This window comes from Panthera pardus, unplaced genomic scaffold (assembly GCF_024362965.1).
Source record: "Panthera pardus isolate Hobbes unplaced genomic scaffold, ASM2436296v1 HiC_scaffold_13, whole genome shotgun sequence".
NCBI lineage: Eukaryota > Metazoa > Chordata > Mammalia > Carnivora > Felidae > Panthera > Panthera pardus.
Genome location: NW_026526688.1, coordinates 6326135 through 6902850, shown reverse-complemented (window position 1 = coordinate 6902850; position 576716 = coordinate 6326135). Strand labels below are relative to the sequence as shown.

At 41.6% G+C, this 576716-nt stretch overlaps 3 protein-coding genes, 1 non-coding gene and 2 pseudogenes across 8 annotated transcripts; 3 read left to right on the top strand and 3 right to left on the bottom strand.

The window, feature by feature from the left end:
- Window positions 1–7815: 7815 nt before the first annotated feature.
- Window positions 7816–7945, bottom strand: LOC128776834 (U6atac minor spliceosomal RNA). Its single transcript, XR_008421994.1, has one exon. It is a non-coding gene; the product is annotated as a U6atac minor spliceosomal RNA (small nuclear RNA).
- A 43232-nt stretch (window positions 7946–51177) lies between these two features.
- On the top strand, window positions 51178–55505 carry LOC109260736 (osteoclast-stimulating factor 1-like; annotated as a pseudogene).
- A 1125-nt stretch (window positions 55506–56630) lies between these two features.
- LOC109260735 (succinate--CoA ligase [ADP-forming] subunit beta, mitochondrial-like) lies at window positions 56631–74385 on the bottom strand (annotated as a pseudogene).
- A 97437-nt stretch (window positions 74386–171822) lies between these two features.
- Window positions 171823–448227, bottom strand: MCPH1 (microcephalin 1). Of its 4 annotated transcripts, none has more exons than XM_019428034.2 (14): window positions 448009–448227; window positions 446109–446200; window positions 437086–437204; window positions 403384–403471; window positions 400183–400297; window positions 394403–394546; window positions 390898–390984; window positions 387067–388380; window positions 376514–376623; window positions 339502–339539; window positions 337036–337198; window positions 312996–313073; window positions 185797–186034; window positions 171823–172213 (listed from the first exon to the last, which is right to left on the bottom strand). In XM_019428034.2, the coding sequence occupies exons 2-14, from the start codon at window positions 446118–446120 to the stop codon at window positions 172158–172160; spliced, it is 2562 nt and encodes an 853-aa protein (XP_019283579.2). In that variant the 5' UTR covers window positions 446121–446200; window positions 448009–448227; the 3' UTR covers window positions 171823–172157. The 4 variants fall into 4 exon arrangements, with proteins under 4 accessions (XP_019283579.2, XP_019283577.2, XP_019283581.2 ...); XM_019428032.2 differs by lacking the exon at window positions 448009–448227 and adding an exon at window positions 447642–447978; XM_019428035.2 differs by lacking the exons at window positions 171823–172213; window positions 185797–186034; window positions 448009–448227 and adding exons at window positions 305561–305667; window positions 447642–447981.
- ANGPT2 (angiopoietin 2) lies at window positions 252004–312926 on the top strand. 2 transcript variants are annotated; one of them, XM_019428040.2, is made up of 9 exons: window positions 252004–252767; window positions 282564–282719; window positions 287137–287258; window positions 292038–292267; window positions 294715–294842; window positions 301045–301146; window positions 301711–301877; window positions 305974–306104; window positions 309902–312926. In XM_019428040.2, exons 1-9 carry the CDS (start codon window positions 252483–252485, stop codon window positions 310060–310062), a joined length of 1482 nt encoding a protein of 493 aa, XP_019283585.1. In that variant the 5' UTR covers window positions 252004–252482; the 3' UTR covers window positions 310063–312926. The 2 variants fall into 2 exon arrangements, with proteins under 2 accessions (XP_019283585.1, XP_019283584.1); XM_019428039.2 differs by having other exon boundaries at window positions 252005–252767; window positions 294712–294842.
- LOC128776694 (ubiquitin-conjugating enzyme E2 variant 2-like) lies at window positions 441351–441830 on the top strand. Its single transcript, XM_053901815.1, has one exon. It carries the CDS (start codon window positions 441351–441353, stop codon window positions 441828–441830), a length of 480 nt encoding a protein of 159 aa, XP_053757790.1.
- Window positions 448228–576716: the final 128489 nt, after the last annotated feature.

The window sequence follows — 576716 nt, the reverse complement described above, 5'->3', positions numbered from 1 at the left end:
GACCTGAGCTGAAGTCAGACGCTCAACCGACTGAGCCACCCAGGCACCTCTTTTGTAGTTGTTTTTTTAATGTTTATTTTTAGAGAGAGAGAGAGAGAGAGAGACAGACAGGGTGTGAGTGGGGGAGGGGAAGAGAGAGGAGACCCAGAATCCCAAGTAGGCTCCAGGCTCTGAGCTGCTAGCACAGAGCCCGATGCAAGGCTTGAACCCATGAGCCATGTGATCATGACCTGAGCCAAAGTCCGCCGCTTAACTGAGGCACCCAGGCGCCCCTTTTTGTAGTTTTTATGGCTGGTTTTGTTAGCAGAATAATGCTGGCCTTACAGAAATTGGAAAGTGTTCTTTTTCAAACTTTTATGTAGTAATTTGAGAATAGGTATTAACTCATCTTAAAATGTTTAGTATAATTTATCTATTAAGATGGCTGGTCCTAGACTTTGGTTTGTTGGGAGATTTTTGATTCCTGATTCAACTTTATTATAAGTAATCAGTCTGTTTAGATTTTTTTTCCCCCAATTCAATCTTGGAAGATTATATGTTTGTAGAAATGTATCCAATTATTTTTTTGTGGAATGATTTATTATTTAATCATTTGTTGTAGTTTCTTACAATCCTTTGTATTTTCTTGGTGTTGGTTGTAACTTCTTTTATTTCTGATTCAGATTTTTTTTTAAAATGAGTTGAGGTAAAGTTTTATCAGTTTTGTTTATCTTTCAAAGAACTAGCTTAGTTTCTGTAATCTTTTATGTTGTCTTTTTATACACTGTTACTTATTCCCACTCTGGTCTTTATTATTTATTTCCTTCTACTAACTTTGGGCTTTGTCGGGTTTTTCTAGTTCCTTTAGTATAAGGTTAGATTGTTGGAGATTTTTTTTTCTTCTTCTTACGTAGGGCTGTATTGCTTATATAATTCATTCTTATAACTGCTTTACTGTGTTCCATAGATTTTATTTATTTTTATTTTTATTTTTTAACGTTTAATTTTTGAGACAGAGAGAGACAGAGCATGAACGGGGGAGGGGTAGAGAGAGAGGGAGACACAGAATCGGAAGCAGGCTCTAGGCTCTGAGCCATCAGCCCAGAGCCCGACGAGGGGCTCGAATTCACGGACCGAGAGATCGTGACCTGAGCTGAAGTCGGACGCTTAACCCACTGAGCCACCCAGGTGCCCCTGTGTTCCATAGATTTTAGAATAATGTTTCCGTTTTATTTGTCTGAAGGTATTTTTCGATTTTTCTTTGATTTTTTTTTTTTTAATTGACATAATGGTTGTTTAGTAGCATGCTGTTAAGTAGTCTGTTAATATTTTTCCAGTTTCTTCCCCCAGTAAGTAATTTCTAGTTTCATACTATTGTGGTCAGAAAAGACGGTTGGTATCATTTCAATTTCTTTAATTTACTGAGACCTGTTTGGTGGCCTAATATGTGGTCTATACTGGAGAACGTTCTATATATACTTGAAAGGTATATATGTTCTGCATTGTCTGGATGGAATGTTCTGTGTGTATCTGTTAACTCCATCTGGTCTAATGTGTTGTGTAAGGCCAATGCTTTCTTACTGATTTTTTTTGGTGGATCAACTATCCATTGAAGTAAGAAGAATGTTTAAGTTCCCTACTATTTTGAAATTACTGTGAATTTCTTTGTTAATATTTGCTTTACATATTTAGGTGTTTCTATATTGGGCATATAGATATTTATAATTGATATATATTGTGGAATTGATCCCTTTATTATGTAATGCTTTTTTTTTTTGGTCTCTTGCTATAGTCTGTTTTAAAGTCTTTTCCCCACCTGATGTAAGTGTTGCTGCCCCAGCTTTTAAACATTTCATTTGCATGGACTCTTGTCCTATTTTTCACTTCAAAGCTACATGTGTTTTTAGCTCTTATGTGAGTTTCTTGTAGATGGCATATAAATGGGACTTATTTTTTTTTACTCATTCAGTGATCTTATATCTTTCTTTTGATTGGACCATTTAGATGATTTACCTTTAAAGTAATTATTTGTAGTTCTTCTCTGTTCCTTTTTTGTCTTGCTCTCTTATTTTGTGATTTGAGAAATTTAGTGTTAGTATTCCTTTTTCTTTATTTTTGAATATCTATTACAAGCTTTTGGTTTATAGTTAACATGAGGGTTATATATAACACCCTGTGTATATAGCAGTCTATTTTAAGCTGAAAAGTGCTTAATGTCAAACACATTCTAAAAGAACTGTCTTTATCTAACTTCCCATATATTTTGTGATTTGTTATCTGTTTTACATAGCAACAAAAGATATTTTTTCTTTTATAATTTGCTTCTACTTAGGGCGTTTCTAGTATAGAAGACTCTTGAGTATTTCTTGTAAGACCACTTTAGTGACGATAAACTCGTTTAACTTTTGTTTGCTTGAAAAATCTTTCTCTTTCCTTCACTTCTCAATGATAACCTTGCCAAGTAGAGTATTCTTGGTTCTAGGCATTTTCTCTTCAGCTCTTTGAATATATTTTGCCACTCTCTTCTGGCGTGAAGTCTTATGGGTGTTACCTTGTATGTACCTAATTGTTTTTCTTCTGCTGCTTTTAAAATTCTCTAATTTTTTTAAAAAATAAATAAATAAATAAAATAAAATTCTCTAATTTTTGAAATATTAGTTACTATATGTCTTAGTGTGGACTTCTTTGGGTTTATTTTGTTTGGGGATCTCTCACCTTTCTGGAGCTGGATGTTTGTATCCTTCCCCAAGTTAGCAAAGTTTTCAGAAATTATTTCCTTAAGTTTTTCTCCCTTGTCCTTCTGAGATTCCTATAATGTAAGTATTAGTATGCTTGATATTATCCCAGGGGGTCCTTAAATTGTTACCATTTAATTTTTTTTTCTTTTTGCTGTTCAGCTTGGATGTTTCTACTACCATGTCTTTGAGATTGCTGATTGGCTTTTCTTAGCCTCAGAAATCTGTTGATTTCTTCTAGTGTGTTTTTCAGTTATTCTTCAGCACCGAAACATATATATTTATATTTTATCTCTTTGTTGAAGTTCTTACTGTGTTGATCCATTCTCTCGGTTCAGTGAGCATCTTTGTGACTTTTACCTTGAACTCTTTATCAGGTCCATTGTTTAACTCCATTTCATTTAGTTCTTTATCTGAGGTTTTGTCTTATTCTTTCCTTTGGAATATATTTCTCTGTCTCCTCATTTGGTTTATCTGTATTGTTTTCTATGTATTATTTAGATCAGCTGTATTACCATTCTTGAAAGAGTGGTCTTATGTTAAATGCATCCTGTGGCTCTCAGAAGCACAATCCTCCCTGGTTACCAGAACGGAGCCCTCCACCAGTATCCCCTGCAGGCAGCCTTCTCTTGTGGCTGCAGTGTGACAGCTCCAGCAAGGTGGTGGGTGGAGCTGGCCCCTGGATTGGCTGGCTGAGAGGACTGGCAACATCTGCTGGGGGTGCCCTGGTGGGCAGGGCTGGCCCCAGGTTTGGTTGGCCGTTAGGCCCAGTTATGAATATTGCAGGTGTGCTGGTAGGTGAGGTTTGCCCTGCCTAATGCAGGGGCCCCTTTTAAGCGACCCAGTTTACAGCTGAGACTGCCTACTGGATGTGGCAGAACAGTAGCCACTCTGTGGGGTGCTGGTCCCATCTGAGTCCATGCATCAGGTTTGGCAGTGAGGTTCCACAGGAGGGGAAAGGGGACAACAGTGCTGGCTGAGGCCACCATCAGGTCTGGTGGGTTGGGAGCTGCTTTGGGAGAGCTCCAGAGTGGGCAGATGGGGAGGAGTGTGTCTGCAGGGGAAGAGAGTGGAAGGGTAGGGGTTGCTAGCAATGTATATGAAGGTGTCAGAACTGGCACTCACCAGCACCAGGCCTGCTAGGCAGAAGGAGGTCAAGAAAAATGGCACCTGCCTGCACTTTGATCCCTGGATAAAGTTCCTACAGGATTCTGTTCCTCCAGCATACAACCTAAAACTAGTCGGTAATCTTCCCGTAATGTCCCGGGTGCTTTTCAGACTGCTGCCTCTGTGCTAAGTCTGGGAGCAAGTGAGTTCATGCCCTTGCACTTTAACAGCAGAGTCTCCGCTTTCTAGAGCCCTCTGGCTCTCCTGGTGGTGATTCTGGTTGGTTTTTGAAGATCCTTGAGGTGAGTACAACTGATTTTTAAAGCCAGATTTTATGGGAGTTGATCTTACCAGTGGTGCCTATGGTAGGGGGAGTATTGTCTGGGGTGGGGCTTGAAGCCTTTGCTCCTGAGGAAGGACCTCCAAGTCTGTGATACTTCTCTTTGTGGGTCACCATGCCAGGGATGTGGGTCCTGAACTGAATGTGTTTCTGCCTCATCTCCCCGTCTTGATGTGCCTTTTTCCTTATATCTTTAGCTTTGGAACAGCTGTTATGCTAGTCGTTAGGTCTTCTCAGACCTTGGTATGTCCATGGGAAGGGGTGAGCACAGGATCTTGGCGTGTATGCCATGTTGAGTGAGAGCCTCTAATGACACAGTTTTTATCCTTCATTTTATTTTGTGGTATCATATGGATGGATCTGCAGATAGTGAACCTTCTTGTGTTCTGGAATAAACCTCATTTGACCATCATTTAGGTCTTTTAATGTGTTGTTGAATTTGTTTTGTTAATATTCCATGGGCGATTTTTCAGCCTATATTCATCATGGATATCGCCTGTCATTTTTTCTTTATTTTTTGATCATGTCCTCTGGTTTTGCTATTGGGGTAACACAGGCCTTACAAAACAGTTTGGAAAAATCCCCTTTTCTTTAACTTTTAAAAAGTATTTGAAAAAGATTGGTATTTCTTCTTTAAAAGTTGCATTGGGGTGCTTGGGTGGCTCATTTGGTTAAGTGTCTGACTTGGGATCAGGTCATGATCTCATAGATTGTGAGTTTGTGTCCTGTGTCGGGCTCTGTACTGACAGCTCGGAGCCTGGAGCCTGCTTCAGATTCTGTGTCCCCCTCTCTCTCTCTGCCCCTCCCCTGCCCATACTCTGTCTCTATCTCCTTGAAAAATAAACATTAAAAAAAATATTTTTTTAAGTTGTGTAAAATTCACCAGTAAAACTGTGTGATCCTTAAGTTTTTTGTTGTTGTTGTTGGAAGGGTTTTCATTACTGATTGAATCTCTTCATTAGTAGTTGGTCTGTTCAGATTTTAGATTTCTTCCTGATTCAGTCTAGGTAGATTTTATATTTTTAGGAATTTACCCATTTCTTCTAGATTGTCAAATGCGTTGGTTTATAATAGTTCATATCAGTCCTTTTTGATCCTTCGTATTTCTGTGGTATCAGTTGTAACATCTCTTTTTTCATGTCTGAATTTGAGTTCTCCTTTTTTTTCCTGGAGAATCTAGTTAGAGGTTTGTCAATTTTGTTTATTTTTTCAAAGAATCAGCTCTTAATTTATTGATTTTTCCCCACTCTTTTTAATCTCTATTTATTTCTACTCTAGTAGTTTTTCCTTCTTTCTACCATTTTATTTTTCTAGTTCCTTGAGTTGTAAGATTAGGTTGTTAATTGAGATACTTCTTATTTCCTGATGTAGGCCTTTCTTGCTATGAACTTTCCTCTTAGAACTGCTTTTGCTATATCCTATAGGTTTTAGTATAATTTATTCCCACTTTTATTTGTTCAAGCTGTGTTTTAATTTCTATTTTGTTTCTTCATTGACCCATTTGTTCACAGTATATTGTATAATCTCCACATGTTAGTGAACTTTCTAGTTTTCTTATTGACATCAATTTCTAGTTTCATAATGCTGTGGTGAGAAAAGGTCCTGGTTATGATTTCAATCTTCTTAAATTTATTAAGACTTGCTTTGTGGCCTGACATGGATGTATCCTGAAGAATGTTCCATGTGCCCTTAAGTGAATGTTTATGTTGTTGCTTTTGGATAGAATGTTCTCTATATATCTAAGAAGTCTGGTCTAATGTGTTAAGGCCAGTGTATCCTTATTTATTTTCTGTCTTTATGATCTATCCATTGATGTATATCAGATATGCACGTTCTTGACTATTGTTATGCAGCATTCTGTTTCTCCCTTTACATTTTTTTAAATGTTTGTTTTTGAGAGAGAGAGCGAGAGAGAGCGCGCGAGCACGAGCAGGGGAGGGGCAGAAAGAGGAGACACAGAATCCGAAGCAGGCTCCAGGCTCTGAGCTGTCAGCACAGAGCCTGATGTGGGGCTGGAACCCATGGACTGTGAGATCATGACCTGAGTTGAAGTCAGACGCTAAACCAACTGAGCCACCCAGACACCCCTCTCTGTCTCTCCCTTTTAAATTTAATATTTCCTTTACATATTTAGGTGCTACCGTGTTGGTTGCATAAATATTTACAAATTTTATATGTACATGTTGGATTGACCCATTCATCATTGTATAATGACCTTCTTTGTCTGCTATTGCAGTCTTTGATTTAAAGTCCATTTTGTTTGGAGGCACCTGGGTGGCTCAGTCGGTTAAGCATCTGACTTCAGCTTGGGTCATGATCTCACGAGCCCCGCGTCGGGCTCTCTGCTGACAGCTTGGAGCCTGGAGCCTGCTTCAGATTCTGTGCCTCCTTCTCTCTCTCCACCCCTCCCCCACTCACAGTCTGTCTGTCTCTCTCAAAAATAAATAAACATTAAAAAAAATTAAAAATAAATAAATAAAAAATAAAGTCCATTTTGTCTGATATAAGTGTAGCTACCCCAACTTTCTTTTCATTTCCATTTGCATGAAATATCATTTTCCATCCCTTTGATTTGTGTGCTTAAAGCTGAAATATGTCTTCAAAGGTAGCATATACTTAGGTCTTTTTTTTTTTAAACCATTTAAGCACAGTGTCTTATGAATGGAAAATGTACTCCGTTTACAATTTGAATTACTTATTACAATTTGAATTACTTATTACAATTTGAATTATTTCCTGACTGTTTTGTAATTCTTCTCTATTTCTTATTGTCTTATTCCCTTAATTTGTGGTTTGCTGACTTTCTCCAGCAGTATGAATACACACTTTAATCTTTTCTTTACTATAAGCTTGTTTTGTGCTTACCAGGAGACTTACATATAACAACTTAGGTTTGTAACAGTCATTTTGATAACAACTTAAGTTTAAATGTATTCTAAAGTTCTATATTTATACTCCCTTCACCATAGTTTGTGTTTGATGTCACATTTTCTATCTTTTTATATTGTACGTCTATTTATTGTTTTTACTTAAAAAAATTTTTTTTAATGTTAATTTATTTTTGAGAGAGAGGGAGACAGAGTGCAAGTGGGGGAGGGGCAGAGAGAGAGAGAGAGAGAGAGAGAGAGACAGAATCAGAAGCAGGCTCCAGGCTCTGAGCTGTCAGCACAGAGCCCGATGTGGGGCTCGAACTCATGAACCACGAGATCATGACCTGAGCCGAAGTTGGACGTCCAAATGACTGAGCCACTCAGGCACCCCTTACTTCCTTTTTAAAAGTTTTTATTTAAATTTCAGTTGCCATACAGTGTAATATTAGTTTCAGGTGTATAGTATAGTGATTCAATACTTCCATACCTCACTCGGTGCTCATCACAAGTGTGCTCCTTAATCCCCATCACCTATTTCCCCCATCCCCCCCCCACCTCCCCTTTGGTAACCATCAGTTTGTTCCCTATTGTTAAGAGTCTGTTTCTTGGTTTTCTTCTCTCCCTCTTTTTTCCTTTGCTCATTTGTTTCTCAAATTCCCCATATGAGTTAAATCATATGGTATTTGTCTTTCTCTGGCTGACTTACTTCACTTAGCACAATACTCCCTAGCTCCATCCATGTTGTTGCAAATGGCAAGATTTCATTCTTTTTTATGGCTGAGTAATATTCCATTATATGTGTAGATGCCACAAAGTAGGTGGTAATGCCTTAAGTGTATGCATGTTGTCAGGCCCAGGGGCCTCTTCCATCCTTGTCAAGGGCAGTGCTAACCTTCTCTCTTTTCATACAGTGTGTGTGTGTGTGTGTGTGTGTGTGTGTGTACCACCTTTTCTTTATCCATTTATCAGTCTGTGGACATTTGGGCAATTTCCATACTTTGGCTATTGTTGATAATGCTGCTAGAAACATTGAGGTACATGTATCCCCTTGAATTCGTATTTTTGTATTCTTTGGGTAAATACCTTGTAGTGCAATTGTTGGTCATAAGGTAGTTCCATTTCTAACTTTTTGAGGAACCTCCACACTATTTTCCACAGTATCTGCTGCAGTTTTCATTCCCACCAGCAGTGTAAGAGGGTTCCCCTTTCTCCACATCTTTGCCAGCACCTGGTGTTTTTTTCTGGTTGATTTTAGCCACTCTGACAGGTGTGAGGTGATGACTCCTTGTGGTTTTGATTTGTATTTCCTTGATGAAGAGTGCTATTGAGCATCTTTTCATGTATCTATTGGCCATCTCTTTGTCTTCTTTGGAGAAATTTCTATTCACGTCTGCTGCCCTTTTTTAAATTGGATTGTTCACTTTTGTGTGTTGAGTTTTATAAATGGTCTCTATATTTATAAATGTTCTATGTATTTTAAAGCGATACTAACCCTTTATCAGATATGTTATTTGCAAATATCTTTTTCCATTCTGTAGGTTATCTTTTAGTTTTGTGGATGGTTTCTTTTGCTGTACAGATGCTTTTCATTTTGATATAGTCCCAAGAGTGTTTTGTTTTGTTTCCCTTGCCTTAGGAGATATATCTAGAATGAACTCAATATGGCCAATGTCAAAGACACTACCGCCTGTGTTCTCCTCTAGGATTTTTATGGTTTCAGGGCTCACATTTAGGTCTTTTATCCATGTTGAATTTATTTTTGTTTATCACATAAGAAAGTGGTCCAGTTTCATTCTTTTGCATGTAGCTGGCCAGTTTTCCCAACACCATTAAAGAGATTCTTTTTCCCACTGGCTATTCATTCTTACTTTGTTGGAGATTAGTTGACTGTACAGTTTTGGGTTCATTTCTGGATTTTCTGTTTTGCTCTATTGATCTATGTGTCTATTTGTGTGCCAGTACCACAATGTTTTTTTTTGTTTGTCTGTTTGTTTTAAATTTTTTTTTAACGTTTATTTATTTTTGAGACAGAGAGAGACAGAGCATGAACGGGGGAGGGTCACAGAGAGAGGGAGACACAGAATCTGAAACAGGCTCCAGGCTCTGGGCTGTCAGCACAGAGCCTGACGCGGGGCTCAAACTCACGGACCGCGAGATCGTGACCTGAGCTGAAGTCGGACGCTTAACGGACCAAGCCACCCAGGCGCCCCAGTACCACAATGTTTTGATCACTACGACTTTGTAATTTAAGTCCAGAATTGTGATGCCTTCAGCTTTGCTTTTCTTTAAGATTGATTTGGCTATCCAGGGTCTTTTGTGGTTCCATACAAATTTTAGGATTCTTTGCCTAGTTCTATAAAAATTGTTGTTGGTGTTTTGATAGGGATTGCATTAAATTTGTAGGTTATTTTGCACAGTGTAAGTATTTTAACAATATTCTTGCAATCCATGGTCATGGAATATCTTTCCATTTCTTTGTGTCATCTTCAGTTTCTGTCATCAGGGTTCATAGTTTTCAGAGTACAGATCTTTCACCTCTTTGGTTAGGTTTGTTCCAAGGTATCTTACTGTTTTTGGTGCAGTTGTAAACGGGATTGATTCCTGTTTCTCTTTCTGCTGCTCCATTATTGGTGTATAGAAATACAACAGATTTTTGTACATTGATTTTGTATCCTACAACTTGACTGAAGTTGTTTATCAGTCCTGCAGTTTTTTGGTGGAGTCTTTTTCAGTTTTACATAAAGAGTATCATGTCATCTGCAAATAGTCAGTTTGACTTCCTCCTTGCCAATTTGGATGCCTTTTATTTCTTTTTGTTGTCTGATTGATATGAAAAACTATGTCAACAAATTGTACAACATTGAAGAAATGGATAAATTCTTAGAAACACATAAGCGACAAAAACTCAAACAGGAAGAAATAGAAAACTCGAACAGACTGATAACCAGCAAAGACATTGAATCAGTTATCAAAAAAACCCCGACAAACAAAAGTCCAAGACCAGATGGCTTCACAGGTGAATGCTACCAGACATTTAAAGAAGAGTTAATACATACTCTTCTCAAACTATTCCATAAAATAGAAATGAAGGAAAACTTCCAAATTCATTCTATGAGGCCAGCATTTCCTGATACCAAAGCCAAATAAAAATGCCACTAAAAAAAAAAAACTATGGGTCAATATCCCCGATGAACAGGATGCAAAAATTCTCAATAAATACTAGCAAACCGAATCCAACAATACGTTTAAAAAAAATCATTTGCCACAATCAAGTGGGGGTTTTACTCCTGGGTTGCGAGGCTTTTTCAGTATTTGGAAATCAATCAATGTGCTACACCACGTTAGTAAAAGAAAGGTTAGGGACCATAAGATTATTTCAATAGATGCAGAAAAACCATTTAACAAAGTACAACGTCCATTTATGATAAAAACCTCAATAAGGTAGGTTTAGAGGGAGCACACCTAACATAATTAAAGACCATATATGAAAAACCCGCAGCTAATTTTCTCAATGGGGAAAAACAGAGCTTTTCCTCTATAGTCAGGAACAAGACACAGTAATCCACTCTTATCCCTGTTATTTAACATAGTACAGGCGACAGGTTTTAAAATATGAAAATATATACAGTTCTTTGGACTACAACTGAAAAAACCTTCTGGCCTGGAAGACAGATGATTTAGACGTATCCACTGGTAAATGTTGCAAAAGTTGGGGCTCTGGTCGAGTGTATAAGCTTCCTTCAGGGAGATAGCAGAAAAATGCAGTGGTAGAGAGAGGGCCCAAAGATGGTATCCCCTCTCTCTACCCCCATAGACATGGTGGAGACATTGTATCCCCATAGCTTATGCCCGCTGATAAGAACTGTAGACTCTAGATCTACGGCAAACCTGAAGTTTGCCCCTTTAGCTGAAGTTCCAGGATAAGCAAAGAAGTCGCCTTCACAAAAAGTCTGGACGGGGGTAGGGGGGTGTTCTAGCCACTCTCTGTGCGGTACTCTCCGGGGGTGAGACATCCAAGAACTGTCTCTTCGTTTGCTACAGTCATCAGGGACCCAGGAATACCAGCTACCCTGGCTCCAGACCCAGGCAGTCAAAGAGCATCCCCTGGGTCGCAGATGCACCAGCAGGGCGCCAGGCATAAAAACTAGGGGAACAGACATGTAGAAGAGTTCTCCTTCAATTGATACTGGTGTGGCCTAGAGTGAGAAAATAATGCCCACCTTCTGAGTTCTCTGGTTTATGGTGAGAACTAAATGGGAGTTTAATTAGCAACCCGCCCCTTGTCTTCTGTTTGATAAGCTGATAGGCCTCTTTTGGAGGAAGATTGAGTTCCTGGTTTTTTGTTTTTGTTTTTTAAGTTGGTGGTTTTTTTTGGTTTGTTTGTTTGTTTGTTTTGCCTCTTGACACACTCTTGAGTGTGGTTGATATTTAATGCTTCTTTGTGTATTGGTTCTGGTCCTATGGGACCTGTGAGCATAATGCCACCGGAGCCTGGTGATTTGCAGCAGCTGCGAAAGTTAGGATATCAACTCCTTTCTGGGAGATATTTTCAAGTTGGAGGAAGGCAGAGAGAGGTCACAAAGAGAGTGTCTACCAGCCTCCGTTTCTTGAGAGCGACTCTGTGGGCCCTGTGATGTGTTCCAGACTGGAAGCCTACCCTTCAGGCCAAATCTCCTGGACAAGCAACTCTTTCTAAGAAAGACGGGGCTGTGTTTCCATCTGTCATCTCTGTAGTGTCCTTGGTGTGAACTGCCAAGAAATGTCTCTGATTATTAGAGTTCCACGTGTCTTGGGAGCACAACCCCCCTCTTGGGCTCCAGAGCCAGGTAATCTGTGAGTGTCTCCCGGGTGGTAGCTGACATAATAATGGTAACAGAAGTAGAAGATGTCACCTGGTAAAATCATGCCTGCCAGCATTAGCAAGACAGAGGGAGAGTGTAAATATGGTGCCCTTCAGTGGGGAAGTAGAAATGGTCCCTGCCAGGTAAAAACAAACAAAGGGGTGCCCATGGCTGTAGCAACGGAGAGAGCAAAAATAGTGCTGGCCAACACCTTCATCTCTGGAGAGTGTCCTAACAGGCCCCTGATCCTCTGGCTGATGCTTTAAGTTTAGAAAAATAATTTCCTCCACATGTTTTCTGAGGGCTTTTCCAATGTCTTCTTTTGTGCTGAGGCCAGGAAAGGAGTGAGTCTGAGAACAAGCCCCTGAAAAGCAGTTTCTTAATTTGTTAGAGCCCTTTGAGTTTTGTGGATGGAAGTCCCATTGGTTTTCCAAGGCCGATGTGATAGGGACTCTGCTGTCAGGGGCAAGGCTTATAAGCTGAGATATCTGATGTGCGGTAGAACATTTCTCTCCTTAGGGAGAAGCTCTGGGTTTGTGAGTTCCCTCCCCATCATGGATCACAATACCAGAGTGGGGTTTACGGTGGGGTTTAAAGTCTCGGCCTCCTCTACTGCCATGATGTGGACCTTTTGGTGATTGCCAGTGTGAAGGAGCTGCTCAGCTAGTTTTCAAGTGTTTTTTGGGTGAATTGTTCCCTATGTAGCTGTAGATTTGATGTGCTCATGAGAGAAGGAGTTTCAAGATATTCTTACGTTGTCAGCATGTTGGACTGCCTCCAAGATGGACTTTTTTGTAAATTTTCTTTGAAGAAAGACTCTTTAAAAATAAATGCTTTCATTTTGGTATAACTCTAGACTTTTCAAATTGTAAACATAATACAAATGACCTTTGTATACACTTGACCAAGTTTCACCTTTTATAGTCATGGTACAGTCGTCAAAACTAAGAAATTAACATGAGTGCATTACTATGAACTAAAATCTAGACTTTATTTGGATTTCACCCATTTTCCCACTAATGTCCTTTTTCTGTTTCAGGATCGGATCCAGAGTACCACATCACATTTTGCCTGCCATATTTGGGTTTTGTCATTAACCGATTTTTTCCATTTCTTCTCTCCTCTTAGCTTTTAGTTATATGGTCTAATTATCTCTGAATGTTCAGCTTTGAACAAAGAAACTTCTCATACTTTCTGGAATAAGCCAGTTCTTTATACTTAGTTAACATACTAAACTGAGTCACTTTCTGTGATTGTTACCTAAAATCTGTTAGAAGTTGGGAGGTACCTATTAACAATGACAACTTTTGTTTTAGAATAATGGATCTGTAGCTCTTTGTTTGTTTATTTATTTTGAGAGAAAGCAAGAGCGTGAGTTGGGAAGGGATAGAGAGGGAAAGAGAATCCCAACTTGGGGAGGGACAGAGAAAGAGGGAGAGACAGAATCTTAACCAGGCTCCTCACTGTCAGTGCGGAGCCGAATGCGGGGCTCCATCTCATGAGATCATGACTTGAACCAAAATCAAGAGTCAGACGCTTAACCAATTGAGCCACCCAGGTGCCCCAGATCTCTGGCTCTTTCGATTGGTGGTTAGGTTACAGGGCCAGTTATCTGTCTGGAATCTCCTAGTGTGTGATGAAATCTGTGTCATCTGCATAGGTGAGAAAATGCATCCTCTATTTTTTATGGTAGAAGGAAAAATGCCCCACTTTAGACAAGTTACCGTAAGAGGAGCCGAGAAGGACTGTTGGAATGTTGAGCTAGCCTGTTATCTTAAAGATGAGGAAATTGGGCCCCATAAATCCTGAGTCTGCCCAGGTGATACAGCTAGGAAATGGTAATGCTGGCATCGAGCTACACAACCTGTTGTCCAGTCTGCTGTCACTGTCCCTTCCACACTTTTTTTTAAAGTTTATTTATTTCTTTATTTTGAGAGAGAGAGAGAGCATGTGAGCAAGCATGCACAAGTGGGGTGAGGGGCAAAGAGAGAGGGAGACAGAGAATCCCAAGTAGGCTCCTCACCATCCACACAGAGCCCAATGTGGGGCTCGAACTCACGAACCATGAGATCGTGACCTGAGCTGAAATCAAGAGTCCGACGCGTAATCAACTGAGCCACCCAGGAGCCCCTGTTACTTCCACTCTTAAACTCCATCTACACTTGGCCTTATGTGTTTATGTGTGTGATAAATCAGTCATATTTTACATGGTGATTCAAATTTGGCTTCATATGCCTCTGTTCATCTTGACAGATGAAACAGACGTTAAAGCGAGCATTCTGATTTCTTTCTCTGCCTCTTAACTTCAATTTTACTATAGCACACCCAGTAGGACAAAAATCACATTTAAAGACTTGATTACAAGCTATTAATTTGCAAACAAAAAGTATAGGCTTTAAGATTTTTTCAGTAGGTCAGCTAGGTCACTAGACTGCGGGAAGTTTTTTCCTGGCTTTCTTTAGGCGTAACAGGTAATCTTTCACAGTTGGTTACTGCGGTCACCAGTGTCACATTTTCCTCTTCACCTCGCCCACTCAGGACCTATTGTCCTTTATGTCTACAGCCCAGTGACACTCAAATTTGCCAGAATTGGAGGCAGTATTGTTACATTCAGTGTTTGAGGACTTTTCATTCTTGAAAACAAATGCTAAAAATAGTTTTCAGAAGTCTTTCCTTGTAAATCACTTTAAAAGTTCTGAAATAAGACTGTTAATATTCAACCATACCATTCTCTAATCTGTACTCCAGTACTTTCTGTCATTTAAACACATTGTTCTTTTTCCATCAAATGATGGGCATTTTGGAAGTGTTCGTTTCTTTCCTGTAATGAAGACACTGTCATTGGAGACCGATCATTTGGATGGGCTGTGGCTCTTTGTGACAGAACATCAATCACTCTTCTGTTCTAGAGAGTCACCATTATAATTCCCCTTGTTATCTGCCAAGAGATGTCAACAGCCATTCTATATAATGCCATTTCTTCTGTCCTGATGACCCTAGATAAGTGTCACTTGCTTTGACCTGTGACCATTTTATTATCTGGCTTCTGAGTGTCTGATAGCTTCATTTGGCCAAATACCGATCTCTTCTGGAACAGTTAGAAAGGATAGTTCCCATTGTCTCTGGCTTTCAAGCCTTTCATTGTGTATTGTTCAGAGAGAACAATAAGCTTCCTCTCTTCCGTCATGTTCTATACCACAGAGTATTACTATTTTTCTTATCAAAACACAAAGCCTAGATTGTTAAATGATTGTTTTTTTCTATTTTTGAAATCCATGCCAATTTCTATTGTTTTCTGAATAGTATATTACTTTCTGGCTTGTTCTCTCTGCCAAGAGCTTTATTGCTTTATTTATTATTTGATGTTACAACTGCAAAGTCCTTCCTCTCACATCTTCCAAAATCTGGTGTTTAATGACAGAGTTTTGTCATTAATCTCATCTTTGAGGCAGAAGACACATCGTTCTCAGAACATCTCACATTTAAATTTCCTATAAATATCCTAGGTTAAATTCTCTTTCTTCTTAATATTTCGATATTCTATTGTTCATTCTTTGCCCACTATCATTGCATTCAATAATTATTTTGACCTTCTCATGTACCACACTGGACCAGATACCAGTAACATCACATGGGAGAAGACCGACCCAACCCATGTCTTCATGGGGCTAACAGCCCAGTGAGAGGGACAGACCAGATTTAATTTTTCATTCAGTAAAATTTCATTTGTTAGTACTAACTCTCTCATTGATAACAGTTAACATCTCTGAATCGAAAACAAATAGCAACTAACCAACGACTGAAAAGTAAACAGTAGTGGGCAAGTGGGGAGAGAAACAAAAACTTCAGACACGACCAGGACAAGTGACCAACATCCTGGAATTTTTTTAAATCTCCTGATTTTCCCCCGAGGGTACCCTGGAAACCTGTGTTGCAGAACCACGTAGTGGATGCAAAAAAGCAAACCCTCCCTGAGAGACGCTTCTTTTCTGGCGAGAGAACCAAGAACAGATGCCACTGTGAGCAGAAGAGTTCAGGGGAGTGCCTGTCGGTTATTTTCTTAGATTTTTTTCTCTCCTGGCCCACGCGTGTGGGAAAGTCACCTTGCAGATCTACCGTCCTTTGGTGGTGACATACACACCTGAAATCCAAGAGGAATCCTCTTTGTTGTCTGCAGAAGTGGGGGAGAAAAACCCCTGGGGAGTCCGAAAACCTCCGAAAAATCCAAGAGACAAGAGACTGGAAAGAGGCTTCTCTTAAATCTGTGTACGAATCTGCACAAGTACCAAGTTCATCCAGATCCGTGAATGCACAAAACAGGCCCTAAGAAGAACAGAAAAGGCTTGGAAAACTGAACTCTGTGATGGTTAGGAAACGGCCCCTACAGAAGGCAAAAAGCAACTTGAAGTCTCATCCGAATCAGTATGATTGCCTGCTGAAACCCACAACAAGAATTCAGCATCATAAAGACCTAACCAGTACCCAGAGCTTCACAACACAATTCTTAATATGTCCAGAGTATAATAAAGAATTACTTGATACTAAAAGAACCGGGAAAATATGACCATTTCTCAAGGGAAGGTCAATCAACAAAAGGCAACAATGAGATGACTCATATATTGGCATTAGGAGGCAAGATCTTTAAGAAGCTTTTAGAACTATGCTTGAGATACACAAAAGGAAATAAGTCTCCACAGAGAAATTGTTTCTGTTTTAAAACTGAACAAAATACTTTAGGACTGAAAAATACAACGTAATACAAAAAAAAAAAAATTTTTTTTAAAGACTGAATTGGATGGGCTCAATACCAGAATGGAGAGAGCAAGAAAAGACCACAGAAAATGACCCATGTGAGTTATCCAGTCTGAATTTGAGAAAGAATAAAGATTTCAAAAGTAACAGAGCCTCAGGGACCTATGGGATGATGTCAAATGTTCTAACCGTTATGTCATTTGAGTTCCAAAAGAAGAGAACGATTAGTGCAGAAAAACTATTTGAAAAAAAAAGAAAAGAAAAAAAGCATGCTTAAAACTTGCCAACTGGGGGAAAACATAAACCTCAGCAAAATTGAAACAGGATCAATTCAAAGAAAACCATGCCAAGGTGCAAAATCAAACTGCAAAGGGAAGAAGGGTTTGGGGAGAGGCAAAGTGGGGAGGGGAAAAAGGAAAAGAGAAAGATAAAAAACAGACTGAGGAAGAAAATAAAAACCATGAAAGAAGTAAATAAAAGTAACACATTATACAAGAAGAAAAATTTGAATTTTTGAGGATTTCCCAGCTGAAACCATAATTGGCCAGAAGACAGTGGAACATCTTTAAAGTATTGAAAGACAAACATATCAACACAGAATTATATATGCATCAAAAATGTCCTTCAGAAATAAAGACGAAATATATTTTAAAATGAAAGAAACAAAATTGGACACCAACATGCGTTCTCTCGAAGATATGCTAAGAGAGCTTGTCCAGGCCAAGAGAAACTTGGAAATTTAGAAATGAAGAGCAGGAGAAATTATAAATATCTGGATAAATATAAACTACTTTTCTCCATTTAGCTGCTGAAAATCCATATGGTTGAAAGCAAACAATTTATATTGTATAGTGAGGTTATCAATATGTATGTGGTTGTAATAGATATGATAATATAACAATAAACAAGGAGGGTAAAGGAACAGAATTGTTGTAAGGCTTTCACGTTTTGCTTAAAAGGAGAAATTAACTGTGACTAGACTATAAAGGAATACATATTGTAATACTTAGAGCTACCAGTAAAAAAAAAAAAATGCAATGAAAGATAGTTAAAAAAAAAAAAAAAGAATTTAAATAGAATAGTAATGGGGGCGCCTGGGTGGCTCAGTCCTTGTAGCATCCCATTTCAGCTCAGGTCATAATCTCGCAGTTCGTGAGTTCGAGCCCTATGTCGAGCCCTGTGTCTGTGCTGACAGCTCACAGCCTGGAGCCTACTTCGGATTCTGTGTCTGCCCCTCTTCTGCTCACGCTGTCTCTCTCTCAAAAATAAACATTAAAAAAATTAGAATAGTAATGAATTTCAAGTAAATCAATTTTAAAAGGCAGGAAAAACAAGATTGAAAATAATGGGGCAGATAGAAAACAAAATGTGGTAGACCTAAAACCAACATATCAATAGCATTAAATGTGAATAGTCAGAGCATACCCAGCAAAAGGCAAATATTCAGACTTGATTTGAAAATAAGACTTTATTATTATTTGCTGTCTACAAGAAACTCACTTTAAATTTTTTTTTTTCAACGTTTTTTATTTATTTTTGGGACAGAGAGAGACAGAGCATGAACGGGGGAGGGGCAGAGAGAGAGGGAGACACAGAATCGGAAACAGGCTCCAGGCTCCGAGCCATCAGCCCAGAGCCCGACGCGGGGCTCGAACTCACGGACCGCGAGATCGTGACCTGGCTGAAGTCGGACGCTTAACCGACTGCGCCACCCAGGCACCCCGAAACTCACTTTAAATGTAGTGGTAGGGTTAAGTTAAAAGTATGGGAAATGTAATATGCAAACACTAAAGCTTGAGGGCCCTTATTCTTCTATACAACACACATTCCAGAAGGGGAAAACTTACTGCAAAGGAAGATGAATTACATAATGATAAATGGTTAATTCAAGACCTAACAGAAGATCAAAGTGGAGCAAAATCTGATAGAATTACACTTAAGAGGCAACAAAAAATTCTGAGAGCTAATAAACTCAGCAAAGTAGCAGGATACATCAACAATGCGTAAAAAAAAAAAACCAAAAAAAAAAAACCTGTTGCATTTCTATACACTAAAAATGAAAAAAATTAAGAAACCAATTCCATTTATGATAGAATAAAAATACTGAATAAATTTAAGCAGTAAAGCAAAGGACTTGTACACTGAAACTAAAAAGGAAATTAAAGACACAAGTGAGCACATGTTTATGAATTAGAAGACTGAATATTGCTTCTAAATATTCTGAATATTGCTGAGATGACAGTACTTCCCAAAGTGATCTGTATATTCACTGCAACATTTCTCAAAATCCAATGACCTCTAAAAAAAAAAAACCCAGAAAAGCCCATCATAAAATTTATGGGGAATCTCAAGGACCCCGAATAGCCAAAACAGTTTCAAAAACGAACAAAGTTGGAAGAGTTACATTTACGGATTTCAAAGCTCCAGTAACTAGAACAGTGTGGTACTGGCATGAGGACAGACATTTAAATAAATGGAAACAATGGAAATCCCCAAAATAAGCTGTTGTGTATATGGAGAGTTGACTTTTGACAAGGGTGTCCAAATTATTTAACAGGCAAAGGACAGTCTTTTCATTAACAGTGCCAGTAAAACTGGATATCCTTATGCAAAAAAAATGTTGGACCCTTCCCTTACACTATATACAAATATAAACTCAAAATGGGTCAAAGACCTAAGTGTAAATTTTGTTTATTTGTTTTGGTTTTTAGATTCCACATTTAAGTGAAATCCTATAGTATCTGTCTTTCTGTCTGACTTATTTCTCTTCTCATAGTACCCTCTAGGACCATCCCTGTTGTCCAAATGGCAAGATCTTTTGTTTGTTTGTTTATTTTTGAGAGAGAGAGAGAGAGATGAAGAGAGAGAATCCAAAGCAGGTTCCACACTACCAGTGCTGAGCCTCATGTAGGGCTCAATCTCACCACTGTGAGATCATGACCTGAGCTGAAATCAAGAGTCAGTCGCTTAACCAACTGAGCCATCCAGGTGCCCCACAAGTGGCAAGATCTTGTTCCTTTTTATGGCTAATATTCACATGTATATATATGAAACACATTTTATCCACTCATCTATCTATAGTTACTTGAACTATTTACATATCTTGGTCATTGTAAATAATGCTGCAGCAAACATAGGAGGGCATATATCTTTTCGTGGTGTTTTCATTTTCTTTGGGTAAATTCCCAGTAGTGGAATTGCTGCATCATAGAGTAGTTCTATTTTTAATTTTTTGATGAATTTCCATACTGTTTTCCACAATAGTCACACGAATTTACATTTCCATCAGCAGTGGACCAGGGTTCCTTTTTCTCCACATCCTCATCAAGACTTGTTATTTCTCGTCTTTTTGATGATAGCCATTCTGACAGGTGTGTGGTGATCTCTCATTGTGGTCTTGATTTGCATTTCCCTGTTGATTAGTGATATGTTTGTTGGCCATGTATAGGTCTTTGAAAAAATGTCTACTCAGATGCTCTGTCCATTTTTTTTTCATCAGATTGGCTTTTTTGGTGTTGAGTTGTTAATGTTCTTTATATATTTTGGGTATTAACCACTTATCAGATATGATCTTTGCAAATATCTTCTCCCATACACTGGGTTGCCATTTTGTTTTGTTGATGGTTTCCTTTGCTCTGAAAACTCTTTTCATTTTGGTATAGTCCCAATAGTTTACTTTTGCTCCTGTTTTTCTTGCCAGACATATTCATAAGTTGCTAAACATGATGTCAAGAAATTACTGCATATGTTTTCTTCTTTGAGTTTTATGCTTTCCAGTCTCACATTTAGGTCTTTAATCCATTTTGAGTTTATTTTTGTGTACATTGTAAGTGGTCTAGTTTCATTCTTTTGCATATTGCTATCCAGTTTTGCTTTCACCTTGTACTGAAAAGACAGTCTTTTCCCATTTAATATTTTTGCCTCCTTTGTTGTAGATTATTTTACCATGTAGGTGTGGGTTTATTTCTGACCTCTCTGTCCTGTTCCATTGATCTGTATGTCTGTTTTTGTGCCTGTACCATACTGTTTTAATTACTCTAGCTCTGTATTAAATCATGAGATCTGGGATTGTGACAGTCCAGTTTTGTTCTTCTTTCTCAAGATTGCTTTACTTATTCAGGATCTTTTGTGGTGCCATACAACTTTTAGAATTATTTGCTAGTTCTGGGGAAAATGCTGTTGGTATTTGATAGGGATTGTATTGAATCTGTGGATAGCTTTAGGTAGTATGGACATTTTAATAATATCCTTCCAATCCATGAGCATGGTATATCTTTTCACTTTTGTCATCTTTAATTTCTTTATCGATGTCCTGTGGCTTACAGAGTATAGGTCTTTCACTTCCTTGGTTCAATTTACTTCTGTGTATTTTATTCTTTTTGATAAAATTGTAAAAGGGATTGTTTCCCTAATTTCTCCTTTCGCTACTTCATTATTAATGTATAGAAATTCAGATTTTTGTCTATCAATTTTGTATCCTACAACTTTACTGAATTCATTTATGCGTTCTAATTGTGTGTGTGTGTGTGTGTGTGTGTGTGTGTGTGTGTGTGTGTGTGTGTATGGAATGTTTAAAGTTTTCTACATATAGTATCATGTACTCTGCAAATAGTGACAGTTTTACTACTTGCTTAACAGTTTGGATGCCTTTTATTTCTTGTCTAGTTATTTCAGCTAGGACATCCAGTACTATGTTGAGTAAAACTGAAGAGAGTGTATGTTCTTATCTTGATTTTGATCTTAGAGGAAAAGGTTTTATGTTTTTCACTATTGAGCATGATGTTAACTGTGGGTTTTTCCACATATAGCTTTTATTATTTTGAAGTATGTTTCATTTCTTTTCAAAAAAGTTTTATTTATTTACGTAGAGAGCCTGAGTAGGGGAGGGTCAGAGAGAGAGCGAGAAAGAGAATACTAAGCAGTCTCCACACTGTCATCATGGAGCCGGAAACAGGGCTCAAACCCATGAACTGTGAGATCAAGATCTGACGTGAAACCAAGAGTCAGACGCTTAACCAGCTGAGCCACCCAGGTGCCCCAAGGTGTGTCTCCTTTAAACGCACTTTGTTGAGAGTTGTTATAAAAAAAATGTTGCATTTTGCCAAATGCTTTTTCTGCATCTATTAAGGTGATCATGTAATTTTAATCCTTCTTGTTAATGTGGTACATCACATTGACTTGTGAATATTGAACCATCTTTGCACACTTGGAATAAATTTCACTTAATTATAGTGAATGATCCTCCTAATGTATTGTTGAATTGGTTTGCTAATATTTTGGAGGCTTTTTTTTTTCATTTATGCTCACCAGGAATAGTGTAGTTTTCCTTTTGTTGTATTGTTTTTGTCTGGAATTGTCATCCAGGTAATGCTGGTCTTGTAAAATGAATTTGGAAGTTTGCCTCTTTCTTTTATCTTCCTCTTCTGTGTTTTGGAATAGTTTGAGGAGAACAGGTATTAACTCTTCTTTAAATGCTTGGTAGAATTTGCCTGTGTCATTTGGTCCTAGACTTTTGTTTTGTAGGGAAATTTTTGATTACCAATTCAATTTCATTCCTAGTAATCAGTCCAGATTTTCTACTTCTTCCTGACTCAATTTTGGAGGATTGTATGCTGGGAGAAATTTATTTTTTCTATGTTGACCAATTGGTTGGCATATAATTTTTTATACTGTTCTTTTATAATCATTTGTGTACTGTGGTGTCAGTTGTTTTCTTTCATATCTGATTTTGAGAACTTGAGTCCTTTTTTTCTGATAAATCTGGTGAAAGTTTTATCAATTTTACCTTTTCAAAGAACGAACACTTTTTTTTATTGATCTTTTTTTGTCTCTATTCCTTTATTTTTGCTCTGATCTTTATTATTTTTTTCTTCTAACTCTGGGCTTTGTTCTTTTAATTTTTCTTGTTTCTTAAGATAAGCCTGTAACACCATAAACTTCCATCCTAGAATTGCTTTTGCTGTGTCCCAAAGGCTTTGGACCATTGTGTTTCCATATTTATTTGTTTCCATGTATTTTTTTTTTATTTCCTGTTTGTATAAAACCTTAATTAAAAATTTTTGATAACCTCTCATTGCCCCCCCCCACCCTGCCCCCCATTTTCACCAAAATATAAAACAGGAACATAAATTGTACTGCCATTACCTATTTTTATTGTTCTTACTTTGCTTAATTTTTCTGTCATTTAGAAGACTGACTATTTTACTTTCTCCCTAGTCAAAATAACCACCAGCAGAGGTTGCTAGAATGCAGGCATCCCTCTCTAGAGAAATGAGGGAATTCTGCACTGCTCTGTCTTTGCTCTAACTGTCCCAGGCATGTGCCATGGGAAAGCATTTAATGGTAGGGATTTTTCAGAGAATGTTGAATGTTTGTGTGTATTCTACAGGATGATTTGTATACACTCTTAAAGACAAAAGACAAATAGTCTGGACACCTGACCGCTGGAGTGGATTCTTATCTCTTTTTCTGGATGTTAATGTATAAGGAAGGTTGAAAGAAATACATTTATTTCACTTTGTAGCCATCAGAGTTCTGAATCTAGCTAAGGTCTCAAAAAAATTAGAACAAATTCATTTAAATAACAACTGTTAAGTAAGTGCTTCAGGTTTTGGCTTAATCTTGTTTTTTTGAAAGAAAATTTCCAGTAATGAAGAGAATAAAGATACTAAAAACTTCATTAAAAATCCATTTCTCGAAATATCTATTTAAATTAATTTGTGAAATCATCTTATTTTCAGATTGTTCAGTATCTGAGGAATGTTTTGAGTTGCTAATAGGTTCCTAAGGAGTTTCATTAAACTCCTTCAATAAAATTCTGAATGCGATTGTGCTTTATTCCCAGAGGTTATCCAAGAAAGGAAGTGGAGAATGTTCTTTTAGAAAGCATGAAGTGGGAAAATGTTTAAAACTATTTATAGCAGCACTTAGCTGTGGAAATCCCAGACTCACCATCTATTTATAGTTATTCTTTGGGTTAAAAGGGTGAAACCAGAAATCTTGAAAATGCTGTGTGCTTTTACCCAGCAGTTGAAACTAATAAGCTGTCTTTTTGTGGTTATGATAACCAGATACTTATAGAATAATTCTGGAAGTTACAATAAATATATCTTGGCTAAGGGGGAAAAAACCAATTAGGTCTAAAAGAGCAGTATTTTTCTTGATAAAGTGATTCTTACCTAGTTTTCTTAGGTTTTCAGGTTAGCTGCAAGTTAGATTCTGTGTGAAGCATATAAGCTATCTAATGAAAAGTGGGAAAGAGCATGTGCTTGCAAAAATTTCTGGTTGAGCTAACTGGTTGATGAATCTGAATAGAAAGAAAGCCAGGTAAAATTACCAGGCTTCTAAAGAGCAAACTTGAAACATCCCACTGAGGAATATCAATTTCTGAAAATTCCACCAGACTATAGCAGAAATTTTCCTATGGCCTTTAACACATAACACAGGATTTGCACTTAAGATGTATGGACCATATAACCTATTGACGCTTAGTTATTTGTGTTATTTTCTTACTATATTTTCCTGGAGGAAAAAAAGACAAGTTAGGTTATTGCAATGGAAGTTCAGAGCTTAAACAAGTTTGTTTTAGGGAAGGTGGTCATGATCCTGGAGGGAAGACATGGCCGTGCGTCTTTAGGACTATATTCAGTTGGCCTTGTTGAGGTGATAATGTGTTAAGAATGAACTCTTTCAACCAAAGGGAAAATTTTGCTGCAGGTGTAATGTTACCTTTGGCTGTGTATAAAAATGTAGAGATACTTAAGAATGAACAAATAATGATGGCTAGGCAAAAATCTCACGTTGCTTCCTTAACTTCCTTTGCATACATCTCACACTAAATCCCACCTAACTAGAAGTGAATAATCATCACTAATGCGAATCCAACATGCTTTGATGTCAATCAGCAAAGACAGAAAAATCAGGCCTCCACGTGCAATCGTGTATGCACAATGCGCTGAAGTACTGTCCACCATTGCCATTTTTAAAAATTAAATCCCATTCTGTTGCATGGGTAGCCTATCCTAGTCCTCCCTAAGAGCATAACCTGCCTCTCCTCATGAACCTGACATGTTCATGCCTTTTAAGCTGAAGGATAAAATTTACCCAATGACTTCCTTTCCATCCATCTATGCCAGTGATCTTTTTACAATTTCCAAAGCACCAGTTGCTGGAGGCGTGCATTTGTCACTTAATTACATGCTGCCTTACGCCACCTCTGACGCCATTGTCCTTTCTATTTGTTCCTGTCACTGCCCCACTTGAGCACTTGTTTCCTGTGGCATTTTTGTCTGCATGCATCACTGGAACCTCTCCTGAACCCCCTGGTTTTCTCTTATTGACGACCTGGCTGATTTCCTTGGAAACCATGCGTGCTGCCTTCACCAGAGGAAGCCTGGAGTGACAAGTTAGAACCCTGGAGCTCTCACCCCATCCCTGCCATCAACATTTTGAGTAATTCTGGACAACCACCTAACCTCTCTAAGGCTCTAATTCCTCTGGTCTGAAATGAAAGATTGGGCCAGATCCTCTCTAAAGTCTTTCTGGCTCTACATAGCTTCATTCCTGCACCTTCTGGCTAGCCCCTCGCTGGACTGTACTAAATGCCGAGGACCTGTAGGTCATCCCACTTAAAACCTGTCACCAGGGCCACCTGGGTGGCTCAGTCGGTTAAGCGTCCTACTTCAGCTCGGGTCATAATCTCACGGTTTGTGAGTTAGAGCCCCACGTCGGGCTCTGTGCTGACAGTTCAGAGCCTGGAGCCTGCTTCCAGGCTCCCCCTCTTTCTGCCCCTTCCCTGCTCATGCTCTGTGTCTGTCTCTCAATGATAAATAAACGTTAAAAAATTTATGAAAAAAAACCAACCTGTCACCCAACCTGCCTGTCAGACTTGTAGGCAACATGTGCAACCCTACCCTCCCCCCACCAAAATCTAACAGTATTGTGAGGGAAGTCCAAGGTCTTCCAGGTTAAGGAAGAGATGGCTACTTACTGAGACTTTACAGAAATGGACTCTCCCACAGTGGACATGCCCTGGCTGTATATTGAACCTAAGTACTGCTTTTCACATTCGCATGAGAAAATGGACGTAAAGCACTTAGCCTGACGGTGTCACCAGGCAGGCCCTCAGTCAGTAGAGCTGTGACAATGACCACGTGGCCTCTACTTCTCTGAGTCGAGTCTTTGAATCTTGGCCACTCATGTCTGCTTGACTTTGCCTCGTCCTGTCAGGATGCAAGATACCCTTCTGCAGGGCTGCTAGTGAGATGGTTCTCAGTGGGGCTGAGTCCACATTGCCAATTGGCAGGAATTGAAAATGGAGCTGGATTGGAGGCAGACTAGCTGCAGACAGGCCAGGATCTGGGATCGTCAGAGATGAGATCCAAGTGCTGCTTCCTTTTCCTCCTAGATCCCAGCTGTGCTCACTGGTAATGGCCTAGGAGTCATAGCACCCAGATGCAAGACCTTGCCAGCCGAGGTCATCGTTATCTATTTACCATGACAGAACCTTGAATGAGGAAAGAGACACAGACCCGTTGTTCCTGTTAATCCTTTCTGGCATTGTTGCCCCCTCCCCTAACCTACAATGGTGACTCTCTAATAGCTCAGGGTTGGACATATACACCTCCCACTTCCCTTTTTCCAGGCTGACTAGTGTCTTTGAGCAGATCTGGCAATTTTTTGTTGTTGTTGCTGTTGGAGAGAGGGAAGGATGGGCTAATGTGTGTTTAACTTATATAAACTGAGGTTGATCCCAAATGTAGGTTCAGAAACACCCAGGACATCTTGGGGAGTATGTGTTGTCTCTCAGAAACATGCTGGTAGATACCCTAAGTACATACCTTCTTGTACAGGCCTTATTCCACTCCCTCCAATCCTGGTGTACTCTAGGTATGCAATACTTTGGCTAAATCAATGACACTGATGGCCATTTTTAGTTTCTTATGAAAGGTCATTAGTTTTTATGTGTTGTGACTAAAAGACACAAGAGAAGAATAAATCATTTAGAAGTGTACATGGAGGGCTGTACTGAATCTCTGGGCCTAGGGCCTAGGCACAGTACTTTTGTGTGTGTGGAGAAAATAATCCATTCATGTGGCTCTCATCCACAGTCAGGGTTGAAATTCACGGCATTAGAATCATGACAAGAAAACAAATGATTCAACTCTCTGCCTTCTGTCTTTGGCCTCATTTGTATTCAATCTCCCCACAGATCTTGTTTCACATTGGATCGATTTTTTGTGTGTTCTACCCTCATAGCTACTTTGGAAGAATCTTTGAAGCAATCCCATTGCTTACTATACCTCACATCAAAGTAATTGAACAGTACAATCAAAGCAATCATGAAACTAACTTCCCAATTGTATATGGGAAAATTAACTATACGTTGTGCCTATATTTTTGTGATAAAACTCTTTCGTGTGCTCAGATAAGAAAGTGGCCATTTTGCTTGAGCCAACAAACAGCCATGACAGCTACGTGATCGTTGGTAGTAACAGTAGAAACCTGGTATGGAGCTGGAATTGAACTCTTAGCTCATACAGTGGGTGATTTGCATGGCACATGGCATCTTCCTGTATTCCAGCATGTATTGTAAAAAGGAATGTGGTTGAAGGCTGTGTAGCTAGAGACTTTGAAGAATTGCCTGAGAGGGGCGCATGGGTGGCTCAGTTGGTTGGGCGGCCGACTTCGGCTCAGGTCATGATCTCACTGTCCGTGAGTTCGAGCCCCGCGTTGGGCTCTGTGCTGACAGCTCGGAGCCTGGAGCCTGTTTCAGATTCTGTGTCTCCCTCTCTCTGACCCTCCCCCGTTCATGCTCTGTCTCTCTCTGCCTCAAAAATAAATAAACGTTAAAAAAAAAATAAAATTAAAAAAAAAAAAAAAGAATTGCCTGAAAAACTACATGGTCAGCACAAGAGCATAGAGGAGGAAAGAAAGGTGACATCCGCTAAAAAGAACAAGATAACTCATCCACCATATTTTTCGTTGAATCAGAAAGGACACCCTGTTGAGGAATCAACAAATTTGAGCATCCACTGGGAAGTTCGTGGGAGCCACCCATGTTAGTTGATTTAGGGAGTTCTGTAGCCAATTTAGAGGTTCAGTAGAGCCCTAAGATAGTGGGAAAACTGGGACTGAATTACAAACACAACATAGCACTCATCTTCAGACTTCTCATTGGGTGTGACAAGTGGCTTTTGTGGCCTTTCAATGTTTACTCATAGACTACGGCTTAAATCTTAAACATTTGTGTTGTTTAGTACTCTCCATACATTAGGCTGCATGGATTAAAATGCTCTTTCTGGGATCCAGTCATTCAAGGATCCATCCAACTGGTCCTTAGAGATTTTCATTTGGACATCCTACAAGCTCCCCAGATTTACCCCATATGTATTCAAATCTATGTTCTTTCTTCTAAGGCTCTTTGTCCTTCTATTATCTGTAGTTGATGGAAGTAAACTATCCTCCTATCCACCTATATTCCCTATAATCTAAGGCAATCAACAGGTCCTATTGATTCTACTTGGGAAGACTCCCAAATCTCTCCCTTACTTTCCATCCTCTCTGTCACAGCCCTAGCCCAGATCCTTATAACCTTTCAACCATCTCCTGCAATAAACCTACAGGTCTTTTTATGTCCAGTCTTGCCCCACCCAAGCCATCCACTACACTCCCATCAGAAGGACCTTCCCCAAGCACAAATTCAACCACACTATTTTCCTCCCTAAAATCTTCTGGTGGCTTTCCAGTGCTTTCTAAATTAAGGAAAACTGTGTTAGCATGTAACTCCCTGCTTTTCACTAGCTTGTTCCAGTCTCTGTTTCTGGCATCATAACCATCCTCTCCCCATCTCAAACCATATGTTCTAGTCTCCATAAATGGGTAAATTACTACTTTGTGTAAGTGCCATACGGTTACATCTATCTGTCTTTATCAGTACTGTTTCCTTCCTGAATGGCCTCTTCACCAGCATCCCTCTGTCCGGAAATCCCATACACATTTTTCAAGGCCAATTCAAGTGCCATCTTCCCTACCATTCTCCCTCCTCCTTCCCTCTGCATCCCTCAGCCAATTTAATTCTTATCCTCACTGTGGTATAAATATGCCTCTATGTGATAGACTCAATTATAGCTCTTTATCATAGTCAATGAGCTTTCCAGATATATTTATTTTTTGAAACCTCCATGTCAAACAGGTACTTAGCATGTGTTTGATCAAAATGGGAAACTGGAAATGACTTTATTTATGGAGAATAGAACCCCCTGAAATTTCAAATGGAGCCCTTGGCTTTACTTCCCACTCTTTCACTTGGAAGAATTTACTTACAACTCAATGAATTCCTGTTAGACTCTCTAAAAAGCAACAGACTGTTTTCCAGGGTTGTTACAAATTCAGCCCAATCTCTTAGACTTTCCACAAACCTAACACGGTCAGTAATTCTGAGGTACTGGAATAAACATTCTCTGGTTGAGTATGTTGTACTTACTAGGACAAGAAAACATTTTTGAAAGATTTTCAGAAAGAAATATTGAACTCAAAAAGGGTTTCTGGTTAACCATACTAACCAGGAAATTCAGAGAAATATGACATTCCTGTCTCTGAATATCATGATTAGCTGAAGGCTTATTAAATTTGAAAGAAGTAAATAATGTGACATATTTTTTAGCAAGCTGTAAAAGTTCCATTTGTGAACCTAAGGGCCTCACCCCAGTTGCCTCCCCAAATCCCCACAGCTCAGTTTGACTGTATTAACATAATTCAATTAGATGGCATATTTGATTCCTGACGTCATTTTAACTTATCTATGACTTTTTTGTTATTGTGTGTACTCGTGACTTTGAGAATCTCCTCCACTGCATGAGAAGCATGCAGCCATTGTACTGAACTCATTTGCTATTTTTATCCCCAAGGGATAATTTATCTTGTTGGGTGGAGGTAGCATTATCTTACTAGTTAATTCTAAATCATCTCAAAATTAGTGTTTTGGTTTGAGAACATTCACATGGTAACAGCTGAATGTATTGGACTGAAATCCTCCCCTTTCCCCCCTTTTTCCTTTAGTGGCTGTCGTTAGTTATTATGGCTTAATTGGTACCTGCTGGTAAGTAGGAACTCCAAAAGGGACATAGTGTGCCATTCTTGATGCAGCCCCCCCTTGGGGCTGGCACATTTGTGACCTGTGCCAACCCATGTTCCCTCCTCCAGTAATGCCTCTGTTCTAGAAGTTTTCCTGGGGTGTGAGGGAGTCTTATGTGGCTGCAAGAAAAATCCCATGCACTTCTTTCACTGGAGAGGAGGAGGAGGAGAAAGCAGAGCACTATAAACCCAGAGGAACTGATGCATAAAGAGCCTTCCCATCTTTAAGGCAAAGGTTTCCTCACATTTTCAGCCTTCTGTACGTTTATTTGGAAAAAAGCTAGGTTTTGGAATCAGACCGTTGGAATCTGACTCTCCCTCTTGCCACTGAGGCAAGTTACTTAACACTCAGCAGTAGCCGTGTCTTCAGCACATTCATCCGTTTTCCCTGTATTATCAGTGTCTTAAAAAGGAGCTGACTTTTCAGCCTTGCTCGGATCTTTGATGCAGATGGTCAAGGAATGCAAGTTCTGACCAGGGGATAGAAATCTGAGCGTTTCTTTATGATGCTGAGCTAAGTAGGGTGGTAACTTTAGACCCCAGAGAGCTCCACAGGGCTGCCCAGGAATGGTGGCAGGTGGAGGGTCACAAAGGGACATGAAGGGGCAGAGCCAGAAAACAATGCTGACTTTGCATTTTCCACTGGCCACCTCCTCCCAGGTAGCCTCGCTGGGTGAAGCAAATACTTAAGGCTGCCAGTACGGTGAGAAGGCCAAACGTCCCCATGCAGCTGATTGCCTCTCCAGATTGTTCTGATCCTCTTGTTCTAAGCCTTACTTTTCTTCCACTGGAGGAAGGAGATGAGAGGAGAGCAAGTTTTTTTCTCGCAGCTCCCTTCTCCCCATTTTATCTGTACAGTGCATTTCTATACAGTGCCAGGCACGCAGGATTTGCCTGTTTCTCTGACAAATGCTCGTAGAAAGCTAGGATGCTGGACTGAGAAAGAACACTGTATGAAAAACACAGTCGCTTGCCCTGTGACCTCCTTAGCGTAAGCCTCAAAAAGAAAAAGGGCGATGAATATTGGTCTGAGCTGACGTGGAGCCTCTTGCTACTATCTTAGACTACTTAAGCATTGGCAAATTGGGTAAAAATAACTAAGCAAATGCACGTTAGCGCCTTGACTGCGTGCACAAACACATATGCACAGAAAATGAGAGGGGCCCCAGTTGGATATTCAGACCGTAGTCCTGGAATCACAGCGTTGGGGGCATAATTGACAGGCCCCTCACTCCTTTTCCGGGACTCGCTGGAAGCAGCAGACTCCTTTTCCTTCTTTGCCTCCTCCATCCATTTGGGGCCAACCCAGAAGTCTTGGAGCTCTTTCTGAGGAGGTAGCTCAGAAGTTGACGGAGCCGGGAGTTGGGATCTCAAAGATCAGTGGACCGGAGATTTATCATGGACCATCATTGGCCCAGCAGTGGGCATTCTTAGAGGCTCTGGATCAACAACCTGACAGGCTTGGGTCTTCCCAGGCCTGAAGTACTAGGGCCCCTCTGGGAACCTTCTGTGAAGCCTCAGATGGCCAGCTGTGGAGGGGGTGTCCTGGAAGAGGTGAGCCTGGCAGCCCCCCATCACAGCCACACGGTTCCTTGGGGCTGTCAGCCCAGGCACAGTTCAGCTGCCGTGTGAGCCTTATCTGATCTACGGAAGGGATGGAGAGACCCTGAGGTACTTATGCTCCAGCCTGAAAAACACTGTGAAGATGTCCTGAAATCCTTACAGACCTGGGATCCGGAGACCCACCCCTCTCCCCAGCTGACCTCGGCCTCATTGTCCACAGCCTACCTATTGTCACCCAAACACCGGGAACACCCCAAGTCTGAAATGCTTCCCTACTTATATGGCTGGAGGAGCCCTGATTCCTCCACACGTGTGTTCCTCTGTCCGCTCGTTTTCCCACAATTGTCATCGCCTGACTCCATTTCATAATGATTGCCCCCCAAGTCTTAGTCCCCTCAAGCCATGCCATGCGAGTGGTGCCACGGATAGGAGTCCCCCTGACATAGGAAGTGGTTAAGCTAAAACTGAATACAAGGAGTTTGGACCCTAGACAGGGAGGCAAGAGTGATTGGATTGGCTGAAATGTTTGGTTACTCCCAATCTTTAGATCCTTGGAGTTGTCCTGTGGGAATTGACTTTGCTCCTTCCTGATCCAGGAAGTGGGGGCCCTGGCCCACTGCAGCTCTCTTTGTCTGCCCACTGGCTGTCTGCCCAGCAGGCCAATGGGGTTCCCCTTGCCCTTGTCTTTCTCCTTTTCCCACTCCTTGTAAAGGGTGGGGCAGAACTCCAGAGATAAGCTCCCTTTCCTTGGGTGGAGACCACACACCTCCTTCCCACTGTGGACAGTGTCCACCTCTTTCGGAGCAGGTCCTACCATTCCCACACCCTTCCCTTGGGCCAGTGGTCAGGTTAGGACAAAGTGCAAACAGCCTGGCAAAAAAGAAGAAAATTGGAGGAGACAGAGCCTATGACCAGGTTAGTTGTCCAGGGCACTGAGGACCATGCCTGTATTAAAGATATTTGAAAAAAATGGATAATCTATAGCATTATTTTCTATTTATCTCAAATGTATAATAATTTAATAATAGTTATATGGATAATAGTTACATAAAGGTCAGATCAGGAAGCAAGTGCCAGGTAAGACTGTGTTTCTGTAGAGTTCAAAACACCTGGCTAACAAATTTATCTACACAGTGTAAACCGGGGATAGTTGGTAACTAATAAGATGCAGATACAAGTGACTTCTTCTAAATTACTTAAAAAATTTTTTTTTTACATTTATTTATTTACTTATTTTTGAGAGACATAGAGCACAAGTTGGGGAGGGGCAGAGAGAGAAGGAGACACAGAATCCGAAGCAGGCTCCGAGCTGTCATCACAGAGCCTGACCCGGGGCTCAAACTCACAAACCATGAGATCATGACCTGAGCTGAAGTTGGACGCTTAACTGACTGAGCCACCCAGGTGCCCCTGAATTACTTTTACTCCTAGAAGGCACCCAAAGGCACTATCAACTGTCACATTCCACTGGTCAGAAAGAGTCAAAGATTTATAATAATATTTTATGGTTGTTCTCTAGAACTCAAGAAATAAGAACCCCTGGGTAAAACCCACTGGTCCAGGAGTTAAAAAAACAAATTGTTACCAAAATTACAATGTAAAACTGAACAAAACAACAGATAATTTGGTTGATGTTTAAAAAAAAAAAAGAAAAGAAAAGCTACAAAGGAACCAGCGTCATGGATGGGAAGAAAACTGTTGGTGAAAGTTTCCCATCGGAATAGCAGATTGATTGTGAGAGCCCGTGCTATGACCCAGAGGAAGGAAAGCATTCCTGGCATCATCTTCATTGAATCCCGATCACTAAATATCTTTTCTCGCTGTTGGAAGGTCTAAGTAGTCTCCCTGTAGTATCTGAAGTGAATGCCAGAGCTGGGACACACAAGCAGCCCCTGTTCCCCAGCCCAAGACACCATATGTAGCCACCAGGTCCTCAGGGGCATTGCTCAGGTAGTTAGGGGGGCAGTGGGTATGGAGAGGAGGGAGGAACACCTGTTCTTCTAAGAAGACTACCGTAGAGTGGCCGCTACCCCTGGAACTTTTAAATTGGGTGTAGATTTAAAAATTACAACATCGTGATAATTAATGGGTGTACCCAGTGTTCATAAATTATAGAGCCAAGTAGGAAAGCATCAGGAATTACTCCTTCATTTCTATCTTAGCCTGTCGAAAAGGTGGCCACTTGCTTTCTCTTAATGGTCTGATGCTCTCCTAAATTCCCCTAGGAAAACTCGAGAGGCTTGCTGATTGACTAATTCTGAACTCTCTCTGCTCAAAGCGGTTTTCAGCTTTAGCTTTCCATCTGACGCTGCAGTCCACTTTGCAGGTTTAATAGATGTATGCATTTCTATTAGTAGTTACCTTTGAAATTATTAACACGCAGGTCACGATCTAAAGTTAATGTCTGTTTTACCATTCTCCTCAACGATACAAAGACTTGAGGATGCCTTTGGCTTCATTTACCCCTCCTTCCAGCTTACAGGCTACTGGGATAACCATACTTTGAATGTTTTCACATTTCTGTTTTTAACCTCACAGATAGTGTTACTGTTATTATTAATTTCGTGTGTATTTAAACTTATCCATATGCGTTTACCATTTTGTTTACCAAATATTTCAGGCTTTCTGAGATTGTCTCCTTTTTCCTGAAGCATATGCCTTTGCTGAGTTTTTGGTGGTTAAATGGTCTTGATTTCTGTCTACCTGGAAGTGTCTTTATTTCACCGCATTTTTGGAAGTTAATTTCACTGGATTTGCAGTTCTAGATCGATAATTATTTTCCAGCACGTGACGGATATTCCAATGTCTTCTGGCTTCCATTGTTGCTATTAAGACTATATTCCCTCTAATTGATATTTTTATAAATAATCGGGTTGCTTTTACAATTTCGTCTTTGGTACCTGGCACAACGCAGAGGTATCGATGCATACATTTGTATTTATGGGGTTTGTATATTACAGCACTTTTTTCAATTGTGAAAAATTCTTGGTCATTATCTTTGAAGTACAGGCCATCCCCGACTTATCATGGTCAACTTACAATTTTTTGACTTAATGATAGTATGAAAGTGATATATATGCATTCAGTAGAAACCATACTTGGAATTTAGATCTTTTCATGGGCTAGCAATATGCAACATAATATTCTTTCATGCTGCTGGTCAGTGGAACAAAGTCACAGCTTCCAGTCAGCCATGAACTTACAATGGCAAAGAACATCCCAACCACCATGTACCTGTACAACCATTGTGTTTTTCATTTCCACTGCAGTAGTCAATAAATTACATGAGATATTCAATCCTTTATTATAAAACAGGCTTTGTGTTAGATGACATTGTCCAACTATACACTAATGGAAGTGTTCTGAGAATGTGTAAGGTAGGCTAGGCTCAGCTATGATGTTTGGTAGGTTAGGCATATTAAATATGTTTTCAACTTACAACGTTTTCGACTTAGGGGTTTATCAGGACATGACCCCATTGTAAGCTGAGGAAAGTCCATAATCTTTTAAGCATTGTTTAGATATCTTTGTCCTCCCATTATTCTGCTTTATTCTGAAATTTGAAATGGACATATATTGGACTACTGCACTTATTTCTTACTTCACTTTCATATTTTGTGATGCATGATGATGGCCAAAAGACACATGAAAAGATGCTCAACATCACTAATCATCAGGGAAATGCAAATTAAAACCACAATAAGATATCACCCTGTACCAGTCAGAAGGGCTAGTATAAAAAAAAAAAAAAAACCACACAGGAAATAACAGGTATTCATGAGGGTGTTGGTGTAAATGTAAATTAGTGCAGCCACTATGGAAAACAGTATACAGTTTGCTCAAAAAATTACAAAACAACTACCACCTGATCCAGCAATTCCACTTCTGAGTATTTGTTCAGAGGAAACAAAAATACTAGTTTGAAGAGATAGCTGCATCCCTAAGTTCATTGCAGCACTATTTACCCTGACCGAGGTATGGAAACAAGCCAAGTGTCCACTGATAGGTGAGTGGATTAAGAGTGGATTCTGAGCAATTTCTTTGGACATATTTCCCAGTTTACTAATTCTCTTTTAAGCTATGTTTAATTTGTACATTATATTTCCATTAAATTAAAAAAATTTTTAATGTTTATTTATTTTTGAAACAGAGAGAGAGTGTGAGCAGAGGTAGGGCAGAGAGAGAGGGAGACAGAGAATCCAAAGTAGGCTCCAGGCTCCGAGCCATCAGCACAGAGCCTGACGTGGGGCTCGAACTCATGAACCGTGAAATCATGACCCGAGTCAAAGTTGGACAGTCAACCGACTGAGCCACCCAGGAGCCCCTAAATATTTTTTTCTTACCCATAGGCATTTAATTATTTTGGGACGTGCTTTTAAATCTTGTAAAAATCTTTGTGTTCCTCCTCTACCCCTTCACTTCCTTTTTGTCTCTCGAAGAACACTAGTGATTTGATCTGTACATTTTCCTACCATGTAGAGTTTGGTGATTGCATACTCATGGTACAATTCAGCATGTTCCTTTGTCCTCTGCATTTTCTGATCATTGGTGGCTGAAACCACTGATTGAATCGTGTTCTCGCTGGATGCCTTTATCAAGCCTGTTGGAAGAGTATAATGCCGGGTTGTCTCTTTGTTACCTTTGGAGTCCCTGATACTGACACTTAATGCGTATTTCCATTCATGGAAGGTTGCAAAGGACAGTCTTCTATCATTTCTTTTCCACTTATTGGTTGGAATACTTTTATAAAGATACACTTGCCCTCATCTCCTCCTTGTTTATCAAGTGGCACACTTTATAAAGGAGAGGCAGGATAAATGCTTGATTGCTTCTGTTTGTTAATGAGTTTTCAAGGTAATGAATTGATTTCTTTTTATTCCTGCCATTTTCAATAGCATTAAGAGCTCATGGATTTAAACATCTTTGAGGGGTTTTAATCCACTGCAAATATTACTATTAAAGTTTCTCACTGTGTCTAGTAGAGGCGTCTTCTAGTTGACTTCTAGGTTCTCTTGATATCACCTTAATAGTCTTTGATGATGTGACTGCTATTTGGTATGGCAAGATGTCCCATAATCCTGTCATTCTTTTGTTTTGGCAGACACAAAATCAACCATTCCTCCAGAAAGGCTTGATATCTTTCAGTGAGAAAAGGTATCACAAGTTTGTCACTAAGAGATACTTAGTGGACAGAGTGAATAATATATATATATATATATATATATATATATACATATATATATATATACACACATAAATATATATTTTTATGAGGTATATGAGGTGTTTTACTATACATGTATAAAATACATGAGGTATTTTACTATATATATACCTAAATATATATATAACTATATATATGCATATATATATATATATACACACACACACACATATGTATAGTAAAATACCTCATGAGTTCAAATTAGAATCTATAGAGCTTAACCTAGTTGCAATTACCTCTTTATTTTTTCTTCCATACCTGAGAACCTAGTTCTCAAAGACACAGGAGACATTAGAATGATAATATCCCGTAAAAACTCATTGGTTTTATGCAATCTTACATATACAGCCATCTCATAATAATAATACCCATTCCCTGTATTGCCTCAAAGCATTACATTTTGGGGGCATTTATTCTCCCATTCTCGCTTTACTTTTTCTTCCCCCACCATGCTTTGAACAGCTGTACAATATCTACATTGTCAGAGCCCTATAGCCATTACATACTCACTCTTAATCCTCGTTTGTGTGTACGTAATATATGTAGACCTCACCAGCAATGTGTAAGTCGATAGCTCCTTAGTCATCTTGGTTATCTGAAGCTTCATCTCTAGCCGAGTGCTCAGATCTGCTATCTGAGCTCACGGGAGGCTCATGGGAATAATATTTTCTACGTTCTAGCATGTTGATAACAGCTTGTGCTGTTTATACTTAAAAGTCAGTTCAGTTTTGCTGGAGATAGAATTCTCATCTCACAAATTTCTTATCTTAAATATGTTACTTCATTATTTTTCATGAAGCATTGCTGTGAAGAACTTAGATAACTATATTTTTTCCTTTCAAATAGATAATTTTTTTTCCCTTAAGAATCATATTATCATCTCCTCCTCCTCCTCCTCCTCCTCCTCCTCCTCCTCCTCCTCCTTTTTAAATTTCTTCCTGGATGTCCAAAGGGTTTTTTCCTTTTTTTTTTTTTTTTTAAGTTTAGTACTTTTATCACCCCGTTTTGATATTCTCAGGAACCTCTTCAATATATCAGTCTTTTTTATTGTTATTCAGAAAAGGTTCTTGAACTGTAGTTTTTACCATTTGGGGTCTTTACCTCTATGGTTTGGTTTCTTTTTCCAGAACTCCTATTCTCATCTCCTTTGCCTATTTTTAATATTTGCCACTTTCTCTGACATCTTTTACAAGTCTTGCTTTATTTTTATTTTTAAAAACTTTCTCATTTTTAATTTCTGTAATTTTAAAGGATTATGTATGTTTATTGTTCTTTCTATTTTGGTCTTTGTTTCTGAAATTAATTTTTCTTTTATTTTTAATTCTTGCCTGAATTCTGTAGCCTATTGGTGAGTTTTTCTAATCTTTCTTGTTACTTCATGTCTTATATAATTTTCTTAAAGTCATAGCTTGTTTTAAAATAGTTTGTGATCCGTTTTGTGGCCATGCTTTTATGTCTGTACAATAATAATCTACTCTTTACTCTTTTCTTACAATATCTTTGTGTGGGGTTGACCTTGATAATTTTCTGTTGCTTATTTTTATGTGAAATTACTTTGCCTGAACTTTTAGGATAAAGCATGGTTGAGGGTGGCTTTTCTAATTCCACCCAACTCTCTTTTTTACTCCCTTTTGGTAATTTTAAAAAATAATGTAACTTGTTTTCTGGGATTTTAAAAAATTTATTTATGGAGATATAATTGACATAACATCGGGTAAGTTTCACATGTACACATGTTTCATACATTTCTACATTGCAATACGGTTGCCAGTGTAGTGTTTCTTAACACTGCTATCATGTCACCTGTTTTATCATTGGTTTTTTGTGGAGCGCCTGGGTGGCTCAGTCGGTTAAGCGTCCGACTTCAGCTCAGGTCACGATCTCAGGGTCCACGAGTTCGAGCCCCACGTCGGGCTCTGGGCTGATGGCTCAGAGCCTGGAGCTTGCTTCCGATTCTGTGTCTCCCTCTCTCTCTGCCCCTCCCCCGTTCATGCCCCTCCCTCATTCATGCTCTCTGTCTCAAAAATAAATAAACGTTAAAAAAAATTATTTATTTTTTGTGGGCGAAAACAAGATGGAGTCTCTTAGAAACTTTGATGTTTATAATACATCATTGTGGACTGTAACCATTATGCTGTACATTAGATTGCCAGGCCATATTTACTAATTGCAAGTTCATACCCTTAAACATCTCCCCAGTCCTCTCAGCCCCTGGTAAGCATCTTTCCACTCTCTGTTTTTAAAATTTTGCGTATCAATGTCATCAGGCAGTGTTTGTCTTTTTCTGACTTATTACACTTATTATAATGCCTTTAAAGTCCATCCATGTTGCTGCAAATGGTAGGATGTCATTCTTTCTCATGGCTTAATGATTTACCATTATAACTTTTTGTTTTGTTTTTTCTTTCCTTCTTTAATTCCAGTAGAGTCAACATACAGTGTTATATTAGGTTCAGGTATACAATAGCGTATCAACAATTCTATATATTACTCAGTATGCATGAAGATAGGTGTACTCTTAATCCCCTTCACCTATTTTGCCAATCCCCCCACTAACCTGCCCTCTGGTAGGCCTCTTTGTTTCCTGTAGTTAAGAATCTGTTTTTTGGTTGGTCTCCTTTTCCTTAGTCTTGTTCTTTAAATTTCACATATGAGTGAAATAATACGGTATTTGCCCTGATCTGACTTATTTCACTTAGCATTATACTCTCTCTCTCCACCTATGTGGTTGCAAATGACAAGATTTCATTCTTTTTTATGGCTGAATAATATTGTGTCATATATAGTGAATCTTTTTTTTCATTCATCTATCGATGGACACTTGGGCTGCTTCTATAACTTGGCTATGGTAAATAGTGCTGCAATAAATATAGGGATGCACACATATATTTGAATTATTTACCTTGGGTAAATAGCCAGGAGAGGAGTTACTAAATCATATGTGATTCTAATTTTGATTTTTTGAGAAACCTTCATACCACTTTTCACAGTGGCTGCACCAGTTTGCATTCCCATCAACAAAGTACAAGGGTTGCTTTTTCTCCACATCTTCACCAACACTTGTTTTTTGTTTTTGTTTTTGTTTTTGTTTTTAATTTTAGCCATTCTGACAGGTATGGGTTGATATCTCATTATAGTTTTTTGTAATGAATGAATGAATTAATTAAAAAATTTATATCCAAGTTAGCATATAGTGCGATAGTGATTTCAGGAGTAGAATCCAGTGATTCATCTCAACAAGTGTCTTCCCTAATGCCCCTTGCCCCTTTAGCCCCATGTGCCCCCCAAAAAAACCCCTCCAGCAACCCTCAGTTTGTTCTCTGTATTTAAGAGTCTCTTAAGTTTTGTCCCCCTCCCTGTTTTTATATTATTTTTGCTTCCCATCCCCTTATGTTCGTCTGTTTTGTATCTTAAATTCCGCATATGAGTGAAGTCATATAATATTTGTCTTTCTCTGACTAATTTCACTTAGTGTAATACATTCTAGTTTCATCCATGTTATTGCAAGTGGCAAGATTTCATTCTTCTTGATTGTCAAGCAATAATCCTTTGTGTATATATACCACATCTTCTTTACCCATTCATCTGGTGATGGACATTTGGCTCTTTCCATGCTTTGGCTATTGTCAATAGCGCTGCTATAAACATTGGGCTGCATGTGCCCCTTTGAAACACCACACTTTGGATAAATACCTAGTAGTGCATTTGCTGCATTGTAGGGTCTTTTCAATTTTTTGAGGAGCCTCCATACTGTTTTCCAGAGTGGCTGACCCCCAGTTTGCATTCTCACCAGCAGTGCAAAAGAGATCCTCTTTCTTTGCATCCTTGCCAACATCTGTTTTTGCCTGAGTTGTTAATATTAGCCATTCTGATCAGTGTGAGGTGGTATCTCATTGTGGTTTTCATTTGTATTTCCCTCATGATGAGTGATGTTGAGCATTTCTTCATGTGTCTGTTAGCCATTTGGATGTCTTCATTGGAAAAGTGTCTTTTCATGTCTTTTTCCCATTTCTTCTTTGGATTATTTGTTTTTTGGGTGTTGAGTTTGATAAGTTCTTTATAGATTTTGGATACTAACCCTTTATCTGATATGTCATTTGCAAATATCTTCTCCCATTTTATTGGTTGCCTTTTAGTTTTGCTGATTATTTCCTTCACCGTGCAGAGCTTTTAATCACAAGCAATAGTTCATTTTTGCTTTTGTTTCCTTTGCCTCCAAAGACATCTTGAGTAAGAAGTTGCTGCAGCTGAGGTCAAAGAGGTTTTTCCCTGCTTTCTCCTCTAGGATTTTGATGGCTTCCTGTTGTACAGTTAGGTCTTTCATCCATTTTGAGTTTATTTTTGTGTGTGGTATAAGATAGCTTTGTCAAAGATTAGTTGGCCATATGTTTGTGGGTTCATTTCTGGGTTCTCTATTCTGTTTCACTGACCTATGCGTCTGTTTTTGTGCCAGTACCATACTGTCTTGATGATTACAGCTTTGGAGTATAGCTTGAAGTCCGGAATTGTGATGCCTCCAGCTTTGGTTTTCTTTTTCAAGATTGCTTTAGCTATTTGGTGTCTTTTCTGGTTCCATACAGATTTTAGGATTTTTTGTTCTAGCTCTGTGAAGAGTGCAGGTGTTATTTTGATAGGGTCATTATAGTTTTGATTTGTATTTCTCTGATGCTGAGTGAGCGTCTTTTCTTGTGTCTGCTGGTCCTCTGTATGTCTCTTTGGGGGAAATGTCTGTTCATGTCTACTGTCCAGTTTTTAATTGGGTTATTTAGGGTTTTTTTTTTTTTTTGGTATTGAGTTGTATAAGTACTTTATATATTTTGGATACTAACCCTTTATTAGGTATTCCATTTGCAAATACCTTCTCTCACTTTGTAGGCTTTTAGTTTTGCTGATTGTTTCCTTTGCTGTGCAGAAGCTTTTCATTTTGATGTAGTTCCAATAGTTTATTTTTGCCCTTACTTCCTTTGCCTCAGGAGACAGATCCAGAAAAGTGTTTTTCTGGCTGATGTCAGAGAAATTATTGCCTGTGTTCTCTTCTAGGATTTTTATGGTTTCACGCCTCACATTTAGGCCTTTAATCCGTATTGATTTTATTTTTGTGTATGGTGTAAGAAAGTGGTCCAGTTTCATTCTTTTACATGTAATTTTCCAGTTTGGCCAACACTGTTGAAGAAACTATCTTTTTCCCATTACATAATCATAACTCTTCTGTCAAAGATTAATAACCATATAATTGTAGGTTTATTTTTGGGCACTCTATTCTGTTCTGTTGACCTATGTGTGTTTTTGTGTGAGTACTATACTGTTTTGTTTACCACAGCTTTGTAGCATATCATGAAATCTGGGGTTGTGGTACCTCCAGTTGTGTTCTTTTTCAAGATTGCTTTGGCTGTTGAAAGACTTATGTGGTTCTGTACAAATTTTAGGATTGTTTGTTTCTGTGAAAAATGTTGTGGGTATTTTGAGAGGAATTGCATTAAATCTGTAGGTTGCTTTGGGTAGTATAAACATTTTAGCAATATTTGTTCTTTCAGTTCAGGAGCATGAAGTATCTTTCCATTTGTTTGTGTCCCCTTCAATGTCTTTCATCAGTGTTTTATAGTGTACAGAGAATGGATCTTTCACCTCCTTGGTTAAATTTATTACTAGGTATTTTATTTTGGCGTATAGATGGAATTGTCTTCTTAATTTCTCTTTATGCTGCTTCATTATCAGTGTCTGGAAATGCAAGAGTTTTGTATTGATTTGAACTTTCTTGTCCTGTCTTTTCCCCTACATTGACACCAGGGCTGGCAAAGCTAACTCTCACTCACATAAGTTTTGCATGTCCTATGAATTAAGAATGGCTCATATACTTTTAAACGGTTTAAACAACAGCAACAAAACAAAAAGAAGAATATTTTGTGACACATGAAAATTATATGAAGTTCATATTTTAGTGTCTGTACATAAAGTTATCGGAACACAGCCCCATCCATTCCTTTTCATACTGCCTAAGGCTGAGTTCACACTACAACTGTAGGGCCATATATTGCACCCGAGCCTGATCCTCAAAGCCTATGATATTTACCGTTTGGTCCTTTACAAAACAAAATGCACCCCCCTTCCCCCCGTGATCTTGATCTTCTCTTTCTTTTGTCTCTGTCGTGTCTGTCTGGATCATTTTTGATTACACTCCCAGGAATGTCTCTTCAGTGTGGGACCTGAGCTACACTAGCACTCAAAGGGTACAGGTGGGTGAGTTATGAGAATTCATAGGGTACCATGCTACTGAATTGGGCAAAATCCAGGGGCTCTTCTCAAATTGGCCCCACTTTGCTTTCTAGTAATAACTTAAGTATTGGGGGATTCTACTCTTCTCAGGTCTCTACTGCTGCCCCATAACCTCCTCTATCTTCCTCCTTCATAGACATTGGCACTACAGAGATTTTATGGCTGGTAGTGATTTATTTCCACATGCCTGTATTTTGGAGCTCATCAGAATACCTTGGTTTCATTTTGCTATCCAGGATGTCTGTTTGTATGTAGAGATTCAGAAAGATTTAAACACTGTTAAAATTTTTAAAAAATTTTTTCTCTAAGTTCTATTTGGTTCTTTTTCAACTTACCTTATCATTTGGGGACATTTTTTGCTTCTTTCCCCTTGTTTTTATGTCTTCTATTTCTTTTAGCATGTTGAACATTAAAAAAAAAAATTTAAATATGTTTTATTAATTATTTATTTAATGTTTATTTTTGACAGAGAGAGAGAGAGAGAGAGAGAGAGAGAGAGAGAAGAGGGAGACACAGAATCTAAAGCAGGCTCCAGGCTCTGAGCTTTCAGCAGACAGCCCAACTCAGGGGGCTCGAACCCACAAACCGTGAGATCATGACCTGAGCTAAAGTCAGACTCTCAACTCACTGAGCCACTCAGGCACCCCTTTAAAAATTTTAAAAATGTTTATTTTTGAGAGAGAGATTGTGAGCAGGGGAAGAGCAGAGGGAGAGGGAGACACAGAATTGGAAGCAGGCTCCAGGCTCTAAGCTGTCAGCACAGAGCCCAAGGTGGGGGGTGGGGGGGGGGGGGGCTGAAACTCACAAACTGCAAGGTCATGACCTGAGCTGAAGTCGGATGCTTAACGAGGAAGCCATCCAGGCGCCCCAGAACACTCTTAATTTATAATCTGTATCTGATGATTTTGTGTAATGAGGTCTTGGTTGGTCTGTTTCCATTGTTTGCTTTTCCTAAAGTTTGCATTCAAATTTATTGGCATTTTATCTGTGAGAATTATCAGAAGCCCAGTTTAAGGGACATAGTTTTTGGAAGATACCTGCTGCTTTTTCCAAGTGCCTAAGGATATTGTGGATACAAATTTCTTTGTTGTTTGCCTTTGTAGAGAGACCATCGTTCCCTCTCCTTAACCCTTCCTTGGGACCATGACCCTTCCTGAGTTCTAGCTTTATCAGGGTTCCCTTCATTCCAATTTCCCCTCACCCTGTATGTACACACACACACACACACACACACACACACACACACACACACACACACAGTTCTAGGTCAGTTGGATCTTGCCAACCTCTATACTGACCCACCTTTCCATGTTATTTCCAGCCCTAGAGTTTATGGGTTAATCCAGTATTCAATATTCAATGTTTCACTCTACATTTTTAAATTATTTAATGTTTTTGCAAATTTTACATATACTTATTTAAAATTTTTTTAAGTTAAATTTTAAAGATTATTTTTTAAAGTTTTTTGAGTGTACTTGACTCTCAGTGTTATTACATTAATTTCAGGTGTATAACAGTGATTTGACAAGTTTATACCATTTGATCTCATTCATATGTAGAAACTAAAAAGAAAATGAATAAACAAAAACCAGAATTGGACCCATAAATACAGAGAACAAACTGATGGTTGCCAAGGGAGGCATGTAGGGGGGATGAGCAAAATGGATGAAGGGGAGAGGGAGATATAGGCTTTGAACTGCAGAATGGGTAAGTCACAGGAATAAAAGGTACTGCGTAGGTGGGTATCAGTGGTATTCTAACATTGCACAGTGACATGTGGTAGCTCCCTTGTGGTGAGCGTAACATAATGCGTAAATTTGTCAAAATCATTCTGCATTTTTAGATATTCATTATAATCATTAACTTGATGAAAATGGAAGTCACCTAGTTACGTCCTTGGGTAACACAATTGGCTAGGTTTAGAAATCCGACAACTACTTTTTAGATTATCTAACACACCTACAATAGAGTTATAAGCAGTTTCACTCCTAATTCCATCCACCCACCGTATCTTTCTGACAAATGTCTTCAACAATAAGAGCTTGGCTTCTTTATACCCACCAGACTCTGTGCTCCTTTAATGGCCGAAGTATTCTAATATGTTTTTCCCTTTAGCTTATTGGATCTGATTCTTTTGAAATGGAGATGGGTCGGAGGGTTCCAATACTATGTGTCTGAATCCAGAGACTATGCTCACTCAGCTCTGTCTTCTTGCTTGTGCTACATGGCTACTTAATTAGCAAGTTGTATTAATTCTGTGTCCTGAATACCCTCAAGCCCATCTCCTTCTTTTCATCCATTAACATAAATCCAGCACCCCAACAGTTCTTTTTGGAAAATTCTAGGCGCCTCTCCTAACTAGCTGATGCTCATAGGTAGCCTGGGCTCTGTCACATTTTCTCTCACTGGCCCCGTCCACTCAAAGCCCCAGAGCTTCTGAAGCCCCACACCTCCACGGCCTCCTCTTTGCTGTGTTGCCCACAGTGAACATTTCAGCTTCCTTTGAAGCCCAGCTTAGGTGTCACTTTCTCCTGGAAGCATTCCCTTACCCTCTAGAACTTACCACCCTTTCTCAGACGTGTCTCTTTGCCTGGTCTCTGTGAGCTTATCACACTGCATTGTAATATGTCTTCATCCTGACTCCCTTCAAGCCTGTCAGCTCTGGGGTCAGCTGCTCTGTCTTTTTCTGGTCCCTGGAGCCAGGTGTAGTTCTATACCTGATGTAGGATAGGTGCTCAGTAAATGTCTTATGAATTTGGGCTGTTCCTGTTTGATAGGAATAAACCAGGGATATGAGCTAGCAGGTGAATATTGATTGGAAAAACAACAGCAAAAACACTGTGACTTCAAGGTGGGAAGAGCAGGTGTAGACACCCTGTAAGTAGACAAAACTGCCAGATTGTTGCCTTAAATGACATATGGGACAGATTCCCATGTCTTAAAAATGGGAACCCTTGGCTACTGGTGAGGAGTTAGCTTCACTTGGGTCCATCCATCAACGTTCAGGGTCAGAAGGTCCAATCTCTTTGTTCCCTTTGTGCAGGAAGTGAGTCCTTAACCCCTCAAGCATAGATACCTTAGGTCTAAAGTCTAATTCAGGCTCAAAGGGGTAGTATACGGTGACCCTGAATCCAATAAATCATAAAATGGGGTGGGATGGGAATTGCTCAGGAAGAGCAAAATGCCAGAGTTCGAAATAATCACATTCCTCTGTCAGTCCCTAACCATGTGGGAGGGTCACCCCACCGTCTTTGCTGGGCTCTGCTGCAAAAACGAGGCGACATTCTTTCGTCACCCCTCTGCAATGAGGTCTAGCTTGAGCCCTCTACCTCCTGCTGTGCCATCGGTCCTATCCCCACATCACGTCCCCATTTCTGCTTTTGGAACAAATCTTGTGGGATCGTGACTCACAGCCATCAGCAGCTCGGCACACTTAGGACAAAGAAGCCTTCTCTCTCCTCTGACCAGTCCCCAACAACTTAATGATTGGGTTTCTCGCCGCTAGCTGAGCACATTAACTGGCTGACAGCTGCTTCTTCATGCCAAGCTTTGGGGTTTGGCAACCTCTTCTTTTCCCACCCTCCCTGGGCCTCTGTGGTGGCCACCAGTTGATAGAACTGCTCAAGTGCCTCCTTCCTGCATTCATGTTGACAGATGGATGGACGGACAGACGGTTGGGCGATCCCCAGGATGGGTTTCCCCCTGACAGTTTCCTTCTCCTCAGGGTTGGCTGAGATTTCATCTGCTAGCTTGCAGGAGGGAATACTAAATTACCTTTTCTAGTACATCTCTGGATTGCTAAAGATGGAAAACTGTTTGTTCCCATTGATAAACTGTGAATCCAAACACTTCCAACACTGAAGCCAGATTAATAAAGGTATTAGTAGGGCCAGTATCTTAGAGTTCTAAGTGGAGCTAAGGACTTGGAAGGCTCCAAGGCTTTGGGAAAATATTAATGCCTAAACTGGGAATGCATGCTGAGCAAGATACTAGTTTAGTGTAATCAACTTTTGCATGAGTTTGTTTAGCTTCAGTGCAATTACTTTGATTACTGTCTTAGTGAACAGTAGAAATATTATGAATATAAAAATAGATATTGTTTTGCTGGCACAGCAAATAGACTTTATAAGTTCATGCTTGGTGAGCATTAATTTGGAAATGCTTATTTTTAATAAAAGCACTAATGAACATAAAGAAACTGGCTTAAAAATCTTACAACGAAAGAATTGATGACTCAATAAATTGCACATATACTACCATAGACTTTTGAGATGTATAAAATATTTTATGTAACAATGTAGCATTTCAAAATAATAGGAAGTATAGAGTTGTCCTTGGTTAGACTTTATAGTTTTTTTTTTAAATGTTTATTTTTGGGAGAGAGAACACACAAGTAGGGGAGGGGCAGAGAGAGAGGGGAGCAAAGGATCTGAAGCAGGCTCTGTGCTGACAGCAGGCTTGAACGCACGAACCATGAGATCATGACCTGAGCCTAACTCAGACACTTAACTGACTGAGCCACCCAGGTGCCCCTAGACTTCATAGTTTTTAAATTAGGTGAAAGATGAAGCAAAATTGAGAACAGGGAACATAAAACTTCAGTTATAACCACAGATCCCTTTAAAATACATACATTTCCACCTTAGGGTATGATCAATAATAATTGCCAAACACGATATTGTAAGTACAAAAGGTTTTCTACAGTTTTTGTTTTTTTTTTTTTTTTTTTTTTGGCTGTTTCAATTATTTGGAGTGGGCCTGTTTGCTTTGCATTCCTTAGTCTTTGCTGGAAATTCCTATCCATCGGCTGTTGGTGACTTCTTTTGGGGTAGATGACGATTCCCTGAACAATGCAAACTGGGCTTTGCTTGCTGCCACATTTTTTAAGAGGTGCCCTGTCGTGTCGTCTGGACTTCACGCTGCACTCTGAGCTATCTGGACAGGTATTGTTGTGAGTACTGAAGAAGATTCTTCACTGAACCACACTTTAGTCAGGCTCCTGAATCTTCTCTTAGGCATATCTATGGACCTCCTTGTAAAATCCAGTTTTACCTCCTTGTAAACTCCAGTTTTAGAAAGAACCCTGCTAAGTCCTTTTAATCAGAACCTCGATTATTGATTTCTGGCCACCCTTTATATCTGATGGTGTTTTTCATCCCCCACCATCTCTCTGGTGAGGTCCCATCCCCTGGCCTGCAAGCATCCCATTAGGTCAGTTTAGCTGGTAACTCCCTTATCCCATCCACTGGCCCCACCCTGCTCCTTGGCCATAGATTCCCATTATCCCATGCTGTTTGGAGATGAGCCTCCTCTCTCCAACCCACTGCAAGATCCCATTTTGCAGTGCTTCCCACAACTATTATCATGGCCCCCTTAACAAGAATCACGAATGTGTGTGTGTGTGTTTTCCCTCTAATAATATTGCCAGTTGAAGAAACTACAGCTCTGTGAAGGCAAATGGCTTGTCCAAGGCCCTTGGGCTGGATTGCACTGAAATGGGGGACTAGTAAGTTGACTGTGGATTTCATAGGATAAAAGGGGCAGACAGTGTGGTAGGCAGAATGGCCCCTGGCTTGTGACTATGTTGGCAAGGGGGAACAAGGTTGCAGATAGTAAGAATGATAATCAGCTGACATTAAAATAAAGAGATTTTCCTGGATCCTCTGGGTGAGTTCAAGGTAATCAAGTATCATGGGGTCCCAAATTAAGGAAGAGGAGGGCAGAGCAGTTAGGGCCACGGTGAAGCACTGTGATGCTATCCCCACCGTGCTGCTGGTTCTGCAGATGGAGGAAGTGTCCACCAGCCAAGGAAGGCAGCTGCCTCTAGAATCTGGAAAAGGCAAGACAAGGGAGTCCCCCCTGCAGCCTCCATTAAGGACAGCAGCCCTGCCCACACCTTAATTTGAAGCCTATGAAACTCATATCTGACCTCCAGAAAGGAAGGGAAAAATAAGGAGGTAGAAGAGAAGGCAAAAGAGTTGAGTTGAATGTAGAAAGATGAAGGACAAAGAGATGTGAAGAAGGTTAAGAGAATGATGAAGTTGGAGGGAAGGCAACAGAGATCAGGGGTTTTCAAGTTCACTTTGCAAAGAGCTTTATGATCTGAGCAACTTGACCCCCTAAAAGGGGGTTCTGAGTAGGTGCTAATACCCCCATTTTAGAGATGAGGAAAGTCAGGCTTTGAGTGTTTGACTCAACCAAAGTAACTTGGACGGACATGTAGGCAGAGAAACAGGAGGTAGCCAGAATTCGACATGCAAACTATCAAGTGCGTAAAGCTTTGAGTGCAATTGGCTTTAAGCAGGTAGGTTCCTGATTTTTTTCTTTTCAAAATTATTAGCAATATTAATAAACAAAATTTGTAACACTAACCAAATTTAAATTAAAAAATAATCCTGGCCCAGCTAACCCATGCAAATTATGTCTTTATGTTACCTTCTTATATTTTCATGATACATACACAATTTTGCATGGTTCTGATTGTAGTATAAATATAATTTTTTCCCTTTGTATCATAAATAATTCCTATATTGTGTCAGTCTTCATAATTTTAATTCATAATGGCTGTTTGACATTTCATCACACTGATGTATAATAACAAGAAATTTCCATATTGTTGGACTTTGGTTCAGTTTCTTGATCTAAATAAGGGTGCAATGAACATCTTTAGATACATACCATTTTCCTTTTTTTTAATTTTTATTTAAATTTCAATTAGTTAACATACAGTGAAATATTAGTTTCAGGTGTACAATATAGTGATTCAATAATTCTATGCATTACTTAGTGTTCATCATGGTAAGCGTACTCTTGAATCTCCTACACCTATTTTACCCCTCTCCCCCACCCATTTCCCCCACCCATCAGTTTATTCTCTATAGTGAAGAGTCTGTTTCTTGGTTTGTCTCTCTTTCTCTCTTTTTCCCCCTGTGCTCATTTGTTTTGTTTCATAAATTTCACATATGAGTGAAATCATACAGTATCTGTCTTTCTCTGACTGACTTATTTTGCTCAGCATAATACTCTCTAGCTCTATCCATGTCATTGCAAATGGCAAGATTTCATTCTTTTTATGGTTGAATAATATTCCATCGTATATATCCACCACACCTTCTTTATCCATTCATCGGTCTATGGACATTTGGGCTGGTTCCATAATCTGGCTATTGTTGATAGTGCTGCTGTAAACATTGGAGTGCTTGTATCCCTTTGAATTAGTATTTTTGCATCCTTTGCATAAATACCTAGTAGTGCAATTGCTGGACCATAGGGTAGTACCCAAAATATAGAAAAAACTTACAAAGTTGAACACCCCCAAAACAAATAATCCACTTAAAAATGGCCAGAAGACATGAATAGATATTTTTCCAAAGAAGACATACAGATACCTAACAGACACATGAAAAGATGCTCAACATCCCTCATCATCAGGGGAATGCAAATCAAAATTAAAATGAGATATGGCCTCACACCTGTCAGAATGGCTAGAATCAGCAACACAAGAAACAACAGATGTTGGGGAGAGTGTGGAGAAAGTGGAACCCTCGGCTGGTGGCAATGCAAACAGGTGCAACCTCTCTGGACGACAGTAGGAAGGTTCCTCAAAAAGTTAAAAAAAAGAACTACCCTATGAGAATTTTCCTTTTTTTTTTTTTTTAAAGAATATTTAAGATAAATTACTTGGGGGTGCCTGGGTGGCTCAGTTGGTTGGGCTTCTGACTTTGGTTCAGGTCATGATCTCACGGTGTGTGGGTTCGAGCCCTGCGTCAGGCTCTGTGCTGACAGCTCAGAGCCTGGAGCCTGCTTTGGATTCTGTGTCTCCCTCTCTCTGCCCCTCCCTGGCTCATGCTCTGTCTCTCTCTCTCTCTCTGTCTCAAAAATGAATAAATATTAAAAAAAATTTAAGGTTAATTACTGGGACTGTGGGTATGGATATTCTCATTATTCCATATTTATTGACAAATCACTCCCAAAGCCATTGTACCAATTTATGCTGCATGGAGGCACAAGTTTACCAAACCTGGGCAGTCTTGGCAGTTAAACGTTTTCTCCCTCTAGTTTTTAAAGGCTTTACTTGTCTTTAGGACCTCAGATTGGCTAGTATATACTACTGATGAGCAAAAGGGTAGAAGACCCCTCTGTGCATGCTTTTATATTGATTTGCTGAATTAAGTAATTTGTATTTATTTGCATTTCAGAATATCAAGGGGTATTAAGGAAAAATATAAATTTCACCGAAATCAACAATTAGTCCTAGAAATCCTAGAGAAAAAAGGGGGTTACCAATGACTTGCTTTATCCCAATTTAATAAACTCTAACTGTGGAGAATGCCTACGAGTGAAGTCACTTAGGAGGACAATGGGAGAACTGGAAGGCATGCTGTCTGAACTCGTGGCCACAGACACTTCAAGTCTCAAGACTGCTTGGTGGCAATATTTAGAAACAGTGACTAACGCCAAGGACAGCTTCCCAGTAAAAAGTTCTGTGGTTAAAGACTATGCAGAATTTTTCTTAGGTTGTCTAGCAATACTGAGATGCCTGTCATTTTCTTTTAATTTTTTTAAGTTTATTTATTTTTGAGAAAGAGAGTGGAGGATGGGGGGCAGAGGATCTGAAGCAGGCTCCGCACTGACAACAGATAGCCTGATGAGGGGCTCAAACCCATGAACTGTGAGGTCCTGACCTGAGCTGAAGTTGGAGGCTCAGCTGATTGAGCCATCCAGGCACCCCTGTTTTGTTTTGTTTTGTTTTTTTTAGATAAAACAAGTTTTGTTGTAAAGTAATGTACCATATTTTAAGGGTAAACCATATTGATTCAGTATTTTTTTTAATTTTTTAATGTTTATTTATTTTTGACAGAGAAAGAGAGAGATGGAGCATGAGCAGGGGAGGGGCAGAGAGAGAGGGAGACACAGAATCTGAAACAGGCTCCAGGCTCTGAGCTGTCAGCACAGAGCCCGACGCAGGGCTCAAACTCACAGACCGTGAGATCATGACCTGAGCCGAAGTCAGACGCTCAACCGACTGAGCCACCCAGGTGCCCCTTGATTCAGTATTTTTATACAGTATGAAATGATCACCTCAATAGGTCTAGTTACCATCTATCGTCCCACAAAATTGTTACATTATTAACTATATTCCCCTTGCTTTACATTGCATTATCAATTATTTATTTTATAGCTGGAAGTTTGAACCTCTTACCTTCACCTGTTTCGCCTGCGCTCCCAACTCCCTTCCCCTCTGCCAACCACCAGTTTGTTTCAGGTATCTATGAACATGTTTCTGTTTTGTTTGTTTGTTTGTTTTAGATTCTATGTATAAGTCAAATAATATGGCATTTGTCTTTCTCTCATTTCACTTTGCATAACACCCTCTGGGTCCATTCTTGTTCTTGTAAATGTCAAGATCTCATCATTTTTTTGATGGCTGAGTAATACTACATTGTGTATGTGTGTGTGTGTACAAGCACACCTTCTTATCCATTCATCTATCAATGGACACACACATTTAGGTCTTAAATCCATATTGAGTTTATTCTTGTGTGTAGTATAAGAAAGCTGTCTAGTTTCATCCTTTTGCATGTGTTTTTCCAGTTTTCCCAACACCATTTATTAAAGGGACAGTTTTTGCCCCATTGTATGTTTTCATTTCCTTTACCATAAGTTAACAGACCACTAAGTATGGGGTTGTTTCTATGCTCTATATTCTGTTCGGTTGATCTATGTTTGTATTTGCACCATCATCATATTGCTTTGATTGCTGTAATTTTTTACTGTAGTTTGAAATCAGGGAGGGTGATACCTCCAACTTTGTTCTTGCTCTAGACAGCTTTGGCTCTTCGGGGTCTTGTGTGGTTCCATATGAATTTCATGATTATTCTAGTTCTGTAAAAAAAAATGCCTTTGTTTTTTTGATAGAGATTGCATTGAATCTGTAGATTGCATTTTATACTCACCTGATCCATGAATATGGACTATTTCACCATTTATTTGTGTCTTTTTCAATGTCTTTAATTAATGTCTTAGAGTTATCAATGTACAGGTCTTCTACCTATTAGTTAAACTTATTCCTAGGTATTTTACTCTTTTTGATGTGGTTGTAAATGGGGTGGTTCCCTTATTTCTCCTTTTGATAGCTCTTAGTGTATAGAAACCACAGATTTCTGTATATTAATTTCAAATCCTACAATTCTGCTGAATTCATTTTTCTAAAAGTTTTTTGGTAGAGTCTTTAGGGTTTCTATGTGTAGTATCATGTCAGCTGTAAATAGTGACAGTTTTACTTTTCTAAGTGGATGCATTGTATTTCTTGCCCCATTGCTGGGACTATGACTTCCAATACTATGTAGACTAAAACTGGTGAGAGTGCATCCTTGTCTTGTTGCTGGTGTTACAGGAAAAGCTTTCAGCTTTTGACTACTGATTGTAATGTTAGTGCTCGGCTTGTCATTATATGGCTTTTATTATGTTGAGGTATATTCCCTCTATACTCACTCTGTTGAGAGTTTTATCATAAATAGACGGTGAATTTTGTCACATGCCTTGTCTGCATCTATTGAGATGATTGCATGATTTTTATCTTCCTTTTTTATTAATGTAGTATATCATATTGACTGATTTGCAGATGGTGAATCATCTTTGCATACCTGAAATAAATCCCACTTGGTCATGATGTATTATACTTTTATTATTCTTGAAAACAGGCTATTAATATTGCATTGAGTATCTTACATCTATGTTCATCAGGGTTATTGATTGGCCTGTAGTTTTTTTCTTTATGTAGTGTCTTTGTCTGGTTTTGGTATCTGGGTAATGCTGACCTTTTATAATGAGTTTGGAAATGTTCTTATCTTTTTAATTATTTGGAATAATTTGAGGAGGGTAGGTACGAACTCTTCTTGAAATGTTTGCAGAATTCACCTATGAAGCTGTCTGGTCCTAGATTTTCTTGTTGGGAATTTTTTTTTATTACTGATTCAATTTTATTAGTAGTAAAAAAAAACCCCATAAAATTATATTTATAGAAATTTTTCCATTTCTTCTGGGTTGTCTAATTTTCTGATGTCTAATGTTTATAATATTTGCTTATCCATCGTATTTCTGTGGTATAGATTATAAATTCTAATTTTATTTATTTCCTTGGTGAGTCTAGCTAAAGGTTTGTTGATTTTGTTTATCTTTACAAAGAACAAGCTCTTAGTTTCTAAAATTTGACTCCTTTAGTGTTTATTTCATGTATTTCTGCTCTGATCTTTATTACTTTCTTTTTTTCTACTAACATAAGGGTTTAGTCTTTTTTATTTCCTTTATGGTAAAGTTAGACTTTTTTTGTTCTGTTTTAACTTATTTTTTTTTTCTTGTTTCATAAAGTACCCTGCACTGCTATGAAATTCTTCTTACAACTGCTTTTACTGCATCCCAAAGATTCTGGCACACTGTGTTTCCATTTTCATTTGTCTCAAGGTAGTTTTTGATTTCCTTTCTGTTTTTCCCATGTGCACATTGGCTGTTAAATAACATGTTGAATCTCCATATTTCTTTTCCAATTTTCTTCTTATAGTAAATTTCTGGTTTCAGACCATCATAGTCAGAAAAGATAGGTGATTTGATTTCAATCTTCTTAAATTTATTGCGACTTGTTTTGTGGCTTACCATGTGATCTATCTTGGAGAATGTTTCATGTGCACTTGATAAGAGTATTTATTCTGAAGGTTTTGAATGGAATGTTCTGTCTAAAGTTCATCTGGTCTAATGTGTGTGTTTTGATTACAAATTGAATTTTTCTTCCACCGGGCCTTCAGGAGACTGGGTGGCCAGACAGCAGGGCAGGACACTATACCCTGTAGCTCAGCCTGTGTTCACTGGTCCCAAGGGTGGGTGCAGGTCCTTAAAGGCACACAAAAAGAAACTTTCAGGTCCCCAGAATGCTGTCTAGCTGGGGACTAGGTTGGCTTTTGGGGAGTGGTCTTGAGGCTCAGCTACTCCAGGAAAGCCATTTTGAAACCACCTCCTAAACCTGTCAAACCAGGGCAAGTTAAAGTATTCAGAGCCCTTAATACATTAGAACCATGAACTCCAGATGAACTGTGCTTTGAGGAAGGTGATATTACCTACCTTACTGACGTGGTACCAATTGGTGGAAAGGCACCTCCAAAGGCAGGACTAGGCTAATCCCAGGCAACTATGTGGCCAAGCTCACAGAATCCATTGACAGTCCACTGTATAAAATTGCAAAAAAGAGGCAACTTGAGCTGTTTGAAAGAGTGTTTGGACAACTGGGTTGGTGTCAATGGCTTAGACAAAGCTGGAAGCACTGCCCTATACTGGGCATGCCACAGGGGGCACAAAGATAACAGGGGGAATGCTGTTTCCTCGACCAAACATTGAACTGAACCAACAGAACAAGTTGGGAGACACAGCTTTGCAGGCTGCTACCTGGAAGGGTTTTGCAGATAATGTCCAGTTGCTTCTGGAAAAAGTACAAGAACAGACTTAAGAAACCATGAGAAAAAGCATGTCCTGGATGTGACTCCTAATGCTGCCTGTGCATGTCTCCTAAAAATGAAACAGGGAACAGATACTGTTCAAATATTAAGCAATGCCAAGGAGTATCTTGATGATGAAGTCTCGGATTTATTCCCTTCTGGAGATTTGAGATCTAAAACTTTTGTTGCTTTTCCATTCTAAAACCTTTATCCTTGCCAGAAGGGTGCTGATAACTGTTTTTTTTTAAGTCTATATGAACATGGAAGTATTGCACATGTTTGAGTACAATGTGTAAAAGTGTAGGTTCTTACTGTCAGTTTGCCAATAAGTGACGGGATACTTTGCTGCGTAAAGTACATTTTTATTCACCAGAGTAGAACAAGAAGAGATTATTTCTATTTAACAAGCTAAAGGAATTTTAAGAACTTTTTTCTTAAAATAAGAATGGTTGCTTTAGTTTTTTGTTTGTTTGTTTGTTTTTTAGGTAAGTTCTTTACCTTAAGGATTGAAATATTTGGGTTGGATTTTGCAAAGGGGGAAATAACTTAATGAACCAAAAAACTTCACAGAAAATCATCAGCTGCTCTAACAAAAATAAACACTTTAAGAGACTATAAAAAATTGAATTTTTTTCACATTGGGAGATTTTTATTAACTTAGATTGACATTGTTAATTTTGTCTGCCAAGTCCTTGCTGAATGTATCTTTGTTTGCTGCAGACCTACAGGTTTTTATCAATAACCTGGGATTATGAAGGCTTATAGTTATCAGTGATTTGTAATGATTAAAACAACGTTAAAATAACACGTTACTTCACTGAAATACTGAAAAGAATATCCTGGGGAGTGTTTGAAAGCTCTGTTTCTAAATAGTAATTGATATATTTAGATAGGTATTTGGTATTGAAGATAAGTACTCACATAAAACATTGTTAATACATTGCTCTACTAATGAGGCTAGTTATTAACTAGTGTATTTCCAACACTAAAGGATAAAGCTTTATATTCATATTTATTTTATTCATAGAACTCTTAGCAATGAAGAATGTTGTAGCCAACAATAAAGCGGCATATTGTGAGTGATATTCTGTAGAAGTGCAAAAGAAGCCTGCAGCGGAAGAAACTAGAAAAGTGTACTACGTATCCTTTCTACAAACCCACTCTGAACAGAATTAAATGCAGGCCAAATGCTTTTAAAAACTTTTGTGTCTTGCTGGCCATTGCAGTATCCACACACTAAAGATAAAAGGAATAATAATAATACAGAACAGTGTTTTAAATGACTGTAGCTCATTTAAACCCTTCAGCCATCCACTGGGTTGTCAGATCACATTGGCAACTAAAATTTGACATCCTCCTGGGCTTGCTTCGTTAAGGTCCCTATTTCAGAGAACTTTACAACCATTTTAGCAGCTTCATCCAAGTCATCACAAGCAAGAATTTTAAGTCCATTGTCTGTTATCAGTGCCTTAGCATCATCAACTCTTCTACATTGTAACTGTACTACAATAGATATTTTAATTTCTAAGTCATGTACGGTGATAACTATACCCTGTGCAATAACATCATGTCATATGATTCCTCCAAAAATGCTGACCAGAATAACCAGGGCCTGTTTATCTGAAGTGATAAGCTTAAATGCCTCTGTTACTTGATGGACTGTGGCATCACCACCAACATCAAGAAGGTTTTCTGGAGTCCTCCATGAAGTTTTATTCCAGCCCTTGTGGCCAGCCAATCCAGCACCATTTACTAGACAGCCTATATTTCCACCTGGGCCAATGTAGTTGAGATCCACCTCAGTGAATCTCTGTCCCTTTGATTTTCCTGGGTCTCATTCAGTAAGTCAAAGATTTTTGTCTGGCGATAAGCTGAATTAGAATCAAAATTGATCTTTGCATTCATGCACAGCACAGCTCCATCTGAATTCTCTACCATTGGATTTATTTCTTCCGTGGTTGCATCATATTTCCGGAAAGGGTTATAAAGCTTGATCACATTTTCTGCCACAGAATTCACAATATTAGGTGGAAATCCCGTCTTGTGTTTGGGCCAGACAGCCTTTTCCTTTTTGATGCCTTCTAAATTAATAGGTTCTTCAACTATGGCCTTAGTCTCAGTAGCAACGTCATCAGTGTTGACACCACCTTGCGAACTTCCTGTTAATACAGGACCTTGAAATGACCTTTCCATTGTTATTGCAAAGTAGTATTCTTTGCAATATCTTTCTAGCATATCTTTGCTCACCAACCAAATACTTGATTGCATATTCTCCCCTTTTTTGCTGTTTTCTTGGTAAACAACTCCTCCCCAGTCCCTTCTGAGGAAACGTTTTTTGCTTCTTGTGGAGAGAAAACTGTCTCCACTCCCCCTTTGAAGCCACTCTCAAATGTTTCTCTTCCTCTACCACCAACTAAAACATGTGCCTTTTTCATAAAATCTTTTGAATCTAATTTTTTGGCAATTCCATAAACTCCATCTGGTGATTTTGCCACATGTCCTTTGGGAATAGAGACACCAGCTTCTTGTATCCGTATCCATGTGTCGATGCAGTGAGAGATTCCTTTGTTGTTGCTGGTGTATATGGAGTCCATGGTTGTTGAACAATCCAGAACTTCTCAGAGCCTGGGCAGCAGCCTATGACACCAACCAGGACCTAGAAATTGAAGTTTTTTAATGAAGTTTTTTAATTCAGGTATAGCTAACTTAAGGTGTTATATTAGTTTCAGGCATACAATATAGTGATTCAACAATTCAATACATTATGCAGTGCTCATCATGATAAGTATACTCTACTCCTTCACCTACTTCCCCCATTTCCCTCCCTCCACCCCTCTGCTAACCATCAGTTTGTTCTCTGTAGTTAAGAGTTGGTTTCTTGGTTTATCTCTTTTTCTCTCTCTCTTTTCTTTTTTCCTTTACTCATTTGTTTTGTTTTTCAATTCCATGTATGAGTGAAATCATATGGTATTTGTCTCTCTCTGACTTATGTCACTTAGCATTATACCTTTTAACTCTACCCATGTTGTTACAAATGGCAAGATTTCATTCTTTTTTATGCCTGAGTAATATTCCATTGTGTATATGTACCACATCATCTTTATCCATTCATTTATCAAAGGTTGCTTCCATAATTTGGCTATTGTAAATAATGCTGCAATATACAGGGGTGCATTATCCCTTTGAGTCAGTGTTTTTGTATTTTGGGGGTAAATACCCAGTAGTATGATTACCAGATTGTGTGGTAATTCTATTTTTAATTTTTGAGGAACCCCCACACCGTTTTCCAGAGTGGCTGCACCAGTTTGCATTTCCACCAATAGTGCATAAGGCTTCCTTTTTCTCCACATCCTTGCCAACACTTGTTGTTTCTTGGGTTTTTTATTATAGTCATTCAGACAGGTGTGAGGTGATATCTCCCTATAGTTTTGATTTGTTTTTCCCTGATAATGAGTGACTTTTTTCCCTGATAATGAGCATTTTTTCATGTGTCTGCTGGCCATCTGTGTGTCTTTGGAGAAATATCCGTTCATGTCTTCTGTCCAGTTTTTAGTTGGATTGTTTTTGTGGTGTTGAGTTGTATAAGTTCTTAATATATTTTGGATATTAACCCTTTATCAGATATGTCATTTGCAAATATGTTCTCTGGCTCAGTAGGTTGTCTTTTAGTTTTGTTGACGGTTTCCTTTGACATGCACAAGTTTTCATTTTGATGTAGTCCTATAGTTTATCTTTGTTTTTGCTTCTCTTGCCTCAGGAGACATATCTAGAAAAATGTTACTGTGACCAGTATCAGAGAAATTACTGCCTGTGCTCTCTTCTAGGATTTTTATGGTCTCAGATCACACATTTAGGTCTTCAATCCATTTGAGTTTATTTTTATTTATATGGTGTGAGAAAGTGGTCCAGTTCCATTCTTTTGCGTGTTACTGTCCAGTTTTCCAAACACCATTAGTTAAAGAGACTTTTTCCCATTGCGTAATCTTTCCTTTTTTTGTTGAAGATTAATTGACCATATAATCGTAGGTTTATTCTGTTCCATGGATCCATATGTCTATTTTTGTGCCAATGCTATAGTGTTTTGATATCTTCAAATCTGGGATGGTGATACATCCAATTTTGTTCTTTTTCAAGATCGCTTTGGCTTTTTGGGGTCTTTTGTGGTTTCATACACATTTTAGAATAATTTGTTCTAAGTCTGTGAAAAATGCTATTGGTATTTTGATAGGGATTGCATTAAATATGTAGATTGCTCTGAGTAGTGTGGACATTATAACAATATTTGTTCTTCTGATCCATGAGCATGAAATGTCTTTCATTTCTTCATGTTGTCTTCAATTTCTTTCATCAATTTTCAGAGTACAGGTCTTTTGCCTCTTTGATTACTTTATCCCTAGGTATTTTATTCTTTTTGGTGCAATTGTAAATGAGATTTTTTTCTTCATTTTACTTCATGCTGCTTCATTATCCGTGTATACAAATGCAATTGATTTCTGTACATTGATTTTGTATCCTAGGACCTTACTGAATTCATGTATCACCTCTAGTAGTTTTTTGGTGGAGTCTTTCAGGTTTCCTAGATATACTTTATGTCATTATCGTGAAAGTTTTACTTCTTCCTTATTCGGATGCTATAATTTCTTTTTGTTGTCTGACTGCTGTGGCTAGGACTTCCAGTACTATGTTGAATAAAAGCAGTGAAAATGGACATGCTTGTCTTGTTTCTGACCTTAGGGAAAGAGCTGAGTTTTTCATCATTGCATATGGTGTTAGCTGTGAGTTTTTCATACATGCTTTTTATTATGTTGAGTATGCTTCCTTTACACCTACTTTTTTGAGTTTTTTTTATCATGAATAAATATTATACTTTGTCAAGTGCTTTTTCTGCATCTATTGAAAGGATCATATCCTTTCCCTTGTTGATGTGATGTATTACATTGATTGACTTGCAAATATTGAACCATCCTAGCATCCCAGGAATAAATCCTACCTGATTGTGATAAATGATTTTTTTAATGTACTTTTAGATATTGTTTGCTGCTATTTGTTGAGGCTTTTTGCATCTATGTTCATCAGAGATATTGGCCTGTGATTCTTTTTTTTGTGTTTTTCTGGTTTTGGTATGAGTGTAATGCTGGCCTCATAGAATGAATTTGGAAGATTTCTTTCCTCTTCTATTTTTTTTGATTACTGATTCAATTTTATTTCTGGTAATCAGTTTGTTCAAATTTTCTATTTCTTCCTGATTCGGTTTTGGGAGGTTATGTGTTTCTAGGAATTTATCCATTTCTTCTAAATTGTCCAATTGGTTGGCATATTTTTTGTATAACATTCATAATCTTTGTATTTGTGGTGTCAGTTGTTAGTTCTTTTGATTTCTGATTTTACATCCTCTATTTTTTTCTTTTCTTTTCTTTCCTTTTTTTCTGATGAGTCTGGGCTAGTTTTAACAATATTGTTGATCTTTCAAAGAACCAGCTCCTGGTGTCATTGATCTCTTCTATTTTTTGTTTGTCTTTATTTGATTATTACTGCTCTAATCTTTATTATTTCCTTCCCTCTGCTGTTTGGGGTTTTTTCTTGTTCTTCTTTTTTCCAGCTCCTGTAGGTGTTAAGGTTGAGTTGTTTGAGATATTTCTTGCTTATTGATGTAGGCCTGTATTGTTATAATCTTTCCTCTTAGAATCACTTCTGCTGAATGTATCCATTCATCAGTTGATGGACATTTAGGCTCTTTCCATAATTTGGCTATTGTTGAGAGTGCTGCTATAAACATTGGGGTACAAGTGCCCCTGTGCGTCAGTACTCCTGTATCCCTTGGGTAAATTCCTAGCAGTGCTACTGCTGGGTCATAGGATAGGTCTATTTTTAATTTTTTGAGGAACCTCCACACTGTTTTCCAGAGTGGCTGCACGAGTTTGCATTCCCACCAACAGTGCAAGAGGGTTCCCGTTTCTCCACATCCTCGCCAGCATCTATAGTCTCCTGATTTGTTCATTTTAGCCACTCTGACTGGCGTGAGGTGATATCTGAGTGTGGTTTTGATTTGTATTTCCCTGATGAGGAGCGATGTTGAGCATCTTTTCATGTGCCTGTTGGCCATCTGGATGTCTTCTTTAGAGAAGTGTCTAGTCATGTTTTCTGCCCATTTCTTCACTGGATTATTTGTTTTTTTGGGTGTGGAGTTTGGTGAGCTCTTTATAGATTTTGGATACTAGCCCTTTGTCCAATATGTCATTTGCAAATACCTTTCCCATTCCGTTGGTTGCCTTTTAAAAGATTTTTCAGGAGTGCTGGCTTGAAGATGGCGGTGTAGGAGGACGCTGGGCTTACCGTGTCCTGCAGATCACTTAGAGTCCACCCACACCTGCCTGAATAACCAAGAAAACCACCAGAAGACTAGCAGAATGGATTCTCTAGAGCCAAGTGTAACCAAGAAGCCCACGGAAGAGGGTAGGAAGAGCAGAGAGGCGGTGTGCGCCACAGGGACTGGCAGGAGGGAGCCAGGGTGGAGGGGCAGCCCGCTGGCAAAGCAGAGCCCCTGAGTCTGGCTTGCAAAAGCAAAGGGGCTGGGCAGAGTGTGTTTGGACAGCAAGTGGGGCTTAACATCTAGAAGGTTATAAGTTAACAGCTCGCTTGGAGAGTGGGAGGGCAGGAGGACAACGGGAGGGAGAGTTGTTGAGCCCCTGACAACAGAGTGCAGCTTGGTGGGGAACAAAGGCGCTCACCAGCGCCATCTCCCTTGACCATCCCCCAGCCAAAATCCCAAAGGGAATCAGTTCCTGTCAGGGAACTTGCTTGCACCATGCAAACACCCAACGCTGTGCTTCTGTGCATCCATCCCTCCAGTCGCGGGTCTGACTCCCTCTCAGTGCCACAGGGCCCCTCCAGAAGCAGATCACCAAAGGAAAAGCAAGCTGAGCCTGCCCCTCCTGCCCCCGTGCACCTTGCCTATCCACCCCAGCTAATACGCCAGATCCCCAGCACCACAAGCCTGGCAGTGTGCAAGTAGCCCAGACAGGCCATGCCACCCCACAGTGAATCCCATCCCTAGGAGAGGGTAAGAGAAGGTACACACCAGTCTGACTGTGGCCCCAGAGGTGGGCTGGGGGCAGACAACAGGTCTGACTGCGGCCCCGCCCACCAACACAAGTTATTCAAGAAAGCACAGGGGAAGTGCCCCACAATCCCGCACCACTCCAGGGACTATCCAAAATGACGAAATGGAAGAATTCCCCTCAAAAAAACCTCCAGGAAATAACGACAGCTAATGAACTGATCAAAAACGATTTAAACAATATAACAGAAAGTGAATTTAGAATAATAGTCATAAAATTAATCGCTGGGCTTGAAAACAGTATAAAGGACAGCAGAGAATCTATTGCTACAGAGATCAAGGGACTAAGGAACAGCCAGGAGGAGCTAAAAAATGCTGTTAATGATCTGCAAAATAAAGTGGAGATGACCACAGCTCGGATTGAAGAGGCAGAGGAGAGAATAGGTGAACTAGAAGATAAAATTATGGAAAAAGAAGAAGCTGAGAAAAAGAGAGATAAAAAAATCCAGGAGTATGAAGGGAAAATTAGAGAACTAAGTGATGCATTAAAGAGAAATAATCTACGCATAATTGGTATTCCGGAGGAGGAAGAGAGAGTGAAAGGTGCTGAAGGTATACTTGAAGAAATCATAGCTGAGAACTTCCCGAATCTGGGGAAGGAAAAAGGCATTGAAATCCAAGAGGCACAGAGAACTCCCTTCAGACGTAACTTGAATCGATCTTCTGCACGACATATCATAGTGAAACTGGCAAAATACAAGGATAAAGAGAAAATTCTGAAAGCAGCTAGAGATAAACATTCTCTAACATATAAAGGGACACTTATAAGACTCGTGACCGATCTCTCTACTGAAACTTGGCAGGCCAGAAAGTAATGGAAGGAAATCTTCCATGTGATGAACACAAAAAATAAGCAGCCGAGAATCCTCTATCCAGCAAACCTGTCATTTAGAATAGAAGGAGAGATAAAGGTCTTCCCAAACAAACAAAAACTGAAGGAATTCATCACCACGAAACCAGCCCTACAAGAGATCCTAAGGGGGATCCTGTGAGACAAAGTACCAGAGACATCACTACAAGCATAAAACATACAGACATCACAACGACTCCAAACCCATATCTTTCTATAATAACACTGAATGTAAATGGACTAAATGTGCCAACCAAAAGACATAGGCTATCAGAATGGATAAAAAAAACAAGACCCATCTATTTGCTGTCTACAAGAGACTCATTTTAGACCTGAGGATACTTTGAGATTGAAAGTGAGGGGATGGAGAGCTATTTATCATGCTACTGGAAGTCAAAAGAAAGCTGGAATAGCCATACTTAAATCAGACAAACTAGACTTTAAATTAAAGGCTGTAACAAGAGATGAAGAAGGGCATTATATAATAATTACAGGGTCTATCCATCAAGAAGAACTAACAATTATAAATATCGATGCACCGAATACGGGAGCCCCCAAATATATAAAACAATTACTCACAAACATAAGCAACCTTATTGACAAGAATGTGGTAATTGCAGGGGACTTTAATACCCCACTTACAACAATGGATAGATCGTCTAGACACATGGTCAATAAAGAAACAAGGGCCCTGAATGATACATTGGATCAGATGGACTTGACAGATATATTTAGAACTCTGCATCCCAAAGCAACAGAATATACTTTCTTCTCGAGTGCACATGGAACATTCTCCAAGATAGATTACATACTGGGTCACAAAACAGCCCTACATACGTATACGAGAATTGAGATCGTACCATGCATACTTTGGGACCACAGTGCTATGAAGCTTGAAATCAACCACAGGAAAAAGTCTGGAAAACCTCCAAAAGCATGGAGGTTAAAGAACACCCTACTAACGAATGAATGGGTCAACCAGGCAATTAGAGAAGAAATTAAAAAATATATGGAAACAAACGAAAATGAAAATACAACAATCCAAACGCTTTGGGACGCAGCGAAGGCAGTCCTGGGAGGAAAATACATCGCAATCCAGGCCTATCTCAAGAAACAAGAAAAATCCCAAATACAAAATCTAACAGCACACCTGAAGGAAATAGAAGCAGAACAGCAAAGGCAGCCTAAACCCAGCAGAAGAAGAGAAATAATAAAGATCAGAGCAGAAATAAACAATATAGAATCTAAAAAACTGTAGAGCAGATCAACGAAACCAAGAGTTGGTTTTTTGAAAAAATAAACAAAATTGATAAACCTCTAGCCAGGCTTCTCAAAAAGAAAAGGGAGAGGACCCAAATAGATAAAATCATGAATGAAAATGGAATTATTACAACCAATCGCTCAGAAATACAAGCAATTATCAGGGAATACTATGAAAAATTATATGCCAACAAACTGGACAACCTGGAAGAAATGGAAAAATTCCTAAATACCCACACACTTCCAAAACTCAAACAGGAAAAAATAGGAAGCTTGAACAGACCCATAACTAGCGAAGAAATTGAATCAGTTATCAAAAATCTCCCAACAAATAAGAGTCCAGGACCAGATGGCTTCCCTGGGGAATTCTACTAGACATTTAAAGCAGAGATAATACCTATCCTTCTCAAGCTATTCCAAAAAATAGAAAGGGAAGGAAAACTTCCAGACTCATTCTATGAAGCCAGTATTATTTTGATTCCTAAACCAGACAGAGACCCAGCAAAAAAAGAGAACTACAGGCCAATATCCCTGATGAATATAGATGCAAAAATTCTCAATAAGATACTAGCAAATCGAATTCAACAGCTTATAAAAAGAATTATTCACCATGATCAAGTGGGATTCATTCCTGGGATGCAGGGCTGGTTCAACTTTCGCAAATCAATCAACGTGATACATCACATTAATAAAAGATAAGAACCATATGATCCTGTCAATCAATGCAGAAAAAGTATTTGACAAAATTCAGCATCCTTTCTTAATAAAAACCCTCGAGAAAGTCGGGATAGAAGGAACATACTTAAACATCATAAAAGCCATTTATGAAAAGCCCACAGCCAATACCATCCTCAATGGGGAAAAACTGAGATCTTTCCCCCTGAGATCAGGAACACGACAGGGATGTCCACTCTCACTGCTGTTTTTTAACATAGTGTTGGAAGTTCTAGCATCAGCAATCAGACAACAAAAGGAAATCAAAGGCATCCAAATTGGCAAAGATGAAGTCAAGCTTTCACTTTTTGCAGATGACATGATATTATACATGGAAAATTGGATAGACTCCACCAAAAGTCTGCTAGAACTGATACATGAAGTCAGCAAAGTTGCAGGATACAAAATCAATGTACAGAAATCAGTTGCATTCTTATACACTAATAATGAAGCAACAGAAAGACAAATAAAGAAACCGATCCCATTCACAATTGCACCAAGAAGCATAAAATAACTAGGAATAAGCCTAACCAAAGATGTAAAAGATCTGTATGCTGAAAACTATAGAAAGCTTATGAAGGAAATTGAAGAAGATATAAAGAAATGGAAAAACATTCTGTGCTCATGGGTTGGAAGAATAAATATTGTTAAAATGTCAATACTACCCAAAGCTATCTACACATTCAATGCAATCCCAATCAAAATTGCACCAGCATTCTTCTCGAAGCTAGAACAAGCCATCCTAAAATTGCTATGGAACCACAAAAGACCCCGAATAGCCAAAGTAATTTTGAAGAAGACCAAAGCAGGAGGCATCACAATCCCCGACTTTAGCCTCTACTACAAAGCTGTAATCATCAAGACAGCATAGTATTGGCACAAAAACAGACACATAGACCAATGGAATAGAATAGAAACCCCAGAACTAGACCCACAAACGTATGGCCAACTAATCTTTGACAAAGCAGGAAAGAATATCCATTGGAAAAAAGACAGTCCCTTTAACAAATGGTGCTGGGAGAACTGGACAGCAACATGCAGAAGAATAAAACTAGACCACTTTCTTACACCATTCACAAAAATAAACTCAAAATGGATAAAGGACCTGAATGTGAGACAGGAAACCATCAAAACACTAGAGGAGAAAGCAGGAAAAGACCTTTCTGACCTCAGCCGCAGCAATTTCTTACTTGACACATCCCCAAAGTCAAGGGAATTAAAAGCAAAAATGAAGTACTGGGACCTTATGAAGATAAAAAGCTTCTGCACAGCAAAGAAAACAACCAACAAAACTAAAAGACAAGCAACGGAATGGGGAAAAGATATTTGCAAATGACATATCGGACAAAGGGCTAGTATCCAAAATCTATAAAGAGCTCACCAAACTCCACACCCAAAAAACAAATAATCCAGTGAAGAAATGGGCAGAAAACATGACTAGACACTTCTCTAAAGAAGACATCCAGATGGCCAACAGGCACATGAAAAGGTGCTCAACATTGCTCCTCATCAGGGAAATACAAATCAAAACCACACTCAGATATCACCTCACGCCAGTCAGAGTGGCTAAAATGAACAAATCAGGAGACTATAGATGCTGGAGAGGATGTGGAGAAACAGGAACCCTCTTGGACTGTTGGTGGGAATGCAAACTGGTGCAGCTACTCTGGAAAACAGTGTGGAGGTTCCTCAAAAAATTAAAAATAGACCTATCCTATGACCCAGCAGTAGCACTGCTAGGAATTTACCCAAGGGATACAGGAGTACTGACGCATAGGGGCACTTGTACCCCAATGTTTATAGTAGCACTCTCAACAATAGCCAAATTATGGAAAGAGCCTAAATGTCCATCAACTGATGAATGCATAAAGAAACTGTGGTTTATATACACAATGGAGTACTACATGGCAATGAGAAAGAATGAAATATGGCCCTTGGTAGCAACGTGGATGGAACTGGAGAGTGTGATGCTAAGTGAAATAAACCATACAGAGAAAGACAGATACCATATGTTTTCACTCTTATGTGGATCCTGAGAAACTTAACAGAAACCCATGGGGGAGGGGAAGGAAAAAAAAAAAGAGGTTAGAGTGGGAGAGAGCCAAAGCATAAGAGACTGTTAAAAACTGAGAACAAACTGAGGGTTGATGGGGGGTGGGAGGGAGGGCAGGGTGGGTGATGGGTATTGAAGAGGGCATCTTTTGGGATGAGCACTCGGTGTTGTATGGAAACCAATTTGACAATAAATTTCATATATTAAAAAAAATAAAAGCTTTTTCATTTTTGTGTTTTCATTTTCACTTGTCTCTGTGAGTTTTTGGATTTCCTCTGATTTTTTGATTAACCCATTAATTATTTAGTAGCATGTTATTTAACCTCTATGTATTTGTGTTCTTTCCAGGTTTTTTCTTGTGGCTGATTTCTAGTTTCATAGTGTTGAGATCAGAAAAGATGTATGGTATGACGTTAATCTTTTAAATTTGTTGTGACTTGTTTTGTGGCATATTATGTAATCTAGTCTGGAGAATGTTCCATGTGTACTTGAAAAGAACGTGTATTCTGCTTTGAGATGTAATATTTTGAATGTATTTGTTAAATCTATCCCATCCAATATGTCATTCAAAGCCACTGTTTCTTCTCCTCCGTTTTGGATTATCTATCCATTGATATAAGTGGGATTTTAAATCCCCTAGCATTAGTGTAGTACTCTTGAATGCTTCTGTTATTATCTTGAGCTGCCATATGTATTTGGGTGCTGTCATAATGGGTGCATAAATATTAATAATTTCTATATCTTCTTGTTAGATTGTCCTTTTTATGATGTAGTATCCTTCCTTGTTTCTTGTTATAGTCTTTATTATAAAGACAATATTTTGTCGCATATAAGTGTAAATACCTTTACTTTTAAATTCCATTTTCATGACAAGTGCTTTTCCATACCTTCACTCTGATTCTGCATGTGTTTTTAGGTCTGAAATGAGTTTCATGTAGGCAGCACTGGGTCATTCATTTTTATCCATTTCATCACCCTATGTCTTTTGATTGCAGTATTTAGTACATTTACATTCAAAGCAATTTTTGATAATTATGTACTTACTCCCACTGTGTTACTTTTTTTTCTTTAAGTTATTGTTTATTTTTTGTAGTTCTTCTCTGTTGGTTTATTCTGTTGCTCTCTTCCTCATGGTTTGCTGGCTTTCTTTAGTGGTATATTTAGGTTCCTTTCTCTTTATTTTTTGCGTATCTATTACTGATTTTTTATCTGTGGTTACCATTACATGTATATGACATCTTATGCACATAACAGTCTTTATTAAGTTGATGGTGGCTTAAATTTGAGCATCTTCTTTACTCCTTTCCTTACCATGTCTAGATATATTATGTTATCATTTACATCCTTTTAATTTTGTGAATCCTGTGATTAATTTTTATAGATATACTTAATTTTACTTCTTCTGTGCTTCCTACTTTTCTTACTCCTCCTTATGGTCTTTCCTTTCCACTCAAAGAGTACTCTTTAACATATATTGTAGGGCTAGTTTAGTGGTTATTAAGTCTTTTAACTTTCGTTTGGGAACATTTGCTTCTTCTATTCTGAATGCTGCATTGCTGGATAGGATATTCTTGGCTGCAGGTTTTTCTCTTTCAACACTTTGAATATATCATGCCACTCCCTTCTTGCCTGCTATTTCTGCTGAGAAATCAGCTGATCACCTTATGGAGTTTCCCTTGTATGTAACTGCTTTCTTTTCTCTTGCCTTAAAAAATGTTTTCTCTTTATTACCAATTTTTGCCATTTTAATTACTATGCGTCTTGGTGTGCACTTCCTTGGGTTGATTTTGTTGGGGCTTTCTATTTCTCCTGGATAAATACGTATGTTATTAAACTTGATGGTGTTGTTGAGTTCCCTGTGTGTATTTTCATTTTTTTAATATATTTTTTCTCTCTCCTATTCAGATTGATTGTTTTCCATTACTCTGTCCTCCAGGTCCCTGATCGATTCTGTAGTCCACTATTTATTCCATGTAGTATGTTTTTAATTTCAGTTATTGAGTTCTTCACCCTGACTGGTTCTTTTTTATGTTCTTCTCTCTTTATTAAGGGTCCCACTGGGCCCTTCCCTCTTTTCTCAAGTCCAAAATTATTTCAAATTCTCCATCAGGCAAATTCTCTGCTTTGTTTAGCCCACTTTCTGTGAACTTCTGTTCTTTCATTTGGAACATATGTTAGATCCAAAATATCTACTCACTTTGTGGAACTCTGTGTCTCTTTCTATGTGTTAGCAAAGTCACATATGGCTACTGCTCTTGAAAGCAGTGGTCTTATGAAGGAGAGGTACTGTGGTGACTTACAGTGCAGTGACCCCTGTTCGTCAGAACCTGGTGCTTCAGGGGGTGTTTTTATGGGGTTTGAATTCACCCTACCATTGTGGCTGGGCCACTTTTGCCTTCAGTCCAGTTATTTGCCATGGTTCTCTTTGAGTCTTGTGAGCAGGGTTTGGTGCCTGTGTTGTGTAAGTGGGCCAGTCTGGGGCCACTGTGGGTTTGAGTTGAGTCAGACTAGGCATTTGCCAGAGATGCAGTAGCACAAAACTGCAGGGTGCTTTCCTTTTGTTGTCCCCAGAGAAACTTTCATTTGTGGGTGGGGCCTATAGTTAAATCAGATACCTGCCTCCAGCCCCCTACTGGGGTTGCAGCCAAACTGGCGTGTGTGTGTGTGTGTGTGTGTGTGTGTGTGTGTGTGTGTGTGTGTTTATCTTCCTCTCTATCTGAGGCAGACGTCACTATGGAGTGGCACTAGTCTCTATTGGGGCTGCTTGCACAATGCCAGGCTTGTGGCACCTCTTTCAGTGGTCTCCAGCCAAGGGTCTACTAGAGGGGTCAGGTCTGCAAGAGAACGGGGATGAGGTATACGGTGTTAGCAATGTTTGTGTGGGTCTCCTGTGTGTGAGGACACAGAGCAGAGGCCTGGCTGGAGTGGAGGCTTGACTGGAGTGGGCATGTCCACAGGAAAATGCAGGGCAGGGCACACTGTTAGCAAGTTACATAATGTTGGCACTGTGCTCCTTTCTGCAGGTTTCCTGCGTCTCTTCTGGGGGGCAGGGGAGGGAAATGGTGCCACCGGCTCCTTTGTCCCAGGAGGTCCCCCAAAGTTCCTGCCCCTCCAGCATGTTTTATGAGATTAGTAAACAAATCTCCCTCCTGTATACTGCAGTATTTTTCAAACTGCTGCTCTTATGCTGGTATTTCTCAGGAGCTGTTTGTTGTGCCATCTTTTTAAGGACATGGACTTAGTTTCCTATTGCTTCCTGCTGAGCCCACTGATTTTTAAAGTTCTAGGTGTGAGCCCCATAGACTATAAGAACTTGTGACATTATGCCTCTCTGGTTTTCAAACAAGCTACTTATATTTGGGATGCTTGGTATGAGGGTCTGGTCCTCTCTTCTTTCTATGCCTGTGGCATTTCTTCCCCCCCCCCCCCCCCCACAAACAGTCCTGTGGGTCTGTTTGGGTTCCAATCACCTCTCTGCCTTCTTACCTTCTTCAGTGTGGGCTCTTCTCTACATTTAGCTGTGGGACATCTGTTCTGCTGGTCTTCAGGTCATTTTCTGGGTTATTAGCACTGATGTGGGTGTTATCTAGTCCTCTTACTCCTCCACATTCCCTGGAAGTCTCCCAGATCTATGTATCTTTATCCTTCCCCAGATCCCTATGTGAACATTATTCCACTTAATATAGTTCCAGAGGTCTCTTAAGGTGTCACCACTTTTTTGAATTCTCTTTCATTCTGCCACTCTGTGTAGATATTTTCCATTGTTTTGTCTTCTAGCTCACTGATTCATGCTTCTATTTTATCTATTCTGGTATTGAACTGCTCTAGTTTTCTCAGTTCAGTTATAATTTCTGTTTCATACTTCTTACATTTCTTGTCTCTTTGTTGAGGTTCTTGCTGTGTTCACTCATTTTTCTCCTGAGTTTGGTGAACATCTTTATGACCATTACTTTGAACTCTTTATCAAATAAGTTGCTTATTTCATTTTTGTTAAGATCTTTTTCTAGGATTTTGCCTTATTATTTGTATTGGAATATAGCCCTCTGTCTCCTCATTTTTGCCTGCCTGTCTGGGTTCGTCTATATGTATTGGAAGAAATGGCTACTATCATTAGTCTTGAAGGAACTATATTGTGTAGGAGCTGTTCTGGGTGGCTCCAAAATGCAATCTTCCCTGTCGACAAGAGCCAGGCACTCTATGGGCATCCATGAAGTGGGGTTGTGTGCCTGCTGGCTGTGATCAGGCCATGACTACTTCCTTGAGAATTCAGGGCTTATGCCACTTGGTTAGTCCAGTTTCTGTTCATCCATTGTACATGTAGGGCATGGTTTGGGGCACTCACCTAACCCTGTTGTGGCTCAGGTACTGCATGCTGTGGATAGGGAATGGGGAGGGCAGAGATTGCTTTCTAGTGCTAGTAGGCTAGAGAGAGGACATCAATAATGGTTTCTGTCTGCTCCATCACCAGCCATTGAGCACGAGATTGCAAAAATGACATCACCAGTGCTTCTGTCCTTGGGTAAAGTCCCTGCAGATTCTTGCATATCCTGCAGCCACTTGAAAATTAGTCTAAGTTTATTTGTTGCTTTTGTACTGGATTTTAAGGCAAATGCATTTGTGCATGAGCCTTTTAAGAGCATGATCTCCATTCCCTATAATTACAAGATTATCCTGGTCTTAATACCCATTGACTTCCAAAACCAGTTATGCTGGGGGCTTGTCTTTTTGGTGCTGGCCACCAGAATGGGGGTGCTTGATGTAGGGTGTAATCCCTTGAGATAGTGCTCCATATGTGGGGCATTCCTTCTGTGATTATGGAGTCACTAAGACTGGGGTGGGGTCTAGTGTTAGGCTGTATTTTTGACTCTCCTACCCTCCTTGATGCGTTGCTTTTATCTTTAGTTATGGAGGCATTGTTCTTCCTGTTCTCAGATCCCTTTTAGAGGAAAATTAATCCATATGTAGCTGTAAGTTTGTTGTGCCCCTGAAAGGAGTTCAGAGTCTTTTTTCATCCACCATCTTGAATCACTCCTGAGATGCTTGTCTTTTTTTGCCCTGGTCTCCTGGTTAAACTGTATTCATGCCTTTATTTTGCCAGAGGAGTTCAGGGAAGAATGGCAATGAAATGCCCTTCCCTCTTGCTTTTACCATGTTGCTATTATTTTTATTGAGGTATAGTTGGCATATAATATTAGTTTCAGGTGTAAAACATAATGATTACATATTTCTATAACTTGTGGAATGATCACAATAATAATTAACATTCAACACCACACATAGTTAGAAAATTTCTTCTTGTGATGAGTAAGATCTAGTCTCTCAGTGGCTTTCAAGTATGCAAAACAGTTTTGTAGTCACCATGCTGTACATTATATTGCTAGTGTTTATTTTATACTTGAAGTTTGTACCTTTTGGCTCTCTTCACCAATTTCACCACTCCCCAACCCATGCTTCTGGCAACCACCAATCTGTTTTCTATATCTAAGAATTGACTGTTTTTGTTCTTATGTTCCACATATAAGTAAGGTCATATGGTATTTGTCTTTCCCTGTCTAACTTACTTCATTTAATATAATGCCCTTGTAACAAAACCCAAGTTCATCTGCTGGACACACATCAAAGCTAATCACTGAGACATTAGACTATGCACCAAGGAAATGGTTTGTTTGAGAAGCAGCTAAATGAAAAGACAGGAGAGCAGGTCTCAAATCCCCCTCCCGAAGGAGGCAAGTCAGGGAAATTTAAAATAATCAAAAAGTTGCCGTTCTGGTTATTGGTCCCATTAATGCTTTGATTACAAAGTTTCAATCCTCATTATCTTTGACGATTCTTTATTCTTGAGGGAATTGGGACAATGATGGCTCTAATTTCTTCTTGCTGAGATGGGGTGAATGAAGATCAAGGTTAGAGGAATATACTCATTTAGAAATATTCTTCAGTTCCAGGTTGAAATCCAACATTCTGCATTACCAACATTTTTGTTCTTTGGCTAATAGTTCTTGTCCAACATTTTATACTATATTTTATGACTAAGTAGCAAAGGAGAATTAAGAATATAGACATTTCACATTTGAGTAATTCTAGTAAGATTGACCTAATTCCTTGGGGAATCCTGAAAACCATTTCCAGATCTGATTCTAGGGCCTTAGGGTACATTTGTTCTAACCAAGTAGCTTGTAGTATGATGAATTAGCTACTGTACAAACACCTCCTTGTTCTGTCAAAACATAATCTAAAATAATTCTATTACCTAGCATTACTTGGCCAAAAAGTCTAAGGCCTTTTATTGTACTCCAGCTATTTAAATATTTATATCGCCAAGGGAAATATTTATATCCACAGACAAAAATGTAACCTGGGGGTACACATAGCACTTCTGTTAATTCATGGGGATCAATACTTTTATTTTGCAGACTTATTGATTTCTCTCAACTAGCCCTCCTAAATAGTAATTTCATGTCTATCAGAGGCTTGTTGGTCCAAGCAGGTTTTTTTTTCATGTTCTCCTTGCTGGCAGGGTATATAGGACCTGTAGTTTCTTGTGGAACCAGTTTAATTAGAGTATGTTAAATCCACAGCTCTGTTCCTTTTAGTTTCATTGAAGAATGTTGCTCATTAGCACCTCATAAGGTTCTGTCTCAGGAGGTTGGTCCTTTGGGTACTTGCTTTTCCAGGTCTTATTTTCTTTTGGAGAGAGAAACTCTTAAGCAGGCTTCAAGCTCAGTGTGGAGTCTGATATAGGGCTCAGTCCCACAACCCTGAGGTCATGACCTGAGCCAAAATCGAGAGTCAGATGCTCAACCGACTGAGCTACTCAGATACCCATCTTCCAGGTCTTTAATAACACTAAGTCTCCAGGATTCAAGTAGTATGAGGGCACATCAGTGGAGTACATCAATCAACCCGCTCTTGTTTTCGCATCATGGTAAAGTCTATCTACCAGTATTCTCCAGATTGAGTGCCTCTAAGCTGCATACCTTTGAGAGCTGATGGAATCCCAGTCTTAGGTGTAGCACAAATGTCACGTTTTGGACTGTAATTTCATCAGTCTCTGAAGATGAGGACCCGCCAACCGTTTCTGGATCCATTGAAATATGGCATCTCACCTATAACAGGTGCGTTGATAAACATGACTACTTATTTTTTGCACAATATGTTCTGGAATAAGGATGATCTCTTGCTCATTCCGTTTCCAGCTGCCTTTAGTGCCAGCTGTCTGATTCCTTACTCTTTACCTCTTCTTAGTGTCTGATATTAAAGCCATTATACTGGGCTTTGGAGTCTTTGTGTGGGCTGCCAGCTTGGTGGATCAATCTGCCTCATTGTTCCCTTGGGCAATCAAACAGTTCAATTTATGGTGTCCTTGGCAGCCGAAAATCACTGCCTCCAGCTCTTCGTAGTTCTTAATCCATAAAACTGCTCTTGTCTGTAGACTCTCAAGGTCTGGATTTTCCAATGGTAGATTTGTCAAATAGAGACCATTGGAACAACTTGTTCTGGTGATCTTTCTGAGCGGTCCATACAGTAACAGGAAAACATGGGGCTGTTGTGGCAATTTTCTGTGATGTTTACTTCAAGTTGTCTAGCTTCAGTTTGCAAGGTTTCCAGAAAACAGCAAAGTGTTAGTTCTATTCAAGGAAACCAGAAGAATTTCAGGATCCAACCCAGTTTTATGGGCAAATAACAACACTCAAAGACAGTTAATCAGAACTCAAGAACATAACGTCCACAAAGGTGTCACTTAAACATCATTTCTCTCCCAAATCACCTTCATTTCCACCAAAGATAGGCAAATTAAGACTAATTTGTTTGTAAAATAAGTTTTAACAAATTTGGCCTAATTATTTACATAAGCACAGTGAGACTAGCGATTGGGCATATAGTTTTGGGGTTTTTTAAATCTGCATTACTGGAGCTTTTCATAAAGAATTTCAGATTGAACCTTTAACAGCCTTTCAAGGCTAAGAACCTAAGCCAAACACTTGCCATCAGACTCCACCTGCAATATCTACAGATTTGGGTGAATTCTTCTCTTGTCAAAGTTCCCAAAATACTCTGGTTCCTGCATCTGCCAGGAAGTGACCCTTTGTACTCACCTAGCAAGGTTGCTGGGAACCCTTAAATAAGGTACCAGGCTGATTTTTCAAGGGGCTATATTGGCTCCATGAAGTCAACCCTAGTTCCTTAAAGCCGTCTGGTCACATCTTAGTCTTTGCATGCCCCTCTCAAATACGATATTCCCGTCAAAGCCTTGGCAATATAACCAATTGTGTCCTATCATAAGGAGAATAGATTCTTACTCAACTTATGCAAATAAATACACTGCCTTGAAGATATAAAAATAGTCACTGAGAGTTGGAATTCTGGAGTGATAAGGTAGGGAGAAAAGATAGACCTGTGTTTTTAACCAATTTTTTGTAAGTCAGACATAGCTTAAGAGAAAAAGTTTCCTTAAAACTGGAAGAGGAAACATTAGAGAATCAGCCATCTTTCAAACAAGAGGCATAAAAAATATAATTTTCTTCAACTTATTCAGCCCCATGTTATTCTTCATCTGTCTGAATGTAGTTTTTTTTAATTAGTTCCAGAAATTCTTACTCAGTTTAGTTTTAGGATCTTAAAGATACCAGAGACCTGCATTTATCTTGACAAGAAAACTCTGTGACACACAGCACTTTAATAATTAGAATTATGAGTGATGATGTTATACCAGGACATATCAAAACCTTAGGAATTTTATATATTTTGGAACAGTTATTTGCATTCAGCCATACGATACAACTTAAGGGTTATTATCACTTACTTGACAATGATTCTCATGTAATTTGACATACCAAATAAACTACTTAAGTGATCGAAGACTTAATAAAGACAAAACATAGACCAATAATCTAAGACTCTCATTTTAACAGAAAAATCAATTCCAATCTTATACTGGTGTAAAGACATTTATTACAACAAGACAATTAAAAAAATTTTTGTAATGTATGTTTATTTTTGAGAGAGACAGAGACTGAGCACAAGCAAGGGAGGGGCAGAGAGAAAGAGAGAGACATAGAATCCGAAACAGGCTCCAGGCTCGGAGCTGTCAGCAAAGAGCCTGATGTGGGGCTTCAACTCACGAGTGGTGAAATTATGAGCTGAGCCAAAGTCAGACGCTTAACCGACTGAGCCACCCAGGCGCCCCACAAGAGAATTTTTTTAAAAAAAATTGTGCAGTCCCTCTTTTTTCCTCCTTTATCACCCATATTGATATATACTGATTGAGACATGGACACAGAGGGCACTGCGTGGATTTCAGTTCTGGTGGATGCGGTCATGTGCTGATAAGAATCTCCATCAGGAATGACGGACTCTCCACTCTAGGAATGCTGCCCTGACCCTAACCCTAACAGTCCTCAACTCTCAGATGCCATCAGGAATTGCCTCGAATGCAGACACCTGCCTTGCCAAGGTCATACCCTCTTCCCGGGTGGTCACATCCAATGACTGTTCAATATGAGCATATAAAAGTGCAGCCCTTTTGCCCAAAATTAGAATGATTCTGAAAGATAAGCCAACTTTTGTAACTCCTTTGAGAGTCAGCTAAGGAGTCTGTTGATATTGTATCAGTGTTCAACCTCTGCCTGATCTTTTCTTACTCTCCTTTCTCTTTGCCAGGTGTTGATCACTTTCTAATAAATTTTTTTCCACATATTGATCTCAATAATCCTATTCCCAACCATGCATAACATCTGCTTCCAAAGATTCCCTTCTCACAAACCTTCCACTACTTTCTTCTTTACATTCAGATTTTGTCCTAAGTTTTCCCTCTTTGAATAACCAGTCTGTTTCATTGCATACAGAGTTGTTTCCAGTAGTCTTTATTATATTTATTAGAACTTTAAGGTTTTCCTCTAAAACCAAATGGAAAGAACAAAATAAAATGCTAAGAACAAACTGGTGGTAGAAAGACATACTATATGCTTTTTCTTTTCTGACAAGTTTTGCAACAGAGATCATGTAAACCTACCTTTCAGTAAATACAGACAGAAGCTCTAATGCTGGGGCCCTGGGTGGGTGGCTCAGTCAGTTGAACTTCAGCTCTGGTCACGATCTCATGGTTTGTGGGTTCAAGTCCCACATTAGGCTCACTGCTGTCAGCAAAGAGCCTGCTTCAGGTCCTCTGTCCTCCTCTATTTGTCCCTCCCCTGCTTGTGTTCTCCCTCAAAAAGAAAACAAAAAAAACGTTCTAATGCTGGTAACTCTAAAGACATGTCCATTTTAATAAAACCAACAACCTTAAATTAGCTTTAGTACCAAATATTTTCCCAGATCAAATGAAACTGAAAAATGTTTGGGTTAGATTGCATTTTCTGATCTTTAGAACGGCAAGTTCTCACAAGCATTTGCTTTTAAACCAACCAGGGCTTTTCCCAGCGTTAGCAAAGGTACCATGCAAGGCACAGAAAATATCTCACATTTAACACATACACAGACAAATACACAAACAAGATGCAAATAATCTTAAAATGGTATTTCAATTTATGGATCCATTAGTCCTTTTTCCCTGGAGCCTAATAACGATTGTGGCCAAGCAGACTTAGAAAAAAAATTTTTTTTTTTTTCCTTTTCATGGGTTCATAACTAACCATTGCCCAATTTGGGAGAATACAGCCTAGAGGGCCGCGTTCAGGAATTGAATTATTATTTCGCTTTTTTCCAGTTAGAACACAGCTATCTTTATCCAAAGGTATCAACTGAAGCAGTCAGTAAGCCAAATGGAGCCCAGAGTACCTCTGTGAGTGTCAGTTCCTGTCCTAAAGTCGGGGCTTCACTAACTGCACCAAATAGCTTCCTGGTCATTGCTTTCCCAAGCAAGTGAAAAAGAAGGCAAAAAGATTCAAACCAAACAAGGGAAGAAAAGAAGAAAAGCTCATGTGCCTTCACATAGAAAGTACTCCGCAAGAAACATCTGTCCAAAACCAAAGCAAAAACCATTTCCTTGCTGCAACAGTGAAATTAAGTGCTGAAGGTTCCAGTTGGTGTAGGGCCTTAGAGAACGGTCCCTAGAATAAAGAGGCAGGGCAGCTGTTGGGACACATCACAGGACTCCCGTTACTGGTCAGGGGCTGACAAACCACAAGCAAAGATGTCTTGCCTGGTCCGCCGTATCTGTAGCCAAACCCCAGCTCAGCTGACAGGTAACAGAACTACTCACTGAGACATGGAGTATCCATCAAGGGGAGAGTTGGAAAGGCAGTTCAATGAGGAGAAGGGTGAGCAAATCTCAAATCCGCCTCCCCAAAATAGGAGAATCAGGGAAATTTAAAGGCAAACTAAAAGGTCTGGGTAAAAAGTTGCAGCTGGACTTAGTAATCCCATGAACCCTCTGGTTACTGATTTCACCTTCAAGTTAAATCACACATTCACACACACACACACACACACACCCCACATCTTCTTTGTCCACTCAACTATTTTTTTTTATTTAATTAAAAAAAATTTTTTTTAATGTTTATTTTTGAGAGAGACAAAGAATGCAAGCGGGTTAGGGGCAAAGAGAGAGGGAGACACAGAATCCGAAGCAGGCTCCAGGCTCTGAGCTGTCGGCACAGAGCCTGACGCGGGGCTCGAACTCACAATCTGTGAGATCATGACCTGAGCCAAAGTCGGATGCTATCCACTCGACTACTGATGGCAGTGAGGTTGGTTCCACGCCTTGGCCGTTGTAAACGATGCTACGGTGAACGTGGAGGTGCAGGTATCCTTTGAAGATAGCGTCTTCTTATTCTTCAGAGAGATACCTGGAAGTGACATTACTTGATCATGTGGTAGTTCTATTTAATTTCTTGAGGAAACTCCATACTATTTTCTGTAGTGACTCTGCCAATTTACATTCTCACCATTGTGCTTATCATTGTTCGGCTCTTTTGTAATTCTTTTTGTGATTTTTATGATTTTCTGTAACAGTAGGCTTATGTTCCTTTTCCTTTATCATTTGTGTATTTACAAGAGGTTTCTGCTCATGTGGGTTGCGTATATATAAAACTATTTTAAGCTCTATCAATTTAAGTTTCAATGCATTCTCAAGCTCTATATTTTTACTCCCTCTCCCCACATTTTATGTTCTTATTTTACAGCTTACATCTGAATATAGTGTGTCCATTAATAGATTTTTATAATTACAATTATTTGTACTGCTTTTGTCCCTTAACCATCATACTAGCTTTATAAATGATATCTCATTTTAATTGATTATCTCATTATATTTACAGCATCAGATTATTCTGAATTTTAGTATGCATATTTACCTTTCACAGTGTGATTTATATTTTCATATGTTTTCCTCTAAATAATTAGCATTTTTTATATTTCAGCCTAGAAAAGTCCCTTAAACCATTCCTATAAAACTGGTTTAGAGTTGATGATCTCCTTCAGGGTTTTCTTACCTAGAGAAATCTTTTATTTCTCCTTCCATTCTGAAGGACAACTTTTCTTAGTAGAATATTCTTATTTGGCAGTTTTTTTCTTTCAGCACTTTTAATACAATGTGCTCTTTCTTTTTTTTTCTTTTTTCTCTTTTATTCTTTTGCTCGTTTCTTTTGTTTCTTAAATTCCACATATGAGTGAAATCATATTTTTCTTTCTCTAACCTATTTCACTTAGCATTATATCCTTTAGTTCCTTCCATCCATGTCATTGCAAATGGCAAGATTTCATTCTTTTTTTTTTATGGCTGAGTAATATTCCAGTGTGTGTGTGTGTGTGTGTGTGTGTGTGTGTCACTGTTTTTTTTATCCATTTATCAATGCATGGACAATTGGGCTTTTTCCATAATTTGGCTATTGTAATTAAAGTTGCTATAAACATAGAGGTGCATGTGTCCCTTTGAATTTGTATTTTTGTATTTTGGGAGTAAATACCCAGTAGCGTGATTACTGGATCATAGAGTAGTTCTATTTTTAACTTTTTGAGGAAACTCCTTCCTGTTTTCCAGAGTGACTACCCCAGTTTGCATTTCCACCAACGTGCAACAGTGTTCCTTCTCTGCATGTCCTTACCAACACTTTTCTTTTTTATGTTTTTGATTTTAGCCATTGTGACAGGTGTGAGGTGATACTTCATTGGAATTTTGATATGCATTTCCCTAATGGTGGGTGATGTTGAGCACTTTTTCCTGTGTCTGTCGGATGCTTGGATGTCTTCTTTACAAAAATGTCTTTTCATGTTTTCTGCCCATTTTTTAAATTAAATTATTTGTTTTTTGGGTATTGAATTATGTGAGCTCTTTACATATTTTGGATACCAAGCATTTATCAGAAATGTCATTTGCAGGGGCACCTGGGTGGCTCAGTTGGTTAAGTGTCTGACTTCGGCTCAGGTATGATGTCACCACTCGTGAATTTGAGCCCCATGTCGGGCTCTGTGCTGACAGCTCAGAGCCTGGATCCTGTTTTAGATTCTTTGTGTCCCTTTCTCTCTGTCTCTCCCCAACTCGCACTCTGTGTCTCTCTGTCTCTTAAAAAGAAATAAAAATTAAAAAATATATATATATTATATATATATATTATATATATATATATTATTTGCAAATATCTTCTACCATTCATTAGGCTGCCTTTTAGTTTTGTTGGTTGTTTTCTTTGCTGTACAAATAACCCTGATAGTCTATTTTTGTTTTTATTTCCCTTGCCTCAGGAGACAGATCTAGAAAAAGGGTTCATCTTAATTTTGAACTCCTTCAGCTTCTTGGATTTAGATGTCTCTTTCTCCCAGGTTAGGAAAGTTTCAGCCATTATTTCTTCAAATAATTTTTCTTGCCCATCCTGTCTTCTTCTGGGACCCCAAAATGTGAATGTCAGTATGTTTGATATTGTCACATAAGTCCCTTAAATTATTTTCATTACTTTTTTATTTTTAATTTATTTTTAATTTTATTTTGAGAGAGACAGAGGCAATGCAAACAGGGGAGAGACAGAGGGAGACAGGGAGAGAGAGACAGAATCCCAAACAGGCTCTGCACTGCCAGATGTGGAGCCCGATGTGGGGCTTGAACCCATGAACTGTGAGATCAAGACTTGAGCCAAAACCAAGAGTTGTGTGCTCAAGTGACTGAGCCGCTCAGGCACCCCTATCTTCACTATTTATTATTTTTTTTGCTTCTCTGATTGGAAGAGTTCTACCACCCTGTCATCAAGTGCACTGATTGTTTCTTTCACTTCATCTAGTCTGTTGCTGAACCCTGTATATTTCATTTCAGTTACTGTGTCCTTCAGGCCAATGACTTCTATGTGGAACATTCTTACATTTATCTTTATATTGAAACTCTCTCTTGGTACATGAGCTGGGGAAGCATTTTATTTCTAGGTTTAATGAGATATAATTGACATATATCTCTGTATAAGTTTAAGGCATACAGCAAAAGGGCTTGACATATATTGTGAAATAATTATTGCTGTAAGTTTAGTTGGTGTCCATTGTCTCATAAAGATATAATAAAAAGAGGAAATTGATAAAAATATTTCCTTATAATGAGAACTTTAATAATATTTATACATATCATACAACATCTAAAATAGTTAACTATAGTCATCATGCTGTACAGTACATCCTTTGTACTTACATATGTTGTAACTGGAAGTTTGAGCATTTTTGATCACCTTTCTCCTCTTCCCTTCTCCTCAACCCTTACCGTTGTTTACCACAAATATGATTCCTTTTACTATGATTTTTGTATTGTTCTGTTTTGCATTTAGTCCCACATATATGTGAGATCATCAAATAGTCTTTTTCTGTCTGACTTCACATAATTCTCTCAAAGTCCATCCATACTGTTGTCAGTGACAAGATATCCTCATTTTCTATGTTTTGTATGGCTGGGTATTTCATCATCTAACACACACACACACACACACACACACACGCACGCACACCGTTGTCCATACACACAACAATAGATAATTCTTTATCCATTCATCCATTGATTGGTGGAAACTTAAGCAGTTTCCATGTCTTAGAGACTGTAAATAATCCTGTAACGAACAAGATGGTGCAGATATCCCTCCAAATTAGTGTTTTCATTTCCTTTGGATATCTTCCCAGAAGTGATACTGCTGGGTCATATGGTAGTTCTATTTTTAATTATTTAAGTGACCTCCATACTGTTTTCCATAGTGGCTGTACCAGTTTACAGTCCCAGCAACAGTATGGGGTTTCCCTTTTGTCCACATCCTCTCCAGCATGTGTTATATCTTTTAGATGATAGCCATTTTAATAGATGTAAGGTGACATCTCATAGTTTTAGATTTCAATTTCCCTAGTGACTACTGATATTGAACACTTTTTCATGTACCTGTTGGCCATCTATGTTGTCTTTGAGAAATGACTATTTAGGTCTTTTGCCCTTTATTAATCAAATTATTTGGGGTTTTGCTATTGAGTTCCATAATTTGGATATTAAGCTCTTATCTCATAAATGGTTTGCAAATATTTTTTCCCATTCTATTGATTGTCTTTTCTTTGTTGATTATTACTTTTGATGTGCAGGAGCTCTTTGGTTTAATGTAGTCCCACTTATTTATATCTGAGTTTGTTGCTTGTGCTTTAGTTGTCATACCCAAAAAATCATTGCTGAGACCATTGTCAAGGATATTCTTTCTTATGATGGTTTCAGGTCTTATATTTAAGTCTCTTATCCATTTAGAGTTAATTTTTGTGAGAATGTAAGATAGGGGTTTGGTTTCATTCTTTTACATGTGAATATGCAATTTTCCCAGAACCATACATTAAAGAGATTATCTCTTTTCTATTGAGTTTTTTTGGACCACTTGTTGAATATTAGCTAATCATATTTTCTTGGGTTTATTCCTGGGCTTTAGGTTCTATTCCATTGATTTATCTGTTTTTAAACCAATACCATACTATTTTGATTACTATAGCTTTGTGGTGTAGCTGGAAATCAGACGGTGTAATACCTTTTGCTTTGTTCTTCTTTGTTAGGATTGCTTTGGTTATTCAAATGTTTTATAGTTTCATAGATATTTTAGAAGTTTTTTTATACTACTCTTTAAGAAAAAGTTCTTGCAACCTTGATAGAGATTGCATTGAATCTGTAGATGGCTTTTAGTAGTATTAACATTTTAATAATTTTAGTTTTCCAATCCAGAAACATGGGGTTACATTTTATTTGTGTCTTCTATTTTTTTATCAATGTCTTGTAGTTTTTAGAATAAAGATCTTTAACATTCCTTGTTAAGATTATTTCTAAATATTTTATAGTTTTCTTGCTGTTATAAATGGAATGTTATCTCTTTTTTCAGATAATTTTTTTTCTTAGTATATAAAAGCATGGCTGAGTTTTATATGTTAATTTTGTGTCCTGCAATTTTACTGTTTTTTTTTTATTAGATGTAATAGTTTCGGGTGGAATTTTGGGGATTTTTCTGTATGTAAAATCACGCCATCTGAAATAGAGACAATTTTACTTCTTCCTTTCCTATTTTTATGCCTTTTATTTCCTTTTTCTTTCCTGTCTGTTCTGGCAAGGACTTACAGTAGTATGCTGAATGGTGAGAGTGGGTACTTTTGTTCCTGTTCTTGGAGGAAAATCTTTCAGCCCTTCACCACATAGTATGTTATTAGCTGTGGACTTAGCATATATGCCCTATGTTTTTTGATGCACATTTTTTTTTTAATATATGAAATTTACTGTCAAATTGGTTTCCATACAACACCCAGTGCTCATCCCAAAAGGTGCCCTCCTCAATACCCATCACCCACCCTGCCCTCCCTCCCACCCTGCCCTCCCTCCCACCCCCCATCAACCCTCAGTTCTCAGTTTTTAACAGTCTCTTATGCTTTGGCTCTCTCCCACTCTAACCTCTTTTTTTTTTTTTTTTTTTTTTTTCCTTCCCCTCCCCCATGGGTTTCTGTTATGTTTCTCAGGATCCACATAAGAGTGAAACCATATGGTATCTGTCTTTCTCTGTATGGCTTATTTCACTTAGCATCACACTCTCCAGTTCCATCCATGTTGCTACAAAAGGCCATATTTCATTTTTTCTCATTGCCACGTAGTATTCCATTGTGTATATAAACCACAATTTCTTTATCCATTCATCAGTTGATGGACATTTAGGCTCTTTCCATAATTTGGCTATTGTTGAGAGGATGCACATTTTTTCTATACCTAATTTTTTAAGAGTTTTCATCATTAACAGATGCTGAATTTTGTCAAATGCTTTTTCTACATCTATTGAGAATATATATATATATATATATATATATATATATTCACAATAGAGAATAATAGAGAATAGAGAATTCTCAATAGAGAATAATATATATACATATATATGTATATATATATGTATATATATATATATATACATATATATATATTCCTTCAATATAATGTATCACATTGATTGTGTTTTGTACGTATGTTGAACTATCCTTGCATACTACATAGAAATCCCAGTTGATCATGGTATGTAATCCTTTTAAAGTACTGCTAAATTCCAGACTTCAAGCTATACTACAAAGCTGTAATCATCAAGACAGTATGGTACTGGCACGAGAAAAGACACTCAGATCAATGGAACAGAATAGAGAACCCAGAAATGGACCCACAAACGTATGGCCAACTCATCTTTGACAAAGCAGGAAAGAATATCCAATGGAATAAAAACAGTCTCTTTAGCAAGTGGTGCTGGGAAAACTGGACAGCGACATGCAGAAGAATAAACCTGGACCACTTTCTTCCACCACACACAAAAATAAACTCAAAATGGACGAAAGACCTCAATGTCAGACAGGAAGCCATCAAAATCCTTGAGGAGAAAGCAGGCAAAAAGTTCTTTGATCTTGCCCACAGCAACTTCTTACTCAACACGTCTCTGGAGGCAAGGGAAACAAAAGCAAAAATGAACTACTGGGACCTCATCAAAATAAAAAGCTTCTGCACAGCAAAGGAAACAATCAGCAAAACTAACAGGCAACCGACAGAATGGGAGAAGATATTTGCAAATGACATATCAGATGAAGGGTTAGTATCCAAAGTCTACAAAGAACTTATCAAAGTCAACACCCAAAAACCAAATAATCCAGTGAAGAAATGGGTGGAAGACATGAAGAGACACTTCTCCAAGGAAGACATCCAGATGGCCAACTGACACGTGAAAAAATGCTCCACATCACTTATCATCAGGGAAATACAAATCAAAACCACAATGAGATACCACCTGACACCTGTCAGAATGGCTAGCATTAACAACTCAGGCAACAACGGATGTTGGCGAGGATGCGGAGAAAGAGGATCTCTTTTGCATTGTTGGTGGCAATGCAAGCTGGTGCAGCCACCCTGGAAAACAGTATGGAGGTTCCTCAAAAAACTAGAACTACCCTGTGACCCAGCAATGCACTACTAGGCATTTATCCAAGGGATACAGGTGTGGTGTTTCGAAGGGACACATGCACCCCCATGTTTAAAGCAGCACTATTGACAATACCCAAAGTATGGAAAGAGCCCAAATGTCCATCACTGGATGAGTGGATAAAGAAGATGTGGTATATACATACAAGGGAGTATTACTCGGCAATCAAAAAGAATGAAATCTCGCCATTTGCAACTATGTGGGTGGAACTGGAGGGTATTATGCTGAGTGAAATGAGTCAGTCAGAGAAAGACCAAAATCATATGACTTCACTCATATGAGGACTTTAAGAGACAAAACAGATGAACATAAGGGAAGGGAAACAAAATATAAAAATAGGGAGGAGGACAAAACAGAAGAGACCCATAAATATGGAGAACAAACTGAGGGTTGCTAGAGGGGTTGTGGGAGCAGGGATGGGCTAAATGGGTAAGGGGCATTAAGGAATCTACTCCTGAAATCATTGTTGTACTATATGCTAACTAATTTGGATGTAAATTTTAAAAAATAAAAAATAAAATAAAAACAAAAAAATAAAGTACTGCTAAATTGAGTATTTTATTGAGAATTTTTGCATCTATGTCCATCAGGATTATTAGTCTATAGTTTCCTTTTTTTAAAAATTTTTTTTAATGTTTATTTGTTTTTGACAGAGAGAGAGACAGAACATGAACGGGGGAGGGTCAGAGTGAGTGGGAGACACAGAGTCTGAAACAGGCTCCAGACTCTGAGCTGTCAGCACAGAGCCCAATGCGGGACTCAAACTCACAGACTGTGAGATCATGACTTGAGCCAAAGTCGGACGCTCAATTGACTGAGCCACCCGGGCACCCCCAATGTAGTTTTATTTCTAATAGAGTTTTTTTTCTAGCTTTAATATCAGAGTGCTCTTGGCCTCCTAAAATCAGTTTGGCAATGTTCCTTCCTCTTGGAGTTTTTGAAAGAGCTTACGAAGCATTGGTTTATACTTCTTTAAATAGTTGTAAAACTTGCCAGTGAATCCATCTGTCCCTGGGCTTTTCTGTGTTGGGACATTTTTCGTTAATGATTCAATCTCCTTCCCCATAGTTGGTCTTTTCAGACTTTCTATTTCTTCCTTGCTCATTCTTGGTAGTTTGTATATTTCTAAGAATTTTCCCTTTTATTTCTAGATATCCAACTTGTTGCCATTGTTGAAATCAGAAATGAATGAAGACCAATCTTGAAAATTCCCTGACTATACAAAATCACTTTTGTCATATATAGAAAAATTAATTTAGCTTATTTTGCAAAGCTAACTTAATTTGGAGCACTCCTTGCTTGTGCCTCTGGAAATGATAAGCAAAACTTAAACTCTTTCAATGACTGATATGAGTTAACCACTGAAAATTGAAATATTGTAACCACTATGAAAACCAAAAAGTCATTGATTTCTCACTCTATAAACTGCTACGATCAATTTACCAATGAATCTCATTCCGTGTTTTGGTTTGAAAGCTACCACTTTACAAGATGTCTTTTTGGTGTATGCACAGTAAATTTTTATTGATGACTACATTAATGATTTCTTGGTTGTACTTGATATTTTGAACTTCTGACAGCATATAGGTGTTCTGAGTACCTTTTAAGGATTTTTTTTGGTATTTCATTTATTTCTCCTCTAATCTTTATTATTTCCTTCCTTCTACTATCATTGGTTTCCGTTCTTTTTTTTTTTCTAGTTCCCTAAGGTATAGAGCTAGATTGTTAGAGATTTTTCTTCTTAATGTAGATGTTTATTGCTGTGAACCTCCCTTTTAAAACTGCTTTTGCCATATCCCGTAAGTTTTGGTATGCTCTGTTTTCATTTTTTGTTTGTATCAAGATACTTAATTTCTCCATTAATTTCTTCTTTGATTTATTGATCACAAAAGCACTGTCTCATTTCCATGTATTTATCTGTTTTTCATTTTTCTTCTTGTTATTGATTTCTAGTTTCATAGCATTGTGGTCAGAAAAGATACTTAGTATAATTTCAATCTTTAGCTTGTAAGACTTGTTTTGAGCATTAACACATGATCTGTTCTATAAAATGTTCCATGTATAGTTGAGAGGAATATGTATTCTGCTGTTGTCAGAACATTTGTTGCATGTCTCCCAGGTCATTTTGTCTATAGCATGGTTCAAATCAAATATTTCCTTACTGAATATTTGTTTAGATCATCCATCTATTGCTGAGAGTGGAATATTAGCCTCTATTATTGTGTTACAACTTAATTCTCTTTTAACCTCTGTTAGTTTTTGCTTTCTGTATTCAGGTGCTCCATTGATGGGCACGCAAATATTTATGGTTGTTATATCTCTTTGATGTTTTGACACCTTTATCATTCTATAATGACCTTGATCATTTTTAGTTCAAAGTCTATTTTGTCTGATATAAGGCTAGCTACCCCTCCCTTTTTTTGTTATGGTTACCATTTTCTCGAAATACCTTTCACAATCCTTCACTCTGGGTCTATGTGTGTCCTTAAGGTTAAAGTGGATCTCTTTCAGGGAGTATTTCCCTTGATCTTTTTATTCAGTCAGCTATTCTTTGTCTTTCAGTGGGAGAATTTTATCTGCTGGTGTTGAAAATACTTATAAGCGAGGACTCATTTTTCCTATTTTGTTAGTTTTCTGGTTGTTTTGTAGGTCCATTGTTCCTTTTGTGTGTGTGTGTGTGTTGATGTCTTGTGATATCAGCATGCTTTTACTTTATCATGTTCTTTTGTGGCATTAGTATAGAGTTTTCCCTTGTGGTTTCATGAGGACTACATAAAATATCTTAAAATTACAACACTATTTTAAGCTAGTAACAAACTCTAAAAGAATTTCTCTTCATACCTTTTCCTTTCCCTCACATTTTGAATTATCAGTGTCACAGTTTACATATTTTCATATTGTATAACTAATGGCATATTATTGTAGATATGGTTGTTCGACTTCATTTTTTTAAACGTTTAAACCAGAGATGTAAGTAAACTATGCACCACCATTGCCATATACAAAATCCAACTCTGACTATATACTTAGCAGTTTTACACCGCCTTCCTGTCTTTATAATGTTAATTAGCGTCCTTTTATTTACACTCAAAGAATTCCCTTTATCATTTCTGATAAGGCATGTCTAATATGATGAATTCCTTTAATTTTGTTTGTTCAAGAAAGGCTTTACCCCTTCCTCCTATCTGAAACACCACTTCAGTGGGTATAATAGTCTTGTAAACATCTTTTTTTTCCCAATATTTTGAATATGTTATTACATTATCTCCTGGCCTGAAAAGTTTCTGTTGAGAAGATTTGCAAGTAGTCACGTGGGGGTTCTTTTAGACGTAACTTACCTATTTTCTCTTTCTGCTTTTTATAATTCTGTGACTAATATAGGTAAGCAGCCCTGGAATGGGAATTAACAGCTACATGGAGGGCCTGGGAGAAGTCAGCCCAGATGAGGCATGCCTGTGGGGTCCAAAGGAACAGGGAGACTTCTCCTCAGCAGTCTCCACAGGCCCAGCTCTGTGTGGCTGCTCTCACCCCCGTGGGAAGATCATAGCATCAATTACTATATCAGAAGAAATGTTTCAAAGGAGTATGATTTTAGACGCATGTGATTTACAATTCTAAAGGACCGAGGAAATACATGAGAGAGTTCCCTCTAAATCTGTACTCGGGTTTCCTCCCTCCCAGGGCGCAATGAATGCAACTGATTTCTCATGTATTGGTCTAGAGGTATTTGATGTCTATATGAGCAACTCTACACAGGTAGCAACCACTCACACTTTGTTTTTTCTTTCTTTCTTTTTTTTTGTTAGATAAAATTAACATACAGAACTGTATGGGAAAGGTGTATGTACAACATAAAGATTTAAATGTATTATGAAATGATTAGCACATTAAGTTTAGATAAAATCCATCATCTTGTATAAAAACCAAAGGAAAAGAAACGTTCTTTGTGATGAGAATTTTCAGGTTCTACTCTTAGAAACGTTCAAATATACCGTACAGGAGGATTAACTGCAGTTATCATGTGGTATATACATCCCCAGTATTTATTTATCCTGCAATTGATAATTTTACTGTAACTGTGACTACTTTTTTACCACCTTCATCCAGTTTCCTCACCCTCAAACACCCACCTTTGGCAACCACCAGTCAGATCTCTTTTTCCTTTTTTTTTTTTTTTAATATATATCTTTAATGTTTGTTTATTTTGAGAGAGACAGAGACAGCATGAGCAGGGGAGGGGCAGACACAGCTGGAGAAAGAGAATCCCAAGCAGACTCCGCGCTGTCAGCCCAGAGTCTGACACAGGGCTTGAACTCACATGACCGGAGCTGAAATCGAGAGTTGGATGCTTAACGACTGAGCCACCCAGGCACCCCTTTTTCTTTTTTTTTTAATATTAAATATTCACTATTTTTTATTTATTTTTGACAGAGAGAGCATGAGTAGGGGAGGGGCAGAAAGAGAGGGGGACAGAGGATCCAATTTGGGCTGTGCGCTGACAGCAGTGAGCCCGATGCAAGGCTCAAACCCATGAACTGTGAGATCACGACCTGAGCTGAACTCGGACACTCAACAGACTGAGCCACCCAGGTGCCCCAAACATCCACGATTAAATTTGAGTTTCTTGCATGATGTGTTTTTAACATTTTTAAAATTTATTATTGAAGCGTACAACTGAATATGTCATATTAGTTTCGGGGGTACCACATAGTGATCCCACAACTCTGTCCATTACTTAATGCTCACCACTATAAGTATAGTCATCATCTGTCACCATACAACATTATTACAATTTTATGAAATATTTTCCACATTAATAACATGCAGAGTATTTCTCTATAGCATGAGTTTTCTTGTGCTGAGTAAAGTTAACTCTTTTATAAAATATTATTTATTTCCAGTATAATTAATGTACAGTGTTATATTAGTTAAAGACACAATATCCTGATTCAGTAATTTTGTACGTTACTCAGTGCTCATACTCTACATTCCCTTTACCTATTTCACCCATCTCCTCAACCACCTCTCCTCTGGTGCCCCCCCAGAGGGCTTCTATATATTGAAGAGTCCGGGGTTTTTTTTGTCTCTTTTTTTTCCTTAGTTCGTTTATTTTGTATCTTAAATGCCACGTGAGTGAAATCATGTGCTATTTATCTTATGCTGACTGACTTATTTCAGTTAGCCTTGTACCCTCTAGATTTACCTAGTTGTTGCAAAACGATAAGGCTTCATTTGTTTTTATGGCTAAGTAATATTCCTTGGTGTATATATACCACATTTTTATCCATCTAACCATGGATACGTGGCTTGCCCCTATATTTTGGCTCTTCTAACAAATGATACAATAAAACGTGGTTCATGTATCTTTTTGAATTAGTGTTTGTGCTTTCTTTGGGTAAATACCTACTAGTGGAATTATGGGGTCATATGGTAATTTCTAATTTTTAATTTTTTGAGGAAACTCCATACTGTTTTCCAGAATGGCTGCACCATTTGCATTCCCACCCACAGTGTAAGAGCGTTCTTTTTCCCTACATCCTTACCAACACTTGTTTTATTTTAGCCATTCTGACAGGTGTGAGGTAATAGCTCATTGTGGTTCTGATTTGCATTCCCATAATAATGAATAACGTTGAGTATCTTTTCATTTGTCTGCTGGCCATTTGTATGTCTTCTTTGCAGAAATGTCTGTTCATGTCTTCTGCCCATGTTTTAATTGAACTGTTTTTTTGGTGTTGAGTTGTAGAAGTTCTTTATATATATTTTGAATACCCTTATCACATATATCATTTATATCTTCTCATATTCAGTAGATTGTCTTTTAGTTTTGTTGATTGTTTACTTTGCTGTGCAGAAGCTTTTTATTTTGATGTAGTTACAATAATTTATTTTTGCCTTTGTTTCCCTTGACTTAGAAGACACGCCAATGCCAGAGAGATTACTGCCTGTGCTCTCTTCTGGATTTTTATGATGTCAGGTCTCACATTCACATCTTTAACCCATTTTGAGTTCACTTTTTTGTATGGTGTGAGAAAGTATTCCAGTTTCATTCTTTTGCATGTAGCCCAGTTTTCCCAGCACCACTTACTGAAGAGACTATTGTTTTCCCATTGCATATTCTTGCCCACTTTGTTGAAGATTAATTGACTATAACATTGTGCGTTTATTCCTAGGCTCTCTATTCTGTCCATTGATCTAAGTGTCTATTTTTTGTGCCAGTACCAAGCTGTTTTGATTATTAAAGCTTCATCATAAAACTTAAAATCTGGCATTGTGATACTTCCAGCTTTGGTTTTGTTTGTTTCCTTCCTTCCTTCCTTCCTTCCTTCCTTCCTTCCTTCCTTCCAAGATTGTTTTGGCTATTTGGGTCTTTTGTGGTTCCATACAAATTTTAGGATTGTTTGTTCTAGTTCTCTGAAAAAATGCCACTGGTATTTTGATATGGATTGTACTAAATCTGTAGACTGGTTTGGGTAGTATGGAAATTTTAACATTTGTTTTTCCAATCCATGAGCATGGATGTCTTTCCATTTGTTTGTGTTGTCTTCAATTACTTTCATCATTGTTTTATAGTTTTTCAGAGTAAAGGTATTTTACCTCCTTGGTTAAGTTTACTTCTAGGTATTTTATTTTGGTGCAATTATAAAAGGGATTGTTTTCTTAATATCTCTGCTACTTCATTATTAGCATATACAAGTGCAATGAATTTCTGTACATTGATTTTGTGATGTTAATGAATTCATTTATCAGTTCTAGTAGTTTCTTGGTGGAATCTTTAAGGTTTTCTATATATAGTATCATGTTATCTGCAAATAGTGAATTTTACTTCTTCCTTACCAATTGGGATGCCTTTTATTCCTTTTCTTATCTGATTGCTGTAGCCAGAACTTTCAGTTGAATAAAAGTGGTGAGAATGGACATCTTTGTCTTATTACTGATCTTAGGGGAAAATACCTGTTTTTCCTCATTGAAAATGATAATATCTATGGGGTTTTCATATATGGCCTTTATTATATTGAGGTATGTTCCCTCTAAACCTACTTTATTGAGGGTCTTTATCATAAGTGAATGTTATGCTTTGTCAAATGTTTTTTCCACATCTATTAAAATGATCATATGATTTTTATCCTTTCCTTTGTTAATGTGATGTATCACATCGATTGATTTGCAAATATTGACCACCCTGGCATCTCAGGAATAAATCCTACTTGATAGTGGTGAATAATTTTTTTAAAGTATTGTTGGGTTTGGTTTGCTAATATTCTGGTTAGGATTTTTGCATCTGTGTTCGTCAGAGATATTGGCCTGTAGTTCTTATTTTTTGTAGTGTCTCTTTCTTGTTTTGGTAATGCTGGACTCACAATATGAATTTGGAAGATTTCCTTCTATTTTTTTTGGAATAGTTTGAGAATAGCATTAAACCTTCTTTAAGTGGTTGGTGAAATTTATTTGCAAAGCCATCTGGTCCTGGACTTTTTTTTGTTGGGTGATTTTAGATTACTTATTTAATTCATTGCTAATTATCAGTCTGCTCCAACTATCTATTTCTTCCTGATTCAGTTTTGAGAGGTTATAAGTTTCTGGAAATTTATCCATTTCTTCCAGGTTGTCCAATGCTATGGCATATAATTTGTAGTAATAATCCTTTGTATTTCTGTGGTGTTGGTTATTTTCTTTTTATTTTGTTTGAGTCCTTTCTCATTTTTTTTCCTTTTTTTAAATTGAATCTGGAAAAAATTATTAATTTTATTGATCTTTTCAAAGAGACAACTCCTGGATTTATTGATCCTTTCTTGTTTTCTCTTCTTTCTTTCTTTTTTTCTTTTTTTAAGTTTTTCTTTTGTTTATTCCTGCTCTAATCTTTATTTTTCCTTCTATTAGTTTTGGTTTTTGTATATTCAGCTTTTCTAACGTCTTAAGTTATAAGTTTAGGCTGTTTATTGGAGAATTTTCTTGCTTCTTGAGGTAGACCTGCAATGCTATAACCTTCCCTCTTAGAACTGCTTTTGCTGCATCCCAAAGATTTTGGACTATTGCGTTTTCATTTTCATTTCTCTCCATGTATTTTTTATTTTTTTTCTTGATTGACCCATTCATTGTCTAATAGCATATTATTTAACCTTCGTGCATTTGTGTTCTTTCCAGATTTGTTTCTTGTGGTTGATTTCTAGTTTCATAGTATTGTGGTCAGACAAGATGCGTGCTGTGACTTCAGTCTTTTTTAATTTGTTGAGACCTGTTTTGTGACCTAGGATATGATAAGTTTTGGAGAATGTTCCATGTGCACTTGAAAAGAATGTGTATTCTGATATTTTAAGATGGAATGTTTTGAATATATATATATGTGTGTGTGTGTATATCTATATATATATATAGATATATATATATAGATATATATATATTTGTCCAATCTGTCTTGTCCAATTGGTCATTCAAAGCCACTATTTCCTTTTTGATTTTCTGTTTGGATGATCCAACCACTCATGTCAGTGGGGTGTTAATTTTTCCTATTGTTACTGTATTACTATGGATTACCTCCTTTATGTTTGTTACTGTATGTATTTGGGTGCTCACATTGAGTGCATAAATATTTACAGTTATTAAGCCTCCTTGTTGGATTGTTCCCTGTATGATTATGTCATGTCCTCCTTTGTCTCTTGTTACAGATGGTTATAAAGTCTATTTTCTCTAATATAGGTATTGCTACCCCAGCTTTCTTTGAATTTCCATTTGTATAATGAGTATTTTCCATCTCTTCACTTTGAATCTGCATGTGTCTTTAGGTCTGAGAGGAATCTCTTGTAGGAAGCATATAGATGGGTCTGACTTGTATCCATCCTGTCACTCTAGGTCTTGTGATTGGAGTGTTGAATCCATTTGCATTCAAAGTAATTATTGATAGGGATGTACTTACTGCCATTTGTTACTCGTTTTATGGTTAATTTTGTAGTTCTTTGTTCTTTTCTTATGCCCTTTTCTCTCATGGTTTGCTGGCTTTCTTTAATGATATATTTGGATTCCTTTCTCTTTTTTGCTTTATGTATTACTAGTTTTTTACTTGTGGTTACTATTAGGCTCCATATAACATCTTATGCATATAGTAGTCTATTAAGTTGATTGTCACTTAAGTTTGAACCCATTTCTAAAACAAGTAAATATTGTAAAAAGTCAGCCTGAGACTGACAGAACAAATGCCACAAATAAAGTGAGAGAAGAGGACACATCAAAGAAAGTAGGAAGTTCAGAGACATAGTTTAGGGAAAAAGCAGATTGCAGCTGCTGCAGAGAGGAGGTAGCTGTGGTCATAGGGTGAAAGCGAGGAGTACACATGGAACACACAAAGAGAATATTTTCCCAAAGGTTGGAAATCGAGAAAGGCTGAATTGTGTGATTTCTGGCAATCAGCAAGGCTGAAAACTAGAGTTTTAAAAGTCAGCAGGCATGGCTGGTATAGAACTGGAGAGGGCTCTGGGCTGCTCCTGGAAAGAAGGCAGGCAAGCAACCTGGGAACAGACAGCATGGCAACAGCAATCTGAAGAATGCCTAGGGCAACACGGGGAGACTGTACACTCTCCTCAGAGTTTCCATGAGAGGCAGCACTCAAGGAGATGCCTTCCAGATCAAAGGAGCTGGCTAGCACCATTTCCCTCTCCCTCCCCAAAGCATAAAGACAGGGCCACCTGCAGGAAGCAGTGTAGTGCTGACACTGGCTGCCTAACTTGCTTATACCAAGCCCCACCCACCTGACTCTGGCAGGACTTCCCTTCTTAGTCAAGTTTGCCTCAGTCCCAGTTCTGTGGGTTACTCCCCCAGAAGACCAGCACAAAGCCCTGCTCATACCATGTCTCCTGACCAGAGAATTCTGCAGGATTTCAGTTCTGCTGAAGTGGTATCAGGTCTCCTTTCACAAGACTAGGGCACACCTAATGAAAACTCACCACATTCAAGCCAAGGACCCAACACTGGCCACTGCGTGTAAGGAGAGCCTCTGCAGAGAACTGGCCTGAAGGATAGAGCCGCCAAAACACGACAGCAAAGTGCACACAGCACACACTAGAGGAACTCCCTGAAGCACCAGGCCCTAGGTACCACATGGCCTCTTCTTCATAAGGCCATTATCCTCAGGAGCAGAACACATAACTGGCTTTTTTTTTAACATAGAGAAGAAAGCAGAGACTTAGACAAAATGCCAAGATGGAGGAATCTATCACAAATGAAAGAATAGATTAAGACAGTGTCTAGAGATCTGAGCAAAACAGATGTAAATAGCATGACTAATGGAGAATCTAAAGCAACAACAATCATAAGGATACTCACTAGGCTCAAGAAAGGAACAGAAGATATTGGTGAGATCCTTATCACAAAGACAGATAAGTTAAAACAGAAATGAAGAGTGCAATAAATGAGAATTGGAAAGAGGCTTGATGCAATGAACAGCAGGCTGGAAGAAGCAGAGAAATGAATTAGTGACCTAGAAGATAAAATAATGGAAAGTAATGAAGCTGAACAAGAAAGAAAGGATCAGGCAACACGAGAATAGCTGCAGGAACTCAGTGACTCCATCAAATGTAATAACATTCTTATTATAAGACCCAGAAGAAGAGAGAGAAAAGGGGGAAGACAATTTATTTGAGTAAATAATAGTTGAAAACTTCCCTAGTCTGGGGAAGGAAACAGACATCCAGATCCAGGAGGCACAGGAAATTTCCATCAAAATCAACAAAAGCAGGCCAAGAAATGCTTTTATAATTACATTTGCAAAATATAATGATGAAGAAAAAATATTAAAAGCAAGAAGGCAAAAGAAGTCCTTAATTTAAAAGGGAAATCCGTAAAGGTAGCTGGAGATTTCTCAACAGAAACTTGGCAAGCCAGAAGGGAGTGGTGTGATATGTTCAAAGTGGTGAATGGAAAAAATCTGCAGCCAAGAATACTCTATGCAGCAAAGTTATCATTCAGAATGCAAGGAGAGAGAGAGTTTTCCAGACCAAGAAAAACTAAAGGAGTTTGTGATCACCAAACCTGCCCTGCAAGAAAACATAAAGGGGAGTTTTGGAGTGAAAAGGAGAGACCAAAATGGACAAAGACAAGAAAAGGGTCTGAGAAAAACTTTATAAACAAACATTACAAGACATGTAATGAAATGGCACGAAACATATATTTATCAATAATTACTTTGAATGTAATTGGACTAAATACTCCAATCAAAACACATAGGATGTCAGAATGGATTTAAAAAATTCATCTATATTCTGCCTAGAAGAGACTTTAGACCCATAGACATATGCAGATTGAAAGGGGATAGAGAAACATTTATCACACAAATTGATGTCAAAAGAAAGCCAGAGTAGCAATACTTACATTGAACAAACTAAACTTTAAAACAAAGTACCCGATGTTTATAGCAGCACTTTCAACAATAGCAAAATTATGGAAAGAGTCTAAATGTCCATCAACTGATGAATGGATAAAGAAACTGTGGCTTATATACACAATGGAATACTACTTGGCAATGAGAAAGAATGAAATATGGCCTTATGTAGTAATGTGGATGGAACTGGAGAATGTTATGCTAAGTGAAATAAGTCATATAGAGAAAGACAGATACCATATGTTTTCACTCTTGTGTGGATCCTGAGAAATTTAGCAGAAGACCATGGGAGAGGGGAAGAGAAAAAAAAAGTTAGAGAGGGAGGGAGGCAAACCATAAGAGACTCTTAAAAACTGAGAACAAACTGAGGGTTGATGGGGGATGGGAGGGAGGGGATGGTGGGTGATGGGCATTGAAGAGGGCACCTGTTGGGATGAGCACTGGGTGTTGTATGGAAACCAATTTGACAATAAATTTCATATTTAAAAAAACAGTACAAGAGACACAGAAGGGCACTATCTAATAATAAAGGGGACAATTGAACAAGATAGATCTAAGAATTGTAGATATCTCTGCACCAAATACAGGAGGTTCCAAATATATGAAACAATAATAATCATAAAGGAACTAATTGGTAACAATCCAAAAATATTAAGGGACTTAAACTCCCCACTTACATCAATGACAGATCATCTAAGCAGATAATCAACAAGGAAACAGTGCCTTTGAATGCCACCCTGGACCAGATAGACTTAACAAATATATTCAGAAAATTTCATTCTAAAACAGAATACACATTCTTTTCAACATTCTCCAGAATAGATCACATATTTGGTCTCAAATCAGGCCTCAACAAATACAAAAAGATTGCAGTCATACTATGCATATTTTCTGATCACAATGCTATGAAACTATGAATGGGTCAACCAGGAAATCAAGGAAAATTAAAAGATACATGGAAACAAATGAAAATGAAAACACAATGGTCCAAAACCAGTCCCAAGAGGGAAGTATGTAGCAATACAGATCTACCTCAAGAAACAAGAAAAATCTCAAACAACCTAACTTTACACCTGAAGGAGTTAAAAAAGAACAAAAAATGAAGACTAAAGCCAGCAGAAGGAAAGAAATGGTAAACAATAGAGCAAAAATAAATGACATAGAAACTAACAAAACAATATAACAGATCAATGAAACCAGAAGGTATTCTTTGAAAAAATTAGTAAAATTGATAAACCTCTAGCAAGACACATCAAAAAGAGAAAGGATCCAAATAAAATTCACAAATGAGAACAGAGCAATAGCAAACAGCATGGAAATACAGTTAAAAGGGAATCTTAAGAGAAAATATATACCAACAATTTGGACAACCTGGAAGAAATGGATAAATTCCTAGAAACATGTCAACTACCAAAACTGAAACAGGAAGAAATAGAAAATGTGAACAGACCAATAGCAGCAAAAAAAAAAAAAAAAAAAAGATTGAATCAGTAATCAAAAAACTCACCACAAACAGAAGTCAGGGTTAGAACAGGGTTAGATAGCTTCACAGGCAATTTCTGCTAAAGATTTAAAGAGTTAATACCTATTCTTCTAGAACTATTCCAAAAAAAAAAAAAAAATAGAAAAGAAAGGAAAACTTCCAAATTCATTCTATGTGGCTAGCATTACCCTGATACCAAAACCAGATAAAGACTCCACTAAAAAAGAGAACTGCAGGCCAATATCCCTGATGCATGTGGATATAAAAATTCTCAATAAAATACTAGCAAATGGAATCCAACAATACATTAAAAAAATTATTCACCACAATCAAGTGGGATTTATTCCAGGATTGTAAGTGTGGTTCAATAGTCACAAATCAATCAACATGATACACCACATTAATAAAAGCAGGTATAAGAATCATATGATGCTTTCAATAGATGCAGAAAAAGCATTGGACAAAGTACAACACTGATTCATGATAAAACCTCAACAAAGTAGGTTAGAGGGAACATACCTCAACATAATAAAGGCCATATATGAAAAACCCACAGCTAACATTATCCTCAGTAGTGAAAAATGGAGAGCTTTTCCTGTATAGTCACGAACAAGGCAGAGATGTCCACTCTCACCACTGTTATTTAACATAGTCCTGGAAGTTCTAGCCTCAGCGATCAGACAACAAATTCAGGATACAAAATCAACGTGCAGAAATCTGTTGCGTTTCTATATGCCAATAATGAAGTAGCATAAAGAGAACTTTTGGAATCAATCCAATTTATAATTGCACCCAAAATAATAAGGTACCTTGGAATAAACCTAACCAAAGAGGTGAAAGACCTGTATTCCAAAAACTATAAAACACTAATAAAAGAAATTGAAGATGGCAAAAAGAAATGGCAAGATACTCCATGATCATAGATTCGAAGGACAAATATTGTTAAAATATCTATACTACCCAAATCGATCTACACATTTAATGCAATCCCTATCAACACACCAAAAGCATTTTTCACAGAAATAGAGCAAACAATCCTAAAATTTGTATGGAACCGCAAGTGACACCAAATTGCCAGTGCAACCTTGAAAAATGAAAGTAAAGCTGGAGGCATCACAATTCTGGACTTCAAGTTATATTATAAAGCTGTAGTGATCAGTGTGATACACGCACAAAAAAAGACACATAGATCAATGGAACAGAATAGAAAACCCAGAAATAAACCCAAAAACTATATGGTCAATTAATCTTTGACAAAGCAGGAAAGAGTATCCAATGGGAAGAAGACAGTGTCTTCAACAAATAGTGTTGGGAAAATTGGACAGCAACATACAAATGAATGAAACTGGACTACTTTATTACACCATGCAAAAAAAAAATCCAAAATAGATTAAAGACCTAAATGTGAAACCTGGGTCCATAAAAATCCTGGAAGAGAACACAGGCAGTAACTTCTTTGACATCGGCTTAGCAACTTCTTTCTAGATATGTCTCCTGAGGCAAGGGAAACAAAAGCAAAATTAAACTATTGGCATTTCATCAAGATGAAAATCTTCTGCATGGTTTCTACAAAACTAAAAGACAACCTACAGAATACAAGAAGATATTTGCAAATGATATGTCTGATAAAGGATTAGTATCCAAAATATATAATGAACTTATAAAACTCAACAACCGAAAACCAAAGAATTCAACTAAAAAATGGGCAGACGACATGAATAGACATTTTTCTAAAGAAGACATACAGATGGCCAACTGCCATATGAAAAGATGCTCAATGTCACTGATCACCAGGGAAATGCAAATCAAAACTACATTGAGATACCGTCTCACATCTGTCAGAATGGGTAAAATTAACAACATAAGGTATTGACAAGGATGTGGAGAAAGGTGAACCCTTATGAGTTGGTGAGAATGCAAACTGGTGTAGCCACTCTGGAAAACAGTATGGAGGTTTCTCACAAAGTTAAAAATAGAACTATCCTATGATTCAATAATTGGAGTACCAGATATTTACCAAAAGGATACAAAAATAATGATTCAAAGGGACACATGCACCCTGATATTTATAGCAATAGCCAAATAATGGAAATAGCCCAAATGTCAATCAACTAATGAATGAATAAAGAAGTGGTATATATACACAATGGAATATTATGAAGCCAGAAAAAGGAATGAAATCTTGCCATCTGCAACAACATGAATGGAGCTAGAGAGTGTAATGCTAAGCAAAATAAGTCAGTCAAAGAAAGACAAATACCATATGATTTCACTCGTGGAGTTGAAGAAACAAAACAAATGAGTAAAGGGAAAAAGAGAGGCAAACCACTAAACAGACTCCTAACTATAGAGAATAAACTGATGGTTATGAGAAGGGTGACGGGTGGATTAAATAGGTGATGGGGATTAAGGAGTACACTTGTTGTGATCACTGGGTATTGTATGGAAGTGTTGAATCACTATATTGTGTATACCTGAAACTAATAGTACACTATATGTTAACTAATTTAAATGAAAACTTAAAAAATTAAAGCGTTACATTTTTACTCCTCTGCCATACATAGTTTAGGCATCTGTGGTCATACTTTGCCTTCTTTTATTTTGTGACTCCCTTGAGTGATTGTTGTAGAGGTACTTAATTTTAGTGCTTTGTGCTTCCTGTTTTTCTTGGTCTTATTGTCATTCCTTTCCACTCAGAATCCCATTTAACATTTCTTATAAGGCTACTTTATTATTCATAAGGCCTCTAACTTTTGTTTGGGAAACTCTGTATCTCTCTATTCTGAATGATAGCTTTGCTGGATAGGATATTCTTTGTTGCAGGTTTTTTCATTTCAGTGCTTTGAATATATCATGCTGTTCTCTTTTGGCCTGCAAAGTTTCTGCTGAAAACTCAACTGATAACCTTATGGAGTTTCTCTTGCACGTAACTGTTTTGTTTTCTCTCGCCATTTAAAAAATTCTCCTTTATCACTACTTTTTGCCATTTTAATCACATTGTGTCTTGGCGTAGACCTCCTTGGGTTGATTTTCTTGGAGGTTCTCTGTGCCTTCTGGGTATGGATTTCTGTTTCCTTCCCCACATTGAACTACTGAGTGCAGGTTAGAGGAGGTGGGCCCACGGAGCACACCGGCAGAGTATGCTTTTGGCAAGCGAGATGGAATTTGTTGACGCTGGTTCTCACTGGTGCCCATGTATCTAGTCTGGGGGGCAGGGAGGAAAATAGTGCCTGCCAGTTCTTTCGTCCTTAGAGAAGTCTCCTAAAGATCCCTGCTCCTCCAGCACATATTCTGGGTTAGTAAATAAATCTCTTTCCCTTATAGCCCAGGCACTTTTCTTACTGCTGCTTCTATGTTATCTCAGCGGGGTTGTTTGTTACGCTGTCTGTTTAAGGGTGGGGACTCAGTTTCCTATCACTTCCTGCTCTCCCGTAGCCCAGTCTGCTGATTTTTAAAGTTCCTGGCATTAAAGCCCCACTAATTGTAAGAACTCATGAAGTCAAATCCCTCCGGTTTTCAAAACCAAATATTATGGGAATTTGTCTTCCAGTGTAGGCCCCCCTTGCCTGGAGTGTCTGGCTCAGGGTCTGATCCTCCCCCTTCTCTGTCCTTGCAGTATCTCTCCCTCCTGTAGACAGCCTCAGGGTTCCTGACCCCTTCTCGCTCTGGTTTGGTTCCTGACCCCTTCTCGCTCTTTCTAACATTTTTTTGATGCGGCTTCTTCTCTCTCTTTAGCTGTGAAGAGTCTTCTCTGCCAGGCCTTGGGTCATTCTCTGGCTTATTCACACTGATGTGGGTGTTGGGTAGGTGTATCTGTGGGAGGAAGTGAGCTTAGGATCCTTTTACTTGGCCATTTTTTATGGAAGTCAGATATCAGTTTGAGTTTTGTTTGTTGTTTTATGGTGGCTTTTAGATTTCACATGAAAGCGAGATCATATGGTGTTTTTCTTTCTCTGTTCCACCTATTTGACTTAGCATAATACTGTCAAGTTTCCAGCCATGTTGTCACAATTGGGAGGGTTTCTGCACCTTTCATGGCCAAATAGTATTCCGTTCTGTCTGTGTACACTACAATTTCTTTATCCTTTCATCTGTTGATGAACACTTAGGTTGTTTCCATGTTTTGGCTACTGTAAATAATGCTGCAGTCAGAGTAGGGGGTACAAATATCTCTTCACCGTAGTGATGTTTTTCCTTCAGATATATCCCCAGTTTATATCCTGGATCATACAATAATTTTATTTTAAATGTTTTTAGTAGCCTCCATTTATAATCCCAGCACCAATGCCTAAGGATTCCCTTCTGTCCATATTCTCACCAGCATTTGTTATGTCTTGCCTTTTAAAAAAATTTTTTTTATGTTTATTTAGTTTTTGAGAGAGACAGAGACAGAGCACGAGTGGGGGGAGGGCAGAGAGAGAGTGGGGGAGACAGGATCTGAAGCAGGCTCCAGGCTCTGAGCTGTCAGCACAGAGCCCAACACAGGGCTCAAATTGTTTTTTTCCTTTTAGTGTTTATTTTTGAGAGAGAGCATGTGTGAGCGGGGCAGGAGCAGCTAGAGATGGGTACAGAGGATCTGAAGTGGGCTCTGTGCTGACAGCAGTGAGCCCTATGTGGGGCTCAAACTCATGAATGTTGAGATCATGACCTGAGCCAAAGTTGGACACTTAACCAACTGAGCAACACAGATGCCCCTGTTCTCTTTTTAATAATAGTCATGCTGACAGGCATGAGATGATTCCTCATTGTGGTTTTGATTTGCATTTCCCCAATGATTAGTGACCTTGAACCTATTTATGTACTTATTGACCATTTGAATATCTTCTTTTGAAAATGTCTATTCAGGTTCTTTGCCCATATTTTAATTCTTTTATTTATTTTTCTGAGGTTGAAATGTATGCATTCTTTATGTATTTTAAATTTTAACAACTTATCACATACATGGCTTGCAATTTTTTCCCCATGTTGTAGATTGTGTTTTCATTTTGTTGATTATTTCTTCTGCTTCTCAGAAGCTTTTTAGTTTGATATAGTACACTATGTTATTTTTTATTTTGTTGTTTGTGTTATATCAAAAAGAAAAAAACATTGCCAAGGCCCATGTCAAGGAACTTTTTTCCTATATTGTCTTCTAGGTGTTTTATAGTTTGAGTCTTTAATTCATCTGAGTTTATTTATTTATATAATTTAACTTGGTTTTTTTATTTTTTAAGATTTACATCCAAATTGGTTAGTGTGTAGTGAAGCAATGACTTCAGGAGTAAATTCCTTAATGCCCCTTACCCATTTAGCCCATCCCCCCTTCCACAACCCCTCCAGCAACCCTCAGTTTGTTCTCCATATTTATGAGTCTGTTTTGTTTTGTCTCCCTCCCTGTATTTATATTATTTTTGTTTCCCTTCCCTTATGTTCATCTGTTTTGTCTCTTCAAGTCCTCATATGAGTGAAGTCATATGATTTTTGTCTTTCTCTGACTAACTCATTTCACTTAGCATAATACCCTCCAGTTCCATCCACATAGTTGTAAATGGCAAGATTTCATTCTTTTTGATTGCCGAGTGATACTCCATTGTATATATACACCACATCTTCTTTATCCATTCATCCATCGATGGACGTTTGGGCTCTTTCATACTTTGGCTATTGTTGATAGTGCTGCTATAAACATGGGGGTGCATGTGTCCCTTCGAAACACCACACCTGTATCCCTTGGATAAATGCCTAGTAGTGCAATTGCTGGGTCGTAGCGTAGTTCTAGTTTAAGTTTTTCGAGGAACCTCCATACTGTTTTCCAGAGTGGCTGCACCAACTTACATTGCTACCAACAATGCAAAAGAGATCCTCTTTCTCCGCATCCTCGCCAACATCTGTTGTTGCCTGAGTTGTTGATGTTAGCCATTCTGACAGGTGTCAGGTGGTATCTCATTGTGGTTTTGATTTGTATTTCCCTGATGATGAGTGATGTGGAGCATTTTTTCATCTGTCGGTTGGCCATCTGGATGTCTTCCGTGGAGAAGTGTCTATTCATGTCTTTTGCCCATTTCTTCACTGGATTATTTGTTTTTTGGGTGTGGGGTTTGATAAGTTCTTTGTAGATTTTGGATACTAACCGTTTATCTGATATGTCATTTGCAAATATTTTCTCCCATTCTGTCAGTTGCCTTTTAGTTTTGCTGATGGTTTCCTTTGCTGTGCAGAAGCTTTTTATTTTGATGAGGTCCCAGTAGTTCATTTTTGCTTTTGTTTCCCTTGTCTCCAGAGATGTGTTGAGTAAGAAGTTGCTGTGGGCAAGATCAAAGAGGTTTTTTCCTGCTTTCTCCTCGAGGATTTTGATGGCTTCCTGTCTGACATTGAGGTCTTTCATCCACTTTGAGTTTATTTTTGTGTATGGTGGAAGAAAGTGTTCCAGGTTCATTCTGCATGTTGCTGTCCAGTTTTCCCAGCACCACTTGCTGAAGAGATTGTCTTTATTCCATTGGTTATTTTTTCCTGCTTTGTCAAAAATGAGTTGCCCATACGTTTGTGGGTCCATTTCTGGGTTCTCTATTCTATTCCATTGATCTGAGTGTCTGTTCTTGTGCCAGATCTTGAGTTTATTTTAGTGGTGCAAAAAAGGGGTATAGTTTCATTCTTTCATATGTGAATATCTAATTTTCTCAGCACCATTTATTGAAATGACTCTCTTTTCTCTGTTAAGAAATCTTGATACCCTTGTCAAATATTACTTGACATACATGCATAGGTTTATTTCTGGGCCCTCAATTCTGTTCCATTGGTGTGTCTGTTTTTATGCCAGTGGCATACTGTTTTGATTACCAAAGCTTTATAAAACAGTTTGAAATCAGTAAGTGTTATGCTTCCTGATTTGTTTTTCTTTCTGAGTATTGTTTTGGCTATCCAGGGTCTTTTGTGGTTTTGCACAAATTTTAGGATTTTTTTTCTATTTCTGTAAAAAAATGGCATTGGATTCTTAATAAAGACTGCATTTTGTCTATACATGGCTTTGGGTAGTGTGGACATATTGACAATATTAATTGTTCCAACCAAAAACACTGGATACCTTTCTGCTTATTTGTGTCTTTGATTTTTTTCATTAATGTTTTGTAATATTCAAAGGAAAACTTTGACGTCCTTGATTAAATTTATTCTAAACATTTTATTATTTTTATTGCTATTGTAAATTGGATCTTTTCTTATCTTTTTTACAAGATTATTCTTCATCAGTGTATGGAAACACTCCTAGAATTTTTCAAAGTTTGTATGTATGTATGTGTGTGTGTGTGTGTGTGTGTGTGTGTGTGTGTATGTATGTATTGAGAGAGAGAGACAGACAGAGAATCCCAACCAGGCTCTGCCCTGTCAGTTCAGAGCCTGATGTGGGGGCTTGATCTCATGATCGTGAGATCATGTCGTGAGATGAAATCAAGAGTTGGATGCTTAACCAACTGACTCATGAAGACACCTGTATACACTCCTGACATTTAAAAGGAAATTTTTAATGCTGATTTATTTTTGAAAGAGAGAGAGAGAGAGGAGAGAGAGGGTAAGCAGGGGAAGGGGATAGAGAGAGGGAGGCACAGAATCCAAAGTAGACTCCAGGCTCTGAGCCGTCAGTACAGAGCCTGATGTGGGGCTCGAACACATGAACCATGAGATCATGACCTGAGCCAAAGTCGGATGCTTAATGGACTGAGCCACCCAGGCACCCCTATAGTCTTGATTATTGTATGTTAATTTTGTATCCTGCAACTTTACTTAATTTATTGATTATATCTAAGTGTTTTCTTTTTAATGTTTATTTTTGAGAGAGAGACAGAGACAGAGTGTGAGCAGGGAAGGGGCAGAGAGAGAGGGAGACACAGAATCTGAAGCAGGCTCTAGGCTCTGAGCTGTCAGCACAGAGCCCAACACGGAGCTTGAACCCATAAACTGCAAGATCGTGATCCGAGCTGAAGTCAGATGTTTAACTGACTGAGCCACCCAGGTGCCCCAATTATATCTAAGTTTTTAATTGGAATATAGGACATTCTGTATATAAAATCATGTCAATAGAATACAGTAAAATAGAAACAATTTTACTTATTCTTTATTAATTTTGATGACTTTAATTTGATGACTTTAATTTCCTTGTCAGATTTCTCTAGCCAGAGTTTTCAGTGAAGTGTTGAACAGAGGTGGCAACTGACTTCAGCTCAGGTCATGATCTCACAGTTCGTGAGTTTCAGCCCTGCATTGGGCTCTGTGCTGATAGCTCGGAGCCTGAAGCCTGTTTCAGATTCTGTGTCTCCCTCTCTCTCTGCCCCTCCCCTATTCATGCTCTGTCTCTGTCTCAAGAATAAATAAACATTAAAAAATTTTTTTTAATAAAAAAAAAAGAAGTGGGAAAAGTGAGCACCCTTGTCTTGCTCCTGATCTTATAGCAGAAGCTTTCAGCCTTTCACCATTAGGTATAATTTCAGCTGTGGGCTTGTCTTGCACAGCCTTTATCATAGTAATATACATTCCAGCTCTAGTCTGTTGAGATTTTTTAACATGAGTGGGTGTTGAATGTTGTCATATGCCTTTTCTGTGTCTATTGAGGTGACCATAGGAGTTCTTTTCTTTCATTCCCTTAATGTAATATACTCCATTGATTTACATATTAAGCCATGCTTGTATCCAATAGATAAATAGCAGTTGGTCATGGTGAATGATCCTTTTCAAGCTACTAAATTAGGTTTGCCAGTATTTTTTGAAAATATTTGCATTCATATTAATTAGGCCTGAAGTTTTTGGATAGTGTCCTTTTCTGGCATTGGTATCTGGGTAATGCTGGCCTCAAAAAATGAGTTTCAAACTCCAATTCTCTCCAATTTTTTGGAAAAAGTTGAGAAAGATTGGTGTTAAATCTTCTTTAAATAGTTGGTAAAATTCATCAGTGAACCTATCTGGTTCTGGGCTTTCTTCACTGGAAAATTTTTTATTACACATTCAATCTTTTTACTAGTAATTGTTGTATTCAGGTTTTATATTTCTTCCTGAATAAGTCTTGATAGGTTATATGGTTCTAAAATTTTTCCACTTTTAGGTTATTCAGTTGTTGGCATATAGTTGTCCATAGTAGCTTCTTTAGACTCTTTGGTGGTATCAGTTGTAATGTCTTCTTCTCCATTTATAACTTTGTTGGTTTGGATCCTCTCTCTTTTTTCCTTGGTTAATCTAGATAAAGGTTTGCAAATTTTGTTTATCTTTACAATTGTTAAAGGAACCAATTGTTAATTTTTTTTTTAATTTTTCTGTTCTGAATTTTATTTATTTCTGATCTAATCATGATCATTTCCTTCCTTCTCCTAATTTGGGCCTATTTTGTTGTTATTCTTCTAGTTCCTTTTGGTGTAAAATTAGGTTTATTGTTTAAGATCTTTCCATTTTCTTGATGTATGTGTTTATAGCTATAAACCTCCTTCTTAGAACTATGTTTGCTGCATCCCATAAGTTTTGGGATGTTTCCATTTTTATTTGTTTCAAATGTTTTTTATTTCCCTTTTAGCTTCTTCCTTGATCCAGTGGTTTTTCAGGAAACTGCTGATTTACATGTATTCATGAGTTTTCTCTTGTTTTGATTTTCTCTTGTTATTGATTTCTGGTTTATAATCACTATGGTTGGTATGGTCTAGTATGGTCCATATTTGGTATAATTTTAACTTCTTGAGTTTGCTACTAATTGTTATGTGGCCTAACATATGGTCTATCCTAAAAAAATGTTCCATATGTGTTTGAGAAGAATGTATATTCTGTTGTTGGATAGAATGTTCTGTATGTGTGTGTTAGGCCTATTTGGTTTATAGTGTTATTCAAATCCTCTTTTCACAGCTGATTATCTATCTGGATGATTATGCATGTTTTGTAAATGGGGCATTTTATTCCTTAGCTGTTATTGTATTGCTGTCTATTTCTCCTTTTAGATCTGTTAGTATTGCTTTATCAATTTAGGTGCTCTGATGTTGGGAACATCAACATTTACAATTGTTACATCTTCTGAGTAGATTGACCCCTTTATAACTTCATAATGACCTTCTTTGTCTCTTTTTACCATTTATTTTTAACAGAAAAACCCTTTAATATTTATTCAGAAAAATACCTTTATCATAAATCTCTATTTTTCGTACATAAAACAGTATAAATGAACTATGTTGGTATTCTTAGAACTTCTCTTGTATCTTTTTACCATTTTTTAAAATGTTTATTTAGTTTTGAGAGAGAGAGAGAGAGAGAGAGTGAGAGAGAGAGAGCATGAGAGCGAGCATGAGTGGGGGAGGGGCAGAGAGAGACACACACACACACACACACACACACACACACACACACACACACACACACACACAGAATCTGAAGCAGGCTCCAGGCTCTGAGCTGTCAGCACAGAGCCCCAACACGGGGCTCGAACTTGGGAACAGCGAGATCATGACCTAGGCCAAAGTTGGACACTTAACCGACTGAGCGACCCAGGCGCCCCACCTTTTTACCATTTTTAATTTAAATTCTATTTTGTCTGAAAAAAGTATGACTATGTCTATCTTTTTTGCTGTTGTTACCATTTCGTTGAAATGTTTTTTTTTCCTATCTATTCACTCTTGGACTGTGTTTCTTTAAGTTTGGTCTCTTGTAGACAGCATATCTATCTTTTTAAAATTCTGTCAGCTATTCAATGACTTTTGATTGGAGAATTTAATCCATTTATATTTAAAAATTATTAATATGTAAGGACTTAGTATTGCCACTTTTTAATGTTTTCTGCCTGTTTTGTATATTAATTGTTCCTTCTCAATTTGCTGTCTTTTGTAATTTGATGGCTTTTGGTATCAGTGTGATTTGACTTCTTTACCATGTTCTTTTGTATAATTCTCTTGTGGTTATCATGAGGTTTACATAAGATATATATTTTTTAATGTTTATTTATTTTTGAGGGAGACAGAATGCAAGTGGGTTGGGAGCAGAGAGAGAGAGGGAGGTACAGAATCTGAAGCAGGCTCCAGGGTTAGAGCTGTCAGCACAGAGCTCAACACGGGGCTCAAACTCATGAGCTGTAAGATCATGACCTGAGCTGAAGTCAGACGCTCAACTGACTGAGCCACCCAGGTGCCCCAGATATTTAAAAATTATAGCATTTTGTTTTAAATTGATAACAACTTAACTTTAATAGAAATTTTATACTTTTGCTTCTCCCTCTTCTCACATTTTAGGTTATAATACTGTAGTTTACATATTAAAAAATATGTATCCCATAACAAATTATTGTAGTGATGGTTATTTTTAATGTTTTTTAATTTTAAAGTTTTAAATGAATTACACACCACCATTACCTATTTGAGAATTTGTCTTTGACAATATATCGACCATGAACAGTGAGATTTATACCACCTTTATATATTTTAATGAGAACAATTAGTATCCTTTTAGTTTCATTCGAATAACTCTCTTTAACATACTTTGAAGGCAGGTGTCTTAGTAATTAACTCCATAAGTTTCTGTTTGTTTGGAAAAGTCCTTATTTCTTTTTATTTCTGGAAGGCAACTTTGCCAGGTTTGGTATTCTTGGTTGACAGGTTTTTTTATTCTTTAATTATTTTGAATATATCATCCCATATTCTCTTGGCCTGAAAAGTTTCTGTTGAGAAATCCATGCATGTTCTTACAGGGTATCCCTTGTATGTAAGTGACATTTTTCTTTTGCTGCTTTCTTAATTTTCTCTTTGTGTTTGACTTTTTTTTGCAATTTAATTACATTGTTTTCCCCCTGTAGCCTTATTCAGGTTCAACTTATTAGGAACTTTACGGCTTCATGTATCTGCATGTTCATTTCTCTCTTCAGGATTAGAGAATTATCAGCAATTATTGCTTTAAATATAGTTTGGCTATTTTTCTTTATCTTCTCCTTGTGTGATACTCATAGTGCATATATTGTATCTTTGTATTTTGTCTCATAACTTTTGTAGACTTTATTTACTTAATTTTTTTTTTCTTTTTGTTCCTCTGGATAATTTTTCAATGTCCTATCTTCTAGATTACTAATTCTTCTTCATGGTCAACTTTGTTATTGATACTCTATTGCATTCTTTAGTTGACTCATATTCTTAAGCTCTAGGATTTCTGGTGTATGCGTGTGTGTGTGCGTGTGTGTGTGTGTGTGTGAGAGAGAGAGAGAGACTTTTATTTCTTTGTTAAATTTCTCATTTTGTTCATGCGTTGTTTTCCTAATTTCATTTAGTTGTCTGTGTGTTCTTGTAGGTTACTAGACTTCTAGAAGAGATTTATTCTGAATTCTTTGTCAGTTCATAGATCTGTATTTCTTTAGGGTGAGCCATTGGTGCTTTACTAGTTTCCTTTGGGGATGTAATGTTAACCCAATTTTCCATGATCTTTGATTACTTACTTTTGTGTCTGCATACTGCAGTAAGCAGTCTCTTCTTTGAGAATTTACAGTTTCACTTTGGCATTCTTCACTAGTCTGCTAAGCATGGGTTTCTGGATTTTTCTGCTGGTAACATCTGTAGACATTTGCGACTTGTATTGGGTCCATTTTGGGGTGAAGCCACTGCCTGAGCTTTTGATTTGGGGCTGATGCCACTGAAAGATAACAATTGTACAGTCCTGATGGCTTTATTCCCTGCCCAAGCATGACCGTTGAAGAATTATGCAGTTGCCTGTATTCTCTGGTCAGGCTTCCTAGACCATTGGCATTGGGTCAACAATTAATAGCAGGTGGGGCTATGAATTAACTCTCCTACCCTGGCAGGGAAGCAGAATGGGCCTGAATGCCTGCACATCTCAGTGTTTGGGTACCCAAATCAGGCAAGATTTTGCACTGAATTTCCTGGCCAGATGGGGTCACTGGTTTTGTTTTGCATGCAGATAAAGTCACAGGCTGTGCTCTCTCCTTAAGTGCCACTGTAAGCACAGCTATGAGATGCACTATTCAGCTCCTGTGTGCTCTGCTTAGGTTCCATGGTTGGGTGGGGTGAAATGTAGAAATCAGTGGGGCTACAAATAATTTTCCTTTCTAGTAGGGCCCTTGTTCAGGCCTTAAGGCTGGCAAGGCTTTTATTATGGGATAACATTATGGAGGACTATGCACCAAGATCCCTGGACTGATGGTCACTGAGTGCCTTGGACTGATGGGCACCGAGTTCCTTGGACTGCATGGGGGTAGTGACACTTGCCAGGCTCTCTGCTCATGTGATGCTATAATCAAAGTTGCAAAATAAGTTACCCAGATTTCAAGGAGCTCTGGTTAGCTTTTCTGGTCTGGTCGGGCTGGAAACTGTGTTCAGCTCTGGCCAGAGCTGTAAACTAGATTTTCTGCCAACTTGAGACTGCAGAAAAGGCTCCAGGACTGACAAGGTTCATTGTTTCATTATCAAATCAGAGAGACCTGTGTGCTATGCTCCCTCGATAGACGGGGCTACCATCTTGGCTCTGAATGCACAGAGCTGTTGTCTGGGTTCTCCACTCAAGTTCTACTTTAGTCAGAGCTGTAGGTGGGAGACATTAAGATTCCTGAAAACTCTGATTATGGGTCACAGTTAGCAGGGTTGGTGCAGTGGGCAAAACTACGGATTAGCTTCTTTGCCTGGGTTGGGGGAAGGCATACAACAGACCCCAACACTGACAAACTAATCGGGCATACCTATACGCCAAACTCTTAGGCTAGACTGTGTCACCGGGTTGGCTCTGTAGATGGCAGAGCCACTAGGCAGGTGCTTTATTCAAGTGCTGCTGGGAAAAGTAGTTCTCTAGGTGCTCAGGCTAAGTTTTCTCGCCAGGCAAGGCCAGGAGCCACCCTCAGCAGGGAATGGGGTTATGAATTAGTTCTTCATATCCCCCCTTCATCACAGAGAATGAGACCACATTATAAGGGTAAAAGGAGTAGCTACATGCTGACCACAGTGCCCCCGCTCAGGTCAGTGCAGCAGTATACCAGGAGTACTCGCCTGAGCCTATGGTTCCTCCAGTGGGAAAAGAGAACTTCCCAGCATCATGGGTCACTTCTTGGGGGTGGGTCACTCCAGGCTTGCCCCTCAGGGACTGTGGGAGAATCTGTGGGGCTTGACCACTGGGAATCAGACTGTGACAGAGAAGGGAGGACTTTGCAGCTACCAGTACTCAGACCTTGGCAAATCAAATTCCTATTTGAAGCACATAGATAGTTGTTCTAACCAGCAGTCTTTCTCACGTGCAGTCAAGACAGTGGCACAGTTTCACGAGAACGCCATGGGGTGCAGGTCTTCCTGATTTGAGACCTGAGAGAGCCTTGCTGCCTCTGTATTGTGGTCCACCCCTCTGCCCAGGCAGACTTCTACGTCATAACCCCACCATCCACTAGAAACAGAACACCAGTGAGGCTGGTTGCAGCTGACTCCTCACCCTTTCTTTGACACAAATCATATGTTCTATATGTTCTTGTGTGCCTTGAGTTTGTGTTTGTTTTGACCATCTCTTTTGAGGCCTCTTTGATTTTATTACATCCAGGGTTTCCAAAATTCTAAAATCACTGCATGGTCGTCCCTTGTGTAAATGAACCCTAGTTTAGGTAACCAGTCTTTATTGGTGGACATTTAAGTAATTTATAATCTTTTATTCTTACAAACAGATGGAAATGACATTAATTAATTATTTGCACTTATGCGAGGGCAGAGGCATATGATCCATAAAGTTTATGAAACTTAAACTTCATAGTCCTCACTTCCATGGGTTTTGAATATTCACTTTCGTACCTAATTTTTTGTTTTTATATATTTTTACTGTCTAACTTTAATATATATTTTCCATGTAACACTGTGTAAGTTTAAGGTGTACAGAAAAATGGTTTAACTTGCATACATTGTAAACGATTACCACTATCGGTTTGGTTAACATCCATCATCTCCTAAACAGACAATAAAAAAAAATTTCCACATGTAATGAGAATTCTTAGAATATTCTCCTTTAACAATTTTCATATATATCATACAGCAGTGTTAATTATAGTCTCATGTTGTCCTTATTTCTTCTAACTGGAAGTTTGTAACTTTTCGCCAACTTCCACCTCCCCCTTCCTCCAACCCCTGGCTGTAACCACAAATCTCTCTTTCTCTATGATTTTTTTTTTTTTAGATTCCACATGTAAATGAAATCATACAGTATTTTTCTCTGACTCATTTCACTTACTATAATGCACTGAAGCTTCATCAATGTTGTCACAAATGGCAAAATTTCCTCATTTTTTATGAATGAATATTTCCTTTTGTGTGTGTGTGTGTGTGTGTGTGTGTGTGTGTGTATGTATATATATATAGGAGCTTTATATAAATAAAAAAATAAATGTATGTATATATATATGAAGAAGCTTTATATATATATATATATATATATATACACACACACACATATATACACACATACATACAAGGAAATATTCAGTCATAAAAAATGAGGAAATTTTGCCATTTGTGACAACATTGATGAAGCTTCAGTGCATTATACTAAATATATATATAAATATATATATTTTATAATATAAAATATAAGTTTTATAATATAAAAAAAATATATATATATATTCAGTCATTGATGAACACTTAAGTTTTTTCCATGTCTTGGCTATTCTAAATGATGCTGCTGTAAATCGGGGGTGCAGTTATCTTTTCAAGTTACTACTTTGTTTCCTATGGATATATTCCCAGAAGTGAAATTCCTGGATTATACGTAGTTCTATTTTTATTATTTTGAGGATCCTCCATACTGTTTTCCATGGTGGCTGTACCAGTTTACAATCCAACCAACAGTGCACAAGTGTTCCCTTTTCTCCATATCCTCTCCAGCATTTATCTCTTGTCTTTTTGATGATGGATCTTCTAACAGGCATGAGATTAAATTTCTGTTCAAGTTTTGGAATTGTTTGAAAAGGGTAGGTATTAACTCTTTTTTAAAATGTTAGAATTCACTTCCAAAGCTGTCTAGATTTGGACTTTTGTTTGTTAGAAATATTTTTATCAGTAATTTAATTTAATTACTAGTAATACATCTGTTCAGATTTTCTATTTCCTTCTGGTTCAGTCTTAGAAGGTTGAATGATTCTAGGAATTTATTCATACTTTAGGTTTTCGAATTTGTTGGCATATAACTGTGTGTAATAGTATCTTATAATCCTTGGTATTACTGTGGTGTTAGTTTTAACTTTATTTCTGATTTTATATAGGTGAGTATTCTTTCTTGATGATTTGGATAAAGGTTTATTAATTTTACCTTTACAAAGAACCAGCTCTTAGCTGGTTTTTTTTACAGCCTCTATTTCCTTTATTTATGCTCTAATCATTATTATTTCCTTCCTTCTACTAAATTTGGATTTTGTTCTTTCTTCTCTAGTGACTTTAGGTGTAAGGTTAAATTATTTCTTTGGGATTTTTGTTTTTTCTTGAGGTAGGTCTATATTACTATAAACTTTCCTCTTAGAATTATTTATGCTGTGTCCTGTAGGCTTTGAAATGTGTGAAATTTTGAAAATGTTCACTTGTTTCAGCATATTCTTTAGTTCTTTCATTTTTTTGTTGAGCCATTGGATGTTTAGTAGAATGTTGCTTAGTCTCCATGTGTTTGTGTTTTTTCCTGTTTTTTTCCCTGTAATTAATTTCTAATTTCATACCTATTTGATGAGAAAACATGCTTGATATGATTTCAGTGTTCTTAAATCTATTGAGATTTTTCTTGCGGTCTAATAACCTAACAGGTGATCTATCCTGGAAATGTTCTATGTGCACTTGAAAAGAATTTATATTCTGCTGTTTAGGGATAGAATGTTCTGTATGTATCTGCTAACTCCATGTAGTCTTGTGCATCCTTCAAAGCCACTGTTTTCTTCTTGATTTTCTGCTTGGATAATCTATCCATTGATGCAAGTGGGGTGTTAGAGTCCCCTACCGTTATTGTATTACTGTCAACTTTTCCTTTTATGTCTGTTAATCTTTGTTTCATATATTTTGATGCTCCTATGTTGGCTGCATAAAAACTTATAATTGTTATATCCTTTTGTTATATTGATACCTTTATTAATATATAATGTGCTTATCTGTCTCTTGTTATAGTCTTTATTTTACAGTCTATTTGTCTGAAAGAAGTATTGCTACTCTAGTTTTCCTTTTGTTTCCATTTGCATGGAATATATGTATGTAGTCTTGGGTATTGGGCAGACTGTTTCCAGGGTCACTTGTGCAGCCTGCAAAGAAATATTGTTCAGTGACTAAACAAACATTTGTATCAAGATAATTAGTCCTGGACTGATTTATAACATCTCTAGTAGGTTTGAAGGTGTATTCATGGAATCAAACCATAGTGTTTGGTTATAGTATTTTTTGGTATGTTACCTCAGAAGGATTCAGTGACATTTTTATTTTCAATATGAAGAGAAAATTTTCCCTCCAGTAGCCTTATTTGGGTAAAGAATAGATCCTGAGCTTCCAAGAAGGTGTCCCAATACCAAACTGCTCTATCATAGGAGGACGTAGTGTGATTTTGTCCACTTGTTGGTGGATATCATTCCCTTTTTTACATCCATTGTCCAGAATGGGCCCACCAGGTACTTACAGTGGCAGGAACAAAAACTACTTCAGGTTCACTTGCGTTATCTAGATGTTGACCTAGCCAGCACTCAGATAGGTTAGTTAAGGTGGCCAGGGTTTGGAAGACCGGTGTGAGTGGGTATTTAGGTTGTGCTGGAATTGTTGAAAAAGCAGTGAGTTTTAGTTAAAATAAGACACAGTTTGAAACAGCCTATAGTGGAGGAACAAAGGAAGAACAAGTCAAGATAAGCAATTTCTTGCCCATCTTTGTGTAAAGAAAAAAAAAAGTTTAAATTTCTGGATCAGAGAATTGCCAGGTCAGGGAGAGAGAGAGGAAGTTTTAAGAGAAGATAAATGGAGACAAAGTTCTTGATTCGAGATGTTGGACAAAGCTATCTACTGCATGATGTCATTCACTCCTAGAGCCTGAGTGGGCTCTGAAAGATCCTCAATTTGAAGTCACTCCCAGAGATGGTCTTCTGATTGGCATACAGGTGATGAATTGGATCCAGCTCAGTATGTCTCATGTCAGTGCAGGAAGATTTTTATTTCGATGACAATGTAGACGGTTAGCCGTACTTCCCAAGGCCTTTCCCACTGTGACAGTGCATCTTTTCTTACAAAACCTTTGATGTTTTTTGTACTCCATCTCCTGTACTTAGCTGTAGCTCCACAGAATAAACTCTCCAAGCCTGAGGTTGGTCCTGGATGGACTCTTGCCATGTGAGGTGACATATCCCCAAACCTACTACAAAGTAGCTGGTGCTGAGTCCTGAAGAAGAACAGTGCAAAGTTGTTTCCATGCCTGGGCAAGAACTGTCCTGGTGGTTCCATGTGCCATTTGTGCCTAACGTAGCCAGGGGATGGGCTCAGCTGCCTTCCCATGCCTGGCCTGGGAGTGCTGCCCTTACTCTTCCATTCTGGCTGCCAAAAGTAGAGGAGCTCTGAGCAGGCGAAGTTAAAGGGGGGCACAGGGCAAACACAGCCCCACCCAGGCTGGCCAGGTACCCACTGCAAGGGGCCTGAGACTCAAACTACACTCCACTTTTTAAATTTTCTCTTAGTTGAAGTTCTCACTATGTTCATTCTTTTCCCAACTTTGGTGAGCATTTTACAACGATTCATTTAAACTCTTTGTCAGGCACATTGCTTACCTCTATTTCATTTACTCCTCTTTCTGAGGTTTTGTTCTATTCTTTCCTTTTGAAGGAATGTCCCTGTGTCTCCTCATTTTGCCTGAGTCTTTGTGTTTGCTTCTATGTATCAGGTAGGTCATGTAGGTCTACTAGACCATAAAGAGTTTTCCAGAGGTACAGTCTCTCTGATCATCAAAACCAGGTGCTCCTGGGCTATGCCCTGTGAGGTTGCATATGCCCTGCTCTTGTGTCTGGGCCATGAGTGCTGCATGCAGACTAGTGGAAGGGTGCAGAACCCTGGCCTGACTGGCGGAAATGACTGTCCATGATTTCTGTAAGCAAATGGTGGGAGGTGCTGGCCCTTCATGTGGCTGGATCAGAGGCCCAGCTGCGTATACTGGTGCATGCAGTTGGGTAGAGCTCGTTCCCAGTGTGACTGGATGTTAGGCCCAGCCAGGTATGTTGTGGCTGTGCTGGTGGGTAGGGGCAGCTTACCTCCATCAGGGAAGGAGCCATTTCGTTGGGGTACCAGTCCTAGTAGAGGCCATCCTCTCAATGTGGTGGGGTGAGAGCCTCTTTGAAGGCCTCTCCAAATCAACCTCTTTGGACAAGCCATTTGGACACGGCAAATCTGCAGGGGGAAACCAGGGCAGGATGACTATTGGTAGTAGGGTAGACAGAAAGTGTCAGGCACCTGCCAGCATCATAGCAGCTAGGCAGAAAGAAAGCAAGGAAAATGGCCCCCACCAAGCACTTTTTTCCCTACAGAAAGTTTCTACAGACTCTGCCCCTCAGGCACCCTCCATAAAATTTGTCAATACATCACCTTCAGGTATGACCCAGATGCTTTCTTTTTGTTTCATTTTTTAAATTATAGTAAAATGCATGCAACATAAAGTTTAATATTTGAGCTATTTTTAAATGTATAGTTTAGTGGTTTTATTTCATATTGTTCTAACACCGTCACCATCATCCATCTCCAGAACTCCTCATCTTGCAAAACTGAGACTATACCTAGAAAATAACAACTCCTCTGATCCTCTCCTCCCAGCCCCTGGCAAGCTCCCTTCTCCTTTCTGTCTATGTGATTTTAAACTTCCACCTTAGTGCTCGATCTTGGGGGCTGTGAGTTTGTATGTGGACCTGTTAAAAACAGTCTCAGTTTCCTATAGCCTTCAGCCCTCCTAGAGTTAAGTCCTGCTGATTGATCTTCAAGGCCAGACATTATGGAGGCACTTCTTCCTGGTGAAGAGTCCAGGCTGGGGATTTCCCCATATGTGGCTTGAATCCCTTTTTTTCTCAGAGAGGACATCTGTACCTTGTGATATCCTTCCTATTTGCGGATTTCTTCACTGATCAGTCAGAGTCCCAACCAGATCCGTTCTCTGTCACTTCGATCCTTCTTGATGTGGCTTTTTCTTTATATCTTGAGCTGTAGATAGACTGTGATGCTAGGTTTCACGTTGTTTTCAGAGAGACTTCTTTATGTGGGTGAAAGTAAGTGAGCTCAGGATGTTCCTACTCTGCCATTTTGACTGAGCTGCGTTGTTCTTTCTTGTTGTTGTTCTTTTCAAATTTTTATTTAAATTCTAGTCAGTTAGCAGAGAGTGTAATATTGGTTTCATTATTCTTAAATGTTTGGTGACATTCACCTTTGAAGACTTATAACAAATATCCTATCTTCCATGTTCCTTATCCTTTCTTCTGTAAGGTTGATTCTTTTGAAGCTCTCTATTGAATTATTTTATGAAGTTACTGTGTTTTTTGGCTGTAGAATTTGTAGAATTTGTTTGATTTCTTGAGGTTTTCTATCTCTTTGTTGAATTGGCATTTTTTCCATGCATTGTATTCTTAATTTTGTGTAGCTATCTGTGTGTTCTTATAGTTCTCTAAATTTCTTTAAGAAAATTATTCTGAATGTTTTGACATTTCATAGACCTCCATACTTTTGGGTCAATTATTAGAGCTTTATTTATTTATTTTTTTAGGTTTCTTTGTTTTGAGAGAGAGTGAGAGAGTGGGGGGTGGGGAGGAGCAGAGAGAGGGAGAGAGAGAATCCCAAGCAGGCTCTGCACTTTCAGCATGGATCCAGATGTGGGGCTCAAACTCACGAACCCCAAGATCATGTCCTGAGCTGAAATCAAGAACTGGACACTTAGGGGTATCTGGGTGGTGCAGTCCGCTGAGCGTGACTCTTGATTTTGGCTCAGGTCGCGATCTCACAATTTGTGAGATCTGCTGACAGATCATAGCCTCCTGGGGATTCTCTCTCTTGGTTTCTCTCTGCCCCTACGTGCTCGCGCTCTCTCTCTCTCTCTCTCTCTCTCTCTCTCTCTCTCTCTGTGTGTGTGTGTGTGTGTCTTTCTCTCTGTCTCTCAAAATAAATAAACATTAAAAAGAAGTCTGATGCTTAACTGACTGAGCCACCCAGGAGCCCCTATTAGAGCTTTGTTAACTTCCTTTGGTGTTGTCATTTTTTCACGATCAGTTGTTTTTCATATTGGCCTCTATAAATGAGTAGGTGGTATTCCCTGCCAGATGTTGTGGCTTCACCTTAGCACAGACAGTTCCCCAGTCAGCTCATTTTGTGTTTCTGGACACATGTACAGAAACATCCTTGGGTCTGCTGGGTCTGCCAGCAGGGTCCACATTGGAGTGAGGCAGCTGTTTGAGTTCTGAGTTAAGGGGTGTGGGGCTATGACCCTGGCTGAGAATAGCTGGATAGGACTGTTTGCTTCATTCCCTGTCCCTGTGAGGCTGTGACAGGCACTTTAGTATTTATGGTTTCGCATCTTTTTTCTTAAAGATGGCAGTGAGAAGTGAATAAACTTCAGGCCCCACAAAACTTAAATTTATGCCTATGTGAGTCTATTTGTAGGATAAATTAAAGAAGTGTGATTTGCTGGGCCAAAGGTAGGCACATTCATGATGTTAAAGACATTATTAAATTACCTTCCAAAAGTTGGAAATGTACATTCCCAATAATGAAATATGAGGGTATCTGTTTTCTACATCTTCACTGGTATATTATGAAGGGTTATCAGATTTTTCAGTCTTCACCAACCTGATAAGGGAAAATAGGAAACTCCTATTTGTTTTGTGCATTTTTGTATGCTGGAAGCTGAGCCATTTCATAAACGTAAGAGCCACTGAATCTTCCTTTTAGTGTATTGTATCTTCAAATATGTTGACTAGTCTTTCCTTCGGTTTGTAGAAGCTGTAAGTATAGTAAGGGAAATATACCTTTGGTAATATGAGTTTTATATCCCCCAGTTTCTTGCTTTTCTTTTGCCCACGGTGGTTTTTATTTGCTTATTAATTTTTTTCTGCATACTTTTAAATGACTGTCTTTTTATAGTTGATGGTTTTGTGGAATAATTAGAAAGATGTTTCCTATCCCTGAAAAAAAAAAGAAAACATATCTGTGTATGTCCTATTTGTTCTGTTTCTCAGGAGAGACCTAATACAGGTGGTATGTAAAATAGTTTTCGATTATTCATCATCCCTTCCTGAAAGAGAGTAAAATATCCCCACCCCTTGTCAATTTACCTGCCTAGGTATATATATATGCATGCATAAGGTTGACATGTGTGGTACAATAAAACACATATATGGTCTGTGTCCCCAGTTCCTTGCAGAAAAAAAAAAACAACTCATAGAGTTAATAGGAGTGTTGTTGTTGTTGTTGTTGTTGTTGTTGTTGTTGTTGTTAGTGAGATATCTCCTACCCTAGATGGAAGGTGTTCACCAGAAAGGCCAACCAGGTGATTGGAGGGTTGGGACTTCAGGAGAGTTCAATCTTTAGGGAGGATTTTGAGTTTAATCATGTGGCCAAAGATTTAATCAGTCATGCCTACATAATGACACCCTAATAAATATTCTGTGTACTGAGGACTGGTTGAGCTTCCTGGTTGCTGAATACATTAATGTGCCAGGAGGGAGATGTGCCTTGATTCTCCGGATGGGGAACATGGATACTCTGTTGCATTACAGACCTCATCCTTTTTCATTTGGATGATTCTGATCTATATCCTCTAGAAGAGACCTGTAATTGTAAGCAAAGCACCTTTTTTAAACTTCTGTGGGTCATTTTAGCAAGGTATCGAATATAAAGAATTTGTCAGAGCCACCCAGATTTGTAGCCAGTTGTTTGCAAGCACAGGTGACTTCAACCCCCACTGAAATATGGCTGGTGTCTGAAGTAAGGATAGAATTGTTTTGAGCCCTTAACACTCTGGAGTCTGATGTGAACTCTGAGTAGGTAAGGTCAGAAGTGGGTTTCAGTCTACACCATTGGAATTGAAACAATAAATACCATGAGACTCACTTCTATGAGTGAAATAAAATGCAAGAGGCAGCAGAGCAGAGGTTGTAAAAGATAGTATGTTTCTAGTTTTAGTTCTGTTTCTCTGCCCAGATGGAAACTGTTCCTTTAGCCTGGGTCCTGAATCAAAAAACATGGCATAGAGCTGTAACTGGGTTACACCTTTGGGCATAAGTTGGGTTACACCTTTGGGGCGGGGGTGGGGGTGGGGCTGGGGAATACAGTTATAATAAACTATCTATAATAAAACATTGTTAGTCACTGTTGGGATTTGGGAGTTGTTTGTTGCAAGAGGATAATATAACAGAAGCTGACATATGTATCCCTCCGAATTGTTTCCTTTACTTCCTTATCCATGAAGCCATCAAATGGCATTATATCTACCTAGTCACTCAGCCAGAATCTAGGAGTCACTCTTGAGTCTATTTCCCTCCCTCTACACATTGAGCCCATCTTTTGGAAAATTCTCTCAGTTCTAGCACCAAAACATATCACAAATACACTCAAAATCTTTACTGTGGTTGTCACCTCTTGCCTACATTCCCTAGATGACTGCCAAACTCTCCTAACTCATCCCCCGCTTCTGTTTCGTCCCCTTCCCATTCATTCTCTAAAAAGCTGCAAAAGTCATCATAAAAGATGAATTGGGTCATGGAGTTGTTTTTTTTTGTTTTTTTTTTTTTTCCACCTAAAACCCTCCCTGGGGTTTAGCTTTAGCCTGACATCCAACTCTCTTCATTACCTACAAGTGGTGCCTAATTTGTACCTTGCTTGTTTCTAACCTCCCCACATCCCAGTTTCTTGCTTGCTTGTCTCATTCCAGATACAGCAGCCTTCTTTTGTTCTTCAGACCCATTCATCTTTCTCCTACCTTGGGATCTTTGTGTGTGTTATTTCTTCCATCTAGAAAGCTTTTCCTCTTAGTCTGTGAATGGCGAATTCTTTCTTTCTGAGCTGAAACGTCCTCTTCTTACAAGGCTTTGCTGACCCCCCTATCTAAAGTAATTCCTCTCTCTGCAGTTCTGATCTCCATTCTTCTTTCTTTTGTTACTTACTGAAACATAGATATTTTAACCTGACTTTCCTGTAAAACCAGTTTACTTTAAGAGAGCAGGGACAGTTGCTGTCTTGTTCACTGTGTTTTTCCCCTGGGGCCTAGCACACAATAGATGCTTAGTAAACATTTGTCAAGTAAATGAATCATTTGATAGTGAGCAGTTGGGATTTAGGGCAGGCCACAAAAGGGATTCCACCCCCCTCCCACCGCCCGAGCTCCCCCCACCCCCAAGATGAATAGGCCTGTAACTAATGCTAATCTCAGGGATCTCCTTTGTTAGGTGCTTGTCTTGGCTGCTCTTAGGTGAAGGGAAACACTCAGTGTTCCATACTGTAAGGTTTTCCTTTGCCTCAAACGCCGCTTTCCACACAGATAACCCCCACCCACCCTGCTCTAACCAACCACTACTGCTACCGAATCCCAAAGCCAGGACTCTGTTTTTCATTAACAGGTTGGCCAGACGGCTGACAAGCTACTTCCCTGCGGCAAATAACAGATTTTCATTTCATTTCATTTATTTATTTATTTTGTCCAGAACTGCTCACTTTTTAGGGCAGGCTTAGACAGGTATGTTCTATCATTCGGTCTTCTCCTCTGTGACTTCCTGTTTACCCACCTGGACCCTCTGCCCTTTCTCTCCAGTCTTTTCCTAGATACCCCATGCCAACCCCTTCTACTAACACCATGTTTCTCAAGCTCAGGGGCATGAGAGGTATTAAAAAAAAATCTCTCTCTCTCTCTCTCTCTCTCTCACCCTTTCTTCTCCTACTTATTTTCTCAGGCTCATGGGAAGAGGGACATTTAGTGAGGAATATGTTGGTGATTAGGACTGAGCTGAAAAGAAGCAGTGGGGTTTGCTACCTCCCAAAGAATGACTCTAACTGCAAACAAGACAGTTAAATCAATGTGTTTAGAATAGACAAATACATTGTTTCACATTTCCTCTGCTTGGATACCTGCATATTAAAATTTTCTGTCTTTTTAAAAAAATTTTTTTAATGTTTATTTATTTTTGAGACACACACACACACACACACACACACACACACACAGCGTGAGCAGGGGAGGGGCAGAGAGAGAGCGGGAGACACAGAATCCGAAGCAGGTTCCAGACTCTGAACTGTCAGCACAGAGTCCAATGTGGGGCTCGAGCTCACAGACCGCAAGATCATGACCTGAGCCAAAGTCGGACGCTTAACTGACCGAGCCACCCAGGCGCCCCAGAATTTTCTTTATACTTGGGATTTTTTTCCCATTATAAATACATTGCTTCTTATTAGATTTTGAGCCATGAAAAATGATTTTTACCACACGTGAGGTTTCTGGAGTTATATTTCAAATGAGGAAAAGTTTGAGTCTTTGGTGAGACAAGGGTAGGAAATACATTTAGTTCTTCAATGTGAGTGATCTGATATTAAAGTTTTGAGTGATCTGATATTAAGGTTTGAACTATGGAAAATAGCTTCCAATATTTGGATATATTTTATGTGGGTTTTTTTCCTCTAATGTTTAATGTGTAAACATTGGGGAAAGGTCCTCTCACATTCTATGTGTTTTGCCTATGTGGTGGGCATTTTAACTTTGTTTCTGGTACTATTCTTCACAGGTGTTAAATTTTAATACACTACTTGTTGAAATTTATACAGTTTCATTTTTTGCTTTGTGGATTTTCGAATTTTGGTTTAAATTCTGGTTGGTTGACATGTAGTGTAATACTGGTTTCAGGAGTAGAATTTCGGGATTCGTCACTTACAGGTAACACCTGGTGCTCATCCCCACAAGTGCCCTCCTTACTGCCCATCACCTGTTGAACCCCTCGCCCACCCACTTCCCCTCTGGTAACTGTCAATTTGTTCTATAGTTAAGAGTCTATTTCTTGGTTTGCCTCTGTTTTTGTTTTCATTTGTTTTGTTTCCTAATTCCACATATGAGTGAAAACATATGACGTGTGTCTTCTCTGACTGACTTGGCATAATACTCTCTAGGAATACATTATTTTTTCATATTGATTTTGTATCCAAATCTTTTTGGAGTTCTTTTATTCACTCTAATAATTTATTGGAAAATATTCCTGGCTTTTTCTGTTTACCGAATTCTATATTTTGCAAGGTAGAACAGCCTTGATCTTCTTCTTCATAATCATTAGATATTTTATTTCTTTTGTTTTGCCACTTGGCCAGAACCCCTAATAGTGTTGAATAAGAGCAATGAGAATTAGTATCTTTGTCTCGTTCTTTATTGTTAAAAAAAAAAGTGTCTAATATTCACCATTAACTACATTTGCTGTAGGTCTCAGAAAACATCCATCACATGATAGCCCTAAGAGTTTACATCATTACTAAGTATTGGCTTCATTTTTTAAATTTAGAGATAATCACACATTATTTCCTCCTTTAATTTATCAATGTATCCATATTGCAATTGTTGGATTGGTCATCATGGGTATGCGTAGAGTATATTTTCTTGTACTATATTGTACAATATTACACTACTGAACAAAATTTGCTTTATATTGTCCATTTTTTTGTTAGGGAGGGGCACTAGGAATTTCTTTTTCCTTTCATTTTTTTTCTTTTTTACATTGTGATATAACTGATATATTAGTTTCAGGAGGTGTATAACACAATGACTTGATATATGTAAATATTTTGAAAAAAATGCCCACAATAAGTCTACTTCGCATCTATCATCACACATATTTACCTGTTTATTTTCTTGGGATGAGAACATTTCAGATCTATGCTCTTAGCAACTTTTTATCTATTTATTTATTTATTTGCTCTTAGCAACTTTTAAATACACAGTAGAACATTATTACTTATAGTAATAATGATTCTGTATGATTCTGTACCTTATATCCAGGACTTATTTTATAATTGGGATTGGCCACCTTCAACCCTTTAATCACCTTCAACCATTTTGCCAACACCCTACCCCATACCTCTGGCAACCATCACACTATTCTCTGTGTTCCTGAGTTTGAGTGGGTTGTTTTTTTTTTTTTTTGTAAGCAAGATTAAACACTACTTGGCCTTCTCTATGAGACTTATGTCATTTAGAAAAATGCCCTCACGTACGATACATATTTCTACAAATGTCAGAATTTCTTCCTTTTTTATGGCCAAATAATATTCCATTGTGTGTATACAACACATTTCTTTCCCCATTTATTTGTTGATGGATGCCTGGGTTGTTTCCATGTCTGCATTGCTATAAATAACACTACAATCAACATGAAGGTACAACTACCTTTTTGAGTTAGTATTTTTATTCTCTTCAGATATATAACCAGAAGTAGAATTTCTTAATCATACAGTAGTTCTAATTTTAATTTTTTTGAGGAACCTTCATACTGTTTTCAATGATGGCTCACCAATGTGGATTTCACTAACAGTGCACAAGGCTTCCCTTTTCTCCACATCCTCAGCAGAAATTGTTAGCTCTTGTCATTTTGATAATAGTCATTTTAACAGATGTGAAACAGTACTCCATGTGCATTTCCCTGATGATAAGTGATATCAAGGACCTTTTCATGTGTCTACTGCCCATTTGTATCTCTTCTTTGAGCAAATATCAATTCAGATACACTGCCCATTTATTAATCAGATAGTTTGGGCTTTTCTGCAGTTAAGTTGTATGGATTCTTCAGATATTTTGGATATTAATCCCTTAGCAGATAAATGACTTACAAATATTTTCTCTACATTGATAGGTTGCCTTTTCATTTTGCTGTTGGTTTCCTTTTCTTTGCAGCTTTATACTCGAATGTCCTCCCTCTTGTTTACTTCTGCTTCTCTTGCCTTTGTTTTTGATGTCAAATTTAAAAAAATCATTGCCAAGGTTGATATCAAGCATCTACTATCTGTTTTTTTCTAGGGCTTTTGTGATTTGGGATCTTATATTTGAGTTTTTAATTCATTGCATATATAATGTAAGATATTGGTTTCATTTCATTTCATTCTTTTACATAGAGCTGTCATTTTTTCCCCAACACCATTTACTGAACAGACTGTCCTTTCCCCATTGAATATTCTTGGCTCTTTGTTGTAAATTAGTTGACCATATACACATAAGTTTACTTCTTAGCTTTGTATTTCATAAATATGTATCTGCGTTTATACCAATACCATACTCTTTTGAATAGCATAGCTTTGTAATATAGTTTGAAATCAGGAAGGATGATGACTCCAGCTTTGTATTTCTTTTTTTTTTTTTAAGTTTTATTTATGTAAGTAATCTTTACACCCCACATGGGGCTCAAACTCATGATCCTGAGATGACGAGTTGCATGCCCCTCCAGCTTTGTATTTCTTTCTCAAGATTGTTTTGGCTATTCATGGTTCCATGTAAATTTTAGGATTAGTCTATTTCTGGGAAAAATTCCACTGTTAATGTTGATAGGGACTTCACTGAATCTGTAGATTGCTTTGGGTAACACAAACATTTTAACAATTTTAGTTCTTCTAATCCATGAGCACAGATGATCCTTCCATTTATTTGTGTCTTTGATTTCTTTCAGCATTGTCATAGATTTGAGAGTACAGGTCTTTCACCTCTTTGGTTACGTTTATTTCCAGGAATTTTATTCTTTTTGGTTCAACTGTAAATAGGATATTCTTAAATCTTTTTTTTTTTTGATCATCGGTTATTACTATATAGAAACGCAAGTGGTTTTTGTATATTGATTTTTGTATTCTGAAACTGCTGGATGCCTTTATTCTCAGAGTTTTTTGGCAGAGTTTTTAGAATTTTCCATATATAATATCATCTCATCTGCAAACAGTGACTGTTAAATCTCTTCCTTTCCAGTTAGGATGGCTTTTATTTCTTCTTCTTACCTAATTGCTCTGGTGAGGCTTTCCAACACTATGTTAAATAAAAGTGGCTAGAGTTGGCATTCTTATCTTGTTCCAGGTTTTTGAGAAAAATTTTTGAGCTTTTGAGTATTGAGTATAATGTTAGCTGTGGGATTGTCATATATGGTCTTTATTAATTTGAAGTATGATCCTTCCATATTCATTGTTGAGAGTTTTTTACCATGAGCTAATGTTGAATTCTGTCACATGATTTATTTGCATCTATTGAGATGATCATATTTTATCCTTCATTTCGTTAATGTCGTGTATCACGTTGATTTATTTGCAGATGTTGTAACCCTGGAATAAATTCTACTCTTGGATTTATATTCTTGGATCCTCTGCACATTTATTGGCCATATATGCATAAGTTTATTTCTGGGCCTTCTATTCTGTTCCATTGATCTAGGAATCTGTTTTTTAATTTTTTGCCAATATAATACTATTTTGACTAATAATAGCTATGTGATATGGTTTGAAATCGAGGCATGTGATGCCTCTCAGCTTTGTTCTTCTTTCTCAAGATTGTTTTGGTTGTTCAGCATTTTTGTTTTTGTTTGTTTGTTTTTGTTTATCATTCCATACAAACTTTAGGACTGTTCTCTTTCTTTGAAAATGTCTTGGAAATTTTGATAGGAATTACATAGTAGGAACTATATTTGTTTATTGTTTGGGGTAATTTAAACATTTTAACAGTATTAATTCTGCAAAGCCATGAGTAAGGTATATCTTTCCCTTTATTTCTGTCTTCCTCAACACTTTCGTTAATGTCTTATAGTTGTCAATGTATAGGTATTCCACTTAGTTAAATTTCTTCATGAGTATTTTATTCTTTTTGATGCAATTATAAAAGGGATTACTTTCTTAAACTCTTTCTGATAGTTATTAGTGTATAGAAATGTGGCAGATGTATAGATTTTGTATACTGAAACTTTACTGAATTTGTTTATTCACTCTAACAGTTATTTGATAGGATCCTTAGAATTTTCTTCAATTTAATAAAAAAACAATTTTACTGTTTATTTATCTCTGAGAGAAAGAGGCAGAGCACAAGGCGGGGAGGAGCAGAGAGAGAGGGAGACACAGAATCCGAAGCAGACTCCAGGCTCTGAGTTGTCAACACAGAGCCCAAAGTACGGCTAGAGCCCACAAACTGGGAGATCACGACCTGAGCCGAAGTCAGACGCTTAACGGACTGAGCCACCCAGGGACCCCAGGATCCTTAGAATTTTCTGTATATAATGTGATATCCCTGTAATATTGACAGTTTTACTTTTTTTCCAGTTTGAATGCCTTTTATTTCTTGGCTAGTTGCTTCAGCTAAGATTCCCGACTATGTCAAATAAAAGTGGTAACAGTGGGCATTCTTGTCTTGTTCCTGATCTTCGAGGGAAAGCTATCAGCTTTTCACCATTGAGGATGATGTTAGCTGTGGCCTTGTCATGTATGGCATTTATTTTACTGAGGTATTTTCCCTCGATACCCACTTTCTATGAGAGCTTTTATCATGATTATTTGAATTTTGTCAAATGCTTTTTCTCCATCTATTGAGATGATCATATGAGTTTTGTTACTTCATTTTGCTAATGTGGAGTATCCTACTGGTTGATGCGCAGATGTTGAATTATTCTTATTTTTCCATCCCTGGAATAAATTGCATTTAATCATGGTGCGTGATTGTTCTAAGTTCTGTTCAGTTTGGTTTACTAATATTTTGTTGATGATCGTTGCTTCTGTGTTCATCATGGATATTGGCCTGTAATTTTTCTTTCTTGTAGTGTCCTTGTCCTTTTGGTATCAGGTAATGCTGGCTTTGTAACATGAGTTTGGAAGTATTCCCTCCTCTTCAATTTTTTGGAACAGTTTGAAAAAGATTTTTATTCTTTCTTAAATGTTTGGTAGAATTCACCAGTGAGGTCATCCGGTCCTTGACTTTTGGTTCTTTGGAGGTTTTTAAATAGTGATTGGATCTCCTATCTAGTAATCATTCTGTTCAGATGTTGTATTTCTTCCTGATTCAGTCCTGGTATGTTGTATGTTTCTAGGAATGTATCCATTTTTCTAGATTTTCAAACGTGTCACCAAATAATTTCTCACATTAGTCTATCGTGACCCTTTGTATTTCTTTGTTATTAGGTGTAACATATCCCCTTTCACGTCTAATTTTTTTCTAATCCTCTCTTTTTTTTCTTGGCAAATCTAGTTCAAGGTTTGTCAATTTTGTTTATCTTTTGAAAAATCAGCTCTACTTTTATTACTTTCATTGACATTTTGTATTGTCTTTTTAGTCCCTCTTTCAGTTATTTATGCTCTAAACTTTCTTTCTTTCCTCTACTAACTTTAGACTTTATTCTTTTTCTAGTTACTTGAGTTGTAGGTTAGGTTGTTTTTGTGATACTTCTTGTTTCTTAATGTAGGCATTTATCACTGTGAACTTCTCTCCTAGAACTACAGTTGATGTATCCCATTAATTTTAACATGTTTTATTTCTTTTTTTTATTCAAGGTATGTTTTAATTTCTCTTTTTTTCCCTCACTGATTCCTCATTGAGGGTCATTCATATTATGTTGTATAATCTCTCCATATTTGTGAGTTTTCCAGTTTTCTTATTGTAATTAATTTCTAGTTTTATACCATTGTGGTCATAAAGGATGCTTGATATGGTTTCTTAACGTTTGTTTTGTGGCCTCACATATAATCTATCCTGGAGAATGTTCCATGTGCCTTGAGAAGAATGTATGTTGTTTGTTTTGGCTGGGATGTTCAGTCTATAGGTGATAACTACATTTGGTCTAGTGTTTCATTGAAGACCAATATTTTCATATTTGTTTTCTGTCTGGATGATCTATCCATTGGTGTATGTGGGTTATTAACATCCCTGACTAGTATTGTGTAGTATTGTACGTGTTATTCCTTTAGATCTGTTTCATATTTGCTTTATATGTTTATGTCCTTCTATGTTGTGTATATAAGTATTTACAAATATTATGTCTTCTTTTGTATTGTACCTTTTATCAGCATGTAATGACATGTTTTGTTGCCTATTACAGTCTTTGTTTTAAAGTCTATTATAAATATGCATAGCTTTCTCAGCTTTCTTTCAGTTTCCATTTGCATGGAACATCTTTTGTCATCCCTTCACTTCCAGTCTTTGTGTTTTACATCTTAAATGAGTCTCTTGTGGACAGCATATGTCTTGGTTTTTTTCTTGTTGTTTTGTTTTTTAGCCATTCACCAACTCTATAATTTTTAATTGGAGAATTTACTCCATTTACATTTAAAACAATTATTGTGAAATACATACTGCCATTTTTTAGGTTTATTTATTTATTTTGAGAGAGAGAGTAGGGGAGGAAGAAAGAGAGGGAGGGAAAGAGAGAATCCCAAGCAGGCTCCATGGAGCCTGACATGGGGCTCAAACTAATGAACAGTGAGATCATGACCTGAGCCAAAACCAAGAATCAGACACTTATCAGAGTAAGCCTCACAGGTGCCCCACATACTGCCATTTTAATTGTTTTATGGCTTTTAATAATTCCTCTTTATTCTTTTTTTTTTCTCTTACATTTTTCCTTTGTGACTTGATTACTTTCTTTAGTAGTATGCATAAATAATTTCCTAATTATTATGTGTATCTTTACAATAGGTTTTTGCTTTGAGGTTAACATAAGAATGACATATAACAACTTATGTTTATAAGTTATTTTACATTGATAATAGCATAAGTTTGGATATATTTAAAAGTTCTGCATTTATACCCCCCCAACACACACAGTGCTTTTGACATTACAGTTCACATCTTTTTAGCTTGTGTATCCATTACTGAATTATTATAGTTATTTTCCTACTTTTAACCTCTTTACTAGCTTTATAAGTGATGAATCCAGTACCTATTTATATCTTTAGTTTACTAATGAGATTTATATATTCATATATTTTCTTTTCACTAATTTTCACTCTTTTTTTCAGCTTAAAAAGGTTCCTTTAACATTTCTTATAAGGCCAAACTACTCCTATTCAACTTTGTAAACTTTGACTTGTCTGGAAAACTATGTTTGCTTCCATTTTGTATGATATTTTGATGGATATATTATTCTTGGCTGGATATTTTTTTCTTTTAGCACTTTGAGCATATCGTTTCACTCACTTCCAGCCTGCAATGTTGCTGCTGAAAATCTGCTTAAACTCTTAGGTGAGTATCCTTGTAGGTAACAAGTTGTTTTTCTCTTGCTGCTTTTCATATTCTCTCCTTGTATTTAACTTTTGATATTTTAGCTGTAATGTGTCTTTGTGTGGGTCTCCTTGGGTTCCTCTTGTTTGGAACTCACTGGGATACCTGGGTCTGAGAGTATCTACTCTTTTTTCTCAGGTGAGGCAATTTATAGCCATGATTTCTTCAAATAAAATTTTTGACCCCTTTTCTCACTTCTCTGGGCACCTATGTAATGTGGTTATTAATACACTTGATGTCCCATATCTTCACTTGTTTTCATTCTTTTTTCTTTATGTTGCTCTAACTCCACTGCCATGTCTTGAGTAGACTTATTTCTTCCTCTTCATCTAGTCTGTTATTGAACTCCTTTAGTGTATTTTTCATTTCAGTTATTGTATTCTTCTGTGACTTCTATTTGGTACGTTCTTATATATTATATCTCTTTGTTGAATTTCTCACTCTGTTCATCCATTTTTCTCATGACTTCATTGAGCACCTTTAGGACCATTACATCAAACTCTTTATCAGGTAAAAGTCTTATCTCTGTTTCATTAAGAATTTTTTTCTGTGGTTTTATTTTGTTCTGTAATTTGGAAGATGTTCCTTTGTTTCTGTATTATGCTTGACTCTCTGTGTTGGCTTCTGTGCATTAGATGAAACATCTACCTCTCCCAGTCTTAAAGGAGTGGCTTCATATAGGAGATAAATCTTATTATTCAATCCTGCCCCTTTCTTGGTTGTCTCTCAAACAGTTTCTTTTCAGATTTTCTTTTTTAAAAAATTTGTTGTTTTATTTAAGTATAATTAACAGACAATGTTATATGAGTTTCAGGTGTACAATATAACAATTCAACAATTCTATAGATTTCTCAGTGTTTATCAAGATAAGTTGACTCTTAATCTCCTTTATCTATTTTACCCATCCCCCCACCTCCCTTTTAGCACCACTAGTTTTTTCTCTGCATTTCAGAATAAGTTTTTTTTGTGGGGGGGGGGGGGGGTGAGTGGCTAAGTTGGTTAAGCATCCAACTCTTGATTTGGGCTCAGGTAATGATCTCACAGTTCATGAGTTTGAGCCCCGCATTGAGCTGTGCACTGACAGTGTGGAGCCTGCTTTGGATTCTCTCTCTTTCCTGCTCTCTCTGCCCCTTCCCTGTTCTCTCTCTCTCTCTCTCTCTCAAATAAATAAAAATGTTTTTAAAAAAGGATATGGTTTTGATTTGTCTCTCTCTCTCTTTTTTTTTTTTTTGCCCATTTGTTTTGTTTCTTAAATTTTACACATCATTAAAATCATAGGGTATTGGGGTTTCTGGATGGTTCAGTTGGTTAAGGTGTCTGAATTCAGCTCAGGTCATGATCTCATGGTTTGTGGGTTCAAGCCCCGTGTCTGGCTCTCTGCTGACAGCTCAGTGCCTGGAGCCTGCTTTAGATTCTGTGTCTCCCTCTTCTCTCTGCCCCTCCCTAGCTCACACTCTGTCTCTCTCTCAAAAAGTAAATAAACATTAAAATCATATGGTATTTATCTTTCTCTGACTTATTTCACTTAGCATGATGCCCTCTAAGTCCATCTATGTTATAAATGACAATATTTTATTCTCTTTTATGGATGAGTTATATACTATTACTTCTTTATCCATTCATCTAACAATGGGCACTCGAGCTGCTTCCATAATTTAATTATAAATAATGCTGCAATAAACATAGAAGTGCTTATATCATTTCAAATCAGCATTTTTATATCCTTTGGGTAAATAGCCAGTATTGGAACTACTGGAACATATGGTTATTCTATTTTTAATTTTTTGAGGAACCTTCGTATTGCTTTCCACAGTGTCTGCATTGAATTTACATTCCCACCAACAGTGCCTGAGCTACATGCAAGAGAATGAAACTGGACCACTTTCTTACACCATACACAAAAATAAACTAAAAATGGATTGACTTAAATGTGAGACCTGAAACTGTAAGATTCCTAGAAGAAAACATAGGCAGTAATTTCTTTGACATTGGCTATAGAAACATTTTTCTAGATATGTCTCCTCCGACAAGGGAAACAAAAGCAAAATTAAACTACTGGGACTACGCCAAAATAAAAATCTCTTTCACAGTGAAGGAAACCATCAGCAAAACAAAAAGGCAACCTGCTGAATGGGAGAAGATATTTGCAAACGATATATACAATAAGGTGGTTAATATCCAAAATGTATGAAGAACTTATACAACCAACACCAAAACCCCAAATAATCCAATTTAAAATGGACAGAGGACCTGAATGGACATTTTTCCAAAGAAGACAAAAAGAAGGCCAATAGACACATGAAAAGATGCTCCACATCACGAATCGTCAGGGAAATACAAAATTAAAACCACAATGAGTTATCACTTGACATCTGTCAGACTGGCTGAAATGAAAAACGTAAGAAATAACAATTCTCTCAAATAATTTTGGTTGTCAAAGCAACCTATTTTATTTTTAATAACTCCCAATTATTGAGGTTGTACCGAGATCTGTCAGTATTCCAAAGGGCAGGATCTCAGTCAGCACCTAGCTTCAGGATGACTGGAAACCAGACTCTCAGGCAGCAGTTTTTTAATTATGCAAATATATACAGTCCTGTTGGATCATAAGCATTAGCCCCGCTGGCTTACTCCTCAGGGTGAAGCTCCAGGATAAGCAAATAGGCCTTTTTCCCAAAAAAGATTGGATCTGTATTTCAGTCTGCTGTCTGTGCAGCCTGGGGGTGGTAACCTGCCAAGAACTGTGTCTTTCCAATTGTCACAGTCCTGTGGGATCCAGGAGTGAGTCCTCCTGGCCACTAGAGCCACGTGATCAAGGGGCACCCCTGGACAGCTGCTTCAGGAACTGGAAAATCAGGCATGTTAAAGAGCTCTCTTCTAATATATACTGACATTCTGGAGCACAGCACAGGAAAGTGAGAAGATAGTGACCAGCCTCTAAGATCTCTTGAAAGGATTATAGTCCTCCCTGAGATACGTGTTTAATTAGAATCCTTCCCCTCAAATTTCAACTTGATGATAAATTAATAGACCTCTTTCACAGAAAGATTGAGCTCTTGGGTCTGTTGCCTTTTCTGTGTCCCAAGTGTGGTAGCTGTTTAAGTATTCTCTGTGGGTTACAGTTCTGTGGGATCTGAGAATGTAATATTCTTGGCCACCAGAGCTAGGTGATAGAGATGTGTCTCCTGGTGGCAGTTGCAACAATTGTGATGCTACACAAAGGTATAAGCTCTTTTCTGGGGGACAACAGGAAGCTGGAATGAGACAGAAGGAGAGCACAGATTGCGTCCACCAGCCTCTTTTCTTGAGAGCAACTCCATGGGCTCATAGATGCCAAACTAAGCGTCGAGCCCTCTGGCCAAAGCTCCTGGACAAGAAAATAGGCTTCTTAGAAAAACTGGTTGTGTGTTTCAGTCTGCTATCTTGGCAGTGCACTGGGGTGGTAGCCTGTCTTTTCAATTGTTACAGTCTCATGGGACCCAGGAACACAAGTTCCTTAGGCCTCCAGGGCCAGGCAATCCAGGGGTGTCCCCTGGGTGGCAGCCCTACAATCTGAGGCATCAGACGTGACTAAAAGTTCCCCTCTGGGACATACTTGCTCTCAGGAGTGTTGCATAGAGAGAGTGAGCAGATGGCTCCTGATACCTTGAGTGAGGAAGATGGGGACCTTAAAGTTGACACCTTCCATAGGGGGGAAAAAGGAAAGAAAAGTCCTAGAACGAAAGAAAAATAGCACCCGCTGGCTGGTGTGATGCAGAGAGGGAAATATACAGAGGATATCTGCTGGGGCAGTGCAGATAAAAAGCCTAGGGTACTGGAGAAAAAGGAAAAGACGATGGAACCTACCACCTGCAGCAAGACAGAGTGGAACCATAAAGACGACACCCGCTGGAGAGGGGGATAAAGGCCTAGAGTTCTGGGGAAAGGATGATGGCGTGTGAAGATGGGGCCCACTAGACTTTGTCCTAGTGAGTAGCCTAGTAGGCCTCTATCTGTTTGTTAAGTGATGTACCTGTGCTTGTGAGGATGTTTAAGATCAGTGAACAGTCCTCTTTCACATAAAGTTTGGGTGTGATTGGCTTCTGTGCTGGGCTGTGGGGCAAATGGGTCTGGGCAAGTGATCTATTTAAGAGCCATTGCTTAAATCCTTATAGCTTTCTGGGTTTTATGGACAGGAACCCCTTTGGTTTTTAAACTACATGTTTGAGGGGGGCTCATTCCTTACCAGCAGGTCTTGAATGTTGGAGTGCCTGATGTGGGGTTCAAACCCATTTTCCACATGGAGAAGTGCAGGGTTCTGGGTTCTCTCCCAGTTGTGGATCACCAGACCCAGTGTGGGGTTTATAGAAAGGTTGTGTTTCAGCCCTACCTACTAGCTTCAAAGCAGTATTTTCTCATTTTCCTGATGTGTAGTCATGGTTCAGCTACTTTCTAGGTGTTTTCAGAGTAAATTGTTCCAAACGTAGCTGTCTCTGTGTCCATGGGAGGAGATGAATTCAGAATATCCCCATATCCCCATCTTGAAACGGAAATAGTTTCTTTGGATATTAGATGATGCCATCCAGACCTATGTTTTTATCTGAAAGTCATGTCTCGGTGTCACCAATGTGACAATCTGGATGCAGACTTGGGTCTGTCTCCCAACTTCCGGTGACGTGATTTTTTAAAATTAGACTTTAAACGTATAAACCATCAAATGCATATTAGCTGCTTTGGAGTTTTCTAACTTATATCTTTGGTGGCACCAGAATGAGGGAGAAGGTTCTTGAAAGAGCATTGCCTTTACCAACAAAGTGCATTTAGATTGGGTTTTTGGGAAAAAGAATTTTTTTGACACTTGGCTTCATGTTGGCTCCCCATTTCAGTACTCGGCAGGTCCCTAATGTTTCTGTCACTGTATCTGACGACATGCACCATGGGGGAGGTAGCCTGGCCTCTGATATCTTGAACCTACCATACCTCGCAGCTGGGCCAGATTACTAGTTTAATACAAAAGATACAACTCATTGGGCAGCCTGGGTGGCTCAGCTGGTTGAGCGTCTGACTTCGCTCAGGTCATGATCTCATGGCTTGTGAGTTTGAGTCCCACGTCAGACTCTGTGCTGACAGCTCAGAACCTGGAGCCTGTTTCAGATTCTGTGTCTCCCTCGCTCTCTGCCCCTCCCCCACTCAGGCTGTCTGTCTGTCTCTCTCTCCCTCAAAAATATATATATATAAAAGCTACAACTCGGGAACTACCATATGGAACACATGCACTGGGGCAGGAGTATGTAGCTTGCACATTCTCTCTGGATGTGTCACCCTCTTGGCACTTTAATATGTTCACCAACCAGGAAGCCCCTGTTATTATTCTTTTTAGCATTCTAAAAAACCTTTTATTGAATTTTAATATACATACAGAATAATGCACACATATCATGAATGTATAGTTTAATAAGTTTCCACAAACTAAGCAAATCCATGTAATCAGTACCTGGATAACGAGGCAGAATTACCAGCACACTACCCTTTCATTCACCGTCCCTCTCATGAATTGCAACTATCCTAACTTCTAATAGCATAAATCACCTTGTTATTAATAATTTTTTACTGTATTTAAGAAAAAAGTTGACACATTTCTCTCACCCCCTGCCTTTGGCAACTACCATTCTGTTCTCTGTATCTATGAGTTTGGCTTTTTTGTTGTTGTTAACATTTCACATAGAGATCACGTAGGATTTGTCCTTCTCTCTCTGATTTTTTTCACTTAGCATAATGCCCTTGAGATCCATCCGTGTTGTTCCAGTGGCATAGTTTTATTCTTTTTCATTGCTCAATAATGCATACATTGATGGATACTTATGTCATTTTCATATCTGGACTGTTGTAGAAAATGCTGCAGTAAACATGGTGGTGCATCTATCCTTTCCAGGTAGTGTGTTCTTTTTCTTCAAAGAAACACCCAGAAGTGGAATTGCTGGGTGATATGGTAGTTCTATTTTAATTTTACGAGGAACCTCGTATTGTTTTCCATACTAGCTGCACCAATTTACATTACTACCAATGGTGGATCAAGGGTTCCCTTTTCTCTACATTTTTTTGCTTGTTATTTCTTGTCTTTCTAATAATAGCCATTCTAACAGGTGTGAGATGATACCTCATTTTGGTTTGCATTCCCCTGATCATTAATGATGTTGAGCATCTTTTTGAGTCCTTATTGGCTATCTGTTATGTCATCCTTAAAAAAAATGTTTATTCAAATCTTCCCATTTTTGAAATAAAATTGTTTGGCTTTTCTTTTTCTTTTCTTTTCTTTTCTTTTCTTTTCTTTTCTTTTCTTTTCTTTTCTTTCTTTCTTTCTTTTTTTTTTTTTTTTTGCTATTTAATTAAATTATTTACATATTTGGACATTAGCCCCTCGTCAGAAATATTATTGGCAAATATGTTCTCCCATTAGTAGGTTGCCTTTTCACTTTGTTGATGGTTTCCTTTGCTGTGCAGAAGCTTTTTAATCTGATATAGTCCTACTTACTCATTTTTGCTTTTGTTCCATTGGATTGATGTTAAATCCAAAAAATCATTGCCAAAACTAATGTCCAGAGGTATACGCCCTGTGTTTCTTCAGAGTTTTATGCTTCTTAATCTTTAAACCATATTGATTTTATATCCTGCAATTTTACTGAATAAATCCACTCATTTTAATAGTTTTTTGATGAAATCCTTAGGCTTCTCTATAAATAACATTACATCTTCCATAAATAGTAACAGTTGTATTTCTTCCTTTCTGATTTGGATACCTTTTATTTCTTTTTATTGCCCAGTTTCTGTGGCTATGATTACTAACATTTTGTTGGGTAAAAGTTGCAAGAGTGAACATCTTTTTCTTGCTCCTGTTCTTAAAGAAAAAGCTTTTTGCTTTTGTATGATGTTAGCTGTGGGCTCATCATATATAGCTTTTATTATTTCAAAGTATATTTCCTCCACACATACTTTTTTGAGGGTTTTTATTATAAATGAATGTTGATTTTGTCAAATGTGTTTTTTTGCTTCTATTGAGATGATAATATAATTTTCTTCTTTATTTTGTTAATGTGGTATATCACAGTGATTGATTTGCAGGTGTTGAAACTTCCTTCCAGCCACATAAAAAATACCACTTGATCATGTTGTATAAACATTTTAATGTATTATTGAATTTATTTTTTTAAATATTTTATTGAGAATTTTGCATCCACTTTCTTCCGGTGTATTGGCGTATAATTTTCTTGTATCCTTAAAATGTTTTGGTATCAGGATAATGCTGGCCTTATAAAATGAGTATGTGATGATTCCCTCTGCTATTTTTTGGAAGAGTTTGAAAAGAATGGATGCTAATTCTTTGAATGTTTGATAAAATTTACCAGTGTAGCAGTTTGGTTCTGGAATTTTGTTTTTGGAAGAGATTTTCTATGACTAATTCAATCTTCTTACTCGTAATAGGTATGTTTGGAGTTTCTATTTCTTTTTTTTTTTTTTCAATATATGAAGTTTATTGTCAAATTGGTTTCCATACAACACCCAGTGCTCATCCCAAAAGGTGCCCTCCTCAATACCCATCACCCCCCCTCCCCTCCCTCCCACCCCCACCCTCAGTTTGTTCTCAGTTTTTAAGAGTCTCTTATGCTTTGGCTCTCTCCCACTCTACCCTCTTTTTTTTTTTTCCTTCCCCTCCCCCATGGGTTTCTGTTACGTTTCTCAGGATCCACATAAGAGTGAAAACATATGGTATCTGTCTTTCTCTGTATGGCTTATTTCACTTAGCATAACACTCTCCAGTTCCATCCATGTTGCTACAAAGGGCCATATTTCATTCTTTCTCATTGCCATGTAGTACTCTATTGTGTATATAAACCACAATTTCTTTATCCATTCATCAGTTGATGGACATTTAGGCTCTTTCCATAATTTGGCTATTGTTGAGAGTGCTGCTAGAAACATTGGGGTCCAAGTGCCCCTATGCATCAGTACTCCTGTATCCCTTGGGTAAATTCCTAGCAGTGCTATTGCTGGGTCATAGGGTAGGTCTATTTTTAATTTTCTGAGGAACCTCCACACTGTTTTCCAGAGCGGCTGCACCAGTTTGCATTCCCACCAACAGTGCAAGAGGGTTCCCGTTTCTCCACATCCTCTCCAGCATCTATAGTCTCCTGATTTGTTCATTCTGGCCGCTCTGACTGGCGTGAGTTGATATCTGAGTGTGGTTTTGATTTGTATTGCCCTGATGAGGAGCGACGTCGAGCATCTTTTCATGTGCCTGTTGGCCATCCGGATGTCTTCTTTAGAGAAGTGTCTATTCATGTTTTCTGCCCATTTCTTCACTGGGTTATTTGTTTTTCAGGTGTGGAGTTTGGTGAGCTCTTTATAGATTTTGGATACTAGCCCTTTGTCCAATATGTCATTTGCAAATATCTTTTCCCATTCCGTTGGTTGCCTTTTAGTTTTGTTGGTTGTTTCTTTTGCTGTGCAGAAGCTTTTTATCTTCATAAGGTCCCAGTAGTTCATTTTTGCTTTTAATTCCCTCACTTTTTATGTTTCTAATGTTAAATTTTACATCTTTTTATATTGTGTGTTTCTAAACTAATTGTTGAAATCATCGTTATTTTTACTACTTATGTCTTTTAACTTTTGTGCTGACTTTAAAAGTGATTAATCTACTGCCTTTATTATATATTTAAGTGTAGATTCATTTCTTATGTGTTCTTAACTAATTATTTCTTTTCTTTTCAGCTTAAAGGAGTCTCTTTAACATTTTTGAAAGGCTGGTTTAGTGGTGATGAACTCCTTTAACTTTTGCTCATCTATAATACTTTTATTCTGTTCTTCAATTCTGAATGATAACTTTGCACAGTGGAGTGTTCTTTTTTTTTTGAGGTTTTTTTTTTTAACTTAAATCCAAGTTAAAATATAGTGTAATAATGATTTTAGGGATAGAATTTAGTGATTCATCACTTACATATACACAGTAGAGTGTTCTTGATCAATCTTTTTTTCTTTCAGCACTTTGAATATTTCATGTGCTTCATTTCCAGCCTGCAATGTTTCTGCTGAAAGATTTGCTGATAGCCTTATGGGGGTTTTCTGGCACACAACATGTTGTTTTTCTCTTGCTGCTTTTAAGCTTCTCTCTTTATCTTTAACTTTTGACAGTTCAGTTCTAATGTGTCTTGCTGTGTGTCTCTCTGGATTTATCTTACTTGTAAATCTATGGGCTTCCGTGATCTGGATGTCTGTTTCCTTTCACAGGTTAGGGAAGTTTTCAGCCATTATTTCATAAAATAAGATTTCTGCCCTTTTGTCTCTCTTTTCATGGCTTGGTAACTCATTTCTTTTTAGCACTGAGTAACAATTCAGTGTCTGGATGTAGCATAGTTTGCATTCATCTACTGACAGACATTGTGTTGTTTCTATATTTTGGTATGAATAAAGTTGCTATTAAAATCTGCGTGTACATGAAAAACTGCTCAACATCACTCATCATCAGGGAAATACAAATCAAAACCACAATGAGATACCACCTCACAGCTGTCAGAATGGCTAAAATTAACAATGCAGGAAACAACAGATATTGGTGGAGGATGCAGAGAAAGGTGACCCCTCATGCACTGCTGGTGGGAATGCAAACTGGGACAGCCACCCTGGAAAACAGTATGGAAGTTCCTCAAAAAATTAAAATTAGAGCTACCCTATGACCCAGCAATCACAGTACTAGGTATTTATCTAAATAATACAAAAATACTGATTCGAAGGGGCGCATGCACCCCAATGTTTACACCAGCACTATCAACAATAGCCAAATTATGGAAAGAATTCAAATGTCCATCGGCTGACATATACATATACATGTACAAATACATATACATATACATACACACACATACATATGTATATGTATACATATATATGTGTATACACACACACACACACACACAATGGAATATTACCGATCAAAAAGAATGAAATCTTTCCATTTGCAACAATGTGGATGGAACTAGAGTGTATTATGCTAAGTGAAATAAGTCAGAGAAAGATAAATATATGATTTCACTTATATGGGGAATGTAAGAAACAAAACAGAACATCAGGGAAGGGAAGGAAAAATAAGATAAAAACAGAAGAGAGGGAGACAAGCCATAAGAGACCGTTAAAAACAGAAAACAAACTGGTTACTGGTGGTGTGTTGGGTGGGGGGATGGGTTAAATTGGTGACAGGCATTAAGGAGGGCACTTATTGGGATGAGCACTGGGTGTTATATGTCAGTGATGAATAACTAAATTCTCCTGAAATCATTATTCCACTGTATGTTCATTAATTTGGATTTAAATAAAATTTAAAAAGTAAAAAAAGAAAAGAAAAAACTCTAGTGTGCAGACTTTTGTGTGGACATAAATTTTCAGCTCCTTTGGATAAATACCAAGGGGTGTGGTTTGCTGGATCATGTGATTAGACTGTTTAGTTTTATAAGAAAACACCAAACTGTACCAAAGTGACTGTACCATTTGCATTCCCGCCAGTAGTAAAGAGAGTTCCTGTTACTCCACATCTTCATCATTCGATTTGTCCTTGTCTGCATTTTGGTCATTTTAATAAGTGGGTAGTGGTATCTCCCTGTTTTTTAGTTTTTATTTCCCTGATGACATATGATGTGATACATCTGTATATCTTCTTTGACTAATTGTCTTTTAGTCCCATTTATAAAACATGTTTGTTTTTGTATTGTTGAGTTTTAACAGTTCTGTGTGTATTTCATTCAGATAACCCCCTTTACACATGTGGCTTTTGAAAGTATTTTTTCCTTGTAAGTGGCTTTTGTCTCATTATCTTCATATTGTCTTCCACATTGCAGTTCTGATTTTAATGAAGTCCTGTTTATCAATTCTTTCTTTCATGAATCATGACTTTGGTGTTGAACATAAAATGTCACTGCCATATCTTCGGCCATCTAGGTTTTCTCTTATGTTATTTTCTAGGAGTTTGAAAGCTTTATATTTTACATTTAGGTGGGGACCCTTTTTAAGATCATTTTTGTGAAGAGTATAAGGTCTGTGTCTGGATTTTGTGTTGTTGTTGTATTTCAATGTCCAATTGTTTCAGCACCATTTGTTGAAGAGATGATATTTGCTCCATTGTATTGACTTTGTTCCTTTGTCAAAGATCAGTTGACTATATTTTGAGGGGCTCTATTTCTGGGCTCTCTTTTCTGTTCCATTGATCTATTTGTCTATTCTTATACCAATTACAGACTGTCATGATAACTGTTGCTTTATAGTAAGTCAGGTAGAATCAATACTCCAACTTATTTCTTGGCATTAAATATTGTTTTGGGTATTCTGAATCTTTTGCCTCTCTGTATATATTTAGAATCAGTTGGCTGATATCTACAAAATAATTTGCCAAGTATTTTGAATGTGATTCCACTGAACCTGCAGACCATGTTGGGAAGACCTGACATCTTGACAATATTGAGTCTTCCTCTTCATGAACATGAAGTATCTCTCCATCTACTTAGTTCTTTGATTTCATTCATTGGGGTTTTCCAGTTTTCCTAATTTAGCTCTTAAACATATTTTGTCCAATTTGTACCTAAACACTTAATTTTATGGGGTGTTAATGTAAATAGTATTGTTTTTAACTTTAAATCCTACCTGTTCATTGTTGGTATATGGGCAAACAGTTGACTTGTATACTAACATTGTATCTGGAAATCTTCTATAATTTCTTATTAGTTTCAGGAAGGTTTTCATATATATTTCACTTTTCCACATAGAAGATCCTATCATGTGCAAATAAAGGCAGTTTTATATCTTCCTTCTCAATCTGTGTAATTTTTAAATTAATTTTTCTTGTTTTCTTGCATTAGCTAGAACTTTGAACATGATGTTGAAAATGAGTAAGAAGAGGGAATATCTAATATCTTGCCTTGTTCCTGATCCTAGTGGGGGAAGATTTGAGCGTTTTTTTTTAAATTTGTTTATTTGTTTGTTTTAACCAATAAATACAATATTAGTTTTAGGTTTCTTTCTAGGTAGTCTTTATAAAGTTAAGAAAGTTCCCCTCTATTTCTAGTTTACTGAGCATGTATAGTTTTACTGTCAGGTACATAAACTCATTGAAAAAAAAACTACTGAGTGAAAATTATTCTCTAAAATACTCTATGTAAGATCGAGACATTCTGTTCCCTGAGTGTTTAGTATGCATGTGCATGTGTGTGAATTTTTAAATTTTAGCTTTATCCAGATATTCTTTTCTTTTTTATCAGTTGTATTGGGTTATTCTTTGACACTCTTTATTCCCTCACTAAGCTGTTCTAACTTAAAGCCAATTGGCAGTGATTGGTAGAGCAATCTAACTATAGAGGGCTGAGCACATGGAAGTCCCAAGTAATACCTGAAGACCTCCTTTTCCTGCACAACCATTTCTCCATGCAACGTGGGATGTTTTAGTAGAATAGGCAAGATGATGTGGGTTTGAGCCACATGGTTGTAGAATAGCCTGACCAGCAGGAAAAGTATAAGCATAAAGTACTGTGAACATCTCACAGACACTGGCTTGGTTTTACATATTTGAGCAAAACTACAAACACTTCTCCTCCAACTTTATTTTCACCCTATTCAAGTTTCACCAAGGTATCTCACTGGAGGTCTCTATAACCTCCTAGGTTGTCCTTAGGTGCTGCCCACTTGGATACTCAAATCAGTGCTCTTTAATCCCTTGAGAGGCCAGTACATTATTTTATAGGGAGACGTTTGGTGACCGCCACCATCCTATTGAGCTCCTTACCTGTGCAATCTTTCCTTAGTGAAAAACACAGACTTTTTTCCCCAAGCTGTAAGCAAACTAAAGTATACTTCCAATTGTGTGAAGGACCTACTGGCTATCTTTTATTTTACTCTACAAATAGTGGCTTTTGTTGAAACTGCTTGTGTTCTAGACTCTAGTTATTGTACTTGATTCTGATCTTTATGTAAGCCTTTTTTTTTTCTGAATTATGCCTACTTATTCTATTATTATATCAGATCAACTTTTACATTCTTTTATTTTCCATCAAGTGTTTATTGTTAATTTCACATGAGTTATCAAAATATCTCAAAATTAAAAACTTAGAGTCGTAAGAATGTATTTACAAATTTTTAAACATTTCCCTTTTTTAAGTCTACTGGTTTTTTTTAGCTTTCTTCTCTGCACCCTCTCCTTGAGTAAACTTTCAGAAATTTACCTCACAGAATCAGTTTTCTCAAAAAATCATCTTTTGATTAGTATATTCTTTTCATTTCTTTATGTTTTTATTTTCCAGTTTTATTGATATAATTGGCATATATCACTGTACAAGTTTAAGATTTATAGCATAAAGGTTTGAGCTACATATATTGTGAAGTAATGACTGAAGTAAGTTTAGTTAGTATTCATCATATCATTGATACAATAAAGAGAAAAAGTAAAAAAAAAATTTTTTTTTTATAATTTCTATACCTAATATGGGGCTTGAACTCATGACCCTGAGATGACAAGTCTTATGCTTTTCTGACTGAGCCAGCCAGGTACCCACCAAAAAGAAATTTTCATTGTGATAGAAACTTTTAGGTGTTACTCTCTTAACAGCTTCCCTACAGCAATGTTAACTATAGTCCTCATGTTGAAATTATACTCCTGGTACTTGTTTATCTTATAACTGGACGTTTGTACCTTTTGACCATTTTCCTCCAATCTTTCTCACCCCAATCCCTACCTCTAGTAACTACAAATCTGATCTCTTACTATGAGTTGGTTTTTCTTTTTTAGGTTCCACATATAAGTGAGATTATATAGTAAATGTCTTTCTCTGTCTGACTTATTTCACTTAGCATATTCTCTCAAGGTCCATCCATGTTGTTATAAATGGCATATTTCCTCATTTTTATGGCTGAATAATATTCCATTATGTAAATATATATTTATGAGTCATATATTTCACATAATAAGAAAATTGGATATTCACATGTAAAAGAATAAAATAGACCCTTATATTAACACAAGATTTTTATTTACTCATCCATTGATAGACTGTTAAGTTGGTTCCATATTCTGAGTGTTGTAAATGATACTTCAGTGAACATAGGGTACAGGTATCTTTTCAAGTTAATGGTTTAATTTCCTTTGGATATATTCCCAGAAGTGGAATTTCTGGATCACATGGTATTTGTTTTTGTTTTTGCTTTTGTTTTTTAGTTTTTTTAATTTCAGTATAATTAATATTCAGTGTTATATTAGTTTCAGATGTACAATACAGTGATTCAACAGTACGTTATTCAGGTCTCATCATGATAAATGTACTCTTAACCCCCTTCACCTATTTCACCCATACACACCTCCCCCATGGTAACCACCAGTTACTTAGTTATATTTAAGATTTTGGGTTTTTTTGTTTGTCTCTTTTTCTTTTTTTATTTTCTTTTATTCCCTAAATTCCACATATATGTGAAATCGTATTTGTCTTTCTGTGAATTATTTCAATTAGCATTTTACCCTCTAATCCATCCATACTGTTGCAAATGGCAAGATTTCATTTTATTGGCTGAGTAATATTCCATTGTGTACACACACACACACACGCACACACACACACACACGCACACACACTACTTCTTTATTCATCTGTCAGTGGACACTTGGGTTGCTTCTATAACATGGCTATTGTAAACAATGCTGCAATAAATGTAAGGTTGCATATATCTTTTTGAATTAATGTTTTTACTTTCTTTTGGTAAATACCCAGCAGTGGTATTACTGGATCATAGGATAATTCTATCTTTAGTTTTTTGAGGAACCTCTATAATTATTTCCACAGTAGCTGCATCGGTTTGCATTCCCACCAACAGTGCACAAGCATTCCTTTTTCTCCATATCATTGCCAAAACTTCTTTCTTGTGTTTTTGATTTTAGTCATCCTGACAGGTTGTGAGGTGATATACCTCATGTGGTTTTGATTTTCACCACCCTGATGATGAGTGGTGTTGAGCATCTTTTCATGTGACTGTTGACCATTTGTATGTCTTCTTGGGAGAAATGTCTATGCATGTCTTCTGCCCATTTTTAATTGGGATATTTGTGTTTCTTTTTGTATTGAGATGTTTAAATTCTTTATATATCTTCTCCCATTTGGTATGTAGCCTTTTAGTTTTGTTGATTGTTTCCTTTGCTATGAAGAGGGCTTTTATTTTAATGTAGTCCTAGTAGTTAATTTTTGTTTTTGTTTCCCTTGCCTCAGGAGACATATCTAGAAAAATGTTGCTATGGCCAATGCCAGAGAAATTACTACCAGTGCTCTCTTCTAGGATTTTTATGGTTTCAGGTCTAACATTTAGGTCTTTAATCCATTTTGAGTTTACTTTTTTGTGTAGTGTGAGAAAATGATCCAGTTTCTGTCTTTTGCATGTAGCTGCCCAGTTTTCCCAGCACCATCTGTTGAAGAGACTTTTTCCTATTATCTATTGCCTCCTTTGTTGAAGACTAATTGACCATATAATTATGGGTTTGTTTCCGGGTTCTCTATTCTGTTCCATTAAACTATGTGTCTATTTTTATGCCAATACCATACTGTTTTGATTACTACAGCTTTGTAGTATATCTTAAGATCTGGGATTGTGATACCTTCAGTTTTGTTCTTTTTTCATGATTGCTTTGGTTATTGGGGGTCCTTTGTGTTAAGATGGATAATATGACTTCAATTTTTTTTTAATTCATTGAGACTTGTTTTGTGGTCTAACATGTGATGTATTCTGAAGAATAGTTCATGTGTACTTGAAAAGAATGTGTAATCCACTGTTTTAGGATGGAATGTTAGATCCGTCTTGTCCAGTGTGTCATTCAAAGCTACTGTTTTCCTTGTTGATTTTCTGTTTGGATGATATATCCATTGATGTAAGTAGGATGTTAAAATCTCCTATTACTATATTACTATTGATTATTTCCTTTAAGTTTGTTAATAGTTGCTCTATGTATTTGGGTGCTTGCATGTTGGGTGCCTAAATATTTAGAATTGTTATATCTTCTTGTTATATTATTCTCTTTATGATTATATAGTGCCCTTCCTTTTCTCTTGTTACAGTCTTTGTTTTTAGCTATTTTGTCTGATATAAGTATTGCCACCCCAGTTTTCTTTTCACTTCCAGTTGCATGACACATGTTTTTCCACCCCTTCACTTTGAATCTGCATGTGTTTAGGTCTGAAATGACTCGCTTGTAGGCAGTATGTAAATAGCTCTTGATTTTCTATCCATTCAATAACCGTATGTTTTTTTATTGGAACATTTAGTCTATTTTCATTTAAAGTTATTGATAAGTATGTACTTATTTCCATTGTGTTACTTGTTTTAAGGTTGTGTTTGTAGTTCTTTTATGTTGCTTTCTTTTCTTGCTATCTTCTCTCATGATTTGCTGTCTTTCTTTAATGATATTTCTTTCTTTCTTTCTTTCTTTCTTTCTTTCTTTCTTTCTTTCTTTCTTTCTTTCTTTCTTCTTTGCAAATCCATTACAGGGTTATGATTTGTGGTTACCATTAGATTCATCTTTAACATCTTATGCATAGAGTAGTCTGTCTACATTAAGTTGATGGTCATTTAAGTTTGAACCCATTCTACAAGTACTAAATTTTTACTCCCTTTCCCCATACTTTAGGTATATGTTGTCACAGTTTACATTCTTTTATTTTGTTAATATCTTGAGTGATTTCTTATAGATATATTGATTTTACTATATTTATGCTTCCTTCTATTCTTACTCCTGCTTATGATCTTTCCTTTCCACTCAAAGAATCCCCTTAACAATTCTTGTAAGACTGGGTTAGTGGTGATGAATTATCTTAACTTTTTTTGTGTGTCTGGGAAACTCTTTATCTCTCTTATTCTGAATGATAGCCTTTCAGGATAGAGTATTCTTGGTTGCAGGCTTTTTCTTTTCAGCACTTTACATATATCATGCCACTCCCTTCTGAACTGCAAAGTTTCTGCTGAAAAATTAGCTGGCAGCCTTATGGGGCTTTCCTTGTATGTAACTGCTTTCTTTTCTCTTTCTGCTTTTAAAATTCTCTCTCACTACTTTGTTGCCATTTTAGTTACTATATGTCTTCATGTGGACTTCCTTGGGTTGATTTTGTTGGGGGCTCTCTGTGACTCCTGGATCTGGATTTCTGTTTCCTTTCCCAGATTTTGGAAGTTTCCAGCCATTATTTCTTCAAATAATTTTTTTTCTGCTCCCTTTTCTTTCTCTCCTCCTTCTGGGATCCCTATAATGCAAATGTTACTATGCTTGATATTATCACTGAGTTGTCTTCACTTATTCTCAGTTTTTATTACTCTTTTCTTTATTCTTTCTCCTGTTCATCTTGATTGCTTTTTATTTCTCCATTTTCCAGCTGATTGGTCAACTTCTCTAGTCTACTATTTATTCCCTATAGTGTATTTTTTTATTTTAGAGAGAGTGTATGCAAGTGGGGGAGGGGCTGAGGCAGAGAGAGAGAGAGAGAGGGAGAGAGTGGACACCTCATGCAGGGTCCATGCTCAGTGCAGAACCCAACATATGGCTCAATTTTGCAGCCCTGGGATCATGACCTGAGTAGAAATCAAGAGTCCGACATTCAACAAACTGAGCCTCCCAGGTGCCCCATCCCTATAATGTATTTTAAAATTGTTTTTGAGTTCTTCATCTCTGATTTATTCTTTTTTGTATTTTCTGTCTTTTTGTTGAGGGTCTCACTGAGGGCCTCCACTCTTTTCTCAAGCCCTGTGAGTATCTTTATCACCATTATTTAAAATTCTCGATCAAGCATATTGCTTATCTCCATTTTATGCAGCTCTTTTGCTGTGATTTTGTCCTATTCTTTTACTGGGGACATATTCACCTGTCTCCCCATTTTGTCTAACTCTCTCTGTGTGTTTCTATGTGTTAGAAAACTCAGCTATGTCTCCTGATCTTGAAAGTAGTGGCCTCATGAAGAAGAGATCCTGTGGTGCCCTGCAGTGCCATGTCCCCTGTTTACCAGAACCCGATGCTTCAGGGGACTGTCTCCATTGCATGTTGTGTGTACCCCACTGTTGCTGGCTGAACTACATTTGCCTTCAGTCCAGTCATCTGAAATGGCTCTCTTTGCCTGTTGTGGGCAGTGTTTGCTCCCTGTATTGTTAATGAGCCAGTCCGAGACTGCCTTGGGGTTGAGTTGTCAGACCAGGCCTTTTCCAGAGATGCAGTCTCACTGAACTTCAGGGTTCTCTCGTTGTACCATTCCCTGACAGGCTTTCATTGGTGGGCAGGACCTGTAGTCAGACCAGATGTCTGCCACAAGGCCACTTCTGGGGCCACAGTAAAACTGGTGTGTGTGGCTATCTTCCCTTCGCCTCATGACAGGAGTCACTTTGGAGTAATGCTGGCCACTGTCAGGGCTGTTGCACAATGCCATGCTTTTGGCACAGCTTTGGATGGACTTCTGCTGGGGGCGGGGGATGGGGCAGAACTGCAGGAGAATGCAGAGGGGGCAGGCACTTTTAGCAAACCCCATGGAGAGCGTTCATTTTGTTTCTCACATGTGTGGGGTTATCTAGGCTAGGGATGGGGTGAGAAATCGTGCCTGCCAACTCTTTTGTTTTTGGAGAAATGCTCTACAGATCCCTGCCACTCCAGCACACATTCTGAGTTTAGTAAATAAAGCTCCTTCTCATGTACTGCAGGTGTTTTTCAAACTGCTCTTTCTACCCTGTATCTCAGTGGGGCTATTTGTTATGCTGGCTCCTTAAGGATGAGCACTCATTTTCCTATTACTCTCTGGCTCTCCCAGAGCTGAGCCTGCGGATTTTTAAAGTTCCAGGTGTTGAGCCCCACTGATTGTAAAAACTTATGAAGTTAGGCCCCTGTAGTTTTCAAAGGCAAATGTTATGGGGATTTGTCTTCCCAGTGCTGGTCCCCTGTGCTGGAGGTGACTGGTATGGGGTCTGCTCCTCCCCTTTCTCTGTGCCTGCGGTGTCCTTCCCTCCTGCAGACAGTCTTGCGGGTCAGTTTGTTTCCCAACCGTGTCTCTGCTCTTTCTACCATTTTCAATATGACCTCTACTTTACAATCAGCTGTGGAAAGTCTTTTCTGCCAGGCTTTGGGTCCTTTTCTGGGTTATTTATACTGCTGTGGGTGTTATGTAGGTATATCTGTGGGTCACAGTGAACTTAGGATCCTCTGCCATTTTCTCCAGAACTGGTATTTCTATTTTTAATTTCTTGACAACCTCCATACTGTTTTCCGTAGTGTCTGTGCCAGTTTACAACCACCCCCCCAAAACAGTACCCAAGTGTTTTCTTTTTTCCAAATCCTTCACAGAATTGTCTTTTGTCTTTTTGATGATGGCCATCCTAACAGGTGTGAGGTGGTATTTCGCTGTAGTTTTGATTTGCAATTCTCTGATAACTAGTGGTATTAGCACATTTTCATGTACCTGTTGGTCATTCTTCTTTGGAAAATTGTCTATTCGGCTCATTTACACATTTTAATTGGATTATTTTTTGTTTTGTTTGTTGCTCTTGAGTGCATGGATTCCTTATTTTGGATATTAAATGCTTATCCAGTACATGGTTTGCAAATATTGCCTCCCATTCCATAAGTTGTCTGTTCTTTTCTTTTGGTTGTTTGTTTCTTTTGCTGCACAGAAGCTTTTAAGTTTGAGGTAGTCCTACTTGTGTAGTTTTTATTTTGTTGCCTTCGCTTTGGGTATCCAAACACCACTGCCAAGATCCACGTCTCAGAACTTTTTGTATTTTCTTTCAGGAATTTCATGGTTTTAGGTCTTAGATTTAGGTCTTTAATCTATTTTTATGAGCATGTAAGATAGGAGTCTAGTTTCTTTCTTTTACACGTGAATGTTCCATTTTCCCAGCACCACTTATTGAAGACACGGTCTTTTCTCTGTTGAATATTTTAGGCTCCTTTGTCAAATATTAGTTGCCTGTATATTCTTGAGTTTATTTGTGGGCTCTCAATTCTGTTTCATTGATCTCTTGGTCTGTTTTTATGCCAGTACCACATAGTTTTGAGCACTATAGTTTTTTACTTCAGCTTAAAATCAGAAAGTGTGATGCCTTCTGCTTTGTTCTTCTTTCACACAATTACTTTGGTTATTTGGAGTCTTTGGCAGTTTAATATAAATTTTGTAATTATTTTCCTACTTCTGTAAACAAATGTCATTAGCACCTTGATATAGATTCAAAGGGACACATGCAGCCCAATGTTGTTTATAGCAGCATTATCAACAATAGCCAAGAAACAAACAGATGAACATATGGGGAGAAATGAGAGACAAACCCTAAAACAGACTCTTAACTATAGAGAAAAACTAAGAGTTGCTGGAGGGGAGGTTGGCAGGGGGATGGGCTAAATAGGTGATGGGTATTAATGAGGGCACTTGTGATGAGCACTGAGTGTTCCATGTAAGTGATGAATCACTAAATAATACTCCTGAAACTAATATTATGCTATAGGCTAACTAACGAATTTAAATAGAAACTTGAAAAAAAATATCAATTCTTTATATGGGTATTTGGTTGTACTGACATTTTAACAGTATTCTTCTAAGATATGAATGTAAGATACTTTTCCATTTTTTGGTGTGTTCTTTGATTTATTTCATCAATATCTTGTAGTTTTCCAAGGGGAGAATTTTAACCTCCTTGCTAAGTTTATTCCTTTGTATTTGTTTTTGATGCTATTAGCAGTGGGATCATTTTGTTTATTTCTTTTTTCAGATAACTTGTCATTAGTATATAGAAAAACTGATTCTATAGGTTAATTTTGTGTCTTACAGCTTTACTGAATTCATTGATTAGATTTGGTTGTTGGTGGTGGTGGTGGTAGTGTTTGTGTGTGTATTCTTTAGTATTTTCTCTATATAAAATCATGTTATCTTCAAATAGAGAAATTTTTTCTTCCCAGTTATGTATTTTATGTCTCTTTCTTGTTTGGCTGTTCTGGCGTGGACTTCTATTATGTAGCATAAGACTAGTATGAGTGGGCACCTTTGTCTTGTTTTTGATCTTAAAGGAAAAGCTTTCAATATTTCACTGCTAAGTATAATGGTAGCTGTGGACTTATCCTACATGGCTTTCATGATGTTGAAATATGTTTCTCCTATAATTTATTAAGATTTATTTTATCATGAATGTATGGTGAATTTTTCCATGTGACTTTCTGTGTCTATTGAGATGAATATGATTTTTTTCTTTAATCCTATTAATTTGCTGTATTACATTGATTGATTTGCAGATGTTGCACCATTTTGCATTCAAAGTATAAATCCCACTTGGTCATGGTGACTCATCCTTTGGATGTGGTACTGAATTCAGTTTGTTAGTATTTTGTTGAGAACTTTGGCATCTATATTTTCCAGAGTTATTGGTCTATAGCTTCTTTTCTGGTAGTGTCCTTATGTGACTTTGGTATCAAGATAAGGTTGGCCTCATAAAATGAGTTTAGAGATGTTCCGTGCTCTACAATTTTTTGAAAATATTTGGGAAGAACTGGCATTAATTCTTAAGTGTTTGGTAAAATTCAGCAGTGAAACATCTGGTCCGGGCTTTTCTGTGTTGTGAGAATTTTGATTACTGCTTCAGTCTCATTACTAATAACTATTCAGATTTTCTATTTATTCCTGATTCCATTTTGGTGAGTTCTATGTTTCTCAGAATTTTTCCATTTCTTCTAGATTGTCCAGTTTGTTGGCATATAGTTGTTCATAGCATTCTCTCATGATTCTTTATATTTCAGTAGTATCGGTTTTAATGTCTCCTTTTTTATTTATAATTTTGTTGATTTGGGTCCTCTCTTTTTTCTTTGGTTAGTCTAGGTAAAAGTTTGTCACTTTTGTTTACTTTTGCAAAAAACACTCTTAATTTTGGTTAATCATTACTCTTGTTTTCCTGTTATCTATTTCATTTATTTCTGCTCTATATTATTTTCTTTCTTCTATCTTTGGTCTCTGTTATTTTTACTGCATTAAGGTGTAGAGATAGGTTGCATTTGTTTTGTTTTGTTTTGTTTTTTGTTTTATTTTTTTGGTGCAGGGAGGAGGTGTCTTTCTAAGGTAGGCATTTATTGCTATGAACCTCTCTCCTAAAACCATTTTTGCTGGATACCGTAAGTTTTGTTATGTTGTGTTTCCATTTTTACTGATCTCAAGATACTTTATTTCTCCTTTAATTTCCTCTCTGATCCATTGGTTGTTCACGTCAGTGTTGTTGAATTTATGTGTATTCATAAATTATTCAGTTTTCTTGTTATTGATTTCCAGCTTCATACTACTGTGGCCAGAGAAGATACATGGCATTATTTCACTCTTTTCAAATTATCCCAGACTGCTTTTGTGGCCACACACATGGTCTCTTTTAGAAAAAGTTCTATGTGCACTTGAGAAAAATGTACATCTTGCTCTTGTTGAATAGAGTATTCTGTATCTGCCTGTTAGTCCATTTGGTCTAATTGTTGTTTAAATCTTCTGCTTTCTTATTGATTCTCTGTCTGGATGATCTATCCATTGTTGAGAGTGAGGTATTAAAGTCCTCAACTACTATTGCTGTTTATGACTCCTTTGTTTTTATTAGCTTTTGTTTTGTGTATTTAGATGCTTATATCTTGGCCACATAAATATTTTTATTTTTTATTATTTTTAATCTTTTTATTTTATTTTATTTTATTTTATATTTTTTACACATAAATTTAAAAAAAAACCTAATGTTTATTTTTGAGAGAGACAGAGCATGAGTGAGGGAGGGGCAGAGGCAGAAGAAGACACAGAATCTGAATCTGAATCTGAGCTGTCAGCACAGAGCCAGACGCAGGGCTTGAACTCAGGAACTGTGAGATCATGATCTGAGCCAAAGTCAGACGCTCAGTCAACTGAGCCACCCAGGTGCCCCTACACATAAATATTTTTAATTGTCATATCATCTTGGTGGATTTGCCCCTTTATCATCATGTGACCTTCTTTGTCTTTTTACACCCTTTTTAAAGTCTGTTTTGTCTTATATAAGCATCGTTACCTGCTTTGTTTTTCTTGTTACCATTTGCTTGAAATGTCTTTTTCCATCCCTTTACTCTCAGTGTATGTGTGTCTTTAAAGCTAAAGTCTCATGTGAGCAGCATATTGTTGGATTTCTTAAATCCTTTTAACCATTCCATATATTTTGTTGGAGAGTTTAATCCATTTACATTTTAAATAATTATTGATAAGTAAGGAATTTATTATTGCCATTTGTTCATTGTTTTCTGGTTATTTTGTTCTTTGCTACTTATCCTGCTGTCCTTTTTGTGTATTTTGATGTGTTGTGGTATCAGCATACTTTGAATCCCTTATCATGTTCTTTTGGGTAATTATTATAGGTTTTTTTTCCCTAGTTGGTTATCATTAGGCTTACTAAAATATCTTAAACCTCTAACACTCTATTTCAAACTATTAACTTCTGTAGAATTTCTATGCTTTATAATTTAACTCTCTTCCCACTCACATTTTAGGTTAGTGATGTTAAAATGTATATAATTTTATATCGTGTAACTAATTACAGATTATTATAGCTATGGTTATTTTTTACTACATTTGCTTTTTAATTTCTAAACGAGAGCTGTAAGTCAATTATGCACCATTCACATGATACTACAGAACCTAATTTTGATTATATATTTAACATTATCAGTGATTTTTATGCTACCTTCTTAGGTCTCTATGATAGTGATTAGCTCGATCAAGCTTTCAGAAATTTACCTATTTTATCAGTGTTTTCGAAGACTCATCTTTTGATTAATTGATTGTTTTGTTTATTTTTATTCTGTTAATTTCTGATGTCAACTGTATTATTCTATTTACTTTATTCAATTCACTGTATTGTTTTTCCCAAATTTTCTTTGAGGGGTATTTAGCTAACTCTTAGTTATCTTTCTATTTACTAACATAAGCAATTAGGCCTATATATTTCCCTCTAAATATTGCTTTAACTGTAGCCTAGGAGATTTTTCTTCAGTTCTAAATGTTATCTCATTTCCATTATGGTTTCTTTTGATGTATCCATTGCTTATAAGTGTGTTTCAAACTTACAAATACAGTCAGTGGACTTTGTTATGCTATTGATTTTATAAACTGTTTTTAGTTCAGAAATATGGCTTGTATGAAAGCAATAATTTTTCTTTCCATGATTGAAACTCTGAGCCAAATAGTCTAGTTTCTTTGTCAAACAGTGAATTTTAGTTTTATTTGGAAGGTCTCACCTCTAATACCACTCACTTTACACAGCCCCAAACCCTCATTCTCTGACCCCATTTGCCTTTGAAAGCCAAGTGCCCTAGTTCCCAAGAGCCCACTCTCTCTGTTTCCAGGTAGCAGGATTTGGCCCTAAGGTCCTAGTCAATTCTTGATTTCTGGCTCCTTCTTGACTTTTTACCCATTAGGGATTTCCTTTATTATTATGAGTTCTGTGATACATTTAAAAAGAAGTTTGTAATTTTTTCAGTATTTCTTGTATGTTCCAGCAGAAAGTGTTTTTAGGTTATTAAGTCTACTTATTCTATTTCTTCCCCAATATTTTTGGAAGTCAAAAACTTGACCATTATCAGTGTCTTTTCATTATCCCTAAATAAAATCTATCCCCCTCAATATGATTTCCCCTAACTAACTAAGGGAAGGATAAGAAAGCAATGGAAAGAAGAGCCCACAAATCAGTGTTTACAAATTTTTTTTTCTACTGTATCTGCAATTAAGTCACCACTTATTACATGAAATAAAATACCAAACTATTAATGGCTTTAAGCATAAATAGAGATGGAGAAATAAACTTGCTATTTATTTTTACAGTGATATCTTACACAATAGAGAATGGCATTCTATGAGTATAGAATGATACTATAAAATAGAGGTATTTTATGGCATGGCAGATTTTTATACATGTGGCTTAATTTTTATGCTTTGGATCTCATTTTAGTTCTTTGCAATAAACACCTTTGTTTTCCTTTCCTTCCCAAAGATTAGTGTGGAATGTTGAATTCACCCTCACTGGCCCAGTTGTCATCATATCTGGGAGCCCGAGATATCACTGCATTTCCTATAAGGAGCAGAAATGAAAGTTTTCAAACTTTGGATTTCAACGAGCCATTCCTCCCCAAGGTCCTGATCTAGTCCTTCTGAGGCGGGTTCAGAAATCAGCACTCCCAGTGATCCTGGGCCAGGAGGTTCCAGACAGTGCTCTGAGAAACTCTGCCAATGTCTTAAACTCAAGTATCTCATCAATCTGTCCTGATTTTTTATTTCCTGATGATTAGTGCAAACAATCTCGTGTGTTGCTAGAACAGGAGTAAGGAAAATGATAGTTTACGTTGTCATAGTGATTGATGATTTATAAAGACCTTTCATACCTGTATCCCCAATCCTTGTGGGAATCCTTGTATTTGTGTGAGATGTGCAGTGCAGCAACTATCCCAACTGTACACTTAAGAATCCTAGGAGTCAAAGAAGTGAAGTCATCCTAACTGGTTCTATCAAGTGGTAGGTAAAGGCTAGAACCAAGTTCTACCAACAGGTTCCATGGTGCTCCATGGCTTCTCTCTGGTCCACTGAACTCTGTGCCTGATGACTTAATCCAGGTGAGAGCTTGGGTCCCCTGGTGAATCATCCTAAGTTGAGGGAGAATGACCAAGTGGGCTTTTCCGCTCTCATCTGCTCCATCAATATTTGATCCACCCTGCCGAGTTGCTTAGCCTCCTACATCATCCATCACAATGTGCCACCAAACACCCTTCTTTTAAAGACTTGAAAAGTTTACTTAGTTGTCAGTTCTCCTTGGATTCAGATCCAGATTCAGTAAACATTTCATTACCTACTTTATGCCACACGCTGAATGCATTAGTCAAGGGTCTCCAGATGAACAGAACCAACAGGAGTTATTTATTGTAAAGAGTTGGCTCGTGTGACTCTAAAGGCTAAGAATCCTCAAGATCTACAGTTAGCAGGCTATAGGGCCAGGAGCGCTGGTGATGTGGGTTCCAGTCTGAAAGCTGGCAGGCTCAAGATCAAAGTGAAGAGATACTATTTCAGTTTGAGTCCAAAGGCAGAAAACAACGGATGTAAGGTCAAGGCAGTTGGGAAGGAGTTCCCCTGTACTCAAGGATGTTCAGCCTTTTATTCTCTCCAGACCTTCAACTGATTGGATAAGTAGGTGGGCAGTAGGCTTTACTCAGTCCATGGATTCAAATGTTAATCTCATCCAGAAACATCCTCACAGACACACCCAGAATAATATTTGACCAAATATCCAGGTACCAGCTGATCTGGGCCCTTGAACACATCAGCATCACACTGGGCTAGGGCATTTCACATTATCTTCGCCCTTTCAAGGAGTGAATTCTTAAAGTGTGGCACATCCATGCCTTGGAATGCTGCTCAACAATAAAAATGAAAGTTTTTCTGGAATTGTTCCCGGAGAATTATGCTGAGTGATAAAAGCCAATGTCAAAAGGTTACATACTGTACAATTCCATTTACATAAAAATCTTGAAATAACCCAATTATAAAAATGGAAAACAGATTAGTGGTTGCCAGGAGTTGAGGAAGTGGAGGAAGCTGGTAGGGAAGCAGGTGTGGTTTTAAAGGGCAATGTCAGCGATCACTGAGATGGGAACGTTATCTGCCTTCACTGCGTAGGGGATACACAAACCTCACAGGTGATGAAATTGCATAAAACTAATAGAAAAACACACATCCCAAGTATATGGATGCCCAGACAAGTTAAATGAGAATCCCTGTGATGCTGTCTGATGTTTGTAGATTTTTAATCTCCTCGGGTGATTCTAATGTTACATCAGAGATAAAAGTCATTGACCTAGGCATTTTTCAAAGAAGTGACTTGATAAGAAATTTACAACATAATTGTAATACACTGCTAGAAACAGTTCAGTTTAATAAGACATTAAAATCCCCATGTTGTTAATTCCTATTTAGATGTAAATGGTATGTAAATCTATAATGGGCCTCCAAGGATTCCAAATCCTTCCTACTCAAACAGCTTCCAGGACGTCATCTGGGAACTTTTTGAAGATGCAGAATTTCTGGCCCCATCCCAGATCTACTGAATCAGAATTTACCTTTTATCGATATCCCCAGATGATTCAAATTTATATTAAAGTTTGAGAAGCACTCCTGTAAATCCTTAAATGCATCCACTCAGAATTTTGTCATACACTTTTCAAATACCATTGTCAGAGGACATCATTGTAAATAACTAATTTATTGTAATAATAATTTCTATGAGGAAATTAAATCTCTTAAGCCCCTAAATGTCATTCTAAAAACACAAGATATTGGTAACATTTAATATAACATTTTTGGAAAATGTTCTATCCAAAAATGTGGCAGTGTGTCTACAAAATAATGGGAGTGCCTTTCGTAACACAAAGAAGCTTTGACTGCATCATATGAAATCTCATTTGTGATTTCTGCTGTGTTGTGTTTGACTTTATCTTTTATGTATAGACAATTTGGGTTTGAGTTGTCTTGGATGCAAAGGGAGAAAACATTGTGAGTAAGGAGTCCTGATGTTTTATTTTCGTAGAATTACTGCTCACTAGTTGAGTGGCTTTGTTTCTTTGTTCACAAAGGACTGGCCGAGGCGGGGCCATCTCATTAAGTGCTTATAGAGGCATAGGGGAGATCATCCCTGTGGGGACGAAGGACAGGGTCTGTAACCTTGGGTTACATGGATGAGGATCTGTAACCTTCTCACTTCCCCTCCCAATTTTTAATCAGAGAAGTTTAATCAGTGACCTGTTTTACCTATCACAACTTTCATGCAACCTCACATGAATAAAGAGTTGTGCTATTTTAAAAAGGCTGAAAAACATTGCTAGTTAAGGTTTCTCGGAAATACTTTGATTTCAAGTGTAAGGACCACGAGATGACGAGGTCAACATACACAGCGTTTAGAATAGTGACCTGCATGTGGTGGGCACTAAGTAAATATTTTAGAATTGATTCTTACCTGTCCACCGGACATTCTCGGGGTTGTACTGTTGAGCCCGAGTAAGCCAGCAGCACCGTGTGGGGACATTCAAAGGCCGGTTTTTCCATAAACTGGTTTATGTGAGTCTGTGCAAGTTATGTAATTTCCAAAAAGCAGAGGGTCTCGTGGTTCCTTAACCAGAACCCCGAAGTCCAAAAGGTCTGAAAAATAGAAGGTTTTGTAAGTGAATCAGAGGCAAATCTAATCTGAATATAGACAAGCTTGTGTTACTAGTTTTACGTATCCCACTTAATGTGAGGTGTGTCACTGAAGAAATACTAAGTTACGGCTGCTGCCCCAGGGTTTTGTTGGATGGGTCCACCAGGTAGCCGACACTGACATAAGTTAGGAGAGCTAGAGTCTTACTGGGGATAGGTCCTGTGAGAAGTACAGCAGGGAGGAAGCAGGATCCCATAAGGAAAGCCTGTAGGACATGTTGCAGACTCTTGTATTAGCAGGATTAGCCAGTTCTTGGCTGGGGACTGACTGTCCAGATGGAGCAAGGCCTTGGCTTGAAAGGGTGAGGCAGAGGTCCTAAAGGCTGGAGGCTGGAGGCTGGAGGCTGACTGTGCTCATTACAGCTGAACAGAAGGTTCTGTCTCAAGTGAGATCTGAAAGGTACAATGCCACAGTTGCCACACAGCTTTCTCTTTTCTTTTAAACAGCTTTCAACTTCTGCACCATAAAATTTACCATTCGATACGTGCTGTTCCGTGATTTTAGTAGATGTGTCTGGTTGTACAACCAAAATCATGGTCCAGTTTCAAAGTGTTTCCATCGCACCGAAATGTTTGCTGTCTATTCCCGCTCCTACTCCTGTCACAGAAATGTTCTTCTGTGTTTGGCCTTTATACTGCTGCCTTCTCTAGCATTTTTTTCTAAATGGAATCATACAACATGTAATCTTTTGAGTCTGGTTTCTTTGACTTATCACGTGTCTTTGGGGGTTATTTGTGTTGCTGCACGCTATTAGTATTCTTTTGTGTTGCTCGGTAGCTGTCCATGACGTGGATATATGCCATTTCTCAGTTGATGGATTGCTTCCAGTTTGGGGTGGTTGTGAATAAAGTTGCTAGGAACATTAGTGTACAGGTCCCGGTGTAGGGGCTCTTGGGTGGCTCAGTCACTTAAGCGTTGGACTCTTGGTTTCTCAGGTCATGATCTCGTGATTTGTAGGTTTAAGCCCTGCATCGGGCTCTGTGCTGATGGTGCAGAGCCTGCTTGGGATTCTCTCTTTCTCCCTCTTTCTCTGCCCCTCCCCTGCTCTCTCTCTCTCTCTCTGCCTCTCAAAACACATACACTTAAAAAGAAAAAAAAGTCCTAGTATAGTCACCTGTTTTCATTTCTGTAGGAGTGGAGTTGCTGGGTCATATGGTAAGTGTCTGCTTAATTTTTTTATGTTTAATTTTCAAAAGAAACTGTGAAATAGGTTTCAAAGTGTATCATTTTGCAGTCACACCAGCAGTGTATGAGAGTTCCAGTTTGTCCACATACTGGTCAGCGTCTTCGGGTATAGCTATTACAGAGGGTGTGTGTGGTGTCTCATGCTTTTAACTTGTATTTCTCTAATGACCAATAACGTTGAGCATCTTTTCATGTGTTTATTAATCACTTATATATGTTCTTTTTAAATATATATATATTTTTTGTTTATTTTTTAATGTTTATTTATTTTTGAGAGAGAGAGACAGTGTGAGTGGGGTAGGGTAGACAGAGAGGGAGACACAGAACCTGAAACAGGCTCCAGGCTCTGAGCTGTCAGCACAGAGCCCAATGCAGGGCTTGAACCCATGAATTGTGAGATCATGACCTGAGCTGAAGTCGGACACTGAACCGACTGAGCCACCTAGGCGCCCTATATATATTTTTCTTTTATTTATTTTTGAGAGACAGAGTATGAGCGGGGAAGGGGCAGAGAGAGAGGAAGACAGAATCTGAAGCGGTCTCCAGGCTCTGAGCTGTCAGCCCAGAGCCCAACGCAGGGTTTTAAGTCAAAAACCAAGAGATCATGACCTGAGCCAAAGTCAGACACTTAACCGACTGAGACACCCAGGTGCCCCCCATTTGTATATGTTCTTATGTGAAATGTCTTTTGCCCATTGTTTATCTTCTTAATGAATAGAAGTTCTTTACACAGTCTAGATACAATTGCTTTATCAGATTTTTGGTTTGCAAACCTTTCTCCTAGCCTGTGGCTTGTCTTTGCATTTTCTTAATGGTTTCTTTTGAAGAGCAAACAAATTTGTAACTTTGAGGTCCAGTTTATTTGTGAATTGTGTCTTTAATGTCTATTTCATGCGCAAGACATCTTTGCCTAACCTAAGGCAAGAAAGATTTCCTGCTATGTTTTCTAAACATTTCATAATTTCAGTTTTCTGTTAGGTCAGTGGTTCTTAGCTGGAACAGTTTGGTTCTCCAGGGGACATTTGGGAATACCTGGAGACCTTTGGACAACTGGGTAGGGTGTGCTACTAGCATCTAATAGGTAGAGGACAGTGATGGTGCTACACACACTACAGTGCACAGGACAGCCCCCCCAACAGCAAAGAATTATTTGGTCCAAAATGTCAGTAGTGCTGAGCTTGACAAGCCCTGAGTTAGGTTTCTGCTCTATTTTGAGTTAATTTTTGTGTATAGTGTGAGGTAAGGATCTATACACATTTTCTTTTGTTTTTGCATGTGAAGTAAGGATATAAGTGCATTTTTGTCTTTTCTTTTTCTTCCTTTTTCCATGACCATTTGTTTTAAGAAATATTCTACTGCAGTGAATTGCCTTGGCACCTTTGGTGAAAATCAACCGACTATACATATTGTTCTCCTGATCTATATTCTACCTTTATGCCAGCACCACACATGTTGATTGCTACAAGTTGATAGTTCGTTTTGAAATCTGGCAATGGGAATCCTTCAACATTTCTTTTTCTAAAAAATTGTTTTGTCTACTAGGGGTTCTTTGCATTTTTGTATCTATTTTAGCATCAGCTTTTCCAACTCTATTAAAAAGATGACCTGGGATCTTGATAATTACATTTAATCTATAGATGAAGAGAACAGACATCAATATTGAGTCTTCTAATCCAAAAACTGGGTGTATTTCTCCATTTATTTAGATTTTTAATCTTTCTCAGCAATGACAGGTTTCAGTGTATAGGTCTTATATTTCCTGAATTTTTTTTCTATATACTTTATTTATAGTTGCCTTCATCAATGGAATTGTATTATTTTTTTTTAAGTTTACTTATTTATTTAAGGAGAGCATGAGCAGGGGAGGACAGAGAGAGAGAGAGAGAGAGAGAGAGAGAGAGAGAATGTCTCAAGAAGGCTCCACACTGTCAGCACAGAGCCCAACTCAGGACTCAGTCTCATGAACCATGAGATCATGACCTGAGCTGAAATCAAGACTTTGATGCTTAACCAGCTGAGCTACACAGGCACCCCTGGAATTGTATTTTTCTTTTTTACTTTTTAATTGTGGTAAAATATATATAACATAAAATTTATAATTTTATCTATTTTCAAGGATATAGTTCAGTGGCATTAAGTACAATCATATCATTGTGTGGTTGTCAGCACTATCAGACTTTAAAAAAAAATGTTTAAGTCCAAGTTAGTTAACATATAGTGTAATAATGATTTCAGGAGTAGAATTTATTGATTTATTTATTGATTTATCACTTACATATAATACCCAGTGCTCATCCCAACAAGTGCCCCCCTTACTGCCCATCACTCATTTAGCCCATCTCCCCACCAGATACCCCTCCTGAAACCCTCAGTTTGTTATCTGTCTTTGCGGGTCTCTTATGGTTTGCCTTCTTCTCGGTTTTTATCGTATTTTTCCTTCCCTTCCCCTATGTTCATCTGTTGTGTTTCAAATTCCACATGAGTGAAATCATATGATATCTATCATTTTCTGACTTATTTCACTTAGTATAATATATTCTAGTTCCATCTATAAATGGCAAGATTTCATTCTTTTCGATTACTAATATTCCATTGTGTGTGTGTGTGTGTGTGTGTGTGTGTGTGTGTGTATGTGTCTATATACACACACACACATACATAAATAACCTCTTATCCATTCATCAGTTGGTGGACATTTGGGCTCTTTCCATAATTAGGCTATTGTTGATAGTGCTGCTATAAACATTGGGATGCATGTGCCCCTTTGAATCTTATCCTTTGAATAAATACCTAATAGTGCAATTGCTGGGTAGTAGAGTAGCTCTATTTTACATTTTTTGAGGAACATCCATACTGGCTGTACCAGTTTGCATTCCTACCATCAGTGCAAAAGTGTTCCCCTTTCTCCTTATCCTTGCCAACATCTGTTATTTCCTGAGTTGCTAATTTTAGCCATTCAGATAGGTGGGAGGTGGTATCTCATTGTGGTTTTGATTTGTATTTCCCTAATGATGAGTGATGTTGAGCATCTTTTCACGTGTCTGTTAGCCATCTGGATGTCTTTGGAAAAATATCTGTTCATGTCTTTGCCCATTTCTTCATTGGACTTTTTTTTTGGGGGGGGGGTGTTGTGTTTGATAAGCTCTTTACAGATTTGGGACACTAACCATTTATCTGATATGTCATTTGCACATATCTTCTCCTATTCTGTTGCTTTGTAGTTTTGTTGATTGTTTCCTTCATTGTGCAGAAGCTTTTTATCTTCACGCTTGCTTTTGTTTCCCTTGCCTCCGGAGACATGTCTAGTAAGAAGTTGTTACGGCAGAGGTCAAAGAGGTTGTTGCCTATTTTCTCCTCTAGGACTTTGATAATTTCCTTCTTACATTTAGGTCTTTCATCCATTTTGAGTTTATTTTTGTGTATGGTGTAAGAAAGTGATCCCGGTTCATTCTTCTGCATGCCGCTGTCCAGTTTTCCCAACACGATTTGCTGAAGAGACTTTTTTCCAGTGGGTATTCTTTCCTGCTTTGTTGAAGATTAGCTGGCCATACAGTTTTTGGCCCATTTCTGGGTTCTCTATTCTGTTCCATTGATCTGTGTGTCTATTTTTGTGCCAGTGCCATACTGTCTTGATGATTACAGCTTTGTAATACAGCTTGAAGTCTGGAACTGCGATGCCTCCAGCTTTGGTTTTCTTTTCCAACATTTCTTTGGCTACTCATGGTCTTTTCTGGCACCATACAAATTTTATGATATTTTTCTCTATTTCTTTGAAGAATGCTGGTGTTAATTTGATAGGGATTGTATTGAATGTGTAGATTGCTTTAGGTAGTATAGATATTTTAACAATATTTGTTCTGATTCATGAGCATGGAATGTTTTTCCATTTCTTTGTGTCCTCTTCAATTTCTTTCATAAACTTTCTAAAGTTTTCAGCATACATATCTTTTACCTCTTTGGGCAAATTTATTCCTAAGTATTTTATGGTTTTTGGTGCAATTGTAAATGGGATTGATTCCTTGATTTCTCTTACTGCTCCTTCATTATTGGTGTATAGAAATACATCTGATTTCTGTACGTTGATTAATATTCTGCAAATTCATGTATCAGTTCTAGCAGTTTTTGGGTGGAGCCTTTTGGGTTTTCCACATAGAATCATGTCATCCATGATGAGTGAAAGTTTGACTTCTTTCTTGCTGATTTGGATGACTTTTCTTTATATTTTTTGTCTAATTGATGAGGCTAGGACTTCCAACAGTATGTCGAACAACAGTGATGAGAGTGGATATCCCCATTGTGCTCCTGACCTTAGGGAGGAAAGCTCAGTTTTTCCCCATTGAGGATGATCTTTGCTGTGGGTCTTTCGTATATGGTCTTTATGACCTTAAGGTATGTTTTTTTCTATCCCTACTTTCTTGAGCGTTTTTATCAAGAAAGGATGCTGTATTTTGTCAAATGTTTATTTCTACACATATTGAGAGGATCATGTGGTTCTTTTTTTAAAATTATTATTGTGATGTTTCATGTTGATTGATTTGTGGATGGTGAACCACCCCTGTAGCCTAGGAATAAATCCTACTTGATTGTGGTCAATAATTCTTTTAATGGATTCAGTTTGCTAGCATCTTGTTGAGAATTGTTGCATTCATGTTCATCAGGGAGACTGGTATGTAATTCTCCTTTTTACTGGGGTCTTTGTCTGGTTTTGGATTCAAGGTAGTGGCTGGTCTCATAGAATGAGTTTGGAAGTTTTCCTTCCATTTCTATTTTATGGAACCTTTCAAAAGAATAGGTATTAATTCTTCTTCAACGTTTGGTAGAATTCTCCTGGGAAGCCATCTAACTCTGGACTCTTCTTTGTTGTGAGATTTTTGATTACTGATTCAATTTCTTTACTGGATATTGGTCTGTTCAAATTATCTATCTCTTCCTATTTCAGTTTTAGTAGTTTATATGTTTCTAGGAATTTGTCTATTTCTTCTAGACTGCCCAATTTGTTGGCTCATAATATTCTTTTATTATTATTTGTATTTCTGTGGTGGTGTTTGTGACCTTTACTCTTTCATTCGTGACTTTACTTATTTGGATCCTTCTCTTTTCTCTTTTGATAAATCTGGCTAAGGGTTTTTCAGTTTTGTTAATTCTTTCAAAGAACCAGCTCTTCATTTTGTTGATCTGTTCTGTTTTGGTTTTGTTTGTTTTGTTTTTGTTTTTAAAATTTGATATCATTTTTCATTCTCTCCTCTTTATTTTTCCCTTTTTCAGCTTGTTTTGGGCTTTACCTGCTGTTCTTTTTCCAGATCTTTTAGGTGTAAAGTTAGGTTGTTATTTGAGACATTTCTTCCTTCTTTAGGAAGGCCTGGATTACTATATACTTCCTTCTTGTGACCACCTTTTCTGCATCCCGGAGGTTTTGGACTGTTGTGTTTTCATTTTCATTGGCTTCCATGTACTTTTTAATTTCTCCTTTAATTTCATGGTTAACCCGTGCATTCTTCAGTAGGATATTCTTTTTTTTTTTTTAAGTTTTTTTTTTACATTTGTTTATTTTTGATAGAGACAGAGTATAAGTGGGGGAGGGGCAGAGAGAGAAGGAGACACAGAATCCGAAGCAGGCTCCAGGCTCCGAGCTGTTAGCACAGAGCCCAATGCGGGGCTTAAACTCACAAACTGCGAGATAGATCATGACCTGAGCTGAAGCCGGACGCCCAACTGACTAAGCCACTCAGGCACCCAAGTAGGATATTCTTTAATCTCTAAGTATTCATGGTCTTCCCAAATTTTTTTGTGGTTGATTTCAAGTTTCATAGCATTGTGGTCTGAAAATAGGCATAGTATGATATCGATCTTTTTGTACCTATTGAGGGTTGATTTTGTGAACCAGTATGTAATATATTCTGGAGACTGTTCCATGGGAATTCAAGAAGAATGTGTATTCCAATGCTTTAGGATGAAATATTCTGGATATATCTGTTAACTTCATCTGGTTCAATATGTCATTCAAAGCCATTGTTTCCTTATTTTCTGCTTAGATATCTGCCCATTGCTGTAAGTGGGTGTTAAAGTCCCCTACTATTATAGTATTATGATCAATTGTTTGTAGTTAATTGATTTATATTTGGGTGCTTTCAAGTTGGGGGTATAAATATTTACAAGTGTTAGATCTTCTTGGTGGACAGATTCCTTAATTATGGTATATTTCTCTTCTTCATCTCTTCTTACAGTCTTTGCTTTAAAATCTACTTTGTCTGATACAAGTATGGCTACTCCAGCTTTCTTTTGACATCCATTAGCATGATAGATGGATCTCCATCCCCTTCGTTTCAATCTGCAGGTATCTTTAGGGATAAAATGAGTCTTTTATATGGAGCATATAGATGGCCCTTATTTTTTTTTGTTATACATTCCAATACCCTGTGTCTTTTGATTGGAGCATTTAGTTCATTTACATTTAGAGTGATTATTGAAAGATATGAATTTAGTGCCATTGTGTTGCATGTAGAGTTGGTGCTTCTGGTGATGTTCTCTGGTCCTTTCTAGTCTTTGTTGCGTTTGGCCTTTCTTGTTTTGTTTTGCTTTTTCTCCAAAGAGTCCTCCTTAAAATTTCCTGCAGGGATGGTTTAGTGGTCATGAATTCCTTTAGTTTTTTTTTTTTTTTTTTTGGTCTAGGAAACCCTTTATCTCTCCTATTTTGAATAACAGCCTTGCTGGATAAGGAATTCTTGACTGCATATTTTTCTTTTTCAGCACGTTGAATATATCCTACCATTCCTTTCTACCCTGCTGAGTTGCTGTGGATAGGTCTGCTGCAAACCTAATCTGTCTTCCTTTGTAGGTTAAGGACTTTTTTTCCTATTGTTGCTTTCAAGATTCTTTCCTTGTCTGTGTATTTTTGTGAATTTGACTATGATATGGTTGGTGACGGCCAGTTTTTGTGGAATCTAATGATGCGAGTTCTCTATGCTTCTTGGATTTTGATGTCTGTGTCTTCCCCGGATTAGGAGAGTTTTGTGCTATAATTTGCTCACATAAACTTTCTGTCCCTTTTTCTCTTTTTTCTTCTTCTGGGACTCCTATGATTTGAATATTATTCCTTTTTAATAAGTCACTGAGTTCTCTAAGTCTTGTATTGTTATCTTTGGACTTTCTTTTTTTTCTGCTTCATTATTTTCCATAATTTTGTCTTCTATTTCAGTGATTCACTGCTCTGCTTTGTCCATCCTTGCCATCACAACATCCATTCAAGACTGCATCTCAGTTATAGCATTTTTTATTTTGGCCTGATTAGATTTTTCTTCTTTCATCTCCGCAGAAAGGGATTCGCCAATGTCTTCTATACTTTTTTCAATCCCAGGTAGTATTCTTATAATCATGGTTTTAAATTCTAGTGAGACATCTTACTCATATCTGTGTTGGTGAAATCTCAGGCTGTCATTTTGGGGTGAATTCTTCCATCTTGTCCTTTTGGAAGAAGAAAAAGATGAATAAAAGAAAAAAGAAAAATTAAAACAAAACAAAACAAAAAATCAAATAAAGGAAGTTAGAGCCTTAGGTGTGCTTCAGTCTGTTGAGGGAAGCTTGAAAGACTAGACAAAAAAGAGAAAGGAAAAAAAAGTTAAACAATATTTAAAAATTAAAGAAAAATTTAAAGAAAATAGAATAAAGAAAAAATAGAAAAAATAAAGGAAAAAATAAAAAAAGAATTTACCCTTTCTGTATCCAAGAAAGAGAAAGAAAAACAACATCAAAAACAGAAGCAAGGTAAACAAATAAACAGACCAGCAAACAGAATGAAACTCAAATGAAGTTATATCCAGTTTCCCCTAGAACTGAAACCGTGAGGCCCTCTATAATGCATACAGTAAGCAGATGGAGAACTTATCCTGGTCTTCTGGGGGATGTGTCTGGAGGGTGCAGGTGGGTGGGGCTTGGTGTAACGGCTCCGTTCTCCACAAGGTGGTGCTGCTTAGCTTACTGGGGTGGATCAGTGTGGTGCACGTGTGTGTGTGTGTGTGTGTGTGTGTGTGTGCGCGTGCACATGTGCTTGTGCAGGGGAGGTGGAAATGGCTTCACTCAGCAACCTAGTCTCTGGCACAGGAACTTTGTGCTCTCACTGACCCGGGATCAAGCACCCTTCCTTTGTCCGAGGCCTCCATCCATTCCCCACCTCTACCTTGTGTCCAAGCTGACCGCCTGCCAGGCAGCACCTCCCTCCAGAGTTTTATCTCAGATGGGGCTGTGTTTCAACACCCCTAACTTCAGAGACCCCCATGGCTTGGACTCTTGCCAACTCTCTGGGGGAGGGTCTCACTGAGCAATGGCTGGGTACCAGCTTGCCCCAGAAAACGTTCATGCGATTGCACAGAAGCAGAGGTTCAGAGATTATGGCAAATCACAACACACAGCTGGCGCCGGGATTCACCACACTCTGACATCTTTGTTCCAGTACCAGCAAATGTGACTGCTCTCTGGAGTCTCCTGGGATCTTTGTGGGGAGGCCATATGGCCTCTACCACATGCCCTCCAATCAGGGGAACCGCTTCTCCCCATGTGGCACATGGCCCCTCAGACTCTGCTGCCTGTTCCTGGGGATTCGCCCTGCTTCCTCACCAGAGCACCACCAGGCACTGAGTTGTGGAAGTTCAGACTCTCCTCCACTGTTTATAGAATCCTGTGGTATTGAAACCCTCTCCTTTCTTCACGTCAATGGTTTTGGGTAACAGATTTCTTGTTCAGTCCCCTGTGAGTGTTTTCACTCTTTCTCTCCAGCTACCTTTTGGGGAAGTGCTTTTCTTGCATGGTACCAATGCGATGGACTCCCCCTTTCTTTTTTTTTTTTTTCCTCTGTTCTCTGAGAAAAGGACTTCCTACCCTCTGCGGCTTTTCTCTCCCCCAGTTCATCTCTCCACACAGCATACCTGCTGAGTTTTGTGGCTCAAGTTTTGCAGATTATTGTGTTATTCCTCAATTTCTTAGGTGTTCAAAATGGGTTGGTGCTGATGTAGCTGAGTTTCAGGGACGAGACAAGCTCAGGGTCCCCATACTACTCTGCCATCTTCTCAAGCCATTCTCAGTGTTGGAAATGTATTCTTAATTCCATTTGTGAATTGTTTATTGCAGCAAACAGAAATACAATTCAGCTAGTTATGTAAATTTCATACACTGTAACCTTGCTAAACATGCTCTGTATTTGTTTCCTTATAATTTTCTACATGTAGTATCCTGTGATCTGAAAATAGTTTCACTTCTTCATTTCCAGTCTACATGCCTTCTTTTTTCTTGTTGCCTTCTCTTGGTATACTGAGCAATACAATCTTACATGGAAATGGTGAGAGCCACCTGCCTTTCAAAATTAAAAAAAAAAAGAATTCTGAGATACTCTTGGGGCACCTGGGTGGCTCAGTCGGTTGTGTCCGACTTTGGCTCAGGTCATGATCTCATGACTTATGGGCTTGAGCCCTGTATCAAGCTCTGTGCTGACAGCTCAGAGCCTGGATTGGATTTGTGTCTCCTGCTTTGGATTCTGTGTCTCCCTCTCTCTGCCCCTCCCCTGCTCGTGTTCTCTCTCAAAAATAAATATTAAAAAACTTTTAAATAAAAAAAAGAATTCTGAGATACTCTTAACTCTGTGTGTTTCACGTAAGGGATTGCAAATCTGTAGCAACTAACTTTTAAGGTTGTTAGGGTTAAATGAGAAACCACGTAGAAGATGCTTAGTGTAATTCCTGACACAAATCAGTACCCTCATAAAATGTTGCTGTATAGAAAGAGAATCTTGGCTGACCACTGGCAGGCCAGCATTGGGAATCAGGACTTGACACTGGGGATGGGTAGTTGTCGGTGGCCTATAGCGGTAGGGGATGATCCACAGCAAGCGTCAGCACGGTTTTTGTCAGCCTCTTCAGGAATTTTTGGTGTTGTGAGAGCTCTGCCAAAGTACCTGAGGTTCAAAGTAGCCAAGCCCAGCACTCCCATGGATATAGTGAAACAAGGTTTATAACGTGGAAGGAGTGGAGTTGTACCAAGGAACGACTGTTGTTGGGGCATGAGTAATACGAGGGGATTATTTGGGGCATATATTATATCAAAATTAAGAGAAAACCCTTCATTATTTCCCTGCGCATTTCTATCTTCTTCCTTGACGGTTTATTCTAGAAGTTGTTCCACTGAGGGGCTGGAAATTTGTTAAGGTAGGAATAACAGGTGAGATGAGGAAGAGATAGCGTGGGGAGGGAACAGGATCAGGAGGGAGTCTTAGTGGCACCTTCAGCCTTGTTGGGATGTAGCACTTCTCTCCTATAGAAGGTGACAGGTCCACGTGTAATGATTCAGTCCCACTGCTGATTTCCTCTAAGGAAAGCCAAGCATTGTGGCAGCCAGTGAAGGCCACGATCTCTTGTTGGTAATGCTGTCCTCACCAAACACTAACTTGGAGAATTGGAGATCCTCTGGTGGCATTAATTATTGCAAAGCTCCTACACCTGTCTTCATTCATTACTTTGACAAAAATCTAATAAACTGATCAACATCCTTCATAGTTAGTGTATGGTATGCCAATAAAGATGTTAGAGTCCAACCAAGAAACTTTGGGGGTTGTTGGATCTCACTAATCAAACAATTTAATTCCCAGTCTTTATTTAACACTATGGGTGCTTTAATGACCAAGGTTCTGTGAGCTTTTAATCATGATCGTTATCACAATACTAAGATTGGCATTATACAGAAAAGGCCCCTATAGGCTGGCAGTGCTTCTTTAAAACACATTCAGTCATCAGAAAGTCACACAAAGGAGCTTCTTTATGTAAAAACCACAAGGCACACAAGGCAAACAGGTGATGGTGTCAAAAGGCATCGTGTTGTGTCCTTTCCTTCTCGTCAGGGTTTGCTCATTTGAATGTCCAAAGACAACGTTGCGAGCTGGTGGCGGTAGCCATGTGCTGACTGATGGCTCCATCACTGAAGCAACAGGTAGTTTTCAGAGGCACAGACCTGGTGCTGAGTGATGGAATCTAGAGAAAGAGAAAAGCAGTTTAGCATTTATAATGGCCAACCACACGGTAAAATAAGAATCTTATATATACGCAAAATCGTATTTTAAAGTCTTAGGCGGCTTAGAGCCGTGTTGTCTATGTGTCCACGTGCCCATATAGCACAAGTGACTATTTAAAATAAAGGGGCGCCTGGGTGGCTCAGTCGTCTAAGGCTCCAACCCTTGGTTTCGGCTCATGTCATGATCTTACGGTTCGTGAGTTCAAGCCCCACGTCGGGATCTGTGCTGATGGTGCAGATCTTGTTTGGGATTCTCTCTCTCTTTGTTCCTCCCATACACACTCTCTCTCAAAATAAATAAACTTTAAAATAAAATGAAAATTGAATTAAAAAAATTCAGTTCTTCAGTCATACTAGCCACATTTTAAGTCCTCGATGGGCACATATCCTAGATACAGCATATATAGGGTGTTCCCATCATGGCAGAACGTTCTATTAGCCAGGTGGCAAGTTTGCCAGTCCATGGCGGGAGAGACCAGGATTGTAATCTCCATTAGCTACAGAAAATACTCTCCGGCACAAGGCAATTTATATATAAATATATTAGTTTTAGTTATGGTACTAACTACACATTCTAGGCTGTGTATCTACCAATCCACAGCCTGTCTACCTCGCTAGTATACAAAGTTAGTACGCACAGTTTCTAAAACGCAGGTCTTCATATTTAAGTTGAAGAAGCTGGACTAGTCCTGTCATTTTGAAAGCCTATTATTTTATGAAAATCACAAGAAGTCACCTGGTCCAGGGTAAGCTATAGATGCAGAAGAACAGGCCAGCAGGAGACTATACTGCTCTAGGCCCTACTTCTATGAGGACGATAGAGGAATCCAATGGGTTGGCAGCACTGGTTGAATTACAAATTAAATTACAGTTAATGTAGTTTTTAGAATTTATTTTTATTTCTTGAGCAAGAGAGTGGGGGAGGGACAGAGAGAGAGAGTGAGGGAATCCCAAGCAGACTCCATACTCAGTGAGTAGCCTGACATGACCCTGAGATCGTGACTTGAGCCAAAGTCGGATGCTTAACCGACTGAGCCACCCGGGTGCCCCTACAGTTCACTTATTGATTACAACTATTATCCACAGGGAGAGTGAATTGATACTGAAGGACCTTAAGACATCACGATGATGAACGATAGCAGACGGAAAGTCAAAACATAGGTTTGTTCTATGAATAGGGGGAAAAGATGGAAGAAAAAAGGGGCGCATCTTAGCTGGAGCTCTAGATCGTGTCCCGGAAGTTAGTCGTCATTTGCCCAGTGCAAACGCACTTCCATACAAGAGGTATGAACTGGTCAGCTTTCAGAGGGGAGGAGCACTACCATTTGTCACATGTATAATATACATTATATATAATTAAAATTAATATATCCAGCAGAATAATAACAATTCTTATTAGTACTAAGTAAAACCACTTCTCTCCACAACCCAGTGAAGCAGTATTTTAATATCAGACCTTTATTCGTGGATGTGTTGTACATATTTTCTCTGTTATTCGCCTTTTGACTTTCCTGATGCAAAAAAGTGTTTTATTTTGTTTTTGCATTCAGAGCATGTAAATCTTTTACTGCAGTTGGACTTTGAACCATAGGTAGAAAGCCTTTCTTTGTACCTAGTTTTAAAGCGTATCAGTCATATTTTTTTCCAGGTTGTAAAACCCTGTAGGTTCAATTTTTACACTTAGATTTCTGACAGGATGTCATTTTCCAAAGCCAGAAAACATTACAAAAAGGGTGGCGATTTTTAAAATTAATCTAAAATAGAATTTAATGAAAAAAATGCCAAATATTTCTTTTAAAAAAGTGGCATACTTATTCTGACATTTATACCAAAGAAAAAATACATAGACAATTTTGAAAAAAATGAATGAGAGACAATTTGACATGCTAGATACCGAAACACATTATAAAATTACAATAGTAAAATAGTATGTAATTAGCACACAACAGATAAATAGACCAATGGGAAAGTCTGGAAACATGTCCGCGCACATATAGGAATTTAACAGGTGAGTCACAGGGCATTCCAAATCAGTGCAGAAGGGACAAGGTACTACATAGATGGTATGATCCCTTCACATCACACAATAAATAGGTTACAGATGAATTAACACTGTAAACATTTTAAAAAAATGATGGAAGCATTAACAGAGATAAGAGACAGGTTCTGGAGCTCAGGGGGTAGAGATGACCTTCCAAAGTGAAACCCAAATTCAGGTGCCTCAGGAAATAAGGCATTTGAATCCATGAAGAATAATTATTAAATATTAAAACCTTTGTAACCCACAACAATCAATAAACAAAATTAAAAATGAGACAGATTGAGAGAATTTTACACTTAGACCACAGGGCGAGGGTCCATGTTATACACATATTCTGTAGAACAGCATGAAAAGGAAAAATAGCCAGTGATAAGGATAGGCGACCCATGAAATATAGCTCCCTCTCTAATTATTCATACTCATTAGTAATTTAGTAATCAGGGGACGACAAATTGAGTAATGACACCTATTTGTTTAATTCATCAGATCACCAAATATCAAAAATATGGGTAATGTCCAGTACTGGTGAAGATGTGGAGGAAATGGAGACGTCCATATGCTGTAAAAGTATAAAGTGGCACAGCCGTAGGTACCCAAACTTACAAGTACACGTAAGCTGGGGCACAGTGATGTCACTGCTATGAATCTGCTCTATACAAACATGCATGCCTGGGATTCGGCGGGGATAATTACAGCTCAAAATAATCTCTTAAAACTGAATTCAAACCGTTCCAGTTAGAACACACACATAAAGTGTATAAAGGCAGAAACGGTGGAAGTCACCCCAAACGTCCAATAATAAGGAGTGCATGGCTTAATTGCACGTCCTCCAATGGTTAGAAAGAACGAAGTAGCTGTATGTGTGTAAAATGGAAGGCTCTCCTAGACAGAGTCAAATAAAAACTCAAGGAACAATATGTAACCCTCCATTTATAGAAGAACCCTCAAGCAATACACAGGTTTATACATACTTATTTCTATTTAAATATGTCTAAAAAAATCTGAAAAACACTCTTCCAGCTTTACTGTAGTATAAGGAAGGGTTGTAAGATCTGGGGACTCTATGTCTGTCTCTATTCCAGTTCTTTGACCGTGAAATCTGGTGTCACCCCACATATCCATGCATGCATGCATCCATCCATTCATTCATTCATTCATTGTGGTGGAGAAAAAGGTTGACTAGAGAAGTTTTAAATTTAGATCAAATAGAACCCTAAGTGTAACCTCACAACAAAGTCTGTGGCTGGCCCCTCACGCTTGGTGTGGTAGGCTCAATTAACCCATGGACTTTCGAGAAATGGTACTTGAGGTACATGTAGTGTTGAGCTTATGCGTATGGTAAGCAAAGCAGGGATTCAGAACGGAAAAGCATTTGACTGCTGAGTGATGGCTGGCAGCCAGGACATCCTTGTCCAGGGAGCCCCTCATGTCTCCAAGTTTCCAAATGGAAACACACACATGAAAAATGACTTCTACCCAAGTTCGTTTGTCATCTAAAGATAGTCACATCCCCTAATTCCAATGTCACATCATACAAATAGCCCTCAAACACCCCGTATAATGTAACCAATGGTACAGATGTTAGAGTAATGCCAGTCTGCCCAGCGGAAAGAGACAGATGGTACATGAGCACCTCCCATTAAATTTGCACTGAAAAAAAAAAAAAAAAAAGATGTTGTGTTTGTATTTTAACAAGGTTTTTTAGCAGGTCTTGGCACAGGTTTATGCACGAGTTAAAGTTTACTGGCCTTTCTTCTGTGTGGTCTGATGATTAGGATAGTGAAGGAACATGATGCTAGCTATTTTTTATAGTGTGGTGGTGGGCAAGCCACTTTCTTGAACTAAAACTCTAATTGCCAACAGCCAAATGTGGTTAATGGTACTGTGCGCAGAGAGTGCTAGAACCCTCAGAATGCTGTTGGGAGCTTTATCTTAGCTTATCACAATCAGCTGACTATTCTAGGGCTGAAGCATGAGTGGCCATGTGGCCAGACATTCACTCAATCAAGGAATCAGCTCTCCTGTTTAATAGAATGAGGGTCACTCAGCTTCCGGGAACACTCAGGACAGGGTTTTGACACTGAAGGTGCTCTTAGCAGTAGGGATGAGCAGGTTACAAATGACCCTAAAATCCTTTCTCCTAATGAGCCCACAGCTGCCCACTGTGTAATTTTCATCTGTTGATCTCACTTCTCTCTGGAACCACAATGAACAAGACTTCCTCCCCTCTTCTGATGGTAGTCTTGCCAGCTCCTCTTTTGTATGCTGAATAAACCACTATTTCTTCAGTACTTCCTCCCGGATCCCGATCTCTCGAAACCTCAGCATTCTCTCAGATGCTCAAATTCAAGTCTAGAAGTCATCTTTGACTCCTCTTTCCTAATATATCACGTGCAATCTATCAGCAAGGCCAACTGGCTCTAGAATTTTTATTTAAAACCTGGCAGCTTCTCACCACCTTCAGTGATATCATCCTAAATGTAACCACCACCATTTATCACCCAAACCACTGCAAGAGCCTGTAACTGCTCTCTCTGCTTCTATTTAAAGATATGTATTCCCCTACTTAAAATCCTATGGTAACTTCCATTTATTCTTAGAACAAAAAAACTAAACTTCTCACCATGGTCTATGAGGGCCTTGAGTGGTCCAGCCTCTGGCTACTTCTCCAGCATCATTTCCAACAGACACTCCATACTTAATGCCTCTCCTTATCTACCTTGATCCTAGCTGTTCCCTTGGTCTGAAAGGCCAGTGCTTTAGATCTACACGGGCCCACCCTTCTCTTCATCGTTGGGGTCTTACCTCAAATACAGCCCTTCCGCCAGGGGCCAACCTCACTTTCACTATAAATACTCATACCCTGTTTTCTTCATAGCATTGATCACCAACAGGATTAAAAACAAAAATTATCTTCATTAGAATATAGGTCCCAGGGTGCCTGGGTGGCTCAGTTGGTTAAGCATCCAACTCTTCATTTCGGCTCCGGTCATGATCTCATGGTTGTGAGATCAAGCCCCACATCGGGCTCTGTGCTGACAGTAGAGCCTGTTTGGGATTCTCTCTCTCCCTCTCTCCCTCTCTGCCCCTCACCCACACATGGTCTCGTTCTTTCTCTCAAATAAATAAATATTAAAAAAAATAGAATATAAGTCCCATAGGGGCAAGTATTGTATCTGCCTAGAATATGTTTAGTGCATGATCGGTGCTCAACAAATATAAACTGAGTGAATGACTTGACATATGGTATATTGGAAGGAAATAGCCTGGTCTAAAAGAATGGAGCAGTTCTCAACATTTTTTTCTGTTCTGATATTAGGCTGCAGATGTTCACATATGGGATACTTTCTTTCCCAGAGTATACCAAGGATGTGGGCTAGGTCATAGACAAGATAGTCTAATAGTTTATTCCTAGTATAACAACTTTTGCTTCCCACCCAAGAATTGTGAGTAAAATGACATTACAGGGCTAGCCTTGAATTCGCTAGTTTTTGTATTCTGTTTTATATTTATTTACTACTGGGCATAGGAATGCTAATGATTTTACTAAGTGGACCTTATAAAGACCAAGGTTGCTGAATCAGTTATAATTGTTTCTTGATTCTCCCAGATTTTTCTATGTAAACAAATGTATCATATGCAAAGAAGAGGACTTGTCTCTTCCTTCACAATTCTTATATTTTCTTTGTATTTCCTTTGTGTGTCTCATCTTATCCCTTTGATTGGGAACTCTATATCTTTGTTGAAATGAAAGAGTAAGAGCAGACATATGTATCACAACAGTCTTCCTTTTTATGGATGAATAATATTCTATTGTATATATAGACCACATTTTGTTTATCCATTCATCCATTGATGGACACTTGGGTAAGACACATTATGGCTATTGTGAATAATATGGGTATATAGCCAGAAATGAAATTGCTAGATCGCATGATAATTTCATTTAATTTTTTAAGGACTGACCATACTGTCTCTCACAGTGGCTGCACCATTTTACATTCCCACCAACAGTGCACAAGGTTCCAATATCTCCACGCTGTCAACAATCCTTGCTGTTTTGTTTTGTTTTGTTTTGTTTTGATGGTAGTCATTGTAGTGGGTATCCAGTAGCCCCTCATTGTGATTTTGATCTGCATTTCCTAATCTGATTAGTGATGATGAACATCTTTTCATGTGCTTCTTGGCCATTTGTATATCTTCTTTGGAGCAGTGTCTAGTCAAGCAAGTACTTGGACCATTTTTTCAATTCGTTTTTTATTGTTGTTGAACTGTAGAATTTCTTCATATTTTTTTAGATATTCATCTCTATTTTTGAAAACATTTTCTCCCATTTCATAGGTTGTATTTTTGTGTGGTTGACTGTGTCCCTTGATGCATGGAAGTATTTTTTTAAACCTATTTTTACATTTGTTGCCTACCTTGTAGCTTTTTAAAGCAGTGTGCACCTTTCTTCCTGCACATGTTCCAAGTCACTGAGACTAGTGAGCAAGTCAGTCTTTTAGGGATCTCCCAAGCAGACTGGAACAAATAGGGTCTACATTTGAGGAAAGGAAACCAAGACTGTGGGGCATGAGTAAGGAGCCATAAAACCTCCCTAATGCCATGAGCATGGCTTTGCTTGTTTGGGCTTTCACCCGGTTGCTGTAAACGTTTCATTGTTTTCCAGTGCTCCTACAGAATTTGTTCAGACAAAGTCGGTTCTGTTTTGGGTGTTTTGTTTTATTTTGTATTGGTGTTTTTGTGGGGAAGATGGGAGCTTGGATCTTCTTGGTCTGCCATTTTGCTGACATCACTCTGTGCAGGTGTCTTTTTTGATGGGTGGTGAGAAGCACACTTTTGATTATTCACTTCTCTAATTTTTAAAAAATGTTTACTTACTCTGAGAAGGTGTGCACACAAGCAGGAGCCCAGCGTGGGGCTTGATCTCATGAACTGTGAAATCATGACCTGAGATGAAATCAAGAGTTGGACGTTCAACCAACTGAACCACACCCAGGTGCCCCTTATTCAGTTTTTTAAATGGTTGAAATTATTCAGATTTTCTGCTTCTTGAGTCAATTCTGGTAATATTTTCTAGAAATTATCCATCTTCCCTATTTTCAAATTTGTTGATATAAATTTATTCAGCAAGCTCTCATGATTTTGAAATATCCTTACAGTATCTGTAGTAGCAGCCGCCCCAGTTTCATTTGTAGAATTGTTCGCTGGACCCTTTTCTCTTCCTTTCTTTCACAACACTGCTAGGATTTTGACTTTTGACTTTCTTCCCGCAAAGAATTCTTTTTTATCTCTTAAAAAACTTACTTTTTTTCTTTGGTTTTATTAATATCTGATATGTTTTTATTATTCATTTCCTCCTACATTCTTGTTGCTATATATTCATTCATCCCCAAGCATCAAAATTTAATAAAAATTGAATAAAAAAATGAGATGATTTAATCCAAGTATTTTTTTCTCTTCCTGAAAAATGGGGAACAGCTTCTTGTTATTTTACTTGGAGTTGGACCCTTCAGTCACAATCAGTTTCTGTAGCACACAGTTTGAGAATCCCTACTGTTAGTGGTTGCACAAATGAAGAGAGGCTCTGCTTACCAAGAGCAGAATTAAGATCTTTTCACAAAGGAAGCCTCTGAACTGAGAAGAGGGTGACTAGGAACGCTGGATCTTTAATTCACCGTGTGGTTCTGGTGGAGAAACTCAGATCTCTCTGTTTCCTCATGGAGAAAAGAAACAGATTTCTACCATGATCTCAGAACTCATTTCCAGCCGTGTAAACAACAGAAATGTATTATCTCACAGCTCTGGAGGCCAGAAGTCCAGGATCAAGGTACCAGCAGGTCTGGTTTCTCCTGAGGCCTCTCTCCTTGACTTGTGGAATAGCTCTTTTCTCTGTCCTCGCATGGCTTTCCCTGTGTGTATGTGCATCCCTGTGCTCTCTCTTCTTCCAAGGATACCAGTCCTGCTGGGTCAGGGCTCCACCCTTAGGATATTATTTAACCTTAAATACCTCTTTAGAGGCCCCATATCCAAACACAGTTCCATTCTAAGGTCCTGGGGTTAGGACTTCAACATTTTGGGGGACACCATTCAGTCCATAAAAAAAGGTCTACCACTTTAGGTTCTATGATGCTCAATATTAATTGGTTAACATGCAACAATGAAGGAACAGAAGTTCCAAGTTCCACGTGCTCCAGAGTTAATTTACTAGGCCAATATGCAAAGACAGCCAGAACTACTGGCAACATCCCATTAGGGGGCTGAGCTTTGAAGTTTCTTTTATGGCTTTATCCTCCTGGCCCAGATGCAGGAGTTAGCATGGCAGCACTTGCAGAGGGCTCTGCGAATTTGTACATAAGACAGTCTTGTGAACCTGTCGAAACCAGAATGCTTAGTGCTGGCTTGTAAGTGGCCGTCTGGATTCCCCACACTGATGACTGCATTTCTGGTGATGGATATAAAATGTTGCTGTGGTTACACTATTTCCTGTTCCCAGCTGAATATGTAGTTGATTGTCATGTTCTACTTTGTTTTTTTTTTTCCTAAGTGAGGCTTAAAAACTGTGCCTTGGCTAGTAAGGTGCAGAGAAGGGTCTTTTATTTTCCAGTTTGTCTGCCTGTCTTTAAAATGCTTTTTCACTTTTCTATCACTATTGATGCTCACATCCAGTGACTGGAGGTCAGCTGGCATAAATTTCACAGAGGGGAGCCAAGTGAGACAGGTTAGGAAATTTCAAAGATAACCATCTAGGACCACTAGTTGACCAATGAATGCAATTAAAGGGAAATACACTTTCTGAGCACACTCTTCCCATATCTTTCCAAGGCTAACACGTACTCTTTCAGCAGCTTGCAATTAATTTTAAAAAAGTCATTATATATATTATATATATATATATTATATATACATATATATATAATATATACATACACACACACTTTTTTTAAAAAAAGCTATATATTTCTTAAAAGCTTATACACACAAGATGTTGAAATTATAAAATTCCACAAATCAGTTTCAGTTTTAGTTCTCATTTATTTCTAGCCTGGTAGATGTCATCCATTTGAGAACAACTCAAAACAAAAATAATGTGTCTTATTGTCTGAGATTGTGTCTTAAAAGTGTACTGCCACTTTCTGCATGGTTGCTGAACTCCTGGGGGTGGAAGCCAAGGTATGAGCGTGGTATCAGGTCATGTTCTGAGGAGGGGGCAGGCTGGGGACAGACCGGCCCCTGGGTCTTTCCTTTCTCTTCTTCTTTCCATCCTCAGCAAATGGCTTCACCTCCATCTGACTGGTTCCTTATCTATGCAGTAAAAATGTGGACTACCAGGGACCTGAAGACTCCTGATATTATCTGTTTAACCATGCACCCTAAGGGCTGAGCCTCCCGAGTGGCCTCCGTTTAACAAAATGCCATGTTTAAGAGCATGCATTTTCCTGGGCCTAGTTCTGTGGTCAGCCATCTGGGGAAACAATGATCTATGCTAGCCTGCAAAGGCCCACATGCTATCAGAGATCTTTTTCCTGAAAACAATGACATGCGGAGGCATTCAAATCAAATGCTTTTTATAAGTTATAAGGAAATCATGCTGAGGCTAATTTTTTTCCCCCTTCGGCACCGCTGTTGAGCATAGTACACTATGTTCCCACAATAGCATAAAATGTATGTCTTATCACTTGAACACAGCCCAGACAATAAAAGGGCGCCCGAGACTGGAAATATGTCTTCTGAGAAAGGCCAAACCAGCCTTAAGTGATAACACCAACTGGGGATGAAGAAAGTGAAAAGAAATGATTACAGCACAAAAATTCGCAGACTAGTGATGAATGTACTGGGGTCTCAGGACTCCCAACCCCTGCCGAAGGCCTCACTTAAGACGCCAGCCAAGTTACTTGGGACTTTCGCGTCTTAGTTTCTTGACTTGTAAAATGGGAATTCTACTCTATGGGTGTGCTGGGGGAAAGAAAATTACTGGAAAATGCTTCCATTCCAACGTCAGGTAAAGGTAACATTTTGTTTCCTCGTGCCGGGAATTTGGTTTTTGTTTTCCTGTTTATTTTCATACATATTCAAGTGCCCACAAGTATTTTCTCTCTCAAAAATCCCCATTTCTCCTCCTGGTGGAATGATTCATCGAGAATCTTGGCCTAAGTATACTGCTGTTTCAGGGAAAATAGACTCTGGGGAATGAATTGGGAACATAATCATGGCCGTTCAAACAGCCTCGTTATAAGGCAACTCAGCGTGTGTGAGACTCTCCACGGAGCAAATGAGTAAGACATGGGGAGCCCTGTTGGGAGATCTCATAAGTTCACACCGTTCTATGCCAGCAGCCAGGAGGGTAAGCTGGCTGAATGCTCCGTGGTCACCGCTGAGCGGCCGCCTCCAAAGAACAAGCTAGACGTCAGGAGAAAGTCTTATACTGGAATAATCATTTGACACTTTTGTTTGTTTTTAAATAGAAATGTTGGATCAGACAGTGAAGGGATAAGGAGGCTTATCTGCAGGAATCTAGTCCTAGGATGTCGGAGGTCTTAGGCAAAGAGACTTTTTTTTGGTGATGTCCATCTTTCCTTCTATCAAAGAAACAACAAAACAAACCAAACTTCTCAGGGGTTTCTAGTGGCTTAAAAAAAGATAATGATGATCTGTCCATCCCTTGTGATTTTATTGTGGCTGCATAAACAAAGATGCCACAAAATACAGGAATAAACATAAAGGTCCTAAAAGACAAAACCTTAGGATCTTTATTTTGGAAAGCAAACTGTAAATCTGAAAGTGGACGCAACAAGCTACTTTTTTTTTTTTTTTTTTTTTAAGAATTTTTTTCAGACTTTAAGAACTACCCAATTCAAACTACTCTTTGGCCTCAGGGACTCCACCTTACATGGCAGCGGATCTTGTAGTTGGAACAAATTTAGAGTATTGGTTTTCATCATGTCTCACAAAATAACTTTCAGCTCGGTGCCTTAACATGGGTTTAATTTTAATTTAAAAGGGATTTTAATTGCACAATGTTTTGAGAATAACGTTGCTGTGTCAGTGGATACTGTCACCCAATGACACGGGACAATGCCCAGCATGCATGAGGATAGCCTGCAACTCTCTTGTGCGGTCTCCTTTGCCCATCGAGGGAAGTAAGCAGGGCAGAGGTTATTAGTCTAACAGATGAAGTAAATTAGGTCCGGAGAGCAAAGGTGATTTGCCTCTGGTCAGAGCACAAGCCAGTGGCAGGACCCCGACGTGAAAGGGAATGCACTACTCGGGACCATGTTGCTTGTGGGTCTGTGCACGCGTGTAGAGATGTGCAAATGAAATCTCCTTTATGTGCACAAAGCTGGAGCTACTGTAACTCAACTCAAAAAAGAGAAGAACATAAACTCATAAATATTTGAAAAATACACATTCTAATACCCACCTCACCACAGAGGACCGGGTGCAGACCGGGGCAGTGGCCAGAGTCAGGGGGACTCACCTCACGGGTGAGGATTTCACCACGCTGCCGAGAGCCAAGGATTCCAGAACGCACAATACCCGGAAGTTGCCAAGGGCACACGCAGATGGTGTAATCAATGACAAATCAGAAACAGGACATGAATTATGGGAGAGGAAAGAGGCTTGGGCCCCAGCTCCAGCTCTGAATCTCGGAGAATTCCACAGGGCCTTGTGAAGGTTAAGCGCTGGGGTCAAGCAGGTAGACCTCTGCCTACTAAAAACCCACGCGCAGAGGGGCAGAGGGGCCAAACAACCGGAGGAACTAGCAGGCGGCTGGACCGTGCACGAGGCAACAGGAAGGGGCGACAGAGCTCCCCAGCCTGGAAATACTAATCATGCAGACACAGACGGCTGGCCCTGTACACACGGTACACAGCCGACGCTGAAAAGATTAGTTGTTGATATGGACTGTTCATAGCCATCGTGTGCACAGTTCCGTTAGCTGAACGAGACAGCTGTCTAAAAAGCAAAATTCTGGTTTCCAGTTGGTGTCATTTTGACACACGCACTTTTCTAAAAACAGCAAAACAAGAACCTCTGTTTCAGAACATAGGATGTTTTGAAGGTTATATTCTTGGCATTTAGAAAAGAGTCAACAGCCTCTTGGCTCTTGGACTGTAGCTAAAATCATAGATTTTTTTTTTTTTTCTGAAATAAGTTGCCAGGCAAAAGATAAATTACTCTGCATCAGATAGTAAAAAAAAAAAAAAAAAAAAAAAAAAAAAAAAAAAAAATTACTCTTGATTGCCATACTTTCAAAATATATCAAAGGATGTCCATCAATCATTTAAAAGATATTCATAAATATCTGTAGTGATCTATGAATAAAACGTGGACACAGTATCTACTTATCTGTTAAAGGATGCTCCCTGGGAGGGGTGAGGAAAGCCAGGAGTTGGGGATTTAGAGATGAGGGGGGCAAACAGGAGGAAGCAGGAGGAAGACAGGGGACAGAATGCACTTCTCAGGTCTCAAGAAGCCAGGTGAGGATCCCGCCTCAAGGTGCTGACACTGAACTGGACCAGTGAGGGCTGAAGAAGGAAAGGTTTCAGGAGAAACCAACTCTGACTTCCGGCCCCCCGGCTGCGAGAGACGAAATCCCTGTTGTTCTAGTGTCCCCCTCTGTGGGACCTGCTCTGAGAGCCCCAGCAAGCCTGTACGTTCATCAAACCCAGAGCAAGAAGGTTTATCCCCAGAGCGGGGCCCTGAGCACCCCGGCACCTCCAGCTCCATCAGCTCACGAGCGCCGCCCGCCCCAGCCTCCCCTGCGCCGACCCCTTGCTGCCGGTGGAGCCCGCCTCCCGCTCCCGCTCAGCCTACTTCTCCTGGACACCGCCCCCGCCCCCCCAGAGCCAGGGTACCAGACACAGCCCGCCCGTCACCACACCGGCAGCCTCCTGGAAGGAGAGCTTCTCTGCACCTCTTCCCCTTCCGAATGGAGTCACGTGTCCAGCACTGTGAATGCTGCACAGCCAGACGTGCACATTGGCTTCCCGTCTTAGGTTTTGAAATAAAAACTGTAGCTCCTTTTGCACCGCTCTTTGAGCGGGTGAACAAACGAGTGTCAGGAGAAGCGGGTCCTGGCAGCCGGGTGCTGGCCCACCGCTCTGGGAGCAGAGCAAGACCAGGGCCCGGGGAGCGGCCATCTGAGCTGAGGGTGGACAGACCTTAAGGTCTGGGGTAGCTGTGGGCAGGCTGGGCCTTTTTCTCACTTGCTAGTGAGGTGAGTCAGGTGACTCTCTGTTCTGGTGAAGTCTGCTTTGGCCGACAGTAAAAAGGAGAGTGTCTGGGTTGGCTTGAGACCGACAGTCATTAGCGGATTCTGTGAAAGGCAGATGCTTGGATGCTGAGAGGTCCATCCAGAAGCCCCGCGGCTACAGGGAAGGGGGGCGTGGGCATCGGGCTTCCCCCAGAAAAGCCCATTTGTGTGCCTGGGACCACAGACCCCAACAGCTACTGCGCTCAGAAGCACCCGCCCCGCCATGCCCGTGAGCCGATCCCTACCTAAGATCCATGTTTCTGACAGATACTTGACGGTCGCCCTCCTCCTTCCTTGGGAGGGTCCGATGAAGATGCCGGCCTGGCGTGGGATTCTCGTGATCTGACCCCCACAGAGGAGGACCAGTTCCCATAGCTTGGTTCTGGGGGGGTTGCTGGCCGGGGTGATGAACATCACAGGCTGGTTGGCAAACAGGGTTCCCTGGTACTGTCCCGCAGATAAGTAGCGCTCCAGGCGGCAGAGCTGTTGGGCAGAGACAGGGAAGATTACCAAGGCACTGAATCATGTCACCGTGTAGGGCAGCTCAGCTGCAAAGTTCCCTTCCTTTTTCGGGAGAAGAAAAGACTGAATGTAAAGGTGCGCATTCCCAGCTGAATTCTGAATTCCGAGGATCCAGGGGAGGTAATGACATTTAATGATAGTGACAGATAACGAGCAGATAAAATTGACATTTGCTGAAGCAGCTTGCAAGCAAAACTGTAAACAAATTTATAGCCCTCCTCCCCCCCACCCAAAAAAAAATTTTTAGGTTTTGAATTACTACAAATTGTAAACCAGAAGCTTGAAAAGGAATCAACTGTTGAGTGCGGAGAACAGCACCTGCATCCTGTAAATGCTATTCACGTTCTCTGGGAGGGTGTGGAAGGGAAAGCAGGAGCCTCTAGAAGGCCAGCCCGGCTGCCCTGGACCAGCACCGGCCAGCGCAAGGTGCCTCGGGGCTCCTGCAGCACGTGACTCTCACCAGCACCTCCTGGGCGCCCTGCACCCGGCCCTGCAGTGCCGGCAAAGGGGGAAGGAGGCAACACGGAGTGGAGGTCCCAGACAGAGCTAATCCCCAACACATGAAGCTGCGGGGGGTGGGGTGGGAAGCATCTAGAGGCTTATTTCACTGAGTCATTGTGGAAATGGTGATGAGCAGTATCGGAGACAGTGGGAAACATTTTCAGAAACAGGGATGTTAAATTGTTCTCCTTTTGGTCCTGATAAAGTTGTGGTCGGCTGGCTGACCCAAGGGACAGTGGAAGGCCTGCTTACTCTAAACAGACATTTCACTAACTACAGATTAATAAAGACTTCTTTTTAAGTGTAGCTACCCTGTGGGAGATGTTGAGGGTGAACTGTCATCCACATTTTGAGTATTTTAATCAGTCGATTTCCCTGAGGACAGAACTGAACATTTCAGATACGTGGGCTCAGCGAAATTAAGGATTTGGAGCGCAGATATGTGGGAACAGGGATAGAGGGGAGCATCTCAGGGGGACGTAACCTGCGTGGGGCAGTGTGGAGGGAAATGCCTGCCAGTCAGTGGCTGGAGGCTGGCCCCTGAGCACGGAGAGGGGCCGGCTCTGGAGGTGGGAGGGCAGCAGAGGACCCCTTCCTCACTTTTCATCACTGACCTTCTTCCACTAGGTTTTCATACTAAGAAAAGAAATTTCTTGATGAAAAACGTTGCCCCAACAGTAACACAATCCGCCCAGTACACTTAAATATGGCTGTGGAATCAATTCTCTTTACTCATCACCAGTTTTGAATTATGCAATGTAAGGCCTGACATATAACTCCTTTCATCTGATTGGGTAAGTGGTGCAGCATCCACACAATGTGTGATGACTTTGTTTAATGCTTTTAGTAATTTCCAACTTCCCTGTGAGATAGGAGGTAGAAAGGGTTTCATTTAATTTTGCAGAAGAAGACATTTAGGTGGAAGCTTGTCAAGCTTTGGCTAAATGGTGAGTCAAGCTGCAAGAAACAAGCCACAATCCCCAAACTTGGTGAGTCACTGGACCGTGTTGCATTGTAACTGCAGATCAAGAAATAATCTTACTAAGGCTTGACATAATCATGCATTAAAAAAACTAATTATAAAAGTAGTTGGTAATGAAATGATAAAGAAGGGTATAAAGTAGAACGAATTCTCCACACTGCTGTCTGTTAATCAAATTCATCCTTCTCCTGTCCTCCTCAGTGGTTGGGCATGATCTCTTTGGGGGGTGCTAATCTGTGCAGGAGCATGTGTTCAAGACAGGCGCCCCTCCCAGACCAAGGTAGGACTCAGGATTGGTCCAGGCAAATCATGGTGATCTCATCTCCCTTTCAAAGGATTGGGTCTAGCATGGACTAGACTTGATCATGGCCAATGGGATCTGAGAAGAAGTCTGCTGAGGGCAGTCTTTCTTCACTGATATAAACCAATGCATAAGCAAAAATACCTCTCTTATTGGCTGGACTCTGTCATAGTGATAATAGGATATCTGGAATTATTGAAGCCACCTGAGGCCATAAAACATGCTGAAAATAACTAAGTGGGAAGGCCTGGATCCTGGATCATGTTTCTAAGTCACTGGATTGACCAAAACCAGAATTATCCTTTTTCCCCTCCCTCACACTCCTCTTTTGTTAATCTGTGTTTCCAGAAGCACAAAGCATCCAGATGCTGGTCCTCAGGCCCCTGCCACCTACCAGAGGTAACCCCTGTTAAGTGTTTGCTATGTGTTTTTCTAACCTTTGTACAATGTTCACGCACAAAAACATTCAGGAGATGATTTTTCTTTTTTCTTCTTTTTTTTTTAAATGTTTATTTTTGAGAGAGAGAGAGAGAGTGAGAGAGAGGGAGACACAGAATCCGAAGAAGGGTCCAGGCTCCGAGCTGTCAGCACAGAGCCCGATGCAGGGCTCGAACCACAAACGGTGAGAATGTGACCCGAGCAGAAGTCGGACGCCTAACCAACTGAGCCACCCAGGTGCCCCAGGAGATGATTTTTCTTAACAACAACAACAAAGCAAGATCAAGTCTCTATCTCGGTATATGGATAAGCAGTAAATCAAACCCATACTGAACCCAATAGAAAAGGACATGTGTAAACCTTTCACATGGTTAGAATGTGACTTGAGTACCTGATTGCTTTGGTTCTTCATTCCCCTCCCACGTTTGTTGAGTGCTTACTCCCTACCAGGCACGTGCAAGATGCTGGGGGAGCAGAGAGGATTAAGACATAGTCCCTGACCTCAGTGTAAAGCACGTAATACAAAAGTCAACATATGAAAATACTTCCTTTTATTTATTTATTCAGCTTGAAATTAAAGGAGGCAAAGAATTACAAAGATCTTATTCTTTCCTCAAAATAATTGAGGCTACGTGCATGCCGACTTTCTAATCCTAAGTAAAATAATTTCTGGGAAAGCTTAATCAAGATTTAGGTTACTTAAAATTAAAAATTAATTTGGGAATTTACCCTAGGAATACACTCCTCGATGTATATAAGGACATGCATGGACAGGAGTTCATTGCCATAGAAACGGTGATTGGCAAGTTTTATTTATATTATAAATATGATAGGACACGGGACTCTCCTTGTTATGGAGCTTTCAGCTACACTCATTCTCGAAGCGGAAGGTCTCCAGAATGCGATCCTTCCCCAGTAGCCCCCGAGGACAGACTGCCCTGGCTATTGTCTCCTCGAGTCTGTAGACACAAGTTCCTGGGTAGCCTTATCCTGGAGACCACACTCTGACTCTGAAGGCACGACGGTAAAACTGGTTTACTGCTGTATGTGCTGTTGCCTTAAGAATTCTGACCAGGGCTAGTCAACTTGACTCTCTGGCCCAAAGCACAGTTTTGTCCCCACGGGTACATTCTTGAAAACCAGCTGAGAATTAAAAGGTTACTAGCAGCACAGAAAGCGAAGAGGGCAGCGGAGCATGCCGTAGGTGCCCGAGGATGCCCTCCGACCGCGCCACCTTACCCTGAAAGGCTTTCTCTTAGTTCACGGTTGAGGAGAAAAGCCTCAAACGCACAAATTTCAAAGTTAACGTGCTGTGCATTATCCTTACCTTCTCAAGCCCCTTTGCAATAGCCCTTCTTGGCAATTTGTTCTAAATTCTCGCTCCATTTCACACTTTTCAACAAATGTGTGTGACAGATGCTGTCAACTGTAGAAATGGGTTGGGGTGGTGTGGGTGCCAAAGGGGAGCTCACTGCAGGGCTGACTGTGGTGAGCCGTTTCTGTTCTTAACTCAGAGAAACCTTCAGAGAGAACCAGGTCTGTCTACATTGACCTAGGAGTTTCCTACTAAAAGCTGTTAAGTTTTTTGGAGAATCGTAACTCTTACTGGTTCATTTTATCTAACTCCGATGCTGTAATGGTTCCAAGGAGAACTGACACATCCATAGATTGGGTATATGGGGAAGGACCGGCAACTGATGCAAAAAACTGGCTCTTCCATGGGGGTGAGGCGTTCCCTCCGCCAGACAGGATTTAGCTCCTGCCCACAGACAAGATTCATTTGCACCACCAGCCGGTCATTCTGCTTCACAGAGCTGGGAAAGGCTAGGGGCGGTGTGGGCCACGATCAGACAGCCGGAAAAGTGACCACAGTCTAAAAAAGTGCAGTTTTCCAATGAAGCACTCAATTCTCCCTAGAAAGCCCAGGGTATCTATTGAAAAATCATGGAAGGAAAGGGGATTAGCGGACTCTTCTAGGCTTAATTAGCCTCCACGATAAAACAGGACGGGTCAGTAGTCAGGGTGCATTTGAATTCGGGGCGGATTTCAGAAGAGCTCCCACTTTCCCCATGGAGTCATAAAATCATTACATAAATCAACATTTACGTTGCATGCGTGTGTGGGTAAAAAGACAAGGAGAGGGCTGACAGAAGACAGAAAACTTTTTCTGCCACAAGCTCTTCATTTGAACTCTGGGTTGTAAAGGATTAGGGACTACTACGGAAGGGTCTTAAGTCAGTGAAACAAAAAAGGTATGAACTGTGCTTTGGAAAAGGTTGCCTTTGCATTTGTGTCGTCACCAAAAAAAGCTGTACGGATTTAACAGATTTCGGCTCGGAACCTTCCACTCTATTTACAAGGCAGACCCTACTGTTGACAGAGCTGAGCAATGCCTGTGCCCCAGTGCTTCCAGCTTCCTTGACCCCCAGTCATTTACCGCACAGCTGGGAGGGTGTTGACGGCTCACTGACTCCAGACATGGGTGTTAGATTTCAATTAGTAAATCTGCTTCTCCCTCCAGGTAGAGCTCACCTGGGTGATTATTCTGAATCACTGACAGTTTCCATAGGTACCCACAAGCCACGCACAGAAGAGGCACAAGTCCATCATTAGGAAATTCTCACAGCAAAATTCTCTGGTTCTACGTTGAAAGAACCAGAAGCTCAGGGAGGTTGGTTTGTTTTCGGTTCGCCAGATGATGCCCAGGACGTGGTGGCATCAGGTTGGAATAGGCCCCAAAGGCCTGGCCTTTTCCATGACTTCACGGTCTCTGTTCCTCACAGGTAAAAGGGGGATAAAATCCCTAGTCCCACACGGTGTACAACAAACGAAATGCCATACCTCTTGTACTTTCTTACATTTTAGCAACAATAATATATAGGATGGGTCTTATGATGCATGGTGGGTTGTAGTATTAGTTGGCTGTGTAGGCTGTATAATTCCGTAATGTGTTTCAATGCCCCGTGCTTAGGGCGGATATCCAAATCTATATGTGGGCAAGCACAGAACTGTATGCTATGACAACATGTCAAAGAGAAAATAGAAATATAAAAAATAAACTTTTCCAGTCCTACATTTGCCTATATCCCATTTGTCTTTCAAGGACAATTTATTGAGAGAGAGAGAGGAGAGAGAATCCCAAGCAGGCTCCACACTGTCAGCACAGAGCCCGACATGGGGCTGGATCTCACAAACCACGAGATCGGGACCTGAGCCAAAACCCAGAGTCAGACGCTTAACCAACTGCACCACCCAGGTGCCCCCATCCCTTCTCACGGTCCCCTGTGGGAGGCTGAGCCCGTCAAAGTGTTCTATCAGGCATGGCAGCCAGACTGGGAAGGGCACTGAAGCCCTGTGTCCGTTTGTCCTCATACTTCGGTACTAACACCAGAGAGGGGCAGAACCAAACAATGAGCCAGTGTTCAACTGTGGAACTCGTGGGTGATGGGTGATACAGCACAAAGGCAGAGAACGTCAGCAGTGGGAAGGGTCTGGGAGATCACAGTGACCGTGGCTCACACTCTACAGACAAGGAAACCGAGGCTTGAGAGACAACATCCAACATCAGAGACCCTGGCAAAGCTTTCCTGCGCTTTGAGACACAAAATCCTCTTACTACTGCCCATCACCAAGCAGCCTGGGGTGGAGGTGCTGAACCCACATCTCCGTCTGTCGCTTCACCTGAGGCTCAGGCTAAGTTCTATAGACATGAAAACGCAAGGACACAGTGTTTGCTTCTCCAGGACTTTCTAGAAAGTACAGTATTAACAACTACAACACAGCAGCATGTCATGTCATGGAGCGAGAGCCCGACTAGACCTCACAGTGGTAGCTTCTGGCTTGGAGAATGAGTACAAAGATGTTTGCTTGCAGAAAAACACATGGTGGGGTTGCTTCAGGTCAACAGTGTCCAAAAGATCATGCATGCTTGAACAAATAGTTCAGGATCACTGAGGATAACATGTGAGGGATGAGGGGGTTGGCAGGTGACCACAATAACAAAAACTTAAAAAAAAATTTTTTTAATGTTTATTTTTGAGAGACACACATACACATAGAATCCAAAGTAGGCTCCAGGCTCTGAGCTGTCAGCACAGAGCCCAACATGGCTCATGAACCGTGAGATCATGACCTGAGCCAAAGCTGGGATGCTGAACCGACTGAACCACCCAGGTGCCTCCAAAAACTTACTTTCTAAAAGCATTTAAATCTGTTCCAAGGTGAGGAGGCTGAATAAGCAGAGGCCAGACTAGTCACGATTATACAGTAGTAGACTATCTAGTTAATGGGGAGCCACGAAATCCACGTGTTAGACCACGCTGCAGACAGTAAGGAGATGTGGAAATCAGAAAAAGGGAGACTCAAAGGAAAGAGCTGCAGTAATTCCAACCAGAAATGAAGCAGGGCAGGACAAGACGAGTGCAAGGGGAAGTGTATTCAGGACGGAGCAAGAAGGCCAATTCAACAGGAATCCTGTTGTGTTGGACGCTTCCTATTATAATGGGGGCAGGCTAGCGCCAGAGTCAGTAAGAGAGCCACGCACGGTGCTTGTAGGAAAGCTTCGCCACTGGGGTTTTGAGGCTTTCAGTAAATGCTACCTCTCTCTTCTCCCGGTTCAACACCAACTGGGAGACACAAACAGGTGTTGGAGGAGATGAGAATAACTTCCATAGTCCATAAAGCTGACGGAGCATTCGGGCCTTGGACCTACGGTCACCTGGGTTTGCTGGCCCTGCCCTCACGACATCGGATGGACCCACAAAGCAGGCTTGCCACACCCCGAGGGCTTTCCTCAGGAAGGCAGGCAGACGAGACACGGGCGCAGAAGGGGCTGGATCAGGACGCCCGTCGGTCTCCCTCTGTGGGGCGCTGGGAGGGAGGGAGGGACAGAGGAGCCCCAGGAACATGAGGCGGCTCCCGGTAAGTCACCTGGGGGTGAAGTCCCCAGGAGCCGCCTCGGAAAACAGATGCTAGTGCCAACCATTTCAGAAGAGGTAGGCCCTAAGGCAACTGGAAACACAAAATACAACGAGACATTTCACCTTCTAAAAATGTCAATGCCCACACCTGACCATGTTGAATGGCTTGAACACATGAGAGGTAAAATGAACTGGTCGTCATTGGCACTGGAGACAGAAAACAATGTCTATGGTCCTGGGAAATTAAAAAGTGTGTGTTGTTTAATTGTGATGGGATTTGGGCAAATGTCACAACTGTTAAGAAGACGAGGTCTTCAAACGAGACAACCTAGTGACTCCTGAAATTCTGCACAAACCCCTCGATTTGCAGTGAAAACCCGTCCTTGACCCTCTCTGGGGTTTCCAAACCAGCTTCTCCGTCCCTAACTGGCCCCCAGCTTCGAGTCTTTCCTGCTCAGGTAGCCTGGCCCATCAACCTCCCTGCTATTGCCTTTCCTCTCGCTGCCTGGTGGCTGTCCCAGCTCACTGTCCCTCACATGAGTGGTCCTTGGAACACCCGTCCTCTCAAGTCCCTGGACCCCTCCTTCCTGAGGGGCTTTTCTTCACCCCTGGAACCCGAGTCTCCCCCCTGGGATGCCCTCTCCCCTCCAAAGCTTACAGCCCACGCCCCCCCGACCCCTTCACCCATTAGGCGCCCTGGTCCACCTGCCAAACGGCAGGAAGGGCTGGGGCTGGAGGGGGCCAGCCCTGGCTGCTCCCATGCGCGGCCCCTCACGCAGTCCCTTCCCGGGCACTCTACACCCTGCCCGCCCCACTGCCCTGGACGGACGGCTCTCGCCCTGCTCGGGGCTCCAGCGGGTCACCCTCCTTGCGGCCTCCTGTCACTGAGGACGGTCACATCCGGAAAGGACCCTGTGCCAGTTCCCCGAGGTACAGCTGCACCTGTTACTGCGGACGGCCCGTCCCTCTAAAGCCGTGCGTCCCCCCCTCACTGGTGGTCCCCTCCTCCGTGCGGAGAACCACGTGCTGCACGCACAATGGCGCACAGTGTGTGGTTGTTCCTCCTCCACACCTCCCGTGCTTCCCACGCCTTCCAGACACCCCTGCTTCCTGTGTCCCTTCCCGGCACAACATCAAAAGGCAGCCCCTGCCCGCCTCTCCTGCCCCTCCTCCCTGTCGTCCACGCACCTCCCACCAAGACCTCGCAGGGCCGAGTCCTCTGGCAGGACGAGCAGGATGCTGGGCACACGGCCCCTCCCTCTACCCCATCACCCTCTGTGCTTGGCTGCCAGGACCTGCCTTCCCTAACTCCCTCCCACCCCGGGTTGCCACTGCCGTGGACCTCTTGCCCTTCTTCCTGACCTTGTAATGCTCCAGCGACACGCGACTCGGCACGGCGCCCCTTCCTGCGGGTGACCTCAGCCAGCGTCCGGGCCTCACACAGCCCCCGTGAGCCCACGAAGCCCGCCCGCATTGTCTCCAGCTCAGCCCTCCTTCCAGAATCCCAGGCCAGGTGCTCTCTCGGCCTCCCACCTGGATGTCTGACAGACCCCTGATACCTGACCCAGCCTTCTCCCCTCAACTCAGCCTCCACCTGCAGCCGTCTCCAGCTCAGCTCCCGGCCGCTCCCTCCTCCCAGGCGCCGGGGCCCAAAACACATGCTGAGAGCGCCACCCCCCAAATGCACTGTGCTCCAGTCCAAGCCCAGCTCACCCACCTCTTTCCAGGGGTAACGCCTCTCAACTGGCGTCCTACATCTGAATCCGTGCCCCTTACAGACTATTCTGAGCAGAGAGAACGTAAAAAAACTAAGATCACATCTCTTCTCTGCTCAGAATGCTGGTGCTGGTTTCATGCAGAAGAGCGGCAGCCCCTGAACGAGGCAGCATGACGCTTCTTCCCACTTGCCTCTTAGCACACTCCTCCTAGCTCACTCTGGTTCCCGCCAGGCCCGTCTGCTGTTCCTGAACACACCAGAATAGTCGTGCCTCGGGGCCTTTGCACTGACTTTCCCTTCTGCTTGGGATGTTCCTCCTTCAAGTGTCCACATGGCTAATCCTCTCGCCACATACAAGTCTTTACTCAGCCATCACCATTTCCATGAGGCCTGCCCCACCTGCCCTACACGAAATCCCAGCGCCTTTATTCTACTTTTTCTCTTGCCACCATTTTATCGGCTCCTGACGTAATGTACAATTCATTCCGTTTCTCATGCTAGAATCTACGGGCAGGCATCTTCGTTTTGTTCAATGACACGTCCCTGGCACCTAGAGCAGTGCCTGGCGCTGTGGAGCACTGTGTTTGGGAGTCTGATTTCAGGGCAGCTTCTACTCCAGCTAGGGAACCCAGGCTGACTTCCCTCCCCGGGGGCGGAGGGGAGGAATCAGGGCAGCAGTGACAAGGCCGACAAAAGGGGCAGAGACCGGGGAGGGTAGGCACTCTGGGAGGAAGTTCCACAGAGCAGTACGACCCCCGAAGGAGGAAGGGGTGGAAACGCACAGACGAGAGAGGGCAGAGGACAGGCCGGCTGGGGGACCAGGCGGAGGTGACCTCTAGCGAAGCTAGAATGGACCCTGCAGAGGTAGCACTGGGAGGGACTCCTGCGGTGCTGGAACAGCAAGCTGTGGGCAGGGTGTCAAGGAGCAGGCTTGCGGACAGAGCCGAGAAGGGGGGGCGAGTCTAAGGGGGGCCGGGAAGGCGAGAAGATCAGAGCTGCTGGCGGGCAGCACGCAGAAGACCAGGAAGGGGGGGCTTCCGAGGGGCTCTGGCCAGGGTGGCGGGAGCGGTGGTTCCCCAGAGCGCTGGGCTGGCTGCGGGGACGCGGGTGAGGCCTGGGAGGGGCAAGCTGGTTAGTAACCAGACCGACGCTCCTGTCAGTGGCTGGCACAGAGAGGTTAAGAGGACTGTAGCCAGCACTCCCCAGACTCTGACTGATGGCCTCCCGGGCCTCGTGGCGGAGCCCAGAGCGGCCCTTGCACCGAGAGTAACTTTCCTTTCCAGTCCCCTGCAGCCCTTCTACGCACTCACACACCGGCTGGCTTACTACTGATATGTCTTAAATGCCCTATGGGTAAGCAAACATACGGCAGGAAAGGTTGGGGCGCGCAGCTCAGTGAGAGCAGCCCAGCTGCAGCCACGACGTCTAGAAGCTGTACATTTAGGATGAAATACTCTGGCACTAAGAGGGATTAGCTGCGTCCAGCTCTTTCCCTTTCCTGAAAAGCGGATCGAGGCCTGGAGAAGTGAGGGGCCTGAGGCCACCCGGTGCAACAGATAGTCTGGAAAAGAGGAATCCAGGACCTCTGCTGCGAGTTTCGACCTCACCTTCCCACACACTTAACCGAGAACGATGCACGGGGCTGTGGTGGCGGGGAGGACAGCAACTGTGATAAAACGTGGACGGTGCCTCGAGGCACATCCGGCTCTGCCCTGTGGGGGGCCGCTCTGGGCCGCAGAGCAGCAGGGGCTAGTGGTGACACTGCCCAGGGGCGTGGGGACAGGACAGGAGTGCGCGTGGCCACGCGGTTAAGGCACGGGGAACAGCGCCTGATAGGAGCACCCGCATCCCGCCTCAGTTCTCAGCAGCTTGGGCACCGCTGATGACAGCGTCCCCGCCCTCTGAGACGTCTGGTCCCCCCGGCCCTGGGGCATGTCGCCCTGGTTTTCTCCCTTGGCCTGCACCCATCGTCCTCCCCGGCCCCAGGTCCTGAGAGTCCCTCCCTGCCCGCTCTCCTCTACCTCCCCATGCAGCTCGAGTCTTCCTGCCAGCGGACCCCCAACATGCCCCACTTAGCGCTGGTCTTCCCTCCAGCATCTGGGACCCTATAACCGACCGCCTGCCGGCCTCTCTTTCTGGAAGATGAGCACGATTAACAGGCACTGGGCACCCGCCATACCTAAGACTCAACTCATGCTCTTCATTCCCAAGCCAGCTCCCTCTAAGCAGTAGCTAACAGTTGCCAAGAGCCCACCGTGAGCAGGCGGGTAAGCAAGGTGCGAATGAGCTCATTTAATCCTTGAAGCAAGCACACGAAAGGGACGCTGGCCACTCGCCCTTGATACAGGAGAGCGAGGCGGACCAGGCCAGCTGCCATGAAGTCACACAGCTGGGAGGAGGAGGGGCTCGGAGTCCAACCCAGCGAGCCGTGTTCCTGACGATTACATAATACCGCTTGCAGAATCTCCGCAAACGCAACCAGCCCCCTGGTCCCCGCACCCTCTCCACCCAACTCATCACCAAGTCTTGCGGGTCCATCCGCTTATCTGCAGGGGTACAATCACCACCCCAGCCAAGTCGGAGTTATTTCTGTCCTGGGTGACGGAAGTAGCTTACAAACTGGGTCGGGATCCGCCGGGGGTCCGCTCCTGTGCCCTCATACGGCTAAGTGCATCTAGTATACTCCTCTTGAGTTTATGGCCCATATGTACACCTGGGTAACCACAGACACCACCGAGACCCTGCACGTTTCCAGCACTCCAGAGGGTCTCCCCTTCCCTTCCGCAGGGACGGCAGCCCCGGCCAGAGAGGGCCACTATTCTGAGCGTGGTTGGTCATGGGTGACAGAGCTCTGTTCAACTACTGAACTAGAGAAATGGAGACATGTGGTACGTACCCATTTGTATCTGGCTTCTTTTGCTTAGCACATAGAACGCATATCCTCCTAAAACCCTCTAATAGTTTCCCATTGCTCGGAGGGAAAAAACAAAACTTAAATGGTCTACAAGACCTTCCATGACCCAGCCCCTCCTGTTACCTGCCACTGAATCGGGTGTGATCCTCCCCTTCCTCTCTGCTCTACTCAACAGTCTCCTTCCAGCCTCAAATGTCCTTGCTGCTCCATTGTGGCCACAGGGCCTTCAAACACGCTGCTCCCTCTGCCTGGATGGCGGGTCAGTCCCTCGCTCATCAGCTAACTCCTACTCATCATCTGGATTTTGGTTCCGCGTCATCTCTTCAGGGAAGCCCATGTTATTCCCCTGCTAAATCGAATCTCTATCATCCTTTTAATAAACATTTAGCACTTCTTAGGGGCCAGCCACAGTTCTAAGAGTTTGATAAATACTAACTTATTTCATAGTCATAAAAATTCTGCAGAGTAGTTACTATTATTATCCCTGTTTTCCAGAGGAAATAACTTGCCGAAGGTCACAGAGCTGAAGGGTAAGGAGCCAGAGGTGGGAGCAGTCCATGGGCCCTGGGGACCTGTCTTTCCCCTGGGATCACACAGCTTCTGTGTCCTCCCCACACTGGTACCATTTACAACAGGGACATGGCCCAGGGGCTGGGGGCTCTCGACAAATGCGTGAGTGAATGGGTGTAGGCCATTATCTTTAGAGGACAGACCTCAGGTACTGCCTACCTGACTGGGGGCTGTACCTATGCATGCGCACAGTAGCCCACCCCGGACCCCCCTACCTACAGGGTTGCTTTCCACAGTTCCGGTTGCCTGGGGTCAACCGCAGTCCCACAGCAGACCACCCTCCTCTCTGTGAATGGCCAGAAGGTCAGTAGTAGCCCAACGCCATGTTACGTCTACACCACCCGCCTCACTTCATCTTATCTCTTAGGCTTTTATCATCTCACAGCATCACAAGATGGGTGAGTGATAGGATGCTTTGAGAGAGAAGAAAGACCACATTCAGGTAACTTCTATTACAGCATATTGCTGTGATTGCTTTTATTAGTTACTGTTGTTAATCGTGTACTGTGCCTAATACATAAATGAAACGTCATCATAGGTACATATGCATAGGAAAAAACACACTGTACATGGGGTTCCATTCTATCTGTGGTTTGAGGCATCCACAGGGATTTTGGGAATGTGTCCCCACAGATAAAGGGGGACTATGGTATATGTGTATCAATATCTGTTGCAGCAACTATCTTGGTTTGTGTGTGTGTGTGCATGCGTGTGTGTGTGTGTGTGTGTGTGTGTGTGTGTGTGTGTGTGTGAGAGAGAGAGAGAGAGAGAGAGAGAGAGAGAGAGAAACAGAGAGAGATAGTCAACTGGAAGCTGAATCTACAGGACTAGCCATCAGGTGACAGCTTAGTTACTAACTCAGGTCCATGCCACACATCCCAACCTCTGTTGGACAAGTCCAAGGATATCTAACCTAGTGCATCTGCAATATCCATCATCTTCCTTCTTCACCTGACTCCCAGTTCCTGTTTCTCTTACTCTCCCAATCACCTGGTCTTGAAACTTTAGGAACACCTTTGATTTCTCCCTCTACCTGGTCACCCTAAAGCCCCACTAACCAAGTCGTATAACAACCCTTGGGTCACGTCTCCACGGTGCCTGTGCTAGAGGCCAAGGGATACGGTGAAGCCAGAGTGGGCCTCGGCTCCAGGAAGAACCGGGGTCTAAATCCCAGCTCTGCTGCTTTGGATACGTGTGGCCGGGGACGAGTCCCCAAGCGGCCCAAGTCTCAGCTTCTGCAAGTGAAAATAATCGTGATATCTACCTAGCAGAAATGTTGGAAGAGTAAAAATGTATGCCAAGCATAATGCCTGGCTTTGAGGGAGTTATTAAATAAATAGCTGCTGGTATGTTATTACCTTTGTCTAGACACTCTCTCCTTTCATGGGGCCAATCTCCATGTCTAAAGTCACCACCCCACCCCCACAAATAAAGTCCCAGAGAGTAGGACTCTGAGGATTTTGGCTTGTGTCACTTGACGGCTAGTGGTCCCCTTCATCATGATTAGGAAGGCAGCGGCTATTAGAAATAACGACTAAGATATTAAATAATTGTTAATATTACTGAACATTTCATGCAGCACACTTGCTAAAGTATTCTAGGTACATTCCATGAAGTATCCAATTATAGTTATCACAAAAATCCTGTGAGGCAGAGACCATTATTATCCATGACTTTCAGCTGATAAAACTGAGGTTCAGAGTAATTTGGCCAAGGCGCCATATTGGTGTGGAGGGCCAAGCATTCCAACCCCATTTGTCTCACACAGAGCCTATGCCCTTTGCTGTGCAAAATACGGCCTTAACATTTATGATCTGTAGAACTCAGGAATGACTAGCAGCCTCTGAATTTCTAAGTGCAAATAGTGTTACATCCATCAGTTCCTTTGACAGTATGTATCTGAAGATAATGAGGTCTTCTAGAGCCACCTTTGTCTTTCAGAGAGGTCTAACTTCATTAGATGTCTCTAGGTCAAATTCAAGCTCGATTTCTTTGCTACTGGGAGCTTGTGAATTTATAAAGACTCTGCATGTGGAGTCCTGGCTCCTGCGGCCTGTAGCTACACGATCTCGCGCTAGGTAAGACTGTTAGATCTCAGTGTCTCTGGGTGCGAGATGCAGATGGCCCCCCCAGATCTACTGTGGACCACATTTTTCACCTTGCTGTCCTGTCACCAAATACACGCCTCACAACAAAATATCTCGATCTAGATCTAGATACCTTCAAGAATCTTAGACAATGACCAACGTGATCAGCCAATTGAGGAGAACGGTCTAGATGGTAGGCAGCTGTGGCCCCATGTCTGAGATTTCCCCAGTCAGAGCTCTGGGAACAGGACAGAGTGGCCTCCGTCCCCACCCAGCTCCTACAGATGGGATGAGACCCAAAGGCAACTCAACCCCACACATCTGCATCCATTTAAGGCCAGTGGAAGCATGCGACTTTTAACGGCCTGACAACAGGGAGCCCAGAACATGTTGAAGCAAGAAGACTTTAAAGATCAGTAAAAAATGGTGCAAATGATTTCAAGAATTCTTATGGTCCTTGGCAGAAAAAAGCCTCATGCAAAAACGAATGTTGTCAGACACGGGAGCGTGGTTTCTGCATTCAGCGCTGGTTTTAAATTTTTTTTTTTTTTTTGGTTTATTTATTTTAAAAGAGACAGAGATGGCACACATGGGGGAGGGGCAGAGAAAGGTAGAGAGAGAGAATCCCAAGCAGACTCCACGATGCCAGCGCAGAGCATGATGCGGGGCTCGAACCCAACAACCGTGAGATCACGACCTGAGCTGAAACCAAGAGTCAGACGCTTAACCGACTGAGCTGCTCAGGCACCCTGGTTTTAGGTTTTTTTTTTAAAAAATTTTTTGTAACTTAGTTGACACAGAACTGACATATAAACAGCATTGGCTCTCACACTATAGTTTCAAAGTGTTTGGGAAGTAAAACTGAAGACAGATTCCCAAGAATTTGTCCAAAAAAAAAAAAAAAAAAAAGGTAAGGGCAGAGGAGGGGGCGGGTGAAGCAAGCGTCTGGCAGGCTGCCTGGCAAAGCATGGGTGACATTTCTTCAGTATCGAAACTCCCAGGAGAAATAAAATCCATGTTGTTGTCAAAAGGGATGAAAGGAAAGGCCTGTCCACTGTGAAGCGGTTCCCTCTCCTCAGACATTTTCCTCAGCTTCTCATTTTATGTAAAAAAGCGAAATAATACGCACCGAAGGGGAATCACCGTGGCTTTGCTTCCCCAAAATTTACACGCAGATGAGCCCTGCTATCTGTCCGCCGTAACAAACGATAATTCAGGCGAGGGCAGAAGGCATTTCTCCTCACTTGCACCCAACGCTCCTGGGACGACCACGTTAGGACTCTGTGTGCGCCAAACTCAGATTTTTAAAATTTTTTTTAAAGCATCACTTGAGTTTTAAAGGCAACGTAAGGGATGGGAACATAATCGTCTTGGGAATCCACAAATAACTTTTTTTCAAAAGTCATAAATCTGCATTTCATGCCTCATAGTTTTCAACAACTGAGAGGAAAAGGTCAAAGCTCGAGCACGGTAGGTTCCTTCCCTCTTCAGGGGTCTGTGCTGGTGGGGCGTCCGCCCGTTCTAGCGAGAACTACATCTGCCCTCCAGCCACACTTGGACCTCAACTGCTTTTAATTCTCATTTTCAAAAATCATGATAAAATACCCAAGTTGAGAAAACTTCTCGGTCTTACAGAACGTTTTATTTGATCCTTTGAGGAATGGTCTGGTAGGTGACAAAAACAAAACAAAACAAAGCAAAACAAAACAAAACAAAACAAACCCAAAATTGCAAACTTATAAAAAATACTAGAGCAATGCCACGGTGTAAGTTAAAGGTGGGGGGGTTCTAAGCAAAATTTTGGAAAGGGCCACTGGGCAGAGTTGCAGGTGTGTGTCCTCAGGACAGGTTCTTGTTCTGGCTGCACAGGAGAACGGCCTGGGAAGCTTTTAAGATGGTGTTGCAAGGGCCCATTAAGTCAGAACTTAAGCCTGTGTGGGGTGGGGGTGGGGGTGGGGGTGGCATGAGGCCTGAGCACCAGTGGTTTCTAAGGCTCCCTAGGTGACTCTAGTGGGAAGCTAGGCTGAGAAAGGACTCTATCAGTGGTTCTCTATCTGGACTGCATACTGCAGCCACTTGGGGAGGTGAAAAAAAAATACAGCGCTGGGGGCCCCCATCCCAGAAATTCTGACTTAATTAAAGGAGGTGTGGCCCGGGAAACAGGAGTTTGAAAATCTCCCCAGGTGATTCTAAAGAACAAGAAGGGCTGAATTATACTCCAGGAGGCTCTGAATAGAAACCGGTTTCATGGGGACAGGCCTATGTACTGTTCCAACACTGCGAGTTCAGAAGACACGTGTGGTAACAAGTGAGTGCTGTTTGACTCGTACTGATCCGTCTACCAGAGAAGAATGGCACAATGTCGCAGTCTTCAAAAGCTTGAAAGCAGAAATAAACCACGAAAGGAAATCAGTTTGGCTAATGCAGTTTCAATTCCAAAACAAATGAGCCACCCTGAGAAAACAGGAGCCTTGTGTCTTACAGCGGAGGTTCCCTCATTCTCCGAGCAGTCTCTGTAGGTGGCCAACCGGTCTTTCCTCCCGCTGCCTCCCACTGCTCACGTTCAGCCCCAGGGCCGCCAGCAGGAACGGCCTGGGGCTGGTCAGGTAGGGAGGGGTCAGGGTAAGGCTCTGAGCTGCCCTCCCACCTCGGCCTGTAGGCCTGCCGTCCTTCCTGGCTTGTTCTCCACTCCCCACCAGACTTGGGTCCTGCTTGGGCTCCGGCTCATCGTGCCGGGGGTGAGTGCCGGCCACACTCACCTTCTGGGACTGATATCCACCTGCTTGGCCGTCCTCTCCCAAAGCCTGAGTGCCGCCTGCCAGCCTCCCTGCTCCACTGCCAAGTGCATCCTGGCCAGGACCCAGCTTTGCAGTATGGACTCTGAGTTTCCCATGGTTGCAATCTCCTTTGTTTGTTTTCTTTTGGTCTCCGCGTTTTCTCATGGGCATCTTCCTCCCTGTGAAGTGTCTCTGTTCCACACTACTGTTCAGTGCGGAGGAAGAAGAGAGAGACAGGCATTTCCTCTGTGCCCTCCCTTCGGCCGACAGTCACTGGCTCTGGGACTCAGGGAAGGCCCTGGAAGTAGGACGCGGATTTCGTTGCAAGGCAGACGACCAGGACACCTTACGCAGACCGGGCTTTTAAAGAAGCGTTCGTTCAAAGCCATATTCTGGGTCAAGATTTGTAAAATGACCTATCTTGAGTTTTACTTTTAGGCCACTTCATAATCTACTACTGTGAATTTTCTAGTTTGGGTGGCTTGTATTTGATTACTTACAACTTGCCCCCCGCCCTTCTTTGAGGGTTCCTACATGATTTAGATATTTCAATCTATACAAGTAAATGAAACAACTTTATCATGTCAAGCTTTCAAAGATTTATTTTTCCTTATACTTATAACCACACATATTCTTCAAAGTATGAGGGGAAAAAAAGGCACTCTCCAGAAACTGATAATACTTCTGGACTTAGCAATTTGTTGGCAGTCTATGGGAGCCACTGAACTAACCAAATGTTTCAAATCTTGTTTATGAATTTTTTCGATTAAAACAAAATTTACCAATCAGAATTTATTATTTTTTTAAAGAGCAAATTATTCCCTTATTCAACAAACACAATTTCTTTAATTCCCAATGCTTAAAAAAGAGATTTGATTTCTTTATATCCTTTGAATGAAGATGCAGACCAGTAGCACCAACCCCCAGCCCTTCCAAGAGACTCATCCCGGAGGCACACAGCTCCCTCCACAAATTAGCACACAGTCTGGCTGCTCGGCGTTAGGATTATTTTAGAGGAAACAACAGTTTGTAGCATGACGTCTCAGTTTAAGGGCATGTCCTTGTTCGTATCTATGATTTATTTGCTGCCGAGTCTGGTCAGAATGGCAACCCCAGCCATAACATTTTCCTGACGATCCGCCTTTGACTGTGGTTTCTGGGAATGCGTCACAGGGAAAGGCCAGGGACTCCCTGCTCTTAAGTTTCACAAAACACTTACCCTTGGGTGAAATACGTTCTTTTTCAATGAATACAGAGTCCCCAGGGAGTAGGCGCACAGGGAGGGAGGAGAAACAGGGCCAGTGACAAACTCTTAGGGAGGAGAAAATCTATTTGGATGTCAACATTTGGGAGAAGAGATAAAAACGTTCTAGACTTCAGGGGCCTGGCAAGAAGAGGGCCTGTGTGCCAGGAGGCCTGGGTTCCTTCTGGTTCTGCACTCCCAGCTGGCTGTGAGGTCGTGATCCTGGAGACTTCATCCCACCCTGCACACCTTACAGGGGAGACACAAGGATGAAAAAGGAGGAACAGATTCTCCATGAAGTAACAGAAGGACAGTTGTTAGTGGGACCACTTCTCTACATACAAGTTCTTAGCCTATAAAACAAAGGGACTATGTAACTTCCTAAACTTCTTTCCATGTGGACTTTTTAAATGTTTATTTATTTTTTGAGAGAGAGAGGGAGACACAGAATCTGAAGCAGGCTCCAGGCTCTGAGCTGTCAGCACAGAGCCTGATGAGGGGCTCGAACTCATGAACTGTGAGATCAAGACCTGAGCCGAAGTCACCCAGGAGCCCCAGGCCCCACCCAGGCGCCCCATCTAAACAGATGACCATTTTTGATCTGATGGTCCCTTCTGATCAACTTCTTTGCTCTTACTCCTTTTTACTTAGCAACTCGATTTCCCACCCCTCCCCCCAACCCAGCTAATTTCAAAAGCTTCCATTGTACTTAACTTTATGATTTGAAGAAACTTGGTCCATATTACAAAAATATGCTGGAGAATATAGACATTCACTGGACCATTCTACTGTATTTAACCCATCCAATCAGGTAGTCCTGGAGGTTTATTAAGGAGTGTGTGTGTGTGAGTGTGTGTGTGTCTGTTGTTCTAGTTGAGGTTTTCTTAATTCATCATTGGGGTACTGGAGTCCAACACAGAAACCAGATTTGAAGAGTACAGTTTCTACGTTTCTTTCAAAGGCCGGCCCTTCTGTTGGCTGTGGGTGAATACATCCTCCGGCACTGTGGCAGGACTGCCCATGGGAAGGCGGACGCAGGAGCGATGCAAGGTCTGACAGCCACTCCATCTGCTGCTGTGGTGGCCGGCAGTGAGGACGACTAAGAGGCGTGGGGTCCGAGGACCAGCCTCTCCCAGCCCCTCAACGAGACAAATTTTCCAACAAAGCTTGCTTCCTACCCGCTAGAAATGGTGTGAGCACCAAATGAGACAAATACCTTAGGGCCTCACAAATGAGAAACGGCAAATAAGAAAAAAGTTCCCAAACTTAAAAAAAAAAAAAAATCTTAATTGAGTACTAGTTTGTAATCCTGTAAGTGTTCGATATTTCGGCCAAATTATTTTTAAACACTGACATGCAAATCAAGCGTTATCAAAGAGCACATCTGTTTTCATGGACACCAAATACCTCTGTCGACGTACTTTTCACGGTGGCAGAGTATCGCCGCATTGAGAATCCAGACACACCTCCCAAATGCTGCTGGTGTGGTGCCAGATGGCCACAGTGAAGCAAATCTTGCAACAAAGTGAATCACGTGAATTTTCTGCTTTTCTAGTACGTATGAAAGTTACGTTAACACCATACTGTAGTCCATTCCTTGTATGTCTAAAAAAACAAGTATATACCTTAATTAAAAAATACTTTATTATTAAAAAATGCTAAACATCATCTGAGTTTTCAGCAAGTTGTAATCGTTTGGCTGGTGGAGGGTCTTGCCTCAGTGTTGATGGTTGCTCGCTGAGCAGGGCGGTGTCAGCTGAAGGCCGGGGTGGCTGTGGCAGTTTCTTAAAATAAGACAACAAGGAAGTTTGCCACATGGATCGACGAGTCCTTGCATGAACGATTTTTCTGCAGCATGTGGTGTGGTTTGATAGCATTTAAGAAGATTTTTATTTTAATTCCAGTGGAGTTGACATACAGTGTTATGTTAGTTTCAGGCGTACAATATAGTGGTTCAACACAGTACTCCGTGCTCATCATGATAAGTGTACTTTTAATCCCCTTCACCCATTTCAGAATACTACTATAAAGGAATATTATTCAGCCATAAAAAAGAATGCATGGAGGATCTAGAGAGGATTATGCTAAGTTAAATCAGCCAGAGAAAGGTAAATACCACATGGTTTCACATGATAATTTAAGAAACTAAACAGATGACCAGTGATAGCTTTTTGCCCACAGTAGAACTTCTTTCAGCCTTGGAGCCCATCCTCACAAAGCCTGCCGCTGCTTTCTCAACTCAGTTTATGTCGTGTTCTAAATCCTTTGTTGTCATTTCAACAATCTTCACATCATTTTCACCAGGACTAGATTCCATCTCAGGAAACCCCTTTCTTTCTTCATCCACGTGAAGCAACTCCTCATTTGTTCACATTTGGTCATGGAGCACAGTGATTCAGTCCCATCTTCGGTTCTACGTCTGACTCTCGTTCTCTGGCTCCTTCCACCACATCTTGCCTCTACTTCCTCCATGAAGTCTTGAATTCCTCAAAGTCACCCATGAAGGTTGGAGTCCACTTGTTCCAGACTCCTATTTATGCTGATATTTTGGTCTCTTCCCATGAGTCAGGGATGTTCTTAATGGCATCTAGAATGGTGAGTCCGATCTGGAAGGTCTTCAGGTTACTTTGGCCAGATCCATGAGAGGAATCACCATCTATGGCATCTATAGCCTTGTGAAATGCATTTCTTCGATAGTAAGATGTGAAAGTTGAAATGATGCCTTGATCCACGGGCTGCGGAATGGATGCTGTGTTAACGGGCGTGAAAACCGCATTCGTCTCATCGTGCGCCTCCATCAGAGCTCTTGGGTGACCAGGCAGAGCACAGGCAGGTAGAGCACAGGCAGAGTAGATGTAGCCCAATTCCGAAGGGCCCGCGGGTTTTCAGAACGGCACGTGGGCATCGGCTTGCACTTAAGGCACCAGCTGCGTTAGCCCCTGACAGGAGCGTCAGTCTTCCTTTGAAGCCCTGAAGCCAGGCATTGACTTCTCTCTGGCAGGGAAAGCTCTGTAGCATCTTGTTCTAACAGAAGGCTGTTTCACCGACTCTGAAAATCTGTTGTTTGGTGTAGCCACCGTCACGAATTATCTCCACTGGATCTTCTGGAGAACCTGCCGCAGCTTCTGCGTCAGCACTTGCTGCTTCGCCTTGAGCTTTTATGCTACAGAGACGGCTTCTTTCCTTAATCTTCACCGACAAACCTCTGCTGGCCTTAAACTTTTCTTCTGCAGCTGCCTCCCCTCTCTCAACCTCCATAGCGTTACAGAGAGTTCGGGCCTTGCTCGGATTAGGCTTTGGCTTAAGGGCATGTTGTGGCTGGTTTGATCTTTTATCCAGACCACTCAGACTTTCTCCATGTTGGCAATAAGGCTGTTTCCCTTTCTTATCATGCATGTGCTCACTGGAGTAGCCCTTTAATTTCCTTCAAGAACTTTTCCTTTGTATTCACAACTTGGTTAACTGTTTGGCACAAGAGACCTAGCTTACAGCCTATCTCAGCTTTTGACATGCTTCCCTCACTAAGCTTAATCATTTCTAGGTTTTGATTTAAAGGGAGAGATGTGTAACTCTTCCCTTCACGTGGCCGTTTAGAGGTCACTGTAGGGTTACTGACTGACGTAATTTCAATACTGTTGTGTCTCAGGGAACAGGGAGGCCTGAGGAGAGGGAGAGAGACAGGGGCGCTGCTGGTGGGTGGAGCAGTCAGAACACACACATTTATCAAGTTCACCGCCTTACGTGGGCGTGGTTCGTGGGCCCCCAAAACAATTACAGTAGTGACAGCAAAGATCACTGATCACAGATCACCATAAAAACATGACAATAATGGAAAAAGTGTGAAATATCACGGGAATTACCCAAAATGTGGCACAGAAACACGAAGCGAGCAAATAAATGCTGCTGGAATATGGTGCTGACAGACTTGCCTCCAGCTTGGTTGCCACACACCTGCAATTTGCAAGATGCAGTATTTGTGAGGCGCAATAAGGTGAATGATCCCGAGCAGTGATGGCTTCAGAGTCCGTTACTGAGTAAATCTCAGCTTAGACCTCTTGGAACTTAATGCAGCCTATCGTTCATGCATTTGAGGGTGGAGACAATGCTTCCCATGCCCAGATTCCCACTCCATACCTCTTGGCTGATGCTGTTAATACTCACTTTATCTGAAAACGCAAATACTGCCGGGGTTGGGGGGGGGGGGGCACACACGGGCCAAAATTCACATAAATGCATAAACAAGCCATGGTCTCATTTTCTAGAGGTTGGTATGTGCTTATTCTTTTACGTTTAACCTTAAAATCAACTTCACTGAGGTATAATTTATAAACTGTATATGTACCCATTTTAAAGGTCCAAGGTTAGAATATTGTGGCAACATGCACAACCCATTTACTCACACCTCAATCAAGATTAGAGTATTTAGAGTATTTCCATCTGCCCCCGCCTCCCCCGGAAGGTTCATTCCTGTCTGTTTGCATTGAGTTATGGTCCCTGCCTCTCGACCACTGCCGATCTGCTCTCTGTTACTTTCTGTAGACTGGCTTCACCTGCCCTTGAAGTTCACATAAAGGGAATAATACACCATTACTCTTTCGGATCTGACTTCTTTTGCTTCACGTGATGTGTTTGAGATTCAGCTATGTTGCTGAGTGTATAAGCAGTCTGTTGCTTTTTGCTGTATTTACTGTTATATTATTGAATGAATAGACCAACTTTTCACCCTTTCACCTGTAGATGGGCATGTGGCTTTGTCCACCCACCAGATATGATGACTGAGTCTGCTATGAACACTTGTGTGTAAGTTCTCTAGTCGACTGATGCTGCCACTTTTCTGGGGTAAATACCTCTGCGTGGAATTGTTGGCTCATTTGGTAAGTATACGGTAAACGTTAAAAAGAAATTACCAGACAATTCTCTAGAGTGTCTGTGCCACTTAGACTCCCGTCAGCGAAGGGGGAGTTCTGGTTGCTCTGTGTCCTTGCCCTAACTCAGCATTTTAATTTTGGCATCAATTTGGTCAGAGTGGGTGCACAGCCCTATCTCACTGCAGTTCCAATTTGCATTTCCCTGATGACTCATGATGTTCAGCATCTTTTCTTTTGCATCTGTGCCGTTCACTCACCTCACCCGTTTGGTGACGTTCTGTTCTTATGTCTTGCGCATTTTCAAAGGAGTCCGATTAGGTTGTAAGAATTCTTTACGTATTTTGAAAACGGGTTCCCTTTCAAATACACGGAGGCTGAATATTTTCTCCCCTTTCTAGGGCTTGCCTTTTCATTTTCTTAATGGTATCTTTCAAAAAACATAACTGTTCATTATTATAAAGTCCAACCTACCAATTTCCACTCACTGTCAGTGCTTGTGCATTTGTGACCTGCGCCAAGGTCGTGAAGATTTCTTCCTACAAGTGTTATCAACCAGTATTTTTTGACAGAGGGCAAGGTGGGGAAAGCTCACTAGAGATGAGGCACAAGACGGGCAAGAGGAGGATAAAACGGAAAAGCAAAAGGATGAAAAGTGAGAAAACTGAAGACAAAATAGAAGTGGCCCTTTAGATAACTAAACATAACAACGGAACGGTGAAAACAACCACATTCCTACCCTCTATGACCAGACGGAAATGGATGTGTGCTGAAGGACAACCAGGCACTTTACCACTTTCTGCTTTCTCATCCCTCCTTTCTTCCTTTTTAAAAAAAGAAAAATTTAGGGTAGATTTATTCCTGGAGAAACTTGAAGAATACAGGCTGCAGACTAATGGCTGGGGAGAACAATGGTGAGAGCAAAGATAGGGGGCTGATGCCTTGGGTTTATAACACACTCACCCATACAATGTACTAGCACATTCACACACGATGTGCTAACACACACAGAAAAAATATGCTAACACATACACACGATATGCTAACACACTCATACACATGATGTGCTAACACACATAATGTGCTAACACACACACACACACTATATACTAATACACTCACTATGCACACTCACATACACACATATTATATACATGTAACATATATAAATAAATAATCTATTTTTTCTATTTCAAGACCATACTTGCCGGGCCATTTTTAGTTTATCACATCTCTTAAAATAATCAAAGCAGAATGAAATCCAAAAATACAAAACAAATATCCTTCAGCAAGTGGCAAGAGGTCAGACCCAGGAGCAGAGTTTAAAAGAGTAAATATGCAGAGTTGGGCCAAGAGGTGACTAAGAGGGAAGGGAGATAAGATCTGTCTACAAATACCTGGAGGCTGTAAACAACAAGGAAAGGGACAAACGAAGCCAGCCCACAACAAAGGCTGACCAGGAGTTTGCTGCATATCAAGGAAAGGAAGTGGACCAGGCAAGGAAGCCTTCCCACTTGGGGTTCTCTGGGAGCAGGAGAGCACAGCCTGGCCACCCTGCCTTACCCTCCCTCCCAGGCCTCCGCTCTGGCTCCAGGTTCTCCTCAGGGTGCCTCAGGCCAGCTTCTTCCCCACCCCACAGGGCTCATCCAGCTCTGCTTGTCCCAATGACACCCTGGCCCCCTCCCACGAGGACCCTGAGACCCAACCTCATCTACCAGGAAACCCTCACAAAACTGGAGACCACATCCCTCTCTGGCTCCAAACCCTGCTGGATAAAGTATAACGACATTAGTTTGGTCTTAAGGGCTCTACCGTCTGGCCCCTGATGGTCTTCTATCCTTCCCAACTCCTGTCAAATCTTTCCTTCCCAACTCCTGTCAAATCTTTTGCTCAAGGAAACCTCTGTCCGTACAGCATTTAGTACCTTGTGCCCTCCTTCCAGTTGGACTCAGTTTTAACTCAAGATATTATTGGGTGTCTTCAATGTATGATGCAGGGGATTAAAACAAATGAGGACAAAAATGTGGACCTTGCCTTCAAGGAGCCCATAATCTAGCAGAAGATGCATACATAAACAATTAAACTACATTACATCATCGTTTTACATGCTATAGCATTTATGATGGTGATCTAAAAACAATACTGTAAAACCATAAAAGAGGGTGAAATGAATTTTTCCTGGAAGGTCTGTAGAGTATCAGAAACACCTGTGCTTAGAATTAAGAAAATGGTGTGTGTGTGTGTGTGTGTGTGTGTGTGTGTGTGCGCGCGCGCATGTGTGTGTGTGTGTTGGGTGTTGGGTGTAATGGAGAGGCAGGGTGAATCTGTGATCACAAGGCTGAGGCCTGGCACAAACACTTGGTTTCAGGCCGATGGGCAGCCTGAGCATGGTCAGCACCAGGGGCCGTGGAGCTGACAGCAGGCTTTGTGAAAGGTTTAATGCCTTGCTGCGGAGTTTGAGCCTGATCTTACAGGCAAAGGGGAGTCACTGGAAATTTCAAGGCAGAATGCAGTGTGAGGAGACCTGTGTTTTCTGACAGTGCAGAGCCTACTTGGGATTCTCTTTCTCTCCCTCTCCCTTCCTCTTTCTCTCTCTGCCCCTCCCCTGTTGGCACCGTCTCTCTCAAAATAAATCAATAAACTTAAATTTTTTTTTTTACAAAAACAAGCAAGCCTGCACTTATACATACTCAAAGAGGTTCAATTCTTTGATTCCCTAGCAATATTGTTTTGAACAGTGTTAGTCGATGAGAAAAAGGGAAAACCTAACTACAGAGAAGTATTTCTTTAAAAAAATTTTTTTTTAACGTTTATTTATTTTGAGACAGAGAGAGACAGAGCATGAACGGGGGACAGTCAGAGAGAGGGAGACACAGAATCTGAAACAGGCTCCAGGCTCTGAGCTGTCAGCACAGAGCCCGACACGGGACTCGAACTCACGGACCGCAAGATCATGACCTGAGCCGAAGTTGGACGCTTAACCGACTAAGCCACCCAGGCGCCCCACAAAGAAGTATTTCGATATAGAGCTATAAAGTTTTGGCCTTATCACAATTATAGTCTTGAGTGAGGCACGCTGGAGGTCCAGCTCCATGAGAGCGCTGAGTGGGGCATGCTAACTGAGCCCCAGGGGTGATGTCGGCAGAGGGCTGTCCTCCCAATGCTGGGAGGTCACCATGTGGCAGGACGGTAAACTTGGAAAAAGAGGGTCTGCATCGATCACAAAGTGGACCACACACCTTCACTGATGCCTCACCAAGGGGCACAGCTGGCAAAAACAAAACAAAACAAAAACCTATGGAAAGACGCTCCCTGCCCGCCTGCATCGTGTGTCATCAGGGAAATGCGAATTAAAACAACGAGATACCACAACACATTTCTTAGGATGAGCGAAATCCAGACACTGGCACCAGTGAATGGTGACAAGGGTGTCGAGGGACAGGAACTTGCCTCCATTGCTGGAGGGCATGCAGACTGGCACAGCCACCTTGGGAAGCAGTTTGACGGTTTCTTATAAAACTCGACAGTCTTACCATATCATCCGGCAATCTGGCTCTTCGGTATTTACCCCAGGGACTTGAAAACTCACGTCCACGTAACTCATCTACACAGATGCTTACAGCAGCTTCATTCACCATTGCTAAAGCTCGACAGCCACAAAGATGCCCTGCAGCTCGAGAATGGATGTGGTTCGTCCACACAATGGGATAGTATTGCGCACTGGAAAGGGATGATCTATCGAGCCATGAGAAGATATGGAGGAACCTTAAACGTATTTACTCCTAAGCGCAAGAAGCCAGTCTGAAGAGGCTACATGCTGGATGATTCTGGAAAAGGCAAAAATGTGGAGATAGTGAAAAATCGGTGGCCTCCAGGGGGTGGATGGGGGAGGAGGAACAGGCGGAGCACGGAGGATTTTCAGAGCAGAGACACTACTGTGCGTGATACTGCAGGGTGGAAACAGGACGTTATACGTTTGTCCAAGCCCACAGAATGGCCAACACAAAGAGTGAGCCCCAACGTGAACGGAGGACTCTGGGTGATGATGACGTCGTAATCGATGTCCCACTCTGGTGGGGGATGCGGGCAGTGGGGGAGGCTGTGCCCATGCGGGAGCAAAGGATATATGGGGATTCTCTGTACCCATCCCCCAGTTGTGCGCTGTACCTAAAACTGCTTTAAAAAAAAAAAAAAGTCTTGACGTAGAAAACAGAAAGCAAGAGGAACTGCTGCTTCTTGTAGAAACACTACTTGGTTAACATCTGCCCCTTTTCAAAGCCTTCTGTCGCACTGTCTCCCAGCATCTTTCTGACGTGCCTTTCAGTGGACAGGGCATGTGCAACCACGCTGACTTACCGGAGGGGTGAGACTGCCAGACCAGGGTCCCCCAAGAGAGAGAAGGATTGGGGATCACTGGCGGGGACCCTGATTCCCCAAGCACTCTCCCGAGGCCCTTTCCTAGCTCCTTACTAAGCTCTATGAGAAGTGGCACCTGGCCTGTTAGTGTACCTGGTGAGTTTTCAAAATAGTGAAACTCTTGGGGTGCCCGGGCGGCTCAGTCAGTTAAGCATCCGACTCTTGGTTTTGGCTCAGGTCGTGAGTTCGAGCCCTGTGTCGGGCTCTGTGCTGTCAGTACACGGAGGCTGCCTGGGACTCCTTTCTCCCTCTCTCTCTGCCCCTCCCCAGCTTGCTTCCCTCCCCCCCTCAAAAAATAAACATTAAAAAAGATATTTAAAAAATGTTTATAAACACTGAACTCCTGACATGGTGGCTGCAGTTTGCGCATATTTGAAAAGAGCACCCTGGCCCATCCTTCCATAAAGGGATGGGAAATCCAAACCTAGAGGTTTCTTCAGTAGACCAGCTCAGCTCGTCACTCCCATCAGGTGTTGGTCCACGTGCACCTGAGATATTGCACGTTCGGTTCCAGAGCACCGCAGTAAGTGACTATCACAATAAAGCAGGTTAAACGAACCTTTTGGTTTCCCGGTACCTATAAAAGTTGTGCTTATATTATAGTGTAGTCTAGTAAGTGTGCAATAGCATCATGTCTAAAACAATGTATATGCCTTAATTAAAAACTACTGTTGCTAAAAAACGCTAACCACCATCTGAGCCTTCAGCGAGTCGTAATCACTGATCACACAACACCCGAACAAATACCATAATGATGACAAAGTTTGAAATATGGCAAAAGTTACCAAAACGTGACACGGAAACATTAAGTGAGCAAATGCTTTTGGGAAAAATGGTGCCAACAGAGCAGTTTGACGCAGAATTGCCACAAAGCTTGAATTTGTAAAAAAAAAAAAAATTTAAAAAAATATCTGTAAAGAGCAATAAAATCCGTTATGTCTACAGCAGGAATCAAACTGTTACCTAGCTTCTGCTGTGAAACATTTACTTTATCGGACACTTAGCAGCAAACAGAACATAAATCCACAATGCTTTTCATCTTTATTAATCTCAAATCCATTCCCCTCATGAGTACTTTAGAAAAAGCTGTAGCACTGATGTGAATGATTGTTTCTCTTTGGTTTCTCTTATACAAAAATACACCTGTGTGTGTGTGTGGGGGGGGGTATTTATGCACACACACATATGTAAAATGGATAAGGAGCAAATTTCCCCTCTGCTTTAATTAATCTGGGTAGCTGATATATTTTTTTTAAAGTGCACAATCTCTAACTGAATCTCTATGTAACTTCCTACCCCTATCTACCCTCACTGCTTAAAAAAAAAAAAAAACAAAAAAAACAAAACAAAACAAAGAAAAAAGAAAAGAAAAGAAAAAAAGAAAAGATAAAAAGTAAATCCAGGGGAAAACTACCAGGAGACCATTTCCAACAACACATGACTCAACTAGCACCTGAGAATTTGTTGTACTTGTGTGCACGGAGGTTCTGAACTTCCTGTTTCAATAAAATACCAAACAAGTTGTGTTTCCTTTACAAATAAGCTATTACATCAAGCCCTGTTCCTATAATTTCAGGGTTTTGTCTCCATTCCAACATTTTCTTTGGCAAATGTAGAAACATTCTAATTAAAGTGGACAGGAAAACATGCATCATTCATCACGATAAGAATAATTCACAAAAGAACATCCCCGTTTTTTCATTCTTTCGCTGAGTTGTGCTCTACTTTAAACAGTTTGGGGACTGGCGTCACTCAGTCCCAGACTAATTCCTAGGTAATGACTTAAAGCAAGCCTGAGTCACTTGAAAAAAAAAAAAAAATTCCACAGGTATCAATAATTCCTGTCACAAGTTTAACATTCTCTTAAAAATATCCTTCCGGGCTGGAGAGGAAGGCATTCCTTTAGGTAATCACGTAACAACATCAAGGTTTCTTTTCAAGATCCTGAGATTAGAAGAGGCGTTCCTATTTCTGACTGTGCAGGCCTGAGTTGAAAGGAATATTCTCACTTCCCAGGAGCTCTCTGAATGTCCACTTTCAGCAAGACTTTTAAAAGCCATATATTCGCTCTCAGAAGTATCATCTAAACAGGTTTAATGCTTTTTAAAGCACATGTTTGAGTCCCAAGCGATCAGGACGTTCGCACCACTTGCTGGCTGCTCCCGGTCACTCGGGGGTGCGTGTGCGTGGGAGAGCTCACCCGTGGATGCGCGTGTGCGTGCACTTTACTGCGGAGTTCCAGTAAGGGCCAAAGCTCCTTTTCTCGTAATTTAAAAGCACTGTATTTTGCAAAGTCAAAGTCTGAAATGCACCCACAGGAATCCTGCCATTCTCGCGTGGCTGCGGTAAGAATTGATCAATTCTGGGAGCTACGAGGCTTCTCCAATCTCATCTCAGGCTGATGAGAATCCTTTTCAGGTTCCCACTAGGAATTTTTTTCAGTTACAACAGGCAGAAGAAACCCCACCTTGAGCATGCCCCTTCTCTAAGGGAGGCACTGCAGCAGCAAAATAGAAGCACGTGTCCTTCCAGCTCCTGTGCTGAAGCCACGTGCAGACCTGCCACTTAAACACGGCACAGGGGCGCCTGCGTGGCTCGGTCAGTGAAGCATCCAACTTGTTTTTTAAAGGTTTATTTAATTTTGAGAAAGAGACAGAGCATGAGTGGGGGCGGGGCAGAGGGAGAGAGAGAGACACAGACTCTGAAGCAGGCTCCAGGCTCTGAGCTGTCAGCACGGAGCCCGACGCGGGGCTCAAACTCACAAGCTGTGAGATCATGACCTGAGCTGAAGTCGGATGCTCAACCGACTTAGCCACATAGATGCCCCCCCCTTTTTTTTTTAATGTTTATTTATTTTGTAGAGACAGAGCATGCACAGGGGAGGGGCAGAAAGAGAGGGAGACACAAAATCTAAAGCAGGCTCCAGGCTCTGAGCTGTCAGCACAGAGCCTGACAGGGGGCTCGAACCCACGAACCGTGAGATCATGACCTGAGCTAAAGTCGGACTGAACCACCCAGGCGCCCCACCGACTCTTGATTTCAGCTCAGGTCATGATCTCATGGTTTCGTGAGTTCCAGCCCCCCACGTTGGGCTCAGTGCTGACAGTGCAGAGCCTGCTTGGGATTCTCCCCCTCCCTCTATGTTCCTCCCCCAGTCGCACTGTCTCTCTCGAAATAAACTTAAAACAAAACACGGGCACAGATGCATGTGCTTTAGGAGAGAACAGTAGCAGAGACAGGGTCACTGGGGGCAAACAGCAGCAATCACCTTTCAAAGACATTCCTGACAGTTGGGGAAGAAAGCCCTGCTTGAACTCGGAAAGAGAACCAACCTCCGAGTTTCTCTCTTGGGGGCATTTATCCTCCAATTCACTCCCTTCTTTGCTGGGATGCTCTCTGATGCGCAGGTGTTGTGGGGAAGGGGGCCTGGTTAACAGTACCCACCACTGACCTGAGGGCGCCTCAAGGTTGGGGGACTGGCCTCCTTTCCTCTCTCCTTGGGATCTGAGGCTGGGCATCAAGCTCTGTCTCTGGTTCTGGGGGCTTCTGCCGGGTCTCCTACTTTCTGGCCCCTCCATTCCCTTCAAGAACGCCTGCCTGTCAGGGATTCTGAAAGGGTCACTCCTGTGCCACTTCCCAGTCTTGTACAGACACCCTCTCCAGATCCTGACCCCCCAGTCTAGCATGGGAACTGCCACCATCTTCCCGGGAGGACACCAAGTCTCCAAGAAGGCGCTCTGATCGACGGCTTTTGTATCCCCTCCTTCCTGCCCCTCTGCAAACTCTGTGCCCTTGAGGACATTCTCATTTCGCTGTGGGGGACTTCGGTGCCATTTTCCACTTGCAGATGTGCTAAGCTAATGTTGGCTGGAGAATCACCTGGAAATGTGGCTGTTTATTCAGCAGCATGACAAACACTGACTATGTGTAAAGCTCTGTGCAAAGCTCCAGGGGAAGAACGACCAAAAGGCTCAGAACTTTGCCTCCAAGGAGCTCACATTTCTTCCAAAGAGACAGATGAATGCAGTGGTGGGCACCCACCTTGTGGGGTGGTGATGTGGGTCCACTGAGGGACACTGAAGAAAGCAGTGAGTTCAGAAATAGCAGAGTAGAGTCAGAGGCTAGAAAGGTAGGACTGACTTGAAGGGTATGTTGCCAGAAACAATTCAGGGCAGAGAAAGCGGCCCCTTCTCCTTCACTCCCTCTCACTGGCAGGTGCTGAGCTCTCGGCCGCTGCATTCTCCCGACTGCAGCCCAGCTCCCGGGGAAGGGCCTGGCAGAATCCCAGCCGGGCCCTGGAACGTTCCGGCTGGGAGTGAGCTCCGGGCCCCAGGGCTGTTTGTTGGTATTTATCTCTGGTGCTGGCAAAACCAGCTGGCACCTGTTACAAGCGTGCTAAGTCCGGCCTCCACCTCAGATCTGCCCCCACGAACACAGTGCCCAGTCCTTGCTCTAGGGTCTACGTCCCAGACCTGACTCTAAGGAATCTGCTCCTGGACATCCAATGTCCACCTGAGGCACAGGAAGACGACAGTAAGGAGCACTGTGTCTAACCCACCAGAGCTTCTAGGGGCGCCCGGTGCACTGCCCAGGACCAACACTGACACAGCTGTCCACTTGGTTCTCCAGCGGGTAAGAGCGCCGTCCACACCGGGTCAGAGGAGTGACGGAAAGTGCCCAGAGTCACACTCAGGAGCTGAGACTCAGCCTCGCTGGGCTCAGCCCCACGCTCTTGACCATGGTGCACCGTTGCTCTTGTCCTACCCACCAGCCTAGGGGTTTCCTGTGCATGTAACTTACCTGTGGAATCACTAAATGCCAATTTTTTTTAAATTTTTTTTATGATGTGTATTTTGACACACACACACACACACACACACACACACACACACACACACACACACATAGTGTGAGTGGGGGAGGGGCAGAGACAGAGGGAGACACAGAATCTGAAGCAGACTCCAGGCTGTGAGCTGTCAGCACAGAGCGCGATGCGGGGCTGGAACTCATGAACCGTGAGATCGTGACCTGAGCTGAAGTCGGGTGCTTAACCGACTGAGCCACCCGGGCACCCCACTAAATGCCAAATCTTAACAGAGATCATCTGCATGCAACATTTCACACTTATCCTTTACTCTGATTCCCCCAGGTATAACTGACTTATAAAAGTTGTGTATAATTTTGTCGTCCAACGTGATGCCTTGATACACTCACACCCTGAGAGAGGATCACCACGGTCAAGCTAATGCACACCCATCCCCTCACCCAGCTACCTTTTCTTCTGGTGGGAGTGAGCACACTTAGGAACCTCCATTTGTTCTTTACTTTCTGTCCCACATTTTCTCAGTCGGGCCTTGGCCATTTCACTGTTGATAATGATTATTATTCTCCACTGCAATGTGTTACCTTTTTATTTTTCTTTTAAAGCTTATTTATTGTGTTAGAGAGAGAGAGAGAGAGAGAGAGAGAGAGAGAGAGAAGCAGGCAGAGAGAGAGGGAGAGAGAATCCCAAGCAGGCTCCATGCTGGCAGCACGGAGGCCAACGTGGGGCTAGAACTCACGAACGTTGAGATCATGACCTGAGTCGCAGTGAAGAGTTGGACGCTCAACCAACTGAGCCACCCAGGCACCCCCACCACGTATTTCCTTTTTAGAAAGGTGTGAATCCCAGCACGGAAGGGAGCACACTGGTGTTGGTCTGGTTGGGGTGCATCAGCTCTCATTTGGTGACAGCTACTCTGTTCCAGGCTCTGTCATGACCACTGGGAAGACAATGTCCAATGCTGCAATCCTGTTTCCTGGAAATCCCCCCTCGTACCCCCCTCATACCCTGCACCCACACCGTCCACAATGGCTCCAGACTTCTGGCTTCCTTGTTTGCACATCCTAAGTCACTGGGTCAACTATTGTTCCGACGCCTCGACTTTCTTGGCTGTCGTGAGCACAGACACACGGGTACCTAAATTATGAGCAGCGGGGCCGACAGTCCTGAATGGTTAACCATTCATCCTCAGCAGATTAACACCCTCAGTTAATTATCCAGGAGTTAATTATCTCAGTTAATTAACATTAACACCCTCAGTTTCTTCATTGCTTATAACCTGTGCTGATGAGAAAGACAGGGCCACCCTGTGGAGGGATCTGGAAGCTGGCTGAGCTACAGTGTGTCCTTCCCTCCACCTGCCAGCGGAGTCAACTCATACCCAAAGCAACGAAGAACTTGGTAAAAGGCACGGTTCCACTTAGAGGCCACCAAGGTTAAGACTGGAGCCTAACAGAATTGTGAAAGTAACCGCCAGTGTCCTCCTCATTTGGGTGAAGAATGTGTTGCTTGTGGCTTATTCTCTCCAGTGTGACCAACACACAAGCCAGCAGTGCTCCATGAATGAGTCCCAAATACATAGGAAAAACTCTGTCCAAAGACTCAGAAATATATTTTCCTTGTAAAAAAACAAACAACCCTCCCCCCCTCAAACTAGCACAAATGACTGTTCTTATTTATTTCTTAAATTCTTCGTTTGACTTTCTTAGGCTCCTTCTTTGGGAGATTAACCATTTTCCCTTTTGTGAAATGAAAATAACCAAGCCAACCACTTTTATGGGGCTCTGTCACTGGGAGATGATTTTCACCTGCACAATTTTATCTAACTCTTCTCATGATACCACTACTGTCTAGGGTTCGGTTCTCTTGCCCCAACAGCCTCCACGCTGCACAGCACCCACAATGGTTGTTTTGAGACCCAAGCCGGAGCGCGTCCCTCTTTCCTCACACCGACCACACGCCTCACTCAGAGCGAGAGCCGCGCTTCCCTCTCCGGCCTCACAACCTGCTCTGCTTCCCACCTGGTCAGGCCTCCTTGACCACAGCAGGCAGGGCCCCCCCCTCAGGTGTTTGCTCCGTCTGGGGCCCACTCTCCCCTGCTCCCCACTTGGCATCTTCGCCTCTACCTCTCCCAACTCCTTCACCTCCTCACCCCGCCTCACCTCCCACCCCTGGATCTCGTTCATGGCCCCCTCCCTTGTTTTCTTATGTGGCAGTTAGGCGACTTGTTTGTTCTGTTCGTCCCCCCTGTCTGTCTCCTCTGCGAGAAGGGTATCTCCGTGCAGCAGGTGGTGTGGTCTGAGTGTTTGTGTCCTCCCCAAACTCCTATGTTGATGGCTTTAGGACATGGGGCTTCAGAGGTGATTAGGTCACAAATGTGGGGCCTCACGGGTGGGATTAGCACCCGCACAAAGGAGACTCCCTCACCTCTTCCCCCACGTGAGGACACAGTGAGAGAGCGGCTCCCTGTAAACCAGGAAGCGGGCCCCAACTCGACACCCGGTCTGCCAGGCCTTGATCTTGGCCTCTCAGTCTCCACAACCGTGAAAAATAAATGTGTGGTGTTTAAAAGATACTGGACTGTGGTGTCCTGTTAGAGCAGCCTAACCGACTGAGACAGGCAGGGACCCCTGTCTCTTGCGTTCCCTGATGGATCACAAGTATTCACAGCCATGCCTCGCACACAGTGGGCACTCGATAAAGGCTTCTGAATGAATGAATCATCTGTGTTTTACTGGTGAGGGACTACAGATCCGAAAATCTAAGCGGTTTGTCTACAGTCGCTAAGGCAGCGACAGACCTGTCCTCAACTCGTCTGCTCTTAATGATGCTACTATCCTGAGATTTACAAAAGGTTCTTAGGTGATGCATCAGTTAAAGATAGTTTAGAAAAACTTTGCTCTTCCAGCAGTCTAAGACCATTATGGAGCTGCCGAGGGGAGGGAGCTCAGACAGTTTCTGCCCTTCTCCAGACTCATTCTGACATCTGAGGCAGAGGGCTACGACTTTACCTCTGATGCATCTGTGCCTCCCCGTCCCTGTCTACACAGTCTTGGGGATCTGCAACGTGGCTGGAGGCCAATGCCTTCCTCCTCTGCAGGCCCCAGCCAGAGCTGCTCGGAGTCCTGCTTATTTCTTCTACAAATGCCCTGACGTGCGCTCCTGACAACCTTCTCCAGGGAGCTGGTCTGCCAGCAGCAGGTAACATGGATGGACGAGATCCTGCACTCACTGTTTCAAACCTGGACGTGATCAGTGGCTCTTGCTTCTTGGTAATGTCCTAGGAGTTCCCACGAAGGGACCACACGTGTGTTTTCCCGAAAGATTTGCTTGATCCATGCGAGTGGTACCCTATCCCCAGGCTGGCCGGCAATGACACCAAAGATAAAACTCCATAGTGGGGGCCCCATCATGAGGAGGCGTGCTGGGTAAAACACCCACAAGCCATCGCCGGGCTCACAGCCCTCTGCTGATTTGTTTTGGTCAATTTTCTTATAATCGTCCTACACAATAAACACTCTCCGGATCCTGCACAAAGAATGCCCTGAGCACACAGTGGGGAGGCCGTGGAGGCAGGCCTGGCTCTGGCCCCTCCACATGCACCTCTCCTTGCCCCTCCTGCTGGTGCACAGAAGCCAGCCTTGCCTGCCACAGCACGGACTAGGAGAGAACGTGGGGAAAAGAGGTGGCGGTGAAGCTGTCTGTGGCACATCACCTTTTTTTTCCCCAAAGCCTCTGTTGCCTGCAGATTGACCCGGGGCACCAGCTAGCTAGGATAGCCACATTCACAGAAGAAGACAAAAAACGAACACAGCTTTGCTCTAGTCACATGACTACAAACTTGGCAAGAGGAAAACCCTCACTAGGGAAACATGACCTTTGGTAGAGAAGGTGATGCAACAATTTCACAGGGTTACCCAGACTCATAAAAATATGCTGATCGTACCCCCCAAACCTGGGTTTATCAAGGAGATCAACCCTGAGATCACGACCTGAGCCAAAGTCAAGAGTCGGACACTCAACCAACTGAGCCACCCAGGCACCCCCAACGCATTACCTTTTTAGAAAGCTGTGAATCCCAGCATGGAAGGGAGCATGCTGGTGTTCGTCTGGTTGGATTAAGAAAAGCTAAGACAATCTGAGCTAAGACAAAAATCCTCAGTAATATATAGTATCTGAACCTGAGCCTTGAGGCAGAGATATGACAAGAATCAAACTCTTTGTTTATTTGGAAGGGAAAAAGAGAGAGAAAAACAAGTGTTTAGATCCTTTCAGAACAAGTAAGTACAGCCTAGACATTTGAATGACTTTGATTTTAAAAAGAGAAAAGAGAAAAACAGACTCTTGCAGGGAAACCATTATGTGTTAGAATTAAAATCAAATGAGATTTGTAACACATCTTCACACCCAAGGTAAGGAGTCTGCTCTAAGAAGCAGGTAGGGGGGTTTCTCAGCAGACGTCTTCTTACCTGGTGGGTGGAGGTGCACTGCTGGGGTTCACAGCCCTGAAAAGGAGTCACTGCCCCGGCCTGCAAGGCCACCAGCCAAGGTCTGAGCCCCTTACCCTCTGCAGGGACTCCGGGATGTCCCCAGAAGCACACTGAGGCTCATCCTGTGCAACGTCCCCTGCCTTGCTTTCGAAATGACTTGAAATCTCTACAACTGTGACCCCCTGCCACTCTAGATGCTTATCATCCACCAGGAGCCACGCAAACGCTATCAGGAGTCTCCTTTCAAGCCCACATCAACTCTGTGAGGCGGGATTATCATTCCCACTTACCAGATGGAAGAACCTTATCCATTTTCTAGGAAACACTAATGTCTGCATTCCTACCTGGTGACATTTGACTTCAAATCAGTGCCCTTCCTCACTATGCATGAAACCTTTCTGCTTAAAATATACAAAAATTATGTAAGAAGAGGCAGATTCAAGATTGCTGTTACCTTCAGGGAGGGATAGAAAGGGAGCTTTAACTCTTTGCTTATGGAAAGCAATCAAAATGTGGAAGCGATAATAAAATATGAAGATTTAATAAAGCTGAATGGCAGTTAGACTTGTACTATATAACTTTCTGTTCCCCATATGCTCACAATACTTCATCAAATATGTGTATAAAGGGGAAAACGTGTTAATTTTTAAAAATATTTTCTGGTAGTCCGGCAGAGTGGTTCACACAGATTTCTTTTCTCAGTGTGTGTCACAGAATTTGCCTCCACTTCTGTCCCAGAGCTTCAAAAAATTTAAACGTACAGCAAGGTTGAAAGGATTTTACAGAGGGCACATTGTACCTGCAGCTCCCAAGATACATACATGAAGTCACGTGGCGCTTTCTTTTGCATTTTGGTAAATACGGAGTTTGCCGTGGATCAAAATGAGGAACTATACCGGTAACAGACTGAGTTACCCTGAGTGGAATTTGAACGCTCTTTGATGCAGACACAGTGCACAAGCTCGTGTTTTCTTAAAGCCACTTCTAGAAAATTCAACCCTCACATGTCACCGATAACACTGAAGCAGGAGGCATCAAAATGATTTGTTTCTCCAAGGGCCACAGGACCTAGGATACATATACACCTATAGCTTGTTCACCAACTTACAATACAAGCTGGAAAGAAGGCTGAAAAGATGGTACTAGGGGGCTCTTAAAATACCGCGGAGTGTAAGAACATTCAGTGTTTTTAAAAACCTGGAGAACAGAAGAGAAACATACCTGTTAGCCTGACCATTCATCCCACACAAGGGATGATTTCAATGGGGGAAAGTCTATTATTTAAGCGTGGACTGGCTTCCCGGGCCAGCAGAGGAATCACTGTTTTCAGGATTTATCATTTGACATCTGATAATCTACAAACATCACGTGAGATCAAGACCTTGATAACCAACATCCCAGAGTTCAACTATAACGTAGCCCAGAAAACAGTAAGAGCAGGCACACGGCCCATGAGGATGATTTTAACCCCACTGCACTGAGCGACATGGCCTTGGGGTGGGAAGGCCCGAGCGGAAGCCAGTCTTCACTGACCCGTGAAGAGGTCACAGTGACCTCACGCTACCTCAGTCTCCCCAGCAGCAAAGCACACCTCACCTGACTGCTGCAGGGCTGAATCAATTAATGCTTGGGAATAAACTCTGGAAACTCTAAACTGTTCTTGCAAAATTTACATGTTAAAAAATTTATAATTTTGAATATTCTTTGGTCTTAAAAAGCGATTTATTCATCCAAAGAATGAACAGGCAGCCTTTCGCAGAAGATCCGTTAATAAGAGACCTTTCCTATCATGAACTTGGAGAGACTATAAACTAGTGGCAGCATCATCACAGGTCTTAGGGACCAAATTCTTCCCCTTCCGCCTCTGAGTTTGTTTCCTTATGTTCCTCTGAGACGTTATTGCTTCTGACAAGGTCCCGATACAGATTAGAATCCAACATGCCACACAGCAAAGATTGGCTTTAGAGCCACATTCCAGATGAAGCCCCTTGTCAGTCGGGACCCGCAAACTACCTCCAGCGGCCGAGGGCCAATTCAACTTGAGTTTGAGGAAAAGCCAACCTCTCCTTCTTCCCACCCTGGATGTCTTACTTTCTGCGTTCACTGCTTCAGCTCTGGTTACACTGGCTTATGACACGTTTCAGAAAACGTAAACCAAATGTTTTCCACTCTCTTCACGCATGAAGTCATTATGGGCTGATAAGTATTTAAGACAGAGTATTGTCTTAATTACTTCTTCATGCTTTGTCCCCTGTCATTTCAGCTTTATTCTAACTTCTTTTTCCTATATAAAATGATTACACAGTGGGGACTTTAATTTTCTCCACTGGAGTTAGGACATACTCTCACGCTATTAAAAACTCTCTGCAAAAATAATTTTTCGACTCTACATAATTTACTCACTTTTTCTCACACTGTATGTCTCTTCCTCAACACCCCTAACCCACACACACTTTTTTTTTTTAATTACTAAGAACTTTCTAATGCAAAATGCTTAAAAATGAAGGTAGCATTTGAAATGCAACACAATGAGACAATTTGTGGGGGGACAGTATGTCGTTTTTGTGCATGTCTTTTAGGTATATTCAAGTAAAGATAGTTACTTATGAATTGAGACTTCTCTTTATTATTTTTACTTTAATAGGCATAGGTATAGATAGAATTATTCAGTATGTGCTGCTGTGTCTTTGCATATTGGCGTTATGACCAATAAGATATAAAAGCATTCGAATGGCTACACACTGATTTAAAAACCAAATGTATCCTTAATACCGTCGTCCACATAATTTATGCAGTTTCAACAGACACTGTAGCAGTGTTTGAAGGATCACTGTGGAAGATGGGGTGCATTTTGAAGGACGGGGTTTTTATTTGTTCCTATTGCAGAGCTTTAGTAAAGCATTACCATGAGACAGAAGACCAAAGTGCCTGGCACACAGTAGGTACACAGTGAAGTTTGGTTTCCTTTTCCTCCCCCAGCAACTTGTCTTCCTGAAAACAAAAGCTTTGTTGTTCAGGATTTCATCATTTCCAGATGCCTGCTCTTCAAATGACATCCAGAGCGATACACACTGATGTCACAAAGCCTGGAATTTCTGGTGGGAAGTCAGCAGTAGATGAACTCACTGGATACTAAGATCCTGTTTTCATGTCAATATCCTTAGTAATAAAATATGAGGAAAGAGAGGAAGTATAACATATAAATAAATATTCCTTACTCACTATCACCGTCTCAATTTATGCTGAAAAAGATTCCCATAAATTGAGGTATCAGTTGTTCTTTAAGAAAGGAAAAAAAAAAAGACATGCTTAATAAGTGGAAAAGAAATATCATTATATCATTAAAGTCTGAACTCTGTAAAACAGCTTTATTTCTGTGTCACTGCATTGCTCTGATATCTATCACTGCAGAGCAGACAGGAGGAACATGTCCTGGGAAAACTCTTGTTGGTAAATACAGCATCAAGGTATTTTGATGACCTTCTGTTTAAATTTTCATACATCAATTATTTAATAAAAATCTGTTTGTAAAAGCGAAAGTCTATTTTCTCTAATTGCCATTTTACGCTTTTAATGTAATTTGTGCCTGTCTACCCTGTGCATCATTTTTTCCCCCAATGCTGTAGAAGCAACAACTCGACGATAAACTAGGTGAAGTCTCCCATTCAAGCCTTTTCCATTTAGGATTGGGACTCCAATCTGTGTCTCCTGGATAGCAGGTGGTGTATCGCACGACCCTGGAGTGGAAGCCGCTGGGGGGCGGGGGGGAAGAGTCGGGAAAGGTGAGCACAGGGGTCTGACAAGGACTCAGAAGTGTCCTGGATAAGCCAGTAATACAGGAGCATTTCAACCCGCTGCAGACTCCCTAATGGTTTTGTCCAACATCCATCTGGTGGACGGTCAGAGCTGTGGGGCTCAGAGTGTTGCTATCCTCCTAAGCAGTTCAGCGCTGGCCCAGACACATCCCAGTCTGCAAACTGACCAGACTCACTCTCCTTCAGAAGGGAGTCTGACCCTCCCTGTAATCCTAGCATGACCCTTGGGGAGGGGGTCTCTCCTACCCCCAAGAGCTTATCAAACTCTTTCTTCCAACCACAGTTTGTTTTTACTAAGGCATATTCTCACGAACACGGTTTTCTTTTCAGATCTTTTATTTTTTAAACTTTTCTCTTTTTTAAAAAATTGTTTTTAATGTTTATTTTTGAGAGAGAGAGAGACAGAGCATGAATGGGGAAGGGACAGAGACAGAGGGAGACACAGAATTCGAGGCAGACTCCAGGCTCCGAGCTGTCAGCACAGAGCCCGATGTGGGGCTTGAACTCAGGGACCGTGAGATCATGACCTGAGCCAAAGTCAGATGCTTGACCAACTGAGCCACCCAGGTGTCCCCTCTTTTTTTTTTTTTTAAAGCATATTAAGCCAATCTTTAGTTCTTACTCCAAAGAAGTTCAGCACCTATTATAGACTGACAGCTTCATGGTTTGCCCAAACCTTCTCCTGGCTCCAAAACAGAAAGTTACAGCTGCCCCCTGGGGACAATGCACAGGGTGAGTGCCATCCCTTATTCAAAGTCAGTCTGCTTGCGGACCCAGCAAACAGCTGATGTTGGTGCCCCTCCCTCACTACCATAAATAACTCCTCAGCCTCAGCCCCCTCCCCATATATCCTCCCACGGCAAAGTGAAAATTCTTCCACCTCTGTTTTCCCCAAATGACCAGACTTTGGAGAGCTTAAAGCAAAATGGCTCAGAGATGCCTCAGACTGAAGCAAGCCTGCATTCCATGGAACTCTGTCCCTGGAAGGGCTTTTTCAGGTGGACTACCCTTCGATCCATCAGTCAGAGGACACTCACTTGCTCAGAGAGCTCAGATTCGTGGAGCACAAATTATATCATCAGCATAGGTGACAAAGAGACATGTCTCCTGCCATACGCTTCTGGGGATTGCTAATTCATGGCCTTTTGATTTAGTCTATGCTTGGGCTCTCTGGACAGGGTCTCCACAAGTATTTGCTTTTTTACCAAAGTTCCTGTGCGGTAAGTATGCATTATTATTAAGAAGTACTGGGCTGCAAGCTTATCACTGCAAACTTTAAAGACAATAATAAACCAATCAAGGCCCTAAGACTGCTGTTCTCCTGAAAATTACCAAGGGATATGCAATTATACACAAATATAGGCCAAAAATCATCATCAGGTTCATAATAACCAACAACTAGAAACCATTCAAATGTCCACCAACCACCAAATGCGAGAAAAATAATGTTTTGTATCTTTAAAAAAAAAAATTTTTTTTAATGTTTTTATTTATTTTTGAGACAGAGAGAGACAGCAGGGGAGGGGCAGAGAGGAGACACAGAATCTGAAGCAGGGTCCAGGCTCTGAGCTGTCAGCACAGAGCCTAACGTGGGGCTTGAACTCACAAACCACGAGATCATGACCTGAGCCGAAGTCAGACGCTTAACTGACTGAGCCACCCAGGCGCCCAATGTTTTGTACCTTAAATGTAGTGGTGATCCTATAATTGTCTACAGTTGCCAAAAGTCATTCAACTCTACACAGAAAAGTGATGAATTTCATTGTATGGAGAGCATACCTCAGTAAAGCTGGGAGAAAAAAAAAATCATGAGCTGAAACAAACAGCAAGCAAAATCTAAACCAGAAGAAGATCTTGTGATAACAAAATCCAGTTGGAATCCAACATGACTGAGTGAGAAGTCAGTTCGGAGGGCTCTATATTTGCCAGACTTCAGTGATTCATTTTGCCTTTCAAATTATTTTAATAAAAGAAAGAGGCACTGTAGAGACTTCTGGGTTACAGAATTCAGGCCACCCCCAGAGATGCGCAAGCTGGCTCCTACCAAATCAACACACACCGCTGGCAACAAAAATAACTGGCCATCGCCAACGCCAAGAAGAGAACCTGAAAGCTGCTGTCCCCAGCCCAGTATGAAAAGTGCTGGGCGACCGAGAAAGGAAAACCAGTGGTCCCGGGCCTCCCCGCCGAGAAAGACCGCTCTCATGGCCCTCACTTTGTCAGTGGGAGTATTTCTGTCCGACCCCAATCATCACAAGGGATTTCAAGTCAGGATGCCTCTGTTACAGGAGGTTTGTGTGAGAGACAACGTGCTATGTTGGCCAAAGCCAATCATGGGATTCAGAAGCCATGTTTCCAAATCTCTTATCCCTTCAACACATCCTAAACAGTGCTGCCGGATTAATCTCACTAAAATGTGTACATACAGGTTTGCAAGAGCTCCCCTGCCCACAGACATGGGCAGCTCTAAGGCTGGCGGTTCTGTCCTCCTTTGCCAGATTTATCCCTGCGCTTTGATGCACAGCGGATGCTCACGGTTTCCTAGGCAAACCCTGCACTTTTCTTTTTGCTTGCCTTTATTTTGCTCCCGTTGCCAGAAACCCCCTAATACGTGTATTTCTCAGCCTGGTGACTGGCACAGTGCACATGCTTGGTAACTGTGGAATGAGTGGTGGGCTTGTTCCGTATGAAGATAAATGATGCACAAGGATGGGGTCCTGGGGGTCTTTGCACACAGAGATAATTTACAATGAAGAGCACACAGGCTGGGAGGGTTCCAGCAGGGAGATCCCAGCGGTAATGGGCAGCACCAGGCTTCCACCTTTTAATTAAAGGCAGGCAGAGAGCAGGAGTAGACAAACTCTCTTCTTGGAGTGGCCTGAGAAATTTAGTTGGTCCTGTGTGTATTACTGCCCGTCTGTCTTATCTTATTTTCTAAATTAAAAAAAAATTTTTTTTAACATTTATTTATTTTTGAGAGAGGGGGAGAGACAGAGTGGAAGCAGGGGAGAGGCAGACAGAGAGGGAGACACAGAATCCCAAGCAGGCTCCAGGCTCCGAGCCGTCAGCACAGAGCTTGACGCAGGGCTCGAACCCACGAACGGTGAGATCGTGACCTGAGCCAAGTCGGAGGTTCAAACCACTGAGCCACCCAGGTGCCGCCCAGCCATCTGTTTTAAGGAAAGGATGTCTCCATTGGTTTTAAGGAAGACTTCCAGAATTAAAGCTAAGAGTGAGCTTGTGTTAACATAAAGATGTGCCATAGGAAACCTGAGGCCGTTACCACACTGCTGGACGGCTTTTACGTTATAGATACTGAAGGTACTGTGTTTTCAACCCCCCTCCCCCACCCCCCCCGCCGTGATCCCACAACATAATTGGGTATAAAGAATAAACTACAGACCAAGGTTTTTAGCTGCCGGGCTTTGTTTTATAAAAGAGCAGAGAACAGCAGTTAAATGTGATTTCTCTCTTTTTTGCGGCCAATACAGAAGGAGGGATAAGGGAATGCAGGCGACATGAGGTGAAAGTGACGCCCGCTGGCACGGATAGATTTCAACGGAGGAAAACAGAGTTGCAGCGCTCTCTTATTCTGTGGCATCCAGAAAGGCGAACCTGGAGAGGAGGGGCAGGAAATGCCTCCGGAGCGTCCCCGTCATGGGTCTCATTTGCTACAAGTCAAACTGCAGTGGAGACAAGGGCAGTCAGAGCCTCTGGCACTGCAGCGTCCAGGGGAGAGGCGCTGGACAGCTGTGCCTGCGCAGGGTCATACGTCCAGCTGTGGCGGCCACAGTCGGACTCGGCTTCCCGGTAGCGTTCACCCAAACTGTCTCATTTAAACAGGAAACTCACGGGACAATCACAGGACACACTGCTGTGGGGGGACACAGCTCTTGCCCCACATGTTACTCACATCGTAGCCTCCCCGGGTCTGCCCTGGTGAAACCCATACCGCCTGGAGTCCCAGGCACGGAGAAGATCTCTCCTTGCCCTGCCGAGGAGACATTTATTTGCCGTAGGAAAGTTCAGAACCAGGAGAGACACGGCCTGCTCGTCTGAACACATTAGAGAAATTCAGTTCCACCTCCAATGCTCAGAACTGAACTGCTGGAGGACAGTTTACGTTCATAAAACATTACTCCTCTTGAGCTACCAAGAATGCCAGAAATGCGATGGGTAGAAGAGGACTTTTTGTCTATTCATTCACGTGGCCCCATGAAGTCAGAGTTCCCAGTTGGACTCAAAACGTTTCTTAGATTTTATTTGGACTTTTACATTCTTGGGAACTTCTGAAATTGCCTCCATCTCGCTAATTTGGCAATCAAACATGGCGTCATCGTGTAACTGGGGGACACAGTTGATCCAACCTGTTTAGCAGAACTGTGTTTGCAGCAAGGGCCTCCCAAAATGGCTACATCTTGTCAGGATATTACTGAATTTGGAAAATGCCAGCAGGGAAGGAACATTTTACTGTAAAGTCACTTTTTTTTTTTTTATTTTAATTTTTTTATTTGTTCACGTTTATTTATTTTTGGGAGACAGAGAGACAGAGTGTGAGCAGGGGAGGGGCAGAGAGAGAGGGAAACACAGAATCTGAGGCAGGCTTCAGGCTCCGAGCTGTCAGTGCAGAGCCGGACGCGGGGCTCGAACTCACGAACCGCGAGACCATGACCTGAGCTGAAGTCGGCCGCTTAACCAACTGAGCCACCAGGCACCTCTGTAAAGTCACTTTCAAAAAAGTCACTACAGGGGTACCTGGGTGGCTCAGTCAGTTAAGCATCCGACTCTTGGTTTCGGCTCAGGTCATGATGTCGTGGTTCGTGGGTTCAAGCCCTGCATCACGCTCTACACTGATGGCGTGGAGCCTGCTTGGGATTCTCTCTTCCTCTCTCTTTGCCCCTCCCCAACTCACGCTCTCTCTGTCTCTCTCAAAATAAATTAATTAATTAAAAAAAATCACTACGAACTACTCTGTGTATTGTCAAATTTTGGAAAAGATTAAGTGGGGCTGCAGCCAACACTGACAGATGCTTTGTAGGATAACCCCCCGGTATGATGGTCTGAAAGCGTGGGGCCTGGAATGTGCTGTGTCCTGGTGGTAAGTTTTTGGTACACTGGGAACATATCAGGGCACGCACGCAAAAGGACTGGGATACGGAGAAATTAAAATAAAAAGGGATTAGTCTGGTAAGACTTTCACAATAATCTCCATCTGCTCTGTCTCCTTCTAAATCCATTGAAATATTTTTGTGGGTGATTCTGTTTGCACTAACCTCTAATGTTTTATGGTTTTCTAAACCCTAGACTGTGATAGGAATACAAACAGTAGGGAGAGGAGAAATTCACATCTCAGATGAACTTGAAAGGTCCTTCTTCTCTGACATTCCAATTCTGTGGTATTAGTTTTATAGGGTAGATCGATTCTCAACTCAATTTGTAACTTCTGATTACAAATTCAACGGACACATCTGAAGGCTTCCATCACAGACAAGCCCGGGAATTGGCCACGGTGTCCAAGAAGTGACCGTGGCAGGAATAACAGAGGGTGTGGAAGGGATCAGGGTGCTATAGACAGAGCCTTGCCGAATAACCAACGCACCCATCAGACTGGTGGGAATTTCAAGGTCTAATCAGCTTTATACAGTGAACCTTGAGAGAGCCACCAAAAACAAAGTCCACTCAACCTGGAAGCAGTTAAAACTCAAAATTTAGGACAATGGAAAGCACATGCAAAGTGACAAAGACGATGATGCTAAAACCAACCAGCCAACCAACTCCAATAACAACCTAGACAAGAAAGGACTCCAAGGCAATGGCGCTGTGTGAAACCACCTCTCTGGGTTCAGGTTAGCCTATGGGCCTTTTCCGTGGAAAAACCCACCTAAGAGAACTCTCAGACTATTCATAAGATGTAGGAGTGATCCCTGCACCCAAAACACTTGATTTCTGACCCTCTTGCTCATTCCCAGCATTCTGCAAGGATGTCCTGCTCCTCCTTCAGGACTTAACAGGATTTTTTCCTAAGAACTCTCCATATACCTTACTCCTGCCCTTTATCTGGGCAACTTTATCTGGGAGACGTGATCGCACTGCATACTTCAGCTCCTACTTTCATCATTTTTTACTCCTTTAGCCGGCTTCATTTTATTTTGAGGACTTACTGTTCTCGACATTTATATATATATATACATTTACAAAATTTATACTTACTCATATGTATTCAAATTTATTTATATATTTCTTACTTATTAGGTTCATATATATAATGTGTGTGTATCTCTTCCACTGCACCAACACAACACGCGTGTCTCCTGACAGTAGGGATTTTAGGCTTTACTCGCTGCTACGGAGCCAGTGCCTTGAGGGCGCCTGGAATGTATCCAATAAATATCCGTGTGTGTTTGTGTTTATTCAGAACATCTAAGGCATCTCGCACAGGACATGCTGTCGGTTACTTGTATTTCTCCTTGTATCACGCTTACAAAGACCGCTGGGCACCTCATATTCCGCAAGGCGCCGTGCGAGGCAAGGTGGAGTGTGCCAAGGTGAAGAGTGACGTTTCACAGAAGGAGCTTTCCTTTACTACAGAGTACAGTCACTTAGGCCAACGGCTTGACTTCGATTTGACAAACACCTGAATGCCGAGAGGGTAAGTGCAGTCCTTCAGAGCAGAAAGACGTCTCTTCAAGGACTGTGGCCCTCAGAAAAGATTTCATGGAAAAGCACTTTATGGGGAAAAAGTAGAACCTTACGGGATGGAGGAGGCTTTGGAAACAGAGAACGTCGCGCGGGCCAGACCCTGGCCGGTAGGAACAGTGGAAAGACCCGTGGAAACAGATGCTACAGACATGAGAAGTGCCACACTTTCTTAGCAATGCAGTGTTTGTGATGGGGACAAAGTAGAGAAGTAAGTGGCTGGAGAGAGCCACATGGGAAGGGCATTGAGGACAAGGGGTCCGGACAAGGGTGTCCTTGGATGGGGGAGGACAGAGGCGAGGTATCAGTGGTATTTACTAAATAAATGTTTTTACAAACAAACAAAAAAACCCAACAATAAAAGAACGCCATGTGTGGAGCAGTAAAGAGGGCATGTCGGGGACTAAGGATTGTGAGTAATCCAATTGTGAGCATCTGAGGCTGAGGAAGTAAATACTCAGATGGATTGGCTGTTTGCTTTGGAGTCAGACTTGAGTTTGGATTCCAGCTCTGCGACATCCACTCATTTCACTGAGCTTCAGTGTCCTTCAGTGTCCTGTGAAACTGGGCTTTCTACCTGGAAGAGTCATTATTCGGATGGAAAGAGATAGTGGAGGTGATGTAGCCACCATGGTAACAGTGAGCATCTATGGAGCGCGTTATGACCCGCGAGGCACGTGGGTCCAAGTGCTTCACACACACCGTAGTGTACCGCCACCGTACTGACATCAGATGGGATGGTGGAGCCATCGGAACCCGCACCTCCCAGCCCCCCCCATCAGCCGCACATTACACCACACCTTTCCTCCCCACCAATCGCTGAGCCCAGGGCCAGAGGCGACCCACGGTGGGTAGGAATCACGTCATCGGTAGCCAATGCTGACCGGTGTAGAAAAGTTCCGACATAATTTAAAATTTATTCAAAACTAACAAAAAGCAGGTACTAAACACTGAGCCACACATCACTTGGGGTGCTTTCTTCATATAACTTCCTAACTTTCTTGTAAGAATATAAGAACCATCAGAGGATATTGTTCTGTTTTCATAGGAGATGCTGATGTTTAAGTTACATGCTAATGATCAAAAAGAAAACCAAGGGGAGGACAGGGAATGATTGCTTTTATCCTTAACTTTGCACTCTCCTTGTTGCTTTTCTTGGTTCCGCAGTTACAAATAGCACAGGGGCATCCGATATCAGAATAACACGTACAAACTAGCAGGACATCCATCCCCCACTAAAAAAGAAATAGATGGCTGACGCTTGAACAATGAGGTGGTTAGGGGTGCTGACCCCCTGCACATTCAAAAATCCACATGCAACTTTCGATTCTCCAAAAACTTCGTTAATTGCCTGGAAGCCTTGCTGACAACATGAACAGGTGATCAGCATATATGCTGTATGTTATATGTATTCCGTACTGTACTCTACCACAAAGTAAGCTGGAGAAAAGAAAATGTTACTAAGAAAACCATAAGGCAGAGAAAATACAGTTACAGGGTGGTACTGAAGCGAAAAACATCCACGTATAAGTGGACGTACACCTGCTCAAACCGTGGTTGCTCTGTTCACAGGTCAGCTGCACTTACTGTCAGTCAACACTCAATGTACAAAGCATTACAAGAATACAGTACACATCCATAGGAGTAAGAACCAGAGGGCTGTGTTTCCATAATGTGCTAAGTGGCACAGTGGCCCCTGGAAGGTCACCCGGCCTTCCCGCACGTGGTTTCCTCATCTGTGAATGAAGGCTCTTTCCGAGTCTCCATCCAACTCTGAGATCCTTTCAGTTCAGTTTAATGTGATGAAGGGCCACAAGCTGAATCAAGAAGGTACTAACACTCCACACCTATTAATGTGTGAGTTGTAGTGTAACTCACCAAGAGAGGGACTGGCAAATGTCACATGACTTCAGTAGGAGAGGGGGGAACCTTTGCCTGTGGTTGGCTGGCCTCTAAGCACCGACACTTGCTCAACGGATCCCTGCCTCATGGATCCTGGTGGGATGCAGAGCCGCCTTCCCTCCACAGAGTCAGAAAATGCCAGATTCTCACTTCCCCAGCTCACAAGGCTGCTGGGGCCCAGGGAATCTAGGAGCTGTAATCTGACACTAACCGTAAGAAGCAGAACGGGCCATGTTGGGCTATATGCTGGCTGCAAATCTGACTCCTGCTGGTTTGGGGTAGGAGGGAAGTAACACTTCACCGGGCCAGTTCTGTGTGGGAATTGTGAAAGTGGCTTTGGCTACGTAGCCTCATTATTACTGTTATTTTTTGAACTACCCAATTTCCTTTCGATCAGCTCCATCTCTACATACATCAGAAAACATCTGTTTCCCTCACTTATAACTAAGAACCCTGGCAGTGACTGCTGGTGACACCTGCTTTGGGGACATACAGAATTGCCCTTTGCTTATTTGTCTTATTTTTCTAAAACTATCTCATTATCTTATTTTCTCGGGATAATCTGCAAAGTGCGAACAAAATGTCCCAAATTCTACCTGTTAATTAGACGCATAGCACTTTTCAATAAAGAAGCCCAAGAAGAACGCTTTCCTTACTGATGGATGGGGCTTAATCAGAGGGTGACAGGTCAGATCTGACATTGTTAGGACAGATAGTTTTCAGTATCTAAAATTAGATCCAGTGGGGGAATGACTGCTATCACTTATTTCTCCAGGGGATGGATCAAAAATCTTCTTCAATGAAGTGATCTAGGGCTCTTTCTTTGATAACTAGTCAAATGGACAATGGGACTGAGAAATGGCACTAACCCACCCATCAGACGCTGTACCCGGGACATTGCCAGCATCACGGAATTCTCCAGATAACCCAGTCATGTTGTTCTCATGTAACAGAATCGGAGAGGGCAGGTAGTTAAGGCTGCTCGAAGAGGCAGATGGCGGGTGGGTCTGCAGGAAATGAAAGAGGTCCTCCTATCCTTGGAGACACCCCATCTGGGGCAGTTCCCAGTGTTCTGTGGCATCCTCAGGCCAGCAGAGCCTTGGGATTCCATCTTGGCTTGAAACATCCAGACCCGATGACCTGCCCTCTGTTTGTTCCGGGAGTACCAGCCCACCGCTCGGATCTCTGGGCCATTTCTGCATAAAAACCATGGACTCTGCCCTGTGAAATAGCTCCAGGAATAATCAAGTCTCTGGGCTAGACAAGTCAAACTGTATTCCCAGCATTTAACCTATCTCATAGCAGCTAGAATTAGCACTGCGGGGACCAGCATCCGAGTCTGAACCATACAAGGCATCACCCGTCTCTCCTGCTGATCTGCCCGGCTTCTTCTGAGAAGCTGTGCACCTGCTCGGGCCCTGAATGAGCCCGTGTTTGTCACCAGGAAGCTCTCAGATGGGTCTGCTTCCCCTGAACTCTCCCGTGTGGAGGACAGAGCTTTTGAAATTATCGGATTCCATCCCTGGCTTAGAGATGTCCAAAGTACACATCTTGCATGCTGAGTTTTGATTGCTAAGCACTTTACATTCGGATTCTATGTTCTCTAAACTACTGGCATTTTGTGAGGAATGAAATGGTCTATTCCAATAAAGGAAAAAAAACCCAATTCCACAGTGAGGTTTAGATTATGTTTAGAAAACGGTCAACAAGTATTTTTCTCTTTTAATTGTTAAAACATTTAAAATGTATCCTAAAAAAGCAACAGAAAACAAACAGGCCTAGAAAAGTTGGATATTAGCTCTTGTGTTCTGAAAACAGGCCTATTTTGAAGCCCTAAATAAGCACATTATGGAAAGGGGTTTCCCAAAGTTTTAGGCTTCAAGCCTTATTGTTTTCTCACTTTTCTTTTGCCAACTAAAATGTTGTTTAGAATTGATACTGGATAGCAAACAGCTGCAAGTTCTGGCTGAGTGTTTTCCTAGAAATACCAGTTCGGGAAAGAATTTCCACCCGTTCCCCTCTCCCATGAGCCTTCACAGTGGATCAAACTTATTCTTCTCAGAGATCGTGGCCCAAATGTTTATTGGGGCAGCTGAGCATCTGGTAAGCAATGCCAGGGTAGTGTTTTTGGCTGTTGGTGGAAGGAGACCACTTCTAGACCACTTCTGATCCAGCCAGTGGGTGAGTGAGGCAGGAGAAGCCCTGTTTCCAATTCAGGGGAGATATTTTGCTGTCTCATGGGAGGGCACACCCCCAGAGGGGAACTGTTCTCCATGACAACCAATCCTGGATTGGTTGGTTTGACCTTTTTTTTTTTTTTTTTTTTTTAGAGCTACTTGGAGGCAGCTGGATTAATTAGGGGCTGGATCACTCAGGTTGAGAGTCCCCACTAGCTCTTTCTAGATGATAGGATTACTGAGGATTCCTTAATTTGCATTTCTTTTACATCTACTTACAGTGTCTTTCATTTGGTGAACTGAAAGCTGAAAGGAAGCCACTGGAAACCAATAGGGTTATAATATAGTGCTGTGTTTGGTTACTTAGTAAACCTAACACAACACTGCGGTTTGGGGCATATTGAACATCATTCTGCCCTTAAAGGAGGAAAATGTACTATCATGGAAGACAAGCAAATACAAGTCTTTGGCTTACAGCACTTGTCTGAAAGAAGTTCTGAACATGTTTTGAGTACGAGCAGTAGAGTAAGTGTTGATAGTCCCAGCAAATTATCTGGAAGGACACTTTCTTTTAAATGTACTTGCTAGACACTCATTTATGACTTGTACACTCAGAATCTATGAATGTGTTTATCTGGGGACAATGCATTCTGTACCAGGTGTTGTGCATTTGATAACTTAATCGCATCTGGAGCAGGTGACCTATAGATTTAGCGGCTTCATTCAATGCAACAGGTTCCCAAGCAAATGAGGCAAGAAGAGACAGAGGGCCAGTGAAGAAACTCCAGCAGCAACTCGGTTTAAAGAGCAGAAACCTCCAAATGAGAGGACACAGCACAAGCGCTCCACATGGTCTAAGGGAAAGGAGCCCAACTACTTAGAAAAGACTTTATTGGCCCAAGGTCTTGCAACAACTTCTCAGTGTCTTGGGCCACCTCCACCACAACAGGAAACCAAGAGGACGGGGGTGGGGATATCTTGCAACTCGCACAGAGCGTGATCCAAATGGCAGTGCTCTCAGACTCCGTGGAGATGGGAGCCTTGTCACAACAGACAGCTGAGTACATCGTCTGCAGAGTGGGGCCCTGCATGGGCATCCTCTCTAATTTCATTGTTATATGCCACCGTCTTTGAGCAGGTGCTACCAAGATGAACGCACAGAGGTCATTTTAAAACAGACAGTAGCAGCAATCTAATGAGGCATGGCCCCAGATTTTAATGAGTTCACAGTCAGTGGCGATAAAGAGCCATTATCCACCATAATGGAAGAATGGACAGGTGCCAGGGGCCTTTCTGGAGGCCGTCCTGCAGGGAGGCTTCCTGGAGGGAGTGACATTTAAGCTGAGCCTTCATGAAGGAGAACAGAGTGATTCAAGGGCAGCTGCCATTAAAGAGCGTTTGGTTTTAACTTGCAAAATGAAGCCTTGCATGGTTATCACCATTATTGAAATACTTGAGCTGCCTGGATTTTTCCTCCTTAGGTTAAACAGCGAGCACACAACCAAATGGTTAGAGTATTTGCTGGATACTACAAGCCAGCAACGTATTTTAATATCCTTGCCAATACTAATTCTGGGGGAAGCTGTATTAGTTTGCTAGGGCAGCTGTAACAAAGGGCTGCACACTGAATGGTTCCAACAACCAAAATGTCTTTGGTCACAGCTCTGGAGGCTGAAAGTCTAAGATCACAGTGTCTACAGGCTGGAGGGAGAATGTTCCAGGACTCCCTCCCAGCTTCCCGTGGTTCTTGGCTCGTAGAAGCATCAGCCTGATCTCAGCCTTCGTCTGCACGTGGTATCCACCCTGTATGTGTGCCTCTGTCCAAATTTCCCCTTTTCATAAGGATACTGGTCATACTAGATTAGGACGCACCCTTCTAACAGTGTGGAGTCACGAGTGAAATTTAACTAACATGAACTGTAACTAATTATATGCCCAATGACCCTATTTCCAAATAAGACCTGATTCTGAGGTTCTGGGAGTTAGGGCTTCCTAACTCCCCTTCCAGGGGACACAATTCAAAGGCCCTCAAAGAAATTTATAAAGTTTATAAATTCATAAATTTATAAAGTTAGCTTGTGGGGGGCACCTGGCTGGCTCAGTGGGTTACACATCTAACTCTTGATTCGGGTCAGGTCACGATCTCACTGTTTGTGAGAGCGAGCCCCGTGTCGGGCTTTGCATTGGCAGTGCAGAGGCTGCTTGGGATTCTTCTCTCTCCCTCTCTCTCTGCCCCTTCCCCACTCACTCGCTCTCTCTTTTCTCCAAAATAATAAACATCTTTAAAAAACTTACCATGATAATAATTAGATCTTGCAGATTTTATTTTCAACCACTTGAAGCATCTCAGAGACACTATGAAGTAATTTTATCCTGACCAGCCTGGGTCTTCTTAATTTACCATTACTATCTACTTCCTCTAGAGCAGAAATCTAGAGAATAGGACACAAGATATATGCCACAATCCACAGAGCCTGCATCACTGAAATTGTGGCCAAGGGTCAAGGTTGATGAAGGCACTCTGCTACTTAACTTTATCTAGAAGATCCTGGGTTGTTAAGATTTATGTAATTTACATAGCTGTTGTTTTTCATTACTAGCCTTTGCCATTTATTACAAAGTTAATTAACAAAGCTGGCACTGATCTTGATCACGAAAATTAGGTCTTGCTCTTTCCCAGCTCAGATCAGTCTCTTGGGCATCAGACCCACACACTGTCAATAGGAAAACTCTGCCTGGATGTTTTGTAACCAATGACAGCTGAACATGGATGAAGGTACACCCATCACCTTTCTATTTGCCTTTCTTCCTGGGCTCCCAAGGGTCACCAGCCAGCCAGCTGCTCGGCCAGAAGCCAGAGGGTCTTTTATTCTTGACTCTTCCCTTTTACTCCTTTATTCACTCTTGTTATTACCCTGTTGGTCACTCTGTTTTTTTTGGAATGTGTACCTTCATCGTTTGAGGGAAATCTGCAAATCTTCCTGCCCTGGTCTCTCTCTTGTTATACTCCTCTTGAAATTCTACCCTTCAGGTCTTCACCTTCTTTCTCAGGGTCCACCTCTTGTCTCTCCACACTGTGCTCTCACACGGCTTCCCTGACTTATCTTTCAACTCAGTGAGTCTCTCTTCAGATGCGTCTAATCGTTTTGATCTTTGAACTATGAATTTCAGTGATCGTATTTTCTGCTACTTCATTAAGTTTTCTTTATAAATCTACCAGAGTTTTTCTTCTTTAGTGTTAGGATCCTTTAGGTGTTTTCAAAATTTTGTATCTTTAAGCATGTAAATGAAGCATGGTAAGTGTTATGGGTAGAACTATGCTCTGCCCCCACAGATGTAAGTCTTAACCTCCAGTACTCCAAAGGCGGCCTTCTTTGGAAGCAGGATGGTTGCAGATGGAACTAGTTAAGCTGAGGTCATCAGGGAGTAGGGTGGGCTCCCAATCCAGTATGACTGGTGCCCTCATAGGAAGAGAGGGACATAAAAATACAGGGACACCCACAGGTGACTGACATATGATGACAAAGGCAGAGAATGGAGCTATGCAGTTACAACCTGAAGAATACCAAAGGTCACCCGCAAACCACTATTAGCTATGCAGAGGCAAGGAAGTGTTCCCACACGGGTTTCAGAGGGAGCGTGCCAACACCCGCTTTTCACACTTCCAGCTTCCAGTTCTGTGAGACAATACATTTGCTGCTGTTTTAGGCTACCCAGTTTGCAGTACTGTGTTACGGCAGCCTGAAGAAATTAGTACAGTGAGGAAGGATGGTTATTTCATAAAGTGTGGCGATGGGTGCCATTTAGAAAGTACGTGCGGGTCTGCTTTGGCCATTTCTTCTTTCCGCTGACTTTTGCTAACAAGACTATGTTTTCTTATGTGTTCACTGATTCTTGTCTGTGAGGTACTCATTTTCCTTGGGAAATTATCTGTAGGAATCTTTTGAGACCTATGATGAAGGTGCATTCTTTTAGAAAGGACTCACATTTGCCACACATGTGGGAAATGGTTGATAGCACTGATATGGTTGAAATGTTTGATAGGTTGATATGGGGAAATGGTTGATAGGTTGATAGGGAAGGGTTGATAGCAGTAGCATGGGACCACTTTAGAAAAATTCAGCGTGACTTGAGTTTTTTTCCCAGCCACCTAATTTGCTCTGTAAAACTAAAATGGGTGATCCTGTGGCTGTGATCCTCAGGGGTGCGATTCCTCTTTCAGAGCATTTAACGTCAGGGAGCATGGATAGGTTTATCTCTGCGCCAGGCATTTCGGGCCGAGTCCTCTGGGGCACCACCTCCATGGAGGGGGTGCCTTTCAAACTCTCCGCTGCCTGGTGGGGCCCTTGTCTCCTCACCCCACCTCCTGGCCTTGTAAAGGGAGGCTCAATTTCCCATTTGCCAAATGCTTTGAAGGCAAATCTGTTTACTATTCCACTCGATTCACTTGGTTCCTGCTTCCACTTACATTTGGACCTGATACTGTCTATCATCTTGTCATTTCACTGATGCCTTTCAAATAGTTTTTTTTAATGTTTATTTATTTTTGAGAGAGAGAGAGAGAGAGAGAGAGAGAGCGAGCATGCGCAGGGGTGGGGGCAGGGAAAAAAAGAGGGAGACACAGAATCCGAAGCAGGCTCCAGGCTCTGAGCTCTCAGCTCAGAGACCAAGGCAGGGCTCGAACCCACGAGCTGTGAGATCATGACCTGAGTCAAAGTCAGCCGCCTAGCTGAGCCACCCAGGCGCTCCTCAAGTAGTTTTTAAATTATTTTATCCAGCGTTTTTAATCATTTTAAGTGGAATAGTCAACCCCAATACCAAACCAATCCCCTTCCTGGAATCCCCATAGCCTGTCCATCTAGAAGTCCTACTGATTGTCCATGTGAAGTCTCCTCGAGCACCAGGGTGATGTTTAGTTCACGATTCCATGACATCAGACCTGCACGACTCTGCACTTTCTCCTTTGATCCTACTCTCTTCCAACCTCTCCTCCATACAACACCGCAGGGGCCTTTCAGACTAGTCTGCTCCCTCCCTCCCCAAAACACTCCCTTCCTTGGCTTCAGGCTCCCTCAGGGTAAATTCCAAATGCCTGAGTCGGACTCCTCGGGAGCTAGAAAGATGGGATCTCCAGGCTCATGCCTTCCCTGCACTCTGCTGGATTACATAATTACTCTTCAGTTGCCCGGTCTCATACTTTAATTACACATGCTTTTTCTTTGCCTGGAATGTAATCCTTCAATTTTGGTCTCTATGTTGGAGGAGGGATGAAAAGGTTCTTTTTCGTTAATTAATTAATTTGAAAGGGAGAGGGAAAGGGAGAGAGGGAGGATGAGCTGGGGGAGGGGTAGACGCAGAGGGAGAGAATCCCAAGCAGGCTCTAGGCCCAGTGCAGAGCCCAACACGGGGATCGATTTCACAACCACGAGATCATGACCTGAGCCAAAATCAAGTCACATGCTTAACCAACGGAGCCACCCGGGTGCCCTGAAGGTCCTTTTTAAATAAGTGAAACATTTGGATCTAGACAGTCCTTGAAAGTATTCTTGGCTGTTGACTCAGGCCGCATCTCTATTCTGGAGCCTTCCCGTGTGGTGCTCCTGCTCAGTACTCCCCCCGCCCCAGAACCACCAGGGCGGGGTCACAGCACTGTCCCTGTGTCCTGGAAGGTGGGTTTACCTCGTCAGACTGTAAAAAATTGCTACAACGATCAGGTCTCTAAACTCACCTCGTAACAGAGACAAACACAAAACTCTAGTGTTTTGACTGTTGCAATGGCACAGGCTTAACTCATTTGGGTAGTAACCTGATCACCAGAGGATACTGAAATGGCTCCAGACTCTGTGTGTGGTAAACAAGTGCTTAAAAATGTTTTTTTCACTATGTGCACATACATACAACACACACACACACACACGTGTAAGTAGGTGTGCAATTTCTGCATATGGTGTGGTGTTCTCTTGCATTAAAACTATACTGAAAGCATGCTGGGTTGTATACTAGTTGCTAATGATATTTATGCCCTATATCGCATGTCATTCCTATAAATAATCTTAATAAAACATGGATGGTTTTCCCTGTTATCTGTTATGAGGCCAGTAGAGGGAGCAGGTATTACAAGTGGATCTGGTACTTGTATTCTCATATAGACACCATCTCTAACAGGTTCTGTTTTAATTTTTATTGTAGTCAAGCAGGACTTTTTGACCAATAAATAAAAAAGATCACTGAAATATGCATCAGGATTTTGAGGAAAGGTAAACAGTATTTCTCTTTTGTAAATATTCTACTAGAATATTTATATAAATATTATATATATATATATATATATATATATATATATATATACACACACACACACACACATATAATTTTTTTTTCCTTGAGGGAAACAGATGCCAGGAACTAGGCACCTTAACCTTGCTATAAATGTTCTGTTGCTATAGGCTTTGTACAATTTTCTTCCTTTCATTTTTTTCTTTTGTATCAGTCTTTCTTTGAATTTAGACCCTTTCCTTAAAATAAAATATTTTGGGAAGTATAGTTTATTATTAATAGAGCCCCAAAGAAACTGACATAGGGTTTAAGACAAAAAGTGGAGCATATACATATCAGATTTTTTAGGAAAGACTTAAATCATCAGTAGACAACCATACTTAAATTGACCAAGGAAACAAGAATGGCAATGGAGTATTTTTATATACTTGAATGCAAACATCGCTTCCTTTTATGCATAACTATTTCTTATACTTCTAATGTAATTCTTTAGAAACTATATATAATTCTTCAAAAATGAGTTTTTATACATGTAACTCCATAATCAACCCTAATTTCCCACAGGAAGATTTTTTTATATCAAGTCCGTTAGGCAGACAGGAATACCAAAAGGGGGTCATGTGCTGTTATTTTTTTACTTCTTTGACATAAGCAATTTTATTTATGTTAACCTATAACCGAGAGAGATAATATATCTTCATGTAAATAGCACATATGACATTTTTATCTCTTATTTTAAAAGGTTTCTCATAATTAAGATAAAAATTTTTATAAATTTAGATTAAACAAAGATTAATCAAGATGGCATTAAGCCACTTTCAAAGGAAAATTCATTCTGAGACAAATTTATATACTTCTTTAGTAGAATGGCCATGACAAAGAGACCAGGCACATTTTTCACAAGCACAGAATTTGAATTCCCTAAAACCTTGTTTAAATGAATTTAGGAACATTTAATGCAGAATTATAAGCCCACCTCAAAATCTCTCGTGAACCACTGTGTTAGTCAAAGGAAAGATTTTATTGACTTTGTATTGGTCATGGGTTTAACAGTAACCATTGACATCAATCTGCTGAAAGAAAATGTTTAGCATTTTTTTTTTCTGCGGGGAGAAAACAGGACATAGAATTACCGGCAAAAATATTATCAGGCTAATGCACTCATCTATTGTTTTAGAATTTTATCCACTGCCTTTTTAAAGTTATGACTTGGTATCTTGACCTTTTGGGCATTTTTTTTTGATGGGGAGATAAAATATTCCATAAAAATATTAGAGAATGAAAATATTTTAAAATCAAACAGCATTTGAGATAACTTTATATAACAGGAGAATTACATAAACTAAAATATTCCTAAAAATTCAGGGAATTTATGATGAAATCTTAAAAAAAAATAGTTACTTGGATATTTTCCAAGTTTCTAATAAATAAAAAGCTTTTCCTTTCGATCTTTAAGGCTACATAGAATAGACAATGTGGCTTTAAAAAAACAAGCATGCTTCAGCAGATGCTGTGCTGGTTCATGGCACTACAAACTATAAAAGAGTCAGAAATCTTTTAAGTTTCCTTAAAAAACAGTCTGTTCTCTCCAAATGTCTTTCAGATGTCATTTCAGAGCAAATTCTCAGATAAGCTAGAATGAATGAGTCTTGGTACCTTTTTAATTGAACTAAGCTGAGTAAGAACGACATCCACCTGAGAAGTCACGTGAAAGGGATTTTTCTCATACGATTAACTCGGATTCTTCCATCAATATAACCCTCTAGCCAAGAGCCCCCATGGCTCTTGGTCAAACAAAAGTGAGGCAGCTGCAAGAAGACAGATAATTGTCACAGATAAGGCTGATGCTATCTAGGCCTCTGCCCTTTGGTCCCCGCACTCATTCCGGCTGCGTCGCGAATGAAAACAGGACTGGTAATGCAGGGGAAATGGCTGTTTCCCAGGAAAGGAAATTGCCTGAAAACACATCTGGCAAAGGGCTTTTTCTCCTCCTCTGGCAGGGAGATCTTTATTTTAACAAAATATACATTCCCTCACCTTCCACAAAGGTGAATTCTACACAGCCTATGCCCCATTCTAAGTGGGTGACATTTAATTTGTTCTCTAAATACAATGGGCCAGCTTTTTTATGTCACATGCTATCTCCATTTAATTGCAACTGGGACAGGAAATTGTGCTAAACTAGGCATCATACTTCATTTCAGAACTGTGTGTGTTCTACAAGGTACATCATCGTCTGCTAGCTTCTTACATTGGATGAAACTAGCGAGCCAAAGACAGGAGAAAAAGGCTGTCAAAGCCAGGAAATTGAGAATGTAGCAAGAATATATATCAAGTTTAACTGATGCAGTTAGATAATCAGTGGGATTTCTAGAGATTCTATCCTCAGCTAGTTAACACAATTTGACTTTAAGTCCAAACCGACGTGCGCACTTCCGAGGCGACTTTCCCTGCTTACGAATACCACAGGTCCTGGATACTGAGGCAGGCACATGGCGGGGATCCACACAGGACCCAGCTCAAGATGACCAAAGGCTACAAACGGTCGATGGCAGTGAAACAGAGTCTGTTCACTGGGGATGTGTGTTTGTGCCGCACAGAGGTGACAGCCAGTAGGAAATGGCCCTCCAAAGACGTTCAAGTTTTGTCATGGTAAAACCGAGGTTAAAAACTATTGCTTTAAATTCTCCTTACACGCATCACCATTAACGGAGAAGAAGGGCACAGAGATGCACTGGGCTGGTGTGGTTCTTACCATCTCACTTCAGTGTGCCTTGATTTCTGTATCTGGGGGGACAAGAGTTATCTTCCACGGGTGCACGGTGTGCGCACGTACACTTTTTTTCCCCTTCCTTCTGTCTTTATGGTAACCTGTAAGGGGCCTTTTCTTTGGAACCTTTTTCAAATCTCATGACTGGGAATTATCTTTCACAGCCTGTCAAGTACAAGCTGTAATAGCATGATTAGCAGCTTGAGAGAGAGAGGCATCACCATAGTTTTTGCAAGTGGCTCTAGAGTCCATTGGTAGTTCAGGTCCAATACAACATGTATTCAAATTGAGTAGAAATAGAGGTCTTCTGTGACACTTACAAAGAAATCACTCTAGAGGGAGTGTGCTTTTGGAAAGCTGAAATACTAATTTTCTTCCTTCCTTCCTTCCTTCCTTCCTTCCTTCCTTCCTTCCATCCACCCATCCATCCATTCATCCATCCATCCATCCATCCATCCATCCTTTGTTTCTTCTAGCTGTGGCCACATCTTCAGCCCTCATTCATTATCCTATACAATTTGGAAATAAAAGTAGCAAAAATAACTTTCTCTAACAACAATTTTACGTCCAGTGAACTTTCTAATGGTTTTCCCTGTGCACCGAACATTAAATTGTACATAAACATGTGGACTGATTTTATTCAGCCAATTTTTAAAAAGCCAGGGAGAGGAGGGAGATGGACAAGATGTCCCTAGCATGCCAGGCAGGCGCCTGAGTGTCTTGAGTGTGCCTGACTGTCTACAAACGGTCCAAAATCAAAACAGAGTGTCCCAGCTTCATTTCTTAAGGTATTTCAGTACTGAGAGTCCCCCCTGTAGCAACATAACACTTTCCAGTTTCCAGTGAAGGCCACACTGGCCAAGCAGCCCGCCCCCGTCTCCATGCCCGAGGCGGGCAGGCAGCAGGGAGATAAAAGCGGTCTGCTCTGGTGAGGGCGATGGTGACCACGGCAGGCATGAGGTGAGCTCAGGAGGATCCGTGCAGACAGCACGGCAGGAGCCTTGCGCTCAAAGGTTCAACAGATGTGGGACATCCGTGTGCCTGTAAGTACCTGAGTACTTTCCAGGTGTTTTCCCATCAGGGATGGGGTTCTCAGAACAGACATTGGCTAGGCACACCTACTGGGATTTTAACAGTTCAGAAAGCAATGCCCATTCTGTGTCCACTTCCAAACCTTGGTCTGTGAAACAATTTTAACTATCCAGAGTTCAATACCGGACCTTAAACAGGCTCCCTGGACAACAGCAGAGGTCACATGGGCCTACCCAAAACTTCTATCTGGCCATCCGTGGCTTGGGGGCTGCCCCATTTTGTGCTGATGGAAAGCCAGCATGCTTTTTTTGGTGGTGGGGTTCCTGAGACACCATTCAAAGAGAGCCTAAAGTCTGAGAGCCTCTGAGATGGCTCTGGGTGACCTGGGACCCCTGGAAGACTGTGGTGGGTCAGATTCCAAGATCCAGACAGAAGTCGGTCTACAGTTTGCCCGGACCTGCATTTCAGGAGGGGACAGGGAGGCCACCAACAAGGGGAGATTCTCAGGCATTTCCCACACATTAGAGCTTTTGTTCAGCAGGCCAAACCAAAGCATCGTCAGAGTTCTTGGTAATGCTGACCTCTGTCTTTGAGGAATAGGTAAGAGTGTTGTTCTTGGTGCCGTGAAATCTGATTTATATAGCAAAGTGCAAGGAAAACTCGAGACAGCTCTACAGAGAATAAATGGGAGCTTCCAAAACCTCAGCTGATGACATACAGTATGGGGAGAAAACAAACATTATTAAGAAAATAAATAGCACCACGCACAGCTGTTCGGCAGGACTGTTAGGAAAAAAAAGTGGTTGGGCAGGAAGGCAGCGTTTGGGAAGGCTGTAATAATATTTCCCATTTTATAGCTTCATCTGCCTTTGCTATCCTATCAGCAGGGCACTGAAGAAAACTCAAGATTCTCTTTGAAAATGAACAGTTAACAGTTCTGAGAAGCACTGTCCAGCCTCGTTTGAGCAGAGGGGGGCCTGGGCTGGGCCTGCTGTCCCCCAGGCTGGGGTAGGAGTTGTCACACAGCTATCTGTGGCCCAGTGCAGGAGGGTTAGCTGTTATCGTGCTCCTTCGTGAGGCTCCCCACCCAGATCTGCCTCCTCCCCCTCCTCCCCCCCCCACTCCTTCTCCTCCTCCTCTTCTTCCTCCTCCTCGAAGGAGGCTTACTGGCTCCCCTGTGTTGCCACAGGGGCTTTGCACATGCTCTCGGCATTTGCTCAGTGACCGACTGGGACAATCCATTGTGCAGTTCTGACTCCACGAGCACGTCCCCTGCCCCGGCTCCAACCATGTTCTGCCTCTGCTGTGCTGTGTCGCCTGCACTGGGCCCTGCCTGAGCCTGGTGTCTGCTCTCTACCAGAGTCTAGTTTCCAAGCAAGCTGTCCTTGCCTTGTGTTTTAGGTCCAGCTTCAAAGCGGCACTTTCCTTTTGGTCAAATATTCCTGCCCTTCTCCGAAGTCCCTTTCCCCCATGCCTGGTCTCATGCTTCTCAATTCTTTAGGAAGCCACGCTGTGATCTGAGACATGGGATGGCTGCCTGTTTACACTGGCGACGCATTTAGAGTGGCCTCACTTGCCACGGCACGTTGCCCTGGACAGACTCCGCCAGGTTCTAACTCAGGGGCTGGGGAACTACAGCCTGTGCTCTGTATCAAACAGCTAAAGGGAGCTAAGAATGATTTTTACACTTTTATAAATGGCTGAAAACAATTCGGAGAAGAATATCTCAGGACACGTGAAAATTACAAGAAATTCACATTCCGGTGCGCACGAATAAAGCTCTGTCATCTAGGGATGGTCCACGGCGGCTTCCACGCTACCGTGGCAGAGCTGAGAAGTGGTGGCGGAGGCAGGATCGCCCGCAGAGCCTGAACTACTGACTGACCCATTTACACCACTTTTGCCGTCTCCTGGTCTACGTAGAGCTTCCCCACAACTCTCCGGTAATAATTCCCATTTGGGAACCTACCAAGAGCTGCTCAACGCACATTCTGAGCTGGAAGGGGCAGACAAGGAGGGATCCATGCCACCGCCTGTGGGGCCAGTGCCCCTGCAGCAGCCACACCCCCCTTCGGATTGCCGTCCCCGTCCCTCCTACCAGGCCCTATTCGTTCATGGGTGTCTACCTCACCCCATTAGCTGTGTCTCTGCAGCTCGGGAGCATTAACATCCACCCCCAGCACCCAGCAGGGGCTCTGACACAAACGAGCAAACGAGAAGTACTTGGGGTATAGCCTCTTCCTGTGGCTACTTTTTTAAACCACCCTACTTGCCTGGGAGACAGATGAGTGATTTTTCGAATGGGGACACGCAGTGTGTGCCCGATGTTTCTGCTTCACGTTGGGAGAATGACACAGCTATAATAGTTAGTAGTGGAACAACTAATTTCCAATGAATAGCAAATACGGAAGTACTAGTCCTAAATAATATTACTAGTCTGTATCGTTTTAATCCTCAAAGGCACTACAGCGAAAGAATCCTTTTGTTTTGTGAAAAAGCGGAGGCCTGGAGAAGTCAGCAGTGGTTAGCTTCAGGTCTGGGAGAATCAGGGTTCTTACGCAGGGCTCTTCAGAGACTATCTGCTTCCCCCTACAGTCAGTCGCCTGAATGGGTACATTTTCTTTAATTTCTTCCTTCAGTGGAAACCATGTACCAGAATCGTGGTGGACTCAAACCATCTCTTCTGCTATAAGACCCTCCTGGGGCATGAGTTCTAGCCTTCCCGAGTGACAGAACCCTCTGGGAGGTCTGGGAATCCCTTCTCAGGAAATGACATGTGCTACTTTATTCGGATGTTAAGTAACAAGATCCAGGGATGAGTCTGGTGACAATGTAGTGCTGAGCTGACAGCTTGAGATACTGTAACTAGAACAGCTAAGATTTCTATTGATGAAAAAGCCACAGGTATTGATCACTGTTGCTTAGGACCTATTCACAGTTAAAGGAGAGGCTACTTCAGGTAGAGTTTGGTGAAGAATAAAGACATAGTTTTTGTCTCCGAAGTTCATGGACCCCATTAATTGTGTCCATGGACCTCAGGTCAAGAACCGCAGCTCTAGAAGTAATGTGGGGGGAGCCAGCCAGTGCGTAGGAGGGCTGTTTTTAAAGGTCTATTTAGGTCTCTTGAAAACACACATTCCAGGAAAACAGAATTCACCATACAAATTTCACAAGCACCCAAGAATTAAAAACGTAATTCTGGAATGCTCTGAAAGCGGATCGTGCACGATACAGACGGAAACAGACTTTTGTGGGTAGACGGGTCCATCAGGTCGCTGTGCCGATAGGCTGCCACTGGACGGGGAGAACAAATCCTGCGCACAAATCCTGAGATAGAAACAGACCGTGGGCAAAGATTCCGAGTTTTTTCCCTATGTGCACTCTGGCTGGTTAGCATAGCATTAATCCCTAAAGTATTAAGTTTGTGTTATTAAAGGAAGTCACCCCGGGGACTGAAAGAGCCATAGACTTGAAATAGAAAAATCCTGGGAGCTAAGGCAACCCTTGAATTTTACACACAAGGACAGGAGAGCTCAATTAAAAAGGAGAGGTGATTTGCCTGAGTCCAATATGGAGTGGGGCTGAGTGAACCGGTCCTGGAAAAAAAACATGACAAAATAATGGGATTTGAGCAAAACCTGATCTAAAACAGGAAAAGTCTGTGTTCCTCTCTCACCAGCATCTTAACTGAAATTCTGATTTCTGTCTGTATTGTAATCTGATGGACCATTAATCTGTCTAGTATGTTTTAGTTTGAATACTGAAGTGGCTATTTTGTTTAAAAGATTCAGTGTCAGAGCTCAGAAACTGATTTCCCCAACACAAGCCAATAAAGCGAGATCTTCTCATCCAACCGTTTTCAAATGAAAATCCTGTACATGTAGCTAGAGTTCAAAAATCAAGTAAGACCAACGAAACTATTTTCCCTATGGAAAGGCAAAGCGTTTACAAGAGCGAGACTTCTTCTTCCTCTTTGTTTGTAATAACAAAAATAAACCAAAGTCCTGACATATTTGTAGTATTTTTATTCCTAAAGGAAAAAACAGGAACTTTCATTGTGCTTTAAAGTTATTACCCTAGATATTTTACCAGCTTAGCACTGTGAAATCAGTTTCAGACATGAGAGACCCACTTCTCTCTCTAGGAAATACTCAATTAGGGTGGTGCCTCTGCAAATACCCAGGGGTCCTGTAGCTGATCCGTGCTTCCCAGAGGGTTTCTGCAGCATATAGCCCTGGTTGGACAGCACACACATGCTCGGATTTTTCCTGTTGCCTGGCTAGTGACCCCCCTACAGGAAGATAACAAGCAAGCCAGGAGGGCGGAGCAGCTCGCGACACATGTCTGCCCGCTCTTATCAACTTATCTTATAAGGAAAGTGATTGATGCAGATCCTGACACCCAGAACCTGAGGGAAGAGAAACAAGGAAGCATTAACTCTGATCTGTAAGGGGAAGACAGCCCTCAGGAGTGAGCAGGGTTATTCTTTCTACTGCGATCTGACAGTTCACTGCAGGACGGGAGGGAAGACCAGCGTGAACAATCACGTTCCTGCTAGAAAAGGAGGGAAGAGACTCCCACTGATGGACCTTACACCATGGCAGCGGAGCCCTGCCTCTGAGAGGGCAGCTTAGGAGTGGGATTCCTATGTGCCTTCCAGTTTGCTGAACTGCTGCTTTACTCCCGAAAGAAAGAAAGAATGTGGCAGCTTGTTTTCTTTACTTTGAGCTGTGATCTTGTCCTAGCCGCAGCCTATAACAACTTTCGGAGAGGCATGGACAGCATGGGGAAAAGGCAGTATCAGGTTCAGCAGGGGTCCTGCAGCTACACTTTCCTCCTGCCGGAGACAGACAACTGTCGCTCGACTAGCTCCTACGCGTCCAGCGCTGTGCAGAGGGACTCACCACTAGATTATGACGACTCCGTGCAGAGGCTACAAGTGCTGGAGAACATCATGGAAAACAACACTCAGTGGCTAATGAAGGTAGGAAAACAAAAATCATGTTTATTTGGTGAATGGTGGAAGCTAATTAAGATCAGCTCAGTTTTCACGGCCAAAAAAAAAAAAAAAAAGAAAAAGAAAAAAAAAATCATAAAACCGAAAAAGAGACAAACAACAAACCCCAGGCAACTGATTAGCGCAGGGGAGAGACGGTGACTCCTACCTTTGAATGAATTATCATTTCTTTTATTCTGTCCCAGGGTGTAAAGTAGTCGTGGGTGAAAAGCGAAAAGGATTATCTGAGAAGAATGCCAGAATCAACAGAGCACAATCTCTGAGTTAGGAATCTTTATTTAATAAAGGAGAGGAAGTGTACCTCTCTGCAAAACGTGTAGGCTGTGTTGTTTGTGTAAGTGGTTTAAACTCAGTAACACCCATTGCCGGGGATGTTATAAACTGGTTGCAGGCATGAGAGGGAAGCCGTAAGCGACTGCAGCCCGGGAGCCAGGAAAAACGTGACAATCATGTTAATTACTGATCCATAACGGATGGAGTAAAGTGCTTTACCAATTTCCTGAATTTATTTACTAAAATAGATTGTTACTCTTGGTAAATGGGAGGAAATTAAATAAAGCAGACTTCAATGTTTCTCAGAATCTGAGGGCTTGACTCTGAAGGGTTTGCCATTAGGTGAATGGGGTAGGCATAACCTCAGGCGTCTGGGGTTCTTCAGCACCCAGCCCCTTAGCTCCAGCAGCAGGCTGTGAAGGTCCACCCCACGTGGGACGGGCGCGCAGGGCATTTTGCTGCAGCAAATGCCATGACGAGATGGTCATGTTCTCAGGGCTATGATGCTATATAGTTTCACAGACTTTTCATAGAGGGTTGAACCAAAACAGGATATTGAAAACTCACTTTTTCTTTCCCAAGTGATCATTTTCCCATGTAAATGTGGGCACTGTTTATACAAAACCCAAAATCACCCTGAGATTTTTCTTGATATGGACCATACATATATAGTCTAAAGGAGGCTTAAACAAGTTGTATAAATAGGTTACTCGTTACATATTACAATGACATTACGTCACAACGCTTACACGGTAGAGAAGGTACTATTTAATGAGCTGATTTCACCTGGTTCGAGACCTTGCCCCAGAAAGAATTCTCGATCTTTCATTTCACCATCAGCTTTCTGTTAGGATACTTTATCTTAATCTTAGAATAGATCTTGGCTCCAGATCTGTGTTTCTCATTAGCTGTCCTACCTTCAGAGAGGAAACGACTCAAGTTATTACTTGAGTCTAAGCCGCAATGAATGAGTGCTCTCAGCTCTGAGTTCACTGCAACCAGAGAGTTGCTTGAATCCAGAAACAGAGAACAACAAACACTCATCAGAAAGGCCTGCTGTATAATACACAACTCATAACTAATTGTCTTTGAAGGCACTGGCCCTTCTGGGCTAATTCTCCCATAGGTTTCCCTCTTTTCCTAACGAGGTTCCTGTGGTATGCTCTTTTCAAATGCTCAGTAATTCATAGATGTGCATAAAATAAGCTGTTCGTTCACTGATGCACTTTAAAAAAAAAAGTACACGGCAGCACAGGTTCAAATGCTTGGAAGACAGACTATATCCTAAGTATCTTCTCACTCTGACTTCCCATTTCTTCTCAAACTGTCATGTCCATGCTGAACATCCACAACATCCGGCGCGGTTACGCCAGGGCGAAGAGCCACGGTGAGGGATGAAACATACATCATACATAGTAAACATTCTAATCTGCCCGGCTGGTAAATCATCTCTTAAAATAAACAGTCAAGAAACATAAAAGAATGTTTTGCCAAATGCAAGATTGCTAAATTGCATTTGCTTAATGAAGCCCACAGTAAGTATACCTGGAAAACTCCATAGTCAAAGCTCATATTTCTTTCTAAGATAAACAACTGCCTTCTTAGACCTTTGAAACACTGTTTAAAGAAAGAAAGGGACAAGAAATTCTACATGAAGACAGCAACATTTTTTTCCTTTCCAGGTTCAAGTAGTAAATATTTGAACAGTAGCACAATGGCATTGCTGAATTCTTTCCCTAGCTAGCTAGCTAAATATCACCGAGGATGACTTAATGTTTATCTTTTCATCAGCTCGGCACCTGCTCACCTGTCCTATCTCGGGGATGTGCACCTGAGAAAGACAGCTTGTGCCCACCCACTCTGTTCACAGGCTTCTGGTGTGGGAATGAAAGCAAAGAAAGCAAATATGAAACCTGTTTAGAGTGGTTGAATGTAACCTCTCTGCTTGTTTTTTATTTCTGTGTTTTGTCACCTGTGATAATAATCACTGCTTTTCTCATAAGGGAGAAAATAATATATAATGGGATGATAGATAAAGCCACAGGATTAAAGGTTTAACATCATAGTCTATAACATGTATTCCTAGATTATCCTGGAGAGAAAAAGCACATTCCTCTGTTTTTCATTGTTTTGCATGGTTCCCTTCCTTTAGGGCTGTTTGTGTGTGTGTGTTTTTAATGTTTTCATATTTCCTTTTTCTCCCTGATCAACATTAAAAAGTAGAGGGTATGTGGCGGGGGTGGGGGTGGGGGATGGGGAAACTTTAAGATTTTAAGAAAAGTTGTTAAGAATGAAAATAACACCAAGTTTCTGGTTAATTTCGGGACCGATGACTAGCAGTTCATCTCCTCAGTGGTTAGCTTTGCCTCAGGAGCGTGGACTAGGAAAGCTGTTTTGCACATTATCAAAAGATGCCACACTGCCCCTTTAATGTGCCAGGCAAAGGAAGTGTGAGACTTCTGAATGAGTGCGGAGTAATATGAATGGAACAATACAGGGAGGGCTCACTTTCTGCTCAGTGGTTAAACAAGCATAAGATAGTTTACCAAATGCAACCCAATGACCTAAAAAAACATTATATGTCATATTCCCTTGCTAATCCTGCGACTATCCTAAACCTCTGCCCCAGTGATATTAAACTCACTTTATAAAAACTGACAAATAACTTAGCAAAGTGGATTTTATCTTGCCTGGAGACCGAATGTATTTTTTTTTCCGATAAGAGGAAATAGGGAAAGGAAATAAACAATTATTTCACACTGATGAATACTTCAAATTTATAAACAACTGCAAAGTCTATTGTGCTTTAAAACACAATGTTTTGAAAAATAAAGCTAATGCCTATTAAATCGATGTAAACATTTCCTCTGTCATTTTTTTTTTTCTTTTTTTAAGGAGAGAAGTACAGGCTGAGCACTGTACACGTGAACTGAGGGCCTTTTCTTTCTCTAAAGCCAATAGTGATAAATCCTTTCAATAAGGAATGAGAATTGTTGCGCTTCAGGGGCTGCATAGGAAACGATGCACTTTAGCTCCTAAAACACAAAGTTGCTGTCCCTGGGAAGAGCTGCTGGTGACCAGCCTGTCCCCATCCCTGAGGGGGAGAGGGTGTGTGTGTGTGTGTGTGTGTGTGTGTGTGTTTTATCACGTGTGGTTGCTAAACACTCCTTAGCTGTGTATGCAAACAAACAGACAAACAAACAAACCAGAGCTTGATTCACCAAAGAAAAAAACCAATCCTACCATACCCATAGCCAGCAGTGTCCTGCCCTACCAGAGCAGGACCACCATTCCTGGGCTGTTATCTGTTGTATTTTCAATCACGAAACAGGACTGTGTTCAGTAAGAGAGGTAAATTTTGTGCATGCGGGTAACCTGAAGGAAGCCTCTATTTAAGAAGGCAGGGAAATGATTACTGCTATTTAATTATATATTAACATCATTATAGTAAGGGAGGAAGAGATGATTAAAGTTTCACTCTGGTAGGAGAAATACAATATATTTAACTTTGGGAAATGCAGGCATAATATAATGTTTACTATGTATTATGTAAGATATACAGTGCAATACGTGGTCACTTTGTATAGTATATAAATATACTAAATTTTTACTACATATATGTTAGCATTTGCTTTCCATGGTCAAGTAGTCTCTGCTTGTATTTTTTAAAATATTTTTTAATGTTTATTTTGGAGAGAGAGGGAGAGAGAGGGAGAGAGAGAGAAAGTGAGCATGAGCAGGGGAGGGGCAGAGAGAGCGGGAGACACAGAATCCTTACCAGGCTCCAGGCTTCGAGCTGTCAGTACAGAGCCTGATGCAGGACTTGAGCTCACCAACTGTGAGATCATGACCTGAGCCAAAGTCGGACACTCAACAGACTTGAGCCACCCAGGCACCCCAAGTAGTCTCTGCTTATTAAACGAGGCTTCTGACATGCTGCATGAACTATGTAGGTACCACTCTATGGGCAGAAGATTATTTGCCTATAGAGTCTAGAAGTGGGAAATGGACTTGTGTACACAACTTCCATAATATCCTACTTCCTGTTCAGACACTAAATAATCCAGAAGGTCTCCATGTTAAAATTTGAAAACTGGTTTATTTTAACAGCATAGTTCTTTACAGTTTATAAACAGATTGTGATCCAACAGTTTATCTATAAGTCAGTTACTGTATAGGAACCTGAAAAAAAATAATGACCTTATCAATGGTGCTCATATGCTCAGGCTGGCCTAGAGTGCCGATTTTAATCTGTAACTGAACTTTTATATATTTATAATTGAAAAAAAAAAACAGTTTCAATCAACCCTACCACCATATGGATAACTTAAGAAAATATGAAAGTACTATATGGGCAATGTAAAATAAACAAGTCAAACCATTAGAACAGTAGAAAATAGGAAGTAAATTCTCCTTTTCCCTGTGCTTCAGCCCTTTCTCCAGATGAGCACTTAGAGATTTACAGCAGCCCTTTATTGTAACAAATTTAATATGAAAAGGCAGGAATTTCCTTCTTCTTAAAATGTGTACAGTGGCATACCACTGTGGCATGATCCAAAACCTTTTTTGGCTCACAAATGACGTGATAAGAGGTTAAAAGAAAGAGATTTTATTTAGGGAAAAAGAGCAAAATTTGGAAGACTGAGGTAAAGGAGAAAAGGAGAATATGAAGTAAAGGGGTGTGTGTGTGTGTGTGTGTGTGTGTGTGTGTGTGTGTGTGAGAATGAGAGTGAGAGTGAGAGAGAGAGAGAGAGCGGGAGGGAGGGAGGGAGGGAGGGAGGGAGGTGGGAACAGACAGAGGCCAGGGGGAGAGACTACCCTTGAGGGCTCAATCAAGATAAGGAAAAGGGCAGTATTATGCTATGACCATTTTGAAAGAAAGAAGATAGTTAATACTGCTCCATATTCTGGCCTCCAAGTGACACCAGGGCCGGCAAAGCTTTGTGGATTTCCTGAACTGAGATCAAGAGGCTATATGCAATGAATCATGGACATCATTTTTCAAATCAGGTGCTCAGAACTTGCAGAATATCTGTATTACTTAATGATAGTAACAACTCTGCAAACCACTGTCTCTCTTATCATAAATATATACATACGTATGCTTACTATATACATCTATTCCTATAAAATATAATTTGTTTTTTATTAAACATAAAATAAGAAGTTATATATGTACTCTCTTTCCACTACACCCTTCTGTGACTTGAATGAACTCGACAATAAGATTTTTCTCCTAAATTGTTCTAGAATTCTTCTGATACAAAGAGAGCCACTCAACTTTCCAGTCACACTTTCATCACTAAAGCAGCAGTAGTAACATTAACAGGGGACTGCTACCAGGGAGCACCGAGTCACTTTACGGCACGTTCTGCCCCTTACCCCATTTTGTCCCAAGACTGTCTCTAGAACACAGGCATGGTAGATAGGATCCTATTTTTTCAATCACTTATAAACATGGGTTAAGATAATATCAATGTGCTCTGCACTTTGGAAGTCTCGTGCAGATTACCTAGAGAGGAAAACAAACATGGAAAAGCACGCACATCCCCTCCTTGGACAAAACCCAGTATTTTCCACGGGGCTGGAAACTGTTGAGAGAGGTGGGAATGAATATGAATATAGTTCACTTCTTCGTTCACTAATGTAACTGAGTGAATGCCACTCTGCCCCCCGCCACCCCTGCTGGGCAGGAGTCATTAACGGGCATTTGTTTGCTCCGCAAATATTTACTGGAAGCCTACGTGTGTCCAGGCAGCATTCTGGGTGCTCGGAGTAAATCAGTGAAGCAAAGTCCGTGACTAAGGGTCTCGCCCTGGTGGGGACGGGCTACGTTAGCCAGCGGCGTTCCTGGCAGAACGTGTGCCAGAAGGTGGTGAAGCGCGCACACGCCACCAGGGAGTGGGAAGAGAAGGAACCCGTTGAGGAGAGGAGGAGTGCCCGAGCGCAGAGGCACCGCGTTCACAGTTCGGTCATTCCACTGAAACCTGTTTCATAGGAGGAAAATCAATTCAAACTACTTCTAGTTGGTCCTTTTCCTTGTCGCCAAGGTGATACATGGTTATTACAGAAAACAGAGTACGCCAAGAGTTTCCATCATTCTGAAATGACCATCCTTAATATTTAGCTAAGCATACAGATGCTTAGATATGTATGATTATTTTTAAAAGTGCTGTATATATTGCAGTATTATATAAACTTATACCTACTTGATAATTTGTGGGGGTTTTTTAATGACAAATAAAAAAGAAAGTAGGTCTGAGAGGTTAAATAACTTGGTTGATACCCTAAGTCGGCAATGCAATCAGTTCCCCCCACCTAGAAGTCCCGTCTCAGGCAGGCACAGAGCATGCTTTAGCCTTGTAACAACAGGGCACTTCAGCAGGCTTGGCACATGATGGCTACTGAGTGGACAGCCTCATTATCAAATGTTTACAGGTAAGAGATGTAACTGTTTCTATATAAGAATACTGTCAAAGCTAGTAAGGGGGGAAAGAAAAAGCGATCGGGAATATCTTGTGTGTAAAGTAATTTCCCCAAATTCCACTTCGTAGATAAGAAACATAAACACAAATTATATGATAACCAAGAGAAAGTATCGTGTGGAATCTGACATACCGTACATAAGGTAACAACCCTTTTCTAGAAGTTGCCTGAAGGCGACTTCCTGAATTTCACAGTACCACTTGGAAGTTCAGACAAATATAAAATTCAGTCTCAGGAAAGTAATGTGTGAGCTTCTCTGTCCTCTGTTTGATTTTAAAATCACCTGGTATTCTACAGATAGGTATAACCAAAAATACTTTGATGTTGGCATGGTATTGATGCTTAAAATGAGAAAATAATATAAAGCTCAATGATTTGATGTAATCAAAACAGTAAAAAATCATTTTCACAGGTAGTGTTCTAGAGTAAAAGTTTCAACATTTACTGGAATTAAAATGACTGTTTTAATGTACGGTTGAAAAAAAAAAAAAAGGGACAAACTCTCCTCCACCACCTGAACTCTGAGGCAGGTATACCAGCTGTCTTCAAATTAATATTTTAATTAGATATTGCCCCATGAAACCACCTTTCTTTCTTATCCTAATCTTGGCACGCACCAGTTGATGGAAGATGTGAAACCCTATTAAAATCCCCTGAGGAGTGGGTCTAATCCTTTTACCATCCTGCCTCCTTCAATGAGCCACAACCATTATCTTCGTTATTGAACTAGAACCCAATTAAAACCTCTGTGGGACCAGCCCTGGGGGGAGCATGGGCCGGTAATTACTTTTGCTCCAAAATCAGCTTCAATCCTCCCTTTGAGGAACTTTTCCCAGTCTGTGAATTGCTTGGGGAATCTTCACCTTAACCTGACAACTTAACACCACAAAGTATTCGTATTCAATATTTAATCTTTAAAAAACCATCAATCAAGAAAACTAAGTATATACGTTAAGAATATAACCTGATATTTATTAACACATAATGTTACATTTTTTTCGCGGACAATGGTGATTTTTAACGGAAAAGATATCAAGATACCTAAGTCTTAGACAATATTTCATCATGTTTAGCCAGTTTCTTTGAGAATGCATCATTTTATAACTGAATATTCATAATAGTTATTTATTATAGGTAGAGAATATTAATAAAGTCTTAAAAGGAGGCAAGCATTCAATCTCTCCATTTCTTAATTTTGTCACATTCTGTCTAGAACATATTATCACTTGTTCACATACTAATGGTCTTCATGTAAGGGGGGCTGTTCCAGCAGGGTGACTTAATCTGGTGATTAGCCTGGTGACATCCACAGCTCCCCGTCTTAAGTACTCCGTACTCCAGGATGTGCATTAGTACCTTCATTATGATCGTTCCTGCAAATTCCAGGAATGAAGGGTACATCTGAATTGTGGATTAGCCTCTGGATGTTACTAACTAATACTAAGCACTGGGCTCAAGACACTCCACTCCAGAGATTTCTGCTGTGGCAGCCAAAAGCACATCTGGGTAGTTAGGTTCAAAGCAAAGAGGAAAAAAAAAATGTCTGGTGAAATGGTCTAATTTCATGAATCCACATCAAGGAGGCCATACTCTTCAGTATAACCTACTGAATTGTGTAGGACTCTGTAAAGGACAGTTAATCTGATGGTCTTTCTGTTCCGAGACCTGGTAGAGGGCTACGGAGGCCGCCATCTCCCCTTGCCCTGAGGAGCCTCTGAGGTCCTCAAGACCCACTATCCTGAAGCAACAAGGAAGAGATGGAAAGAAAAAAAAAGAAATGAGACAATTTCAGGGGTTTCATTTCTGGCCCAAGCCAGCCCCAGAAATTCAGCCAACCTACAGCAAAGGGAATGTCATGTTCAAGTTCTCCTGATTTTGGAATAAAGGCATTTATTTTTTTTAACGTTTATTTATTTTTGAGACAGAGAGAGACAGAGCATGAACGGGGGAGGGTCAGAGAGAGGGAGACACAGAATCTGAAACAGGCTTCAGGCTCTGAGCTGTCAGCACAGAGCCTGACGCGGGGCTCGAACTCACGGACCGCGAGATCATGACCTGAGCTGAAGTCAGCCGCTTAACCGACAGAGCCGCCTAGGCACCCTGGAATAAAGGTATTTTATACCAAAAGAAGAGGCATAGTGGATGCAACTATTTAGATGCAAAGAAATCTAAATATAAAATAAATCATGTTTACACATGAAGTCAATGCTATTATCATGAGACAAGCATGCCTTATTTATTTATTTTAAATGTTTATTTTTGAGAGAGAAAGAGAGAGAGAGCAGGCGAGGGGCAGAGAGAGAGAGAGAGAGAGAGAGAGACAGAGAATCCGAAGCGGACTCTGTACTGTCAGCACAGAGCCTGACGCAGGGCTCAAACTCATGAACTGTGAGATCATGACCTGAGCCCAAGTCTGACACTTAACTGACTGAGCCACACAGGCGCCCCTAGACAAGCATGCCTTTGAAGTCACTTCCTTGCATGTTTAATTAACTGTATAACGAGTTCAATCTGAAGCTACAAAGTGCCAGTTTTTTATTATTTCATTTGTTCCTCTTTATATGTAGTAAATGACTTTAAAAGACTTATTTTTTTAGAGCAGTTTTAAGTTCACAGCAAAATTGAGAGGAAGGTACAGAGATTCCCCAAATACCCCCTGCCCTACATACATTCAAAGCTTCCCCCATTATCAGTGACCCCGACCAAATAGTACCTTTGTTACAACTGATGAACTTGCATTAACACACCATTATCACCCAGAGTCCACAGTTTAAATCTGGATTCATTCTTGGTGTTGTACATTCATAGGTTTGGACAAATGTATCCACCACTACAGTCTCTCTGCCCTAAAAACCCTCCATGCTCTACCTGTTCATCCCTCCCTCGCTTCAAATCTCTGGCAAACACTGATCTTTTTATTGTGCCTACAGTTTTGTCTTTTCCAGAATGTCGTACAGTTGGAATCATGCAGTGTGTAGCCCTTTCACACTACCTTCTTTCACTTAGTAAATTACTTTTCCTCCTTCTTCTTCTTCTTCTTCTTCTTCTTCTTCTTCTTTTTTTTGGCATGATTAACGATGCATTTGTTTCGTGATCACTTGCCTTATGCAACTAAGTTAACTCGCCAAAACCTCCACTGTGCAGCTTCAGAAACATAAGGTTTTCTTACCTGCAGCAGGGACTTTAAGGGATTATGTGTTTCAAATAAAATGATGTTACACTATTGCAGGGATTATAATTAATTTTAATAACAATACCAGAAACACCGTTAACAAGATCTGTACTACATCTCATACTAAAGATTATAATTCCACTCATTCTTATCAGATTAAATGGTCTGACTTTATACCTTTGAGTTGTATACCTCGACGTGCATCTTCACTTTGCAAGATAACGAACATCCTTTCAACATGGGCAGCACTGCAAGTGCGTATGTAAAGAGTCTTTAGGTCACACGGCTGAGTGCCTCTCTAGAAACACCCTGCTCTGAAATTGTCCACGCCATCTCCTCCTCAACCACCCTACCTAACTGCTCCATCATGCTCCCAGATAAAGGTATGGGCCCATTGAAACCGTCAAACTTTATTATTAAATATATTTTTTTATCACTCCAGCTTCCAATACATTATAAGCAATGCTGCCCTTCTGTATGTTCTGTTTTTGGAGAAGACAGGGACTTAAAGAACATGAAAGGGCAGTCGCAAACTGCCTTCTGAGCGGGTGTTCTGGAGTTAACTAGTCAACCCACGTGTCTGGGTAAAAAAGATTCAAAATTCCTAAGAGGTATCATTTCCTCTGGGCTCCTGTAAGCATTTTCTCTGCCATTAGATTTGTGGAATTAACAGATACTATCAATTCTTGGTTATGTGCTGAATAATTATAAACATTAGTCTGAAGATAACTGGAATATTCCTTTGAGTTTTGTTAACTATTCTCTAGTCTTTGGAATCTTAGAAAATTATTACATACAGATGTTGCTTAAAACTTCCCTAAGCAAACTGGTCTTCTTGATGAGAAATTCTGGTGCAAAAATGCTGCTAGAGAGAAGATATTTTGCTGAATAACATCAAATAATCAAATTCTGACCACAAGCTAATTATCTATGCTTAACCTTTGGTGCATGTGTATAAAATTCCTTATTATTTTATTTTTTTAAGTTTATTTATTTTGAGAAAGAGAGAGAAAGAGAGAGAGATGGGGGTGGGGGGCAAGTGAGGGAGGGAGGGAGGGGGAGGGAGGGAGAGGGAAGGAGGGAAGGAGGGAGGGAGGCAGGGAGAGAGAGAAAGAGAGGGGGAGGGAGGGAGAGGGAGAGAGGGAGAGGGGGAGAGGGAGAGGGAGGGGGAGAGGGAGAGGGAGGGGGAGAGGGAGAGGGGGGGGAGGGGGAGGGGGAGGGAGAGGGAGAGGGAGAGGGAGGGGGAGGGAGAGGGAGAGGGAGGGGGAGGGGGAGGGAGAGGGAGAGGGAGGGGGAGGGAGAGAGAGAGAGAGAGGGAGGGAGAGAGAGAGAGAACCCCAAGCAGGCTCCATGTTGTCAGCTCAGAGCCGCTCAGGGCTCTAACTCACGAACTGTGAGATCATGACCTGAGCCAAACTAAGAGTTGGACTGAGCCACTCAGGCACCCTTGAAATTCTTTATTATTTTTAGTTACTAAGAAACAGATGGTTAAATTCACTAAAATTTTTTTTAAACTTACCCAGTTTTAACTTACTAAAGTGTTACTAACAGGAATTTCTAAACAGAATTGATTTAACCTAACTATAACTGTAAAATGCTCTTAAAAGCAGTGATGGCTGGGCTAATTAGGTTACAAGTTAAAGAATCGCGATGAATCAGAATACCATTCCTTCAAATAACCATTAGTGAGTCTGTAATGTGTAATTAATTGTCCAAATTTTCAAATATGGTCCCCTTCTGGGTTATCACACAATAAATCCATATGTGCTTTTTCCTCTAATTGGACAATGTTTAATACATATAAGTTATTTATTACTACATGACGAGCCTGCCCCAAGCCATGCCGGTTTTACAGCTGCAACACACAGAATTCTACTTTTTAGGTATAGAATGCTACTTTCCTTTATGCTTCTTCACCCTGAAATGCCATTACCATTCAAGCAAGTGGTCTCTGAATGAGAAAGAAAAAACAGTGAAAATATTTGTTGAATAAACAACTCTCTCTTAGAGAGAGCTGGAATCCTTTCTCTATCCATTTCAGTTTTAAGTGATTCAAAATCCCAAATTAGCAACACAAGTCAGCTACAGCAGCCATGGAGATAACCTAGCACCACTCACTCAGCTCTTCAAAAACAAGGGGGCTTTGGGCTCATTACTGTGATGCCAACAACTTTCACTTGCTTGACGTCTACAGAGTTCTTGCAAAAAAAGAAAAAGAAAAGAATATTGTTCATGTGACAGCAGTCAGTAGAGGTCACTACAAAGAAAGGTCCTTTTTCCCTGTTGGAGGTGCTATGTAGTTGGTGCTGGAAAATGAGAGAGGAGGCAGTCTGCCGATCGTCAGGATCACAGCAGTGGGCACGCGTCGCACTTACGATGTGGTGACAGCCCATTTAAGGGAGATACTCTCTTCCTCCTTGACAGAAGAAACTCAGGCTCACCATGGTATCAGATGGTACATAGCTGGCAAAACCACAACCAAGTTTCTTTACTTTAGAGCTTCTCACAATAACACACATTTTCAAAAGATTTAAATAAAAATTGACACATCTTTGTGTGTGGATCATGAGAGCTGCCAGGCTCCCCAGGGTTCCCCCAACACCTGCCATTCTGACACCACACCCGACAGAAGACGAAGGTCATGCCCCGAGCAACCCAATACAAGTGAAAACAAACATGAGGAGCAGGAGCGATGGGGAGGAGACTGCTTTGGGAAGATATTCTTGCTCCCGTCTTACCCCTGGGGGAGCGCTGAGATGTGAAGCCACCTGCTAGGCTCCAGCCATGCCAGGCTGCAGACCTAGTGTGTCTTCTTCCAGAGCTTGTGATTAACGGCAGTGTTCCAGCTCCTCCGGAACTTTGCTTTTTCAGCCCCAGGACTGGAACCCACACTGATACGAATGGTAAAACCCAGATGATTTAAACTTCCATATGATGTTGGGTAAGCACACACGGGAGCTGCCATCCTTTGGCATCACAAGACACACACGCATGGTCACAGCAAGATGGCAGCCAGTGAAATTTGGAGACAATGGCACACACCTGGCTGTGTTTTCAGACACAGGAAGGGATTCGTGAATAAGCGAGCGGAGGCAGTAGTAAAATCGAAATGTAAGTCTTAGGAAGGGGCAAGATGAGCCCTTAAAGAGCAGGAACTTACTCTAGTCACACATACACACTCCTCCCCAACACGCAGCTAGACGAGGGCAGCCCTGGTCTTCGCGTTTATTCGGACTGTCGCCCCAGGCCGTGCCGTGCCGCATCACAGCCTGGAAGCAGATGATCCTCCTCTTGACCCGTCGTCAGGTCAGGGTTAGCCTAACACTCAGTCAAGATCCTGTGCTCTCCCTCCTCTCTCCATCTCATCACATGGACATTTTGCCATCTCACATCAGCACAGGGAGGGGGGGCTCCAGACAGTAAGATATTTTGAAGGAAAGAGCAGGAGAGACCACACTCAACATAACTTTCAGAACAGCGTATGGTTACAATTATTCTATTTTAGCACCAGTTGTTGGTAATATCTTACTGTGCCTAATTTATAAGTTAAGCTTTCCCAGAAGTACGTATGTATAGGACAAAACACAGAATATATAGGGTTTGGTACTATCTGTGGTTTCGGGCTCCCACTGAGGGTGCTGTGGGTAAGGGGTACTACTGTATCTCTTCCTCTAAAGGCTAGCTACTATTCTGCTCTCAGTTGCTATAGTTTAATTTTGCTATAATTGGGACAATACGATACGTATTCTTTTTTGGTCTGTTTTATTATTTCTCTGATTCATCCATGTTGTTGTATTAATACGTGCCCTTTTCCATGACTGTGTAGAGTTTCAGTGTATGATTATGACACAATTTATGTACCCAGAGATGGGTAATTGTGTTCTTCTATGAAAGTCAACACTTCTTAATTGGACACACCCATGTATTATTTTCTTGTGCTGTTATATTTGGAATCCATACAGTTGGATTGACGTATACCTGCCGTGAATGATTTCCAAGACTAATCTGCCTTCTGATGAAATCTACTCTTCAGAAAATACGTTGACAAGTGTCTTTTTCTCAACATAAAATTCCATAAAGTTATTCTACAATAAGATAGGGTGGGGATGAAACAAAGGGCCCATCAAGGACCCATCCACCACTTTCTCTGACCTTTCCAATCTTCACCTCCTCCCTGACAACACCTTAATTTTCCAGGCTCATCAGGGAGAAATGGTTCTACACACAATAGTTTTCCCGATTAGAGCTTGCTTCTGGGAGCACTAGGATTTTTCCTTTTATTCAGATCTTTGTAGAATAGTATTATGCTTCAATTTGCATGATTTATGGTCACCCTTATGAAAATGTGTAAGGTGCACTTTCTGTGCCACAGCTCAGCTCCCCCATCGGTGGGGCCTGGCCTGATGTTGCCTCCCGAGCCGTTGTGGGACCACTGAGATGTACAGCAAAGGGGTTGTGAAATACCAAGAGGTGCTTTTGTGAGGTGGGCTGGAGTAAGGCTGGTGGCCACTGGGGTCAGGATTAGGACGAGGATTCACATCCCGGTTTTGAGTTCATCACTGTGATGTCCACTAAATTTCCTAGGCTGGCATTGACTTTTCCCCCAAAGGCATCCATGCTCCAGGAGACTAACGGTTTGAGGGTTGAGGAACAATTAAAAGAGGTCCACCCATCCCTAAAAAATGCCAGGATGTAGGATGGGCACTTCGGACAAAACCTTTCCTTACGTTCTAACTTTGACCTCCTTTGGCCAGAGAACTCCTAAAGTCACTCCAAAGAGGGCCAAGATTCCACTGGAACCAACCACTCATAATTTGAATCCCACAGAACAGCCAAAACTCCAATGTAGGTCCTTCTGCTGAGGGGATTCAACAAAGATGCTAAGCCACAAAGTTTAAGCTGGCATTTGACCACTTTAACTTGAAACCAGATTTCTACAGCTGAGGGAAGCTTTCAAGAATTCACTACCACTGATAAAATTACACTGGCTTGTAGGAGTCAAGACCAAATCATAGCAGCAACCACAGTGATTTTTGGTTAAAAAAATGAGGGTAAGATGACTCACACTTTGATTGAAACAAACAAACCCTAACAACAGGAAAACCTCTGCTACTGCTCCTTTTGTCCGGTGTGCCCCCTCACCCCTCATTCCTACTTCCTCTGCCCCCTCAACCCTTACTTCCTGTGCCCACTCACTCATCAGTCCCACTTCTTATGCCCCCTCACCCCTCATTCCCACTTCCCCAGTGCTCCTCACTCCTCATTCCCACTTCCTTTGTGCCCTTACCCCTCACTCCCATTTCCCCGTGTCCCCCCTCAGCCCTCAGTCCCACTTCCTGTGCCCCCTCACTCTTCGTTCCCACTTCCTGTGCTCCCTCACTCCACTTCCTGCGTGCCCCCTCAGCCCTCAGTCCCACTTCCTGTGCCCCCTCACTCCTCGTTCCCACTTCCTGTGCTCCCTCACTCCACTTCCTGCGTGCCCCCTCAGCCCTCAGTCCCACTTCCTGTGCCCCCTCACTCCTCATTCCCACTTCTTGTGCTCCCTCACTCCACTTCCTGCGTGCCCCCTCAGTCCCACTTCCTGTGCCCCCTCACTCCTCATTCCCACTTCCTGTGCTCCCTCACTCCACTTCCTGTGTGCCCTCTCACCCCTCATTCCTACTTGCTCTGTCCCCTCAACCCTCACCCCCACTTCCTGTGCTCCCCCACTCCACTTCCTGTGCTCCCTCAGCCCTCAGTCCCACTTCCTGTGCCCCCTCACTCCTCGTTCCCACTTCCTGTGCTCCCTCACTCCACTTCCTGCGTGCCCCCTCAGCCCTCAGTCCCACTTCCTGTGCCCCCTCACTCCTCGTTCCCACTTCCTGTGCTCCCTCACTCCACTTCCTGCGTGCCCCCTCAGCCCTCAATCCCACTTCCTGTGCCCCCTCACTCCTCATTCCCACTTCCTGTGCTCCCTCACTCCACTTCCTGTGTGCCCTCTCACCCCTCATTCCTACTTCCTCTGTCCCCTCAACCCTCACCCCCACTTCCTGTGCTCCCCCACTCCACTTCCTGTGCTCCCTCAGCCCTCAGTCCCACTTCTTGTGTCCCCTCAGCCCTCATTCCCACTTCGTCAGTGCTCCTCACTCCTCATTCCCACTTCCTTTGTGCCCTTACCCCTCACTCCCATTTCCCCGTGTGCCCCCTCACCCCTCATTCCTACTTCCTGTGCCCGCTCACCCCTCATTCCCACTTCCTGTGCCTTCTCAAATCTCAGTCCCACTTCCTGGGCCCTCTCAACCCTTAGTCCCATTTCCTGTGCCCCCTCATCCCTCATTCCTACTTCCCCTATGCCCACTCACCCCTCATTCCCACTTCCTCATTCTCACTTGTTGTGAGCTTGTTTTTCCCACTGGAATAGTCAGTGAAGAAGTGCATTAGGTGACCTGTGTGAATGAGTGCCGCCATATATCTGAAAAGGAGGCCATGGTGTGCAACATCAGCATGTACTATCACTCAAAAAGCACTCCTTGATGTAGACAGTTGACCTCTAGAGATGAAGCAGAGTGAGTCAGCCATTCTGTGGTGGCTCAAAGTGACGCTGGGCCCCTCACCCCAGTGAAAGAGAAATACCTCCTGAAGTGATTTTTTCCCCCTTTAAATTGTGAGCAAAAATTCAAGCATGCAGAAGAAAAAGTCAGTTCTGAATGACATGCTTTTTATAACTCGTGGCAATGGAGTGAAAGGGGACAGGAATTTTCCACTAGCTTCCATTGGAAGAGATGTGCATGCAAGGCAGTAGGGTTAGGGAGAAGGGGCAGACCTCCAGAACTGAAACTAATTATGGGAAAATGATTCAAGTCCCTTGTACTTTTACCACAAGCATTTGGAGAATCACACTGAAAAGTTACTTCCCAAACTGCTTCGGTGCTCAAGTAAATTTGGCTTTTCTTCGTGTTATAAAAGTAGTTCAACTTTCAACAAGTGAGGATGGCAGGCATGCAAACTATAAATTACATGCAGAAATGGACGGCCGTACTTTTGTAAAAGTGGCACCATTCCGTCCTTCCGCTACACGACCAAAATCGCATCAGCCTGAGGCCACCGTGCTATCCCACCCAACACATTCACGCTGCTCTGAGAACGTTCCTCTGCAGCACACCACGCTTTTGCGAAGGAGACACTGCGCCCAACAACCGGCTAGCAAAAAACAGGGTTGCTTTTATTAATGGTTTCAGAAGTTAGGAATATTCAAGTATTGGTTTTATCAATTTACTGATTTTGCAATAAACATAGGAAATCATAGAGACTGCAACAAAAGACAATATGTGGATTGCGGGAAGGAGGGAGAGAGGTCAGATTGAGTGTGCACCCGACTGTGTGCGAGATGCTATAAAGATGTTCTAAAACGTAAGTAACCCCAATTGTTTACAATTGGAGTGTATTTGCCAGTTAAGCACCGCTCAGCTGGACACTGCCTGCCTCATTTCAAATTCCATGCTGACTTTCATGCCGTACTCGGCTTTTACAGCAGCAACCACCAAAAACTCAGCCTCGCACAGTGGCATAATCCGATAGCACTGAAACTGTGCGCTATTTTGAGATACTAATTCTTCTGGTGGCTGACAGATGTTAAGAACTGTTGGGTTCCCCTGGAATATTAAACTATCTCCCACTGCCCCTAGGAAGTTTGCGGCAGGGTCCCAGGGTGCCTTGGCAGAGAGTTCGGGAACTGTGCTAATTTCTTCCATTCAGTTTTCATGCCAACACAGCTCGAGAGGGAATTTACATACCTGATTTACCGATGAGAAATGTGAGGTTAAAAAAAGTTGACTTGGTAGCTAGTAGCTGAGCTGGGATTCACACCCTGGGGTGTGCGAGTCTCAAAATCTGTGCTAGCATGGCAACTCCATGACTGCTTTCAAAAATCACAACATCTTCCCCACCTTAATCCAACACAAACAAAGCTACTTTACTCAGGTCTCTATCAGGTTGCTCAAGCAGGAATGACTTGAACTAGAATAAGTCAAAATGTGATTAAATTCAATGGACTAATTCATGGATTTCACTTTTGTCAGAGTAATTTTGTCTTCATTCCAATGGGCGATGGGTGGCTCAGCTACTCAGAGAATAAATCATTTTCTTCCTACACTTGAAGCCGCTGAACTTCAACAAAATACAACCCATGACTCAGACATTTATTTATTTATTATTTATTTTTAGACTAATGGGAACTGCATGAATTCTTTCTTGGTCTTCCAACAGCAAATGCCTTTTATGCTTGATCCGGAAAGAATTGAGTTTCGGAATGTTAAATTACTAATTTACCTAACTGAATACTTTTAACCCTCTTTGGGCAGCTGGAACAGTTTAATCTATAGCTCTGTGCAGTCGCTGTGAAATTGCTTTTTCAAAGTTCACTTTTTTAGGCAGTAAATAGGAACAACCAGATGAAAGCTGCAGACAGAGGTAAATAAAATCACTCACAACAACTAAGGGTCATGGCGTCATAGCAAAATTTGTCAAACATTTCATTTTTAATATCCTTTCCTTAAAAAAAAAATCTCTTTATTGAGGTAAAAGGTCAGGAAGTGTATAAAGTGTGCTAATCTTAAATCAACAGCTTCATGAACTTCTAAAATACGAATTTATTCATGTAACTAGCTCCAAGGTCAAGATATCAAACATTTCCAGCACCCCAGAAGTTTCCCTCCTGCTCCTTCCCAGTTAATAACCTCTCTTGCACCCCTCTGCTCCCCCACAACAGCTTCCATCTAGAAATCATTATTCTGGGTTTGGTCACCATCAGTAGGTTTGGTCTATTCTTGAACATGGTATAAACAGGATCACGTAGTAAGTATTTTTTTGTGTGGCTTCTTTTGCTCATTGATGCTTGCAATAGCATGCCATTTTACCGGCAATCTATTATGTTATTTTTAAAAACTGAATTGCGGTACATTAACACATCAAATCAGACCCAGGGCGCAACACTGATAAATGAAAATAATCATTCTATTGTAAGAAAGGAACTACTGGAAAGTGCTCATCAAGGAATGTCATTTACCAGTTTCAACGTGGAATCATAACTGGCTGTAAAACGTATCTCAAGTCCTCTTGGTTTGGACATATCAACAGATTTTACATATAGCAAGTTAGTATGTAAGAAAGGTTATTTTACTGCAAAGTATCTAACTCTACATGCCATATTGGTGTCTTTATTTAAATGGATTCCTTCTTAGACTGAAACTCTATGGAAAAATTACTTTAGGATAAGTAAACAGTCCTGTAGAAATAGAATAATGAGCACTTAAATTCCATATGAAGCAGTGACACCTACATTTTATGGCAAAATTTTGCTTATCTATTTTTCCTCAACAATTGTAGAGAAAGGGACTCCCCCAATATATGAATGGTATGCCCCTGAAACAAAAGATTGAAATAAACCCCCTCTAAAAATGAATCAGAAACATCATCCCTAGAACTGGTATTTTGTAAAAGAGAAGTTTGATACAACATATATTTTGTAGCAAGATACTCTCTTATTTCAGGTCACCAGGCCTTGGAAGACATAATTAGAAGCCCACTGATTTGTCCAAAGTCATAATCACTATTTGCAGTTCCCAGCTGAGGCTCCGTTCTCGTGGAGTCAAACTGCAGCCATGCCCAGAGCACTGTGTGTGTGGCTTCTGGAACAGTTTCCCTGGATGGAGAGCCACAGACAGAAGTGGAATGTGCTTAAAGCTCTTGTCTGGCCTTTCAAAGCGAACAGCAGTCCCACTTGGCTGTCAACATTTCGGAGGTGGACAGAAAATACTTTGAAATATACTTAATACACTTCCTATCAAATTTCAGATCAAGAAATGAAGAGGAGTTGAAATTAGTTAAAAATAAAAAAGCCACACTCCTCTGTCTTGCCACATAATTTGGGCACTGAATATTGTTTTGCCTTTGCTGTACTGTGGCTGATGAGAAAAAAAATGTACTGTTGCTCAGGTTTAAAATAAGTTGCTAACATGCTTAAAAATGCATTACTGCTGGGGCATCTGGGTGGCTCAGTCGGTTCAGCGTCCCACTCTTGGTTTCCGCTCAGGACATGATCTCATGGTTGGTGAGACAGAGCCCCACCACCGGCTCTGTGCGGACAGCATGGAGCCTGCCTGGGATTCTCTCTCTCCCTCTCTCTGCCTCTCTTTCCTCCCCCCTTCGCCCACCTCATGCACACTCTCTCTCTCAAAGTAAATAATGCATTTTAAAAAGGCATTACTGTCTTAAAAACTAATGTTCAGCTTTAAAAATAAACACAGTCCAATTAAACAAATAATTTATATTTTCTAATGTGAGTTAAAGAAAAATGGTTGATCACTTTGCTCCTGCAAAGCCCAGGTAAGTGTGCAGTTTCTTAAAAGTACGTTCACACGGCCCTCTGACATAGGTCAATAGATATGAAATATTTGTAGCTTTAAACACTTGTGAGAATGAAGACTGAACCAGAGGTCAAATAAGATTAGACTTTAGAAGAAGTACACTTTCCCTCCTAAACGGTTCAGAAAAATATGAGCTTGAGCTGTTATTAAATCATAAAATTAAAAAAAGTTGCAGCTACAGCCTTTATGAAAATGAAAATCAAAATGAAAAGAACACACTTGCCTAAATATTTCCCAGGATTATTCCCGCAGCAACTGTCGTGTGGGGTTCGGGCGGCCTTGTTCAGCTTTAGCGTAAGGTGCTGAAGGAAGCTGGCCCAGCCCTCCCCCGCGGTATACACAAGGCACCAGCACACTAAGTGCACAGAGAAGTCAGATCGGTGCGGAGAGTATACAAATATATACTGTTTCCGTTTATGCTAATCCACAGCAGACACAATGACGTGAAATATGACCAGTTCAGAAGACAGCTATCAGCCAGACAGAAAATGCCGTAAAAATACATCCTGCTGACGGTGGGTCGGTGGTACAATCATATAGGAAAGGTGAAATGTTTTACTGCTGACTTCTCATGCAAACCGATCCCGTGTCCCTTGAGAGGCTCCCAGTGTTATCCCCCCAATTCTCCCCACCTTCGGGCTTGCTAGCAGAGCGCGAGGCTGACAGTCGCCCTCAGTGCCAGCACTGAGCAGGGCGCTCGAGGCCCAGTCCTGAGACTCCCTGAGCACGGCCATCTGTGTGCCCCAATCCTCCTCCCCCACCTTTCTGTGAAAGAGACTTCTCATAAAGAACTAGTTTGCCTTGGAAGTATCTGCAAGACGAAAGTCATTTAAATTCCTTCAGCCCTTTCCCTCCCTTCCTAGCCATCTAGCATAGCAATTGTGCCACTGTACATTTATTTCATGTTAAAAAGATTAAAAAAAAAAAAAAAAGCCGACTCCAAAGAGGCCCACTCTGTCTCGTCCCTGGAAATCTCTGCAGGATTTCGGCAGAGCCACATGAACACGGAAACAGCAGAAATAGGGCAGACAGACGATGTAGACAAGGTGTGGGATCTGAATCCATTGCAGAAGTGAGAAAGTACCACTACACATCCGGGGGCACGGGTACAGCAGTGCAGTGGTGAGAGTGTGGGACGTGGCCGTGGGCAACCGGGGTGCTGCTGTCATTCCGCTAAGAGCCAGCACTGGCCATCCAGGCCCTGGTACTCCCTGCCCCTACCCCACCCCCCGCCGCTCATAGAGTGAGACATTTCAACAATATTACAGATTTCTAAAGCCTCTTCCCCCTCAGCTTCTGACAGCCTATCATGCCAGAGAGGAGTGAAAATGGATGGACACATCTGCATCTATTTCCATCTCCACACATGAGGACATACGCGTGTTTATAAATATGCATGTCTGTGAATACACGTTTCAAAGGTAGTTTGAAAGGCAGATAGTTGCCAAAGAAAGACAATGAAATATGTACTTACTTTGTCTTTTCTCTCAGTGCACCTTAGTTTTGAGAGAGGCAAGAACACGTTGGTTTCCTTCACAAAGAAACCTCCAGTATAGGGTAGCAAGAAATGCATCCATCTTGTGCCCAGAACAGAATTTCAACAGCTCCCATTTGTAATCACTGATAATTCCGTTCATTTCATAAAGAAGCCTCTCAAGAATAGTTTTATATTCCCTCTCTGCCTCTCGGAAGTGTCCCTAGCCCCTCCTGAGCTGAGAACAAAATATGCCAAGAACTAGACCAGGGCACAAATCTGCCGAATGTCTAATGTGTGGACAGCGTTTGCTGACGCGGAAAGTGAAGTTCTGAGCTGCTTTAGCTGCTGCAACCCTGTCAGGCTTGTGCCTCCCGTGGATGGTGCTCCCCGTTTCTGGCCTCCAGCCACACCCTTCGTCCAATGTCACGCACACGGTCATTCCCAGGAGGGCTGCTCCCAAGGCAGCTCTCGTCTGCAACAGGATGTGTGCAGGTTCAAGGTTCCCACCGCAGAAAAGTGGTGATGCTTGGGCTTCACCCCGTGATCCCACGCACCGTGGAAAAGGCGCCACGCCGTCTTAGCTGTACCCTCCGTCACGCCAGGCTCTGGTCTGTGGCACTGTGGGTGGCAGGCACATGAGTGGTCTGACTCAGTTTTCTCATCTGGAAGTCGGGCCGGGAGCACCGCCCTGCTGTCTGGGGAACACCTCTTCTTGCCACACCCAGGCCTCTAGGGGGCCAGCAGAGGACCCCTGCTCCCTGCCCCGCCCCGAGCCGGCTGGGGGTGCCAGAGCGGCCTCTCCAGGCCCCTGCAAGCAGCCCTCGAGGCTACCCTTGCCTGGAGGGATGGAAGGTGTCCCATCTCGCCACAGGTGGAGGGTTCGGTTCTGAAACACATTTCCTACAGCTCCGCAGAAGGTTATTGTGGGACATGTCACAGTGGTGGCCAACCAAGTCCATGTTTGCACCAGCCTCAGCCTCCCTGCTGCCTTCGCCTGTCTTCCGTGGTCATTCCCCGTGACCACTTCCTAAATAAACTTCCTGCACACATGCCTTTGTCCCCGGCTCTGGTTTGGGGAAAACCCAAGTGAAGGAAGTAAGTCAAGTGAAATATATTAATATACAAAGAAATGTATATTTAGTACATAAATAACTATTATTTATATATTCATAAAGAAGTGAACATCTAAAAAATCACTCTGCAATTGTAAATTGCTATTGCCATTCTTGCTTTATATAACCATATCCATCACCTTACAGTCTCTGCAGCATTTATTTGCTCCTTGACTTATGAGTCTCTATAAGATGTGAGCCAGAGGGGCACCTGGGTGACTCAGCTGGCTGAGTGACCGACTTCGGCTCAGGTCATGGTCTCACGGTTCATGAGTTCAAGCCCCGCGTGGGGCTCTGTGCTGACAGCTCAGAGCCTGGAGCCTGTTTCAGAGTCTGTGTCTCCCTCTCTCTCTGCCCCTCCCCTGCTCACGCTCTGTCTTTATCAAAAATAAGTAAACATTAAAAAAAAAAAAAGATGCTGTGAGCTAGAGCTCTAGGATATATTCGGGTAAGTATATATGTACCTTAAGAACCCTTTAAAACGCCACACATAGGTAAAACATGACACCTTTCCCCATACGAAATGCTTAAACAAATTCATGTTACTATACCAGCCTCTTTATATTTAAGCTTGAGTATATTTAAAATGCCTGCTATTGAGGAAGAAAATAGCCATTTTATCAGTAGGCAATGACTAGAACGCCTTAAGGGGAAAAACACACTTTCTCCTTAGATTCTGGGGTGATGGTAAGGGAGACATACAAAAAGGCAAAGAGATGTGAGCTAATGTGATTAAACCCCCCCATTAAATAACAAAAAGAGGTACGTTGTCATACTCACAAATAAAAGCAAAAGAAATACAGCTTGAGGGAGCACAGATATAGTGGTATTCAAACTATCTGAAATTTTCTCAGTCACAGGAGGTGGGGGACAAGCTATGAATGTCAGCATGGCACCAGCTCGCGCCTGAAGCTCTATTCCGTATCACGTCTTTAAGTTTATAGCTCTCAACAAGCACACTTTTAGTCTCTTTATGACCAGTGAAAATAGGAAAGGGGTTATCTAGATACACTATCAGACAACAAAAAGTCACTCATAAATTATTAACAGGAAAAAAATCCCTGACAAAATAGGTCGGAACAAATTAGTTATAGGAAGCGCCTGAAAGATCGTCTGTGGGGTGGGGTCCATGGAGCGATGGTGGATGGAGACAAGTTTGCTTATTAACAACCTGGAAAACCTATCCCAGCAGGGCCACGCTTCCCCCGTTTCCTGAAGCACCTTCTTACACTGGCTGTGGAGAGAAAGGCCCCAAATTATTGACAGTCCATGGAAGGCACTTGGCTTCAATATCGACTTCTCTCGGCTAGATAAAGTCAAGTATGGCATCCATACAGAGGAAAGAGAGAACTTTCCAGCTCACAGGGCATCTGAACATCATCCCCAATGTACAGGCAAACGTATTTGCCCCCTCAAGTCCTACAAGTGTGGCTGAGGACAAACATCTCTCGGCCTTAGCCTCTTTCATGTCTGTATCTCTCCTTCAACACTGCAGAGTACGTAACTGCTTAGGAAGTGAGAGCTCTAGAGTAAAGACAAAACAAAACAAACAAAAAAAAAAACAACCCCCACACACTTTATAAGGAGTGGGAGGAAAGCCCATTTTGCCACTTTTCTGTCTGAAAACCTCAAAAGATGTTTCAGTTTCTTCATGCCAGGGAACCAAGAACATTAGGTCAAAAGCCTTCTAAACAGAAAATCCCTGGATTTAATAATCTTGTATCCAAGTTTTCAAGCTAATTGTAAGAGCAAAGGCTTTGCTTGCTTGTTACTAGGGTGTATGGCTGAAGGATGGCTCCCGAATTTCCACATCCCAAGCAAACGAGAACATAAATCGATAGTAGGAGGAGGTTTAAAAATCAATGAAAAACAAGTACAAGACGTTCTTTTTGGTACCTAAACACAACGCACAGTGCAGTGGAGACCTTTGAGAAGGGCATGCGATGGGGTAGGGCATAACCGCAGAGGGCGCCAAGGGCCCTGGGCCAAGAGAGACGCAGACAAAGGCTGGAGGGAGGAAGCAGCCTAAGGGTTCTCGCACAGCCCGGCACAAGGTGTGCACAGAGGGAACCAGGCTGTAAGATTAGAGTACAGATCAGAAGGAGTATGTGCCACCAGTCAGGGGAATCTTCACAGGCACAGCCACGAGGGAGTGACCTGAGCTGAAGAGTGACCACAACACTCAGGGTGGGGTTGCCAGAAGCCAGTCAGGGGCTGTGTGACAATCCAGAAGATCCAGACACTGGGTTGGGGGTGGGGTGGGGGGTGGGCAGGAAAGAAGGGATCAAGTCAGGAAGGATTACTGAGGTAGGAAAAAAACCAAATCCTTTTTGGGGATGTGTGTGTGCAAGAGAGAACAGTTACAGTAACTTGTTTCTACAGGGAAATGGTAGAGAATAAAACGTTCCCAGTGAAAACTTTCCTAGGGAGGTTAGATCATTCAGATGGACAAAAACCACTTACTTAAAAGGTATCAGGACACGGAGCTGTATTTCAATAGCAAAGACCTCTCAACCAGGACTATATAGTTGGTACGGGACCAAGATCAAAATCTCCAAGTTGGCGATAGTTTTCATACACTATCTATGTTTTCCTTTCCCCAGCCAATTTCAAGATTACTTTCCTTTTGGTCGAAAAAATAATGATGATAATCTTGGTGAGATCAAAGATAGCGAGGGAACCATTTTAATGCGTAATCAATCTGCCATAGTTACCTTGCAAACAGACTTCTTTTTCCTGTCAAATATAATCGTTCCAAATGTTGAAAGAGTAATCAAAAACTTCAGGACACATTTTACATTAAAAAACATATATATATCTATGTATGTTAAAAGAGTTTACTCTGGTTGCCTGAACTTCAATGTGTTGCCAATTTTTAAAGGTTGTGTTTTGAGTGCAATCTCTTTTAGCAAATCAAACCAATACTAAGCAACAATCTATGCAACTATAATGACGGTGACAGCCTTGAAACGTTAATTGAATTTGGATAATTCATTTGAATTCCGAGGGAAGAGAAACCGCTCAAAGACCTGCATTTTGAGTGCTTAGACCAACAATTCAAGAAGGGGGCAAAAATGAATGGCCGTACCTCCTTTCAAACTGTAACGGGGACTTTTGGGGGGTGGGCACCTGGACCCACAAGTCAGAAGCGCTGCATAATCATCTTCTGACATGAAAGCAATGTCAAACATTCCTGCAAAACATGAGTGTGTGAAGCCACCCGTGTGAAATGAGGAAGAACCATGTCCCCTGGGAGGTTCAAGTATCTCGGAACTGTTTTGATAGGAATGGCTAAGTGCCGATGACAGAGACGGAAACAGTTGCCCGAGGAGTGGAGAGGGACACTGCCGACGGGAGCAGAGACCTCATTCGTCCCATGTTTTTCCTTCAACTAAGGCTTCTTTCTACCAGAATGGAATTGCACTGGGCAGACTTCTATATTTCACAGGCAATAAAAATAAGCGATACTAAACAGAAAGAAAGTCGTTCCAGGGCAATAAGCTAGAAAAGCAGCAGTAGGCAGGGCAAGTGAGGCGTGGCCTCTGGACGGCCAGTTCTAGCCCACGTGTGGGGTGCCTGGGGCCCATGGGAAGAGTGGACGCAGGAGCAGGGACAGCGGCAGTGAGCAGCAGACCTTAACTACAGTGGTTGTGGTTTCCCTATTGCTCCTGGGACTAAACACGTTCTTTGTAGTTAAAGAGGACTCAGCTGCCACGGTACCCGTTTCTCTTAAAATCTTAATTTATCTTCACCGCTTCAAGTGTGAGAGCACAAACCTCTTCACGAATCAACACAAAAATGTCTACTCCTTGGTATTTCTGTTTCTGTTCCACTGTCTTCCCACTGACTTCAATTAGATACTGGGTCCGCAGCATGTAGGCTTTTACTTTATTTAGCTGTATGTACTGTATAGAGACACTATACACATACAGACAATATAAATAAGATCTATACACACCCACACAGCTCATGCATAAGTGAATCTGTAATTTGCTTCAATGGAAGATTAATCACAGCCACACACCCACCATACCCAGATACTTTGTAGTCCGGAAAAGCTGAAAAATAGTGACTTAAAAAGACATCTTGTATTCTATTGTTTTCAACCTTAGAAAAAAGTTATGGCAATAAAGTTATTTATTTTTTTTTACTTTTAAAAATTGGGATCTTTTATTTTAGTTCCTGAGTCTAATTTTAAATGGGAACTAGACTCTAAAATGTCAAATTATAAACAAGCTTCTCATGTCTCTTGATGGCTGTAACCACATGTGACTCAGTAGTTCTAACACGGGGTGGGGGGCACTCAAGGACCTATTCTTTTCCCCTAGTTGTATGATTTAGAGCGACAAGGGGCAGAATCATTTTTATTTAAGTTCTTAAGTACTCAAATCAATAAGAAGATTAAGACCTTTATTTATACTAGTTTATAAATTATGAGTTTGCAGTATGGACTTCAACCAAACTCCAGCTTGAATCTATCTTTAATAAGCCCAAACTTCCCGGAATAAGTCTCTCTAAATATTATCTTTGCTGGGTGTTAAGAGTAACTAAGACAACTCCTCTCGATGACTTATATGGCTTTAACTTTAACCTCAAAAATTCCAAAACTCCCATGGTGATGAGAGAGAGAGAAAGAGTGTCTCTGTGTATGAGAGAGTGTGTGTGAACAAGAGAGAGAGAGAGAAGGGGTGGGGGGGAAGGAAAGGAGAAATAACAAACTTCTACGAGTCCTCATAAATTATCTATTTAAATCATAAAAGTTACAATTTTAAAAAGGCGAGGGAAGGGAAGAAGAATAAATTAAGAAAGGACATGGTCACTAAAAAGCCTGAGCCAGTTATCATTCGCTAGTTAAGGAAGGGTTGACAAGGGTTTCGATCTTCAGATTTTCTTAAGTCTATACTAGAGATATTTCTTGGGCCGCCAAGCAATAGCACATGATTCCATTTTTTATGGCGCTCTCATCTATTGTGATTCATGTGGAGAAGCAAAGGCTTCAATGACAAGATTTTACAGATGGTCAGAGCTGTGTAGTCATTGTCAGCTTTCAGGCTATTCCATCTGCTAGAGACCAGGGGAGAACCAGGGAGCAACCAGTGACCCTCAAGATAATCAGCATGGAGGGAGGTGGGAAGGGCACAGGAGTAGGGACAGAGTCAACGGCAAGCAAGCAACAGAGGCAGAAAATATAAAATTCTAACACTAATCCTAGAACTCATAATACCGGTCAAGACAGAACAGGACCACCTGGGTGGTTGAGTCGGTTAAGCATCAGACTCTTGATTTTGGCTCAGGTAGTGACCTCACAGTTATGAGGTCGAGCCCCACACTGGGCTCTGTGCAGGGTGTGGAGTCTGCTTGGGACTCTTGCTCTCCCCTTCTCTCTGCCTCACCCCCACTCTCTCTCAAAAAAAAGTTTAATAAGTTAAAACAAAAAAAAAAATAAGTTGTACCAACAAAGAAGCTCTTGAACTCTAAGGGAAAAGCTCCACCCCTCCCATTCTGCTTTCTCACTCTTACATGCAGAAGCAGAGAGTTACTTTGTGGTTAACATTTTAGGAGAAAGGCTGTTTGATGACAGACTTTATGAATGGTTTCTGCTCAGAGAATTACGAGTTTTAAAGAAAGGTGTTTATGAGCATTTTTATCCTCATCTTTCCATTTAATTAAAAAAATTCTGAGTTATAACTAGGAGAAAAAGAAATAAAAATAGGGGTTTCTGCTATCATGAATTTGTAGTTTGGGTCAATGAATAGACCTGTAGCTCTGTCGTTGGCCCACCATGAAACACAAAAAGGAAAGAAAATTACATTTTAAGCACCTGAAGTTATGCGTGCACAAAAGGACTGTAAAAGCATAGCTTCGTTAATCCTTCAAACCCTCCTCTGACCAATCAGAAACGCTATTTTATATCGGAGTTTACCGGGTGCCCCCAAAGCTAAGCAACATCCCTAGAGTCAAGGGAAAATCGGAGAGCAGGTGTCCACGTGCTTTTTCCAATACGCCTGGGTGTCCTGCGTTTATATTTCATTATATAATTTTACTGCCGAAGATACAGGTATCTGTGCCTAGGCAGTGAATCAGCTTCTTCACCCTTTTGTGCTGAAGCTAATATTACACTGAGCTGGCGTGCCCCCATGCCGGGCCGTGTGAGTAGATAAAGGAAGTAGTTGCAGGATTGCGAGTTTGCCTGGTATACGAAATGATGAACTTGGGAAGACTGCACGCACGTTGGGAAAAGCGTAATAGGTCTAATGGGAGACGAACAAGGTTAACAGGGAAGTGGGGGGGGGGGTAGGGCGGCAGAATGTGGAGGTGAGGGGTGATTCTGTTACGGGGGGTGGTGGGGAATCCAAAGGAGAGCCTTTCCTCATACTCTGTGTAAGGCTGACTTCTAAAGTCTCTTTTTCAAGAAACCACACGTCTAGAATGGGGGAGAAACAGTGATGCTTCTTACCAAATTTTCATTTCCTGCCTAACACGGATAGAGCTGCAGCCTGAAGAGACCCTGCTGACAGCACCGCTGTCTGCCCGCCTCTGAGCTGGGGCCACACTGCCTCCCTTGCCGGCCGCAGTGTAGACTGATGCAGGTAACCAAAAACGACGAGCGGCCTGTCTCCCACACATGATGTCACTAAGCTGCCAGATTTTAAGTCAACACACTACCACACTGTGTTGTTCCGCTAGGGATAAAAAACAAACGAACAAACAAAAAACAGCAAGATCACAGCAAGGCACAGGTCTTGCAACAGATTTTTTAAAAGAAAGGGAAAATACTTAGGAATAAGATTTCTGATGATTTGGCTGATGACTGTCTTTGTCACCCATGTGCTTTTCTAGCTTGAGAATTACATCCAGGACAACATGAAGAAAGAAATGGTAGAGATACAACAGAACGCAGTACAGAACCAGACGGCCGTGATGATAGAAATAGGCACAAACTTACTGAATCAAACAGCAGAGCAAACACGGAAGTTAACGGATGTTGAAGCACAAGTAAGTAATGAAACAGAAAACCCGTAACGGTCTGGGCTAGTAACTGCTAGCGAGAAATTGCACCGTGTGGCTACTTAGCTGGATACTGGGCGAGGGAAGAAAGCTCGAGTGCAGCAGGAAAAAAGAGGAGTTGATAAGAAATTAACAATTTGTGGCTGGACAAGAATTTAAAATATGTTTTCATTTTTAATACTGAGGTTAAATTACATTTTTTTTCTACGAAGGGCATTCAAATCATTTCATATGATGCACACTTGACACTCTATGAGAAATGCTCCTCTGCCTTGCTGGCATCTTCTGGACTCTAGATAAGCCCTCAGCTATGCCTTGCTGGCATCCTCTGGACTCTACATAAGTCCTCAGATTTTCATTTAAGAAATGAAAAGCACTGGGGCACCTGGGTGGCTCAGTCAGTTGAGCATCCGACTCTTGACTTTGGTTTGGGTCATGATCTCATGGTTGAGGGATGGAGCCCCATGCTGGGCTCTGTGCTGACAGTGTGGAGCCTGCTTGGGATTCTCTCTCTCCCTCTCCCTCTCTGTCCCGTCCCCTCCCCCCCCAACACACAAACTCTCAATCTCTCAAAATAAATAAACCTAAAAAAATGAGTACAAGAAACTTTGTTCTTTTATTTTTTAACATTTAGTTTACCTTGACAGAGAGAGAGAGAGAGAGAGAGAGAGAGGCAGGCAGAGAGAGAAGGAGAGAGAGAACCTAAAGCAGGCTCCACACTATCAAAGTGGAGCCAGACATGGGGCTCAAACTCACGCACCCAACCGTGAGATCATGACCTGAACCGAAATCAAGAGTGCGACACTTAACTGACTGAGCCACCCAGGTGCCCCAAGTGACTTTGTTCTTAAATCTAACTTTCAAGATAAAATCAAATCTCAAAGAACTATGGAAGCAGTTTGTGGTATGAGTTTCTAAAATCTGTGGTATGAGGTTATAGACAGAAGCAAGCAGCAGTTCTGGCACAGGGGGCTCGGCCATCAGCAGGAAGTCTTGAGTTCTCTAATGGGTCTGGTTTCACCATCACCTGGGGAGTGAATCCGCACATGGGACTCGGCTCTTGTGGGCCTTGGCAGTTCGAACTATCAAGTGAGGGCTGGGTCCAATGACTGGCTTCTAAGTTCCCTTTTAGCTTTCAGGTTTTATGAGCTGCTGATTAATCGCAGCAGGAGAGAAAAACATGAACATAAGAAAAGAACAAGAGCAAAACAGTGAACATGAGAACATTAAAACACAATTCATCCAGAGTCCGGCCAAATGACATACAACCTGTGACTGAGTAAGGATAGTCCAGGTGGGAGGAGCGCCTGGGGGGCTCCGTCTGTTGAGCATCCGACTTTGGCTCAGGTCATGAATTCGCGGTTTGTGGGTTCGAGCCCCAGGTCAGGCTCTGTGCTGACAGCTCAGAGCCTGGAGCCTGTGTCAGATTCTGTGTCTCCCTCTCTTTCCGATCCTCCCCAGCTTGTGCTCTGCTCTGTCTCTCAAAAATGAATAAATAAAAAAAAAAAAATTAAAAAACAAAAAAAGAATAGTCCAGGTGGGAAAAAAGTGCTGTTGGCAGAATTTGCTGAGATGCTCCTAGTTCAAGTCTCAACATTGGTACATCTGCTTTCTGGTCTCTTTATAAGCTTAAGAAGTTAATACCTTCCTACTCTCAGTTTTAAGTAATGCTCAAAAAAAAAAAAAAAAGTAGATTTAATAGCAAATACTTTCTATGATGTATTATTATTTCCATATGCTACTTCAGCTGAAAGAAATGCCAGACATGAGCCAGAAGGGGACACGAGGTAAGAGAAACTACAAGCCTCCCAACTGTAATAAGATCATATCTAGAAGAGTACAGGTATTCTTTCCTTGTCTCCATAAGAAGTGTTGGATAAAGCAGGGTAAACAGTAGGAAGCAGTAGGAGAATAAAACACTTTTATCTGAGGCTAGACTAAGAAGTTACTTCTTTACCAAGTCTTTCCACAATGTTACAACAGTGTAGGAAAAATAGAACTGTATCACATGATGAATTCACAAGGTATGAAAACTGTAATCCCAAGAGGTGATACAAGTGAAAAATGAAAAGGTAAAAATTTTAATGTAAGTGTGTCAACATATCTGTAGTTAATTATTAAAATAAATTAGTAATGCCTAAGTCACACCGCTCACCATTTGATAGCAAAGCTAGCGGGAAATCAAGCTCATTCAAAAAATGTCTGTTGAGTAAACATTTCTCATATTTTCTGATAATGGTAATAAAGTGTAAAACATAGAGCAACGATTTATTTATTTCCTTTTCTTTTTTTTAACGTTTTTATTTATTTTTGACAGAGAAAGACAGAGCATGAGTGGGGGAGGGGCAGAGAGAGAGGGAGACACAGAATCCGAAGCAGGCTCCAGGCTCTGAGCTGTCGGCACAGAGCCCAACACGGGGCTCAAACTCATGAACTGTGAGATTATGACCTGAGCCGAAGTCGGATGCTTAAATGACTGAGCCACCCAGGTGCCTCAAAAGAGCAATGATTTAAACCTTTGCTACATCCTGTGTAAGTCAGTTTTTCTAGCTTTTATTAAGCTTTGGTTGGATCACATGATTTTTAAAACATCAATTGTGAAACTAGGTATCACATGATCTATGGTAACGGGAAAATCAGAAGATGACTATAAAGAAATCAGCCTATAATGTCCAACTAAACACATTAAAATGTCTGAACCTAGAAAAGGGACCAATTTATGCACCAAATCTATTTAAGGCATTTGTTGAGCAATTACTGTGTGAAACGGGTTTAAATCCAAACCTAAAATTTTCTGACTAGAAGATTCTTCTAGCCTGTCAGACTCAGAGGCTATTGAACTGGACAATGAGGGACAGGTAGAGATCGGAGGTCTTACAGACCAGAGACAACCACCTGACCTGGATAGACAGTCACCTGCTCTGGAGGCCTTTGGAAAAGTGATGGAAAAACATCGCAGTTGATCCTTGGTCAGTCAGGACCTATATGCCCTCCTCCCTATCTCTGGCCCATTGTGCTCATTTCCTAGCCCTTAGTAATTAAATAAAAGACCCAAGTTTCCAGTTCCTTTTAGAAATAACTGACATAGAATATTTGGGCCCAAAGAAGATGTAGGCCAAATCTATATTCCAGGTGTTAATATTAAAACCCAACCTTTCTGCTAGCTAATGCCATCATTCATTCAACAAGAATGAGCTCATGGTATGAACTCATCCAGCTTTGACCAAGGACAGGACTGTCCCTAAAGCTGCTCAGTGGGGCCAGGCCAGGCCTTTTATGAATGACACAGACCCTGAACAAACAATGGTTCTCTCAAGGACCCTTATTCCTGGGCAACAATTCTGCCTTACACTTACACGTGATGTCACATCCTGAATAACCACAACCCAGAGGATGTGAGTAACAGACTCTTCCTGCTAGAAGGTAGCCGAACGCCAAAGAAGTCATCCTTAAAGTTGCTGGAACACGACAGGAACAGTGACAGTGCATATGACAGGGCCCAGAGAGCAAAACTGAACTTCATAGTGATGCATTACTGTTTCCCAACTGGCTGACATGACTTTTAAAATTAAAAAAAGAAAGGAGAGAAGTGGAAAAGAAAAAAAAATGAAAGGCTAACCAAGTGAATACAAAGTAGGAAATGCTGGGCTAAAAATGAGCTATATTTGGCGTGCCTGGGTGGCTCAGTCGGTTGAGCATCCGACTTTGGCTCAGGTCACGGTCTTGCGGTCCATGGGTTTGAGCCCTGCATCGGGCTCTGTACTGACAGCTCAGAGCCTGGAGCCTGCTTTGGATTCTGTGTCTCCCCCTCTCTCTGCCCCTCCCCTGCTAACACTGTGTCTCTCTCAGAAATAAACATTAAAAATTTTAAAAATATTAAAAAAAGAAAAGAAAATAAAAATAAAAATGAGCTACATTTTTATAGAATGGAAGCATGTGACTTCTAACCATGTCGTCTACTGACAAGTAAGAGAACCGCATTTCGTTTTGAGCAGAGGCAAAACCTTTTTCATTTATCAACAACTTCTGATGTACTAAATATGACCATTGTATACTCCTACTTGGCTCACTGTGTGAAAAGAAATGCTAAAACATGACAACAGGAACAGCATTATATTATTTGACACAAATACTACTGTCCAGAACTATTAAACACTTTCTAAAAAAAGACACGGTTGAAAAAAAAAAAAAAAAACAGAAAAAAAAAACACAAAAAACAACCACAGTCTGAGGCAATCCAGGACTTCAAGGTTTTTCTGAACATGAAGAATATGCCAAAATAAGATACTTGGGTAAATAAAAAACGCTTTAGTTATGTTTTCCTATAATTTAGCTGACTTAATTAAAAGGAAGTTATATGTAACTTTAAAAATGACAAATAGGAATTTTATTTTGTTACATTTAGGTATTAAATCAGACAACAAGACTTGAACTTCAGCTTCTGGAACATTCCCTTTCCACCAGCAAATTGGAAAAACAGATTTTGGACCAGACCAGTGAAATAAACAAATTGCAAGATAAGAACAGGTAATAAAAACACACACAAAAATTTATAAACCAGAACTGCATACCTTGTAGATCTGAAAGCCTATTTCACATGACTATCATTTCTAAGAATGGCTTCCAAAATGCCAGATTTCTTAATGCATAGGGTTGGGACTGGACACCTCGTGAGGGAAAGGCAGGGAGAGGGTTTGGGAAAAAGTGGAAGTGTGCCTTCTAATCCAGCCTTCAATGTTTTTCATTCTCTGGGCCCTTAAAGATTCTCCTCCAGTGATTCTCCAAGCTCTGCCTCAATACCGCCCAAGTTAATCTGTGACAAAATGCTGCCAGTGTCTTGGAATAAAAGTAACACTGGCCCAGGCTTTTTACCTTTGCCTCTGGGAACGTCATCACTTCCAATGCAAAATGACCCACAGGTGGAAAACTACACTTAACACTGTAAACAAGGCACATTTCATGGTGCAAAAGTTACTCTTAAAACATATGATAAAGTAAAAATGGAAGTCATTAATAAATATTATGTTAATATTTAAATAAGATCTAGAAAAATCCCAAGAAAGCCAATACAAAAACAAACTTTGGGTGATCAGTGGGGATTGTTTTCAAAGGCTTATTGCAGACGGGAGTACACGAAGATAATTTTGTCTACCAACTTGTTTCTAACCAGGATGTGCATATGACATGGAGAATGGTCAGACAACAATATACTGTATTTCAGAACTAAGTAATTTCAAGTAAATAATTTTTTCTTACGCAAAAATGATGATAAACTTATTGTCTTATGATCATTCTTTCCTGTTAATCAAGAACTCAGCTGAAATAATTCTTTCTCTTCTTTGGGTAACAAGTTTAGCCCACTATTGATTTAGAATTTTGAAAAGCAAATAGATTTTTTTTTATTCTTTTGCAAATATAGTTTTTTAATTCAAATATTTTTCTTTAGTGTTTCAGTGTTTTTTCTTCTGCAAAGTAAAAAAATAAAAGTTTGAGACCAAACGTTGAGATACAACAATCTCTTAAAATGGTCTTATTTAATAATGTTCTCTTTTATTTAATGAAGTTGCAGTGACAGGAAGATACAGGAGCTGAGTGATTACTTTTGTTGCTTGCCAAAACAATATGGGCTGGGAGATACCTAGGTTTTGGTTAGTTTGTTGAATGCACCCTGGTATTGCACACTGTCCCCTCCTTATGTTTCTAATTTAGGATGCTAAAACACGAAAATTATCAGTTAAGCATGTCAGTTATGTTTCCCGAGTATCATCTTTGTAAATATTTGCCAAATCGTACTGCCTTTTGCCTTGAGGAGTATAAATCTTCTTCCTGAGTTCAGACACACTGCTTCATGTTTTCACTTACTACAAGTAAACTTCGTTACGCACAGTCAGCTGGAATTGCTTTGAAATACAATCAACAACTTTCCCTACATCCTTTGCTCATCATGATTTGGGGAAATGTCTCTGTATGTCAAAGCTTCACAACGTATAAAATAGTGATCCCAACCATCCTGAGGCTCGCTGTACCTTCTGATTATTCTTGCCTATGTGATCCTCCAACTTTTTTATTTTTTTACTTAAATCTTTCATGTTTTCCTCCAGTTGAATCTACATGGACCAGCAGTACACTTTTCCAATACTGGGAGTTTAGTTTTATATGACATTAAGTTTAAACATCACATTTCCTCCGTAAAACCGCCATGTCAAACATACCCGACACGCTAAGACTGCGTATCACTTACAAGAGCAGTGCACCACAGCCTGGGCTGCAAATCTCTCACTCACGCAGGAGTTGTACACAGATTGTTTCCGAATGGCCTCCCACAGTATAGATCGTGAAAGGGATAGCTTTTTTATCAGCAGACTTGTCATAAACACCATACGTAACAACTCTGTACCTGCAGGAAGAATAATCTTTGCAGGGGCTGCAGAAATCACAGCCTCTTTTGACACAAATATGAAATGACGATAATAAGGCTTCTGTTGATGATGGTAAATAAATAAAAATAAGGAAACTGTGCAGATGATTTTTCATCTTTCGGTGAGTTTGGCATGCTGTGTTTTCTGGTGCCTTGCATTTTGACTAGCCTAGGATTTCGCTCGCAAGAACATCGTTACAAATATATGTGAATGTTCTGCACATGTGCCAAACCATTTCTTTAAATTACTTTCAATGTGTCTCCAAAAGTGCAACTGTTTTCTTCATGGAATAGTTTCAGATGAAGTCAGAGTACTGATCAGGGTCGATGATATTCTGAAAATTGCCACTATACCATTTTTAGGTTCACCAGCTGAAGGTGAAAATTACTATGTGTTTTTCACCTAATCATTCCTTTTTTTTTTTTTCTTTTAAAAATAAATGATTCATTTAGGCCCTAGTTGTACCAGCTCGATTAAATTGTGATTATCGTTATGGTAATTATTGTTATTGAAAAGTGCTGCCATGGATGCTGCCCCCTTCTAAAGAGAGCCAATAAAAACCCATAAAAGAAACAGGATTCAGCCTTGGTATTTCTGCCCACACAGGGTATTTCCTCACACTCCTCACCTGCCTGTGAGTTATGTTAATAGGAAGATAAGCTGTACTTAAGTCCAATTTTATGGTGATGATCACATTGATTTCCCTGTATCAGAAAACCAAACACCACGCTATACAGAGTGTTACCCACCGTATGGATTCCCCATACCGCCCCATCTCCTTCCTTCCGCCACTTAGCACTCTGGGCCTCGGTATCTGTTGCAGCGTGGAGAGTTGTTGCTATGAACTTGCACTCGATTCTCATCTATTTTATCCTATGTAATTAATTCGCTCTCATTTAAAAAGTGCTGATTGTGACTCATTAAATGGATCTCACAGGCCAGTAACAGGTCCCAATCTGCATTTTGCAAAGTGTTGCTGGAGGATATGATCTGACACTCCTTATAGCTTTAAATGCCATGATCTGTGCTTCCGTGCCTACATGGTCCTGCTCTCAGAGCCAGTGTGGTCTGGGGTGACCTGCTAAACTCTTCAATACAGGCTAATTTTTAAAAAAATTAAAAAAAATAATTTTTCATTACAGGCTAATTTAAAAAAAAATATGCATCTAGGAGTGTTCACACTCTCATTCACACTCTGGAGCATAGGACTATCCCATCTTTCTCTTATGCCTCGTCACAAAGTATTAAAGACAACAGAATACAGCTGGATAAGAAATTTCAAGCAATGTCATTTTGAAGGCAGTGTAGATTAGTAATTTAAAAATGCCTCACTTATTTTATGTTAATTGTCTAGGTCAAGCATCACAGGAGTGCTTTGAAAGCATACTGCCTATAATGATAGTACTAGAAATGATTTCAGGCAGAAAACAGAAAAACTTTATGTATTTATTATTTTTTTATATTTATTTAATTTTAGAGACAGAGAGCACGAGTGGGGGAAGGGCAGAGTGAGAGCGAGAGCGAGAGGGAGAGAGAGAGAGAGAGAGAGAGAGAGGATCCCAAGCAGGCTCTGAGCTGTCAGCACAAAGCCTGACACAGGGCTCCATCCCACGAGCCATGAGATCATGACCTGAGCTGAAATCAAGGGTTAGATGCTTCACCGACTGAGCCACCTGGGTACACCTTGTGCGTTTATTTTTAGGTTAACTTCTGCTTAGAGTAAGTCATCTTAGTTTTTAAATTAACAAAATGATACACAATTAAAAGAACAAGCTGATAGCAGGAAAAATAATGAGATGTAATAGTTTTAAAAGAGATAGGAGAAAACTGATGAAATATAAATAAAGTGCAAATCAGGGTATTACAGTAGCTGCTTACTTTCTGACTTGGAACAGTGAACAACACTTACTGTCATATAGCAATTTACAAGGACTTGGCTGGGATAAATTTAAGACTTACAACTGAATTTCTGATAATAATTATTTATACTGATCGTTACTGCTTATAGGTAAGACCTTTAGTGGGTAGTCAGTTTCTTGGCTGAGTAATGTTGCTCACAGTGTTAAAGATTCAGAAAATGTTACTGCCCTCAAAAAGGCATCATAGACTTACAGATTATTTGAACTAGGAAGGACCTCAGAGATCTTTAATCTACTGCTTTCATTTTACATAGAAATTTATATCTACAGGTGGATGTTCATTTAGATAGACATTCACCTGAGATGCAGACAGGGAACAGCCTGACGCAGGTGACACAGGTGGTCACATGCAGAAGTGAGGTTCTCAGCCTGGGCTTCCCACTCGCCCCCATGTGCTCCCAACACCAAGGCTGCCTTCTCATTGTCCACAATTCCCTTCAGCAAAACCATGGTCTGCAAATGCATTCCATGTGGTAACTTCTAATTACGGACCTTACATTTTGGTTAGGGTATTTTATCCTCATATCTATGTCCCATCTGCTTATCTAGAGTTCTCGGCAAGTTTGAGAGCTTCTTCAGGGCTGCGGCAACTCCTTTAACAACTTAACAGAGGGCCTTGGAGAAGCAGGAATTCAATAAATATTAAAGATTGTTTAAGAATTACAAAACCAAGAGGCACCTCAGTTGTTCAGTCAGTTAAGCGTCCGACTTTGGCTTAGGTCGTGATCTCATGGTTCGTGAGTTTGAGCCTCACGTTGGGCTCTGTGATGACAGCCCAGAGCCTGGAGCCTGCTTCGGATTCTCTGTCTCCCTCTCTCTCTCTGCCCCCCCTCACTTCCGCTGTTTCTGTCTCTTGAAAGTAAATAAGCATTACAAAAAAAAAAAAAAAAGAAGTACAAAACTGAGTTGATGTATATAAAGCAATCAGAAAACCCTTCACTAAACTAACAATTATTTCCCTCTACAAGTTTCCTGGAAAAGAAAGTACTAGACATGGAAGACAAGCATATTGTTCAACTACAGTCGATAAAAGAAGAGAAAGATCAGCTCCAAGTGTTAGTATCCAAGCAAAATTCCATCATTGAAGAACTAGAAAAACAATTAGTGACCGCCACGGTGAATAGCTCAGTTCTCCAAAAGCAGCAACATGATCTGATGGAGACAGTTCATAATTTATTGACTATGATATCATCAAACTGTAAGTCAAATTTACCTATCATCTTTTCTTCTGTTTTAATTGCATTGGTTAAGTGAAATTCAAAATCCTTAAAAATTCTCATCTGTCAGAAAAGGACTATTTCTCTTACATGTTTCCTATAAAAGCTTTACAGGGTCTTAATACAGAACCAATTAAAAAAGAAGGAGGAAGTAATTCCACTTCTGGGTATTTACCCAAAGAATATGAAACCACTAATCCGAAAAGATACATGCACCCCTCTGTTTATTCCAGCATTATCTACAATAGGCAAATTATGGGGAAAATATATGTATGTAATGGAATATTATTCAGCCATGAAAAAAGAATGAAATCTTGCCATTTGCAACAACATGGGTAGAACCAGAGGGCATTATGCTAAGGAAGTAAGTCAGTCAGAGAAAGACAAATACCATATGATCTCACTCATACATGGAATTTAAGAAACAAAACAAATGAACAAAGGAAAAGAAAAGAGAGAGAGAGACAGAACCAAAATACAGACTCTTAACTATAAGAACAAACTACTGTTACCAGAAGGGAGGTGAGTGAGGGGATGGTGGAAGCAGGCGATGGAAATCAAAGAACATGCTTATCATGATGAGCACTGAGTCAGGCAGGCCGTTCCCTGAATTGTGGAATCACTATGATGCACACCTGAAACTATTATAACACTGTATGTTAACTGTACTGGAATTAAAATTTTTAAAAATGCTGTCCAGGAAGGAAAAATAAAATAGAATAAAAATAAGGAAGAAGAGGAGAGAGGGAATACATATTTATACTAATTAATTATTATGAGGCAAAACACCCCAAACACGATTCCTGGGCTCAAAGAGCCTACTCTGAGTTATAGTTCTATCATTATCTGGTGCTATGAGGCTGGACAAGTTACTAATCCACAGTGGACTTTATTTATTATGTGGAAAAAGCGAGTCTAAACCCAGAGGACTGTTGTGAAGATTGAGCTAATGCTTGCATTGACTGGCATAAAATTGGCACTCAAGATATGTCAGTTCCCTTCTCTCAGTCCATCCTTAGTTACGTTTTGCCTACTTTATTACTGTTTTAACCTTCCAATCTCTCTTGGATATTAGAGGAGAAAAGGGAGGCAGCTTCAGTCATTAATCCGAAATGTGATACATAATCTGTGCGGTATTTTCATTTTAAGTCTTTTTCGTAAACAAATAGGGTCTAGTTCTTACTGTGGCTTATTTATTTCCTAATGTCCTTTAAACTTGTGTTCTCTTGGCACGGATGCATTTTACATCCTGTGAAGATATTCTTCAGTTTCATAAGAAATGTGTTCTCTCATCATCCTCGAGCCATGCAGTTATCCCAATCTTAATAGAAACACTTAAACGAGGTTTCTGCTTACACAAGGAAACAAACAGAAACAGCGCTATCTTGATGCTAAATGGCAGGATTGACACTGAAAGGCCAGTTCGCAGTAGGCGCCTTCCAGCTAGAGTTTCAGTCTGTTATAAATGGGAAAACTCAGAGTTTCAGCTTCACAGAAAAGGAAAAGACAATCATCTGATATCTGGTGGGAGCAAGATAACTTGAGGTGTTAGCTCTGATGAGCCAAAGTAGAGAAAACCATGCAGCTCAAATCCTGGGAGAGATCAGGAGCACAGGAGAGACAGAGTAGCAGAAATGGCTTTCCTTTCCCCACGTATCTCTAGCTGATGTGACGGCAGAGACTGTCTACCTGTAATGCCCACCCGTACATCTAGTCCAGACACCTGTGCTTTGGTAGGTCTCTAGAATTACTATAAATACCTGCAAGAATGATCGAACACACACACACACACACACACACACACACACACACACACACACACACACACACCTTTTTTCTAATGGCAGAAAGGGTTGGGAAATCTAAATGTTGAGAGCAGAGTAAAAATCTGAGGGACTTTTGTAATACTAGGACTTTTTGTCTTAGAGTAAGAATTTCAAAAACATAGATACATTAATGGTAGTCTTGAACACAAACTACTGTGGGTCAGGGTCTAAAAATCCAAAGAATACTTAATGTCTTTACCCAACAGTCTAAAGAAATATATCAAGACGTGGCCTCTGTATGGGATATGCCACGCAGCCACTGGAGAGGTACCACTGTTTTTAGGTACGTTCTTTTTTTACTCTTTTGCAGTAACTTTATGTGATTCTAGTCAAGATGGAAGTTTTTTTTTTAAAGTAACTGTTTATTACATTTAATTGCAAAATAGTTGCATTACATGTAGTTGATTAATAAAAAAAGAAGTATGGCTTACTGGAGTAATTTTGTTTGGAAAGGAGAAGAGCTGGTGTGTCCCTTTTGCTTATTATAAGAATTCAAACGTAATAAAACTTACCACTGAGTGCATCTCAAAATAATAAACTTTTATCTTTTCATGAACTCCCTTTAAATGCTTTCCTATTTTTTTTTTTTTTTTTTTAAGCAGCGAAGAACTCCTTCAGTGCTAAGGAAGAAGCAGTCGTTTTCAGAGACTGTGCAGAAGCATTCAAGTCAGGGAGGACGGCGAACGGCATCTATACGCTGGTGTTCCCAAACTCCACAGAGGAGATAAAGGTATGGTGACAGTGTCCTGTTTTCAACTACCTGGCCGGAAACAGGCTTCCTGGAGGCCGAGGAAGTACATAACACAGTTCACACGCCCAGACCCTTCCCCGCTTCACGCACAGCCAAGCCACAAACGCAGAGCGTCTACCTCACAACAGGTACTTGCCGAGGGCTCCAAGTGCAGTCACTGTGCACAGATGCTGACCGTACACATCAGTGATGCAAAAATTTCTATCTCATAATGTAGGAGACAGACCTCTCTCTCCTATTCTCGTCGCGTTTAACTTAATCATCGCACCGTGAGTTGTTTTCCTTAAAGCGTCAGACTGGTTTCACTCATTTTAAAGAAAATGTCTTCTAAATACTAGAGTTTACATAAGCAAATAGTTTGTCTTTCACTGGCTATTTCAAGTAGCAATGGTATTCCATCAAAGAAAGAAAAAAAAGGCTCGCGTAGGTCACAACTAAAACCACCACAAGAGCTTTGCTTTGACACAACCACGGTACCTTGGTTTGCAGAAGGGATTTATAGACATCTCACACTCCAGCATAGAGCATATAGGAAGACCTATATTCGGTAGTAGAGGTTTAAATAAAATGAATAGTCATTGCTGCTTTGTCAAAGACATCCTGAAGTGAAACTGCCTTATTTTCTTCCCAACTGCGAGTGTGTGACTCAAGAATATAGTGACACAAATACAGTGTGGGCTATTCCCTCGATTCATCCCAGGGTGCTAGCAGATCCCGCCCCGCCCCCCACCCCAAATGATTCTGTGCCATCAGTACAAACACAGGTACGCTGTCAGAGGCCGAAAACATCTTAGTGTCATTACAGAAATGGTTCCAGCCTGGCGGACTCACTGTAAGGGTCTCAGGGACACCCAGGAGTCTGTAGTCCACACCACGTGGATTGCTATCCACGTGGGTGGGCTATCCTTACCCCATCTAATGTAGGCTGGAAGACTTAAAACATACCACCAAAGAGAGAGGCTCAGTTTCTTCTCAAGTATTTGGACTTTATTTCAAGGCATAAGCTCAATTACTTTGTAGAAAGTGAACCAACAGCCAGAACCTTTCAGCAGGAGAAGTTAGGATATAGTTGGATTCAATTATTCTTAGTCCTTCTGGATTACTCAGGGAGCATGATTCCTGAAGTTGCTTTGGAAGACACCTAGCTTCAGGTAAGGAAAAAAAAAAAATCACATTCCCAAGGAACATTTCAATGTGGCTTCTCCCAGAGGTTTGATAAGTTAAAACAATATTACATGAGATTCGGCGTGAAGTCTTTTATAATGATTAGACAGCTGTATATATTAAATGATTATAAATATGCTTGCATCTAATTCAAACGGCTAGATGTGGAACCAATGTAAACACTTCTTTTTTTTTTTTTTTTTTACAATCTTTTAATGTTTATTTTTGAGAGAGAGGCAGGGGGACAGACCACGAGCGGGGAAGGGGCAGAGAGAGAGAGAGAGAGACAGAATCCGAAGCAGGCTCCAGGCTCTAAGCTGTCAGCACAGAGCCTGACACGGAGCTCAAAATCACCATCTGTGAGATTATGACCTGAGAAAAGTTGGTCGCCCAACCGACTGAGCCACCCAGGCGCCCTTATGAACGAACCAATGTAAACACTTCTAGAGAAGGCCATCGATACTGTATCACAATGGAAATTTTAGAGGCTCCTGGAAGTGTTACCTCTTTGAACTCAGTATTATCCTCAGTATTTAAAATGCAAATGAAAAACAATTTCAAAATTTAAGCATTAAGGGTTTAAAGAGAGAACTTGAAGCAGTAATATATACTTTGATTATGAATTTAAAAGATAAATATTGTGCTATTCAAGATAATACTTTCCAAAGAAAATCTTTCCAATTCATTCGTGCTGCTTTAAATCAACCTTGGAAATCAGTTAATGTCCCCAGTGCCCTAGAAGCAGCGCATTAGCGAGGAGAAAAACAAAACATAAATGGTCTGTTGCAGATGAGAAAGTAACGAACAGATTCTGTGCTATGGCTCTCGATCCCCTTTGCAATGTGGTTTTCATAAGTTTTTGGGAACTACTGTCTGTCACCAGATGTTGGTCTCTTCTTGGCCTAGAGCAAATGGGGACAGGAGTGGCAATGGGAGGGGGAACGAGGATATCAGTGCAAGGCGGACGCTTTGCAAATCCAGAGGGCAATCGCCCACTACACAGCCCCAACCTACTGCTCTGAAAAGGTTTTCCTGACTCAGCACCATGTTCCGGCCCCAGGGCGCTCAATCAACCCCACGTCCTAACTGGAGGGTTCTATGGCAAGATGAAGATATATAGTACTGTGGGGTGGGGGGCGGGAGTATGTGACATGAGCCTCAGGTCATGGTTGGAAACATTAGGATTTATACTTCTTTTAAACATTTGCAGTAAAAACAACTCATTTACACAGCAGGGAACAATAATCTTACAAAACCTCAATTTTCACATCTGTAAAATAAATGCTCCGGATTAAGTTACTTGTAGATTCCCTTTCAGACTTAAGCCTCTGTAATTCACAACCTGATCCAGGGAGAGAGGGTCTGAGAGACTGGAGTTTAAATTCTGGCTCTGCCAATTTGCGCCTCTGAACAAGTCGTTTACCCTGGGTGAGGTCTCAGTTTCCCAATCTGTAACATCATGAAGTAACCCCAGTCTTCTAGAGCTGTTCCGAGATGAGGATGGAGATCCGACACTTAGGACAGGGCTTGGTACTTAACCATCAGTTCGATAAATAGGAACTGTTTACCATTAGGACTGCCCCCAAAGATGCTGAGATAATTTCTCTGCATGACAGGGTAGTCATTTTTGCCCTGTTTCTTCTAGTTCAGGAAAAGAACGTTCAGCAGATCTCTGGGCTGACCTTTTCCAAAAGGGCCCAAGTATTTCAACTTTATTTTTGAAAAATCCATTAGGTTTCTGCAAACAATAAAAACTGCACCAGAGGGATTTGAATATGCTCTTGCTGGTCAGAGACCTAATAACTGCCTTCCCTAAATTTCACAGGGTACCTGTCCCCTAGTGCTTATCTGTGGGTTTGCGGCTTTATCAGTCATTCACCATGGCCTCAGAGCCGAAGCATGGCATTTAAATCAAGCATTATTTGTTGAAAGACTTTGAAGCAAGATGTCAGGTCCCTGAACCATGTAGTCGTGTGCTAACCAAAAGTATTAACCGCCCTCAGGTTTGTTGTAGCTGGAGTGGTAAGGTCTTGGGCATTGTCCGAAGACTTCTGCTTTCCTGATCCTGAGATAACCTACCTCGTCCTTTTCACTCCGTGCTCTCTGGCTATGTGGACAACTCTCTTTGAATGTCATCTTCCCCTGAAAGTTTCACAACTCAGTTCACCATGACACTTCAGCTCTGTTGTTTTTTCTTTTTAAGTGGGACAAGAAAACATTGAGGAAATGTTCTCATCATCTCATCACTGTCCGTGGTGGAGTTAGAGATTAGTACGGCCCCACCCATTTCCACACGGGCAGTGACTCTCAGCCAATCTGGACTCTGATTTTCATACAAAACTGAACTTTTCTGATTTTAAGTATCATTGACTTCATAATGGTGATTCTGACAGCAAAGAATCAAACATTCTTGGAGTAAGGATAGGCTTGCCCCAATCCATATCCGGTCTTTCCACCCACTGGCATGCTATTTAGGATACAGAGGAAGTGACTTCTCTGTACACATATGACTCCTCAAACCAATATTAAGCTAGTTTACTATACTAATTTTTTTAGAAGACACTGAGAGAACTAAGCAGTACGGACCACTGGGTGGACTACGGGCAAACAAGAGGCAGCATTATTCATGAACTGAGATCAGCTTGGAGCTGTGTTGAGGGACTTCTGGTCTCTTAACAAAAGGGTCAAGTTACTCTGTTTTGGGCTGCATGGTATGGTAGAAAAAGCAGTACAGAATGAAGAATCTGAGAGACCTTATTCAAGTCCTATATCTTGCACTTCCGGTCAAGTTAATCTCACTTTATCCATTGCTGCCAAAGGGCAGCATTACAGCATCACGGCAAAGTTGCTTCAGGGTTGCTGATAACCTATGCCAAGTACCAAGTGTGGTACTTGGAACAGAGTGGTACTGAGCAATGATCACAAGATAATTAACAATAATAATACACCAATACAGGGAGACAATAAGGGGTTACCTTAAGCAGGTCAGTTTTATCTATCTGGTTAATTAAAAATGGGAAAATCATTTTATTCTTAATAAATGTAGTTTTCTTTACTGGAGCATATGTTTCCAAACATAGGATCATCAGGGAAAGCTATATGGGCCAACGGGCCCTTGTAGACACAGAGAGAAGTCTGCTGGAGAACAGGGAGCTGGGTCCCCAGGTCAGCTGTCTATATCGTTAGCAATGAGGCGTCAGGCAAGCTGCTTAAAATGAGGGGTCTACACGTGTTCTTGGTTCTCCTTCATCCCCCATTCTTTACAATTTTAACTCACAAATGCAGAATAGTTTACATTTAGACCTACTCTGCCAAAATTATCTCTACCATTTCCCCAAAACACAAAGGAAAACAACATGGGAAGACTATTTCTCATTGGCTTTGAACATTAACTTTCATATTTACTACCTTGTATGCTGTAGGAAAATTTATCATAACCTTCTGGGAAAATTTTTCGTTCTACTATAATCTCATTATTTAAAACTATTTATGTAATCTTATTTTCAGGGGTTTTCAATTTCATAATAAAACTCCAGCTGAGTGGAAACTGAGCATGCATGGTCCTAGCCCAAGAAGGAATTCTGTGTTCTGAGCAAAGTTTAAACCCACCAAGCCAGTTTAAAAGCAAAAATAAAAATAGCTAGGAAGTGAAATACCACGGGCAGTGAGCAAAGTACAAAGAGGCTTGAAGTCCTGATCTGTGGGTCAGAGCTCCCAACGGATTCTCAGGTCCCATACACCAGGCTGGGTGCACAGAGCCTCAGATCTCTCATACTGAGGGGGGAACAGACTCTTGTCCCATGTGGAAGAAGCCTTCTAGCCCCACAACGTAATATAACAGGGGTCTCAGAAAGCCTACAGTGCAAAAACACCCCTTCTACACAACTCTCTGCAAAGCTGATAGGGACTGGCAACTACCATAAAACTTCCTGGGGTTGCAAACACCAGTTAGTAGATTTCTATAGTTTGGAGATGAGGTTTGGGGCCAAAATGCCAAGATGTCCCATTCACAATAAATCTCTAAGAAACAGCGATCTTTGGGTCAGCTGTTGGGGGTGGGTCTTTAGCCTAGAACAGAGGAAAGTCATACTGTCATCAGCACTGAAATCTTGTTCTACTACTGTTTACCTGCCATCAACATTTTCAATTCCTGGTTTTTAACATACAATAAAGCCTTGGATTGCAAGTAACTTGTTCTGGGAGTGATCCACAAGAGGAGCAAGCATTTCTAGTAAATTTTAACTTGATAAGGGAGCAGTGTCTTGCAATACGAGTAGTACGTGAGGGGTGCCTGGGTGGCTCGGTTGGTTAAGCTTCCAACTTCGACTCAATTCATGATCTCATGGTTCGGAAGTCTGAGCCCTGTGTGGGCCTCTGTACTGAGAGCTGGAGCCTGGAGCCCGCTTCAGATTCTGTGTCTCCCTGTCTTTCTACTTCCCCCACCCCCCACAACCACCCCGTGCCATTTGTGCTCTGTCTCTCTCTGTCAAAAATGAACATTTAAAAAATGCAAACAAACAAACAAAAAAGTATGTGACACCAAACATCACATGATCACAACTGAGCCAATGGTTCTTGAAATTCGCTTTGATATACAAGTGCTGTGCATTACAAGCATGTTTCTGGAACAAATTATGCTCGTAAGCCAAGGTTTTACTGTATTTAAAACCAGGGCGCCTGGGTGGCTCAGTCGGTTGAGTGTCCGACTGCAGCTCAGGTCATGAGCTCACGGTGTGTGGGTTCGAGCTCTTCGTCAGGCTCTGTGCTGACACCACTTCGGATCCTCGGTCTCCCTCTCTCTCTGCCCCTTCCCCATTTGTGCGCTCTCTCTCTCTCTTAAAACTAAATAAACATTTAATGTATTCAGAATGATCTGCTTCTTGGAAGGCCACAAAGATTGACCCCATGGCACAAGTCACATGATAGGTATCTCCATCTGTCCTGTTTCCGTGAGTTCCAATGAAGACCTGACTCACTGATGTTTCCCACACAATGACTGTGCACTTCCCATTGGCAGGCATACTGCGACATGGAGACAGCTGGAGGTGGGTGGACCATCATTCAGCGGCGGGAAGATGGCAGTGTTGACTTCCAGAGGACTTGGAACGAATATAAAGTGGTATGAATACTCTTCAACCCATCTGAACACAATTTTCTTTGTGAAAACTGATTTTCAAGATCTGCAGAACCTTCACCACAAATCCAAAACTAACCGATGACCGTTGACAATTTTTGTTATCAAAGGGTTCCCTTTAGCTGATGCTTCAGTCTCCCCAGTAACGAATGATCCTGTCAGTGTAGTATAAACTAGAGATCAAAACAAAGGCATGCAAGTGAGAGGCTTATTTTTAATGGCAGGCTCGGTGTTTTTCGGTAACCCAACTGTTTTACAAAACTGCACGTCCATAACCTGAGCGGTTTATGCTCATGTTTCTCCTGGTGATTCCCCAAGTAGTTCTAATTACTCTAATACTAATTTCCTTCCAGTAGCAGCTTGGTTTCTTAAAGCAGACCTTTTAAAAATCTACTTTCTTATCTGGAAGACCGCCAAATTTTCAGAATACAGGAAAGAATTTCTGCTGAGTATCTGACAGTCACCCCAGGTTACACTGATAGGCTACTGATTTCAAATACATGAATTAAAAATAAATGAGGTGACTGAATTTTACAACTTGGATTGCAGGGATTTGGGAACCCTTCCGGTGAACACTGGCTGGGAAATGAGTTTGTTTTCCAAGTGACCAATCAACAGCCCTACGTGCTTAAAATACACCTTAAAGACTGGGAAGGGAATGAAGCGTACTCACTGTATGAACGTTTCTCTCTCTCAAGTGAAGAATTCAATTACAGGTGAGTTATATGTAACTGAAAGACATTAATGGATTTGCTGTGCGACTATCCCAGGAAGGGAGAGCCCGACTGCATTAAGCAAGATCTGAAGTACTCAGAGGATACCTTAATGGAAAAACCTCTCATTTCTTAGAGTTCTATGCTGTCTTTCCGTAACTATCTCTAGTTTTAAAATTCCAACTTAGGTTTTAACAATATCAGGGACGCTTCACGAGGACGGCCTTTTGTTTTGTTGTATTTGCTGTGTATCCTCAAGGAGTAGATGAACCCTGCCTGGCAGCTGACAGGCATTGTTCAAGAAATATTTGTAGACTATGTGGATGTTGCGTCTGTATCATAAAATGCCATGCCAAGATCATGACACATGTACACCTAGAACTATGTTGTTTTCTTCTGAAAAGGTTTTAACAGTTCAATCTATCTTTCTGCAGCTTGAACGCCCTCGATTGTAACGTTCCATCCCCAAGTCAGGATGAGTTACCAAGTTTAAAAAGTGGCAGAATGAGGTGGGAGGCTTAGTCATGCAAACTCCTTTATTCTCTGCTAGAGAAACAACAGTTGATTCACAGCACTCCCTTAGTATTTGCCTTGCCCCACGCATTTGGCGGCACTAATCTAGAATGTTCCAAGAAAAGCACGGGCATCCTTGACTCAGAATGTAGTTTCTGGCTCTCAAACGCCGTGAGAGTGGAAGCGGAGGACAGCGAAGGCACCGAGACCAGTGCCTGGAGAGCTGCTATTAGGGCAGGTACCAGGAAGGCGTGTATGCCGTCAGGGAAGGGGGTACCTAGAAACGCACGTGCAAGGCCAGACAGAGAATAGGGAGGTCGCGTGCCAGGTGGCACCGCGGGAATTGGCCTCAGGAGGCACAGCAGAACTGTCCAGTCACCGACACAGCCCTGAAGGGCTCTGAAAGGCGTAAGCACACGTCACGAAAATACGTACACTGAGGTCAGAAATAAAGTTCAATGGGAACGCCACAGAAAACAGTGGTCTACAGTCCCAACTGAATCTCACTGACACCCAACTCAGACCCTCTGCCCAATAGAAAATCCGAGATCTGAACAGCTTGGAAAATAAACACTATTTCAAAGTCCTGGAGCTGGCTTCCCAGGGGAGGGTCACAGTGAACAGCAGAGAAATAAAAATAGGCTGAGCAGCTTGCCTGAACAACTACCTGAGGACCACATAATGTCCAGTATGTGCTGCTTTATAAGCATGGGTCAAAATTCTGAAGCTTTATAAGCAGGGGTCAAAATTCTGAAAACTCTGAACGCAGCTAACGTACGGCTAGCACTGACATGACTTTTAGAAAGTCAGTGAAACAGGGCCCAGCAAGTCTCCTTAGAGACAGATCAGGGCTCTCCTGGAGGAGCAATGACTCAGATGGATGAAAAGATAGGTGTTTGGGCCTCACTGCAGCTCTAAGGCGACTCCAAAGAGATCAAAACGTCAATGAATTTTTAGACACGAGTGGTTGGTCATTGTTTTACGTCCAAGCTAAATATTTTCTCAACTGGCAACAGTTAGGAATCTACAACAGAGGAATTAAAAAAAAAAAAAAAAAAAAAAAAGAAAGAAAAAAAAAAAGAAAGAACCACAAAAAATTAAGGATTAGACTGTTTATATAAGGAGATTTTACAAAATGGGTCATTACCCTTGTATGCTGACATTATAAAGATATTTTAAACGGAGATGGTTCTTAACAGATATTTCCTTTAGAAATGCGATCAATTTTTGGATATGCCATTTAAAAGAGCACACGTTCACTTAAAGCTCAGTTTAATTCACTTGGCAGTACTACAGCCACAGAGGTGTTTTGTTTTTTTTCCCCCTCAAGAAGTGTTCTCCAAAGGTTGGTAAACCGAAAAATAAATGTTCTAAGGAAAGGCAAAATGCATCAATAGAATATTTTTTTGTTAGTGAAGCTAAAAACTATTTGTATATTAAATGTTAAAGACTGGTCACTTTTCACAAACATTCTGGCAGCTCCATGCAGTGAGATGTCATTATCAAATGCTGGCACTGTTTGTTTTCTTTGTTTTTTCCACTCCACTGTTCTATAAAATCAACTGATACCAATTTAAAGCAGTTTTAACAATGTGGTCATTCTTAATAACCAAAATTTAAAAGAAAGCAACTATAAAGCAAGGGCCCATACAACAGAAGGATCTAATATGATAGCAACCTTCCTCACAAAGACAAATAAGAAACAGTATTCTCATGGATTCTGCTCACCTTTGGGGAAATTTCATGAGTCCCGTAAGAACCAATGTTGTTCAAAGGAGATAAGAGACTGGAAAGGAGTAAGGGCAAGCATAATGGTTTATCTCAACCCTATCTATGATTAATGAGAAGGGCCTGCAAAGAAATTAAAGTGTTTCAGAAACCCACAAATGAGTACGACATACATGAACGCTTCGCAGCAGGTAATCAGAGGCTGCGTTAGGGGGCAGAGTCATTTTTGAAACACGAGGATAGCACTGAAATTCAGAAATTCAGCCAATGCCTTGGGAGGTGGGGGGTTCTAGGGATGCAATGTGAAAAACCATTTTAAATCTAAGTCATTAACACAGAAGTGACTTAGAACCAACATTTTATGGAACTCTGTTTAGCGTGCTCCATACCCCCGTCTTTTCAGAACTATTCCTCAATAAACTAACATCCCTGGTAAGGTTCTATCAGGGCCGAAGCATAACAGAGGATTCTGATGCGTCTAGTGCAGATTCTAGCTCCACCATGCTCCTATCTCTGAGCCTCAACAATTTTATATGTAAATTTTTTTAATGTTGATTTATTTTGGGAGGGAGAGAGAGTGAGCGGGGGAGGACCAGGGAGAGAGAGGATCCAAAGCAGCTCCGTGCTGACAGCTGAGAGCCCGAGGTGAGGGGCTCACCTCACAAACCGTGAGACTACAACCTGAACGGAAGTCAGTTGCTTAACCTACTGAACCACCCAGGTGCTCCAACAATTATGTATGTAAAAACAGGGGAAATGCCTGCCTCTCGGGGCTGGTGCATGCATTCCATGCACAAACCCGTGAAAGTGCCTGGCATAGGCTGGTTAGAGACAGTCCCCGGTGAGCCTTCCCTTTCTTTTCTACCCTCTGTTCCAACATGAATTCTTGGAAATTACATTCCTTTCAAGGTAGTGGTTAGCAAAAGATGAGCATCATTTTGGAGACTTAAAATGCGGTTCTCCCTCAAGACATTGAAGGGGTTTTGTTTTGTAGCATCCCCGGTCAGGAAGACTCCATACCCCAGGCTCCCCCACGGCCCTACTCCACATACCAGTACAGGAACGTCACATTCCGCACAGCCACACAACAGCACGTGAAACCCTGCCCTGAGCTGTACTGTGCCCACCTGCCAATGGGCTTTCTTGACGCAGTGTTCACATACTTTGTCTTTCCCTTCTGTCTCCTCCTTGGCACACAGATCACTGATGCAAGCCTGGTTTGGGCAATCTTCTACAAGGATGGGCTACTTTCTAGTGTCTGACTTAATATTATGCTTATTCCTTTCTCAGTATCTAGCAGGTTTATTACAATATTATATGGAAATGAGGCGAAGCAGCCATAAGGATGTATTTTCTACACAGCGCTGTAGATTTCTACTCCAGATTCAGTGATCCTTCCTTGCCCACTGCCCTTCCCACCCCCACCACCCCACTGAAAATAACGACGCTTGAAGTTGTCTGTTCATCTCGGGGCTCTCATTTCTGTATGGATGATGCCTGGAGACTTGGAAAGAGGACCCTTTCACGTTGTATTTCCCCCTCTTCTGTTTATCTGAAAGCAGCAGGAAAATAAATGAAAGGGCCCTGAAGCCCCTGTTGATGCTTGTGCAAGTGATATGAGCTGAAGGTTTCATGAAAACATTCCTCACTGCCTAAGGATTTGATGATAAGTTGGTTCCTGTTTATACCAGTACAAAAATATTTTGTCCAGAGTATGCATTTGCACACTAACCAGTACAGAACGCATTTCTGCAGAATGGAATTCTTCATTATAAAAAATTTTCCACTACGGTAAATCAACAGCCCAAGCCAATTATGTTCTTTTCTTTTTTTTTTTTTTTCCTTTGCATGCTTGCAGGATTCACCTTCAAGGACTTACAGGGACAGCCGGCAAAATAAGCAGCATCAGCCAACCAGGAAATGATTTTAGCACAAAGGATGCAGACAACGACAAATGTATTTGCAAATGTTCACAAATGCTCACAGGAGGTGGGATGGCTTTTCTCTCTTCCTATTTGTTTTGGCAAGGAAGAATTTCATAAGAGTGAGAGGCTGGCTATTTGGACTTCAACCTGTGATTGGTGACAATGGCCACATTTCATAAACAGACTTAACTTGCTAGATGTAGGGAGATTTGTTTTTCACTTTTGCAGACTGTTGAGTCTTAAGCAAGAATGTGATGTTGCGCGAAAACTGTCAGCAGGCCAACTGAGTGTCTCTTCGGGACCTCACTCTGGCACTGAGAGGGGACATCTGATACTCAGCAAGCTCTCTTGAGTTTGTGCTCGTTGAGTAGCAGATGTCAGAGCCATGGTTCAATTTCATATTGCTTTATTAAAAAGGATAAAAATTCGGGGTGGCTCAGTCGGTGAAGGGTTCGGCTCTTGGTTTCAGCTCAGGTCATGATCTCATGGTTCAGGAGTTCAAGCCCCACATCAGGCTCTTGTGCTGACAGTGCAGAGCCTGCTTGGGACTCTCTCTCTCTCTCTCTCTCTCTCTCTCTCTCTCTCTTTCTCTCTCTCTTCCTCTCCACCTCTTTCTGCACCTCCCCTTTCTCTCTCTCTCAAAAATAAATAAAAACTTAAAGGTTAAAAATTCAAAACGGCAAGCAAAACAGTGACAAAGATTCATTAACATAGAAATGTCTCCTATTAATAATTCATTGGTCAAACGTGGAATTTTCGGTTAGCTTTTTTTTTTTTTTTTTTAAGATTTCATTAATATAAAGTATACTTACAAACACAAAGAAACTAATCAACCTTTTTTTTTTGTGCACCAAATTACAATGAATGATTGTCCATTTTACACTAAGGTGTGTATTCTCATGCTCTTCTTGCTGGCTACCTTTCTCATTAGACGGCTTCAAAAAAAATTTCATGGGTTCAAGCCCCACATATGGCTCTATGTCTATGCCGATAGTGCAGAGCCTGCTTGGGATTCTTTTTCCCCCCTCTCTCTCTGCCCCTCCCCTGCTGGCTCTGTCTCTCTCTCTCTATGTCTCTCTCTCAAAATAAATAAACTTAAAAAAAACTTTTTTTAAATGGAAACCACACCCAGATTAGTAGTCAGAAAGATAAGAGTTCAATGACAAGAAACCAACTGCTAGAAGATGCACTCTTCCGATTTCTAAAAGTTTAAAAATTGAATGAACGGAACCAGTTATGACCAAGACAAGATGAAAGTTTGACATGTTAGTTCTTAAAACTACTGAGAGATTTAAATTTTTTTGTAATGTTTATTTATTTCTGAGAGAGAGAGAGAGAGAGAGGGAGAGGGAGGGAGGGGGGAGGGAGAGAGAGAGAATGAGTGAGAATGAGTGGGGGAGAGGCAGAGAGAGAGACACACACAGAATCTGAAGTAGGTAGGCTCCAGGTCACGAGCTGTCAGCACAAGAGCCTGACGTGGGGCTTGAACCCACGAGTCATGGGATCAGGACCTGAGCCGAAGTCAGATGCTTAAGCGACTAACCCACCTAGGCACCTTGAAGAAATATTGAAATATTTAAACCAGCAATATATATTCTGCCAACAGTACAAACTGAATGTGAAGGAAAACAGGAAGTTGGCAGGGTTTAATGTATAGAGACCATAAGTTATATTACCAAAAAATCCATTCTTTACTCACCCAGGAAAGACAAAGGTAAGCACTGTGGTCAATGGATTTTATAAATATAAGGTACTACACAAACAAGATCTAAGCTTATCATGTGTTTGCACTTCAGTTAAGAATCATTTACAGTCAAAAGAAAGGATTTACTTATGAAAATAATTTGAAACTCAGCAATTTACACATCTTTCAAACAATACTGAAAGAATGAGGATCCATTAAAAATTCAGTCTTTTAGATAATGTATTTCTACGTACAAACATAATATATACTGGCAGTACAGGTCTTCCCTATTAGCCATAATTATTTCAGCAAGAGAAAGCTACTGTATTGAGTATTTAAAACTGCCTGTCTCCCTCATCCTACCATCATTGTCCTTTTTGAAGCCAACAAAAAGGGGGAAAGGGGTAGGTTCGGGGGGACCAAATCTACTGAATCCTTTTTTCCCATCTGTCATTCCCACACTGAACCCAGCTGTCCACTCGAGAGGGAGGCAGCTTTCAGACCACCCGTATGTCATGAGCTACTCAAGAGAGTCAGAGAAGTGCATTAATAACCAAGGAAACAATATATTTATTTACTCAAATCAAGATTTAGGGCTGAGAGTGGGAGTAGGAAAGAGAACGGGGAGAAGAAACACAGCCCAAGAGAGAAAGTGCAGTGGTCCTGACTGTGAGGAGGTCAGGTTCCAACTCAAAGTCCGGGCCCCGGGTAAACCAGCCTAACAATCAGCTAGAGTTTTGCACGGACAGCAAATTTTATAGTTAAGTCAGCCAGGAGGCTCTAGAACAGACAGATCTATAAATCCGCAACATTCCTAAATATTTGTGAAGGATTCTGAATAGCACACGCACAAATGTCTTATCAAATCGCCATTAATCTGAATCAGCTTGACCCACGAGCTGTCACCACCAGGAAAGAATTCAGGCAACTGGATGAAATAACTGATCATCACAGCCTGATGTGCAAATATGATAATAGAATCATTATATCAAAATATTTTTTACCTAAAGAAACAGAACTTCACAGATACAACTAAAGGCGCCCAACAAATACCTGCCCCTTGGGGTAACCAATGAACTCAGGTTCATTTCCATTATTTAGTTTGCTAGGAATGCAGACATCAATAATAGGTGTTTTTTCCGTTATTCTAAAATCTAACATAAATGGCACCATACTGTCTGTGGACTTCCACACAATGTTTCTAGGACTGCTTTAGATTAATGCATGTAGATCTAACCTATTCCTTCTCCTTGAAAACCAGAGCTCTCGCACACTCCTGTGTCTAGCTAAGAGCTTTAAAACCCTAAGGTTAGGGGCGCCTGGGTGGCTCAGTCAGTCAAGCGCCTGACTCTTGGTTTCAGCTCAGGTCATGATCTTGTGGTTTTGAGAGTTCCAGCCCCACATCGGGCTCTGCACTGTCAGTGCAGAACCTGTTGGGGATTCTCTCTCCCTCTCTCTGTCCCTCCCCAACTCATGCTGTCACTGTCTCTCTCAAAATAAACTTAATTTAAAAACTTTCCTTTAAATTAAAAAAAACACACACACACAAAAACCCTCAAGGGTAGCCAGCCATTCGGGAGTAGATGTGGACCCACCCCCATCCCCCGCTGCTGTGCCAGACAGCACCCCCTCACCTTAGTGAGCACACCACGATAGCTTTGAATTTCCTTTCTGTCTGTGGGGCTTAACGATTTCCTTCGTATCTAGCTCTCCTGAGCGCTTAAAACTTGGAGTTATTTAAAAAAGAAAAAAAGCACGGGAGGGGGAGGGGAGCCTGAATCAGCCTGGCCCACTAAGTTCCTGGAACTGGAACAGAAGCCAGCAGAGCCTTCGAACAATTCTTGAGTTTTCTGACTCATCCACACTTTCCACTGTGCTGGGGTACTCACCAAATCAGGACCGGGGACCACTCACCATTCATGCCTACGGGGAACTGGCCTTTCCACACAGCACGAGCCTGTGAAAACATCTGCCATATGGAACTGGAACTTCACCTTGGTGACGCAGGAACGTCACACCCGCATCTGTCACTGTGGCTCGGTCTATGCTCAAGCATCCCTGCGTGTGTCTACTCCAAACACACGGAGCGTCGCTGGTGGATTAGTGGGGCGTTTCTAGTGGTGAGATACGGGTAGGGTTGCCTCAGTCTTAATTCCTTGTGCGCCTTACTTCCACAGGCTGGTGGTTTGATGCGTGCGGTCCCTCCAACTTGAACGGAATGTACTACCCGCAGAGGCAGAACACAAATAAGTTCAGCGGCATTAAGTGGTACTACTGGAAAGGCTCAGGCTACTCGCTCAAGGCCACGACCATGATGATCCGACCCGCAGGTTTCTAAATGCCCGCACGCGCCTGAGGAGGGACGGGCTGTGCGATTTTCAAAGACTTAATCCCGGAGCTCTCAAAGACGCATCCGCATGCTGTCTCCTCTACCATCTCGAGACCGACAGCACGCGCTCGGTGCACAGGGGTCCACGGGCCCCGGCCCCGAGTCCCTCGCACCTCCTCGCTTAGACTCGCATCACTCGTGAACCCCGAGCACAACCCTGGTTACGGTGACCTGTTGGAACGCCTATGGGAAGATAGAGTGAGGCCTGCGAATTTAGGACTGACAATTCACAGACGCTGTTGTCACAACCAAGAATGTTGTGTCGAGTTCATCCGTAAATAACTGGAAAACAGAACTCTCACGCTACGCAGTACAGATAACCTTGGAACTGCGTCCTTCTAAGTACTGTTTATAGATTGTATAAATATCCATATGTCCCGAGTTCAGCATCACTACCATAATTAAAAGAAAGAAAAAAATTCTGTAAGCCATTAAAATATATTATATATTCAGGGACTTTCTGGGAAGTGCTTATTTGCAGCTTATTTGGACAAGGAAAAACAGCTAACGCATTGTTTGCTCCTCTTAGGTGCTTTAAACTTTCATTTTGAAAACAGCATATTTACATATGTGTGGACAGCACACTTTTAAGTTAATGTTCAGATATATATTTCAAGTTTTAAAGATGAAACCTCCCAGATCTCTGAAATTAATAGAAATGTGTGTCCTTTCAGTTTATATGAAGATTGTACTATTTTTTTTTTTTCTTTCTGGCTGTTAAATATGAAGGTATTTTTAGTAATTAAATGTAACTTATTAGATAACTACATTGAACATTTATGATAATATTTTCAACTTTGTAATTTGATTCTGAAACAACTGACTGTGCCTCACAACAAGGAAAAATTTGATTTTTTTAATGATGAAGATTATGCATTTAATTCCCTGACAAACAGATTTTACTATACTTTCCTCGCTACTCTATTACAGAGGTCTTTTTTTTTTTTTTTTTCTCTTCTAGTCAGACGTATTTTAGAGAGGTAGGCTACAATTTAGTGGGTGGTTGACAAAACCTTTCTATTTAAAGCACTTACGAGGCTATACTTCTCAAGCTAGTTTCACCCCTAAAGATATTTGCACTAGTAACATTTTATTAGTAAAAATAATTTGCATTAGTAACATTTTTTTTTTTTTAATGTCGACCAGCAAACTTAAAAAAAAGTAACTGTTTTGGAGTGCAAAACAAAAATCTGACATTTAGAGTCGATTCAGACCTTTACAGAAAATTTTGAGAGCACGGATTTAAGGGCTGCAAAACTTTAAACCCCTCAAGTTTTAACTCCGTTTGAAGTTTTCATAGTCCAATTAACAGTAATGCACATCGTGGAATGCTTTATAATTTGGAAGCAACTTCTCACATATTTGCCTCGGAGTCAGCTGCTGCTAGGAAGCTTAGAGCCAAATTCGAAACCAGCATTTACCTCATGTCTTTCTTCACCATACACTGTTCTACCATTCTGTTTTTTCCTTTATTCCATTTTTCTTATGTAATTTATTTTACCCCATATGCCCCCACCCCGACTACATTTTAAAACACATGCTACATGTTTTGAGTCAATTTATGGAAGAGTCCAGCATGTCACTTTCTCCACTGTCTCGCTGTACTTTATACACTTTACACTTTACACTATTTCCCACACATACACTGAGTGAAGAACCTCCCCATCTTTGAACAGTCTGTCTTATTACATTTAAGTAGGCTTTATAAGTTCAACAGAGGTATCGCAGCTTTGTATCAAGTTAAAAAAAAAATATCTGTTAATAGGATGATAGCTCCACTTCAAAAGAAACCCTAAGTTTCTGTGATTATCTCGAGGACCTCATGGCAGACACTGAGGTGGGCAATGACATTACAGGAAAAACTGGCAACCACGTACTTAATTTATATCACGTGCCCATGCAGGCAGGTAAAATGCATTTCAAAGACAAGCCTCGCTGTGTTGTTCAGAGTTACATATACTCTCTTATGACAGAGAGTAGGGGGGATTTGTGTCTTTACACTTCAATCCCTTACACAGTATTTCAAACAGAGTCTTGCTGAGAGGAATTTCTTCTCTCCTTAAGAAAATATTTACAAAGCTGAGGAAATCAAAACAATGATCTTAAACATGAAAACAAAAGCAACCCAACAACCTAGAAAACTGCAATGATGAGAAGGCAGAGTCCAACCTCCTACTATACAAGAGTCCTAGGCATACTCAAACAATGAACAATGCCAGCCCCAGTCACATATTAAAATCACCGTTCATCTTTCAGGTATTAATCTTCCAAAAGATGAAACTCTGTCACAAACCAGTTAACTTTTTTGCAAATGAAAGCCAACATCTACACGATCCTGCTTCCAATTAAAAGTGAAATTACCTACTTAATTATCACTTAATCTTTTAAAAAATTAGAATCTCCATTAAGCATTTGAAACATTTATAATTTAAAATTCAGTGAAGTTGAAGTTGTGTTTAGGAAAAGCATCGGAAACAAAAGGACTGTATCATGTTTCTAGCTGGCCACAACTTTTATACCTATCAGTTCTATCTCTATGAGCAGTAACAGCATTATTTTTTAAAGCAGTAAACAATATATCATACCACCTTCTCAAGAACCTAGTCCTTTTTCATTTTGTTTTTTTCAATTCTGAGGACTTTCATAATTAAAATTCTTTGAGATTTCATTCCTCACAATTTTTTGCAGAATGTTCTCACATTCCCACATTTGTTCTCACAAATAAATAGATTAAAAAAGTGTTAAGTTCTATGAAAATGTGTTTTTAATTGTGAGCATAATTGATCTCAATTTAATAAACATCTGAGTCTGTATTTATGCAAATAATAATTTCCTGAGAATACCAAATTGTATTCACCATAATAAAATAACATATGACTTACAGGAGCTGCGGGGAAGTAGTTAGAAAGTTCAAACGGCTCCTCGGAAATCCAATGACCCAGCTCCAAAGACCACAGTACCTACAAGTGACACAATAAGCACAACATTTATTATAGATTCATTAGGCTCTTGGTGGACAATAAACCACTTTGAAGATGTAGCCAAAACAAAACAAAAAGCCCAGCAGTGAATGTGAGCTCCATAGATCTGAACCAGATGTGTCTTAAACACCAAAGTGCCATCAGAATCTCCATGTTGCATCAATCTTATGAATAATAAATGCTTGTTTAAGAAAAAAGTCTCACCATGATTAGAAATCTGGGTTATTATCCTACGGAGGCCAAATACTAAACATTACCCCAATAACAAACATATGAATTACTTTTTTAGGAATTCCAAATTTCCAATTTAAGGAGTCATTATAGGAAATCCTCAGTAAATATTCCAGGATTTTATTAATTTAAAAAAAAAACGTTTATTAGGAAAAGATAGGTCAGAAGCTTAAATTCAAAAAGCGACCCCTCTTGGCATGTGACTTTGTTTCTAACATGGATGAGGATTTTCAGAAGTTCTCCTAAAGCACTTGAAAATCCTTCCCAGACTCTGGAAGGATAAAATGTCTCATAAACAAGTTTTCATTATTATTAATATTTATTATTGTTATTTGAACCCACATATTTTAAATGATCAAAACAATGTTTTTGTTTTTAATTCAGTAATGTTCAAGATTCTGTAGTCTTCTCTACTTGATGAACCAATTTCCTGAAAATCTGTTACTATTTCTATGAACCAATAGAATTTTCTAACAAAAATAATCAAACTGAATTACATATCCCACGTTTATTTTTTATCTGCAATTTTCATTTCTTACATTCAGTGAATTCGCTCTTTTTACTAGAGTTGCTACATAAAGCTTAAGTTCTTTTTGCCAAATTACTGGGGATGAGGAGGGAGTCTTCCTGTTTGGTAGTTTCTAAGGTTCAGACCCATCTACGGGATATCGGTCTTAAATATTTTCTTTTCATAAAATAAAGCTAGTACTTTTCCAACGTGAGTCAGCAATATTTCATTTCCAAGAAAAAGTGAGCATGCTAGTGGAATAAAGATAATAACAAGATACAGAACCTGAATGATAATCCTGAACACTGGGCTGGATCTTACTTTAAACAGATACATTTATTTACGTAACAACTGCTTTCTTCAGCTCACTATCCATTCATCTGGGAACAACTGACTGAGAGCCTACTGTGAATTAGAACGCATGCTAGGTCCCGAAAACACAAATCCTGTCCCAGAGGAGTTCACTCTCTGGCAGGAGGCATGAAGGCAAACCACAAATGGTGGTTTCTCAAAACAGTTCTGTGGGAACCTATAGAAGGAGGCAAACTAACTCAGTCTAGGAGAATCAAGGAAGGGTCCGCGGATGAGGTGACATTTTAAACGGGGTCTTCATCAGGCAAAGAGAGACACAGTGGGAAGGGAGAGGACATTCCAGCACGGAGAGAAATTTCACGTGCCATGGCAGGATTAAAGCGGGTTCTTTTTTTGGCTAAAGGGTGCTTTGGAAGAAGTGGTAAGAAAATAGAGTTGGACCCTGCTTCCATCCGTGTGCATGCAGGGGCATTTGCACATGGCGGAAGGACTGCTGGCTGGGAGAAGCCGGACACAATCAGAAGAGGCAAGAGAAAGAGCTCTGACGGTGTTGGGCCCCAGATAACAGGATGGGAATGGAGTATAACGCGGGGAAATGTGCCTTCATTAGAGAGAGCAAGTAATGGGTTGTGTTCTCAGAGACTGCTCCACATAGACTTGGATGTGTGTATACACCAGCATTATGTCAGTTAAGTCTTTGTTTTCCCTTGATTTCTGTTGGCTAACCAACATAAATGTGTGTGTGTGTGTGTGTGTGTGTGTCTTCAGAAGATATGAGAAAAATGGTACTCTGAAATCATGTTTCTACCTGGCTCTTTAGAGGTGGCTAAAACATTGAATTAACACAGTGTTTACCTTACTTTCATCAGTCAGTGTATGGTATCACTTATAGAGACACACTGACATGTGTGTCCTTCCCTACACATCTGAGATTAGCCCAGGAAATAACATGTAAAAAGTTTCAAGATCAGGGGCGCCTGGGTGGTTCAGTTGGTTAGGCATCTGACTTCAGCTCAGGTCATGATCCCACAATTCATGGGTCTGAGCCCCACTTTGGGCTCTGCACTGATGGTCAGAGCCTGAAGCCTGCTTCAGATTCTACGTCTCCCTCTCTCTCTCTGCCCCTCCCCTGCTTGTTCTCTCACTCTCGCTCTCTTTCTCCAAAAATAAATAAACATTAAAAAACAGTTTCAAGATCAGGTTCATTTCAGACATGAGGCAATGTGAAAGAATTAGTATACTGAAAAGGTACCAGTGAGAGAGAATCCAAGGAACCAGTCTTAAAAATGCACGTGGCATTTGAGTTCAGATGTAGTCCACATTAAAATGTCAATTGAATTTAACCTCATAAAAGAAAATTTATGTTCTGAGTTTGTCCCTTTCTAAATGACATGAAAACAAAACCAGAAGATATTTACAGAATTTTGTTAAGTGAATTAATAAATTTAATTTATGTAGGCATCCCAGGAATTAATATTGAACAGAGATAGCACAAAACACTAAGTTGATTGCAATGAAATCATTAAATCAGAAGTACAGTGCAAGCTTTTTGTTTCAGTTCTTTCATTAGCCAAACTTATTTTTACCTTAGTAGAATGTCCAATATTGGGAAAATCTACTTTGCAAGGTCACAGTTAAGGCTGTAAGTGAACTAAAAGGTGAACCCAACATTATTTCTTGTCATATATGAGATAGGATAAAAATAATTGAGAAGCTAAACTAAAGTAAGAAATTGGGTTGCATAAACACAGAGGATCAAATCCCATGCTTAAAGCCCTTAAAACGAGGGCCGACTTATTTCAACATCCACTGCAAATGAATATAATATTTTTACATTTTAGAACTGTCATTCATAAAACTTGAACCCTGTTGGTGAATTTAAATGGGAAGTGCTTTCTTGCTTTATTATTAGATTCATAGCTACTGATGAGACAACTTTCCACAACGTTCCACAATGGTGTGACCATGCAGATTATTCTACACCAGGCAAAACACAAATGGTCTTCTCTCATTTTATATAAATCTAATCATTCTATTTGAACAGTGCGAGTCGGCGGAACTACGGTGAACCCAAGCCAGAAAATGGTATCGATAGTGAAAGCAAGTCAATCAGAGCATCGTGTGCAAGGAAGACAATGAGGCCAGCTTAGGGTTCACACACAGCAAAATGAGCACATCTTTACCTTCAAAATCTCCCAATACTCCACGTAAAAGGATGGAATTAAAAATAGTGAGAAAAGAGTCCACAGCAGATAAAACAGGGTGATGTCTTGGAAGCTGCAAAGCAGATACATAAATGACAAATGACTGAGAAGGACAAAGAAAGTTCGGACTTAAGTGTCTGGAAAAGGAGGTCAAGAGGAAGCACCAAAGTCCCTCCACACACTCCCTGAAAGGCAAAGAAACTGGTGGCAGTGGATGCCTCTGAAAATGGGGCGTCGAACAGGGTAAACAGGAGAAACCTCCTACCCTCTAGCCCACCCTCTGCTGGAACAACAGAAAACCCATGTCCCACAGGCTGTGTGAGAGCAGTGGTGGAAAGCATAGGGGAGACCTCTCCAGCCCTCCACCCCGCCCCGTCCCCCCCTTCCTGGGGTGCCGGCACAGAACCCCGCAGGCAGGCAGGATGGCAGGACACCAGCCATGCTTTCCTGTACGCTAATCAACCCAGAGAAAAAAGACACAAATACCAACGCTCGCACCTCAAACACCTCCATTCACATCTAATCGTCTATAAGCCACTCAGGCAGGCAGAGTTTCAATCAGCTTTTCAGTGCCTCATAACTGAACATGACTTTGTACCCATTTGATAAAATCCTCTAGCTTGTAAACATGGACCAAACCAAGTAAGAATGGAATTTCTGGGATCACAGTGATGGAAGTCCCTGGATAATAGCAGCTCTATAGACGATAGAGAACCAGTCTCAAGGGGATGAAGACAAAGGGGTTCATGGGTGGTGTTCCAAGAATAATAAATGAGACTGGAAGGTGAACTGATGTGTAGACGTATTTGAGAGAAGAATTATAATGCTTTTAGAAATTTTTGCAGGGAGTTGGTGATAGGTACATACGAAACTAAGCAATCAAAATGACCGTCAATGATTAGCTCGGGAAAACCAACAAACAAAAATTACCAGAAATGAATCATAGTACCTTACATGGTTCAGTTCAAAAAGCACCCATATACTCATTCCTCTGTGTGTGTGTGTATGTGTGTGCATCAATGTGTATTTACATGCATAATAAATGTTAAAAATCATAACCATATTGAGTACACTGGGGAACAGAAGAGAGGATAATACTGAAAGACAGCTATACAGGCATACTATGATCTTCCTCAGAAGGAAGTCAATGTCTCCTAGTAAATTAAATAACAAAAAACAAAAAAACAACAACCAGCAAGAAAAGCATTTTATTTAGAAATATGTAGGCAAAATATCAGAAGGCTAATTTAGGAGTGAAAATCCAGGCTGGGAAACAGCAAGGCAGGCAGGGTAGGCCATTTTTTTTTTTTTTTTTTTATTATAAAGCCTCATAAATTATACTGGATGTTTAAAAACACTTAGGTTGGATCATTTTAGACTTACAGTACAGAGAGTTCTCATTTAACTACCACCTAGATCCCTCTATTGTGTGATCATCCAACTTAACTTTGCTCTTCTCTTTCAAAAGTGCTTTTGCAACTAGAACTGGCTTGTCAATATCTAAAAAAAAAAAAAAAAAAAAAAATCTTGCTGAGCCTGTAATTGGAACTGAGTTGAATCTATAGATCAAAATGGGGAGAACCAAAGAGAAAGACAAATACCATCTAATTTCATTTATACGTGGAATCTAAAAATAAAAACAAAACAGAAACAGACTCCTGTATACAAAGAACAATCTAGTGGTTTGCCGGGGTGGGGGGGAGGAGAGGAGTAAGGGGATGGGAAAACTAGGAGAAGGGGGTAGAAGGCACAAGGATACAACGTACAGCATAGGGAATGACAGTTAGTATGTAATGACTTTGTATAGTGACTGGAGTGTGGCTAGATTTATCATGGTGATCACTTCCTAATACACATAAATGTTGAATCACTTTGTTGTACACCTGAAATGAATATAACATTATATGTCAGCTATACTTCAAGAAATAAAAAGGAGAAGGGAGAACCAACCCACAGCTTAAAAAGTATACATATTTAAAAAAAAAAAAAAAGTATACATATTCACAGGCACCTGGGTGGCTCAGTTGGTTAAGCTTCCAACTCTTGATTTCAGCTTAGGTCATGATCTCAAGGTTTTTAAGACTCAGCCTCACGTCAGGCCCTGCACCAGTCAGTGTGGAGCCCGCTTGGGATTCTTCCTCTCTGCCTCTCCCCTGCTCACCTGTGCACAGCACACTCTCTCTCTCTCTCTTAAAATAAACAAATATTTTTCAAGAAACTTATCCATTTTCCCCAATTCATGAACATAGTACATCTCTCTTTTTATTTAGGTCTTCTTTGATTTCTTTCATAGTGTTTTGTAGTTTTCAGCATAGACCTGCAAATATGTTGTCAAGATTTAAATATTTTAATTTCTGTGGATGCTAATATAAATTGCATTTTATTTCTTTTTTTAATTTAATGTTTGTTTATTTTTGAGAGAGAGAGAGACAGAGTGCAAGAAGAGGTGGGGCAGAGAGAGGGAAACACGGTATCCAAAGCAGGCTCCAGGCTCTGAGCTGTCAGCACAGAGCCCGATGTGGGGCTCGAACTCACAGACTGTGAGATCATGACCTGAGCCAAAGTTGGACACTTAACTGACTGAGCCACCCAGGCGTCCCATAAATTGCATTAAAAAAATCAGGATTCCAGTTGTCTATTGCTAGTACACAGAAATACAACTGAATTCTGTATATTGAGCTTGCACCCTATAACCTTGCTGAACTCACTAGTTGTGGGAGCTTTTTTGTAGATTTGTTGATGTTTTCTATGTAGCCAGTCATGTCTTTTGTGAATAAACAGTTTTATTTGCTGCTTTCCCAATCTGTGTGCATATTTTTTTTAGCTCCATTATTGCACTAAGACCCACCCCCCCCCCCAATACAGTGCAGAAGAGAAACAGTGACAGCAGTACAATTACTTGAACTCCTTTGTGAGGTAGATTGATTTGATTTGTTAAAAAAAAAAAACAAAAACAAAAACAAAAAACCACACACACACACACACACACACACAGGAAAGCATAACCCCAAAGTGTTTCTGGGCATAAATGAATGTATCTATGTATGGAAAGCACAGTATTTCTTCACTTTTAAATTTAAAAAGTTCATACTGTTATTTCATAGTGGTGCTGGCTAGTGGTCATGGTGCTTTTACTAACTGCTTCGACTTCCTAATCTCCAAAGAATAGTTAGAAAATTCAGTGGTCGGAAGTTCTGTAGCCCATGATCAGTAAATGTCACTTTTATTTTTATTGATTTATTTTGAGAGAGAGATAGAAGACAAGCAAGGGAGAGGCAGAGAGAGAGGGAGAGACAGAATCCCAAGCAGGCTTTGTGCCATCGGCTCAGAGCCCAATGTGGGGCTCGAACTCACGAAGCTGGGCTGAGATCAAGAGTTGGACATATAACTGACTGAGCCACCCAACGGCTCCTACATGTCACTTTCCAAACCAGAACCAATCAAATTAATTTCTCTTAACATTAATTCCTTAATTTCTAATAATTTCTTAATGTTTTCTTATTTGCATAAGAAATTTTCTTCAGCTAAGAAAAAAATTAATTTATTCTAAAAGCATTTAGTAAGCAAAAACACTAAACAAGGTACGCTCAATTACTAACTTCTCAAAAATGATTTTAAAGAGAGGAAAAACAGTGTGGAATTATTTCAATGTACAAGTGATGAGAGAAGGTTGGGAGAGAGAGAAAAGTGGCATGAAATAGTGATTTTGGGTTGAGCTTGAAAAAATTAATGACTCCAAATGGTTAATGACTGCCAGTACAAAAATCACAACTGTAATATAAAGCTGATTTAACTCACTTAAAAGCATTATTGATTGTGTTGAAAACATTAACATTCACAATTTTTTATTACAATATTAAGTGTATTCCGAGATTCTAAATGGCCAGTTGAATCAGTCATTGTTTTGGGACCTGTCCCAAGAGCTTACTATCTACCATATTTAATTGGTTAATTCAAATGCAGTTGTAGCACTAACAATACTCGTAAGAACATAGCAGGTATGGACAAAGAGGGCCTTCTTTGTGGGAAACATCAATAATATTCTTTGTATATAAAAGACTTCATGTTGGGGGCACCTGGGTGGCTCAGTCGGTTGAGCGTCCGACTTCAGCTCAGGTCACGATCTTGTGGTCTGTGAGTTCGAGCCCCGCATCGGGCTCTGGGCTGATGGCTTGGAGCCTGGAGCCTGCTTCCGATTCTGTGTCTCCCTCTCTCTCTGCCCCTTCCCCGTTCATGCTCTGTCTCTCTCTGTCTCAAAAATAAATTAAAAAAAAAAAAAAAAAAAGACTTCATGTTGTTCAACATATCCATTGATGACCTTATAATCAAATCTGAAGACAGAAACTTATGCCTCAGATTTAACCTGTGGGAATCTAGTTAATGTCAAATAGTTCAAAAGCATACTTCATGTTCTAATCACTGAGAAGAGACTAGGGTTGTCTGTACTGCTCTCTGCCCTACCCATTCTTGCACCCACCAACTGCGGGAGCTGTAAACGTTTATGGAGGTATAAAAACATATATTTAGCATTTGCAAATCTCTTCTTCCTTAAAAAAATTTTTTATGGTTATTTAGTTTTGAGAGAGAGAGACAGAGACAGAGACAGAACACGGGTAGGGGAGGGGCAGAGAGAGGGGGAGACACAGAATCCAAAGCAGGCTCCAGGCTCTGAGCTGTCAGCACAGAGCCCAATGCGGGGCTCAAACTTAAGAGCTGTGAGAGCATGACCTGAGACAAAGTTGGGTGCCTAACCCACTAAGCTACCCAGGATGCCCTCAAATCTCTTCTTTCCTATAGAAGAGGAACAAAAGTAGTAATTACTAATCTTTTGCTATTTTAAGCTAACAAGAAAACAATACAAATCAAATTACAAATGTTTTCTCATCAGAGTTTATAGATTCTTTGTCTCGGTTATAAGAGTAATTAATTTGCTCAAACAACAACATCTTAAGAGAATTCGCTACTATGCACATTGTTTTGCCTTCTCCTAGAGGGAGAATAACATTTGTGTTTTTTCCACAACTACACAATATAATGTACTAACACCACAGAATCCAGGCAACCGGGTTAAGCCAATCTCCATCTCTCTGCAGCCCTGTGACAAAAGGCGAGTTAAACTTTCTGTCACATGAAAACATTATCCATCAATTTAAGTTACAAATGTATCCATGTAGCTAATGAAATAGTTGTGGCAATGAAGTTATTTCTAGGTTAAACATCAGGCTTAAAAAGTTGGGGCTATCAATGGTATAATTTTTAACAAATTAATAGGGCATATAGGGTGCTTATGTCCCAAACACTTGGGAGCCAGAAAACAGAGGAGGTCTGGTCTTCCAAAAGGACCAACTTGAACTGGCAAAGTTTCAAGGCAATAATATTTGTTCCAAAATAAGCCATTCCTCTGTGTTACCAACACATCTTTTAACATCAAGAAATGCTTTACATGATTCCACAGTTATTTTAAAATATAAACCTATTCTGCAGATGAAATGCCTCCCTCAATGAGGCAATTTTCCACAGATGATTTTTAAAAATTGAGTTGCCATTCTCAAACTACATAATTAACCGTTTTAACGCGTACAGTTCGGTGGCATTTAGCATATTCACTCCTCTCTCATTTCAAAATAACCATTCTGGGAGTATACCCCGTACCCAGCAAGCGACCTCCCCATATGCCCCAGTCCACTTCTCACCAGCTGGCTGTCTCTGCACGTTTGTGTATTCCACAAACACCATAGCTGATGAATCAGACATTATGTGACCTTCTGGCTCTGGCTTCTTTCCCTGAGCATAATGTTTTCAAGGTCAAGGTATGATTTGAATGAAGGCTACTGATGGGTATCAAAAATGCTTGTTTAATGACCATAATTGATATTTATTGAGAACTTACTCAGTACTTTATTTCGATGACCTTTCGATCATTTTGCAGATAAGGAAAATGAAGCTTCGAGAGTGTAATTGCCTTACAGGTCACACAGCCAGTGAACAGCACTCTCGGGGCGCCTGGGTGGCTCAGTCGGTTAAGCGTCCAACTTTGGCTCAGGTCATGATCTCATAGTTCATGAGATGGAGCCCCGCGTCTTGGGCTCTGTGCTGATGGCTCAGATCCTGGAGCGTGCTTCAGATTCTGTGTCTCCCTCTCTCTTTCTGCCCCTCCCCTGCTTACATTCTCTCTCTCTCTCTCTTAAAAATAAATAAGCATTAAAAAAATATTTAAAACTCAATCTCTTTTCTGTTAACCTTTCAAAAGCACATACAGTGGTGGGTAGCCACAGAATAAAGTTATCCAAGTTTAAGGTGGTACAAGATAAAAATATTCTCTAGGCTATCTCTACAAGTAGATGCCAGAAAGATTACGGGCTATAAATTGAGGACAGCCTGACTTCAAATTTAAAATTCACCATTTTCAATCACTGTAACTATAAGCAAATCACTGAAACTTTTCAAGTCTCTGTGCCCACAGTGGAGTATTGTATTGACACGCGGAGAGAGTCTAAGCCTCCTGGCGGAAAAGCCCCTGTCCCTACATTGTCTATGTCTGGAAGCAGTGCCACCTCATCCTCCAGAAATGGCCAGCTGGTCTCTAGAACCTTCCAATTCAGCACACGGTCCTAGGGCCAGCAACCTGCACATCACCTGAGAGCTGGTAGCCAGTGAAGAAGCTTAGGACCCAGACCTACTGAACTAGAGTCTGCATTTAATAAGACCCCCAGAGGATTCATCTGTTATTAAGTTTAAAAAGCAGCACTCTGGCTGTCTCAAAAAAAAAAAAAAAAAAAAAAAAAAAGTGGCAGGAAACCAAAACCTTAATACAACCTATTTAACCAAGACAGATAAGATAAGCAATAAGGTACCAAAAATAAGTAGTTAAGAAGTCTGTTTCCTTTTTAAGAGATACTGACAGAGACTAAATACCAGATAGAAAGAGGAAAAAGACGCCGTACATTGATATATGCTCAAAATATTGTTACAAAAAAGTTCCGCTATATAGTACACAGGCACTTAAGTGAGATTTATGCCGCTCATAGCTCACCTAATCTTTTCCAGCCGGAAAAAATGAAAATGGATTATTCTTGGATGTTAGAGCTTAACGGCCACTATGAGCCACTTTTTACACATTGCTAAGCAAAGACCAGGGTGACCCAGCATTTCACCAGCATACTTCCATGTGAAGTCCAAACATCTTTATAAATAACACAAGCTCGTACTTTTCTTATCAAAATGAAAACAAAGAAATAAATATAACACATTCCAATGTAACTAAAACAAACATCAGAAACATCACTTCAGTGTATGAAAAACAAAGTAGAAATTATTATTACCATCATAGACAATAAGCCAAATATTATGGCTACTAAGAACAACCACTGTTTCTTATTCTTTCTGTGAATTTAAGTTGTAAAGTTTTTTTTTCTTAAATGAGAGCATCAGGTCATCTTATTTTCATGAATTTTAACAAGAAAATCATGAACTGCATGGGTACTTTCATAATTTATAATGATGTACAATGTTTTTATATGACATTTTTAGCTCATCAGAGGCAAATAGAAGTTCTGGGGATTTTGTAATTTTTTTTAACGTTTATTTATTTTTGAGAGACAGAGAGAGACAGAGTGCAAGCGGGGGGTGGGACAGAGACAGAGGGAGACACAGAATCCAAAGCAGGCTCCAGACTCTGAGCTGTCAGCACAGAGCCCAATGCGAGGCTCGAACTCACGAGCTGTGAGATCCTGACCTGACCCGAAGTCAGGCGCTTAACCGAATGAGCCACCCATGCGCCCTAAAAGTTCCAGGGATCTTTAAAGAAATAAGTATGTTTGGTCATCTACCAACTCACTTACTCATTCAACAAGTATGTGTTGTGTTCCAGCTCCATCCTGGGTCCTGGGCCAGGTGAGAAAAGACAGGTACAGTCTCTGCCCTCAAAGAGCTTGTATTTTGCTAAATAACCAGGTCCGTTAAAGAAATTCTGCTTTTATGTTTGAAACTTTATTTTGCCCTAGTCTCTTGTGCCAAGAAGGGTATGGCTATCTCTAAGTAAGTTGTACCAACAAAAAATATTGTTTAAAATTTAACAATTGAAACAAATGTTCTACCACAATAAAGTATATATGACATATCAGGAATCGGTGAAGGTCAAAGGATACAAACTTCCAGCTACAAAATAAACAAGTCATGGAGATGTAATGTACATCATGGTGACTATTTGAAAATTGCTAAGACAGTAGATCTTAAAAGTTCCCATCACAAGAAAAAAAAATGTATGGTGACGGATGTTAAATAGACCTACTATGGCAATCATTTCACAATACGTAACAAATGTCGAATCATTATGTTGCATGCCTGAAACTAATACATCACTTACACTTCAATTAAAAAACTGTGAATAGAATAAAGTATTTGTATACTATTCTTTCTTGTTTTGTGATTTATCCAATGAAACCAAAATTAAAAAAAAATTACATAAGGGGGTTTGGCTGGCTCAGTTGGTGAAGGCATGTGACTCTTGATCTTGAGGTTGTGAGTTCGAACCCCACATTGGGTGTAGAGATTATTTAAAAATAAAGTCTTAAAAAAAAAGAATTACATAAAACAAAATTTGGTGGAGAGGTATTTCTCTGTGCACTGAAGGGCACTCTCCAGTGGTCAGAAAGACAACCAACTCAAAAGAACTACGGTTTCTGTCATGGAACTGATAAATCTACCATGCATCTAAGGCAAGCTATTATTTCAGTGGACAAAACCACTTTTAGTTACAAATTTCTCATTCTCTGGTAAAGAAAAGCCTAAAAAGTTTTCTGTAGAGAACATTCCAGGGCAATGAATTTTAGGAGAAATGTATTGTGTAGATCATACATAGTGTCAGGTAGCAAAACGTACAATGTTGTCAACTACAGTTTTGAAGCACGTATGCCAGTTGTCTAAAATCTGGTATTTCTTGGGGCGCCTGGGTGGCTCAGTCGGTTGAGCGGCCGACTTCAGCTCAGGTCACGATCTTGCGGTCCGTGAGTTCGAGCCCCGCGTCGGGCTCTGGGCTGATGGCTCAGAGCCTGGAGCCTGCTTCCGATTCTGTGTCTCCCTCTCTCTGCCCCTCCCCCGTTCATGCTCTGTCTCTCTCTGTCTCAAAAATAAATAAAAAAACGTTAAAAAAAATTAAAAAAATAAAATAAAATCTGGTATTTCTTACATCAGCTCTCTTCAAAACCTAATGTTATCACTAAAGCCTAATGCACAGAGGTTCTTATGCAGACACAGAGTTCAAGAGTGATGTTCTTTGGCAATCTATTTTAACTTGGGGACAGAGCTTAGAAACCTAAAAGAAGGGAGAGCTAACAATGTCCCCAACATTACTGACAGATACCCAAAAGGACATGCAAATGACAGATAGCTGAAAACTATGTGCAAGAAGTCCCAGTGCCTCAAATCATGGCTGCATTTTTCTGATGAGAACCTAAAGTTAAGATATTCTGTGTTGTTACTGAAAATGAGAACAGTTTCACTGGGCGTCAGAAGAGACAACTGGGGAACTCAACAGAAAGTTGCGGAACTGAGATAATAAAGATGAACCTGTGAGAAAAGCTGAAATTTGTTTCTAAAAATGATCTTGGAATTTGTGACGCAAGTCGGTATCAGCCATAGTGGAAGTCCTACAGTCTTCAGTGGTAAGGCAGGAAAGAGATTACTTGAGGTTTAGAGAAATTAAGAACTGGCATGAGATGTGCCAAGTTAAACAAACACAGTGTGGTTCCCGATGGCCATCATTTTGAAAGGGATGGGCAGCGATGTATCAAACAAAGCTGAATCTCTTGATTTGCTGATTCTCAGCCTCATCCATTTAAACCGTTTGCCAAATATGGCATCTTTTGCTTTAATAGACATAACCTCAATCTAGTTTCTTCCTTCCTGCTACACCAATAGGTTCAGGTGCTCCACAAGCACACTCCCAACTCGCTGCGATAAAATCAAATTGTCAAGCGCCGGAAATATCATCTTTCAGCTGGCCACCTCCCAGAGCTTTCATCATATCTCATGTTGCCCCATCCAGCTACCAGGACCTGTGTCTCTGATCCACTTGCAACAAGAGATCTAGAAATAGTTGTGCCATTTCCAGCTCTTTACTTACTGTTCAACCTCCTCATCATTGCACTTGCTGTTGCCAAGGCTCCTGAGAGCAACCATCTGCTCAAGTCCAATGGCTGGTCCTCTGCCTTCACAGTATTGGTCTTACAGCATTTGTGTGTGTGGTCAAATACACTCTCCTTCCAGAGACAGTTCCTCCTCTACCTGAGCATCACACTCTCCTCAGGGCCACCTGATGTTTCTCAGTCTCCCTTGCTTGCTCGTCCTCCTCTTTCTCAACTATTAAATGTTGGCACAGCCTGGGGCTCAGTGTTAAACTCACTTCTCTCCTCACTATACACTCACGCCCTAGATACCATGGCTTTTGTTCCATCTATGCACTAATGGCTCCCAAAGGAATATGTATAGTACTAACCTTTACCCTGAAAACACACACACACACACACACACACACACACACACACACACACACACACCTATGTGATATTGTGTGATATCTCTACTTGAATGCCTAATAGGAATCTCACACTCAATATGTATACATCAGAATTTCTTATTATACCCCAAACCTCAAACATTTTTCTCCCAGTATTTCCCGCCTCAGTAAATGGCACCACTATCTACCCTCAGAGGCTCAGGTAAAAAATTTAGGTAGGGGCCATCGTGACTTCTCTAGTCCCACATACTATGTATTATCAAATCCTGTTAGATCTTCCTAAAAAGTACACCAGTCTGATAGCTTCTCTGCATTATGCTGGTCATGGCCATGATAATTGCTGACCTATCTGATCAAAACTGCCTCCTTCTGGTCACTCTGCTTACTGTTACCTTTCTGCAATCCATTCCTTACATAGAAGCGAGAGAGACAAAAGCCTGTCACTCTCTAGTTAAAATACTCCAAACACCCAGTCGTGACCTCCAGAGCCATGCTCTGGACCCTGAAAGCCTCTCCAAATACCTCTCCTTCTTCTCCTCACTCAAAATGCCTCAGGGCTTTCTCTTCCACACAAAGTCTCAGCTTCAGGACCTGTGCACTTGCTTTCGTGTGTCAGGTGTATTAATTCGGTTCTGTCTAGCAGTTTATAACATTAAAGAATGAATTATTAACATAAAGCTATGAATTCCAAAAAATGGCGAAGGAACCTCATTCATACTATAGTCAATGGCTGTGTCCAGAGTGACTTCACACACTTCTTGCTCTCAAAAACAGCTCTCCTTTAAACTGTGATCATCACGGTCCTGTTCACAAACCTTCTCAGATATTCTCATGAAAGGCAACACCAAAGCCCTCGATTTTCCAGGGCAATCACCTTTTCTCACCTGTCCTCAATCATGGGATTATGGAACTAGGAAAGCACTGTGCCTCCAATGTGGAAAAAAAGCACACCTGAGGAATTGCCAGGATGAACCAAAGGGATGGCAGACAGGGTGGGGGATGTGAACAGGACCACCTATGCCCTGGGGTGCCAAGGGTCGGTTCTGCTGCATCTCATGTGAGGCTCTGGAGAGCAAGAGTGCGGGCAGTTTTCAGGAACTACTTCAGTGAAAGGAGCGAAACACCACAGTCTCTCCACAAACAGAATCCATTGTGTGAATAATGAAAGGTCATAACGCAGGTGCACTTTGCCATGACTACTTACAGCCACTGCTTTGGACGATGTCTTGAGGAAGGCTGTTTCAAAGATCCACATTCAAGTCAGACAAGTTTTTTTTTTTCCCCCTAATGTCTCCATCACTAAACACAAACAGGGTCCTTCTCTGTTGCAAAAACATTCTGTAAGAACCCAGTGAAACAGTGGATATGAAAATGTTTTTTAAAGTGTAAGTACTTTACCAAGCTACAATCTGTGGCACAGAAAAGAGAACTTTGGAATCAGGCCAATGAGGGATCAAAGAACCAAGCTGTAGACCTTAGTCAGCTTAGTATTATAAGTGCCTAGCACATGGTTGTAGCCAATAAATGTTAGAGAGAACTTAAGAAAACAGCTCAAAAACCCTAGTGACAAATGTGGTACACCAAGTTCATTCTGTCTAAACCTTATTCTTAGAATGTGCTCAGAAATTAAGGTAGAACAAAAAAAGAGAGAGAGAGAGAGAATGGTTTTCAAGATGATTCTTTTTAAATAGTCTTGAGAAGGCAATGTAATGGACTAGAACACCAGTGACAATCCTACACTCAAGGCCCGGTTCTACCACTGGTGATAACACCAGGAGAGCAACTCAGCTTCCTCCTGGCAAACAAGAGGCCCAGACTGCGTGAACCACGGGCTGCATTGTGATTCTGACCTTCGATTCTATGTTTGCGCCAATTAACTCAGACGCACCGCTTACTGAATCCAGCGCGAGGAAGCCAACATTGAATCACATTGTTTCAAGAAAATTAACTCATTATGACATCATCTTGATTTATGAAACACTGATTATAAAGTGTTTTTTGTTCTTTTGTTAATAGTTAAACTGTCCTGAAATCTGGCTGTAGAACTGACCGAAGTTCTTATTTGCATTTACAACTGATCTGGCTTTAAAACACTGCCATCAAGTCTTGTTCATAAGCTGTTCGGAACCAACATGTTTTGACCTGAATACAGGCTGAATGACTCCTCAAGTCCTATGCCGTGTCTCTGAAAAGGAGATGGGGCTAAATGCATTGGGAGCCAGAAGGAAGAAGCCTTGTTCACAGGGTCTCCCACTGCCTTTCACTGAACATGAAGAGTTACAGCTAAGTCAGGGGAAAAGGGTGGAAACACCAAATACATGAGAGGCAGAAGACAGGGTCTCTAAAGAATTCACACAGCACTATGCTTAAACACAACATGACAAAAAAGCTTTGGTCTACAGGGATACTTTGGTCAAATCAATTTCTTTATTTTTCTGTTGTGTTACTTCCTGTCTCCCACGAATAGGAAACAGAGCAACTCCTGACACGGTTTTCTATTTCTCTGTATCTGCCAGACAATTCAGTCACGAAGCAGGAAAAGCACAAGTTATTCTCTCTGCTGAAAACAGCGGGCCGAACAATGGGAGTACTAACCGCTGTAAACATGTAGAAATTGCCAACACGGGCTTCAAAAAAAAAAAAAAAAATTTTTTTTTTTTAAATAAAAAATTCAAACTGAAGTTTGTTATAAAATGACCCTTTTTTTTTTTTTTGATATGACTAACTGGGCCACATACAACCATCTAATTTTAAAGAACTGCTAGAATGCTCCTTTACAAGCAATTTCCAGAGAATACCACACAAACCCTAAAATAAAAACATTCTCAGTAATGTTTTTCTTGGAGGCAAGCTTATACAGCTAGCCAAAAAGAATATTTTAAGAATCCCCCAAATTGCATTGGGGACAAGGAAAAAAGGAGGGGGACCACAGAGAGAGAGAGAGAGAGAGAGAGAGACAGAGAGAGTCATTCCTTTACACACAGACAATGTGGTCCTTGAAGTATATCATATGGACGCTTCAAATCTTGATCCTAAAAGAAACCTGAGATATGGAATTCATATCTCAAGTCATACACAAGTGCAGATGAACGTTATATTGTGTACTGAGCTTTAGAAATTATGTGGGCTGGCTTTACTAATGACAATGGAGGCTATCCTCTCTCAAAAAAATTTATCATGCATGAGTTTGAGCCCCATGTTGGGTGTAGAGATTACTTAAAAAAAAAGTTTATCATGTTTGTGCAACTGCAGTTTTTAATATATATTTTTAAATGTTTATTTATTTTTGAGAAAGAGAGAGAGAGAGCACAAGTTGGGGAAGGAGAGGGAGACATAGAATCTGAAGAAAGCTCCAGGCTCCAAGCTGCTGGCACAGAGTCTGACACAGGGCTCGAACCCACAAACCATGAGATCATGACCTGAGCTGAAGTCAGATGCTCAACTGACTGAGCCACCCAGGCGCCTGTGTGTGACTGCAGTTTTTAGGAAATTAAAGGAGGGAGGCCACGGAAGAAGTCACTATCTTTGTCTTATTTAAGTGACATAAACAGGGAAAGAGATTCGGTTCATTTCTAAACTTTTTTTTTCCCTTAAGAGTGCAAGTCAGCAAGAACCCATTAAAATCAATAAACACGCAAGGCCAGCTAGACGAAACATTTCCCAGTCATCCCCAGTGTGGCACGAATACACAAACAGGCATTTTACTTTCAGCCACAGTAGATCTGGTCCTTCTCAATTTCTTAGGAATTGGTACTTCTCACAAGTAAGGAAGTGTTCAGGCATCACTGGTAAAGCAATGTCTGTAGCTGTTTTCTTAGAAAGATACGAATGCCAGAGCTATCACTCTTTAAACTGTGAAAGTGATCACTTTCAGCAATTGTGCCCTGATGGTTCTGGAGAAGGCCAAAGTATATACGAAAATCAGTACTACGGTGGCTTTGACATAACTGGAGTTTCCATTTATACTGAAATACCTCCGGATACGCAAGGGTACCCTTCTCAGGTCCCTCAAACTCCTACATGCCTGCGGTGCTCAAGAGCCTTCACGGATGTTCCTGGGTGCTAACGAGGATGGGCCGGACTGTCCATGGCAAAGATACCACTGGTCCAGAGAAACAGTATCTTTTTTAAATTGTAGGGTTAATGCAGTCTTTCTGTGCACGAAACCCATGACACAGATAGTAACTGATCCTGGTAGCTCTTTGTGGGAATTGGAGACACTGTCACTTCTGTTCTAAGGCTGGCATTTGTCAGGTTCTCACTTTCTGCCAGTCGCTGCCGTGAGCACTGTATGCGTTTAACTCCCAGCGCTCACATAATCCTGTGGGGGACGTGCTGTATGTGGCTCCGTCTCACACACCGGGAAGTGCGGCTTGGTGAGAAGGACTTCTGTTCCCCGCACCCGGGCAGGTCAACCAGGTCTATTCCAGCTTTGTGCGGGGATGAGGGTTCAACTTTTGGTTGGTGAAATCACCAGATCTGAGGCTGGCCACGTAGCCTGGCGTCGAACTTTCCTGTAGTCAATTATCTTCCTCTTGTTTCATGTTATCATCCTACGAACTGTGAAAACATCAGAGGCCTGGATCTTGTGTTACAGTCTTGTGAGTCTTCTATTTCAAAATAATCTTAACGTAAATGTACTGCCAATTGGGACATTGTAAATGATGGTAATACTATAATGGAAATACTTGGGGACCTCCAAAGAGAATGCATATGTATGTATTTACCTATGTGTGCGGATGTGTATTTTCACTGTAGGTATTTATACAGTGAATCAACTTGCATAGGTATTCTCTCTGAATAACTATTTGTTGATTTTGGTCTTCCCAGCAGAAGGTAAGATAAAATATATGAAACTGTCAGAAGTCATACCTTATAGAACTAACAGTGGCTTAATCAGTAGCTTAGTATGGGAAAAGTAACAGTAAATGTTCAGGTCACTGCTTCATCACTATTTAAAATCACTATACTGGTATATACAGTGTGTTAGTTAAAAATATTAACTGGGGGCGCCTGGGTGGCTCAGGCGGTTAAGTGTCCAACTTCAGCTCAGGTCATGATCTTGTGGTTCATGAGTTTGAGCCCCACATCGGGCTCTGTGCTGACAGCCTGGAGCCTGCTTCGCATTCTGTGTCTCCCTCTCTCTCTGCCTCTCCCCGGCTCGTGCTCTCTCAAAAATAAATAAACATGAAAAAAATTTAAAAAAAATTAAGTGAATGCTTTCATGCACTATTTTGCAAGCTTTAAAACTCAGAGGAAGGCTCTCAGTGTTCAGTACTGTTACAGTTCTGTCTCCGTCCTGCCTTTGTTCTTGTCTTGGAAGTCCACATAGCTGGCCCTCCCTCTTCAGGTTAACCTAGCTCCCTGCCAGCATCACCCAGTAAGCATGAAGGAACATGGACAGCTTCAAAATAGTCAGAGACCCAAGGTGAACTATTTTATTCTTTATTGTTTTCTTAATTTCTCAACTGTCTTTCTTCTTGTTTATAATCAACAAAGCCACCTCTGAAGACAAGAAGTCCTAAAGGAATGCATTGGCAGAACTGGTTCCTTCGGGATGGTCTAAGGGAGAATGTGGTCCAAGAGTCCCTTGGCTGCTGGAAATCCTTGGCATTCCTTGGCTTGTAGAGACATCACTCTAAGCTCTGCCTCTTCACATGGCCATTTACCCTCTCCATCTTTCTAAGCTTTCTTAAAGCTTATCCTTACAGAATTCAAACCAATTAAAAGTCAGCAACCTGGGGTACAACGAAGCGTGGAATATGGTGCTTCAGGAATTAATGCATTTGTACTTATGGCAGAATGTACTTGTACCTGATTGCAGAATGATGCCCTCCCCAAAGCTGTCTACAGCTGAGACTCCAAATCTGAGAATATGTTACCTTCCATGGTGAAAGGGACATTACAGATGCAATGAAGTTAGGGATCTTGAGATGGGGAGCTATCCTGGAGTATCCGAGGTTGGCCCCATGAGACCATAAGAGTCCTTATAAGTCAAAGATAGAGGCAAGAAGCCAGAGGTGTGACAACAGAAACAGAAGTCAGAAGGATGTGACTGCTGGAAGGGGCCACAAGCCAAGGAATGCATGTAGCCTTTAAAACTGGAAAATGCAGGTAACATGTCTCTCCCCTATAGATTCCAGAGAGAATGAGGCACTGACAACACCTTGGCTTGAGCCCAGTGAAACCTATTTTGGACTTACAACCTCCAAAACTGTAAGAGAATAAATTTTTAAGCCAATACGTTTCTGGTAATTGGCCACAGCAGCCACAGGAAGCTAATGCAGTACCATGGACCCTTTCGAAGAAGAAATTACTCAAGGTGGTGCCGCCTTATGCATATTTAAGAGAATTGCTTCCAGCCTGGCTGGTTGACCATCTGGCAAGGGTCCATGGGTGACTTGTGTACTCTTGGTGCAACCAGCACTTGCAATGCAATCAGTGGGAGCCAGAGGGAGCAGAGGCTGTTGCATCAAACTAGCAGGGTTCCTCTTGCCAGATTCATGGTTCAGGTGACTCCCGGTGTGGGATGGCATGTGCCACCTTGGCTGTGTGTTGTCTTGGCACTGGCTTCTCTCACAGGCTTCATGACGCCTGTCTTGGTGCACAAGATGAAAGGGAACCCAGCGATAATAGGTTCCTCTTAAATCACAAAGGATCTTTGTTAAACCATCAAGTCCCCTCATGACCTGCAGCCTATCCCTGAACCCCAAACCCCTAAACCCCAACCTCCTAGTATTGTCCAAATCAGAGAGTGTCTTGCCACCCAGTCTAAGCTGTGGTTTTTTCTCACTGGGATACTAAGGCAACAATCTGCCGGCATATACTCTGATGCTATTCTTTCTTCCCCACGGTAAGTTCTCCACACAGCAGCCACCACCCTTTGAACAACACAGGTCAGAGCATCTCACTCCCTGGACATAAACTTTCTGATAGCTCATCATGACACAAGGAATATAATCCAAATACTTCACCACGGCCAAGGTGTCTTCACCATCTGGCTCTCTTGTCTCATCTACCACTTTTCCTCTTGGTGAACCTCAACACACTGTTCCTGCCTTTGAGATTCTGCCCCATTGTAGCAGTCAGCACTTCACAGGCTAGATCTGGAGGGCTGACTTTGTAGGATCTGTCTGGAAACGCCAACAGCTCGACACCTGGAGGCCTGGGGTCCTGTGGGAGAAGGGGGTACGTCTGGTGGAGGCGTACCTCAGGGCAGCCCCACTGAGGGGACCATCCTAACCTGAGGCCAGCTGGTTCACCAGAAGGCAGCCCACAAGGCAAGAGATTCACCCGCGTTGTGGCAGGCATCACTGCTGTCTTTTATTACTGAGCAGTATTCCACAATATGGAAGGATGGTTTACTTATCCATATTCACCCACTGAGGGACATCGGTGCTGTTGCCAGGTTTTCGTGATTATGAGCAAAGCTGTTACAAATCTTCAGGTACAGATTCTTGTGCGAGCATGAGCTTTCATTTCCCTAAGACAAACACCTCAGAGCCGGGTTGCTGAGTGACATGGTGAATATACATTGAACTTCATGTAAAACTTCCCAACTATTTTCCAGAATAGCCATACCACCTTCCACCCTCACCAGCAGTGTACAAGGGCCCAGGTGCTCTGCATCTTTGCTGGAGGATCTGTTGACATATTCTATTATTTAGCCGTTTTATTAAATGTGTGCTGGTACCTCACTGTGGCTGCAAATTATATTTCTCTAATGATATTGAGCATCTTTTCACCTTTGTATCTTTGGTAGAGTGTTCAAATAATGCTTATGGGATGCACCTGGGTGGTTCAGTCAGTTAAGCACATGACTCTTGGTTTCGGCTCAGGTCATGATCTCATGGGTTCATGATATCGAGCCAAGTGTCAGGCTATGCACTGACAGCTTGGAGCTTGCTTGGGGCTTCTCTCCCTCTCTCTGCCCCTCTTCAACTTGTGCGCACTCTGTTTCAAAATAAATACATAAAAGATTTGTTTTGAAAATGCCTTTGGCTATTTTTTTGTTTGGGTTGTTTCTTATTTTTGAGATTTGAGAGTTCTTTATAAAGTTTTGATTAAGTCTTTTACCAGGTGATACATGGAAATGTTTTATATTGGGTTCCTTATAATGTTCTTCACAGAGTATAAATTGTTACATTTAATAAGTGTCATTTATCACTTTTCCTTTTACACATCATGCTTCTCATGTTGCATCTGAGAACTCTCCACCTAAATCTGGGTCATGAAGATTTTTATCCTGATTCTAAACTATACATGTGTATACATAAATAATCAATTTGTCTCTATTTTCAAAGAATTATTCTGAGATTTTATTGGGAATGTGTTGAATCTGTAAACTGTTTTGGGGAAGAACGACATTTTAACCACACTGAGTCTTCCAATCCGTGAACATAGTATGTCTCTCCCTTTGTTAGTTCATAGATTGTTTTAAACCCGTGTTTTATAGTTTTCAGCATACAGACCCTGCAGATATTTTTATGTTAGATTATATTTGAGTATTTTAATGTTGACCCTGTATGATTACATCTTTGTATCCTGGTAATATGTTCTAAGAGTTTTTTTGCAGATTTCTTGGGATTGTCTACATGGACAATCACAGTGTCTACGAACAGACACAGTGCCATTTCTTCCATTCTAATCTAAATGTATTTTATTTGATTTTCTTACCTGATTGCACTTGTACTTCATTCATTCACTCATGTGACCAAGTGGCCCAGTTCTGCCTGACCACTGGAAGTTCACCAAATAACACATTCGACTTCCTGCCTTTCTAACGTGTAGTGGTTAATCCCACATATAGTAACCATATGTTAAATTTGCATCTGGCTCTGTTTCTATGTATTATTAGGGGGAGAATATTGGCAGTACGTTGAGCATAAACATGGAGGCAGCTAGGGAGTTGGTCTTTACGCATGGCAACAGTAAATGCTGATTCTCATGTCTGACTTCTCTGCTCAGAGTCCCAGAAGAATAGGTCGGGTACAGAATCAGGCACAGATGTATATCCTCATAAATGATAAAGAACATTTTTTCCTCTGAGACATGAGGGAAGGAAGAGCTAACTGATAAAGATACAGAAACACTGTGAATTGACGAAAAGAAGGCAGGGTATTCATTCATGGAAGCTGGAGTTATAAATGATATTTCTTACAAATAAATGTGGATCAGTACAAACACATAATGAAGTATGGTAGTCACCAACTGTCACCAATGAAAATAGTACTTTTGTGTTGGGGGGATAGAATTTCAAACTTTTCTACTTCATGACTTTAAGCGCTGATGTCACAAACGTCTTGGACCAGAAAGCTGCAGGGTTAAGTCATGACCCCGGAAAAAGACCAGAGCCGTTCTTAAAAATCCATCTGTAGCTTGTTTGTGTATTACAATTCTACCGGTTTAAATTAACACAGTATTAATATAATACATTGTTAGGGGGAAGAGGAAGGAGGGTGGATATGTAGCAGATGCAATATAGTAGTAACACAAGTCACAAATGACTGTACTCTCATCAGACGTCAGTGCTTTGGAGTGACCATAGGTTGAGGACCAAAGTAAAAATAGAAAGAGCAACAAACAATCTCAATTTCTATGAATAAAGAAAACAATGATTAAAAAAACAATCTACCTTTAATGCACAGAAATAAGGGCAAGTAGTGTTACAGATAGATATGCGTAAGATAAAACATATCCAAATGGGATTAAATGAACATGTTTCATCCTAAGTAAATCCATCTGTAAAAACAATCACTGAATTCTTTTGGCTTTTTAAACCATCACTAACATAGGTCACATTATTTCTTGGTCAAACACAGAAGAAAGTTCATTTGACTGTGAGAACACGCATTTTGTGTTTTCATTCCAAGCCTGTTCTAATCTTATTTCTGCCAGTGGCTGAAGTCTGTATCTGGACAGCCACTCTTCTGCTCTCGGTCCACACGCCTGCTGCCGGGCGATCAGCAGTGGCTGAAGGTGGAGACCCAAAGGGAGAGAGGGTTGAGGGACACAACAGGAACACGGTGTCTACTGCTCATAGGAAAGTGTGCAAATTAGCCAAGTGCAAATCTAGTGATCTGGTGTCACCGTCTTGGGGAGATTGCATCTATCAAAACACCTTCTGTTGTAACATACGTACGTCCAACATTTGTTCACACAAATGCTTACCCACTCATAAGAGAGAACCCAGCAGCCACGGGCAATTCCCAGCAGCACATTCAGAGTGCGCAGAGGCTTGCCAGCGAGCACATGGGTAGTAGTTTCACACACTTCCTGGGCAAGTGAAAAGCCCTTCAATGTGTTCACAACCTGGATGACGATGTTCTGTGTTCTGTTAAACAGGAGGGAAAAAAAAAAATCAACAAAATGACTAAGTTTCCTACATATGAACAATAAGGTGGTAAGACTGAATCGTAATTTCTAAGAACTAGAAAGCTAAAATTCTACACTGATCTCAGCCATGGAACTCCTGTGTTAATTTCTTTACGGTCAATGACTTAACATTTGGGGAAATTCAAAAACTTCAGCTCTCAACTACAACTATCTATTTGAACAGCTGAGAAAACGGTCCCAAGATATAAGAAGCTCCCCACCCACCCCTGTGCCCAACGCCAGGGAAGCTGCCAGCATCACAAACCAGCCTCTGCTTTTCCTACCACACCACACTTCCTTCTTGGACAGATGTGAACCAATCCACGCACGGTCAGGACCGAGCATATCACCTGCTGATTTTATTTGATATTTAACATTTGTCTGAATTCACACATACAGTTTTTTTTTGTTTTTTTTTTTTCTAAGTATGAGGGAGAAAAGGGCCCTTCTTATTACATTATCAGATCAAATCTTAGGGCAAATTTGGCAGAGTCTCCTTATTGTTTCAGAGCCCATCATTGTTTGTCTTCTGGTCTGTCATTCCACGAGTGCCTCAAGCACCTTTAGAAAAATACATATTCTTCCCCTCTAATTTCCTCACCAAATTGCTCACCATTCTCCCTGTCTTTCCTTTATGACCACCTTTCTAAAGCCTTTGCTTGTGACACATTGCACTCCCCTATCCCTCCCAGCAAGTTTTGGAAATCCCCAGTGAAATACAAAGGACACAAAGGGCATTCTGAGCCACACTATGACGTACACAGTGAGTTAAGAGATAAATTTCTCTCGTCTCCAAAAATTGTTATGAAGGAAAAGAGGCTGCTGTTGCACATGCTTGCACAGACCACCTCTACCAGCACCCTGTCTACTCCAAGGTGCCTCTAAGTTTATCTCTAGTCGTCTCGAGGATGTCAATGCGCAAGACCCATTTCTTTACATGTGAAATGAAAGGGCTGAACCGTAGCACAGTTTAAATTCTCAGAGATCCCTAGGGCAGAAAACATGAATGGGCCAAGGCCCAGGCCCTATCACCACTTCAACCAGAGAATCTGTGCTTACTGGGACAAAGAAAACAAAAGCAATAAAGAAGTGAAACGGTCTAAATGATATGCTCCCCAGAACCCATCATTTCTGCATATTGATGATTTTCCTTATTCCGAGTCTGGTAGCTGCCAGCTCTTTGCTGGATGTGTTAATCAACAACAAGTGTCTCTTCGAGACATGGCTAATCAGTGTGGTATCAGAACGTCTAGGTTTTGCTCTTAGCTTCAGACATGAAGTATATGTGGGGGGTGGGGGGAAATAAAAAGAGAATATGGCCTGAATGAAAACTTTCATTTTCAAAACTTTGAGAAAATGATTATTTACTAGTATGTTTTATCCTGGGAGCAAAACTACAGACTTTTAAAAATACTACACCTACCATTCTCAATTTTCACTCCCGTATTAGACTACGTAGAATGTTCAGAATACTTCATAAGAGATTAACCAACATTGTTGACTGTGCTCTTTTTCCAGTAGCTAATGTACGGTGTTTGAACAATCAGTCCTTTTAATTTCACATACCATGGGTAGGAAAAGGACCCTGCAACAGAAAGTATTGCAAGCATGCACTTTTTTGCAGGCAACTTTTCATTGAAATGTCCCAATATTTTGATGAATGTCTTCAAACCTTAAAACCTATGACTGATAAAAAAAAACAAAAACAAAACAAAACCTATGGTTTTCCCCTTTAGACAGGAATTCAAAAATCTGCTACAAAGAATATGGTGCTATATTTTTGTTGGATGTGCTATATATTGTGTTACATGTTTAAGGAAGACGATAAGAGCGTGCCAACAAGCTATTAACTCTTTTCACAAAATGTGCAGATAGCGGCTTTAATATAGTGGTAGAGAGCTTCCCACCAAAGTGTTTCTTTAAGAACTGTGAAGGAGTCAGCGAGCGATGCTCCATTTACTGAACTTTCATGGGGTAAAAGTCGTGGACACACAGAGCCCGTAGATATGAAGCAAGCAAGAAGAAAAGCAAAATACTGTAATACCTCTTAATGCTATCTAAACAACTCCAAAAGTCTTCACTGCTAAACTGTTCATAGTCTCTTATTTCCAGGGTTCTTCTTATGCCAATGTCAATTATATAGAGTAAAAGCAACACAGTGCAATGCTACGAGCTGTGTTACAAGCATAGCATCACAGAATACGAAAGAAAAATCCAAAATTTTACATTGAGTAGAAAGTTATCAAAACAAGGAGTACTTACTCAGATGGCATGCTTGTCATGACTAATGTTCTTGTTGGCTAGAGATTTCAAAAGAGAAGGAACAAAAAACAGTCAGAAATGTAAAAAACATTTTTTCCCACAGAAATTAACTTTAATACATTTTTTGAAAAAGTTACATCACTTAAAAATAAACATTTAAGCATATATCAAAAGAAAAAAACTTTATATTCCTGGAAAAAAAAAAAAAGCAGCACAAGAGATAGAAAGTCAGTTACTTATCCCTAAATCAATCCAAAATAATCCAGGGCATGAGGTAGAAAAGGAGAGGGGGAAAAAGGCTTCCCTCCAGAAGTCCATTCTACTAGTTAGCTGGCAGACCACCAAAGATGCCATCCTGCTTATAGACGTGCAAGGAGGGCGAGAGTAAGAAAGGCATTTTTCACAGGCCGAAGAGCCATTTTTCCTTGCCTAGGTGGTGCACACACAATAACACTTATGTTCCTGTTGCGCTGGTCAATCAAATGCTTTAACCTCTTGCAAAGAGAAGCTCAGATAAAAAGGCATCGCTTATATATGGGTCAGCATCTGCTATTAACTGGAAGTGTGAAGTTTTTTTTTTTTAATGAGTTTTTAAATACTTTTTTTATTTACATAAGAAAAGCATGCTGACAGCAAAATATAACATATTCAACGCTTTGGAAATATATCATTAGAAACATAAATTCCCCAGTAATTCCACCAGTGAGAAAAATGACTATCGTTTAATAATTGGGTATATATTCTGCCAAATGTTCTTTCCGTGGGAGGGTGTGTACATATAATTTTTCAAAAAAAACAAAAATGAACTCACATTATTTATACATTTTTGTAACTGATGTATTTCAAATGCAACCCACTATGTATTGTAACCATGAACTAACCATTGTACACGTACTGTGTCTTGAGGGACCAGGCGAATAAACGAGGAGAAAGAACAAGAGGCATTCAGAGGACCCCATGTGGACACACACCATGGAGTCAAAGGGGCCTGTACTGTATGGGTATATCTGGGGAAGGTGGAGGAAGGAGAATGAAGAGATAACCCGGATCACAAAGATACTCGATGGAGAACTCAGAGATGTGGCAGACGTGCTAACTCAGAGATGACTGCAATCTCTTTTCAGTTACCCTTGCAGAATAGTCTATTGTAACTCTCATCTGTTTGGGATACAAAGGGAACCACTGTAGCACAACTTTGTGGGCTGAGTCTGGAGACTCAGAAGCCTCTCTGTGGGTGTCTCTGATCACCAAGGGAGATTCTGGCTGAAACCTAATCACGATCTTCAGTGTTATCCTTGAATGAAAACTACGCAGGCGTAGTGATGTGACCAGCACCAATAAAATCCAAGAAGCGCCCCTTCCACGGGATCTACTTTCTTCTGTAGAACCATCCAAGTGATGCCAGGAGAGTGTCATCTGTGGGGGGAAGTATCCCAAGGAACGAAGGGGAAGGGAAAAGGAAATCCTCCTGACTTCTACAATGCGAGGCTTCCTCCCCATGGCTTTGCCCTTCTTTACCTGCACTCATTCTCCAGGCGATCTTTCGTACAGCCTCAGGGTTTTACATACTAGCTGCATGCTGGCGGTTCCCAATACCGTATCTCTAGCACAGAACTATTCCCTGATGCCCAGACTCAAATATTCTACCGCCTACATGGGAAGGAAGTTCATCTGGAGGTCTAACAAGGATCTCAGATTTAACATGTCCAAAATTAAGGTATCGTTCCAGCCAGGCAATTAGGCAACAAAAATGAAATAAAATAAAAGACATCCAAATCGGAAAAGAAATAAAGCTATTTCTATTCATAAATGAGATAATCTTATATGAGGAAAGCTCTAAAGAACCCAGAAAAACTGTGAGAACTCATAAATGAATCCAGCAAAGATGTACTATAAAAAAATCAGTGTGCAAAAATCAGTTGTATTTTTATATATGGATAATGAGCACTAAGAAAAGGAAATTAAGAAACAATTTCATTGATAATAGCATCCAAAAGAATAAAATACTTGGGAATAAAGTTAATAAAAGAGACACACAAAAAAATGTACAGTGAAAATTTAAAAAAACATTGATGAAAGAAATGTCAAAAGACCTAAATACACAGAAAGACATCCTGTGTTCCTGCACAGGAAGACTAATATTATAAGATGACAAGACTATCTAAAGTAGACTTAACACTTTGTAAAAATGGAAAAACATCCCAAAGTTTATATGGAACTCCAAGAAAATCCAAATAGCCCAAACAATCTGGAAAAAGAAACACAAAGCTAGAAGCCCAACACTTCACAATTTCAAAACTTACTACAAAACTACAGTAATCAAAACTGTATGGTATTGACATGAGAATATATGGATACAGAACTGATAGTCCAGAAATAACTTAAACATCTAAGGTCAAACGATTTAAAAAAAATTTTTTTAATGTTTGTTTATTTTTAGGAGAGAGAGAGAGACAGAATGCAAGCAGGGGAGGGGCAGAGAGAGAGAGAGAGAGAGGGAGACACAGACTTCAAAGCAGACTCCAGGCTCTGAGCTGTCAGCACAGAGCCTGACACGGGGTCTGAACCCATGAACCATGAGATCATGACCAGAGCTGAAGTCGGATGCTCAACCAGGTACCATTAAGGTCAAGTGATTTTTGACAAAGGTGGCAAGACCATTCATATGTAAAGAACAGTCTCTTCAACAAACGGTGCTGAGAGAACTAGATGGCCACATACAAAAGAATGATGTTGGACCTTCACCTTATTTTTTTTAAAATTTTTTTAATGTTTATTTATTTTTTAAAAAGGAGTGATACATAGCATGAGTGGGGTAGGGAGGAGAGAGAGAGAGGGAGACACAGAATCTGAAGCAGGCTCTAAGCTCTAAGCTGTCAGCACCCGATGTGGGGCTCGAATCCACACACCATGATATCATGACCTGAGCTGAAGTCGGACGCTTAACCACCCAGGCGCCTCTGGACCTTTACCTTATACCACATACAAAAATTAACTCAAAATGGATCAAAAACCTAAATTTAAGAGCTAAAGCTATAAAAAAAAAAAAAACAAAAAACAACTCTTAGAAGAAAACAAGGGAAATCTTCATGACACTGGATTTGGCAATAGTTCCTTAAATACGGCACCAAAATCACAGGCAAAATGAAAAAAATAAATTGGACTTCATCAAAATTTAAAACTTTTATGCATCAAAAAACACTATTAAGAGAATGAAAATATAACTCACAGGTAGGAGAAAAAAAATCTGCCAATCCTGTATCTGACAAGGGTTTAATATCCAGAATATATAAAGAACTCCTACAACTCAGCAAATAAAAGGACAAACAACTCATTTTAAAAATGGGCAAATAACGTGAATAGACATTTCGTCTAAAGAAGAAAAGCAAATGGACAATGAGCACATGGAAAGATGTTCCACATCACTAATTAGGGAAATCCAAAACAAAATGAGATACCCCTCAGTGAGATACCCCTTCCTGCCTAACTAGGTTGGCTACAATTAAAAAAAAAAAAAAACATGAAAAATAACTAAAGCTGACAAAAAGTGATGCCACTATTGTGGAAAACAGTTCGGTGGTTCTCCAAAAAGTTAAACACAGAATTACCATACAATCAACAAATTTACTCCTAGGTATATACCAAAAAGAATTGAAAACATGGACTCAGATGCTTGTGTGAGAATTGTCAATATAACATTATTCACAACAGCCAAAAGGTGGGTATAGCCTATGTGTTCAACAATCGATGAATGGATAAAGTTAATTTGGTGTTACACGTGGTGCAAATTATTATTCAGCCATAAAAAGTACTGAAGTTCTGATACATACTATATCATGACTCTTGAAAACATTACACTAATTGAAAAAAAGTCAGACATAAAAGACAAATATTGTATGATTCTACTTATATAAAATATCTAGAATAGGTAACTTAGTCGAGACACAAAGTAGAATAGAGGTTACCAGAGGCCGGGGGGTGGGAGGGAATGGGAAGTTATTGCTTCATGAGTTCAGAGTTTTATTCTGAAGTGAAGAAAATGTTTTGGAAATAGACAGTGATGTTGACTGCACAACACTGAACACAGTCACTGAACTGTACACTTAAACAGGTTAAAAAGGCAAATTTTATATTATATATTTTCTCTCACAATAGAAGAAAACAATTAAATTACCGATCTTCTCTCCCAAGCCCACTTCTTCTATAGCTTCGTTGGTTTAATGCTATTTCTACTCCTGCTCAAGTTAAGAACATTTTTATCATCGCTCATTCATCATTATTTTCTCACACCCCACATCCAATCCATTGATTCATCCCATCAACTCAACCGTGCACATGTATCAGAACATGGATACATCTACCCCACTTGAAATATTCCATCATCTCACATGGATTACCGTGAAAGCTACTTAAATCATCTCCCAGCTAAAATCCCCCAGTAACTTGAACAGTGACTAGTGGACAGTAAGCACTCAAAATAATACTAGTTTACTATTTATTATAAATAGATGAATATAAAATGGGAAGTAAGTACACACATACTTCATACACATGAATATATGAATATAATCTATTAATCTATTCTATTAATACCACTCAAAAAGGGAAAATCATGGACATGACCCCTATTAAGTCTGAGTGAAGGAAGGTTGGACAGTTAAGTCAACCATAAGCCTGACAGTACCTTTCATCCTCAGCCAAGGGAGAAAAACAGTTGTATATAAAGAAACTCAAACCCCAGAATAAAAGTCTAAGTGCAGAGAAAAAAATACACAGAAGGCAAAAACAAAACAAAACAAAACAACAAAAACAAAACAAACAAAAAACCCCCACAAAAAACTGACTTGTAGATATGTGATATGGAATCTAGAGGATGAAAGGTTCATTTACACAGTCCAGCCACAGAACCTACAAGAGACAAGCTCTCCCTCGGGTACAATGATCACAAGTGCCATGACAGACAGCACATGTTCAGGTTGGTGTGACAAATGGTTCTGGCCTGAAATGCAGCAATGTTATCATTAAGCATATTTACTTATCTGTTCCTATAAATTAGGTATTAGGAAATATATCCAATATAATTCCCTTGATTTAAGGAAAGCTTTTAAGGAAGCTCCTTAAATAACAATATGGATTGGTATCTGCAACTTCTTTAAAGATGAATAACAAAATAAGATGGTTAATGGGTGGAGAAATATATGATAAAGTAAAAAGAGTTAGTTGCAGAATCAAGGCTGGAGGAAAAACCCTGTGAAATACTTTAAAATGGAACAAAAGATTACCGGGTATCTTTAGGGGACACCTACCTATGAGTTGTTCAGCACACACACCCTTCAGGGTTATTTGTTTCTATGGGGCTTATGCCTTTCATGGTCTTTGAGCTATTTTACAACTCTATTAGTTGTATAAAATTGATAGTGATGCAAATATTCTTATCTGTAGAAATGCAAAGTCCCTCCAGTGGATGCTCAATTGACTTCCCTCTCCCACTCCTGACAAAGCCACTTTGGATCTGTTAACAAAGCCACGTCAGCACTCCTTATGGTCCATTAGCACGTCCGTTCTGTGGATTCTCCTCCAAAGAGGATAAAACAACTTTCCTGTCTCATCATTAACTAATGAGTTAAATAAAATCTTTAACACATATTCATTTTCTGTGAGTGAGAAAGTTATGATGTACCTTTAAGAAGATATCTTTTAACAGTTATGCAGGTTTTCCACCAAGATGCCCAATAGATTCATCTGACAGAAGTAGCTAATCTTCATCACCAGAGAATACTCCACAGGAAGCTTTTAGTCCAGGAACATTTATTATTGGCTTCCAAAGCTGAATGCCAAGTGGCAACAGAACTTTGCTGACTCTCTGTTTCTCTAATTTCAATTTTCCTCTCTACTAGCTTTTGTTTTGTTTTGTTTCATTAAGGGATGTATTATTCTCCATTGGTGGAAGCAATGCTTAGGAATTTCGTTTTATGGTCTGACTACTTAGTGTTCTATATAAATTAATGAATGGATTATAGAGATGTATTCTTTTTTGGTAAGAGACCATAGAGCACTGGGTTTATTAGTCTTTGCTTATTTGCCCATTTTGGAGCTAAAAATCAATTAAGACTTTCATTCCCACAAGGAAGGAGAATAGCTCTTTGAAATCTAGACAGGTTTTAGTATTTCTGTCTTTATTCTTGACCAGTGGCTGAAATTATAACTAACTCAAATATTTTAAGAATTCAAATTCACACAGTTAATATGTTTGGAAATTAATATTAGTTTAATAAGTTTCACTTAATGAAAACAGTTATGTCTTATCTGAATCATCCATGTTAAATATAATATAAACATACATTTTATTCTACTTGGGTTTATTTTTCCTAGACTTAGGTTTATTGGTCAGATAAAATAAGATTACTCCTATATAATGCTTAAGATTATAAAAACTATATTTGTGACAAATCATTATTCTAACAAGCGTTTTACATCAATACTAATCGTGTTTAGTAATATGTCAGCATGAAGATAATTTCCAGGATCTTTAGTGTTAAATTAATTAAACAAGGAGGCCATTAGACTAAGGTGGCTTTAAAGCTTTAGTAACCTACATAAGCAAACCAGAATGGGAGCCTATAAATGCCTTAAGGCTAAGAAATCAAAACCTAAGAACAACCGATCCGGAAGAGCCAACTAAGTTTTCCCATATAAGACAACCGCTTAACCTACAGCCAATGGAATAATTTTCTTGCTTTGATTCCACCTCTTCTCTATAAGTATTTTCCCTAGCTTATGGCAGGGGAGAACCCCTAACCACCTCCAGTTTGGCAGTGCCTGATTCAAATCAAATTTTGCTCAAATAACCTCTTAAAAATTTTAAGGTGCTTCAGTTTATCTTTTAATATTAGGTTAACATAAACCTTGGGCAGATATAAATTTAAAAATTGTTGGAGAACTCAGTAATTTATAAGAGAATACTGAAATACTGATTACTATATGTAGTTCTAATTTTTTATGTATCTTTGCTTATTTTTTTATGTTACACAGAAGCTCTGTCTTTGGGTTGTGCCAATGAACTTGTTCATTTTTGCAACTTTAAAAGGGTGTAAAGGAGACACAGCGGTAGGACGGTGTAATCGATGCCTTGCTGGTCTGCTAACATGCCTGGGTGAGATGGACATTTCTCAGTTACTCTCCCCAGTTTTCTATGAAATAGAATTTGGTTACTTTGGCTAAAAAATATAATTAATATGAATGGTTAAGTTTACACTAAGAGTAATACTGACAAAGGAATACAATCGTGCATATGTCTGTTTTTCAAAAAAAAAAAAAAAAAAGTAATTTTATATCTCTTAAAGCAGTGGTTTTCAAGTTTTACGGTCTCTGGGCTCCTTTATACTATTATATAGTTTATATACTTTATACTGCTGGGGTTTACTGAGGAACCCAAAGAGCCTTTGTTTATGTGGATTATGGCTATCGATATTTAACCTCATAGAAATTGAAACTGAAAAGCTTTAACAATATTTATTGATGTACTTAAAGATAGCAAGAACGCATTGCCTGTTAACAGAAATAGCATCTCAGTGTTACTATTAAATTGCTGTGACCACATGAACACAACTCTGTGCTTAATGTGTCAGTCTGCCACAGGATAAGAAAAGGCATATTGAAGAACGAAACTTGGAAAGTTCACTTAACTTGCTTTAGTTTATAATACTTGGGCCTGAAGGAAAGCCCAAAATGTGTTACAATTTTAGTCAATCATGCCTGATGTCGACAGGCTGTTTTTTGGTTACTGATTACCCCTTTGCCTATGCAATGTGAATATTCAGTCTTAATTTTCCACATAATCTGCCTAATTAGAGAGCAAAGAGTGTGTTGTAACAGAGTAACTGTCTCCCTTTCATGTTGACTGTTTGATGCCAGTGATTAATAAAATAAAGTTTGCTCACTTAGGTTACAGTCTATGCTTATTTTTAAGTGTTTTCTTATCACTTAGATTAAATAACTTATCTGGTATTGGTTCTCGAGCACTCATGATCCTATCTTAAACATTTGTGTGAACCTCGTCCGGTAACTTTTTTGATTTTTGCCTTGGATCTTAAATATATAAAAATAAAACTTTAAGGATATCATTTGCACCTAAAACTATCCTTGAGATTTCTCAAAGAATCCCTGGAAATCAAGAAAATATGTTTTTTTCTTATAAGAGAACTGGGGGGTAATCAGGTTTATTGTGTCACTGTTTTAACGATCCATGTGAAATCAGAAGGGCCACTCAGCCTGTCTAGGTGAATATTTAATAGGTACAATGCTACACATAAAAATATTTCAGAAATCATAGGCTTTGGAGAAAATCTTTGATACTAGTTATTGGCCTTATTGTCCATAATGTTTTTACCTTCAGGGAAAACACTGGCCAGATGGTTGCCCGTGTTGAGTTTTCTTCTATTCGGGGTATTCTAGTCTCTACTATGCTGCTATCAGACAATTGTACAGTGTTGTAATTTGTTATTAAATTGCTAATTTGGGGGCGCCTGGGTGGCTCAGTCAGTTAAGTGTCCGATTTCAGCTCAGGTCATGATCTCACAGTCTGTGAGTTCGGGCCCCGCGTCGGGCTCTGTGCTGACAGCTCAAAGCCTGGAGCCTGTTTCAGATTCTGTGTCTCCCTCTCTCTCTGCCCCTCCCCTGCTCATGCTCTCTGTCTCAAAAATAAATAAAAACATTAAAAAAAATTGCTAATTTGGTGAGGGTCTTGTTTCTGTAACTTAAATCTAGCATCTTGTAGACCAATGGCTTTCAATTGGGGATGCAGACTTATCTATGATATATTCTCTAAATAAAAATATAGATGTCCGGGATGTAATTCAGGCTTACTAAATCTCTTGATAATTCTGGCATGTTCTTAGTGTATTTACTGTGTCTCAGGAACATTATACTACACTTTGTTCTAACCAGTTCCTGGATGTCTGAGAGGACACGCACCCCAGACCAGCATCCTCAACAGAAATCCCAGACTTCAAGCAAGGACGAGATCTCCTCCCCATTCCTTTTCTGAGTCTCCCAGACACTGTGTCTGTCTCTGCACTCTCTCTCTACGGTCCATAAAGTCTGCTCTCACCTTCTGCTGGCTCGCGTTTGATTTCTATCCTGTGTGCAGCGGGGACCCTCCTGGCTGGTCCTGTGGGACCCCCTCTGGGTCCTTCGACCGGGCCTGCCTGCATCACTTTCACAAATAAATGCCCTTTTTAATATTTTTTACAGCAAAGATAATACTTACTGACTTCTTTGAAAATTGGTTTAGTCGCTTTCCTTAAATAAATTTTGCTTAATTTTTTGGTAATCATTTTATTATTTTGTTTCACTTGCCATAAAACAACCAGATTTTCCTGTCAGTAACATTACTCTTACATCACATCAGACTCTTCACATTTGAAAATTATGAGCAATAACTCAACATCAGCAATTTTAAGCCTACACATAGTTTTGTTTTCCCCTGATGCTCACTGAATGGCTCTGTAATAAGTTAGTGGCAGAACTTGAGACCCCAACACAGAACTTCTCAGAACCCTATGGAAAAAGAAGATACCAAGTAATTCAACTACTGATGCTTCACAGAATAAACGGGCTTCTCATGACATCACGATGTTGCTTAGTTAGCTCTCAGACCAGACTATCAGGCTAGTCAGGATTCCCAGACCTCTGTGTGGTCAACAGTAGACAGCTTTTAAGAGGCAAACTCAAGGTCCCACAGAACAGAACTAACTACCTAGGACTAAATGAGTGGATGAGAGAAACTTTGTATGCTTGGTGACTTAGAATATTGTTGATATTGCTTTAATGTTCTGTTTTATGAATAAAGAAGCCCCTTCCCTTCCTTCTTAAGCTATCTGTAATTCAGAAGAATACAGTAGGCAATGCTTTTGCAAACTGTAATAAAATAATGCCTGATTTTCAAAGATTGCCTCAAAATTTGGAACCTTCTACTAAGTCCCTTTGCTTTCCATGGCAATACAGTTTTAGAATATGTTTTCCATCTTACCAGAATATAAGTGGAAAACCTGGTTATGAAACCGGGCCTTGCCTACAATGTCATATTTGACAATGATGCTCTGTCAGGTCTGGCTAGCCTCTGTGAAGGAGCTAAGACTGGCTTTACGCAGGGAGTCAATGCCCACAAAGACCTCCTGGGCAAACTGTCCTGGAATTGGCTTAGAGTCCCAGCCTCACAGATGCTGTGGAAGGTCTCTTCCTGAAAGAGCAAGGCCCTTAGGATACATCAAGGACATCAAGAAGAGAAATCCACCTAAATTTATGGGTACTGTGGACAAAATTTGGTGGAGAGTTGTCTTGGTATTTAACCTTGGGGTAGCAAATAACAGAGGGAAACAAAGATCAATCTGAAATCACTTATGAAAATGTTCAGACAGAAGTTGATTTTATTTGTTCAATATAACGTAGTTCTAGATTTTTTTTAATTTTTTTTTTAACATTTATTTATTTTTGAGAGACAGAGAGAGACAGAGCATGAACAGGGGAGGAGCAGAGAGAGAGCGAGACACAGAATCTGAAGTAGGCTCCAGGCTCCAAGCTGTCAGCACAAAGCCCGACGTGGGGCTCGAACTCACAAATTGCAAGATCATGACCTAGGCCGAAGTCGGACACTTAACCAACTGAGCCATCCAGGCACCCCATCGTGGTTCTAGATTTTAGAAAGCATCCCCCAGAAGGCCAACAAACACTCTTGCTGCCCCCGTGTAAATACTGGTTGAGATCAGCGGTGCCTGGGTGGCTCATCTGGTTAAGCTTGCAACTCTTGGTTTCAGCTCAGGTCTTGATCTCACGGTTAGGTTCGTGAGATTGACCCCTGCATCCAGCTCTGCACTGACAGAGTGAAGCCTGCTTAGGATTCTCTTCTTGCTCTCTCCCTACCCCCCCACCACTTGCATGCCTGTGCATGCACTCAATCCCTCTCTCTCAAGATAATACCATGCTTTAAAAGTGTCCATAATAAAATTTTTAAAATACTATTCTGGTCCATATCTAACTGGCAAGGCACACAAGAACCAGCAGGAGAACAACTCAAATCAAGGTACTTTATAAGGTCTTTCTTGTTCTGTGGAGCTGAATAAGCATCCAGATATATGAAAGCCAGGTATTTTTCAACTTCTTAGAAGGCTACTACTGGAAAATCCATAGAATGTTTTTTAAGAATCAATTATGCAAAAAGAGTATGTGAAGTACAAGAAATAGAATCAGCTGTAATTCAGGACCTCTTCCTGCAGCTCACTTGCTGCTGTCTCCATCCCTGACAGGGCGCCTGGCCTGCCCTTACCTCATGGGTCTTGTCTAAGACATGAGATAATGAAGTACTCACAAGGTTGCCACATGGTTAATAATTCTGTCAAAAGTAACTATTAATGCTAGCAGTTCTGTAAGTTATAACCTTCACAGTATGTCATTTCGTGAGAATACAAACCATTTCTCCAACCATTTATTGACGTAACCTCGGCTACGTGCCTCGTTGCGCCGATGGTAATCAAAGCAGGGAGAAAGTCCGGCCACCATATTCTCTTCCATGATGGTAACCCGATGCTCCACCAACCTGCCCCACCCCCCTCCCCCACCATCAAGTCTCTATGGAAGGTGATATTCTCGGTGTACAAATCTAATGAGAATCAGTAAGCCTTTGTTTACCTTCATTGGAAAAGACCAGCTAACGTTTATTAGAACCAACCACATTCAGTGTTGAAAAATTATCTAACGATTCTTTACAACTGAGACCTGCATTTACCTGTCCTGTAAGATGTATCCCTATTCTATGACAAGTTGATTCCCCAGGACAAAGTTGAACTTCACCTGTGCCCTGTGCCCCAGAACACAGAGCACAGGTTAAAAAATCTTCCCACCCTTTTGTGTTATGAAAAAAGCATAACACAAAGGACCACCCTTCTCTCTCATGCTACAAGACGGGGCTGTTAAAAAGAAGACCACAGGCCCAAAATGGCATCACTTGCGTCAGGCCAAATCACCAAACCACACTAATAATACTCAACCTAACAGCAGTTTCAACCTCCCCCAGAAATGCAGTGTTAACCATCTGTCAGGAATTTTCTGACCAGCATGGGTGAGGTAATCTCCCGGTGAGCCTTCTCCATATCTGGAAGGGAGAAGGTTATCTGCAGAAGGTGATCTTGCCTGAAGCAATTGTTTCTTTTGTTTTGCCAGTAACTTCTTTGCCCTACAATCCTTCTTATAAAAACTTTCCATTTTGTTCAACTCCTTGGTGGCTCCCATCTTCTTGCCAGATGCTGCTGGATTCAGGAAAGCCCATCAGATCTTCAATATTACTCAGCTGAATTTTGTTTTTTAACGAGGATGCACCACGACTCTTCCTCAGAGACTCAAATAAGAACCTTGCCATCCTCATTATGATGACCATAAGACTTGCTAATGGCTCCCCAGTTCACCTGCACGTGTAAAACCCTGGGCCCCTTCCTCTTCTTTGTGACACTGTCATTAATGAAGATAGCCCCTACAACAACAGTCTGAATACAAATATCTTTCTAAATGTTTATTTATTTATTTTGAGAGAGAGAGAGAATGGACACATGCACATGGGAGAGGGGCAAAGAAAGAGGGAGAGAGAGAATCCCAAGCAGATTCCCCACCGTCAGCACAGAACCCAACATGGGGCTCGATCCCATGAACCGTGAGATCATGACCTGAGCCAAAATCAAGAGTCGGATGCTTAGCCGACTGAGTGTCCCTCAATACAAAGATTTTAATTGTCTTGTGCATTTTGTTTTTCACAGTTTTGGTGTCTGGCTCAGATGGGATTGTTCCTGCTTCTTCCCCTGTGCACCATTCCTGACGGTGATCTATGCACCCAACAGTGAGTCCAGCGCCTGATTCCGTGCTCCAGACTTTTGATACCACAGTGAGAACTTGATTTTGATTCTGAGTATTTACTTGATTTCTAGTGCTAGCTTCCCTTATTTATTTTAAAATTTTGTTTATTTATTTGGAAAGAAAGAGAGAGAGCATATGCAAGGGAAGGGCAGAGAGGGAGAGGGAGAGGGCGAATCCCAAGCAGGCTCCCTGCTATCAATGCAGAGCCCAACTCGGGGCTCAAACTCACAAACCATGAGATCATGAGATCATGACCTGAACCGAAATCAAGAGTCCAACACTTCACAAGTGAATTCTATAACTGAAACTAAATGCCCTGAGTCTCCATGCATATATAACATGTCATTCAGAAAGGCCATTATCACACATTTGACATAAGCATCATGAGATGGTGTTACCAAATGAGATTATAAAATTTCTTAAGGAAGCTATACTGTGACTGGCTTAGGAAGAAGGACTTGTCAATTGAATATTCCTAAAATCTCCAGAAATTAAGGAAATTGAACTCCCAGTATTTTCAACAATTAAAATAAAAATTATTCTCCTAGAAATCCAAATGTTTTAAGAATTCAAGTTCACATATTTTGGTAAATCTCTGGCAAATGATGCTAGATGAATATTTTTGCTTTATTAAAAACAGCTATCTCTTCTCTGAGTTACCAGACAGAAGTATAGTAAAATAGTACATTTTTATTCTTCTTGTGCATGTCCTCCTAATCTTATGCAGACTTAGTGATCGAGTAAGCATTATTTTCTACATGATGTTTAAGATTATGAAAAATGTAAATTTGTATTTAACCAAAATGAATCATTATTTTGACAAGTTTTACTTTAACAGCGACTGTGTTTTACCATTATTAAATCTTTAAGATAATATCCAAGACATTTAGGTAACTTAAAACCTTCATGTGATGCTAAACTGAGTTAATTAATGGATATTCATTAATCATTGCTCAGTAAGAAAGGAATACAGAAATTCTAACAACTAAGCATAATTTTAAGGTTATATGCTTTTGATTCTTATTTTTATATGCTACAGAGACAATGAAATACATAAAAATGCTGGTGTATGATGCTGTACATTTACCCATCCCCAGTTTTCCCAGTGGTTACTTTAGTAAATAACTTTAGTAACTAATTTTATAAGTTAGTCACTTTTTGGGGCACCTGGGTGGCTGTCGGTTAAGCGTCTATTGATTTCGGCTCAGGTCATGATCTCACAATTGTGAGATGGAACCCGTGTTGGGTTCTATGCTAAGCATGGATCCTGCTTGGGATTCTCTCCCCCCACCTCCCTCTGCCTGCCCCCACTTCATTCGCACACGTGCACTCTTCACTCCCTCCCTCAGTAAGTTAATAAATAAATGTCTTCAAAAAAAAAAAGTAGTTATTTTAGTTAGAAGTTAAAATTAATATGTGGTTTATACTAAGTAGCAATACTTTTAAAGAAATACAACTGTGTACATACTTCTAGAGGTTGAGCCCCACGCTGGGCTCTGGGCTGACAGGGCAGAGCCTGCCTGGGATATTCTCTCTCTCTCTCTCTCTCTCTCTCTCTCTCTCTCTCCTTCTCCCTCTCCCCTCCCCCCACCCCCGTCCACTTGCATGCACATGCTCTGTCTCTCACAAAATACATACATAAACATTTAAAAATAAAATAAAATGTAAAGTGTTATTCATTCATTCATTCATTTTTCTGTGTAACTTGTTTACATAACAAAAATTCTGTGTTTTACCAAAATCACCTTCTATGGTTTATGTTGACTTTATTGCTTCCTTGTGTATTTAAGAAATCAAGTCATTTAAGAAAAAGGTGAGGCATTTTAAAGTTACATGATTTCTGTGTTTACTCGTAAAATCTTTTCATGTCACTTTGATCAATTAAGTAAGTAATCAAGTATTGTTTCTAAGTAACCTACGGTCCTACCTTAATCAAGTGCTCAAAATTTCCTGACAGCTTTTATTATTTTGCCTTCCTCAAAATCAAATCCAAAAGCTGTCTGAGATTTCCCAGATACACCTGGAAAATCACAAAGATTTTTTTCTTCCACCACATGAAGATGTGCTAGAAATCATTAGGTCAATGTGATACGTTACTATTGATGAGTTGTCAATAGACTTGTCAAATCAGAATCGACACTCAGTCTTCCTCGGGTTCCATTTGTGTGAGTAAAGCGTTATAAACACACAGATTTTTAGGTCCGACTCTGGACCCAGCAAATCTCTTTTACTTGACCATCCTGACATATTCTTGGTCTACTCCATTTACATAATTAGGATATCCATGGTGTATCTTCAGATTATTTTGTTATACCTGAAAGGTTGTTTTTTTTTCTGTAAAGATTATGTTCTTCCATTTTTATAATCACACATAATGTCCACTGTTCTCTGAAGGCAGGGCTAGCCATTATGCCTACAGATGTTGACCGTACTGTTTCTGGTGGCCTTCATCTTGCATACAACAATGTTCCCAATCAGCTGCGTTATTCCACTCTCGTCAGACCTTTTACTTTTGAGAGTTACCAGTAATAAGTTAGCCACAGCCATTTAGAATCTTTGTCACCCACACATTATTTCAGTCTGATGCTTCCTGATCAGCACTTGCAATCACCTAGAGGCCAGAGATTTGTCTTCAAAAGAAAGACCCTCTTACAGTCCATGGAAAAGGAATATGCCAAATAGTTTGGGCACAGTCTTCTGATCGCGTCTTTTAAACAACGCTGACACCCTGCCAGGGGATTGAGTCAGGATTTCCAGAATTCTAGTGGAGAAGCAGATGGCTTCATGAGACTACTAACCCAAGACCAAGCAAAGTGAGAATGAATTCCATAGGCCTAAATGAACTACTGAAGAGGGGTTGTGGCTTTTATTTGGAGTATTTTACTGTTCTATTCTCTGAATACAAGGAAGTCCCAGCTCTTCTTACACTGTATCTTACAACAGTTCGGTCAACGAAGCTTTTACAACAAGAAAGGATCCATTTAGAAACGGTATCTGAGTCTCCCTGCCTGACCCCTCGAGAATTTGGGAACTCAATATTATTTAGCGTTCTTACTTTCAGAGCAGTATAATTATTTGCCTAGGTTCAAAAAGGATCTGTCTTCCTTGTTACCAGGACAGAACTGAAAAAAACTGTAGATGCAACCATGGCCTCGACTGGAAGACCACATTTGAGTATACTGTTCAGTGAATCAGTAATGAGCAGACACTTTTAAGGAACTAGGGTGGACTTGATGGCACCAATGCTTGCCAAAGTCCTCTTGGGAAAACCAGCCTGTCCCTGGCTTCCGGGGTTCCTGACTTACTTATCAGCAAGAACGATCACTTTGTAGCAGGCCCAGGAACTAGAGGATATGCTGGGGACCTCAGGAGAAAAGAATTTACCCAAATGTATAGATACTTAAGGTGAAATCTGAGCGCAAGCTCTTGGCTTCTTAGCCCCAAGAGGCTTTTAAAATGTGCAATCTAAGATCCCTTATGAAAACTTCCCGCAAACTATTCTTGCTACACCTATGTAAATAAATCTAATGAGACCAGTCTTATTCTGTGATCATAAATAATCTCTCTTTGATTATTAGAGGAGGGACTATGGGAAAAAAATTGTGTCTCTGTCTCTGTGGGAAACTATGCATTGTTTACACTACACCATTCCAGGATATCAGATCCTAGCCATGTTCACTGTCTGAGTTATTTTGCACCTCTTTGTACGCTGCAGGGAACTGACGGATGTGAAAACTCCATTTTTTTTTTTTTTTTTTTTTTTTGGTAGAGATTCACTTGACTTCCTTTTCCCCTATGGAAAAACCAGTTTCCATCCCTACCTGCATATTGGCCCCATTCCTGTTGCTTTGCCCAAATTGTCAATCATTAACCAAATTTCCTTCACGGTCTGGCTACAACCTCTCAAACTAATGTTCCCAATTTCTCCCCCACCTGATTTGGCCTCACCAAGAACTGGCACCTGACCATCCCAATCTCTGTCTGGACCCCAGTGACCTCGAAGCTGTCCCTTTTGCCCAGGTTTGAAGAGGGCCCGAGCACCGAAGCCTGTGTGACCACACATGAGCAGGATCGTCTCTGGACAGGCCACAGGGAGATGGGGCACAATGCTCAGGCTACACATGCCTTTGGATGACAGGTAACCACACCTGTGGGCAAATGGCTCAACACCCTCAAGACAATCTGCCATGTGGCAAAGCTGAAAGGTGCTCCTCCACCAAAGTCAGGGACCCACTGGGCTGGTTCCCCTCAGGGCTCAGCTCCTGACTCTTAACTATACTATCACCTTCTATACCAATTTATATCATTCCTTTTCACTTCTGGAATCCTTATTTTAAGATGCCTGATCTCCAGGACCATAAGACAACAGACCTTTGCCATCACCTCTCAACAGATGGAAGCATCACCAGCAAGAGTCCTCCGGAGACTATTTCCTAGATGCCAGTCTGCCTCCAAGGCTATGATTGCCTCTGACTTGTTCAGGGAGGAATGGTATCCGCTTTGAACAGGAGGTAGCAGTGACAACATAGAAGCCAAGCTCTGTACTGCCGGACTACAGTGCTGGTTGGTAAGGTCCCTCCCAGTGTTTGAAGGAAAGGCTGACCCCCAAGGACCACTTTGATCCCCAATAATCCAAGAAAAGACCCATCACCACATTTTTCCCTTCATGACTCAGGAAAGACTACCTCATTCTTGCTCGTTTCCCAAAGACTCCCTAAGGACACCCTTACCTGCCCATCAAACCCAGGCTTTCTGCTTTGCTCTGAGCGTTCCTTCCCAAGGAATGGTCTCCACATCACCAGGCTCTGAAATAAATCATCTCCTTAACTGCCCAGCACATGTTGTCTTTTATCTCTTCTGCACATGTTGTTTAAACTCTCAGGAACAGAGTTTTGATAAAGTTTGTGATTACTCAAGCAGTAGTCTCATTAGGTCTACTGAAATTCTAATTTCAAATGTCAAGTTTACCCTCTTTGGTCAGTTTTTAATAAAAAGTGATAAAAAGATGAGGAAATCCTTGAGTCATTATTTAATGAAAGCAGAATCGTCCAATTCCTAAGAAAGAATACTCTAAGATACTAAATACCCATTTAGCCTTTAAATAATAAATAAGCCAGAACAATTTCTCAAGCGAAGGGGTTTGGCAGATAAGGTCAGACAGATATCCTGATACCCTAGACAGGATGAACAAATAGGCAAAGAAATATTCATGAAATCAAGGGGCTCCATGGGGAATCTCTGAGTAGTTTGTATGGATTCAACAAGATGTCACTTATGAGATCAACATCAGAAAGGCTTCCCTAAGACAGCAAAGAGGATACATTTTGGGAAGAATTATGAAAAGACTGGACATAAGGTCAAAAGATATAATAATAAGCCACTGCAAAAACCCAGCCCAATGAGAGAGAATGGAGGTCATGGGTTTAACTGTGTTCATCAGACATGAGAATAAACGTGAGCATACAGCATAGATCTTAACATTTTAGTTGTAAGTATGAAGATCTCAGAAATGAAAGAAGTACGATAAAATCATATGGACAGCCTCAAGAAAAGCTGAAATCTTATCTTATTATTTGCAATATAATAATATAAAATGAAATGTTCTCACTCTTCTGCAAATCACACCTGCTCCCACACTGAAGGATTTCAGGGTATCTCTTATAGAATGTCTATTACAGAAAAAGAAAGAACTACTCTGTGATACCTTTAACACTGCTGCTCAGTAAGAAAGAAAATGTAGGGCTCTGTACCTCAAAAAGGAAAAGCACTTATCCAAGAACAGCTATACAGCACCAAAGAGCAGTCAAAGCAAACACTGAAAGGTAAGCCTATGACATAATCTAATAAACAGTGAGAAACAAATCACAAATATAAAACGCTGCACTCAATTTCAACAAAAGCATTTTCTGGAAGTTCTAAAGTAGTGAGTGGTGGAAGAAAACATAAGTATTTGGGAAATAGTCTGATTGGTTTTATTTTAGTAACATCAAGGGGAGGTCAAATCAAACAAAGGTACTTGTTTTATTAGAGACAAAAGAGAAACACTTTAAAAATAAAACATTCCTAAAAAAAATTAATTAATTAAATAAAAATGAAAACTAAATAAACATTCCTTGAAATGTTTTGGGTTTAGGTACCGTTTCATAAGTGACAGTAACAGTACTTTTCCTAAGAAGGAAGTGAAATGAAATAGCAGCACATTTGCCGGGATTACTGATTATGTTCACGAGTCAGTAATATAAGGCCACCTAGACACATGGGTGCCACCGGAATCATATGTTTATATAAACTGTGAATACAGACGGAATAAAAAAGAGCAAATCAAATATGACAAGAGATAAATTCTGGAAAATGTCTTCCAATCACTTCCTGAGAATATTCTATCCTCTAGCTCCCTGGCAAATGCATCATTAAAGTGTCTTCAGAAAGACTCACTCTGAATCCAAGAGGTGAAAGTTTTTTTGTTTTGTTTTTGGTTTTGTAATACGCAGCTCCCTAGATGTATACTTCACTTCATACTGCTGTTATCTCCTTTTTAATCTGATGATAAACTCTATATTCTAAAGCTGGGTTCCCTGCAGAAAAATGGGGCAAAAATATTTAATTTTCTTATATTAATCTTTTCATAGCTTACTTATGTTCCCTTGTATCTTTTTTCCTTATGTGAAATTTGTTTCCCATCAGGAGGATTACAGGGACTTGACACTTCTAAAAAATAGAATACCTTTCTAAACGTTCTCAAATGATACAAGGATAGTGATCAATAAAGTGTCAGTATCAATTGTGAATACTTACATACTGGAAAAGACTAATTCTTATAGTAAAAAAACAAGCATAGAGAAAATGTACAACCAAGTTCTTGATTCATCAATACCCTTAATGTGTTAAAAAAAAAAAAAAAACACACACACACATGTATTACCTCACTTATTAGGATGCTTTATCCAGCAATCTTAGTTTCTAAAACTATAATCCCCTTTGACTCTAGACATGCACACATTGCCTGGCTCTGAATGTGGAGAACTGGAGGGAGGGAGGCTCTAACAGCGATGAGGACACTGTTTCTGATTCAATGCTTGTGTCCCCAAACTCTGTATGTTTGTGTCCCCCATCCACCAATGTGATGGCATCTAGAGGTGGGAGGTGACTAGGTCATGAGGCTGGAACCCTCATGAGTGGGATCGGTGCCCATACAAGAGTCCCCAGAGAGCTCCCTTGCCCCTTGGGCCATGTGAGGACACAGAAGACAGCTGTCTACGAACCAGGAAGTGGGCCCTCAGCAGACACGGAATCTGCTGGACCTTGATCTTGGGCTTCCAGCCCCCAGAACCGTGAGAAATAAATGTCTGCTGTGTACAAGCCGCCCAGTCTATGGTGTTCCGTTACAGTGGCGCGAGCAGAAGAGATGCTGAATGCCAGACCTTGTGTTTACACAGTCGGTTCTCCACTCCACGGAATGGCGTTCCGTGGAGAAACGGGGCTGGGGCCAACAAAATAATTATGAGCGGAGAACATCTTCGCCTTCTACAGAAGACGAATTGTTCAAAGAAGAACAGAGCGTGTCAGAAGGGCAGCTTGAAGGAGTGCTTGCACGGGCTAAATCTGGGACCATCTCTGCATCCTCCTCCCAAAACAGGTGACAGCAACGTATTACAAACTGGCAAGTAACATACGCATCTATGAGTCCACACAGTATGTGGTGGGGGGAGGGGACCTATAGGGCATGAGGGAGGGCAGGGGAGGGGAGGGCTGGTCCTAGTCACAGTCTGCCACCTGCAGAACCGAGATAGTCGCTGGGGACACAAAGATGGGCTTCGGGGCCTGAATTCTTTGGTGTGACCTTTGAGAGAAGCTTGCTCAACATACTTAAGTTCCAGGGAGGGCCAGAAGCTCCTTCCACCAACTTCTCCGAATATAACCCAAAGCTCACTAAACCTCGCCCTTAGGAAACAAATGGGGTAGATTTGGGGGAACAGGGAAATCCATGGGATTTCCACGCTGGTGCTGTTATTTCGAATCAAAGGCACACGCCTCTGTCCTTGACCCACAGGGGTCGCATGGCAGACTGCCGCCCTCCTCAGCTGTCTCTGATTCCTAGTGTCCTAGGAATTTTGCTGCAATGTGTTAAATCCTCACTCAAAAAAACTGGAATGACACAGTAAAAAAACAAAACACAAACAAAAAACAAAAACAAAAGAAAAAAAAAGCCACAACCTGATCGATGCTGGGAAAGATGTCAGTGCCTTTTTTCAAATGAGCATAAATAGATCATGGCCAGTGGATTTACTTAAAAAATAAAAAGAGGAAGACGTTTATCCAGAAAAATAAAACCACTTAACTCCAAAAAAAAGAAAAGTTTTCAAAAATTGGAAAATCACTCTTAATGAAGACCAGAATCGAAGCGCAGCTCCAGACCAAACTGCTGTGGTTTGACAGCCATTGTATATTATATTATTTCCCTACATAGACTCATCACTGATACATTAACTAAATCTTAACTCATGTCCAAAAGCCACAAAAGCACATGCCAAAATCTATGTGAAATGCCTCATATTTTATTTTTTTAACAAAGTCCATAAGAATGCCTCATTGATTATGAGTTGTGGTTTTATCTGTCACACTTCTAATTTAACCCCTTTCCTTCTCAATAATGCTGTTTTTATTTCTTCTTCTTTTTCTTTTTTTTTTTTTTAGCGACTAAAGTATCCTGGGATAATAATATCCATTAATTTATATCCCTAATAATATTTGGAAAGGACTAACTTTAAAAATGAGTACAAAAGACTTGAACAGACTTGACAAAAGGAGCAGTAATAAATATCTTACGAGGTAGAGAGGATGATCGTTCCTCCAGAGAAGACAAGAAAAACCTGCTTGGGGAAACCACCCACATTTACAGTGAAACCTAGCCTTTTTGGACAAACATGTGCAGCTATGCATTTCTCTGTGCGAATGATCTAGCCGATCCTAGGAGCATAACAAATGAGACAGCTTGTCCCCTGTTCACACATCTCTCTGATGTCAGTGGAAACAAGCCGTAAGATCTGCAGGCCTCCCCCTGCTTCCTCTCTTTGGTTCCGTCTTTGGCTTCATCCCGAGGCCGCAGCAGTTCCAGGAGATACATCCAGCCATAACAAAGGTCTGAGGAGCAGGGAAGCATTTCTTCCCAGGGCTATCTCGAGTGAGAAAACACTTTTTTTTTTCCAGAAACCTCCCAGTAAGACTTCCCTTCGCATCTCATTGGGCAGAAGTGAGTCATATTCCCAAACTAATTACTGGTAAGAGGACCAGAATGAGCGTAATTAGCCTGGACTAATGGTCTGAGGGTAGAGTGGATGTGGGGGAGGTGGGGGGGAGGTGGAGGCAGAGAGGTGGCAGGAAGGCACGAACACGTATGCACCAGCCTGGCTGCGTGGCACAGAGAAAGCATTTTCTCTAGGGACACAGGACTGTGCGTGTTTCACTCATCGGCAGCTTCCGGTACTCACAAGAATCCATTTGGTTGCTTTTTTTGTTGTTGTTTTTTAAACATAAAGATTCAGATTTGCTACTTCAGCAAATTACTTTGCTGGCATTTCTGCATATCTGAAAGAGGTTAATCTGATTATTGCTCAACTTAGGTTGAAGCTACCCCGGTTTACTATCATTTGGTGTTGTTACCAAGCCTCCCTTAGAAACTGTTTCTAACCGTTTGCATCTGGAACGCGCATCTCTTGTTTGCCCGGCATATAAGATGCTTACAGGCAGACCATAAGCACAATTCTTCAAGTGTCCCCATCAAGTGTCTCCCAGACCTCTCCCGGTGGGGAGAGCACTATGCTGGCCTCTACCGTTACACAGTCCCTGGTGACCACAGATGGCGCAGGAGGATATGATTTGGAGCCATCCTGACTGTCCCTCACTGTCACGACCTCCAGTGCAAAACAAAGCACACATTTTTATAATGCATGCAGAATCAGTCATTCTGGATTGAACGCAGAAAACACATTAAACAAAAGGTGGCACTCTTTGAAGCTTCTTTTTAAATGTTTTTATATAAATATTGTTTCTCCTATAACAAGGAAAAAAAATAATAACATGCTCATGGAGCTGAAAGCATTGCCACACCACCATCGCGAGGCAGCTGGTTGTCGGCTTTGCAAAGTTAACACCTGCTGCGGGGGGGGGGGGGGGGGGGGCGGCGACACCTGTCATAACGGGTGCATTCCTACCACCGCCACCTCTGCGTACACTGTGCCAAGAGTGAGATATCCAAGCCATTACAGATCATTTATACACCTGCGTTAGAAATCGGGGGCACCTGCAATCTCTGTAAACTCACCTATCAAAGGGTCTGCCCTCCAAAGCCCTACACAGGACATGAGGCCCTATCTTACCGCATACAGCAGATCTGAACAATGGGTAATTATTTATGGGGACATTCATAAAGGGTGTCATCCTCGAGGAAGTGTGGCAATTCCCCTAAGCGAGTAATAACAACATACGCGTGCTGAATTTTCAAGAAACAAAATAAATATCACCTGTCATTTGGATGAGTCACTGCTATTTCAACTTGAAAGTTAAACTTAAAAACAAAACAACCCGCGAGATTATATGCTTCCAGCCAAGTGCACTATCTGGTGGCAAACAGCCAAAGCCCTGGAATTCACTGCAAATTGTAAAAGTGCATTCATAAAATGTCAGAGTCTCCAGTAGAGCAGTGAAGCACTCATGCAGGGGGCCTCTTGGAGGAGACACACTATTAGAAAAAGTGATCCATTTTCAACAAAAAGTGGCTCAAACAGCTCATTTTCTTTATTCAAGAGGGCTTTGATGTCTCTCCAGCTCTCTCGTTCCCTGTCCCTGGACAGCCTGTCTAAACTGCACTTTAAGTCCTCTCTTCATCCCATCCTGCACCGATATCCTTCTACCTTCTCTCCACCGTAAGCTGCCTTCTTTAGAGAAGTCAGACAATGAGCTACAATTCCAAATCTACCACCTCCACAACAAAGGCATCATCAGAGCTCTCGGAAACACTCTATCTAGCACCTGCATGTGACAGCAAAATAGGAGAATCCATCTAAAAAGAGGTCATAGCATCCAAGAAGAGCAGCTCTTGGTAGTAACACTGAGCACGTTGCATGCAGCTTACATAGGTTCACTGGTACATCTCAGTTATGTTCAGATGGTTCTAAGGACAATAGGAAAGAAGGAAGGAAGGAAGGAAGGAAGGAAGGAAGGAAGGAAGGAAGGAAGGAAGAAAAAAGGAAGAAAGAAAAAAGAAAAAAGACAGAAGGAAACAGAAAAAAGGAAGAAGAAAAAAAGAAAGAAAAAGAAAAAGAGAAAGAAAGAAAGAAGGTAAGAAAAAGAAAGAGAAAGAAAGGAGGGGGGAAGGAAGGAAGGAAGGAAAGAAGAAAGAAAGAAAGAGAAAGAAACAAAGAAAGAAAGAAAGAAAGAAAGAAAGAAAGAAAGAAAGAAAGAAAAAGGAAGGAAGGAAAGAAGAAGGAAAGAAAGGAGACAGAAAGAAAAAAGACATACAGAAAGACAGAAAGAAAGAAAAAAGATAGGAAGAAAGAAAGAAAGAAGAAAGAAAGAAAGGAGGGGGAAGGAAGGAAAGAAGAAAGAGAAGAAAGAAAAAAGAAAAAAGAAAGAAAAAAGAAAGAAGAAAAGAAAGAAAAGAAAAGCAAGCAAAGTATTTGTTGGTAACTCAGAGGAAACAAATCACCAAAATGCAAATCACTGACTGTAAAACCCATGCTTCTAGCCCCCTGGGTGAGGGTGACAGGGGATGATTTCACACTAAAGGCCCAAAGACATGTAGCCCCATCTAACAGAGGTTCTCACCTAGGCAGGTGGCCATCATTTCAGAACCATGTAGGAGCTTTTAAAAAATATGCCAAGGGGCACCTGGGTGGCTCAGTCAATTAAACTTCCGACTTCGACTCAGGTCATGATCCCACAGCTCGTGGGTTTGAGCCTCGCGTCGGACTCTGTGCTGACAGCTCAAAGCCTGGAGCTTGCTTTGGATTCTGTGTCTCCCTCACTCCATTCCTCCCCTGTTCACACTCTGTCTCTCTCTCTCTCAAAAATAAATAAACATTAAATAAATAAATAAATAAATAAATAAATAAATAAATAGCCCAAATCTCCTTCCCCCTGTGCCCAGAGATCCTGTTTCAGCCCAGGCATGACTGTAGTCAATATATCCAGTAAGAGACCTTGTTTGGAACATCCTGGAAGTTAGAGGGCCATTTTAATTAAAGACACAGGGCAGTCTCAGGGGGGCGGGGGTAGGAAAGTGAGCTAGGAGAGGGACAGAGACCCAGTCTACTTTGAGTTACAGCTTCAAAACTAGGGACAGTCAATATGTGGGCATAATTGTCACCCACATTTGTGCTGGAAAAACTAGCTAACATTTAATAAGTGCCTCTACGTATCAGACATCATCTGCGTATTTCAACACATTTAATTAGCATAAAAATTTTGAGATTGACATTACTCTTATACCTGTTTTACGTAGGAGGAGGCAGAGGCACAGAAATATGAAGTAACTAATTCGACATGATAGAACCAACACGGAACAGAGCCGGGATTTGAACGCAGGTAGTCTAGCTCAGGAATCAACACTTTTAGCAAAAATGTGCTACAGTGCAAGACCTTCTTGCTTTCACTGATACAAAACCACCCTACAAGTTTAGGAAGACTATTCAAAACCAGATGAGGCACGTCATGATGCTTATGATACTGTGTGATAGCTAAAGGCACCAGAAATGGTATAACATGTTTACTCAAAAAGAAGGGGTTGGGGTGCCTGGGTGGCTCAGTTGGTTGAGCGTCCATCTCGTGATTTCGGCTCAGGTCATGATCCCACGGTTGTGGGACCGAGCCCTGTGTCGGGCTCCACGCTGGGCATGGAGATTCTCTCTCTCCCTCCCTCTCTCTGCCCCTCCCCCTGCTCACTCACACTAGCTCTAAAATGAGAAGCAGAAGGAAAATGAAGGCAACCCTTATTTACTCGGCAAATCCTTACTGAACACCTATTTTGTATGTGGTACTGAGTATTAAGAGATGAATAGGACACAGTCTGTGTCCTAAAGGGACCATACCCTGGTAAAAATGTGAGAACAAGCGATTATTAGAACATACACAAGCTATGATTCGTCATCTGTTCTCTATTCTATTTTAGAAACGTGTAGAAATTAAAGCATTTAATCTGGTGTGTAGTGTCTTTTCTCCTTCCTCCTCCTCCTCTTCCTCCTCTTCTTCGTCCTCTTCTTCCTCTTATTCTCCTCCCTCTCCTCCTCTTCTTCTTCCTCTTCTTCCTCTTATTCTCCTCCCTCTCCTCCTCCTCCTCCTTCTTCTCCTTCATCTCCTCCTTCTACCACTGTCAACATGAGTATGCTTGTATAATCTGAGGTATTGGGCCTTCATTTCCCTCTAGCCTCCAAGCTTACGAAAGCCACTATAACCATTTCTGTGCTTTGACCCCAGCTTTCCCTCTCATGGGAAGAGGTGGCTCTGAAATGAGGTTTTAAAACACAGCCACTTGTGAAAAGCCATCCAGTTGATGACTTACCTTGAAACATTTTGTGGGGCGCCTGCGTGGCTCAGTCACTTACGCATCCAACTCTTGATTTGGGCTCAGGTCAGGATCTCGCAGTTTGGGAGATCAAGCCCCGCATTGGACTCTGTGCTGACAGCGTGGAGCCTGCCTGGGATCCTCTCTCTATCGCTCTCTAGCCCCCCCCGCCGGTCACACTCTTTCTCTCCTTCTCTCAAAATAAATAAACATTTAAAAAACAAGAAAAATTTTGCTGAGGATAATAATCAATATTTTAAACAACAAAAAGAAAAATGACAGAAGTAGTCATTCTGTCAAATGGCTGATGTTTGTTTGTTTGCTTGTATCTTGTCAGCTTTATGGATTATTCACAATAGGGAGGTTGTTCTGAACTGCTCATTCTACCATTCCTGAAAATAATGGGTACATTTTAACAGCCACTGAAAAACAACAACAACAACAACAAACATATTCTAAGTAGAGACACTTTATTCTAGTAGTCAGAATAAACAAAAAAACTTTGAAAAAAAGAATGTCATATATGTTTACCACAGTACTAGCATTCATCTTACATTTAGCTTCTTCAGAATCTATGTTTGACTATGCTAAACAAACAACAGAGAAAACAGATTAAGATTGGTCTTAGCATGTTATATTTCTCCCATCTTTTCAGATGGAGAAATACGTCTCCTTGTCAATAACCTACATATTGTAAGACTAGAGAGGTAATGAGAGATTGCTTAACTGGATTCTCAAAATAAAAAAAGGTTTAACAAATTTATAAACATATTTAAAGTAATAAATCTACAAAAGATAGTTTCCCACTGATTTAAAAAGTGACTTCTCCCACTAAAAATGGGTACTAAACCAAAAACTTCCAATGAAATTTATTGTTCTGAGGTTCTATAATTCTTTATTGAATTATTTTTGTTTTCATTATTTAAGAGGTGTTTTCGTGTGTCTTTTGCAAGCACTGACTTGAATGTTCATCTTAAAAATCCTTTCTGTTCATTTAGTCTCTCACTGCTCTTTTCTCAGAGTAGGATTTATCCTGTCTCTACTTACAACAGGTTTGTTGTTGTTGTTGTTGTTGTTGTTGTGTTTAATGGCTGTTAAAATTCACTCATTTTCAGGAATGGTAGAGTGAGCAGTTCAGAACAATCTACCCACTGTGAATAATCAGTAAAGCTGACAAAATGCAAGCAAACAGGCAAACATCTGCTATTTGAAAACACAGCTGACCTGGTACAACAGTGAATTATAGAAAGAGACACCTTCAGAGTTGAACCAGCATCTGAAGGCCATTTTCCCCTGGCAGGTAGTTGGCCTCATAGTTAGAAGTTCAACTTCAAATAATCTCAATTCTTTATAAGAAGATCAACCAAAAGTAGCCAGGCACATTAGAAGAACACAAGACTGAAAACAAAGAAAAACAACAGAAAACAAAGAAACTAAATGTAGCCAGAAAATGGAGTTATCTGGTAGAGACTTCAAAATAAATATGTCTATAGTGCTTAAAGAAATAAAAGACAAGATTAATAATTTTGGCAGAAAACTCGAAAAGTTCTATCCCCTCTCCACCTTGACAGCACAGATGGGAGCAGGGTCTGGCACCCTAGCCAGCCTACCACCTCAATGGCCCCCAGGTCGCTAACCCACACCAGGGCCAAGCCGTCCCACCTGGGTGGCCCCAGGGCAGCACACACTGAGACATCCCTAGTCAGCACTCACTATAGCTCCAGCCATCTCACCAAAGTGATATGGGCACAAAGCACCCAGAACACTCCAGGCCCTTACTCTAGCTCTAGATGATGTGCTAGGGCACTCTTGGCACAGAAAAATCTGGGCCACCCCAGCCCACACCTGCCGCAGCCCCGGCCACCCTATTAGGGTGCTGCCTGTGCTGAGCACCCTGGTACATCACGGCATGCACCCACTTCAGCTTCAGCTGTCCTAGAAGGGTATTCTGTGTGCAGACATACCTGGGACAGTCCTGGACCACACCCACTTTAGCTCTGGCCATCCAACTAGGCCAGCCCCAAGCACAGAGTGCCTCAAGACCCCCAGTCCATGCCAGCCACAGCTCAAGCCAGCCAGGCAAAGTCACCAGGCACATATAGCCTACACAGGGACGACCAAACACTAGATAATTCTTTCAAGTTTAGAAGCACCTCTCCCACCTAATTCATAGAAACAAACACACAGAAAGTCATGTGAAATGGGGAGACAGAGGAATAGGCTCTAAACAAAAGAACAAGAAAAAACTCAGAAAAAGAACTAAATGAAATAGAGATAACCAATCTACCTGATAAAGAGTTGGAAGTAATGGTCATAAAAATGCTCACCATAATAGAGAGAAGAGTAGATGAACATATCAGGAACTTCAACAAGGAGACAGCAAACATCAAATAGAGTAAATCAGAGCTGAAGAATACATAACCAAAATAAACAGTACAGTAGAGAGAATCAATGGTAGATTTTAGAGGATGCAGAAGAACACATCAGTGATCAGGAAGACAGGGTAATGGAAAACTTCCAACTTCAACAGCAAAAAGAAAATAATAAGTAAAAGATGAGGACAGGTTCAAGAATCTCCTGGACAACTTCAATCAAACACTTTTGCAAGATAGGGATCCCAGAAGGAGACGAGAGAGAGAAAAGGGAAAAGAAAATTACTTGAAGAAATAAGTGAAAACTTCCCTAACCTGGGGAAGAAAACAGATATCAAAGTTCAGGAAGCACAGAGTTGGTCCTGTGAAGATGAATCCAAGGAAGTCCACACCATGACAATAATAAAAATGCCAAAGATTAAAGATAAAGATATCATTTTAAAACCAGCAAGAGAGAAGAAGCTAGTAACATACAAGGGAAACCCCATAAAACTATCAACTAATTTTTCAGCAGAAAATTTGCAGGCCAGAAGGAATGGCATGATACATTTGAAGCACTCAAAGGAAAAAACTACAATGAAGAATACTCTACCCAGCAAGGTTAACATTCAGAATTGAAGAAGAGATACAGAGATTCCCAGACAATTAAAAGTTAAAGGAGCTCACCACCACCAAACTGGCCTTACAGGAAGTGTTAAAAGGATTTCTTTAAATGGAAAAGGAAAGGCCACAATTAGAAGAAAATCGGGAAAGGAAGACATTTCATGAGTAAAAGCAAACACACAGTAAAGGTAATCACTTATAAAGCTAGTATGAAGGTTAAAAGACCTAAGTAGTAAAATCAATGATCTAGAAGATTAGTTCAGGAGACTCACAAATAAAAAGATATAAAATATGGTAACATATACATGAAACATGGAGAAGAGTAACAAAAATAAAGTTCTTTTAGAAAGTGGTCAAACCTAAGTGATCATTAACTTAATACAGACTGCTATATACTTAGAATGTTATATATGAACTTCATGGTAACCATAAACCAAAACCTATAATAGAAAAACAAAAAATTAAGACAGTAAAGCATAACACTAAAGAAAGTCATCAATCACAAGGAAAGAGAGAAAGAGAAGAAGGGAATAGAGAAAATCTACAAAAACAACTAGAAAACAATGAACAAAATGGCAATTAGTATGTAAGTATCAATAATTAAGTGTAAATGGTCTAAATGCTCCAATCAAAAAACACAGAGTGACAGAATGGATTAAAAAAATAAGACCCACCTATAGTCTCCTTACAAGAGATTCACTTCAGACCTAAAGACATATACAGACAGAAACTGAAAGGATGGAAAAAGACATCCCATGCAAATGGAAATGGACCAAAAAAAAAAAAGCCAGGGTACCAATACTTGTATCAGACAAAATAGACTTTAAAACAAAGACTGTTGGGGCACCTGGGTGGCTCAGTCGGTTGAGAGACTGACTTCGACTCAGGTCATGATCTCATGGTTTGTGAGTTCAAGCCCCGCGTCGGGCTCTCTGCTGGCAGCTCAGAGCCTGGAGCCTGCTTCTGATTCTGTGTCTCCCTCTCTCTCTGCCCCTGCCTCACTCATGCTCTCTCTCTGTCTCAGAAATAAACAAACATTAAAAAAAAAAAAAACAAAACAAAAAAAAAAACAAACAAAGACTGTAACAAGAGACAAAGAAGGGCATTACATAATGATAAAGGGAACAACCCAACAAGAAAATATCAAGTGTAAATATCTACACACCCATTATAGGAGCACATAAATACATAAAACAAGTATTAACAGACTTAAAGAGAGAAATAGACAGTAATATAATAATAGGGACTTTAACACCCCACTTACATCAATGGATAGATCATCTAGGCAGAAAATCAATAAGAAAACACATTAGACCAGATGATCTTAAAAGATATATACAGAGCATTCTATCCAGAAACAATAGAATACACATTCTTTCTAAGTCCACATGGCCCATTCTCCAAGAAAGATCACATGTTAGGTCACAAAAAAGTCTCAATAAATTTAAGACGACCAAAATCATACCATGCATCTTTTCTGACTACAATAGTATAAAACTAAAAATCAATTACAAGAAAAAAAACTGGGAAAAAAACACATATATGCTATTAAACAACCAATGGGTCAAACAAAAAATTGAAGAGGAAATAAAAAAATAAATGGAGACAAATGAAAATGAAAACACAATGGTCCAAAATCTTTGGAATGAAGCAAAAGGAGTTCTAAAAGAGAAATATATAGTGATACAGGCCCATCTTAAGAAATAAGAAAAATGTCAAATAAAGAATCAAAACTTATACCTAAAGGAACTAGAAAATAATCAAACATAGCTAAAAGTTAGTGCGAGGAAGGAAATAATAAAGATCTGAGCAGAAATAAATAAAATAGAAAACTAAAAAATAGAAACGATTAATAAAAACAAAAGCTGGTTCTTTGAAAAACTTAACAAAATTGATAAAACTTTAGCAAGACTCACCAAGTAAAAAAGAGAGAGGACCCAAATAAAAAAAGTCACAAATGCAAGAGAAGTAACGACCACACCACAGAAACAGAAAGGATTATAGGAGACTACTACGAGAAATAATACCAATAAACTGGACAATATAGAAGACATGGGTAAATTTCTAGGAACATATAACCTTCCAAAACTGAATCTAGAAGAAGAAAATCTAAACAGATCAATTACTAGTAATGAAATTAAACTAATAATCAAAAAACTCCCAATAAACTAAAGTCGAGCACCGGATAGATTCACAGGTAAATTCTACCAAAGCTTTAAAGAACAGTTAATACCTATTCTCCTCAAACTACTCTAAAAAATAAAAGAGGAATGAAAGCTTCCAAATACATTCTATGAAGCCTGAATTACTCTCATACCAAATGCAAAGATACTACAGAAAAAGGAAACTATGGGGCAGTATCCCTGATGAACACAGATGCAAAAATTCTCAACAAAATATTAGCAAACCAAATTCAATAATACATTAAAAGGATTATTCACCATGATCGAGTGGGATTTATTCTGGGGATGTAAGGATGGTTTTGTATTTGCAAACCAATCAACATGATGATAAACCACATTAAAAACAACAAAAAGAATAAAAACCATACGATCATCTCAATAGATGTAGTAAAAGCATTTGACAAAATGAACATCCATTCATGATAAAAACTCTCAACAAAATGGGTTTAGAGGAAACATACCTCAACATAATAAAGGCCATATAGGACAAATCCACAGCTAACATCATACTCAATGGTGAAAAACTGAGAGCTTTTTATCTAAGATCAGAAACAAGACAAAGAAGTCCTCTCTCATTACTTTCATTCAACATAGTACTGGAAGTCCGTGACACAGCAATCAGACAAGAAAAAGAAATAAAAGTCATCCTAAGTAGTAAGGAAAAAGTACAATTGTTGCTATTTATAGATGACATTATACAATACACAGGCAACCCTAAAGACTCCACCAAAAAATTTTAGATGTAATAAATGAATTCAGTAAAGTTGCAGGATACAAAACTAATACACAAAACTCAGTTTCATTTCTATATACTAATTAAAAAGTATCAGAAAGAGAAATGAAGAAAACAATCCCATTTATAACTGCACCAAAAAGAATAAAATACCTAGGAATAAACTTAGCCAAGGAGGTGAAAGACCTATACTCCAAAATCTATAAAACACTGATGAAAGAAATTGAAGACGGGGCACCTGGGTGGCTCAGTCGGTTGGGCATCTGACTTCTGCTCAGGTTATGATCTCACAGCTCATGAGTTAAGCTCCACATTGGGCTCTGTGCTGACAGCTCAGAGATTCTGTTTTTCTGTCTCTCTCTGCCCCTCCCCTGCTTGTGCTCTCTTTTCTCTCAAAAATAAACATTAAAAAATTAAAAAAAAAAAGAAATTGAAAACATAAGTAAATGGAAAAATATACCATGCTCATGGATAGAATTAATATTGTTAAAATGTCCACAGTACCCAAAGCAATATAGATACAATGAAATTTCTATCAAAATACCAATAGCATTTTTCACAGAAGTAGAACAAATAATCCTAAATTTTGTATAGAATCAAAAAAGACCCCAAATAAACAAAGCAATCTTGAGAAAGAACAAAGTTGGAGCTATCACAATCCCAAATATCAAGGTATACTACTAAACTATAATAATAAAAACAGTATGGTACTAGTACAAAAATAGATACATAAATCCAAAGGAAAGGATAAGGGGCCTAGATATACACCGACACTTATAAGGTCAATTAATCTACAACAAAAGAGGAAAGAATATACAGTGAGGTAAAAGCAGTATTTTCAATAAACGGTGCTGGGAAAACTGGATAGTTACATGCAAAAAAATGAAACTGGACCACCTTCTAACACACATACACCAAAATAAACTCAAAATGGATTAAAGACCTAAACGTGAGACCTGAAATGATAAAACTCCTAGAAGAAAACATAGGCAGTAATTTCTCTGATACTGGCCATGGCAACATTTTTTTAGATATGTCTCCTAAGGCAAGGGAAACAAAAGCAAAAATAATCTAATGAGACTGCACCCAAATAAAAAGCTTTTATGTAGCAAAGGCATTGATCAACAAAGTGAAAAGGCAACCTACTGAATGGGAGAAGATATTTCCAAATGATATATCTGATAAGGGATTAATATCCAAAAATATAAAGAACTTACACAACTAAACATCAAAAAACAATAATGATAATCTAATTTAAAAACAGAAGAGGACCCGAATAGACATTTCTCCAAAGACATACAGATGGCCAACAGATGCATGAAAAGATGCTCAAGATCTCTCATCATCAGGGAAATGCAAATCAAAACCACAAGGAGATATCACCTCACACCTGTCAGATGGCTAGAATCAAAAAGAGAAGAAACAACAAGTGTTGGCAAACATGTGAGAAAAAAAGGAATCCTCTTGCACAGTGGATGCAAACTAGTGCAACCACTATGGAAAACAGTATGGAGGTTCCTCGAAAAATTTAAAAATAGAAATACCATATGATCTAGTATTTACCCCCCCCAAAGAAAAAACCCAGAAACACTAACTTGAAAAGATTTATGCATCCCTAGGTTTATTGTAGCATGATTTACAATAGCCAAATTATGGAAGCAATCCAAACGTCATTGATAGATGAATGTATAAAGAAGATATGGTCTGTGTGCACACACACACACACACACACACAAATGGTATATTACTCAGGCATAAAAAAGAATGACATCTTGCCATTTGCAACAACATGGTTCAATCTAAAGAGTATGATGTTAAATGAAATAAGTCAGACAAAGACAAATACCATATGATTTCAATTATATGTGGAATCTAAAAATCAAAATTAACTAAACAAACAAAAGCAGAAACGGACCCATAAATACAGAGAACAAACAGGTGGCTGCTAAAGGGGAGAAGGTGGGAGACAGGCAAAATGGGTGAAGGAGAGTGGGAGATACAGGCTTCCCATTATGAAAGGAGTAGGTCACGGGGTCGAAAGGTGTAGTTCAAGGAATAGAAGCAACGGTAGCCAGTAATCTTGTGTGGTGACCGGCGGTAGCTAGGCGAGCACAGCATAAGGTGTAGACGTCTCAAATCACCATGCGGTACACCTGGAACTAATGCTTCAGGGAAATAAACATTGTGTGTCAACTTTTCTTCAATAAAAAAAGACCAAAATATAATTTTTTTTTCAAAATATAAATTTTTAAAAAATTATATAAAAAATAAAGATTTTCTTTTTTAACATTTTTTTTTGAGACAGAGAGAGACAGAGCATGAATGAGGGAGGGTCAGAGAGAGAGGGAGACACAGAATCCGAAGCAGGCTCCAGGCTCTGAGCTGTCAGCACAGAGCCCGACGCGGGGCTCGAACTCACAGACTGTGAGATCATGACCCGAGTTGAAATCAGATGCTTAACCGACTGAGCCACCCAGGCGCCCCCAAAATAAAGATTTTCAAAACAAAAGTTGGAACAAGCATGAACGAGTAGCGTAAGTAAACGTACTAAACTATTTTTGTTCCTGAGCCTGTCAGTTGAAGGAATGCATATATCATTCTGTATTTTGTTTCCCCTTGTGACCACTTACTTGTTTTATTAACACCCATGACAGTGACGCCACCTGACATTCGCCACTTGTGTGGCACTTATCCCTCACACACAATAACGCTGGGAGGGAAGTCACACAGGTGCGGTTTAAAGCGAGAGGCTTTGTGAGAACCAAAGGGACAAGGCTCCCACCCAGCATGCATGTCTCAACCCCATGTTCTCCAACAGCCCCCATTCGCGAGGTAAGGTGATCAGCAGGTAGGAGCCAGGCAAGGTCAGATGTCTGAAATATTAACTTCCATAGTGGGCAAATAAGGAAGTGAAACCTGGGATCAGACAGGGTGAAGTATTATTATGGTAATAGGTAACCAACATTTACTGGGCACTTTTATGGTTTGTTTTTTTTTTTTTTAAATGCAGGCCTAATACCGAGTAAGAGATGAGTAGGGGGGCGCCTGGGTGGCTCAGTCGGTTGAGCGTCCGACTTCGACTCAGGTCATGATCTCGCAGTTTGCGAGTTCAAGCCCTGGGTCAGGCTCTGTGCTGACGGCTCAGAGCCTGGAGTCTGCTTCGGATTCTGTGTCTCCGTCTCTCTCTGCCCCTCCCCTGCTCATGCTCTGTCTCTCCCTGTCTCAAAAATAAATAAAAAACATTTAAAAAAAAAAAAAAAAAAGAGAGAGAGATGAGTAGGTACCAAGTAAAGATGGGTTATCTTTCTCTAACAAGATATCCATGGAAGAGTAAAATGTCGGTAACCAGTATCATAAAGTGTGGTGGTCTAACGTAGGGGCGTACAGAGATTGCCATGGAACACTTCCAAAGGAACAGGGCATAAATACTAGTGCATGCGTCAATAAATATCAGTTGAATAAACGTCAAACCAAAAGGAAAAGGTTAATGGCCCTGCCACAATTAGGAAGGAGACAAGGACGCAGGGAAACAAACATAAATGCAGCCACAGGGCCACCAGCTCTCTACGAAGGCACAGTCACGGGAGGCAACGCGTTGGGGCAGGTACAAAAAGTTGTAACAGGTGCAGGGACAGTGGCTACAGCCAGAGCTCAGGGAGTCAGATGTGTGGTGTCACATCCACTACTCACATGCATGCGAGACGACCTCGACAACTTCTCTCCCTACAAGTCTATTGTTCTCTCTACCTGTCGTGTGGTTCCTTTCTGTTTGGGGAGTCCATTTCTTTTTTTTTTTTTTTTTTTTTTTTTTTCTGAGACAAACCAGAAAGCATCAGTAAAGAAAACAAAGTTTCTACCACTTATACCAGACTTTCATGGAACCTGTGTAGTTTGAAACTTCTTTAACCATTACCAATATAAGGAAAACATCACTGTTTCTATTCCTTGGGTCGAATTCGTCCCTCGTGTTTGGCCTCAATATTGGGATGCCTCTGTGCACGCTATGGGCTATCGCTGCTTCTTTTCAATTCGTTACTTGTTTATCAGGACAGTTTTCCTATCGTGTGGAAATCAGGTTTCACTAAACATGAGGCATAAGATAATGACTGACTAGTTTTAAATTTAAGCCAAAAGAGCAGATGCTGAAGAATCGAGACATTTTAAACCCTCCTTACATCATTCATCCCAGCAAACAGCGTGATGAGAAAGCTGTACACAGAGCAGAAGCTGGGTTCTACAGCTGAAGCACAAAAGAACGAGAACCTTTCACTCCGATGGCTTCCAATCAAACCCTGATTAGCTCACAAATGAATTCTGTTTTGGATTCTTCCCCTCCTGCCTCGTGAATGTTGATTCACATCATAAAACATCAATTGTTGGCACACCCCACACCCTCAGCCTGAGAGAAGCTGTTGGCATTTTCACAAGCAAGAAATGCATTGGCAAAGTGGTGGCAAAGCTTCTTCGACAACATTAGCTCTCTTTCCTGAATGTAACCAACGCTCTCATTTTTACTGCCAGAGTTTTCCAACATCCATCTGTATAATTAATGGTTTAAATAAAGCACAAGCTGGACAGACTAGTTTATGTGACATTAACCCAGAGTAGAACATTATGATGTAGTAGCATTGGAAAGTTTAAAATAATATTTTCACACACCAACCTTTTGGCCTCTCCCTCTTTTCTTTGATTTCTCATGAGGTCTGGCGAGATCCTGACAGCCCTCCAATGAGCCATCTAACACATCAGGCCTTGCTGGTCCGTTTTTAACACCTGGAACCCAAGAGGATTTGAAGATTAGTTAGAACTTCACACGGACTGAATACTAATGCAACTTAACCAAAATAAAAATTTAAAAATTAATTTATGCACACTGGTAACACCAAAGTACTATTCTCTTAAATAAACACTGCGTACGTCTTGCTCTTTGAAGGTCTATTTAGAATTCTCAGTTTATTCCACTACAATCTCCCAAGTGGAATTCACTTAACTCAAAGGTCAGGAATAATTTTGCCTGTCAGGTGACAATGTACCAGTTCTACGGTATCCCATCCATCCAGCAGGCGATGCAAGAACATGTCTGCCCACACCTTACGTACACACTATTCAAACTCCCAACTTGTGAACTTTTACAAACCCAAAGAAAGTAGTTCTCTATTAGAGGAAATAAGTATTCTTAGCTCTGGGGTCAGATTTACTCTAGAAAACAGTCTAGAGTACAGTGCAAAGCTTTAGGTTTCCATCTGCAAGTGACAGATGATTCTACACCCCACAAATGTCCACCTTAGACCAGCATCTTGCCATGAAGACACATAAACCAAAAAGATATTTATCAAGTGAAACTGATTTCATTAGATGCTAAACAGTGTAGAAATCCTACACAATGCACAATGAAGTGTGAAATGACTACTTGGAATTGCTACAACTTATAAGGTGCTCCTCTCCTCTCTTTCCTCCCAAAATAGTTCGCCTACTATGTGACTTAGTTGATATCTGGAAGGAAGACTAAAGAATACTAGCTACCACTTCTATGGTCTCAACAGGATAACACGTATAAAAGGCGAAAAGCAGCTTAGGGAACACTTATGTCCCAGCCACAGCCAAGTGATGGTAAGCCATCCCACACAACCCACCATCACCATCATCCAACTCATCAGTCATTGATGCTCTTATCAACAATGCCTAATCATCAGGGGTTGCCCACTGGAGAGGCACACTGATCCTTCTCTTAGGAAGCTTACAACCCAACAGACCAATGTCGATACTGAAAGCGAATATAAGGCAAAAACAATCTACATGCCATAAGAAGCAAAAATCATATAACGTGAGAATGACTGCTTTGCAAATATTTCAAATAAAATAAAAGGCTCTAATAAAACAGATGCGGTTGACTTTGGAGGGTCTGCTTTGAAAGTTTTAATCGTCTTTCAAAAATGGGATTCTAGCTGAGTGAAAACACATGCACAACAATGGTTAAATACTGTCTTGAACTCAAACTAATTGCTGTTATTTGCATCTTGAACCCTAAAAATGTTTTAAGGTCAGGTTCTGATCCACTTTGTACTAAACCCTAATACTAAATCCCTTTTGGAGACTGAAACCAATCACATGCGGACCCCACTAATCTCCTTGAAGATCTTCGGTATTTGAGGTATATTCCACTTCTTTCCCGGCAGGCTACAGACAGACGTTACTTGAGATGAATTAGCGGGCCATGTATTGTACAGTTTACAGTCTGCTCTAAGATCCAGCCATGCTAAGTTTCTTTCACTCATTTTGAAGGTAAGGGTATCTATCTATTTATGCATTACTTTCCGAGACACTCAACCACCACTTTTTGAGAACTTCTAACGCCTAGGGCAGGACATGGATACGATGTTTTTTAAGATCTAAGATTATGAGTAATTAGAATAGAATATTATTTGTATCCACCATTCAAATCGAAAGTTTACTCAGAGCAAGAGTATATGAAAATAAGAAAAGCAGAGGACTACAGATATAATTTGGAAGCCAATGCACCCCTGTTGTTGCACCACGAGTAAGTATGCTGCTTGCTAGAGTATCTATGTCAAAAAGATTGTGTTACAGCCACATGCCTCAGTGCTAGCCAAGAAACAGACTGTGAAGCATTTTGTAAACAAAGATCTAAAAAAATGGATCACGGACTTTTAAAACTTAAGGCTGATACTGCTAATGACACATTTTCATTTTCATACATCACATAGCAACAAAACGATACGAGTTCAGATCTTCCTCCCCTTAAGATGGGGTTACGTCCTGATAAATGCATTGCAAGTTGAAAAAACTGGAAGTCGAAATGCACTTAACACGCAGTCTACAGAACATCATAGCTTAGGCTACGCTTAGCCTAACCAGGCTCAGAACACTCAGCAAGAGGCTACATACAGCTGGACAATAGTATCTAACACACAGCAAGTGATGTGTTGACTCTTTCATGTAATTTAATGAATACTGTACTGGAAATGACAGAGAGAATGGCGGTATGAGGGGGTGGCCGTCAGTATGATGGCCATTGACCATCATGATTATGTGGCTGCCTGGGGGCTATGGCTCACTGTGCAGCGCCCAACGTCACAACAGAGTGTGCAAAGAGTTTCCTACTGCATATCCTCGCGGTACACTGCGACAGCCCCAGGAACAATGCAAATTCAAAACTCTAAGTACGGTTTCTACTGAATGTGTGTTGCTTTCACACAGTAGCAAAGTCAGAAGATTATTAAGTCAAATCATCCTGAGTTGGGAACAGGCCTGTCTGAGTTCTTGTGTGATTATGTAAAAGAACATTTTCACAAGCTCAGCTATGGCAAGTTGCTACTATGTTGTCTTTAAGGATGTTTCTGAAAAACCACAAGCAGCTGAAAGTGCAAAGTAATTGTAAAAGCTGGTAGAAGAGAGAGGCGGGTTGTTATTCCTTTCCACAGCCCAGCAGCATGTTTCCTTCCCAGCTTCCTGCTCTCCTGCCCGCCCACCCACCGCGACCCCCTCCCCCATGGCTCCCGCCATTTGCTCCAAAGCTGGTTTCTCAAGGAGGTCATCAGCTCTCCTCTCTCTCCCAAGGGTGGTCTGAGCACGCCCCACAGTCATCCACTACTCACGGTCCCAATTCCATGCCTCTTGCCAGGAGGCTTGATACACCCAACTGCCTAACAGACCTCTATCTTCAACGTCTCCGAGAAATTTCAATTAACACAACCCTGCGCCCTGTGTGACAAACGTTTTATCAGCCATCTACGTATCAAGGTTGTAAATCCTAGACTCCTGTCTCTCTCCTCACTGTCATCTCAACTTCATGACACAAGTGATTCACTTAGTTTTCAAAAAGTGATCAAATACAGAGAGAAGAGACCAGAACTTTTACTGTTAAGTTACACTGCCCGGATTTCAACAATTAGAAATTTGTTTGGGTCAGGGCGCCTGGGTGGCTCGGTGGGTTAAGTGTCCGACTCTTGGTTTTGGCTCAGATCACGATCTCACGGTTGGTGAGTTCGAGTCCTACATCGGGTTCTGTGCTGACAGCACGGAGCCTGCTTGGGATTCTCTTGTCTGACTCTTTCCTGCGCATGTTCTTTCTCTCTCAAAAAAAATAAAATAGAATAAATAAACATTAAAAAAAAGGGAATTTGTTTGGGTTAACAGTATCATCAAAATACAAACACACCAAGGAAGGTTGGAAAGTGAACTCATTCACTTCTCCGTGTGAATGAGTTAAGTCACTACCTCTGCTGCACCTATCGGGGTTAAGAGGTGGTTTTGATACTAAGTGAAAATAAAATCACTTTGGAGGCAGAACCAGGCTAAGGCAGCATAAGGACAAATGTATATAACCTAAGTGCTAGGAAAAGGAAAGAGATGAGAAAATGGATGTTGAGACAACCATTAAACTCCTTAGAAGAAACCTGGTCCATGTGGTGGTTGTGTGCAGGGTAGAGGCATAATAAGAGATATACCCTTACTTCCAACACCTAACCTCCTGCGAACTTTACTTTCCTACTTCCAAGACGCAAGACTAATTAATATTAGTACCAGTAGTACATCTAAGCACTCAGTATTGATACAAAACACTCTGCAAAATCAACTACATCGAAGATGAAAAGGCTTCTGAAGCCTTTTCTGGTTCTGATTCAAGAATCCATATATTGGACAGGTACAACCATACCCCTAAATCTGAACAATATCCCCCCAGGGAATTTCTTCTGAGTCTCTAAAATCTTAATATTATGAGTCATTTAAGAACAACCTGGAATGCAAAGTCTTAAGACTGTGGAAAGAGCCTTTGTTCAAAGACACCTAGGAAAAATCCTTTCCATATAGACTTCTGGGGTTTGGGATACATGCAAAATATTCATGTGTTCGACACAAAAAAAACCTCACAGTTTCTAACAAAAGAACATATATATTTTTTTCGTCCAATAAAACATCAAGTTCACTTTACAAATACAAAAACAAATCTAATCATGATCATCAAAAGATGTGAAATCTTTTCCTTTATAATCACTATGAAGATCATTAAAATTTATTAAAAATTTTTTTTAAATGTTTATTTATTTTTGAGAGAGACAGAGACAGAATGCGAGTGGGGGAGGGGCAGAGAGAGAGGGAGACACAGAATCCGAAGCAGGCTCCAGGCTCTGAGCTGTCAGCACAGAGCCTGATGCGGGGGTCGAACTCACAACCTGCGAGATCATGACCTGAGCCAAAGTTGGACGCTCAACCGACTGAGCCGCCCAGGCACCCCCATTAAAATTTATTTTAATATGTAAAGTAATGTTAATACCATATAGCCTTTCCCACAGGGAGTAATTTCTCCATCTTTTTAATTCCCTGATACTTGCATACAGATTATCTTGACTGTATCTTCCCTACTTGTCTTAGTTCCTTAAGGGAAAGGGATAGAACTTTACAGCAAACTTACTTCCCCTTGTATTTATCCCAGTATCTGGGACACAGTAGGTGAAGAGCAGTCATAATAAGGAATAAATGAATTGATGAAAAAAATCAAACAATCAACAGGTTGTAATCCCTTCCTTATGGCCAGCCTTTCTGTTAAGGCTGACTAACCCACATTGAGTGGTTGGGTTGCTTACCTCCAGTGAGTGTACTGGCAGGTCTGGGAGAGAGGGTTGAGAGAAACAGTCTTCTCAAAACATGTGTATTACTTGAATTGTCAAAAGGTGCAGTCATTACTCTTCAATTTAAAGTATTTAAGGGGCACCTGGGTGGCTCAGTTGGTTAAGTGCCCAACTGTTGGTTTCGCTCAGGTCATGATCTCGCAGTTCATGGGGTTCGAGCCCTGCGTTGGGCTCTGCACTGGCAGTGTGGAGCCTGCTCAGGATTCTCTCTCTCTCTCTCTCCCTCTCTCTCTCTCTCTGTCCCTCCCTCACTCTCTCCCTCCCTCTCTCAAAATAAATAAAATTTTAAAAAAATATTCAAGAAATACGTGTTTATGTATACCTATGTATTTGATACAATAGTAATTCACAATTTCTCTTGAATGAATACTCAGAATATGTGAAATATTGAATAATATCTAAATGCCTATGATTTGATGGGCTGAGTTCTTACTAGGTATATGTGAAATATTTTTAATTCAATTAAAAAAAATAGTATATCTCCTACTGATTCAATGAAATGTAAAATACATCAGTAAGATTATCAAACTTTCTCATTTGGTTGCAAAACATACCTGAAATAAAAAAACACTTCTCTACCTTAGGATTATGAATTATGAAGAAATACACAAAAATGTACCTTTTACAAATCACATAGCATTTCTGCCTCTAAACCCCATATTGAACCATATTAATCATTGTCTAAGCAGACACTACTATTCATTATGCTACTTTTTCCTTCAAAGTCAGGATGAAGCCTTGTAATTCCTTCCCAACCAAGAGGCAATGGCCCCGAACCAACTGAAGTCAGCACAGACACCATTTGTTATTTCCATCTCTGGGATTAATGCACTAAGACAGAACAGCGCTGTATTATGAAGGCTGTAGTGCGATTTAAAATATCTACTTCAGCAGGGACTGTACGATATGACGTATGTGTGCTAATTTACCTCCATCCAAACACCCACTCCAGTGGTCAGTTAACAGGTTAACAAATACCACACTCAAGAGACAACTCCTAGAAACCCTTCTGCCCAATTATTATTAGACCTTTTGCTAACTGGCAAAATAGATCAAAGAAATGAGTTATACTTGGTGGGGTCATCAGTTTGTCAATCAGCATAACCCTTTCTCTGGTTGAATCCATAGATTCAAGAAAACTGGACTGGCTAATATATTACAGGGGGTCCCCCCACCCATGCATGAATAGGGCGTAATAATCAAGCAAAAGCCACAGCTTGTGTTCCTGGGGGTGATAATATTCAAGACTTGGTCCCCTAAATGGCCGTATGACAAACCGCAGGGTCAAAGTAGATCTGGTGGCCTGATGCTGACGAGGTTACAGAAACGTCACCCTAGAATTTTGTAGGCGGCTCGTATGTATTTCAGGCAAGGTATGGAAGGTTCATCTGATGGACAAGACCGGTGAGTTTAGCATACAGTTTGCTTTGTGGACAGTTCTCCACCTACGTGCCAATAAACGTTCAATAAACGTCTGTGTGTCTGAGACGAGGAGTGCCAACTTTCACCAGCCTCCGACACTTGTATTACTTATGAAAAAGAATCCAATAGTTGTACGTGACCAAACTGCTGGGATATGGCACACGTCTGTAGTGACAGGTAAGATTTTTTTCAAGGACAGCAAAGAAGAAGGTTATCCATTGAACCAGTGGACAAGAGTGAAGGTGTGGCTACGAAAAGAATTTCCTTCCGCTTTTGCCAACGGCCATGTGGCCTCACTGGAACCCCCTGAGCCACCTTTGCCATTGAGAAACAAGTAGGAGCTGACCGTGAGCTACTTCAAGATGACCAGGCAGCTACTTGGCAATTGAAACCAATTTCGGGAGGTGGTCGGAAGGTCCGTGGTTAGCGGCGGCACGGCTGCTGGAAAGCCGTCTCAACAGGTGAGTCACGTCAGGCAGCTCTCTACACTTTCTGTCCGAAGTGAAAACGTTACGTGACATCTCCATCCCATGCAAATTCGACGTGGACAGAACTCCTGCACCTGAGCTGCACCTATTTCTGGGTTTTTTAGACCCTGATGCAAGAACAAAGGGAATTTATTTTGACGTCCACTCGACTGCACAACTGACAAGCTTCCACCTATCTTCGTTGGAAGTGACTAATTTGCTGTGTAAGACACACTAAAAGGCACGTATCAAGTGAAAAGTCTCACAGATTTCCATAAATGCCTTATATACGATGAATGTGCTTGATGAAAACCATCTGCTTATGGGCTGATATCAGTATCTGGCCGTACCTATCTGTCTGAAAAGGCGTGTTCGAAAGGAAAACATAAAATTTTATTGTACATCTGCCTCAATAAATGTTTGCAATCCATTCTGAAGATACGAATGCTTCATCTGAATCCCAATCAAGAGAAAAGTAATTCCACTCCCAAAAAACAGAATTCTGTTCTTCTCATTAGCCCCGTATTACAAAAAAAACTGCACTCAACATATTTGAGTTTTGTCAATAAAAATTTTGTAAAAATGTCTTTTCTTCTCTTTGTGTAAATAGCCACGTGTCTTGATTTTGCTTTCTGGTCCACAAAGCCTGAAATAGTTACGATCTGATTCCTTACAGAAAAAATCTGCGGACCCCTGAAATGGACTAAAGAATGAAGTAAATCTATTGCTCTATTGATACTGATATGGAAATATCTGACATTTTAAAAAAGCAAACCTTAAGGCAACAAGATGATATAATCCTATTTTTGCAATAAAACCCCTTTGTAACATCTACCCTCACACCCTCACTGGGCACCCTCACACACACACACACAGACACACACAGAGTCTCGAAGGAATTACAGTGAACCGGTGACAGCAACTGCTTCTGGCAGATGCTCCACAACCAGTTGGTTCACGAAGCATCCAGGGTGACGTGCAACTGAGAAAGCCCATCTGGTGACTCCCCTGTTTAAAACCCCCAGGGGCTTCTCAATCACACTTCAAAACAAAACCAAACCACTCCAAGTCTTGTCAGGTACTGGAGCCCTGGGGATCTGGCTCCTGGCCGTCTTTCTAGCTCATTTCCTCCCAGGCTTCCTTCAGCCCAATGAGCTGCAGCTGCACTGGCCTCGGTGCAGTTCCTGCAAGCACTTTCTACCCCAGGGCATTTGTACTTGCTGCTTCCTCAGGCTGAAACATGATTCAAGCAGTCATAGGACTACCGGCTCTGCGATGTCTGGTCTGAGGTCTCAGGTCACCTTATCTAACTGCCCGCACTGCTGTGGTGCTGTGTATCATCAGGCTCACTGATTGACGTCATGCTTGCCTTCATCCACTGCGTCTTCCTCACTAGAACATGACCTCTATGCAGGGCACACACTGTTTGCTTCTCTGACATCTTCCAGCAAACTAGACAAGTGCCTGGGACACAACAGGTGCACAGCTAAGAGCTGTCATGGGAACTCACAGGAGGAGGTACCCGAGGAGAAGGAGAGCAACATTTACTCGAAGCAACTTCTGTTACTGCGAGCATATACTTGTTTACAAAATTGTTCATAAAATTAGAGAATAAAAGTCTAAAATGAAAAAATTACTGGTTAATATGATTTCAGAGATTATTTAAAAAAAAATTAAAAGTTTCTCCCTCTGTTCCTGTTCTCCTCACATTTATTACTGACTCTTTCTGTAACTTGTGCTTGTAACCTTTAGTGCACACCTTCTACCTTCCATACCGACAAGGGCAATGAGTACAAGTGAACTGAAAGCAGAAATTGAAAAAAGACTTTTATTTCAACAAGAAGACTTGGAGGTACCGCTTCACGTACAGAGTATTTTTCCTGCTCCACAAGTGAGCACACAAGCAAGGTCTAGAGTAAGCTGCAGGCTCTGTGCTTCCACCCCCGTGGCAGGTTCCCAGACAGAGGTGGGACACCGGCTGAGCTGGTAACAGGCAATTTAAACCCATCAGTGGGTCTTGATTTAATCACAACAAAACAAAGGGATTTGGTTTAGGCTAGACAATACAGAAGTCTCTCCAGCCCTTCAATGCAATGATTTTCTGTCTTTGTGGAATGACATCAAACAAAGTGACCCTACAAGACATCCTTACATTAGAGGGCATAGAACGTTTGTTTCTCGGAGTGAAGTTCGGTCACACCAGGGCCCTGGCTGCACGCCGCTGTGTGACAGCCCACATCAGATGAGGCCGACATCTGCAGTCCCCTGGAGCACCCAGTGCTGGCCCCTCGGGGTTTTCCACGTGCTCCAGGCCCCAGGGGACTGTGGACGCGGGGGAGAGTGCTACAACATCCCGCCTGCAGGGACAACCGCGCTCTTTCTGAACGACGTCGGGGCTGCGGGGTGCGCCTCATGTCTGCAACCAGCCTTTCGTCCCCCGAATTTATATTTTCACATCATTAAATATTATTCAAAGGCTTTAAAAATAAACAAGATAAAAACCGAAGAAAATGAGAATGTAAGCTTTAAGAACAGGATACTCTTAACTACCAAAATAATTCTATATATCTACTGTTTTATATTAACCTTAGAGTCAACATGATTTTAAAATAAATATTTTGAAAACACATACTGAGGCTAACACAACGTAAGATATAGTTTGTCAAATGTTATATATTTTCGGAAAGCTAAGATATTAAAAATATACAAAATTAATCCTCTGTGAGGCTATTCTGGGGACTTTATACCCAAGGAAAAGATCTACAGCAGTTATTATTTCAACCCCTATAACTTCTGCATCTTGAGAAGGTTAGTTAAAATCATAGGGTAAGCAGACAAACAATCAAGAATAAAGTTAGTCTTGTGGAAATTTCAGCTTCATCTTTCGGTAAACATGGTTAAAGTTCAAGATTTCATCACTTTTGATTGCTGAAATTTATCTGTGCTTGTAATCAAAGTGTAAAATAAAATGTCTTCTATTGTTGCTACTTTTGCTACAATTACACAGTTTATTACGATGGCTACAGTTAAATTACACACAGAAATAAAAGTCTATTTAAATCACAGCTTAAAGCAAACTTAAATAGAAGCCAACGAGGCCTGTTACGATAAACTTACCGAGCAAAAACGTTAAAAACATTTTTCTTTATAACTAACATTGCCCCAAGTTTCTTCAAAATAAATACTGCTAGCATATTTCCACACTTCCTTTCTCGTACCTTCTCTTTTCCTGGTGGAAGCAATGCTCACACTGCCTTACTATCCTTCTAGCATCAAGAGCCTCAGTCCTGTGAGCAGAGACATGTTCAAACCCTCCGTCAGAACGCCTGTCTGCACGCCAGCCATGTTCCAGGAGGAGGCTGCATGCAAACAGGGGAGCACCTGCTCTGGGTGACTTCGCATGTCAGGCTTCACTCACTCGTCACCCACATGGAAAGGCTTGGAGAAACGTATTCCTAACAGCAGATTGGACCAATGAGCCTAGAAATACCACAGGGCAGTGAGCCACCTTCTCCTAAAGAATCTATCATTGGAAAACATCAACACCCGTTCTTTAAAAATAAAAAAAGGAAAAAAGCAAACACTTTAATTACGAAAAGGCTGTGGTGACTTCACAAGACGGACACACCGTCCCATATTCCCGTAACCAAGACACCTGGAAAAGGAGATTCACGTACTTTCACTGCATCCTCTGGACACATCTTCCCTCTGTTCGGCGGAGGTGTCCGCGGTGCAGCCGCCTACAAAACCCAGCCGGTCGTCAGGCTGCGTTCCACCGCAGGACTCCCGCTTCGTCCGAGGGCGGTCTTCTTTCTGCACGCTCCCCGCGTCCATCAGCTCTCTGGCTTCCGCGCTGCCCCCTTCCAGGGGACGTGAGTCCCTGTCAGGTCCTTTCCCGCCGAGCCTGTCCGCAGCAGGCAGTGCGTCGTGGAACAGAGAGTCTGCGCCATCTGGGCGCGTGCCCTCCCCTCTCTGAGCACCAGCCTGCGGACGACTCCCTGCGGCTTCCTCAGCGGCCAGGCAAGCCCACGCTGCGTTTGCTTTGTCACGTGTGGGTTTCTCAAGACTGTGGCGACTTTGTGCCGTTAAATCGCTCGTGGGGGCTGGGCTGGGATTCTTCCCAATGCAGGAGAAGTCAGACGTCTGCAGTATGTTCCTTCTCTCCCCCCGAGAGAGGCCTCTGCAGATGAAGAGAGCAGGGCCCGCTGACGACTGACACCCGGGGAGAAGACCGTCCGAGCTCCTCTCCTTGAGGTTGTCAGGTGAAAAGTAATCGTCGTACGAGGACACGCCACAGCCAGGAGCCTGGGCGGCAGCCCCAGGCCCGAAGTGCAGGCGGTCCCCCGACGTGAGGAGCCACTCCTGTGACACACCGGGTTTCCCACGGCATCTCTTCTTTAGTCTTCCTGTCGGGGACGAATCTGAGATCTCAGACTTTCTTCTTCTCTTCGCCGAGGAGCTCTCAGATCGTGAATGTCCCCAAGGTTGGCGTTCTGTCGCAGATAACGTAGGGGGCAGACCGTGTTTCATGCCAAACACCTCCCTGGGTGCTCCCCCGGACCACGTGTCGGGGGTGACCGCTTCACCCGCAGGATCCCTCTGCCGACTTACTTCTTGTTCTGAAAGACGGCCCGAGGGATTTTGAGGAGTTAACTGGCTGAGGTGACCAGCAGGTGCCGACGAGTGAACACTACCAGTCTTCAGGGAAGCTGAAGGACCAGCAGATGCTGACGAATGAACACTACCAGTCTTCGGTGAAGCTGAAGGACCAGCAGGTGCTGACGAATGAACACTACCGGTCTTCGGTGAAGCTGAAGGACCAGCAGGTGCCGACGAATGAACACTACCGGTCTTCAGTGCAGGTGAAGAAACACACACACCACTTCTGCTTTCATCAACGACTTCTCCCACTCTCCTCTCCTGACTTCCACACCCTGAGTTTCCAGAAAGATTGTCAAAAGATGAGTCCAGGGCACCAGCAAAGGATTCATCTGGAAAACATCAATAAAGAATTAACTTTTAAGATGCTTTCAATTATTACAGAAGTAATTTTCAGTTAACCAATACATCTTAAACATAGCTACTGGTTAAAGACAGTATCAACCACATCCACCTGAGGACCCCTTTAGGACCAGCATTTTTCCCTAACAAACCCAGGCGTCAGCGTGCGCATGGACGGCACACGGGGCGGGAGGCAGGGACAGACCTCCACCACCATCACGCTCACCTTCTGTACATTCACATGCATGTGCACATGTTTTCAGAAAGAGCATTGGCACCTTGTTCAATTCTCAAGAAGGTCAATCATTCTAAAAGGTTAGGACTAACACCATGGTCTAGGTCAAGTTCTAGCCTTTCGTGAACACAGCCCACCGACCCCCAGTCCTCCACTCAAAGCCTCATGTTGTATTTATATCCAACAGTGAACCACCAGGTAGATGGTAGGGTGCTGTCCTCCCTTGTGTCTTGTACATTTCTTGAGAGTAGTGCTAAGTTGACCGCCCCCTGTCTCCCGAAAACTGCAAGCATGTGTGTCCCTCCAGGCCCTGCCTTCACCCCACACTTTAATCTGGGTAATTCCTATCCATCCTTCAAACCCTCCCCCCACCCCTCGAACGTGCCTATCTCTGAACCCTCCCGCTGCACCAGGTCTGGTTGCACACATCCTCCTCTAGTACGCAGAATGCTGCCTGAATTTCCCAAAAGCAGGTGTCCTAGTGTTCTTATTATTCCTATCTGTCCCTCTCACTAAACTGGAAGTTCCCAGTGCACAGACACTATTTTCTGGCATCTGAGGCCTCGAGCCCCACAGAGGTGATCCACAGGGAGCAGCAAAGCCCACAGGGCAGGGAGGCGCTGTACCCACACCGAGTCAAGGAGCCTGTGTGTCCCTAAGTCAGGAGCAAGAAACAGAGGACACTTTTAATACCAGCAGCTGAAGACGCTTAGCACACTTTTCAAAAAGCTGACAAGCAGTGAGACATGTCATTGGGCATAAATTCTGAGGTCACACTGCCTAGGTTCAGGTCCTGGACTGGCCAATCACAAACTCTATGAACTTTTACGAGCTGCTTGACCTCGCTGGCCTAGTTTTCTCGTGAACAAAATGGGGGTGACAAGGGTAACCATTTAGTAGGGCTAGTGGGGGAGTTAAATGAAACACAATATGGAAGATACCCAGAACAGCACCTGTGACACAGGAAAAATGAAATCTGTGTTATATACTATTACTTGTGTCCAACTTACGTAAAATAAATCCATCAAGTGTGAAATAAAAAGAGATTATTTAAGATAAATGGGTAAATAATTCCAACACACACCAAACAGATTATAAAATAAGCCACACATGGGACACCTGGGTGGCTCAGTTGGTTAAGCATCCGACTCTTGATTTCGGCTCAGGTCAGGATCTCACAGTTCGTGAGTTCGAGCCCCGCTTCCACCTCCATGCTGATGGCACAGAGTCTGCTTGGGATTCTCTCTCCCCCTCTGTCTGCCCCTCCTGAGCTCTCTCTCTCAAAATAGATAAATAAACTTAAAAAAAAAAATAAGCCACACATGAAAGGGAGCTGTAGTTTGAACTCCTAATACCTCCACACTGTTCTGTCATCTATCCCTACTGTGACTTTCATAGGATATTCTGTAACATTTCAAGCACTTTGAACAGTTAGCTCTTTGCGGGGGTCACTGATTCTTATTTGGGTCCTACTGTCAGCTAAAACTAGGTGGTTATATCACATTTCTTAAAATGTACTCAAAGGAAAGCTATAAGCATGAAAAATGATCATTCAAAGCATAACACAGGCTTCCACATTTAAAAGGTGTATGTATAATATATAATTCTAATTCTATTCTAATACTTGGCTAAAATGTTTTTTCGTTGTTTATGTATTTTTGAGAGAGACAGAGCACAAGCAGGGGAGGGGCAGAGAGACAGGGAGACACAGAATCCGAAGCAGGTTCCAGGCTCCAAGCTGTCAGCACAGGGCCCGATGCGGGGCTCGAACTCACGAACCGTGAGATCATGACCTGAGCTGAAATCAGACACTTGATCGACTGAGCCCCCCAGGAGCCCCTCCAATACTCTGCTTCCAAACAGAAATCCATCTATCTTCTAAATTTCTCAATGATCTTTCCACACCTCACGGACACTCCTTGTAGTCATGATATATGGTGTGAAACGAACAGCCCTGTGTTGTCAGTAACACAGTCTACAATGCATGCGAAATAGTACTTATAGCACGGATTTTTTTTTTAAACAATGAGCAATAGTTTCTGTGCCAAGAGAGCAAATGCCTGGGAGAAAAACTGTTAGAATCCCAGGTGATTTAACTGATGAAATTTCTCATATGCTAATTGCATTACAATACCTATTTTTTATTACCTAATTCCAGTGAAATTCATGAATTCTAGTTTTTAGCTGTTCTTCACATCAGAAGAAACTCCAAATACGAAAATCATAATATTCTCAAAGTTTAAATATATCACAGAAAAGAAAATAACTTTACCTGAACACAAAGTATCACGTGAAATGTTCCAAGCTTCACACGGGGACTTAAATGGGTCATCGTGAGACTTCTCAAGCAGCTGGGAAGCTGAAAACATAACCGAACCCTTCATCAGATGCACCTCTGACTCGTGGGAGCCCACGGCAAACCCACTGGTTCTGCTCTCCCACACCACACCAACATCGATTTATGCCTGTTAGTTCACACTCCCGACTTACTACAAAACGGTAAGCACAGAAAACTCTTACTCAAATCTACTGCAGATGGTGAGATTCGTAAAAACTAATCTACATAAGTCATGTTTTTTTAATTTTATTTTTTATTTTTATTTTTTTTATCTTTGAGACAGAGAGAGACAGAGCATGAGCAGGGGAGGGGCAGAGAGAGAGGGAGACACAGAATCCGAAGCAGGCTCCAGGCTCCGGGCTGTCGGCACAGAGCCTGACGTGGGGCTCGAACTCACGGACTGTGAGATCATGACCTGAGCTGAAGTCGGATGCTAAACTGAGTCACCCAGGAGCCCCTACATAAATCATGTTATAAAAAGGATTAAATTTAGGATAATTAGAGTTAGAAGAGATTTTGAAAAGTTAGTTTGCCTGGGCCTAAGCAGAAGCCCAACACAGGTAAACAAATATTCTCAATTCATCTTGTTGTCTGATAGTCAAGGCTCCTTCTTCTAGAAGCAACAGTTAGCCCTGTAACTAGAGCAGCGGTTCTAAGCCCTGGGCATCTTGGCTCCCAGCGGGTGACGGTCACATCTGCAGACATCACTGGATGTCACGTGGGTGTGACCTGAATACTGCTGGTGTGCAGTGAGTGGGCAGAGGCCAGGGATGCTGCGAGACACCCTGCCAGTCACAGGACAGCACCTTCCCACCACCCCTCACGTGCCCTCAACAAAGAATTGATCAGCCCAAAATGTCGATAGTGTCAAGGATGAGAAACCTCAGAGATTTCACAGAAAAAATCCAGGACATCAATCACTTAACAAGTAAGGACACAAATATCATCTTCAAAGGCTGTGCAGACAACAAACCAGAAACAAGAAAGATGTTTTGGTCTCATACCCAAAGATGTTTGTTAAAAAGCCTCACAGCATGCTTTCTTGAGGAAACATAAGCAGACAATTTAAACCAAGATAAGAGAGGTGAGCACAGAGAGAAGTGTTTCAGATGTTGAATTCTGAGCTGTGCTGGATGCAGTCAAGTGGCAGAATTCACACCGCAAAGTAACAGCACAACGCTTGAGGCATATAAAGTATACACGTGATGAGACAGTGAGCGGAACACTGCTCGCTCCCTAGCTCCACATCCACGCCCCCCTCCTCTTAACAACAGAAACCTCATTCTATCAGTGTAGCCACGCTCTCGTAAAAGACCGTTTTCAGCCTTGTTTGTAGTCTCCTTCTCAGGCTAAATCTACTACAGTCCCCCTTGGCTGTCATCCTGGGTGACACTGGTCATCAGGCAAATCAAACTACGTGGATGAACACAATACAAAGGACTGTGCTTTATTTCTTGGATTATCTGGAGTCGTTTTTTGCCTCTACAGTTCTCTAGACATAAATGCTTACAACCAAGAAGAGCTGTAAGCCTGAGTCCTATTGGATCGAACTTCTGGTATACCAGGTTGCCCACAGGAAGCTAGCTCAGCTGGGAGGCACAGACATTTTAAAGCAGAAGCCAGGCACCAAAGAAGACTAAGCAGAAAAATGAGACACAAGACTCTTGAAAACCACGGAATAGCCACCCTATGACTTGTGCTTAGGACTCCTTTGATGTGGCGGAAACACGCACCTGTATCTAATCTGAGCCACTGGTTTTGTTCGTTACATGCGGCCAAAGCTAACCTTAACCGATACAGGTGCCCACTGCACATTCACATACAAATATAAATTCAAGATAGGCTGAAATAAACCATAAAGGTAACAGGAAAAGACACACAACAATTTTAAAACCTTGTGGTGGGGGAGTTCTGAGCGTCAGGGGAATCCTGGATGCCCTAAGGAAAAAACGAACAGATTTGTCTACATTAAATGTAATGTTTCTGCTTCATAAAAGTTACTGCATGTTAAATGAGAAAACAAAAGATTTTGAGTATTTCAATCAACAGTATATTTACTGAGTTCCTACTACGAATGCACACTGGGCTCCACGCTAGCCACGAGAAAATGTTGCAACATATGACGATTATTGTGCATGATATAAAAAAGACCCCTACAAATCAGAAAAACAGGCAACTGGACAAAAACATATAATTCACAAAGATAATGCAAAAGTTGTAATTACTGATAGAATCAATAACATAAAAATACGTTCCTCTCATAAAAAGTGACCTCGAAAGCTAATTAAACAAAGAAATGCGGTTTTTCTATCCCAAACTGAAAAAGATACGGAATCACACCATTTTCCCAAACCTGGAGAAACTGGCTCATAAACAGCGGGCGACGGTAAAATGCCATTTTGAAAGGCAAAAATTTTAAATTCCATCTTTATGAATTAATACTATTGAAATACACAGGACTACACAGATTTACTGAGAAGCAGGTCTACTGGCATACGGATTGTAACAGTGAACAGGAAATGGAAAGCCTTATGACCACAAATAGGAAAATGGTTAAACAAAACACAAGAACCATACCATGCAATTTAAGAAGAATAAAGACTTGCAGTACTATCTCTAATAAAGAAAAATTGGGAAAACCTCCACTAACAGACGATTCAGTATCCAAACTCTAAACTACTCTGCAGCATCTTAAAAAGAGAAAAGAAAAGAAAGGGAGAAGTAGGGTCCATACCTACTGATTTGGAAAAAACCTCCAAGCCACTTGTAAGGTTAAAAAAAAAAAAAAAAAAAAGGCTTAAAATAATAGGTATGCCAGATTCAATTTAGGTGAAGAAAGACTACAGGTCCACAGCACACAGAAAGATACAGAAGCCTGTGCACGTAGGCGTATGCCACACCAGAAACAATGTGGAAAAACACGCCAACTTAAAATGTGGGTTACCCGTGGGCGGAGGAGAATTCGATGGGAATCCAGATGGGTGTTCACTATGAGCCACATGCTGGTAAATGTTTTATGAAAATGTGCTCACACGTTATTTAACCGGAAATTTTAAAGATAGCCCAAATAAAGAAAAACATAAACTCATGCAGGAGATAATTAGTCTAAAGCAAATTCTCTCAAAAGAAGAGCCTGGTTTATTATTTAAAAAAAAAAAAAATCCCAAAGATATTAAAAATCACAAAGGGGCTACAAAAAATAGATTCTCAACCTATACATCCAAAAAATACATGCCCAATATATGCTTAAACCATATGCTTTAAAAATCTTAATGAAGCCTAAGATTTTCTGGAGGAAAATATTAACACAGTCCACCCTGAAAGAGGTAAAAATCTATTAGAATCAGGAAACAAATGAAGTATCTAGGGAAGAAGGAAAAAACCTTCCCCCCCACAGTTCACTCGTGCTCTGCTCCCTTTATAAAGTGTGCACACTTACAGGTAGGTGACAGGTTCTCCCTTTTCTCCTTCATCTGCTGTAACCTCTTCTGCATGGTGTTGTGCTGGCCGCTGTACATTTTAATTGTTGGACTGTACACCAATGAGCCATTAGATTCAAATAAGAGAACAGGGACATCATTATCTGAAAGTAAACAAAAATCTAATTTTAAGCCTTAAAAAAAAAAAAGCCTTCTTACTGCAACCATCTGATTCATTTCAAGGGAACACCCCCCGGCCCATCCCCACGGTCCTCCTCCTCCCCTTCACCATCATCACCTACTACGGCCAATACTCTGTCATCAGCCTACCACCTCCACGATCATCAACACTGGCACTAAAACTGCTGACATCTGCTGAGAAACGCCCACCTGTCAGGGACTGTGCACTAAGCACTATTCGTGCGCCATTTCATTCAACCTCTCCCCAAACCGTGCAGCAGGTATCAGAATTTAAAGATGAAGAAACCAAGAAACAAAGTTAATTTATTTGTATGTGCCCAGGCTCACACACCTAGTGAGAAGGGAAAGCCTGAACGCAATCTGGCTCTGAACTGTTGGTGAGGAGAGGCGGGGTACGTCACCCCAAAGGTGCCGCTTTGGCAAAGGGGTTACCATGGGCAAAGTGTAGTCACATAACAGCAGGTGAAAAGAAAGGCGCTCTGACACCCCCCAGCCCAGCTTCTTCCTCAAGACAGGAGATAAAACTCCCCCTTTGAGAGTTGTACCCCCTGCACATTATCACCAGGGATGGGGAGCTGAGGCCAAGAGAATCCTGTAAAACAGACCTTGTTAAAATAACCCGTGTTCTCTTTTGGTCCTTCTTATATGTCATTCTTCCACGGCTGCCCCTCTCTGTTCAATGTCAGCACAAAAGTTCTACCACTGCATTGGGCCTTCAATTCCTTTGAGAGCCCCCATGTCACAGAAAACGTACAAGCATGTACACTTTTCTCCTGTTAGTCTGTCTTCGGTAACAGATCCTCAGCTGAGAACCGAAGATGTGTGCGGGGAAAGTTCTCTCTTCCAGTAGTTTTCAGCCTGGGTTACAGAAACCACCACCACCACTCACCAAGCCTCCCTGACCTCCAACACACATGCGCGCACACACATACATGCACACGCAAACACACGAACTCTGAGGTCAGGAGTCCTCCAGCCATGAAATGAGGGCTAAATTGTGTGTCAGTGCACAGGTGTGCCTTTTTCTGGAATCCGTACCTTGCTCAAAGAGAACTTTAGGGCTCTGACCACCTCCCCTCACCCACCAAACAAAAAAACCCACCAAAAATCATTCAGTATCTTCTCCTTTGTGACTCTTAAGCCTGAACAACTCTAACTACAATTTTGACGATATGCAGACATATGTCAGTTGTATCTTTAACAGCTTTTATTTGCAGTATTTTGATTTTTATTAAGATATAAATTTGATTTTTTATCTATCAGTACTTTGCCCAACTCTTTTCAAATCCAGCATCACTGGTATAGGAAGAAGGCCCAAATGGCAAGAGGATGAAGGAGGCAGAGAGGTCTGGTGCTGCCGTGAGGCTGGAGGGGAGACCGGATCAGAGGCCATGCTGTGCCACAGGACATGTTAAACACAGGGTTTCATCCGAAAGACGCTTCCTGACCATGACACTGTTGACGCTGAAGCCCTAGGTGGGGTGTCCCCCTGACGTCTGGTTTACACCCTTCTGACCCTAGTCAGCTGACAGATGGTAAGGACACAGTGCCTCACGGGGCCCAGTCAAGGAGCCGCATGAAGGGCTCATATGGGGTTGATGCAGGCTTAGAGGGAATCAAGCAATCACTCGGAAGCAGGAGTCAGGATCCTCGCAAAGAAGGGGCATCAGGCAGAAAGTGACGTCAAGAACTACCGCGTGTTTCTGGCTGGAGCAGCACAGCAGACCGGACGGTCAGAGTGAGGCTGTAAAGGAGGGACCAGTACAGCGCAAGAGAAAGACTTGACTCTCGGACAGGGGATGACTCAGCACGAGAATGAACGATACAGGCACGGTGTGTGGACAATTATCTGGCAGCACCATGCAGGCCAAATGTTCGTCAATTCTGCTGCGTTACTATGACAGATTCAAAGCAACACTTGATAATTCTACATAAAAAATTTCAGAACACAGAGAATTTGTGACATGGCAACATACACTAAAACAAAAAACTAGAGAAATGAATGTTTCCTTTTTCTATGCTATACACTATATAGTTACCGAAATTGCTTACATGCATCAATGGCATGTTGGGACTGGTCAGAAACCCTGAATTTAGGTGGTGAAAAAGGCAAAAAAGAGAAATACGAAAAACACATATAGTACTTTAGAGTTTCATGAGGTCCTAAAGTATTTCTCTAAATCATTAAAAGAACACATGTAGGGGTGCCTGGGTGGCCCAGTTAGTTAAGCGTCCAACTCTTCTTGATTTCAGCTCGGGTCAGGATCTCATGGTTCCTGAGTTCGAGCCCTATGTTGAGCGTTGACAGCCTGGAGCCTGCTTGGGATTCTCTCTGTCTCTCTGCCCTTCCTTCTCTCTCTCTCTCTCTCTCAAAATAAATAAATGAACTTAAAAAAAAAAAGAATACATCTAACAAAAGAAAAAAAAAACTTCAATTTTAAAAATGGGCAGAGGATCTAAACAAGGCATTTTTCCAAAGAAGATATACAAATGGCCAACAGGCACATAAAAGACACTCAACATCATTCAACACCAAGGAAATGCAAATCAAAATCACAGTGAGATTCTAACCACATATTAGAACAGCTATCATTAAACAGATAAGAAATAACAAGTGTTGGCGAGGACGTGCAGAAAAGGAACTCTTGTACACTCGTGACAGAAATGTAAATTGGTGCAGCCATTGTGGAAAACTCTATGGAGGTTTCTCAAAAAACTAAAAACAGAACTTCCGTATGATCCAGCATTCCACTTTTGGAAATCTACCTGAAGGAAACAAAAACACTAATGTGAAAATATATCTGCACGCCCATTTCACTGCAGCATTAATTACAAAGGCCAAACAAGGAAACAACCTAAATGTCCATCTATGGATTAAGGAAAATGTGGGTATGTGTATACACACACACAGGACTATTATTTGACCATAAAAAAAGAACAAAACCTTGCCATTGATGATAAAATGGATAGGCCCTGAGGGCATTATGCTACGTGAAATAAGTCATTTAATGAAAAAGATAATACTATATGTTATCTCTTATATGTGTCATCTATAAACAAAATCAGAAAACAAAAACAGAAAAACCAACCTCATGGATACAGAAAACAGACTGGTGGCTGTCTGAGGCCCGGAGTCGGGGAGTGAGCAAAATGGGCGAAAGGGGTCGAAAAGCACAAATTCCCAGTTGTAAAATGAGCAAGGCATAGGGGTGTGATGCACGTCAGGGGGACTACAGTTAATACTGTACTGAAAGTAGCTGGGAAACTGGGTCTTGAAAGTTCTATCCTGAGGAAAAAAATGTTTTATAACTATGTATGGTGATAGATGTTAAGTGGACTTGTGATCATTTTACAATATACACATCGGATCACTATACTGTACATCACAAACCAGTATGTTATACCAATCAGACTTCAAAAAAACCCCAGAAATGATTCTATGACTAAATACACTAAGGACAAAAATGTCTCTATTTTTTGATTCCACAGAAGCAGCCTGTTGCTACCAGAAATGAAAAATGTAGGTAACTGATCTTCTACAGTGAATATAGAATATTAAAACCCTTGTGCAAGGTGCAACCATAAACAAAAGTGATTGTGCCACTGTTCCAGTGCTGTAATGTTTTACAAGTAATTCAAGACAGGAATAGAGTATCTTGAAGGCAAGTAATGCCTATACAGAGAAAAAAGAAATACAAAAGCTATATAAACTACAAATGATGTCTACATAAAAGCATCAGGGAACCACTGAAGAGAGCAGGACCAGATGAGTCAAGATTCTGGAGAGGGGGAATGCTCAGAGGCCAGCTACTAAGCAGAGGATGCCTTCACCCCCAGGAGGATTTATCATTAAAGGGCCTGGGGCAAGAGGCTGAAGGTCTGGTCTTTGAGCACGAAGAGAGCAGCTGCTGAGAAATAAAAGTACAAGCAAAGAGAAGACAGAGCCAACAGTTTGTCAGTATCAACAAACTCAAGAGAAAACCGAAAGCTTCCCCACTGAACAGGCAGAGTAGAAATCCAGTCCTTTCATGCATGTGATTTCACCCTCAAGAAAGTTGCCAAACTCTGAAGCTACAAGAGGCAGGATCCCAAAAGCGAAGCAGTGTGTGATGTCAAGTTCTCTGTGGTTTATTTTCTCCGGAAGCTGAGAGCCAGCCAGGGGAAGGGGTCCTAGTTACGACTGCAGGCTCTCAGTGGAAAGGTCTAGATGGCCACAGCCTGGTATCACTGTCATATCAGAAGTCTACCAAGCCCTACCAAAATCCGAGAAGTTCCTATTCAAATCAGTCCAGATAAAGCCTACTCCGTGGGCTTAGCGGAGGAAACTGGAAACTCGGTATCTAAGAAAGTAATATTGCCTAGAGTTTCAAACATACTTTATAACTAATGACTTGCCTTCAATTACAAAAGCCATCATTCCTACAGAGACAGGGCTAGACGACAAAAGGCAGGAGGAAAAAAACATACAAAACAACAGAGCAGAGGCATTCAAGATCTTGCAGATAAGAAGAAAAAATGTGAGTGATTTAATCAGAATAGCAGAATCTATTACAAAAAGGGAAACCCTAGAACTGCAAAATAAAATAACCAAAATTATGAACTCAAAAGATGAATTTTATAGCAGATTACACGAAGCAGAACGTATTAGTGAACTGTAAAGAAAAGGTCAATAGACAATATAGAAACTGATACACAGAGGGGAAAAAACAATTCAAGCACCTCTGTGAACTCCAAGTAGGATATTTAAAAAGAAAACTGGCCCATGAACATAAAATTCAAACTGTTGAAGGCAAAAAAGCAAACAAAATGCAGAGTTAAAAGGAAATAACTTTAAAAAAACAAAAATATAACTGTGGGCTAATTTGCAAATAGGTATCATGAAAACTCAAAGACAATAGAAATATGTTTCTTCTTTTTTTTACAGCTTTACTGAGGAATAACTGACAAATAAAAATTATATATATTTAAGGAGAAATTAAAAAAAAAAAAAAAAAAAGAATTGAGGCACCTGGGTGGCTCAGTAGGTTAAGCATGCGACTTCAGCTCAGGTCATGATCTCACGGTCCATGGGTTCGAGACCCGCATCAGGCTCTGGGCTGACAGCTCAGAGCCTGGAGCCTGCTTTAGATTCTGTGTCTCTCTCTCTGCTCTCCCCTCACTCTCACTGTCTGTCTCTCTCTCAAAAAATAAACATTAAAAAAAATTAAAAGAAAAAAAAGAATGTATCATCTAACATTTGCCTATTTTGAGTAACAAAACAAAAACACCAAGTATGAGGTAAAACTACAAAGTCAGATATAAAATAACAAAGAAATAAACAGGAACTTATTAGAATAGGGCTTCTTAGTCAAATTCTGTTCTTCCATAATGATTCCTGAAAATAAAAAGTTCTATCAATTTGGTGAGCAATCCCAAGACTGCGTGGCTGATTAGCTCAAATCCACGGCCCCACAAGCAGCCACGGTCAAGCTTCCGCAGGCTGGACCTACGGAGTCCGCCCTTACCAGTGTCCACCCTGGAGGCCACTGGTCATCAGACAAATGAAACCAGACGTCCACCAGAACAAGGGCCCAGGACCACGCTGTCTGTCTGGACTCACCCAGAGTTGTTTTTTGCCTCTGGAGCTCTGTAGCCATTTTCTGAAATTTCTTCTGAAGTCTTTTATCATGTTCTGGCGTTTTAGGAATAAAATCTTTGGGCTGCATACACTTACGCTGTGCAAAAAGGACATAAAAATGAATACTTTATTGCAACCCTTTCATGTGCATTTGGTATCTTTTATAACACTGCAAATAAAACCATCTTAAAGAGGTGCTTCTTGCACTGCATGTGAAATAGCAACAGTCATTTCTTTCTGTGCATCTGTAAAAATATCAGAATTTTAAGAATAAATACAAGGCTGTGCTCTAAGTAGCTCTGTTTTCTCAGGCATTTTCTCCTGACATGCTCCCAGCATTCTTAGTTTCCATGAAAGTTCTTAAACGAAATTAGTCTTTTCTTTATTTTGGTTACTCTGTTATCTCTCCCCCTCCCCCCACCAAAATTATGACATAGTAACAAAATACAAAAGCAATTTTTTAACTACCAGAAAAAAGAACCATTATTTAAACTTGCCCTATTGTCTTTAAATCACAGTAATTCTATTCAGCCAGTGAAACCCAAAAGCTCTAAACACACACAGAAGGTGTGATGCACAGGATGAAGCCCAAGGCTTGTAACCAAAAAGTCTGGGGTGAATTTTCTCACACCTACACTCGTGTTCTTGACCGAGCAAGCATCCTGCTCTCATTCATTATTTAACAAAAATGTTGTGTCAGGCACTGGTCTTGAAACAGAAAAAGATTCTTGCTATCAGGAGCTTATGCTTTATTAATGAATGACAGAAAATAAACCACAATTAAGAAGTAAAATAAATTATATGTGTGAAAATAAACATAATTAGTAAGTAAAATAAATTGTATGTGTGTCGGGAGGGTTAATTCTAGCAGACCTGGAACTGGCCTCAACTGTTTTCCCCGAAGTACACGCACAGCATGCAATGTACTGATGAACAATGTTGCTTTGTAACCGAGAGTCCAAAGCATCTGGGGGCATTTGTATTCTCAAAGCCTGTCCTCTGCTTATCACCAGCGGGAGGGCTCCGCTGTTGGGGGAGGTAATACACTCACAACAAGGGTACATGACCACAAACCGTAAGAGCCTCCCCCCACCCGCCTCCCTGTCACCGAGTGCTCCACAGACTCCCCAGCACGGTCACGTAGAGTCCTGCGGGTCTTCACGGGCAACTGAACCCTACGTAACGGCCACCGTGACTGCAGTGCATCAGCAAGGGGAAAGCACTACAGACCAAAGGAGCACAGTAGGCGAGTGGGGCGCCAGGCAGTCGGCAGAGGCGAGAACTGCCACAGCACAGAGGACAGTCAGAGGGGGGTCTCACGGAGAAAGGAACCCGGGTACAAAGCCCCACCGAAGTCGGAAAGATGGTCACATCATGGAGTTTGGGGGGAGCAGCTTCCAGACAGAGGGAACAGAAAATGTAACGGCTCTAAATCACAAACACGCTTGGGATGTGTGCGCAAAAGCAGGGAAGGGGGTCAGGCTGGCAGCAGAAAGAGTGAGGGAGGGGCAAGCCGAGACCCTCTTCCAAAAGCCCAAGAGACTACGGTCTGCAGTCACGTTCACTCTGCAATTGCACTTAGAAGAGGGAAAGGGAATGTTTTCAGGCACAAGCAAACAAAGCGTATAAGCTGTCGTGACTTAGGACTCATATTAGGAAAAATGACAAAGATTAGTAATATCCAGGTGTGGTCACTGTGTCAAGAGGGGCGACTGTTTGCATCAGAGAGCACGCACATTTCAACCCGGTAATTTCATCTCTAGATTCTACACCTGGAGCAATTAACTCAAACATGCCACATGCACAACGTGCTGACTGAAAACCCACGATGATTTAAGGGTGCATGAATCCAAGAAAGGCACATTTCGCCATAGAGCACAATAGGGACAAGTGAAGACGGCCTACATATGCTGTCATGAACCAGTCAAAAACACACTGTTAAGTGAAGAAGAAAGCAGCAATCTCCCAAACAATATGTGTAACATCGGAGAACCTCAATCGTACAAAACACGCACGCACACGCACGCATGTGTGCATGTGCGTACTGGCTTCATCTGTGTACATTCAGTGTTTCACAATGAAAATACACTCGTATGATTAATGTGTTTTTAAAACATGTACTTTATTTTTAAAACAGCGAACACAGAGGGGCATCTGGGTGGCTAAGTAGGTTAAGTGTCCGACTTCAGCTCAGGTCATGATCTCAGGGTTTGTGAGTTTGAGCCCTGTGTCAGGCTCTGTGCTAACAGCTTGGAGCCTGGAGCCTGCTTTGGACTCTCTCTCTCTCTCTCTCTCTGCCCGTTCCCCCCCCCTCAAAAATAAGTAAAAACATTTAAAAAAATTAAACCAAAAAACCACAGCAGACACAGCTATTGCTAAGTGTATCACAGAGAGCCAAGAGCCTTGCACACTCTATTTCACGTATACCTGAATGAGATCTGGGCAGACAGAGACTGGAGTTAAGTGCACCCCGTCAGTGCGCTACAAATCCTGGCTGGCCTGACATAAATGGAATGGAGATAGAGGATTTAGTATTTACAGAAAATCTGAGGCACCCACGGGAACGTCTTCTCTAATCTACAGGAAATGTATGGTTCTGGTCTGTCTAATTCACTTTGGAGAAAGTCTGCAAATCTCTTCTCCAACGGGCATTCTCATGCGCAAAGGGACTCAAGTTTCATAGTAAACCAGCTTACCCTCAAATAAAGAAATTACAAAGTTTTCAAATAATAAGAGTGAAAATGCTGTAGTTCAAATATGGATTAGACCTCAACGTGTCTTTATGTCTGCACAGATTTTCAATAAACAACTTATTTACTAAATAACTTGGATATTTCTGCTTCAGACTTTTGAGATTTTCCAGCTAAACAGCAGAACAAAGGTATTTTGCTGCAGACATAACAAACCGAATTCTGAAGTAGTTCCCAGAGCACCTGGACGTTTGCTGGTCTCTTGCAACTTTTAGCTTTCTGTTGGGCACACACATCTCCTTCCACTTCTCACAAATTTAAAGGATAAATGATTTCTGAAACTTTCTTAAAAAGGCTACATGAAAAGAACAATACCAGCAGCAGCAATACTTAAGACAACTCTTGAATACATTCTAAAAAGTTTCATTTTCTAGGAATAGAAGAACGAATAAATTCATAGTTGCCACTGTCCATATTGAAATCACATACTTACTTTTTTTTTAATTAGGCTTGGTAAGTGTTCCCTGGTGTTAGCTGCAGGGAAGAGTGATTCATCAATATGTACTCCAGCTGTCCTGCATCTGTATAATTAAATTGATACAGCATAATGAGCATTTGTTTCTGTTAAATTCACATAGCATTAAATCTGCACATATGTCAGTTACCAATTTAAGAAATGCACAGGCCATTTTAATAGACGTGGCTTTTAAAGTAAGTACATCTAGGGGCGCCTGGGTGGCTCAGTTAGTTAGGCGTCTGACTTCAGCTCTGGTCATGATCTCACAGCTTGTGAGTTCAAGCCCCGCGTTGGGCTTGTGCTGACAGCTCGGAGCCTGGAGCCTGCTTCAGATTCTGTGTCTCCCTCTCTCTCTGCCCCTTCCCCACTCATGATCTCTCTCTCTCTCTCTCTCTCTCTAAAAAATAAACATTAAAAAATAAATTAAGTATATTTATAAACAAATACAAAAGGCAATATAAATTCAACTTGCCAAAGTATTCTCTACACAGTGTTTAGAGTGTAAGAGTAGAAGCAGGCAGCAGGTAAAGGAAGCACAATTTTTCCGCGATAACTTTAGTAACATCCTTCAAAATGATCAGTGCATGGCACACACACAATTTAAGCACATGTTACTAAAGGAATAATATGAGAGTAAACAGGACAAAAAATGAGTAATGTAGAGATAGAAGGTTCCTAAAGAAACGAGGCTGGCAAGTTTATCTTGGCCCCAAAACTGGGTTCTCTGTCTTGTGTGTTTCACCCGGAGAGCAGGGTGGGCCGATTGAAAGGGCGGGCCTACGCCGGCCGACCCCATCTTGTTCTGTGTTCTCCACCTTGAGTGACTATGTCCCCGACATGACCCCTTTTCCGGGAAATTCACAGAAACCTCAGACTGCGCCTCCTCCCCTTGAGTAACCTCCCGCTCACCCGTTCAAACTTTCTGATCAAAACACGCCCAGCGACCTGCGTAACAGGACTCCGACCCTTCCCCAACCAATCGGCCGAGGCCACGACCCTTCCCCAGCCAATCGGCTGAGGCCACAGCCATTACCTCACCAACTGCCCCTAGACCCCTATAAAACCTTTGTGCTTTTGAAACTCGCTCTCTCTCCCTGGTGTCTCACCGCTGCGTCGGTGCAGGTAGGGGATTGAGCTCGAGCTAGCTCGAATAAAGGTTCTTTTGCTTTTGCATCGGACTCGGCTCCCTAGTGGTCTTTGGGGATCACGAATTCTGGGCATAACATTTGGGGGCTCGTCCGGGATCCCCAAGACCCCTGAGGGACCCCCGACCCGGAGAGCCTGACTGGCCACGGTTAGTGTCTGTCTGTTTGTTCTGTCTTTTCTGTGTGAGCTCACTTCTGGAGTTCTGGTAGTGCCCGACGCGGTCTAAGTGGACGCACTGGAGGACCACGGGCCGGGAGTTTCGGAAGACGTTCCGATTCTCCCTTCTGGAGGGATGTGGAATCCCCTCAAAGGTCTGAGACGAGGCGGGTCGCTCCCGCTGGTCGGCGTGAGGCCGTCGTCTTTGGAGGGACGTGGAATCCCCTCATCGGTTTTGGAGGGACGTGGAATCCCCTCAAATGTCTAAGCTAGCTTTCAGTTTTGCTTCCATGGAGTTGGAAGATTTTCTAGGGGCCCTCTGTTTGTCTGTTTTTGTGTTTCTCTGTTTTGTTCTGTGGACTTACTGGACGGACGTTATGGGACAGACTCAGACTACTCCTCTAAGTATTATGATTGATCACTTTAAGGATGTGAGGGGAAGAGCTAACAACCTCAGCGTGGAAGTCCGAAAGGGTCGGTGGCAGTTTTTTTGTTCTAGCGAGTGGCCAACTTTCAATGTCGGATGGCCACCAGAGGGGACCTTCGACCTCCCTACCATCCACCGAGTCAGGAGTATCATCTCTCAGCCTAAGACGGGCCATCTTGATCAGCTCCCTTACATTATCACTTGGCAGGACCTTGTGGAAGACCCACCCTCTTGGCTTAAACCCTTCCTAGCCCCGCTCCCTCCGGAGCCAAAACCCATTCTTGCTTTGCAGGGGACAAAGAAGAAGAAAAGTCTTATCCAGCCTTCAGCACCCCTCTACCCTGTCTTACAGGGGGGTACTGAAGAAGAATTAATTTTTCCTCCCTCGTATAACCCCTCTAGGATGCTGGAAGAACACCATCCTCCCCCTCCGGGGGAGGCAGACGCTGTTCCGAGAGCGGGAGGCGGAAACGCTCCAGTGGGAAGCCCGCCCTTCACCAGACAAAGGGCTCAGAGGGAGCAATCCGCCTCCGCCGCCGACTCCACTATTCTGCCCCTGCGAGCCACCGGACCCCCAGACGCGGAGGGGAACCAGCCCCATCACTATTGGCCTTTCGCCACTAGTGACCTCTACAATTGGAAAGCTCAGAATCCTAAGTTTTCCGAGAAACCGGCAGGGCTTATTGATTTATTAGACTCTGTTCTTTTTACCCATCAGCCCACGTGGGACGATTGCCAGCAGCTTTTGCAGGTCCTGTTCACGACTGAAGAAAGAGAAAGAATCGTCAATGAGGCCCGAAAACTAGTTCCGGGCACAGACGGGAATCCCACCACCAACCAGGCTCAGATAGATGCCTCCTTCCCCTTAACTCGGCCCCAGTGGGATTTCAACACGGCAGAAGGTAAGGAGAGGCTCCGGGTCTACCGCCAGACTCTAATGGGGGGTCTCCGAATGGCTGCTAGAAAGCCAACCAATTTGGCCAAGGTAGGAAATGTACAACAGGGAAAAGATGTATCTCCGGCTGCCTTTTTAGAACGGATCATGGAGGCATTCCGTACCTATACCCCCATGAATCCAGAGGCTCCGGAAAGCAAGGCAGCTGTTATCATGGCCTTTGTAAACCAATCGGCCATAGACATTAGGAGAAAATTACAGAAAATAGATAGACTAGGAGAAAAAAGTCTGCAGGACTTACTGGTGGTAGCCGAAAAGGTATATAATAACCGGGAGCTTCCTGAGGACAAGCAGGCTCGCGCCATGGCGGCTGCCAGCAGTAAGCAGACTCGAGACCTGGCGAGAATACTACTAGCTACCACTGCTGACTCCCCTGAGGAACGAGACCGCCGTCTCTGGCAGCTGGCAGACGACGCAAGAAAAGGTAAAAGAACCACCAAGGGGGGGAAGCAGAGGCTGCAGAAGGATCAGTGCGCATACTGCAAGGAGATAGGGCATTGGGCCCGAGATTGTCTGAAAAGGGCCGGCGGGAAAGGAAGCAAGACTGATCGAGTAAAAGTCCTAGAGCTAGATGAACTAAGTGATTAGGGGAGTCGGGGTTCGGACCCTCTCCCCGAACCCAGGGTAACTCTTAAAGTGGAGGGGACCCCTGTTGACTTCCTTGTCGACACTGGAGCACAACATTCGGTCCTCCGCACCCCACAAGGAAAACTAGCCAGCAAGAAGTCCTGGGTACAAGGGGCAACTGGTATGAGCCAGTATTCATGGACTACCCGAAGAACAGTAGATTTGGGAACGGGCCGGGTATCCCACTCCTTTATGGTAATACCAGAATGCCCCTACCCGCTGTTAGGACGGGACTTACTGACCAAGATTGGAGCTCAGATAACTTTCAGACAAGGGGGGCCTCAGGTCACCGATGGCAAGGGCCACCCCATCCAGGTCCTGACCATGAAACTGGAGGATGAATACCTCCTCCACCAGGAGGCGCTCCCGAGAGAGGATAATATAGACAGATGGCTACAAGAATTCCCCTCGGTTTGGGCAGAGACTGGGGGGGGGGATGGGACTAGCCGCTCATAGGACCCCAGTCCTGGTAGAGCTCAAGCCAGGAGAGAGTCCGGTAAGGATCAAACAATACCCCATGTCACAGGAGGCCCGGAAGGGGATCCAGCCACACATCCGGAGACTACGAAGCCTAGGGGTACTAGTTCCTTGCCAGTCTGCCTGGAACACCCCCTTACTGCCGGTCAAAAAGCCTCACACAAATGACTACCGACCGGTACAAGACCTCCGGGAAGTAAATAAGAGGGTCGCGGACATACACCCAACTGTTCCCAACCCATATACTCTCTTGAGCTCCTTGGCGCCCTCCAGGGTCTGGTATACTGTACTAGATTTAAAGGACGCCTTCTTCAGTCTGCCGCTGGCACCCCAGAGCCAACCCCTGTTCGCCTTCGAGTGGCATGATCCGGAGGAGGGCTACAGTGGGCAACTCACCTGGACACGGCTACCTCAGGGATTCAAAAATTCACCCACCATCTTCGACGAGGCACTACACGAGGACCTGGGTGAGTACAGAAGGGAGCACCCTGGCCTCACCCTCCTACAGTACGTAGATGACATCCTGATTGCTGCTGACACGGCCAAAGACTGTGAGCGAGGGACCCAGGACCTGCTGGCTACCCTGGGGGCTTTAGGGTACCGGGCATCCGCGAAGAAGGCTCAGATATGCAGGGAGAGGGTAAGTTACCTGGGATATATCCTGGAGGGCGGACAGCGGTGGTTATCAGATGCCAGAAAAGAAACTGTCCTAAAGATCCCTACTCCCACCTCCCGAAGAGAAGTGAGGGAATTCCTAGGATCAGCCGGCTACTGCCGCCTCTGGGTTCCAGGTTTTGCTGAGATCGCCAGGCCCCTATATGAAGCTACCAAAGAGGGGAAAACATTTAAATGGACTGAAAAAGAAGAAATTGCCTTTAATCGGTTAAAAAAGGCCCTCCTAAGTGCCCCAGCCCTGGGCCTACCAGACATTACGAAACCCTTCCACCTCTTTGTAGACGAACATAAGGGAATAGCAAAAGGGGTTCTAACTCAAGCCTTAGGCCCCTGGAACCGCCCAGTGGCTTACCTGTCTAAGAAACTAGACCCAGTGGCTGCCGGCTGGCCGCCATGCCTAAGAATTATTGCGGCGACAGCACTCCTAGTCAAGGATGCAGACAAACTGACCCTAGGACAGGAGATCTGGATCACAACCCCACACGCCATTGAAGGGGTCCTGAAACAGCCTCCTGATAGATGGATGAGCAATACACATGTGACTCATTACCAGAGCCTCCTACTCAACCCTCCACGAGTGCGGTTCCACCCCAGTGCAACCCTCAATCCTGCAACCCTGCTGCCCGACCCTGACCTAGGTGCTCCACTACATGACTGTGCGGGAATCCTGGAACAAGTACATGGATTCCGGATGGACCTGACCGACCAGCCCCTCCCCGATGCCGAGGCTACTTGGTTCACTGATGGCAGCAGCTTTGTGCGAGATGGACACAGGTATGCGGGTGCAGCGGTGGTCACCGAAATGGACACCGTATGGGCGGAGGCTCTACCCTCCGGAACGTCAGCCCAGCGAGCGGAGCTCATAGCCCTCACCAAGGCGCTGATGCTGGGAGCTGGAAAACGGCTTAACATCTACACAGACAGCCGTTATGCATTTGCCACAGCTCATATTCATGGGGCAATTTATCAGGAGAGGGGGTTACTGACGGCAGAAGGACGGACTATAAAAAATAAGCAGGAGATACTTAACCTGCTTACGGCCTTATGGCTTCCTGCCAAGCTAGCCATTATCCACTGCCAAGGGCACCAAAAAGCTGATAACCCAGTAGCTAGAGGTAATCGAAAGGCTGACCAGGCAGCCAAGGCAGTAGCCCTTACTCCAGTCCCCACCATGACCATACAACTACCAGACCCGGGAGACCCAGTTTTACCAGACCAGCCCAAATACTCCCAGGAGGAGTTACAGCGGATCAAGAAACTCCCCATGGCCCAGGAGATAAAGGGATGGTGGTATACACCTAACAAGGAGCTCGTGCTGCCAGACCGGCTCGGAGTCTCAATATTAGAGTACATGCATCGGTCTACTCACATGGGGGCCCGAAAATTAAAAGACTTAATCCGACATGCCGGAATCAAGATTCACCAACAGGACACCAAAATAGAGCAAGTTGTATCTGCCTGCAAGACCTGCCAACTCACCAACGCGAAAGCCACATCAAATAAAAAAGGAACCAGGCTCAGAGGCACCAGACCGGGAGCCCAATGGGAAGTCGACTTCACTGAAGTCAAACCAGGAAAGTATGGTTATAAATATCTTTTAGTATTTACAGACACCTTCTCTGGCTGGGTGGAGGCATACCCAACCAAGCATGAAACGGCTCAGACGGTGGCTAAGAAGCTACTAGAAGACATCTTACCCAGGTATGGTTTTCCTGCCATGGTAGGATCAGACAATGGACCAGCTTTTATCTCTCAGGTAACACAGGCAGTAGCCAAGGTGGTGGGGGAAAACTGGAAATTACATTGTGCTTATAGGCCCCAGAGCTCAGGACAGGTAGAAAGAATGAATAGAACCCTAAAAGAGACCCTTACCAAATTAACCATGGAGACTGGCGGGGACTGGGTGACTCTCCTACCGTACGCCCTTTACCGGGTTAGAAACACTCCTTACACTCTGGGTTTTACTCCCTACGAGATCATGTTTGGCAGGCCACCCCCTGTTATTCCCAGCCTTCGAGCTGAACTTCTTGCAGAGTTTAAAGATCAAGAACTTTTTCTTTCCTTGAGAGGGCTCCAGAGGGCGCACGAGGATATTTGGCCGCGCCTCCGTGCCATCTACGAGGCTGGCCCGACCCCGACACCTCATCAGTACAAGCCGGGAGACTGGGTCTATGTCAAGAGGCACCACCGAGAGACTCTCGAGCCGCGCTGGAAGGGACCCTACATTGTAGTGCTGACAACCCCCACCGCTCTTAAAGTAGACGGCATCGCGACCTGGGTCCATCACACCCACGTTCGGCCAGCAGACCCCTCCTCGATCCGGAAGGACTTCGTCACGCGATGGGCCATCAGTCGGGACCAACACAACCCGCTCAAGCTCAAGCTCAAGCTCCAGCACATTCGACCCACCTAATATTGGTAACTCTGTTAACTCTGCTTGTCATTGCTCATGCTACCGGGAGTCCCCACACCCCCCAAAACATCACCTGGCAGATCATAGATACCAGCTCAGGGACAATACTTAATTAGACCTCCCAGAGCCACCCCAGGGACACATGCTTCCCAGAACTTAGCGTAAACTTCCAAACTCTGTTCCCCTTGTCACCATAAATGCAGCCGGTCCCATGATTGGGTCCGTAAGTTACATGACAAGGGGGGAATGAAAGGGCGGGCCTACGCCGGCCGACCCCATCTTGTTCTGTGTTCTCCACCTTGAGTGACTATGTCCCCGACATGACCCCTTTTCCGGGAAATTCACAGAAACCTCAGACTGCGCCTCCTCCCCTTGAGTAACCTCCCGCTCACCCGTTCAAACTTTCTGATCAAAACACGCCCAGCGACCTGCGTAACAGGACTCCGACCCTTCCCCAACCAATCGGCCGAGGCCACGACCCTTCCCCAGCCAATCGGCTGAGGCCACAGCCATTACCTCACCAACTGCCCCTAGACCCCTATAAAACCTTTGTGCTTTTGAAACTCGCTCTCTCTCCCTGGTGTCTCACCGCTGCGTCGGTGCAGGTAGGGGATTGAGCTCGAGCTAGCTCGAATAAAGGTTCTTTTGCTTTTGCATCGGACTCGGCTCCCTAGTGGTCTTTGGGGATCACGAATTCTGGGCATAACACGATGACAGCTACTCCGGACTGTGCCCCACCCCCCAGACCTGTCTGCCCCACAACCTGCGATTCGTTTCTCGATCTGCAGCCCTTCACCTCCCTCCCTGTCTTGGGAATCCTCAGACCATTACCTACTTCTAAGCATTCAGGTGCTCAAATCTAAACAATTACAATAATTTTCTAAATGATCTCCTTACATATACTTTCTACTCTTCCCATTCATTTATATTATTAATACTGAAAGATGAAGCATATAACATTTTGCTCATCTCCCCACAACCCAATCAAAAGCCTTTGATCACTCCTATGTTAACAGAATAATTGCACCTGTTGTTTCAGTCTTTTTAAAAGTACAGCCCCTAAACCCAACTCTGACCATATTTCATTAGATTGTCATTGTTCAACATCTGTATGCAAATGACAGATGAAAATATAATTAAAATACAATGCAAAAAAAAAAAAAGAATAGGGCAAATATATCCATATTCATATAGAAAGCTCTCTAAAACAGATTAAGAACAAAAACACAACTTCAGCAGGGACATATGGGACTGTATACTGTATATAATATGGTAAAGTATTTCTAATTGTAAGCAGTCTGGAAGATTATGCACCACACTGACAAGAGTATTTATCACTAGGCTTAAGGAATCTCAAAGGGTGGTCAGAAGACCTCTAGGGTCCCCAAGACACCTCTGAGGGCATGTGAGGTCAAAACTACTTTTAGCACAAGACCTCATTTGCCTTTTTCACTTCTCACTCTCTCACTAGCACACGATGGGGTTAAAGCCAAATGACACCTGTGATCCCGATATAGTAAACGCAGAGGCAGATTTGGAATGCAAATGTCTTTTAATTAAGCCAGGCACGAAAGAAGTTTGCAAAAAGTGCACAACACAGAATGCGGCACAAAAACAGTACTCTGAGCACAACAGGTAGAGCAGAAGCCAGAGGGAGCACCCGTGATGCTGCGATACACAGCAGTCAGAAGCTTCAGGTGGGAGGCGACCCCCCAGACGGGCGGGTAATTCTGATGAGGAAGTGCACTGGGGAGGACGCAGATCTTCCGTCGGGAAGGACAGAACAGGCAGAAGAAGTGTGACAAAGTGAACAGCAGTGTGACAATTCTGGGAAAACACACACCACTGGGTGTGACTGCAGTGACGATGCCAGTGACAAGGAGTTCACACAGGTCACCCCAATGGCCTCATGTGCTAAGCTCCTGAGCTCAGACAGCCCTCGTCCTGTGGGCCCGAGGGTGCTAGAGAGGTGGGGAACTCTGACAGGCCACTCTGCAGGGTGAGTTCCAGGACGGGGACTTTGAGGGCAAGGAGACCAGTCAGGGACTATGGGGGTAGGAGACGCTACAGGTTTCACCACAGATGCGGGACCGGGTGCAGATGTGAATGGGCAGTATTTAGGAATAAAAATGGGATGTTCTTGAGCTCTTGTTAAAACTGATGGACTGAGCACATACATTTTTCTCTCCTGCTCCCAAACCTCCGTCAAATAAGGGTAAAGGAAAACAAAACGACACAGACCAACAGAAACAAAGAGTAGGCAACTGAAAAGCCAATACAGAGAAGGAAAGCCGAGTGTAGAAGCTGAACGAGGAAGCTTGTGAAACCACAAGGGACTGGACTCCTCTCCTCACACCTCAAGGACTCCGAGGCGGGGGTAGGTCTGACATGCCCACAGTCAGGGCCACCAAAGCAGGTGACAGGTTCAGTTTTCAGATGACCTGGACCAGAGACGCACTGGACTCAAGGACACCAGGCTGAGCTCAGGTTAAGGACCAAGTTTCACACAAAAGGAAATGTTTGTGTACATTTTCAGATTCAGCTAAAAACACCTTTCACAGCTGTAATTATATAAAGTAAAACTGCTAATTCATCAACTGCTGACTTTACGGAATCAGGAGAGGAGAAGCAGTGTGTGTGTGTGTGTGTGTGTGCACGCGCACATGCGTGCGTGCAAAGGGTGGGTGCGTGTACGTGGAGTGGGGTCCCCCAGAAGGTGGCCACGGGGAAAGCTGTATTTGCACTTCCACACTAGAAAGTCTAGACAGTGTCAAAAGCCAGACGTCATGGCAGCAGTGGAGACACAGTAGCTGGGAACGTGGAGGCCCGGCAGAGCTGTGGCAAGACGCACACGCGGAGGGGCGCTACCCCGGGGCACAGGAACTGGGGGAGGGGTAAAAAGGGACCAGTGTGTCACCACAAGCCTTGCAATAATAGCTGGCTTTTCTCTTTCCTGTGTGTGAGGGGCTCCCTCTCCATAACAGGATGGGAACAGGAAACTAGGCGTTCTGATTCAGACGGATCCGGCTGGCACAACAGGGGAAAAAATGGCACCTCAAGCAAGACAGAAATGAAGCGAGAAGTAGTGAAGAGATGACGGCAAGGTCAGCTCCGCACCGTTTTAAACTCAGGTGCTGTGCTTCACCCGCGAGAACTTCCCCAGGACGGACGCGTGACACTTAGAGGGCATAATGAGTAAAAACTGAGACTGCGTAAAATCCGAACCCCTTTCTGCGGTCCTGCAGGATCACATCCCTGTCCTGAGCTCCCTCTCCTCATAGATCCCAACCACTGGCGCTCTGAGACCCTCAAACACACCGGCATTATTCCGCCTCAGGCCTCGACCTTCTGTTCCTCAGAAAGCTGGTCCCCCAAGTCTCCAAGCATCTAGCTCCTCTGCGTCTTCTCCGCCTCGGCTCAAAGGTCCACCAACTCCAGCCGCTAAGTAGGGTGACCAACTGCAAACGGGCTCTCCTGCGAAGCCCCTCCAGGAGCCTTCCGAGGATGCACCACACCTTGCGCTTACAAAACCTGTTTCTTTCATGGAGAGAGTGACTATGCCTGTCTAGTGAAAACATACCCCCATGCCCGGCATAGACTGAGTACTCAAAAGATACCTTCTGAAGGAGTAAATGTCATCACTATAGAAAGAAACACTCTTGTGAAACACTTTTGACCTCCTTATCTTACACCACACATATACACGTGCACACTGTAGATCACAGAAATATAAAGGCCAAAACTATAAGCTCCTAGAAGAAAATGGGAGAAACAAAATTCATGATTTTGAAGTAAGCAAAGACATTCAGAGGGAATATCAAAAACACAAAGCATAAAACAAAATAAAAAAACACACTTCAACAAAGTAAAATACTGATGTGCTCTGAAAGACACATACAAAAAAAATAAATAAGTCAGACTGAGATCATGTATTTACAGTATGTGTATCTGACAAAAAAATTGTTATGAACAATGTACAAAAATTGCCTGCAACTCAATATTAAGAAGACAGAAACCCAGTTTTTAAAAATGGGCAACCATTTTTAGTTTAAACCAAATAGTCACTAAGCATGTGTTCTTACAATCAATTGGTACTGGTCATGAGGAAAATACATGCTAAAACCATAGGGGATCCTCAAATGTATGGTTAACTGATTCTTGACAAGAATGCCAACATTAAGTCAATGGGAAAGAATCCTCTTTTCAACAAATAGTAATGGGACAAGATACCCTAACCAAAAAGGATGAAATCAGACCCCTACCTCACACCACACACAGAAACCAGCTCAAAATGGATCCAAGGCCTAAATGTCAGAGCTAAAACTATAAAATTCTCAGAAGAAAATATTTAAGACTAAATCTTCCTGATCTTGGATTTGGCAAGTTTCTTAAATGACATCAAAAGCACAAGAAACAAAAAAATAGAACTCAGAAAAATTAGAACCTTTTGCTTCAAAGGAAACTGTAAAGGACGTATAAAAACAGCCAACAGAATGGGAGAAAATACTTACAAATCGTAACAATATGAATATATGTGATATATCCATACAATGGAACACTGTTTTTTTAATAAGTCAGATTCTGATTAAAACATGGATAAATCCTGAAAACCTTATGTTAACAGAAAGCAGCCAGGCACAAAGACCACATATTGTATGACTCCATTTACATGACACGTTCAGAAGACGCAACACCGTGGACACAGAAGGTAGATTAGGAGTTGCCCTGGTTTGGGGAATACAGAGGGTGGTGTAAAGGTACAAGGCTGCATTCTAAGGTGATGAGAATGTTTTAAATTGATGGCGCTGGCTGACAAACTCTGTGAATATATTTAAGAATGCTCAATTGCACCAGGCTGGCTCAGTTGGTACAGCATGTGACTCTAGATCTCAAGGTCATGAGTTCAAGCTCCATGCTGGGTCTATGTAGAGTTTACTTAAAAAACAAAAACAAAACTTGAATTGTACACCTTTGATGGGTGAGTTCTATCCCAAAAAACTGCTACAAAAAATAAACACATGAGATACCACTACATATCCACTTGAATGGCTAAATTTAAAGACTGATAAATTCCAAGTGTTGGTAAAAATGTGGAGCCAATGGAATATTCATGCACTGCTGGTAGAAATGTAAAATGATACAAGCATCTTGGAAAACAGTTTGGGTAATGGCCCGAGAGTGATGAAAATACATAAGGACAAGGACACAAACGTGATTATCCATACCAACTTTACTTACAATAACCAAAAACAGAAAACTACCCAAATGTCCCTTAAAAGTGAATAACCAAACTATGGTATATCCAGACAATAGAAAACTATTCAGCTATAAAAAAAATCAAAATATTGATGGACACGGCAACAAGGATAAACTTTAAACACATCGTGTTGAACAAAAGCAGCCAGGTGGAAAATAACACATACTGCAAGGTTTCCTTTACAGGAGACCCTGGAACAAGCAAAGTTGACGTAGGTGCGAAGAACCGGGTATGTGGTTGCCGTGCGGTGCAACAGTGTAAAGGGCACAAGGGGGCCTGGGGAGGGGAAGGTGGTGGCAAAAGGACACAGGGAAACTTCCAAGGGTGATGAAAGTGTTCACCATATGTTGACTGTGGTCGTGAGGCTAACACGGGTGCATTCATTTGTCAACACTCAGTGAACTGGATACTTCAAATGGGTACACTTCATTTTATGTAAATTACACGTTTAAAAGGTTGACTTTTTAAAAAGCAAATTAACACCCATAGAAAGGCTGTAGAAAGCCTACAGTGAACGGGGCAGAATAACGGGTATCATAAAGAAATGAGGAACAGGCATCAAGGACAAAGAGAAGAACGATTTCTTAGGAATGCCTCTTTCTTTTTTAAAAACGTCCTTTCGTAACTATTTTTACCCTGAGCAGGGCTTCCCGGCTTCTTCTTACTCAAGTGAAAGGTCACCTATTTCCCACTGTTATAAGCAACCAAACAGCCTAAGGGGGTGGTCAGGAGGCATCCTGACGGAAGACCTGTAGGAGAAGAATCAGGGTAACTGCCTCATCACATACATGAGACTTACGTTATAATCGACGTCGGCAAGCTCAGCCAGCTTCCAAGAACCTCTCACCATTCCTGGTGCACAAGTACCGGCCTATCATTTTCTCCCATTGTACAACTGAGGGAGCTGAGGCTCACCGAAGATCTTTTGCCCAAGTTTACAGAACTAGGAAGTATCCTCTACTAGTGAGTAGTTTGGGGAAAGGCTTGACTCAACTGGGTAAAATGTGTGCCTGACCCAGGGGGTGTAGCTGTAGAAGATATGTTCTGTCCTTACTGGGAGTAAGTGTCTCCACAATTTATCCATCATGCAAGGTGGAAAGCTGCAGAGATACATGTCCTGCATCTACCTGGGTTTATATATGACCTTTCACAACAAAGAAACAGGTGGCCCGTAATCCTGGTGATGTCATTCTATGCGTGCAAACAACTTGTGTGTTCACGTGCTTAGTAAAATACTGAAGCCACTACATTAAAACCCGTGTTTATCAGGCACTCAATCAAAATCTACTGAATAAACAAAAAAAAAGCTCTCTGGTTGGATCCGCTTCTCTTCAGAAGCGTAACATGACACTATGCCCCCACCTAGTGGTCAAGCAGAAAAGTGTCTCAAGAGACGCCCCTAAAAGCAGAACCAACCTTTTTGATCTTTGTTTTCTACTTGCTGCTACCTCAGAGCCAACAGGGAACAAAGCAGCCGGTGTCGTCCTTCCTGTCTGGGAAGCCCTGCCTGGGCGCCACCGCAACGAACGCCTTCCCCTCGAGGGTTCAGGAATGGCGGCACTTCCCTGCAAGCCAGCCTGGGTCGCCCCTCCTGCCCCACCCTCAGCACAAACCCTCTACCGAAGCTGGGTCAACTCCAGGGCTTATGCCACACCCACACTCATTCCCGTATCTCCTAAATCCAGTCAGCAGAGGCCTGTTGGTCCACTACCTAGGACCCAGGACCGTGGGCACCGAGGGGGGATAACAACAAATGGCAGCTGTGTGAAGGCTCCAGCCTCGAGCACCCAATCCCAGGAGAGTTCAAGTCATGAACCCCACCCTCTCCCCCAGGACACAGGGCAGAGCACCAGGGGACCAGCGACAGGAGGGGACAGCACCTGTTAAGTGGGGGGTGAGAGCAAGCGCCTATCGTGCCGGCAGGTCAGGTTTACAGGTCACAGGAGGACACCAGGACCCAGCAGCCAGCACGAATCCAGGACTGGATCCGCACTCCCCGCCAGCCCCGCCTGTGCCTCTCAGAACACCACCTTCTCCTTGGCAAGCATTCGGAGTATGGGAACAGGACCATCGGGAAAGGAGAGAAGTTTGATAAGCGCGTGCGAGGGAAGGGTGTGTGAAGGACACAGGAGCACCTGAGAAAGGAGCACATGGGCCCCCCCAGAAGCGACTGGTCTGTTGTTGCTAATCACTGAGTGGCTCACCATCCCTCCCTCTTCCCCCCACCCCAACACACACACACACACACACACACACACACACACACACACACACACGCCCTCCACAAGCCTAGGGCACCAAGGCCCGGCCCACCTGGCCTGTTCCCTAACCACATTGTTATGTTCCCCCCTGTTCAGCAATCTTAAAATGAGAGGGTGTATGTGCCGGGTGTGTGTACTGGGGGGGCAGGGGGGTTGTGAAGACTTTTCAAACAGTACCCAGACAGGGAGTAAATCTCCTGATCACCACCTTCCATTAGGTACTTCTTCTGAAAACGCACCTGAGACTGGGGGCTCCTGTACAACCCCCCCGTCACCCACTCAGTCCGACCCAAGCTGACCTCCAGCTGAGCCCCTGAGGCTCCTCCACCAGAAGTCCCAGCCCAACCACAGGGCGTTTGGAATCACCAACAAAAGGCTGACCGACTCCATCCTGAATCTTATCAGGTTACATGGAGGGGAATACAAACCCCTGGGAGATAAAAACAGACCCAATTTATTTTTTTATTTTTTTAACGTTTTATTTACTTTTGAGACAGGGAAAGACAGAGCATGAACAGGGGAGGGTCAGAGAGAGGGAGACACAGAATCTGAAACAGGCTCCAGGCTCTGAGCGGTCAGCACAGAGCCCGACGCAGGGCTCGAACTCACGGATCGCGAGATCACGACCTGAGCCGAAGTCAGCCGCTTAACCGACTGAGCCACGCAGGCGCCCCAAAACAGACCCAATTTATATTACTGGTTTGAACAGCCTCCTTAATAGTTTATCAAATCCTAATACATAACGCTTTGGTCTACCATAAATATTTCTGGCAAGACTAAAATAAAACTTTAAACCCACAGTAGCCTGGCTGGTGTTAAAGTTCAGACACACAGTTGACCCCTGAACCACTGATCACCCCCACCATGCAGTCAAAAATCCACAGATAACTTCTGACTCTCCAAAACTTAACCACTAAAAGCCGCTGTTGACCAAAGGCTTACCAATAACATAGAGTCAATAACACACATTTTGTACGTTATAGGTATTATATACTGTATTCTTTTGATAAAGTACACTAGAGAAAAGAAAATTTAAGAAAATCCTAAGAAAATACTTACAATATTGTGCTGTATTAGGAAAAAAAAACACACATAAGCGGACCTGTACAGCTTACACCCATGCTGTTCAAGGGCCAGCTGTACTAGACAATTGGGGAGGGATGCTCTGCCCCTTCACCTTCCAACTATGCCAGATGCTGCACAGACCCAGAGGAGAGACCCATGACAACAAACAAAGACAACGTCTGAGACTGAAATGGCATTTTCCCCAGACATTTTAAATTGCAAACCCGCTTGGCAACTTCAATGCCCATTCACACGACATGTCAAGAGCAGACAGGAAAAGCGCCCTTGAGAAGCAGATGCTATTCAGATTCATTCACTGCAGAAAACCTATCCCACTCTGTTGCTTACCTAAGAAGCCCAGATCCACGGTGCCTTCACAACCTCTTCAAAAGCCAGGGCAATGGAAAAGTATCTGACCTTCTGTGGGAGAAGAATCCCTTTCAACGGTGAAACAGAACAAGACAACTGGAAGGACCTCCCTCAGGTGGAGTGAGGAAGTAGTATGTGAGCATGGTTTCACCAGGCACAGAACAAGACCCCCCAGAAACAGCGGGACTGATACAGTCCGAGATGTGGACACAGGGGCGCTGGGGTGGCTCAGTCGGTGGAGCATCCGACTCCCTGATCTCGGCTCAGGTCGTGATCTCACAGTTCCTGAGTTTGAGCCCCGCGTCAGGCTCTGAGCTGACAGCAAGGAGCCTGCTTGGTTGGGATTCTCTCTCTAAAAATAAATAAAAATAAACTTTAAAAAAAAGAGAGAAGAAAAGAAAAAAAAGGAAGAAAGACACAAACTGAACTGTAAAGCAGTATTTTGGACTCAAAATTTCTTTCATTCTTAGAAAATTGAAGGATCTCATAAAGCTTTTTATGTGATTTACACTCGTAAATGGCCCCACAATACTGTGCCCGCCTGAGAAAATGAAAGAGAAAAAGCCAAATAACGTCTTATCAACATTGTAAAAATTTCAACCCTGCTGACCCCTTACAGGGTGTGGGGACCCCAGAAGTCCCTGGGCCATGATGTGAGAACGGCTACTCTAAACCTACAAGAAACCCATTATTCTGGTATCATTTACTAAGTGATTCATGAACATTATTAGGTCTATATTCTCAGCAAACCTGTGCTGATAGGAAAAATGTCTTTTACTTTGGTAACAGTGGATAATTTGGACGTGGCTTTGCTTTTTGTTTTTAATATTAAGAGAGAGACAGGAGAAAGAGAGAGAGTTAGAGAGAGAATGCAAGGAACAGAGAGGGAGAGAGGGAGAGAGAGAATCCCAAGCAGGATCCACACCATCAGCACAGAGCCCAACATCGGGGCTCAAACTCACGAACTGTGAGATCATGACATGAATGGAGACCAAAAGTCGACACTTAACGGACTCAGCCACCCAAGTGCCCTGCTTTGCTTTGTTTTTAGTCAACACAGGAAGACTGAAAGTTTGCTACAAACAGAGAAACCTAACAGGCAGGTTTTTAAAAATACCTGTCTTACTAACACACAGCTTTTGATCACAGGAATAGGCTTAAGAAACTAAAAGTTTCAGGGTAATTTTGAACTCTGAGAGCTGTTCCCACCACTCTAGCAATCCCTCCGCATGTGCCCTCAGTGTAAGAGTAGGGAAGAAATCTGCCCTTCCTGCCTTCCCTCCCACCTGACAATTCTGTCCTTGAGCCACACAGGTGGGGCAAGGTTTGTGTGGATGGATGGGGAGCACTTATGCATTGGAGGGCTTTCCAGAGCCCCTCATGTGGGGCATGGCCCAGCATGGGGTGCTGGAGCTCAAGTGGGGGGAGGAAGACATCCACATGCGGGGTAAGGGGTGAGGCACAGTGAGGGGTGTCAAAATTTAAACAGATGTAGTAGAGGGTTCCCATGCGTGGGGGCGACTTGGGGTAAAGGGACATCTGTGCACAGAAGTGGCCCAGTGCAAAGGGGGATCCAAGCCTGAGCAGAGGAGGGGATCTGTGCAGGGAAGGCACAGCCCTGGAGAAGAGACAAGTCATCTACACGTCTGATTAACTGCCCTGTTAGGATAACAGGAATCCTCTTTCCCCCAGTCTGGAGAGCGAGCCACAAACACTGGGGAGAAGAAAATGAGGACTGGAATGAACCCCCTGGTTTGGAACTGACGTTGCAGGTACCAGTGGGAACGGAGTTCGAAACACATGGGTGAACATACACAAGTGTCACTAACTGTCCCCAAGAGGGCACGGGAGCACCAATACTGGATGGCACCAGATTATGGGTTCAAAATGTCGTTTCCACTGAAAGGAACCAGGGATCCCTAAAGAGAAAGCTGAATCCAGAGCTGGGAAAGACAAAGTACAGGCAGATATTGGATTAAATTGTTGTGCCCGAAAGAAAAGAGGTGTTTACAGGATGATGAGTAAAATAACATAGAAGTCAAGTTGGACAGGCTACCCTGGCCAATCAAAGACAAATGAAGTCTTAAAAGGTTTAAACAATGATAGTAATGGATTACAACCCCGTGAATAAAGTGTGGAGACACACACACAGAGTGTGATGAGGGACAGTTACTGATGTAGTTGAAGTACCTCCCCTTAAAAGCCACACTAAATGCAAGGAGGGGGTGCACGTTGACTCGCAGTGCAGAGGCCTGGCAAGCACCAAAGTGAACACCACCAGCACCGCCAACACACCGAGAGGGTGCACTAAGAAGAACCCATCATCACTTCTAGGGTATTCCCGCAGAAGACGCAGCACTCAGATAACCTCATCAGGAAACATCAGGTAATCCCAGACTGAGACACCACACATCACTACTTACAATCTTCGCAATATCAAAAGCATGACAGCCAAAGAAAGACCAAGGAAGAGCTCGAGCGAGGAAGAGGATGAGGAGACACGTTGACTAGATGCAGGGAGCTGGGAGCCATCTGTTGTCAAGTGCACAACTTCAACAGCTGGTGAGACCAGGATGGACTCAGAATCCAATGGTGGGGAGTGTTTTAGTGTTAACTTTCTAAAGTGAATGGCAGAGTTGGGGTCATGCAAGAAAATACGTTAGTGTGTAGGACACACTAAATGCAGGGGCATCTGGGCAATGACCTACTCTCAAGTAGGCAAAAACAAATGCCTACAAACTGCATTTCCAACTTATCTGTTAGATCAACTTTCCTCAACAGAACTGAGAGGTGACAGCCAAGTTGACCTTTATGGCTTTTGCCTTTATTTCTTCTTTCTTCACTAGAAATGTCTAGTATCCAAAGGAACGATCAGAATTTTATCTGAGGCCATTACACAGTTGCCTGCTCTTAGAAAAAAATATGCCCAGAAACAGCCCAACAAAATGGGATTCTAGTGACACCTAGTGACCTTGTGTATTCAATGTTCACATTTTCAGTGGAAACCATGAGCAAGAGCCTACATAGACAGCAAAAAAAGAATAAACATGACATTTAAATACAAGTCAGTTTCGCTGTTACCTCTAAGTTCTGGTGAACAAAGGTCAAGTTCACTAAAAATCAAGGAAATTCAAATGAAATGAATTTTATTTTTTCACCAACAAAGTAGAAAACATTAAAAAGACTGATAACTCACAGTATGAGTAACAGTTATGGGAAACAAGTGTTGTTTTACACTGCTAGAAAAAAGAGAATTTAGCACATTCTTTCTGGAAAGTATGACAGCATTTATTATAAATTTAAGTATACAGGCCCTCTGAACTCAAAAGTCCACCTGTGGAATTTAAACCTATGGAAAAACATAAACATCTGTAAGTAATGTACACAAAGACATTGAGTGTTGTATTGTTTTTGGATTGGAAAGAAAAAGAAATGGAAAACTTAAACTCACTAATAGGAGATCAATTACATAAATCACTTCATATCTCTTATAGAAGACTGTATATGTTTTAAAAAAATGAGATGTATTGCTACGTACAAACACAGAAAACTGTTCTCTGATATAATGTTAACTAAAAAAGTTTATGTGCATTCCGTTAAAAAAAAAACAAAACCTACATATTTCCATGGACACACATATAAACATGGACAAGTAAGTGTTTATGTATGCATTTTCAGTAGGTTTAGTAAAATGTCTCAAAGTACATACTCTAAATTCTCAGTGGTAGGTCTCCCCACAACTGAGGAGAGAGAAGATAAGGCAAGAGGTGGATTAGGTGGGGACTTTTCACTTTAAAACTACATACCCATTTAAGGGGAGCCTGGGTGACTTGGTTGAGCGTCCACCTCTTGACTTCAGCTCTGGTCATGATCTCGCAGTTCATGAGTTCGAGCCATGTGTCAGGCTCTGTGCACAGCACAGAGCCTGCTCGGGGTTCTCTCTCTCTCCCCCTCCCCCGCTGGCACAGTCTCTCTCTCAACATAAATTTTTTTAAAAAATAAATAAAAACATACACCCATTTTAATATAAATACGTTTAATTTAAAAGAAAATTTATTTTCAAGAGAGCATGAGGAAATACAAAAATGAGTAATTCTATATAATAACTAAAATCTAATTTTTTAATATTATTATTATCTATTTGTTTTTCAATGTTTATTTTTGAGACAGCACAAGCAGGGGAGGGGAAGAGAAAGGGTGGCAGAGGATGTGAAGTCGGCTCTGTGCTGACAGCAGTAAGCCCAATACAGGGCTTCAACTGTGAGATCACGACCTAAACTGAAATCAAGAGTCAGACACTCAACCGAGACACCCAGGTGCCCCAATTTTTTATTTATTTAAATTCAAGTTAGTTAACATACAGTGTAGTACTGGTTTCAGGAGCAGAACACAGTGATTCATCACTTATATATAACATCCCGTGCTCATCCCAACAACTGCCCTCTGTAATGCCCATCATCTATCTAGCCCATTCCCTACCCACGTTCCCCTCCGGCAACCCTGTTTGTTCTCTATATTTAAGAGTCTCTTATGGTTTGCTTCCCTCTTTGTTTTTATATTATTTTTCCTTCTTTTCCTCTATGTTCATCTGTTCTGTTTCTTAAATTCCACATGAGTGAAATCATATATTTATCTTTCTCAGACTAATTTCACTTAGCATAATACACTCTAGATCCAACCACATTGTTGCAAATGGCAAGATTTCACTCTTTTTGATCACTGAGTAGTATTCCATTATATATATATATATATATATATATATATATATATATGTATATACACACACCACATCTACTTTATCCATTCATCAGTCCATGGACATTTGGACTCTTTCCATAATTTGGCTATTGTCAATAGCACTGCTATGAACATCAGGGTGCATGTGCCCCTTTGAATCGGCATCACTGTATCCTCTGGATAAATACCTAGTAGTTCAATTACTGGGTTTTAGGAGAATTCTATTTGATTTTTTAGGCACTTCCTTACTGTTTTCCAGAGTGGACCAGTTTGCATTCCCACCAACAGGGCAGAAGGGTTCCCCTTTCTCCATATCCTTGCCAACAACTGCTATTGCCTGAGTTGCTAATTTTGACCTTTTGGACAAGTATGAGGTGGTATCTCATTGTAGTTTTGACTGTATTTCCCTGATGAGTGATGTTGAGCATCTTTTCGTGTGTCTGTTAGCCATCTGGATGTCTTCTCTGGAAAAGTGGCTATTCTTTCATGTCTTTTGCCCGGTTCTTCAATGGACTATTTGTTTTTTGGGTGTTGAGTTTGGTAAGTTCTTTATAGATTTTGAACACTAACCCTTTATTCAATATGTCACTTGCAGGTATCTTCTCCTGTTCACTGCCTTTTAGTTTTGTTGATTGTTTCCTTTGCTGTACAGAAGCTCTTCATCTTGATGAGGTCCCAATAGTTCATTTTTGTTTTTATTTCCTTTGCTTCCTGAGACATGTCTGTCTAGTAAGAAACTTCTGTGGCTGAGGTCAAAGAGGTTGTTGCCTATTTTCTCCTCTAGGACTTTGATGGTTTCCAGTCTCACATTAGGTCTTTTAACCATTTTGAATTTATTTTTGTCTATGGTGTAACAAAGTGGTCCTGTTTCATTCTTCTGCACGTTGTTGTCCAGTCTTCCCAGCACCATTTACTGAACAGACTTTTTTCCATTGGATACTTTCCTGCTTTGTCAAAGATTAGTTGGCTATACACGTTTGTGGGTCCATTTTTGGGTTCTCTATTCTGTTCCATTGATCTTTGTGTCTGGTTTTGTGCCAGTATCATACTGTCTTGATGATTACAGCTTTGTAATACAGCTTAGAATTGTGATGCCTCCAGCTTTGCTTTTTCAACATTACTTTGGCTATTCAGGGTCTTTCTGGTTCTATACTAATTTTAGGATTGTTTGTCTAGTTCTGTGAAGAATGGTGTTGATATTTTGATAGGGATTGCATTGAATGTATAGTATAGACATTTTAACAATATGTGTTCTTCCAATCCATGGGCATAGAGTATTTTTCCATTCTGTGTCTTCTTCAATTTCTTTCCTAAGCTTTCTATAGTTTTCAGCAAACAGATCTTTTACCTCTTTAAGTTTATTCCAAGGTATCTTAAGGTTTTTGTGCAGTTGTAACTGGGATCAATTCCTTGATTTCTCTTTCTGCTGCTTCATTATTGGTGTATAGAAATGCAACCAATTTCTGTACATTTATTTTATATCCTGCAGCTTTGCTGAATTCATATAACAGCTACAGCAGTTTTTTTGGTGCAGTCTTTTAGGTTTTCCATGTACAGCATCATGTCATGTGAGAAGAGTGAAAGTTTGACTTCTTTGCCAATTTGTATGCCTTTTATTTCTTTTTGTTGTCTGATTGCTGAGGTTAAGACTTCCAGTACTATGTTGAACAACAGTGGTGAGAGTGAACACCACTGCTGTGTTCCTGACCTTTGGCAGAAAGCTCTGTTTTTTCCCAGTGAGGATATTAGCTGTAGGCCTTCATATATGGCTTTTATGATGTTAAGATATGTTCCTTCTATCCCCACTTTCTTGAGGGTTTTTATCAAGAAAGGATGCTATATTCAGGGTGTATCACATTAATTTGTGAATACTGAACCAGCCCTGCAGCCCACGAATAAATCCCATTTGATCGTGGTAAATAATTATTTTAATGTACTGTTGAATTCAATTAGCTAGTACAGTATCTCGTTGACAATTTTTGCATCCAGGTTTATCAGAGATATTGGCCTGTAATTCTCCTTTTTAGTGGGGTCTTTGTCTGGTTTTAGAATCAAGGTAATGCTGGCTTCATAGAATGAGTTTGGAAGCCTTCCTTCCATTTCAATTTTTTTGGAACAGCTTGAGAAGGATAGATATTAACTCTGCTTTAAATGTCGGGTAGAATTCCCCCTGGGAAGCTCATCTGGCCAAGGACTCTTGTTTGTTGGGACATTTCTGATAACTCCTTGCTGGTTATAGGCCTGTTCAAATTTTCTGTTTCTTCATATTTCAGTTTTGGTAGTGTATGTGGCCAGAAATCTGCCCACTTCTTCCAGATTGTCCAGCTGGTTGGCACATAACTTTTCATTGTATTTTCTTACAATTGTTTATATTTCTGTGGTGTTATGATCTCTCCTGTTTGAGTCACAATTTTATCTACTTGGGTCCTCTCTCTTTTCTTTTTGATAAGTCTGGTGGCTAGAAGTTTATCAATACTGTTTATTCTTTTAAAAAACCAGATTTGTTTCATTGATCTGTTCTGTTTTTTTGTTTGTTTCTATATTGTTTATTTCTGCTCTAGTCTTTATTATTTCCCTTCTGCTGGCTTTCGGCTTTATTTGCTGCTCCTTTTCTAGCTCCTTTAAGTGTAAGGTTAGGTTGTGTATTTGGGACTTTTCTTGCAATATACTTCCCTTTTAGGACTGCCTTTGCTGCATACCAAAGGGTTTGGACAATCATGTTTTCATTTTCATTTCCTTCCACATATATTTTTATTTCTTCTTTAATTTCCTGGTTAGCCCATTCATTCTTTAGTAAGACGTTCTTTAACCTCCATGTATCTGAGGGCTTTCCAAATGTTTTCTTGTAGCTGATTTCAAATCTCACAGTAGCATTGTGATCTGAAAATGTACATAGTATGATCTCAATCTTTTTGTATCTGGTGAGGGCTGATTTCTGACCCAGTATGTGATCTATTCTGGAGAATGTTCCATGTGTACTCGAGAAGATTATGTGTTCTGCTGCTTTAGGATGAAATGTTCTGAATATATCTGCTAAGTCCATCTGATCCAGTATGTCATTCAAAGCCATTGTTTTCTTGTTGATTTTCTGCTCTGATAATCTGTCCATTGCTGTAAGTGGGGTATTAATAATAGTCTCCTGCTATTATGGTATTATTATCAATGAGTTTATGTTTGTGATTTTTATATTTGGGTGCTTCTATCTGGGGGCATAAGTATTCACAATTGTTAGATCTTCTTGATGGATAACCCCCTTAATTATGATATAATGCCTTTCTTCATCTCGTTAGTCTTTTTTTTAATGAATTAACAATACTTTAAATTTTAATTTATACAAACATTTGTATTATTTTTAGTAAAATCATTTTTAATTTTTTTTTTAATTCAAGTTAGTTAACATACAGTGTAGTCTTGGCTCCAGAAACAGAATCCAGTGATTCATGTCTTATATACGACATGAAATGCTCATCCCAGAAAGTGCCGCCTTTAATACCCATCACCCATTTAATCCATCACCCCACCCATCTCCCCTCCAGGAGCCCTCAGATGGTTCTCTGTATTTAAGAGTCTCTTACGGTTTGCCTCCCTTTCTGTTTTTATCTTATTTTTCCTTCCCTTCCCCTATGGTCCATTTGTTGTGTTTCTCCGTCTTTGTTTTAAAATCTTGTCTGTCTGATATAAGTATGGCTACTCCAATTTTCTTTGGCCCTCCATCAGCATGACAGAAGATTCTCCATCCTCTCACTTTCAATCTGCAAGTATACTTAGGTCTCAAATGAGTCGCTTGTAGACAGCAATAGATGGGTCTTGTTTTTTTATCCATTCCGCTACCCTATGTTTAAGCTAACTTTAAAGGGGCTTGATAAAGGGTGCCTGGATGGCTCAGTCATTTGAGTGTCCAACTCTTGATTTTGGCTTAGGTCATGATCCCAGGGCTGTAGGATTACATTCAGGAGCCCAGTATCAGGCTCCTGAATGAGCATGAAGCCTGTTTGAGATTTCTCTCTTCCTTTCCCCTTCCCCCACTCACACATGCACACTCTAAAAATAAAATAAAATAAATAAATAAATAGGGACTTGCTTAAGTTGTCCTTGGGTAATAATAATTTTGGAGTTTCCATGATGTCCTTAAGAAGCCCTCAGGAGGGGCAAAAACGAGAGAGGGGATAAAGCAAAGAGGGAATTAGGGAACAGACCACCAATGAAAGCAAGATGGCAGGACTCTTAGGAGAAGAAATTGTGAGAATTCCCTTTTCAGGATTAGCTGAGAGGCCTCTTTTTAGTACAAGGACACCTGTCAGTTTACATTTCTACCCAAGCATATCCGTTAACCTCAGGTTTTCAGGAAAGGTCTGTTTTTCTGTACCCTCCCCCTCCCCATGTTCCTATACAAACTAACAGGTAGCTCACATCACTTCCTCCAAGAAATTTTCTCTGATATCTCTAGGCTAATGTAATAAAACCTCCTTTGTTCATTAGCTGATAGGACAAATACTTACTGAGCACCTACTATGAGCCAGAATGTGTCAGATACTTAGTGGAAATACAACCTTAGAACAAGACAAACATGGTGGCTGTACTTACAGAGTTTACATCATAATGGAAAGACCAAAATGCATGATTAGGTAGGTAGGCAGGTAGCTCAAACAGAAAAATGGGTCACATTCCTGGCTATTTACCCAAAAAACACAAAAACACTAATTCAAAGGGACATCCTTATATTTATAGTAGCATTATTTATAATAGTCAAACTCTGGAAGCAGCCCAAGTGTCCCTCAGTAGATGAATGGATAAAGAAGATGTGGTACATATACGATGGAATATTGTTCAGCCAAAAAAAGAATACGGGGCGCTTGAGTGGCTCAGTCAGTTAAGCAACTGACTTCGACTCAGGTCATGATCAGGTTTTGCGTTTGAGCCTGCATCAGGCTTTCTGCTGTCAGCACAGAGCCTACCTCATATCTTCTGCACCCCATTTCTCTGTCCCTTCCCCACTGGTTCTATCTCAAGATAAATAAATACACTTTTATTTATTTATTTATGTGCAACAACATGGATGGCACTAGAGGGTATAATGCTAAACAAAATAAGTCAGTCAGAAAAAGACAAATACCATATGATTTCACTCATATCTGGAATTTAAGAAACAAAACAAACAAGCAAAGGGAAAAAGAGAGAGAGAAGAAAGAGAGAAACAAACCAAGAAATAGAGTCGTACTGTAGAAAACCGATGGTTACCAGAAGGGAGGGGGGAAATAGGGGATGGGGATTAAAGAGTATCCTTATCATGACGGAAAAATAAATTAATTAAATTTAAAAAACAGACAAATGAACAAAATATGTTTTAATGGCACAGATAGGAATTAAGGAGTTGAGATAGAGGACTTTTGTCTTGTGGGCCATATAATCTCGGTATTACAACTCAGTTCCACAGGTGTAGTGCAAAAGCAGCCATTCATAATACACAGTCAAGTGTGCATGCTGTGTTCCAAGACACTGAGATTTGGATTTTGTGTCATTTTCATGTGTCAGAAAATACTCTTCTATTTTCTCTTCAACCTCATAAAACTGCAAAAACTAACGTTAGTTAAAGGGCCATAGCAAACAAACAAGGTGGTGAACTGATTCAGCCCACACACCATAGTGCACTGATCCCTGCTTGGAATCACTTAATTCTAAGCCACTTGACCTCAGCAAGAAGGATAAAACTGATTTATGTGTTAGAAGTGTTGCATTTGCAAATGTACAAGAGGTGAAACCAAAGAAGACGAGTAGCAGGCTTCTGCAGTAATGAGGCAAGATGATGGTTGTGTGGACTAAGGGGGAACAGTAAAGATAAAGATCCACGAGGTCTATTTTGAGATACACTCAACAGGACATTTTAATGGACTGTGTAAGATGAGGGAGCTGCTTCATTGTGAGCCTTCCTCCACAATCTCCCATAAAAAAACTTTTTTTTTTCAAATGCAAGGAAAGCACTGACCTACTATTCATCAAAATTTCAAGTAACTTGTAAGTAGAAAAACAACCCAAGTTCCAATATAGCTGCAAGCCGGTGGATGCAGAAAGCAGGGGAAGGGCTTACAATTCCATAAACAGTGTGGAGAGGCCTGGAGCATTCAGATAAAATACAGGTAAAATACCTGTGAAACTGTGAATTTCAATAACTGTGAAAAAGAGAAAGTTGGCACTAACTGCTGAAATACAGAACAGGAGTGGTTCACAGCACCCATTACAGCAGAGGCCCAGAACTGACAGGCTCTGAAAAGTCTTCATTGTGGGGAGAATCAACTGTATTGAGAAGGAGTGGTAACCCTGGAACAAACAGCAGTGAAGGAACAAAGAGGAATATATTCAAGGATCCCACAGAAACAAAAGGCAAACCCTTCCCCCCCTCACCATCAACATCATCCATAAAAGGAACTCTGCAGACAGCAGAACTGATGTAAGATGGTGCTCAGAAACTAGAAGCCCTGCCTAAAAAATTACTGGGAATAGAACAAAGCAGAGCACATCTGGAATAAAACTGTTTGGAAAAGAAAAAGCAAATCAAACCATTTCAGTGAATGAAAATTCACCTGCTATCAAAATAAAAACAAAGCTGAGGAAAGTAACACAACTCTCACATCTGAATCAAATACTGTCAAACAAGTATTTGAGAAAATGCATTCACCTACCCATCCATCCACACGTGTGAGGTATTTCTTGAACCATAAATATAAAAATTAAGACAATAACAAAACGGGAAGACACTAAACAAACGAGGATTAAACTTAGGAAAGAAAAAGAAGACAAAATCATGTCAGAAATGAAGATTAATTATAACATGCCAAAGAAGAAAAAAATCCAAATGAAAATTTAATAAAGAATACTGAATAAAAACAAAAGTGGGGGGAAGGATAAAAATAACATCTAGGAAGAAGTAAAAAGGCTCAGAGTCAAATGGTTGAAATTAAAGGCAAGTAAAAAAGGCCCAACATACATAGAATCGAAACCCTTGAAGAGAAAAGCAACACAATAAAACAGTAGTAATTAAAACTATAAAACAGTAAGTTTTTCCAGAAATAAGCCCTGAATCTCTTGACAGGGCCAACCTAGAATTAGAATCAACAACTGGATCAATTCAAAACCCACTAAAGAAAACGACTAGATTTTAAAGAAAAAAACAAAAAAAACAAAACAAAACAAAACCCCTGGGTCCCCTTGACGAAAGATCAAATAATTTATAAGGGGACAAGAATTAGACTAGCTTCAGATGCTTAAACAAAAACAAAAACAAAAACAAAACTAGGTTCCACTTGTTTTTAGTCCTAAAAACCAAATCTCCTGCATATGCACTATTAAGTCATACATACATTGTGAAAATTTTAAAAAGGCTTTAGAAACAAACAAAAGGCATATTTTCAAAGGCAGCAAACAACCTGCAGCTTTCCCACATTTTCTGGGTCTCTACCCTGAGGTAAGGCAGTGGCAGTCTCCGCAGGTGTGGGGGTGATGGGCAGGAGAACTTGCTGTCTTTCTGGCCAAAGGAACCAGGGGAAGAAGCCCTGGCAAGGAGGGCCACCAGAGAATAAGGCAAGGATCCAGGAAACAAGGCAGGGAAGAGGAACCTTAAGTTCGGAGCAGAAAAGGCCATTTCCCTGACTGATCCCTTGATCTACATGTGCATAAGGCAAACTGACATCAGCCTGTGGCCAAGGCTTGATGAACTGAGTGAATCTAAGCAAATGTCCAACACACATCTTAGAATGACATTCTGAATTTTAGAGCTAAACAAGTTAACTGTGTGTTAAAACAAAATCAACAATCTTCAGAGCAGTATAAAAGAATGCAGAGCCTACATAACATTAACAGTGTCCAAAAATAAAACCCTAAGTTAAAAGGTCACATTAAGAGCCAGGAAAATGTGACACGTTCCCAGGAAAAAAAAAAAAACAGTCTATAGATGCCAACCCTGAAATGCTGAAATTATCAGACAAGGTGATTAAAGGATCTACCGTCACCATACTTTGCAAAGGAATAGAAAATACATATGTAAGGAAAGACAAGAAAAGCAAAGATAGAAATCTCAGCTGAAAAACAGACATACATAAGAACCAGGTGGAAATGTCAGAACTGAAAAATACATGAAGTAAATGTACTAAATAAATAGGCTTAATGACAAAATGGAGTTGATGGAGAAAAGAGTCAATGAACATGAAGGAGGGTCAATGTGAAGAAAAAAAATGACTGAAAAATAACAAAACACCAGGGCATCAGGGTCAAGTGGGGAAATTGCGAAGACCGTATTACACAGCAGGGATTTGCAAACTAAGGCCCCCAAGTCAACGTGGATCATCACCTGGTTTTAGAATAAACACAGCCACCCCTTGTTTGCTCATTCTCTATGGCTCCTTTCACTACAAGAATTCAGTAGCTGAATAAAGACCGCATGGCCCACAAAGCCTACAATAAAGGCACACCTCATGTTACTTACTTCGCTTTAATATGCTCTGCAAATACTGCATCCTTTCCAAACTGGAAGGTGTGTGGCATCCCCACAGAAAGCAAGTCTATCAGCGCTATTTCTCCAACAGTATTTGTTCACTTCATGTCTCATTTTGGTAATACTCCCAATATTTCAAAATCTTTCAATACAATATTTTTACAGTGATCTGTGATCAGTGATCTTTGATATCACTACTGTAATTGTTTTGGAGTGCCACAAACCACACCCATCATGTAAGACAGTGAACTTGATAAATGTGTGTGTTCTGACTGTTCCACCAACCAAGCAGTGTGGCCATCTCCCTCTCCTTGGGCCTCCCTGTTCCCTGAGACACAACAGTATTGAAATTGAGCCAATTACAATATAAACCCCACAATGACCCCTAAATGGTCAAGTGAAGGGAAGAGTCACACATCTCTCACTTTAAATCAAAAGCTAGAAATGATTAAGCTTAGTGAGGAAGGTATGTCAAAAGCCAGAACAGACCAAAAACTACACCAAGCAGTTAGCCAAGTTGTGAATGCAAAGGAAAATTCTTGAAGGAAATTAAAAGGGCCAGGACAGTGAACATACAAATGATAAGAAAAGCCAACAGCCTTATTGCCGACATGGAAAAAGTCTGAGTGGTCTGGATAAAAGATCAAACCAGCCACAACATGCCCTTAAGCCAAAGCCTAATCCGAGCAAGGCCCGAACTCTCTGTAACACTATGAAGGTTGAGAGAGGGGAGGAAGCTGCAGAAGAAAAGTTTAAGGCCAAGAGAGGTTTGTCGGTGAGGATTAAGGAAAGAAGCTGTCTCTGTAGCATAAAAGCTCAAGGCGAAGCAGCAAGTGCTGACGCAGAAGCTGCGGCAGGTTCTCCAGAAGATCTAGCGGAGATAATTCGTGACGGTGGCTACACCAAACAACAGATTTTCAGAGTCGGTGAAACAGCCTTCTGTTAGAACAAGATGCTACAGAGCTTTCCCCGCCAGAGAGAAGTCAATGCCTGGCTTCAGGGCTTCCAAGGAAGACTGACGCTCCTGTCAGGGGCTAACGCAGCTGGTGCCTTAAGTGCAAGCCGATGCCCACGTGCCGTTCTGAAAACCCGCGGGCCCTTCGGAATTGGGCTACATCTACTCTGCCTGTGCTCTACCTGCCTGTGCTCTGCCTGGTCACCCAAGAGCTCTGATGGAGGCGCACGATGAGACGAATGCGGTTTTCACGCCCGTTAACACAGCATCCATTCCACAGCCCGTGGATCAAGGAATCATTTCATCTTTCACATCTTACTATCGAAGAAATGCATTTCACAAGGCTATAGATGCCATAGATGGTGATTCCTCTCATGGATCTGGGCAAAGTAACCTGAAGACCTTCCAGATCGGACTCACCACTCTAGATGCCATTAAGAACATCCCTGACTCATGGGAAGAGGCCAAAATATCAGCATAAATAGGAGTCTGGAACAAGTGGACTCCAACCTTCATGGGTGACTTTGAGGAATTCAAGACTTCATGAAGGAAGTAGAGGCAAGATGTGGTGGAAGGAGCCAGAGAACGAGAGTCAGACGTAGAACCGAAGATGGGACTGAATCACTGTGCTCTCATGACCAAACGTGAACAAATGAGGAGTTGCTTCATGTAGATGAAGAAAGAAAGGGGTTTCCTGAGATGGAATCTAGTCCTAGTGAAAATGATGTGAAGATTGTTGAAATGACAACAAAGGATTTAGAACACGACATAAACTGAGTTGAGAAAGCAGCAGCAGGCTTTGTGAGGATGGGCTCCAAGGCTGAAAGAAGTTCTACTGTGGGCAAAAAGCTATCAAACTGCCCCATGTGCTACGGAGAAACTGTCTGAGAAAGGAAGGACTGATCAACATGGCAAACTTCAACGTTGTCTTATTTTAAGAAACTGCCACCCTGATCAGCCAGCAAGCCAAGCCATCAACACTAAGGCAAGCAAGACCCTGGACCAGCAAAAAGATTTTGACTGGAGGAAACCTCAGATGAAGATTAACATTTTCTTAGCAATAAACTATTTTTTAAAATTAACGAATGTACTTTTTTTAAACATAACATTATTGCACAATTAAAAGACTACAGTACAGTATAAACCTAAGTTTCATATGCACTGGGAAACCAAACACTTCATTTGACTCACTTTATTCGATATTTGCTTTATTGCAGAGGTCTTAAGCCAAAACCAAAATATATCCAAGGTATGCCTGTATTTACTGTCATTTTAAAGAAAAACTTTACCAGTCCCTGATATACAGTTAGAGTAACCAAGAAAAGAGGAGGAAATGGGACAGAAAAGATATTTGAAGAAATAATGGCCAAAAACTAATCCTGTTTTTAGAAACCAATACATAACCTTACATATTCAAAAAGCTCAATGAAATATACACAGAATCTACTAAAATCTAAGAATCTACTCACCATACCTAAACACTTACATTCACCTTCTGAAAACCAAAGACCATGAGAAAAAGTGGAAAGACATCAGAGAAAAAAGACACACTACTTACAACGGAGAAATGATTTGAATGACTACAGGGTTCTCAAAGAACACCAGAGGACAGAAGACTACAGGAAAAACCTTTAAGTAATTTGGGGTGGGGGAGAAACTGGCAAATGGAACTGCATATCCATGGAAAATATGATTCACAAGTAATGATGGAATTAAGGACATTTTCAGAGAAAGAAAACTAAGAAAATTTGAAGAGACATGCTAACCTGAAAGAACTTAAGGGGGAAAGTATCAATTTAACAGTAACGTTTGGAGATTTCAATATCCCATTCAACAATGGACAGATCTACGGGCACCTGGGTGGCTCAGTTGGTTCAGTGTCTTGAGTCTTGATTTCAGCTCAGGTTATAATCTCACGGTCATGGGGTTGAGCCCTCTGTCAGGCTCTGCACCTGCCTTTACTCAACCTATTTGCCACAGCTGATCATTATCCCCTCCTTGACAGCTTTCTAGAATCCCATCCTCACTCATTTTCCTCCTCAACACCCCAACACTAGAGTGATCAACCTTGGAACCTCTTCTCTTCCCTATCTACACTTCCTGAGAGATCACAGCCAGATTTATGGCTTTAAATAACATCTGTATACAGAAGACTCCCACATTTTAATCTCCAACCTCCCCCAGGAGCTCCACACTCATATATCCAACTGCCTACCTGACATCTCCACAGGGGTGTCTAATAAACACCCCAAATTCAGCATATCCAAATAGAACTCATGACCTGCCCCTCAAAACCTGGTGCTTCTGAGGCCTTCCCAGTCTCAGTAAACAGCAAACCATATTTCTGGTTCTTTGGGCCAAACACCTCACAGTCACCCTTGATTCTTCCCCTGCTCTACAAACGCATCCAAATCCTCAGATCTAGTGTGGCACTACCTTCAAAAATATATCCTGAATCTGACCATTCTTCGTGACCATGTCACTGCCACCATGGTCCTGGTGACATCTCTAGGCTGGATGCTCAGGAGCCTCCAACCACTCTCCTGCTGCTGTCCCACACACTTCTCTCCTCACACCCCACAAGGCCCCATGTCATCTGATGCCCCACTGCCCTCTGGTCTCAGTCTCCACTTCTCACTTTAACTGCACCTGTCACGGGCTCAACTACGTTCCCCACAAAATTCATATGAAGTCTTAACCCCAAGTACATCAGAATGTGACTGTACAGTTGCCTCTTGAACTACATGGGGGTTAGGGGCACCAACCCCTCACTGTGCAATCAAAAATCCATGTGTAACTTTTGACTCCCCCAAAACTTAACTACTAATAACCTACTGTTGAACAGAAGCCTTCCTGATAACAAGCAATTAACACTTATTTTGTAGTGTTATATGTATTATATACTGTATTCTTAAAATAATACCTCATTTCTTAATTTTCATCAGTATTTTGAGGCTGCAGTTTATCTGTGAGTTTTTTCAAATTGTTGCAAATCTCCGAAAAATGTTGATTTTATTGAAAAAACAATTCATGTAGAGGTGGACCTGCACAGTTCAAATACTTTTTTCCCCAAGTGTCAAGTATAGTTGGAGATACTGCCTTTAAAGAGACAATTAAGGTTAAATGAGATCACTAGGGTGGGCCCTAATCCAATACAACTGGTGTCCTTAGAATAAGAGATTAGGACCCACGGACAGACGCACGGACAGACGCACGCACACGCGCGCACACACACACCAGGAGAAGACACAGACAGAGAGAAGACAGCCATCAGCAAACCAAGGAAAGCGGCCTCAGGAGGAAGCAGTCCCGCCAACACTTTCACCTCGGCTTCTAACCCCCAGGACAGTGAGAAATGAACATCGGTTGTGTAGGCCTCGTGTGCGGTACTTCAGTCTGGCAGTCCTGGCCGCACCACATTCACGCCCTTGTCTCCTCGGTACACCAGGTATGCGTGTCCCAGGGCCTGCGCAGTCACCTTCCCCGTAGGCAGGGCTGTGGATTCTACTACATCCATTTTCAGCTGCTGAAATGGAGGCTTGAGGGTATTAAATGACTTGCCCAACTAAGGCAAGAGAAAAGACCAAATCAAATTTTATCTGGTTCTGTGATGTATGTGAACTATCTCCACACCTGACCTATACTCAATACAGAGAAAAAATAAACTACTCACTTTTCGACCCAGAGTACTGAGACAAGCTTCACCCCTCTCTTCTGCGCTTTGTCCCAAGTGCTCTGGTATCCATCTTTGAACACCACGTGAGTTACTTGTTTGTTAAAAGTTTTTGAAACCTGTAGACAAAAGGCAGAAAACAAAATGTAAATTACCACTTATGAACAATTGGATAAGTAAAGTTGATCAAAAAGGACACTTTATTCAATATTTGTCAAAAGGAAAACATCTAAACTGCCCACCCCAGCAATTCCATTTCTCAGAATCTGTCACACAAAACTACTCTAACAAATGCACCAAGCCACTTAAAAAACCTATCTGCTCCAGTTAGGATGGTGTGTTACGCGTGTGTTTATCTCTACTCCCTCTCAAAAAACCTCTGACGTGAAGAGTTAGAGTTGGCAATGCATTTTCAGTAGAGAGCATGGGAGCCGAGTCAGATAATTAAGGACATTTAAGATAAGCTTTCTACACCAAAGACATAAACAAAATGAAATTCACAGGAAACAGGCAATAAAGAGAATAGTTATGAAATTAAAACACTTATTTAACATATTTGGAAGAAAATAACATTCATTTAAATCTTTAGAAGATATTGTGCTCATGAAAAATTATCTCTAAGATGGGGAAAATATTTTTTTAAAAGGATCAGAAAACTAAAGAGCTCTTGGAAATTAACAATATCATGCCATAAGTAAAAAAAAAAAAAAAAAAAAAATGCCTATAGAAATACTGGACAATAATATACTTGAGAAACTCTCCCCTGAAGGACAACAAAAAGACAAGGAGATGGATGCAATAGAAGTAATAACATCAGCTCAGACCAGGAGAATGAGGAGCTAAGTAAGAATAGTTGAAGAAATACAAGAATAGAGAAAATGGAAAAGAAATCAGTAAAGAAATAATCCAAGAAAAACTTCTCAAATGAAAGGGCATGGATTCTAGATCAAAAGGATCCCTGAGGGCCCAGCATGAGAATGAAAGCAGTGCCACACTGAGCATATTATCGTGACATTTTGGTAGAGCCGTACTCCGGCTCTACTAAAGATTTAATATTCTTTAAAGGTGAAGGTGGGGATAAATCACACTCAACAGTGAGACACGACAATGGCATCAAGCTTCCCAAAAGCAATCTGGAAGTCAGAAAACAATGGAAAAGTGCCTTCAAGGAAAAATAATATACACCTAGCATTTCACAATCAGCTAAAATATCAATCAAAGGTAAAGAAAGGTATAATAAAGGCACGTTCAAACTCATAGGGTCAAAAAATTTTCCTCTTCTATGTAATCTTTCCAGAAATAGAAGTCATCCAATACATAATTCTTTCAACAGTTAATTTTATCAAGATAATATATGCACACTGTTGGGAAATATAAAGGTAAATATCAAAAGAAACATAAAACTGATCTGAAAAAGGCTGCCTTAAAAAAACAGAATGAGAAGTGTAGACCAAAGGATTGTTGGTTTCTCTTTGTTTTTACTATGAACTTCATGGCACTGCACAATTGCCCTTTTAAGCAACATGTATGTATTGTTTTGATAAAATACACAAACATATCTCTTTGTCTACCTACCTACCAGAAGGCCACGGAGAGCTGTTGAGGCAGTGAGGGATTATTACTGAGCCAAGATTCTAGGTACAGACGGACACAATCAGAAGAGTTTAGCATTCTGGGTTATTCTTTTCCTAGGGCTTTGTCAAATTTAGTAAACACTGCATAGCACTTCTAAATGCCTCTGAGGACAAGGGGGATAAAAATTGGACTGCCGGCCTCAGAATGGAAAAAGGGAATCTGGCAAAGCCCTCACATCTTGGATGGAGACCCCAAAGGGCTGATACAGAAGCAAGGATGAACTACACCTACAGGGACCCACACAGGTCTACAGTCCAGTTTTAAATAATCTCCAATCCTGCAACTGGATTAAGATAATCCTGGATTGGGGCGCCTGGGTGGCGCAGTCGGTTAAGCGTCCGACTTCAGCCAGGTCACGATCTCGCGGTCTGTGAGTTCGAGCCCCGCGTCAGGCTCTGGGCTGATGGCTTGGAGCCTGGAGCCTGTTTCCGATTCTGTGTCTCCCTCTCTCTCTGCCCCTCCCCCGTTCATGCTCTGTCTCTCTCTGTCCCAAAAATAAATAAAAAACGTTGAAAAAAAAAAAAAAAAAAAAAAAAAAAAATTTAAAAAAAAAAAAAGATAATCCTGGATTATGAGCACTAAAAGCATCATGACTGAAGCAAACGTGAATCTATTTTGAAAAAAGAAAATACAATTCTAGGTCTCAAACTAATGCTGAACAATTTTAAATATATACAATACTCAACTAAAAAACAAAAGCAAAACAAAAAAATGTCCAACAAAATACCAAGCTTATCTAGAGATGAAGTGAGAACATAAACCACTAGATAAAACAGAAAAGCAGACCTAGATGCTACAACTTACCCAACAAAGCCTTGTGGAACACAGGGAAAGCTCAGCTTCAGGAGAAATGGAGAAGTACAATGCTGTGGAGAGTTTAGCTAAGCTACTCCAGGGTACTGCTGCCGTGGCATCCATTTTGTTTGGCCAAGCAGCCTGCAGGGGTCTTAAATCAGCACTAACCCCTCATGCAAGCACACACCCTAGATAGCAGCCCCCAGTCACAAGCAAATGTCAGTTCCCCAGGGGAACCTTGTGACCAACCATCTCCTTCACCTCCAAGGTCCTTCCCCTTGTGTACCCCTTAAATAAGATCCCATGAAGCTACCAAAACCTTACTTTTTGATGTGAATTGACTAATCCATTCCCAGCCTAGGAAGCCCAAAGCATCCATCCTTGAGCCCTGCCTTCTCTCTGGCTGCACCCTGCCCTGCCCTCCCCATGTGGCCCCTCCAGGTATGTCATGTACCTCCTCCAGGACCTGTTAACAATAAACTGTTTCAGTTTCTCTATGGCTTGTTGTTGAACTGTGTTCACCACTCAGCACCTTGAGTTCCACTTAACAAATGTTAATTTAACAATGTCATAAAAAAATGCATATATAAAAAGAAGGTTGAATATCAATGCACCCATCTGAAAAAGCTGGAAAAAGAGCAACTAATTAAAACCAAAGACTGAGTTAGGTGATTATAAAAATAAGGCCAGAATTAATACAAATGAAAAGGAGGATCAAGAACACCAAAAGTTGGTTCTTTGGAGAAACTAATAAAGTCAGTAAAACCCAGATAAATGTTATAAGGAAAATAAGAGAGAAGGCACAAATAACCACTATCAGTATGAAGAAGGTATCATCACTATAGATCATGAAGACATTAAAAGATTCAAACAGAATATTATGAATAGCTTTGATCCAATAAATTTGAAAAATTTAGAGAAAATGGATACATTTCTAAGAAAAAAAACCAGCCTTCTAAAATCACTTACAAGAATAGAAAAAATGCATAATCCTGTTTTCAAACAAATTAAAAACTGTAACAGAAAGTTTTTTAAAAATCTACAAAGAAAACTCCAGGACTAGTTGGCTTCATCAGCAAATTATATCAAAAATTTTAAAAATAAATAATATCAAACCATACCAACTTAGAATAAAAGAGTCACAATTCTGCAACTTGTTTTATAAAACCAGCACACTAATACTAAACCACAGGAACAGAAAATGACTAGCCAGTATCACTCCCTGAATATTTGCAAAAAAGAAAAAGAAAGAAAACTGTACCAACAATTATACAGAAAGGATAATACAACCCCACCCCTTGAGTTTATTCCATGACTACACAGTTGGTTAACATTGAAATAAATGGTTATTCACTACGCTAACAAAGTAAAAATCTTAAGATCATCTCACTACGTGCAGAAGACATATTTGATGAAATCAAAAAGTGGATTCATGAAGTAAACTCTTAGCAAATTAGGACCTGATGTTAAAAAAAACTGCATTAGGCATACAATATGTCTTATATATGTAATCTAAAAAACACAACAGACTCATAGATACAGAGAACTGGTGGGTACCAGAGGATAGAGGGGTGAGGAAATGGGCAAAATATGTGAAGGTATAAACTTTCAGTTACAAAATAAGTCATGGAGATGAAAAGTACACCATAGGGAATACAGTCAATAGTACTGTAATAACTTTGGTGCCAGATGGTAGCTGGATTTACCCTGGTGACCATTTCATAATATATATTAAGTGTGGAATTCTATGTTATAAACCTGAAGCTAATATAATATTGTAGGTCAACTACACTCCAATTAAAAAAAAATTGCATTAGGTGGGGCTACAGGAGAAGATGGTGGCCTCCACAGGAGTTAAAGTTCCTCCTCGTAATTTTCGCTTGTTGGAAGAACTTGAAGAAGGACAAAAAGGAGTAGGCGATGGTATGGTTAGCTGGGGCCTTGAAGATGATGAAGATATGACACCTCTAAGGTGGGAAGGCATGATTATTGGACCACCATGGACAAAAACAATATATAGCTTGAAAGTAGAATGTGGACCTAAACACCGAGAAGCTCCTCCATCAGTTAGATTTGTAACCAAAATTAATATGAATGGGATTAATAATTCCAGTAGAATAGTGGGTGCACGGAGTATACCAGTGTCAGCAAAATGGCAAAATTCATATAGCATTAAAGTTGTACTTCAAGAGCTAAGACGTCTCATGATGTCCAAAGAAAATGTGAAGCTTCCACAGCCACCAGAAGGACATACAACAATTAATTTTAGTGGACCTCAAACTTGTCTTAAATCAACAACCTTCTACTCATGTTAAATGACAATGCAAAATACCCACACATTAAGTAAAAGAATTCCAGCTGGTAAACATGACCTGGAAATTTGTGAGAATATATTTAATATATGTACACCATTATATTTTCAGCTTACAGGAGGAAAAATGCAGCACCATTTTTTTTCTCTTGTTAAAGGCACTGTCATTTAACCATAAACCTGGAGTACTCAGAATTCAGGTTTACAAGATGAAAGCATGGAGAGTCAGATGCTGTGGAAGCACGTTTCTGAAAAGTAAAAAAATCTCAAAAAGGAAAAACAGAAATGGCATGCTTTACCCATCTTGCTTAGTGAAAGAGATTCAAGTTGAAATTGTCTAAAGTAGCAGGTACAACGAATCTTGTCACAAATTGTGTTAATTTTTGAAGCGGTGTTGGTGCTGACCACTAGTAGTATCAAAAATATGTTCAAGATTGTTTTGATACCTGTATTTATAATAAAAAAATGTTGTGGGGGAAGCCGATGAGTATCTGTTAAAAGCCATTCCTGTGTGTTACATGTAACAGACATGGTAAATATTTGTTTACAATCTTTGTCTGACAAAACATGCATTTAAGAGAAATCAACAAAAAAGGAAACAGGTATATAGATATGTGATTTCAAGATTAAAGTTAGTCTTAAAATGTAAAAAGAAAAAAAACTGCATGAAGTGAAAATTTCAAAGGTTTTCTCTTGAGAAGAGGAACCAGACAGATGCCTGATATATGCACTCTATTCAACACTGGTCCTCACCAGCGCAGTACATCAAGAAAAAGAAATAAAAGGTATGAGGATTAGAAAAATAGAAATAAAATTAGAAAAAATAGAAATAAAATTCAAAAAATTGAATATTATGTGCAAATATTCAATTGTGTACTTTTTTTAAATCCTAAAAAAGCCCTATCTCATAAATGAATTTGCCAAGTCTTCTGGACACAAAGCAGATATGCAAAAATTAACTATTTCTATATACCAGTAACAGAAAAAGGAATTTAGAAGATGCAATTTATTTATTTATTAAAAAAAAAAATTTTTTTTTAACGTTTATTTATTTTTGAGACAAAGAGAGACAGAGCATGAACTGGGGAAGGTCAGGGAGAAAGGGAGACACAGAATCTGAAACAGGCTCCAGGCTCTGAGCTGTCAGCACAGAGCCCAACACGGGGCTCGAACTCACGGACTGTGAGAACATGACCTGAGCCGAAGTAAGACACTTAACCGACTGAGCCACCCAGGCGCCCCAGAAGATGCCATTTATAATAGCATCAAAACTGCCCAGAGAAAACTATAAAACATTACTTAAAGAAATTAAAGAAACCAAAATCAACAAAGGCATACAGGTTCGTGGGCTGGAAAATTCAATTTCATGAAAATGTCAGTTCTCTCCATACTGGTCTATTTTTATCAATCCTAATCCCATTCAAAATTTTTTAAAAGCTTTATGCTGTACATTGATAAACTGATTCTTATATATTTGGAAAAGCAAAAGTCAAAGAACAGCCAAGACACCTTAAAGGAAAAAAAAAGAAAGACTTCTGAAGTTTCATTATAAAGAACACTTAAGACTAGTTTGTCATGAGAACAGATACACAGATACAGAAACATATGGTGATCTGACTGATGACAAAGGTATTACTTCGGAGACCAGTTAAAGGAGATTTGTCAATGAATGGTGCTAAGATAAAAGAATATTCACATGGAAAAAAATGAAACAACTATTTCATACCATGTATAAAAACCAATTCCAGATGCACCGTAAATCTAGATGTAAAAGGCAAAATGATAAGGCTTTCAGAAAATAACACAGGAGAAATCTTCATAACCTTGGTATAGGCACAGACAGTTGTGTTTTTTTAAACAAGACACACACAACAAAGCTCACCACAAAGAAATAATCTGGGTTACAATTATCGACAAAAGATACCATAGAGAAGATGAAAAGACAAATCACAGAGTTAACTGAAAATCTTGCAATTCATATGGTCAGAAAAGATTCTGGTCAACTGAAAAATAGAATACTTACAAATCAAGAAGGAAAAACCCAATGGAAATTAAGAGCTGGAGCCCTGGACAGACTCAAAATAAATATACGAAAACATGCAGAAAGATAGAATTTCAAGCCATGATGATATACCACCAGACGCGCACCAGATGCGGACAGGAAAGACAAAACCAAGTACAGTTGGCAGTGGGGCTCTCGAACGCTGCTAGAAGTAACAGGTGTCAAGTCGGAACCATCGCTGTCTCCCTCAGATGTGAAAATGGCCTATCACACAGGAAAACTGCTTGTTTTCAGAGGATACATACTGAACCTGTTTGGGGGCAAATTTTATCTGGGACTTACTTTCAAACAGTTTAAGAAAAAACACTTTCACACGTAAATATACTGCATAGAAGAAACGATGACACAACAAGTATGTTAAGATGTTAACAATTATTGAGTCAGGGTGCCTGGGTGGCTCAGTCGGTTGAGCGTCCGACTTCAGCTCAGGTCATGATCTCGCGGTCCGTGAGTTCGAGCCCCACGTTGGGCTCTGGGCTGATGGCTCAGAGCCTGGAGCCTGCTTCCGATTCTGTGTCTCCCTCTCTCTCGGCCCTTCCCCTGTTCATGCTCTGTCTCTCTCTGTCTCAAAAATAAATAAACGTTAAAAAAAAAAAAATTATTGAGTCACTCTGTTCAACTTTTCTATCTGAAAATTTTCTCAATTAAAAGGTGAGAAACGGGCGCCTGGCGGGGCTCAGCCAGTTAAGCGTCCGACTCTTGGTCTTGGCTCAGGTTATGATCTCAAGGTCCACGTCAGACTCTGCACCAACAGCGTGGTGATTTTCTCCCTCTCTCTGTCCTTCCCCTGCTCGCTCTCACTCTCTCAAAAATAAACAAACAACCTTAAAGAAAAAAAAAAAGAAAAACAAAAGATCCAAGGAGATCTAAGATCTTAATACTACTCTTTTTTTTTTATTTTTTTTAAGTTTATCACTTTTGAGAGAGACAGAGTATGAGCAGGGGAGGGCCAGAGAGAGAGGGGTAGACACAGAATCCAAAGCAGGCTCCAGGCTCCGAGCTGTCAGGACAGAGCGTTACACGGGGCTCGAACTCACAATCCACAAGATCAAGACCTGAGCTGAAGTCGGACGTTCAACCGTCTGAGCCACCCAGGCACCCCTTAATACTACGATTAAAGGCCATTTTGTCAGCTCCCACACTCCACGGCCTTTTTCGCAGCCAGTGTAATTTGTTTTAGCCCAAGTATGCAGCAGGTATCAAAACAAAGCCTTAGATCTCTCTATCAGGGAAGGGACTAAGACAACAAAATTTAGAAGCACCCTCTCTGCCCGTAGGTGAATGCCGCCCTGGGTTTTACACCCTGGGTGCCTCTCTTGCCTCAGCCTAAACTCCGGCCCTGCCTTCAACGATCTTCTCACCAAGTTAATGGTTTTAAAGTTCCATCTTTGAGGTTCATCCCTCTTCTGACGTGCAGACTTGTTTTCCAGAATCTCCTGGCATTCTCCTTTCGTCCCTGGGTCCAGGGCTCCCATCACCTGTCCTCCACACACTAAATAGGCTCCGCTCTCAGCACCTTTCATCCTAAACACCTGAGCCATGACACCTGGCCCACAGGGTCTTGCCCCTAAAATGTTATCTCTAGCCTTAACTATCTCAAATTCCCTGTATGTGGATCCAAATGTCCGTCAGATGTTTTCAATAGGCCCAAATTCGCAATCTTTCCCTTAAAAGATTTCTTCCTCCTCCTATATTTCTCACTTCGGCCAACAACATCCTGCATTCAATTAACCAATGGCAGAAGTCCCGTGTCTATGCTAGAGTCTCCTCTCATCACCCACAAAACCAACTGTTCTGTAATCTTACGGTTATAATGTGGTCCCATCATGCAACGTGGCCCACCTGCCACCTACCCACTGTCTTTGTCCTTCTTCCTTCATGTTTTTTTTTTTTAATTTTTTTAATTTTTTTAACGTTTATTTATTTTTGAGACAGAGAGAGACAGAGCATGAACGGGGGAGGGGCAGAGAGAGAGGGAGACACAGAATCCCAAGCAGGCTCCAGGCTCTGAGCCATCAGCCCAGAGCCCGACGCGGGGCTCGAACTCACGGACCGCAAGATCGTGACCTGAGCCGAGGTCGGCCGCTTAACCGACTGAGCCACCCAGGCGCCCCTCTTCCTTCATGTTCTAAGCAGTAACTCCCAAAACAAGAAAATCCAAGTATTTCTATCACGTAAAGAGGACTGCCACGCGCAGCCGGGGGAAAATGACTTTCTCACCTTTGCTCCCATGTCCACAAGTTGGTTTGTAAATGTCTTCGAATAATTTTCTGTTCCGTTTACTGACCAGACTTCAACATAGGCCACTACATCTGAAAACAAACAAGATATTGACACGCAACCGATTTAGGGCTCCTGGGTGGCTGGGGGGTTAAGGATCGGACTTCCGCTGGGGTCATGATCTCACAGTTCCTGGGCGTCGAGCTGAGAGCTCCCAGCCTGCTTGGGATTCTCTTTCTCTCTATCAAAAATTAACAAATACTAAAAAAAAAATTTTTAAAAACCCACGACATGTAATATATTTGAAATTCTAACATTCCTCTCCAAGGATTTCAACAGATTTTCATCTTGTTCTGCTTACATCAAAAAGTAAATTTCAAGCTTCTTCTAACAAACACCTACGCCAAACAGCATCAGTGCTACTGTGGTTCTTAAAACTTCAAGCCAAGAACAGCTTTATTCATGCGCATGTGGGGCTTAGCTTCTTAACCCTGGATGCTCTTCCCAAATTCCTAAACCCTGCTTAACTCCCCAAATTCCCAAACCGTGCTCAACTTTCCTAGTGAAGAGTATGTTCTCCACAAAGGACCATACAACCACCCGACTTTACACTGTACAGGGGGGCAGCCCCCGCATCCAGAGGGTGGCGACACACGGGACTCAAGGACAGCCCCACACCCTACAGGGGCGGTGACAGCACCGCACTGGGGGACAGTCGCCTCCATGCCCCACAGGATGATAACCCCCCCACTCGCCAAAGGGGCACCCCACAAGGACGGTGACAGTACTGGACTCAGGGATACCCCACAGGGATGATGGCAGTACTGGACTCGGGGACAGTCCCCGCCACACCGCACAGGAATGGTGACAGCCCCCCACTCCCCACAGGGACACCCCACAAGGACACCCCATAGGGATGGTGACTCGGGGACAGCCCCCCACTCCCTACAGGGGCACCCCACAGGGGCGGTGACGGTAGTGGACTCGGGGACAGCCCCCCACTCCCTACAGGGGCACCCCACAGGGACGGTGACGGTAGTGGACTCGGGGACAGCCCCCCACTCCCCACAGGGACACCCCACAGGGACGGTGACGGTAGTGGACTCAGGACACCCCACAGGGACGGTGACGGTAGTGGACTCGGGGACAGCCCCCCACTCCCCACAGGGACACCCCACAGGGACGGTGACGGTAGTGGACTCGGGACAGCCCCCCACTCCCTACAGGGACACCCCACAGGGACACCCCACAGGGACGGTGACGGTAGTGGACTCGGGGACAGCCCCCCCACTCCCCACAGGGACACCCCACAGGGACGGTGACAGCCCCCCACTCTCCACAGGGACGGTGAGAACACCGCACACGGGGACAGCCTCCCTCCACAGGATGCCGGGCTGACTTCCGGAAAGGCCAAGCTCCCATCCCCACGAGCCCCGCGAGCTCCGTCCACACGCTCGCCGAGATCCGGGCGCCCGCCCTCAAGCCCGCCCGCCGCCTCCGACTCAACTCCCAGAGTGCGGGAATTCCCCTCACCTTTCAAGACCCCGCCGCCTGGCGTCCCGGGAGCCTCCATGAGAGACCCGCAACACGCGAACCCGCTGCACCGTCCCAGGCCGCGCTAGCCAAGAGCGGGTGGCACTGAGCATGCGCAGGACTGACGCGCGCCCCTCCCCTCCGGCTCTGCGGAAATCTGCTAATCCGCGTTTTCTAAACAGCCGGGGGAGGAGGAGCGTTGGTAAAGTCCCAGCTCGCGTTAAAGGAGACCGAGGGGCTTTTCCAGCGCCCAGACTCGGATTCGTCCAGCAGCCTAATAACGCTGGTCAGCGTCCCCCTCTGCGAGTCTTTCGGTCCTCTCGGAAATTACGAGGACGGGTGTCCCCCAAAAAACCCCGAATCAAACCCTTCTGTCTCCGTAAGGACACTTGGAAGCTTCCCGGAGCCACATCTGGCGCACCAGGGAGCGGCGGACGCTTAGGAGGCACAGTCCTAGGTCGCAGGCCGGATGGGACTTCCGAGAGATAACTGCTCAGAATCTCCTACAGCGAAGTCTCACCCTAACCCCGCGCGCACCGAGTCCTCGTGTGCCGCCCTGTAGTCGGCGCGCGGAGTTCCGGTTCGGAGAGCCAGACCTCTACTCCTCCGCGTGCGCGAGAGCTCGTGGGGCCAGGGGCACCTCTAGAGACCCCGGGCCTCAGATCCTATCGGGGGGAATCCTGGACCTCAGACCCTGCGGGGGCTTGGAGGGCGAAGGGGAACCGGGTCTCAGACTCCAGTAGGGCGATACCTCAGATCTTGAGTGCGGTGGGGGGTGAAGGGGATCGGGGTCTCAGACCCCGCTAGGGGTATCCCGGACCTCAGATCCCGCAGGACTAGACCTCAGGCCCTGGGGGGGGGGGGAACCCCAGACTTAAAATGCCCACTTGGGAGAGGGGAGAGAACCTAGTCTCAGGCTCCACTGGGATGACGCTGGGACTCAAATCCCGCGGGGAAGCGGGGGCGACAGGGATCCGGGTCTCTGACCCCTCTTGGCGGGGGGGGGGGGGGGGGGGGGGGGGGGGGGGGGGGGGGGGGGCGGGACCCTAGACCTCAGATGCCTGCCGGGGGTACGCTGGACCTCAGACCCTGCGGGGTCGGGGAGAGCCGAGTCTCAGACCCCGCTGGGGGGACCTCGGACCTCAGATTTTGTGGGAGGCGGGGGAGCCAGGTTTCAGACCCCGCGGGGGGCTATGGGGACCCGGGGTCCCAGATCCTTTGAGGGGCGAGGGGGAGCCTGGTCTCACCCGTCTATGGGGGACCCCGCACATCGACCCAGCGAGAGGATGTGGGACCCCGGACCGCAGATCCCGGCTAGGGATGTACCCTAAACCTCTGACTACCGAGGCGGGGTGAGGACGCGGGGAGCCTTGCCGGGCCATCCCACTCGCGTTTTGCCGCCCGCAAATCCCGGAGCGGATTTCTCCGGGCGGGATCGGGCGAACCTGGGAGGGAGCGGGGAAGACCAGCGTTGGTGAACAGCCCTGCAGCAGCGCGGTTGAACCTCCCCGGGATTCAAACCTCCCGCCCTTTGGGCTCCGCCCACTCCCGCAGGGTCCACCCCGGGCACTGCGCGCACGCGTGCTGCTGGGAGCTGCTGGCTTTGGCTGGGCTGCGCGAGCTCCCACGTGTTCCCGGGGAGGACTTTTAGGGCCGGGAAGGGCTTGCTTGGTTTGTGTTTAATCTCCCTGAAACACTAAATCAGTTAAAGGGTCCATGCCGTCTGTATTAAAGGATGAACCACCGAATGTATAAAAACCTTCATTTCCAATGATTTCAGCCCCATCTTTGTGTTTTATCCTGTAGAACATATCCCATTCCGGAGCTAAGTGGAAAACAATTTTAAAGTTGAAGGGACTTCCTTGTAACTTAATGATTAGAGTCCGGGCTCCATTTTGGGGTCAGACCGGACTTGGACTTTGGAGACCACTATCCACCACTTACTAGCTGTGAGGTACTGATGTGAGTCACTGAAACTTTTCAAGTTAAAACAAACGAACAAAAAACCCTGTTAAAACAAACGAACAAAAAAACCCACCTTAATAGTAGAAATAGTAGCTGACATTTGTTGAGCCCTTTATCATGGGCTCTAGAAGTATTATCAAAATTAATCTTACCTAGGAGGTGAAGGTTCTTATTCAATTTACAAAGCATATATATAAATGTATTTCCTCCTAGATTCTGACTAAAATTCTGTAATTTTAGAGGTGTTCATTATCGTACCGTGGGAGCAACAGTGGACTGATTCTCCCCCTCCCCACCCCTATTCCTTTACAATTAAAAAAGCTTTGTCTTATTCTACGTTGGATCATTTTATGCTCACAGAAGCTCTGTTAGAAAAAGTAAGCAATAGGGGCGCCTGGGTGGCTCAGTCGGTTAAGCGTCCGACTTCAGCTCAGGTCACGATCTCGATCTCGCGGTCCGTGAGTTCGAGCCCCGCGTCAGGCTCTGGGCTGATGGCTCAGAGCCTGGAGCCTGCTTCCGATTCTGTGTCTCCCTCTCTCTCTGCCCCTCCCCCGTTCATGCTCTGTCTCTCTCTGTCTCAAAAATAAATAAAACGTTAAAAAAATTAAAAAAAAAAAAAAAAAAGAAAAAGTAAGCAATATTATCTCATCTACACAAATAAGCAACCAGGTTCAAGGGAAGTTATCTGACCAGTCCAAGGCAACATCGTTCGTAACTAGCGGTATTAGTTGGAACTGGAAACCACACATGTTTAGGACTTTTCTACTAAATCCAGTGGCAGGGTATATGTACGTATATGGACTACCATCCTCTCCAGTCTTCCTTTCATCCATCCATTCATTCATCCCCATTTGTTATAGCAGCTGTTAATAGGATCCAACCAGCACACAGGTTCTAAAGAATTACCTTGAGCACATGCATACCTTGAGCCAAAACCCCACTTCCTAGACTCAAATCTCTGATCCATAATCACATCATTATCACAAATGGTTGGCCTAACAAACTGAAGAAATGGTAACACCTTTACTTGGGAGTGTGAGCTCAACTCAGTATTGAAGATAAAGTTATTGTCCTCACCAAGTAAGTGACAGTGCATGCTAAGAAGATTTAGAATCACGTAATGGCATGATAAAACAGATAAAACCAATCACCTTTGCCATACAAAAGGTGGTATAAAGGGGCACCTGGGTGGCTCAGTCAGTTGGGCTCTTGGTTTTGGCTCAGGTCATGATCTCACATTTTGTGGGTTCAATCCCTGCATGGATGGAGCTCTGTGCTAACTGTGGAACCTGGTCAGGATTCTCTCTCTCCCTGTTTCTCTGTCCCTCCTTTGCTCCTGCTCTCCCTCTCTCTCTCAAAACAAATAAACATTCTTTTTAATGAAAATAAAAATTTTAAATGTTGGTATACAAGTTCAGTATTTAGTAGATTCTTCAGCTTTAAGGTCACAAATATTTTCTCCTATGATTTCTTTTAGAAATGTTATAGTTTTAGGCTTTATCCTTAGTTTTAGGATCAATTTTGAGTTAATTTTTGTATATGGTACAGATAGGGCCCTAAGTTCGTCTTTTGCATGTAGATATCCAAATGCTCCAGCATCATTTCTTGATAAACTATTTTCTCCACTGCATTCATGCTTTTGTACCTGAGTCAAAATCAGTTGTGCATATATGTACGGTTTATTTTTGGACTTTCTGTTTCATTGAGCTATTTGTCTAACTTTATACAAATATTGTATTGTTTTGATTACTGTAGTTTTATAAATAAGTTATAAAATCAGATAATGTAAGCCCCAAAACTTTGTTCTTTGTCAAAATTGTTTAATGTATTCTAGATCTTTTGTATTTCCATATGAATCTTAAAATCATCTTGTCATTTTCTACCAAAAAGGAGTAAAATACCCTGCTTGGATTTTGATTGAAATTACGTTGAATTTCAGATCTATTTGAAGGAGAACTGACATCTTAAAAATACTTTTTTTTTTTTTTTTTACATTTTTTTTAATTTTATTTTTGAGACAGAGAGAGAGCATGAACAGGGGAGGGTCAGAGAAAGAGGGAGACACAGAATCTGAAACAGGCTCCAGGCTCTGAGCTGTCAGCACATAGCCCGACACGGGGCTTGAACACACAGACTGCAAGATCATGACCTGAGCCCAAGTCGGACGCTCAACTGACTGAGCCACCCAGGTGCCCCAAAACATTAACTCTTTTGATCCATTAACATTTATTTAGGTCTTCTGTAATTTCTCACATCAATGTTTTGTATTATTGAGATGAGTCTTTTTACAACTTTTGTCAAATTTCAAATCCCAACGTAAGTATTACCGTTTTTTATGATACTGTAAATAATTTTTACAATTTCAATTTCTGTTAATATATGGGAATATAATTGAAGGGGAGGTGGGTGGGTGGATGGGTTAAATAGGTGATGGGGATTAAGGAATGCAGTTGTGAACACAGGTGTTGTATGTAAGTGATGATTCACTAAATTGTACACCTGAAACTAATATTACAATTTATGTTCACTATATGGAATTTAAATAAAAATTTAAAAAAGAAAAAAAATAGTTCTAATAGCTTTTGTACATTCCATGTGAAGTTCTGCAGATAGCCACGTTGTCTGTTTTAGGAAGAAAGCTTTTCTTCTTCCAACTTGGGTCCAATGAGTGGGGGGCCCCCTGCAATTAACAATAGATTAACAGGAGGGTGGTGCCTGGGTGTCTAGGTCAGTTAAGCATCCAACTTCAGTTCAAGTCATGATCTCACGGTTTGTGAGTTCCAGCCCCAGCTTCAGGCTCCCTGCCGACAGCTCAGAACCAGGAGCTTGCTTCGGATTCTGTGTCTCCCTCTCTCTCTGTGCCCCTTCTCCACTCATGCTCTGTCTCTCTCTCAAAAATATATAAACATTAAATTTTTTTTTAATAGATTAACAGGAGGAAAAATAAGGCTTGTTTTCATGTGTTGTCTGTACACGCGGAAGTACTTAGTAGTGCGTAATTCACTAAACAGCTAGAGATGAAAGGTTCATATACCAAACCTAATGAAGTAGGGCGGGAAGTTTGGGGCTTTATAGAAAGTTCTACTGGGCTTTGTGATGCTCATGGGAATTGGGGCAGTCTGTTTCCCTGGCAGCTGAATTCTTAGGAAACTCCCTCAAAGGAGTGCTTAATGGCGGCTGTATTTTCTGGAGGCTCTGTTTTCAGGTAAGGAGAGTTCAGATAAGATTTGTTCCTGCGTCTTCTTTAGCTTGAATGTTTTCACTTTAATCTTTATACCAATTCTGGGCATCCGAGTGGGTCCCCACATCTGCAAATCAAGGCAGCATTGCTTCCCGCTTTTCAGTCTGGGTGTGTTTGCTTTCTTTTTCCTGCCTGCTTACACCGGCCAGAGCCCAGTCCATTGGTTCTCCATCAAGGGGCAGTTTTGTCCCAGGGAGACATTTTTGGCTGTCACGATTCGGGAGGGGGGATTACTACCAGCATCTAATGGGTAGAGATCAGGGATGCTGCTAAATACCTTCTAGTGCACAGGACAGCCTCCAAACCAAAGAATTACCCAGGCGAAAATGTCAATGTTGCCAAGGTTGAGAAACCCTACTCCCAGCAGAATGTTGGATGGAAGCGGTAAGAGCCATCTTCCTTGTCTGGTTCTGCATTTCAGGGAGAAGCATCTGGTCCCTCAATATTAGCTGTGACATTAGCTGTGGGTCTTTCACAGATGCCCTTTACAAGGTTGAGGAAGTTCCTTTGGCTTCCTACTTTGCAGGAGTTGTCCATTTTTTAATTTGGGAATTTTTGGAACCAGGATGTTTGATTTTGTTAAGTGTGTGTGTTTTTAATCTACTGAGATGGATAATCATATGGGTTTTTTTCTAGTTTGTGAGCAGTGAGCTACACTGACTGATTTTTGAATGTTGAAATAACCTTGCATTTCTAGGATAAACCCTCCTTAATCACGATGTCTTATCTCTTTAATATATTGTCTGCTCTGTTTTGGTCAACTCTGTTTAGAATTTTGTACATGCCTTTTGCTCTGTTTGTGACAGATCTGGGTCCTTGGTTTTCTTGGAGCAGGATTCTCACACAGAATGTGGTGACACTGAGGCTTTTCTTTCCAGGAAGCAGCTTTTATTCGTTTGGGTTTGTACCCAAAGAACTGAGTCCCGAACATCCCGTAGCATAGTTTTTTTATACATTTTCTCTTTCTTTGTCTCCCACATATTGTAACACACACAAACATGTAGTCTGATTAAGTAGTCTCAGTTTACAAGGTCATGAGGGATGTTGTCACGTAGGCACATAGCCAGGTTACCTTGAAGTTTTGTTGGTTTTTTTTTTTCTTTTCTCTCTTTTTCTTTTCTCCTTAGGGAGGGGACCCTACCACATTCTTGTAATGGAAACTTGGATATACAGGAAGGAAAAAAACCCAAAAAGTGTTAAAATGTGGGGTAAATTTAAATGAATGTTGATTGTACAAATAAAAAAGAACATAAACGTTGATTATATAAACCATCAATAATAGTCTTCTGACGTTAAAATACAGTGTGTATCCAGCAATGATGCCTGACAGTAGTGATGTATCAGTCAGGAAGCTCAGATAGTGAAAGTACTCTCAGGCCCTTTCATTTTACAAGAAGTGAAAGTACTCATTTTTATTACAGTGTGATAAGGCAGGGATGTCTTTGCAATCTCTAGGGAAATCAATAAGAAATTAAATATTGTATAACTATCAAAATAATAAAAAAGGAAATGAAATAATAAAACATAATCCATACCAGAAAAAAGGAAAAAACATGTAGCAAGCAGGAAAATGCTCATAAGACACGGTAGATTTAAATCCAAATTTGTCAATAATTAAGTAAAGCACTCATACCTGATGGAAACACTCAAGAGAATAGAATTTTTTATTTTTTTTTTTAGTATATATGCATACAATCAAAGCCAAGATCTTACTCAATGGGGAAATACTACAGGCATTTCTACTAGATTCAAAAGAAGGCAAAAATGCCCTCTGTGTACACAATTATCCCACGTTATACGGTGGACATATTAGCTACTCCAGTTAGACAGAGACGTCAATAAGTGGCTAAAAATTTTAAAAATAAAACTATTTTTATTGCAGAGGAAATAATAGTACACCTGGAAAACCCTTGGAATCACTGATAAAACTAAAATAATAAATTCAGCAAAGATCCAGAAATAAAATAACATACAGTTAGAGGCTGCACAGGTAGAGAAAACTCCATGGGCAAAAACAAAAATAAAGAATAAACTTTAGAGGCAAATGTGCAAAACCTATATGAGAATAACTTCACAACACTCCTGTAAAACACAATAGTGGCTTTGAACAAATGAAGAGACATCCCTTGTTCTTAGATTGAGTGCTTAACATCATAATGATGTCTGCTCTAACTGAACGCAATCCCAATTAAAAAATATCAGTAAAGGTTTTGATGGAGCTGGACAAGTTGATGCAAAAACCCACGTGGAAAAGCAAATATATCAGACTAGGAAGTCCCTGGAAAAGAAAAGCTACAAAGGGACCAACACAGCAGACGTAGCTGTCATTAAAACTGTGGTCCTGGCACATGACCAGACAAACGGGCCAGTGGTGAGGGTCCAGAAACACACCCAAGTTCATGTGACATTTGCTATATTGTTAAGGTAGTGTCGCAAATCACTGCATCAAAGATAAATTTTTGGTGTCATCGGGAAAAATATATATAAAATTAAGTCAATATTTCCTACCGTACGGAAAACTAAACCTAAAATGGATTGGGGATCTGAATGTAAAAAAAATGTAAACACAAGAATACACTATTCACATGAGTGAAGGGTGGAGTGGTGAATTCCAGTATAATCTGGGTGTAGGGAAAAAGCTTTGTAACTGTAGCTCAAACGAAACCAGATGCAGCAGAAGAATGGTTAAAAACAGAAAGCAACATACCATGAACAAATGCAAAAGGCAAGGACAGAGATCGGAATCAGAGAGATTTGCAAGTACTGTGAAGGATGGGAGGAGGGGAGGGGCCAAGGAACTCAGCAGCCTGGAGGGGCTGGAAAAGGTCAGGAAACAAACCCTGCCCCAGAGCACAGTCCGTAGGCACTGTGACTCAGTCCAGTGAGACTCACCACCGACTTCTCATTTTCAGAACAGCAAGATAATAAATTTACTTGTTTGGAAGAAAAAAAAAAAAAAAAGTTGGGGGAAGGAGGAGGCAACTGAAAAACTGGAAAAACATAATATTTCTAGCATATTTTTTTAAAACTCTTAAAAGCTTAAGAAGAAAGACCAAATATTTTATAGAAAAATGGGCCAAGGGGGGGGTGCCTGGGTGGCTCAGTCGGTTGGGCGTCCGACTTCAGTTCAGGTTATGATCTCATGGTCTGTGAGTTCGAGCCCCGCGTCGGGCTCTGTGCTGACAGCTCAGAGCCTGGAGCCCGTTTCGGATTCTGTTTTTCCCTCTCTCTCTGCCCCTCCCCCGTTCATGCTCTGTCTCTCTCCGTCTCAAAAATAAATAAACTTTAAAAAAAATTAAAAAAAAAAAAAAAGAAAAGAAAAATGGGCCAAGGAAAAGATTGCCACCCTTACTCATAACTAGAGAAATGTAATCTAAAACTACAGGGAGGTGTCATTTTCCCTTCAAATTGTCAAAAACAGGGGCGCCTGGGTGGCTCAGTCGGTTAGGCCTCCAACTTTGGCTTAGGTCATGATCTCGCAGTTTGTGAATTCGAGCCCTGCGTCAGGCTCCGTGCTGACAGTGTGGAGCCTGCTTGGGATTCTCTCCCTCTCTCTTTTTCCCACACTTGCGCTCACATCTGCACACACACTCTCTGTCTCTCAAAATAATAAGTAACCTTAAAAAAAAAAAAAAACAGAAAAGCTAGACAATAGGTTCTATTGGAAATGCCATGGGTAAATAATACTATACACACTAATGGAAATCAAGATTTTTTACAACTTTTTGGAGGGGAGTTTGGTAATGTCTAACAAAGGTACACATGCTTCTACTTTCTGACCCATCAATTTTACTTCTAGGAATTTGAAGATATTCTTCTGCAATGTGAAACGCACATACACAATCCTATCACTGCAGCATTGTTTGTAACTGCAAAATATTTGAAACTGTTTAACTGCTCTCTGTGGAAGAGTAGTTGAGTAAATTACGTTCTATCTACACAATGCAACACTGCATCTGTGAATAAAAAACAAAAAAGAACGAAGAAGATTCCTATGAGCTGATACGGAACGATTTGCAGGTTATATCATTAAGTGACAAAAAGCAAGTATAAAAGCACATTCATAGTATGTGTTTTGGGTTGACTTGTGTCCTCCCAAAGTTCCTAGGTTGAAGTCCTAACCCCCAGAACTGCAGAACATGACCGTATTTGGAAATACTCATTGCAGCTACATTTGGTTAAGATAAAGTCATACTATGGGCGCCTGGGTTGGCTCAGTCCTTTAAGCATCCGACTCCAGCTCAGGTCATGCTTTCACAGTTCACGGGTTCAAGCCCCACATCAGGCTCTGTACTGACACCTTGGAACCTGCTTGGGATTCTCTTCCTCCCTCTCTATCTGCCTCTCCCTGCTCTCTCTCTCTCTCTCTCTCTCTCTCTCTCAAAAATAGTTAAATATTAAAAAAAGATGAAGTCATACATACAAAAGAGTAAGGCGTGTCCTAAAAAATGAGGAAATTTGGACTGAGGTGCACATAGAAAAATGCTGTGTGAAGACTGGAACTCTGTGGCCACAAGCCAGGGAGCCACCAGGAGCTGGGAGAGAGGCCTGAATCATATCCTTCCCTAGTGCCTTCATAGGGAGTGTAGCCCTCCACCACCTTGACCTGGACTTCTTAGCCTCAAGATCTGTGAGACAAAAAGTGTCCATTTTTCAAGCCACTTGGTTTATGGTGCTTTGTTATGACAACTTTGGGAAACTAATCCAGTGTGCTGCCTTTCATGTAAAAAGCAAAAAAAGGGGTGCCCGGGTGGCTCAGTCAGTTAAGTGTCTGACTTTGGCTCAGGTCATGATCTCACAGTTTGTGAGTTTGAGCCCCGCATCTGGCTCTGTGTGGACTGGTTGGAGCCTGGAGCCTGCTTTGGATTCTGTGTCTCCCTCTCTCTCTGCCCCTCCCCTAACTCATGCTCTGTGTCTCTCTCAAAAATAAATAAAAATTAAAAAAAATTAAAAAAAAAAAAGAAGTTTAGATAAATGTGAATCCCTTACTTTGGATTATTGTACTATGGAAATACACACTAAAGGGTTTAGGGTAAAGGAATGTCACGTTTACAACTTCCTGTCACATTTTTCAGGGAAAAAACCCAGGCACACACATATCCATTCATATAGGTAGAAAGGAAATGATAAATGTGGTAAATGTTAACATTTCGGGAATCTGGGAATGGCTAGTAGGAATTCTTTGTACTATTTTTGTACTTTTTTATAAGCCTGAAATTCCTATTTTTTAATTTTTTTAATGTTTACTTATTTTTGAGAGAGAGTGCGCACTTGCGTGCCCAGTGGGGGAGGGGAAGAGAGAGGGAGGGAGGGAGGGAGAGAGAGAGAGAGAGAGAGAGAGAGAGAATCCCAAGCAGACTCTGGGCTGATAGGGTGGAGCCTGACGCAGGGGCTCGATCTCATGAACTCTGAGATTATGACCTGAGCTGAAATCAAGAGTTGATGCTTCACTGACTGAGCCACCCAGGTGCCCCTAAGCCTGAAATTCTTTAAAACATAAAAAGGTTACAACAATTGTGGCAGGAAAAGTAGCTGACTGGGCTAGACTGTGCTCGCCCCCATGGTCCTAATCCCTCAAGGGAAAAGACAAATACTGGCCTTGAGTAAGTGGTGGCCTCGACCTGCCCAGTGTGGTTCCAAGCAGCTAGACTATTCTTGCTTAGCAAATAAGGGATCTGAAAATACTCAAGCAAGGAATCAACGTAATCATTTAATATAGCTAACCCTATCATTCGAAAAGCAGGAGTATGTGGGTGGTTCAGTCATTTGCATGTCTGACTCTTGATATCCGTTCAGGTCATGATCTCTCAGTCGGGAGATCAAGCTGCTCATCGGATTCTGTGCTGAGCCCAGAGCCTGCTTGGGATTCTCTCTCCCTCTCTCTCTATGCCACCCAGCTTGTGCTCTCTTTCACAATAAATAAATAAACATTAAAAAAAAAAAAAAGGAAAAGTAGCTACGCTATACCATTGACGATCATTTGTGCAGAGTTCAGGATTATTTTAGTATAGAATTAAAAGGTCTAGAAAAATACTGACTTAAAATACTATATCAAAAAAAAAAAAAACGAAACACAAAAAACCCCTACTCCTTATATGAACCATAAACTGAAAAGATATTTACTCTATCCAGGGAAGAGTCTCAAGTGTAGAGGTGTTTTGATTTAGCACACTATTTCAAGGGCGGCCTCAGAGCTGTCACAAAAGCCTTGTTCAAATAAATACGTAAATAAAAGGCTTAAGCCAGCAACCCATCCCTGACACACAGAAAAATACTGAAGTTAACCGATGTCATCATCCAATCCAGCGCTATTTGTTTTTCAGATTAGAGAAATAAATTTGAATCAGCCTTAGAACTCAGGTCTTCTGACACATTCGAAAGAAAACCACAGCCCCAAAAGGAGTCACTTGGGTTAAGACCCCAAATCAGTAGTCCAAGCCTTAACATCTAACCTAACTGCGGTTCCAAACCTTGGAAATGTAACCTTCAACCAGTCCACAGAACTTCCTGATCATTTGTTGGACAGGACGTTTGTTGGTGTTAGGACCTTAAAGGAAAGGGAGAGACCCCTTTGCTCCCCTTAGGAGGGCAACTTTGCCTAAACAGTGCAGTCTATGCTAATACATTCTTTTCTTCCCTTTTTTATGCCCTCTCTCTGCCTTTGAAAACCTTTCTTTTGTTTAGCTCCCCGGACCCCCCTTTCTAGTTAGTAGAAGGAATGCTGTCTCATTCATGAATTGTTTAATAAAGCTAATTAGACCTGCAAATTTACTCAGTTATCTTTTTTTTTTTTTTTTTTTTTTTTTTTTAAACAGATGACAGTTGTGGTGTTCTCGGGTTTTTAATTCTCATTTCTCTCCGCAGGTATTTATTGAGCATCTTGTCTGTACCAGGAATTGCATAAGGCTTTAAGCCTATGGTAATGAGCCTCTTGCTGGATTCACTACCTCTTCTTATCAGAGGGAGAATCTAGCATCGAAGCTGAGGACTGCACATCGAATTATCAAGGACAAAGTTAATTAAAACTAACGCGCTCCTTGGGGCGCCTGGGTGGCGCAGTCGGTTAAGCGTCCGACTTCAGCCAGGTCACGATCTCGCGGTCCGTGAGTTCGAGCCCCGCGTCAGGCTCTGGGCTGATGGCTCGGAGCCCGGATCCTGTTTCCGATTCTGTGTCTCCCTCTCTCTCTGCCCCTCCCCCGTTCATGCTCTGTCTCTCTCTGTCCCAAAAATAAATAAAAAACGTTGAAAAAAAAAAATTAAAAAAAAAAAAAAAAACTAACGCGCTCCAAGAAACGTGACCTCTGTACGCATATGCTCTACTCTTATTTTTCTGCCACTGCGTTTCTATTCAGCGTTTTTAATAAAATAATATAATCTAAAGAAAAGATCTGCTGAAGTCTAAAACAAGTTGTCTGTGCTTCTTCATTCTACTCTCCGCAGAAGGATAAACGATGAAAGCCACTTTTCTCTGCCAACACTCACCCTCAATAAAAGGGGTATATACTAGAAAGCCCTTTTATACACACTGAGGACAAAGGAAGAGTGGAAAATATTGACTTTTGTGGGGCTCACACTTTAGCTCAGCTCAGCAGGTTTCTTCCAGACAACCTGACAATGCCTGGACATGAGTCGAGACGTGCGCATCTCCGGGAAGTCCGGGCTGCAGAGTCGGATAAAAGGCCTCGTGCTTCAGAAGGGAACCCTGGTTCCCCAGAGTCTCAAGTTCCCTCTGGAATGTTCCGTGCTCAACAGCACGGCATAAACATTTAGGGCAGAATCGGGTCTGGGTTTCCTAGGAGTTCATGAATTTCAAAGGCCAGGTGGAAACCACTGAGTTACAGTTCCCTCTGTGGGGTCCTACAAAACCAAAAAAAAAGAAGGACAGTGGGGAGAAACTTGACTAGCCCACATAAATCTAATAGAAAACTATAATTTTCTAGGGAAAACAGAACTCAAATTATTAATAGTAGAAGAAATATGGCATTTTCTTAAACAATAATAGCAAAATACCTCCTTTCAAACTTAAAATTTTTTAAAATAAACGTTTCACAGGTTTTTTTTTTTTCTTTCAAATTTTTATTTAAAGTCAGGGCACCTGGGTGGCTCCGTTGGTTAAGCGTCCGACTTCGGCTCAGGTCATGCTCTCAGGGCTTCTGTGTTCAAAACCCATGTTGGGCTCTGTGCTGACAGCTCAGAGCCTGGAGCCTGCTTCAGATTCTGTGTTCTGTCTCTCTCTTCCCCTGTTTCCCCTCCCCCAAAAAATACACATTTAAAAAAATATAAAAAATAAAGTTATGGATTTCCTAGGAGGCAAGTTTTACCTAGACTGAGCATTTATTTAAGTGCCAAGATACACACACACACTATCTTCCTTCCTACCAAGATCTACACAGAACTCAAGCAGAAAGCCGGAAACCACTGCCCTTTTGTGTGTTGATCAGATGAAAAATTGTAGGACAGACCGCCGGGGAATACCTCCGTGCAGCTGCTAGTTCTTTTTATAGTCCTTTGAGTTACTTACGCAAGTAATCGTAAAATGAAAAGTATAAATTAGTTCTCCCCACCCTTATTGTTTTGACTACATTAGCATCGACCTCTTTCTTCATTTATTCAACGGGTATTTATTTCCCGTGTCCAGTACTCCAGGCACGATGGAAAGATGTAAAGTGCAGCAGTGAACCAAACAGACGTATAAAAGGGAGAACACACGGTTAGGGAGCAGGTTGTTCAGAATTTTCTGTAGCCTGAAGAGTGCCTCCACACTCTTATTCTGGCTTAAAACTAAACAGCCTCCAATCTTTTCTGGAAGCAGAGAGATAAACACAGAAAGTGCCCAATGTGGGAAAATGCTCATAATATACTGTTAAACTGAAGAAAGTGGGGCAGCAAATGATGTATGATATGGCCTCAGAGTTGTTAAAGACGCTCTACTCCAGGTGATGTATTCAAGCCAGGACCCATTGGTACAGCAACACTGGTCCCTGAATACTGGAATACATCTGGATCATTTGGAAAGTAGCTGTTGTCTTGAGGCACCCTGGGGTTTGTCGCCTCTCCCCTCTCTCCCCACCACTGCTCCCCCCCTTGCCGCCTTGCTTCCCTGGCCCAGCTGGCCTGAAGATCTGCTCTAGACCCCAGCTGAACTCCATTCTCATTGGCTGCTGCCTATGCTATACTGGCCGTTAAATATTTCAAATATATATATATATATATATATATATATAGCGCCTGTTTGCATGCAGAAATAAGATTTTTTTTATAAATTAAAAAAAATTAACGTTTATTTATTTTTGAGAGAGAGAGAGAGACAGAGTGCAAGCAGAGGAGGGGCAGAGAGAGAGGGAGACACAGAATCTGAATTAAGCTCCAGGCTCTGAGCTGTCAGCACAGAGCCCAGTGTGGGACTTGAACTCATGAACCATGAGATCATGACCTGAGCCAAAGTTGGCTGCTTAACCGACTGAGCCACCCAGGTGCCCCAGAAATAAGATTTTTCTAATGCCCAAGCTGACAGCAATTATTCATGCTTCCTAAGACACCCCTTGGCCAATGACTGCCTCTTGGGTAGGGGAGGTTGAATGCCAAAGTCATGCTCCCTTGTTTTGAGGGAATTCGGAGAATCACAGAACAGTTTGCACTTAAGAGCTCTCTGCGGAGTTGGGCTGAACTAGGCTTCACCTGCGCATCCTGGCTTAGCTCCCTTCCCGATCCTGCCTCCTTCCTTCCCTGCTCCTACCGTGTATTGCTGTGTGACAATCTCCGATCTCCGTGACTCAAAACAACAATTTACTATGACATCTGATGGTTTTCACAGTGGACTGGGCTCAGCCTCATCATTCTTATTGGGTTTCTCTAACGCAGTTACCTTCATATGGTGGCTGGGGCTGAATTCATCGGAACCGTTTGAAGGATTGTCCACTCACATGCCTGGCATCTAAGCTTCAATGGGCTCTGGTCTGGCCTCTCTTTCCCCACTCAGCCACTCCACGTGGCTGGCTTAGGGCCCTCTCAAAGGTAGTTGGTCTTCTTGTCCCCTAGAGCAGGTGTTCTAACCCTCCCCCCCCCCCCCCCCCCCGGGGCAGAAGCTACAAGGTATCTTTTGACCTAGTCTCAGAAGACACATAGTGTCACTGCCACCACATTTTACTGGCCAGCAATGACTCACAGGGCCAGCCCAGATTCAAGAGGAGAACAGCACAGGGGTGTGGACACCTGATGGGGAAAGAGTGGGGTCTGAAATTTGGGATGGCAATGTCTGAGTAGATGAATGCTCTGGGCCTGTGTCCAGAACTGTGTAGGGTCTGGAATTTTATTTTAATTTTTGCGAGTTAGCCTCAACTGTTTCATTGGTGCTGGGAGAAGACTCTTGGGTCAGAAACATAGGACTTTATTAGTCACTACAAAAGCACCAGCCAAAGCTCCTCTTTGGTTGGGGACCAGCTCCACATGCTCTTTGATTCCACGGCAGGGATGCAAAGGATCCATGATGGGTGGTCTGCACATGTAGTAGGTTGGGTGTTAAGAGAGGAACACCGAAGGGCACCTGTGTGGCTTGGTCGGTTAAGCGTCCGACTTTGGCTCAGGTCATGATCTCACGGTCCGTGAGTTCGAGCCCCGCGTCAGGCTCTGTGCTGACCGCTCAGAGCCTGGAGCCTGTTTCGGATTCTGTGTCTCCCTCTCTCTCTGCCCCTCCCCTGTTCATGCTCTGTCTCTCTCTGTCTCAAAAATAAATAAACGTTAAAAAAAAAAATTAAAACAAAAAAGAGAGGAACACCGAGTAATTGTGATAGTTCTCCAGTAATGTAATATTCTGCTTGCTCTATCGTGTCCTGAGAAGGGTATATGCAAATCTCCAACCCCGGTTGTTAATTTATTTTTCCTTTAGTTTTGTGAATTGTTGCTTTGAGTGTTTTGAAGCATATATGCTCATGGAAAATTATCCATTCTATTTGAAGTCTTCAGTTGGTTAACCCCTATTGACTTATATCCTGTGCAAAATAAGCCTGGCCAAGATCCTACCGATGTTCTGGCACAAGTTGTCCCAAATGATCAGGTAGGAGCCATAGTTTACAGTTTCGCATAACTCTTCCTGTGCCCCTATTTGGAAACATCCTCCCTCTGGAAGCCAAGACCTCTAGACCCATCGAACCTAGAACCGTGTGGGATGGAAAGAACACACAGATTCCCTAGCACATCCCTGGGAGTGGTGGTGAACAAGGCCACTCCTGCTTTGACCCCTTGGTCCTCAAATCCATGTATGCTGTCAAAACATAGCCTTGCAGGGGACATGTGCCACAAAACAAAGCCATTAATTCAAGATGTATGGTGCATCCTAAAAATGGTGCCTGTGGCGGCCACAGGAATGCGCTTCACAAGCCTTCGCTCACGTAGAGCATAACTGACCAAGGGCTCTAGCTGCTGACGTCTGGAATCCACCAGCACATCTACAGCAGGACATGCCCGTAGCCCGTGACTCCTGCCAGGGACTCCACATGGCAACAAAAATTCCCACGACACTGAGCCAACCACTAGCGGAGGAGAAAATCACAATGCTGCAGTACTTGTTCTGGTAAGTATATACTTGCGCACACGTGCAAAAGATACTTTTGTAGATACCATGTCTCGAGACGGATTTGCAGATTTCTAATTTAATGCAAGGGTCAAGAAATAGGAAAATAATGAGAAACCATCTAAACGACCGTGAATGGGAGATCTATTAAATCAAGTGTAGTTTGTACAGGATGGAAACTATCCAGCAGTAGGAATGAAAACACAAAACAAGACATAACATTTTAATGTTGATGCTAAAAGTTGCACAGTGTTACATATCCATGAAACAATATTTAATGCTATATTTGAGACTTTCTTGGGTGTTCCTTTAATACCACGAAAGAAGATATATTCTCAATTAAGTTAAGGTTGTTGACTATGTTGTAAGTGAAACTATTCTTATCACTTTTTGGTCTGCTTAAGCTCTTCATTTTGGATACAGATGAGTTAAATTCTCCCACTATGTTTTCTCTTAATAATTCTGTCAGTGTTTGCTTTATATATTTCCCCAACTCATTCCTTATGAGTAGAGTCTTCAATCTATATATCATCAGTTTTATTTTAATTTCTATGATTATATTTTTATTCCTAAAATTTCAGCGTGTTTTATATACATTTTTTAAAATTTGGAATAATTAAAGATGTACAGAGAAATTGCAGACATAATATAGAGTTCACAAACACCCTCCACCCAGTTTCCCCTACTGGGATGTCTTCTAGAAGTGGGGTAAGTTTATCCAAACTAAGAAATTAGGGGCGCCTGGGTGACTCAGTTGGTTAAGTGTCTGACTCTTGGTTTCAGCTCAGGTCATGATCTCACAACTCATGGGTTTGAGCCCCACGTCAAGCTCTGCACTGATATTGCGGAGCCTGCTTGGGAGGCTCCCCCTCTCGCTGTCCTTCCTTGGTGCTCTCTCTCTTTCTCTCTCTCAAAATGAATAAATAAACTTAAAAAGAAAACTAAGTAATTAACATTGGTTCATTGCTATTAACTGACCTCATGACCTCATTTGGATTCCAATAGCTTTCCCCCTAGTGTCCTTCTGTGCCAGGATCCCATTCAGGACAACACACTGCCATGAGTTATCACGTCTCCTGGGCCCTGCCTGTTATCGAAGGTTCCTCATCCTCCCCTAATTTTCCATGATCAAGACAGTTTTGAGGCATACTAACTAGGTATTTTGTAGAATATTCCTCAACTTGAGGTTGTCTGAGGTCTTTCTCATGATTGGACTGGTGTTTTAAGTTTTGGGGAAGAATACCACAGAGTTCGTTCAAAAATGGGTTAATTTGTACTGTTTATTATAGTATATTCTGATTATTCCTTATAGAACTTGTTTCCTCCTAGGTTTATTGATTTTAAAAAAAAAACAGTAAACTACTTCTTTTCCTTAAAAAATTATTTGCCCACATTCTTGGAGACCTCTAATAAAGTGTGTGCCCCAGGGTCTGTATTTACTTTTGTTAAGTGCCTGGGTGTACCATCACCCTCAGAGAACTTTAAATAAATGCATAGGTTGCTGTGTTTTGGAGCGCCCATGTAATGCAGATTTGCAAAGAAATCTGTGTGGTTATAGCTTCTCAGAGACAGATTTCTGTTTTCCAGACGGATTTATTTTAAGCTCAGGTAATGATCCTTGGAGTGCCCTAAAGTGTGAGGTGAGGTAAATTCACTTTGGGTAGAATGCTATGAGGTTTCGATTTTATGGGATGGGACAGAATCTCTTATTAAAGTCCCTACTTTGGATCAGGCCCGGTACTCTGACACTCAAGGACCAGATCCATGCAGTAAATGATATTGGTGGAAGCTTCCAGATGCCGCCTACATGGATTTTTCTCTCTTGGGTTCTCACCAAGTTTCCAGCTCCTCACAGGGTTGTTTTAAGGTTTTGGACTGCATTTTCAGTCCCTCTTCACCAGGATGGTTGGCCTACATTGGAAACAGAATAAGTTATTATAATTACTCTGTTGTTCATAAATAGCAAGTAATTAAAGATATAGTGATTATTCCAGCCTAAAACTGTATCCAGGTATTTTGTTTTAGCTTGAAACCATATCCAAGTGTCTAATTTCATTGGAAACAGGATGGGACTACTCCAGGAAATTCAGACTCATTTTAGGATCTGGATTAAACACAATGCCACATCTAGAAAAACACGAGCATAGCCAGCACACTAGGAGTGGGGAGGGTGTCCCAGACAGACCAGGCTTGGCCACTCGCTGATGACAAAATCCAGAGGCAGAGAGACAGGGGTGGTGGAACAAGAAAGGAATTTATTTCAGTGAGGACAACACTGGAAAGATGGCCAACTAGCATCTGAAAGACTGTCTCCAAGATGCTGAAAATACTTGAAAGTTTATGTAAGGAAAGTGTGGGGCAAAGGTGGGTGGGTACATGCAGGTGGTCAGTGAAGGCCACCTCGACCTCTGTCTCGGCACTATCAGCAATAGCCAAATTACGGAAAGAGCCCAAATGTCCATCGATAGATGAATGGATAAAGAAGATGTGGTACACACACACACACACACACACACACACACACACACACTGGAGTATTACTCAGCAATCAAAAAGAATGAGATCTTGCCATTTGCAACAACGTGGTTGGATCTAGAGTGTATTATCTAAGTGAAATAAATCAGAGAAAGACAAATATCATATGATTTCACTCATATGTGGAATTTGAGAAACAAAACAGATGAACATTAGGGGAAGAGAAGGAAAAATAAAATAAAAATAGAGAGGAAGGCACACCATAAGAGACAAATGCAAAGAACAAACTGAGGGCTGCTGGTGGGGTGTTGGATGGGGGGATGGGCTAGATGGGGGTTGGGCATTAAGGAGGGCACTTGTTGAGACGAGCACTGGGTGTGTATATAAGTGACGAATCACTAAATTCCGCTCCTGAAATCACTGTTACACTATATGTTAACTAATTTGGATTTAAATCAAATTTAAACATTAAAAAAAAATAATACTAAAAGTTACTGAGCTGAAAAAAACTTGATCTCTGTCTTGGAGCTGATCTTGCTGGCTCAGGCCAGTCCTTACTGCTTGAGGGGATACTTTTGTTTCCCCTCAGGGGATACTTTGCCCTCAGGGTCTTCCTCTTGAGCCAAGAGACCAGCTGGAAAGAACCCAACTAGAAAGTTTGAAGTCAAAATGGGGGCAGCTGCAGTCTTCTCTCTTGAGCAGCTGCCACAAAGTATCCAAGATGATTTAGGGCTCAGAACCACCCCAGAGGTCAGGGGGATGGGACTGAAAGTTCAAACCTCTAATCACATTTGGCTCACTGGTAACCAGCTCCTAGCCTTAGGTCTAAAAGTACCCCCAGGAATGCAACAAAAGGCAACTTTATTGCTCTCATCACAGGAGATTCCAAGGTTTTTAGGGGCTTTGTGCCAGAAATGGGAGAAAGACCAAATACATATCTCTTAGTATAACTCACACTGCCGATCACAAGCGGTGATGCAGTGACACAGTTCAGTGGTATTAAGTGCATTCACACTGCTGTGCAAGATACACTGTAACATATATTCCCATTTTCCCTTTCCAACACTGAACCTCTGTCCCCATTAAACACTACCTCCCCAGGAGCACCTGGCTGGCTCAGTCCGTTGAGCGCTTGATTTCGGCTCAGGTCACGATCAGGGTTCCTGAGTTCGAGCCCCACACGGGGCAATCTGCTGTCTGTGCTGAGCCCTCACTTCAGATCTCCTGTCCACCTTTCTCTCTGCCCTGCCTCTGCTCACGCTCTGTCTTTCGAAAAATAAATAAACATTAAAAAAAAAAAAAAAACACGAACGCCCCACTCTCCCTCCCCCAGCCTCTAGCAACGGGCCATTGTACTCGGTCTCTGTGAGGGTGACCACTCTAGGCACCTCAGGTAAGCAGAATCCTGGGGTATTTGCCCTTTTGTGATTGGCTGATTTCACTTAGCACCACGTCCCTGGAGTTCATCGGGTTGTAGTGGGTCAGAACTTCCTTCCGTTTTAGGGCTGAACTATATGCCATCGTCTGGATAGACCACATATTGTCCATTTATCCATCAGTGGACTCTCTGGGATGTGCCGACCTCTTGGCTGCTGCCCTTGTGGACAAATATCTCTTCAAAATCCTGTTTTCAATTCTTTTGGGGATATATACCCAGAAGCGGGATTGCTGGATCATATGGAAATTTGTCACCTCATCTTTTTTTGTTTTTTTTTAAGTTTTATTTTATTTATGGGGGTGGAGGGGCAGAGAGAGAGGAGAAGGAGAATCCCAAGCAGGCTCTGCACTGTCAGCTCAGAACCTGATGCGGGGCGCGATGTTGCGAACCATGAGATCATGACCTGAGCTGAGATCAAGAGTCAGAGCTTAACCAACTGCACCACCCAGGTGCCCCCTGTCACCTCATCTTTTAAAAAAATGTAATTTTTGAGGGTATGTTCTTTATATATCTGAATTTCTCATAAAGAAAAGATCAGTTGGGTTAAAGGAAGAAACTTGGACGTATTATTTCCTGTAAATTCAAATCCCATTATTATATCCAGGTGTTCTTTCTTCCTTTCCTTTTCCAGTCACTATTCCTTCCCTCTTCACTTCTCAACAGCTCAGGAGCAGGGAGGAGTTGTGATAAGTCAGCCGGGTGAGAGCAGCATGAACATGACCCCTCGGAGAGCACTATTTGAGGTCACAGCTGTGAAGAACAGAAAACGACCAAATAAAAAGTGGGTGGAAAATGGAAAGATTTGCGAGGGGAAAAAAAAAAAAGAGAGAGAGAGAGAGAAAATGAAAAGAGTACCTTTGAACTGCGTAGGAAAGTGTTATGTACGCATGTTCCTATTTAAATGTTTAGGTGACTTTTCATCTAGCATCTGGATTACAAAAGCTGTATAAAAGTGCTTTTACAAACCCCCCTCGCCCCACGCACCTGCGGGAATGCAGCTGTGCCCACGACCACGGTGACAACGTGCCCCCCCCCCCCAAGCCCTTGAGGGAAACGCCCGCAGAAACAGCCATCTCATTTTCTCTTCTGGGACGGGAACACCGAGCAGTTTCACTTATGTTTTGTGTCGGTATATTTTTTTTTTTACTCTTTTCTTTTAATTTCAATTTCATTTGCTAATATTCTCACTTGTGTTTTCTAGAAGGGAAATGACTTAGATGATTCATACTTCAATAGCAGTCCTTTAAGAAAAATTCCACTTGGAAGACATATAAATACAGAGAACAAGCTGATGGGTGCCAGAGGGAGGGGGCTGGGGGGGGCTGGGCAAAGTCAGTGAAGGGGAGACAGAGATAGGGACCTCCAATAATGTAAGGAAAAAGTCATGGTGACACAGGGACACTGAAGGGACTCCGTGAAAGATTGATTCCTTGGCTCCCTTTCCTGTTTCTGTTCTTGCTGGCACCCCCACCCCCCATGTTACCTGTGCCTTATAGAACAGATGGGGTTGTATGTCCTTCTTGTAAAGGTTAAGGTCTTAAGGATTTCTTTGGAGTGTTCTAGTACAGTAGGTAACATCTAAGGAGTGACTGGGCAGGGCCATTGTAAATGTTTTCCAAGACCATTGACTCATCAAGACCCCTGACTCCAAGGCATAAGTGACTTACCTAAGTCCTCGACTTTTGTCCTGGGCACCTGAGAAGACACGAGCAGTAGACCACCATGCTCAATAAAAATCCCAAGCGAAGACACGACCCACTCTCCTTTCCTTTCTCAGTCTCCTGGATGCTTTGTATCTGTACTCTCTCTATGCCTTCAATAAACTCTGCTCTCACTTCTCAGCTCGCTTTTGATTTCTAGCCTGCTCGAAGCCAGGGATCCTCTCAGCTGGTCCTGAAGGACCCCCTTTGGGTCCTTGGACCCAGCCAGCCTGCATCATTGGGAATAAAAGGCACAGCATAAGGAATACAGTCTATGATATTGTAATAGTGATGTATGGCGGCAGGTGGTAGTTTTCTTGTGGTCAGCACTGTTGCATCTACTGAAACTCCTGAAACAGAATGCTACAGGCACCAGTGACAGTCACAACAAAGTTTATTGCAATGAGAGGCCAAACAAACCGATTGATCGGGACCGACACTGTTGACCAGAGTGCGGTCTCGAACAGTCGGGGTACAGAGTTTTTATAGCCGACCACATCGTCTGTTATCACCTGGGAACAGAACAAAGGAATAGTTCCCAGTTCAAACAGGCCCTTGCCCCAATCCAATCAAGCGCTAATCCATCCCTTGATTGATAGGATAAGGCTGTTCTCTCTTAACCTATAGTGTGAAAACAAAGATGTTATCTCTTAAGGCTACAGGTTAGCCCTACCCTTACAAGAACAGCATAATGTACACAGAAATTGAATCACTATGTTGTATGCCTAAAACTAATGTAATGTTTGTGTCGACTATACTGAAATTAAAAAAAAAAATGAATTATGATTGGAGAATCAGGGCAACAAACATATCATTGGTTTTAATAAATAGTGTGATCAGAAACATTGCTCACTGACTGTGAAATTAGTGAAGGAAACATCAGAATGGGGACTTTTGAAAACCTAAGCCAATCAGGTTCTGAGAGCATCAGACTCTATTTTCTGCAACCCAATGCCTGCCTAGGATGGGGGGTTAGACTGCAGACAGAAAATGCATGATGGTGTGTTGAATGCTATCTGACAGTAAAGGTCAAGGTTCTTGCAACTTGGGATCAGACCATGATGTGGGGATCCCAGAACTACTCATTAGGACGGAACCCCTTTACATCCTGCAGTCACACAGCTCAAGTGTGGAGATATGTGTTGATTACAGAGTAGCGGCACTCAGCAGAATGGCTGCATGGGACTATGGGCTGTGTCCTCTCAAAATCCATATGTTGAGGTCCTAACTGTGGCCTTTAGGGAGGTAATTCAGATTAAATGAGGTTACAAGGGTGGGGCCCTAATCCGACAGGACTGATATCTTTATACGGAGAGACATCAGAGATCTCTCTCTGTGCCTGCACAGAGAAGAGGCCATGTGAGGACATGATGAGAAGACAGTCATCTGCAAGCTAGGAAACTGATCTCCCCAGAAACTGAAGCTGCTGGCACGTTGATCTGGGGATTCTGTCCTCCAGAGCTGTGAGAAAACAAATGTCTGTTGTTGAATACTTGTCTGTATTTCGCCATGGTCACACGAACAGACTAACACAGCAGGCTACCTAGTCAATACCATTTCCTTTCACAACATCCACCATAGATTTGAAGCAGGAGGTTTTTAAAATACTTGGGACTCCCAAAACAAAATATTTCTGTGATAATTCCAATAGGATTTCACCAGCATAGCTACAACTGTCCTCTGTAATGATAGGTTTATATTTACAGTGACATTATCATATGGAAATAGATGGTCCCAAACATCCTGGTGATGTACCTTCACACGGAAATCTATAGAAAAGGGTCCAGATTGATTCTCACTTCTGGAGAGAGGAATGGCTTTGTAGGGGAGAGTCAGGGAAGATGTTCACTTTTCATGCGATGTGCTTAAAATCATTTTCAGCGAGCATACATTCATGTATTGAGGGAGTACAAAGATAATGTTGGTAGCTGTATTGAAGAAGAGCAATAATGACATAAGAGTATATTTTTTGAGACCGTAGAGGTAAGACAGATCAAAAATGATGGTGGTTTTCCCAAAGCCCATCCCGTTTATTCTTATCACTGTGGCCTGTGTGGTTTTATACAAACACAAATAAGATCGTGTCACTGTCTTGCTTAAAGCCCTTCAATGACTTTGCTATCCTTAAGGAACAGTAAAAATCGTTAACACAGCCTGTAGGACAAGCATGGTTTTCCCTCACCTGTTTTCCAGCCTCTGCCTCTGGTTCTACCGTTTCCTGAGCTTCTCAGAAAAGCCTGGCTCTTACCAGCTCCCAGCCTTCTTACCCACTGCTTCCATAGCCAGGACAATTCCTTCAGTCCCTCTAGATGACTTCTACTCACCTGTCTTTCTTTATTTTTAATTTTTAAAAGTTTGTTTATTTACTTTTGAGAGAGAGAGAGACAGAGAGGGGGAGGGGGAGGGGCAGAGAGAGAATCCCAAGCAAGCTCTGCAAGCATGGAGCCCGAGGCGGGGCTTGATCTCATGAACCATGAGATCATGACCTGAGCTGAAACCAAGAGTCTGATGCTTAACTGACTGAGCCACTGAGGAGCCCCTTCTACTCATCTTTGAATGTCAACTTAAATGTTACCTCCCCAGGAAAATTTCCCTAGGGCGGTCCTCCCACCTCATCTCCATCCAAGGCTGTGTCCATTCTCTTGGCTACATCTCCCCATGACACCCCTCCGCCAAACTGCTCCTTTAGAGAACTTTCTCGGCCCAAGAGGTTGCACACCACAGAGGTTTAATAAACATGTGTGAAATGAATGAAGAGATGAATGAAGGAAAGACAGGACAGAGCAACTTGGAAGAAAGCTCGGAAGAGCCCCAGCATTTAAAAATGAAGTAAAGCAGGGGTGCCTGGGGGGCTTACTCCATTAAGCATCTGACTCTGGCTCAGGCCATGATCTCATAGTTTTTGAGTCTGAGCCCCATGTCGGGCTCTGTGCTGACAGCACAGAGCCTGCTTGGGATTGTCTTTCTCCCTCTCTGACCCTCCCCTGCCCTCTCTCTCTCTCTCTCAAAATAAATAAGCATAAAAAAAAAAAAGAGTGGAGTAGAGGAGGTGCAGGTGACACAGGACACGAGGGTGACCCCGCGGGTAGGAAGCAAGCGGAAGAGTGTTGCTGCCCAGGAAGGTGAGAGTAGGAGCTGTTTCGTCAACAGACAGCCGTTCGCATGGTCAAATGTAGAAGTGTCAGCTCAGACAAGGATGGAGTGTCTATTTTAAATTTGGTGGCAGAGAGACCGCTGGGGACTCTACTGAAAGCAGTTCCAGGGAAGTGAGAGGTGTAGAAGGCAAATTGGATGCTCCTATTTTGGTAGGGAGGTGAATGAGAGTGAGCACAAGCTTGGGCTTAGCTTCAGACCTCAGCCCTGCCATTTACCAAGCACGGGCTTCGGCAGCGTACTTGATCTCCGTGTGACTCATCTGTGACACAGACACAAGAATGATACCCACCTGCTGGGGTGTCGGAACCTGAGGAATAATGAATGCCTCAGATCTGGCTCCAGGAGATCCTCGATAAATGCTAGCAGTGGTTATAATCTAGTTCAGCTTCTGCATTTAAACTCACTCTTCTGTCAAAACAGATCTAACTAAACAGGTAGAGGCAAAGGTGTTTTATATTTTTTTAGTCGTTTGACTTTTTAAAATATTTACTTTTGAGAGAGACAGGGAGAGAGGATGAGGGAGGGACAAAGAGAGGGAGACAGGGGATTCCAAGCACGCTCCATGCTGTCAGCCCAGAGCCTGATGTGGGGCTCGAACTCACGGACCATGAGATCATGGCCTGAGCCAAAGGTGGATGCTTAACCAACTGAGCCACCCAGGTGCCCCTCCATTTTTTAAAAAAGGTAATAAAATGTAGCTACATTATAATCAAGTCACGTTACTGTCAACTCAATTGCTTATCTTACATGTAGAACGGGAGAGAAAACACAGACAATATGTGCATGTGTGTTTTATACAGCAAATATAGTGCAATTCTAACTATATTAGTAATGTGTAGCTCATAAGATATTCTTAGAATCATGTTTAAGTCTAAATTAAACACACAAAAACCTTCTTGCAATTATAGCCCTGAAAGAAAAAACAAGGAATAAAAAATTCTGACTCTAGGCAAAAATACTTGAACCAGATTAGCACATTGCCATAATTATTTTCTCTACTTGGGAGTTTTTATGAAAGTCCTCAGTGGGTAAACTTATAAATTTCTTCTTCGATGACTTGAAATCACTTGTTGTGCATATCATGGTTTCTGAAAGGAATGTTTACATTAGACTATGAATATGGCAATGTCTTTTGTTCAATATCAAAATTTGACAAGTATATTCAGTTTATGTTAGCACTTTTTTATGCTGGGGCGCCTGGGGTGGCTCAGTCGGCTAAGCATCTGACTCTTGATTTCGGCTCAGGCCATGATCTTACGGTTCCTGAGTTCGAGCCCTGCATTGGGTTCTGTGTTGACAGCAATGAGCCTGCTTGGGATTCTCTCTCTCTCTCTCTCTCTCTCTCTCTCTTTCTCTCTCTTTCTCTCTCTCAAAATAAATAAATAAACACAAAAAAAACATAAAAAAAATTGGCTTCCCCCAATTTTTGCATATATTACAGTATGTGTGGGGTAAGATTTGGTAGGATAGCAGCAGACTTGAACAGAGAAGGAAACAACGTGAAAGCTGATTGGTTCCGGCAGCCAAGTTGAAAGAATGATGCGCTCATTTATTCTGTAAATACTTTTGGTGAGCCTGATATGTACCAGCCTGTTTCTCAGAACTCTGATAATACGTTAGTTAACCAATCGATAATTTCTATCCTTGTGGAACTTATATTTTAGCTGAGGGGAGACATAATCAAACTAAATAAGAAAAACAGACTATGTTAGATGGTGATAAACCCTGGGGCAAACATTTCAACAGAGAAGAGGGATAAGAAATGTTTATGGTGAAAGAGGGGAGGTAGGTCTGCAATTTTAAAAGGGTGGTAAGGGTGGGCCTCACGGGGCAGGGGACACTTGAGCACAAACTTGAAAAAGATGCAGAAATTAACCTTGAAGGAAGAGTGGGCGTTAAGCAGAGGAAGGGTGGTCGAAGGTCTTGCAAACAGACCCTGCAAAGTCCCTAAGAGCAAAGCTGGGGTTGCTCTGGGAGCGATCACCAGGGGGCAGACAGGTGGCGTGGCCAAGGGGCCACATTGTGGAAGAACAGGGCAGCAGGGAAGGGAAGCCTTTACTTGGGAGAACTGGAAGACCACTGCGGGACTTGGAACAGAGAAGGCGAAAGATCTGACGTGAGTTTTCACAGGCTCGTTGTCTGTTATTTTGAGAACAGGCCACAAGGTGTATGTGTGGAAGCATGGAAGGCAGATATCATGACGTTGCCGCTATTCTTGCAAGAATGACAGTGGCTCAGGCCGTGGCGGTAACACCGAACAGAGGATTGGTTCAGATTTCGGTAGTGATAGGAACAAACGCCTATTTATTATTTATTGTGTGCCAGGAATCCTGGCCAGCACCTTGCATATGTTAACTCATGTAACTTCTCAGCAAACTTACAGGGTAAGCATTAGCCTCGCCTTTAAATAGGTGATGAGCTGAAGCCAAAAGGGTCAGGAATTTGACTAAGATTACATGCTTGGGCCAGAGTTCAATTGAATCTGCTTGACTCCAGGACCCGCACCTGCGGTATATTGAATCCCATGGGACTGAAGGAAATTTGTGGATTGCACTGAGCAATGTAACAGTGTGGCTAAAGTAGGACAGCAGGAACTAATATCTATGTGTAATTTTGTTAAATTATCCTGTCTACATGTGTGAACTCGACTTTTTTGAAATTTGTAAAGGCTATAGCCGCAATGACAGTAAATCACCTCGTGGCCAGTCTTCCCTAAAATGTTTTCTGTATGCATTTTTAGTATATTGGGGTAGGGACAGTGGTAGGTAAAAAAATGCGTCCTCTTACTCCTGCAAAGAGATTCACTTCCCCATTCCTGAAACACGAATGTGGCACCTTATGTGGCAGAAAAGGCTTTGCAGATGTGATTAAGTCAAGGATCCTGAGACCAGGAAATTAAGCTGGGTTATCCAAGGGGAAATCAAGGTAATCCCAAGGACCTTCACACGAGGGAGGCAGCCAGGTCAGAGTCAGACACGAGAGGTGACAGTGGAGACGGAGGTTGGGGTGATGTGTGACCCATGAGCTAAGGAAGGCAGTGGCCTCCAGAAGCTGAAGGCAAGGGACAGATTCTCCCCTAGGGCCTCCACAAGGCATGCAGCCCTCCCGATACCTTGGACTTCAGATGTCTGCTCTCCAGAGCTGTCAGATAATAAATTTATGTTTTTCTAAGCCACTAAAAATCTGATAATTTGTTATAGTAGCAATAGGAAATGAATAGAGCTTAAAACAGACTAAGATATTCTCGGTAGGAGAGCAAACCCTGCACCATGGTATATAATGGTATGCTTGTATATCATATAATTATTATACAGTATAACTAATTATTACAAGCATAATATAATTATTATGATATATGATAGTTATTGTATAAAACAGCAATAATGATTATATAACATGATTAAATAACTGCTGTAATTACATAACATATAGTATGTACATATATCCATATGTATATATATTCAGAAATGGAGGGATGCTACCTTTCCTGCTTTGTATTCGAACCATGGCAGTGGTAGGACTGGAGCCCTCCATTCATGAGCACTTATTTAAACATCCATCCAGGGGCACCTGGGTGGCTCAGTTGGTTAAGCGTCTGCCTTCGGCTCAGGTCATGATCTCACAGTTTGTGAGTTCGAGCTCCACATTAGGCTCTCTGCTATCCACGCAGAGCCTGCTTCAGATCCTCTGTCCCCCTCTCTCGCTGCTCCTTCCCTGCTTGTGCTCTCTCTCACTCTCTCAGTAAGTAAGTAAATAAATAAGTAAATAAATAAATAAATAAAAATAGACATCCATCCAGACATCATGTACAATATTAAGCTCAAATACAAAGATGAATACAACCACAGTTCAAACACCTAAAGCATAGTTTTCAAAAGGTAATACCATGGAAATACAAAATTTGAACACATGTCAGAGGTTATGTTCAATTTATCGATTAACAAAAGAGTTGGTAAGATATTAAGACCAATTCAAAGACCATTTGAAGAGCTTCATATATGTATGGACGATTTGACAGAGGCATGTTAGGGTCAGACTGGTTAATGTCCTACAGGGCAAGGAACTGTGCCATTTTGGGGGTTACCTCTACCACTGGACTTTTGCACTTATTTTCATCTGTATCAGGAAAAAAGCCTATACGTTAACATGTATCTTCACCAAGTCTGGCAACCTGAATCAGTAGTAAACAATTAAAGTAATCCTGTGTGCCTTCCCTCGAGGGAAGGATGTGACACTCACCTTTTTGCCTTATATCTCAGTTTTGAATAATTTTTCTTAACACTGCCATCGGTCTGGTGACTTCCAGATCCTAACCCAGGGGAAAATGTAGAGAAAAAGTAATTACAGTCCAATATGGCAAATGAACAGAGAAGTATAGCACCCTGCTGTGGTAGGACCTAAACAGGAATAACAGTGGCCATCGTTCTTTGGAAATAATGAAATAATAGTCAAGAGAGATTTTGAGCAGGTAGAATGCTGGATGAAACCCATCCCACTATTGCTGCTTTTGTTGTAGAAACAACATAGCAAAATAGTAAAAGTAGAAAATTGTGGCTAAGAATCTGAAAGAATCAGGAAACTGATCAAAATAAAGCCACTACTCTTGGCAAGTTGTAAAACTTCACAAAAAGTAGCTTGACAGCCCATATTAGGGATTATCTGTCACATTAAAAAAAATTTTTTTTAATGTTTATTTAGTTTTAAGAGAAAGAAAGAGAGAAGGCACAAGTAGGGGAGGGGCAGAGAGAAGAGGAGACATAGAATCTGAAGCAGGTTCCAGGCTCTGAGCTGTCAGCACAGAGCCCGATGCGGGGCTTGAACTTGTGAGCCGTGAGATCATGACCCGAGCAGAAGTTGGATGTCCAACCGACTGAGCCACCCAGGTGCCCCAGTTATCTGTCACATTTAAAAACTTTTCCAGAAATATGTCACTTGTTATACTACCAGAAAATGTCTGTTTCAGAGCACCTGAGTGGCTCAGTTGGTTAAGCCTCCGACTTTGGCTCAGGTCATGATCTCGCAGTAAGTGAGTTCAAGCCCCGCATCAGGCTTTAGGCTGACAGCTCAGAGCCTGCAGCCTGCTTCAGATTCTGTGTCTTCCTCTCTCTCTGCTCCTCCCCTACTCATGCTCTGTCTTTCTCTGTCTCTCAAAGATGAATAAATGTTTAAAAAAATTAAAAAAAAGAGAAAATGTCTGTTTCAACAAAGCATTAATATATAACATTTTATTCCCAGAGCCTATCCAGCTAAGAATTTCTAAAAACTCATTAAGAGATAAGTAATAAGACAATCAATACAGTGATGGGTTTTGCAGGTATCAGTAATTTGCAAAATAATTGAAGATGGACAAGTGAGTTACAGACTAGGAGTCACTCTGTGATGTAAACCTATTTAAAAAAAAGCATACCTTTCATCATTACCATGCATCCATCTTTTGGCAAAAAGTGTCTGATTTTGCTAACATAATCCGATAATTTGTAAAAAGATTTGAAAAGTTACCAAGAATGTTTATAGGAAATAGTCTGTATGTGCTACTACTTAGGAAGGGTGTTGGGGTTCTGAAATTTTGGTGATCGTTTGTAAGGCTTGTATCCCTAACAGGAACACAAATTTGACCCCACAATGGTCTTGGAAACAAAAGGAAATCAGGACTCAGGACTCCCTGGGGCGTTGGGGACACCAACTCTGAGAAGGAAAAAGAGGCGGCGGTTCTGGTTTGCACGACTAGATGGCGCTGCTGAGCTTTGAAAAACTCAGCGTCACAAGCCCGGGAAAACCCAGCAGGAGTTCATCAGGGAAGAGCCCTTTACCTGTGACCCATGTACTCGACTCTGTTTGGCTTGACAACAGTGTGCGTGTTACAATTAAGATGATCATTGTGGAAAAGCGTCTCACAACCATGTATTTCAACCTCCAACATTCTGCACACAAATAGTCCCGTGCCATATGCATGTTAGAGACGAACATGTTAGGACGTATACAAGACTTAGTAAAATTAACTGAGATGAAACAAGAAAATTTTGAATCACACAAATTTGCTTTAAAATATCATGCAAATGATGTAGGCTTAACGTAGGAACACTAGCTAACACAGATTATTAAACTATTAATTATTAACACAGATTAATTAAAACTAACAATAAAATTACTTACCTGTCAACACAGCTTTTATAAAAAGCAGAGCTATCGGTTCTTGTGATAAGTGGCTATCTGGGAAACCAGAAAAGACATCAACGCTGGATGTTTTCAACCCCTCTAGTCCTTTGTACTGTCCTGTGGCAGTACTAGTCTAATTGTTCCCCTTACTTCTGCCATAAATACTGGTTTTCATGGATTCTGCGATGCATGCACACTTCCCGGTGTGCATTTCTGAAACCGAGATATCGTCTAAGAGTCGACGTTGCGTTACCGCCTCTGAGGGCCAGGTGGCAGTGGCGGTGTGGCTATCACTGTCTCGGCCTGGGAGAGCCCCAGCAACAATGTTGGCTGGAAAGGAAATCTGCCAGCCAAGCTCTCCACTGGTCACTTCCAGAAACCAAGTGTCTGCGGGAGAAGGTAGGAAAGGTGTTGAAGCAGGTGTTCTGACCCACATTCCCGAGGCGGGATCCCAGGTAGACCGGTCAGTATTCCAGGATCACAAAGCAGCCTTCAAAGCCCAGAAACAATAGCTTTTAGTTGAATTATGCATTTCTTTAAGAGGTGCTGTGTCACCAACACCTTAAGGGGTAAAAAAAGATGATTTTTATTTAAAAAAAAAAAAAAAAGTGGACATTGGTATCTCCGGGACAGAAACTGTTTCAGAAGACTTGCACTTGAACATGAAAGTTTTCTAAAACTCTTAGCCATATGTTTTGCTTATATTTTCCCTTTCTGTACATGTAAAATTAATAGATGAAACAAATCATGGTCTAACTAAGTCTAAATGACTTACTTCAAGAATTATATGCAGGGGCGCCTGGGTGGTGCAGTTGGTTGAGCATCAGACTCTTGACCTCGGCTCAGGTGATGATCTCACGGTTTGTGGGTTTAAGCCCCGTGTGGGGCTCTGCGCTGACAGCCTGAAGCCTGCTTAGGATTCCGTCTCCCTCTCTCTCTGCTGTTCCCCTGCTTGCTCTCTGTATCTTTCTCAAAAATAAAAATAAACTTTACTAAAAAATGTTTTAATGTTTATTTATTTTCGAGAGAGAGAGAGAGGGAGAGAGAGCAGAGGAGGGGCAGAGAGAGAGGGAAACACAGAATGTGAAGCAGGCTCCAGGCTCTGAGCTGCCAGCACAGACCCCATGCGGGGCTTGAACTCACTAACCGTGAGATCATCACCTGAGCCGAAATCAGAGGCTTAGCCCACGCACCCCTAAAATAAACTTAAAAAAAAAATCATATGTAAATATTCTGAGCGATAATTATGTCACAGCTGAATTGGAAAGATTCCTTTCTTTCTTATTGGAGCATAAGACAATGGTGCATGTCAGGACCAATGACATCTTGGATTAGATGGAATCCAGGTAGCAGTGTCACCTACTGATTCTTGCACTGTGGTAGTATGTGAAGTGGTGAAATGCCACCAGCATTACGCGCAAACTCGTAACTGTGGTAGAACATTACTTAACCTCTAACGCTGAATTGTCTTACGTGTAAAAAAAGGGATGATGATCGTATCTATCTCCTTAGGAGACACGTGTCACTCCATTGTCATTGTTTCCGGCACGGAGTAGGCAACCAGTAAGTGCCAACAATTCATTGATAATTAGACATCATAGTGAGTGGGCATCATGAGACATGGTTGTTGGCGGTCATAATTTATTCTACAATTTTTAACTTCCATAAGACACCCGTAGTTGACTTATACAAAAATCTTATTTCTCTTCTCCAAATCTTGACCCCAGAAGATTGGTTCTCTATCAACATTCTCATCTTAGAGGATTTCCATCCACTCCCAGGGACTCAAATACCCTCTAATAGCTGACACCCTCACGTTTACCCCTTCACCCTGGACCTTGACCCCGAGTTCCCTTGTTACATATCAAACTACTTATTCAGAAGCTATGTTTAAACATCCCTGAAGTACCTTAAGCCTCATGGAGTCCAAACAGATCGGATTTATTTTCATTTCCCTTTCCCAAGTCCGATTCCACATACACAGACACTTCGCAGCAGATGGCAGTGCTATCCACACACTCAGGAGACATTCTCTCCCTTTCCCCAATATCCCATCTGGAAATACGTCTTGATGGCTCAGCCTTCTAAATATGTATTGACTCTAACCCTTCTCCACATCTACTCTACTGAAACACTGGTCTACACCGCCAGCATTTCTCACCTGCCTGCTCCGAGAGCCTCCTACACGGTCCACCTGGCTTCACTCTGCGCCCTTACCTGGTCTCACACCCCGCAGGGTGGCCAGGAGTGATCACCCCAAGGTGTAAATCAGACCATCTTTGCCCTGCTTGAAATCCTCCAACAGCTTCTCATTACTTCCAGAACAAAGTGCAAAGACTGTGGCAGGGCCTGTGAGGTCCAGTGTACCCCGCCCTCAAACATCCTTCCGTTTTCCCTCATTTACAGCAGTATCCTAGCCTTTCTGCATCCTCAATACGCTGCTCTCAGCTCCACATCTGTGTTGTGCCCTTGGCTCTTGGCTTACTCTTTATCATGTTAGTCTCCACTGAGATGACACTTTGTCATGAGAAGGCAGTGGTCCTTCGTCATCCTTCCACGGTATTACCTCATTTAATCTTTCTCGGAGAACTTGTCAGTGTCGGCAATGATCCGTCTCTCTTTTTTTTCTAGCTCTCCATCTGTCTATCCATTGTGTGTTTATTTTCTGCCTCCTTCTATTAGAAAACATGCTCCTTAAGAACAGAGGTCTCCCGGCGCCTGGGTAGCTCAATCAGTTCAGTGTCCAACTCCTGGTTTGGGCTCAGGTCATGATCTCAGAGTTCATGGGTTTGAGCCCCAAGTCAGGTTCTGCACTGAGCATGGAGTCTGTCTGGGATTCTCTCTGCCCCTTCCTGCTCACTTGTTCTCTCTCTCTCTTTCTATCAAGATAAATAAACAAACATATTTAAAAAAAAAGAATAGAGGCCTCCCTCTACTTTCCTCACCATTCTACCCTCAGCCCCTGCAATGGTGCTGGAAGGTGGTGGGGACTTCACAAATCTGTACTCACGGGTCAAACATGGGGTGTCATATTGTGTTTAGCATGCGGTCAAGGAAAAAGAATGGATTTTGGAATTAGAAACCCACGTTGAGTCTTACAGCTCTGCTTCCTAGTTGTTGGCTATTGTTCTGCAAGCTTTTTGGGAAGCTGCTCCAAGACTCTCCAGAAGACTGGGAATATAAACAAATAGACAAGTGAAGGGAATGGAGTGTGAACCAGGGTAAGTCATTTCATTTCCAGCTAAGAAAATACCAATCTATGGATATATGATCAACGGATTTTCAACAAGGAGTCTGGAAAGGATAGTGTTAAAAGCAAAACGTGCCAGAACACCGGGTATCCTTGCCCATGTCATACACAAAAATTTCCCTCCTAGCCGTTTACCGAAGAGACAGCAAAACTTGTTAATCCAAAGGTTTGTTCATGAGTGCTTATAGTATGTTAACTTGCAAGAGTTCCAAACTGGAAATAACCCACATGTCCATCAGCACGTGAATGCTTAAATAAACTATAGTATATCTGCATAATGCACCCAGTGGAATATTACTCAGCAATAAAAATAAATAAATGATGTACTGATACACATGTACCAACATGGTGGACCTTGAAATCACTACAGTGAGTGAAAGACACCAGATACAAATGTGTACACACCATATCGATTCATTGATATAAAATTCATTGATACACACCATCAATTGATCATCGGTTCATTTCTAGCAAAGGTAGAAATAATTGATAGCATCCTAAAGCACCTCCGTGGTGACCTGGGGCTGGGATGAGGGCAACTTTATGGGTTGATGCAAATACTCTGTATCTTGCTGAACTGGTAGTCGTGTTTGTCAAAAGACTTCAAGCCGGATACTTAAAGTGGGTATGTTTTATTGTACATGAATCATACCTCAATACAGATGATTTAAAAAGAAAAAAAAAATAGGGAGTAGTCATCATTCAAAATTATTATCAGAACATCTGTAAGATTCTGGCTTTTAGAAATGCTTAGCAAACATGGCTGATTCTGAATCTAATTGGGCTAATATTTGCTCTCCGTGTGGAGAGAGCAGTCACCTCAATTGGCTTTCTCTTTCTCAGGGTATGAGGAAATGTCTTTGGATTCTGGAAGCTGAAAGTTCACTGGGCAAAAGGGCCGACATATCCCATTGCTCTGAGTAAGGATCTGGGCACTCGCCTTGGCCTCTGGAGCCCAGGAAGGAGGTGCGAGAGTGGGGGCTCTTTGACATCTCACTACGAAGAAAGGGTCCCTTGGCCACGCACTCTTTTCCCTTTGGAGATTATAGAATCATAAATTATTGAGTATGAAGAAACTTTGGAAATTTCCCAGATTAACTCCCCAATGCTTCCTCATTGATGTCATCTCTGACTCGCTTTCACACCATCACCTCTCTTGAATCTCAAGAACCCTGGTTCTTTCTTTTTTCAAGTCTTCCAGGAGTTTGGCAAGGGCTTACACATTAGGTTTCCCCTTTTCTGAACACACACTTTATTCCACTGCTTTGACTTTTGTAGCTAAATTCACGTACTTCTCGTGGAAGGTGAAAATTCATTATGCAGTCAAGCAAATCTCAACCAAAGACACAATGTAAATCAAGCTTGTTCATTACCAGCTCTATAAACGCATACATTAGGGGATGGGGGAAGTGTCAATCTCTCCGCAGTGGGCTTGATGATGTTACTGGACTAATTTACTTCTCAGGAATCTCTTTTAGCTTAATGATGGTGACTTCCTTCACGGAGTCAGTGAGCAGGCAGCCGCTCTGGGTCAAGTTCTCTGTTTTTAACAGTAGTGGGATGGGGCCGGTCTTGGCCAAGCTACTTAACTTCTCTGAGCCTCTAAAACCTTCAAGGGAGAGTAATAACCACATCGGTAGAAGGATTTGCTTTCTTTGTTGCAAATTAGAGAACCTAGAAACAATTTGGCACATAGCAAACATTGCCCCAGCTTAGTTTCTTCCTTTCTTATCTCCCCCAGATTCACCTGCTTCCCAGGCAGTCAGATGCTAGTAGAGGAGTTTGACAAAGCAGAAAATTTCTTGTGTCTTCCCAAACAGGCCTGATATAAAATTTGTAAACAATTATGTAAATTTTGTGAAGTATGTATCATATCTTTAGTTTAGATGAGGAGCCTAGCCCCAGCCGCTGGCTACTAAATAACAACCTCTTTTCCAGCTTTCATATCAGAGGTTCCGGGTGCAGAGGGGACATTGCAGAGCACCTGTTTCTCTTTACTCGAAGTAGTTGACGGAGGAGACCCATGCTTTTCCTCCTGGGTACACAGGGCAAGTCCTTTCAGCCTTTGCCTGCCTGTTTGTGTCTGCATAGAATTAGAAAGACTCAGGCTGACCGTATCCACTCACCTTCAATGACCCGGAGCAGCCAAATTCATAGAGACAGGAAGTGCAGTGGTCCTTTCCAGGGCTGGGGAGAGGGGACAAGGAGCTTTGTTTCAGTGACAGTTTCAGTCTGGGGTGCACATTGTGGGGGGTGGATAGCAGTAACAGTTATACAACAACGTACTTAAAGCCACTGCAGTGTAAACTTTAAAAATGGTTAGGGGCGCCTGGGTGGCTCAGTCCGTTGAGCATCTGACTTCGGCTCAGGTCATGATCTCACGGTTCGTGGGTTCGAGCCCCCCGTCCGGCTCTGTGCTGACAGCTCAGAGCCTGGAGCCTGCTTCAGATTCTGTGTCTCTTCTCCCTGTTCCTCTCCCACTCGCATTCTGTCTCTCTCTGTCTCTCAAAAGCAAATAAATGTAAGAAAAAAAAAAGTTAGAAAGTTAAAGCATGTGTTATGTGCATTTTACAATGAAACAAAAGTTTAAAAAATGGGGATAATGATATCTACTACCGGGATTAACTGAGCTATTTAAAGGGCCTAGCAGGTGCTCAAGAAAATGTTAATGCCCCTCATCCTTTCCCAGTGATAAAACCTGGAGATCCAGCTTCTCCAGAAAAAGGATAGTCTTTCTCTTAGAGTTTGGGGTGTGAACCCCCACTCTACAACCAACCATAGAACAGAACCTTCTTCCTAAAAAATCCCTTGGGATCTTTGGTGGGGGTGGGCGGAGGTGTGAGGGGCATATATGCACCAGAGCATCACAGGAAGGCCTATGTATCTGTGCAGTCTCAGCTCCCTTGTGTACATCATAGAGGACAGCGGAGCACATTTGGCACGGGCGGAGTAGAACTTCTGCAGAAGGGTGGAGTTTTGAGCAGAGAGGGGAGGCATTCCAGAGTAAAGGAGAGTGAACCAAGACACAAAGTATCAGGGCCACATTTTATCATCCTATCCTCCCGCTTAGATAGGACCTGACAAAGAAATGATGGCTCCTATGTATCTGTGAAGAAATGCATTTGAGCAAACGCAGGTGCCCGAAGGTGAGCCCGTGAAGGGCAGGTTGACAGGGCAGAGAGTTCTAGGCTGGCCCCCCTGCTGACGAGGCTGCATTGGGGTCTGGTGGGCTGGCCGGGAGGTGCTGCTGGGAGAGGAGCCAATAAGAAAAGGCATTTGAATCTCATCTGCAAGCAGATCAGAAGCCATGATACATCTTTTGTTTATTTGCTATTTTTAGCCACAGGGTGGGAGGGAGAGCTTTTCTTTGGGGGGCTCTCTTCTCACTGCCCAAGGGTCAAAATGAGACCCACTGCTCCTGTTCAGATTTCACAGGAGACAACAAGTTTCTCAGACATTCGCCTCCCTAAAGGCTCCCATTCACTTCTTTCCCATTTTGCACATGTGGGTGTTTTGAGGTTGTATGCAAAGGCAGGAGAAAGGCTTGGGTGTCTCCGAGGCAGGAAGCTTGCACATTAGCAAACCATAAGGACAAAAGTGGCATAATTCCGGAGCTTGGGGGAAATGCCGCAGAGTGGGCAATTGACAGTCGTCGTGTGGGAGAACTGAGACCTGGAAACACCCAAGAACAGGGAATCCAAGTTTTCTCTTTGGCTTCTGATTTTTAAGTTTTTTCGTTCGTGAGGAAGTTTTGTTTTATTTTATCGCATTTGTGAGGATTTAGCATTAACTTGTAGTTCAAAGGCAGATTGTTCAGCAATATATCTGAATGTGCTTTAGTTTTCTGCCACGACTAGGATTTGACGTACTTAAGAAGCCACTGACTGTCTAAGCAGGCTTTGGCTAAGTTAACTGCTTTTCTATGTGCACGGCTTGCCGTGGGCAAGTGTGTTTTTAATCTAGCTGGTGCTGCCCTGATTCTCCTCGAAAGAATCTTGTAAGTCAGTGGCCCTCGCACAATTAAACCTCGGAGGTTGAAAGGAGCTTTAAAGTGTGAAGTGTGCATGTGATAGAGAAAAGATATTTTCCAAGGTTATTTTCAAGATGAAACATCAGTGGTGGAAAATGATTACTTTGGCAGAGATATTACTTAAAATAACACTTGGATTCCCAAATTGGAGAACATCAACAGGAAAATTCATAAACGTGCTCATTTCCTCCTTGCTGGTTATTAGCCAGGAGTATAGCACAGCATATGGCTTATTATTCTGGGAGTGAGAACAGAATTAAATGCTGAGATAAAGAACTGTTTTCTTATCCAGCTCCCAGTGCTTGTACCTTTCCAGGAACTGGGTTGTTAGGCTGTGGGGTTTGGCTGTGAGACCGAGGGCCAGGTTATGGGAGGGGGAAGGAAGCAGCCATGGGGTGGCCTTCCCGGCAGGTGTGGCATAAGCTGGATGCAGCCTTCAACCCTGACCAAGCAGAGTCTCCAAAGGACAGGCTGGGTTTTGGGCTGATGTGTGGTGAATGGCAGTGAGAGAAGTACATGATTCTTCCTGTTAAGTCTACTAAAAATGGCATTATCTATAAAATAACAATAAGACTCTGAAAGGTGAGGAGAAGGCATACTGGCGAGGACCTCAGAACAGAGGGGCAACATGGTGCCACAGTGGTACCAGCCAAAGCCCAGTGGCTGGGAGCTGGACCTCACTCTCCTACCCAGGAATAAGGAGGGGTGCCTCCCGCCTTGGGGTGTCAACAGAGGCTGGGTGGGAACCCAGATTTCTACCTCCCCTCCCCTTGACACGGGGTTTACATTTGCTCCGTGTGGCAGCCTTAGATTATGTTACGGTGACTTAACTGGATGTCCCTACATTCTGTTCTACCACAGAACTGACCTCTGGGTTTCTTCAGATGATCTTTGATCTTGTGATGAGAAGCTGCGAGCTCCTATACTCCACCGTGGTTTCTGTAAGGGCAGTGATTCCCCCACTCATCTTTGAATTATAATGTAAACTGCTCTTTGCATTTAGTAGGGTGTGTGGGCACAAAGGTACTTGATAAATAAATATTAGTTGAATTATTTACAGAGCTATTGAAAGTGTGTTGCTTAAGCATTGGGAGATAGGACTTTGTACTACTTAAATATACCTTATAGAAACCAACCTGGACCAAGAGGCTGGATAGTTTTATTACGGGAACTGGAATTGGCTGCAGGACAATGAGATACCTGCCACAGAGAAGCTCTCATAGACCCAGAAGCTACATTTGTTGGGGAACTCAGAGTCAGGAAAATGACTCTTGGTGGTCCAACTAGCAAAACACGTGGTGGATAAACCAGAATGAGCACTTAACTCATTCACCACTTAGCAGAAGTGCTAAAGGGATGGGCACCCCTCCGTCTGGAAAGGAGCACATGGGGGACCTATGTGAAAGCAGAGGTTTGCCTGATGTCAGAGGAATCTGAGGTACGATGACCCCACCGGCTAATGGCTTCCAAGCTGGGATATCCTGACAACTCCCAATTTTGCCATAAAGAATAACCTTATGAAGGAAACAGAATCCACGACTGAGACCTTACTCTTCTCTGGATAGGTTTGGAGATATTCAAATTCTTACTTTTCTGTTGAAAGATTATGGAATCTGGAGTTAGACAGTGATTCAAATTTCAGTTCTGTTCTCTTGGGCAAATGATGTAGCTTTCTTGCACTTCAGTACTCTTACCTGTAAACTAGAGTTCTTCCCAAGCTGTGGCAATGCAATGAAAAAGGTTATATAAAAACTCCCCCATGGTGGCTGATACCTACATTTGCCTAACTGTTCATCGTAAACTGCACTATTCTCCAAACTGGGTCCAATGAGCTGTGAGCTTTCTTTAATAGTAAGCAAGATCTTGGGGTGCCTGGGTGACTCCGTCAGTCAAGCATCTGACTCCTGATTTTGGCTCAGGTCATGATCTCACAGTTCGTGGGTTCGAGCCCCATGCTGGGCTCTGTGCTGATAGTGTGGCGTCTGCTTGGGATTCTCTCTCTGTCTCTCTGTCTCTCTCCCTCTCTCTCTGCCCATCCCCTGCTTGCAGTCTCTCTCTCTCTCTCTAAATAAATAAACATAAAAAAATAATAAGTAATATCTTCCAGTGACTACAGATGAACACTTAGGACAGGTGATGCCTTTGAGAGATGGCTGGGCTTACATATTGTAAGTCTTTCCTACTGCTTTTATCAGAGAAGATAGTTTTAAACCTCCAGTTCCCATGTGAGGATGCCTTGCTATATACCACATAACCTATCTACAGAGATATAACTTGAAATACATAGCTAACGTTCCTACGGACATGTTCACCATTGACCTGCCTTTATTTCAATTAATGTGTAAAAGCAATAAAAAGTAGCAAAGTCCTTTTGGAAGATAATGTACCTCCTAATATCAAGAAGAGCTCTTCTCACAGCATGCTCATGACACTTTTACCGGGATGCAGGGTTTCATGTGAGGCCAGCCAGTCCTTGTCCTCATATATTTATCTCTGTGGCTAGAGGATTCCTTGTCTCTTATCCAGCTTCTTAATGTAAAGGCCTGGAGTTAAGACAGATGACTTTGTAAGGTATAAGTAACCCCCCTTAGGAGAAAAAAAGGCAGCTGATAAATGAGGTGAGTATGGGAACTGAATGACCGCCATCCGTTAGCCAACTTGTACCCAACAGTAAAGGCAAAGAGAAAGCCTTTTCAGTGTTTAGAATGACAGGGGTCAAGTTTACTAATGCCAGCCGGTGATGTGCTGGAAAGAACACAGACTTTGGTCTTGGACCTGCCTTAGGATCTCAGCTTCGACACGTACAAGCCTTTCTACCTTGGGCAAATTACTTATTCTCTCGGAGCCTCAATTTCCTTGTGAAAAAAAAGATGGCCAAGATGCCTGTTATGCATCAGGAGTTGCAATTTATAACTTGCATAGAGCGTCACGTTCATTTCGCACGAAGTCCAAACTTGGGATTAGGTTAGCCCATTTTTCACATGAGGACACTAAGATCCAGTGAGATCAAGCAATTCACCCAAGGTCTCAGAAGTTGTACATTTTAGAATCTGCAATGGGGCCAAGGTCTGTCTGGCTCTGAAATGTACCTTTAAAAATGCATTCTGCTTCATTTGCAAAACTGAGAAAAATAAGATCAACCTTGAATGGGTTTTAGATAATGAGATGATATATATAAAATTTCCAGAGTAGTGTCTAGCCCCAGGGTGTATGCTTAATAAAGGTAATGGTTATTATATTATTCAGAAAAATCATAAAGAAGAGTGGCACACAATATTTAAGAAAACCATGATTGCTGTTTATTAAGCATAACACATGCCAAGCTTTTTAAGGGAATATGTGCACAAAGACAAGTACTATTGGTGAAAACTCTATTATTTAGGTTGTTAAAAATTATCTTCCCTTGATATACGAGAACATTAGGGCTCAGGGAGATCAAATGTTTTTGTACAAAGAACCGAGAACAGGGCCACTGATTTCAAAGCCATTTTGTTGTTGTTGTTGTTAGTTTTTATTTTTAATTACCTTACCCTGTGGTCTGTGGTGTTCCTAAAGAAGAGGAACTTCCGACCCTCCACATGAAACTGTATTTTGGAAGAGTTATGTATGAATTTGTGTTAGAGGGCCCGTTTTAGGTAGACGCCCTTGGTAATAGCAGCGGAATGAAAAACAGAATTTCAGACATCAGAAAGCTGAGCGAGAAAGGAAGTATTTTAAACCAGAAAATGGTGAATTAATTTATCTGGGGGAAAAATAACCTCAAACATACATTTGATGAAAAACAAAAGTTTGGAAGGAGAAGAGTGAATCTGGTTAAAAAGATTGATTTTTGGCTTCCTCTTGTTCTGTTCATTACACCTGAATAATCACTACAATCTAATCCATAAATGGTAAAATTCCTCAATCAGATGGGACCTAAATCTCCATTTTGTAAACCCCGAATTAATTCTGCAAGACACTGTGGTGTCATGCAAAGTTATTGATGTTGTATCTAATTCTGTTTGGTCTTTCCATCAACCATAGCATTTCCCTGGCTTCCCGAGAGCCCATTGTACAACATTCGAAATTCTATAATGTTTCATTTTGGATTTCACTTGAGGCCTGCTGCCTCACCACTAACCCCATGCGATGCTCTGATGTGGCCTACTATCTCTCCTAGTCATTGCACCTCCTTGGCCCTTGGCGTGGGTCCTGAAATGCCCCCACATCCTCCTGCCTCACTCAGTCACTGGAAGTTTCCCGTTACCTGCTCTTGGGGCAGAGCCCACGACGTGATTACATAATGTGCACTGTAACCACGCTTGATGTCTATTTTCCCTGCTAGAATTTTCCTGTCTGTATTCTCCAGACAGCCTTATTTAAGTTGCAACATATGAAATATCCAATGATTGGTTCTAACCCACAGAAATGGCAACTTCATATGGTTCAACCAAATTCCTATACATAATAAGTGCTCTATGCATATTTTATGGATGTGGAAATGTCTGCAGCAACTCTTTTAAAATTCAAGTCTGCTGGCTTCCAGCCCTACTTCCTATTTCTTAGAGAGGATGGTGGAGGTTGGGGGTCGGGAGGAGTTAGGCTTTAGAGGACTATGGTCTCCCTTGTAACAATACCTTCGAAAGTAATTTCCAGGTTCTGGAACGAAACATCTAAGGGCAGAGGATTTTGGCAAGTCCCAGGGCTATCAGTCAAATTGACCTGAACCAGGAGCCAGTGCAAGTGACTCATTAAAGCACAAAAAAGATTAACTGACATCGGGTTAAACTGTGAACTGCTCTGTACTAACTAGAATAGTAAACAGCCGAATGCACGGCACTCTTTCCCTCAATATGTTGGCAAGAAAAAGAAATAGCTAATTATTGACTTTTCCCCCCCGAAATTTCATGGATCGATAGAAGCTTGAGCAATACCCACTGAGTGATTTGCTATGAGTGGCATCGACAGGCAGTAGATTCCACCATAATGCTTCAAGCCAAGGAGAAAAGATCCCAAATGAGAAGTTACTGAAGGTCACATCCAGGTTGCAGGTGCATGAGAAATGAAGATCTAGTCATGATTCCGAGGGTGATGGGTTGTAGTTGCTTCTGGGCATTGGAAAGCTAGGGTTTCCTAGCCTGATTTTTTTGGGGAAAAATAAAACGGATGAAATTTAATCTCCAAAGTGACCAGATATTCTGAAAGTAGACTCGCCAAAGTCAATCAAATAAAACCCAGAAAGTTTCCATTGTAAAAAAGAGATATCAAATGAGGGAAGATCTTTAGAGAAAAAAAAAATCTTCCCAGTCAGGTAACTATGATGGAAGGCAGACACATTTATAAGAAATAAATCTATCTCATTAAGCTTTCATGGCCCAGCAGTCTGAAATCTTCCACATGTTGACATTTTGTGTGTGCATTGAGAGTATCGCTATTTGACTGTTATTTTTAGTTTTTTATTATTATTGTTCAATGTTTATTTGTTTATTTTTGAGAAAGGCAGAGGCAGAGAAAGAAGGAGAGAGAGAATCTCAAGCAGTCTCCACGCTGTCAGCACAGAGCCCGACACGGGGCTTGAACTCACGAACCATGAGATCATGACTTGAGCCACAATCAAGAGTCAGCTGCTTAACAAACCGAGACAGCCAGGCACCTCACTATTTGACCTTTACATCTAGATGATGATGTTGGTTATTATGATGATGATAGTTCCATTCAGGGAAATAATCAACAAAAGCATACTGTCTTTTCTATTTCTTGTCTATGTAAAATGCTCCAAACACTGTTAACCCCAAGTGTTGCATTTGTTTATTTGTTTATGGTCCTCCGGGCTTTTCCCCCTTCCCAGCCACACTCAATTTCCCTTTTGGGTTACTATTTCATATTTTGTACAGTCATGGGAGAGAGTAAGTCTGACTGCCTTTCTCCACCCTCAAAGCTGAAATGGCCACCTCCTTTCTCTCCACACTGTGTATGGCTAGAGAGGAGTGGTCAGCTGGCAGTTTGGACCATCCCCCAGAGTTTGGTCTGAAAGAAGGGCTCAGGATGAAAGAAATCACTGCAGTGGACTCATCCCACATGGGCGACCCATTCGTTCTACTTTTGCTGTGAGATGCTGGCTGTGACTCCCGCATCATAGCTTTCCTTGGTAGAACGCTATTTATTCAGCCTCTTGAAGATTTTACGGAGCTTTAACATGCTTATGATACATGGCCTTTGTTTAAGTCAGCTTCTGTTGCTTGTTACTAAGTAGTCCTAAGTGAAACACTGCTTTATGCCCCTGAGGCACAAGGTAGAGGATGGTTTCAAAAGGCAAATGTTATCCTTGAAGGAAGAACTAAGGCCGCATCTTCACAGAGGCTGGGTGCAATTCCCACCTGTGCCAATAATAACTGTACGTCCCTGGGTAGGTCTCATGATGTTTCTAAACTTCGTTTTAGAAGTTGTACAAAAATGGCCATAACTGTGCTTCTTCTGTCTAGGGTTGTTAGAAAGACTCAGTGGGTTGAGGCCTATGAAAGAGCATTAGAGGCACTGACTCCTGTCAATAGTTACCTATCATTACAGAGTGGAAGACCCAATCACCTCTTCAGCCCTCCTCTACAGCCCCGGGGACTCCAGAAAGCCACAGACCGCAGGAACTTGCTCAGCTCTTCAATCAACAGGTCTTCATCAACTGTCTCTTTGGGCCTGTAACTGTTCTAGGTGGTTGCAAGACAGAGAGGAGACAGTCTGGTCTTCAAAAAGATCATACCCTAATAGAGCAGACAGAATTGTGAGAAGATGACTGCAATTTGCTGTGGCCAGTGCAGACGGTTTGCAGCACGAGCGTCGACAGGGGCATGGAAAAAAGAATGGTTTATTTGGCTTATAGGAATCAAGGAGCCCCTGGACTTGCTCTTGGAAGAAGACTAGATTTTCATCAGACAGACAGCAGGAATGAATATTGCAGGCAGAGCGAACCGCGTGGCATTCTGGGGGTGCCTGGTGAGTTGATATGACAGAAGTGTGAAGTGCACTGGGGGACTGCAGGAGACGGAGCTTTGAAGGACTCTTTGACCCTCAAGGTAGCATGCGGGTCCAGGGCTCCGTGGATGAGGGAGTAAGGGATCCTGAATAAATAGGTGATGGGGAGAGCTGTCCCGTGGCTCTGCCCATTCTGCCTCACCCTGTGTTCCTCTATCTCTGCGCAAATGCTTAGGCCTTGTAAACACCCCCACGGGGAGCGTGGATGTCCCTTCCATCATTGACTTCCAGCAGCCCACCTATCGGAAGCAGATTAGGCTCACTCATAGAAGCTGTTCATATCCCTCATCTAGACGGAAGAGACACTTTGACGCACAATTTTGCTATCAGCAAGGATTGTTTTCATGCTGAGAATTCAATAAAACCAAATTCCACTGTAACAGCCTCAGCTAATCAGCAAACAAGCCTGAGATTAGAAGTGATTGGGATACACGGCATGGAGAAGGCTGGGGCACCTATGGAAACAGAAAAGAACAAACACAACAGCATAGAAGTATCAGCTCACCTGTCCTCATTTTTTGGTTTGTTTTTCCTTCTATTCTTATCATTTACTTTCTTGGGGTTATTTCTATTTCCCATTTCCCCTCCATAGGTTCCGAGTTATCAGAAAAGAAGGGTCTCAGGCATGAGGACCCAGCTCTCTTCTACTTGGTTATGGATACTGAGTTGTGAGGACAAATGCTGGGCTTCCCCAGGGGGCCCTGTTTCTTCTGGAAGGTCCTTAAATAAATCATAGCCTGGTTTGGAAGTTCCCAAACTCTTTAGATTCCTGGATCCCTTAGTGACTCAGTAATCTCTTTTGTGGAGTCTCTGGGCTCAAAAATTGATCCAACAGAAGCTAAACATGCTCTTACACAATCCAGCAATCACGCTCCTAGGTATTTACCCAAACGAGTTGAAAAGTTATGTCCATGCAAAAACTTGCACATGGATGTTTATGGCAGGTTTCTTCATAATTGCTCAAACTTGGAAGCAACCAAGATGTCCTTTAACTGGGTGATGGATAAATACACTGTGGCCCATCCACACAATATTATTCAACACTAAAGAAAAGAAAATGAGTCATGAAGCCATGAAAAGATGTGGAGGAACCTTAAATGAATATCATCAAGCTGGTCTGAAAAGGCTACATACTGTCTATTTGGCATTCGAGAAAAGGTGAAACTGTGGAGAAAATGAAAAGATCAGTGGTTGCTGGGGTGGGGTGCGGTTGGTGAGGGATGAATAGGAGGAGCACAGAGGATTTTTAAGGTGGTGACACTATTCTGTGAGAGCCCGATGTCAGCAAATATTTCTTCAAACCCCTAGAACGTGCGACACCAAGAGTGAACCCTAAAGGGAACCACGGACTTCGGGTGATGGCGATGTGTCAATGTAGGTTTATACTTGGTAAAAAAAATGTACCGTTCTGATGAGTGAGGCAGATAATGGGGGAAGCTGGGTGTATGGACAGGTAGGGATTATATGGTAAATTCTGTGCCTTCCTCTCAATTTTGTTGTAAACCTAAAACCATTCTAAAAACAGAACTCAAGCCTTGAAAAAATATGTATCTAACAGTTCTGTTTATTACGTAGAGCGGTTCAAATAAATTAATGGGTATTTATGGCCTACCCATTCAGCAGCCATTTGAAAAAACGCGTGAATGGGAGCACAAAATAATATACTTTATTCTCAAATAACCACAAGTACTAATAGGATGCATGTGTCTGTTGGGCATTGCCTCTGCACAATATCTGAAATGTTAGAATCAGATTGGACACAGCCCTCATTTTCTATTCTGTATTGATTTTTCTATGGTGCTAGCTTTCTATCAGAACAACCACCCAAAACCCACTTTGGCCAGGATATAATGTCACATTATATCCTTTTAACTTTTGCTCACTCTTTGTTTTAATGCAGGTGTCAATGAATTACAGTCTATGGACCAAATGCAGGTCACAACCATTTTTCTATGGCTCATGAGCTAAGCATGTCTTATATATTATTAAATGGTTGAAAAAAAATCTAAAAGAAGGATAATATTTTGTGACATGTGCAAATTATATACACTTCTAATTTCAGCATCCTTATATACAGTTTTATTGGAACGTAACCACGCTCTTTCAGTTATGCTCTGTCTGTGCTTGCTTTTGGGCAATGAGGGCAGAGTGTGGACACGGGGGCTTCTCAATAGTTTGTGGTGTCGTTGAACACACTGCAAATCACAGTGAGCTCAGTTATAACTCCAGGGTTTCATCCATGCCATGACATCGTATATAATGTTTTATTTCCCAAAGCAGACCCGTCATATCAGAAAAAAAAAAAAAGGAAGGAAAAATATCACACGTCAAATACCACACTTGGAATATCACGCCTTTAAGGCACAACAGTGTGTCGATTACTTTGCTAATGATGTAGATGGCCAAGAATTGTATTTATCATCAGACTTCCAGCAAGAGTCATTGCTTGAAGACTTGAATTGAGTAGCACCATCCGTAATCAAAAAACAGAGCAGTGATTTCAAATAGTTTTCCTCAGCTCTTGATGAGCTGACAGATGTTAGCAATATTACTCAGCTGTTGTTTGTTTGAAGAGTCAACGTTGAGTATAGAGTGACAAAGGATTAGCCTCTATGAAGAGTCTGTGTGTGAGGACTGCTCCTGAGAATACATTAAAAGAAATTTGGGAAACCCTAAGTATAACCTGAAGTGGAATCCCATAAGACGTTTTGGAACTGATGCTGGTAAACCACGTGTGGGGCCAAAGATGTCTTAGTTGGACAAATTTACAAAGCTTGTGAAAATGCAAAGCATCTAAAGCCTCTGGTTATTTATTTTATTATTCTTTGACAGGTAGTACACAGAAAATGTTTGGCTATGTCTTATGTTATCGAAACAGCAGTATCTGGTACATTTCATTTGCTTTCACAGACTTAACCATTGTCAGTTCTGGAAAATGTTATTAGAAATAAAAGCTGGATACCGTGATTTGTATTGCCACAGAACACTTCGATGACTCAGCAGTGGTCGAGTTTGATTGTGATTTTTATAGCTTAGGGTCAACACTGAAATTCTTTTGAATGAGAACTATTCCCAGCCACTACTATGGAATACTGAATGGCTTTGGGAACCAGTTTTTGCTGCAGTCTTGACGACATTTTTAAATAATTCAGTCTCAAATTACAAGGCAAACTGTGCTTACACACAAAACTTACACACTATAAAGTCAATGTTTGAGTCTCAAACACTGCCAAGCTACCTTAAACACTTGCAGCGTTATCAAAGGTTAAAGCAAGAGGCAAGATCTCTACTAGTCTTACGCAGCTTTGCAGTGGGTATAATGTTTAAGCTCACACAATGGTTCCAGTAGCATTTTTTGGACCCTAGGCAAAAGTAAAAGAAATTTCCATACTTCAAAATCCATTTAACTGGGCAGTTGAGTTTTCACCTAACCTTCAACCAGAAGCGATTCCTTCTTCAATGTAGTAAAATGCTAAAGCTATCAGGAAAAAAAATAAATAGAATTCTAAAAAATGGTTTTCAAGTGATGAGTATTTCAGTAAAGATCATATGTTCATGGGTTAACATCAGTCTTTGGCAGTTTCTATCTTTGTGAAAGGACATTTTCTATTTTTTTTTTTTAGTTCTCTAAAAATTTCATTTTTTTAAATTGAGCTGTAATTGACCTACATTATAGTAGTTTCAGGTGTGCAACATAGTGATTCAACCCGTATGTACTGCAAGATAATCACCGTAAGTCCAGTTAATATCCATTACCACACTTAGTTACAGTTGTTTTCCTTGTGATGAGAACTTTTAAGATCTACTTCCTTAGCAACTTGAGAATATACAATACAGTATTATTATTATTATTTTATCTTATTTTTAAAATACAATATTATTAACTATAGTCACCATGCTGTACATTACATCCCCATGACTTGTTTATTTTATAATTGGGAGCTTGTGCCTTTTGAATACCTTTGCCCATTCGCCCATGCATCTCCCACCTCCCGCCTCTGGCAATAGCCAATGTATTCTCAGTATTTCTGAGTTCTTGTTTTTGTTTTTTTTTCATTCCACATGTGAGATCATATGGTTTTCGTCTTTCTACATCTGATTGATTTCACTTAGCATTATGCTCTCAGGATCCATCCATGTTGTTGCAAATGACAGGATTTCCTTCTTCTTTATGGCTGAATAATATTTGTATGTATGTTTTCTTTATCCATTCATCCACTGACGGATACTTAGGTTGTTTCAAAGTTCTGGCTATTGCAATGAACATAGGGTGCAGATACCTCTGTCAGTTAGTATTATTATTTCCCTATCCAGAAGTGGAATTGCTGGATCATACATTAGTTATTTTGTAAATTTTTTGAAGAACCTACATACTATTTTCCATAGTGGTAGCACTAACTTACATGTCTACTGACAGCGCACAAGTTTCTTTTCTCCACATTCTCACCAACGCTTGCTATTTCTTTGAAAAGACATTTTCCAACATGAATTACATGACGTTTCATTATAGATCAACATGAAGAGATGAGAATCGATTGTTGATTTTGATGATAGAAAATTTAATTGGGAATCAAAACACTAATTTTTATTCCCAATTAAGTGAGATGTTGCTCAGTATTCAAAAAGCATTCCATTATTCTCAATAGGAGACATGTTTTAGAAAAAAAATATACTCAGGGATGCCTGGGTGCCTCAGTCAGTTGAATATCTGAACATGTCTTGATTTTATATCTTGATTTTGGCTCTTATGGTTGTGGGATTGAGCCCCATGTTGAGCTCTGTGCAGACCATGGAGCCTTCTTGAGATTCTCTTTCTCATGAGAAAAAATGTACTCAATTATTATATTTTGAATTTCATCAGTAAAAAAAAATTGTAGAAATGTATTTTCCTATTCTATAATACCCACAAAATATCTTTGGTTTTTGTCTTTTGGCTTGAAAAATCTACTATTTACTATCTGGCCCTTTATAGCAGCTTGCCAACTCTTGTTTTAATGCATAAAGAGTATGAGAGAATGGACGAGATATATTTGGCATTTTATTCTCACAGTGAATTGAAAAGCGACATTAGGAGGTTAATCACTTGATCATGAGTTAGTCACACTTTGCTAGAACACTCACAAACATTCATGTCAGGGCAGGACAACCAGGTTAGGGCAATGTGTGCTCTGAATCAGAAGTCAGACAGAGGGTCAGTAGGAGGGATGGGACAGTAACTGGACAACAGGGGTTGGAGACCCAAGGAGCAGGACCAGGCCACAGTGAATGAGAGAACCCAGCACAGGATGGCAGTAGGTATTAAACTGACACATTGCTTCATGACAGGAGCTGAACAGGTATGAAAAATCTATGGTTCATAGTTGGAAGTTAGCTAGGATCACTAGCTTGGGTGGGGAAAAATAACTGGAAATTAGGGGGCAGGAGAAGGGGAAATGGCTGCAGGGAAATGACAGGACACTGGTGGAGAATGAGGTGGGGAAAATGTATGTATCCAGTAGGGTCAAGTCAGACTCTAGCACTAGCTGATGGAGAGATGACCCAACATGAGTTCTGAATCTAATTATATATGTAATTTAGCTCAATAATGAGAAAGCCTGTCTGTCTGTCTGTCTGTCTCTCTCTGGTCCTATTCTCTGTTGGTTAAGGAGAACATCAGGACCAAGTTCTAGAAAACCAATGCCTTTTGTCATATCTCATTCTGTCATTCAGTTCACAATCTATCAAGGGTATTTCTACCATATTTGTTGAGCTTGGACCAGGCTGAGTGTCCTGAGTCACTCTTTTGAGGCCAAAGTCTGCCATCAAGGTCAGATAACTGGGACAAGAGAAGGAGTTCTGCTACAGTCTAAGTGTTGACGTCCCCCCATATTCATATGTTGAAACCTAGCCTCCAAGGTGATGGTGTTAGGAGGCGAGGCCTTTGGAAGGTGGTTAGGTCATGAGACTGCAGCCCTCATAAATGGGACGAGAGCCCTTATAAAAGTGGCCTGCAAGAGATCCCTTGTGCCTTCTACCTTGTGAGGATACAGAGAAAAGGCACCATCTATTAACCAGAAGGCTCTCACCAGACACAGACGGTGCCGGTGCCTTGACCTTGGACTTCAAGGTTTCAGAACTGTGAGAAGCAAATGTGTATTGATGAGAAAACAGCCAGTTATGGCATTTGACTACAGCAGTCCCAGCAGACAAGACATCTACTTGCTGGATCAAAGGACAGGACAGGACTCCAAGGACTGAGAGTGCAGTGTGATGTGAAAATTCTGACTCTGAGTAGGAGTCAAGCCACAGGCTAGGGAGAAGGTGCCAATCCACAAGTCAGGATGGGCAGAGACCAGAGAGACCGAGTAAGGGATTAGTCAGTAAGGGAAGCAGTGGTTCAAAGTGGTGACGGCTGGGGAGGAGGTGCAGGGAAAGTGAAGAGAGCACCACCTGAAGATGTGGCTGTCGGAGGGTGTGTGAGGCACACAGGGCATTCCTGTTAGACTCGAACCCAGCTGCCCAGAATTCTTTTACTTCTCAAGCTGTCGTTTGTACTATAGGAATGAGGGACAACATGACAACACAACATCAAGCCCACATGCATTCATCTCTCGCATCTGAAGAGATAAAGAACGGGCTGCGTGTAGCTCCTGGTTTCCTTATTGAGAAAATAGAAGTGCATATACTTCCTCCAACAAACTCAGAGAATTCATGGTTTTTGACCCAATCAAGCCTTCTGACCTATTATCCCTATTCTTCCCCAGTGAATAACTTTCAGGGCTCCTACTTCCTGTGTAGGAATGGCCCGCTTTTTCTGGAAGGGAACTTGGCAACACAAAACCAAAGAGTTAAAAAGATGCAGGTCGCCCTACAGATTATTTTTCAGTTGTAAAGGGAAAAAGATACCTTTATAATTGGAGAAAAACCGACAGACCTCATTCCCCAAATGACCACATTTAAGATCAACCATAATAGGACAAGGTGACATCATGATTCCCGATATGTTACCTTGAGGACACAACATCACTTATTAAATATTGCTGCTGGAAAAGGTTTAACCAGAATTGAATTACAAGCACACAATCAAACAAACCTAAATGGAGGGGGCTTCTGAAAACCAGCAATCTCATGAAAAAAATATCTGGAGTGACTGATGCGGGTTAGAGGAGATGCAAACACAAGGCATGATCTTTGGTGGGCTTGCAGATAGGAAGAATATACAAGATATTTTTTGCAACAACTGACAAAATTTGAACATGGTCGGCAAGTTACATAATCGTGTGGAATCAATGTTAATTTTCTCGAATATAATCATTTATTGCGGTTATGGAAGATATGTTTGTTCCTAAGAAAAAAAGTATTAATGTATATGGGTGTGAAATGTCAAGAAAGAGACAGAGACAGAGAATAAGAGACAGGGTGGTGGTGGGGGGAGGGGGAGAAAGGTAACTAATGAGGGAGAAGTACAGGTAAATGTGGGGAAATGTCAATATTAATGACTCTAGAAAAAAGGTATAAAAATATTTGTTATATTCTTACAACTTTTCTATAGGTTTGTTTTTTTGAAAAACAAAACATGGGAAAAAAGGGAAGTTTCAGTAATTCTACACCCATGAGTTTGTCTTAGGGAAATAATTATAAAATTGCATAAAGATGTATGTGTAAGTACATTTATCATAGCCTTGCTTATAAAACAAAACACTTTAAAACGTCTAAATTTCTAGCAATAGGGCATTGGTTAAGCAAATTATGGTGTTTTTCCCCCCAAAAATATATGGAAGAGAATATTATGCATTCATTACAATTATTTTAAAGGGTACTGTTTCTTGACATGGAAAAATATTAATAATATATTGCTAAGTAAAAAAAAGACAATTGGTAAAAACATGGTTGTATATCTCTAAGAGTACATACATATATATGGTCACATGCATTCATAAAGATATTTAAAATATTAAAAGGACGTACACTGAGATATTAATGACATTTCCTTTCACGCTGAGATTATAAGTGATTTTGAGGGGAAGCATTTCTCCGGGTTTATTATTATTTTTAAAAATTGAACATTTATTGCTATTCAATTTAGGGAAAAAAAATTCTCCAAATATGGTTACAATCTATTTTCCAGGTTGTTTATAACATCTCTCCACTGTTGACAGTTCCATTTTCTTTGCTATTTGGATATGCCATCGTTTTGTGTCAGATCTCCTAAAACGTTTATGAAACATTATGCAGTTTTCTTACTTCCCCTCGCCCCCCGCCACCCCTGGCTCTGTACCTTTTCCTGGAGGCCTTTATTTGGTACCGTCGACCAAAGAGAGCACATATTGATACTTTGGTTTATTAGTGCTGACACACGGGGAAATAGAAATATAAAGTGGTGTTTAACACTTGACTAGCTAACACTTATCTACACTGAGGAGTTAGTGCCAAGAAGAGAAGATTTGACATATCCAAGTGAAATGGCTGAAACACCAAGACAGGCCCTACTCGCTGAAAAGAATGTTGCCCAGGATCTAGAGATTCCGATGGTTGAGAAGGAACCAGAGACCTTTCTGAATCACCACCTTCATGAATGCCATTACAGCAGGAACTCTTCCCATAGTGCTCATGTACCTGTGAGCAGACCACAAAGCCTCTCTAGGATGTGACACAAATGGCAGAAGGTACTAGAATGAAAACCTGGAAAAATATTCCTCTTTCTGGACCATATAGGATATTAATGATGCTAATATTAAATGAAAAAGGGGGGGCACCTGGGTGACTTAGTTAAGCATCTGACTTGAGCTCAGGTCATGATCTCAAGGTTCATGGGTTCAAGCCCCGCGTCGGGGTCTGTACTGACAGCTCAGAGCCTGGAGCCTGCTTTGGATTCTGTGTCTCCCTCTCTCTCTGCCCCTCCCTGCTCATGCTATGTCTGTCTGTCTGTCTCTCTCTCAAATATAAACATTTAAACAAATTTTAAATAAAAAAGGGAACAAGAACTCTGTACTCATTTAACCTCATTTGTCCTCTATGAAAACAAAGGTAATGTCAAGCAGACTCCACGCCCTGCCCCCACCCCACCCGCATAGGGGCACCAAGAAAGGAAGGCTCTCGTCATCTTTAAAAGGAGAAGATGCTGCTGTGTGGGACGTGCCCTTTCCAGGTCACTAACCCACATCTTGCATTAAGCCAGCTAACATTATTAATGAGGCTCCCTACTTGTGGCTTAAGGGAGAAAATATTTTGCACATTTCTTTTGGAGGAAAAACCAAGCTCATATACCATAGGAAGAATATCAAAGACCCCAATTTTATTTTATTTATTTTTTAACATTTATTTATTTTTGAGAGAAAGAGAGAGAGGGAGGGAGAGAGAGAGAGAGAAGGCAGGGGAGGGGCAGAGAGCCACAGAATCTGAAGCAGGTTCCAGGCTCTGAGCTGTCAGCACAGGACCCTATGTGGGGCTCAAACTCACGAACCTCGAACCTCGAGATCATGACCTGAGCTGAAGTCGGTTGCTTAACTGACTGAACCACCCAGGTGCCCCCCTCAAAGACCCAAATTTTAAGCAAGTGTCTCATCTACACATGGAAGCTTGAAAATAGCACTCAGGTGACACGCTGTCCCCTCCTCCATCACGTCCCCTCTTCAGAAGTCCTGGCGGCAGCCAGGTTCACCGCGCTCCGTGCAGACTGTGTATACAGTTGTCCCTGGGTGCTGGGAAGGTCCTCTTAGTCATATTCAGTGTGCTGTTTCTACTTATTCCTCCCACAGCACTTCCTGTTCTTCATTATAACTGATTTTTTTTTCCTGGCTTGTCCTCCAAATGGATTGTCAAACACCCACTGCGGAGTGAGTGTGAAACAGGCCTTTCAACAATAGTGACTGAATGAATGAGCCCACCCCTTCCCAGTAATGCTCAAAAGTGGTCTTTCCCTCTATGTGCCCTGAGCCAAAAACACAGTCACTCAAGATCGAAGTACTGAAGTCTTTTTTTTTTTTTTTTTTAGTCGTGATAAAATACACAAAACGTGGAATTTACCGTTTTAACCATTTTAAGTGTGCATGGCGGTGGCATTACGTACATTCACATTGTTGCCCACTGTGCATCTCCAGACGGGCTAAATTCCCCATCTGAAGTTCTATATCCACTGAACACCAACTCCTCATTCTTGCCTCCCCCAGTTCCTGGAAACCACCATTCTACTTTCTGTCTCACTGATTTTGACTATTCTAGAAAGAAACCTGTAACTATCTGTGTACTATTTATGCACTTCCATATGGCCACACACCATGTGCCGAATGGCCCACCTTTAGTGCACTGGTTATTAAGTCATATGATGAGTCTTAACCAATGGTGTTTTGTTGGAAGGATGTTCATGGCGCTTAAAAGGAAACTTATTTTCTATAAATAGGGTACCGAATTTAAGATATATCAGGAAGATGTACCTTATTAATTATGTAGGAGTTTTTCTATACACATTATTATTATTGCTTGGTGTATTTGATTGGTTATGGACCGAGAAAGGCCAATGTAATGTATTCCACACCAAGGGAAGGACTTCCGGTTCCCAGTCTAGTGGTAAGAAGCTGAGAAGCCTTCGTCACATTCTCACAGAGTAAAAACCTGAACAAACTGAAAATCAGCAAAGTCAGCAACTCTTCTTGGATCCGGAAGGAAAGTGAGGGCACCCTGCAAACCACAAGCCCATATTTGGCAAGACCCGCAGGCAGCTGAGAATCAGAACTCACTAGAGCAGAAATCCATGTGCTGGAGCCTCTGCGAGAGCAAGGGCTGGGTGGGAAAAACTAATGAATTGCTCAAGGCTCAGAGTTGACAGGACACTCAGGGGGACCCAGTCACTGGGGAGCCCCCACACCTCTGTGAGTCTTGCCTTCTGGAGCTATACCAGGTTCTCACTGGGAATATCAGAGACAAGTCCCTTAATGCTTACGGCAGGAGGAGGGGGACAGGAACCACTTTGGAACATGTCAGAAATTGCGTTCTTCTTAACAATGTCTGCCCCCAGGGGAATTTATTTAATCAGAGCCTAAATAATCTGGAGGAAGGATGCTTTCATCCTCTATGAAGCCCCTTCTAGCATCCCGTCCCACCTAAGGGGGGGAGCCCCCCGTCCCAAACTGAGAAGCACGCGCGAATTTCACAGTCCAGAAATTTCACAGTGCAGGCTCACTCAAGCCCTAATCCCAGAATGCTTCCCCTCCCCCAGCCCTGACTGCCATATTACCAGGAGACTCTTTATAACAGTTCCACGTACCCAGTACACCTTGTCCAGCTATGAAGAAAAGCTCATAAGTCATCCTAAAAGGCGAAACACACAGTTTGAAGAGAGAGCAAGCCTCGTAACCAGACTCAGATATGGCAGAGATGTGGTGTTGGTATTATCAGACTGGGGATTTACAATAGCTATGATTAATGCACCAAGAGCTCTAATGGATCAGGTAAGAGCATAGTAGAGCAGATGGGCAGTGACGGCAATCTCAAGAAGGAACCAGAAAGGAATGCTGGAGATCAAAAACATAGTAACAGACATGAAGAGTGCCTTTGATGAGCTTATTAGTAGACAGGACACGGCCAAGGAAAGAGTGTCTGAGCTGGAGGATATGTCAATAGGATATGTCAACCTCCAAAACGGAAAAGAGGAAAAAGACTAAAAAAAAAAACAAAAAACTGGAACAGAGTATCCATCTGGGGACCACCACAAATGGTCTCGCATATACATAATGGGGTTACAAGAAGGAGGGAAAGACACTGAAGAAATATTTGAAACAATAATGCTTGAGACTTTCCCCTAAACCACAGATCCAGGAAGTTCAGAGGACAGCCAGCAGGAAAATTCTAGAGGAACTACACCTAGGCACATACTTCTGAGACTGTGGGAAGTCAAAGATACAGTACCCCACACCTACTACTTCTGTGTCCTTTTTCTGGCCTCTCTTTACTTTTACTTTAGAGATCTTGCTGCTAATTATCTGGTAGGTAGACATTCACAACTGCTATTTCTTCACCATGCATTTTACCCTGTGCCTTTATAAAGTGCCTCCTTTGGACGGACGCTCCTTTCATAGTTTATCATTGTCCGAATGTTCTCTGGACGTTAGCATTGGGGATCTCTGCACGGCATTTGCTTGATGCAACGCTATTACCCAGAGTGTTGTATTATAATCTGTCTCGGGTTTGCTCTGTGGTCCAATCTGAAACTCTGGTTCCCATAACAGCCTTTTTAAATCCATCGATATGAAAGTGGCCCTCGATCTTGGTTGTATCACATTACTTACTGTTTTGCTGGTTTTGTGCTTAAAAAATATCATTAGGATGGTTTTACCATTCCTTACAAAATTAAATACGCTCTTATTATATGATCTAGAAACTGGGCCCCTTGGTATTTCCTCAATGAGTTGACGCTGAGGTGCACCCCAAAACCAGCATGTGAATGTTTATAGTGATTCGTTTTTAGTTATAGTTATAGCTTTATTCATCATTGCCAAACCTTGGCAGCAATCAAGATGTCCTACGGTAGATCAATCTATAAATAAACTGTAGTCCGCCCAGGCGACGGAATATTATTCAGCACTAAAAAGAAAGGAGCCAGCAAGCCATGGAAAGCCATGGAGGAGACTTAAATGCATATCACTAAGTGAAAGAAGCCAATCTGAAAGGCTACGTACTGTGTGATTGCAACTACGTGGCATTCTAGAAAAGGCAACACTATGGAGACGATAAAAAGATCCGTGTTGGCCAGGAGTTAGGAGGGAGAGAGGCTGAGCAGAGCGGAATTTTAGGGCAGTGGAAATACTCTGTGTGGGGCTATGATGGTGGGTACACATCATTATGTATTTGTTCAAAGAGCAAGAGTGAACTTCAAGGTAAACTATGGCCTTTGAAGGAGGATGAGGAGCAGTTTCACCAGTTGTAACAAAGGTACCCTCTGGGCATTGTGACAAGACCGCAACTCTGATTCTGAGCACAGGTGAGGCTGTGCATGTGGGGCGCGGGGGTACATGGGAACTCTCTGTACCTTCCCTTCAATTTTGCTGTGAACGCAAACTGCTCTAAAAATAAGGTCTATTAAAAATACATTATTAACTACGTGACCTGTTTGCTTTGTTTCTGGGCTTAGTATTTTGATAATTAGGAACGTCGGTATTTTTTTTCAGAGATTTCTTTCCCACCGTTCTCTAACTGCCTCAAAACTCTATTTCCTCAAATAACATATATTAGCGCCCTTCTCAGAACAATGATAAAATTAGCTTGTTCGGCTCTGCCCCCCATTCCTACTCCTCCCCCGCTTATTTTCTATTTATTAATATTATTATTCATATTTTGTCTTGGTACTATTTTATGTTTTTATGCTTTAATTACTGTGTTAGCTGCAAGAAATATTTTAAAATTCCCAGCTATTAGAGGATTAACAATTCAATGAATTCCCTTTAATTCCCAATCTTCTGCTTTACTGCCATAATTCTACCAACTGAATCTTTTTGTCTGGTGTCTGGGGGGCATATGACATATATATCATGGTCTGCCACCCTAGTCCTTCTATTTATGTCTTCATCCTGTATTGAGATCAAGCAGACTTTTTGGCTGCTTTTCCCTTAATTTGTTTAGCTGAGATGGGGGTTTCTCTGCCTCCCAGTGTCACCAGTAAGTAAAACAAAAATGGAGTCGGCAAAATGGCTTTGTTCTCCTTAGGGTTTTTTTATGATTTCTAGGAGAGGAGAAAAATACTGACTCACAAAGCTTTGTGTACACCGATTCTCGGAAGCTTTTAGGTTCTAAATATATGGCTTTCTTTTTGCTTTACTTTTGGATATTTACTTCTAATTTTCTTGCTTTATGGTCAAAGAACACAGGCGGTACGATACTGATTCAATTCTATTGGCTGAGAATTTCTGTGCAACTTGGGGCATAGTCATTTTTGGTAAAACTTCCACTTGCACTTGGAAAAAATGTGTCTTCTAATTGTTGGGCTGGAGTTCAAGATATGCTGACGAGTTTAAGCTTGTTTATTGCTTTGTTTATATTTTCCCTGTCCTTCAATTATTATTTTTCTTCTGCTTCTATCATTTGCTGAGAGGGGCATGTTGAAATCTTCACCATGACTATACGTTGGACCATTTTCCCTTATTACTTTTTCGGTACCTATTTTCAAATACCTGTAGGTTTGGTATAGGTTTTCGTATTTATATAAGGTTATGAGGCCATATGGTTTAGGCCACCCATTAAAGGTATTTCTTCTGCTTAGTATTAGGCATACTTTATATATACTTTACCTCAACCTTTCACTTCACTTCAAACTTCCTTTGTCATTGTGTTTTATTTTAGGTGACTTTTAAATGACATAGAGCTGTTTTTTTTTTCTTAAAATTTAAATTCCAGTTGTGTCTGTCACTGAAACTTGTAAGTAGAGTCCTATTACTGTGATAAATGTTTGGATTTATTTAAACTTCCTATTTATCATTCTTTTACTTCTTATATGTATTTTTCTTTTCTACTCGGTTGCATTTTCTTTATTTACCTCTTTTCACTGATTTATAGGGTACTTATTCCATTTCTATTATTTATTGTATTTTAAAATAGGCACACTGTATTTAACAAGGTCTAACGTTATTCAGTATTTCTATACTGCTGAACCATATAAAAACTTAAGAATATTTCACCCTGGTTTTTAATTTCTTGTCTTACATGTATTTTCTTCAATATTTCTGTTCCAGCATGTTTTTAATTTCCTGAAATGTTTTACTATCACTATTTCATTATTATTTTTTAAAGTTTATTTCTTTATTTGGAAAGAGACAGAGATAGCATGAGTGGGGGAGGGGCAGAGAGCGAGAGGGAGACAGAGGATCCCAAGCAGGCTCTGTGCTGTCAGCAAGGAGCCCGATGCCAGGTTCAGTCCTGTGAACAGCAAGATTATGGCCTGAGACAAAACCAGGAATTGGACACTTAACCGACCAAGCCACTCAGGTGCCCTTACTACCGCCATTTTAAATAGACAATGTTTGTTTAAACGGACACCCACATGCTTACCAATTCCTAACCCACCCTGATTTGTTTTACTCCTTCCCTTGAGTTCAGTGTCCTTCTTCTGGTTGTGCATCCTTTAGGATTCATTCAGCAAGGATGTCTGATTTGTGGATTGTTTCAGTCTTCCTCTGATATGCCTTTATTTCCCTTCATTCACTGATGATGGTAGCTGCTGTAGAGTTTTAGGTGGAGAGTATTTTCTCTCTGCGTTTAGTGATCTGTCATCATCTGGCATGGGAATGTTAATATTGATTCTTCATAGATGCTCTATCTTTTTCTTCTCAGTTTTTTTTTTAATACATTCTCTTTGTGTTCGCTGTGCCAAACTTCTGCTGTGAAGTGATCCAGTGAAGATTTATGTTAATTTATTAGGATGCATATTGGTTAGCCACCATTGCATAACAAGCTACCCTAAAACTTAGTGGCTTAAACAATGCACATGTTTTCCCTCGCTATTTCTGTGAGTCAGGAATCCAGGCATTCCTTAGCTGGCTGCTGTGCTCCAGACTCCCTCCCAAGGCTGCGGGTCAAGGTGTTGGTTGGGACCACAGTCATCTCAAGGCCCAACTGGGGCAGAATGTGCTTCCCAGACCCTCATGGGAGGTTGGACTGAGGACAGCTCTTTCCTGCTGGCCACGGACCCAAGGCCACCCACAATTCCTTGTTAGGCCTAAATCACACTCGAGGGTATGCTGTGACACAGGACATCAATACCAGGAGGTAGGTATCATTGGGAGCCAGTTTAGAACACAGAACACAGGACATGTGATTCCTAAATCTGAACATTCATGTTTTTAATCAATTTTGGAAAATATTGAGCACTAACTACTTTTTTCTTTTTGCTAATTTGCCTTTTGCTTTTTTTCATTCTCTCTTTTAGGGTAAAACAACTGTTGGAGCTTCTTTTTAAAGAAGTTTTTTAATGCTTATTTACTTTTTAGAGAGAAAGAGACAGAGAGAGAGTGGGGGAGGAACAGAGAGAGAGGGAGACGCAAAATCCAACGTGCAGGGCTCGAACTCATGTGCCGTGAGACCATGACCTGTGCTGAAGTCAGACGCTCAACTGACTGGGCCACGCAGGCACCCCAACTGTTGGAGCTTCTTATTGTATTAATCCCTTTAGCCCAATCTCTTTTTTTTTTCCTGTCTCTATAGGCTGCATTTTGAGTTATTTCTTCAATCCTACTTTCTATTTCACCACTTTGCTCTTAAGCGATCTGCTATTTAACTCAGTCGGTAACTTTTCAGTCATTTACCTTGTATTTTTACAAAGTTTCTTGGTTCTTTTCGTAGCAGTTTTTGCTTTTCAAGTTTTTGAAGGAGTCTTCAACTATTTTAATTCTATGGTAGTTTTAAGATTTATTGTTGAGCTCTCTGAAGTTCCTGGGGATGTCAATCCTCCATCCATTGTGTCTTCTTGCTCCTGGGGATTCATGTTTTGAGAGCTTTGGCTGTATGTTGATGTTTAGACTTTGATCTGAGGGCATCTTATGTGGAGTGGGCTGTGACTTTCCCTCCAGAATGATTTTGTCCTGGATACAGAGCTCCCATGCTCCCTCCTCACGGAGTCAGAGTGTTTTACCCTCCAGGAACATCAATGTGGTCATGAACCAGGAAGTTCACTGGGCTTTGGTGTCCAAAGATTTTATTGGGATTTTATTAATTAAATCATTGGCCATGTGATTGAATTCAGTCTCCAGATCCTCTCTCCTCCCAGGAGGGTTGGGCAGCCCAGAGTTCCAGCCCTTTACTCAGGAGCTGGGTCTTTCTGGGGACCAACCCCCAGGAGAATAACCTGAGTCGCCTTATTAACATAACAAAGACACAACTATTACTCAGGAAATTCCAAGGGTTTTTGAAGCACTGTGCTGGGCATGAGGGAAAAGACCAATTATGTTCTTTATTAGACCACAGCTCTTTTGGAGGATTTGTTTTGGACTCTCAGTTTGGATTTCCTCTTATCCTCTCTCTGTGACACCACAGGGGCCAGGCCTTATTCTTAGTTGAGAGCTGACATCAGCTTTCTCCACCTTCCTTAGGTGGCAAATAGAAAACAAAGGGGGAAATCAGGGGAAAAGAGCCCATAGAAGGTCATTTATCTTCATTTACCCTTCCTTTCATTCAGGCAAGAGTATTTTCTGATGCCTGAAATGGATTGACTCTGTTCACAGGGTAGAAAGCCAGAGAGCATGGGGTCAACGCGGGGGGTATCACTAGAGTGCTCAGGGGGGCCTCAACTTGCCTGTGTGCCCATGGGGATGCAGTAGGGAGGAGTGGAATGTGACCCGAGACTCAGGGATTCGACATCCAGGCACACTTCAGGAGCTTAATGCACACACTGAGTCATTTATTTCCTCTTTCCCCATGTTCTTCCTTTCTTTCTAGCAGCTTCATTTCCACAGATTGGTCTATTTTTCTCCATTTCTATTGAAACTAATTTTCCTGTCCCAATTCTTGCCTTTGTCAGATTGTATCTCTCTTCGGTGTTTCTCTCCACGATCTTTGAAAGCTCCAAATAAAAGTGCATGTATTTATGTGGAGTGAATAATGCATGAATCCATTCCTTTCAATGCATGAAATTGTGCTCCTTATAATGTCACTCATTAATCTATATGGCAAAAACAGTGGGAGAAGGTCGATATGGTTAAAGATAATTAGCAATTGATTAGCACCTGAGAAGCTAAATAAAAAGACACATTTCCCCCCCAATGGCTTGAGTTGATCACAACAAGAATTCTTCTTTGGGGCAAGTCATGGTGTTCGGGACTGGGAGGGAGAAAAATCTTTGCGTTAACATGAGCATGAATCAGGGTAAATATTTATTTGGGAAAAGAGACAGGAACCATTCGCAAGTATTCATTACCATGTATTTTGTTAAAGAATAGCTGTCACCAGAGGTCTAAAATCTTTATAAACATTTAGCGGTAAAAATTTGAAATACTGACATCGCAACAGCAATTAGGCCGACTGTTTTTCCCAATGTATTCAGTATTTTCAAGGAGGCTACTCCTCTTTGGAATCTTTTCAGGTAGACTCCTAAAAGCCGCCTGTGATAGGAAATAGATCCGGGGGACGGCATGGCGCCAGGGCTTGGGGGTGGTGGTGGGGGCTCAGACCCCAAGGGCATGCCTGTGTCCCTCAGCTGTCTTCCTAGGGACTTACACCTCGGAGAACACAAGAGGTGCGGGTACATCCTCAATGACAAGAACAGGTGCCCACCTTTTCAGGCAAGGTAAAGGGCTTCCCCTTGGGCTCGCTCCCTCTTCTGTGTCTTCTGTGCTTCCACACCTGCCACCTCTTATTCTCGCCTTTCTCCCTCCTTCTTCCTGCAATAGGCATTTTGGGGGACCCATGCTGGCACCTCCTCCCAGTGGGTGAAACAGGAGGGCTGCGGGCTGTGGCTCTCCCCTGTCGGAGAGTCCCAGGGCCTTCTCCCAAACTGGGAAGCGCAGACGACAGGGGTGCTTCTGCCGAGGTCCCAGAGGGGATGAGGACTGGTAGGCAGGTGGATCCTGGGTCACAGGCTCCTCCCACTTGGGACCGCCGCTCGCGGGCTCCGCCCACTACGCACCGGTTGCCAGGTGCTGGCCACACCATCAGGCACCTGGACGGCGTGACTGAAGCCCAGGAAGGCCTCTTCACAAGCTATTTTATATGTGAAAAGTATTACGTAAGTATAGGTGAGCTACAATGTCAATTCATTTCAGGTGCACAGCGGAGTGACTCCACGCGTGGGACCTGGGACGCTGGTCTGGTGCAAGAAGCGCCCCAGGTGAGCCCCCTTGCTTCCTCAACCTGCGCCAACCACCAGGTGTGGTCGCTGCTTTCTCCTCCCTTCTTACCCTGAGCACAGCGCTCAGGCTGCCTCCAGGGAGCAGCGCCTCTGTCACAACCTCAGGCTTTTTAGTACTTGGAAAGCGTGTCTTTGAGACCCAGGTGAAGGTGCAGAAATAGGCAGCAGACAGGAAAACACAGGAATGTCTGTGTCTTCTCACCCCCAGACTTCTCCCATTTCTGCCTTCGCCTGACAGTAATTTCTGAAGGTGGAATATCGTTAAATCACCGAACATTTAGTACTGATTGGCTTTGCGGATGCGGATTCTCTTATTCCCTCTACGTAGACTTTTATTCATGAGAATATTTTCATCTTCTCCTAAAGATGAAAATCTTCCTTTCCTTTCTTCTCCTTTCATCTTCTCCATTTCCATCACCTAAAAGATGGTCATCTTTTAGGAACTGGCCTCGCTCTCCCTGCCCACCTCATCCAAAGTCCAGAGGCCTCCTTAGGAGTCAATTTCTAAAAGAATCATCTTTGCTTTTTTTTTTTTTTTTTTTTTTTTTTTGGTTTCCTTACAGGGGAAAGGAAGCTGGAGGACCAGGGTAGAAAACCCCGGTTCTTGCTACATAAACAGCTTTTATTTTGCTGCAGCCATTGTGGGACATCTTTCTGTAACAAGAAAAACATAATTCGATCAAATAATACATAATGTCCCTTAATGAAAGTCCCAGTCACCCATTAGTCCTTCTGTTAATACTACACGTTGTTGTGGTTAATCGTGGGGAAATCGGTTCTACTTACATAAATGCGTTAGAAAAAGGCTTAGGGTGGAAAGCTACCACCACGGGGTGAAAACGCCGGAGGTCAGCTAGCAAGATATTGTAATGGAATCACGAGTACCTTGTTATATCACCTGCAGGAAATTACTTTCCATCTGAAACCAATATACTTTGATCACAAACTCCACTTGCCACCCAGACCTGTTGCTTCTTACACGCACAAGTTAATGATTACTGATTGTTTTCTCCACATTCACGTGGGTAAGATCTTGTTCTCTTCACGTTCACCACAAGGGTAATAACTTGAGAGCTTAATAAATATGGAGACAAAACCCCTGTTCGGGGGTCTTGTCTCCTCCCGGACATTAGCCTCTCTCGTTTTCAACTCTGCATCTGTTCTCTTGCTGGACAAGAGAGAACTCCAGACTCATCGTCTGCGGCAGCTAATAAAATAAGACTCTAAGAAAAACTTACAGGCTGACAATGATGGTAAAATTACTAGTAGTGAACATACATCTCGTGATTCAATGACTGTGTATGTACTTTGGGCCAACCGTAATCCTGACCAGAACGTTTGTGTAGAAGCATATCACTGTTCCTTTTCGCAGAGGAGGGGCTGTTGGCTCCAGTTCCAGCTATGGAACTGCCTAGGTTCCATAGCTAGTGATCACCGTGGCCAAGGTTGACCCTCAGGCACCCTGGACTCTAAATCCATCATCTTCACACGTCTGTCACCAGTTATCGCTTATCTTTACACCTTCAAGTTGAGGGACCTGGCTGGGGACTCCCACTGAAGAGTTAAGAAAAAAAGTCTTTATCACCATCCTTACTTAATAATCAAGCCAAGGATTGTCAGTGATCATTTTCCTCTGCTTAATATGCACATTAATCACAAACCTATTTTGGGAGAGATCTACCACCCATAACCTGGAATGATTCTGTTGGGAAGGATGCTGGAATCTCAGTGGAGGGGCTGATTAGGTACCCGTGGAGTGAGGGGAGCCCATGTGGTTACAGACATGCTTCCAAGGTTGGTAGGCCAACCTGTATCCAAAGGCCACGGGGTTATGCTCAATTTGGGTTTGGTCTATTTCGAAGCGGGTGTCGTGTGGCAGGGTTGATGTGGCAGTGCGTCTGAAAGCACACACACCTGAAAGCAGTGATGATATTCAGGATGTGTGAGTTCTGCCTGGCTTATGGGGCCGTTAGAGGCAGGCTTAGCCCCATCTAAGAGGAGTGACTTAGCCCCATCTTTTGAATTTAGGGTACTTGGGATGAGGAGTCGCTAGGCACATTCTAGTCGTTCGCAATACAAATCACTGTTCACAATTCCCCTGAAAGTGGAATAAAACGAGCTAGGTTCATGACACAGCTCCTCTCCCAGCGCCCTGTGCATAAGAGAAAAGAAAGATGTGTCTCTATCAGGGCTGAGCAAGTAGAATGGGGAAAGAGAGAAAACTGCTGTTCCACGGGCAAGTCTGCACTCAGGAATTTCTCCTGCCAGCCCATTGCTGGCTCATCTCAGCAAGACCCGTTCTCAACACTCAGCTGCACGTGAGAAGGGGTCTCCTCACTGTGATGGCTACATCCAGAAGCACCACAAGAGGGCTGAGTCCAGGCATGGAAGTCCTTGCTCACAGCTGTGTGGCAGGCCTGGAGAGAAAACCGGGAGGTGCAGACTCCAGTCTTCTGAACGAGTCTGTGCGTCATCAGGGAAGCGAGCTCCCCCTGCAAGCCGTCGCTGGCCTTTCTTCTGCAATAAAACAAATCTAAACGTGGTGACCTGAGCACGCCAAGCTCGGGAAGCAGTCAAAACCCTATTAAAAACAACTGGTTCACTATGTCTACTTGGGAAAAGTCAGAATGCTTTTCTTTTTCCTAAGAGCTGTTGGTATTCCGCCCAGCTTTCCCTTTGAGTTCACCGTGTTCTCCTAGGCTATGAAGTAACAGTGAGTTTCCATCCCACTCATGAATCCTGAAACGCACAATGGGTAACTTCTCATAGTCCGATCAAGATGAAGCCAACACAAGGGACTAGAAAATACTAGAAAATGCCATTTTTAAGTAGCACCTGGTTGTAGCTTTGTTTTTCTCTTTCTTTTCTTTTTAAAACTGGCGAAGTGGCTCTTGTCTGGGAGAGGTATGTGGTATCAGAGCCACACTCAAGTATATCAGCAGAGCCCAGAGACCGTCCTGGCCCGCAGCGAGATGCTGTCTCTGTGAGTGTGTTTGTTGGTTCTGAGGGAGGAGCCAGGAGCTGGAGGATGATGGACCAGCGAAGACACAGCTGAGGTGTGTGGTGTACTGGTCAGAACTGCAGATCGGGGAGACCGAGGGCAGGTCTGTGACTTATCCACCTTCATTACCCAGTGCTTAGCACGATGCTTGGCCCATGACATGCGACTGATTCAACTTTATACAAGAGTGAGCGAATTCAGGGACACAGGGCCACAATTCTAGAATGTTTCCTGTGATCTGGATGTTCCTTCTAACCGGCCTGGGATGGACCTGATGTTTTGTAGTCTTCTCTGGAGTGTCTTTGGGTATTTATTCATTTATTTATTTTTAATGTTTATTTATTTTTGAGAGAGAGAGAGAGAGAGAGGGCAATGGGCAGAGAGAGAGGGAGACACAGAATCTGAAGCGGGCTCCAGGCTCTGAGCTGTCAGCACAGAGCCTGATGCGGGGCTCGAACTCATGAACCACGGGATCGTGACTTGAGCGGAAGTCAGACGCTTAACCGACTGAGCCATCCAGGTGCTCCTCCTTTGGGTATTTAAAAGTCTGATATCCCTTCTTTCATGGGAGATCCCATTGCAAGGCTGCAGGCATTTTCTGATACTTTGGAGCCAAAAGTTTTCTGGTTGTCTATTATTGTATTACCAACTATCCCAAAACCTAGTGACTTAAAATAACTGTTTTATTATATCTAAAGATTTTATGGGCCAGGAACTTGGATATGGCTCAGCTTGGGGATTCTTGGACTATGGATGCTCTGACTGGGCTCCTTCTACGTCTGGTGGCAGGGCTGGTCTGGAGGACTCCCAGTGTCTTTCTTCATGTGTCTGGTGCCTTGTCTGGGATGGCTGGAAAGCAGGGCTTGGATGGCACTGTGGACAGGACACCTGCATACATCATGTGGTCTCTGCAGCTTGCTAGTCCCAGAGTGAGCAGGAAGAAGTCCTCTATTTTTTTCAGCCTGGGCACCGACGGTGGCACATTTCACTTCTGCTCTACTGTACCAGTGAAGCAGTTCTCGAGCCCATCCAGATTCCACGGCGGGGACATCAACCCCACCTTCCCACGGAAAGAGTGTCTAAGAGTTTGTGACCATCTTCACTTCATTTCAAAGAGCCTCAAATTAAAAATGTATCGCAGTAACCAAAAGGTAGAAACCACGCAAACGCTCATCCATGAACGACCGGGTAAACAAAATGTGCTCTTTCCATGCAAAGGGGGCATTACTCAGTCGTAAAAAGAAGGGACATCCTGACACCTGCTATAGCATGGATGAGCCCTGAGGACCTTATGCTGAGTGAAGTAAGCCAGCCCCGGAAGGACAGTGCTGTATGATTCCTCTGAATGGTGGTTGCCAGAGGCTGTTGAGGGAGGGGAAGTAGGGAGTGAGTGGTAATGGGGCCAGAGCCTCAGTTTGTGAAGATGAAGTTCTAGAGAGCTATGGTGGGGATGAGTGCCCAACGCAAATGTACCTAATGCCGTCGGTTACACTTAAACATGGTTAATAACGGTAAATTTTATGTATGCAATGAATTGCATTGTGTGGTGAATTGTATTAAAATAAAAATTATAGTAAATTATATAAAATGTACTAAAACTATATTGAAGCAAGAAATATGTGTCAGGTCTCTGAACTGGAATGATCTTTCGCTCCTCCATTAATGTTTGAGTTGAGGGACCCAATAACATTTTCTTGTAGGGCTGTGAGTATCTCCTTACCCTCCCTCTGAGGTTTGGGTACCTAACTTAATCTTCTTTTAATTAAAGAATGAAGGAGACCCGCCGAACTGAGTAGAGGCACAGATAGTTCCACTCCAGACACCAATTGAGAGAAAACGATTAGGTGATCTGTGAGTGTCATTTAAAAATTAAGTCCACTGAAGACTTTCTTATCCCCAGGAACGTTTGTTCCTAAATTATTAACGTTGTTTTGCCTTATTAAAACAAGGAAAAGTGAGATACCAAGAAGGCCTTTAACTCACCTGTCAGGCATCTATCAGCAGAATCAACACGTGATGCCTCACACACCTTGTCTGCGTATATGCAAATTAAGTCAATTTTACTCTGCAGTTGTTACTGTTCCACGGCAGCCTTACAGACCTAGTGGGCTTAATAGTAGTACGCCATCTTGACTTCAGATTTTCCTGTCTTTTTACCCCTAGTGACATAACATTTATTGCCCCGTATCTTCTATAATGTTTGTGTTGATAGTTTCGTGAAAAATCTAAGTGTAGCATATGTTCAGAAAGCGAACATGAAGTGAACCCACCCATGGACTCTGCAACCACGTTCAGAAAAAGAGCCCTTCCGGAAGCCCCTTCCCCAAGGGGAGCCTTGCTCTTGACTTCTGCTACCTCGGATACGGTTTCCCTGCTTTTGAGCTTGTTACAAATAGAATCACACAGTCGTTATTCTTTTGGTGTTGGCTTCTCTCAGGTTTACGTTTGTGAGATTCCTCCATGTGCAGTGTGGTTATAGATCCTTTTATTTTCATTGAAATTTACCACAACTTATTTCTCCATTCTGCTCTTGGGCGTTTGGGTTATTTCCAGGTTTTTTGGATAATATGAAAAGTGCAGCTATCCACATTCTTCTGCAAATCTTTTGGTACAGATGTGCTGCCTCTCTGTTGGATTTATATGGACAAGCTGAGTCACTATGTCACAGAGCACACAAATGGATACCTTTACTTGTACACACCAAACAGGTTTCTGAAACCACTTATGTCCATTTGTATTACCGTTGTGTGAGAATTTGCTTTGCTCTACACGCTCTCCAGACTCAGAATTGTTAGCCTTCTTCGTTTTACTATTCTGGTAGAGGGTAGAGTTATGCTCTCTGTTTGCCAGTTAGATTGCCACTTTGCGTCACACCTGTTCAAGTGCTTGGTCCCTTTTTTTTTTTCTAATGGGTTATCTACCTTTTTCTTACTGACTCATAGACATTTAAAAAATATCTTCTGGATGTGAATACTTCATTGGATAGATTTACTGCAAGTGTATCCTTCTGTCCAGTGCATTGCCTTTGCGCTCTCTGAATTGTCTTTTGAGGAACAGAAATTCTTAATTTTAATGTAGAGTAGTAGAAAATAACTTTAAATCTTTTTTCTTTTTGCATAACACTTTTTGTATGTGTGTGTCTTATTTAATATATTTCCCTATCCTAAGGGCAAGAATAGAGTGTCCTCTGTTTTTTTGAAAAAACTGTGTTGTCTTATCTTTTTTTTTAAATTTTTTTTTTAACGTTTATTTATTTTTAAGACAGAGACAGAGCATGAACAGGGGAGGGGCAGAGAGAGAGGGAGACAGAATCTGAAACAGGCTCCAGGCTCTGAGCTGTCAGCACAGAGCCCGACGCGGGGCTCGAACCCACGGACCGTGAGATCATGACCTGAGCCGAAGTCGGATGCTTAACCGACCAAGCCACCCAGGCGCCCCTGTCTTTTCTTTTTTTAATGTTTATTTACTTATTTTGAGAGAGAGAGAAAGAAGGCATGCATGTGTATGTGCATGAGAGAGGAAAAGGGGAAGAGAGAGGGAGAGAGAGAGAGAGAGAGAGAGAATCCCAAGCAGGCTATGCTGTCAGCACAGAGCCCTATGCGGGTCTCAGTCTCGTGAACTGTGAGATCATGACCTGAGCTGAAATCAAGAGTCTGATGCTTAAGGGACGGAGCCACCCAGGTGCCCCTGTACTGCTTTATCTTTGAATTTTAGATCTGCGATGTTGTGATATGTGATGGTTAATTTGTTCTTGAATGGGATTGATTTGTAAATCAGCAAACTTTGATTACGCTGATTGCTCTCTGGTGTGTGGGTGGGCCTCATCCAATCAGTTGAAGGCTGAATGGAACGAAAAGACCAGCCTCCTTGAGCAAGAGGGAATTTTCCAACAGACTGCCTTCAGGCTTCATCTGTACCATTGTCTCTCTTGGATCTTGAGCCATGTTGGCCCTGCAGATTTTGGACTTACTGGCCTCCATCATCACATGAGCCAATTCCTAATAATGTCTTTCTACACAGCCACACATCTTACTCTGTTTCTCTGGAGAATGTTGGCTAACACACGGAATGATGGAAGTCAGATATATTTTTAGTGCCTTGAAGCTCCTGAGTTTAACCCCAGGGATCCGTGGGAACCCAGTTTAACGCTATTGGTCTAGAACTCCTGTCTGATGCATTCTGTAGATGCACCATTTCCTGCCTGGTTCCAGCTGCCTGTTTTTCCTCGGAGAAAATTTGGAGTCTCTGGAGGATAGGAATGAGCCTCGAAGTGGGAAAGACTGGCCTGTCCACCAGGCACAGAACAAAGGGGGATGATATTGACGTCTGAGCACGGATGCCTTGCGTGGAGCAGAGGTGGGTGTGTCAAGGTTGGAGGCAGTGGAAAGGACCAGCATGAGAGGAGAGAGGTGAGCAGTGAGTGGCTAAGACCCTGTGGAGGAGAGTCTGGAAAGCGTGGGCTGGGCTCCGTGGGGGCATCGCGGCCAGGCTGATGGGAGCCGCGAGCCAGCTTAGCTCAGGGCTGGCTAAGGGTTGTTGTCGTGGTGTCTCAGCCACACCCTCTGACTGCGCATCTGACCGTGTAGCCCCGACTTTGCTTTACCTGGTTTTCCCTGTTTACCTAGATGCTTGTTTCTGAGATACAATCTTTTTCATCTAGTGGTAACTCAGAGAGACATAGAGGAGGAGGCATTCAGAGTCCCTTGCACTCTTTGATATTTAATTATGTGCGCGCCTGCCCTTTAGGACCTGCAGGCCCCGCACGGAAAACTGTTCGATCAAGTATTGCATTTTCATTACCGCTTAGCTTACACCTGAGCCGCCTCAGTGAGTCTGCAGTTTGTTACGTAAGTTGCGTGGGCTCCTTTGGATTTCTTGCCTGGGAGGTTGGGGACTAGTATTCGCGTGGTGTGCACTATTGCATTTGCAGATCCATAACAGGCATTGGAATTCTGAACCGTGTTTCTTTTCGGCTTAATTCAGCCAAGGAGTATAGGTTAGTATCAATAAGGCCCTGGTGAAATTTCCCATCGAGGACAGGTTATGAAGTACACTCTTATGTAAGATAACACGATTCATATAGGTACTTGAGTCCTAGAAAGGCAAGGACCCTGCAGGATTAGAATGGTAGTCAAATACCCTTTCTATAAATCCTCCCTCCCACCCCTCCTAAGTGATCCTATGATGAATCAGATCGTGGAGAAGATGTTCAAATTGCATTATCTAACACTAGGTGTTATTTATATACGATGTGCATACAGCCAGACTTAGGAAAGGCACATTTATTTTTGGTTGCTTGTAGAAGACACTCAATACATATTTGTTAGCTGAATGAGCAAAAACCACAAATATTACTCTTAAAATAAGATCTCTCATTTAAATGCTGCATCATTCCCTGAGTGTTGACCCCTGGAAGAATGATCCCTTTTGTGAATATCTAATTATGCATGCTATGTTCTATCACTCTTGTAATCAATACACGTTTTTTAGGACAATTAACTGCTCATCCTAATGAAAATTTATCCAGTTGTTACTATAGCTACCAAAGTACAAGAAACAAAACAAAACAAACAAACGGAAAAATCTTTCTTGGTTGTGAAGACAAAAAAAAAAGGTCCGCATTGGAAAATCCTTGGAGCATTGAAATTCTATGGAAAGGAATCCATAGTTATTATTACAGAGGTCCTTTTCCTCTGACCTCCGGTCCTCAGAAGGACTGCCAGATCGTTTGTTTCCAGGACGTGCTGTTTCTGCATTACCCGATGGGAGATGCTACCGAAAAGGCGGCCAGAATCTTGTGCCCAGGGAACCATCCACTTCTCAGTCCTACTGCCTCCTATTTGCACTCCCGTAAGGAACGGATTCGAAAATATCACTCGATGGCAGGTAGGAAGTATGCACACAACCGGAAAGTTCCATACAGTCGCGTGTCTCCTAGGAATTTGGGGTCATCCTGTTTTATGTGAGAGGAGTATCTGAGCGGCAACTGAGGCATGGCCGAGGTTACATACCTGAGGTGGAGGCAGGTGTCAGCGCAAGGACAGACTGGGGACCGACTGGGGTCAGCTCTCCAGAAGACATACCATCTGCACAAAGATGTTAGCTGAGTTGCAGTCTAAGATTCGGGGCTGCAGGGTTGCCAGGAGCGCCTTGGCATCCGGAAGTGAAGCCATCCAGGAAGTGTGTGGCAGGACGTATTCGTGAAGGCTCTCCAGAGACCTAGAACCGGTAGGATGTCGGCACACGCACGCGCCTGCGCGCACACACAGGCACAGCAAGAGGTTTAGCGTAAGGAATTGGCCGACCAGGGTAACGTGCAGGGTGGGCTGGCAGGCGGGAGACCCAGGAAAGGCAGTGTCCCAGTACGAATCTAAACTCTGCTGGGTGATCCTGTCTTACCCAGGGGAGGGTGGGTCTTTTCTTCTGTTTAGTCTTCAACTGATTGGTTGAGGCCCATCCGCACGGAGGGCATTCTCATTTAGTCAACGCCCACTGATTTAAATGTTAACCTTGTCCCAAAACACCTTCACTGAAACACCCAGCATAATGCCTGACAAACCGTCTGGGTATCATGGCCCAGCCAAACGGATACGTACCATTAACCATTATCCGGGTCTGGATAACAATTCGTTTTTGAAAGGCGGGGCCCTTCTTGCCTGGGTGTGCTTCATCCGGCAAGGTGAGCGTGCCGTCTCACAAGAACGGTTCCCTGATCTGCGCGCCGTGCACTGCACCGGGAGCATTGCACTAGGTTCCAGGGGGGGCACCGGTCTCCCACCCGCCTGTTTGTAGAAGGGGGGAGTTGGGGAGAAAGACGCCGCCCTCCGTTTTTGGGCTGGGCGGTGGGCCTTGGCAATGTAAACTGTTAAAAGGGAAACGCTGAGGGAAGTGAAGAGCTTTTATGATCAGCGTTGAGCATGCAAATATATACCCCGGGAAGTCCGGTTTGATTGCGATCTCGACCTAGATAGACATAGGCTGTTTGCATATCACCGGTGCGTGGGCCTGACTGTTGCAGCCTCTGTCTCCCCAAGTTGTGAGTCTTCTGTGAGCGAGATTGGGCGCCCCCAGCCCTGCAGGGGAGAGAGAACAAAGAGGCAGGGCCCTGCTCGCCTCTCGCCTCTCAGGCTGATCCAAATGCACAGCGGGGCGCTCACATCAAAGGGAGCCGGGCTTCCGGGGGGCAGTGGGCGTGGGGGAAGATCAGACACCGACACTTAGCGGTTTTCCTTTTATTTTCGCAGGCTTACCGATCCCTCGGCCCCCTGGAGCTGGATTCATTTCAACCTCAGCGGAGGCTCTGCTTCCAGAAGCGTTTCTGTTGGCACAGGACAGGAGCGAGTGGGAACGGGTGTGGAGACATTGATAGGCGTATCCAGATATCTTTCTGTCATCATCTGATTTTCTGGCTAGGAGGGAAAGCGTGTCCTTAGGAGAATGCATTGAAGAAACGGGAAATAATACAGGAAAAAATAAAAGCCACCCGACATTAGATAACTAATTACTTTTGGTTATGTGTCTTGTGCCAGGTACCAAGCTCCAAATAACTGCTAATGAGACGCAGGCGTTCCATGCGCTTCATGGAGATCCGTCAGGATGAATCTCCATACTGTATGCACCGTATTATCCCCTCTGTCTCTTTTCGTATATGAGTGTATATATTATATAGACGACTTATTGAAAGCGTGTCTGCGCAGGTACATATGTTTTTTAATTCAAAATGGAGGAATTATCTGTATGGCTCTGGATGTTGCCTTTTCACGTAAAAGTGACTTGCGAGCACTTGACGTCATTGGTATGGAGCCACATCATTTACTGAATTCTTTTCTTCGGTGTTTAGGTGGTTTTACTTTCTTTGCCGTTATAAATAGTGTCGTGGCCTTCCTGGCATCTGCACTGCCGCTTATTTTTGTTAGGACAAGTTCTCAACCCCTTGATAGACAGCATCCAGGAGGATGGACAGTGTCAGCAGTGTCGTAGCCTATGTGGCCTGCTGCCACGTTGCTTCTTTGGAAGTGTGCACAGTGTAGAGTCCCTTCGGCGACGCGTGACGTCCTTCACGTCCTGCTTGTTAGTTAGCATTGGCTGTCATTTCCAAAATTGCCTCATGAATAGAGAAACGAAGAAAACTCACTTTAAGTCACATTTTGTGACGATTTGGAAAGACGACGGGCTCTGTCTGGGTGCCAGGTGGCCCTCCACCTGGGCTGACCTCCAGCGCCCCTGGAACCAGGCAGCCCAGATTGGCGGGGGTGTGCCCATTTAGAGAAGGTCTGTTCCCAGATTCTGTGGCCGGGAGAAAGTGAAACACAGGGCAGGGGGGAAGGAAGCTAAGTGCTAAGCAGGGAAACAGGCAGGGCAGAGGGTGACAGGAACGGGGTGACCAGTCACTAGGCAGAGGGACATCTGTCCTCTAGATGCTGCCGACCGGCTCGGAGATCAGAGGGCTGCATTCGGGTACCCGTTTGACCCTGGAGCAGTTACTTAACCTTCCTGTGCCTCAGTGTTATCACCCAGAAATGACAGTGACAAGAATACTCACCTCCAAGAATTTGGAGAGGATCCAGTGACTGATACAGCAGACTGAGAATCCTTCCGACTTAGACTCCTGCCTGGCTCTTGGTGGACACTCAGTAAATGCCCCCTGTTCCTCCATGCGGTCAGGCACGGATTGCTAGGGCCGGGTTCCCCAAGGGATCGTGCTGCCCTGGACGCCAAGTTCTTCTGGCGTCGTATTTCCAGAACTTGAATGGCTGTGCAATCTTTGTGTGCTGTCCTCACGTGGATCTGCTTCTCTCGCTTCCCTCCCTCCTGTCCTTCCTTGCATAAATATCTCTTGTGGACTTACGGCTGCCAGGCACTGTTCCAGACGTACGGCATAGAGGGGGGTCTGGGCTGCTGTAACCAAAATACCATAGACTGGGGGTTGAGGAGCGCCAAACATCTCCTTCTCCCAGTTCTTGAGTCTCGGCAGTCGAAGATGGTGGCTTTGCGAGCTGGTGTTCGGTGGGAGCCTGCTTCCTCATAGATGGCCATCTTCCCACTTCAGCCTCCTGTAGTACAAAGGAGGAGCTAGCTCTTTGGGGTCCCTTTTATAAGGGCACTAATCCCAATCATGGGGGTGGTACCCGCATGACGTCATCATCTCCCAAAGGACCCATCTCCTAACACCATCACGTTGGGAGTTAGGGTTTCAACATACACGTTTCAGGGAGGACACACACATTCGGTCCATAGTACGTGGTGAACGAACCAGACAAAAACCCCTGCTCTCGTGGACCGTACGATCCAGTGGCCGTGTCTCGCATGTGCTCTCTTCTTCCCTGAGAATGTGATGATTCACGTGCTCTCTTCTCTCGTCTTCACTATGCAGCCTTCTCCTTCTTTAATATCCAGCTCAAATTCTGCTTCCTTCTGCCAAATCATCCTTGACTCCTTCAGCTAGAATTCAGAGTCCCCCATGTATTGGGCATGGGGTCTACAGTAGGCACGAGGAATGCTTTTCTTGAATATTTCAAACCCGTCTTCGCCTCTCTGCTGGCACTCGTCACTGGTTATTTATGTTAGTGGCCTCTCTCTCCTGTGAAACTTAAAGCTTTTTGCAGATAACGTCCAGGACGTATCCATCTTTGTCTCCCTTGCGTGAGCAAGCACAGGTCCATGTGTGTAACTGATTAATACATGGTTTTTTAAAGAAAATAAGTGGAGGAGGGAGCTGGCATGATTCATGTTGTTTCATGTGGGCGACATTAGGCACCAACCAGCTGACAGAAGAAACAAGATGCTGTCCTTAGTACAAACGGGTGTGAGTCCTTCCCAGTGAGTCCTGGGGACAGGCCAGTGTGGGAGCACCTGCTGGTGCCCAGGGACTCCTCATAGTAATGGCATTTCAGGCACAAAGGGTGAAATGTGAAATTTGATTGCCCCAAGTGCATTTTCCAAAGAATCGTTGTCCGGCCCATCTTCCTCAGACTCTCAGATATTGTATGAGTTTCTCCTGGCTGCTGTAACAAATTTCAAACTTAGTGGCTTCAAAGAACACACATTTATTAGTTTACTGTTCGGGGAGGTACCCCAGTACCAAATGGGTTTCATTTGGCTCAAATCAAGAGGTCAGCAGAGCTGTTCCTTTGGAGGTTCTAGAGGAGAATCGCTTCCTTGGCTTCTCCAGCATCTAGAGGCAGCCCCATCCCTGGCTCATGGCCCCGCGTCACTCCAGCCTCTATTTCTTTCTTTCTTTCTTTCTTTCTTTCTTTCTTTCTTTCTTTCTTTCTTTCTTTCTTTCTTTCATGTTTTTATTTATTTTTGAGACAAAGACAGAGCATGAGCAGGGGAGGGGCAGAGAGAGAGCGAGACACAGAATCCGAAGCAGGCTCCAGGCTCTGAGGTGTCAGCACAGAGCCTGACGCGGGGCTCAGACTCACGGACTGTGAGATCATGACCTGAGCTGAAATTGGACGCTTAACCGACTGAGCCACCCAGGTGCCCCATGCAGCCTCTATTTCTGTTGTCACACCTCCGTCTCTGACCCTCCTGTCTGCCTCCTGTGATGGATGTTGGGCAACCCAGATAATCCAGGTTATCTCCCCATCTCAGAGCCCTAACTGTAACCATATCTGCAAAGTCCCTTTTGCCATGTAAAGTACTGTACTCCTAAGTCCTGGGGATTAGGACCTGGACACATTTGGGAAGATCATAATTCTGCCCATCTTAGATGTTATGGTCATCGCTTCTTTGGTTTCCAGATCCTCCGAAGAGGGCTGGAATTGACAAGTGGAAGCAGTGTCTATGGTTGGTATTATAATCCAGCTACAGCATGAAGCCTATGGGCGTTCTGATTCTGAACAGCAGGTGCTAATGCCTGTAATGTACATCCTCCCTGATTTAGCATTCTGTCATTGATAGCACCCCTGCTTTGGGGACCTGCTTCCTGAGTGTTCTATCCTCTTTTCTGTACTTCTGTTCCCATAGCCTAGAACAATAGGGAAACAGAATGGTGAGCCTGAAAATCAGTTGGGATGGGTTTGAAGGCAGAGGTGGAGGAGAGTTGGAGACAGAAATGAGGGATGGTGAGTAATGCAGAATTACAATATTTTATTTTTTGTCAAGATGATGAAATACCTTATTAGGCTAGTTTGCCCCCCAAAATATTAAAAAAATATATTTTGCACATGGAGAATCTTGTGTTTTCTTAATACGATCATATTTTGATCCCACTGCATTTTGTTTTATTTTGTTTTGTTTTGCCCGGACACGTAAACCATATTATTTGGAAAAGCAGTATGAGATCATCTATAGGGAAGTGTGTTCAAATAATAGTATTTTGAAAATCATACTGCAGTGGACTGAACGTGTCTTCCCAAAATTCATGTGTAGAAATTCTAACCCCCCAGTGATGATGTTAGGAGGTGGGGCTTTGGGAGGTGGTTAGGTCATGAGGTTGGGGCCTCATGAGTGGGATTGGCGCCCTTGTAGAAAAGACCCCACAGAGCTCCCTCCTCTGGTTCCATGTGAGGACGTATGTGAAGTCTGCTGTCCTGCTTGCTCTTACCAGACGCTCAACCTGCTGGCACTTTGATGTGGGACTTCCCAGTATCCAGAACTGTGAGAGATAAATGTCTGTTATTTAAGCCCCCAGCCTATGATATTTTTGTTATAGCAGATGGAGCTAAGGCACATACATCAACACTGTGTGGTGACACTCTTTTATTTTTCTTTTGCTTTCCTCATATAGTTCTTTCCTGATGATAATTTGCAGCAGTATCTGCCATGTAAGTGTGGACAGTCTCCCCCTACGGGGAGGTGATGTTACTGCTATCATTTTGGACAATTAAATATGTTAAAAGTGAAACATCACACCGACCCGTATGATTTATTCCTGTTTAGTGAATGGGTCTTTTTTGGTCTCCATCATAAGACAAACTGATTATGGTCCCCTTGCTTCTTACCCCAATAACTAGTTTCTCTTGTGTGATACCAGCCTTTAATAACTTATTTGTAAGCCTTTCCTCTGAGAAGCTAGTGATAGCCCAAGAAATATTATGCAAAGGTTATATTAGAAAGTTTGAGAGTTGTTTCATTGACATTCTCATGGAGCTGATTGGAAAGTTTGCAGGCAATCAACTGAGAGGAGAGACATTGTCTACATATTACCCTGAGAACGTAAATAGCATTCTATTTCAGTTTTATTTGACAGAATATACAAAAGAAGGACATATTTGTTCCTCTTTAGATTTATAGTCTGGGATAGTCTTAGAAGTTGAGGATAAGAAAAGAAAAATGAAAATGTGATAACTGTAGCTAATGCGTTAAGTGTCCAAAAGAAAATTTTGATTTCATGATTGTTTGGAAGTGAAACTCATTATACTCAGTAGGTATTTAATATCTGTGAATTAAAAACCAATTTGTAATATGAAATTCAATCCAGGTTGTTTACTTTAAATAGGTAATATATATATTATAAAGCAGAGGTATTATCCTGATGGAGACTTAGAACCATGGGCTCTATTTTTAGAAATCATCAGAGATTATTTTTCAACTCTGTATTTTCTTTAACCTTGAGAAATGTGTTATATTAAAGAACATATTTTTTCCTTGGTGGAGTATGTAGCCAAGTCATCTAAAATAATTTCACATACCTTCTCTACAAATGGAAAGTAACTGTAAAAATGTTGGCTTTTAATTTGTTTCTGACCTCTAGAAACCAATGACTTCCAGCTTCTTGGTTGAGCGGACTGGATTTTTTCTTGTTGGAGTCTTCAATTTAAAATGGGTTGGGATCTAGAAGGTTGCCTGTAGGTCAGGTGTTGTATGCTTATGAACTGTAGTTGGATTCTATATAGCAGCCTGTTAAGGCAGCAGGTGCGAGACATTTTCAGATGTACTTGTGACAGGGGCACCTCCCTTAATAAGGGCAGCACTAAGCAGCCCAGCTAATAAGACCACCTAATCAGCCAGTGGTCCTAGGACTATTCCCCAGATGGCTGCCCCTCTTCACTGTGAGTGAGTTCCTAATCACTGACACTTGCGTCTATGCTCACCTCCATCTGGGCTCCACTTCCTGGCCGGCTCATGGTCGTTCCTGGAGACCTCCAGCTTCAACTCTGATGGGCTCCGGGCTTTGTCTCTTGGGGTGTTGACCAAACCTAACATCTACTCCGTGCGCTGGTTAACAGCCCCACAACCCTGGTTTTCATTATTCTATGTCCCATTGTCATGGGTGGGGTAAGACACCTATTTAGTGCATTATGTCTGAATTAGAGGAGAACCTAGAAGCGTGCAGCCAAAAGATACTTGAAGAAAATCAAATCCAAGTCTTGGGCTGATGAGGAAATTCCCAAGGGACCAGGGGCCATACTCAATGGTTTACACACATCAGTTCCTTGACTATGCACAACAGATTTATGAGGCAAGCCTTGTTATCCCCATATTACAGCTGGACAAAACAAGGCTTACGAAGCATTTTGCTCAGCTCCCAAGTGGTGGAGTTGGGATTGTAACCCAGGTCCTTGCTACTCATGTGCGTGCTCTTAATGGTAACAGCCACCACTGGCCTAGGGCTTTCCGTGTTCCAGCCATAATTCCGCACGGTCTACATTATTAACTTGTTTAGTTCTCCCAGCACACCTGTAAGGTAGACACCATTATTATCACCATCATGTACCCCCATTTCAAGCAGGACAAAACAAGGCAAGTCTGTACTAAAAAGAAATGAGGTATGAAGTCATGAAAAGACATGGAATCACCTTAAACGCTTGTTACTAAGAAGCCAGTCTGAAAGGGCTCGATGCTGTATGATTCCGACTCTTTGACATGCTGGAAAAGACAAAACTGTGGAGACAGTAAGATCAGTGGTTGGCAGAAATCAAAAGGAGTGGGGGTGGGGGTTGAATAGGTGGATTACAAAGGGTTTGTAGGACATTAAAACCACTCTCTGTGATACTATGATGATGGACCCGTATCAGTATCCATTGGTCCAAACCTGTGGAAGGTGAAGCACTGACAGTGAACTCTCAGGTGAACTAGGGATTCTGCCTGGTTTTAACAGGTCAACGTAGGGTCATCAGTTGTAACAAATGTGCCACCTGGTGGGGATGTGGATCGTGCCTGCGTGGGGGCAGGGGTATATTGGAAATCTCTGTACATTTGCCTCAATTTTTCTGTGAAACCGAAAATGCTTTAAAATCCGTAATCTTGGGGCTCCTGGCTGGCTCAGTCTGTAGAGCGTGCGACTCTGATCTCAGAGTTGTAAGTTTGGGCCCCACGTTGGGTATAGAGATTATTTTTTTAAATAAAAAACAAAATATTTTTATGTTTGTTTATTTATTTATTTATTTATTTGAGAGAGAGAGACAGAACATGAGTGGGGGAAGAGCAGAGAGAGAGAGAGAGAGAGAGACAGACAGACAGACAGAATCCGAAGCAGGCTCCAGGCTCTGGGCTGTCAGCACAGAGCCCAAGGCGGGGCTTGAACCCACGAACTGTGTGATCATGACCTGGGCTGAAGTCGGACACTTAACCGATGGAGCCACCCAGGCGCCCCCAAAATAAAAAAAAAAAAAGTTTATTTAGTTTTGAGGGCAGGAGGGGCAGAGAGAGAGGAAGAGAGAGAATCCCAAGCAGGCTCCATGCTGTTAGCACAGAGCCCGACGTGGGGTTCTATCTCACAGCCCTGAGATTGTGACCCGAACTGAAATCAAGAGTCAGATCTTAACTGACTGAGCCACCCAGACACCTCAATAAAAAATAACGTCTTAAGAAAGTTTATGGAAAAGTAGAGAAAACAAGGCACAGAGAGGTTAAGTCATCATTGAAGTTGCCACAGCCAGCAAGTGGCAGAGAGAGATATGGTGGCCCAGAACCTGTGCTTGTAACCCCTGCAGCATGGGGTCCCTCAAAACCTACCTGTACTTAGCACTTCCCTATGTTAACTCATAAGTCTTCTGTGCTCTTGTCTTAGGGAGACCAGCTATCTTGGTCTGTTTGGACTGCGATCACAGATTCCCATAGGCTGCCGGGTGGCTTATAAGATAGCAGTTCTGGAGGCTGGACATCTTGGATCATGGTGTCGCACGTCGGGTTCTGGTGGGTGACCTCCTCCTGGCATGAAGACAGCTGGTGCTCGGGTGGTGGGTGGTGTCTCCTCTTACAGCGGCTTGAACCCTACCAGGGAGGCTCACTTCCAAAGGCCCCACCCCCACATATCAGGACATTGGGAGTTAAGGTTTTAACCTGTGAATTTTGGAGGGACATGAGCGTTTAGTCCATAACACGAACGAACCGTATCCTGTGGCCGGTGTTTGGGTGTGGTGACCAAACCACCCATCTGGTTTGCCCCGGACTGAGGGAGCTCCCAGGATGGGGGACATAAGCACTAAGAACACGAGGGTCCCGGGCAAACCAGGACGGGACAGTCACCCTCACCTCACTGTGCTTACTTTCAGTCTAGTGATAGTTTTGTCATGCTATGTGGTTTCATTTGTCAGGTGACTCTTCTCTGTGTCCTGTGGGTGAATTGTACTCATTTCTGTGTGTGTGTGTGTGTGTGTGTGTGTGTGTTGTGTGTTGTTTTGCCTGCCCAGAATGTTCTTCATCTCCTTGTGTGCCCCCACTTTTTCAGTGCTAACACAGGTACCCTTCCCAGCATGGTCATGATGGTGGCCATCATGGTACCTCGTGGGACCTCAGGCTTTAGTGGGCTCACCAGGAACCCAAGGGTCGCAAGTGATACCAATTCTTGGCCCAATGCATTTCCTGGTGTTTCACTAGAATGGGATACTATGGAAATAAGCCTCCAGAAATGAGTGTTCCTCTTCCCAGTCCTTCCAACCCCCTGAGCACAGTGCCTGTGGTGGTGGACTCCACGTCTGTGAGATGCGGGTCAGGTGACACTGTTAACATGACACATGGAGGCTGCCCCTTTACCTAGTTCTCCATGCCACCCTGCTGTGGCGGTAATGCTTTAGCTGAACGGGAAGATGGAGATCGATGTATGTACCTTATAGCTTGACCTTTTCCTTCCAGCAGGGCTACCTTGGACATGTCCATGTGCCTATAGAGACCTAGTGCCAGGGCATAAAGAACCTATCCTGATACAGTCAATCTTCCTCCAACTCCTAGAAGCCAAGGAAAGGAGGACACTTGTCTACTTTCTACCATTGGTAGGGGGCATTGTGAAAATGTATAAAAAGAAATTTGATAACGACAAGGAAAATCAATAACACCCCAGATTCCCACAGTGTCACTCCCTGGGTGTTTTTAAAGATTACTTACAGGTGCTGGAAGGGATCTGCCATGATCTAAGTTCCTAAGTGGTATTTATAGCTCCCTGACCTAGGCAGAGATGAGTAGCATTCTGTCATGTCATTGTTCTGAAGACAGAGAGCAATCGGAAACTCACTCGTGTGCTCTGAGCACTGCTTGGATGTGGCTGGCAGACTCTATGTGTCTTTTAGTTGTAGAAAAGAAGTTGAGTTGTGAAGCCAGTGGAGATGCATAGTTGGGGGGGGGGGGTGAGACAGCCACACACGCAAACAACAAGCAGCAGGTGTGCTGGAGCGTTTCTGGAAAAGGGGGTATATGGCTGGGCTTGCATATGGACAGTGCTCTTTGCATGCAGTTACTTTGTTGTTGTTGTTGTTGTTTTGTGTTTGTTTTTGCAGTTATTTGAGTCAATTTCATTCGTGGATTGGGACCTTATGGGAGATGCATGGTGTTGTGGGTGCTCTGCCCTGACTTCCTTGGGTAGACTTGTTGTGACTGCAAGTGTGTGTGCCTTTACGTGTGTGCCTGTGTGCATTAAAGCCTTGAGCGTGGCTTTGCTTTTAGCAGCAGCTCCCGGACCTACAGGCTTTTAGATCTGGCACTACCCATACATGCGGAGAGCTCTAAAGGCCCTCGGGTGGGCCATCACCAGTATCTGACAGGTGTGTGAGTATGGAAATCCGGCATCCTTGCCTTGGCTTGGGACATGCTGAGGTACCATGCTCCATGGACCAGGCTGGAGCCCCCTGTGTGGGCTTTGCTGAAGTCCTGCCCTCCTTCTGCTGCCTTCCTCTGGCTCTCCTGCATTCTTGCTTGTGACTGGTTTCCCCTGGGGGCATTTTCCTGACCAGATGTCAGGATCTGCTTCTGGGAAACCTAACCTAAGACAGGACTAGAACTGATTGAAGAAATTGTGGGTCCTCCGCAAAAGGATTATTCAACCATTAGAAGTGATGATTTAAAAGTATAATTTTGGATTCACAAAGGTTTGGTGGAAAACACAGTTGACCATTGATGTATATGGTATTCAATTTTTGGAAGAAGAAGGTGAGGACAGTGTTATTGATGAGTGTCTGTCCTTCTAAAACTCATATGTTCAAGCCCTAAACTCCGATGTAATGTGTTAGGAAGGAGGGGCTTTCGGGAGGTGATTGGGGCATGAGGTTGGAGCCCCAACGAATGGGATTAATGCCCTTATAAAAGATAGCTCAGAAAGTTCCCTTGCCCCTTCTGCCATCCGAGGACACAGTGAGAAGGTAGCCACGTATGATTTGGGAAGCGGGTTCCCAGACACTGAAATTGCTGGCACTTTGATCTTACATGTCCGGCCTTTAGAAATGTAAAGAATAAATGTCTGTTGTTTAAGCCACCCAGACAGTGGTATTTTGTTATAGCAACTCAGTCTAAAACAGATGGATAAACCTCAAAATGTGGAATGAGAATTATGTTCAGAATAAATACATAAAATTAAATAAAGCTTTTAATTTTCTTCCACTAGCTTGCTTTGTACTGCCTAATTTTTCTATATTAAAAATAGTAGGGGCACCTGGGTGGCTCAGTCAGGTAAGTGTCCAACTTCAGCTCAGGTCATGATATCACACTTCTTGAGTTCAAGCCCCTCATCGGGCTCTCTGCTGTCAGGGTGGAGCCTGCTTCAGATCCTCTGTCCCCCTTTCCCTGCCCCTCCCCTGCTTGCTTTCTCTCTGTCTCTCAAAAATAATAAATAAATATTTAAAAAATAACAGCTACCATTGATTGAATGCTTACTAGTGCAAAGATCTGTGATAGACATGTTATATGCATTTCTTAATCGTTACAACAGCCCTAAAAGTAGACCTGATTATGAACTGTACGTTAGATTTGGCAACTAAGGCACAGGGAATTCAAGTAACCAATCTGAGGTCACACAGCTAGTAAGTGTGTGAGCAGACATTCATTGTGGTCTGACTGAAACACTACTATCTACTGTCTTCCAAATGAGCTTCCTTACCAGGCTGTCAGCTTTTAAAAATTTAAAGTTAAAAAATGTACTCACGTTCGTTACAACATCATTTATAATAGTTAAAAGGTGGAAACAACTCAAATGCACACCAGCAGATGAAGGGATAAACAAAATGCGGTCTATGCGTGCAATGGGATATTTTTCAGCCTTAAAAAGGAAGGACATTCTGACCCAGGCTATGACACGGATGGAACTTGAGGACATTATGTAAAGTGAAATAAGCCATTCACAAAAGGACACGATTATAAGGGATCCCTAGGGTAGACAAATCCACGGAGACAGAAAGCAGAATGGTGGTTTTCAGAGCCCGGGGGAGGCGGGGGGAGAGTTAGAGGTAAAGAATATAGAGTTTCAGTGTTGCAAGATGGAGAAAGTTCTAGAGATGGATAGTGGAGTTGGTTGCACAACACTGTGAATGCGTGTAATCCATGTGAAAATGGTTAAAGTGGTAAAGTCTGTTTTATAGTTATGTGAATTTTACCACAATAAAGTCACAACTCCTAGGAATAAGGACTCTGGAGCAGGATGGCCCCCACGAGCCTTTCCGATCACTTTCAGTTTCTAGGGAAGATCTTAGCACATCACACCTGCCCCGTGACTCCTCCCTGCTCCAGCTGGGCCTGTCGTTTGCCAGGCACTGTGGTACGTTGCCCTGTTTATGGGAGACAGCTGTGGGGACGAGAACGAGGGTGTCTGTTCGTGGTTCTCTGCGTGGTCCCAGGACCATGGGCACGTCGGTGTGTTCCCAGAATGCTCAGCGTGGCTCCAGACTGACTTTATGTGTTGGGTTGACTGGGTCACGGGATGCCCGGGGAAGCGTTAGACATTATCCTGGGTGTGTCTGTGACAGTGGCTCGTGATGACCGTAGCATTCGAACAGGTGTCTGGAGTAAAGCAGATTGCCCTCTGCAGCGTGGGTGGGCCTCCTCCCGTCCACCGAGGGCCTGGATGGAAGGCTGAGGCAGAGGAGGGGAGAGCTCACTCTCTCTGCCTGGCTGTTGAGCTGGAATGTCGGTCTTCTCCTGCCCTTGGGCGAGGTCTTACACCGTCGCTCTCCCCCGTGCTCCCCCATGTGGACTGGAGCTACGCCACCCTCTTTCCTCGGCTTCCGTTTGCAGACGGCAGATTGTGGGACTTCTTGGCTCCCATAATCAGGTGAGTCATGTCCTCCTGAGAAATCCCTCTCTCTCTGAATATGCTCCTGGTTCCGTTTCTCTGAGCCACCCTGACTCACACATACTGGCTTATTGCCGTTCCTGCATGTCTCACAGAAGGAAGGTGAGGGGAAGGGATTGGCCGTAGAGAATTCAAATATTAGAAAGGTGGCTTCAGAAGGAACAGCTTTAACCCTGTCTGTCTGTACTGAAGGTTGTTTGCTTACCTTTTTTCAGGACGGTGTTGGTAGCTCTGTATTCGTCTTCTGCTTTCTGGGTCTGACTGTTCTTATTTAGGAAAAACAAAAACAAAAACAAATGCTTGATGTTATTAGTCTGATGTGTCTGTGGCCAGATGGCGTCAGGTCACTCCCAGCTGCACTGGCCATTCCTGACCACATACCCCATGCCGCCAGATGATGAAATATTCCCTCGTGTGGTATGAGGCTGTTGAATATCTCAAAGAGATATCCTTCTGGAAGGAGAAGTGCTGCTGATAAATGCTCTGCTGAATGACCACGTGACAGATTTTCCTTAGAGTAAATGTGTAATCTCATTTCCCATCCGTCTGAGGCTTCTGGTGTCCCCCCCGCCGGTCCCTGGATGTAAAATCATCCTCAGAACCTGCATCAACTTATAAAGTTAGGCACGGGAAGCCCCAAACAACGAAAAGTAACAATTTAGAAGTGGGAAGGGCTAAGTGGGACCCAGCTGGGTTTTATGATCTTTGTAGATACTCACTTTGCCTTCTATTGTCCTGGGGTTCTTTTAGGGAGAGTGTTGAGGGCTTTGATCCCACACAGCCAGTGCCACTTTGATGTACAAACTCTGGCAACAGAACCCCACTAAACGCACTTTTGGGGGGAAAAGATTAGATTCATTCCCGTGCACTCTGGACAGCGGGAGGAAAGGAGACATTTTGATGTCAGGGCTCAGACAATGGCCTTTTCTTGTGACGAGTGTAAGTTTTCACATTGATGCCTGAGCGTCTCTTGGACACAGTGACCATACTTTCTCAACCATCACATTAGAACGTGTGGGGTTAGTCTGAATGATTTTGGATTTATGGTCACGAGTCCGGGAACAGCATCTGTTTTATACCTTGAATTCTCATTCGTAAACTTCCCTCTTGTCAGTGTTGCCTGAGAACTTGGAGAGTGTGCTTTTTTCCCAGCCATTAGAGTCCATAATCCTGGAGTTGTCCCAGATGTGTTAGACTCATAGCCCATATGGTGGCAGAATTGGAGAGCACTCACGTAGGGAATGTTCCAGGCCGTGCTGAACATTTCCTTGATCCTTCGGAAGGGTTGAGTACCCCGGTGCTAACTGCATTTGGGAACTGCTTGCCCTGGGGCCGAGGGAAGACGCTTGGGAGAGGGTAGGAAGAACTTGTAAATTGTAATTGTGGCCTGAATATCTCATATGTAATTGCAACTTTGATTTCCTCAAAGCCCTACCAGTTTGTGCATACAAATAAGATATCGGTTTTAATATCTACCTCCCCCTGACTCATTGGACTCACCTGTCCACACAGAGGAAGGAGCAAAAGCAGGCATCCTCTATTTGTCTCATGAGTGGACACAGATTTGTTCACACTCTTCTGTTTTGCCCCTAGAGGAACGTCCCTGGCTGGCACGTCTTTCCAGGCAGGCATTCTGGCCTGGATGGTTGTGCACGTGCCTCTGTGACAGTGTCACATCCTCGTACGAGCTCAGTATTATCTGTCAGCGTCTCCTGGCTGTGCCCCATGGAGACTGGGGGTGTGGGACCAGTGGCCTCTCCAGGCTTTGGGTGGTGGTGCCCATCCAATCTCAAGTCCATTCCCTTGTCTTCCTTTTATCTCCCCCTATTTTCCTATTTTCCTATTTTCCTCTCCAGCCTTAGCCAGAACAGAGACCCCCACTACCCCTCCTCAGGTGTGCTGACGCTTAGGAACACGTGGTCTCACACGGTGATCCCACTTGCCTTTCGTGAACTTCAAAACCCTGTAGGATAACTATTGTCTCCAGCTTAAAAGGTGAGAAAAGTTGGCTTGGAAACACCAAGTGTCTTAGGAAAGGTTCAACAACTAATGAACCTCAGAGATCAAAGCTGAACACAAGTTATTTTGGCTCCAGATCATGGCCCTGGTGCCCAGTCTGAGCTCTAAGCCAGGCCAGGCTGAAGTCTGAGCTATGCGGGCCTCCTGAATCTGATTCACATCAGACAGACGCTGCCTCTTTCAGTTTTGGTAGCTCAGGTCCTCATACAGATTCTAGAAAAGGTAGCTGGTGCTTCAAGTAATCAACAGGCACTACAGAAACATCCATCTTTACTGTATATATATTAGTAAAGATAGTGTACAAATACACAAAGAATATGAAATTGAATAATCTTATTCTGAATGTAAAGGAGGTATAGTAACCTAGTTGGACGTCACAAGCTTGATGGCTAAAGTACTTCCCTTAGACCCAGGTGTCAGTAATTTTGTTTTCCTCTCTGCTGTATTCATTGTCCTGAGAGCAACACAGATACGAGGCTTCTTTGGGTCTGAGGTTTGCGTGCAGACATGCCCTTATAGGAACAGTGAACCATCAGGCTGTTCAACTTCTGCCAAGATTCATGGTCTCTCTCTAGATTCATAAATGATGTTTTTCAGTCAGGAACTGTATCACATGCTGTGGTTGTCGGTGCAAAAGTTAAAAAAATAAATGAAACAAGAAACATATCAGGAAAGGAAAAAGACAATTTCTGTCGTCAGACCTGCCAGGCAAACTACCAGGCAAGCTTAGCTGATAAAGGAGCCAGAAAATAAGCATAAAAGAAACATTTTTTAAAAAACATTTACTTATTAAAAATTTTTTTTAATGTTTATTTCTTTTTGAGACAGAGATAGAGTGTGAACTGGGGAAGGGGCAGAGAGAGGGGGAGACACAGAGTCCAAAGCAGGCTCCAGGATCTGAGCTGTCAGCATAGAGCCTGACGCGGGGCTCGAAGTCATGAACCATGAGATCGTGACCTGAGCCGAAGTCGGATGCTTAACCGACTGAGCCAGCCAGGCACCCCAAAACATTTATTTACTTTAAGAGAGAGTGAGAGCGAGAGAGAAAGAATCCCAATCAGGCTGCATTCCGTCAGCACAGAGGCTGACCCGGGGCTCAATCTCACGAACTGTGGGATCATGACCTGAGCTGAAATCGAGTCAGACACTTAACCCACTGAGCCACACAGGTGCCCCAGGAAACCCTGTTCACTGAAGACTTGGCTACAAAACAATTCTGCATCCCGTATTCTTCTGGGAGCAGTTGTGGTAACATCACACATAACCAGTATGGTGGATGGGCTCCTGGGAACTCCCTGGAATTCGGTTAACCATCTTCGCCTTCACATTTATTTTCTCAAAATCAATCACCACATAACGTGTTCGGTGTGCGAAGAAGGGAAGAACATAAAAATCTTGTGGCACGAAACGATGTATACACAGGTATGCATAGCACACCCCCAAGTCTCTCCTCAGTTGCCTGCTGTCATCGGCAGGTTGGGCCCCCTCGATAGACAGCACAATCGACGGAGACCTTTCATTTGGGGGTAGCACAGCTCTGCACAAATGGCAGAGGTGCGGCTGTCTCGGTACTTGGGCTACTGAGGCATCTTTAAACATGTGCCACCTTTCTCATTGCCACGTAGTACTCCATTGTGTATATAAACCACAATTTCTTTATCCATTCATCAGTTGATGGACATTTAGGCTTTTTCCACAATTTGGCTATTGTTGAGAGTGCTGCTAGAAACATTGGGGTACAAGTGCCCCTATGCATCAGTACTCCTGTATCCCTTGGGTAAATTCCTAGCAGTGCTACTGCTGGGTCATAGGGTAGGTCTATTTTTAATTTTCTGAGGAACCTCCACACTGTTTTCCAGAGTGGCTGCACCAATTTGCATTCCCACCAACAGTGCAAGAGGGTTCCCGTTTCTCCACATCCTCTCCAGCATCTATAGTCTCCTGATTTGTTCATTTTGGCCACTCTGACTGGCTTGAGGTGATATCTGAGCAACGTGGATGGAACTGGAATGTGTGATGCTAAGTGAAATAAGCCATACAGAGAAAGACAGATACCATATGTTTTCACTCTTATGTGGATCCTGAGAAACTTAACAGAAACCCATGGAGGAGGGGAAGGAAAAAAAAAAGAGGTTAGAGTGGGAGAGATCCAAAGCATAAGAGACTCTTAAAAACTGAGAACAAACTGAGGGTTGATGGGGGGTGGGAGGGAGGGAGGGGAGGATGGGTGATGGGCATGGAGGAGGGCACCTTTTGGGATGAGCACTGGGTGTTGTATGGAAACCAATTTGACAATAAATTTCATATATTGGAAAAAAAAAATAAACATGTGTCACCTTGAAATTCCGTGACATGCACGGATGCCTGTGTGCTGTTTTGCTGGGGTCATTTGAGGCTGGAAAATGGAAACGTGCACGTGTTAATGCTGCTGTGGAAGGGGTCGGAGGAGGGCGGCTCAGGGCTCCATTTCTTGTCCGGATCCATGGCACCGCCACGGACAAACCACGGGAAAGGCCGAGTGGGTGGCCCCCTCGTCATCTCACGTGGGCTGCCTGAAGAGACGTGGGATGGGAGTGGCTCACAAGGTGCCAGGAGTGGCTGCCATTGACGTGCTTTCTGTGCATGTCGAATACCTCATGGTGCCCAGATGGCTGTTTTTCTGGGACTCTTCAAGTTCAGTAAGCAAAGTTCCAAGGAGAGGCAACCTCTTCCTTCAGCACACGTGTCTGCAAATTGTTTTCCTGCCTTCATGCGGGTTTTTCTGAGACGGAGAGAGACACAGCATGAACGGGGGAGGGGCAGAGAGAGAGGGAAACACAGAATCGGAAGCAGGCTCCAGGCTCTGAGCCATCAGCCCAAAGCCCGACGCAGGGCTCGAACTTGCAGACTGCCAGATTGTGACCTGAGCCTAAGTCGGATGCTCAACCGACTGAGCCACCCAGGTGCCCCAGTGCGGGTTTTTCTAACTCAGTAGATGGCTTCACTGCCTGTGGGGCTCAAGTGGGCCCCCACCTTCCTTTCCATGCTCTTGCTCTGGTTCAAGGCACGGTCTGGATCACAGTTTTGTTTTTTTTTTTTTTTAATTTTTTTAATGTTTGTTTATTTTTGAGACAGAGAGAGACCTATCATGAGCAGGGGAGGGGCAGAGACAGAGGGAGACATGGAATCCAAAGCAGGCTCCAGGCTCCGAGCTGTCAGCACATAGCCCGATGCGGGGCTCGAACTCACGTTGAGAGAGAGAGAGAGAGAGAGAGAGAGAGAGAGAGAGAGAGAGAGAGAGAGACAGAGAATATGAATATGAATGTGAATCCCAAGCAGGCTCCAGGCTGCCAGTGCAGAGCTTGATGCAGGGCTCCATCTCACGAAGTGTGAGATCATGACCTGAGCTGACATCGAGTCAGACGCTGAAGTGACTGAGCCGCCCAGGCGCCCCACCAAACAGGACACACGTCATCGTCACAGGAAACCACCCCAAAGGACGCTGCAAAGCTGTCTGATTGTCAAAATCCCCCTACATTCATTCTTTCTGACAGGATTCTTCGCTGTGGTTGTGCGAACGTGTTGATGTCGTAACTGAGTTTTCCTCCGGTTTTGGACTTCCTTTATGTTTGTTGAATCAGAGGCACCTTCTGAACAGAATCTTTCTGTTGTGTATGATCAGCAGCTGGGTGACTGAATTAAAAGGAAGGTGCTTGAGGACGTTGATGTGAATCCAGCCATTATAGTGGAGGTAAAATGAACAGGGGTAGACAGTTTTTCTTCCTATTCTGTAAGTTTCAGTGTTGTTCATTTATTTTTGCCACAAGGAGATGCCACGTTTCTAACACAAATGAAACATTTTTTTACAATGTGCACAAATAGTTGCAAAGATCGTTAAACTGGCAAATCAAGATCAGTTATGCATCTCAGGTCTCAGTCTCCTTTGAGCTATAGCTTAATTGAATCAAAGTCCAATTCAATGTTTTGATTTGTTTTCTGGGAGTCCTAATTTCTCTGTAACAGAATGGTTGTGAGATCCACTGGGAGTTCTTTTTTTTTTTTTTTTTTAGTATAAAACTTCAGGGAGTGGAAAAGAGCTATTCCTGCATCTGAATGCATTTGTTACACATGTTGAGAAATGAATTCAAAGACTTATTGAAATGGCGATATTCCTTCTGCTGTGTTTGAATGATTTTTAAACAACAATCCACCTGAAAAATTTTAAATTTGCTATTGCTGTTTAATGTTTATGTGCTTCTGTGGTGTGGTCTATTATGCACAGTAAAAACACACACACACAAAACACAAAAAACCTCTATGTGAGGAGATACAAAGTTATGCTGCCATCAAAATAACCCTGACTTGAAGGGAAAACAGCCCCTAAAAACTAACAATGAGAGTGGGGCACCTGGGTGAATCAGTCCATTAAGTGTCCGACTTCAGCTCAGTTCATGATCTCGCGGTTCATGAGTTCAAGCCCCACGTGCAAATCTGTGCTGACAGCTCAGAGCCTGGAGCCTGCTTCGGATTCTGTGTCTCCCTCTCTCTCTGCCCCTCCCCTACTTACACTCTGTTTCTCTCTCTCTCTCAAAAATAAATCAATATGAAAAAAATTAAAAACAAAACTAACAATGAGAGACTCTAGCCATATCTTTGTATAGATATTCCAAACATTTTGGTCAAGATGTGTTTTGGGGGCACAACTAAATAGATGGGAGGAATGGAAGTCTTTTGAGAGGCAGTGAACCTTCTGGAAAATGTTTGATTCATTGAGTACACTCATTAGACTCTTTTGGTTAGAGGTGAGAGACATTCAAGTAGCTTACGTAGAAAAGGTAATATGTTTGCTCATGAAACTAAGTATGGTGTAGGGGGGATACGTGATGAGTTTTAGATGTGACTTGTTCCAGGGGCTCAAACAATACCATTGGGGCTCTATCTCCTTCTCTCCTCATGTTGGCTCTGTTTCTTTTATATGTTGGCTTCACTTTTAGGCATGTTGCCTCTTTGTGATGGGAAAGGTGACTACTGACCCAAACTTGCTCCAGGAGGAAGAGAAAGCTACTCTTTCTCCTAGAGTCCATAAAGCAGATTCCAAAAGAGATTCTCATCGACCCTGCTGAAATCATGTGTTCATCTTTGCCAGGGAGATGGAGCTCCTGACAAGACTGCATATTCCTACATTGGTGGCGTGGTGTGTGTGTGTGTGTGTGTGTGTGTGTGTGTGTGTGTGTGTGTGTGAGACTGTGATGGTGAATACCCACCAAGACAACATGGAGTGGAAAGGATGTTGTTCTCAAAAAGAAAAGTCATTGGATAGATACGGTAAGGTCCATCCATTGGATGGACAAGAAAGTCGTTGGATGGACTTGGTATGGTACCCACCATGGAAGGCCCTTCCCCAGGATCTGGTAAATTCATCATCACCTAGGGACACTGCCTAAAGGAAATTCTACTCAGGCATCTGGTAATGAAGTGGATATTGTATCCTCCTAATCTTCAGTTCTAGCCAAGCAGTTGTAAACAATTACTTAGTCATGAATCACTTAGAAAACCTATCAAACACCATTGCTCAGGTCAGTTTATATCCAAGCTTCGTTGCAAATGTAGAATCTACATTCGGATCATCTTGATGGCTGTTGCCTCAAAAACCTTTTTTCAATTCGATAGAATCTCCCTTATCTAAACCACCTTACTTTCTCTCCTGAGAATCTAGGTCTGTCATGAAATAATTGGACTTCTGATGATGCTGGTAAGTGAGGTAAGTTTTAAAGTCCTCACTTTTGGAAAAAAGTATGTAGCGGGTAGCAGTTCAGACCAGATTGGTCAAGTTCTGGAGGCTGGCCTCTTCACTGCTGTATCACAGCCTCTCTGTGCTGCTGCCTGTCTACATAAGGGAAATAGAAGCTGTTAAAGCAATTAAGGTGGGTGCTGAATGTGGAGGTGGGGAGAGTGGCTTTGTTTTGCAGGGAGAGATGATTTAAGGTCCTAAATGACTTAGGGGCATCATTACTGGCTTCATTTACTTGTTCTCATTCATATCATCTTTATGCATCCAATTTTCACTCTGAGAATGGAACCACTTAATTTCCATATGTAAAATAGATAAAAATAATCCTTATTAAGGAGATTGTATCCTGGATGAAAACCAGTATCTTTCACCATTAATTGGTCCATTTAAGTTTTGGAAGGGTAAAATGATAATTTTTTGCACAGTGCTTCATAGTTTGCTTGTGATACAATGGGTCAGACACGGGCATCTCTCTTTTACTGATGAGAAATCTTAAATTTGGGGAGGATGTGTGATTTCCTCGCAGACTTCTGACTCCAAACCACATGCTCTAGCAATTAAAATTATTTAAAAAGCAATTGCATGGTGGTGGTAGGAAGGTGGGCAGAGCTGTCCTGTAATCAAATAGAGGCGATCATTTCTGGTGGAGGTAAAACTGCCCCGGGGAAGGAACTGCAATGGGTTATTCGACAACTATTAATGATTTCTAGAGAACAGTGGTTTTCAAATGTGTCTGCAGCTGTAGAATGGGTGTCATGGCCACGTTCACCTGTAGCACTCGTGTGCTGATTATTTCCTTCTCTGCTTTATCTGTTCATTTCGTTAAGGTGTGTACCACGGCCCAGAATGTGGTCTGTCCTGGTGAATGTTCCATGGGAGCTTCTGAAAAACATATATTCTGCTCTTAGATGAAGTAGCCTAGAGCTGTCCATGATCTCCAGTTGATTGGTGGTGTTGTTGACTATGGCCTTTCTGATTTTCTGCCTGCTGGATCTTGTAGACTTCTGTATCTCCGTTGCTGATAGAGGGATGGTAAAGTCCACCTATGATGGTGGTTTCATCCTTTATTCTGTTAATCTGGAGAATGTCTTTGCTCATTTTCTAATCTTAGCACAATCTTGCCTTCCTGGAATAAACGCAACTTCATTGTTATGTATTACCATTATTATAAACTGCTGGCTTTGATTCACTATTACTTTATTATTTTGCACCTGAGAATTACTGGCCTGTAATTTTTCTTTCTTGTGAAGTCCTTAATAGGTTACAGAATCCAGGTTATGTTGGTCTCATCAAAAGAGTTGGCTTCTCGGAGCACCTGGATGGCTCAGTTGGTTAGCCTCCAACTTTGGCTTAGGTCATGATCTCTCGGTTTGTGAGTTCGAGCCCCACGTCGGGCTCTGTGCTGACAGCTCAGAGCGTGGAGCCTGCTTCAGATTCTGCATCTCTCTCTCTGCTTCTCCCCTGCTCACACTCTGTCTCTCTTTCTCTCTCAAAAATAAACATCAGAAAAAAATTAAAAAAAAAAAGAGCTTCTCAACTCTTTCCTTTAAAAAAATTCTCTGTAAAATAAGATTGGTGTCATTTCTTCCTTAAATACTTAAAAGAGCAAACTGGTGAGGCCTCCTGGGTCTGCCATTTTCTCTTGGGGGGAGGTTTTAAATTTAAATTATTGAAATACATAATATAATTGACTTTTTTTCTTCTGTATCAGTTTTGGCAATTTGTATCGTTCAAGGAATTAGTCCACTTTTTAATTTAATTTTTTAAATTGATGTATAGTTGGCACACAATGTTCTCATTAGCTAGAAGTATGCAGTGTAGTGATCTGACAACTCTGTTACGCTATGCTTGGTACAAGTGTAGCCACCATCTGTCACATACAACGCTGTTATAGTGCCATTGACGATGCCGTGCCTTTCACCCCTGTGACTTATTCATTCTGCAACTGGAAGCCTGTATCTTGCACTCTCCTTCACCCATTTTCCCATTCTCCACCCTTCTCCCCTCTGCCAACCGTCAGTTTGTTCTCTGTATTTCTTGGTCTATTTCTGCTTTCTTCATTTTTTTTTTTTTTGACTCCACATGTAAGTGAAATCAAGTGGTATTTGTCTTTCTCTGTCTGACTGATTTCACATAATACCCCCCAGTTCCATCCATGTTGTTGTAAATGGCAAGATCTTATTATTTTTTATGACTGCCTAATATTCCTGTGTGTGTGTGTGTGTGTGTGTGTGTGTGTATAACATCTTGATCCATTCATCTATCATTTGGTACTTGGGTTGCTTCTGTATCTTGGCAATTGTAAATAATGCTGCAATAAACATTAGGGTGCATATATCTTTTCAAATTAGTGTTTGCATCTTCTTTGGACAAATACCCAGCAGTGGAATTGCTGGGATTGAGGGTGTTTGTATTTTTAGTTTCTGAGGAACTTTCATACTGTTTGCTAGAGTGGCTGCACCAATTTGCATTCCCATCAATAGTACACTAGGGTTCCTTTTTTCCCCCACGTCCTCACCAGCACAGGTTATTTCTTGTGTTTTTGATTCTAGCCATTCTGACAGCTTTGAGGTGATATCTCATTGGGGTTTTGATTTGCATTTCCCTGTTGATGAGTGATGTAGAGCATTTTCTCATGTGTCTGTTGGCCACATGAAATGGCCACATGTATATCTTCTTTGGAAAGTGTGTTCATGTCCTCTACCTGTTTAAAATTGGATTATTTGTTTTCTGTGTGTGTGTGTGTTGAAGGAATTAGTCGATTACAATTTTTTTTCTAATTTAATGACATGAAATTGTTTATAATATCCTCTTTTCAAAAATTTTTTAATGTCTCTAAGATCCTAAGTGATGTCTGTCTTTTCATTCCTGGTATATGTAATTACTTATTTCTTTCTTAATTTTGATCAAATTACCAGGGTCTTTCAATTTTTTGGTCTTTTCAAAAATTCAAAAAATTCTTGGTTTTGTGATATTTCTCAACTATGAAATTATTTTATTATGATTTTATTTTTCTTATTTTCTTTCTTCTAATATATTTCTGTTTAACTTTCGGTCCTTTTAATTTCTTTTGAGAAATACTTAGATCACTGATTTTTCAGCTTTCCTCTTTCATCAAATATACATTTTAAGGCAATAGATTTCACAGTGACTTCAGCTGCATTCTGCATTCTTGTTCTGAAATATTTTATTTTTGATATCATTAGGTTTAAAATATTTTCTAATTAGTGTTGTAAATTTTTTCTTTAACCCATGGGCCATATAGAAAAAATTGATTATCTGAAACATTTGTGAATTTGTTCAGTTATCTCTTTGCTCATGATGTCCAGGCTAATTTCACTATAGTCAAAGAACAAGTTCTCTATCATTCAGTCCCTTGCTGTTTACTGAATCTTATTTTATGACTCATTATATAATCAGCTTTGGCAAATGTTCTCTGTGCATTCTAAACGTATGTGTAATCTGCAGTTACTAAGTACAATGTAGATTAGGCCAAATTTGTTAATTGTGTTGTTAAATAGTCCATGTCTGTCACCTTTTGTTTGACTTTTCTATCATTTGCTGAAAGGGGATCATTAAAATCTCTAGTCTATTCATGGATTTTTATTTTTTTCAGCTTTTGAGCTATGTTGTTTAATTATAGTTAAATTAAAAATGATTTTATCTCTTTGGGAGATTAACTCTTTTATAATCTTGAAATATCTTTATTTTTATTAATGTTTCTTGTCTTAAAATCTAATTTGTTTGATACTAGTATAGTTATCTCTGCTCTTTTTTGGTTAATATTCAGATGATATATTGTTTTCAATTATTTTACCTCCAAAAACTCCAAGTTCTTAAATTTTCTATATTTTAATATGTAAGCATAATTTAGTTTTTAAAATATCTTCTAAAAAATGAAGTATAGCCCATTAATCTTTTTTCCTTTAATTGGATAATTTGGTACTTTTATGTTTATTGTTATTCCTACTTAGGCTCATTTACATTACTTGTAATTGTTTATTTTTTTGGGGGGTTTAAATCTACAATATCTGTATTACATTTGTTCCATCTCTTTTTAATTGGTTATTTTTCCTATTAAAATTGTTTTGAATTTGGAAACCTGATTTTTGTCACATCTTCACCCGTATGTCACAGATGTTTTATGCATACCTCCAATTTCTTTAGCAAAAAAAATTTTTTTAATTAATTAATTTATTTTGAGAGAGACAAAGACAGCTCGAGTGAGGGAGGGGCAGAGAGAGAGGAGAGAGAGAGAATCCCAAGCAGGCTCCACATCGTCAGCACAGAGCCCGACTTGAAGCTTGAACCCACAAAGCCATGAGATCATGACCTGAGTTGAAACCAAGAGTCAGATGCTTAACTGACTGAGTCATCCAAGAACACCACATGTCTCCAATTTCTAAGACTTTCTGTGGTTATGAATGGCAATATGAATTAGCAATAATAACAATACACATTCTATTCGTCCATTTCCTTTCTCAATTAGCTATTTTACATGCATTTATTATCTTGTGATTGTTTTAGAAATTAAAATATGCATTCTTTACCTTTAAATTTTTTTTTAATGTTTACATACTTTTTTTGAGAGAGAGAGAGAGAGAGAGAGTGAGCGATCGTACACATAAGTGGGAGTGAGGCAGAGAGAGACAGAGCACAGAATCCAAAGCAGGCTCCAGGCTCTGAGCTGTCAGCACAAAGCCAGGCACAGGGCTTGAACTCACAAACTGTGAGATCATGACCTGCACTGAAGTCGGATGCCTAACCAACTGAGCCACCCAGGCGCCCCTTGACGTTTTAAGGTATACTAAAAATTATGCTCTGAATGAAAATATTTTTCATTAAAAATTATTTTTAATTCCAGTTAGTTAACATAAGTGTTATGTTAATTTTAGGTGTACAAAACAATGATTCAACACGTCCATACATCACCTGATGTTCACTGTGACAAGTGGACTCCTTAATCCCCATCACCTATTTCATCCATCCCCCCCACCTCCCTCTGGTAAACATCAGTTTGTTCTCTGGAGTTAAGAGTCTGTTTCTTGGTTTGTCTCTCTCTTTTTTCCCCCTTTGCTCCTTTGTTTTGTTTCTTAAATTCCACACGTGAGTGAAGTCATATGGTATTTATCTTTCTCTGACTGACTTATTTCACTTAGCCTTATACTCTCCAGCTCTATCCATATCATTGCAAATGGCAAGATTTCGTTCTTTTTTACGGCTGAATAATATTCCATTGTACATATACACCACATCTTCTTTATCCATTCATCAGTTGATTGACATGGGATGCTTCCATAGCTTGGCTATTATAAATAATGATGCTATAAACATAGGGGTGCCTGTATCCATTTGAATTAGTGTTTTTGTATTCTTTGCATAAATGTCCAGTAGTGGAATTGCTGGATCATAGGGTAATTCTACTTTTAATTTTTGAGGAACCTCCAGACTGCTTTCCACAGTTGCTGCACCAGTTGGCATCCCACCAACAGTGTACAAAGATTTGTTTTTCTCCCCATCCTCACCAACACCTGTTGTTTGTTGTGTTTTTGATTTTAGCCATTCTGACTGGTGTGAGGTAATATCTCAGTATAGTTTTGATTTGAATTTCCTGATGATGTGTGATGTCGAGCATCTTTTCACATGTCTGTTAGCCATCTGGATGTTTTATTTGGAGAAATGTCTGTTCGTGTCTTCTGCATTTTAAGTGGATTATTTGTTTTTTGGGTGTTGATTTTTTAAAAGTTTATTTATTTTGAGAGAGAGAGAGAGAGAGAGAGAGGTGGAGAGGGGCAGAGGAAGAGGGAGAGAGAGAGAATCCCAAGCAGGCTCCACACTGTCAGCACAAAGCCCTATGCAGGGCTTGAACTCATGAACTATGAGATCATGACCTGAGCTGAAACCAAGAGTCAGACACTTAACTGACTGAGTCACCCAGCCACGCCTACGTGTTGAGTATAAGTTCTTTATATATTTTGGATACTAACCCTTTATTGGATATGTCATTTGCAAATATCTTCTCCCATTCTGTCGGTTGCCTTTTAGTTTTGCTGATTGTTTCCTTCATTGTGCAGAAGACTTTCATTTTGATGTAGTCTCAACATTGTAATTTTGCTTTTGTTTCCCTTGCTTCAGGAGACACAGCTAGAAAAAAGCTGGTACAGCCAATGTCAGAGAAGTTACTGCTGGTATTCTCTTCTAGGATTTTTATGGTTTCAGGTCTCACATTTAGGTCTTTATGTCTTTCATCTTTTATTCTTTCTGTACTTGATGAGGGTATTTTATTCGGATCTACTTGTTCACTACTGCTCTCATGTACTGGGTCTTTGCTGCTCTTCAACTTTTCTGCTTGATTCTTTATCTTAGCTACTACATTTCATTAGTAGAATTTTTATTTCATTTTTTAAAGACTACATTTCTGTTCTCTGGCAACATTCTTCTTGTCATGGATTTCATCAAAGACATTAATCACAATTATTTAAAAATCCATATCTAATATCTGTGTGCTTCTCTTATTTACTTTTTCTTGACTTTCAATAATTTTTATGGAATGCAAGATATTGCATGTACAAAGATGAAGAAGTCTCTGGATGATGTGATTTTGCTCCAGGAAGGTGTTAGTTTCCTTCTGGCAGGCATTTGGAGGAGGCGGAGCTCCCTTGACCCAGTCAGGGGCTGAGTTAAGTGGAAAAGGTTTTGATCCTTGTGAGATCTGCTCTCTTGCTCTGTGACCCTATTCCTAGAGCACAACCTGGGGTGTTTGCCAGGGCTGGTCTTCCTTGGCTGGCCTTAAACTGCAGGAGTTCAACATAAAAGGCTTCTGACCTGCCATTTTGCTTTTTAGTCTTTTTGGTTTCTGCTTTTTGCCTAGCTTTTTAAGTCTAGAGGAATATTGTAAGTAATTTGCTATAAGTCTCCTTTCCCCCCCCCCCCCCCCCAAGACCTTCCTCACTAAAATCCTGGCTCTTTTGGTAACTTTGAGCTCCAGTCTTTGTTTTCCCATCTCTGAGACTCCTATAAGACCTCAGCTGCCACCCTCTGCCTGGTTTCTCAGCCTCTCCTGTGGTGCTTCTGCACTGACATGTATTTCAGAGGAAGAGGGAAGAAGAGTGTTTGTATGGCCTGAATATGTTCTCTTGTTTCCTTGTCTTTGGCCCCTCAAGACATCACTCTGTGCCTTTAAGAATGATTTAAAAAAATTTCACTGATTTTACAGTTGTTTCTACGACAGGGGTGGGTCTGGTATGAGCTACACTATAATAGAATGGAAATCTCTTCTGTTGTGATTTTATGATTTCATGGATGCTGCTTCTAAGACCTTGGTGGTGTTTTTTTGTTTTTGTTTTTGGTTTTTTTTTTGTTCTGTCTTTTGTGTTAAAGGTTTTCTTAGATGTGGTAATCTTTTTCTAGAGTGTGGTATTGAAGAACTGACTGTAGTATCTGAGTGTGGCAGGGTTTTATAACCTGACAGCACTCCAAGGTAGTTATGATAGATGGTTCCTCTGGTCTTCCTAATTGTTTCGTATCTGTAGGTATCTTCTGGGCTCTTAGTTTCTGGAGGGAGATACCCCGTAGCATCCTGCAGGGCACATGAGCCTGGAGGTCAGTGATGTGAGGGGCAGGAGGGTTTTCAGAGTTCAATTTGCAGCTTTCCCCTCAACCCTCTGTTTCTGGCACAGGAAACCCGCTTGATCTGCTAACACACAGCTACTGTTGCATATGTTGTACAAAATAAAGTTCTAGTCTTCCCGGACATGAGGGAGGGTAGGGTGCCCCAGCTCCTTAGGCTGACTTTCAGCCCATCTGCTTGATCTTAGCCATGCTGCCATCTCCACATCAGAGGCAGTGTGAACCATTCTGAATAGCCCCCACAGATAAGCTCAGGTGTCCTGGTCTGCAAGGTCAGGCAGCTTTTCAGCTTTCATACTGTTATTGCTGCAATCTCTTCTGTTGTTTCACCGCTGTGAATTGGTGTGCATTTGGTATCTTCTTGCTGTCCTTTAGTGGGATTTAGGAGAAATGTGTTCAGGGTTCCATGCTGTACTGGTCGTTTGCAGTACTCTTAATAACTAAAACTATTTCTTTAAGAGTTAACATCTCTCAGAGCTAATTCCCTAAAAAAATCATATTTATCTCATATTTTTCAGTAGAAACAAAGAGAGCAACAACAACAAAAAAACTCCTTGTGAATGTGTCCTGTTGTGAGTTTATTACACAGGTGACTGTCATTTCAAACAGCATCATATGGTGCTGGAATTTTGATCTGACCTGGCAGAGGATTTTATTGCTGTTTAAAGCAAAGGAGTGAATATCCACTGAGAATGTGCTGGGGAGGAGAGGACAAGTGAGTATCTTGTCTTTGAAGTTTTTCAGTTTCTCTGGGAATTCAAACTGAAGTAGCTAGTGATGTCAATAATGCGTCGACTATCAAGAAGGAGAAGATTGGATTCTTATTGGGACTGTAGCATCAGAGAAGGAGGTATGATACCTCTATTAGGAATGGACAGTGGAGAATCAGCCCAGGGCCACACAAGAACTTGGAAAATGGTTGAAGGTATTTTCTCAGAAAGGAAGAGAGGATCATCCTGAAGTGGGTAATAGCTGTGTGCTAAATATTGGAGATGAGGGTCCTCAGATGAATGGGACCCTGGCCAAGCTCTTCAGAAACTCCCCATCTTCCTAGCACAGCACCTTTGACTCAGCCACCAGGCTCAGCTACCACATTATATTCGAGAAATTGAGTTTTCACTGTCAATAGAATATAGGTTAATTTCTAAGTAATTTTTTCTCTCTTCCTTAGAACCTGGAACAGTTTTCCTTTCTCTATTTTCAAACCTCATGGATTTCTATCCCTTCTCTCCGTGTTTGCTTCTTTCCATAAGCATCTACTGAGAATTTTTTATGTGTGTCCATCAATATATTAGGTGGTCTTTCCTCTAGATTCCTACTTCTGCTTATGGACTTACTTTGTCTTGTAGATGTGCTTTTTAATTATGGACATTCACAGGCTGAATGTCCTTAGGTTAGCAGGACGGTTTTACTGTAAATGAAAGAATCCTGATTCAAATGATCGCATGTTCAGAGAATTCATGGCCACACAAGATTAGGCAATTAGGGGTACAGCTGTCCGTAGGCGTGCTGGGATCTTGTAGAGGAAATAAACATGATCAGGATGGGCCTTGCTTTCAGGTTTTCTTTCCTGTGGGTTACCTTTATTTTCAGGCATGCCTTCCCCACATGGTTTCTCAGTAATAGGAGTCTACATTGTCCCAAAATTGAGCTCAGGAGAAAGGTGGTGCCCCTTCCACATGACTCCGGAGATGTCCCAGAGAAGTTTCCCCTTGGTAGGGTGGGGCCTCCTGTCCGTTTCTGGACCAGTCCTCATGGCCCAGGAAACCAGTGCTCCCTTTGGCTAGGCCTGGGTCATGTACTCATTCCTGGTGTCAAGGAGAGGGTTAGCCGCACCTGAACCATATAAACCAAGAGTGGGAAAAGGTAACTTTCTGTAGAAGTTCCAGAGGGGGGAAAAAAGTGCCAACCTCCTCCGGGCAAGTTGAACATTTTCCTTAATGGGGCTTGAGGCTGATATCAGCTCCTCATCTTTTCCACCTTCAAACAGCCAGTTCACCTTGGCTTGGCTTTCTGGGGCATTGGGTATGACCGGTTGGTTGTTGGTACAGGGCAAGTTCTCTACCTGATTCTGTCTGTCTCCAGGATTCTATGCAAGTACGCCGGGCTCTGAGAGTTCACAGCATATTCTATCCCAGCCTCTCTTCCCATTCTCACAACATCTCGCATCTGCGCGCGCCCTCAAATTCTCCTCTAGCTCTGTCTACTTATTTCTGAAACTTCCTTCTCTTTGCTCATGCCACGTTTGGCAAAACACCTGCAGTCGCAGCTGATCGTGTTAAGAGTGTATGGTGTGATGCGCATCTATAAAGGGAAGTGACGTCAGGGACTTAGAAATGATATTGGATATAACAGAGCCTCTCTCAGATTTACAGGTCTCCTTCAGAGTCTTCGCAGAAGTCCTCCTTCATCTGAATCATTTGCCAATTTGGTCATTTTTCCTCAACTGTTGACATTTAAAATCAGGTCTCTCATGGTAAGCTTTCCTTTAGTTTGGTCGCATTGTGGGTATTTCCAAGGCATTGTGGAACTGTTTCAGCTACCTCTTGGGCTCAACAGTGCACGGACCGAACTGGAAAGCTCATAATGGTTTGTAATCAATCATTCATCTCTGCAAAAATGCATTTTCTCTCCTTCTGCTAATCCTGTCCCCCCTTACACAACGGTGACTGCAATTTTTGGTTTTTAAACAACACGACTTATTAAGGTGCTCGTAGAGCCCCGTGTCATGCGCTGGGTCGGGTGTCCTAGCACTGGAGGTGGGAGCAGGTGGAGGGAGATCAGGTTGTCCAGCCCCTGAGGAACGTATTGGCCCATGGGGAATTGAAAGTGGAGAGACTCACGCTCCAAAAAGGCCTCAGGAGCTAGGGTGAAACCTGCTTCTCGGGCCCTGGTGACACTGCACCCCTTGCTCTGCCCCATGTGATTATTTTAACAGCTAAAGTGCTGCCCGGCCTACCAGTTCAAGTTCAGAGGCCACGACTGTGGTTTTGAAGGCCTCATGTGTTTGCACTGCTTTGACTGTGGGCGGAAACTAGGACTCGTTTTCTGATTCAGAGCTCCCCCGAGAAATTCCGTCTCTGCAGCATCATACGAGCCCAGGGTCTGACTGCTCTGTAAATCCAAAAGCCCTCCAGATTCCTTGCCAATGGGATGGCGGCATGTTCTCTGGGTACGTGAGCCTCATTTCTCTGCCACGCTTGCCCTGACTCCTCCAGTTCCATCACGTGCAAACTGGACTCCCCTTTCCTCTCGCTGCCTGCCTTTGAGTCCCTCCCTTGCTCAGCACCGCCTGCACTCACATCGACTTCAGGAGGGTGGGGGCAAGAGAGAGCCTTAGTCCCAATGCCTGAGCGTGTAGGATACTTCCCGTTTTCGTTCCCCTCTGAGCTGCGCTGTAGTAAAATTCAGATTGCTGGGGAAGGAAGCGAAGGTCTCAAGCAATTGAACACATGGGGGGTAGGTGGGGGGGGGGGAAATTAGTTGGGCAGAAATCAGCTGCCAAAGCAGATGGGTCCAGAGAGAGGACTCCAGCTGTGGCTCTTCTTGCCTCACTGGGCGCTTCCGTTGACTGCGGTGTAGACAGCGATGCGGGCAGACGAGGCATTCTGGCAGTCTCAGTAGTGACACATCACTGGCCGTGGAGGGGTGATGTCATCATCTGTTAGCATTAGTCCTGTGCTTATTGATAGGTGGGTTGTAATAAAATTAATTAGTTGCTGAGGCATGGGGCTGTCAGATCATGTTAAATGATTTTATATCCAATACTGATATCTAAATCTACTCATTGGATTCAAGATGCAGTACCACAATGACTATGATTAAATCAAGGCTTTATGTCATGGCATGGGTTATCATAGAGCTCTTAGGGTTCTGGAAACCTCTGCTTTTTTTGGTATATATTTATATCCTTTTGTCAGGGTTTTCAAAGTTGGCTAATTTAAAAAAAACGGAATTATAAATGGTGGAAGTACATATTTGTGTGGGCCTAGGAGAGGGGTAGACCCTTAACAAATGACTAACAAACAAAACTAAAATGGTAAAAGAGAGCACTGCTCATCTTTAGAAGGTGAAAGATTCCCAACATCATTTCCCAAAGGAATGACTTTCTGTTTGAAATCTGCAGAGGAAATCAAGAGACAGAGCAGGTGGTAGACACCAGCTACACCTTCAGAGGCTCTCAGGGCCCGGAGCATGTTGGGGCCCAGCCTCTGGCAGCAAGGGAGGAGATGTGGCCTCCCTCGTTTCCATGTCCACTACCTTGCCCAGGGCCTTACCGGCATTCCTGGAAACATCAGAAAAGCTTCTGAACTGGTCAGTCCACTACTTTCTACTCCTTGTTCTGAGTCCCACCTGCTCAAAGGGTTGTCTTTGTAAATGACAGGTGTGAGCTGGTGGCCGGGAGCCCCATCCACCAGCCGTGTCACTTGACCTAGGTGGCTGGGATTGTACATCCTTCTTTTTGGACCATGTTCCTAGATGTTTCTTCCAAACTGTAAGCTCTTTTGGGGAGGAGACAGACTTGATTATACCTGCCTTTGCTTTAGAACCTATTGGTCTATCTTGCTAAGGATTGTGAGCATTTAAGACCTCCTGCAGCCTGCACTTATGCCTTCTCATAGCCTCATACTCCACTTGTTCACCCCACACCCCCAGGCAGGAATCTTGTTAGACAATGTACCATACTTAGGACATGCTGTTCTTCTTCACACCTTCCTGTCTTTTTTTAGTTATTATTTTTGAGACAAAAAGAGCATGCATGCAAGCAGGGGAGGAATAGAGAGGGAGGCAGGGGATCTGAAGCAGGCTGTGCACTGAGAGCAGCGAGCCCGACGTAGGGCTCGAACTCACGAACTATGAGATCATGACCTGAGCAGAAATCAGATGCTTAACTGACTGAGCCACCCAGGCTCCCCTTTATGCCTTCCTTTCTTTGCTCAGCAGGCCTCTGTTTGCATCGCTTCTCCAATACTTCTCCACCTACTAGCCTTCTTTAGCCTTTGAAACCCAAGATCTCCTTGGTGAAACCTTTCCTGAACCCTGATTGCCTGGGAAGTCCTCTTGCCTCTGGGTGCTTCCCCGGTTCTCCTGCACAATTCTGCCCATCTCTGTTGTGTTTCCTACCGTATGTAGTCACTGGGTGTGTTGATGTATTTAGTTCTCCAGGACTCTGAAGGGGGAGAGGCATATGTTTTCCTGGGGATGTGGTGTGGTAGCAAATTCAACTAAGTAGATTTGGGTGTGGATTTTGCTTGCATAATTGTTTAGTGTTAAATTCTCCTACAAAATTTCTTGGTATCTCCAGTAATCCCAGAGGTGACTCTTGTCAGTCTGGGTTTGATCAGCTGCCCATCCCTGAACAACCACTGTGTCTAGGGGCATAGTAGACCCATTGGCTGGGCCCAGGTCATGGATTAACCACTCTACATCTGGGGGGGGGTCAGACCCCCTCAAATCTCAGGGAGGAAGAGTGGGGCAGGGAGACTTCACAGAAGGGAGTGGTATAGTGGACCCAGAGAAGAGTCACAAATATCAACTCTACTTAGAGGTAAGTGAGTGGAAGGGTGGCCATGGAAAGGATTGCAAATATTGTAGGCATAAGAGAAAATGCGACATTTATCATTCACCACAATAAATTTCAATTGCTCAGAAAAAAAGGAAAAAATAAAGCAACCAGAGTAATATTTAAGCACTTGAACCAGAAATACATTTCCCATGAGCTATCAGGATCACCAAGACTATTAGCACTGGGGGCACTTTAGAAGCAGGAGGAATGAGGTTCCTGAGAAAAAGGAAGGACCATCATTCTGATTAAATGCCAGGTTGCTGCCTTTGTAAATGTGTCATTGCAACCTTGAGCATCTCCAATCAGTGAGTGCAATGACCTGCCTTGTGTATCAATGGCAACCACTTTGTTTGAAATAGTAACACGCTTTGCCCTGCATGGTTATAATAATGGAGTTTAAACTGGTGGATACAGATGCTATAATTTTCACTAGGTTGTTATACTTTTGTGGAAATTTGAAGAATCAATTCAAGACACATTTCAGGGTGTGTGCAGGATGGTGGCTGATCCTGCAGATTCCCTGATTTATCTAGACTCTCAGACCAGTTTCTTCCTATGCCAATCCATTCTTCAAACTGCTCCAAGAGCTGTCTTCCTAAAATGCCAATCAGATCACAACCCTTCCCTGTGTAAAATCTCCTGATGGCCCTCAATTGCCATCAGACCTTAGGTAAAGTCCAGAATCCTAAATGAGACACTCAAAGCCTTCTTTCTCTGGTCGCCTTTGCTCTGCCCTCCATGCCGGCTTCTACTGCAGACACAGGACCACTTTCTGTATCCCTGAATGCTTGGCTGCTGTGTGCCTCTGGGCTTTGCTTACTCTGTTCCTCTAGCCTGCGGACCCTTCCCCATCCTTCGTCTTTGAGGTTAACTCTGGTCGATTTGATGACCCGCACTCTATTAACCACTGCCTTCTGGAGTGCTTTATTGTTCCTGCCTGACCACCCTTACACTGAAATTTTCATTCTCCACCTGTTCGGTTCCCTGACAAATATGAGCCCTTGACAATGTCTGTTTACAGCACCTAGTACCTACCGAACACTCAGTATGTTTGTGGGATCAGTGAGATTAAAGAAGACTAACAGTATAAAATACTTCATACATTTCTGCATTCCAAATTGTTGTTTGGAAATCTCGGGGGGAGGCATGGAGCCTTCCTCCATAAAACATGTATATTGGGCAGTTCTGGAGCCGGGACTGACTCCATCAAAGCCAGTTTAACTTAGGAATACACAAAGTTATGAGAGTCTGTTGGTGCATATCCCTGCACCACTGCAGTGCTCTGTGATGTAGAAAGAACCCACATGTGCCGCTTAGATGGGGAAATCTCACCCTACTGTGCCCTCCTCCTGGGGCCCCAGGGAGTAGGGTTTTCAGGTACAGGTCAGTTGGCTCATGCATTTTACCTATAATTGAGTAGGATGGGCTTCCAACAAGTGTGGTGCGGTAGAGAAGGTTGGTCTGCCATCCAGGGCCCGGGGGTTGGAGCGGGGGAAGGCATCAAAGGATGAGCAAGGAGCCAGGTCTCCAGTGAGAGGGCTGGGGTAGGGCACAAGGGGTGAGGGGAAGGACAAGGAGTCCATGTACGGTGGTGTCCAGCTTCCCCTCCAGCTCCCAGTCAGTGTCCCTTACAGGGGGTGATACTGCAGGTGAGTGGTGGGAATGGCAGCGGTTTTACTCAGGGCCCTCCCCTGCCCTCCCTTCTCTGCTCACTGTTGGTGGGGCTTGGGGGTGGCATCCTCACTGATACTAAATGAGCAAATACAAGTAGCTCAGCACTCCCGGGAAGATTCAGATGGCTTATCACTGGGTCTCTTGAGAGCTGGGGGTCATGGGGACTGAGCTCTGCCCCCCTCTTCCCCCCTTCCCCTCCCCCCTCCCCTTTCTTCCCTACTCTCCCTCTCTCCAAGTCTCCATCTCTGTCTCTCTCTCCCTCCCTTCCCTAGTCGGCCACTCCAAGCATCTGCTATGTGAGGGAAGAAGCCTTCAGGTGACCCCAGCCTCCGCACCATCTGATAGCACCTTCTGCATGGGAGGAGTTTTGGGGAATCTGCAGACATGTTTCAAAACGACTAGGACAAATAATGAGGGATGATGATGGTAAGAAGATGGCAGAGAACATTTGGTGTCAGAATTCCCAGAGCTGAGCCCCAAGCACAGCCACCTCTTGAATTTTCTCTCTTCCCCTGGGCAAGAGAGAAAACTGTAAACTGCTGGGAGCACTTTGAATGCACCAGTCTGCTCACCCCTCTTTGCTTTGCTTCTGTGCTTCTCTCTGTGTGGGGTTTAGCTGTCCCCTGGCCAATATCTGCTCTCCTGTCACACTGAACTGAACATCGTTATCTCTCTGAAGCCTCATCTGCCCTCAGTGCTCTCGCCTTCTTCCTATTGCTTCTTTTTTCTTTCCAAGTTTTAAAAAATTTTAAAAAATATGTTATTAATTTTTTGAGAGAGAGAGAGAGAGCGAGCAAGCAGGGGAGGCAGAGAGAAAGGGAGACAGAGAATCTGAGGCAGGCTTCAGGCTCTGAGCTGTCAGCATAGAGCCTAATGTGGGGCTCGAACTCATGAACCATGAGATCATGATCTGAGTCAAAGTTGGATGCTTAACCAACTGAGCCAACCAAGAGCACCTTTTCTTACCAAGTTTTAATTTAAATTCTATCTAGTTAACATACAGGGTCATATTAGTTTCATGTATAGAATTTAGAGATTCACCACTTATATACAGCACCCACTGGGCATCACAACAAGTGCCCTCCTTAATCCCCTATTTTTAAAAATGTATTTATTTAAATTCAAGTTAGGTAACATACAGTTTAGTATTGGTTTCAGGAGAAGAACCCAGTGATTCATCACTTACATATAACATCCCGGGAAGAAGGGATATAACACCCAGTGATCATCCCAACAAGTTCCCTCCTTGATGCCCATTGCCCATTTAGCCCATCACCCCACCTACCTGCTCTCCAGCAACCCTCAGTTTGTGCTCTGTATTTAAGAGTCTCTTATGGTTTGCCTCCCTCTCTGATTTTCTTATTTTTCCTTCCCTTCCCCTATGTTCACCTGTTGTGTTTCTAAAATTCCACACATGAGTGAAATCATATGGTATTTGTCTTTCTCTGACTTATCTCGCTTAGCATAATACACTCTAGTTCCATCCATGTTGTTGCAAATGGCAAGATTTCATTCTTTTTGATCACTGAATATATTCCATTGTATGTATATACATATATATACACACATATATGTATATATATATATACACACACATATACCACATCTCTATCCATTCATCAGTCTATGAACATTTGGGCTCTTCCCATATTTTGGCTATTGTTGATAGTGCTTATAAACATTGGGGTTCATGTACCCTTTCGAATCTGTATTTTTGTATCCTTTGGCTAAATACTTAATAGTGCAATTGTTGGGTCATTTAGTTCTATTTTTAGTTTCTTAAGCAACCTCCATACTGTTCTCCAGAGTGGCTGCACCAGTTTACATTCCCACCAACAGTGCAAGAAGGTTCCCCTTTCTCCACATTCTCACCAACACTTGTTGGTTCTTGAGTTGTTAATTTTAGTCATTCTGACAGGTATGAGGTGGTATCCCATTATTGTTTTGATTTGTATTTCCATGATGATGAGTGATGTTGAGCATCTTTACATGCATCTTAGCCATCTGGATGTCTTCTTTGGAAAAGTGTCTGTTCATGTGTTTTGCCCATTTCTTCACTGGATTTTTGGGCGTTGGTTTGATAAGTTCTTCATGGATTTTTGGATACCAATCTCTTATCTGAAATGTCATTTGCAAATATCTTCTTGCATTATGTTGGTTGCCTTTTAGTTTTTTGTTGATTGTTTCCTTTGCTGTGCAGATCCTTTTTATCTTGATGAGATCCCAATAGTTTATTTTTTTGTTTCCCTTGGCTTCTGAGACATGTGTAGTAAGAAGTTCCTGCAGCCGAGGTCAGAGAGGTTGTTGCCTGTTTTTTCCTCTAGGATTCTGATGGTTTCCTGTCTCATATTTAGGCCTTTCACCCATTTTGAATTTGCTTTTGTGTATGGTGAAGAAAGTGGTCCAGTTTCATTCTTTTGTGTGTTGCTGTCCAGTGTTGCCAGCACCATTTGCTGAAGGAGACTATCTTTTATCTATTGGATACTCTTTCCTGCTTTGTTGAAGATTAGTTGGCCATACATTTGTGGGTCCATTTCTGGGTTTTCTATTCTGTTCTATTGATTCATGTGTCTGTTTTTGTGCCAGTACCATACTGTCTTGATGACTACAGCTTTGTAATATGGCCTAAAGTTCAGAATTGTGATGCCTCCACTTTGGTTTTCTTTTTCAACATTACTTTGAATAAAGAATGAATGTATTAATCAGGAAATTAAGAAATGAAAAAACACATGGAAGCAAATGAGAATGAAAACATGACAGTCCAAACTCTTGGGGCTGCAGCAAAGGCAGTCTGAAGAGGAAAGTACATTGCAATTCAGGCCTATCTCAAGAAGCAAATACACAACCTAATCTTCTCCATAAAGGAGGTAGAAAGGAGCAGCAAATAAAGCATAAAGCCAGCAGAAGGAGGAAAATAATAAAGATTAGAGCAGAAATAAATGATACAGAAACAAAAAAATCAGTAAAACTGATTAATGAAACTAAAGGCTGGTTTTTAGAAAGAACGAATAGATGAATGAATGAATGAATGAATGAATAAAAATTAACCCCCTACCCAGACTTATCAAAAGGAAAAGAGATATGCCCCAAATAGATAAAATCATGAATGAAAGAGGAGTGACCACAGCCAACCCCAGAGAAATATAAACAATTGTAAGAGAATACTATGAGCAAGTATATGTCAACAAACTGGGCAAAATGGAAGAAAGGGACAAATTCCTAGAAACTCACACATTACCAAAACTGAAACAGGAAGAAATAGAAACTTTGAACAGGCACATGACCAGCAAAGAATTTGAATCATTAATCAAAAATCTCCCAGCAAACAAGAGCCCTGGGTGAGATGGCTTCCCAGGGAAATTCTACCAGACATTTAAAGAAGAGTTAATACTGATTCTTGTCAAACTGTTCCAAAAAACAGAAATGGGAGGAAAGCTTCCAACCTCATTCTATGAGGCCAGCATTAGCTTGAGACCAAAACCAGACAAAGACCCCACTGAAAAGCAGAATTACAGGCCAATATCTGTGATGAACCTGGATGCAAAAATTCTCAGTAAGATACTAGCAAATCGAATTCAACAGTACATTAAAGGAATTATTAACCATGATCAAGTGGGATTTAGTCCTGGGCTGCAGGGCTGGTTCAATATTCACAAATAAACCAATGTGATACACCATATTAATAAAAGAAAGAATAAGAACCATGCGATTCTCTCAATAGATGTGGGAAAAGCATTTGACAAAATGCATTCTTTCTTGATAAAAACCCTCAAGAAGGGATAGAAGGAACATTCCTCGACATCATCAAAGCCATATATGAAGGCTCACAGCTAATATCATACTTAATGGGGAAAACCTGAGAACTTTCTCCCTAAGGTCAGGAACATGACAAATATTCCCACTCTCACCACTGTTATTCAACATAGTGTTGGAAGTTCAGACCTCAGCAATCAGACAACCTAGAAATAAAAGGCATCCAAATTGGCAGAGTAGAAGTCAAATTTTCACTCTTTGCAGATGACATGATACTCTACACGGAAAATCCAAAAGCTTCCACCAAAAAACTGCTAGAGCTGATCCATGAATTCTGTAAAGTTGAAGGTTATAAAATCAATGCACAGAAATCGGTTGCATTTCTATACACCAATAATGAAGCAACAGAAAGAGAAATCAAGGAATCGATTCCATTTACAATTGCATTGAAACCATAAAATACCTAGGAATAAACCTAACCAAAGAAGTAAAAGATCAATCAGTACGCTGAAAACTATAGAAAGCTTATGAAAGAAATGGAAGAAGACACAAAATATGGAAAAAGGTTCCATGCTCCTGGATAGGAAGAACAAATATTGTTAAAATGTCGATACTACCCAAAGCAATCTACATATTCAATGCAGTCTTTATCACTGTAACACCAGCACTCTTCCCAGAACTGGAGCACACAATCCTAAAGTTTGTATGGAACCACAAAAGACCCCTAATGCCCAAAGTAATGTTGAAAAACCTCCCGCTGCTTGCCTTGCGCCCTTCTGCTCCTCTCCACCGTCCCCTGTGACACCTCAGCGGTTCAGGTCACGTATTTGCCCCACCCCCTCTCTCTCGAGCTTCTGTGCTCTTTAAAGACAGGGCCTGTTTTGGTCCCTTTGTGCGTTGATTTATTCTGTATCTGAAGCACCCGGCACCATGCCTCGCACCGGCCAGAAAACTACCGGTTCTTGAGTCAATGACTAGATAAATATATGAAATGAAATCAAATTATCAGTCATTTCTGCTGGAGTTGGGAGGTTGAATTGGGTGCAGAGAGGTATCTGTGGCCAGTCCTGGCGGGGGGGGGGGGGGGCGGGGAGAAAAGCCACCACGGGGAACCCTAGGGTTACCGTATGTGGGGGTGGCGGTGGGTGGGAGTGGTTGCAGAGCTTGGTTATAGAGTCACCGCCTTTGCTAGAAGAGGCTGCTGCTGTGGGGGCTGCCAGGCGCTGGGGGAGCAGGCCAAGTCCAGAATTCAGCTTCGGAGCCAAATGGGCCCCAGACTACGGCATGAGAGTTGAGACCCGGTGGTGTCCAGACCCACCTCACGCAGAGATTCCCTCCACAGGAAAGGAGCGGGTTTGTGGGAGGCCTCAGCAACTGGGCGTTAAGGAATGGGGGCCAGCAAATTCTTTATGAGAGCAAATCTGTAGGCGCGGCTCTATGTTGGTGTAGCTTCTTGTTAGGGACGGAATGTTTGTGTCCCCTCCAAATTCCTACGTTGAAGTCCTAATCCTCAGAGTGATGGTGTTAAGAGTAGGACACTGGGAAGTACTTAGGTCACGAGGGTGGGGCCTCACGAATGAGGTCAGTGCCCTGATAAATCGCCCCCAGGGAGCTCTCCGGCCCCTTCCACCATGCGAGGACACAGCGAGATAAAGGCCAGGAAGAGGGGCCTCACCGGAGCCCGACTATGCTGGCACCCTGACCTCACACTTCCAGGCTCAAGAAGTCCCCCCCACTGCCCCAGTGTGTGGTACTTGGTTACAGCACCCTGAGCATCACCCAGTATCTTGCTGTCTGGTTGGGGCCCTGTTGGTATCTGTATCGCCTGGGTTTCTTACATGTTACAAAGTGGGGGAAAAGGGGCTTTGAATGAAATACCCGTCAGATTTTCCCTACTAGAGAGATGACTCGAGACCACCTGTCAGAAGGTTCCGGGTGCCCTGTCTGTGAAAGGGAATTACTGGATTACGTCGGTGTTTCTCCTCCTCTTGGGGGCTGGCGCGCTTTCAAATATCAGATCATTACGCAGGATGTTTGAAGCCACGAAAAGGTAAACACGAGTCTGAAAGTAAAAGAAAGCTTCAGAATCCCTGAGGCACTTTGAACAGTCACCACGTGGTCGCACTTTGGGGCCAGCCGTGTGCTGTCCCGGCAGTTGTGCCTCCCTCCAGGCCGGGCTGTCCAAGTGCTCCGTGAGATTTGCCTCTTTCATTGGGCTGAGCTTGCAGCTTCTTGCTCTGCTGACCTTCAGCAAGTGTTTCCTCCTCTCAACCAAGCAGCAGGACCTGTTCTTCTCAAGCTTCTACCTGACAGGCATTGCTGAAACCTTACTTATTTTTGCAGCAAAAACGAGTTTCTCCATTTGATCCGAGCTTGGAGGTGCGTGTGTGCAGAGCACGGGGCACCCCAGGCTGTGATGGCCTCAAAGCTGGGACTGGACCCAATGACCACCCCCCAACAAGGACGTTTTAAGCTCTTGAGCTTCTGAAAAAGCCAGTCTTCGGCAGGAGTTTTTCCACTGATGGAATGCACAAAGTGTTTCTCGTGGTCAAGTTTTATTGGCATCGACTCTAAGGAATATGCATGACATTTACATTTGAAAGCGTTAAATGCAAAATGCACTGAGCCTTCCAAACGTTGGTACTGACTTTCAATCCTCCCAGCCAACCCAAGAGACAAGAAATTTGTAGACTCATGTTTGGAATAGGTTGGATATTCCAGAAAACTTTAGACCATCGGGACAATAGGGGGCATGCGTTGGTTTGCATAGCTAAAGATATATGAATTCAAAACACAAACGGTCGTTTTGCAAGTTAGTTGATGGCGGGGAGCGGGGAGATCAGTTGCCCTTGCAGGTGACTGCGGTCCTAACGGGACAGCTGTCTCTTGAATGACATTGGCAATGGTAGAAGGGCTCTCCTGTGCTTTGACTATCCTGCTTTCTACTCCATTCGGATTTGCAGCTCGCCTGTGGTCTGGAAGAAGATAAAAGATCTCCGTGATTGTAGTATTTCTTTTTAGCAAATAACGCATAATTCCACGTGTGCTTCAGCAGGAAGGCCCTACGTTCATTTAGGCAGGGTTAGGAGAAGAAACTAGCGTAGCGGAGAGGATCACCTGGCAGGTTACATGACTGTGGGCAAGTTACCCCGCCCCCCCACCCCGCCTGTGTAGCCCATGTCTCAGGGGTCCTATGAGTGCTTGACTTGGGCCTGTCATGAGCCTTAAGTGAATTACAATATGTGAACTTTACAGAGCATAACTCGGCCCATTTTAAGCACTGACGAATGTTAGAAATGATGGCTCAGACTTTGGAGGAGTTACGTGGCATTGTAGCATTCAGCTTCCAAAACCTCAGCTTTCTCCCTATAGACCGGAACTAGTAACAACTACCCATGTGGTTACGCGAACCTGGAAACGTCAACCAAATATCTGGCGTGAATGGAAGGATTCACAGTGGGTGTTGCCGGCATTCCCACTATCGACTGAGCAATGGAAATGAAGGCAACTTTCCCCCTACTACAAACTACTGTTCAACTTAGCAAACGTTCTGAAAATGACAGCTCTTCCTAACGGTGGAAGTAATGGAACATCTGAGGAAGCACGGGAAGAGGTTGGAAATCGCTTGTCCGTCCCAAACCTGAGGTACGCGCTCTGAATGCCATGACACACGCCCTTTGTCGTCGTGTGCATGTGGGCACATATGTAGCACCGTCGGTATGCCCCCCTGTCCATGCCTGGTAAGGTGTGAAGCATGGGTAGAAGAAGTGACCCTGTGTCTGCCCCCCAGGTTTCTCCTGTTCTGGGAAGGACAGCGTGGTGGTATGGAACCGTGAGATAGAGAGGGAAAGCTGTCTATCAGTACATCGAATAGGATTCATTTTAACAAAGGGAAATGAGAGGGGGAGAGAGATGTAGACGGGAAGTTAGAAGACATGGGGCAGGGACTGTTGAGTGATCCCCGCGTCTCTTCTCCTCTTCTTTCCTTAGTCGTGGGGCTCCTCCTTGGGGTGGCCTGGCATCCAGCTTTGCCCTGGTCTGAGAGGGATCTTGGGACATGGAACTTCCAGGGCTACGACAGGAACGCACCCAGAGACACCAGGGTCAGGCGGTCCAGCCCAAGTTCTGACAGCGGGCCAACGTGCAGAAGTGATGTGTGCGAATTCCTGGTCAAGTCCTTTCAATGGGGCAAAGTTTGGCCCCTGTTCTCCTTCTTTGTTCCTAATCCAGGAAGGGGGCTGTGGGGCTCAGATGCCCGCTTATGCCGACAGCGCTGCTGGATGGTTTCAGTGACAACAGAGAAGCCCTCGACACTCCGGCTGGTTCAAGTACAAGCAGAAGCCAAGTCGGCAAGCCAGTGGTGGTGAAGGAGGAACGACCACGCAGCTCATGGCTACAGTGTACTTTGAGCTCGTGTTCACACAACCTAGAGACCCAAGAGGCTGGGGGATGGGCCACAGTGAGCGGGTAGTACCCACTTTGCAGTCCCTCTCCCTAGCTGAGGGGGAGATGTTAGACCCACTCTCTTCTTCCTTGGGATTCTTAAATCCTTATTTCATAACGAGGTACATAGGTGGCCATTACTGAAGCCCATTACATAATAGGTTTTCTCATTCGTGAACTTGCACCTGTCCTGGGTGCTGTTGCTCATTCTTGGCCACCAGCCCGGTGGAGGCCTGGGCTCCGGGATGCTGAGTGAGTGGATTTTACTCCAGCTCTCCATGAGGATGAAGCCCACAGCCCAGGATGGCCGAGGTACGCGCTTGGCCGCACCGTTCACTGACCTCTTTAGCAGCAGTCTCGCTGGGCTTCTTTATTCTGGAAGCAGAGCCTGTCCCCTGTTTGATATGAACCCTGATGGCAGCCTGGAGAAGGGCCAAAGAGAGCTTGTGCAGAGGGCAGGAGGCTGGGAGACCAGCACATTGGGGTAGAGATCCTCTCTGCTGGCACGACAGGTTTTAAAAGAATACTAAGAAGTTCCTACCTGGGACTATTAGTGACTTCAAAATATTTAGGAATCTTCTCTGCTCAAAATAGAACATAAATGGCTCTAAAAAGTTCCCTGCAATGATGGTTCTATTTGCCTCATGGTTGCTCAAGGGGGTAAGTGCCCTTATTAGTTTCTGAAGAGAAAAATACACCTCCAGGGCATTACCTTACTATGAAATCTACTTTCTTCCTGGTAATTGAAGAAGTCACAGCATGTACCAAAAAGATGAAAGCCTGTGTTGGAAGGAACTAGTTTTTTTTTTTTTTTTTTTTTTTTTTTTTTTTTTTGAAAAAATGTTTTTCAGAAGTATTGTGTGTTCCTGTGTGGTGCTGTTGAAGTAACATTCTGTACTGACTCCTTCGCGGAGATCTTTTAAGGAAGAAAGACACAAAAATCAAGCCGCCTTTCTGTGTGGGTTTTTAAGGGGCCCTAGTTTGGGTTCATTTGCTGGTCAGCATGCTGTGGGTACTCATGTGCATAGTAATTAGTATTTTTACATATAAGAGCATTCCTGACTGTGTTGAAAAGGAGTTAGTGAGGACATACTAGTTCCTTTGAAAATATAAAAGATGTAAGTCCTTTGGGTCAGTTTTCCCGGCAATAAAAAGCCCACCCCGCCCTTTATTAAATGATTGGGGGTCGGTATCTCTGAGATGGCAGGGGTCTCCTGTGGTCTATAATCCAAGCACAAATAATACACCAAGCTGTAGAACTCCCTGGATGAAACCATCACTGCTGAGTTTGTGCTGTTAGAAAGAGAACACCATTGGTGCAGAAGTGATATTAATAATGTAGAAAAACTTATTTCTTTCAGTATTTTCAATACTCACTTGTGACGGTTAATTTTATGTATCACTGATGGGGCTAAGGGATGCCCGGATAAGCTAGGTCATTATTCTTGGGTGGGCCCATGAAGGCGTTTCCAGAAGTGATTGGCATGCATCAGTAGACTGAGTAAAGAAGGGGCCCCTCACCATTGTGGGTAGACATCAGCCCATCCACTGAGGGCCCAAATAGAATGGGAAAGCAGAGGAAGAGTGAATTCACTCTCTCTGCCTTAGGGGAGATATCGATTTTCTCCTAGCCTTGGACTTGAGCATTCCTGGTTCCTGGGCTTTCAGACTCAGCCTGGCACTTAAGCTGTCAGCCCCCCCCCCCCCCCCCGATTCTCAGGCCTTCGGACTCAAGATTATGTTACACCACTGCTTTTCTGTGCCTCCAGCTGGCAGATGGCAGATCTTGGGATTTGTCGGCGTTCGCAATCACGGGAGCCAATTCCTACAATGAATCTTCTCTCCTCTCGATGTATATGCTGTTGGTTTCGTTTCTCTGGAGAACCCTGACTAACACACTGCTCATCCAGGACTCCCAGTAGATGTTTCAACTCAAGTTAGCAAATGTTTCCTCAATGTATATCATACACGAAGAAATTTTCCTTGCTTCTGTGAAGCAGGCAAAAATGAATATGGCAAGTCCCTGTCCATGGTGAGCTTATAGTCTACTTAGCTTATAGTCTACTAATCTATAGTCTACTATAGATTTCAATTAAAACATGGCAGCTTCCAAGAGAGGCGGCCATGGCAAAGGCTTTACCGGATACAGAAACGGATGGATTTCTCTCAGTGGAACAAAGGCCAACAACCGTTCTACTCTGGAAAGTGTTATGCTATACGTAGGTGTTGCTAACAGATCTCTTTCATGCTTAATGGGATGAAAATAGTTTCTCACCATTTGGTTACCATTCACTGAGGGTTCCAGCTAACTTTGGAGGAAGACTGAATTCAGGTAAGATTAATCTGGTGAAGTAGCCTCTTAAACCAGGGATTTATCAAAATGTTTTATGGGGGCAATGGTTCATTATTTCCTCTGTTCACCGTACTACAGGGAACACCAGCTATCTGAATAGGTCATTTTGAAAGCACTCTCTGCGATAGGACCAAGACTTTATAGATTGCCTCCAGTGACTTTGGCTGCTGCATGCTTTCAATTTAGAAATAAAGCAGCCCGTGGCCTCATATCTGATTCATAGAATTCCAGGCAGAGTCTGAAGTGCTGTATAATAGGACACCTTACTGCCACGAGCCGTTTCTTTAAACAGGCCACTTTTAAAGTTGCTTATTGATTGGGCAGTTAGTTATGGCCGCATAAAACCTGACAGTGGTAAGCATTTTCTCTTTTTGTCATTTGAGCCCTCGGAGGAAGAAGAGCCTATGGTATATTGAGAGAAATTTATAAGTTATCTAGTCGGCGACAGGTGGAAAAGGAGGACAGCAGTATTGATTGTGTCCCATAACTTTCCCACACTCTTAGAGAGTGTGTCACAGGCCATTAAACTCAGTAAGCTTTAGGTGACTGATAGAAAAATGGATGAGGGTCAGTAGGTGTGAGTTTCATCTTTTAAATCGCCTTTGCCTCTACTGGGCAGGAAAGGGAATATCATTAATCTCCTTCATAAAGAAAACAGCTGTGTCATCACTGATGTGCCGCTGTCCCTGACTCTGCTGTGACACACGAATGGGAGATTATGGACAGTGCACCTGCTCCCTCTTAGAAAATACTCCGACTCTCAGTCATGAACGGCCTGCGCGCCCCGGCTTTTCCTTTATGCCTGCGCACCGCGCGCAGCCGCTCACTCACGTGGACGTGTACCTTTGCAGGTTACACGTACGTCATGCACGGAGAACATTGTAACGTTGCTCGTTTGGGGAAATCGGGATGCTCCCTCTAATAGTGATTTCTTGGAATATAACTTTAAGATGAAGACAAAAAAAAAAAAAAAACAACAAAAAACAAAAAAACCAACAACAACACCAAAATCTCACTACCCGAGTGTTTGCTCTGGTCTCACCGGGAGAAAATTTGTTTCAACCCATTATTTGTCTAAACAGTGTTTTGTTTTGTTTTGTTTTTTTTCTGGCCAGTTGTTTTGTGTAGCGTGTTTGGAAAGATGAGGAGTGTGGCCCTTTTATTAAATAAACTACCTTCAATGAAATTTTATGTCAAGTCTCCACCAACCCCCCCCCCCCCCCCCCCCCGCCTCCACACACCCCTCTTCTGTAAGAGAAATGATGGTTGACAGAGAAAATTACTTGAAAGTTGCCCTAATAAATTTCTGGTCTTCCCCCTTTCAACCGTTTATCTGTCTTTCTTCTGATCTCAGAAAGGAAATCCTGTCTTTCCAAGCGTCTGTAGGCCGCAAAGCCTTGGACTTGGTGATTCCTCTTTTGCTTCCGTGCCTCCCCTCCATGTCCAATAGGACAGCGCATTGTACCAGCCCCACCTCAGATTACATAGGCAACCTGTCCCTCTTCTTTCCATTGGCACCCATTGTCTTTGCTCAACCCACTCATCCTTTCTTTCCCAGAGCCTTCTAGCTTCTTGCTTCCCCCCTCGTCCTGCCTTCCCCTCAGGTCATGTCATGTTCTGCTCACAAGGTTTTAATGCCTTCCTGTCTCACTTAGAGTGAGAGACAGATTCCTTACAATGGCCTGCAAGGCCTTTCAGGATGTGGTCAGCTCTGAGTCTCTGGCCTTGCCTCCTACGTTTCCCCTTTTCTCATTTTCCTCCAGCCACCCTGGGGTCCTTGCTGGTCCTTTAAGAACCCAGACTTTTTTTTCTGCCTCAGGGCCTTTGCACAGGCTGCCTTTGTTGCTTAGCCAATTCTTTTCCTTGATGTCCACATGGGTCCCTCTCTCATCGCCTTCACACTGTTGCTCAAATGTTACCCTTTTAGGGAGACCTCCCATGACTCTTCTATTTAAAGTTGTACCTTACCCTCCATCCTCCTTTTCTCCTTTATATTTCTCCACATCACCTTTCACCATCTGACACTTTATTTATTTATCTTTTTTAATATTTATTTATTTTTGAGAAAGAGAGAGACCGAGTGCGAGCAGGGGAGGAACAGAGAAAGGGAGACACAGAACCAGAAGCAGGCTTCAGGCTCCGAGCTGTCCGCACAGAGCCTGATGAGGGGCTCGAACTCACAAACTATGAGATCATGGCCTGAGCTGAAGTCGGACACTTAACCGACTGAGCCACCAGGCGCCCCACCACCATCTGACACTTTAAATGCTTTCTTATTTGTTGTCTGTATTCCTGATCCAGACCGTGAATTTTAAAATGGCAGGCAACTTGTCTGTTTTGTCTATTTCTGTATCCTCAATGCCTGGAATAGTGCCTGGCACTAAGTAGGCACTCGGTCAATATTTGTTACATAGAGGCCTAATAAAGTAACTGGGGTTTGGGAGCGGTTCCAGTGCAGCTCTAGAAAGAGAAGATTTTAGGGGTCACTGCAAGGTAACCCTAAGTGAAGATGCCGGAATCCAGCAGAACCCGACAATCCAGCAGAACCCGACAATCGCAGCGGAAAATTCAATGTTACGCTTTTTGTCTTTCTTCTACTCAGCAATAAATCTCAACCTCTTTGTCTACCTGAAAGGGCGGGGGGATAATAGTTCTCTGGTTAATATTTTGAAACTGTGCCCACACGTGTGAGTGCATATATGTTTACCATGTTTTATATATGCTACTCTAAGACCTATCTAGATTTACGCTGAATTGCTCTCCAATCTCAGAGAATTAACCACCAGGTGATATTCTTGTTTTCAGATGGCAGCTTTGGGACGAGTTAATTAAGACACCTGAATACTTTTTTTCTTACCAGTATTCAGTTTTGAAGAAAACAGGATTTATGTTAATGGTATATGCATAGCATGCCTACTTTAGGGATAGGCATGGGGTCACCAAGTGCTTCATTGACTCTCTGAGCTGATTAAAGAATTTTAAAGCAAGCTGCCTGATTGTCACCAAGTGTCTCTTTTATAGAAACCTGGGAGAATCTTATATACTTCAAAAGGAAAACAAAGACCCCATAGCATTCTCAACCTCAAATGAATGAAAAAGACATTGGCATAAAGACGATGTGCAGATCTTGGGTAGAAAGCAAATGACAGCATTGCAGATGAGTTCACCAACATAGGGCCAATTCTCACTGTCTTTGAAGACTCTCGTGTGATTAAGAAAAGATTTGGGAGGATTTGGGAAGAGTTGTTACAGGAAAGAAAAAACAGTGTGCCAGATGGTCAACGAGAAATTCTTTCCTTACAATAAAGTTTTATAATTATGCTTGTAGTTTACTTATGTGTCTTCTGTCTTTAGTATTTTCATGTAGTAGGGCACAGATAATTACCTGTTTATAGTTGCCCAAAATTATGGATTATATTTTGGGGCTTACTAGTGCATTAAAATATTGTCATATAATTTTGAAATATTTGATAGTATTCCTCAATAATTGAGTTTTTGGAAATGCACATACTGTAGTAGAAACAGGAATGAGTCCTTTTTATGGATCACTAATTGTGATCAATATGTCATGATATATCTGTGATTGACATGGCATTCAGTATTAACGGAACAGATCAGGATCTGGAGAGGTATGTGGTTTAAAATGAAAAGCAATTCTCTGTACCCTTCATGGGTTTTCAAGATAAAGTTGTAAAAATTTATTTAGAAATTTTAGGTAGTGCAAGAGACGTTTATGTTTATCTAAACACATGTTTAGATAAGTTAAATGTTTACGCATTTAAACTTTTTGGAAATCTTGAATGTCTTTAACATAAATTGGCAAACTCTGTATTGGTGGGAAGAACTACTGACTTTTTTTTTTTGTTCTAGAAAACAGGGTAGTGTAGGCAAAGCAGTAGTAATGTTCCAGTTACAAATTTTTCCAGATATCCACTGCTGTCTAATAAATATCTCCAAATTTAGTGACCTCAAACAACAACATTTTATATGCTTATGGATTCTGTGAGTTTGGATTCAGACAGGACATTGTTGAGCTGGCTTGTTTCTGCTTCACTAATGTGCCTGATGTGACCTGTCCATGTGGCTGGGACGTCCTGACAGCACGGCGGCCTTAGGAGAGCTGGGTTCTTCTGGGGCAGCTCAGGGCTTGGAGCCTACGTGTACCGGTGAACAAGATGAAAACTTTAGCACCTTCATGACCCAGCCTCAGAGGTGAAGTCAATGAGCGCCAATTTTGTCTTATTCTTTTAATCAAAATTTGTTATCTAGAGGTCGGGTCTCCAGAGGAGAGTGGGGTGGATTTTGCGTGTGAAAGAAATTCAAGTTTGTTGCCAGAAGATGGTCTATGGTGATTTTTTTCAGTTGTTGGAAATTCTTTAACAGTCCTGCCATCAAGAGGTGGGGTTTATGTCTCTATCTCTTGAGTCTGGTTGGATCTGTGACTACTTTGAACAAAAGCGTATAACAGAGAAGAAAGGAATATAATAGAATAAGTTCTCTTATAGTCCTAGTTTTCATAGAGTTTATAATCAGTAGATGTCAATATTGGTCAATGTATTTTTGACATTTATTAATATAATCATTTTTATTTCAGATTTAGTCTGTGGCTGTGGTAATTATATTGATTGATTTTCAAATATCAAGCCAGCCTTTCATTCTTGGGATAAATATCATTTGGTCATGATGTATTTTTCTTTTTTAATATATTGCTGAATCCTATTGGGTAGTATTTTGGTAAAGGTTTATATAACCATGCTTATAGTCCATTGTTCTGTTTTGCTTTATTTTTTCTTGTAATGTCTTTGACTTTGGTGTCAGAGTAATTCTGGTTTCATATAATGAGTTAGGAAGTGTTTTCTCTTCTTGTATTTTTTGAACAATATGTAAAATTATTATTTATTTATTGTGTTTAGAGGGATTTGACAGTGAAATCAACTGGGCCCAGAGTTTTATTTGTTCTAAGATTTCAATTTCTTTAACAGATTTTGGATTTTTTAGGATATTTCTATTTGAGTGACTGTTGGTAGTTTGTCTTTCAAGGAATTTTTCCATTTCGTGTATGTTGTTGAATTTATTGGTTTAACACCATTTGTAATACTATCTTGTTATCATTTTAATGTTTATAGGATCTGTAGTAATGTCTCCCTTTTCATTACTGGTATAGGTAATATGTGTTTTCCTTCCCTCCCTCTTCCCCCCCCCCCCCCCACCTCCTTGTCAATCTGGCTACAAGTCAATTTATTTTATTGAATTTTTCAAGGAACCAGCTCTTGGTTTCATTGAGTTTTCTTTATTGCTTTTCTATTTCATTTATTTCCACTCTTAACTATTTGCTCCCTTGTAATTCTTTTGGATTTAATTTCCTCTTTTGTTTCTAGTCTCTAAGGGAAGTTTGGATAATTGATTGAGACTTTTCTTCTTCTGTTAAATCAGCGTTTAATCCTGTAAATTTCCCTCTAAGTATTCATTTAGGTGTGTTCTACAAATACTGAAGTGTTGTATTTAGTAATTTTTCTGTGATCCCTTCCTTGACTCATGGGTTATTCAGTAGTGTATATTGTTCAATTTGGAAATATTTGGAATATTTGGGGATGTTCTTGATATTTTTCTATTATTTACTCAGGTATTCTGCTATTTCCCCTGTGCAATCCATTCTACTCTGCATTGGTAATTGTGTGTGTTTGATGGAACCCCTGGAGGGAACCCCCAGGAGTTTTCTGAGCTTTCCAACAGTGTCAATTACTTGGTGCTGAATCTTTCCCTTGATTCCCCTACATTCAGTGATCCCTGGGGCAGTACTGTTGATGGAGGAAGAATGCTATATTAGGGTCCAGCAGACCTGGGTTCTGACCAGCTCTTGTTTTATAAAATACTAAAGGCAGCTACCTAATGGAGTCTTAGTTTTCGTATCTGTGAGGTAGACATAATAATCTTGCCTCTATTATGTCCCAGGGTTTTTGTAAACATCAAATGAGATAAATATTGTTGTTAAATTATTAACCATGCAAAATGTAAGATATTACTATTGATGGATAATATTTGATGGAGAAATTTCCTACATATAAGATTATTTATCATGCTATATTTTAGTAAGATTGCATTTTACTATTTAACAGATCATTATAAAACATCTTTAACTTATAGGGAATTGAATGTGCGTGTTAAAATATAGGTTCAGGGGTACCTGGGTGGCTCAGTTGGTTGAGTTTCTGACTTTGTTGAATTCGGCTCAGGTCATGATCCCAGGGGGATCAAGCTCCACGTTGGGCTCTGCACTGAGCATGGAGTCTGCTTATGATTCTCTCTCTTTCTCTCTCTCTCTTTCTCTCTCTCTCTCTCTCTCTTTCTCTCTCTCTCTTTCTCTCTCTTTCCCACCCCTCTCCCCACCTTGCACTTGCTCTCTCATATATATATAATACATATATATATATTATATGTAAGTTTGAAGATAGTACTCACTTTATTAACTTCTAATAACTATATAACTAAGAGAACTGTGGTTATATGAAACAACTACCCACTTGAATGAAGAAATGGGTATAATTCTGTGGATATTTTCATTGGTGAACAAACTAAATGTCTTTTTGAAAATCCATGCTGAATAGTGGTGGATCAAACAGGCCCTAAATGAAATTTTTAAAATTATTTTATTTTTTTCATCATGGTAAGTGTGCTCTTTAATTCCCTTCACTTATTTCACCCATCGCCTCACCCATGTCCCTTCTGGTAACCATCTGTTTGTTATCTAGAGTTAAGTCTCCATTGCTTTGTCTCTCTTTGTCTCTCTCTCTCTCTTTTTCCTTTGCTCATTTGTTTTATTTCTTAAATTCCACATATGAGTGCAATCATAGGGTATTTGCTTTCTCTGACTTATTTTGCTTAGCTTAGCATTAATACTCTCTAGCTCCATCCATGTCATTACAAATGACAAGATTCCTTTCTTTATGTCTGAATAATATTCCGTTGTGTATATAAACCACTTCTTTATCCATTCATCTGTCAGTGGACATTGGGGCTGTTTCCGTAATTTGACTATGGTAAATAATGCTGCAATAAACATAAGGGTGCATGTATCTCTTTGAATTCTGTTTTTTTTTTTTTTTTGTATTTGTAGTGCAAATCCTGGATCATAGGGTAGATCTAGTTTTTATTTTTTTGAGGAAACTCCACACTGTTCTCCAGAGTGGCTACACCAGTTTGTGTTCTCACCAGCAGTGCACGAGGGTTCCTTTTTCTTCACATCCTTCCCAACACCTGTTGTTTCTTGTATTGTTGATTTTAGCCATGCTGACAGGTGTGAGGTGGTATCTCATTGTAGTTTCGATTTGCATTTCCCTGATAACTGATGTTGAGCATCTTTTCATATGTCTTTTGGCCATCTGGGTATGTTCTTTGGAGAAATGTCTGTTCATGTATTCTGCCCATTTTTAATTGGATTATTTGTTTTTTGGATGTCTTTTGGGAGTTGTATCAGTTCTTTATATATTTTGGATGCTAACCCTTTATCAGATATGTCATTTGCAGATATCTTCTCCCATTCCATAGGTTGCTTTTTAGTTTTATTGATTGTTTCCTTCACTGTGAAGAGTTTTTTTATTTTGATGTAGTCCCAATAGTTAATTTTTGCTTTTCTTTCCCATGCCTCCAGAGACATATCTAGAAAAATGTTTCTCTGGTCAATGTCAGAGAAATTACTGTTTGTGCTCTCTTCAAGGATTTTTATGGTTTTCTGTCTCACATTTAGTTCTTTAATCCTCTTTGAATTTTTTTTTGTGTGTGTATAGTGTAAGAAAGTGGTCCAGTTTCTTTTGCATGTTGCTGTCCAGTTTTCCCAGCACCATTTGTTGAGGAGACTGTCTTTTTCACATTGTATATTCATTCTTCTTGTGTTGAAGATTAATTGAACACATAATTATTGGTTCATTTCTGGGTTTTCCATTCTTTTGAATTGATATATGTGTCTATTTTTATGCCAGTACTATACTGTTTTAATTACTGCTGCTTTGTAATGTAACTTGATATCTGGAATCGTGGTACCTCCAGTTTTGTTTACATTTTTCAAGATTGCTTTGGCTATTTAAGGTCTTTTGTGGTTCCATTCAACTTAGGATTGTTTGTTCTAGTTCTGTGAGAAATGCTGTTGGTATTTTGATAGGGATTGTGTTAAATCTGTAGATTGCTTTGGGTAGTATATATGACATTTTAATGATAGAAATCAGGTGAGTTTTAACATTTTATATTTTGGCCTTAAACAAAGGAGAGAACTACAAGAGGAAAAGCTGTGGAGAGCCCTGTATTTTTTACTTGCCTGATTGTCAGCAATTCAGTTGCTTTTGATACACATTAGGGACAAGGATCCCTGAAAGGTAAGATTTTGAATTCTGATAAATGAGATTCTGAAAGAAACTCTCTAGAGGAATCCCTGGACATATGTTCTGTTCTATTGTCATAGAATATCCATGACAACAAACTAGAAAAAAATATACATATGTTTTTAAAATCCTATCCACAAGTTGCTCTTCTCTTGCGGTCAGCGTATCATCACTTTTTGCCTGTTTTTATTCATTGATCAACAGCTGGCACTGTTATCAGCACTGTATAAGAGACAATGGAGAACCCAAGTCCCCATTCACAAA

Excerpts from the sequence above, each read along its gene's own strand:
- MCPH1 (XM_019428032.2), bottom strand. The coding sequence starts at position 447,681 with ATGGAGGCTCCCGGGACGCCAGGCGGCGGGGTCTTGAAAG. Across the intron at positions 437,205-446,108 it reads TTGTGGACATGGGAGCAAAG|GTTTCAAAAACTTTTAACAA; the intron begins GTGAGAAAGTCA and ends TTTTGTCTACAG. Across the intron at positions 388,381-390,897 it reads ACGTGATACTTTGTGTTCAG|ATGAATCCTTTGCTGGTGCC; the intron begins GTAAAGTTATTT and ends GATGTTTTCCAG.
- LOC128776694 (XM_053901815.1), top strand. The coding sequence starts at position 441,351 with ATGGTGGCCTCCACAGGAGTTAAAGTTCCTCCTCGTAATTTTCGCTTG.
- ANGPT2 (XM_019428039.2), top strand. The coding sequence starts at position 252,483 with ATGTGGCAGCTTGTTTTCTTTACTTTGAGCTGTGATCTTGTCCTAGCC. Across the intron at positions 282,720-287,136 it reads TAACGGATGTTGAAGCACAA|GTATTAAATCAGACAACAAG; the intron begins GTAAGTAATGAA and ends TGTTACATTTAG. Across the intron at positions 301,147-301,710 it reads CTTGGAACGAATATAAAGTG|GGATTTGGGAACCCTTCCGG; the intron begins GTATGAATACTC and ends CTTGGATTGCAG.